The 576,716-nt window shown below is 45.7% G+C and overlaps 3 protein-coding genes across 17 annotated transcripts; all 3 read left to right on the top strand.

Moving 5' to 3' along the window:
* The first annotated feature begins 33,310 nt into the window (after nucleotides 1–33,310).
* Nucleotides 33,311–66,719, top strand: KAT6A (lysine acetyltransferase 6A). Of its 2 annotated transcripts, none has more exons than XM_077262214.1 (17): nucleotides 33,311–33,625; nucleotides 35,979–36,797; nucleotides 51,344–51,452; nucleotides 52,690–52,805; nucleotides 52,982–53,063; nucleotides 53,462–53,597; nucleotides 53,681–53,970; nucleotides 54,080–54,168; nucleotides 55,335–55,450; nucleotides 55,652–55,793; nucleotides 55,943–56,104; nucleotides 58,416–58,509; nucleotides 58,634–58,865; nucleotides 58,956–59,154; nucleotides 62,810–63,340; nucleotides 63,478–63,757; nucleotides 63,850–66,719. In XM_077262214.1, exons 2-17 carry the CDS (start codon nucleotides 36,204–36,206, stop codon nucleotides 66,384–66,386), a joined length of 5,709 nt encoding a protein of 1,902 aa, XP_077118329.1. In that variant the 5' UTR covers nucleotides 33,311–33,625; nucleotides 35,979–36,203; the 3' UTR covers nucleotides 66,387–66,719. The 2 variants fall into 2 exon arrangements, with proteins under 2 accessions (XP_077118329.1, XP_077118328.1); XM_077262213.1 differs by having other exon boundaries at nucleotides 33,312–33,625; nucleotides 62,807–63,340.
* An 87,087-nt stretch (nucleotides 66,720–153,806) lies between these two features.
* On the top strand, nucleotides 153,807–500,631 carry ANK1 (ankyrin 1). Of its 14 annotated transcripts, none has more exons than XM_077262199.1 (47): nucleotides 153,807–154,006; nucleotides 154,708–155,038; nucleotides 338,541–338,642; nucleotides 346,949–347,047; nucleotides 357,986–358,084; nucleotides 358,172–358,270; nucleotides 360,788–360,973; nucleotides 364,228–364,326; nucleotides 364,418–364,516; nucleotides 377,140–377,238; nucleotides 377,452–377,649; nucleotides 380,835–380,933; nucleotides 382,201–382,299; nucleotides 382,717–382,815; nucleotides 385,248–385,445; nucleotides 386,723–386,821; nucleotides 388,708–388,812; nucleotides 395,289–395,486; nucleotides 403,408–403,506; nucleotides 405,195–405,293; nucleotides 406,082–406,180; nucleotides 406,471–406,563; nucleotides 408,461–408,533; nucleotides 408,926–408,949; nucleotides 420,470–420,563; nucleotides 421,335–421,428; nucleotides 423,838–423,935; nucleotides 426,841–427,065; nucleotides 427,155–427,309; nucleotides 429,752–429,963; nucleotides 430,119–430,323; nucleotides 430,409–430,505; nucleotides 430,582–430,810; nucleotides 432,090–432,215; nucleotides 432,774–432,893; nucleotides 444,040–444,124; nucleotides 460,010–460,084; nucleotides 465,177–465,308; nucleotides 466,090–466,266; nucleotides 476,011–476,319; nucleotides 476,413–476,485; nucleotides 477,734–477,784; nucleotides 477,975–478,146; nucleotides 481,578–481,661; nucleotides 482,231–482,383; nucleotides 483,627–483,768; nucleotides 499,958–500,631. In XM_077262199.1, exons 2-46 carry the CDS (start codon nucleotides 154,913–154,915, stop codon nucleotides 483,723–483,725), a joined length of 5,655 nt encoding a protein of 1,884 aa, XP_077118314.1. In that variant the 5' UTR covers nucleotides 153,807–154,006; nucleotides 154,708–154,912; the 3' UTR covers nucleotides 483,726–483,768; nucleotides 499,958–500,631. The 14 variants fall into 14 exon arrangements, with proteins under 14 accessions (XP_077118314.1, XP_077118317.1, XP_077118315.1 ...); XM_077262202.1 differs by lacking the exon at nucleotides 153,807–154,006 and adding an exon at nucleotides 154,014–154,157 and having other exon boundaries at nucleotides 388,708–388,806; nucleotides 421,335–421,413; XM_077262200.1 differs by lacking the exon at nucleotides 153,807–154,006 and adding an exon at nucleotides 154,014–154,157 and having other exon boundaries at nucleotides 388,708–388,806.
* Nucleotides 500,632–558,087: 57,456 nt separating this feature from the next.
* On the top strand, nucleotides 558,088–562,427 carry NKX6-3 (NK6 homeobox 3). Its single transcript, XM_077262197.1, has 3 exons — nucleotides 558,088–559,360; nucleotides 560,135–560,304; nucleotides 561,255–562,427. The coding sequence occupies exons 1-3, from the start codon at nucleotides 558,988–558,990 to the stop codon at nucleotides 561,483–561,485; spliced, it is 774 nt and encodes a 257-aa protein (XP_077118312.1). The 5' UTR covers nucleotides 558,088–558,987; the 3' UTR covers nucleotides 561,486–562,427.
* The last annotated feature ends 14,289 nt before the right edge of the window (nucleotides 562,428–576,716 follow it).

The raw sequence follows: 576,716 nt of genomic DNA, 5'->3' as shown, positions 1-576,716 counted from the left end.
AACTCAGAGGAGGAAGGCAACTTAGGCAAGGGCACCAAATGAACCATCTTAGAAAAGCGGTCACACACAACCCAGATAACGGACATTTTCTGTGAAACCGGGAGATCAGAAATAAAATCCATGGAAATGTGCGTCCAAGGCCTCTTCGGGATGGGCAAGGATAACAACAACCCACTGGCCCGAGAATAGCAAGGCTTAGCTCGAGCACACACTTCACAAGACTGCACAAAGGTACGCACATCCCTAGACAAGGAAGGCCACCAAAAAGACCTGGACACCAAGTCTCTAGTACCAAATATTCCAGGATGACCAGCCAACACAGAAGAATGGACCTCGGAGATGACTCTACTGGTCCAATCATCCGGAACAAACAGTCTTTCTGGTGGACAACGATCCGGTTTATCCACCTGAAACTCCTGCAATGCACGTCGCAAGTCTGGGGATACGGCGGACAATATTACCCCATCCCTAAGGATACCAGTAGGCCCAGAGTCTCCAGGAGAGTCAGGCACAAAACTCCTGGAAAGAGCATCTGCCTTCACATTCTTTGAACCTGGCAGGTATGAAACCACGAAATTGAAACGAGAAAAAAACAACGACCAACGAGCCTGTCTAGGATTCAAACGCCTGGCAGACTCAAGGTAAATGAGATTCTTGTGATCAGTCAAGACCACCACACGATGTTTAGCACCCTCAAGCCAATGACGCCACTCCTCAAATGCCCACTTCATGGCCAAAAGCTCCCGATTACCCACATCATAATTGCGCTCGGCGGGCGAGAATTTTCTAGAGAAGAATGCACATGGCTTCATCACCGAGCCATTAGAACTTCTCTGTGACAAAACCGCCCCCGCTCCAATCTCGGAAGCATCAACCTCAACCTGAAAAGGAAGTGAAACATCTGGTTGACACAACACAGGAGCAGAAGAAAACCGGCGCTTAAGTTCCTGAAAGGCCTCCACGGCCGCATGAGACCAATCAGCAACATCAGCACCCTTTTTAGTCAAATCAGTCAAAGGTTTAACAATACTGGAAAAATTAGCAATGAACCGACGATAAAAATTAGCAAACCCCAAGAACTTCTGAAGGCTCTTAACAGATGTAGGTTGTGTCCAGTCACAAATCGCCTGAACCTTGACGGGATCCATCTCAATAGTAGAAGGAGAAAAAATGTACCCCAAAAAAGAAATCTTCTGGACTCCGAAGAGACACTTTGAGCCCTTCACAAACAGAGAATTGGCCCGCAGAACCTGAAACACCTTCCTGACCTGTAGAACATGAGACTCCCAGTCATCAGAAAACACCAAAATATCATCCAAATACACAATCATAAACTTATCCAGATATTCACGGAAAATATTGTGCATAAAGGACTGAAAGACTGACGGAGCATTGGAGAGTCCAAAAGGCATTACCAAATACTCAAAATGGCCCTCAGGCGTATTAAATGCGGTTTTCCACTCATCACCCTGTTTTATCCGCACCAGATTATACGCACCGCGAAGATCTATCTTAGTGAACCACCTAGCCCCCTTAATGCGAGCAAACAAATCAGTCAATAATGGCAATGGATACTGATACTTGACTGTAATCTTATTCAGAAGGCGATAATCTATACAAGGCCTCAGGGAACCATCTTTTTTTGCCACGAAAAAAAAACCTGCTCCCAGAGGGGACGAAGATGGACGAATATGTCCCTTTTCCAAGGACTCCTTAATATAATTCCGCATAGCAGTATGCTCTGGCAGTGACAGATTAAATAAACGACCCTTAGGGAACTTACTGCCAGGAATCAATTCTATAGCACAGTCACAATCTCTATGCGGAGGGAGCGAATTGAGCTTAGGCTCCTCAAAAACATCCCTATAGTCAGACAAAAACGCAGGGATCTCAGAAGGAGTAGATGAAGCGATTGAAATCGGAGGTGCATAATCATGAACCCCCTGACATCCCCAGCTTAACACAGACATTGTTTTCCAGTCCAGGACAGGATTATGAGTTTGTAACCATGGCAGACCAAGCACTAGTACATCATGTAAATTATACAGTACAAGGAAGCGAATCACCTCCTGATGAACGGGAGTCATGCGCATGGTCACTTGTGTCCAATACTGCGGTTTATTCATAGCCAATGGTGTAGAGTCAATTCCCTTCAGAGGAATAGGAACTTCCAGAGGTTCCAGACTAAAACCGCAGCGTTTAGCAAATGACCAATCCATAAGACTCAGGGCAGCGCCCGAATCCACATAGGCATCGACGGAAATGGAAGACAGTGAAAAAATCAGAGTCACAGACAAAATGAACTTAGGCTGCAGAGTACCAATGGCAAAAGATTTATCAACCCTTTTTGTGCGTTTAGAGCATGCTGATATAACATGAGCTGAATCACCACAATAAAAACACAATCCATTTTTCCGCCTATAATTTTGCCGTTCACTTCTGGACTGAATTCTATCACATTGCATAGTCTCAGGTGCCTGTTCAAAAGACACCGCCAACTGGTGCACGGGTTTGCGCTCCCGTAAACGCCGATCAATCTGAATGGCCATAGCCATAGACTCATTCAGACCTGTAGGCGTAGGGAACCCCACCATAATATCCTTAATGGCCTCAGAAAGACCATTTCTGAAGTTTGCAGCCAGGGCGCACTCATTCCACTGAGTAAGCACCGACCATTTCCGAAACTTCTGACAATATATTTCCGCTTCATCATGCCCCTGAGAGAGGGCTAATAAAGCCTTTTCAGCCTGAATCTCCAGGTTAGGTTCCTCATAGAGCAATCCCAATGCCAGAAAAAACGCATCCACACTGAGCAATGCAGGATCCCCTGGTGCCAATGCAAATGCCCAATTCTGAGGGTCGCCTCGCAGGAAAGATATTACAATCTTGACCTGTTGAGCAGGGTCTCCAGAGGAGCGAGATTTTAAAGAAAGAAACAATTTACAATTGTTCCTGAAATTCAGGAAGGTAGATCTATCTCCAGAAAAGAACTCTGGAATAGGAATTCTAGGTTCAGACATGGGAGTGTGAACAACAAAATCCTGTATGTTTTGAACTTTTGCCGCGAGATTACTCAGGCTGGAAGCCAAACTCTGGACATCCATGTTAAACAGCTAATATCAGAGCCATTCAAGGGTTAAGAGGAGGTAAGAAGCAGCTAGACAGCAATTAAGGGCTAGGCAGCAAAACTCTGAAGGAAAAAAAAAATAATAATAAATAAATAAATTTCCCTTAAACACTTCTTTTTCTCCTGCTTCAGCCCAAACAATTAACACTTTGTGGGCCGGCTATACTGTCATGAATCCCAATGGCTAGGGATAGCAAGGGACAAGCAAAGTAATACAAAATATCGGACGAGCTCTAGGGTGATGGAACCTGGGCTGACCGCTGCCCTACGCCTGACAAACGCAACTAGAGATAGCCAGGGAGCGTGCCTACGTTGGTTCTAGATGCCACGCACCAGCCTAAGAGCTAACTAGTACTGCAGAGAAAATAAAGACCTCACTTGCCTCCAGAGGAATGAACCCCAAATGGTATAGTTGCCCCCCACATGTATTGACGGTGAAATGAGAGGAAGGCACACACATAGAGATGATATATATAGGTTCAGCAAATTGAGGCCCGCTGTAAACTAGAAAGCAGAACGATACAAAAGGGGTCTGAGCGGTCAGCAAAAAACCCTAATCAAAAAACCATCCTGAGATTACAAGAACCTATGTGCCAACTCATGGCACATGGGGAGAACCTCAGTCCACTAGAGCTACCAGCTAGCATAGAGACATAATAAGCAAGCTGGACAAAAAAAAAACAACAACTGAAAATCAGCACTTAGCTTATCCTGAAAGATCTGGGAGCAGGTAGGCAGGAACCAAACAGAGCACATCTGAATACATTGATAGCCGGCAAGGGAATGACAGAAAGGCCAGGTAAAATAGGAAACACCCAGCCTCTGATGGACAGGTGGAAACCAAAGGCCGCAACCCACCAAAGTCACCCAGTACCAGCAGTAACCACCAGAGGGAGCCCACAAACAGAATCCACAACACAGAACTCACAAAGTGCCACTTACAACCACCGGAGGGAGCCCAAGAGCGGAATTCACAAAAGTACCCCTCCCTTGAGGAGGGGTCACCGAACCCTCACCAGAGCCCCCAGGCCGATCAGGACGAGCCAAGTGAAAAGCAGGAACCAAATCGGCGGCATGGACATTGGAGGCAACAACCCAAGAATTATCCTCCTGGCCATAACCCTTCCACTTGACAAGATACTGAAGCCTCTGCCTCGAAAAACGAGAATCCAAAATTTTCTCAACCACATATTCCAACTCCCCCTCAACCAACACCGGGGCAGGAGGATCAACAGAGGGAACAATGGGTACCACATATCTCCGCAACAAAGATCTATGGAAAACATTGTGGATGGCAAAAGAGGCTGGAAGGGCCAAACGAAAAGACACTGGATTGATAATCTCAGAAATCTTATAAGGACCAATAAACTGAGGCTTGAACTTATGGGAAGAAACCTTCATAGGAACATGACGAGAAGATAACCAGACTAAATCCCCCACCCGAAGCCGAGGACCAACACACCGACGGCGGTTAGCAAAACGTTGAGCCTTTTCCTGAGACAACGTCAAATTGTCTACCACATGAGTCCAAATCTGCTGTAACCTGTCCATCACAGAATCCACACCAGGACAATCAGAAGGCTCAACCTGCCCTGAAGAAAAACGAGGATGGAAACCAAAATTACAAAAGAAAGGCGAAACCAAAGTAGCCGAACTGGCCCGATTATTAAGGGCAAACTCGGCCAACGGCAAGAAAGCCACCCAATCATCCTGATCAGCAGACACAAAGCATCTCAAATAGGTTTCCAAGGTTTGATTAGTTCGCTCAGTTTGGCCATTTGTCTGAGGATGGAACGCCGAAGAAAAAGACAAATGAATGCCCATCCTAGCACAAAAGGCCCGCCAAAACCTAGAGACAAACTGGGAACCTCTGTCAGACACAATATTCTCCGGAATGCCATGCAAACGAACCACATGCTGAAAAAACAATGGAACCAAATCAGAGGAGGAAGGCAATTTAGGCAAAGGTACCAAATGGAACATTTTAGAGAACCGGTCACAAACCACCCAGATAACAGACATCTTCTGGGACACAGGAAGATCCGAAATAAAATCCATGGAAATATGCGTCCAGGGCCTCTCAGGGACCGGCAAAGGCAAAAGCCACCCACTAGCGCGGGAACAGCAAGGCTTAGCCCTGGCACAAGTCCCACAGGACTGCACAAAAGAACGCACATCCCGCGACAAGGAAGGCCACCAAAAGGACCTAGCAACCAAATCTCTGGTAACAAAAATTCCAGGATGACCGGCCAACACCGAACAATGGACCTCAGAAATTACCTTACTTGTCCATCTATCAGGAACAAACAGCTTCCCCATAGGACAGCGGTCAGTTTTATCAGCCTGAAATTCCTGAAGCACCCGCCGTAAATCAGGGGAGATGGCAGAAAGAATCACCCCTTCCCTAAGAATGCCAACCGGCTCAAGGACTCCAGGAGAACCAGGCAAAAAACTCCTAGAGAGGGCATCCGCTTTAACATTCTTAGATCCCGGAAGATATGAGACCACAAAATCGAAATGGGAGAAAAACAGGGACCATCGAGCCTGTCTAGGGTTCAGCCGCTTGGCCGACTCGAGGTAAATCAGATTCTTATGATCGGTCAAGACCACAACGCGGTGCTTGGCTTCCTCAAGCCAATGTCGCCACTCCTCAAATGCCCACTTCATAGCCAACAACTCCCAATTGCCGACATCATAATTGCGTTCTGCAGGCGAAAACTTTCGGGAAAAGAAGGCACACGGTTTCATCAAGGAACCATCAGAATTCCTTTGTGACAAAACGGCCCCTGCCCCAATCTCAGAAGCGTCAACCTCAACCTGAAAAGGAAGAGAAACATCCGGCTGACGCAACACAGGGGCAGAAGTAAATCGGCGTTTAAGCTCCTGAAAGGCCTCAACAGCCACAGAGGACCAATTCGTCACATCAGCGCCTTTCTTCGTCAAATCGGTCAAGGGCTTAACCACACTGGAAAAGTTGGCAATGAAACGGCGATAAAAATTAGCAAAGCCCAAAAATTTCTGAAGGCTCTTCACAGATGTGGGTTGAATCCAGTCATGAATGGCTTGGACCTTAACAGGATCCATTTCTATAGACGAAGGAGAAAAAATAAACCCCAAAAAAGAGACCTTCTGAACTCCAAATAGGCACTTAGACCCCTTCACAAATAAGGCATTATCACGAAGGATCTGGAATACCATCCTGACCTGCTTCACATGAGACTCCCAATCATCGGAAAAAATCAAAATATCATCCAAATACACAATCAAGAATTTATCAAGATAATTGCGGAAAATATCATGCATGAAGGACTGAAATACAGAAGGAGCATTAGAAAGCCCGAAAGGCATCACAAGGTATTCAAAATGGCCTTCGGGCGTATTAAATGCAGTTTTTCATTCGTCACCCTGTTTAATACGAACAAGATTATACGCCTCTCGAAGGTCAATCTTGGTAAACCAACTAGCCCCCTTAATCCGAGCAAACAAATCAGAAAGCAAAGGTAAAGGGTATTGGAATTTGACCGTGATCTTATTAAGAAGGTGATAATCAATACAGGGTCTCAAGGAGCCATCCTTCTTGGCAACAAAAAAGAATCCTGCTCCCAATGGTGACGAAGACGGCCGAATATGCCCTTTCTCCAAAGACTCCTTGACATAACTCCGCATGGCGGCATGCTCTGGCACAGACAGATTGAAAAGTCGGCCCTTAGGGAACTTACAGCCAGGAATCAAGTCAATAGCACAATCACAGTCCCTATGTGGAGGAAGGGAACTGGACTTGGGCTCATCAAATACATCCTGGAAATCTGACAAAAATTCAGGAACATCAGAAGAGGGGGAAGAGGAAATTGACATCAAAGGAACGTCACTATGTACCCCTTGACAACCCCAACTAGTCACAGACATAGATTTCCAATCCAGCACTGGATTGTGTACTTGTAACCATGGAAAACCCAGTACAACAACATCATGTAAATTATGCAACACCAGAAAACGGCAATCTTCCTGATGTGCTGGAGCCATGCACATAGTCAGCTGAGTCCAATACTGAGGTTTATTCTTGGCCAACGGTGTAGCATCAATACCCCTCAAAGGAATAGGGCTCTGCAAAGGCTGCAAAGAAAAACCACAGTGCCTGGCGAATTCCAAGTCCATTAAGTTCAGGGAAGCGCCTGAATCCACAAATGCCATGACAGAAAAGGATGACAATGAGCAAATCAGGGTCACAGGCAGGAGAAATTTAGGCTGTACAGTACTGATGGTAACAGATCTAGCGACCCTCTTAATACGCTTAGGGCAATCAGAAATAGCATGAGCAGAATCACCACAGTAAAAACACAGCCCATTCTGACGTCTGTATTCCCGCTGTTCCGCTCTAGTCAAAATCCTATCACATTGCATAGGTCCAGGACTCTGTTCAGAGGACACTGCCATATGGTGCACCACTTTGCGCTCGCGCAGGTGCCGATCAATCTGAATGGCCAGAGACATAGATTCGCTCAAAGCAACAGGCGTGGGGAATCCCACCATAACATCTTTAAGGGCTTCAGAAAGACCCTTTCTGAAAATTGCTGCCTGAGCGTCCTCATTCCATTTAGTGAGCACAGACCATTTTCTAAATTTCTGGCAGTACAATTCTGCCGCTTCCTGACCCTGACACAGGGCCAACAAGGTTTTTTCCGCATGATCCACAGAGTTAGGTTCGTCATACAATAATCCGAGCGATTGAAAAAATGCATCTACATTAAGCAATGCCGGATCCCCTGACTCAAGGGAGAATGCCCAGTCCTGAGGGTCACCACGCAGCAGAGAAATAACTATTTTAACTTGCTGAATGGATTCACCTGAGGAACGGGGTTTCAGAGCAAAAAACAATTGCAGTTATTTTTAAAGTTCAAAAACTTGGATCTATCCCCATAAAACAAATCGGGAGTAGGAATTCTAGGCTCTAAAGCTGGAGTCTGAACAACATCATCTTGGATAGTCTGTACTCTTGCAGCAAGCTGATCCACACGAGAAAACAAACCCTGAACATCCATGCCCGCGCCCAAATCCTGAACCACCCAGAGATTAAGAGGAAGGAAAAAGACAAAACAGACTAAAGAAAAAAAAATGGCTCAGAACTCTTTTTCTTTTCCTTCTTTTGAGATGCATTCAACTCATCTTTGGCCAGTTGTACTGTTATGGACTGGTGATTTAGGAGCGACATGCGACTAGCTCTGAGCAGGTGGTAACTATACTGACCGCAGTTCCTGATCTTAACACTAGAAGTAGCCGTGGGATGTTCCTGTCTCTCCCTAGACACCTCGTCACAGTCTAAGAGCTAACTACCCCTAAAGGTAGAAACAGGAAAGCTATCTTGCCTCAGAGAAAATCCCCAAAGGATAGACAGCCCCCCACAAATAATGACTGTGAGTGGAGAGGGAAATGACATACGTAGAATGAAACAAGATGCATAACCTGATCAGTGGGATAGGCAGTTATTAGAGGACAGACCAGGAGATAAAAAAGACCCCATTGGTCATTCTCTATTAATCTTTTTTTCCGGGTTGGGTGTGATGACTGTGATTGACAGCTGCCATCACCATGACATGACTGGGATTGTTGAAATCTCAAATTGAAGCTGTTAATCCTCATCAATGGGATTGGCGGGTTTTAGGGGTCATATCTAGAGCTAAGAAGACTCCGTAAATCAATCTCTATGAATCCTTTTTTTTTTACAAGGGTGGGTGTGGTGATTGTGATTGATAGCTGCCACCACCAGGGATGGGGATTATAGATATCTCAGATTCCAGAAATGTAATCCCACCACTGGACCTGGGTAAGAGGAATTAGATGGTAGACCTAGAAATAAAAAGGCTCCCGCGGGCCAGTCGGTGTAAATGCTAGTACGGGTCTGCCTGATGCATGCCCTAATAATTGCCTTTGCATGTCATACCTATTGTAATGAAGAGGGTAATACAGATTTAATCTTAAGGAATATCTACTTTGCCTTCAAAGTAAAATAGCAAATTGCAGACAGACTGCCTATCTACAATCAGCATTATCCTCCAGCTATTGGGGAAATTCAGACTTTTTAATGATCAGGGAAATCCCCAGTTTTTCTACATTTGCCCCAGGACAAATGTTTTTCTATTGAAAAAGTCTCTATTGCTATTATTCCTCAGAGTCAGACTAATCCTTAATTCATATATTGACAGCGCTTATACTTTTTAAAGGGGAAAATCCATATTAAATCTTTCCCATAACTATCAACATCATGTGTCCACATGGTATTGGAAGTCCGTGACCTTTGACTCCACACCGATGCCCCTTCAGAAATAGAGTTCATGTCCGAAATTTGACTTTCCTGTCTATTTGCACGAGCCTTTCTTTCTCTGTAAGACTTGGTACACATGTCTATGCATTACAGTGGACCATCCATTGAATTCATCAGCCCTGTGATTCTCTATTTCTTTTTTGATGGTGCTGCCAAGGAATTGAATACCTGAACACTTGACATCCAGTGATCAGCTTAAAGGGGACATGTCAAGATGATTTTACTACTAAAACTAGTGGTATGACAGAACAGATCATAGTACAAAAATAAAAATGGAACCTGCCTTGTAGTAATCAGATGTGCCAGCGCTGATAAATCAAGCTTTGAAATCACATGCAAAGTAGCCTCGAAGCCCACTGTGGTCGTGTTCATGTCGGAGTGTCTCAATACGCCCCCAATGCACTTCAATGCCACATCAACACAACCCAATACAATTCCAGGCTAATTTGCATGTGGCTTCACAGTTTGATTTCTCAGCGTGGCCACATTGGATTACTACAAAACGGGAAATATTTTTATTGTTGTTCAGGGCGACAGATGAGCAAGCAGAGCTGGAAGCACTCGATGCAGCTGAGCCAAAAGTGCAGAAAAGGAAAATCCAACACGTGCAGGGTAGGCAACAGGTATCTTGCTGCCAGAGTGCGGTTACAGGCAGGAATAGCAAACTGGTAACTTGCTTGCACAGATGTGGTTACACACAACTATCAGAGGTGTATGGGCAAACTGGCATTTTGATTCATCTGACCACAGAACAGTTTTACATTTTGCATCAGGCACCATCTACTCAGCATTTTTATGTAGTTGGTGTTGCTGAGACATGATTGGGCTTCCAGGTTTTACACCCTTTCGGAAAGACAGGGCAAGTAGGAATATTTCTGGTTTTATACTCTTTCAGAAAGACAGAGCAAATAGGAAAGGAAGAGGACTATGTTTGTATCTTAGGAGTGATATGGAAGCAAGTGTGATAGATGTAATAGCAGGAAAAGATTGTGAGAAACTTGAAACCTTGTGAATGTACAGGGTATGCACAGGGTAACACAACCAGGATATACTTTCCCTCTTCAAGATTGTGGGTACGTTTAGAGCGGAAAGAAATGTATTACGTTTTAGAAAGAATTTACAAAAAGAAGTACAGTGCTTTAAAGACTACAGAAGGATGAAATAACAGAAAGACACACATAAAAACCAAAACCGTATAAAACAAAAGGAATAAAATGGAGAAACGTCTTATGGATTTCGATCTGTGACAGCTTCTGGCAGAGATCACTGCAGAACTTTGGGTAAATCTACAATTCACGTTGACTCTCCTGGATTTAACCATGAGTTTCTATTGATGAGGTATTATATAGGGTCTTATCCAGATCACTCAGCCCACTGACATTAGAAGAGGATGACTTATCATGCAAAGAAAGACACAGTTTAAGGCTTAATTATACTTTGTCATTTTCCCACAGGAACCTTCTCCTAATAATATGAGCGCCATGTTTCCAAGCAGTTTTATCATCTTAGCCACACAAAACATGATTATGATATATTCATATTTCCTGGTGATATTGCATTTCTATGTTTTGCCACCATTGAAAAACATTGTGTTTGCAGCTACAGAAACAATTGGGTTCCCTGAACACAAATACACTGCTCAAAAATAAAGGGAACACTAAAATCCCACATCCTAGATATCACTGAATTAAATATTCCACTTGCAAATCTTAATTCATTACATAGTGGAATGTGTCGAGAATAAGAAAGCATAAAAGTTATCAATGTAATAAAAATTAATATCCCATGGAGGTCTGGATTTAGAATGATACTGAAAATCAACGTGGAAAATCAGGCTGATCCAACTTCAGTGGAAATGCCTCAAGACTAGAGATGAGCAAATATCTTCGGCTCCCTCCTTATTCGGCAAGCTATAGCGCTTACCGAACAAGCTGCATCGGGAACCCGGATACCTGGAGTACTCTTGCTGATCAACTGTTCAGCGCCACAGCTGCATGTGTCGCGGCTGTGTGACAGTCACAACACATGCATGGAAACCCTAACAAACAGGCTCTCCATCTACGTGTTGTGACTGTCACACAGCCGTGACATATGCAGCTGCGGAGCTGAACAGCTGATCAGCAGGAGCGATCCAGGTATCCAGGTTCCCGCTGCAGCTTGTTCGGTAAGCGCTATAGCTTGCCGAATAAGGAGGGAGCCGAAGATAATCACTCATCTCTACTCAAGAAAAGGAAATGATGCTCAGTAGTGTGTGTGGCCTCATGTGCCTGTATGATCTCCCTACAATGCCTGGGCATACTCCTGATGAGGCAGTGGATGCTTTCCTGAGGGATCTCCTCCCAGACCTGGATTAAAGCATCAGTCAACTCCTGGACAGTCTGTGGTGCAATATGGCGTAGGTGGATGGAAAGAGGCATGATGTCCCAGATGTGCTCAATTGGATTTATGTCTAGGGAACGGGCAGGTCAGTCCATGGCATCAATGCCTTCATCATGCAGGAACTGCTGACACAGTTCAGCCACATGAGGCCTAGCATTTCATGCATCAGAAGGAACTAAGGGCCCATTGCACTTGCATGTGTTCTCACAATGGGTCTGAGGATCTCATCCTGGTTCCTAATGACAGTCAGGGTACTAATGGCTAGCACATAGCGGGCTGTGCGGCCCTTTGAAGCATTACCTCCCAGCACAATTACTGACCCACTGCCAAACAGGTCATGCTGGAGGATGTTGAAGGCAGCAGAACATTCTCCATGGTGGCTCCAGACTCTGTCATGTTTGTCACATGTGCTCAGTGTGAACTTGCTCTCATCCATGAAGAGCACAGGGCGCCAATGTCAAATCTGCCAATCTTGGTGTTCTCTGGAAAATACCACCCTTATAAAGTCTGTTTCTGACAGTTTGAGCAGACACATGGATGTTAGTGGGCTGGAAGTCATTTTGCAGGGCTCTGGCACTTATCCTCCTTGCACAAAGGAGGAGGTAGTAGTCCTGCTGCTGGGTTGTTGCCCTCCTACGGCCCCCTCCAAATCTCCTGATGTACTGGCCTGTCTCCTAGTATCTGCTCCATGCTCTGTACACTGTGGTGACAGACACAGCAAACCTTCTTGCCACAGCTCACATTGACGTGCCATCCTGGATGAGCTGCACTACCTGAGCAACTTCTGTAGGTTGTACAGTAGACACTGCCTCATGCTACTGTACCTCTAGGGATAAGAGCAGTAACAAAATGCAAAAGTGGCCAAAACAGCCAAAAAGGAAGAGAACAGAGAAATGATCTGACCTGCAGAACCACTCCTTTATAGGGCTTGTCTTGCTAATTGCCTATCATTTCTACCTGTTGTCTGTTCCATTTATACAATAGAAGGACAAATTGATTCACAATCAGTGTTGCTTCATAATTGTGTAAGGGGGTTACCTTCTCTGCTCCATGCTTGGAATCATGTGGCTGTGCAGCAGGTTTCCCTGGGGGCAGACTTAGAGACCGGGACTGGAAGGAAGCCGGGCTGAGAGAAAAAAGGCGCGCGCTCGAGTGTGCGAGCAGTGTGTGCAGCGGAGAGAGCAGCGGGGAGAGCAGCGTGTACAGCGGTCACAGCACGCAGCTGCGCTCCGGAGAGGGGAGAGAGAGCTCCAGGTCGGAGGACGAATACAGGGAGATTGTGCAGAAAGACTGCATCTTGTGAGTACATGAAAGCGGACTCTGCTGTGACTGGAGAGGTGCGCCCCGACGCCCGTGCAAAGACAGTGACCCGTGCAGAGACAGTCACCCATGCAGAGACAGTGGTCCGTGCAGAGACAGTGGTCCATGCAGAGACAGTGGTCCATGCAGAGACAGTGGTCTGTGCAGAGACAGTGGCCCCCAGTACTCACGGTATGTGCAGAGTCCTTGATTCCTGTTGAGAGACTCAATAATAGACTGAGCATCATTCTCCCGGGATAGGCTGTGCTGTTAAAGTAAAAGACTCAGAGCAGAGGGGACCCCGTTTGCCTAGCATCCCTTCTGTCCATCACAGTAACCCCTTAAACCCTAGGTTGCGGTTTCCCAAAGACTACACAGCCCACGGATAACAGAGGGACGACAAGTGCTGCTGTTTCTTGGTGCCTACGTTGGAGAAGGCAACCCTACAAGCAAGTCCTCATCAGACTGATAAGAGTTTTCTCAAGAAATTCCGTTTAATACTGTTACACTGTTTGACTGTCTGGGAACTTATACTACTTTCCATATATTTGCACGGTTATATTATTAGTTTATATCCTACTGTTTTCTCCCTGCGAGGAGAATCTTATTCCTGGTAATCAACAGTTGGTCTGTCTGTTCCATGGTGACATACTCAACCCTGCACTCTATTACAACTGGACAAGTGCGGCGCCCCAGGGTCCTAGTCATCGCAGTGGTATTGCTTTCCTCTCAGGGAGAGTGATGGTACGTTTGGAGGCAAAGAAGGATAACTGTATCCAGGTATCACAAACATGTAACACATTTCACACTCCAGACCACCAGGGGGAGCTTCTGCTCCAATTTATTAGGTCATATATAACTGGTAGTCTGTAGGGAAAGGAGAACGTTCCAGACCAGAGTCTGAGGAGGATGGAAGATTAAAGGAGCTGTGCATGCTCTCAGAGCTGCAGCTCCCAGAAAGAGACATTGAAAGGCAGAACTGTATTGCAGCAAGCGTGAAGGAAGTCAAAGCAAAGGAGAGGATACCAGAAGGTGACCAGCCCTGCTCAAGCTGTCTCCTTCTGAGGTGCAAAATCCCGGTAGCTGGAACACCGAGGGAGTAAGGACCTCTGCGCCTTATTTCAGAGACCGGCAGGACAGCTAATTGCAGGTTACCTGTCCGCACCTACACCCAGGAGGCACAGTGACATCTACAGAGCCGGGTTATCTAAGAGACCCTATAAACAGGCTCAAGTCACCAGTCATACGGGTATTGTCCCATCCTATATGGGGACAGAGAGAACGGAACACCACATCTGTGAAACCCTTATGTGAAGCCATAGGCAGTAAGGAATTACACCACCGCAGCGCAAGGGAAGGCTACTGATTTCCACCTGGACAAGGGTGACTCTGACTTGCCTCCAAACCGACTGGACTCTGCCTGCCCTGTGATCTGGTGCCCTGGACTGTGGATGCTGAAGTCTTCAGTAAAGGTAAAGAGACTGCAACCTTGTGTCCTCGTTCTTCACTACGCATCTCACCATCCTACCATCTACACACTGGGTAGCCCTGGGGACATACTTCACCTGTGAGAAGGTATACCATCTAGCTGCCATAACATCACCCCAACGGACCCCTTAAAGCAACGTCGGTCACCCTGACCGAATACCACAGGTAGCGTCACGAACATTCCCCTTAAAGACCTTTCCCCTTTTACACGGACGTCCCAGGGCCACGGACCGGGTCAGCCACCATGACATCCCCCTGTGAACTGCAGGATCAGGTACCGAGTACCCCGCTGCCCTGATGGGGCGCTCCATTTTGGCATCACGAACAGGATCTACTAAACCCCGTAAATTGGATCATGTGCGCCTAGAGACTGTGCCAGAACTGTGCATGAACCATATTTTATTGTGAGACAGTGTATCACAAAAGACCGCCCAAATTGCCGCCAAAACCGCCGCCATTACAGCACTGCGAGGAGTGCTGGAGAAGAAGGGCGTGCCATCGTGGGTGGGTCCAGCTGCACAGCACTGTGATGTGAGGAAGGAGGAGGTGCCAAAAAGCAACATGGCGGAGGGAGGTGAGCGGACCCCGGAGCATAGGATGGAGCACGAGGACTCTCCCAGCCAGGGCCTGCAAGAACTGCACCCTTCACCGATGATGAATCTTGACCTCCTGTGGAAAGAAGAGGAAGAACGCACCTGTCAGCTCGTCCGCCAGGAGCTGGAAGCTGTGGCCGGGTGGAAGAAGACCTTCATTGGGAGCCTCACCAGACGTCCGTCGGCAGCCTCATCTGGTCCGGAGCAAGAAAGAAGTTCCAGCGCTCCGAAGCCAGAAAGCAAGCCCTGCCGGAAAGCGAGATTCTGCAAATGGAGATGACAACGCCGCAGCACAAGGCCCTGCAACCAGCGTTTCAGACCCCAACGGAGGTGGAGCAGACCGGCACCGGAGGGACTGCATCTGAAGCAGGTATGAGGAACGACTCTGCCCCGGTGACTGACCCCACTCCAGCGACTGCTCGTGCCACAGCTACTGACCCCACTCCAGTGACTGATCTTACCGTGGCCCCTGATTGTGCCACGCTGCAGGCCGACGAGTCACTGGTAGGCCCGATCCCAGCATAAGAGAAACTAAAAGAAGAATCTGAAAATGACTGTACATAGTTAAAAGTTAATTTAACTGTGTTGCTACCAAGTTCCAAAAATGACTGCTACAAAAAGTTTGTTAAATCTGACCAGGGTTTCTTCTTAACCCCTTCATGACCCAGCCTATTTTGGCCTTAATGACCTTGCCGTTTTTTGAAATTCTGACCAGTGTCCCTTTATGAGGTAATAACTCAGGAACGCTTCAACGGATCCTAGCGATTCTGAGATTGTTTTTTCGTGACATATTGGGCTTCATGTTAGTGGTAAATTTAGGTTGATAATTTCTGAGTTTATTTGTGAAAAAAACGGAAATTTGGCAAAAAATTTGAAAATTTCGCAATTTTCACATTTTGAATTTTTATTCTGTTAAACCAGAGAGTTATGTGACACAAAATAGTTAATAAATAATGTTTCCCACATGTCTACTTTACATCAGCACAATTTTGGAAACATTTTTTTTTTTTGCTAGGAAGTTATAAGGGTTAAAATTTGACCAGTGATTTCTTATTTTTACAACAAAATTTACAAAACCATTTTTTTTAGGGACCACCTCACATTTGAAGTCATTTTGAGGGTTCTATATGGCTGAAAATACCCAAAAGTGACACCATTCTAAAAACTGCACCCCTCAAGGTGCTCAAAACCACATTCAAGAAGTTTATTAACCCTTCAGGTGTTTCACAGCAGCAGAAGCAACATGGAAGTAAAAAATGAACATTTAACTTTTTAGTCACAAAAATGATCTTTTAGCAACAATTTTTTTATTTTCCCAGCGGTAAAAGGAGAAACTGGACCACGGACGTTGTTGTCCAATTTGTCCTGAGTACGCTGATACCTCATATGTGGGGGTAAACCACTGTTTGGGCGCACGGCAGGGCTCGGAAGGGAAGGAGCGCCATTTGACTTTTTGAATGAAAAATTGGCTCCAATCTTTAGCCCACACCATGTCACGTTTGGAGAGCCCCCGTGTGCCTAAACATTGGAGCTCCCCCACAAGTGACCCCATTTTAGAAACTAGACCCCCCAAGGAACTTATCTAGAAGCATAGTGAGCACTTTAAACCCCCAGGTGCTTCACAAATTGATCCGTAAAAATGAAAAAGTACTTTTTTTTCACAAAAAAATTATTTTAGCCTCAATTTTTTCATTTTCACATGGGCAACAGGATAAAATGGATCCTAAATTTTGTTGGGCAATTTCTCCTGAGTACACCAATACCTCACATGTGGGGGTAAACCACTGTTTGGGCACATGGTAAGGCTCGGAAGGGAAGGAGCGCCATTTGACTTTTTGAATGAAAAATTATCTCCATCGTTAGCGGACACCATGTCGCGTTTGGAAAGCCCCTGTGTGCCTAAACATTGGAGCTCCTCCACAAGTGACCCCATTTTGGAAACTAGACCCCCCAAGGAACTCATCTAGAGGCATAGTGAGCACTTTAAACCCCCAGGTGCTTCACAAATTGATCCGCAAAAATGAAAAAGTACTTTTTTTTCACACAAAATTTCTTTTAGCCTCAATTCTTTCATTTTCACATGGGCAACAGGATAAAATGGATCCTAAAATTTGTTGGGCAATTTCTCCTGAGTATGCCGATACCTCATATGTGGGGGTAAACCACTGTTTGGGTGCACGGCAAGGCTCGGAAAGGGAGGCGTGCCATTTGACTTTTTGAATGGAAAATTAGCTCCAATCGTTAGCGGACACCATGTCGCGTTTGGAGAGCCCCTGTGTGCCTAAACATTGGAGCTCCCCTACAAGTGACCCCATTTTGGAAACTAGACCCCCCAAGGAACTTATCTAGATGCATAGTGAGCACTTATAACCTCCAGGTGCTTCACAGAAGTTTATAACGCAGAGCCGTGAAAATAAAAAAATAATTTTTCTTTCCTCAAAAATGATTTTTAGCCCAGAATTTTTTATTTTCCCAAGGGTAATAGGAGAAATTGGATCCCAAATGTTGTTGTCCAGTTTGTCCTGAGTACGATGATACCCCATATGTGGGGGTAAACCACTGTTTGGGCGCACGGCAGGGCTCGGAAGGGAAGGCACGCCATTTGGCTTTTTGAATGGAAAATTAGCTCCAATCATTAGCGGACACCATGTCGCGTTTGGAGAGCCCCTGTGTGCCTAAACATTGGAGCTCCCGCACAAGTGACCCCATTTTGGAAACTAGACCTCCCAAGGAACTAATCTAGATGTGTGGTGAGCACTTTGAACCCCCAAGTGCTTCACAGAAGTTTATAACGCAGAGCCGTGAAAATAAAAAATGTGTTTCCTTTCCTCAAAAATATTTTTTTAGCCCAGAATTTTTTTATTTTTGCAAGAGTAACAGGAGAAATTGGACCCCAAAAGTTGTTGTCCAGTTTCTCCTGAGTACGCTGATACCCCATATGTGGGGGTAAACCACTGTTTTGGCACACGTCGGGGTTCGGAAGGGAAGTAGTGACGTTTTGAAATGCAGACTTTGATGGAATGCTCTGCGGGCATCATGTTGCGTTTGCAGAGCCCCTGATGTGCCTAAACAGTAGGAACTCCCCACAAGTGACTCCATTTTGGAAACTAGACCCCCAAGGGAACTTATCTAGATGTGTGGTGAGCACTTTGAACCCCCAAGTGCTTCACAGAAGTTTATAATGCAGAGCCGTGAAAATAATAAATGTGTTTCCTTTCCTCAAAAATATTTTTTTAGCCCAGAATTTTTTATTTTTGCAAGAGTAACAGGAGAAATTGGACCCCAAAAGTTGTTGTCCAGTTTCTCCTGAGTACGCTGATACCCCATATGTGGGGGTAAACCACTGTTTGGGCACATGCCGGGGCTCGGAAGGGAAGTAGTGACATTTGAAATGCAGACTTTGATGGAATGGTCTGCGGGCGTCACATTGCATTTGCAGAGCCCCTGATGTGCCTAAACAGTAGAAACACCCCACAAGTGACCCCATTTTGGAAACTAGACCCCCGAAGGAACTTATCTAGATGTGTGGTGAGCACTTTCAACCCCCAAGTGCTTCACAGAAGTTTATAACGCAGAGCCGTGAAAATAAAAAATAATTGTTCTTTCCTCAAAAATTATGTTTTAGCAAGTAATTTTTTATTTTTGCAAGGGTAACAGGAGAAATTGGACCCCAACAGTTGTTGCCCAGTTTGTCCTGAGTACGCTGGTACCCCAAATGTGGGGGTAAACCACTGTTTGGGCGCACGTCGGGGCTTGGAAGGGCGGGAGCACCATTTGACTTTTTGAACGCAAGATTGGCTGGAATCAATGGTGGCGCCATGTTGCGTTTGGAGACCCCTGATGTGCCTAAACAGTGGAAACCCCTCAATTCTAACTTCAACACTAACCCCAACACACCCCTAATCCTAATCCCAACTGTAGCCATAACCCTAATCACAACCCTAACCCCAACACACCCCTAACCACAACCCTAACCGCAACAGACCCGTAACCCTAATTCCAACCCTAATCCTAACCCTAATCCCAACCGTAACCCTAATCCCAACCCTAACCACAACTGTAACCCCAACACACCCCTAACCCTATCCGTAACCCTAACCACAAGCCTAATCTTAACCCTATTTCAAACCCTAGCCCTAATTCCAACCCTAACTCTAATTCCAACCCTAACCCTAAGGCTATGTGCCCACGTTGCGGATTCGTGTGAGATTTTTCCGCACGATTTTTGAAAAATCTGCAGGTAAAAGGCACTGCGTTTTACCTGCGGATTTACAGCAGATTTCCAGTGTTTTTTTGTGCGGATTTCACCTGCGGATTCCTATTGAGGAACAGGTGTAAAACGCTGTGGAATCCGCACAAAGAATTGACATGCTGCGGAAAATACAACGCAGCGTTTCTGCACGGAATTTTCCGCACCATGGGCACAGCGGATTTGGTTTTCCTTAGGTGTACATGGTACTGTAAACCTGATGGAAAACTGCTTCAAATTCGCAGCGGCCAATCCGCTGCGGATCCGCGGCCAATCCGCTGCCAATCCGCTGCGGATCCGCGGCCAATCCGCTGCCAATCCGCTGCGGATCCGCGGCCAATCCGCTGCCAATCCGCTGCCGATCCGCTGCGGATCCGCGGCCGATCCGCTGCGGATCCGCGGCCGATCCGCTCTGTGTGCACATGCCATAACCCTACCCCTAACCCTACCCGTAACCCTAACCCTACCCCTAACCCTACCCCTAGTTCTAACCCTAGTTCTAACCCTAACCCTAGTGGAAAAAAAAAAAAAAAAAATTCTTTATTTTATTATTGTCCCTATGGGGGTGATAAAGGGGGGGGGGGGGTTATTTATTATTTTTTTTATTTTGATCGCTGTGATAGAACCTACCACAGCGATCAAAATGTACCTGTAAGGAATCTGCCGACTGGCAGATTCGGCGGGCGCACTGAGCATGCGCCCGCCATTTTCCAAGATGGCGGCGCCCAGGGAGGAGACGGCCGGACACCGGGAGGATCGGTAAGTATGAAGGGGTGGTGGGGGGGTGGATCGGAGCACAGGGGGGGTGATCGGAGCACAGGGGGGGGGATCTGAGCAAGGAGGGAGCGGACAGCAGGACGGGGGAGCCGGCAGGCGGACGGAGGGGACCGGAGGACTAACGGAGCACTGGGGGGGCGATCGGTGGGTGTGGGGGGGGGCACTTTAGTATTTCCAGCCATGGCCGATGTTATTGCAGCATCGGCCATGGCTGGATTGTAATATTTCACCAGTTTTTTAGGTGAAATATTACAAATCGCTCTGATTGGCAGTTTCACTTTCAACAGCCAATCAGAGCGATCGTAGCCACGGGGGGGGTGAAGCCACCCCCCCTGGGCTGAAGCACCACTCCCCCTCTCCCTGCAGATCGGGTAAAATAGGAGTTAACCCCTTCACCCGATCTGCAGGGACGCGATCATTCCATGACGCATACGCTGCGTCATAGGTCGTTTTGGCACCGACTTTCATGACGCAGCGTATGCGTCAAAGGTCGTTAAGGGGTTAAAGGGGTCCCCTGTTTAAAGGGATCCCATGTTTTGCACGTTTTGCACAAGTTGCCTTAAGGAACTGAGAATCATGGACTGTGCATGATCAGAACTTTGCTGTAAATAGTTTGCACCTTCTTAAAGGTTTTACAAAAGAAGCTTTTAAAGAGACTGCTTCTAAAGAGACTGTTTCTAATGTTGCTCGAAATGTTTTGTTTTCCAGAGACCTGAAGAAAAACCTGTCTGGTGCGGCAGGATTCTGGGTCTGGATACACGCCTTGTAGCCCGCCCAAGCCAACGTTGAGGGTTAATGACGGGTCCCTCGCATCATTCCAGCTGTTACAACATTACTGATTGACTTGAACATTAATGTGATTGATACATTTGCACTACTTCAGTATTAAAACAAAAGGACTTGAATATTGTTTGAACCCTTAAAGGGAATGTTTACTTGTTGCACTTTTCTAGAGTGATGATGTCTGATAGTGCCCTAGATGTTAGAAGAATTGTATTTTTGCATAGCAGATAGTGAGTTAATGTAATGAGCAAGACCGAATTAAAGATGATGTACTTTTGATGAGCAGAAGAAGATATAGTAAACCCGCGGGGGTTGGATGAAAAACTTTGCACTTGAATAAGGATTTTACACTTAACAGATAGTATACCCGTGAGGGTCATCGCATTTCATAGTTAATAATTTTACTGGTTTATTAAAGTTCTCTATCCGTGAAAGTACGCATACAATGTAAATAAGTTAATGCAACGTTCAAGCGTCCTCACCTCCCATAAAGGGAAGCTCTAGTTTATACAGTATTAATTTGTTTTATAGCATTTCCAAAATTTGTATGTCTTTTGCTAAACATGCTTGCATTCCTTGTGTGAACACGCCACATACAGTTTTTATCTTAGTGCATTGGTGTACCACACGGCCAAACCCTGATTGAAGGCTGGCTGTTTCATTAGGTATTGCACCTGTGCATTTGCTATTTTATTTGGGTCCGCTGCACCCTGCTTGTGCATTTGTATTGAGGCCTATTCAGACAGGTAAGCATCTCTGCCTGTTTTTGGTGTGTTTTTTTGTATGTCTTTTGCTAACCTGTAACTATTGTTTTATTTTCCCAGTCTGGGAGTACTGGATTTAAAGGGGGGGAGTGCAGCGCCCCAGGGTCCTGGTCATCGCAGTGGTATTGCTTTCCTCTCGGGGAGAGTGATGCTACATTTGGAGGCAAAGAAGGATAACTGCATCCAGTTATCACAAACATGCAGCACATTTCACACTCCAGACCACCAGGGGGAGCTTCTGCTCCTATTAGGTCACTCCCAATATATATATAACTGGTAGTCTGTAGGGAAAGGAGAACGTTCCAGACCAGAGTCTGAGGAGGATGGAAGGTTAAAGGAGCTGTGCATGCCCTCAGAGCTGCAGCTCCCAGATAGAGACATTGAAAGGCAGAACTGTATTGCAGCGAGTGTGAAGGAAGTCGAAGCAAAGGAGAGGATACCAGAAGGGGACCAGCCCCGCTCAAGCTGTCTCCTTCTGAGGCGCAAAATCCCAGTAGCCGGAACACAGAGGGAGTAAGGACCTCTACGCCTTATTTCCGAGACTGGTAGGACAGCTAATTGCAGGTTACCTGTCCGCACCTACACCCAGGAGGCACGGTGACACCTACAGAGCCGGGTTATCTAAGAGACCCTATAAACAGGCTCAAGTCACCAGTCATACAGCCCACAGCAAAGGGAGGGAGTCTGACATCGGCGTACAATTACGCTTGATGTTGAAAAAGGGTCAATCTGTGGAATAGCCTCCCTCTGGAGAACCTGTTGATGGTTTCAAAAAAAGACTTAGATGCTTTTTTTTAGCAGAAAATAACAAATAATGATGTTTATGTATGAAGTTATTTTCTGAATGTTTAGTCCAGTGGATCGATAATTGGGGTCAGGAGGGAAAGAATAGCTCTTCTAGGGTGGACTGCATCGTGCATTGTGGTGGTATAAATAACTCTTCTTTTATCCTTTTCCAGTGCTGTGTTTAACTTTATGGACATTTGTCCTTTTTCAACTATTATCTGCATATGTGTATGGTTTCTTCTTTGCACAATAGAGATTTCACTTACATTTGTGGATTGCATAGCGAACTGTGGTCACAGACAATGATTTCTGGAAGTATTCCTGAGGTAATGTAGTGACTTGCACAACAAATTATGCCTATTTTTATTGCAGTGTCACCTGAGGGCCCGTAGATCCCAAGCATCCAATATTCACTGATGCCCTTGTCTTTTGTGCCCATGAATTTCTTAAGAATCTCTGAATCTGGCAATATCATTTACTGTAGATTATGAGATATTCAAAGTCTGTGCAATTTGAGGAACATTTTTCTGAAATTCTTGCACAATTTTTAGACTGAGATATGATCTTGGGCCCATAGATAAAGAGAATCCAATATTGACCGTCAGCCTTCTCCTTTGTGCACATGGCTTTCTCTAGAATCTCTTGACTTTTTGATGATATTATGTACTGTAGATGGTGAATATTCGAAGACTTTGTAATTTTACAGTGAGGAAACATTTTATGAAATTGTTCAATAATAATTACGTTCACAGATTGGAGAACCTCTGACCATCTTTGTCTCTGAGAGACTCTGCCTCTCCAACATGCTCTTTTTATACTCAGTCATGTGTCTTATTTGAAAATTGACCCTTCAGTTGTTTTTCATTATTACCACTTGCTATTCAAGCCTTTTGTTTACCATATCCCAACATTTTGGAGATGTGTTGCTGCCATCAATTTCTAAATTGGGTAATTTTTTCAGATGAAATGTAAAAATGTCTTCCTTCGGATCTGCTCTATGTTCTGTTCTGAATAAAATATGGTTATAAGAGACTTCCAAATCTTGCATTACTTCTTTCTTTACATTTTACACAATGTCCAAACACAGTGATATTACGCAAAAAAACCCCAAAACAATTATATCATGAACCTCCAAAAAGTATGCTATAAAAGATACTCACTTATATTATGTCCTTATAATATAAAAGTAATTAAAAAGAGGTACATTTTTAGAATTGTGAGGTGCTGTGGAATTTGGTGGCGCTATAGAAATAATAAATAAAAAATATTTTTAAAAATCATTATTATTTAGTATGATTCAAGTAATGTGAGGAGTATAGGTTGTAATTATTTATGAGTTATTAAAAAGGCAAAAGTAATAATAATAATAATAATCTTTATTTTTATATAGCGCTAACATATTCCGCAGCGCTTTACAGTTTGCACACATTATCATCGCTATCCCCGATGGGGCTCACAATCTAAATTCCCTATCAGTATGTCTTTGAAATGTGGGAGGAAACGGGAGTGCCCGGAGGAAACCCACGCAAACACGGAGAGAACATACAAACTCTTTGCAGATGTTGTCCTGGGTGGGATTAGATCCCAGGACTCCAGCGCTGCAAGGCAGCAGTGCTAACCACTGAGCCACCATGCTGCCAAAAGTAGATGACAATTAGATAACGAAGTGCAAAAGTACAATAATTTTGGCAAAAAATAATGTCTGTTAATAATTATTGTATAGTGTAATTATGATGGTAAAAATTTCATATTTTAACAATACTGGACAAATGAATTAATTCATCATAATCAATATGATGAATAGACAGTGGAAACAAATCTCTAACTTAAATAGTGTATATATATATATATATATATATATATATATATATATATATGTGTGTGTTGTAGTTCAAAAAGAAATAAATATTGTGTAAGCAGCTAATTAGTGAGCTTTGCTACAAACACAAGCAGCTGAGGCCCAAGGTATTTTCCCTAGATCAATTCTACGCAATGTCTACAATTTCTACCAATTTTCCCTCCTTGTCTATCTCCCCTCAATTAGAAATTTTCACCAGATTGGCAACCGAGGATCTCATATCCATCCTTAAATCTGTGGAGAAAAACAACCTGACACCACTACAACATATATGATCTCAATTCTATGAGAGCTCTAACAATGTGGTTATTAAAGTAGCAGACAAGGGGGATAATGTTGTAATTTGGCCAGTGGAAAAATATGAAACTGATGTATTTTGACAATTAAGAAATAAAAAGGTATGCTAGAATGCCGTGTAATCAAATTCATCCAATGGATGCTGATATAGAGCCATTATACATCTTGCTTCTGGAGGCGCCTTGCTTCTTTCTGAGGTCGAGGAACTGGGAAATATAAATTTGCAAATCTAGTTGTGGAACTTTTACAATACATTCTGACACACATTTATTTTTGGATTCAAGGACTAATATTAATTCTACCGAAATAGGGCACTGCCATGGGCACGGCTTGTGCCCCATCATATACCAACCTGTTTTTTTTGGGGGAGAGGCAGGTTTTCTGTGAGGATGGGGAGCACACCATGGACAAAGTACAGTGCTCGTTTAGATACATAGACAATTTGCTAATTATTTGGCAGGGTAGTGGAAGTAAGCTATGTCAGTTTATGAATAATCTTATTCAAAATTCTTTCAATATTAAACTCACTTGCAAATACTATAAGAGCAATATTTAATTTTTCAATATTCAATTTGTTGTGCAGGATGTTGGCATAATCCAATCTGATGTATACAGGAAAAGCACGTCTGTCAATTCTTTATTGCATGCAACCTCTATTATCCTCCTGATGTTATTCAAAATAAAGTAAATCTGTTCCTCCACTCAAATATTTGAATTGCAGGCAATTAATTTAAAAGAATGGTTCATCCAAAGAGGAAAATAAAAAAAATGGCTATACTGTAAGTGAGCTACCCACACCATACATTACTAATGTTTTCAGGAATAAATGACAATAGTACCTATAATGTTAGATTTATATCTACTTGTAACAGCAGCTGGGAAATTGTATATTATTGTTTAATCACTGGTCACTGGACAATACTGAGGACTGATGCCTCCATGTCAGAAAGTTATCCACCCTTGTTAGAATACCAGGTTTTTGTCATGTAAGAAAAATCATACCAAGAAGAATCATTTCAGAACTTTTAATGTGACTCACAATCTGGGAAAATTCAATTGAAAAATATACTGAAATCTCTTCGAGTGGAAAATGAAAAATTAACTGAAATCTGTTCTGGTGGAAAAAGAAAATTACAAAACTAAAATAATGTGGTTGCATAAATATAATTTAGGCAGCTTTGAAAGTCAGTAATCATCTAAAAACCTTTGTTTTACGTACCTATTTTTCAATGGAAGTACGCTGCCATCTTGTGGATGTAACAGCTTCTCACTGATCCCTATGCACCACGCATGCTTCTAATGCGCATGCATAGAGACCAAAAGCATGCTGCTCCTCTGAACATATTGCTACTTTATTAGAATATTTTTCCCTGTCGCTCCTCAGCTTCACTATCATTGTCACAGTGGTCTGTGCTCTGATCGGAGTGGAAATGCTCCGATCAGAGTAAAGACCAGTGTGATAGTGATATAGTGAAGCTGCAGAACGGCAGAGACAACTGTAATAATATACTTCCCATTGGTGAAGGGTGGTTTCGCGGTCTTCTAATAAAGTGCAGCGATGTCCCCAGAAGCCGCACATGTGATAACACTTCCTGGTCTCTCTCTGCACTAAGAGGAGATCCCGCAATAATTTGTGACATCTAGACCAAGAAATGTTCCCATAAGTGCGGCTCCTGGGAACATCGCTGCACTTTTAGAAGACCACATTTCCACTCCAGTTTGAACGGACCAGTATGACAATGGTAGATGGTGAAGATGAAGAGCGGCAGGGAATAATCTTCTAATAAAGTAGTAGTGTGTCCCCGGGAGCAGTGCGCACTCACTCTACAACACACGGTATCTGCTCTCATCAACGAGACCACGTTGCTCAAAGAAGATACGTCACTTCCTTCCGTCCTGTGGATTGACATAGTGCCGCAAGGTATGTCGGGAAATTACAGCAACCTTTTACTGATGGTTGTGTTAGCATATTATTTGCATATCGTTCTTGTAGTATAACAACCCTTTCCTTAAAGGGGTGTTCCAAAACTAAAATTTTACTTTCATCCTAAGCTCTATTTAATATCATAATCTAATTTTTGCTCTAAAATACATTCATTAAAAATTCCTAATCCTTCTGCTACTACACTTTTTTTCTACTACTTTCTCTTTGATGATGCTTCCTTTGAAAATCCCCAGTACATGCTGGTATACTTAAACAAAGCCTCATCAGGGGGCAGAGGCTCCGGTCACTACCACAACCTCTGCACCTTACCTGAAACTAAGCATCATTAGTGACCTCCATCCCAGTGGATGGGCCAGTCCCTGCTCTATTGAGCATGTGCCAGTTTTTAATTTGGATGGATCCTCAGTAGATTCCTGTTACTATGCACAGTGACAGTGCACTCTCTTGCCTGCTCTGATCAAAAGTGAAGAGCCAGCAACAGAGCGCACTGTCATTGCACATGTAACTAAAGAAATAGCAAGCAGAGACCAGCGCCGCCCCTACAAGTCTCAACACTGAGAGATCGCATAGCCACTGTGCACTGAGAATAATAATAATAACAGTGACAGGAATCAACTGAGCATGTGACGGAATTGAAAACCAATGCATGCTCAGTAGAGCATGAACTAGCCCAGCTCCTGAAACAGGCCACTGATGACGCATGTACGTCAAAAGTTGCAAAAGGGTTAAAATGCTTGAGAATGAGGAAAGGAATGAAGATTGTGGACTGAAACTCCACTAACATATGTAACATCCTTTTTTTCAGGTGTAAGGCTGAACTAAGTTTAAACTTCGGGTTATTAGAGGGCCGATGGCAATGACAACTGACTGGGTTTTATGTTAAAAAATATAAAGTATGGCAAAAAAAAATAATCCAACTCATCCTGTAAGAGGAAAAAGACCCACACAGCTACCGTCTATGCAAACATAAAAAGCTAAAAAAAAAGGCAAAATTCATGTCTGTAAAGCGGTACAGACTTGACAATCACTAATACGAGGGACGTTCAATAAAGATTTCCCCTGACCCACTTCCTGTGGACTTAAAGCAATGAAACTTTGCCAAATTATTAGTCCTTCTCTACATAGGTGCCACCTAGGGACACACACTTCTCTCATCTCTTTAAGCAACTGCAAACACATCGCTTGTAGAAGTCAACAGAAGTCACATCATCTGGAAAAGGCTTGCCCTTCAAAAATAACTTCATTGTTGGAAAGAGGTGGAAGTCCGATGGTGCGAGGTCGGGTGAATAAGGGGGATGCAGTAGAATTTCAGAGCCACAGGAGCATTCTTCCATTTGGGCAACATGTGAGTTGTGAACTGGTACACAGTCTTGCAGAAGGCGGACATCTTTGGTGAGTATGCCACATATCTTGGTTTTGATGGCCTCCCGCAATTTCCGCAGCAGTGAAGCATAGTATGCCCTAGTGATCATGGTACCCTTTGCTCCAAAATCCATCAATGCTACTCACTGCTGGTTCCAAAATACTGTGAGCATGACCTTGCCTGCCGAGTGTTGGACACGTGCCTTCTTTGGAGGCAGTGAGTCATAATACTTCAATTGCATTGACTGGACTTTAGTCTCAGGATCACAGTAATGGACCCAGCTTTCATCCTGTGTGATCAGTCTGTTGAAACGGTCCTTCTGGTTTCCATGGCACATCATCAATAGAGCCGGAGAGCATTCGACCCGTTCCTGCTTATGGAAAGTTGTGAGACCCTAAGCACACAGCTAAAATAACAAAGGAGTGGCTTCAGAACAACTCTGTGACCATTCTTGACTGGCCCAGTCAGAGCCCTGACCTAAACCCAACTGAGCATCTCTGGAGAGATCTGAATATGGCTGTCCACCATGTTCACCATCCAACCTGACGGAACTGGAGAGAATCTGCAAGCAAGAATGGCAGAGGATCCCCAAATCCAGGTGTGAAAAACTTGTAGCATCAATCCCAAGAAGACTCGTGGCTGTACTAGCTCAAAGGGATGCTTCTACTCAATACTGAGCAAAGGGTCTGAATACTTATGACCATGTGATATTTCAGTTTTTTCTTTTTTATTACATTTGCAAAAATTTCTACATTTCTGTTTTTTTTTCAGTCAAGATGGGGTGCAGAGTGGACATTAATGAGAATAAAATGAACTTTTTTGAATTTACCAAATGGCTGCAGTGAAACAGAGTGAAAACTGTAAAGGGGTCTGAATACTTTCCGTACCCACTGTATATATACAGGGTGGTCCAAAAGTAGGTGGACAGAAAATAATGACATTTATTTTGATTTATTATTTATTTTGAATTTTTATTCTGTTAAACCAGAGATTTTTGTGACACAAAATAGTTAATAAATAACATTTCCCGCATGTCAACTTTTATCAGCACAATTTTGGAAACAATTTTTTTTTTTGCCAGGAAGTTATAAGGGTTAAAAGTTGACCAGCGATTTCTCATTTTTCCAACAACATTTACAAAACCATTTTTTAGGGACCACCTCACATTTGAAGTCAATTCATGGCTGAAAATACCCAAAAGTGACACCATTCTAAAAACTGCACCCCTTAAGGTGCTCAAAACCACATTCAAGACGATTATTAACCCTTCAGGTGTTTCACAGCAGCAGAAGCAACATGGAAGAAAAAAATAAACATTTAATTTTTTAGTCACAAAAATGATCTTTTAGCAACAATTTTTTTTTAATTTTCCCAAGGGTAAAAGGAGAAAATGGATCGCAAAAGTTGTTGTCCAGTTTGTCCTGAGTACTCCAATACCCCACATAGGGGGGTAAACTACTTTTTGGGCGCACGGCAGAGCTCAGAAGAGAAGTAGTGACGTTTTGGAATGCAGATTTTGATACAATGGTCTGCGGGCATCATGTTGCGTTTGCCAAGCCCCTGATGTACCTAAACAGTAGAAACCCCCCACAAGTGACCCCATTTTGGAAACTAGACCCCCCCCCCCAAGAAACTTATCTAGATGTGTGGTGAGAACTTTGAACCCCAAAAAACATGTTTGATAAATCTCCCCCTTCATAACCCTATTACACATACTGTCCACCTACTTTTGGACCACCCTGTATATATATGTATGTATGGTATCATCGTGATCATACTCACCCGATGAATCATGTCATCAAGTTATTTTTTAATCATATTGTCAAGTCACAATGAAAGCAAACAAACCAAAAAAATGAAGGAATTGCAATTTTTATATTTCTTAGATTTTTTTTCCTATTTTTCAATACATTATATGAGAAAGCGATCGGTGTAATTCAAAACTACAAGTCATCCTGCCAAAAAAAAACAAGTCCGCGTAAGGCTAGGTTGGACAAATAAGAAATGATGACTTCTTGAAAGGAGGAAAGAATAAAAGTGCGGAAACAAAAATTTGCCCGTTAGTGAAGGGTTTAAAGAACGCCATAAATAAAGTTAGCGGGGACGGTATTCACCCACACAACCAGCTACAAAAAGGCAGCAGGTGGCACCACTGGGTTCACCCAGGAGGCTGCCTATGTAGCAGGCACCACAGATGGACGCACAGCTGCCTCCTCTCTCCGCAGCTGCTGATGGGCTGCACCCGTACGTATCACTGAGAATCTCTTCCAACTCCGTGACCGTTATGACAACGACGATTCCCCGAGAATTTGTGTTCCCAAATAGATCAAATAACACCGACAATGCAACAAAAAATAGAATCAAACTAGAGAAAAAATAGTGAATACAAAAAACTAGTTTTTGTTTTTTTTTTTTAATTCTTTAATTCTCGATTTCGTTCAACCCCTTTACGACATTGTAGTTTTGTCCCTTTTTGCAACCTCGTCTTCTCTAGTTACAAGGGCTTAGTTTTTTTGGATATTATATTTGGCAATGAATGTTCTCAATCACTATGCTCCCCCCTTATAACTCTCTACTCACCTCCGGTTCCGATCCCGTTCCACTGGCTCTCCGCGAGCCCTGCAGCCAATCAGCAGCCACTTTACTCTCCTCCCCTATGGGCGTAAATGACATTCGGAGGAAGTCAGAGCTGCGGCTGCTCTCACTCCTCTCTAGGGACGTGTGACTTTCTATTACGTTTCCAGGCAACTTTTGCATAACTTTTTTTTATCATTATTATTCTTACATATTGTTTTTTAAGCCTCTTTTTTCTTTTTTTTTATGTCTTGTGGATTTCTTTGACGCTTTTGTGCGCCACATTTTTCAAAACGATGCGGGCGGTTCATGAATTTTGTGCAATATAAAAAAAAAGCTCTTGATTTTTGCCTTTAACCTTTTTTTGTGACTTTTTAGTGCAAAAAGGCGCATGTTCCACTGAGATTTTCCCAAATTTGAGCATATAAAGCAACCAAATTTGTGCACTTAAAAAGTTTTAGATTGATGGATTAGCCAAAATCGTCTAGAGATCCCAAACCCTGCCCATAATGGCAAACATAAAAAATAAAGAGGCGAACACGTATAAAAGAGACTTTTGTAAAAGGAGCAAATTCAAAGAATTTGGAGCAGATGAAAAACAGTTCTGGGTTGTACCTAAATATTGCGACTTTTCAAAATTCTGGCATGAAACTTATGATAAATCGGGCACAATGTTTTTAAACAGGAATCCTTTTTAGGAAAAGCTCCTTTTTTAATTTTCCTAAAGTTTTTTTTTTTTACTACTGTATGTGTTGTTTTGCAGCCTTTTGAATGGACAGTGTCAAGTTTGAAGCCGATTCCAAAACTGATCTGCCTCGAAGAGACGTCTCAAGACCTTCTCAGGAAGAAAAAAAACTCCCTCAAAAATTACTGTATACGCAGCAAAAGAGGATTGTCCATTTAAATGCGTAGAAAGAGGATTCAAAATGATTTTTGATGTGGATTTTGCAGCAGACCAGCTTCACAAGCCACCTCTATATTACCTGTTTGAACCTAGCTTTGGGGTATGTGCACACTGAGTTTTTTGTTGTGTTATTTGGAGCGGAAACTCCAGAATCCTTCTAAAAAACTAGACAAAAATGTGAAGATTTTCTTCTCCAAAAACACTGGGTAAACATACCTTTATATATTCCTGTTAACGCTTTATTTATTTTACTCACTTATATGGCGCCAATAAATGCACAGCGCTTTACAGACATCATCACTGTCCCCATTGGGGCTCACAATCTACCGTACATTCCCTATCAGTATTTCTTGGGAGCAAACAGATGTTGTCCTTGGTGGGATTTGAACCCAGGACCCCAGCGCTGCAGGGTTGCAGTGCTAACCACTGAGCCACCATACAGTGCTAACCACTGAGCCACCATGTTTTATTGAGCTTTCAGTTTTTTGGGAAGTTCACCACAAGAAGTTCTCTTTGCAAGTTCACCTCTCCCATGAGGATGGCCATATTACTGGGACGGGGATCACAACGTGACACTCGGACTGGCCGGCGGCTCTCCCGGCAGCGGCATAGAAATACATGCGGTCATGTTCCTGTTGGGAGAGCCACCGGCCAGTCCGAGTGTCACGTTGTGATCCCCGTCCCAGTAATATGGCTGTCTGACTATCTCCTCAGCTTCAGAGCAGCAAAAAAGGGCACCACGCCCCGCACCTGGTATACTGGCCGGGCCGCTGCTGATAAACAGCAGTGGTGGCCGGTAACCTGGGTAACCACCCGTACACAATAAAATAATTCCCATCTTCTTGAGAACAAGAAACTGCAAAGTCGCCCGTTTTTACCCATTTTTCACGTTACAACCTCTTAAAGGGAACCTGTCCCATCGAATAACACAGCATCACAGCAAACAAGCCTTGGCACAACGCCATTGAGCAAAAAGATGAAAAAGGTATCGCTTTTGGAAAGCGAAGAGGGGGCCACGGGGGTCTCTGTATAACCCTGTCATATTAGGCAGCTCCCGCACCCTCCGCGGTGCTGACGTGACCGGCCCCATTATACCAACGCTTATCTGTACCCTCAGCTGCAAGCCGCTGTTTTGTTACCATGGAAACGAGTAAGAACGCTAATTATAGGCGATTTCTCACTAATTATTATCGTCCGCGGCGAATAAGACCCCAAATGTTTCTAACGTATCGACGACCTACAGCTGACAGTGACTGCTGGGACTTATAGTGCCCCCCCTTCCCTGTACATAGACAGCCCTCCTGGGCTATGACTACGTGGCTAAGTCACGACTGGATAATGGATGACTACTTCTCCAAATGCCGTCAATCCTGACAACCCCCCCACTCCTCTGATTATTCCCCTCGCTGATATGCAAATACACCTCGTTTGCATCCTAATATTAATAATAGTGTTGCATATGCATGAAGGGAGGGGTTATGTGGGGTAACGCAAAGCACGGGGCACGGAAAGGGTTAACAAGATGAACGTCCTTTGTTATGACCACAACTAAGATGGCGGCACGCGGCGCTGCCCTCACTCGATCACGTGGTCTCGCCCGCTACCCCAAGCGCCTTTTCCCCCTGACCGCTCTTCTCCGCGCTATTCCACTCACGTCCGCCCCTCCCTCTCTGACTCACTGAATCCCTCCAACAACAACATCACAGCCCCGCCTACCGATGGCGTCATGCAGCCAATCAGCACCCGGCGTCGGCTGCTGTTCCCTCACTGGTTCCCTCCCTGACCTACTCTACTCGCGGCTCCTCCCATCTCATAGCAGAGATCCGTTGCCAGGACTGAGGCAACGCCCACAAAGTGACATCCACACAACATCTCCGCCCCCTGTTCTGGCTGTTCCGTGTCTCTCCTTCCGCGCTGTTCTAGTTTCTGTTCTCACCGCCCTCCGCACGCTTCCATTCACCTCTCTATCCTCCCTCCGCGCTGTTCCGTTCACGAACACCTTCGCCCTCCGCGCTGTTCCCAGCTTCGCCTTACCTCCCCGGGTTTCAGTTTTCAAGATGGCCGCCGCATCAGCCCGGGGTGTCTCCGCGCTCCGTAGCTGCTGCCTCCTGGGACTCCCGGTAAGAGAACAGCTCTATTTTATTTTTTTCCTCTTTGTCCCTGACCGCTGCTTATCCCTAGATCACAGGGGATCACTGTGTAACCGCCTGACTCCACCCAGGGCCGCCTTCCGACCTCTTGGCAGGCCCTGGCCTAAGGCCTACGCCGCCTGTGCAAGCCGGGGACTCGCGTAGAATTCATGCCCGGGCAGGTGCGCAGGGGCCCGGCGTCGTGTGAAGCCTCAGACTGAGGAGAGCACGGGATGTCTGGACCTTGTACACTGCTGCCCTCCAGGCTATGGCCGCCGTCCTCAGTCCTGGGGCACAGACATGTCCTGGCCAATCACCTGGCTCTGTGCACACCTTGCACTACAACTCCCAGCATGTCCTGCCAGACACTCGCTGCATGCTTTACACCTGTGCATGGCGGACCTATCATCCAGGGAGCCTTTGTGGGAATATCTGCAGTGTTTCCAAATTTTTTGCACCCTGGTCATCAGTTTGCTATCTTGCCTTCTGCCGGATATTTCCTGTATGATTTGTGGACTTAGGAGTCCAGTGGGCGGAGCTTCTCATTGACAGGTTCCCTTTATTTTTTTTTTGTAGCACAAATGACACCTGAACTCCTATACTAATCCTTGTGGGGCGCGTGCTCATGGGTCTGGCTGTCATCCTGCCCCCTGGTTCTGAGCCGCCCTCCATATCAAGAAATGGGTTCTGTAGTGGTATTATTGATCCTCGCTTAAAGGGATCATCATTCCATTAATTGTTTAGTTTACTGCTCGTTGCCTAGGTTACCGGCCACTTCTCTAGTCTGTCAGTAGTGGCTGGGTTTCCTGGCTTGTAAGCTTTGCTATGAAGCTTGTGCTGGTCCCCCTACTCTTCTCTGATGCTACAGAGGCTAATCTTCCTCATTTAGCAGCTTAGGAGGGTGCACAGATCAGACGAGGGGCACGACCCTGCTGCTGCTCAGAACTGTCAATCATCAGAAGCACAAGGCCGCTCATCGGGAGGCTGAGGAGCAGTGTGCTCCTGATGTTGGGTGTCAATGCCCCTTTGATGTTTATGAAAATTTGCAGACATACAGGCTAAGTGGATCCATAGGGCTCCGACTGTTGCGCCAGGTCCAAGCAGCGTCCCTTTTGGACATGTCAGGACTTTTGATTAGTGGGGTCCTGATGCTGAGATCCTCACCCATAGAAAGCAGGTACACCATATGAGGAGGGGCAGAAAGCTGAGCTAAGAGCTTCTGCCCCCTGGTATCAACCTGCCGGGGTCCCGGCACATGAACAACCATCCAATGGGTTTTCTGACTATGACATAAAAGCAGTGCTATGATGGTATTTGTTAGATGGCCAAGTATGTTGTGACATGATGATTGCGTTTTATGATTCCCCCATTCTGCCCCCTGCAGTTTGTCACCATTGACTTCTATAGAGATCTGTGTACACGTGACGATATTGGATGAAGCCCCGGTGTCGTAACCATTGTCCGGCGGCTCCTGTGTGAGGGGCTCAGAGCGTCATTGCTTGGCCTGTGCAGTATTGTATGACGGAGTCTAGGATAGCATAAGGCTGGTGACATGTGGGATTCTTATTGGATCACGTACATCTTTTCACTGTAACTTTAGGTATTCAATAAAAGGGGATAAAAATCAGTGCTTTTCTGGTGCATTTTGATGTGCCGATTCCAGGTCTTCCGGGCTCCTTCACTTGCGCCAATCGACAATATAACAAGTTGTTCGCCGCTCACTCAGGCAGATGAACAATGATGGAGAAACAACATCTGGTGATTGATCAGTCCCTATACAGGATCTCGTTATCAGCAGCATGTCCGATTTCAGACTGTCGATTGCATTGTTTTCCTGGAGATAAATCTGTGACTTTTTCATAGAGAACACAGGAGTGCTTAGCCGAGATGGCCGACAGACGTCTAATGTATATGGCCATCCTTAGACTTTGTGTAGACATCACTTGCTTCACTTAGAGGGTAAAGGGAGAGAGACTTTTTAGTTAAGAGTTTCCATAGATTGGATGGAGAAAGAGGACAAAGCCTCTGCCATCACCCCTGGCAGTGACTTATCTTCCCACGAGAATACATGTTTGAATCTAGCAGCTCAATCTTCTTTGCCCTGACATCTGTCATTAGAAGTGAGATGGGCCATCTCCAGACACACAGGTTGCTCCCCGCCTAATTACCTGAGACTGAGCCTTAGCGTTGCCTGGTTGCAGTAATCACTTAGTTGTGTACACCCGATGCCTATGGGGTCCCTCATTACCTGGGATGTGTGTGTATGTATATGGTGGGCCTGCTCTGTGGGATGCTTGTGACCTGTCCCATCTTGTGTCTCACTTTCTTTTATTTTCTCTTTCAGGTTTGATAACCCGATCGTTGCTACTGGTCATCGTTCGCAGTCTCTGGTGTTGTACACTAACACTTTCCAAGGTTGTTCTCACTCCGTACCAAGACTGGTGGACTTTGGTGAGGTTGGCTTGAGGGGGAGCTTGGTGTGTGCTATGGTGATCCAGCCTCCGGGCAGCGCCAGCCTCCTTTCCTCCCTCCAGGACCAGGGCTAAACCTCTATGGATATACAGTCATCATGGTGAAGCTGGCTAATCCTTTGTATACGCAATGGATCCTGGAGGCCATCAGGAAGGTAAAGAAACAGAAGCAGCGCCCGTCAGAGGAGCGTGTCTGCAACGCCGTGTCCACATCACACGGCCTGGATCGTCACACTGTCTTGGAGCAGCTGGAACTCAGTGTTAAAGATGGAACAGTACTTAAGGTTACCAACAAGGGGCAAAACTCCTACAAAGACCCTGATAACCCAGGCCGCCTGGCACTACCTAAGACTGGTAGGAACCCAGGTCGGCCAGAAGGTTTAGACTTGCAGCGACTCTTGAGGAGGGCACTAGAAGGGCTCTCCGAGTCTGGGGGCTCTTCTCTGAAGAGCATTGAACGCTTTCTGCGTAGTCAGAGGGATGTGGTGGCAACCTATGGGGGGAATACAAGTCCATCTTCAGCTTTCCACCAGCAGTTACGGCTTGCTATCAAGCGGGCGCTGGGCCATGGGAGAATAACGAAGGAAGGGGCCCTCTACAAGCTGAATTCCAAGCTGATGGAGGCCAAGCAAGTGTGGGAATCGTTGGCCTCTCTGCCACCAGTATGTTTACTGCCTCATGAAAAAGACAAGGTGAGTGATACCCGTTAGTTCCACCTTCTGGTTAAATGGTTCTGAATTACGGGTAAGGATTAGGTGTACGGTGGCGGTAAAGGAAAATGTATCCATCCCCATTCACGCTAGGTCTGGCCGGGAGCTGGTCTTCACGTAAGCTCTGCTTCTACCAAACTGTAAAGTTCTCAGTCCTTAACCCCTTCACCCCCGGAGCTTTTTCCGTTTTCGTTTTTCGCTCCCCTCCTTCCCAGAGCCATAACTTTTTTATTTTTCCGTCAATTTGGCCATGTGAGGGCTTATTTTTTGCGGGACGAGTTGTACTTTTGAACGACATCATTGGTTTTAGCATGTCGTGTACTAGAAAACGGGAAAAAAATTCCAAGTGCAGTGAAATTGCAAAAAAAGTGCAATCCCACACTTGTTTTTTGCTTGCCTATTTTGCTAGGTTCACTAAATGCTAAAACTGACCTGCCATTATGATTCTCCAGGTCACTACGAGTTCATAGACACCTAACATGACTAGGTTATTTTTCACCTAAGTGGTGAAAAAAAATTCCAAACTTTGCAAAAAACAAAACAAAACAAAATTGCGCCATTTTCCGATACTCGTAGCGTCTCCATTTTTCGTGATCTGGGGTCAGGTGAGGGCTTATTTTTTGCGTGCCGAGCTGGTGTTTTTAATGATAGCATTTTGGTGTAGATACGTTCTTTTGATCGCCCGTTATTGCATTTTAATGCAATGTCGTGGCGACCAAAAAAACGTAAATCTGGCGTTTCGAATTTTTTTCTCATTACGCCATTTAGCGATCAGGTTAATGCTTTTTTTTTATTGATAGATCGGGCGATTCTGAATGCGGCGATACCAAATATGTGTAGGTTGGGTTTTTTTTTTATTGATTTATTTTGATTGGGGCGAAAGGGGGGTGATTTAGACTTTTATATTTTTTTTATTTTTTTCACATTTTTAAAAACTTTTTTTTTTTACTTTTGCCATGCTTCTATAGCCTCCATGGGAGGCTAGAAGCAGGCACAACGCGATCGGCTCTGCTATGCAGCACCGATCATAAGATCGCTGCTACACAGCAGAAATGCCGATGTGCTGTGAGCGCCGACCACAGGGTGGCGCTCACAGCCACCGGCGATCAGTAACCATAGAGGTCTCAAGGACCTCTATGGTTACAATGGAGGAGCATCGCCGACCCCCGATCATGTGACGGTGGTCGGCGATGCGCTCATATCCGGCCGCACGGCCGGATGCGGTAGTTAAATGCCGCTGTCTGCGCTTGACAGCGGCATTTAACTAGTTAATAGCGGCGGGTGATCGCGATTTCACCCGCCGCTATTGCGCGCACATGTCAGCTGTAAAAAACAGCTGACATGTCGCGACTTTGATGTGCGCTCACCGCCGGAGCGCACATCAAAGCGGGGGTCCCGACATGTGACGTACTATTCCGTCACATGTCGGGAAGGGGTTAAAGGGGAGTTGTTTCTGGCATAGCCAGAGGAAAAATGTGATGGATTTGGGTCTCATCGCTGGGCCGCCCATCTGTCCTGAGAAAGGGGTCCTGTCTGGAGCCGCTGAGCACATAAGCTGCCACCTCTCCATGTCGGGCAGCACAAGCTGGGGCCCCGTTCTCAGGATAGCGATTAAACTTTCATGGGATATATGTATTGTATGTGTCATGACTGTCTGGGATCAAAATACCCTTTTATAGGGATTGCCCATTTTCTGGACAACCCCTCTTTTAAAAGAAGTAGTCTCCCTTGTAAAATAAAAATAACAGATACGCCCCTCCAGCAATGTCGGCACCAGGTCTGCATGTCATCGTTATGCCGTGTGAGCCCTGCAGCCGATCACCGGCTGTTATTGGGCTGCTGCGATCTCGCGTCTTCCGCATGTCCGACTTTTGTCTAAAGGAAGCGAGAGAAGTGCTGCCCAATAGTGGCCACCGGCAGGGCTCACTTGGCACAATAATGCCATGCACACCCCAGCAGATATCGCTCGAACGGCGCCCGCACGGAAGGTGAATAACTCTTACTTTAATTTTACAAGGGGGATTACTTAATTTAAAAAGGGCCTGTCCAGATAGTGGATAACCCCCTCTTACGTTTCATCCTATAGTGTCGCAAATGCTGTTTTCAGTAGAATCATTGACTTGTTTTCCAAAGAAAATGTTAAGCAAAGTGCAGCCCACCTTTCCTAACGGCTCCGCAGAGCAGAAAAAAAAAGACAAATCTTAATACTTAACCTCCCGGATTGGCATCATGTCACGTGACTGCTGCAGCTGATCAGCGGACGCTGCGTCCTTTGCTATTCTGCAGCATTCGCTTTTTTTTTTTCCTGCGCTGTGGAGCTATTAAGAAGGGGTTGTCCGCTCATAGACAACCCCTTCCTAATTACTGCACCAAAAATATATTATTTGTGTAATTAACAGTCTGCAGGTTGTCCTGCTTATGAGTCTCCCACCCGTTTAGTGTCTGCAGCTTCTGTGCAATGTGTCTCTATAGCAACAGACTACAAACAAATGCAGTGTAACCTGATCCCTCAGTCGCACAGTCTTCCATCTGTCAGCTTCGGCTTGTTCAGATGACAAATTTGTTGGTTAAAAAATAAGGTATTGGTGGAAATCGTGACTATACAGATGTAATCAGACAGGCGGTGCACACTCAGAATAACATGCTGTGATAATGCCGTAGTGTGGCAGGCCTTCTGCGCTTGTTGCATCTTTACACTAATATTGTTGGTGCTGTCTGCCCCATGGATCATTGGGTGCCGCGGGGCTGGATGGACACCTGGACCCCCAGTAATGGAGACACTCATTACTGAAAGTGATAGATACTTGCTCCCAGGGGGATCAGCCAGACTCCTAGATTGTCTGTCCTTATTTTGTCCTCCTGTCTGGGGCACAGTGGTCCATTCTGTATGGATGGACAGCCATTAGCTTGGAATTGCTTGCTTGTGGATTGTCGCTGACTGCTATGGAGAGCATTGAGAGAGCCTGGACACTGACATTTTACTACTTGGCAGTAAAGGAAGACGAGTCATATATATGGCTGCCTGGCTACACCTGAAGCCTCATTTTTGTAGGAGTATCCAGCATTACATTGCAGCCCAATAGGTAAATAAAAGGGGTGCTTCCGAAACAAACAACATTTAAAAAGTTTCCAAGCTACAGCAGATGCAAAAAATAAGGTATCATAATTTCCCTTTTTTTTTAATATATATCTGCTGCATCACTGGTGGTATATGCTGGTATGTGTTTTATCTCCCTGGATCAATGACTTTCAGTCCATATGCACAAGACAGCGGCAGCCGATCACTGGCATGTGTGCCATAAGGGAGGAGTCAGACAGGGATCGCAATGCTCGGACTGGCCAGTGGGTCTGCCAATCGCACCATCTGCATAGAAACACATGCTGTCACGCTCGAATCGGGGGAAAGCCACCTACCAGTCTGAGCATTGCGTTGCAAACCATGTCCGGGTTGTATGGCAGTCTGACTGTTCCTTAAGACTGCTGAGGCCACAGTCTGCATCAGTCACTGGTTTGGCCGAGGGCTCACGGACACCACCGGAGTGGCAGAAGTTTAGCAAGTAAATTGAGGTTCGTTTCTTTTTTTTTTTTTATTGCATTTTATACTGTCAGGTAACTTAAAACAAAATTGGCACCTTATTGATTTAACAAGGTTGCTGGATTTTGGTAAGCTCACACTGATGTCACCTGTGGGTAGACGGGGTCCCATAACTGTTACATGTGTCCCGTTTGAAGGGGTTATTCAGCGACATCCAGAGCGGATCGGTGCCAATGACGTTACAACCAGGGCTGTGGAGTCTATAAGCTAAACCACAGACTCTGACCCCTCAATTTCCCTGTCTCCTATTCCACAGCACTGGTCACTACTGAGCATGTGCATAAAGTGCAGCACAGATTCATCTCCGCTCCGACCCCACAGCATTGGTCACTACTGAGCATGTACATAAAGTGCAGCACAGATTCATCTCCGCTCCGACCCCACAGCACTGGTCACTACTGAGCATGTACATAAAGTGCAGCACAGATTCATCTCAGCTCCGACCCCACAGCACTGGTCACTACTGAGCATATACATAAAGTGCAGCACAGATTCATCTCAGCTCTGACCCCACAGCACTGGTCACTACTGAGCATGTGCATAAAGTGCAGCACAGATTCATCTCCGCTCCGACCCCACAGCACTGGTCACTACTGAACATATACATAAAGTGCAGCACAGATTCATCTCAACTAAAGCCGAGATCCTTAGATCAGGAACAGAACAGACATTTCATAACTTTCCAAAATTTTTATGATAACATTAACAGCACAGCCTGTGCTAAACTATTGAACCTAATTTTTATATATTTTAGGAGTTGTTCAGTTTTATACAGACTCCGACTCCACATCCCTGGTCACAACCCGCTGATTGTCCTATACTTGTCTCGGCAGGTGTGCAAGTCATAATGTCATTGGTACCAGTCCCTTCCGCAGGAGGACTATCCTCTGAAAGTCATTGGATAACCCCATTAGTTCACCCGTAACCCCATCTGTACATAAAGCAATTTCCTACACACGCCGCCTATGTTAAACATTGGTTTCACTCATTGGTTGTGGTGTCGAAAATCTGGGCAGAAGCACAAATCAAGTTCTTGCAATATGTGGATTATTAAAGGCCTTGAGTCTATCCTAGTCGGTCACTGCAACAAGGAGCCCCTTCCCGGTGTCTGACATCTCCGGGTTCCTTCTCGGGGGTAGACCTTGCTGGTTCTTGTTGTGCTGCCCCTATGATGTGATATTGTACTATAGACATGTTGCGCTGCTATGTGGACGACACACGTTCATCTGGAAAACATTAACAGGCGGGTTGGCTGTGTTTGTGCTGTTCATTCGCTCGCCGTCTCCTGGTATTGACCAGTTTACCACTTTATTGCTTCTGTTAATCCACGTTATAGAAAAATTACTCATCCAGTGTTGGAAAAAAAACCTTCAATTCTATGAGCTAATTAAAGGGAATCTATCACCAGATTTTTGTGATATAATCTGACAGCAGCATGATGTAGAGGCCAAGACACTGATTCCAGCAATGTGTCACTTACTGGGTTGCTTGCTGTCCTTTTGATAAAATCCCTGTTTTCTCTGCTGCCGTGCTTTAAATGCTGAGCTCTGTTTAACCAGACCTCCCACCACTGATTGGCCACAAGGTGGCAATCAGTGTTGGGGGTGGGGTTGGACTACCTGGCAGCAGGTTTACTAGTCCTTTAGTGATAGAATTACTGTTTTATTAGCAGAAGATTATCAAAACTCCAGGAAGTGACACATTACATCATCAGGGTCTCTGTCTCTACATTATGATGCTCTGCGATTTAGGTGGCAAAAGCCTGGTGACTCCCTTTAAAGGGGCCATTTGGGATTTTAAGGAAGTTGCTGATATTTATATTTTTCATTCATTCCATATATTTGTTGGTGAAATATCATGCATTTAAACAAAAGCTTACCTATGAAACTTTTTATTGCATAAACCTGTATATGCCGTGCAGCTCAGGGGTATTTATATACTTGCTGATCACCATCTTTCCCCGTTCCCAGCGCCGCTCCGGTCCTCTTCTGGGTCACGCCAGCTCAAACTGGGTGTGTACATGAGACAGAACAAGGCTCCATAGACCTGCACTGTAAAAGCGTCTTCCGGCTCCTATACACACACATCTGAGTGATCCGGCAAGTCAGGATAGAAGTCATGTGGCCCAGAAGAGGAGCACAGCGGCGCTGGGAAGATGGTGATGGGGGGGCTATATTACCCCACTTACGCTACATTACTTACACAGGTTTACAAGACTGTAATTTCAGCACTTAAAGTAAATAGAAAAGTGGCCTCAAAGGTGGACAAGCCCTTTAATCGTTTCACCACTCCGGTGGCCCCACAGTGATCACATCAAGTACATTGTTCATTCATGTGACTGCTGCAGCCAATCGCCGCTCTCAGCTGACATGTGATTTACATGCTGGCAGCTTCCCGGGGGCCGGTGATTGTCTGCAGCCATCATGTGGTTGATGCATAGGGTGTCATCACTCCAGGATTTATTTTTTCCTTTGCGGGGTGAGCAATTTTGTTTTAAGTCCTCATTATTGTATTTATATTTTGTGTGCAAGTTTGATGTTGCGACATTACTGGCGTCCAATGAGGTCATTATCGTCATTATCAGTGTAAAGTTATGTGGTGGTCTGTCTGGATTTAAGGGGTATTCCAGGCTAAACAGATGACCACTCATCTACTGGAGCGGAGATAATTGTTAAATGGGGACTGGTTCCTCCACAACGTCCTCTGCCGATCACCAGAACAGGACCAACTCCTACCATCTGCAGAGAGTCTGAGGTCTCTGTTCCAGCGGTTGGTGGAGTCCCCCTTTAAATTAGGCTAAACAATTTCCACCATCGAACAATCCCTTTATATGGGAGAAAAAAAGGTAACCCGTCTGCAGCACGCCTGTGGGCGCACTTACTAGTTCTCTAATGACGCACCTGGCCGTTCACAGGATGTAAAACGTGATTCATCAGACATGGATACCTTCTTCTATTGCTCCATGGTCCAGTTTGTGCCCATAGTAGGGGTTTCTGGTGGTGGCCAGGGGTCAGCATGGGCTCTCTGACCCGTCTGTGACTACACAGTAAGCCGCTCTGCGAGTCCTGACCCCAATCATTAACACTTCCTGCAATGTGTACTAAGGGAGCTCTTCTGTGACCCCTGGTCACCCATGACCCCATTGCTGGGTCACCAGTTGTCCTTCCTTCTCCTAGGACCGCTTTTGGTAGGAGCTAACCATTACATACAGGGATCATGCCCTAATCATCGCAATATTACTGTTTTGTCTGGTCATAGTCGCTTGTCCCTTTTTTTTTTTTTTTTTTCCTGCTTTTAAACGTCAACTTCAAGAACTGATTGTTCATTTGTGGCTTTCATTAATCCCCCGATAGGGGCCATTGTCACAGTTATTCCCGTCCGCCAATAGCGGTGTTTGCAGTCATGGTGGACCGGTGCATGTGGCCCGTACCTGGTTCTGACAATCTGTTATGTTAGCCCACAAAAATATTTTATTGCAAACAGTTTGCCAAGAACACAAGAAAAGAAGAACCGATGCCAAGAAATGTGAGCAATATCCAATGCTCCACCCAAATCAGCATATGCCTCTTATTATCACCGCCACGGAGGAGACAATGCGCAGACAGAGGAAGGAGACCCCGGCCCCAAATGTTTATGTTCCCGAAACCTCTGTTTATCTTCCTTTTAGCTCCAAAATCCTGAGATCGGGGCTGCTCACATCTGAGGGGGGAGAAGGGTCCTCGTCATAAATCTCACAGGTCTTACTGGGGGCCAAAGTCACGTCAGCCCAGTTACAAGCCCCGGCACACATGGCATTGGTAGGGATCGGCACATAACTCAGCCCAGAGATTGGGTCCAAGTACCAAGCGGGTCGCTGATCTGAATGTTTCGGCTTGTGCCAGTCCCTACTGTGATTTCTGCTCTATGTGGTTGAAAACCCCATTAATAAATGGGTACACACGAATGCCCAATGCTTTGCCTTTAATTATACATTTTCGATGATGCAGCAGCATACAACAATCCATCAGTTGTTCAGATCGCTAGAGCTTCGCGTCTTTTTCTTCTCTAGCCAGTCCAGTTTTTTCTTTTGGTGAGCGGAAAGTTGACCATAGATCCATCAATTGAATGGTCCCTCAGTAAGCAGGCACACTGTGATTGGGCAGTTGCATATCTTTTTGGGGAGCAAAGATTCAGGAGCGTTAAAATCCATCTGCCAACGAGGGAAATCCGGGAGGCCTGCATTTATGGAATGACGCCATACAAGCGAGCAAAATAACTATATGTTAATAGGCGGATCATTCAGACATTGTAGGATCTGGATGATGTTTATCTCTGCTGCTCATATATTCTCTACCATCGCCAGTAGGTTGGGGGTGGATCGTTTCTTTCTGGATTCAGGTAACTTATAGATATAACGAAAAACCTTGTGAGCGCCACTAAATGTCTCTAGTTAGACTGCTGGGACTCCTGCAGACAGGTGATAACTAGCTGATCGGTGGGGTTAGATCACTAAGACAGATAACTAGCTGATCGGTGGGGTTAGACCACTGGGACAGGTGATAACTAGCTGATCGGTGGGGTTAGACCACTGGGACAGGTGATAACTAGCTGATCGGTGGGTTAGACCACTGGGACAGGTGATAACTAGCTGATCGGTGGGGTTAGACCACTGGGACAGGTGATAACTTGCTGATCGGTGGGGTTAGACCACTGGGACAGGTGATAACTTGCTGATCGGTGGGGTTAGATCACTAAGATAACTAGCTGATCGGTGGGGTTAGACCACTGGGACAGGTGATAACTTGCTGATCGGTGGGGTTAGACCACTGGGACAGGTGATAACTTGCTGATCGGTGGGGTTAGACCAATGGGACAGGTGATAACTAGCTGATCGGTGGGGTTAGACCACTGGGACAGGTGATAACTAGCTGATCGGTGGGGTTAGAGCGCTGGGACAGGTGATAACTTGCTGATCGGTGGGGTTAGACCTCTGGGACAGGTGATAACTTGCTGATCGGTGGGGTTAGACCACTGGGACAGGTGATAACTTGCTGATCGGTGGGGTTAGACCACTGGGACAGGTGATAACTTGCTGATCGGTGGGGTTAGACCACTGGGACAGGTGATAACTAGCTGATCGGTGGGGTTAGAGCGCTGGGACACGTGATAACTAGCTGATCGGTGGGGTTAGAGCGCTGGGACAGGTGATAACTTGCTGATCGGTGGGGTTAGACCACTGGGACAGGTGATAACTAGCTGATCGGTGGGGTTAGAGCGCTGGGACAGGTGATAACTTGCTGATCGGTGGGGTTAGACCACTGGGACAGGTGATAACTAGCTGATCGGTGGGGTTAGAGCACTGGGACACGTGATAACTAGCTGATCGGTGGGGTTAGAGCGCTGGGACAGGTGATAACTTGCTGATCGGTGGGGTTAGAGCACTGGGACAGGTGATAACTTGCTGATCGGTGGGGTTAGAGCACTGGGACACGTGATAACTAGCTGATCGGTGGGGTTAGAGCACTGGGACACGTGATAACTAGCTGATCGGTGGGGTTAGAGCGCTGGGACAGGTGATAACTTGCTGATCGGTGGGGTTAGAGCACTGGGATGCCTGCGGATAGGTGATAACTTGTTTTCAATGGACAACCCCTTTAGGGCTTATAAGGGTTGCACCAAGTTGTGTTATCTTCTGTCAATTCCCTGGATTATTGGGGGTCCCAATGCTTGGATTGGACCCCCAGCGATCAATAAAGTACTACATCCTGTTGATAGGGGTATAAGTTAACTGGGTATAAATTCTTTAAATGGGTTTTCCGGGACTGTATATATTTATGACCTGTTTTTCGGAGAGGCCACCTATATATCTGTATTTGTTGGGTGTGTGTCTCAGGGCACCCACTGCGCACTGGTAATGACCCGGCCCCCGCTGATCGTAAATTCTGCAGGTAGATGATTGATATTACATATTAACAGAGAAAATGGTCAAAACCGACGCATGTTGCAGTGAAGCGGTCATTAGAAAATGCCCTATTGTGTTTTTCTGTTGTGTTCCCCCCCCCCCCCCCCCCATATCACAATATTTAAAAAAAAAAAAAAGAAATCTTTCAATTTACACACTGGGGCTTTATTAGCCTCTAAATTCCTGTTTCAGGAAATGCACATGAACATTATCCACAATGGCCAGTCCCCCCAACACTATCCTTTGTATCGAAGCATCTAATGAGTGTGTGCAAAAGTAATTGTGAAGAGGAGAAGGTGAGCTGTGACACTGTCTATTGTGGCTGGTGTGTCTTTTGTGTTATCAGCGGTTATCCTGTCTGTGATGATAATGAATTATAACATTCACCGCACTCTCTCTAGATAGGTGTCAAAATTGTATCAGTTTATTAGCCTGAATCGAATTGGGAGCGTAACAGACAGCTTAACAACGTTTCGGCTCAACCTGAGCCTTTATCACGTTTTCGCTTATTCCAGTAAAGGATAGTGTGTGAGGAGGGATAAGTCCCAGTGGTGCAGCACAAATTCTTTAAATAATGTACTGGTGTGTAGATAGATACACTATCAGAGGCTCCCTTACAGAGGGTATGGACCTTGAGAATCTAGATGGAGAGCGGCGCTCCCGCGCTGTGCTCAATGGCAGCGTGTGTCAGGTGTGTGATGATAATGAGACTCCTGAAAACTGAGTGAGGGGTTTTTTTTTAGACTCCGTCATTAGTTTTGCTCCCCGTGTGTCGCCCCCTGCTGGTGCTTATGTGAATGAGTGGGGGATAAGCCGCGCTCATGTGTTTTTTCCATGGTTTGTGTCAGGTGCCCCGGGTGCAGGGGCAGCCTGGTGGCATCCTGTGGGTGCGGCGCACACCGGGAGCCAAGTGTACAGGTTGTGCGCTATTCCCGGAAGGTATCGTGTACGTTTCCAGGCAGGCGGTGTCAGCAGTCCGGAGGATCCAGCTATTTATAGCCTCTGCTTGTTGTCTGCGGCCGTCATACCGAGCAATGCCAAGCGCTTCCTGTTTCCACTGTCCGTGACGCCGGGCGCTGATCCTCGCCCTATGGACAGTGACATCCTGTCCTCTCCAGTGCACCAGGACCACCTCCAGATGGACGGTCTTATAGAGTACTAAACTTTTTTTTTTTTGCTTTTGATTAATCTTTTCACTGCCATAACAAATATATTACATATATATGCAATGACTGGAGTGGTGGTACCACGCAGGTCCATCAATCCCTCCATTCAATTGGGGGTCCTGCTTAATTGGCAAGTCATCGCGTATCTACAGTCACCCACCACTAGAGGGCGCTTGGGACCTTATGATTGCACATGATTTTGCATTCGGTCAAAAGCAGCTCCCCCTGGTGGTTGCGGCAGAGAGCTAGCATTTAGGATGTAGCTTTGTGTTCTCTGTTGGACGCGGGGCATGGAAGGGCCCCAGGAGCCGAGTCTGCACCATACATAGCAGTTGCCAGCTGTACTCTACAGCCAGCACCTGCCTTAAAGGTGTTGTCTGGGACTTTAATGTTGGTTGCGTACCTTTAGGGTAGGTCATCGATGTCTGATTGGGGGTGCGTCCCCCGCCGATCAGGTGTTCCTGATGTTGGCGGCCAGAACTGCCCAAGTTACAGAGCAGCGCAGCGCCATCAACAGAATAGTGGCCGCGGCCGGGTACTGCACATCCACCACCTATTCCCATGAATAGGGGACGTATGTGCAGTACCTGGCCGCGGCCACTATTCTGTTGATGGCGCTGCGCTGCTCTGTAACTTGGGCAGTTTCTGCCGACAATGGGAACAGCAGGTGTCGCAAAAAGAGCAAGATCCCATCATTGCCGTTTAGCAACGCTGCTGTCGATCTCGGACAGCGGCATTTCAGTAGAACAATGGCGCAGCATGTCCATTCTGGAACCCATCACTCGTACCACTGGGACTTGTATATAGAACAAGTACCGGTAGTACAATATAGATCGCAGGATCATTTTCCCTAAAAAAAAGTAAAGGGGGTAAAAAAAGAAAAATAAGAAATAATTGTAAGTGCCTCCATAATGCCAGCTAAAAATAAGGGGGGAAAAAACATCAATTTTTTTAGGGCTTTTGAGGATGCAGAAATTTCTATCTCTGGCCATATAAAATTAATTTAGCTGTATGTGAAATTCTGGGAGGAGAAAAAAATCTGAACACCAGAATTGCTGTTTTTCGGTCCCCGCACCTCCTCTAAAGACTGCAATTAAAACGTTGTGTGCACCCCAAAATCCACAAAATCGTCCTACAGTTCACCACTCAAAGCCTTCAAACCGCTCCATAGATGGAAACATAAACCAAAAGTTATGGGTCTTAGAAAATGACGAACCCAGTTCCATAAAAAAAAAAAAAATGTTGGCATCGCCTGTAGAATCTGTCAGGATTTTTTTTTTTTTGCATAAAAATGAGTCCCCCCAAAAAAACGAAGGCAGAACTGATGATTTTGTTTTGTGTTTTCATAATTTCACCCCACTTGGCATTTTTCTCTCATCTTCCAGTACATTATATTGTAAAGTGGACGGTGTCCTACAAAACCACAACTCGTCCTAGAGATGGCTTAGCCCTCGTACGGCTGTGGGGATGGAAGAAAATAGGACGCAAAAATAAAAAAGTGTCCCTAAAGTGGCTGAAGGCTAGTCTGGTAGTGACTGGAGAGCCGGCCGGGGTTCTGCAGCTCTGCCCCGCTCGCTGTAATCGGACCTTTATAGCCAGTCTGCGCCATGACATGTTGGGTCTAATGTATGGGGCCTCCACCAATGATGCAGGAATATGATCTGTTCAGTAATGGTGGGCACCTGTCTGCCATAGATACGTTGTGGACTCGTGTGCCGCCCGGCTGTGGGGCAACTTGCTGCAGCAGAAAGCCCCCTCACTGCTCTCTTACCACCGGAAACCGAGCCCAAACCCTGAACGTGGCGCCCGGCTTCCTACATTTCCCCTGCCCCAGGGCCTCTTGGTAGATAGCAGTCTTTGCTTGTCATGTGCAGTCCCATGTAAAAAAAAAAAAAAAGTCCAGATTTTACTTGCGCTTCTTCCAGCAATACACAGCAGCCATGTAAACACATTCCTGGTAGAGAATTAAAAGGAAGTTGTAAATCATTGGGGGCGACTTCAGAGACCCTATTCGGTCACATAAATGGGGGGGCTTTTGGCCCCTCTTGTGAATAGAGCCGCAGTGGAGAGTGCAGCTCTCCGAACTTTACACATGCCTATAAGGCTGTGTGCACACGTAGCAGATTTTTCGAGTTTTTTTTTTTTTGCATTTTGTCGCTATAAAAATGCGAAAAAAACGCATGTATTATGCATCCCATCATTTAGAATGAATTCTGCACATGATGTGTTTTTTTTCCACAAAAAAAACGCATCACGGTAAAAAACGCACCATGTTCATTAATTTTGAGGATTTTTTGCGGATTTCTGACTATATTATTGCATTGGGAACCTCCGGAAAAATCAGCAATAAAAAATGCGAGAAAAACACGAGAAAAACGCATGCAGATTTCTTGCAGAAAATGTCCTGTTTTGCTCAGGAAATTTCTGCAAGAAATCCTGAACGTGTGCACATAGCCTAAGGCTGTCGGTTTGGGTGCGGAGGCTCGCGGGCGTCCTGGGCTTTGTGGTCCGTATACAGATGGATGCTGCAGGGAACGGGCCGTGTGTTGGGTATAATGGCAGCTGACGTCGCTGTAGGTCGTGGCCAGCACGGGGTGAGCACAGACTACGTTTCCATCATCCGTCTGTCGTCGTCATCAGGAGGCAGAGGTTATGCACAGATCGGCTCGTGTCGCCGTAGTCCTGGCTCGGGTTCTCGCCTCTTCTTTGTACAGATGGAGGACATCTGCTGCGAGCGGTGACACTTATCCAGGGAGCGGGGGACAGCTGGGAGCCTGGCCAGACCTTCCAGAAGCATTGTGCCCAGGCCTGTAATGATCTGCCGGCCCCTGCTAGCTCACCCAGGGCTGCGCGGCCTCTTTCTGTCTCTTTCCCACCTGTTTCTATCTGTTCCTCATCTCCATCACAAATGGATTACGTCCTGCAGCCGGTCATCGAGGCGCAGATTTACCCCCCCAGCAGACAATGGTGTATATGAGGCCGTGTTCCCATACAGAGGGTCCCAGGATGTGATCTTAAGGGGCTGGGAATATTTTCCACAATTCCTTTCTGTATGCCCCACTTGGGGGGAGGCGAGGGTCTTCCTCTAGCTCCAGATGGGCCATTCAAGGGTCTTTACCAAGCTGTAGTACAACCACAAGACCCCTTATATTAAAGCCTGGCCATATTACGCCCATGTGACTTCTCCTTCAGGATTAATTTTTCTTCTGATTTTAAGAATCCAAATGCAGAATGTTTCCCACCCTCTGCCCCCATGATAACACTTCCCGTCACTGCTCGTTTAGCCCTGGCGTCAATTGATGCGGCATAAATTCCCATCGTTAGTGCAAACTTTTGGCAACCTGCCGTTGTGAAACTACAACTCTCAGCATGCCCTGACAGCATCGATAAGGGCACAGTACTGATAACGGATCCCAGTCCTATCAGGAGCTCCAGAGCATCGGCAGCTCGGGGGTCTCCTCTGTGACCTCCATGTGTCGCCTTGGCATAAGAACTTGAATTCATGCCATCAATGGGATGTGGTGGCCATGCAGACTGCTGCCACATGAAACTACGTGGCCTAGAGAGGGTTAATTTGACATTGGTCACATGTGGCCTGACAGCAGCCATATTGCTGTGAAGTGAGACCACCTATCTGTAGGCTGTAACCATGGAGACGCATGGGAAACGTCAGACCTGTGTACACTAAACGGATACTTTTAGCAGAATTTTTTTTTTTTTTTTTTTTTTTCTTTTTCGCGGTGAAGGTTATCATTTATTGGTATGTAATGTACAATGAAAGATAATGACTTAGTTCTCACATTTTTGTCCATCTTGTCCCCTCCAGCCCGTCGCTGAGCCCATCCCAATATGCAGTTTTTGTCTGGGAACCAAGGAACACAATCGAGAAAAGAAACCAGAGGAGCTCATATCGTGCGCGGACTGCGGAAACAGCGGTAAGTCTCATCCCGGGCGGGACGTTCTTCTCGGTTGTGCCGCAATGTTTTCCCCTTTTTTTTGGTCCCACAGAATTTGATGATCTGTTCCCCTAAAAAGGGAACCTGTGAGCAAAAAAAAAATAAACTATTTGCAAGGAAAATCCCATTTTATACATTTGCAGTTGCCCAATGGGAAGAGCGGCTACAGGGAGAAAGCAAAGTTCTGTTTTCCTGGCAGCCGTCACTTCCAGTCATGGCTGTAATCAATGTGACCGCTGAGTGCTGACATCCCGCTGTATTGTATGTGTGCAGCGCGGGATGTAGGTGCTGACTGATTGCAGCCTCCCCGATGACCGGAAACAAGCAGCTGCAGGGAGGATATAACCTCTTTTTTTGCCCTGCAGGTAATACTGTTTTTGGGGACAAATTCTTTTTAATGCATCAAAATAAGTACAAGCCATCGATGTCCGATTTCCCCCCATTGTGCCCAAATTGGAAGGGAACGTGCCTTTATAGCAACCCTTCCGCATGTTGCAGGCGGACTAGCCTCCTCTAATGACAGCACTTTGCAGACCAGCTGCAGCGATCTCTAATATTTGCTCAGTATTTCGAAGCCTTAAGTGAATATTCATACAGAATTTTTTTTTTTTTTTTTTTAAATGCTGACTTTGAAGCGGATCTTTAGGAAACCTTTTGTGTGAAAGTCTTCCAAGTGTCTCTATGGTGCAATAGTCTAATTGTGCCACCAGGTGGCTCTGTAATCCAGGATATCAGGTGTCACTTTACTAAGCTGCTGGAAAGAGACTTTATAGCCTTCCAGGGAAAAAGGAGAATTGTTTAACCCCTCGTAGTATCTCGAATTGCAAGGTGATGATTGGAGCAGTAGGTTAGAGGGGGGTGTTCAGTATTTCACAATTCGCTTGAGTGGCAAACTGAGTCAGTTTGTTATACTCCAGATTTTTGGTGTAAATTGTTTTAATTCCCCACAAAGTGTGCATATTCCTGAAATTTAGAGGGGATCCTACCTCCGGGCCCCTCCGGCAAGTGTAAATACAAAGGGCCAGCAGGACGGATTGAGCGCTGCTTTAGGTGGCTGGGGCGCGGCGCCGGTCCCCGAGGTCAGACCCCTCTGATGATACCATTACGGAATGTTTTACACCATCGTTTTAGGAGATGACGGGTCTATCCTTGGAATGACCGACTGTGGCATTCTGACTATCTCCCAGGCTGACTTTTTTCTTTTCACTCTTCTTAGGTCACCCGTCCTGTCTCAAGTTCTCTCCTGAGCTTACAATACGTGTTAAAGCCCTGCGCTGGCAGTGTATTGAATGCAAGACCTGCAGTTCGTGCCGCGACCAGGGCAAAAATGCTGTAAGTCCTTCCATGGTGCTAATACGAGCAATACTATACAGGCCCAGTTAACGTTACTTTTGTGGATCTGTGACTCCGGTACCACAAGCACCAGCATGCATTGGTATGATCCATAAGGTGGTATTCTGATTTATTTTATTTTTTTTTCTTCATTTTTCTTTGTATACTCTTCATAGGACAATATGCTATTCTGTGACTCGTGTGACCGAGGCTTTCACATGGAGTGCTGTGAGCCGCCTCTTACAAGAATGCCGAAAGGTAAGGATCCCCTTCAGGGATGAACCTGCAGTTGTACCTTCCATAAAGGGACCCAAAGACCCCTCTGCCGCACAAATACGGACCTTTAAAGGGCTTCTCCACTGCTTGGACATCCCCTTTCTTATATGACCGTCCCCCCAAGTAACATTTAAGCCTATACTCGCTGTTCCAGCAATGTCGGTACCAGGTCATGTGAGCACTGCAGCCAGTCAGCGGCCCCTGATTGACTGCAGCGGTGTTGAAACATAACTAGACAGGGAGCCAGTGGGGGAGGAGATTATAAGCTTTTCTTACTTTTCTCCGGGGTCTCGGACATTGAATAAAAAGTTTTCATATAGTGCACTGCCCGTTTCTATATGCAATCATATGTCATGCTGGCGTCTGTTCTTCTGTCGCAGGCATGTGGATATGTCAGATCTGTCGACCTCGGAAGAAAGGTAGGAAGTTACTTCATAAGAAGGCCGCACAGATTCGGAGGCGTTACACTAACCCCATCGGGCGCCCTAAGAATCGATTAAAGAAGCAGAGTGCAACGTAAGTGTCCTCCGCCCGCAGACATCAGGACGGATCTTCTCGGACCATTGGAAATGTCGTTGACCTGTTAATTTGCGTTGTAGGACTAAAGTCCCCTTCGGAAAAGGCCGTGGCGGAAAAGGCAGAGGAAGGAAGCGCAAGTTGTCATTGTGTACGTCCTCGTCGTCCGAAGATGACTGCCGGGGCTCGGGGCGGTCGCATGGCTTCGGCTCGTCCGTACCCTTCAACAAAAAGACAAAAGGTCTTATCGATGGGCTGACCAAGTTCTTCACCCCCTCTCCTGATGGCCGCAAGGCACGGGCAGAGGCATTGGACTACTCCTTACAGCGTTCACGCAAAAGAGGACCCCGGAAATCGGGGCAGGCAGATTGGGGTGAGGCGGAAGGCTGGTGGGGGTCGTAATAAAGAATACGTGATTGTATATGGTCTGCAGCCTCAGACACTTGGTTTCTTACGCGGAGCCTTGTCTTCATTACTTCCAGACAATCATGACGACGGGGACGACCATCTGGGAATGATCTCGGACAAAGAAATTGAGCTGTTTGAAGACATCCAGCAGCAGGCACTGGAGGTAGGGGTTTTGGGGTGTCCGGTCTTCTGCGTGGCCCACATGACTTTGTATGCTTTCTATCATGACTTCCCAGTGTTGCTGGTCATCAGGAGCAACATGCACAATACACATGTCTGCCGAACTATGGTGACCGCTCTCTCCAGACTCGTACACCGAAACACTCCTCTTACGGCTGCGTATCTGAGGACAAAAACCAGACATGCCAGATCCTTAACACCCCTGACATCATCTGTCTGGGCGAGAGCCCGGCGGAGGCCCCAATACCTACACTGTCGGCCGATTCCACCGACGTTAGTCACAACTGCAGCCTGTAATGGCCAGGAGATCTCGGCGGTGCTGCTATCAGTCATTTGGGACTATATATGAAATGTCTACATGGCAGGTAGTTAAAATGTTAAATGTCCCAGCGCCAAGGTCAGACAATGACTCCGACGTGCAGGTCTGGTGGCCGGCAGGTTGCATGACACTTGCATCATGCTTTCCTTGCACAGATCAGCAGGTTGTTTTTTTTCTTTTTAAATAATTTCTGGACTGCTTGCCTAAGTCCCCAGTGTCACGCTGTCGGCTTTACCGGTAGCGGGCTCTGGGTCACTGTCCTGGTCTGCAGCTGGTTAACTGAAGCGTCCCTGCGGCTGATCCCAGCTGTGACTGTACCCACAGGAGGCCTCAGTGCTGCTGTCACCTAGGCACGGCCTGCACTGGGAGGGAGCAGGGAGGAGAGCGCCCAGGGGAAGGAGAGACAAACAAGTGCACGGAGCAGAGCACTAAAAAAGGGAGGGCAGTGACGGCACCTCAGGTGCCCCCGACCCACGTAGCTCACAAGTATGTGCAAGCAGCTGTATTGGAGTCCTGGGACCACGCTGACCCTGGGCATTCAGCTGGAGGAAGGTTTGGGCAAAGAAGTCACAACCCAGTCTGCCATCGCTCAGGTTAGTGAAGTCTTTTCACGTTCTGCCCTGCTGGTAGCAAAGTACATGACGTGGCATGTCAGATCCATCGCTGCAGTTTTAGCTGTGACTTTTCCTAACTCCCACAGTGTCTCCTTCAGAGGGGAGACGACTTTACTGAAAATAGTTTTTCTATTTCTAGGTACCTGTAACACTTCCTTAGTGCCTTGAGCTTTCCTTTGGTCTCTGACTTTCTTTTCCTCGTTTTTGTTTTTGCAGAGAGTTGGTGTCAGCGGACCCCCGGACCCTCCGGTTCGTTGCCCATCAGTGATAGAATTTGGAAAATATGAAATTCAGACGTGGTACTCGTCTCCGTACCCACAGGAGTACACAAGGTGGGTGCAGCTCAGCCAGTTATAAGTATTGGTGACGGCACCCCAGGCGTGAGAGAGGAATTATACTAAAACAATAATATACCGTATATGATTTTATTAATTAATGTTTGTAGATGTGTGTGTATAATTGTATTTTATCCAGACACATTATATTCTCACTTGCTGTTGTATTATTACCACTCGCTTCCAACACTTTTTCAGGCTTCCCAAGTTGTACCTATGTGAATTTTGCCTCCGTTACATGAAAAGTCAAACCATGCTACAGCAGCACAAGAAAAAATGTGGCTGGTTCCATCCGCCGGCCAACGAAATCTACCGCAAGGACAGCCTCTCCGTCTTTGAGGTAACCAGCGCCGTACAATTGCAATACCGCTCGCGCTCTTCATGGCGGTTCTTTTGTGCCGCCATATTGTTTTTTTGTTTTTTTCCGCAGCCATGACAGGTATTTTTGGGGTTAGCTATGTAATTGCATTTCTTTATTTCTGACTTTAGGTGGACGGGAAAGTGAGTACGATCTACTGCCAAAATCTCTGCCTTCTGGCCAAGCTCTTCCTGGACCACAAGACCCTGTATTATGACGTGGAGCCCTTCCTCTTCTACGTGCTAACGCAGAATGATGCTAAGGGATGTCATCTGGTTGGATATTTCTCCAAGGTGAGTTGGATGCTGGCAGCTAAGCTCTTCTTTTTTTTTTCTGGAGTCTTGGCGCTCCGACTGCTGATTGGTAAAAGTAGGTTACACAAGATTGTAGCTCGTGTGCGGGGACAATATGGCTGTGTCACTGTGACCTCCACACGTTGTGCTGCAGACCGCACCTGCATCCGTGCCGCCTGATTTGGAGCCCATGTAGGAGATCACTGGTGATAAATATCCACGTGTCCGCTATTGTTCTATGGAAACGTGGAATTTCCGGATGGAGATTACCAGATTTGTCTTATGTTTTGTGTTCAAGTTTGCTCCTCAAAAAAGGCATTTCCAACTTTCTATTACTGCTAAAGTGTCACCGTCAGAATGGAGAGTGCAGTTCAATGTCCACAGGCTGCGACCTTACAGACAGCAGAGCAGGGGATGTCATTTGGCACAACGAGGTCTCTGCACTTTGTGCCTGAGCCCTTCACCTGTAGGATACGTGGATGGAAGGAATTCTACGCGATATGCCTCCGTGTAGTCATATAGTGGCAGATGTCGCTCGGTGTCCCCCTTTTTTGGAGGTCGCTCGGTGTCCCCCTTTTTTGGAGGTCGCTCGGTGTCCCCCTTTTTTGGAGGTCGCTCGGTGTCCCCCTTTTTTGGAGGTCGCTCGGTGTCCCCCTTTTTTGGAGGTCGCTCGGTGTCCCCCCTTTTTTTTGGAGTTCGCTCGGTGTCCCCCCTTTTTTTTTTTTTTTTTTTTTTGGGAGTTCGCTCGGTGTCCCCCTTTTTTTGGAGTTCGCTCGGTGTCCCCCTTTTTTTGGGGAGGTCGCTCGGTGTCCCCCTTTTTTTGGAGGTCGCTCGGCGTTCCCCCTTTAGTACATTTTTTTTGTTGCTGATGGTCTGTGTAGTCTCGTATTGGTGAATGTCGCATAGGGCAGCCCTTGTAATGTATAGATATACTATTATTTTTTCTTCTCTCCTGTTTCCTTCTATATAGGAAAGTGCTGTGTTTTCTACCATGTTATACCTTTCACGAGAAGGTGTGTGGTAAAGCTTACCGCCCCATCCTAGGCCAACCATACACTCTTATTGGCCTCCAATGTGCACTGAGCCTACGGCCTTGTTCAGACGTCCGTGTTTTTCATTTATGGAGCATGGAACCATTATTGTTTACACGGGTGTTCACATGTCTGATTTATTTACCGGTATTTATTTTTTAAATTTTTTAAAGACCTATCCACTTTTGACCTGAGTGATGGATCAAACGTGCCAATACATCTCTAGTTTGAGAAATCTCCCTTCAGTTTTACCCCAAATTATAGAAAAAAAACCCACAATCCTATAGGTATCTTGTTGCATTAAGTTTTAAGGCTTTTTCTTGGGCGAACACCTCGATGACACATACATAGTACAGTACTAGTGGCTGATCGCTCCGTCTGTATAGCTGCGTTCTGCATCGTGGGAGCTTTTCTTTCTGGTCCTGATTGCCAGGAATCGGAGACCCGGGATCAGTCATTAAGAAAATGTTGCATGTACAGGTCATTTAGTGCTTAGCTTTGGAAGACCCCTGTTGATTTCTAGTCTTACAATATTCATCCCCCCCGAGTATATATGATATTACTGACGTACTCCTTCAGGCCCCGCGGTGGAGTTTCCTGCGAGTGCTGATGACACAGGCTTGCAATTGTCTGAACATTAATAGTGTGTAGAATGGCGTATCTCGTCTGTTACCACTCAGGGGGCAGGATCACACTGTGGATGATGTTTGGGGTCTTGTGAGCCTGAAATTTTACAGGATGATCCCGGACGTTGATGCAAAGCTACAAAGGTCCTTCCTGTGCTGTCGTAGCTCCATGATCAGACTGTTCATTAGGAAAGTGTTCCTTCCCTTTTAGAAGGTTCTTTTAGGAATCGGCCATCACCCCTTTAGGTTAATCGGGGCTCCTTATTTCTGGATAAGGAGATGAGCTGCGCCAATTATCACATCTCCAGATGAGGGGCACATCAATCTGCAGATACAGACCACCTGTCTAATGCATTTGCACCGGCGTGTGCGTCCCGGGACTTCTCTGTAGTTGTCATGTCATGGACGCCACTGTACATATTGATGCAGGAGACCCTCCTCTCCTCTGCACCCCGACCCCATGAAGTCATCTCTGCCTGTTTTCTTTCATGTATGTTAGTGCTCGGCGCACAGTCACAGCAGATAGGAGTCCTGCTTTACTACTGTGTATGACCATCGCCTTTCCTATGGGGGGACATGCATTTTTTGGCGGTGTCCTGATCGGCTGGGTGGTTGTCTGCTTTAACCTCGCTTTGTCTCTTGGTTTCTTCTCAGGAGAAGCACTGCCAGCAAAAGTACAACGTGTCCTGCATCATGATCCTTCCCCAATACCAGAGAAAAGGATACGGCCGCTTCCTCATAGACTTCAGTAAGGAGCAGAAGTCACACTGGCCTGTCCGAAATCTGAGACACGCGCACGGCAGGCTCTCTACTTTCCGCTGCAGCTGCTTCTTCCTCATTAATGTCTCGTCTTTCTTGATTGCCCCCTTAAGGTTACCTTTTGTCTAAACGAGAAGGCCAAGCAGGGTCTCCAGAGAAGCCCCTGTCCGATCTCGGCCGCCTGTCATACATGGCTTATTGGAAGAGCGTAGTGCTGGAGTGTCTGCACCACAATCGTGAGCGGCAGCTGAGCATCAGCAAACTCACCAAACTGACTGGCATCTGTCCTCAGGACATTGCGGCCACCCTGCACCAGTTACACATGATTGAATTGCGAGTGGACCAGTAAGATATACCTATATATGTATTTTTTTTTTTCTTCTCCCCATCTTGATCGATGTGCGTACATAATATATACCCTTTATGTCTGGATAGCTTCGTGCTGGTGCGACGAGAGCAGCAGATCCAGACGCACATGAGCAGACTACAGTCCCGGCCTCGGCAAGTGGAGGTAGACCCCGAAGCTCTGAGGTGGACCCCCGTCATTGTCAGCAACTCTGTCGTTTCTGACGGCGATGTGGAGTCCGAGGAAGATGAAGATGAGACCAGAAGACAGCCAATCAATGACAGCATGGTAAGTATCCAAGGTGAACGGGATCACCTTCTTGACGGACAGTCCTGTATGGGACCGCTCGATTTAGCTGGGTTCATAGGAAAAATAGAAAGCAAAAAAGAAATGAAATAAATACCTCTGCAGCCAGTTACTGTCTTGTACGACACTAGAATGATTGATTGTCTGCAGCAGTCACTTGGGTGTAGGGTAAGAAATGATGAAGGATTCAGCAGGTAATTTTTATTTATTTTTTTATTATTTTATATTAACCCCTTTAAAACATCATTATTATCATGGACATTGGCCTTAGAATATGCAAGCAGTGTCCGGTCCGCGGGGACATGACTTTCGACTCTTGTCATTTACTAGCCATGGCTCCGTACATTTTGTGGTCACCCCGCCTGGTATTGCAGATCACTCCCAAGCTAAATTGTATAGAGCAGGGCTTTTCCCAAGGGGCCACATGAGAGACCATGACTGCTGTGGAAGGCCGAACCAATAGCTTGAAATTAATTCTACTCAATATTATTTGTATCCCTATATACAGCATGAGCCCCACACAGCCTCAGTATATACAGCATGAGCCCCACACAGCCTCCCTATATACAGCATGAGCCCTACACAGCCTCCCTATATACTGCATGAGCCCCACACAGCCTCCCTATATACTGCATGAGCCCCACACAGCCTCCCTATATACTGCATGAGCCCTACACAGCCTCCCTATATACTGCATGAGCCCCACACAGCCTCCCTATATACTGCATGAGCCCCACACAGCCTCCCTATATACTGCATGAGCCCTACACAGCCTCCCTATATACAGCATGAGCCCCACACAGCCTCCCTATATACAGCATGAGCCCCACACAGCCTCCCTATATACAGCATGAGCCCCAAACAGCCTCCCTATATACAGCATGAGCCCCACACAGCCTTCCTATATACAGCATGAGCCCCACACAGCCTCCCTATATACAGCATGAACCCCACACAGCCTCCCTATATACAGCATGAACCCCACATAGCCTCCCTATATACAGCATGAGCCCCACACAGCCTCCTCATATACAGCATGAGCCCCACACAGCCTCCCTATATACTACATGTACCCCACATAGCCTCCCTATATACTGCATGAGCCCTACACAGCCTCCCTATATACTGCATGAGCCCTACACAGCCTCCCTATATACTGCATGAGCCCCACACAGCCTCCCTATATACTGCATGAGCCCCACACAGCCTCCCTATATACAGCATGAGCCCCACACAGCCTCCCTATATACAGCATGAGCCCCACACAGCCTCCCTATATACAGCATGAACCCCACACACCCTCCCTATATACAGCATGAGCCCTACACAGCCTCCCTATATACTGCATGAGCCCCACACAGCCTCCCTATATACTGCATGAGCCCCACACAGCCTCCCTATATACAGCATGAACCCCACACAGCCTCCCTATATACAGCATGAGCCCCACACAGCCTCCCTATATACTGCATGAGCCCTACACAGCCTCCCTATATACAGCATGAACCCCACACACCCTCCCTATATACAGCATGAGCCCTACACAGCCTCCCTATATACTGCATGAGCCCCACACAGCCTCCCTATATACAGCATGAGCCCCACACAGCCTCCCTATATACTGCATGAGCCCTACACAGCCTCCCTATATACAGCATGAACCCCACACAGCCTCCCTATATACTGCATGAGCCCCACACAGCCTCCCTATATACAGCATGAGCCCCACACAGCCTCCCTATATACTGCATGAGCCCTACACAGCCTCCCTATATACAGCATGAGCCCCACACAGCCTCCCTATATACTGCATGAGCCCTACACAGCCTCCCTATATACTGCATGAGCCCTACACAGCCTCCCTATATACAGCATGAGCCCCACACAGCCTCCCTATATACAGCATGAGCCCCACACAGCCTCCCTATATACTGCATGAGCCCCACACAGCCTCCCTATATACTGCATGAGCCCTACACAGCCTCCCTATATACTGCATGAGCCCCACACAGCCTCCCTATATACAGCATGAGCCCCACACAGCCTCCCTATATACAGCATGAGCCCCAAACAGCCTCCCTATATACAGCATGAGCCCCACACAGCCTCCTCATATACAGCATGAGCCCTACACAGCCTCCCTATATACTGCATGAGCCGCACACAGCCTCCCTATATACAGCATGAGCCCCACAAAGCCTCCCTATATACTGCATGAGCCCCACACAGCCTCCCTATATACTGCATGAGGCCCCCATAGCCTCCCTATGTGCAGCATGACACCTGCATAGAATCCCCATGTGCTGCACGTCACCTCCATAGAATCCCCATGTGCTGCACGTCGCCCCCATAGAATCCCCATGTGCTGCACGTCGCCCCCATAGAATCCCCATGTGCTGCACTTCGCCCCCATAGAATCCCCATGTGCTGCACGTCGCCCCCATAGAATCCCCATGTGCTGCACGTCGCCCCCATAGAATCCCCATGTGCTGCACGTCGCCCCCATAGAATCCCCATGTGCTGCACGTCGCCCCCATAGAATCCCCATGTGCTGCACGTCGCCCCCATAGAATCCCCATGTGCTGCACGTCGCCCCCATAGAATCCCCATGTGCTGCACGTCGCCCCCATAGAATCCCCATGTGCTGCACGTCGCCCCCATAGAATCCCCATGTGCTGCACGTCGCCCCCATAGAATCCCCATGTGCTGCACGTCGCCCCCATAGAATCCCCATGTGCTGCACGTCGCCCCCATAGAATCCCCATGTGCTGCACGTCGCCCCCATAGAATCCCCATGTGCTGCACGTCGCCCCCATAGAATCCCCATGTGCTGCACGTCGCCCCCATAGAATCCCCATGTGCCGCACGTCGCCCCCATAGAATCCCCATGTGCCGCACGTCGCCCCCATAGAATCCCCATGTGCCGCACGTCGCCCCCATAGAATCCCCATGCGCCGCACGTCGCCCCCATAGAATCCCCATGCGCCGCACGTCGCCCCCATAGAATCCCCATGCGCCGCACGTCGCCCCCATAGAATCCTCATGTGCCGCGTGTCGCCCCCATAGAATCCCCATGCGTTGCATGTCATCCCCATAGAATCCCCATGTTCATACACATAAAAAAAACAAAAACACATACTCACCTCAGTCCCATTCCCCAGCGCTCTGCTTCTGTTGCTGACTCTCCGGTGCGCTGACTCTCCGGTGCGCTGACTCTCCGGTGGTACACAGCTGTTGTGATGACATGACGTCATCGTGTTGGCTGTTTCACACGCTGATTGGTTGAGGAAGTGGCCCCTCCCCCACCAGTGCTGACGGCGCCTAGGGAGACAGCGAGCAAGTGGGCACAGTGCGGCCCGCGGACCTCTGGTTTCCAGCCCCACGACTGTCTCGGTCCACGGGCCAGACTGAGACAACCAGAGGGTCGGATGTGGCCCGCGGGCCGTACTTTGCCCAGGTCTGGTATAGAGCCTTGTCTGGTGAATAATGGAGATGCATGGAAGTCCACACCCCACCATCCAATACATGTAACCTATCCAGGGCAGGCCAGTAATATTAGACCCCTGGAAACGTCATATGTAGCTGTACTTGCGTCCCTTACGTGTGAGCTATAAACCTGTTGTTTTCTCCCCAGCAGCCAGTGTTAAGAAGCATGACCCTGGAGTTCAAAGAAAGGGACACGTGTTATGTTCTGGAGAAGAAGAGTCCGGCAGCTTGTCCCGTTAGTCCAGCATCTCCAGAGCCCCGTTTCCCACATCCTTGTCAATTCCAAGACTTAATATGCAGCTTGCCTGTTAACACTCGGCCAACAGGACGGGGGCGGCGAGGAAGGCGTGGAAGGAGGGGTCGAGCGCCCTGCTCCGCTTCCAACCGGAGCGCTGACCTGTTGCGATTACTGGCAAGAGAAGTCCCCGGACCTCCTAAACGTACCGGAGTACGCGGGCGCTCTGGCTCTCGCAGGGGGCGGCTGAAAAGACTGGCAGACTCGGTGCTGCGGAGGGACTTCCTGGAACATCAGCAAAGGCTATCCCAGCGCTATGAGACCGAGCGTCCTCAGCTGAGACGGTTTAGCGAGAGCAGCGAGGATGAGGAGGACGAGGAGGAGGAGAACCACAGCCTGCGATCAGACTCCCCACCGATCCTAACAAAGCCCATGTTGAAACGGAAGGTGAGAAGACATTTGCTGCGTTGGTGCATGTTCTCAGATTCGTTCTCTTGGTAGCTAATGGGGGTAATGTAGGAAAACCCTTACGATCAGCCACACTTAATATTTTATATTTTGTTCTACCCATTTTCTCCTTCCAGAAACCTGGACCTCATAGAAAAAGACGTGTGCGGAGGCGCAAGCACCATCACAACAGCAGCGTGGTTACAGAAACCATCTCTGAGACCACCCAGGTTCTGGATGAACCATTTGATGACTCTGACTCGGAGCGTCCGATGCCAACACTGGAGCCTGAAGAAGAAAGCAAAGGCCGTCGTGCCAGCTTACCACCGGATTACTTCTCCTACCTCCCCCCACACCCATTTCTAAGACGAAGCCGCCAATTAGGCAAAACCAGATCAAGCAGTCAACAGCTTCAAGGTCAGTTTTCAACATCTAGTTTGTGTCAGATGTTACATTTTACAGTGTTACGTGGAAAATCGAATACCATTGTATGGCAATTGTCATTCCAGTGTCGTCATCAGTACCACCACCTCCTGCAAACCTGAGACCCTCAGAGGAAGCAGTCGCAGTTCCGGATCCTAATCCTCCACCTCCTGTAAAGAAGAAAGGGTGGCCGAAGGGCAAGAGCAGAAAACCTCTTCACTGGAAAAAGCGACCTGGACGCAAACCAGGTTTTAAGCTGAAGCGAGATCCCCCTCCAGAACCAGCGCCTACTCCTCCTGCTCCTTCAAGACCAGGGCGCAAGCCCAGGGTTAGGGAGGAACCACCACCGCTTCCTGCAGAGGAGAAGGTCCCTGAGGTAAAGGAACCTGAAGAGGAGGTTGAGGCAGCGGTGGTAGATACAAAAGCTAATGAAGAAGAGGAGACAGCCATTGCTACCGTGCCGCCAGCATCACCTTCGGAAAGCAGCAGCAGTACCAGCAGCAGTGAGGTTTCCTCCCGTGAACCTGAAACCCATCCAGCGTCTCCAGAACCCCAGAGGCAGCCTGTGGAAGAACTCCAACCTATCCCTGAGGAAGCAGAGCCAGAAGAGGAGGATGAAGAGAGGGCGACTAACGAAAAAGAGGCCGTAGCAGTCCCAGCATCTAACCAGCAAGAAGACCATGATGCAGATGATGAGGATGAAGGAGTAAAAGAGGCAGATGAAAGGGAACCGCTACAACAGGACCCTGTGAACGAGGAAGCGGAGCAACAAGAGACGAGCTTAGGAAGTAGCGAAGAAGAAGACAAGGCTGATGGTGAACAGGAAACAAGCGACGGAAACGATCAGCCGCCTTGTCTTGAAGAAGAAAACAGCCCAGAAAAGGTAGAGGAGGAACCCAAAGAGGAGGAGGAAGACGAAGAAGAGGAAGAGGAAGAGGAAGGTGAAGAAGAAATCCCTCACACAGAACTTGATTTAGAGACTGTACAAGCAGTGCAATCATTGACCCAGGAAGAAGGGAGCGAGCGGGATGATGGGGCCTATGGGGATTGTGAGGATGAGACCCTGACAGCTTGCCAGACTTTGCAGAGTTTTACGGCGGCAGAGGACGACCCGCAGCTGGGTTTGTCAGATGAGTGCCATCCCTCTGCTCACGACAGCCCAATCTCCTCTGTTCACTCTCACCCTAGTCAGTCAGTGCGGTCAGCAAGCAGCCCGAGTGTGCCTCCAGCTCTGGAGAATAATGGGACAGGCGGGTACCCTCAAATCAGCCCAGACGCGGGCTCCCTCTCTGCCCCATCTATGCAGAATCTGGAAACGACTAGTCCAATGATGGATGTGCCCTCGGTGTCGGACCATTCGCAGCAAGTGGTGGACAGCGGCTTTAGCGACTTGGGCAGCATTGAGAGCACAACTGAAAACTATGAAAATCCCAGCAGTTATGACTCCAGCATGGGGGGTGGCAGCATTTCCTCGCAAAGCAGCTGTTCCTATGCCAATGGGGGAAACGGCAGCGGAGCTGGCGGGCTGCCCTCCTCTGCCAGCTTGGCACAGAATGGTTGTGCCGTGAGCCAGCAAATGGCTGGAATGGCAAGCATGTTACAGACAACCCAGGCTTGTAGCATAAAATCTCCGCAGAGTTGTGCCTCCGAACGTCCTCCCAGCAGCAGCGGTAACAACCAGCCGCCACCACCTCCCCCTCCACCGCCGCCATTACCCCCACAGCAGCCACAGCCGCCACCACAGCAGCAGCCCCCGATGTCACAGTGCAGCATGAACAACAGCTTTGGCCCCTCACCCATGATCATGGAGATACCGGACCAGAGCAACGGCGGCAATCTCAGCATCTACCCAGGGGATTTTGGGGCCGGCGGCTACTCCCAGCCCTCGGCCACTTTCAGCCTGGCAAAGTTGCAGCAGCTTACCAACACTATCATGGACACTCATCCTATGCCTTACAGCCACGCTCAGGCCGTCACCTCCTATGCAAACAGCGTGTCCCTTTCAAATCCGGGCTTGTCCCAGCTCACGTCTTCACACCCGTTGGCGGGGACACCCCAAGCACAAGCCACCATGACCCCACCTCCTGCTATGAACCTACTTCCGTGTAATATGTCAGCGGGCAACCTTGGCATCTCCCATAGCCAGCGTATCCAGAGTCAAATGCCCGTCAAGGGGCACATCTCCATCCGCTCCAAATCTGCGCCTCTCCCTGCTGCACCATCCCCTCACCAGCAGCAGTTGTATGGGCGCAGCACGCCAGGTATGCAGCCCGCTACCCGAGCACTCGCCGTCCAGCGGAGCATGAACATGGGAGTCAATCTTATGCCCACCTCACCGTATAATGTCAACACCATGAACCCTTTGAATGCCATGGGTGGCTACCGCATGTCCCAACCTATGGTCAACAGTTCTTATCACAGCAATGCGGCCTATATGAACCAGACAACACAATACCCCATGCAAGTTGGCATGGGCATGATGGGTGCCCAGGCCTATACCCAACAACCTATGCAGCCGAACCCCCATGGAAATATGATGTACACACCTCCTCCTCACCACTCCTATATGAATTCCCCTCCCGTCCCGAAACAAACTCTCAACTCCCCCTATATGAGGAGATGAGGGGGGCACCGGATCCACCCAAAAAGATGCCCTCCTGCCCCTCGTCTTCTTGCAGACTATAAATACGGCCTTTTATACTGACAGGACTTTTATCCCCCTGTTCCTTATATCCCTTTGCTGTAGATTTAATATTATGTTTTTTTTGGTTTTTTTATTATTATTTTATTTCCAACCCTTGCAAAAAATATATATATAATTTTCCTATTTTTTTTTTTTTTTCTGTAGAAAGAATATTTTTTTTTTTTTTTTCCTCAATTTCTTTCACTCTCCAGTTTATACGAAAGCGTCGGTGGATTTATTTTATTTGAAGCCCTTCATTTTTTTTTTTTTTTTTTTTTTTTTTTTAAAGAAAAAAAAATCTAAAAAACTACAGACAAAAAACAGTTTTAGCGGGAAAAAAAATCGCACGGAAATAGGAAGTTTGACAAATCTCATTTTTAGAAATCAAGTTTAAAAGAAAAAAAAAATAGAAAGACAAAAAAAAAAAAATGTAACCCTGTAGCCTTATTCCGCTGTGGGCTTTTCACTGAGCCGCGGCAACTGTACACATTAACCGTGCGTCCGCTGCATTTTTTTTTTTATTTTTTTTTTTTTGGCTCATTGTTTCCAATTTTTAGGATGGGGTTTGAAGGGAGAAAACACTTAAAAATGGCTCTTAGGTGTGGCAGAGGGGCATTAAGCACATACATAGAGGTAGCCAAAATACGGGCTATGGTATATAGCAAAAGGAGCGGTTATACGCGTATTATTATGGTCTCTTTTGCTATACTATAGCTTGTGGGAGAGGTAGTCCTCCGCCATCTTAATCCCCCTCTGCTGTATACTACTTGGACTCGATTACCTTCCGTTTATAATAAGCACTTATTGCCGCATAAGAAAACTTTGTCTTCTGTCTCGAGAAGTTGGCATTTGTCCACCAGAATTACCGCCTTTGTCGCCTTTCCCCCCTCGTCTCTTCACGAAGAGTGCCCATCTTTTATCCCAGTATAAAATTCTTAATATATTTTTATTTATAGCCGTCGGAGCTCCTTTACATTTTCTTAACATCCGTTTGGCAAATAAAAAAATTCTGGCTCCCTGCAGTCACCACTAGGTGGAGCTAACATCCTATGTATAAAGTAAGCTCACAGGCTCCCTCTGGTGGTAACTGCTGGTAGTGCCAAGTATTTGACATTTTATATCTATGCAGGAGTTGTTGTTTTTTGGAGTTCTAGATCAGAAAAATGAAGTTCTCAACTGCTAGAAAAAAAAAAAAAGTATTTTAAGAATTTTGCATCGGTTTAGGGAGGGGGGAATTCACTGTAAAGTGTGTGACAGTTCCTAGATCCATAATTAATCTCTGTGATACTGTGTAAGTCTGTACATGCACGCCCTTGTGCAAAGTGGTGGAAGTCGAATCACTACAGCGAGAGAAACCTAGTTAAATGGCAGAAAATTATTTTTTAATATTTTTATATTTGTGACTTTTTGTTTCTGTTTCGTCGCATAGACGAGAGACCCTATGTATATATTGTGATTATATATCGTCGCTGTCCTCTCCAGCCGGATTCTTATCAAAGGGGGCAGATAAGCGTTTCTTTTTTTTTTTTTTTTTTCTAAATCCCACCCTTCACATATAGGATAAAGGAAGAAGCGATTTAATATTACCACAAAGTATGGCAATGCTGTTGACATTGGTGCTGATTCATGCCTTGTCATAGCAATAATGTGTGCCTGCCACCTGGGATACCCGCTGACTGCAGCTGTGTCAGGTGACGGCTGCCGGCCATATCTGAACCCACTTCCTGACAAGACTAGTGCCTCTGTACAGAAGCTTTACATTCCTGCCGTAATCGTTCCCTAATTTATCACCATTGCCGCTAGTTCCCGCTTGATTTCTTCCCCAGCTCGCTTTCCTACTCACCTCCAACTTCCTTTCACTTTCTTTCCCACCTCCTGCGTCCTCTCGCTTTCTTCCTCACCTCTCGCTCTCTTCCCCACCTCCAACGTCCTTTCGCTTTCTTTCCCACCTCCCTTGTCCTCTGGCTTCTCCACCTCCCGTGTCCTCTCATTTTCTTCCTCACCTCCTCTCGCTTTTTTTCCATACCTCCAACTTCCTCTCACTTTCTTCCCAACCTCCTGCGTCCTCTCGCTTTCTTCCCCACCTCCCAATTCCTCTCGCCTTCTTCCCCACCTCCCACGTCCTCTTGCTTTCTTCCCCACCTCCAACGTCCTTTCACTTTCTTCACCTCCCACGTCCTCTTGCTTCCCCACCTCCCACGTCCTCTTGCTTTCTTCCCCACCTCCAACGTCCTTTCACTTTCTTCCCCACCTCCCACTTCCTCTTGCTTTCTTCTCCACCTCCCGTGATCTTTTGGTTTCTTCCTCACCTCCCGCGTCCTCTCGCCTTCTTCCTCACCTCCCGCGTCCTCTCGCCTTCTTCCCCACTTCCCACGTCCTCTTGCTTTCTTCTCCACCTCCCGTGATCTTTTGGTTTCTTCCTCACCTCCCGCGTCCTCTCGCCTTCTTCCTCACCTCCCGCGTCCTCTCGCCTTCTTCCCCACCTCCCACGTCCTCTTGCTTTCTTCCCCACCTCCAACGTCCTTTCACTTTCTTCCCCACCTCCCACGTCCTCTTGCTTTCTTCTCCACCTCCCGTGATCTTTTGGTTTCTTCCTCACCTCCCGCGTCCTCTCGCCTTCTTCCCCACCTCCCACGTCCTCTTGCTTTCTTCCCCACCTCCAACGTCCTTTCACTTTCTTCCCCACCTCCCACATCCTCTTGCTTTTTTCTCCACCTCCCGTGATCTTTTGGTTTCTTCCTCACCTCCCGCGTCCTCTCGCCTTCTTCCCCACTTCCCACTTATTTTCATTCTTGGCATTTGGCATGTCGAGTAGGATTGATGTGTCAAGCTCTTGTATAGGAATGCAGAAAAATATCACTAGAAAAAAACCCACATGAAGATATACATCTACTTGGGTTGATGAAAGGTAACACTAGGAGAGACTTTCACGTGATTTAGTCACTTGGTCCAAAAGACTCTCGGGAAAGGGGGAAATCAGGAAGACTGGCACCGCATGTATTAGATGGCAGTCGTAATGCAAAAAATAAGACCGTATACTATGTAACAGTTGGACATGTATGGCGGTGCCACCAGTCATTCTCTAAATAGGACCTTGCCCAGCTTCCCCCCTTGTGACTGTCATTTTCGGTTCTGATTCATGCAGTTTCGGCTTGGCTGAACTTACCTGATATAATAGGTGCCTCTTATCTTCAGGGGATAAGAATTAGCTAGAATTAAAAAAAAAAAAAAAAAAAAGGTCTGCTCCTTGCTGTCCTCAATGCCATTCTAGATAATTTCAGGGGCAAATCTGTAAGTGTCTCATTTGAAAATGACTGCACGCTCAGCTGAACTGAGTGTACATGTGCATCGAGGGATTGACTGACGGTGTAAAATCCCATCACAAATATTTTGTGTCTGCTATGAGGGAAAGCAAGGATCAGGCATGTTTGATTCTAACTTTTCGCTCCCTGGATGACGAGTGGCACCACTGATATCACCTCGACGTACGTCCAAAAAGAGAAAGGGATGCACAGCTAAATGAATAAAATAATGATGGGGTGCAGCACCATGCATCAATTGAAGTGTGTACAAGGAAAAAAAAACCTCGACGTACGTGACCGATCCCAGTGTGCGGTAGCCCAGCTGACCAGTATGCGAATCGCACGGCCGGCTGAAGGTGGCACGTGTGGCCCAAGCCATAGGGTGAGTGATGGAGGCACAACACTTCTGTAAGGATCAGTATTCATAGAGCATCTTCAGGATGGAGCTATAATGGTTCTCGGCCACTTTCTAGAGGGTGGACCTGTGGTTCGTCGCTTCCCCCGAGGGTTAGTGAGGACCGCTCTCCGTACCCCTAACTTCTCGACACTGTGACTCCTCGCTGATCACCAATCTGAAGGAAGGCAGTTAGTCCATACCATATGTATACAAATGTCTCTTCTCTACATTTCTAGGGTTTTAATAATTGCCTGTTTCTAAATGGGTTTTTTCCTCCGCCTCATACTGTAATTGTATTATGATTTTTTTTATTTTTTTTTTTTATGTTCCTTTCCTCCGGCCTTTTCTTGACGTTGTGGGGTTTGAACGGCCCCCGTCTGGTTTGTATGTAATAAAACTTTCACCCCAAATCCCCCGGTTTTCCCCCTCCTTCCCTCCCCATCCATCCACCTCTTCTTCCTCCTTTCTAGTAAGTGCTTTCAGAAAAAAAAAAAAAAAAAACCTGTACATTTTAACGTTAAAAAAAAAAAATAAATTATGTTGAGACATTTTGGAAACACGGTATCAAGAGTTTTTATTGGGATATTGTTGTGTGGAGGGGCAGGGCCGAAACCATTCGTGACCATAGAGGTTACAAAGATGCCAATCTTACAGGTGTAACTATGCTGATCAGATGGATATACGGTGAGTTTTAGGTTTACCGCCATTCTCTTGTGTGTAAAAAATCCTGCTCACAAGCTCGTTTCTGGCTGTAGGATAAAATTGCTGCAGCAGGAGCCTCTCCCCACTGATCTAAGTCCAGCTAGTCTGACGGGAGATATTTGAGATGGCCATGACGCTACCTGATAGCCTGTGGGCAATGTACTAGCGTATAAATATAAGGATTTGTCATCTGAAGACTCCAAGTCAATGACTTTAGTTACTGAAACTAGTGAAAAATTGATTCACAAAGTGTTAAAAACTGCACAATTAGGCCTCATTCTTCTCACTGCTGACTATGGATTTCCGTATATCACGGTCCGGTGACATCAGGACTTGACCATAAGTCATCTCCTGACCTAAATTCAGCAACCTCATATATGGTCTTGAGACTGTTTAGTTGAGGTCAAAAGACCCTCCTCGGTCAGTCTGGAAGTCACGGTCCGTTCTCGTGTATCCTGGACATCCCTGCATGTGTTGCGGCTGTCGAACAGCAGCCGTTGGGACATATTATTCGAGCACGGCGAAGATACTCTGTTGGCACCCGAGGATGCTCCGGTAACACCTTATCCCAGCATGTTCCCTCATCACTAGTTGTGACCTCTGGGTGGTTGCTCATCGGCACTGGCTGACCTCACGCAATCATGCCCAACTTTTGGACATCCATGTACGTCCGTACCCATAGGAAGGATGTATTAGAGGTTAGACCTGCTCCACTCGGCATCTAGAGGTGAGAAGGGAAGGTCACGTCTCGGAAGCATCTTCTTGACCTTCTCTCCTTACGTGGAAGCGAAAGGAGCAAGACTAACTCAATGAGGTCTACGCTTCGAAACTGTGGCTGAAAAAAGTTGCTATTTTGCACTTTTTCAACATTGCCCTTGTCATTTATTGTGAAGAGGGAGGTGCCTGGCATACAAGTATAATTTGTCAGAAATTGATCTAAATGAGAGCACAAATATCCAGTTGATATGACCTCAAAAAGCCCTTCCATCAAAGTCTGTATCCTCTTAATATATTGCAGTCATCATATTATACAGCATTGTGTACTTTCAATTGCTCATTTTGCCTTTCTACCCAGATAATTCTCTTTTCCATTAGGTCTGTAAAGTCACGTGATTAAAAACTGACTAGCTGAATCCTTCTAAGCTCTATGTAGAAATAGGAGGTCAATTTTCTCTGCACAAGTCATGTCACTGCAAAAGTCTATGGCAGGGGGAGGAAAGAACAGCTGGGTCAGGAGTTTAAGAGGGGAATGATAAATGCAGGGACCAGAGACTTCCTGTTTCTACACAGAGCAGAGAAAAGAGAAGAATTATCTTGGTAGAAAGGGGAAATGAGCAATTGTAAGTACACAGTGCTATATAATAAGATGACTGTACCCAACACACCTGCCGAAACGCGTGCACGATCGGCAGGTATTGTGCACACATCTTGGCCATTGGAATAAAACTCATGCACGCACTTTGGCAGGTGTGAGGGTTGTACTACCATCGCTACCTCTGCACCTATCTATTCCCCTGATACTATGGTTATGATGGGAGTTGTGACGATCGCCTAGATTTCGGACAGGCTTTGCGCCAGATGCGTGGACGGTTCGTGATAAAATAATGCGACGGTCGGAGCTGCATCGAGCACTCGCCGGCATAAATATTTACACTTTTACAAGCCGAGGATTATTGATTCGTATTTCCCAGCAGAATATAGCAGAGATGGATGTGCGGGCTAAAAGGCCATAGTAAATGGGCGAGCTCCACGGTGTGCCGCCCCACTACTAAGGGAACGGCGGATACAAATGACGGTGCAGCACAAGTGCCTGCGCGCCTCTTCTTCCTCCCCTCCGTGACTGATCAGCTGCTATAAATATCCCCAGAAATGGCTGAGCCAGAACCTGAATAAAACGCTGGCAAGAAATCAAAGAGCGAGTTATGGATCGTGCTGCCTGACTGTAGCATGCCAGATAATATGCTGCACCTCACAGAGCGGAGGATACGGTGCATTGTACCCCGCGGATACCGGCCGAAGATTACATGTGACTTCCATCTCCTGGGGGATTCTGATTACAATATATTCTACTGGTATTGGGAATATATAAATGATCTACTATCTGGGGATCCTTGATCCGGACCCCTGTCGCCCACTCATGTTCCCCACCAAACGGCCATTCATTAGACTGATTGGCATTTTCTTCATAATTTAGTATTTTTGCATTAAAAAATGAATAAAAAGTGGGTCCGAAACACAGATCTGATTTAAGTTCCCGGTTTTGAGTTTTACAAATAATTTGGGGTGACTGCGACTTATTGATCTGGATTCCCAAATCTCCTGCACAGATAAGATCCATTATTCAGTTAGCTCTTCGGCGCCCTCTAGTGGCCAGGTCTTGTAGTTTATGCATAGATTTCAATGAGCTCCCTCTAGTGGCCGGGTCTTGTAGTTTGTATTCACTAGATGGTGGCCTGATTCTAACGCATCGGGTATTCTAGAATATGTATGTATGTATATAGCAGCCACATAGTATATAGCACAGGCCATGTAGTATATAGCAGACAAATAGTACGTGGCCTGTGCTATATACTATGTGGCTGCTATATACATACATACATACATATTGTAGAATACCCGATGCATTAATACAGGCCATGCAGTATATAACACAGCCCACATACTATATAAGGCTAGGTTCACATTGCATTAGGGCAATCCGTTTAGCGCATAGCGCTAGCGGGTTGCGCTAACGCAATGCTTCCCTAGGGTCCGCGTTCGGTGTCCCCGCTAGCGCAGATCCCCGATCTGCACTAGCGAGGAACGGACCTCGGGCGCGCTGCGGACGCTGCAAGCAGCGTCCAAGGTCCGTCACTCAAATGACGCGACATCGCTAGCGCACGCCCAATGTGGTCGGGCGCTAGCGACGCGCTCACCATTACAGGCTATGGCGGCGTTAACGGACTACGTTAACACCGCGTTATGCCGCGGTGTAACGTAGTCCGTTAAACGCGGTCACATAACGCAATGTGACCCTAGCCTAACACAGCCCACGCAGTATATAACACAGCCCACGCAGTATATAACACTGGCCACGTAATATATAGCACAGCCCACGCAGTACATAAAACTGGCCACACAGTATATAACAGCCCACGCAATGTTTAGCAGTGTGGGCACCATATCCCAAATAATTAAAATAAAAAATAGTTGTATACTCACCCGCCGGGATCCAGCGAAGCTCTCGTGAGACCGCTAAGTCTTCTGGGTAATTTCGCAATACATCTCTGGGAACGGAAGATGGCGGCAGCTGCGTGCAACTCGGCGGACTACGGAGGGTGAGAATAGCAGGTTTTTGTTTTTTTGAAATTATTTTTAACATTACATTTTTTTTTTTTACTATTGATGCTGCATAGGCAGCATCAATAGTAAAAAGTTGGGGACACACAGGGTTAATAGCAGCGATAACTGAGTGTGTTAGGCTACTTTCACACTAGCGTTGTGCACTGCACGTCGCTATGCGTCGTTTTGAAGAAAAAACGCATCCTGCAAAAGTGCTTGCAGGATGCGTTTTTTCTCAATAGACTAGCATTAGCGACGCAGTGCGACAGTTGCATTGTGTTGCGTCGGACCGTCGCCACCAAAAAACGTTGCATGTAACGTTTTTTGGTGCGTCGTGTCCAGCATTTCCGACCGCGCATGCGCGGCCGGAACTCCGCCCCCGCCTCCCCGCACCTCACAATGGGGTGATAGATAGATTGCAATGAGCTCCCTCTAGTGGCCGAGTATTGTAGTTTATGTATGCATAGATTGCAATGAGCTCCCTCTAGTGGCTGAATCTTGTAGTTTATGCATAGATTACAATGAGCTCCCTCTAGTGGCCACTACCAGAAAGCAGAATATTATCATTTTACTCTATTGGAAAAATTGTAAAATTACTTGACCAAAAAAAAAAAAAAGTTCCAGATGACCGCATCCTCGGAGTAAAAAATCAAAAAAAAGGAACCTTGTTACTATTTTATTTTTAAATCAAAATGTGTTGGATATTCTTTAGCAAAACACTACAATACTAGGATTTTTCTTGCGGGCGCTGTAGTGTTGCCCACGGTTGGGTGGGCATTGGTCGTTGGACCATATATTGCTGATCGCAGCTTCACATAACATCTCTACCTGTAAAGTCACCTGCTAGAATAAAATAGGTCTGTGTAATTTATAGATTCGGGACATAAAAGGTTTGTTACATTATTTTTACCGTATTTAGGACAGGATGATGTAGTAAAGCTGTGTCCTCAGGTGCCGGCCGTGCCGCTCTCCTGCTGACTCAGCGCTGGTGGCGTCACATCAATATTAGGTATAGGAAGTTTGCATTCTGGTGCCTTAAAGAGAGATTAAAAATAAAAGTATTACAAATCTCCTTTAGCCCAAAATTCAGACTAGTTTTTTTTTTTGACGTGCGAGAAAAATGGATGTTTCATCACAATTTTTATCACTGATCAGAGAGAGTGGCATCGGAGTGCTGTCCAATGTTTTTCATGGGCACAGACGGCCTCGCATTGTTGATTTTTGATCCACACTCCATATCGGATACGTCGCTGAGATTTTGCATGGACAACTCGATGCAAGGACAAGAATTTTGGGGGTAATAAACTTTATCAGCATGAACAAGAAAATAAAAACGCAGCAAAATCTGCAGTTTTTTTGTAAGCAGTTGTTTTACTGCCAAATGAGCAGGTTTTACAAAAACACAATGTGTGCACATAGCCTTATACATGTTTCCCCCGCATACCACCCGTACCTGTGATGGTATAGGGGGCTGTTCACACGTCTGTGACTTTTTGCGGATTGAGTGGTTCATGCAAAATCGTGGAGACATGTCCGATATTGATCCGAGTGTCAGATAAAAATCATCCATGTAAGCAGGGCCGGACTGGCCATCGGGCAGTTCTGGCAAATGCCAGAAGGGCCGGTGGCAGTAGTGGGCCGCTCGAGTGTGCCGCTGTCGGTGCACTCCACCCGCTGTTGGCACAGTCCCCGCCCCGCATTCAACTATACCGGCATCATAGACGCCGGTACAGTTGAATGCAATGATGCAGGAGAGAGCGTCCGCTGTTGCTCCTTCTCCCATCATTCCCCACTCTGCCTCGCACTGACACTGCGGATGCGCGATGACGTCATATCATCGCGTACCTGCTGTTTGTCGGGCGGGCAGACAGCAGCTACGAGCAGCGCACGGCACGAGGAGAGGTGAGGAGAGTGGTTTTTTTTATAATATATATATATATCAATGAGTGATAACTGGATTGTGGGTCTTTTGGGGGGCTGTATTACATTCTATGGGGCTGTGCTGCATTACATTCTATGGGGACTTTGCTGTATTACATTCTATGGGGCTGGCTGCATTACATTCTATGGGGGCTGTGCTGTATTACATTCTATGGGGGCTGTGCTGCATTACATTCTATGGGGACTTTGCTGTATTACATTCTATGGGGCTGGCTGCATTACATTCTATGGGGGCTGTGCTGTATTACATTCTATGGGGGCTGTGCTGCATTACATTCTATGGGGACTTTGCTGTATTACATTCTATGGGGCTGGCTGCATTACATTCTATGGGGGCTGTGCTGTATTACATTCTATGGGGGCTGTGCTGCATTACATTCTATGGGGGCTGTGCTGTATTACATTCTATGGGGGCTGTGCTGTATTACATTCTATGGGGCTGTGCTGCATTACATTCTATGGGGGCTGTGCTGCATTACATTCTATGGGGCTGGCTGCATTACATTCTACGGGGGCTGTGCAGCATTACATTCTACGGGGACTGTGCTGTATTACATTCTATGGGGGCTGTGCTGTATTACATTCTATGGGGCTGGCTGCATTACATTCTATGGGGGCTGGCTGCATTACATTCTATGGGGCCTGTGCTGTATTACATTCTATGGGGGCTGTGCTGTATTACATTCTATGGGGCTGGCTGCATTACATTCTATGGGGGCTGGCTGCATTACATTCTATGGGGCCTGTGCTGTATTGCATTCTATGGGGGCTGTGCTGTATTACATTCTATGGGGGCTGTGCTGCATTGCATTCTATGGGGCTGTGCTGCATTACATTCTATGGGGGCTGTGCTGCATTACACTCTATGGGGGCTGTGCTGCATTACACTCTATGGGGCTGTGCTGCATTACATTCTATGGGGGCTGAGCTGTATTACATTCTATGGGGGCTGTGCTGTATTATATTCTATGGGGGCTGTGCTGTAATGCTGGATACAGCTGTGATTATATGTTATATAGTCGTGTTACACTCCCCTCACTTCTTGTAACCTACAAGTGTACAAAGATATTATACAGTCACCATGTGACAAGTGGGCCTGTGTACCTTCCAATGCCAGGGCTGAATTTTAGTCCCAGTCCGGCCCTGCATGTAAGTCTGAGTCCGTGAAAAAAAATCGGACCACACTCGGAGGTAAAGATGTATAATTTTTTTTTTTCCTTAGTAAAAAAAAAAAAATTAAACTTTTTAGATAACATTTCTTTTTAATCTTCTCCTGTCTGATATGTCAATGATTAACATGAATCTGTCACTAAGTTAGAGCTACCTAGCAGCACGATGTAGGGGCGGAGACCCTGATTCCAGCAATGTATCACTTACTGAACTGTGTGCCGTAGTTTTGATAAAATCCCTGTTTTCTGTGCTGCAGATCTAGCAGTGCTCAAATGCTGAGCTCTGTATAACCCCGCCCACTCCACTGATTGGCAGATTTCTGCCCATGCGGTGTAGACAGTAAGCTGCCAATCAATTGAGGGGGCGGGGTTACACAGAGCTGGAAGACTCCATTTCACAAGACAACTAGTCCTCTAGTGATAATCTCCAGCTGATAAAACTCTGATTATATAAAAACTATAGCCCACAGCCAGAAAAGTGATACATTGCTGGAATCGGGGTCTCTGCTCTCAGGTTACATAGAAAAGACCTGACTACCTTTCATGAGTTATTCTTATGATTGCACACATCACCCATGTCTCATGGGGTCCAACTTTCCAGGGGACGGTCCTCTCCTGAATGACTGTCCGGACCCGAGTCATGCCACTGGACTGTAATGTGGGCTAGCTGAAGCACAGGGGTACCGAGGCTGGCCAAATCCAGCTGCAGAGAGAGAAGCATGTGTAAGCTGTATAGCACAGAGCTGAACTCTTTGCCGAGGAAACCGGCCACCTCTGCTACAATACCCCATTCTCAAGAACACGGGGATTTTTATTAAGACGCACATTGCAAAATTATATGTTTTTACAAGCACTTTACAATTTGCCTATTTATGATGAAAAAAATGCCTTTAAGATCTGTCTGGCTGTGAGGAAACCGGCTGCAGCAGGTCTTTGGCCCCATCTAGACTTTGGGAACCAATGATCTGGTGCCATCATCCTAATCTGGATCCCCGGCCTGGCGATGTCTGCGGTCCCAGCGCGGCTCCTGCCATTTTGTGCTTGCTGAGCTCTCACAAGTGCCTGTGCTTTCAAAGGATCTAATCTGAGAAGAGTCCCCCGGTGGCTGGAGATCATGGCTGTTCCTGGCATGGAGAAGAAGGAGAAGGACACTTGTGATTACACGTCAAGCCATCAGTTTATTTAGAAGGTAGAAAATGTCATTACTACACGAAACGAGGCAGAAAATATAAAGTCCATTGTAGGGGGTAACTTGTACGGTGTCGGCACAACATGTTATGGGTGCCCACCACATAGTGCCTGAAGAGGTGGAAGCTGCTCCGCCAGGCAAAGGTGGGACACTTGTTCAAATGTCTATCATGAAACGACCCCTTCCCAGATCCAAGGTAAGCTGCTGATCGGTGAAGGTGTCTCCGAAGGTCCTGAATGGATCGGTGGTTGAGCATCTCCAGGTTTATAGCACGATGATCCTGCCCAGTGCAGGCACTTAGCCCCCCACTACCTGCTACTGGGAGAAAATGAAATTTATTCTTTCTGGCAAAAACTTCACACTAGACCTCCAGCAGCTTGGATTGTCTGTCTCTCCACTCTTCCTCCAGACTCTGAGATCTTGATTTCCAAGGTCTAGTGTGAAGTTTCCACAATCAGCGATGGTTTGGGGAGCCATGTCATCTGCTGGTGTAGGTCTACTGTGTTTTATCAACACCAAAGTCAACGCAGCCGTCTACCAGGGAATTTTAGAGCACTTCATGCTTCCCTCTGCCGACAAGCTTTTTGGAGATGGAAATGTCATTCTCCAGCAGGACTTGGCCCCTGTCCACACTGCCAAAAGTACCAATACCTGGTTTACAAACAACAGTATCACTGTGCTTGATTGGCCAGAAAACTCAACTGACCTTATCCCCATAGAGAATCTATGGAGTATTATCAAGAGGAAGATGAGAGATACCAGACCCAACTATGCAGATGAGCTGAAGACTGCTATCAAAGCAACCTGGGCTTCCATAACCCCTCAGCAGTGCCACAGGCTGATCGCCTCCATGCCACGCCGCATTGATGCAGTAATTGATGCCAAAGGAGCCACGACCAAGTATTGAGTGCAGTTACTGAACATACATTTCAGTAGGCCAACATTTTGGATTTTAAAATCATTTTTTTAAGCTGATGATATAAAGTATTCTAATTTACTGATATAATGACTTTTGGGTTTTCATCCATACAGTATAATGAGACCCATATATTGCTGCATACAGAATGAGCCCCAAATATTGCTCTATACAGTATTATGGGCACCACATAGTGCTCCATACAGAATAATGAGCCCCATGTATTGCTCCATACAGAATTATGAACCCCATATATTTCTCCATAAAGTATAATGAGCCCCATATATTGCTCCATACAGTATTATGAGCACCACATAGTGCCCCATACAGAATGCGCCCCGTACATTGCTTAATACAGAATAATGTACCCATATAATGCTCCATAGAGTATAATGAGCCACATATATTGCTCCATACAGTATAATGAACCCCATATAATGCTCAATACAGAATAATGGACCCCATATAATGCTCCACACAGTATAATGGGCCCCATATATTTCTCCATACAGAATAATGAGCCCCATATATTGCTCCATAAAGAATAATCAGTCCCATATATTGCTCCATACAGAATGGGTCCCATATAATGTTCCATATATAATTGGCCCCATAGGATGTTCCATATACATTATGGACCAAAAGTTTGGACACACCTTCTCATTTAAAGATTTTTCTGTATTTTCATGACTATGAAAATTGTACATTCACACTGAAGGCATCAAAGCTATGAATTAATACATGTGGAATTATATACTTAACAAAAAGTGTGAAACAACTGAAAATATAGATATATATAATTGCAGCGCCCCAGAGACCTGGTCGTTGCAGTACTGACGCTCCGCCACTAAGGGGAGTGATGGTACGTCTGATGGCACTAAAGGAGTTCACCTGACCAGGTATCACAGTCACACATTACACTTCACACTCTGGCCACCAGGGGGAGCAAAGGGTTCTATGTATTAGGCCACTCCTCACAATCTGGTAAAACTGGGGGTTGGATAGGAAGTTAGTTAGAAGCTGACTGGGTTGGATCCAGGCAACATCCTGTGGCAGAGGGTGTTGCAGGGGAAGATTCAGGGGGGTCCCTGTCAGGGGTGGGATCCTGACAGTAACCTAGCGAACAGAACAGAACGTTATGGAGCCGCGCCTGCACTTGAATGCGGCGGCATCCTAAGAAAGGAAACAAAGCGAGGTTTATTGTGGAGAAGTGAGAAACAAGATCACAGCACAAAGGAGATAAAGCCAGTAGGAGTCGTGCCTTAAGATCGTGGCAACATCCTACTGAGGCGCATAGCCGGTGGCCGGAACGCCGAGGAAGTATTGGGCTCCAAGCATTACTTCAAACAGCGGCAGAACAGTTGATTATAGGTTGGCTGTCTCACCTAAATCACCTAAGCAGACATAGGGGGCAATTGTGGGAGAGGGGCATCTCTAGGGTCCCAGAATAACTCCAGGCCTACCCGTCATACGGGTGCGTCCTTGCCATATCATCTGTGGGACGGAGAAAGAACATCAGAACAGATACGAGTTGTGAGAAAGAACATCAGAAACAGACACAACAGTTGTGAGGACTATCCCGTGGTGCTCAGCAGGGAGGTACTACAACACACAGGCGCTAGTAGGTAGGCACTGATTTCCACCTGAAAAGGAAACTCTGGATGTGCCTTCGGACCGGCCGTTCTCAGCCAGCCCTGTTAGCAGTACTCTGGATTGTGGATCCCGAAGCCTTCAGTAAAGAGGTAAGGAGACTGCAACCCTGTGTCCTCGTTATTCATCGCGACCTGCACCACGCACCCTCATCACACCTTTCATTGGACGCCCCTTAGCAGGGTCACGGACCCGGTCTAGCCACCGTGACAACCCCAGGACTGGGACTGAGAGGCCCGGTACCGAGTACCCTGCGGCCCTGCATCTGGGGGCGATCCAACTTGGCGTCATGAACAGGATCTACTTAAGCCTGAAGAATCAGGTCATGTGTGCCTTGGGACTGTGATTTATTGCAAAGACTGTGGATTGCCACTTGCCACCAAAAGTTCCCACCAAAACCGCCACCATTGCTGCGCCACGGGGAGCGCAGAGGAAGAAGAAGGGCGTGCCATGGGAGGAGACTATCAAAGCGGCGCCAAAAGTGGCGACCGCCCCTTCCGACTACTGTTGCGAGATGACGACCCGCCCAGAAGCAGAGGAGAACTGCCCCCTGATTTGCAACGGCGGGAACGAGAGGAAGAAGCAGCTACGCCCTCAGAAAATGGAGTAGCAACGTGCATGTGCCGCCGAAGATCCCGGAGCAGGGATGGCGACCAGCGAGTCCCAGAGCGACGGCGAAGTGATCCCGGCCTGTCCTCGCTCACCGGAGACGGACCCGAACCCACCGCAGCTGGAGGATCCGGACCTCTCGGAGCTACAGGCGGCGGAGCCGAGCCAGCCTATCCCAAACGCGGAGCCAGCCGCTGTGAAGCCACGGAAGTCGGAGTCGAGCGAGAGGTTCGCGTTGGAGGAACCGCAGTCCAGGCTGCAGCCGATTCCAGTGTCCTTGTCAACGGAACGGATCGACATCGGTGGAACCACATCAGACGCAGGTATGGAAAGCGTCCCTGCTCCCCCGACCGATCCTGCTCCCCCGACCGCTCCTGCTCCCGTGACCGCTCCCCAGCCCGACAATAACCGAGTTTTCACCGCTGAGCCGGTAGTGCTAACCCCGGGTACCATGGAGAAGCTGGTGCCTCCGTTACCAACAACGATGGGGAAACCGCTAGATGTGAGCTCAGAGGGGGTGATTTTCCAGTGGGACACTCCATGGATTGGGCCGGATGGGGCTAGTGTTGTGAATTTGGTTTTTGGGCTCCCCCGGTGGTCACTGGTGGTACTGGACTTGTGTGCTTCTCTTTCTCTGTTCACCTGTTTCCATCAGGATATGGGAGTATCCTATTTAGCCTTGCTGCTCAGTCATTCTAGTGCCGGCCATCAATGTAACCAGAGCCTTTCTGTTGCATGTTCCTGCTCCTAGACTACTGATCAGCTAAGTTGGACTCTTAGTCCTAAGTTTGTTTTGCATTTTTGTTCCAGTTCACAGTTATGTTATTTTTCTGTAGCTGGAAGCTCTTGTGGGCTGAAATTACCACTCCGGTGTCATGAGTTGACACATGAGTCTTAAAGTAATTTCAGGATGGTATTTTAAAAGGGTTTTCAGCTGACCGTGAAGTTCCCTTTTGTATCTTCCTACTATCTAGTAAGCGGACCTCGCTTTGCTGAACCTACCTTCATACTGCGTATGTCTTTTCCTCTGAACTCACCGTCAATATATGTGGGGGGCTTCTGTCTCCTTTTTGGGGGAATTTCCCTAGAGGTAAGCCAGGTCTGTTTTTTCCTCTATTAGGGTTAGTTAGTCCTCCGGCTGGCGCGAGGCGTCTAGGGATAAAACGTAGGTACGCCCCCCGGCCACTATTTGTTGTGTGGTAGGTTTAGCTCACGGTCAGCTCGAGATTCCATCACCCAAGAGCTAGTCTGTTATTTATGTTCTCTGACGTTCCCTTGCCATTGGGAACCATGACAGTATGGCCGGCCCAGTGTTAAAACCGTTGGCAGAAGAAAGGAGAGAAAAAGAAGTCTGCAGATTTTTTTTTTTTTTCCCTCTGAGCTTGCTCTATAGTTGACTCAGTTGCATTTCTGCTCTAATTGCAGCCTTTGTCTCTCTCTCTCCTTCTAATCCTTGAATGGCTCTGATCTCACCTGATTAAAATGGATCCTCAGAGTTTGGCTACAGGTTTGAATGATCTTGCTACGAAGGTTCAAAATTTACAGGATTTTGTTATTCATGCTCCTATATCTGAACCTAGAATTCCTATACCAGAGTTTTTCTCCGGGGATAGATCTCGTTTTCTGAATTTCAAATATAATTGTAAATTGTTTCTTTCCCTGAGATCTCGCTCCGCTGGAGATCCCGCACAGCAGGTTAGGATTGTAATTTCCTTGCTGCGGGGTGACCCTCAAGATTGGGCATTTGCATTGGCACCAGGGGACCCTGCTTTGCTCAATGTGGATGCGTTTTTTCTGGCTTTGGGGTTGCTTTATGAGGAACCTAATTTAGAGATTCAGGCTGAAAAAGCCTTGATGGCCCTATCTCAAGGGCAAGATGAAGCTGAAATATACTGCCAAAAATTTCGTAAATGGTCTGTGCTTACTCTGTGGAATGAGTGCGCCCTGGCGGCGAATTTCAGAGAGGGTCTCTCCGATGCCATTAAAGATGTTATGGTGGGGTTCCCTGCACCTACAGGTCTGAATGAGTCCATGACAATGGCTATTCAGATTGATCGGCGTTTGCGGGAGCGCAAATCTGTGCACCATTTGGCGGTGTCTTCTGAGAAGGCGCCAGAGAATATGCAATGTGATAGAATTCTGTCCAGAAGCGAACGGCAGAATTTTAGGCGAAAAAATGGGTTGTGCTTCTATTGTGGTGATTCAACTCATGTTATATCAGCATGCTCTAAACGTACAAAAAAAGTTGATAAGTCTATTTCAATTGGCCCTTTACAGTCTAAGTTTATTCTGTCTGTGACCTTGATTTGTTCATTATCGTCAATTACCGCGGATGCCTATGTCGACTCTGGCGCCGCTTTGAGTCTTATGGATTGGTCCTTTGCCAGGCGCTGTGGGTTTGATCTAGAGCCTCTGGAAGTTCCTATACCTCTGAAGGGTATTGACTCTACACCATTGGCTAGTAATAAACCACAATACTGGACACAAGTGACTATGCGTATGAATCCAGACCATCAGGAGATGATTCGCTTCCTTGTGTTGTACAATCTACATGATGTTTTGGTGCTCGGATTGCCATGGTTACAATCTCATAACCCAGTCCTTGACTGGAAAGCAATGTCTGTGTTAAGCTGGGGATGTCAGGGGGCTCATGGGGACGTACCTTTGGTTTCCATTTCGTCATCTATTCCCTCTGAGATTCCGGAATTTTTATCTGATTATCGTGATGTTTTTGAGGAGCCTAAGCTTGGTTCACTACCTCCTCACAGAGATTGCGATTGTACCATAGATCTGATTCCGGGCAGTAAATTTCCAAAGGGTCGTTTATTTAATCTATCTGTACCTGAACATGCTGCTATGCGGGAATATATTAAGGAGTCCCTGGAAAAGGGACATATTCGTCCTTCTTCATCTTCCTTAGGAGCCGGTTTTTTCTTTGTATCTAAAAAAGATGGCTCTTTGAGGCCGTGTATTGATTATCGACTCTTGAATAAAATTACAGTCAAGTATCAGTATCCTCTGCCACTGCTGACTGATTTGTTTGTTCGAATAAAGGGGGCTAAGTGGTTCTCTAAGATTGATCTCCGTGGGGCGTATAATTTGGTGCGAATTAAGCAGGGGGATGAGTGGAAAACCGCATTTAATACGCCCGAGGGCCATTTTGAGTATTTAGTAATGCCTTTTGGTCTTTCAAATGCCCCTTCAGTCTTTCAGTCCTTTATGCATGACATTTTCTGTGAATATTTGGATAAATTTATGATTGTGTATCTGGATGATATTTTGATTTTTTCGGATGACTGGGACTCTCATGTCCAACAGGTCAGGAGGGTTTTTCAGGTTTTGCAGGCTAATTCCTTGTGTGTGAAGGGTTCTAAGTGTATTTTTGGGGTTCAAAAGATTTCTTTTTTGGGGTACATTTTTTCCCCCTCTTCCATTGAGATGGATCCTGTCAAGGTTCGGGCTGTTTGTGATTGGACGCAGCCTTCTTCTCTTAAGAGCCTTCAGAAATTTTTGGGCTTTGCTAATTTTTATCGTCGATTTATAACTGGTTTTTCTGATGTTGCTAAACCTTTGACTGATTTGACCAAAAAGGGTGCTGATGTTGCTGATTGGTCCCCTGCTGCTGTGGAGGCCTTTCGGGAGCTTAAGCGCCGCTTTTCTTCCGCCCCTGTGTTGCGTCAGCCTGATGTTGCTCTTCCTTTTCAGGTTGAGGTCGATGCTTCCGAGATCGGAGCTGGGGCGGTTTTGTCGCAGAAAAGTTCCGACTGCTCCGTGATGAGACCTTGTGCGTTCTTTTCTCGAAAATTTTCGCCCGCCGAGCGAAATTATGATATTGGTAATCGGGAGCTTTTGGCTATGAAGTGGGCTTTTGAGGAGTGGCGTCATTGGCTTGAGGGGGCTAGACATCAGGTGGTGGTATTGACCGATCACAAGAATTTGATTTATCTTGAGTCTGCCAGGCGCCTGAATCCTAGACAGGCGCGCTGGTCGTTGTTTTTCTCTCGGTTTAATTTTGTGGTCTCATACTTACCAGGTTCTAAAAATGTGAAGGCGGATGCCCTTTCTAGGAGTTTTGAGCCTGATTCCCCTGGTGATTCTGAACCTACAGGTATCCTTAAGGATGGGGTGATATTATCTGCTGTTTCCCCAGACCTGCGACGGGCTTTGCAGGAGTTTCAGGCGGATAGACCTGATCGTTGCCCGCCTGGTAAACTGTTTGTTCCTGATGATTGGACCAGTAGAGTCATCTCGGAGGTTCATTCTTCTGCGTTGGCAGGTCATCCTGGAATCTTTGGTACCAGGGATTTGGTGGCTAGGTCCTTCTGGTGGCCTTCCCTGTCTCGAGATGTACGAGTTTTTGTGCAGTCTTGTGATGTTTGTGCTCGGGCCAAACCTTGTTGTTCTCGGGCTAGCGGATTGTTGTTATCCTTGCCTATTCCGAAGAGGCCTTGGACTCACATCTCTATGGATTTTATTTCTGATCTCCCTGTTTCTCAGAAGATGTCTGTCATCTGGGTGGTGTGTGACCGTTTTTCAAAGATGGTTCATTTGGTGCCCTTGCCTAAGTTGCCTTCCTCATCCGAGTTGGTTCCTCTGTTTTTTCAAAATGTGGTTCGCTTGCATGGTATTCCGGAGAATATCGTTTCTGACAGGGGGACCCAGTTCGTGTCTAGATTTTGGCGGGCGTTCTGTGCTAGGATGGGCATTGATTTGTCTTTTTCGTCTGCGTTCCATCCTCAGACTAATGGCCAGACTGAGCGAACTAATCAGACCTTGGAGACTTATTTGAGGTGTTTTGTGTCTGCGGATCAGGATGACTGGGTTGCCTTTTTGCCGTTGGCGGAGTTTGCCCTCAATAATCGGGCTAGTTCTGCCACTTTGGTTTCTCCTTTCTTTTGCAATTCGGGGTTTCATCCTCGTTTTTCTTCCGGTCAGGTGGAGTCTTCGGATTGTCCTGGAGTGGATACTGTGGTGGATAGGTTGCATCGGATTTGGGGACAGGTGGTGGACAATTTGGAGTTGTCCCAGGAGAAGACTCAGCATTTTGCTAACCGCCGTCGTCGTGTTGGTCCTCGTCTTCGTGTTGGGGACTTGGTGTGGTTGTCTTCTCGTTTTGTCCCTAAGAGGGTTTCTTCTCCTAAGTTTAAGCCTCGGTTCATCGGCCCGTATAAGATTTTGGAGATTCTTAACCCCGTGTCCTTTCGATTGGACCTCCCAGCATCTTTTTCTATCCATAATGTCTTCCATCGGTCATTATTGCGCAGGTATGAGGTACCGGTTGTGCCTTCCGTTGAGCCTCCTGCTCCGGTGTTGGTTGAGGGTGAATTGGAGTACGTTGTGGAGAAGATCTTGGACTCCCGTGTTTCCAGACGGAAACTTCAGTATCTGGTCAAGTGGAAGGGCTACGGTCAGGAGGATAATTCTTGGGTGACAGCCTCTGATGTTCATGCCTCTGATTTGGTCCGTGCCTTTCATAGGGCTCATCCTGATCGCCCTGGTGGTTCTTGTGAGGGTTCGGTGCCCCCTCCTTGAGGGGGGGGGTACTGTTGTGAATTTGGTTTTTGGGCTCCCCCGGTGGTCACTGGTGGTACTGGACTTGTGTGCTTCTCTTTCTCTGTTCACCTGTTTCCATCAGGATATGGGAGTATCCTATTTAGCCTTGCTGCTCAGTCATTCTAGTACCGGCCATCAATGTAACCAGAGCCTTTCTGTTGCATGTTCCTGCTCCTAGACTACTGATCAGCTAAGTTGGACTCTTAGTCCTAAGTTTGTTTTGCATTTTTGTTCCAGTTCACAGTTATGTTATTTTTCTGTAGCTGGAAGCTCTTGTGGGCTGAAATTACCACTCCGGTGTCATGAGTTGACACATGAGTCTTAAAGTAATTTCAGGATGGTATTTTAAAAGGGTTTTCAGCTGACCGTGAAGTTCCCTTTTGTATCTTCCTACTATCTAGTAAGCGGACCTCGCTTTGCTGAACCTACCTTCATACTGCGTATGTCTTTTCCTCTGAACTCACCGTCAATATATGTGGGGGGCTTCTGTCTCCTTTTTGGAGGAATTTCCCTAGAGGTAAGCCAGGTCTGTTTTTTCCTCTATTAGGGTTAGTTAGTCCTCCGGCTGGCGCGAGGCGTCTAGGGATAAAACGTAGGTACGCCCCCCGGCCACTATTTGTTGTGTGGTAGGTTTAGCTCACGGTCAGCTCGAGATTCCATCACCCAAGAGCTAGTCTGTTATTTATGTTCTCTGACGTTCCCTTGCCATTGGGAACCATGACAGGCTAGGCAGGAGGGCCTCAGCATTGCTGCACTCACCTGGGAACAATATAAGCAATGCTTAATTCTACAATGGCAAAACCAAAAAGAGACAGAACCAAATGACCCACCAAGAGTACAAAGACCAAAGACTGAACACAACAGGAGGAACTCGGTAAGTCAGGGGACTGTACTAGCCTTTCACACGAAGCGGGGTTGGGGCTCTATACAAGAACCGGGACTGCCGACTGAAAACTTCTTTACCAGCTACAATGTGAAAGCCCCGTCCCGCAATAGATGTGACAATCAACTACCGTGTAAAGGGGACCAGGTGACCTACACTCGCCACCGGAGTGCGCAGGGGTGGTGCGCTCGAGACGTCCAACGATGCGAGCCGGCAGTAGCGCCACCTGTTGTCCCGACTACGACTAACTCGGATTTGACCAACGCCACTACTGTCGCCACGGTGTGTATTATCGCCGCTACTGAACTTGCAACCACAGCTGACATTCGAATCCAGACACCGGGTGATCTGACTGCGCCTGGGAGACCAACCAATGATACCGATCCTGCATCCGCCGAAGACAGAGGACCGCAGCCTTACCGGCTGGAGAGTGTCCGCCACCAGCTGATGCAGTGTAACCTCCTGTAAGGATAAACCTCGGAACCACGAGTATGTACATAGTTAACTGTTTGTTTCCCTGCTTTTTGCTGCTAAATACCCAACCAGGGTTATTCTTAAAGGGATCCCTTTGTTTACCCGGGATCCCTATTGCTTTTTATTTTTGCTCTTGCTTTTTATTTTGCTTTTGTTCATCAATGTTACAAAGACTGCCGAATCATGGACGGTGAATGGTTCACAAACTGTATTGTAAATAGTTTGCACCTTCTTAAAGGTGCCCTTTACTGGTTTTACAAAAGAGAGAGCTTTTTGAAGAGACTGTTCCTGAGTACAGCATGGAAGCTCTTGCCTTAAATGGACTTGCAGATAGAGAGTCTGCATTACCTCAAAGATTCTTGGTTCCCTCTTAAAGGGAACGTTCACTAGTTACACTTAAAGTATAATGTTGCCTTAAAGAAAGTAAATGGTAATAATGTTTTACATAGAAGTAATATGTAGTTAGCTAGATAGTTATAGAGAATGTTTGATAATGTTACTGGAGATTGAGGACAGGAAAGAGTTGAAAGCCGAATTTCAATAAAGTAAACCCGTAGGGGTTAGTTAGTGAGTCCTCCTGAGAGCCATAGAGAGATGGTTAATTGATCCTGTACTAAGAAAAGAGGCAGTAGGCCTGGGCAGATAGACAGGCGGTCCTGCATATGAAAAATCAGAGAGTAAAAAGAAAAATGTTGCACTTAGAAAAGAGAAGTTAATTTATATTTCAGAGTTTTATAGTAGGCCTTTAGTGGGTTCAGTCTATACGCCCTTAAAGGAAAAGTTAAATTATTGTTCAGAATTTGCACAGTTATTTATAGTATGTTATTTAAAATATTTAACCATGTTTTTGTTTGTAACGTTCAAGAATCCTCACCTCCCATAAAGGGAAGCACTGTTATATTTACTTGTTCATCGCATTTCAAAATTTTGTATGTCTTTTGCTGACATGTATTGTTGTTTTCTTCCCAGTCCGGGAGTACTGGATTTAACCGGGGGGGAGTGCAGCGCCCCAGAGACCTGATCATTGCAGTACTGACGCTCTGCCACTAAGGGGAGTGATGGTACGTCTGATGGCACTAAAGGAGTTCACCTGACCAGGTATCACAGTCACACATTACACTTCACACTCTGGCCACCAGGGGGAGCAAAGGGTTCTATGTATTAGGCCACTCCTCACAATCTGGTAAAACTGGGGGCTGGATATGAAGTTAGCCAGAAGCTGACTGGGTTGGATCCAGGCAACATCCTGTGGCAGAGGGTGTTGCAGGGGAAGATTCAGGGGGGTCCCTGTCAGGGGTGGGATCCTGACAGTGACCTAGCGAACAGAACAGAATGTTATGGAGCCGCGCCTGAACTTGAATGCGGCGGCATCCTAAGAAAGGAAACGAAGCGAGGTTTACTGTGGAGAAGTGAGAAACGAAATCACAGCAAAAAAGAGATAAAGCCAGTAGGAGTCGTGCCTTAAGATTGTGGCAACATCCTACTGAGGCGCGTAGCCGGTGGCCGGAACGCCGAGGAAGTATTGGGCTCCAAGCATTACTTCAAACAGCGGCAGGACAGTTGATTATAGGTTGGCTGTCTCACCTAAATCACCTAAGCAGACATAGGGGGCAATTGTGGGAGAGGGGCGACGCTAGGGTCCCGGAAGAACTCCAGGCCTACCCGTCATACGGGTGCGTCCTAGCCATATCATCTGGGGGACGGAGAAGAACATCAGAACAGATACAAGTTGTGAGAAAGAACATCAGAAACAGACACAACAGTTGTGAGGACTATCCCGTGGTGCTCAGCAGGGAGGTACTACAACAAACGGGCGCTAGAAGGTAGGCACTGATTTCCACCTGAAAAGGGAACTCTGGATGTGCCTTTGGACCGGCCGGTCTCAGCCAGCCCTGTTAGCAGTACTCTGGATTGCGGATCCCGAAGCCTTCAGTAAAGAAGTAAAGAGACTGCAACCCTGTGTCCTCGTTATTCATCGCGACTCGCGCCACGCACCACCATCACATCTTTCATTGGACACCCCTTAGCAGGGTCACGGACCGGGTCTAGCCACCGTGACAACCCCAGGACTGGGACTGAGAGGCCCGGTACCGAGTACCCCGCGGCCCTGCGTCTGGGGGCGCTCCATAATCATAAAGCACCAGTCTATAATATACCTGAGAGTATATAACTCTCCCTGGACACGGCAAGGGTATCCACTCAAATGGACAACTCCGGATAGATGAGACCAAAAAAAGATGGAGCAAAAGAGTCCCAAACAACATAGTTAAAAAACAAATACAAAATGTATTAATCAATAACACATGACATCTATAAATGTATATCTGCTGTATGCAGTATATACCAAACAGGAAGGTATGGCAGAGGAAACATATCGATACATCGGGTTACATGCGGTCAACACTATTCGTCTCTGGGATGTGTAGCGCCCCCACTGTTGCAGGGCCGAGGGGTACCCGGTACCGGGCCTCTGAGTCTCTGCGCTGGGATTGTCACGGTGGCTAGACCCAATCCGTGACCCTGCTGAGGGGCGCCCAATGAAAGGTGCGGATGGTGATGATGTTGTGGTGGTGCGGTGCAGGTCGCAGTAAATAACGAGAACATCAGGTTGCAGTCTCTTTACCTCTTTACTGAAGGCTTCGAGTTAGCCAATCCAGAGCACTGTTAACCGGGCTGTCTGAGACCGGCCGGTCCAAAGGCACATTAGGAGTTCCCCTGACAGGTGAGAATCAGCGTCTACCTGCTAGCGCCTATGTGTTGTAGTCCTTCCCTGCTGAGCACCCGGGATAGTCCTCACAACTAATTCTGTCTGCCTCTGATGTTCGTTCTCTCTCCGTCCCCCAGATGATATGGCAGGACGCACCCGTATGACGGGGTAGGCCTGGAGTTCTTCCGGGACTCTAGAGTCGCCCCTCTCCCACAGCTGCCTCCGTTGTCTGCTTAGGTGTTTTAGTGAGACAGCCCGCCTATAATTGGCTGTCCTGCCGTGGTTTGAAGTAATGCTTAAAGTCTCTTACTTTCTCGGCGTTCCGGCCACCGACTGTTTGTGCCTCAGAAGGATGTTGCCTCGATCTTTCAGCACAACTCCTTCTGGTCCTATTGCCTCTTTGCTGTATTCCCGTTGCTCACTTGTTGCGTTGGTCTCTTAGGAGTCTGCCAGGATCCCATCCCTGACAGGTCCTCTCTCTAGCTCTCCCCAGTTACTTCTCCCCGTCTTGTTGTCCAACCCCCAGTTTTACCAGAGTGTGAAGAGTGGCCTACTAGATAGAACCACGCCCCCTGGTGGCCGGAGTGCGAAGTCTAGTGTGTGATACCTGGTCAGGTGAACTCCCTTAGTGCAATCAGACGCAACATCACTCCCCTTAGCGGCAGAGCGACGTTACTGCAACGACCAGGACTCTGGGGCGCTGCACTCCCCCCCGGTTAAATCCAGTACTCCCGGACTGGGAAAATAAGAACAACAATACATGTTAACAGAAAACACACAACATTTTGAAAGATTATAAACAATTAAACATAACAGTGCTTCCCTCTATGGGAGGTGAGGACTCTTGAACGTTGCGAAAGTTAGGTCATGCACAGTTTATGACTCTCAGTTCAGTGGTTGAAACTGCGGGGACCCCGGGTAAACAAAGGGGTCCCCTTTTAGAAATTTTTAGAGCAATTCACTGTCCATTACTCTGTTGTCCATTTTAAAACCTGTAACAAAAGATATGCACACAAACATTTTCAACTAAATAGCAGCCCTCATTAATATCTCCAAGTTTTGTAGCGGAGGGGAGTTTGATTCTGAGTGCTGCGCGTAGACCTTCGCAGCGCAGGGGTTGCTACTGGCCTAACAGGGCCCGCTATGCTTGCTACCGCTGGTGTAGTGCACTGCCTTCTAGCTACACTTCTAGTGAGTCTGGGTAGCACTGGCAGGCTGGAGCTCTCAGGGCTGCTGCCAGCAACAGTGGGTACGGCAGGCTCGCCGACAGCAGAGGGAGGATTTGCCATTTCAACGGTCGGCACAGCATCTTCAGGTAGGGCTTGTTGAGGCTGCGGGGCCTGATGATCTGGTACCACCATTGTTTCTGGTGGGTTCGGCTGGTGGAACATTAGAACAGGTACCACGATGGCCTGATTTATCTGAGTCCAGGACTGGGGAAAGTCACCAAGGACAGTGTGGATCATCTTCTCCTTTTCTACAGGTGGGGAGGTTCCTGGATCCATTTCCCTCGCTCTCAGCTTATCAGGACAGGCTTTAAGGTGGTCCCTGGATATCACCGTCGAGGTCTCCCCTCCATCCTTGCTGATGAGGCAAACCTTCGTGATGTCAAAATCGGATGGCAGGACGGTATACGGTTCTGCTTCCCATTGGTCGTCGAGTTTGTGTAGCCTCCTCTTTCGTTTGAGTATGTGCTCACCAGGTGGCAAAGGAATTGCAGGGGCATGCTGGTTGTAGTCCCATTCCTGTTTTTGCCTGGCCTGAGCAAGGCTTCTTTCCACGCATTCTTGTACCTTGCGGTACCTTTGCCGCCTCTCGGTATCCCAATCGGCATCTGGCGATGTGTCTTCGGGGGTTAGGACCCCCATGTCCAGATCAACGGGTAACTTGCTAGACCTTCCTCGCATTAGGTATGCTGGAGTGCAGTTGGTGGAATTTACTGGGATGTGATTATATATGTCCACCAAGTCAGGCAACTTCGTTGGCCACAGGCTCCGTTCCTCTACGGGCAAGGTCTTTAGTAAGTCGATCACCACCTGGTTCATCTTTTTGCACATCCCATTGGTTTGGGGATGGTATGGTGTGGTTCTGATCTTCTTACACCCGTACAGTTGGCAGAACTCTTGGAACACCTCCGCTTCGAATGCTGGTCCCTGATCAGTCAGTACCTTCTCCGCGTAGCCATGGGGCCTACAAAAGTACTGCTGGAAAGCCTTGGCGGCCATCCTGGCCGTTAGATCCTTGACAGGCACAACCACCAAAAATCTGGAGTAGTGATCCACAATGGTAAGAGCGTAGACATAGCCTGACCGGCTAGGTGTCAGCTTCACATGGTCCAGCGCGACCAGTTCGAGCGGCCGCCTGGTGATGATAGGCTGCAAGGGAGCCCGTTGGCTGCCACGGTCCCTCCTGCGTAGGCTACATGGGCCGCACTCCCGACACCACTTCTCAATGGCTCTCTTCATGCCAATCCAATAGAACCTCCCTCGGAGTAGCCTCTCCAGCTTCTTCCACCCGAAGTGTCCGGCTCCATCGTGGTAGGCTCCTAGAACCATGGGCGCATCTCGCCTTGGCACTACTATCTGCCATACCAATTCGTGAGTACGTGGGTCGATGCTTCTCCAGCACAGCTTGCCATCATGGATAAACAGTTTGCTTCTCCCCTTCCACAGCTGTTGGGTCTCCTGTAGATCATCTGGGCCGGGATGCAACCCTGCCTGCGTCAAGAGCTATTTCACCCGACGGAGCGCGGGGTCACCATCCTGGGTTTCCGCCCATCCGTGATGGGGCAGGGGATTCAGCGTGACATCCGGTTGGTTCTTGTGCCTGTTCTTCACATGATGGGAGTTCTGAGTGGCTTTGGGGCGATGGAATGCAGGCAGCTCCACCTCGTCGAGTGCCTCCAGGTCTTCCTCCGTTTCTGGCAAATTGGGCATTCGAGACAAGGCATCGGCATTTGCATTCTTGCGTCCTGCCCGGTACTTGATGGTGAAGTCGTAGTTGGACAGCCGGGCCATCCACCGCTGTTCCAAGGCCCCGAGTTTGGCGGTATCCAGATGCGTTAGCGGATTGTTATCCGTGAAGACGGTGAATTTCGCTGAGGCCAGGTAGTGTTTGAACCTCTCTGTCACTGCCCAGACGATGGCAAGGAATTCCAGCTTAAGGGAACTGTAGTTGTCAGGGTTCCTTTCCGTGGGACGAAGTTTCCTGCTGGCGTAAGCGATTACCCTCTCCTTGCCTTTCTGGACCTGGGACAGCACGGCTCCCAATCCTACATTGCTGGCATCCGTGTACAGCACAAACGGTTGGTCGTATTCGGGGTAGGCCAGTACCTCTTCTCCCGTCAGTGCCGACTTTAAGCAAGTGAAGGATCCCTCCAGCCCCTCGTTCCAATCAAATGGGGTGTTCCTCCCCTTGGTCTTCTTTGATTGGCCCACCAACAGGTTTTGCAAGGGCGCGGCCTTCTTGGTGAAGTCTTTAATGAACCTCCGGTAATAGCCTACCAGCCCGAGGAACTGCCGGACTTCGTGGAGGTTGCTGGGCTTTGGCCAGTCCTGGATCACCGTGACCTTGTCGGGGTCTGGGGCCACTCCTTCGGCGCTCACCACATGGCCCAGGTACTGCACTTTTGGTTTCAGCAGATGTCATTTGGACGGTTTCACCTTTAAGCCAAAGTTGGACAGGGCTTCAAACACCTCAGCCAGGTGCTTCAGATGGTCTTCGTAGGTCTTAGAGAAGACAAGGACATCATCCAAATACAGCAGTACGGTTTCAAAGTTCTTGTGCCCCAGGCAGCACTCCATCATCCTCTGAAACGTCCCCGGGGCATTGCACAATCCGAAGGGCATGTAGTTAAATTCGCAGAGACCCATCGGTGTCGTGAAGGCTGTCTTCTCTTTGTCCGCCTCCACCACGGGAACCTGCCAGTACCCACTGGTGAGATCTAAGGTAGAGAAGTAGTTAGCAGATTTTAAGGCAGCCAGAGACTCCTCTATCCTGGGCAGTGGGTATGCGTCCTTATGTGTAATGCGATTCAACTGCCTGTAATCAACACACATCCTCATTGTACCATCCTTCTTTTTAACAAGGACTAATGGGGCTGCCCAGGGGCTACAACTGTCTCTCACCACCCCAGCCTCCTTCATTTCTCGTAACATGTCCTTGGCACACTGGTAATGAGCTGGGGGTACAGGGTGATATCTCTCTTTTATGGGTCGGTGATCTCCCGTGGGGATGTGATGTTGGATCCCTTTCACCTGTCCAAAATCTAAGGGGTGTTTGCTGAATACATGCTCGTACTCGTGAACCACCCTGTAGGCCCCCTGTTTCTGATGGGCTGGGGTGGAGTCAGCGCCCACATGCAATTCCTGACACCAATCTTTCGAGTGCCCTGCAGAACCGTTGTCCTCCGCCACGTTTGACGGGACCAAGGGTTCAGGTGTCTGTATCACACTATTATTGACAACGAACAGTTTGGCGAGCGTGGCATACTTGGTGAGGTGAACCTCTTCCTCCCCACAATTGAGGACACGTACGGGCACCCTCCCTTGGCAGACGTCGACCACCCCCCGGGCTGTCAGGATAGTAGGCCTATTGTCTGAATATACGGGTTCCACCAAGTCCTGGTAGTCCTTACCCCTGAGGCCTATGGCTGCCCGACACCATATTAACATCTCACTCCTGGGGGGTATCGCGATGGGGTTTGAATCACTCACAGTGACACGACCAATCTCACCACCAGTCAGCTCTACCTGCTGTCTCTGCATCAGAGCTCTGATTTCTTTTTGCAGGGCGCGTTGTTCACTGTGGCCAGCGGTTTCTGCTACCTGTTGCAACAAAACAATAACTTCTGCAAAACAATTTTCTATAACATTAGTACCGATAGTCATCATGGGATTACATTCTCGGCGGTCAATATCAACAATTACAATCCCTTGGGCTTTCAATTCCACCCGCCCCACCTTGATGGTGACCTCTTTATACCCCACTTGTGGCAATGGCTGACCATTACTGGCTATTATGGTGAAATCGTCATCGGGGCCACGAGTAATATCGGTGTCCTCCCAATACCGTTTATAAAGCACGTAAGGCATAGTCGTCACCTGAGAACCGGTGTCCAGCAAAGCGTTCATGGGGATACCGTCAACCACTACAGGAAGAACTGGTCGCCCTCCAATGTATTTGGCTCTCCAATGCTGCGGGCCTGATCGTCCTACTCCTGGGGGTTGGCCCTTTGCCCCAGGGGTTGCTCGTTTAAAGGACAGTACCTTGCAAGGTGGCCCACCTGATGACAGCGGCGGCAGATGGGTCGTCCGTCCCGATGGAAGCGATCGTCGTCCCGGCCTCTGTTCGGCGGAGTCCTCCTCTGTCGCATCCAGGGGACATCCTCTGGTCTGGAGGCCAGCTGGATCTTCTCCTTGGGGGCCTCCTGTAGGGACTGCACCGTCCGGGCCAGGGCAGCAACGCTCTTGGTCAGCTCCTGTATCTGGAGGCGGAGTCCTGCAGGGGAGTCGTCCTCTAGGCTCTGGGCATCGGCCTCGGCGGCGACTGGGGCATCTGACGCCACCTCCTGGTGGTATGTGAGAGCGGGATGCCTGGGAGGCACTGCACGGCTGGGCTGTCGCTCTTGCAATGCCTGGATAGCTTTATCCTTGAATTGCGCAAAAGTCAAGTCTGGATTTTGCATGGCCAAGAAGTGCAATTGGCCCCGTTGGTGACTGCACAGGAGCCCCTCAATGAACCGCTCCTTCAGGAGTTTATCCTCATCCTGCATGCTGTCGGGGTCACTCTGCTTAATGGCCCGCAGCGCCTCCTGGAGATTAAGGGCATAGTCCCGTAAGCTATCCTGCGGTCTCTGTTTGCATCCATAGAAAGTCAGTTTAATTTCTGTAGCAGTGCGGGTATCAAAGGTGGCTTTAAGCTTTGCAAAAACCTGCTGCGCAGTTCCCTTATCCGCGGCGGGCCAGGACTTCACTTCCCTCAAAGCCGCCCCGAAGAGTTGGCCGATTATCATATGAACCTTCTGTGGCTCCGTCAGGGGATAGAACTCAAGCAGGCTGCAGATTCCCTCTTTAAAATCAGTTAATGTGTGCGACTCCCCGGAGTATCGCGGGAGCCAGGCCGCTCCGGGCAGGTATGGCATAGAGAAGGGCATTATGGCCTTTGTGGTAGCGGCAGTGTCCGACTGGTTGATGGGGGCAGCGGGCTCTGCGGCCACCGGTGGTGGTATTAGGGCCGCGGCTACATCCGCTAAGGGGACCGGAGCTGCCTCTGCGTTCACGGCTGCGACCGCCGCCTCCGCTTCCCCTGACTCAGACATGGCTGTCCCTTCCTCCCACTAACCTGCTGGAGGTCGGAGTTCCTCTTCCGGGGTTGGCGCCTTACTGCGTTTTCTCGTTCCGCGCTTCTTTTTGGCCGGTTCCGCCCACGAAGCTAAGGCTCCTCCCCCCGTGCGTGGCGATGGCGAATTGTGGCGGGAACTCTTGGCGCAATAACAATGCACAGTCCTTGCAATAAGTCACAGTCCAAGCACAATAAATCACAGTTCCAAGGCACACATGACCTGATTCTTCAGGCTTAAGTAAATCCTGTTCGTGACGCCAAATTGTAGCGCCCCCACTGTTGCAGGGCCGAGGGGTACCCGGTACCGGGCCTCTGAGTCTCTGCGCTGGGATTGTCACGGTGGCTAGACCTGATCCGTGACCCTGCTGAGGGGCGCCCAATGAAAGGTGCGGATGGTGGTGGTGGTGCGGTGCAGGTCGCAGTAAATAACGAGAACACCAGGTTGCAGCAGTCTCTTTACTGAAGGCTTCGAGTTAGCCAATCCAGAGCACTGTTAACCGGGCTGTCTGAGACCGGCCGGTCCAAAGGCACATTAGGAGTTCCTCTGACAGGTGAGAATCAGCGTCTACCTGCAAGCGCCTATGTGTTGTAGTCCTTCCCTGCTGAGCACCCGGGATAGTCCTCACAACTAATTCTGTCTGCCTCTGATGTTCGTTCTCTCTCCGTCCCCCAGATGATATGGCAGGACGCACCCGTATGACGGGGTAGGCCTGGAGTTCTTCCGGGACCCTAGAGTCGCCCCTCTCCCACAGCTGCCTCCGTTGTCTGCTTAGGTGTTTTAGTGAGACAGCCCGCCTATAATTGGCTGTCCTGCCGTGGTTTGAAGTAATGCTTAAAGTCTCTTACTTTCTTGGCGTTCCGGCCACCGACTGTTTGCGCCTCAGAAGGATGTTGCCTCGATCTTTCAGCACAACTCCTTCTGGTCCTATCGCCTCTTTGCTGTATTCCCGTTGCTCACTTGTTGCGTGGTCTCTTAGGAATCTGCCAGGATCCCATCCCTGACAGGTCCTCTCTCTAGCTCTCCCCAGTTACTTCTCCCCCGTCTTGTTGTCCAACCCCCAGTTTTACCAGAGTGTGAGGAGTGGCCTACTAGATAGAACCACCCCCCCTGGTGGCCGGAGTGTGAAGTGTAGTGTGAGTGTTACCTGGTCAGGTGAACTCCCTTAGTGCAATCAGACGCAACATCACTCCCCTTAGCGGCAGAGCGACGTTACTGCAACGACCAGGACTCTGGGGCGCTGCAGATGCGCACAATCAATGTATATGTCAAAAAAGGGTCCTAAAATCATAGGGTGACTCTGGCCAAACAGCCATACACATGTCACAGTATCCACATAGTGGTAGCCCAAAGACATTTATAAAGATGCGTGCTTACCCATAAGTAGATCAGAGGAGTAGACCGCACTGCACCCAACTGCCCCGAACACACGTTTCGCGGTTCGCTTTCTCAACAGGGGTTGACATGTGATGTGACATGTATATGGCTGTTTGGCCAGAGTCACCCTATGATTTTAGGACCCTTTTTTGACTTATACATTGATTGTGCGCATCCCAGAGATGAATAGTGTTGACCGCATGTAAACCGATGTATCGATATGTTTCCTCTGCCATACCTTCCTGTTTGGTATATACTGCATACAGCAGATAAGTGCATCGCCCCAGAGTCCTGGTTGTTGCAGTATTGTCGCTCTTCCACCAGGGGGAGTGATGGTACGTCTGATGGCACTAAAGGAGTTCACCTGACCAGGTATCACAGTCACACATTACACTTCACACTCTGGCCACCAGGGGGAGCAAAAGGTTCTATCAGGCTACTCCTCACACTCGGGTAAAACTGTGGGTTCGATAGGAAGTTAGAGAGAAAGCTGCTGGGTGAGACCCAGGAAAGACCTGTCAGGCAGACAGGGAGAGAAGGAGGAACATCTGAGCTGCAGACAGAGGGTCCCTGTCAGGGGTGGGATCCTGGCAGAGACTTGGCAAGAGATAGAATGTTACGGAGCTGCGCCTGCACCTCATTGCGGCAGCATCCTAAGAAAGGACAAGAAGCGGAGTATATTGTGGAGAGTGAGAAACGAGATCACAGCACAAGGAAATAATACCGGGAGGAGTTCTGCCTTAAGATCGGCAACATCCTTCTGAGGCGCGTAGCCGGTGGCCGGAACACCGAGGGAGTAATAGGCGCTACGCATTACTTTGAACTACGGCAGGACAGTTAATTCCAAGTTGGCTGCCCAACCTTTAACCTAATGAAGACAACGGAGGCAAATTGTGGGAGAGGGGCGTCTCTAGGGTCCCTATAAAATAGCTCCAGGCCTACCCCGTCACACGGGTCGTACTATCCATACTATCTGGGGGACGGAGAGAGGGAATATCAGAAACATACACGACAGTTGTGAGGACTATCCCGTGGTGCTCAGCAGGGAAGTACTACAACACACAGGCGCTAGTAGGCTACTGATTTCCACCTGCAAAGGGAACTCTGGATGTGCCTTCGGACCGGCCCGTCACAGTCAGCCCTGTTAGCAGTGCTCTGGATCGTGGACGCTGAAGTCTACAGTAAAGAGGTAAAGAGACTGCAACATTGTGTCCTCGTTATTTACTGCGACCTGCACCATCACCATCTACCTTACCGGGAAGCCCTGGGGACATACTTCACCTGTGGGAAGGTACATCATCTAGCTGCCATATCATCACCCCAGCGGACTCCTAAGCAGCGTCGGTCACCCTGACCGAACACCACAGGTGGCGTCACGAACACTTGACAAACTTCACCCTTTGATTGGGCGCCCCTTAGCAGGGCCACGGACCGGGTCGGGCCACCGTGACATCCCCAGAACCGAGACAGAGGGACCCAGTACCGAGTACCCCACTGCCCTGCGCCTGCGGGCGATCCATATACATTTATAGATGTCATGTGTTATTGATTAATACATTTTTGTATTTGTTTTTTAACTATGTTGTTTGGGACTCTTTTACTCCATCTTTTTTTGGTAACAACTGAAAATATGTCTTATATTCTAGGTTCTTCAAAGTAGCCACTTTTTGCTTTGATGACTGCTTTGCACACTCTTGGCATTCTCTTGATGAGCTTCAAGAGGTAGTCACCGGAAATGGTTTTCACTTCACAGGTGTGCCCTGTCAGGTTTAATAAGTGGGATTTCTTGCTTTATAAATGGGGTTGGGACCATCAGTTGTGTTGTGCAGAAGTCTGGTGGATACACAGCTGATAGTCCTACTGAATAAACTGTTAGAATTTGTATTATGGCAAGAAAAAAGTAGCTAGGTAAAGAAAAACGAGTGGCCATCATTACTTTAAGAAATGAAGGTCAGTCAGTCCGAAAAATTGGGAAAACTTTGAAAGTGTCCTCAAGTGCAGTGGCAAAAACCATCAAGCGCTAGAAAGAAACTGGCTCACATGAGGACCGCCCCAGGAAAGGAAGACCAAGAGTCACCTCTGCTTCTGAGGATGTTTATCCGAATCACCAGCCTCAGAAATCGCAGGTTAACAGCAGCTCAGATTAGAAACCAGGTCAATGCCACACAGAGTTCTAGCAGCAGACACATCTCTACAACAACTGTTGAGGAGACTTTGTGCAGCAGGCCTTCATGGTAAAATAGCTGCTAGGAAACCACTGCTAAGGACAGGCAACAAGCACAAGAGACTTGTTTGGGCTAAAGAACACAAGGAATGGACATTAGACCAGTGGAAATCTGTGCTTTGGTCTGATTAGTCCAAATTTGAGATCTTTGGTTCCAACCACCGTGTCTTTGTGCGACGCAGAAAAGGTGAACGGATGGACTCTACATGCTTGGTTCCCACCGTGAAGCATGGAGGAGGTGTGATGGTGTGGGGGTGCTTTGCTGGTGACACTGTTGGGGATTTATTCAAAATTGAAGGCATACTGAACCAGCATGGCTACCACAGCATCTTGCAGCGGCATGCTATTCCATCCGGTTTGCGTTTAGTTGGACTATCATTTATTTTTCAACAGGACAATGACCCCAAACACACCTCCGGGCTGTGTAAGGGCTATTTGACCAAGAAGGAGAGTGATGGGGTGCTACGCCAGATGACCTGGCCTCCAAAGTCACCAGACCTGAACCCAATCGAGATGGTTTGGGGTGAGCTGGACCGCAGAGTGAAGGCAAAAGGGCCAACAAGTGCTAAGCATCTCTGGGAACTCCTTCAAGATTGTTGGAAGACCATTTCCGGTGACTACTCATCAAGACAATGCCAAGAGTGTGCAAAGCAGTCATCAAAGCAAAAGGTGGCTACTTTGAAGAACCTAGAATATAAGACAATTTCAGTTGTTTCACACTTTTTTTTGTTAAGTATATAATTCCACATGTGTTAATTCATAGTTTTGATGCCTTCAAAACTATTACAATTTTCATAGTCATGAAAATACAGAAAAATCTTTAACCCCTTCAAGACCTTGCCCTTTTCTATTTTTGCATTCTCGTTTTTCGCTCCCCTCCTTCCCAGAGCCATAACTTTTTTATTTTACTGTCAATATAGCCATGTGAGGGCTTGTTTTTTGCAGACAAAGTTGCACTTTTGAACGACATTATTAGTTTTAGCATGTCGTGTACTAGAAAACGGGAAAAAAATTCCAAGTGCGGTGAAATTGCAAAAAAAGTGCAATCCAACACTTGTTTTTTGTTTGGCTTTTTTGCTAGGTTTACTAACTGATAAAACTGACCAATTATGATTCTCCAGGTCATTACAAGTTCATAGACACCAAACAATTTTCCAATACCCGTAGCGTCTCCATTTTTCGTGATCTCGGGTCGGGTGAGGGTTTTTTTTTGCGTGCCCAGCTGACGTTTTTAATTATACCATTTTGGTGCAGATACGTTCTTTTGATCGCCCGTTATTGCATTTTAATGCAATGTCGTGGCAACCAAAAAAACGTAATTCTGGCGTTTCTAATTTTTTTCTCGCTACACTGTTTAGCGATCAAATTAATGCTTTTTTTATTGATAGATTGGGCAATTCTGAATGTGGCGATACCAAATACAGTGGGGCAAAAAAGTATTTAGTCAGTCAGCAATAGTGCAAGTTCCACCACTTAAAAAGATGAGAGGCGTCTGTAATTTACATCATAGGTAGACCTCAACTATGGGAGACAAACTGAGAAAAAAAAATCCAGAAAATCACATTGTCTGTTTTTTTATCATTTTATTTGCATATTATGGTGGAAAATAAGTATTTGGTCAGAAACAAACAATCAAGATTTCTGGCTCTCACAGACCTGTAACTTCTTCTTTAAGAGTCTCCTCTTTCCTCCACTCATTACCTGTAGTAATGGCACCTGTTTAAACTTGTTATCAGTATAAAAAGACACCTGTGCACACCCTCAAACAGTCTGACTCCAAACTCCACTATGGTGAAGACCAAAGAGCTGTCAAAGGACACCAGAAACAAAATTGTAGCCCTGCACCAGGCTGGGAAGACTGAATCTGCAATAGCCAACCAGCTTGGAGTGAAGAAATCAACAGTGGGAGCAATAATTAGAAAATGGAAGACATACAAGACCACTGATAATCTCCCTCGATCTGGGGCTCCACGCAAAATCCCACCCCGTGGGGTCAGAATGATCACAAGAACGGTGAGCAAAAATCCCAGAACCACGCGGGGGGACCTAGTGAATGAACTGCAGTGGTGGAACTTGCACTATTGCTGACTGACTAAATACTTTTTTGCCCCACTGTATGTGTAGGTTTGATTTTTTTTTTTATGTTTTATTTTGAATGGGGCGAAATGGGGGTGATTTAAACTTTTTTTTATTTTGCCAGGCTTCAATAGCCTCTTTGGGGGGCTATAAGCTGGCACAGCCTGATCGGCTCTGCTACATAGCAGCGATCATCAGAATCGCTGAATTGCAGGCTTGCTATGAGCGCCGACCACAGGGTGGCGCTCACAGCAAGCTGGGATCAGTAACCATAGAGGTCTCAAGGAGACCTCTGGTTACTATGCTGACGCATCGCTGACCCCGATCATGTGACGTGGGTCGGTGATGCGAGCATTTCCGGCCGCGCGGCCGGAAGCGCCGGTTAAATGCCGCTGTCAGCATTTGACAGCGGCATTTAACTAGTTAATAGCGGCGGGTGAATCGCGATTCCACTATTGCACGCACATGTCAGCTGTTCAAAACAGCTGACATGTCCCGACTTTGATGAGGGCTCACCGCCGGAACCCACATCAAAGCAGGGGACCCAACCTCCTCAGTAATAGTACGGCGGAGGTCGGTAAGGGGTTAAATGAGGTGTGTCCAAACTTTTGGTCTGTACAGTATAATGGGCCCCCTAAGATGCTCCATATATAATGGGCCCCATATAATGCTCCTTATACACCTCTGGCAAAAATTAAAAGAGACCACCACATCAATACCCTGTCATGGGCAGCCCAATCTCCAGACCTGAACCCCATTGAAAATCTCTAGAAAGTAATCAAGAGGATGATAGATAGTCACAAGCCATCAAACAAAGAAGAACTGCTTAAACTTTTGCACCAGAAGCAGTGTGAAAGACTGGTGGGACGCATGAAAGCTGTGATTAAAATCATGGTTATTCCACAAAATATTGATTTCTGATCTCTTCTTGAGGTAAAACATTACTATTGTTGTTTCTAAATGATGATAAACTTGTTTCTTTCCATTATTTGAAGCCTGAAAGCACTGGGGTTTTTTTTATTTTGACCATTTTTCTTTGTCAGAAAAAAATACAAAATGTATTGCTTGGAAATTCAGAGACATGTTGTCAGAAGTTTATAGACTAAAATAACAATTTACATTTTACTCAAAAATATGCCTATAAAGAGAAAAATCAAACAAACTGAACATTTTGCAGTGGTCTCTTAATTTTTGCCAGAGCTGTATAATTAGCCCCATAAAATGCTCTATATATGATGGACCCAATAAGATGTTCCATATATAATTGGCCCCATATGATGCTCCAAGCATAAAAAAATGAATAAAAAAATGAAATCCTCACCTCTCCTCCGCGGTCCGGAGATGAGCGGGCAGCGGAGGAACCAGGAGGAAGAGAGGTGAGTATTTATTTTTTATCGGGGCTGCCTTATACTACAGAATCTGCCTATGGGAGGAATTCCTTATACTACAGAGTCTGCCTATGGGGTGCTGCCTTATACTACAGAGTCTGCCTATGGGGTCTGCCTTATACTATAGAGTCTGCCTATGGGGGCTGCCTTATACTACAGAGTCTGCCTATGGGGCTGCCTTATACTACAGAGTCTGCCTATGGCACTGCCTTATATCACAGAGTCTGCCTATGGGGGCTGCCTTATACTGCAGAGTCTGCCTATGGGGGCTGCCTTATACTACAGAGTCTGCCTATGGGGGCTGCCTTATACCGCAGAGTCTGCCTATGGGTGCTGCCCTATACTACAGAGTCTGCCTATGGGGCTGCCTTATACTACAGAGTCTGCCCTTGGGGGCTGCCTTATACGACAGAGTCTGCCTATGGGGGGCTGCCTTATACTACAAAGTCTGCCTACGGGGGCTGCTTTATACTATAGAGTCTGCCTATGGGTTCTGCCTTATGATATAGTATCTGCCTATGGGGGCTGCCTTGTGCTATAGAGTCTGCCTATGGGGGTGCATTATACAATATAGAGTAGGCCTATGGGGAGTGCATTATACTATATGGAGGCCTATGGGGAGTGCATTATACTATATTGAGGACTATCTTGTGCATTATACTATATGGAGGCTATCTAGAGGGCCATCACACAGTGTGGAGATTAGAGTGAGGGGACTATCATACAGTGTTGGAGCCATCAAACAGTTTGGGGGCTACTAAGGGGTCAATATACTCTGTGGGTGGTACTATACAGTGAGGGGGCATTATACTGTGTATAAGAGAGCATCATACTGTGTATAGGGGAGATGTACAAGGGGGAAACTCTGGACATTATTAAATGTAAAGTTGGCACTTATTGTTATAGGGGAACTCAGGTTACTGTGACTATCAAAGTGGCACACAGAGCATTATTACTTTCTAGGGAACAAAATGTGGGCGCTGTTTTCTAGGGCACTTGCACTCGGCATTACTATGTTCTAGAGGGTTGCTTTAGAATTTAGAGGGCACAGAGAACCACATAGCAGGTGCAGTAATAGGGACACATACGGCAGCAGCGGCTCAGTATTGGGGTATCAGGGGCAGTAATAGGGACACATACAGCAGCGGCTCAGTATTGGGGTATCAGGTGCAGTAATAGGGACACATACGGCAGCAGCAGCTCAGTATTGGGATATCAGGGGCAGTAATAGGGACACATACGGCAGCAGCGGCTCAGTATTGGGGTATCAGGGGCAGTAATAGGGACACATAGGGCAGCAGTGGCTCAGTATTGGGGTATCAGGTGCAGTAATAGGGTCAAATACGGCTGCAGCAGCTCAGTATTGGAGTATCAGGGGCAGTAATAGGGACACATACGGCAGCAGCGGCTCAGTATTGGGGTATCAGGGGCAGTAATAGGGACACATATGGCAGCAGCGGCTCAGTATTGGGGTATCAGGTGCAGTAATAGGGTCAAATACGGCTGCAGCGGCTCAGTATTGGGGTATCAGGGACAGTAATAGGGACACATACGGCAGCAGCGGCTCAGTATTGGGTATCAGGTGCAGTAATAGGGACACATATGGCAGCAGCGGCTCAGTATTGGGGTATCAGGTGCAGTAATAGGGTCAAATACGGCTGCAGCAGCTCAGTATTGGAGTATCAGGGGCAGTAATAGGGACACATACGGCAACAGCGGCTCAGTATTGGGGTATCAGGGGCAGTAATAGGGACACATATGGCAGCAGCGGCTCAGTATTGGGGTATCAGGTGCAGTAATAGGGTCAAATACGGCTGCAGCGGCTCAGTATTGGGGTATCAGGGACAGTAATAGGGACACATACGGCAGCAGCGGCTCAGTATTGGGGTATCAGGGGCAGTAATAGGGACACATACGGCAGCAGTGGCTCAGTATTGGGGTATCAGGGGCAGTAATAGGGACACATACGGCAGCAGCGGCTCAGTATTGGGGTATCAGGGGCAGTAATAGGGACACATACGGCAGCAGCGGCTCAGTATTGGGGTATCAGGTGCAGTAATAGGGTCAAATACGGCTGCAGCGGCTCAGTATTGGGGTATCAGGGACAGTAATAGGAACACATACGGCAGCAGTGGCTCAGTATTGGGGTATCAGGGGCAGTAATAGGGACACATACGGCAGCAGCGGCTCAGTATTGGGGTATCAGGGGCAGTAATAGGGACACATATGGCAGCAGCGGCTCAGTATTGGGGTATCAGGTGCAGTAATAGGGTCAAATACGGCTGCAGCGGCTCAGTATTGGGGTATCAGGGACAGTAATAGGAACACATACGGCAGCAGCGGCTCAGTATTGGGGTATCAGGGGCAGTAATAGGGACACATACGGCAGCAGCGGCTCAGTATTGGGGTATCAGGGGCAGTAATAGGGACACATACGGCAGCAGCGGCTCAGTATTGGGGTATCAGGGGCAGTAATAGGGACACATACGGCAGCAGCGGCTCAGTATTGGGGTATCAGGGGCAGTAATAGGGACACATACGGCAGCAGCGGCTCAGTATTGGGGTATCAGGGGCAGTAATAGGGGCACATACGGCAGCAGCGGCTCAGTATTGGGATATCAGGGGCAGTAATAGGGACACATACGGCAGCAGCGGCTCAGTATTGGGGTATCAGGGGCAGTAATAGGGACACATACGGCAGCAGCGGCTCAGTATTGGGGTATCAGGTGCAGTAATAGGGACACATACGGCAGCAGCGGCTCAGTATTGGGGTATCAGCAGGATGAGGAGTTTGTGCAGGTTGGGAATAGATGGTGATGGGGCTGAAATATGAGAAATGAAATGTGTCTTTGTTGTATTCTCTGCAGACGAGTTGTAGCTGGAAGAAGTTGTCATGTCGGTCTGGGCCAGATGGAAAAGATGGGAACGATTCCATCAGAAAGAACGTCAGCGGTAAGTCAATATCTGTAACTGTGCTGTGATCTATGTTCTGTAGGGCTGGTATCTACCACTGACCATATGGCGGTAATATCCATGTTGGTCTTTATATAGAAATTATCTTCAGTAACAGCGCGGTCATCTGCTGAGGTTCTCCACCACTATTAGGGTGCGTCACCCAGTTGTAATCAAGGTTACCTGGTTAGGGGCCCACTCAGAAGTTTGGCCCTCCCTGAACCAAAACCCTAGCTACGCCTCTGCAATGACCCAAACATACTTCAAGAAGCCCCAGAAATGGATGCAAACAAAGCTCTGCAGAGTTCTGAAATGGCAGCAATGAATCCAGATCTAAATCCCAACGAGCACCTGTGGAGAAATCTTAAAATTGCTGTTGGGAGAAGGCGCCTTCATACATGAGAGACGTGGAGCAGATTGCAAAAGAAGAGTTCTCCAAAATCCCAGCTGCGAGGTGTAAGAAGCTTGTTGATCGTTATAGGAAGTGACTGATTGCAGTTATATATTTCAAACTGTGTGCAACCAAATATTAAGTTGAGGACGCCAACAATTTTGTCCAGACAATGTTTGGGGTTTTTGTGTGAAATTATGTCCAATTTGCCTTCTTTTCTGTGTTTTTTTTTTTTTTTGTTGTTGTGCGTGTGTTATTGCAATACACACAAAGGAAATAAACATGTGTATAACAAAACATGTGTAATTTCAATAATGAATAAAATAATTTTCTACAGTGTCCCAGGGTTGCTAACTTAACTTTTTATGTGTCCAGGACGGCTTATCAAAAAATCACGGACGGACAATATTTTTTACAGACATGTTGCAGAACCATAATAAATTATAATCATAAGTGATCCCTCCATGTCGACAACCCAAAATGCTGATATTGATTCTGATTAACTGTAAAATGATGATAATTACAATCAAAATTATCTGTTTCTTCAGCTTCAACAAAAAAAAAATCACGGATACCTTTTTTTTTTTTTACAGACATGGAGAAAAATGGCCCTGATTTTACAGCCTGTGCAGGAATTTCTTATCGGCTGTCAGCCCTGCAATACCCACATAATACCGCCACATAGTGTGCTTATAATACCGCCATACTATGTCTAGAGAATAATAGTACCGTATAGTACAAACATAGCGCTGACACATTTCCTAAACAATGTTGACATTCAAGGCCTAAATAAACTGTCCAAATAATACCTCCAGACAATGCCAAATCTCAGGCTTTGGGGGATTCAGTCGTTGGGGCCTGTAGCTGTGCATTAGCTTTTTTTGTTTGTTTTTTAAGATAAAATAATGCTGCCTCGACTTGCTGCTGATCCAAAACTAATAGCCTGGAAGTTTATTCACAGCGTAATCTTCATTATTTCACAGAAAGGTGTGGAGATGGAGCTGTGGTTTTGGTTGCGTCCCCGGAGTCCGAGTCCTGGTGCACTAAGAGCTCAAGATAGATTTGAAAATGGGCATTAAAAGCCGTAAATTATGTCCAGTTTTTATTTTGCTAAAACAAATGAATTCTTCTCCTGCAGCTCCAGCCAGGCCCATTGAGCTCCGGTACCTTCCTGTCTTCCAGGAAGAGGTTAATTCTGCACTCTCCCATTGTCCTCCTGTGTAATGTTTGTCCTGAGACTCAGTGTCTGCGGAGGATCTGTCCATTCAGCACCTTGACTCTCATGAATTATTAAGCGTTCTCTAGTTTTAGGGAGAGTGAGAATGGAAAAGAATTAAAAAAAAGAGGAGCAGCAGTGGTGGGAAAGGGATCCATGGTAGTGCTGACCAACAATTCCAGTTTCTTTCCATGAAGTCATCCATAAAAGCAATAATATGTGAATTGTAATACCGGACACAACCTGAGAACAAGAGGGGGGCGCTGTTTTCAGAAGACAGCTGATGCTTTCTGAGATAATCATTGTCATCAATTTGATTGTGTAAGTGATATCATTATGCCCATATGATGAGACGAAGTCTGTAAGTCTATATACAGCCATTTTTAGACTAAAATGACAGGGATCAGAGAAACTACTTTGAACCATCATGCCATGATTAAACCCTTCTCACATTAGGACGTGAATTAACATCCTCCATCCACGTGCGGCTGATGCTGGCTGTATTACATAATCATCTGATCTTCATCTGCAGCTGTTAACCCTTTAGATGCTTCTGTCAATATAAGTCTATATGCAGCCATTTTTTTGGCTAAAATGACAGCGATCAGATAAACTGCTTTGAACCATCATGCCATGATTAAACCCTTCTCATATTAGGACGTGAATTAGCATCCTCCTTCCACGTGCGGCTGATGCCGGCTGTATTACATAAGCGGCTGATCTACAGTTGCGGCTGTTAACCCTTTGGATGCTGCTGTCAATCGCTGTCCATCGGCCACAGGCTCGGCTCCCTAGGAGGTCATGATTTTCACTATTTACTGCTGTATTGCATTATATAGTATAAATCGCAGGTACAGTATATGTTCGCTAAGTGGAGTAAAAAAAATAAAGTACATAAAAAAAAAATTATACATATAAAAATTCAAATCACTTCACCTTTCCCCTTGTTGAAAGTAAAGGAAAAAAACCATATATGACCACGTCCATAAAGGTTCCATCTGTCAAAATATAAAGTTAATTAACCCTTATGTTATAAATGGCAAAGAGAAAACAAAGAAACAAACCACCAGGATTGTGTTTTTTGTCACCACACCTTTCTAAAAAAAAATGCAATTAAAAAATTATGAAAATGTCATACGTGCTCCAAATTGGTATCAATTGCTGTGGACTAAGAACATCGAGAGTGTTCGAAACGCGTTCAGTTATTTCATGGATGTCCCTCTGTAAATATGTTTTTTGCTGATTTTGACATGCAGTGTTTCAATTTTTAATAATTTTTGGAATAAAGAATTTTTTATCTTCAAATACTTTCTGAGCTGGATCTTCTCTTCAATTACATTACTTCAGGAGTGCTGGGGCAGCAGCTCTTTCCGTGCTCGGATCCTGCAAGGACTATGAGGAAATGTTTCCTGAAGGGTGAGCTGAAATATTTTTCTGTTGTTTTTTCTTACATCAAGAATTGTGCCGTTTCCAACGCAAAAAAAAAAATAGCTGTCACACCGCTTCATAAAAAGAAAAAATGTTACGGGTCTTGGAAAATGGAAACACAAAGCGAAAAAAAAATTGGGACAAAATGCAAAATTTTTTTTCATCGCTTAAATATATTACAAAAAAAATCGATGCAAGTTTGATATTGCAGTATCACAATTCTGAGTCATTTTTTAATGCATGATGAAAACCGTACAACCAAAATCCCACCAAAAAAATAATGGGGGAATTGCATTTTTTTTTCACCACTTGGAATTTTTATCCAAGGTTTTTAAGTGAAATTATATGGCAACAATGCATGGTATTATTCAAAACTACAAAGTACTCCACAAAAAGCAAGCCCTTATAAGTCAATAGAAAAATAAAAACAATCATGGTTCTTAGGAAAAAAAAAGTAGGAAATAGTGAAAGCACAAAAATGAAAAATGTACTAGTCCTTAAAGGGTTCATGCTAACAAAAAAAACTCCCACTGATTGTGTCACACGAAACTCCTGAGGCCTGTCCCACACGTCCAGATAATTCCGGTACCGGAAAAATCGGTACCGGAGTTATCCGTGTCCGTGTGTCCATGTGCTCACGTGGCACATCAGTGTGGCACACGTGCGGCAGCCGTGTGCCGCCCGTGTGCCGACTGGGTACCACACGGACCGTGCAGGAGACAGCGCTAGAGATAAGCGCTGTCCCCTGCATCTGGTGCTGAAGCCGCCATTCATTTCTTCTCTCCAGCAGCGTTCGCTGGAGAGAAGATATGAAAAATCATTTTTTTGTGTGTTTCAAATAAAGATCCCTGTCACCACCCCCCTCCCACCCCCTGTGCGCCCGCTCGCTGGAAATAAAATACTCACCCGGCTCCCTCGCTGCTTCCTCTCAGCGCCGCAGCTTCTTCCTGTATGAGCGGTCACGTGGTACCGCTCATTACAGTGATGAATATGCGGCTCCGCCCCTATGGGAGTTGGAGCTGCATATTCATCACTGTAATGAGGGGCACCACGTGACCGCTCATACAGGACAAGCTGCGGCGCTGAGAGGAAGCAGCGAGGGAGCCGGGTGAGTATTTTATTTCCAGCGGGCGGGCGCACAGGGGGTGGGAGGGGGTGGTGACAGGGATCTTTATTTGAAACACAAAAAAAAAATGATTTTTCATATCTTCTCTCCAGCGAACGCTGCTGGAGAGAAGAAATGAATGGTGGCTTCAGCACCACAAGCTGGGGGGACAGCGCTTACTGTAGCGCTGTCTCCTGCACGGCACACGGACTGCACACGGTACGTGTTTTACACGGACCCATTGACTTTAATGGGTCCATGTGATCCGTGCGCTCCCATGAACACTGACATGTCTCCATGTTTTTCAAACGGACACACGGTCCGTGAAAACACGCTGACATGTGCAGAGACACATTGATTTTAATGTGTCTACGTGAGTCAGTGTCTCCGGTACGTGAGGAAACTGTCACCACACGTACTGGAGCCACTGACGTGTGAAACTGGCCTGAGAGATGATTAGTGCCCAACCCGTAGATGATGGAGCCAAAGACTATTTCTGGACCTACTAAGGCCGGTTTCACACGTCAGTGGCTCCGGTACGTGAGGTGACAGTTTCCTCACGTACCGGAGACACTGACACACGTAGACCCATAAAAATCAATGCATCTGTGCAGATGTCATTGATTTTTTGCGGACCGTGTCTCCGTGTGCCAAACACGGAGACATGTCAGTGTTCGTGGGAGCGCACGTTTTACACGGACCCAATAGAGTCAATGGGTCCGCGTAAAACACGGACCTCACACGGACATTCTCCGTCTGGGGTCCGTGTGGCGTGCCGGAGACAGCGCTACAGTAAGCGCTGTCCCCCCCACATGGTGCTGAAGCCGGTATTCATATCTTCCCTGTAGCAGCGTTTGCTATAGAGAAAATATGAAGAATAGTGTTAAAAATAAAGATCCATGTGTCCGCCGCCCCCCCACCCCCTGTGCGCCCCCCCGCTGGTCAGAAAATACTTACCCGCTCCCTCGCTCCTTCCTGGTCTGGCCGCGGCTTACTGTATGCGGTCACGTGGGGCCGATCATTTACAATCATGAATAGTCGGCTCCGCCCCTATGGGAGGTGGAGCCACATATTCATGACTGTAAATGATCGGCCCCACGTGACCGCATGCAGGAGAAGCCGCGGCCAGACCAGGAAGGAGCGACAGCCGACGGGGGACCCGGGTAAGTATTTTCTGACCAGCGGGGGGGCGCACAGGGGGTGGGGGGGCGGCGGACACATGGATCTTTATTTTTAACACTATTCTTCATATTTTCTCTGCAGCAAACTCTACTGCAGAGAGGATATGAATCGCAGCTTCAGCAGCTTCAGCACCATGCAGAGTGGGTACCACACGCTCCGTGTGGTACCCACTCGCCATACGGGCGGCACACGTGTGCCGCACGTATGGCCTCCGTGAGTTCCCAGGCACACGGACACGGATAACTCCGGTACCGATTTATTCCGGTACCGGAATTATCTGGACGTGTGGGACAGCCCTAAGATACACCCTAGAGCCTCATTCACATGTTCAGTATTTGGTCAGTGTTTGTAAGCCAAAACCAGGAGTGGGTGATAAATACAGAAGTGGTGACGTTTTTCTACTATACTTCTCCTCCGATTGCTCCACTCCTGGTTTAGGCTTACAAATACTTGAAGGGGTGACCCAATGGTGATCAGATATAATTACCAGGGGGACACTGCTGCAAGGCAAATGTAGTAGTATGTAAGAGTCCACTTGATGATGCCCGCATCACAATTTCCCACCGCTTTCCGAAATCACTTGCCCTGGATTTTTATTCGCGACCCAACCTAATTCGCTGGGCCTGAGCAATAAAGTGCATTTAGTGGCCTTCTGTGTGTCCACCTTTGTAGAAGAGCCCCATCTTCAGCCCATCCACCACTTTTTATCTTCTCATTTGTCTGTCATTGGTAAAGTAGACTACTCTGCAAATCCATGACTAGGAACCCACAGGGCCTACAAAATGTTTATTTTGTTCGCTTGTATTGCGCCATTAATTTCACAACACTTTACAAACTCCATCATCTCTGTCCCCAATGGGGCTCACAATCTAGATCCCCTATCAGTATAACTTTGGAGTGTGGGAGGAAACCGGAGAACCTGGAGGAAATCCACGCAAAGACGGGGAGAACATACAAACTCCTTACAGATGGTGTCCTCCTTGCTAACCACTGAGCCAACATGCTGCCCAATTGTATCGTAAGCTATTTCAGAATCGGCTTCCTAAACCAGACGGCTCCTTTATGTTTCCGATGTCTTTAGTAGGACCTCATTGCAGAAAAGAATATCTTCTAAAAGAATGAAGTACCATAAAACTAATGGAACATATGTACGTATCCGTTCTTACTGCACCAGTAATTATAGTGTGCTCACCGGTGTGTGAAATATGGCCCTCTAACTAATGAGTAAATGAACAGAAGGCCGGGGCTGGGATAGTACATCTCACACCGGGAGGCTGATGTTTGATGTCTCATGTTCATTAAGTTGATGTTCGTGTAGGTCGCTTGATCCACAATCCTTGGTTGTCCAATAGTTAGATTATGGAACCCAGAGAGAAGTACAAGGATCCCTCAAAATAAACACTTTGATTTCGATAAATTGCCTTCATATGAAAATCAATGTATCATAAGCTGGTTGCTATAAAATGTGACTTAAAGGGGTTTTCCATGTTTAAATTCCCTTTTTGTTAGAAAGTTCACCCTAAAATTAATTGATCACATGTTGCCCTACTGTTGGGACACCCTTTGTTTAGTAATAAACTATGGGTGAACTGGAAAGCAAGTGTGAAAATTTCCTGCAGCTCCCCCTCAGGAGAAATTATGTATTACCATGTAATTAATATACTGATGGATCTTCCAGAGAGGAGGATTCTCTTGGTAGTCATTCTATGCTCATATGTCCTTGCAGCTAGGTGTTCAGTTTAGGGGGCCGATGAGGGGGGCAAAACTTCTTAGTGGGCCTCTAATCGTATAACCATGTTTATAAGCGGCCCCTAATCGTGGATATAGGAGAAGACCAGGCTGTTAATGAAAATAAATTACTATTCAAAGGTCACCACTGATATTACCACCATATGATGAACATATAGTGGGAGATACCAGTCCTGCCGACCATACAAGAGATCACAGCACAGTTATAGATAGTGACTTACAGATGATGTTCTTTTTGATGAAGTTGCTTTTTTTTCCCATCTGGCCCAGACCAACATGACAACTTCTTCCAGCGAGGACTCTTCTGCAAAGATTACAACAAAGACACATCTGACTTCTCACGTTTCCAGCACTGTCTCCATCTATTCCCAACCTGCACAAACTCCTCATCCTGCTGATACCCCAATACTGAGCCGCTGCTGCTGTATGTGTCCCTATTACTGCACCTGATACCCCAATACTGAGCCGCTGCTGCCGTATGTGTCCCTATTACTGCACCTGATACCCCAATACTGAGCCGCGGCTGCCATATGTGTCCCTATTACTGCACCTGATACCCCAATACTGAGCCGCTGCTGCCATATGTGTCCCTATTACTGCACCTGATACCCCAATACTGAGCCGCTGCTGCCATATGTGTCCCTATTACTACACCTGATACCCCAATACTGAGCCGCTTCTGCCGTATGTGTCCCTATTACTGCACCTGATACCCCAATACTGAGCCGCTGCTGCCGTTTGTGTCCCTATTACTGCACCTGATACCCCAATACTGAGCCGCTGCTGCCATATGTGTCCCTATTACTGCACCTGCTGTGTGACACAAAAACTATGCTCCTCTTAGCGCCCCATACATACCTCCCAACTTTTGGAGAACAGAAACAGACGGACAGAACATGGTGCGTGCTAAGCGTGTTGTGGCACATTTTGTCCACGCCCCTGGTCACACCTTAATCCACGCCCATTTACCATTTATTTCTCCACTGGCAGGAGGAGATATCACAGGGGCGCTGGCAGTGAGAGAAATTTAGCCTGAGACTGCAGGTTGTAGACCTCAATCCGGGTCTGTCCACTTTATCTTGGACGGTTAGGACTAGAGATGAGCGGATCGATTCACAGGACTCCGGTCCAGCGTGCAAGTCAGTGGTACATGGCGGCTGGACAGGAGGCTGCAAGTGTGGCACCCCAGGAGTTCGGGTACCACAGTAGTGCTGCCTTCCTCTCGGGGAGGGTAGTGCTATGCCTGGAGACAAGTGAGATTCCCTTTGGCAGGTTATCACACCTTGCCATATCCAGGCCAGGAGGGGGAGCTCAAAACCCTGTTCTAGGGCAGCTTCCCTGGATAATGATCCTGGTTTGGAGGAGGAGTCAGTTCAGTTTGTACAGACAGTCTGTGAGTGAGGACAGACAGGAAAGGAGCAGAGGAGAGATTCAGAGCTCAAGGAGGCTGAGAATAGGCCTCCGAGGAGTCAGTGCGCAGAGACTGGGTACCAGGAGCCCGAGGCTAGAGTGGAAATACATGACACTCAGCAGATCCCGAGGGCATAAGATCATATAGACATTGCCCAAATTACGCCTGTGGCACAGCAGCATCCTGGAGCCTGGAGTCACCATGTAGAGACCCCAGAAAGTACGGCTCAAGCTGCCTGCCATACAGGTACCTGTCCCAGAACAGGAGAAAGAACTGAAAGAATTAGGACCTTGTTTGGAACACTTCAGGCAGCAAGGGACTTTAGCAAGCGCAGAGTGGAAGGCTCCTAACCTGACTTGCTAAGTCGATTCCACTTGTTTCCGGGCTGCCTGGACTCCTATGTACCTGTTGTCGGTGCCCTGGACTGTGGCCTGCCAACTACAGTAAACCAAGTAAAGACTTACAACTAGTGATGGGCGAATATACTAATTTCTTGAGATTTCTCGAGCATGCTCGGGGGTCCTCTGAGTATTTTTTAGTGCTCAGAGTTTTAGTTTTTTCTTGCCGCAGCTGAATGATTTACATCTGATAGCCAGCATAAGTACATGGGGTTGCCTGGTTGCTAGGGAATCTCCACATGTACTTATGCTGGCTAACAGATGTAAATCATTCAGCTGCGGCAAGAAAAGCTAAAACTCCGAGCTCTAAAAGATACCCGGAGGACCCCCGGCCATGCTCGAGAAATCTCGAGTAACGAGTATGCAGCGCCCCAGAGTCCTGGTCGTTGCAGTACTGTGGCTCCGCCACTATGGGGAGCTATGGTGCGTCTGATGGCACTGAAGGAGTTCATCTGATCAGGTATCACAGACACCAAGACATTTCACAGTCGGGCCTCCGGGGGGAGCTAAGGGTTCTATTCATTAGGCCACTCCCCACCATAGTGGGTAAACTGGGGGTCAGGCAGGAAGTGAGATCAGAAAGCTGACTGGGTTGGAACCAGGCAACACCTTGTGGCAGAGGGTGTTGTGGGGAAGATACAGTATGGTCTCTGTCAGGGGTGGGATCCTGACAGAGGCTTGGCAACTTGTACGAACGTAACGGGACCGTGCCTGCTCCGGGTAGCGGCGGTGCCCAAGGAAGGACTAGAAGAGAGATAGATTGTGCTGAGTGAGAAACGAGATCACGCAAAAGGAGAAATACCAGTAGGGGTCGTGCTGTAAGACCGAGGCAACATCCTACTGAGGCGCACTACCGGTGGCCGGAACGCCGAGGGAGTATAATAACATTCAGCTTCAGGCAATACTCTAAACAGCGGCAGGACAGTCAGTCTAAGGCGGGCTGTCTCACTTAAATCACCTATGCAGTCTTGGGGGGCAACTTGTGGAGAGGGGCGACTCTAGGGTCCCGGAAGAGCTCCGAGCCTACCCGTCAAACGGGTGCCGTCCCAACCAGAACACCAGGGAGGGACGGAGGATTAGCAGAACATCATCTAATTGAGTTGTGAGGGAACTTAAGAAACAGACACAACAGTTGTGGGGACTTTCCGTAAGCACAGCAGGGAAGGACCACAACACATAGCGCTAGAAGGAAGGCACCGATTTCCACCTGTGAAGAGAACTCTGGAGGTGCCATTGGACCGGCCGGACTTGCGCAGCCTGGTGAACCGTATTCTGGACTGAGGACCCAGAGATCTTCAGTAAAGAGGTAAAGAGACTGCAACCTGGTGTCCTCGTTATTTACTGCACTGCACCACTACAGCCTCATCACCATCATCCGTTATACCTATTACACTGTGCGCCCCACGGCAGGGTCACGGACCGGGGCCTAGCCACCGTGACAACCCCAGAGCAGAGACTCAGAGGCCCGGTACCGGGTACCCCTCGGCCCTGCGGCAGTGGGGGCGCTACAACTTGGCGTCACGAACATGATCTACTTAAGCCTGAAGAATCAGGTCATGTGTGCCTTGGAACTGTGATTTGTTGTGCTTGGACTGTACTTTATTACAAAGACTGTGCTGCGCCATTTACCGCCAAAATCCGCCGCCATTATAGCCCTAAGGAGAGTGCAGGAGAAGAAGAGGGGCGTGGAGTGGGCGTAGGCAAGCTGGAGAGCGCGAACAACAATGGCCGCCCAGTCTAAATATTTCTGTGTCCTGAGGACGTGTCCGTCAACAGCTGAGGTCCGCCTCCTGATCCTGTTTGGAGGGTGGAGACCATGGAGACGGGGCCACCCACGAAAGAGACCGCGGGAAGAAGACATTGGGGAGGAGATAAAGATGGCGACGCTGAGAGCCCCGCGTGGGGATAACCTGACTCAGCATGGAGCCGCATCACCCGACACAGCCTCGGAGACGCCATCGCTGCGGGAACTGGCCCTTACGGAACCACCGACGGGTCGACCCAACTGGCGGATGTCTGAGGAGTGTGTGGCCGCAGCCGAGGCCTGACAAACAGCACGCCGCTTGGAGGCTGATGCCCGCGTGCTCGCTCGGCTGGGCCAGCCCACGGAGATCCGTCTGACTCCAGTGTCCCCGACTCCTCCCAACCCGGCCGCGGCTGAAGATGCGCTGCAAATACAGAGCATGAGGATCTTGCCGGAGGCCGAACACCTGCGGCACCTGATGACGGCGTGGCGGAGCCGGCCCCAGCCTGCAGCTCAGATTGATCTGACCAGCGTTGCAGAGATCCCATCGTCCCACTGGGGTGTAGTGGTCTCCTTTAACCCCCGATATGGAAGAGGGGTTATACAGGAGATCGGGGAGCCGCTACAAGTCCACGTGGACCGAGAGGAGGTGGAACCTTGCTGTGGAAGGTTCGCTCGCGACCTGGAGCCAGGTGATGCCGTAACTTACACCAGGTGGAGGAGAGCAACAGGCGAAGCTGGCTGGATGGCGCGGGGCGTCCAGCGGTGCATCACGCTCCAGGCCGCCGCTGCAACCCCCAAAGATGAACCTCCCGCCGAAAAGACGGCGGAACCTGATCCTGCGGAGCAGCGGGGGACCCGGACCCACCATGTACCTTGGGGCCGTGCTGGAGCCTCGGTGAAGAGAACATCCCGGCGGGGGATCCTGTCGCTGTTGGGGCGGGACCCGATCCTTGAGCCAGCCGGACGACCCGTTGGTCTGGTGAGGCCCGGGAGGAAACCACCTTCTTCTCCGAAGAACGAGTAAGCATGACTGCTCCAAATATGTACATAATTCTTAACTGTTGGTTTGTTGATTCCTAATGCTGCTAAAACCCGTCCAGGGTTAACTCTTAAGGGGATCCTTCTGTTGACCCGGGATCCCTATTGTTTTGTTTTTGTTTGATTTTTCCAAGTTTTTGCACAAAGTTTCCAGAACTGCTGAAATCATGAACAGTGCATGATCCGAACTTCTTGTACATAGTTTGCACCTTATTAAAGGTGCTCCCTACTGGTTTTACTTAAAGAAGGACTCTTTGTGAAGATACCACACTGGAACCTTTGCTGAGTATGGACTGGTAGCTTGAGAAGACACGCTACCTCATAGAGACTTGGTCCTCTCTTAAAGGGGATGTTCATTTGTCGCACTTAAACGATGGTATTGCTTTAAGATAGGTAGCAATAATGTTTGACGAAAGAAAATGATGATAATGTTTACGTGAATAAGTTATGTGTTCAGCTAGTTAATTGTGAAGAAATGCTGATGATGCTCTCTAGAAAGTGAAAGATAATAGAAGGATGCAGTGGACCCGTAGGGGTAGACGTGGTGTCCAGCATGCATGTTAGTGAGAAAAATAATGAGAAGGTTTGATGTTGTGTAAAGAAAATGGTTGATAGTGCAGCGCCCCAGAGTCCTGGTCGTTGCAGTACTGTGGCTCCGCCACTATGGGGAGCTATGGTGCGTCTGACGGCACTGAAGGAGTTCATCTGACCAGGTATCACAGACACCAATACATTTCACAGCTGGGCCTCCGGGGGGAGCTAAGGGTTCTATTCATTAGGCCACTCCCCACCATAGTGGGTAAACTGGGGGTCAGGCAGGAAGTTAGATCAGAAAGCTGACTGGGTTGGAACCAGGCAACACCTTGTGGCAGAGGGTGTTGTGGGGGAAGATACAGTAGGGTCTCTGTCAGGGGTGGGATCCTGACAGAGGCTTGGCAACTTGAATGAACGTAATGGGACCGCGCCTGCTCCGGGTAGCGGCGGTGCCCAAGGAAGGACTAGAAGCGAGATAGATTGTGCTGAGTGAGAAACGAGATCAAGCAAAAGGAGAAATACCAGTAGGGGTCGTGCTGTAAGACCGGAGCAACACCCTACTGAGGCGCACTACCGGTGGCCGGAACGCCGAGGGAGTATTATAACATTCAGCTTCAAGCAATACTCTAAACAGCGGCAGGACAGTCAGTCTAAGGCGGGCTGTCTAACTTAAATCACCTATGCAGTCTTGGGGGGCAACTTGTGGAGAGGGGCGACTCTAGGGTCCCGGAAGAGCTCCGAGCCTACCCGTCATACGGGTGCCGTCCCAACCAGAACAACAGGGAGGGATGGAGGATTAGAAGAACATCATTTAATCGAGTTGTGAGGGAACTTAAGAAACAGACACAACGGTTGTGGGGACTTTCCGTAAGCACAGCAGGGAAGGACCGCAACACATAGCGCTAGAAGGAAGGCACAGATTTCCACCTGTGAAGAGAACTCTGGAGGTGCCATCAGACCGGCCGGACTTGCGCAGCCTGGTGAACCGTATTCTGGACTGTGGACTCAGAGATCTTCAGTAAAGAGGTAAAGAGACTGCAACCTGGTGTCCTCGTTATTTACTGCACCGCACCACCACTACCATCATCCACTCCTAGTAATCCCCTGTGCGCCCCACGGCAGGGTCACGGACCGGGGCCTAGCCGCCGTGACAACCCCAGAGCAGAGACTCAGAGGCCCGGTACCGGGTACCCCTCGGCCCTGCGGCAGTGGGGGCGCTACAACTACGTTGACAGATAATTAGGATAGAAGGTAAACCCTGAGTCCTCATAGGAGCCATACAGAGATGGCTCAGTGCTCTTCAACTGAAAGTATGTTATGTTCTATACTGTGTATAGTAGTTGAAAAGACAGAAGGCTCGGGCTGAAAGGAGCGGTCCTGTAAGAAAGGAGAGGCAGTAGGTCTGGTGCCGTTAGGACAGGCGGTCCTGCAGATTTAAAGAAGGAGAATGGAAAAGTTAAATTGCCTTATAATGTGATTATAAGAAGGTCTTTAGTGGATACAGAGTGTATGTCCTTAAAGGCAATGTTAAATTATTGTTCAGCAATTTTGCACTTAGTAGAATACCCGGTTGGGTAAAAAGGGGAGTTATTTGTAGCATGTTGCTATGACCTTTAACCATGTTTGTAACGTTCAAGTGTCCTCACCTCCCATAAAGGGAAGCTCTGTTTAAGTATACTTAATGTTCTTGCACTCAACAAAATTGTATGTCTTTTTGCTAACTTGTATTGTTGTTTTCTTTCCAGTCCCGGAGTACTGTGTTTAACCAGGGGGGAGTGCAGCGCCCCAGAGTCCTGGTCGTTGCAGTACTGTGGCCCGCCACTATGGGGAGCTATGGTGCGTCTGATGGCACTGAAGGAGTTCATCTGATCAGGTATCACAGACACCAAGACATTTCACAGTCGGGCCTCCGGGGGGAGCTAAGGGTTCTATTCATTAGGCCACTCCCCACCATAGTGGGTAAACTGGGGGTCAGGCAGGAAGTGAGATCAGAAAGCTGACTGGGTTGGAACCAGGCAACACCTTGTGGCAGAGGGTGTTGTGGGGAAGATACAGTAGGGTCTCTGTCAGGGGTGGGATCCTGACAGAGGCTTGGCAACTTGAACGAATGTAACGGGACCGTGCCTGCTCCGGGTAGCGGCGGTGCCCAAGGAAGGACTAGAAGAGAGATAGATTGTGCTGAGTGAGAAACGAGATCACGCAAAAGGAGAAATACCAGTAGGGGTCGTGCTGTAAGACCGAGGCAACATCCTACTGAGGCGCACAACCGGTGGCCGGAACGCCGAGGGAGTATAATAACATTCAGCTTCAGGCAATACTCTAAACAGCGGCAGGACAGTCAGTCTAAGGCGGGCTGTCTCACTTAAATCACCTATGCAGTCTTGGGGGGCAACTTGTGGAGAGGGGCGACTCTAGGGTCCCGGAAGAGCTCCGAGCCTACCCGTCAAACGGGTGCCGTCCCAACCAGAACACCAGGGAGGGACGGAGGATTAGCAGAACATCATCTAATTGAGTTGTGAGGGAACTTAAGAAACAGACACAACAGTTGTGTGGACTTTCCGTAAGCACAGCAGGGAAGGACCACAACACATAGCGCTAGAAGGAAGGCACCGATTTCCACCTGTGAAGAGAACTCTGGAGGTGCCATTGGACCGGCCGGACTTGCGCAGCCTGGTGAACCGTATTTTGGACTGAGGACCCAGAGATCTTCAGTAAAGAGGTAAAGAGACTGCAACCTGGTGTCCTCGTTATTTACTGCACTGCACCACTACAGCCTCATCACCATCATCCGTTATACCTATTACACTGTGCGCCCCACGGCAGGGTCACGGACCGGGGCCTAGCCACCGTGACAACCCCAGAGCAGAGACTCAGAGGCCCGGTACCGGGTACCCCTCGGCCCTGCGGCAGTGGGGGCGCTACAAGTATATTCGCTCATCACTACTTACAACTTGTCTCCTTTACTCATTTACCGGCAACCGTCAACAGCACCATACACCTTAGGACCCCTGGGGACCCCGCTTCACCTGTGGGAAGTGTACCATTAGTGCTGCAATAACATCCCCCAGAGGACCCCTTTTACACAGCGTCGGTCCCACTATTGACCGAACACCACAGGTGGAGTCACGACAGACTTATTAACACTTTTCCCTTAAAAGACCGTCCCCTTTATTGGGCGCCCAGGGCCACGAACTGGGTCGCAGCCACCATGACTTCTCCTTTAATACCGGACCTGGTACAGAGTACCCCGCTGCCCTCACAAATCTCTAACCTTCCATCATCCCCGCCACAGCTATTGATCACCCACGGCTGGAGCGACATCCTCTGTGTGTCCTGCTCATCCGTAGTTTTTGTTCCTTCATTCACAGTCAGAGTCGCCAGAACTTTCTCATCTTTATGTAGCTCCAATATACGACATCCAGCTTTTTTGTGCCTGTAAGGCCATGTTCACACATTTTTTGTTTTCTGCAAGATTTGCACCAAACTACACAATAACAATCTTCTCCATCTTATTTGATGAGTTTTTTGCACAGAGGTGAAGCACGTTTTTACTGTGTTTTTATAACCATAAAAGCTTTAATTTTGCACCTAATAAAGTGACTGCAGTTTTTTTACATGTATTTTATAGGCTCCACAAAGAAGACAAGAGAGAGGAAAAAAAGCACCAAAAAAGCTCAGTTCAGCCGCGTCTTTAGACCACAGGGGGCGCAGTTCTCGTGAAATCACATCCACTTTGCTTGAACAGTTAAATTTTTTTTTTTTTGTGCAAAAAAGCAGCAGAAAATACTCAGCATTTATGCTACATGTGAACACTGCCTAAATATCCAAGCAAAGTGGATGTGATTTCATGAAATCCATTCTCTGAGGTCTAAAGAAAATGCTTAACTCTGCGGTTTTTATGCATCTTTTCTCTATAGGCTTCTTCTGAAAAAAAAAAAATGCATGAAAAGGAAAACGCAGCTGCATTTTTAAGAGCAGAATCAAAGCTTTTCTGTACTACTAAAAAAGCGTTAAAAACTCTGCTTCATATCTGCACCAATATCGCATCGATTAAGTAGGAAAACGCATAAAAGAAAGCACGCAATAATCGGAGATTGTTATTGCGTTGTATGGTGAAGAAACCTGCAGAAAACATGCAGAAAAAAAGCAGCAGACAACGCAGCATTTACGCTACATGTGAACACAGCCTCAGCATTACAGTTTTATTACATTTTTTATGGATTTAAAAGAGAAAAAATATCAATCACACCATTTTTTTATGTCATTTACCAACCCCCGTAAATCACTGTGTTGTGCAAGCCGTCACAATTACAACCAAATATGTCTGTTATTTGCTGATTTGTGATGTTTATTATTTAAAAAAAAACACATAAAAATTACTTTTTTTATTATCAAATGTTTTTCATTATTATTTTTAGTAATTTTATAGGAGGAAAAATCTTTTATTCTCTCTCTAGAATACTAATACATAGAAATCCACTGCTGTTTACAATGTATCAGTAAAATCTGCCTGTGGAGTCAGAGCCTGCAATACAGATCAAGTACACAGAATTGTCCCCATTACATCATCAGAACTTGTGGCTCAGTAGCTTAAAGGAGTTGTTCACAATTAGTGTAATACCCCAGAGTTGGGTGATAATAGAACAGTGTATAGGTTATGTATTGCATTTAAGGCTATTATATTGATGTCAGCATAACTCAGCACTTATTACACTAGTTGGAAGAGAAACAGTTAAATATCCTCACCAAGGCAGGTTGGCAAGAGAATAGTTTGGTGAGTGGAGTTTTGTACCTAAAATGATATTGTAAGTACAGCTCTAATCAGATAGATTGAAGTCAGAATCAGGAGAGTAACATCAGAGTAGGGAGACTGTCCAGAATGGGAGTTTAGATGAGAAGCTCAGTGAGCGACAGGAACAGCTACAGCCAAACATGTGAGGGATTATCTGCCCTGTTCCATCCAGGCTGCGTTGGATCAGCTAGTCGGAAGAAAGCGTGAGGTAGGGCAAACGTCTGCTACTGGGCTGAGTGATGTCCAGATTCTACAGATCGCACGGATCTATTGCTGTTGCAAGTGTGCCTAGAAGTAAGGAAGGACATTAGGCCAGTAGTGGTTACTCATAGAGACTAGGAGGAAACCGTCCGCTAAAGCAGCCTACACGTCAATAAAGATTAGTTAGGTTGGGATATGGATGCCATTTAGGAATTCAGGCCCGGAAAGGGTGGAAGATACTTCCATAACGTCATTACTGGACACCAGCTTTAGACACTGGAGGGACTTACTGATATCGCTCCTTATTTGTACCCATATTTCTGCCTCTGCCTCCGAATGCTGCCTGTGAAATGGATCTTGTGTCAACTGCACATGTTTGTTTTGACTGTACCGCCACTGGCTGTTAAACCTCTGGGCTGTGAAACAAGTAAAAGTTTGTCATCTGTTTTACCTTTTACCGAGGTCTCCTGGCTCGCTCACTGTCTCATCAGAAGCCCCTCTCTCTCTCCCCTGTCTCCATCTGCACCTACATGATGGGGAACACCAACAACACCACCCGACTCAGAGGGAACAGTAAGGAACAGCGGCGTCTCACCCCCACACACCCATGGCAGTGTGCTCCTTCTTTACTTGTCCCCAAAGCGCCAGGCGTTGGGCATGGCCTCCACGGACTGTGTGACTAGGACCCAGGGAATCTGACCCATGCCCAACGTACTGGATGGCCCTCTGACCTGCGCTCCGGTGCGTTACACCAGGACAACCCCTTCTTGATCTAAATGTTTGGCCTTAATAAAATAAAAAAGCCTATATTCACCTCCAGTGGCGGCGCCGTTCCAGCGATGTCAGCACTTGCAGTCTTGTTGGGGATATCATACAGTTGTTGTAACACGTGACGTTGGTGCCCAATCAGCGCTGGCGTCACTCTCACCGCCTTTTGTCAAACTGAACATAAAGAGGAAGTCCGGTCTGCGGCTGATCTCTTCATATTCAGAAGGCGGCGACATTAGCCAACGGGGTCACGTGTCACAACAACCGCATGGGAGAGCGAGTACTGTCATCACGGTAACGGCTCCAGCACACGAGGTAAGTATAAGCCTTTTTACTTTATCTGTGATAAGGGGTATGACAAGTAGTTGTCCAAGTAGTCGATAACTTCTTAAACCCCTTTCCCACTTTTAGAAGTATAGTTACGTCTAAGTTGGGCTCCCCCTGTTTGCTCCGGGCTCCTGCGATGAGCCCGCAACTTTTCTGGCACATGTCAGCTGATTTGAACAGCTGACATGTGCCCCTAACAGCCGCATTTTTAGTTGTGATGATGTTAACATGTTAAATGCCGCTGTTAATCTCGGACAGCGGCATTTATCATGCTAACTTGAACTCACTAATCCCTAAATTTAACTCACTAATCCCGCCCATCGGTGCCTGTGTCACATGACAGCGGGTCGCCGATGGGTTGGCATGAGAACCCGGGGTTTCCAACAGACCCCTATGTTTGTCATTGCTAGATTTACTATGAGTGCGATTGGCGCTCATAGCAAGTGATTATTACAGAATGGGGACATTATTACAGAATAGGGGTGGGATGGGGAAAATTATTACAGGACAGGGGCCAGGTCAGAGGACATAGACATTACAGGATTGGGCAGGAAGGGGGGTTACCACAGGATGGGGGGACAGGTTTTTTTTTAAAGGATGGGGCCACGAGAAGGAACATCATTTTAGGATAGGGATTAGGATGGAGGTCCGTGTTACAGGATAACGGCCAGGACAGACAGGATAAGGGCAAGATGGGGGACATTATTACAAGATCGGGGACATTATTACAGGACTGGGAACATCATAGTCATATTGGATTATGTTCAGTAACAAGATGGTGACTGTACTAAGACATTGTGGTGATTACATATGATCATTGTATGGTGGTATTTATTACTTTTATGTGGTTTATTATTGTATACTAGATGGTAGCCCGATTCTAATGCATCGGGTATTCTAGAATATGTATGTAGTTTATTTATGAAGATTTTAGAATAATACATTGAATACACAGGATTCGGCCGGCAGTGACCAATTAGCGAAGCGTGGTTCAAATCCTGCGCCAATTCGCGGTCGGACTGCGCGTGTCGCTGATTGTTCGCGGCTGGCCACATAGTATATAGCAGAGCCACATAGTATATAACAGCCCACGTAGTAAATAGCACAGCCACGTAGTATATAGCACAGCCACGTAGTATATAGCACAGCCACGTAGTATATAGCACAGCCCATGGAGTATATAGCACAGCCACGTAGTATATAGCACAGCCCACGGAGTGTATAACAGCCCACATAGCATATAACACAGCCATGTAGTATATAACAGCCCACACACGCAGTAGATAACACAGGCCACGTAGTGTATAACACAGGCCACGTAGTGTATAACACAGGCCACGTAGTGTATAACACAGCCCACGTAGTATATAGCACAGCCATGTAGTATATTGCAAAGCCCACGTAGTATATTGCACAGCTCACGTAGTATATTGCACAGCCACATAGTATATTGCACAGCCCACGTAGTATATTGCACAGCCCACATAGTATATTGCCCAGCCCACGTAGTATATTGCACAGCCACTTAGTATATCGCACAGCCCACATAGTATATTGCACAGCCCACGCAGTATATTGCACAGCCCATGCAGTATATAGCACAACCATGTAGTATATTGCACAGCCCACATAGTATATTGCCCAGCCACGTAGTATATTGCACAGCCCACGTAGTATATTGCCCAGCCCATGTAGTATATTGCACAGCCCATGTAGTATCTTGCACAGCCACATAGTATATAGCAATGTGGGCATCATATCCCTGTTAAAAAAAGAATTAAAATAAAAAATAGTTATATACTCACCTTCCATTAGCCCCCGGATGCAGGCGAAGCGGTTACCGACGCTCCTCGCGTGCTTCAGTCTCAAGAGTGCATTGCGGTCTCGGGAGATGATGACGTAGCGGTCTCACGAGACCGCTATGTCATCATCTCGCGAGATCGCAATGCATGGAGCGGTCACCGGAACGTCGCAAGGAGCGGGGAAGGCCTGTTCCTGATCCGGGGGCCGACGGATGGTGAGTATATAACGATTTTTTTTTATTATTATTATTTTTAACATTAGATCTTTTTACTATTGATGCTGCATAAGCAGCATCAATAGTAAAAAGTTGGTCACACAGGGTTAATAGCAGCGTTAACAGAGTGCGTTACACCGCAGCATAACGCGGTCCGTTAGCACTGCCATTAACCCTGTGTGAGCGCTGACTGGAGGGGATTATGGAGCGGGCACTGACTGCGGGGAAGAAGGAGTGGCCATTTTGCCGCCGGACTGTGCCCGTCGCTGATTGGTCGTGGCTGTTTTGCCACGACCAATCAGCGACTTGGATTTCCATGACAGAGGCCGCGACCAATGAATATCCATGACAGACAGACAGACAGACAGAAGGACAGACAGACAGACGGAAGTGACCCTTAGACAATTATATAGTAGATTATTGTATGTTAGTTTTGGTGTAATGGACTTGTTCCGTAACAATTTGAGGATATTTGTTATTTGGTAACTGAAGAACTACTATTTAGAAGCATTATGGTACTAGAAAATGATCTTATTGCCATGTTTCCCATGAGATTTATATACAGTTGAAACCAGAAGTTTACACACACTATATAAAAAGACACATATCCATGTTTTTCTCAATGTCTGACATAAAATCAGAACAAACCTTTCCCATTTTAGGTCAATTAGGATTACCATAATTTTTAATATTTGCCAAATGCCAGAATAATGAGAGAGAGAATATTTTAAGGCATTTTTATTACTTACTGCAAAGTCAAAAGTTTACATACACTAAGATTACTATGCCTTTAAACAATTCAGGACTGCCTATATGATGATGTCATGTGTTTGGAAGCTTCTGGTAGTTTTTTTTTTTTTTGCAACATCTGAGTTAATTAGAGATACACCTGTGGATGCATTTTAATGCACACCTGAAACACACTGCTTGTACAAACAAGATGGGAATGTCCAGCCATCATACCGCTCAGGAAGGAGACGGGTTCTGTGTCCCAGAGATGAACGTGCTTTGGTCTGACGTGCTTATCAACCCAAGGACAAAAGCAAAAGACCTTGTGAAGATGATTGTGGAAGCTGGTAAGATTATGTCAATATCCACAGTGAAATGAGTACTGTATCTACATGGGCTAAAAGGCCGCTCTGCCAGGAAGACGCCATTACTCCAAAAGAAACATAAAAAAGCCAGATTAATGTTTGCAAATCTACACAGCAGCAAAGTCCTTACTTTTTAGAGATATGTTCTGTGGTCTGATGAAACTAAAATTGAACTTTTTGGGCATAATGACCATCGTTACGTTTGGAGGAGAAAGGGAGAAGCTTGGAAGCCAAAGAACACCATCCCAACTGTGAAACACGGGGGTGACAGTATCATGTTGTGGGGTTGTTTTGCTGCAGGGGGACTGGTGCACTTCACAAAATAGATGGCATCATGAGAAAAGAAGATTATATGGCAATACTGAAGCAACATCTCAAGACATCAGACAAGAAGTTAAAGCTTGGGCGGAAATGGGTCTTCCAAATTGACAATAACCCGAAGCATACTGCCAAAATGGTAACAAAGTGGCTTAACGATAACAAAGTCAATGTTTAGGAGTGCACTGATCTCAATCCTATTGAAAATTTATGGGCAAAGCTGAAAAGGCCGGTGCGAGCAAGGCGACTTACAAACCTGGATCAGTTACACCAGTTTTTGTCAGGAGGAATGAGCCCAAAATCCGACAAACTATTGTGAGAAGCTTGTGGAAGGAGATCCCAAACGTCTGACCCAAGTCATTCAGTTTAAGGGCAATGGTATCAAATACTAATGAAAAGTATGGAAACTTTTGACTTTGCAGTAAGTAAAAAAAAATGCCTTAAACATTCTCTCTCTCTTATTATTCTTGCATTTTGCAAATATTAATAATTATGGTAATTCTAATTGACTTAAAACAGGAAAGGTTTATCCCGATTTCATGTGTCTTTTTTATATATTGTATGTAAACTTCTCGCTTCAACTGTATTTTATCTGTAGTATTTTCTTTTTTTTCGGTGGGAGAGGGGCAAACACTTATGTTTTTATAGAATCTAAAATTCTATAGAGCATTATACCAACCTGCTGGTGGGGGACCAGGTCCATATTTTGCACCTGGGCACATAGGAATCTAGTTACGTCACTGCCCAAAGGCTTTAGCAAGAAATCTGCAAATCCAATTTAAGGCTAGTTTCACACTAGCGTTCGGCAGAGCTGCGGATGGCAGCCTTCTTCCTCCGTTAAGCCCCACCCACTTCCACGCCTCTTCCTTCAGCTCCGCCTACATCTGCATACGTCCTGCGTACCCTATCTTTAACATTGGGTATGCAGGTCATGTGGATGTATGCAGATGCCTCCGCATGCGTCTTTTTGACGATGCGCCGACCGCAACAAAATGCAACATGTTGCATTCAACGCATCCGCATACATCCACATGGCCTGCGTACCCAATGTTAAAGATAAGGTATGCAGGACGCACGCAGACATAGGCGGAGCTGAAGGAAGAGGTGCGGCAGTGGGCAGGATTTAACGGAAGAAGGCTTTCATCCGCAGCCCTGCCGAACGCAAGTCTGAAACCAGCCTAAGAGTAAGACCAGACAGTGCAGTTTTCACCAAATCACAAGCACATTGTCTGACTTTACTGTTAGTTTGGATCAAGCAGTCAAAACTATATGGTGTTCCCTCTTGATTAAATTAGCCTATTAATTTTAGATCCTGCAGTAAAAAAACCTGCAAAACCATGTCCGACCGGGTCCAAACTATCAGGTTTTGGGATCCCACAAGCCTCCACAGGGTCTATCACTGTGAAAGCACAACATCTCACATGTTATCGCGAGATCTCTTGTTTTGCACCGCCGAATCCTTAACGAAGAGGTTACTGATCAGTAACCGCATTAATGATGTTTGTGAATCGCTTAGTGAAGAATGTTGCATGACGGGTGAGTGCAAAGCGTGTGATCTCATGATAACATGTGAGATCTCGCTCTTTCACAAGGAGGGTGCCACGGAGGGTTGTGAGGTCCCACTTTCCATGCCGGGATCAACTCAAAATGTCACACAACCAACTTTGGCTAAAATGTCGAGTCCTTCAAGAAGCATTAGGGACATTTCTGATATAAGGTATATTTACAAAAAAATCATCAGTCTGGGGCTGACCATTGATTTCTTGAATAAAAAGGCAGCCAGATTGGTGAGAGATGCTCTGTAACCATAAATGTATCTGAATCTGGGCCGGGGCACGAGTGTCTGCGTCTTCTGTGGGCCAGAACTGAGTTCTGGTTGCCCCACAACCCCTCTTCTAAACAGGAGTGAGAGTGGAGTGTGCTGTGTGATGGAATTGGTTCTGCACTCGCTTTTACTTCAAGAGTCGTCATTACCTCTTTGTCCTTGGGACTGGCTACAAACAAGACAGGAGATCTTGGGTTCACAGATTCAACTTTATTGTACGATTTGGTTTCAGTTGGCTGCAGCATATGTGTCACCCCAGGAGTCCGGTTGCCACAATTGCATTGCCTTCCTCACTGGAGGGAGGTGATGTCATGCCTGGTAGTAAGGAGGGATCCCCTTAGCAGGTAACACAAACATACAACACCTTTCTGACTCCAGACCAAAAGGGGAGCTCTAAACCCGATTTCAGGGTAGCTTCTCTATAAGTTCTGATCTGGAGGCAGGGTTACGGAGTGTAGTGTGAGACACTGAAGGGAGAGGAAGCAGGTGAGGAGAGAGACTGGGAGTGGAGCTGTGACTGAGCTCTTCCCAGGATTAAGCGCAAAAGAAACTGGACACCGGAGTCTGTGGTTGCACAGGTACTAAAGGCCCAGCAACTAGAACCGGAGGGCAGGAGATTGCAGGTCTCTTGGCCCATCTGACACCTGGAGGAACCACCGCAGGTCAGGAGCCTGGGGCTGCCAGTGAAAAGAGTGCCCATGAAAGGCTCATGCTGTCAGCCATACGGGTTGGAAGTACAGACACTGAGAGGACTTGTGTAAAGCTTCAGGCAGCAAGGGACAGAGAGCACAGTGCAAAAGGAGGGTCTCCGTACCCACCTGTCTAGGTGGATCACAAATTACTCCCAGGCTGCCCAGACCTATCAACACCGGTAACTTGTGCCCCCAGACTTCACCTGCAATTCACCAGTAAAAGGTAAAGGAAACTGCAATCCCTATGTCCTCCAATTATTTCCTGCTTCCTCAGTCCTGCACCCCACCATCTATCATCCCTGACCAACTGCACTCGTAGCCCTGGGGCCCCGCTCCACCTGTGGGGAGCAGAACTATCCTCGCTGCGTTACCATGTGCCCCAGCGGTCCCTTTAAGCAGCATCGTCAGTCCTGGCCGAACCCCACAGGTGGTGTCACGAATTGTCCTCCATAGACTTTATTTTCCACTTCCCTTCATCATTTTTGTTGGGACACCCAGGGCCACAGACAGCGTCACTGCCTCCATGACCACCCCTTTAAGTACCCCCGGCCCCGGCCTGAGTACCATACGGTCCTAGCGGGTGCTCCACATACAGAACAAAACATAGTCTACTGTTAGCTTTGTGCCTTTTCAGTTTTTGCCAATGTCCTGTCCTGAGGCCCACCATCTTTCCCTTTCTCTGCAACCCAGCCAACATCTTCCACATCAGGGAGACAGAGGTCTGATTGTCAGTACCTCTTCCTGACCTTGAGTCCAAGACTGTCCCGGCATCCAGACAAAACCTTAGATGTGTCCTCCTTCCATTAGGAAACTTGCATTGACTGAACACTTGCAGGTGTACAGCATTTGTTTCTTAGAACTGGCTTCCTTGTCTATTCAGCCTTCCTTCTATCCACTACATTCTCCTTCATTGAATTTGAACCTGTGCTGTGTGAGTTATGGACTCTGACTAGACTGGTACTTGACTGAGTACTAGACTCTGACTAGACTGTCTGGCTGACAATCTTTAACTAACTCTAACACAGAAAACATTTTATATAAAACTGCTCTTGTCCCAATCCCAATGTTAACTATCTAGTGGCCTATGCAGGGTAATGCAAACTGTATCCATATCTGCTGTATGGTTCCCTTAGTGGACAGACCTTCCGCATTCCCAGGGATTGCCTTATAAGCGAAACCTGCATGAGAACTGAAGTACAACACCGGCCAAAGGGATAATGTGGCACCCCAGGAGTTCGGGTACCACAGTAGTGCTGCCTTTCTCTCGGGGAGGGTAGTGCTATGCCTGGAGACAAGTGAGATTCCCTTTGGCAGGTTATCACACACACAACACCTTCCAAATCCAGGCCAGGAGGGGGAGCTCAAAACCCTGTTTTTGGGCAGCTTCCCTGGATAAAGATCCTGGTTTGGAGGCGGAGTCAGTTTAGTCTGTACAGAAAGTCTGTGAGCGAGGACAGACAGAGACGGAGCACAGTGGAGATACAGGACTCCAGGAGGCTATGAGAAGGCCTACATGGAGTCAGTGCGGAGAATCTGGGTACCAGGAGCCTGATGCCTTTGTGGAACTCTAAGACACAGAGCAGAATCGTAGGGCAGACGATTACATGGACTTCGCCCATATTCACCTGTGGTACAGCAGCACCTTGGAGGCTGGAGTCTCCGAAAAAGACCCCTGTAAGCACGGCTCTGGCTGCCTACCATACAGGTACCTGTCCCAGGACAGGGAAACGAATTAGGACTTTGCTGAGAACACTTAGTGGCAGCAGGGACCTCAGTTACAGCAAGCACAGAGTGGAAGGCTTCTACCTGACCTGCCAAGGGGATTCCGCTTGTCTCTGGACTGCCTGCACTCCTAATTCACCTTATGCCGGTGCCCTGGACTGTGGCCTACCATCTGCAGTAAACCAGGTAAAGACTTACAACTTGTCTCCTCCATTTATTCACCGGCACATAGCATCCACACCTTGCACCATAGGACCCCTGGGGACCCCGCTTCACCTGTGGGAAGTGTAACATCTGTGCTGCTGCAACATCCCCCAGGGGACCCCTTTAATGCAGCGTCGGTCCAACTACTGACCGAACTCCACAGGTGGCGTCACAACAAACTTTTAACATTTTCCCCTTTAACGTTGAGGCCCAGGACCACGGACCGGGTCGCAGCCACCGTGACATCCCCCTTGCGGCCGGACACGGTACCGAGTACCCCACTGCCCTGTGGGGGCGACTCACGAACAGGATTTCGTGCCCTGGCATCGCCAAGTACTGTGTGCCAGTGACTGTGACAGTTTGCCGCCAAAAGCCGCCATTGCTGCGCCGCGTGGAGAACGAGGGGGAGGAGACGAACCTTCATGAGCGGAGCCAGCTAGAAAGAGTGCGAAGCAGGAGAGTCGGGTGCCGCGCTGCCTGGCACGCTGGAAGTGAAGACGCCGTACAGCGAAGCCAGAAGTGAGGTCGCCGCAAAGTGCTGGACGGAGCACCGGAGGAACCGATGCAAACTCCAGAGAGGAGACCCGGCTGTTACCAGGTTAGCAAGGGGGAAGAGCCATGTCTGACCCGGGAGGAAGATTGGCGGCGGTCACAGCCGCAGGCCCCATAGTACCCCCAGGTCCAGCAGCGGACGCACCCGCAGGCCCAGTGATACCCCCAGGCCCCGCAGTGGACGCGCCCATCATGCCCCTCTCCATGCCGTATATACCTGGAGCAGCATGGCTCCCACAGTATTCCGGAGAGTCACATACGTTAAATGACTTTAAAGAAAGGCTCTGCAGTCTGTTTGAAGTTTATCCTTTGACAGAGCATCAGAAAATTAATATCTTAACTGGCCAACTGATTGGTGCAGCCCTGAGAGAGGTAAAATCCTGGCCCGATGTGGACAAAAGGACTGTGCAGCAGATCTTTGATAAGCTTAAAATTACCTTTGACACCCACACCGCCGCAGAGATAAAAATGAAGTTCTTCGGGTGTAAGCAAAAAGCACAGGACAGTATACGGGACTATGCCCTTAATTTGCAGGAGGCGCTCCGGGCTGTTAATCAAGTGGATCCTAACAGCGTACAGGATGAAGATAAACTTTTGAAAGAGCAGTTCATTGAGGGGCTCCTGTCCAACACCCACATGAATCAGTTACGCATCCTAGCCTTGCAAAACCCTGACCTGGACTTTGCTCAATTTAAGGACAGAGCCATCCGGGTGCGGCACGAACCTCCACCCAGCCGTGCAGTGCCTCTTAAGCGTCCAGCCCTCACGTACCACAAGGATGTGGCATCATATCCACAGGTCCCCGTTGAAGCTGATGCACAGGTCCTAGATGAGGATTCTTCTACAGGACTACGCCTCCAGGTGCAAGAGCTGACCAAGAGTGTTGCTGCATTAGCCCGGACCATACAGTCTCTACAGGAATCCCCTAAGAAGAAGATCAAGCTGGCTTCCAGACCAGAGGATGTCCCCTGGCAACAACAGAAGAGGATCCCGCTGACCAGAGGGAGAGACGACGACCGCTATCACCAGGATGGATGACCCATCTGCTGCCGCTGCAACCAGACAGGACACATTGCAAGGTACTGTCAAGTAGATAAGGCAGCACACTGCAGCGCTGAAACATGGAAACATGAAAACTGAACTGCATTACTGCACTAAAAATATGAAAAATGAGAGCGTTTAGCGCATAAAAATGGCCAATTTTATGTGTACCTGGTAGCCACTTTAGGGTATCTCTCGTATACCAGGTCCTACGCTTTCCTTTCCTCGCTGAGAATAAACGTCTCCATCTGAATGGGTACCTGTGAAAACCTTTTCTTAGACTAACATTCTGTCTCTCTGTGGAGGGGTAATGGACCTGTTGCGATTAAAACACCTGTGGCTAGGAGGCGGAGTGCTCGGTCAGAAGGCTAAAGAATACATTTCAAAAAACTGACCGTCACATCCAAACATAGACTAATGTAATGCAGTTCAGTTTTCATGTTTCCATGTTTCAGCGCTGCAGTGTGCTGCCTTATCTACTTGACTGTATATGAGTTGGTTACTCTAGGTTCAGCACCTGTTCACACTTAGTCTATGTTTGGATGTGACGGTCAGTTTTTTGAAATACATTGCAAGGTACTGTCATTTAAACGAGCGACCCCTGGGGCAGAGGGCCAACCCCCAGGAGTAGGACGACCAGGCCCTCAAAACTGGCCGAGCCAAGTACGTCGGAGGACGACCAGTTCTCCCCATTGTGATCGACAACATCCTGACTAATGCTTTGTTGGACACCGTTTCACAGGTTACAACTATGCCTTACATACTTTATAAGCGTTATTCTGCTGATACAGACATTACCCATGATCCAGATAGTGACTTAACGATAGTAGCCAGTAATGGTCAGCCTTTGCCGCAGGTGGGATACAAGGAGGTCACCAATAAAGTGGGGCGGGTAGAATTAAAAGCCCAAGGGATGGTGATTGTTGATATTGATCGACGTGAATGTAACCCTATGATGACCATTGGTACTAATGTTATTGAAAATTGTCTGGCAGAGGTTAGTGTCTTATTACAACAGGTGGCAGAAACTGCTGATTCCAGTGAACAGAGAGTCCTGCAAAAGGAAATCAGAACCCTGGAGCAGAGACAGCAGGTAGAACTATCTGGTGGAGAAATTGGCAGAGTCACAGTGAGTGATCCAATCCCCATTGAAATACCCCCCAGGAGTGAAATGTTGATATGGTGTTGGGCAGCAATAGGTATCAGAGGTAAAGACTACCAGGCCCTGGTAGAACCTGTGTATGTGGGTAGTAGGTCCGCAAGGGGAGGGTACCTGTTCTCAACTGTGGAGAGAAGGAGGTTCACCTAACCAGATATGCCACGCTTGCCAAACTGTTTACTGTTGATAACAATGTGATACAGGCAGCAGAACCCTTGGTCCCATACAACCAGGCGGAGGACAATGGTTCTGCAGGAAAAATGGAAGATTGGTGTCAGAAATTACATGTGGGCACTGACTCTACACATTCACACCAGAAACAAGGGGCTTACAGGGTGGTCCATGAGTATGAACAGGTATTCAGAAAACACCTACTAGATTTTGGGCAGGTAAAAGGGGTACAGCATCATATCCCCATGGGATGTCATCCACCCATCAAGGAGATGTACCGGTCCATACCTACAGCTCATTACCAGGGTGCCAAAAGTATGCTGCGAGAGATGAAGGAGGCTGGGGTAATCAGAGATAGTTGTAGTCCCTGGGCAGCTCTGTTAGTCCTCGCCAGGTAGAAAGATGGCACCATGAGAATGTGTGTAGATTATAGGCAGATAAACCGCATTACACAGAAGGATGCATACCCGTTGCCTAGAATAGAAGAGTCATTGGCTGCGTTAAAATCTGCTAATTACTTTTCTACCTTGGATCTCACCAGTGGATACTGGCAGGTTCCCATAGCAGAGGCGGATAAAGGGAATACGGCCTTCACAACACCAATGGATCTCACTGAATTTAATTACCGTATATACTCGAGTATAAGCCGACCCGAGTATAAGCCGACCCCCTTAATTTTGCCACAAAAAACTAGGAAAACTTAATGACAAAAGTATAAGCCTAGGGTGGAAAATGCAGCAGCTACCGGTAAATTTCAAAAGTAAAAATAGATACCAATAAAAGTAAAATTAATTGAGACATCAGTAGGTTAAGGCTGCTTTCACACATCAGTTTTGTCGCCGCATGCCGGTTCCGGTGTCGCGCCGCAGCGCCGGATCCGGCTTATTTTGTAGAAACCAGATGAGACGGATCTGTTTTTCAGCCGGATCAGGTGTCCGGATCCGGCGAGAAACCGGATCCGTCCAATCCGGTTACCATCCGTTTCGTCCGGTTTTCTATCCGTTTTTTTACGGATCCGGCTTGTAAAAACGCCCCCTGAAAGGTGATTGGCCTGCTGAACACTATATATACAGTGTTCCCATCTGTGACAGGTTGGAGAGGAGCAAGATACAGAGCAAGATGGACGGCATTATTGCGAAGATTCTGCAGAACAATGTGGATTTCATCGTGGAGGCGAATCGATTGAAAGCAATTGTTATTGAGAAAGAGCGAGAGAGACAGCGTGTCATGCGTCTGCGACGACGCCGTTTGTGGATCCACCCCATCACGGCACAGAGAATGACCCAGGGAGTCTTTTCCACTTTGTATATGGAGCTACGAGGTGACCCTGACAAGTTTTTCAGCTATGTGCGGATGAAAGCTGAGAACTTTGATTTATTGGTGGAGCGGGTTGAACATCTAATAAGAAGGAGTGATACCTATTGCAGATTCTCCATTACCCCGGCTGAGCGTCTGATGGTCACTCTTCGGTAAGCATTCTTTTGGGATCTACTCTTGTAGGGCACTTTCGTTGATATTTTGAATTTGCAGTAATTTCTGCCTTGCTTTTGTTCACAGATTCCCAGCAACTGGTGAATCCCTGTCTTCACTACATTTTCAGTTCAGACTGGGCATTTCAACCATATCTGGAATAGTGAGGCACACTTGCCGTGCACTGTGGGACTCTCTGCATGAAGAATACATTCCACATCCCACAATGCAGACATAGTTGGAAGTAGCTGACAGATTCCTGGAAGTGTGTCAGTTTCCCAATTGCTTGGGTGCGGTGGACGGGAAACACATCCGTATCGTGAAACCGGCTGGTTCTGGATCTCGGTTTTTCAACCATAAGAAGTACTTTTCCATCGTGCTGATGGCCATCGCTGATGCGGATTACAAATTTGTTGCGGTGGATATTGGGGCGTATGGCCGTTCTAATGATTCGCAAGTTTTCAAACTGTCTTCTATGGGGCGGCATTTATATGGACAAACCTTTCAATTTCGCCCCCAAGACCACTGCCTCAAACCTCTGAGCCACCAATGCCATTTGTTTGTGTTGGGGATGAAGCTTTTCAGCTTTCCGAGCATCTTTTGAAACCCTATCCAGCCGTGGTTTAAACAATACTAAAAGAATTTTCAACTACCGACTCACACGTGCACGGAGAATGGTAGAGTGTGCGTTTGGGATCCTAACCGCCAAATGGAGAGTTCTCCTGACATCCATTAACTTGAAGACAGACACTGTGGATGAGGTAGTGAAAGCGTGTGTTGTCCTTCACAATTATGTTAGTGCAGCGCCCCAGAGTCCTGGTCGTTGCAGTACTGATGCTCCGTCGCTAAGGGGGGCTATGGTACGTCTGATGGCACTGAAGGAGTTCACCTGACCAGGTATCACAGACACCAATACACTTCACAGTCTGGCCTCCAGGGGAAGCTAAGGGTGCTATGTATTAGGCCACTCCTCACAATCTGGTAAAACTGGGGGTTAGATAGGAAGTTAGTCAGAAGCTGACTGGGTTGGAACCAGGCAACATCCTGTGGCAGAGGGTGTTGCAGGGGAAGATTCAAGGGGGTCCCTGTCAGGGGTGGGATCCTGACAGAGGCCTAGCGAACAGAAAGAACGTTACGGGACCGCGCCTGCACTTCATCGCGGCGGTACCCCAAGAAAGGACAAGAAGCGAGGTTTATTGTGCCGAGTGAGAAACGAGATCAATGCAACAAGGAGAAACGCCAGTAGGAGTCGTGCTGTAAGATGAGGCAACATCCTACTGAGGCGCGTAGCTGGTGGCCGGAACGCCGAGGAAGTATTGAGCTCCAGGCCTTACTTCAAACCTACGGCAGGACAGTCAGTTCTAGGCGGGCTGTCTCACCCAACATCACCTAAGCAGACACAGGGGGCAACATCTGGAGAGGGGCAACTCTAGGGTCCCAGAAGACCTCCGAGCCTACCCGTCATACGGGTGCGTCATAGCCATATCATCTGGGGGACGAAACAGAACATCATAATCGAGTTGTGAGGGAACTTCAGAAACAGACACAACAGTTGTGAGGACTATCCCGTAAGCACAGCAGGGAAGGACTACAACACACAAGCGCTAGAAGGTAGGCACAGATTTCCACCTGCAAAGGGAACTCTGGAGGTGCCATCGGACCGGCTGGACTCACGCAGCCCGGTTAACCGTATTCCGGAGTGAGGATCCGGAAGCCTTCAGTAAAGAGGTAAAGAGACTGCAACCGGTGTCCTTGTTATTTACTGCGACCGGCACCACACCACAACAGCATCACTCTCCACCTTCATTGGACGCCCCTCAGCAGGGTCACGGGCCGGGTCTAGCCACCGTGACAACCCCAGAACCGAGACAGAGAGGCCCGGTACCGGGTACCCCTCGACCCTGCGGCAGTGGGGGCGCTTCATTATATCCAAGGAACAGCTTTCCATTGAGGACCACTCTGCCGAAACCACCTTGACGGATTACAGCAACCAGACGTACAGAAGTTCTGCCACTGTTTCCAGAATACGGGATCACTTTGCAGAATATTTTATTTCACCCGAAGGAAGAATACACTGGCAGGATGAGAGAGTTTAAACACTTTGTATGTAACCTAGTAATAACTGTTACCTTTACCCATGTTGTGTACCTATTTGGTTTTACCTTTTACCGATGTTGTGTACCTGTTTGGTTTTACCTTTTAACAAAGATGTGCATCTGTTTGGGTTGTACCCAAAGTATTTTACCTCTTAACAATAAACCTTGTGTAACCAAATTGTTATTTGACACAAATTAATAAATACAAGATAGTTGTAAACAAAAAGTTTTATTAAAATTTTTCTTAATCAACCAAACTTTTTTTGAAACAGAAGAAATAATGCAGCCTACATACACTAAAGATTTTCGTACGTCAGGGTGGAGATACTGTTGGAGGGGCTGTCGGATAGGGACACTTCGACAGTGGGAGTGTGCAGAGAGGAATGTGTTGGTGGTGGGGAAGGATCAATAGGTAGTGGTGAAGGAGTGGAGAAAGCAATTGAGCGGGTGGACAAGAAAGTGGGATTGGGGTTAGGAATTTGGTAGGATGGAGGGGTGTAGGTTATGTTTTGGGAGGATTGAGAGGCAGAAGGAGTGATGGGTGGAGAAGAGGGTTGGGAAGAGGGTGATAGAGGCTGTTGGAAGTGGACAGGGAGAGGAGGCGATGATGAAGTAGATGGGAAGTTGTAAGGGTCGGGATCATCATATGGGTGGGAGGCTGGTAGTGTGGCTGGTGGAAAGGGGCACGGGCGTGAGGTTGGTAGTGCGACTGGTGGGGAGGGGCACGGGCGGGAGGCTGGTATTGTGACTGGTGGGAAGGGACACGGGAATGCTGGAAGTGTTGTGGAGTTTGGGACGGGGCACGGGCACGATGTGGGTGATGGTGATGGTGATGTTGGTGGGATGGGTTACGGTCTGGTTGGCGGTACGGGTCAGGAGGATGGTAGTGGCTGTAGTGATGGACAGTGGAGGAAGGGGGGGCAGTTGAAGCATGGGTGGCAAGAGTATCTGCTCTTGAGGCAATGAGCGCTAAAGTGGACTGGCAGGATTCCATTACTTGCATCTGCTGAGAAGTAGATAGCGCTTCCATTTGCTCAAGTACCGACTGGAAAAAAGTGTTGTTCGGTGACTGTCTTGCCTCTGAACGCATCGTTACCAGAAGTGTATGCATCTCGAGTATACTTTTATTTATAAACTTAAAACCTGCAGCCATTTGCTCGGACAAAACTTTCAAACTGTTCTGGAATGATGCGTTCAGGTGTAAGAACTCGGGCGCATAACTCTGTACCTGACCCCTCTGCCGAAGGTGCCCCGATGCTACAGGTGTACTAGAGGTGGCTTCAGCAGAGGGGTGGGGTACAGGAAACGCTATATCCTCACCAGCAGATACATGCAATGGAACCGGCCAGGATGCTCCAGCGCTCGTGGATGGGACAGAGGGATTAGAAGTGTGGGAAGGTGCAGAATGGGAAGGTGCAGAGGGGGAAGGTGCAGAGGGGGAAGGTGCAGAGGGGGAAGGTGCAGAGGGTGATGGTGCAGAGGGGTTCTCACTGTGAAAGTGTCCCTCGGTGGCGGCCTCCTGAGGGATCGCCCCAGAAGGGTTCAACTGTGCTGCAGGCTCCCAAATGACAAACAAAAGAGAAAAAAACAAACAATATACTGCCATTGCATGGCCCTGGCTGAAAGAGCAAAATAGGTTTAGACATATTAAACATTTATTAGTGCATGTGGTGGGTAATATTTACCTTCGTGTCACCATCGTTGACCTGAGGAACGACAGGGCTCGGGCATACTTGTATTTGCTCCTGCGTCCTCCAGATCCACTCGGGGCCCGCATCTCTTTGTTGAACTCCTTCTTAAAGCGATCCCTGATCGACCGCCACCTTTTCACAATCCGCTCACCTGTTAAGAAAGGAGAAACACAACTTTGTTAGAAACAGCATTTTAGAATGCATCACCAAAACTGAACTGAGGATACTTACGTTCTTGAATCTGGTCCTGGACATCAAGGTCCTCCCACCTCGCTATCAGTTCTCGGCAGATTTGCTCCCAGAGTCGACGGGTCACTGAGAGATCAGCATGGCGGCGGTCAGCCATGTTCCACAGCGGCTCCCTGTCTCGGACAAGATCGATGAGGAGGTCAATATCAAGGCTGACCTCCTCACCGTCAGAATCCGGATCACGCTGTGAAACCTGTTGGAAAAGGGGAAAAAAATTAACACAAAATTTGAAACATTGCTAACCTCCAAGGAAAAAAAGAAAAAAACCTACACGATGAGGGCCGCCACGAGTGTCACGCCGACGACCCTGGGAGCCAGTGGAAGAACCTCTTGCTTGAGCACCAGATTCCGAACTCTAGAAGAAAAATAACAAAAATTATGTGCTTGTTGGTAGCCTTTCTATGTGTTGTGTGCCATGTGATATCTATAATAAGTTTTGTATGTGTTGTGTGAGCTTAGAATGTATCAGTTTCTATGTGTTGTGTTCGAAGTATCTTGTGTTATGTGTTGTGTGTAGTATAGGGTGTGGTTCCGCAATACATGACAGATACATACCAATTGTGAGCCCTCTCCATGTGTTTCTCCACCCCTTCCCTCTTCTTCGGGGAGCACCTCTTCAACTGGGGAAGCAGCTTCAGCAGCTTCCTACAAAGATGAAAGATTACAAAATACATTAGATATACACTCACACACACTCACACACACTCACTCACACTCACTCACACTCACTCACACACACTCGACAACGATGGAGCAAGATAGCTAGATTATGTTCATATTTACCTCTGTGCGTCGCCGACGAGGAGGAGGGCTTCCAGAAGAAGACATGGCTGCTGCTCAAGTACGGCTTGGCTCTGCGTTAGGTAGCTGGCTCTGTGGCAGGTTTCTGGCTCAGTGGCAGGCAGGCTCTCTGGCTCTGTGGCAGGTTTCTGGCTCTGTGGCAGGCAGGAGAGCTGGCTCTGTGGCAGGCAGGCCCTCTGGCTCTGTGGCAGGTTTCTGGCTCTGTGGCAGGCAGGAGAGCTGGCTCTGTGGCAGGCAGGCTCTCTGGCTCTGTGGCAGGTTTCTGGCTCTGTGGCAGGCAGGCTCTCAGGCTCTGTGGCAGGTTTCTGGCTCTGTGGCAGGCAGGAGAGCTGGCTTTGTGGCAGGCAGGCTCTCTGGTTCTGTGGCAGGTTTCTGGCTCTGTGGCAGGCAGGAGAGCTGGCTCTGTGGCAGGCAGGCTCTCTGGCTCTGTGGCAGGTTTCTGGCTCTGTGGCAGGCAGGAGAGCTGGCTCTGTGGCAGGTTTCTGGCTCTGTGGCAGGCAGGAGAGCTGGCTCTGTGGCAGGCAGGCTCTCTGGCTCTGTGGCAGGTTTCTGGCTCTGTGGCAGGCAGGAGAGCTGGCTCTGTGGCAGGCAGGCTCTCTGGCAGGTTTCTGGCTCTGTGGCAGGCAGGCTCTCTGGCTCTGTGGCAGGTTTCTGGCTCTGTGGCAGGCAGGCTCTCTGGCTCTGTGGCAGGTTTCTGGCTCTGTGGCAGGCAGGCTCTCTGGCTCTGTGGCAGGTTTCTGGCTCTGTGGCAGGCAGGAGAGCTGGCTCTGTGGCAGGCAGGCTCTGTGGCAGGTTTCTGGCTCTGTGGCAGGCGGGTTTCTGGCTCTGTGGCAGGCTCTCTGGCTCCTTCCGTCTTGGCAGGGTGTGGCAGGGTGTCGGCACTTTTGCAGGCTGGAAATGAATGAAGGCCTCAATGGCACTGCTTTATATATAGTCCTGGGGGCTGGCCCATAGTTTTTTGAGCATGCTCAGTGTAAAAAGCCGGATCCGCCCGCCGGATCAGCCTTTTTCCGGATCCGGGGCAATCCGGCATCCATAGACATGCATTGTGGCGAAAAGTTGGAAAGGCCAGATCCGGCCTTTCCGGCTTTTTCGCCGCAGACAAAAAACATTACAGTAGACGATTTTTCCAGACGCCGGAATCGAATGTACGCCGGATCCGGCATCACGCCGGATCCGGCATCACACCGGAAGGAACGCTGGGCCATCCGGCGCCATCCGGCGCCAATACTCTTCAATGGGGGAAAACCCGGATCCGGTTTCTCCGGTTTCCAATTCCGGTTTTTGGCAGAAGAGCCGGAATTAGCCTGAAACAGAAAACCTGATGTGTGAAAGCAGCCTAAGTGTTTTTGAATATCCATATTGAATCAGGAGCCCCATATAATGCTCCATAAAGTTTGATGGGCCCCATTAGATGCTCCATATTAAAATATGCCCCATATAATCCTACTTAAAGGGTAATAAGGGCCCCATAAGATGCTCCATAGAGATATTTGCCCCGTTATAGTGCTGCACAAACATTATGGCCCCATAAGATGCTCCATACAGACACTTGCCCCATATAATGCTGCACAAACGTTATGGCCCCATAAGATGCTCCGTACAGTCACTTGCCCCATTATAATGCTGCACAATCGTTATGGCCCCATAAGATGCTCTGTACAGTCACTGCCCCTTATAGTGCTGCACAATCGTTATGGCCCCATAAGATGCTCCATACAGTCACTGCCCCTTATAGTGCTGCACAATCGTTATGGCCCCATACAGATGATCTGTACAGTCACTGCCCCTTATAATGCTGCACAATCGTTATGGCCCCATAAGATGCTCCGTACAGTCACTGCCCCTTATAGTACTGCACAATCGTTATGGCCCCATACAGATGCTCTGTACAGTCACTGCCCCATATGCTTTTGCTGCGATAGAAAAAAAAAATCACATACTCACCTCTCTTCGCACAGGACCCCCGGCACTTTCAATATTTACCTGCTCCTCGTGCGGCTCCCTCTCTCTTCAGCAATGACGTTCAGCAGAGGGCGCGTACTGACAATGTCACCGCGCCCTCTGACCTGAGCGTCACAGCCAGAGGACGCTGATGACGGAGCCGCACCGGAACGAGGAGCGGTAAATATCGCGCAGCGCTGCGCAGCGCTGCGCAGCGCTATATACTCACCTACTGCTGGCACTGTGCAGTCCCTGCTTCTTCCAGGTCTGCATCTTCTTCCTGTATTGAGCGGTCACAGTTACCGCTCATTACCGAAATGAATATGCGGCTCCACCTCTATGGGAGGTGGAGCCGCATATTCATTGCTGTAATGAGCGGGACCATGTAACCGCTCAGTACAGGAGACTACGCAGCGCTGGAAGAAGCAGGGACGCGCAGGGACCACGCCAGCAGTAGGTGAGTATAATTAGATAGCCCCCGCCCCCCCTCCCGACCCCCGGGTATGACTCGAGTATAAGCTGAGAGGGGGACTTTCAGCCCAAAAAAATGGGCTGAAAATCTCGGCTTATACTCGAGTATATACGGTACATGCCGTTTGGACTGTGCAATGCCCCAGGAACATTTCAGAGAATGATGCAGTGCTGTCTCGGGTACAAGAACTTTGAAACTGTCTTGTTGTATCTGGACGAAGTCATTGTCTTCTCCAAGACGTTTGAAGATCACCTCAAGCACTTGGCCAAGTTGTTTGAAACCCTGTCCAACTTTGGCTTGAAGGTAAAACCATCTAAATGTCACCTGTTGGAATCCACAGTGCAGTACCTGGGCCATTTGGTGAGCTCTGAAGGAGTGGCCCCAGACCCCAACAATGTCACCGTGATCAAGAACTGGCCGAAACCCAGTAACCTCTATGAAGTCCGACAGTTCCTAGGGTTGGTAGGCTATTACAGATTTATTAAAGACTTCACCAAGATAGCCACACCACTGCAAGACTTGTTAGTGGGCCAATCTAAGAAAACCAAGGGTAAGAATACCCCATTTGACTGGAACGACAGGCTGAAAGGATCCTTCACTCTGCTGAAATTGGCTCTCACGGGAGATGAGGTACTGGCCTACCCCGAATGCGATCAACCGTTTGTGCTGTACACGGATGCCAGCAACGTGGGATTGGGAGCAGTACTGTCCCAGGTACAAAAAGGCAAGGAAAGGGTAATTGCGTACGCCAGCAGGAAGCTTCGCCCCACAGAAAGGAACCCTGAAAATTACAGTTCCTTTAAGCTTGAGTTCCTCACCATCGTCTGGGCAGTAACAGAGAGGTTCAAGCACTACCTTGCCTCAGCAAATTTCACAGTCTACACAGACAACAATCCGCTGGCTCACCTAGAGACAGCAAAACTAGGTGCTTTGGAGCAGCGATGGATGGCCCGGTTGTCTAATTATGACTTCACTATCAAGGACCATGCAGGGCACAAGAATGCCAACGCCGATGCGTTATCCAGAATGCCCAACCTACCAGATGTGGAAGAGGATTCAGAGGAACTTGAAGAGGTAGAGCTGCCAGCTTTCCATCGCCCTAGAGCAACTCAGTACTCTCATTATGTGAGGAACAGGCACAAAAACAAACAAGAAGCCACGCTGAACCTGTTGCCCCACCATGGATGGGCAGAGACCCAGGACAGTGACCCCACGGTCCGTCTGGTGAAAGAGCTGCTGACGCAAGCAGATTCGCACCCTGGTCCAAATGATCCGCAAGAGACGCAACAACTGTGGAAGGAGAATGGCAAACTATTCATCTACGATGGTAAGCTGTGCTGAAGAAACATCGATCCACGCACTCATGAGTTAGTCTGGCAGATACTGGTCCCAAGACAAGATGCGCCAATGAGAAGAATATATAACTTGGCACTGAACTTAGATACGGTATGAAGATTTTTAATACAGTCCAGAAAATGAAATAAACAACGTTTCGGTCCTCAAATGGACCTTCATCAGGTACGTTGTTGCAATAAGGACTACCACTATAGTACAAGTAGGTACTAGACGGGTATACAACCCAGACTGAAACCGGATATGAGGTTAGGGGGCACTGGATGGCGTGGTGACTACAATTTGCAGTCATCTGTGCAGCTTATATTGAGAGAGATCACATGGTGCGTCCGTTGGAGGGAATGGTAATGAACTTCCAAATGTTCCAAAAGTGGAAGTGGAGTGGAAGTACGTAGGTCCACTCGTAGCACCAAGGGTCAAATCCCAGCCCGTTATAGGGACTGTCAATAATTGGTGTTACCTGTTTGAAAATGTTTGCATGTATTCCGTTACAGGTTTCATAATGGACATTGAGGTAATGGACAGTGATTACCCCAAAACTCTAATTGTAAATAGTTTGACACCCTCAAGGTGCACCCTGGTTCTGCCCACTTGCCGGCGTGGGTAGAGCCTTCTTTGTTTCAGCAGACTGAAGATAAAACCGCCTGGTGTGGCAAATACCGGGTCTGGATACGTCTTGTAGCCTGATCAAGACCTACGTTGGGGGTTTATGACGGGTCCCTCACATCAGTACTGTTATACTTATGAACATGGACACCCTAGTATAAGGCCAGATGTACTTTTATTAACTGTTTGGTTTTGCAACATTCAAGAACCGTGCCTCCCGTAAGGGATGAAAAGTTTAACTCGTTTTGATGTGTTTTCAATGTATTTGCAAAAATGTATTTTTAACCTGTTGTTTATGTTTCCCTTTCCCAGTCCAGGAGTACTGGATTTAACGCATTCCGAGCGATTGCCTTATAAGCGAAACCTGCATGAGAACTGAAGTACAACACCGGCCAAAGGGATAATATGGCACCCCAGGAGTTCGGGTACCACAGTAGTGCTGCCTTCCTCTCGGGGAGGGTAGTGCTATGCCTGGAGACAAGTGAGATTCCCTTTGCCAGGTTATCACACACACACCTTCCAAATCCAGGCCAGGAGGGGGAGCTCAAAACCCTGTTTTAGGCCAGCTTCCCTGGATAAATATCCTGGTTTGGAGGCGGAGTCCGTTTAGTCTGTACAGAAAGTCTGTGAGCGAGGACAGACAGGGACAGAGTGCAGTGGAGATACAGGACTCCAGGAGGCTACGAGAAGGCCTCCATGGAGTCAGTGTTCAGAATCCGGGTACTGGGAGCCCAAGGCTTTTGTGGAACTTTAAGACACAGAGCAAAACCGAAGGGCAGAGGATTACATGGACTTCGCCCATATTCACCTGTGGTACAGCAGCACCTTGTAGCCTGGAGTCTCTGTGAAAAGACCCCAGTAAGCAAGGCTCAAGCTGCCTACCATACAGGTACCTGTACCAGGACAGGGGAACGAATTAGGACTTTGCTGGGAACACTTAGTGGCAGCAGGGACCTCAGTTACAGCAAGCGCAGAGTGGAAGGCTTCTACCTGACCAGCCAAGGGGATTCCGCTTGTCTCTGGACTGCCTGCACTCCTAATTCACCTGTTGCCAGTGCCCTGGACTGTGGCCTACCATCTGCAGTAAACCAGGTAAAGACTTACAACTTGTCTCCTCCATTTATTCACCAGCACATACCATCCACGCTTTACACCATAGGACCCCTGGGGATCCCGCTTCACCTGCGGGAAGTGTAAAATCTGTGCTGCCACAACATCCCCCAGGGGACCCCTTTAATGCAGCATCAGTCCAACTACTGATCGAACTCCACAGGTGGCGTCACGATAAACTTTTAACATTTTCCCCTTTAACGTTGAGGCCCAGGGCCACAGACCGGGTCACATCCACCATGACATCCTCCTTGCGACTGGACCCGGTACCGAGTACCCCACTGCCCTGTTGACGACTCAACTTGACACCACGCACTTCTATCACACAAACTAATAACATATCACAAAACTTGTTGACTCAGCGTCTTCTTCAACCCGAAACCCTCCTTTATATCACTTGGGGGATTGTTTGAGACCAATGGAAATCTGCTCCAAGATATACATTAAAATGTTGGGTAAATTTCCAGTTGCCTAATTGCAGGATAAACTGTTCTGCCTTTAACAACTTTTAGAAAACCTATCCCATTAAGATTACCTCTCTCTCTTTCTCTTGGTAGACCTCTCTCTACCTATGCTCAAAATTTAAATAGTAACACTAAGAAGGACGCGACATTGCATTAAGAATATTGCAGGATGATAACATGTTAAGAAAATAATAATAATAATAATTTTTATTTATATAGCGCCAACATATTCCGCAGCGCTTTACAACTTATAGAGGGGACTTGTACAGACAATAGACATTACAGCATAACAGAAAGCACAGTTCAAAACAGATACCAGGAGGAATGAGGGCCCTGCTCGCAAGCTTACAAACTATGAGGAAAAGGGGAGACACGAGAGGTGGATGGTAACAATTGCTTTAGTTATTTGGACCAGCCATAGTGTAAGAATCGGGTGTTCATGTAAAGCTGCATGAACCAGTTAACAGCCTAAGTATGTAGCAGTACAGACACAGAGGGCTATTAACTGCATAAAGTGTATGAGAACACGATGCAAGGAACCTGATTATGTGTTTTGTTTTTTTTCTATTTTTAATAGGCCACACAGGGATAGTTAGGTTAATGCGTTGAGGCTGTAGGCCAGTCTGAACAAATGCGTTTTTAGGGCACGCTTAAAACTGTGGGGATTGGGGATTAATCGTATTAACCTAGGTAGTGCATTCCAAAGAATCGGCGCAGCACATGTAAAGTCTTGGAGACGGGAGTGGGAGGTTCTGATTATTGAGGATGCTAACCTGAGGTCATTAGCGGAGCGGAGGGCACGGGTAGGGTGGTAGACTGAGACCAGAGAGGAGATGTAGGGTGGTGCTGAGCCATGGAGTGCTTTGTGGATGAGGGTAGTAGTTTTGTACTGGATTCTGGAGTGGATGGGTAGCCAGTGTAATGACTGGCACAAGGTAGATGCTGAAAAATGGAAACAAAATTTTCAAAACATCTCGATTTTATTCAGTATGAAGTATGAGCAACATGGCTGTTATCATTGACGTTATTAATTGTTGAGACATGTTCTGCGGCACTGAAACCACTTAGGTGAATCATCAAGATCTGCTGCTGGCAGCTCCTGTGTAATTTGCTACCAATGATGTCCCAGATGTGCTTCATAGGAGACAAGTCTGGAGAAGCTACTGACCATTGTACTACGTTAATCCTTGCAGGCTGCTCACAATAACACCAGCCACATGTGGCCTGGTGCTGTTGTGATGGTAAAAGTTCTTCTGGGACACTTTGGAGAAATGACCTGCAGCATTAGTATCGAGGACATCTGGAAAGTCATTGGTCAGCAATTGCAAAGGGAGCTGCCAGCAGTGGATCTTGATGATTTGCCCAAGTGCATTCAGTGCGGCAGAATATTCCTCAGACAACGAATAATAACCAAATTGATAGCTGCCGAGGCTGTAAGTGCAGGGATTTCTGCATGTGCTCCTCATGTTGTTTCCATTTTGCCATCATTTGCAGGGCAGTAACATGTCTATCAATACTGTGATTTCCAGAACTCCATGACTTTTCCTTCTTAGTGTTGTAATTTCATATTGAGGAGTGTAAAACCTCCTTGTGCTGTCTGTTCTTTTCCCTCCAGTACTCCATAATCCTAATATGTGTTTCCTTTGTGAATGTGCGCTCTTCCACTATCGCCTCCATTTCTTTCAATCCCCTTTTTATGGCTGGTCTGCTTTTCATAGTTTCTCTGTATCTCTCCCTTCTCTCTGTCCTCTCCCTTCCCCATACTGTACAACTGTCTCCCTTCTCTTCTCCGCTCTCCCTTTTGTTATTCTCTGTCCCCCCTACTCTCTCTATTCTCTGTACTATTACTTCTCTCCCCTGGTTTTCTTCCCTCTCTATTACTCTCTGTGGACTGTACTTTGAGTCTCTAGTGAGGAAAGCAGATTACAAGTGTGTGTTGCTCTTTGTTCTTACTATGTTTTCCACTCTCTGAACATTCCCTGTTCACTCCCCTCTCTACAATTTAGTAATCTATCTCTATCCTCTTGCCTTTCTCTATTCTCTCCTCTCCTCTGCACTTAGTATTCCCCTATTCTATTCTCCCTCTCCTCTCTCTTCTTTCTCTTCTGAATCCCGCTCCCCTGTTCTCTTTTTTGTACTCTTTCTCCCTCCTCTCTGCTCTCTTTCCTCTCTGCACTTTGAATTCTTTGTGAAAAATAGATTAGCCATATCTCTTATGTGTTGTCACTACTTTTCGCTCCTCTGTACAATCCCTTCTCTCTGTCCTTTGAATTGTCTCTTCTATCTCTGATCTCTGCACCTCTCTGTAGTCTCACCCATCTCCTTTTTTCCATTCTCACCTCTTCTGTGTGTATTATTCCTTCCCTCCTTATTTTGTTGTTCCCTCTCTGCCTCTCTCTGTGCCGTTCTCTTTTTTCTCTCTTCTCTATGTTCTCTCTCATCTATACTTATATTTTCCTAGCACTGTCTACTCGCTTCTCTCCTCCTTTACTCTGTACAATCCCTTTTCTATAGTTTTTCCATAGTCTAATCTCCCCATTGTCACAATTCTCTCCCCTCTTTTTTCTCTGTTGTGCTCCATCTGTTTCTGTTCTGACCTCTCTACTCTCTTTCCTCTCTACTCGTTTGTCCCATCTGTCTCTCTCTGTCTTTAGTACCATTTTCTCTCTGTTCTCTCTTCTTTCCTTTCTTTGTCCTCTGCTCTCAATCTCTACACTTTTTCCTCTGCCCTCTGTTTTCCCCTCTCTTCTTTCCCCTTTATGTTCTCTACTTTCATTCTCTGTTCTCAACACTCTTTTTTCCACTGTTCTTTTCTTTTTCCTTTCCCTTCTATGTTCTCTGCTCTCTTTTTTCTCTCTTCTTGCCCTTCCCTGTTCTCTGCTCTTGATCTCAACACTTTTTTCCCCTGCACTCTTTCCTGTCCACTTGTTTGTCCCATCTGTCTCTGATCTCACATCTCCTCTCTCTCTGTCTTTAGTACCCTTTCCTCTGTTATCTCTTCTGTCCTTTCTATGTTCTCTGTTCCACTGCCCTCTCTTTTCTCCTCTCTCTTCTTTCCCCTTTATGTTCTCTCCTATCCCAGCTCTCTGTTTTCTTACTGTTCACTTGTTTTCTCTCTCCTTTGCCTTCTATATTCCTTGCCCTCGATCTCTACCGTTTCATCCTCTCCATTCTCTCTGTCCTCAACACTCTTTTCTCTTCTCCATTCTTTCTCTCTCCTTCCCCTCTATATTGTCTCCTCTCCTCTCCCTCGCTCTATCCTCTGCTTTCTCTTTTGTCCTCCCTCTCCTTCCCCCTTTATGTCCTCTCTTATCCCTCTCTCTGTCCTCAGCACTCTCTTTTCTCTTCTCCATTCTTTCTCTCTCCTTCCCCTCTATATTCTCTCCTCTCCTCTCCCTCGCTCTATCCTCTGCTTTCTCTTTTGTCCTCCCTCTCCTTCCCCCTTTATGTCCTCTCTTATCCCTCTCTCTGTCCTCAGCACTCTCTTTTCTCTTCTCCATTCTTTCTCTCCTCTTCCATCTCTTTATTTTCTCCTCTCCCTCTCTACTCACTCTGTTCTCTGCATTCTCTTTTCTCCTCTTTCATCTATATCTGTCCTTTCAACTCTCTGTCCTCTCTTCTCTGTTTTCTCTCTCCATTTTCCAGGAAGTGCAATCATTGATCTTCAAGTGACTGCCTTATCCTCCATCCCTGAGTCTTGATCAGCCCTGTTCCCTTTATCTCTGTATCATCCCTGGCATTATCCCTTCTTTCTGTTATCTCTGTACCCTCTCCCTACCTTCTCTGCACAACTCTCTTCCCTGTTTGCTCGTGCTTTTCTGCAGAACATATTGCAGATGCAGCACATATTTATGTGTCACATGAGGGTGCAAGGCAATGAAAAACTGAGGATGAGAGAGAGGGGTCTCCGACAAGACCATCAGTCATACCTGGATCCCAGGGGAAAACCCTGTAGTTCCCGGGTCCAATATTTATAATCCTGCTGTCTTTTTAGGCTTAGAATAGCCTTTGGGATCCCACCATACCTGGGCCTAGGTGGCACTGCTATGAAGGATCCGAGGCTAGAACGTTGACCCGGGGATCCCTTTGAGACAGAAAGAAATTTACTCTAAAGGTGGTCATAGATCTAAAGATTTTGGGGCAAAACACACATTTTGGAAAGATTTGTAGACAATATACTGTGTCTATGGAGGTGGGGGGCAGGGGCGAACATATCATTGGTGCAACCTGTGCAGGTGCACAGGGACCCAAGAGGTAAGAGGGTCCATGTCTATCTTCACAGGGGTCATCTTCTGTCTGTGCTCACCAGTGGTGAGGGGCATGGATGATGTAAGGGTAACAGCCCATTAAAAATTGCCATCATGGTCCGAATAGGGGATACTCGCCATGGAATACTGGTCGTGCGGAGAGTTATCCCTTCTTGCCACACATATTAGGCTTCAATGTGCCATTACAATAGAGCAGGGGGGACAAGGAGCTGCCAGACACATCTGCTGGTGGGATTATTGGCCGGATCTTATTGAAATCCCTCAACATAATCTGATATATTCTGAATTATCGCTTCGGATCAAATCCGAGTTGAGGTCTTTTTTTTGTCAACCCACTAATTTACGTAACGATGATCTGAATGTAGACATCTGAATGATCTACTAGTGAGTAATTACGTAACTATGATCTGAATGTAGACATCCTAAGATCCATATTTTTCTGTAGGAACGTATATACATACGAAGAAATCCTGGTGAGGACCCTTCATCCCCCTCCACACACACTGTCTGCAGCAGACGCTGACTAAATGCACACACAAGCGAACACAAACAAAAACAGGCACACACTCTGAGGAAAGGATAGATGCAGCCTGAGCATCCACCATCCTTCTGCTCTGAGGGGAAGAGGGGGAGAGAGACGGGAGGGAGAGAGTGCAGGAAGGTGACCAGCATGCAGGAGGAAGCAATGTGTTTCGCCTGCATCAGCAACACTGCAGTGTGAGGGGACAGCACGCAGGCTGCAGGATGCACAGCAAAGACAGATAGAGGGGAGGAAGCAGAAGAGGTATGTGCTGGGGGATTGCACCTTGTGGGATAGAAGGAGGGAGAGAGATGAAAGAGGACAGAGGTATGGTGTAGGACCTGCATCCAGCAGAGGAGAGGGCTATCTGCTGGAATATCTGCAGGCAATGGCCATGAGGATGAGGAACTGAAAGGTGAGAAAACAGGATAGCCTGGCCAGGATGATGGGAGATATAGGCGGATAGCTGAGGTATAATATGTCGGAGGAACAAGCATCGTTGCTGGAGGAGGACTGGAGATGGATGGTGATATGTACACAGGCAGAAAGATAGAAGGATGCATGTGGCATAGACAGGTGGAGAAGAGAATAACGACAGGGCAAATGCGCCCAGACGGCAGGGGTACGAGGTAGCGGGTGTCTGAGGAAGGGAAACATAAAATGGGATGATAATGGAACAAGACAGTCTTAAGCACTGCAGTGAATGGGAGACGCTCGTGTGATGGGGAGAAAGATGTTTGCGTCCCACCGGGAAAGAGACGTCTGCAGGACGCAGTGTTTGCGGTGTACGCGAAAGGCCAAAATGTTCAGGGCAGGTGTAGACTTGGGGTGATGTCCGACATTGTAAAACCCAACTTTAGGTCTTCCATCTACATGACGAGCGATACCAAAAACCCCGTAACGGGTCTGTGTCCGCCAGACGCATGCCGTAGATTTATGTAACGAGTGTTTTTTCTTCTTCACAGATATGGACCAGTCATAAAAGATTCTCTCTCCTAGAGTGTGACTAGACAGAAAGGAAATCCCATTGAACCCCAGCATATTGGTCTTCACGCCAAAGGAATATCTACGAGGTGTAAACGGCAATAATTCGACCCCCTACTTTTGGGGGGTAGTGGGGGTGTTTCAGGTCCCCATTACTTACCGTGGTTCTTTAAGTTTTCGACCAGGATGGCACAAGCCGCCAAGCAACTCAAAAAGATCAAGGATGTTGAAGCGCAAGCTTTGGCGGAGCAGAAAGAAAAAGAGGAATCCGACCGGAAGAGAAGAAGTCGATCCCGTGATCGAAAGAAAAAGGTAAGAAACTATAGTAAGGAGAGAGCAGGGTGCTGAGTACGCAGTAAGTTGGGGATGATGACTACATCAACTCTGCTGAGAGTATTGTGCTTCCTGTGCTTCATGACATCCACCATAAATCATACTTGTCCCATCAAACATTGAGGATCCTTGCCAATAACTTGTAATGGTTGTAATATCGGTGGTAGCGTGGCAAAAGAAACATTTACAGAAATGCAGATCTGTTGGGATTGCAGTGCAAAAGCGTAAAAACACAAAAGATGCAGCAGGATCCTCCTGTTTTTATTGCATTACTGCCAAATTTTATTATTGAGGTTCGTGGCGCACATTTGAATCAAAACTGTGTGAGCCCACCTGCCAGGACAAGGGGAGGTGAAAGGATGGCAGAGCAGCCCTGGCCTCTCGTTGCCTCTCGCTTGTGTTGTGCATGACAGGGTCTAGCGCCGTCGGTGAGGTCTTATTAATGATACGTGATGTAGTATCACAAGAGAGATGTGCTCCTCCTAATATCCTGGCGGCCTTCCCTGCTGACCTGAATGTCTACAATTAATTCACCTGAAATAACTCCTACTTGGTTGCTGCCTCCATTGCTTGTTCACCATGATGAGCACGGTTTGGAAACCTCGTAGAAATAATTGCTGTTGCATATGTGAGATAAGAGCTGCTGATATGTACGTGATTACATGTGATGGCATTGCCTGTGGTAGGCAACATCTTTAATGGCCTTCTAGGGATTTTTGTGCTAGCAGACGGTGGGGGTTTAATGAGTGTTTTGGCCCTGGAGGACCTCAGATGTCAAACGAAAACAGTGGGCATTGTGAAAAGCGTTGTCTCTCCTGGCTTGTTATGGGTGCTCTCATCTATATGGACCTCAATGAATGACTGAGGCACCTGCTATCTGAGATGGGTTCATGATCCGGAGGTTATGGAGTTGGTTCCCAGGGCTTTGATATTTAGACAGGCCATCAAGAGGACATCGGAGGGGGTCCAACTCATGGCACTCCTACTTATTAGCTGACTTAAGGGTTGTGGCTCCTTTAGTCAGCTGATCAGTGGAGGTGTCAAGGGTCGAACCTCCCTTGATGGGTCAATATCAAATTTTCAGAAAAAAATGCTAATTTTCCCTCTTATATGATATAATTTTTTGGAGCTTTTTCTGGATCAACACTATTGAATAATAGGTTGAACTTTATAGATTTGAGTCTTTCTTCAAGTGATCCCCACACTCGATCGTCCCTTTAAGGGGGCGATCTCGTCCTATCAAAAACACTCATTGGAGGATTGACTTGTTCTTGTATCGATGAGAAATGTCGATGTAAGTGCCATGAAGCAATCGATCATCCAATGTAACAAACATGTGCTGCAACAAATGTATAATTTATGCTGTTATACTGCGGAGAGGCTGTGTTTGTATCATGTCTACCTTTATTGGATCGTGTATGTAATCCCAATATGTAGATCAATCATTCCCCCCCTATAGGGGATCCTTTACTTCCATTCCTACAATACAGAAGTTTTCTGTTAGGGGGAGAGGTAAATCATTGACCATATCCTGAGGATGTTACCGTAGTAGGTCCCTGGAGGCAGGGGCAGAGGGTGCTATGGATTCCATGCAGTGATATAGCAGGATGGTGGCACGGTGGTGTAAGCGCACTAGATGGAGCCTTGTCATTACACAAATGCATCCGCTACCTTATGCTGCAAATACGTCACCTACAGCTTGACGTCAACGTGTACGTTGGTCATGGATGCCATGGATGGTATACATACTGAATTGTATTAATAACATCTCCCTGCAGACACATTTGTTTTTTTTTATAGAGAACAATATATACGCGTTTTATGGTAAATTAAGGCAAGTTCTGATTAAAGGGTATTCCTATAAAAAGAATAAACCCTCATGTAAAATAAATGCAAATAGTTTGATTCAGCCAAAATGAATGTATCTGTAATAACCCACAAAGTGTTGCGGATTTCAGCTTTCAGCAGAATCATCAGTGGAAGAATGAGCTGTTTTACTTGGGACGTAGAGCAACGGTTGTCGACATCATCACAATATGGCGGATTACAGAAAGGGAACAATGACAAAAACAAAACCAGAGAGGTCATACACTCCAGTAGGAACAAACGCTAAAAATCAACACAACGCCGCCTGAGGTCTACTCAACACAGTTACCTTTACTGTATAAGCCTGCAGCTGTTGTATACTCATACACCATGTTAATGTTTTTACCCGGTTAGTGTCATGTATGTCCGCCAGTAGTTCTTCTTTTTCAGGTCAAGCATTTGTACTGAAATCCACTGACTTTCTAGCACTAATCTCCTTCTTCCGTTGCCAGTGCATATGTAGTTTTATTTATTTTATGTATATAGAAGAGTTCATCGCTATTTCCCCAAAAAACATTTGTCTGGTAAAATGGCTTCCACCATGACGGAATCGGAATGGACCCCATTATCGCCAATGGGGTCCATTTTGTCCAAGTTCCAGTACCACCATTATTTTGGGATTTTTGTTCTTACTGTATTTCGGTACAGAAATACAGTGCTGAATGAAGTCGTACAGCACAGGGCGCATGTGCGGTATAGACCACATACTGTAGAACGTTGCTTTCAGGGGGTTCCGCTTGGTTGTGATACCAGCTACAACGATACCTGCTCTCAGTGTGTACCACTAGAACAACCAGGGGAGCCGGGAGGAGAAACAGAGGAAATGTTGTTCTAGAACAGTGATCACATGAGATGCCGTGCCGGAGCACCGCTCAGGAAAGATGGAGAGATGTGGAAATACAGAGAAGAACGTTTTCTATGGTTAGGAATAGAATTGGTACGAATCGATTCGCATGACCCGGTCCAGTAGCAAAAGTCATTATTCTGTGGGCAACAGTCTGGAGGAGTTAGAACCCCCTACTTCCACCCAGCATCCGCGGCTCTAGTTTTGATTAGCTGGTCTGGTGCGACGTCACATGTGCGTCACGTCGGATATTTATACATATATAAAGTTAAATAAATGTCTTTCTATCTCTTAGACCAGGTTTTCATATGTCCGGGTTATTCATATCCGTTTTTGTGCCTTAAAGGGAATCCGTCAGCAGGTATTTGCTATGTAATCTGACAACAGCGTAATGTAGAGGCAGGGACTCCGATTCCAGTGACGTTTTACTTAGTTTATTGGGTGCAGCAGGTGTGATCAAATCACAGTTTTCTCTGCTGCAGATCTAGCACAGCTCAAATGCTGAGCTGTGTATAACCTCTCCCACTCCACTGATTGGCTGCTTTCTGTGTACACTGTGTATTGACTGGGGGTGTGGTTGGACCAGGAGGGACAAAAAAGATAGTCCTGTAGTGATAATCTCCTGCTGATAAAGCACTCATTTTATTGAAACAGCAAAACACAGCCTAGTAAGTGACACATCCCTGGAATCAGGGTCTCTGTCCCTATTTTATGGTGCTCTCATATTACATAACAAAAACCTACTGACAGATTCCCTTTAACTGAAGACAACTGATGTTAAAGACTTTTTCACTAGTTTCTACTGATTACCTGGATTGAAAAACATAACATTTACCATTTTGTAAGGGGTCAGTTGCAGGAACAGATGCATGAATTTGAAAGATCCCGTTGCAATGGGTACCGGTCTCGCATCAGTTTTTCCTTTCATTGCCACGTCGGGGTTGGTTGGGTTTGCGTAATCCGCACGGATATGGATGTCCTACTGGACACCTCATTATCATGGTCAGATCCAGTCTTGCTCCATCTAATAATCTTGTAGTCTTTCCCGCCCCTCACCATGGAATATAAATGAATACCCCGGGAATCCGATGAGACGGCGCGTCAGAAGCGCTTTCATGTTTATCCTTTTGCTCCTTTCTATAACATCAGGACTTCATTACACCCCGACATCACATAAGAGCATTAGACACAGCATTTTAGGGTCTGACGCACTGACGCACATGACAAGGAAAGGAGAAATCCCTTTACCCACTGATCCCTCATGTATAAATTACGCTGACGGCAGGAAACATATTTGGGACTTTGATCTTCCCTATCGAGCAGACGAAAACCCTGACATTATCTGGAGGGTCTTTATACAGTAATATGCCTGTTTTATAGGGAAGCATAGATCTATTGAATGGATAAGTCATAAATACAGTTGTGCTCAAAAGTTTACATACCCCGGCAGAATTTTTGCTTTCTTCGCCTTTCGTGGTTAGTGGTTGGGTGAAGCCATTTATTGTCAAACTACAGTGATTTCTCTTTTTAAATCATAATGACAACCCAAAACATCTAAATGACCCTGATCAAAAGTTTACACACCCCTTTTCTTAATACCGTGTATTGCCCCCTCTAACATCAATGACAGCTTGAAGTCTTTTGTGGTATTTGTGGATGAGGTTCTTTATTTTCTCAGATGGTAAAGCTGCCCACTCTTCTTGGCAAAAAGCCTCCAGTGCCTGTAAATTCCTGGGCTGTCTAGCATGAACTGTGCGCTTGAGATCTCCCCAGAGTGGCTCAATGATATTGAGGTCAGGAGACTGAGATGGCCACTCCAGGACCTTCACTTTGTTCTGCTGTAGCCAATGACAGGTCGACTTAGCCTTGTGTTGTCATGGATCGTTATCATGTTGGAACGTCCAAGTAGGTCCCATGCGCAGCTTCCGGGCTGATGATTGCAAATTTGCCTCCAGTATTTGCTGATAACGTGCTGCATTTATCTTTCCTTCAACTTTGACCAAGTTTTCTGTGCCTTTGTGGCTCACACATCCCAAAACATCAGTGATTCACCTCCGTGCTTTACAGTAGGAGTGGTGTTCCTTTTATCATAGGCCTTGTTGACCTCTCTCCAAACAACATTTATAGTTGTGGCCAAAAAGTTCAATTTTGGTCTCATCACTACAAATTACCTTGTTCCAGAAGTTTTCAGCCTTGTCTCTGTGTTGTTTTGCGTATTGTAGGAGAGATACTTTGTGGCATTTGCACAGTAATGGCTCTGCTACATAGGTACATGTACATACACACACAGCTTTGCTACATATGCACATATAGACACACACAGCTCTGCTACATAAGCACATATACATACAGTCATAGCACTGCTACATATACACATATAGACACGCAGCTCTGCTACAAGCACATAGACACGCAGCTCTGCTACATGCACATAGACACGCAGCTCTGCTACATATGCATACATAGACACAAACAGCTCTACTATAGATTCATATACAGACACACACAGCTCTTCTACATACACATAAAGACACAAAACACTGCTACATATGCATATATGGACACACACAGCTCTGCTACAGATGCATATATAGACACACAGCTCTGCTACAAGGACATATAGACACACACAACTCTGCAAAATATGCATATATAGACACACAGTTTTGTTACATATGCATATATAGACTCACACAGCTCTGCTGCATATGCATATAGACACACACAGCTCTGCTGCATATGCATATATAGACACACACAGCTCTGCTGCATATGCATATAGACACACACAGCTCTGCTGCATATGCATATAAACACACACAGCTCTGCTACATATGCATATATGGACACACACAGCTCTGCGACATAAGCACATATACATACATTCATAGCACTGCTACATATATACATATAGGCACACAGCTCTGCTACATATGCATACATACACAAACAGCTCTGCTACAGATTCATATACAGACACACACAGCTCTACTGCATATACGCATAAAGACACAAAGCACTGCTACATAGTCATACATAGACACACACAGCTCTGCTCCAGATCCATATATAGACACACAGGTCTGCTACAAGCGCATATAGACACACACAGCTCTGCAAAATATGCATATATAGACACACAGTTTTGTTACATATTCACATATAGACACACACAGCTCTGCTACCAGGACATATGGACACACACATATATGCATATATAGACACATAGCTCTACTACAGATGCATATATACATACAGTACAGACCAAAAGTTTGGACACACCTTCTCATTTAATGATTTTTCTTTATTTTCATAACTGAAAATTGTAAATTCACACTGAAGGCATCAAAACTATGAACGTGGTGTTATGTGGTATTATATATGTGTTGGTATGTGGTATTATATACTTAACAAAAAAGTGTGAAACAACTGAAAATATGTCTTATATTCTAGGTTCTTCAAAGTAGCCACCTTTTGCTTTGATGACTGCTTTGCACACTCTTTGACTTCAATTTTGAATAAATCCCCAACAGTGTAACCAGCAAAGCACCCCCACACCATCACACCTCCTCCTCCATGCTTCATGGTGGGAACCAGGCATGTATGGTCCATCCGTTCACCTTTTCTGCCTCACACAAAGACACGGTGGTTGGAACCAAAGATCTGAAATTTGGACTCATCAGACCAAAGCACAGATTTCCACTGGTCTAATGTCCATTCCTTGTGTTCTTTAGCCCAAACAAGTCTCTTCTGCTTGTTGCCTGTCCTTAGCAGTGGTTTCCTAGCAGCTATTTTACCATGAAGGCCTGCTGCACAAAGTCTCCTCTTAACAGTTGTTGTAGAGATGTGTCTGCTGCTAGAACTCTGTGTGGCATTGACCTGGTCTCTAATCTGAGCTGCTGTTGACCTGCGATTTCTGAGGCTGGTGATTGATGAACTTATCCTCAGAAGCAGAGGTGACTCTTGGTCTTCCTTTCCTGGGGCGGTCCTCATGTGAGCCAGTTTCTTTGTAGCGCTTGATGGTTTTTGCCACTGCACTTGGGGACACTTTCAAAGTTTTCCCAATTTTTCGGACTGACTGACCTTCATTTCTTAAAGTAATGATAGCCACTCGTTTTTCTTTACTTAGCTACTTTTTTCTTGCCATAATACAAATTCTAACAGTCTATTCAGTAGGACTATCAGCTGTGTATCCACCAGACTTTTGCACAACACAACTGATGGTCCCAACCCCATTTATAAGGCAAGAAATCCCACTTATTAAACCTGACAGGGCACACCTGTGAAGTGAAAACCATACCCGGTGACTACCTCTTGAAGCTCATCAAGAGAATGCCAAGAGTGTGCAAAGCAGTCATCAAAGCAAAAGGTGGCTACTTTGAAGAACCTAGAATGTAAGACATAATTTCAGTTGTTTCACACTTTTTTGTTAAGCATATAACTCCACATGTGTTAATTCATAGTTTTGATTCCTTCAGTGTGAATATACAATTTTCATAGTCATGAAAATACAGAAAATCTTTAAACGAGAAGGTGTGTCCAAACTTTTGGTCTGTACTGTATGCACACAGCTCTGCGACATATACACATATAGACACACAGCTCTGCTACATATGCATATATAGACACACACAGCTCTGCAACAAGCATAGCAGTCAATGCTTCACGTTTCTGATACAGATCAACAAATTCATTGCATATACATAGGAATTAATAAGTGACATTTTGGCTGACTCCAGCTACCACTAGGGGGGAGCCATAAAATATATTGTATTTCATTCAAAATGTTGCACCATTTTGCTTTTACAGGCTCCTTGTTTCCCTACATCCTCAACATTGATGTGATTTGTGCTGATAAATCAAGGGAGAGGAGCTCAGAAAAGAACAGATAAAAGAATTACATGAACTCATTCTGCAGACAGTACAGCACGGAGGCTATAGCAGGCAAACTGTGCAAAATTTTTAATGAAACCCAATTGCAAAAATCCTTTTTTGACCCAAATACATCCATTTAAATAAAAAAACCTGTCTCCAAAACAAGACAACCCTTTATGAAAGGATTAGTATAGAAAATCTACCACAAATGTAAAAAAGATGCAGCTTTTTGTCTTCTCAAGAATCAATATGGTGCATGATCTGCTGTGCCTGTCTTTAGTGTATAATATACCTATCACTGGGGGACCCTCATCGCAGAGTGCAGCGTCAGCTAGGAGATAGCTGTATATGCGTCATAGCACTGGATATAATCTATATATCACAGTCATATTGCCGTAGCATGCAGAAGAGGATGACGGTCAGTGGGACGTGTCTGCGGATATCATCAGTTATAATAGGATGGCCACATCTGGAACAGACGTGGATGTAGCCCGCAGTGTGAGAAGACTTTAAGACTTTAGAATTTTACAATTCATTTTATGTGTTAATAACTCTGGAACGCTTCAACGTATCCCACTGATTCTGAGATTATTTTCTCATGACATGTTGTAATTCAGGATAGTGTAAAAAATTTTTCGATATGACTTGCATTTATTTGCAGAAAAAAAAAATAGAAAATCTGGCGAAAATGTAGAAAATGTATCAATTTTCAAACTTTTAATGTTTATGCCCTTAAACCATAGAGATATGCCACACTAAATAGTTAATAAATAACATGTCCCTCATGTCTAATTTGCATCAGCACATACATTTTTTTTCCTTAGGAAGTTAGAAGGGTTAAAAGTTGACCAGCGATTTCTAATTTTTCCAACAAAATTTACAAAACCATTTTTTAGGGACCACCTCACATATAAAATAACTTTGAGGGGTCTATATGACAGAAAATACCCCAAAGTGACACCATTCTAAAAACTGCACCCCTCAAGGTGCTCGAAACCACATTCAAGAAGTTTATTAACCCTTCAGGTGTTTCACAAGAATTAATGGAATGTGGAAGGAAATCCAATTTTTTTTTATTGTCGAAACTGTAGCAAAAGAAAATGGACCCCCAAATTTGTTGTAATATTTCTCTTGAGCACACCGATACCCCATTTGTGGGGAGAACTACTGTTTGGGCGCATGGTAGGGCTCGGAAGGGAAGGAGCGCCGGTTGACTTTTTGAAAGCAAAATTGGCTGGAATCGAGAGTGCCATGTTGCGTTTGGAGAGCCCCTGATGTACTTAAGCAGTGGAAACCCCCACAAGTAACCACATTTTGGAAACTAGACTCCTCAAGGAACTTATCTAGATGTGTGGTGATCACCTTGAACTCTTAGGTGCTTCACAGAAATTTATAACGTTTAGTCGTGAAAATAAAAAAATCTATTTTTTCCCGCAAAAATGTTCTTTTAGCCCCATTTTTTTATTTTCACTAGGGTAACAGGATAAATTGGACCCCAAAATTTGATGTGCAATTCATCCTGAGTATGCCGATACACCATATATGGGGGAAAACTACTGTTTGGGCGTATGTCACGGCTTGGAAGGGAAGGAGTGCCGTTTTACTTTTTGAACGCAAAATTGTCTAAAATGATTAGTACACGCAATGTTGCCCCTAATGTGCCTAAACAGTGGAAACCAACCACAAGTCACCCCATTTTGGAAACTAGATTCCTTATTTTAGAGCCAATTTTTTTTATTTTCACAAGGGTAACAGGAGAAATTGCACCATACAATTTGTTGTGCAATTTCACCTGAGAACGCGTATACCCCATATGTTGGGGAATACTACTGCACCGTGCAAAGCTCAGAAGGAAAGAAGCGCCATATTGGAGCTCAGATTTGCTAGAATGGTTTGAGGGTGCCATGTCACATTGTCAGAGCCCCTGAGGTGCCAGAAACCCCCACTAAGTGACATTATTCCCCAATACATTCATATACCGGTGCAGTGAGCATATTGACACCACATGTGCCTCACAGAATTTTATACCATTGGGCGGTGAAGAAAGAATAATTACATTTTTGCTGCTAAAATGTTGTTTTAGCCCCAAATTTTTAATTTTCATAAGGGCTAGTAGGAAAAAATGAACCTCAGAGTTTGTTGTGCAATTTCTCCTGCGTGCGCCAATACCCTACATGTAGTCGTGAACTACTTTTCTGGCAGAGTGCAAAGCTCAGAAAGGAAGGAGCTGATTTTAGTGTTATGGATTGAGGGTGCTATGACCCACTGGGAGAGCCCCTGAGGTGCCAGAACAGCAGAACCCTCCATAAGTGACCCCACCTCTCAATGAATTCATCTAGGGGTGCAGTGATCATATTGATACCAGAGGTGTGTCACAGAATTTTATACCATTGGGCAGTGAGAAATAACAATTACATTTTTACCACAAAAATTTTGGGTTAGTCCCAGAGATTACATTTTCACACTGGGAAATGCGTAAAAATGGCATCAAAATGTGTCCAACAATTTCTGCTGAATGTAGAAATACCCCATATGTGGCTGTACAGTACTGCTTAGACTCGGGAGGGACGGAGTGCTAATTGCCTCCTGGAGCCCACATTTTTTTAGAATAGTTTGCCGACTCCATATAAAGAGGGGCCCTAAGTGCTAGAAGAGCAGAATCCCCCCTCAAGTGACCCAATTTTGGAAATGATTCCCCTTTGGGAATTTATCTACAGGTGTAGTGACAATATTGACTTCCTGGGTGTTTTCCAGGAACAAGAAGCAGTGGATGTTACTGAGTAAGTTGCAAGCTGCCATTGTAGTGCCCAGTATGTTGTAGTGTCCATTACGTGGTAGTGCCCAGCTTGTGCTTCTGGTATTTGGATTTGGGAGTACAGAATTTGCTGGATTTCTTTTGGGGGGCGAGGAACCATAGTGCTTTACCAGAGCCTTTGTACTACCAGTAACGTGGAAGCCCCCTATATTTCCATTAACAGATGACCCACCTGAGTGGAGACTTGCCTTTTTTGTGGATTCAGTTGAAGCTTTTACACAGCATTTAGGGTCACATTTATCCTGTGCTCTATGCTGAGCACTTACTTTGGGGTTTCCCTCTAAATCTCTGAATTACGTGACTCAGATGAAACCCCCGAGGAATCCATTCGCTATAATGAGGCAGCAGAGTTACTCTGGTCTCCATCTGACCTCTGTTCAGCAGTTTCCTTCATTTCAAAAGTGCACAAAATTGTGGCCGATGGCACTCTTATGCATGCTTAAAAAGACGGACACCGCCGGGTCATAGGACAGATGGTGTCCACAATGCCTCCATCTGCCTCATTGTAGAGAATCTTCTGCCATGGTTTCCTTCTGAACCATGTATTTCAGAGAATTGCACGAAAACCCCGGTGTAAGAGCTCAGCGCAGTGCGCAGGATAAATGTGTGCCGAGCCTTATTGTGATTCGTGGGAGGCAGAATGAGCAAACCAACAGCAGGTGAAGAATTGGTTTTATTTATTTTTTACACTGTTCCTTGTGCGGTATAAGTGATTGGGTGACTTTATTCTTTGGGTCGGTGCAATTACAGCGATGCCAGATTGATATAGTTTTTTATGTATCGCTGCTGTCACACACTAAAAAACACTTTTTATTGCAAAAATTAGTTATCATCATATTTTTAGAGTTATAATTTTTCCAACTGTGTCATGTGAGTACATCTTTGACATTTTTTGATCGCTTTGTATTCCAGTTTTTGGGAGGCAGAATAAACAAAACCAGCAATTCAGGAAGGCAGCTATATTCTTTGGGTCAATACAATTACAGAAATATCACTTTTTTATGATATCTTGCTTTTACACAATAAAAACTAATAGTAAAAATAATTAGTTTTGCACGGCTTCATTCTGAGAGCTATAACTTGTTTACATTTTTTCACTGATCGAGCTGTATGGCAACATGCTTTTGTAGGACAAGATGATTTTTTCAACTGAACCATTTTTATTTACATTCGTTTTTTTGATCACATTTTATTCCAATGTTTGTTTGGAAATATGTGAAAAAGCAACATTTTTTTGCCTCATTTTTATATATTTTTTACGGTATTGACTGAAGGGGTTAACTAGTGAGACAGTTTTATAGGCCGGTCGTTACGGATGCGTTGATATCAAATATGTGTGGATCGCCCCCAGGTTAGGGCAATGGGGTAATCGGTATCGGGTCCTCTGGTTCGGGGATGTCACAGTGGCTGACCCGGTCCGTGGCCCTCAGGGGGTGTCCAGTAAAAGAGTTTATATATATGGTTTTGGGAAAGGTCTTTAAAGGGGAAGTTCGTGACGCCACCTGTGGTATTCGGTCAGGGTGACCGACGCTGCTGTGAGGGGTCCGCTGGGGTGGTGTTATGGCAGCTAGTTGGTATGCCTTCCCACAGGTGAAGTGTATCCCCAGGGCTTCCCAGATGGTGTAGACAGTGATGGTGGATGATGTAAGGCGCAGTGAATAACGAGGACACAAGGTTGCAGTCTCTTTACCTTTACTGAAGACTTCAGCATCCACAGTCCAGGGTACAGACCACAGGGTAGGCAGAGTCCAGCCGGTCTGAAGGCAAATCCAGAGTCCCCTTATCCAGGTGGAAATCAGTAGCCTTCCTCTAGCGCCTGTGTGTTATAGTACCTCCCTGCTGAGCTTCTCGAAAAGGTCCTCACAACTTTCGTGGATGTTCTAGATGTTATTTCTTCATCTCTGTCCCCCAGATGGTGTGGATCGGACAAACCCGTATGACTGATGGCCTGAGGCTTGTTTATAGGGACCCTAGAGATGCCCCGATCCCCACAAGTTGCCACCGTGTCTTCTTAGGTATTAAGGTCAGGCAGCCAACATGGAATTGACTGTCCTGCCGGTCTCTGGAGCAAGGCTTAGAGACGGTCGCTCCCTCGGTGTTCCGGCCACCGGCTACGCGCCTCAGAAGGAGGCAGCCTATTACAGGGCAGAACTCCTTCTGGTGTTATCTCCTTGTGCTGTGACTTCGTTTCTCACTCTCTACAACACAGTTCTCTTCGTGTCCTTTCTTAGGATGCTGCCGCACGTGGGGCAGGCGCAGCTCCGTGTCTTTCTGTCTAGCTAGGCCTCTGACAGAATCCCACCCCTGTCAGGGACCCTCTGTCTGCAGCTCCGATGTTCCTCCTTTCCCCCTGTCTGCCTGACAGGTGTTGCCTGGGCAAAGCCAAGTCAGCTTCTCTCTCACTTTCTATCCAGCCCACCAGTTTTACCCTTCTGCGAGGAGTGCCCTAATAGATAGGAGCAAGGCTCCCCCTGGTGGTCTGGAGTGTGAAGTGTGGTGTATGGTTTGTGATACCTGGTAGAAAGATCTCCTTTATTGCCATCAGACGTAATATCACTCCCACTGGTAGAAGAATGACATTACTGCAACGACCAGGACTCTGGGGCGCTGCATGTGCACTTTTTTTTTCACAAAAATACTTATTTATAAGTACAATATACATTTTTATTTTTTTATTATTTTGTGATTTAAAAAAATATATAATTGGACATTTTTTAAAAAAATGTTTTCACTTTTTTACTTAGTCCCACTATTGGACTTTCACTTTTTGCAGTGTGATCACTTTATAAAGTCAGTCATTGCACAAGAGGAGGAAGTGAGCTGTGACATCACCTATTGTAAATGGTGGATCCTGTGTTATGTACTGTATATAGAGGTGTTATTAGTCATTGTACAGGAAGAGGAGGAAGCGAGCTGTGACATCACCTATTGTGAATGGTAGATCCTGTATTATCTCCTGTATATAGAGGTGTTATCAGTCATTGTACAGGAGGAGGAGGAGGTGAGCTGTGACATCACCTATTGTGAATAGTGGATCCTGTGTTATCTACTGTATATAGAGGTGTTATTAGTCATTGTACAGGAAGAGGAGGTGAGCTGTGACATCACCTATTGTGAATGGTGAATCCTGTGTTCTCTACTGTATATAGAGGTGTTATCAGTCATTATACAGGAGGAGGAGGTGAGCTGTGATATCACCTATTGTTAAGGCTAGATCCTGTGTTATCTACTGTATATACAGGTGTCATCAGTCATTGTACAGGAGGAGGAGGTGTGGTGTGACAGGATCTATTGTGAACGGATCCTGTGTTATCTACTTTATATAGAGGTGTTATCAGTCATTGTACAGGAGGGGGAGGAGGTGAGCTGTGACACCAACTATTGGGAATGGTGGATCCTGTGTTATTTACTGTATATAGAGGTGTTATCAGTCATTGTACAGGAGGAGGAGGAGGTGAGCTGTAACATCACCTATTGTGTATGGTGCATTCTGTTATCTACTGTATATAGAGGTGTTATCAGTCATTGTACAGGAGGAGGAGGTGAGCTGTGACATCACCTATTGGGAATGGTGGATCCTGTGTTATCTACTGTATATAGAAAAGGTGTTACCTGTGATTATACATGAGGAGGAGGTGAGCTGTGACATCACCTTTTGTGAATGGTGGATTCTGAGTTATCTACATGTATTGGAGAATAACAATGCGACTGCATATTGATCTATACAGAACAAGATGTGTCGGCCCAATATTAATCTCGGAAGCTAAAGTAAAACCTGCAAGATTTCATTCACACACACACACACACACACACACACACACACACACACACACACACACACACACACACACACACACACACACACACACACACACACACATATATATTTTATGTGACAAGGATAATAGAAAAAAATAATTTAATTTCTTTCAGATATATTTAGAATATTTAAAGGGGTTGTCCTGTCAAAACCGATCCATCCCAGCCCATTCAATGTGTGCAGTGGGGATTCGCCAGATTCAGACCCGGAGCGGAGGGTATATATATGCTATACATACTCCCGACAAGTTGGCTTCGGCCTCGCTCCGTACACTTGTATAGAAAGCGAGGCCGTGTCCACTGGCCAGGTATATGTATAATGCATATATACTCTCTGTTCCTGGGTCTGAAACTTGCAAATCCCCGCAGTGCGCAGTGCATCCACTTGGGGGATTCATATGTCTGCAGTCACACAGCGTGACTGCAGACTTATCAGTTTTGACTAGACAACCCCTTTAACAAATCCTGATCTATTGATGGCATGTTCCCCTCAAAATCTAATTCTAAGAACATGATAAATGATTACTGTATTCTTTGGACTATAAGATGCACTCTTTAGCAAGAAATTACCTTGCTAAAAAGTGTGTGACTTATAGATCCAAGGCAGCTTCTTATGATCTTGGAGGAAGCCGACACATCGCCTTTAATGATCAGTGAGGTAAAAGTTCTCTCTCCTCCTGCCTGACACTGATCAGTCTGATTGGTGCAGTGCAGGAGAGAAACTAACTAGTACATCACTAAAGCTGCATGTCCAGTCTATGAGGTGTGTGTGTGTGTGTGTGTGTATGTAGCTGAGTTGTGAGTTGGTGAAGCAGAATTATGTATATGCACATGTAGCTGAGTTGTGTGTGTGTGTGTCAAAACTATGTGTGTTACATAGGTGTGTGTATGTAGTCAAGCTGTGTGCGTGCGCATGTAGCAGAGCTGTGTGTGTATATGTTGCAGAGCTGTGTATGCTGCAGAGCTATCTGTTTGTACAGCAGAGTTGAGTCTGCATCTATGGTGTGTGCAGCAGTGTTGTGTATATGTGTGCGCTGCATATATTGTTTCTCTGCAGCACATAGCTTTACACGCACATTAACAATAGATCTACTGCCTTTCTAGGTGCATTAAAATCTATTATATTGACCCCTCTGATTCTGAGCACCCAGAGGGAAGTTTTCATTAGTAGGAAATATGTTTTTCTATTTTTTTCTGACAAAACCTGAGGTTTGTCGTAGAGTAATGTACATTATGGATGAAATATGATAGCGATAATAGGGCCTAGTAAATATAAAAGTATATATAAGACCCCCGTGTATCCATCTATGTTCATATACTGTATGTGTTGTGAAAACATACACCCATCTTTACACACCATTTTACCATTTATATACACAAATAATGTAAATACCTTTTGGGGAATCTGCTTATACAGTCCAATACATATCTGATACTAACACCGTGTATTATAGTCCAGAGCTGCAATCAGAATTCTGCTGGATGTTACTGTAAGCAGTTGGCAGACACGGTCCTAACAGCACATCCGTACTCTTATTATGCAGTGTGATGGTCATCATGACCCATTTAGACAAGCCCAAAAAATATTGGGAAATGAGCTTTCCTAGAAACTCTCACACCCGCCTGTCGAAACTGGCTGGCAAACACCCGACAAACAAGCAAAATTGTTGTTTCGATGTGAGAAAGCTGAAAAAGCCTCAGTATCAGCAGCAAATTGCCCGTGTAAACAGGAGATGTTCTAGAATAGATACCCAGTGAACAGACTTCACTTCTGGAATGCAACACCCTAGCAATGGAGGCGTTGTGATTTCAGCTCTGAAGCTTTCAGAATTGTAAAATGCGTTTTAAAGCATAATACTTAGTGTAAGTCATTTATTTTCAAATTTACTGCAGATTAATTGTCTCTGTAAAAGGTTGACATACACCCAGTGGCGTAACTAGAGTCCAATGGGCCCGGTGCAAAATATGGACCAGGGCCCCCTCCTGCATGTTGGTCAGATGTATGGTCCATTGTGCAGGTTTCTAAATCCTATAAAGACATACATGTTGTCGTCCCCATAATGTAATAATGTCACCTATCCTGGGCCCCTTCCTGGTATAATGTCCTCCATTCAATTTCCAATTCAAGTAATAATGTCCCCCATCCTGAGTACCATGCAGCAATAATGTCCAACTTCCTGTTGGAATGTTTGCTATCCTAGGCTTCTTTCAGTAGTAATGTCTAACATCCTGGGACCCTTCCTGGTACAATGTTCTCCATCCTGGGTCCCCTCTGGAAATAACGTCCCCCATTCTGTGCCCTTCCTGCAATGATGTCCCTTATTCTGGGCCCCTTGCAATAATATGTATAATGTTCCCCATCCTGGGCCCTTTACAGTAATAATGTACAATTTACTGAGACCCTTCCTGGTATAATGTTCCCCATTCTAGCCTCCTTCCTGCCATCATGTCCCCAATCCTTAGTCCCTTCATGTTATAATGTTCCCCATCCTGGGCCCCTTCCAGTAGCAATGTCCCCCATCCTAGTGTAATTTTCCCATCCTGGGCCCCTTTCAGTAACAATGTCCCCCATCCTAGTGTAATGTCCCCCATCCTAGTGTAATGTCCCCATCCTGGGCCATTTTCAGTAACAATGTCCCCCATCCTAGTGTAATGTCCCCATCCTGGGCCCCTTTCAGTAACAATGTCCCCCATCCTAGTGTAATGTCTCCATCCTGGGCCCCTTTGAGTAATAAGGTCCCCTATCCTAGTGTAAAGTCCCCATCCTGGGCCCATTACAGTAATAAGGTCCCTCATCCTAGTGCAATGTCCCCCATCCTAGGCCTCTTTTGGTAATAATGTCCCCCATCCTAGTGTAATGTCCCCATCCTGGGTCCCTTTCAGTAACAATGTCCCCCATCCTAGTGTAATGTCCCCACCCTGGGCCATTTTCCGTAACAATGTCCCAAATCCTAGTGTAATGTCCCCATCCTGGGCCCCTTTCAGTAATAAGATCCCCCATCCTAGTGTAATGTCCACATCCTGGACCCTTCCAGTTCTATTGTCCCTCATCCTACTGTAATGTTCCCCATCCTAGGCCTCTTTTAGTAATAATGTCCCCCATTCTGGTGTAATGTCCCCATCCTTGGCCCCTTTCAGTAACAATGTCCCCCATCCTAGTGTAATGTCCCCATCCTGGGCCCCTTCCAGTTATAATATCCCCCATCCTAGTGTAATGTCCCCATCCTGGGCCCCCTCCAGTTATAATGTCCCCCATCCAATTGTAATGTACCCCATCTCTTTTAGTAATAATGTCCCCCATTCTGGTGTAATGTTCCCATCCTGGCCCCTTCCAGTAATATGTGTCCCATTCTGGGCCCATCCTGTAATAATGATCCCAGTTCTGTTACTGTTCTCTAAGATATGTAAAAAAATCTCAAAACGATTCTTCTCACCTTCCCCCACTCCCACGACATCCTCTTCTATAGATGGCGCAGAGGACAGTAGCTGAGCTCATCGTGCCTGCTATGGGCGACGGATGACTTCACTGATATGCACCGCCTGTGACGTCACTGCTATGCACCGCCCCGACATCAGCTACAGGCCTCTGATTGGCCGGCAGCGTTTATTGCGGTGCAGGGACTCGGTGAGTCTCTGCACTGCAATACAGTTCAGCTGAATGGGGTCCTTGGTTGCCCATCCAGCTTAAATAGGTGCTGGCGTCAGCGGGGCCCCCTCTTGCACGGGCCAGGTCGCAGTCGCACCCTCTGCTACCACGATCATTGCGCCCCTACAAATACCTTAACATTTGTGGTCTACAGCATTATTCTACACAGCAGCGTACAGCTGTGTCCACCATAACCTTTTGGGGAATTTGGTAATGGACTCCAATTTCTCACAACGCACCTACAATAAGGCTACGTTCACATTTGCGTTGTGCGGTGCAGCGTCGGCGACGCAACGCACAACGCAAATGTAAACGTATGCACAACGCAGCGTTTTGTGACACATGCGTCCACTTTTGCATGGTTTTTGGCGCAGAAAAAACTGCATCATGCAGCGTCCTCTGTGCCCTGACGCATGCACCACAGTGACGCATGCGTCACAAAACCCAAGTGCAACGCATGTCCATGCGCCCTCCATGTTAAATATAGGGGCGCATGACGCATGCGTCGCCGCGGCTGCGCCTGACGCAACTCTAATGTGAACGTAGCCTAATACCGCAATATACTTGGCAAACGCACGACAGGCTGCAATTCACATCACAGCCACTAGATGTCCACATGTAGACACCTATAACATAAACATCTCCCAGCAGAGTGTCTCAAAGTTTTATTTATTTTTTCAAAGGGGCTCATCTCGGGCCACTCATCTGGAGATATATAAAGGAGAAGTAAAAAAACAAAAAAAAAACAAAGAGCGTACGAGTGTATAACATATTTCTTATCAATGATACGAGATCCAGAGCCTGCAGCCCGCACAGCATGTAGAGCGGTGGCAGCCGACATTTATAAACGCCATGCTGCGTTCCGGCTCTTAGGGTTATCACTATTCTGTGGGACGCAGATGAGATATTTAGACGATTCCTCGGGGGAACCTCCAGGAGGTGAAATCTGACAATAGATTCCAGGAAGACGTGTGGATAAATCTTTCCCTCTGATTCAGGATACATTAATCACGGCCCTGGAATTGCAGCTACATAGTAATAAAGGAATGGCGCTGGCTGGCACCCAGGACTATTGGGCCGAGATCGATGGGCTAACCACATATTATTGGGGGAAGCAGCGCGGCTTTATTAATTGACGTTAATTGTGAGAAAGTAGCGCACGGTTACAATTCACTTTAAGGATCGGCAACTGCTAATCGGCGTCCCTGACTGCTGCTGTTAACAGGTTGGGGGCTAATTGACTGTAGTGCCCCCTAGAGGATAGCACTGACAGCAGGTCAACCCCTTGGCTGCATGTACGTACCGCACTCTGTAGCTTGTAATATACCGATAAAGCGTGCCAGTACCAATGAGACTGCGCCGCCTTAAATAGGACAGTCCAGGCGGATAGCGACTCGAGTCCCGAGCGTTACTAATGGATTACTGCGAGCATTCTGCTCAGCTGATGATTACCCCTTCCGAAACGCTCAGCCATCATGCGGTATCCGATGCTCACACAAGATGGAGCTACAGGAGCCCGAAAACAGCCACAAACATGGCAATGTGCTAACCCGCCACCAGACAGCTGCGTGAAACCACTGTCATCAATGCCAATATATAGTGAAGCGCTAAATACATACCCCACACGGACCCGTGTCCGAGATTTTGCACGGACTGCAAAAAAAAAATCAACCATGTGAACGGCCCCATACTATGCTCGGTACAAATTCTACTAGTTAAAAACATGGATAGTATGGGTACGTGAAAAACGATCAAGCTAATACTGCGATTAAACCTGCACAGCTAAATATAACTGCTATATAGTGTCCCAATAAAACTGCTATATAGACCTGAAATAAAACCGCCACACAGCGTTCAAATAAAACTGAGCATTGTATGACAATTTTATTTTGGAACTATATGGCAGTTATATTTGAGCACTATATGGGAGTTTTATTTCAGCACTACCTGACAGTTTTATTCAAGAACTACATATCAGTTATTTTTAGCTCTATACAAGAGTTTAATTTCGGCACTATATGGCATCTTTATTCAGGGACTATATGGCAGTTATTTTTTAGCACTCTATGGGAGTTTTATTTCTGCACTATATGGGAGTTTTATTTGAGCATTGTATTTCAGTTTTATTCTGGGACTATATGGCATCTTTATTCAGGAACTATATGGCATCTATTTTTAAGTACTCTATGGGAGTTTTATTTCTGCTCTATATGGCAGTTTTATTTGAGAATTGTACTTCAGTTTTATTCTGGGACTATATGGCAGCTTTATTCAGGCACTATATGGCAGTTATTTTTGAGCACTATGTGGGAGTTTTATTTTGCACTATATGGCAATTTTATTCTGGGACTATATGGCAGTATTATTCAGAGGCTATATGGCAGTTTTATTTGAGCATAATATGGCAGTTTTATTCAGGGACTATATGGCAGTTTTATTTGAGCATAATATGGCAGTTTTATTCAGGGACTATATGGCAGGTTTTTTTTGAGCAATTTATGGCAGCTTTATTCGGTGACTATAGGGCAGTATTCAGGCTGTATATGACAAATAAAACTGCCATATAGTCTCTGAATAAAACTTCCTTATTGTGCTCAAATATAGTTCTTAAAAAAATGGTCATAAAGTGCCTGAGTAAAACTGTCATATATTAACCAAATAAAACAGCCATATAGTGCTCAGATATAACTGCCACATAGTGTTAAAATAAAACTGCCATGTAGTCCTTGAATAAAACTGCAATATAGTGCTGAAATACATCTGTCATATGGTATCCAAGTAAAACTTCATTACAGCGCTCAAATAAAACTGCCATATAGTGCCATGATTGATCTTGGCTAAAAGTTAATTAAGTTGCGTGGGCGAGGGAGGTGCAGTTATTCCTTGGGCGATCTCCTCGTCACAACGGCGCTGATCACACGATGCCATTGAATACTCACCGGACTGCACTGATCATTTTTCGGCAAGAAAGGGTTAGCAGAATCCATCTTTACTGAGCTGTTACAGAAGATTACATATCACTCATCCTGCGTGAAATACGGTATGTACAATATTTCTGAGTTATCTGTATGAACAGCCCAGAAAATGATTACTGGGCAAAACTCATTATAATAAAAGGTATTTTACAGGGCTGAGAGGTAAAGGGTCGGTGACATAAATCATCGATGGAATTGACCACAGGTCACTTAACCAGTCAAACTGATCCCCGAGAAAACGATGTCATAAAGATCTTTGTCTAATTAGAATCTGACTCCAATTCGTCACGCCGTTTCCTCCTTCTGATTTATGGTGGCCGGCCCGCTCCCTGCTGGCGGTATTAATAATCCTGACGAACGTCGGGTTCTTCTCTACCATCATATACTGGCAATTGATAAAAACCATTGGACTAGCCAATAAATCCCCGATCCTACAGTTCTGACGTATGAACCCAGCAGCAATTAAGGAATCCCCGATCCCTCATCAGACTGATGAAGAACGCAGCAGCTTTCAAAACAATGCAGTCCAGAAAATGTAGGAAAATTTAGAGTTTTTCCAAAACTATTAAATCTAGTTCACCGATACAAATGTTCCATCATTTACGAGGAGCCCGTCGTCTAATACCTACATAGATCATTGGTCCGCATGAGAATGCAGTCATGCAATTCATTGGAGGCATCCACCAACGAAGATTTTGAAACTGACCTAATTTTTTTTTCTTTATGGTAGTGCATAATTTTATAGAATTTTGTAATATTTGTTTGGTAGACATTAGTCGGGTCTTCCTCATCCGTCAGCAGCCTATAGATCCCCTGTAAATGTTCAGTAACCTCCTCAAGTTAACAGAAGCAGCGTAGAGTGATCTGGTATGTAGAGGAGGGGAGGAGGGGGATGCAGCTGCAGCTTCTCTCAATCTTTAAAGTGATTCAATGAAACTCCTTGTTGGGAGAGGGGACCGAGAGCAAAATTAAGGAGGCAATTAAGTGTCCCAAACTGGCAGAAAAGATAATAAAAGGAGAAGGCATCTTACTCGTGGAGTGGTTGGAAGGAAAGTAAAGGTGGCGACTGTGATCTACTGTGACAGAGAGCATTCTAATGTGAGAAAAAGTGATAAACTGTGACAGAGAGTGATCTACTGAGACATAAAGTGATCTACTGTGACAGAGTGAGCTAATGTGACAGAAAAGGATCTACTGAGACAGGGAGTGATGTACTGACAGAGTAATCTACTGTGACAGAGAGCAATCTACTGAGACAGAGCGATCTACTGTGACAGGAAGCGATCTACTGAGATATAGAGCGATCTGCTGTGATAAACGAGTGCTAGAGATGAATGTAATGAGCCATCGCTCTGATGTAGGGCCGTGTGCGCACTCAGTGATGGGGACGCTATTACAGTAAGCTTCACACAGCGATATTCTGCTGTTAGCGGCACTGCAGTGTATTAGTAAGGTAGAGCATTAATAAAATATCGCTCTAAAAAGCTCTTACAGTGAGATGGGTTCATCTAATGTGACATGCTAAAAAATACTGAGTAAGGTCCTAATATACGCTGCATCTCCGGCCAACATCATAGGGAAATCAAGTGCAAGTTGTCACCACGAGGTGTATCCTCATCCATCCATCCGGGCTGCTCTGGCATTTGCTGTGTTGGACCTCCACTGTTCTGAGAATGGTGACTTCTCCTGAGGATATCTTCTTTATATCATGCTAGTGTATATATGTCCATTATCTTATGGTAGTGGATATCTCCTCTATCTCATGGTAGTAGATATCTCCTTTATCTCATGGTAGTGGATATCTCCTCTATCTTATGGTAGTGGATATCTCCTCTATCTCATGGTAGTGGATATCTCCTCTATCTCATGGTAGTGGATATCTCCTTTATCTCATGGTAGTGGATATCTCCTCTATCTTATGGTAGTGGATATCTCCTTTATCTCATGGTAGTGGATATCTCCTTTATCCTATGGTAGCGGATATCTCCTTTATCTCATGGTAGCGGATATCTCCTTTACCTCACCATCCACAGTTCTTCCATTAATACCACCATCCACAGTTCTTCCCATAATACCACCATCCACAGTTCTTCCCATAATACCACCATCCACAGTTTTCCCCATAATACCACCATCGATAGTTCTCCCCATAATACCACCATCCATTGATTTCCCCATAAAACCGCCATCCACAGTTCTCTCCATAAGACCACCTTCTGCTGTTCTCTCTATTAGACCACCATCCACAGATCTCTCCATAAGACCACCATCCATAGTTCTCTCCATTAGACCACCATCCACAGATCTCTCCATTAGACCACCATCCACAGATCTCTCCATAAGACCACCATCCACAGATCTCTCCATTAGACCACCATCCACAGATCTCTCCATAAGACCACCATCCACAGATCTCTCCATTAGACCACCATCCATAGTTCTCTCCATTAGACCACCATCCATAGATCTCTCCATTAGACCACCATCCACAGATCTCTCCATAAGACCACCATCCACAGATCTCTCCATTAGACCACCATCCACAGTTCTCTCCATTAGACCACCATCCACAGATCTCTCCATTAGACCACCATCCACAGATCTCTCCATAAGACCACCATCCACAGATCTCTCCATAAGACCACCATCCACAGATCTCTCCATTAGACCACCATCCACAGTTCTCTCCATAAGACCACCATCCACAGATCTCTCCATAAGACCACCATCCACAGATCTCTCCATTAGACCACCATCCACAGTTCTCTCCATTAGACCACCATCCACAGATCTCTCCATTAGACCACCATCCACAGTTCTCTCCATTAGACCACCATCCACAGTTCTCTCCATTAGACCACCATCCACAGATCTCTCCATTAGACCACCATCCATAGTTCTCTCCATAAGACCACCATCCACAGATCTCTCCATTAGACCACCATCCACAGATCTCTCCATAAGACCCCCATCCACAGTTCTCTCCATAAGACCCCCATCCACAGTTCTCTCCATAAGACCCCCATCCACAGTTCTCTCCATAAGACCAACCCCCACAGTTCTCTCCATAAGACCACCAGCCATTGTTCGCCCCATAAAAGTGACAGATTTTGCTGCGGATCCGCAGCGGTTTTGACGCTGCGGATCTGCAGCTGTTTTCCATGAACCTATGGAAAACAAAATCACAGTGCACATGCTGCGGAAAAAAACGCTCGGAAACGCTGCGTTGTTTATTCCGCAGCATGTTCATTCTTTGTGCGGATTCCGCAGCGGTTTACACCTGCTCCATTATAGGAATCCGCACAAAAACCACATATAATCCGCGGTAAATCCACAGGTAAAACGCAGTGCTTTTTACCTGCAGATTTCTCAAAACATGTGTGGAAAAATCCACAGAGGTTCCATCTACGTTTCCATTTGGAAACGTAACAAAACACTTACAGATGATCAGTCCTTTATGTGTACTGATAAAGATAGGAAAATAAAAATGAACTCGCAAATGTTCTGCTTTTATCAGCCCATATCCTATCAATATCCCTCATGGAGGACAGAAGCTTTAAATCTTTTAGGTCCATTTAGCAGCAAAATATTTCAAAAAAGGGAAATGGGCGGACGGGCATGAAGAATAATGTCCTCGTTGGTCCAGGTACTCCCGGCCTGACTCCGTATATGAGTGACAGCCGGAAGGCCCCAAAAAAGCATTAATCACAGAGCTCCTATACGACCCCAGAACAGTAAACCTAGCACTGAACCCATTAATTGTTAAATTAAAAAGCGTTCCACATATCTGTATGTTGTTAATTTAATGAATCAAACAAATATGAGAAAGTCATTATTCATCCCTATGCCATCTCTATACACGGATGTAGACTCTGCACACATTACATGTACGGTATGTATGGATACCGCGGAAATGCTGCGGTATTTATTATCAATGGCACCAAACACTGTCCTCACACAACATCCTACACTAGCACCAGCTGCGATGGGTGGATGTGGTGTCCATACGTCCCGTCGTGGTGTTCTCTATAATAGTCTGTTGTCCTGCAATAAAAGTAACACAGTCTCTAAGAAGGGAAAATCCGTAATGATAGTGACCCCATAACAGTGACAGCCACAACAGCTAATATCAGTGACAGCCACGTGAACCCTAATAGTGACTGCTTCAAGATCCCCATAATTGTAACACCCACAACATAACCTCATAACAATGACAGCCGCAGGATCCCATATAAGTAACCCCCACAAGACCCCTATAGCAGTGGCGGCCATAGGACCCCATAACAGTGACAGCCACAAGACCCCTATAGCAGTGACAGCCATAGGACCCCATAACAGTGACATTCAGAAGACCCCTATAGCAGTGACAGCCACAGGACCCCTATAGCAGTGACAACCACAAGAGCCCATAACAGTGACCCCCACAAGACCCCAATAGCAGCGACAGCCACAGGACCCCATAACAGTGACCCCCACAAGACCCCTATAGTAGTGACAGCCACAGGACCCCTATAGCAGTGACAGCCACAGGACCCCATAACAGTGACATCCAGAAGACCCCTATAGCCGTGACATCCAGAAGACCCCTATATCAGTGACAGCCACTGGTCCCCATAACAGTGACATCCACGAGTCCCCTATTGCAGTGACATCCATGAAACCCCTATAGCAGTGACATCCACAATACCCCTATAACAGTGACATACACAGGACCCCTATAGCAGTGGCACCCACAAGACCCCATAACAGTGACATCCACAGGACCCCATAATAGTGACATCCAGAAGACCCCTATAGCAGTGAGACACACAAAACCCCTATAGCAGTGACAGCCACAAGACAGAACCTTCTTATTTTCTGCTCATGGGGGATGGGTCCATTTTCGGAGTTTTGTCTGTGGGACCCCATGACCCAATGTAAAGCCGTGTACGGTAATTATCAGCCATTGATGTGAATTGTTAATGTGTCCACGCCGCTGACTTCTGCACCAGAAATATACTGATCCATACTGACTCCAGGTACAAGGTCGATCTCCATTTTGCGTTGTTGGCTTTATTTGTTATTCTTCAGGTCCTCGGATCGTGTGGGCTAAAAGCAGTAATGACTGCAGTATACAGCACTAGTGCCCAGAAGGTCCATCTGCCCCAGAGGACAGACCAGCACTATAAATGGTGGGCTATGGTTGGGACATCACTGACACATTCTGCTTTGGAGCCCGGGAGCTACAAATTAGGAGAAGTCCCATTAGGCACTGTCGTGAGGCCGATTTGTGACTGATGGCAGACAGACATAAAGAGAAAAAATTAGGTTGCTTTCAGGGGCTGCTTGACATCATTACACTCATGGTCCCGATGGTTTGGTCTCAAAATAGGCTAATGAAGGGGCTGCGGTGCTGTAAGTGCCTCATCTCCCCTATTGTGTACTAAGTCATGGCAGCTTGTCTGTATAGGTGTCTGTGCCTAGTACTGCAGTCCTGTGCAAGTGAATGGGATGAGCACTACTTTACCACTGAAAAATCCTGACCACTAAGGGTCTAAATTCTGACAAAACAACATTTTATAGGAATTAGAATAGCTGCTTACCTCACTGTTTGGGAAGTGTGAGAAAGGAAGTACCGGCTCATAGAGTGCTGGATCAGCATCTCACTGTTTGGCAAGTGAAGGAAAGGAAGTGCCAGCTCATATAGTGCTGGCAGAATGATGAAGAGGGATTACTTAGTCAAAAAGAGTGAATGGCAAGTTGCAGAGCATGAGATTTAAGCTGGAGTCACACTAGCGATTTTAAAATCGGTCTGATTTTGATGCAGGAGGCGGTCAAGTGTAATGCAAGTGTCATGCGAGTGTCATGCATTTTTAATGCGAGTACAATCCGATTTTTCACACCTAGCATCCGATTTACATCTGAGTGCAGTGCAATTGCTATGTGACTGCAATGCGATTTTTAACATGAGCTTTTACATACAGCAATTCTCTGGTGGTTTATCACATCTTTGGGAAGCTGAGTTCAAATTCCCTAGCCACGCCCAGGCCTGATTACTGCCACACTTGTTTTCAATCAAGAAATCACTTAAATAGGACCTGCCTGACAAAGTGAAGTAGACCAAAAGATCCTCAAAAGCAAGATATCATGCCACGATCCGAATAAATTGTGGAGCAAATGAGAAACAAAATAATTGAGATCTATCAGTCTGGAAAAGATTATAAAGATATTTCTAAAGCTTTGGGACTCCAGCGAAACACAGTGAGAGCCATTATCTACAAATGGCAAAACATGGAATAGTGCTAAACCTTCCCAGGAGTGGCTGGCCGACCAAAATTACTCCAATTACGCAGCGACAAATCTTTTAAGAGGTCACAAAAGACCCCACAACAACATCCAAAGAACTGCAGGCCTTACTTGCCTCTGTTAAGGTCAATGTTCATGACTCCTCCATAAGAAAGAGACTGGGCAAAAATGGCCTGCATGGGAGAGCTCCAAGACACAAACCACTGCTGAGCAATAAGAACATAAAGGCTCGTCTCAGTTTGGCCAGAAAGCATCTCGATGATCCCCAAGACTATTGGGAGAATACTCTGTGGACTGACGAGACAAAATTTAGTAGAAGTAACACAGCATTTCAGAAAAGGAACATCATACCAACAGTAAAATATGGTGGTGGTAGTGTGCTGGTCTGGTGCTGTTTTGCTGCTTCAGGACCTGGAAGAATACCTGGCCATCTGTTCATGACCTCAAGCTGAAGTGCACTTGGGTTATGCAGCAGGACAAGGATCCAAAACACACCAGCAAGTCCACCTCTGAATGGCTTAAGAAAAACAAAAATTAAGCTTTGGAGTGGCCTAGTCAAAGTCCTGACCTTAATCCAATTGGGATGCTGTGGCATGACCTTAACAAGGCGGTTCATGCTTAGAAACCATCCAATGTGGCTGAATTACAACAGTTCTGCAAAGGCGAGTGGACCAAAATGCCTCCAGAGCGTTGTAAAAGACTCATTGCCAGTTACCGCAACTGCTTGATAGTTTAGGGGGCAATCACTTTTTACACAGGGCCCTGTTGGTTTGGATTTCTTTTTCCTTTAATAATAAAGACCTTTACTTACAAACTGCATTTTGTGTTTTCTTGTGTTATCTTTGTCTAATATTTACATTTGTTTGGTGATCTGAAACATTTAAGTGTGACAAAGATGCAAAAGAATAGGAAATCAGGAAGGGGGCAAACACTTTTTCACACAACTACATGTATACTGTGAGTGTCGCAGTTGGCCTCTAGGTGCTGCGTGACAGTGTCACACTGCAGACGCCTGATGTGCCGGCAGAGCACTGGGGTAATACATTCATGGAGTGACTGCAGAGCTACAACATGAAGTGATTCTTTAGTGCGATAGTGACACATTGCTACAAACACCAGGCGAGGATAAAGAATAGTGACAGCTCCTGGGACAATCACAACCTTCGTGGATATCTTGTCACGTCTATGCGGAATTGACACAAGAGCGGCCAGCACTGCACTGACCGAGAGCAACCCGGCTGGACTGGAATAATATATGGAGAAATACACGGCACTCCTGTTCTGTGTGGTGGTGCCCAAGTGGGGTTCCTACCCGTAAATAATGTAGAAAATTACTTCAGAAGGGTTGCAGTGAACAAAATGGTTTATTCGTCAATCTTTGTAATTAACTTTTCGGTCCTCAACTTGGACCTTCGTCAGAACTGATTACCACTGGAAAAGGGAGAATACTGCTGCTGTAGCGTTGATGTATGTAACGCAGGTCGCTGAAGAATAAGATGCTTAGTACTGCTTCGACCAAGTAAAAGAGTACAACCCTGCAAGGGAAGAACTGCACACCACTGCAGGGGAAGAGCTGTACACTACTGCAGGAGAAGAGCTGTACACCACTGCAGGAGAAGAGCTGTACACCTCCTGCAGGAGAAGAGCTGTACACCACTGCAGGGAAAGAGCTGTACACTACTGCAGGAGAAGAGCTGTACACCACTGCAGGAGAAGAGCTGTACACCACTGCAGGAGAAGAGCTGTACACCACTGCAGGAGAAGAGCTGTACACCACTGCAGGAGAAGAGCTGTACACCACTGCAGGAGAAGAGCTGTACACCACTGCAGGAGAAGAGCTGTACACCTCCTGCAGGAGAAGAGCTGTACACCACTGCAGGGAAAGAGCTGTACACTACTGCAGGAGAAGAGCTGTACACCACTGCAGGAGAAGAGCTGTACACCACTGCAGGGAAAGAGCTGTACACTACTGCAGGAGAATAGCTGTACACCTCCTGCAGGAGAAGAGCTGTACACCACTGCAGGAGAAGAGCTGTACACCTACACCACTGCAGGAGAAGAGCTGTACACCACTGCTGGAGAATAGCTGTACACCACTGCAGGAGAAGAGCTGTACACCACTGCAGGAGAAGAGCTGTACACCACTGCAGGAGAATAGCTGTACACCTACACCACTGCAGGAGAATAGCTGTACACCTACACCACTGCAGGAGAATAGATGTACACCACTCCTGTAGAATAGCTGTACACCACTGCAGGAGAAGAGCTGCACACCACTGCAGAAGAAGAGCTGTACACCACTGCAGGAGAATAGCTGTACACCTACACCACTGCAGGAGAATAGCTGTACACCACTGCAGGAGAAGAGCTGTAAACCACTGCAGGAGAAGAGCTGTACACCACTGCAGGAGAATGGCTGTACACCTACACCACTGCAGAGAATAGCTGTACACCACTGCTGGAGAATAGCTGTACACCACTGCAGGAGAAGAGCTGTACACCACTGCAGGAGAATAGCTGTACACTACTGCAGGGGAAGAACTGTACACCACTGCAGGGGAAGAGCTGTACTCCACTGCAGGAGAAGAGCTGTACACCACTGCAGGAGAAGAGCTGTATACCACTGCAGAAGAGTAGCTGTACACCACTGCAGGAGAATAGCTGTACACCTACACCACTGCAGGAGAATGGCTGTACACCTACACCACTGCAGGAGAATAGCTGTACACCACTGCTGGAGAATAGCTGTACACCACTGCAGGAGAAGAGCTGTACACCACTGCAGGAGAAGAGCTGTACACCACTGCAGGAGAATAGCTGTACACCACTGCTGGAGAAGAGCTGTACACCACTGCTGGAGAAGAGCTGTACACCACTGCAGGAGAAGAGCTGTACACCACTGCAGGAGAAGAGCTGTACACCACTGCAGGAGAATAGCTGTACACCTACACCACTGCAGGAGAATAGCAGTACACCACTGCAGGGGAAGAACTGTACACCACTGAAGGGGAAGAGCTGTACTCCACTGCAGGAGAAGAGCTGTACACCACTGCAGGAGAAGAGCTGTATACCACTGCAGAAGAATAGCTGTACACCACTGCAGGGGAAGAACTGTACACTACTGCAGGGGAAGAGCAGTATACCACTGCAGGGGAAGAACTGTACATCACTACAGGAGAAGAGCTGTATACCACTGCAGGGGAAGAACTGCACATAAAAGCAAAGGAAGGACTGTACCCCACTGCAACAGAAGAACTATATACCACTGCAGGAGAATAGCTATACACCACTATAGGAGAAGAGCTGTACACCACTGCAGGAGAAGAGCTGTACACCACTGCAGGAGAAGAGCTGTACACCACTGCAGGGGAAGAACTGTACACAACAGGAGAAGAGCTGTACTCCACTGCAGGAGAAGAGCTGTACACCAATGCAGGATAAGAACTGTATACCACTACAGGAGAAGAGCTGTACACCACTGCAGGGGAAGAACTGTACACCACTGCAGGAGAAGAGCTGTACACCATTGCAGGAGAAGAGCTGTACACCACTGCAGGAGAAGAGCTGTACACCACTGCAGGGGAAGAACTGTACACCACTGCAGGGGAAGAACTGTACACCACTGCAGGAGAAGAGCTGTACACCACTGCAGGAGAAGAGCTGTACACCACTGCAAGAGAAGAGCTGTATACCACTGCAGGGGAAGAACTGTACACCACTCCAGGAGAAGAGTTGTACACCACTGCTGGAGAATAGCTGTACACCACTGCAGGAGAATAGCTGTACACCACTGCAGGGGAAGAACTGTACACCACTACAGGAGAAGAGCTGTACACCAGTACAGGAGAAGAGCTGTCCACCACTGCAGGGGAAGAACTGTACACCACTGCAGGGGAAGAACTGTACACCACTGCAGGAGAAGAGCTGTACACCACTGCAGGAGAAGAGCTGTACACCACTGCAAGAGAAGAGCTGTATACCACTGCAGGGGAAGAACTGTACACCACTGCAGGGGAAGAACTGTACACCACTGCAGGAGAAGAGCTGTACACCACTGCAGGGGAAGAACTGTACACCACTGCAGGAGAATAGCTGTACACCACTGCAGGGGAAGAACTGTACATCACTACAGGAGAAGACCTGTACACCACTGCAGGAGAATAGCTGTACACTACTGCAGGGGAAGAACTGTACATCACTGCTGAAGAATAGCTGTACACCACTGCAGGGGAAGAACTGTACATCACTACAGGAGAAGACCTGTACACCACTGCAGGAGAAGAGCTGTACACCTACATCACTGCAGGAGAATGGCTGTACACCTACACCACTGCAGGAGAATAGCTGTACACCACTGCTGGAGAATAGCTGTACACTACTGCAGGAGAAGAGCTGTACACCACTGCAGGAGAAGAGCTGTACACCACTGCAGGAGAAGAGCTGTACACCTACACCACTGCAGGAGAATAGCTGTACACCACTGCAGGGGAAGAACTGTACACCACTGCAGGGGAAGAACTGTACATCACTACAGGAGAAGAGCTGTATACCACTGCAGGGGAAGAACTGCACATAAAAGCAAAGGAAGGACTGTACCCCACTGCAACATAAGAACTATATACCACTGCAGGAGAATAGCTATACACCACTACAGGAGAAGAGCTGTACACCACTGCAGGAGAAGAACTGTACACCACTGCAGGAGAAGAGCTGTACACCACTGCAGGGGAAGAACTGTACACAACAGGAGAAGAGCTGTACACCACTGCAGGAGAAGAGCTGTACACCACTGCAGGAGAATAGCTGTACACCACTGCAGGGTAAGAACTGTACACCACTACAGGAGAAGAGCTGTACACCACTGCAGGGGAAGAACTGTACACCACTGCAGGAGAAGAGCAGTACACCACTGCAGGAGAAGAGCTGTACACCACTGCAGAGTAAGAACTGTACACCACTGCAGAGGAAGAACTGTACACCACTGCAGGAGAAGAGCTGTATACCACAGCAGGAGAAGAGCTGTACACCACTGCTGGAGAATAGCTGTACACCACTGCAGGAGAATAGCTGTACACCACTGCAGGGGAAGAACTGTACACCACTACAGGAGAAGAGCTGTACACCACTACAGAAGAGCTGTACACCACTGCAGGGGAAGAACTGTACACCACTGCAGGGGAAGAACTGTACACCACTGCAGGAGAAGAGCTGTACACCACTGCAAGAGAAGAGCTGTATACCACTGCAGGAGAATAGCTGTACACCACTGCAGGGGAAGAACTGTACACCACTGCAGGAGAAGAGCTGTACACCACTGCAGGAGAAGAGCTGTACACCACTGCAGGAGAAGAGCTGTACACCACTGCAGGGGAAGAGCTGTACACCACTGCAGGAGAAGAGCTGTACACCACTGCAGGGGAAGAACTGCACATGAAAGCAAAGGAAAGACTGTACCCCACTGCAACAGAAGAACTATATACCACTGCAGAGGAGGAACTGTACAATACTGCAGAGTAGTAGGGAAAGCACAGTAATGGAAAAATCTGTAATGACTGCAGAGGAAGCAGTGTACAACACACATATGAAACAACTGTGCAAAACTGCAATGGGAGATCTGGGAAACACTGCAGCCAGATAGGGAATCAATGGCACCACAATGTGTGACTGCAGCAACATAATGTATCACTGCAGTCAGCAATATATGATGTGACTACAGCTACATAGTATATCATGGCAGTGACTGACACAGTGTATGACTGCTGAAACAGTATATAAATATATAACCACACAGTATATATTCATCCAGCAACATAGTACATGACTGCAGCAGCGGACGCAGAGTATATTACCGCGGTGCCGGGGTGTATGACTGCAGTTGTGTTACATGGCTGAAGCAGCATAGTATAAAACTGCAGCAACGCCGTATAGGACTATAGATATGAATGATGTGACTGCGGAGACTGACGGCGAATATAACCACCGTGACGCTGTATATGATTGTCATACATTATAGGACTCCATCCAAACTCTTCAGAGCTGTGATCTGCAAATCAGTCCCCATGGGTGTGAAGGGTTAAACTGGAGCAGGTGCAGTAGAATAGTATAATACTGCTACAAGCTACAAGATGATGTAATACCGCACCCGGTGCAAAGCAGTGCGGTCATATAACACTACAGCGACTGAATTGAGCGCCACTGCAGCAACCAGAAACCGCGAGGAACACAGAAGGACAGCACCGGCTGTAGTAAATGAGCAACACAGGATGAGGGGGGAGTAGTGCCGTCCTGCAGAGACTTCAGATGTACGGCTGCCTGGGTTATGTTCTCATGGACATTTTTTTTTTTGCGTTTCCTCCACTGCAGTATTTTTCCTCCACGTCCGGATGCAGCATAGAAAAAAATGAAGAAAATTAAAAAAAAAAAAAAAGAAATTAAGATTCACAGTTACATTCGCTACTGTTATAAGGATTTCCTAGAATTGCTTCTTTAAGAAAAAAAAATCCTTTAAAGAGACCGGAAGCATTATTATAGAAAATGACGTCCAGGGCATAATAACTTTTAATTTCAAGTAGTAGTATAAATATATATCCCATAATAAATTAAAAAAAGTTAAATAAAGGCTCATTAATACGTATGTTGGAATCGTGCAAAATAAATAAATTCCACTCATCCTGCAGAAATAAAAATATTATCCCACTGGAAAAATAAAAAGACTTTGGTCATCAGGAGGGCATTAATTGCCTATGTCTTTTAAGAGTTAAATGTTATTTGTGCTCCATTCAGACAAAACCCGTTTTTTGGGAGTCAGTACTTAATCACTTATCCATATCAAATTTACTTTATATAGTGTTTTTCACATTATTTTTTCCCACTTTTTCCGGCAGTCCCATAGAAAATGAATGCAGAGGTGGAGCATGGACACTGCTGCTGCATTCAAGATGGGACAAATGTGCCCCATTTCTATCAGTCGGTGGGTGTCTCAAAGGTCGGACCCCCTCTAATCTAAAATGTATCACCTACTCTATGGATAGGGTATAATACTAATAGGTAATCATTAGTGATGAGCACACTTGCTGGGATAAGGTGTTATCTCAGCATGCTCAGGTGATATACGGTCTTCGGTGTGCTAGAAAAATATGTTTCAATATATATGAGTGAGCGTGTCTCACGGCTGTTTGACAGCTGCAGGAAATCCCTGCATGTGTTGCACCTGTCAAACAGCCGCCAACCCTGCAGCCGCGGGGACTCGGACATATTTTTTGAGCACGCTGAAGTCACTCTGTTAGCACCCGAGCATGAAAATTGCGCGGGAGCCCACGCCAATTTTTTCGCGATTTATCCCTTTAATTTAATAGCTAGATCGCCCAAATTTTGCACATAAACACTACTAACATTAGTAGTGTGGAATATGCCCAAAAAAAGGGATATGAGATGGTTTACTGTTTGTAAACCATGTCTCATATCCTGTCGGGTTTGGGAAGGAGATAGCAAAAGCCGGCAATTGAATTAGCGGCTTTTGTGCTATCTCGTGCTGAATTAAATATAAATACAGTATATATATATATATATATATATATATATATATATAGTGTCTCAATTACATATACAGGGGTTGGACAAAATAATGGAAACACCTGGAAACATCAACAAAAGTTAGTTTAATATGGTGTAGGTCCACCTTTTGCGGCGATTACAGCCTCAGTTCTCCGATTTATGGATTCATACAAGGTGTGAATTGTTTCCAAAGGAACTTTAGCCCATTCTGCAGTTAAACACCCTCCAGTTCTTTGGGCGACGATGGCGGCGGAAATCGACGTCTAACTTGAATCTCTAAAATCGACCATAAATGCTCAATAATGTTGAGGTCGGGGGATTGTGGGGGCCAGATGAGATGCTCAACTTCATTAGAATGCTCCTCGTGCCATGTTTTAACGATTCTAGCTGTATGAATTGGTGCATTATCATCCTGAAAGATGGCGTTCCCCTCCGGGATCAGTGCTTGAACCATTGGATGCACTTGGTCGCCCAAAATGCCTAAATAATCTCGGCTGTTAATTCTTCCATGAAGGATATCATTGGCCCGGCGGATCTCCACGAAATAGCACCGCAGATCATCACAGAACCTCCACCATGTTTTACGGTTCGTCTGAGAATATCACGTGTCCACTGCTCGAGGGACCAATTCTGGAGGTTTCTACACCACTCCAAATGCTTGGAAACATTTGTCATTGAGAGCAGCGGTTTCAAATTTCAGCTCTTCCGTGGAATCCAGATTTGTGCAGCTCCCGACTAACAGTTTTCGTGGAAACTGGGTTTTGTAGGTGTTAATTGAGCTCAGCAGTGATTTTCGGAGCCGTGGTCTTGCGATCCTCTCTCACAATTCGCTTTAGAGTCCTACGGTCTCTTTCAGTCAACTTTGACTTTCGGCCGGACCTGTGCTTTGCTGCAAACGTTTTTCCTTCTCTTTCAAACGCAGTCATTACTTTGGAGGCAGTACCTCTTGATACGCCAAGCATTCAGGCACTTTCTGTTACACTAGCGCCTGTCATACGAGCACCAACAATTTGGCCTCTTTGAAAATCCGAGAGGTCGGCCATTGGTATCAGGTCCTCATCAATGTTCTTACAATTCTGCTAAACAAACAGTTAATTTACATACACATATCACATAACACAAATAATAAACTACAAAACATTACCATATGTCACGGTTTGCATGGTTATCACATGTTCGAAGATTATGATGCCAAAACGTTAGGTGTTTCCATTATTTTGTCCAACCCCTGTGTGTATATATATATATATATATATATATATATATATATATATATATATATATATATATACACAGGGGTTGGACAAAATAAAGCACAGGTCCAGCCGAAAGTCAAAGTTGACTGAGAGAGACCATCGGACTCTAAAGCCAATTGTGAGAGAGGATCGCAAGACCACGGCTCCGAAAATCACTGCTGAGCTCAATGAACACCTACAGAACCCAGTTTCCACAAAAACTGTTCGTCAGGAGCTGCACAAATCAGGATTCCACGGAAGAGCTGCAATTAGAAAACCGCTGCTCTCAATTAAAAATGTTTCCAAGCGTTTAGAGTGGTGTAGAAACTTCCAGAATTGGTCCCTCGAGCAGTGGAAACGTGATATTCTCAGACGATTCATCGTTTACCCTATGTTTGGAGACAGCCGAAAGAAGCATTCCATCCAGACTGCCTTCTCCCAACCGTAAAACATGGTGGAGGTTCTGTGATAATCTGGGGTGCTATTTCGTGGAGATCCGCCGGGCCAATGATATCCCGTCATGGAAGAATTAACAGCCGAGATTATTTAGGCATTTTGGGCGACCAAGTGCATCCAATGGTTCAAGCACTGTTCCTGGAGGGGAACGCCATCTTTCAGGATGATAATGCACCAATTCATACAGCTAGAATCATTAAAGCATGGCACGAGGAACATTCTAAAGAAGTTGAGCATCTCATCTGGCCCCCACAATCCCCAGAAATCAACATTATTGAGCATTTATGGTCGATTTTAGAGACTCAAGTTAGATGTCGATTTCCGCCGCCATCGTCGCTCAAAGAACTGGAGGGTGTTTTAACTTCAGAATGGGCTAAAATTCCTTTGGAAACAATTCACACCTTGTATGAATCCATACCTCAGAGAATTGAGGCTGTAATCGCCGCAAAAGGTGGAGCTACACAATATTAAACTAACTTTTGTTGATGTTTCCAGGTGTTTCCATTATTTTGTCCAACCCCTGTATATGTATATATATATATATATATATATATATATATATATACTGTATATATGTTTTGACGAACATTTGAGGCCATAAATCCATTAGATGTCGGTTTTGCAAGCCTGCGAGAAAATATCACAGTACGGATGCCATACGGATTACATACGGAGGATGCCATGCGCAAAATATGCTGCCACACCCTGCCTACGAATGACATACGGATCACTATTTTGGGAACATTTCTGCGTATTACGGCCATAAAAAACGGACCGTATTGTCTTACGCCGATTGTGACGCCGGCTTTTGTTTGTATTGGAACAACACAAAAAGCAGAAAAAAAGGCAAATTGGACATAATTTCACATAAACCCAAAAATGGGCAGGACAAACTTGTTGGCATCTTTCCAAAATTGTGTGTAAACAACTTTGTTTCAAGCATGTGATGCTCATTCAAACTCACTGATGGCAAGTAACTTGGTGTCTCCACTGATCTTTTCCCTCATGGGACATGTGCTTCGCTCTCAAGTTCCTACTATTGTCATTGTCTCCACTTTCTCTATTCTTATCATCTTTGGTCAGCAGATGGCGATGTTTACTTGCAGACACCCAGCTTCAGCAGTATGGTGTGTCTCTTCAGTTCTTCATCACCTTACAGTTACACATATACATCGCATGTTACGCACACTCCATTTTACACACATTCTGTATATTACACACACTCAACGCTATACACACACACTGTATGCTACACACAAACTGCATTTTGCACACAGTAGGTTACACACACATAAACATAACATGTTAGACAAGCTGTATGTTACACACATTACACATTGTGTATATTACAGACACTCAATGCTACACACACACACACACACACACACACACACACACACACACACACACACACACTGCATGTTTCATGCACATACACTCCATGTTACATACACTCACTCTCTCACACACTGCCAGTTACACATATACACATTGCATATTACATACACACAATGCATGTTACACACAAGGGTTGCCAACTTGTTTTTTATTTTTTCTGGACAACTCATCAAAATATCTTGGACAACCAACATTTTTGACCGAGACATTGGAAAACCACATTAAATCTTTCAGATTTTCATTGATACATGTCTGGAACCCATAAGTCCAAAATGAAGACATTAGCTGCATACACTGTGAACTGTGAAATACAAAAGAACTTGGGTGACATGACCATGAGGTCACCAAAGGTCTTTCTATATTTGTAACCTGGAAACTGCACTGATAATGCAGGACTGACATTATCGGTGCAGTTTCTGGCTTACATAGAAAAATTGTCCCTTTTAAGAATTGAGGCCCTGGACAATTGCTCAGTTTGCTATCAGTTTCCCCCATCCAACACCAGCCCGATCTATAGAATAAAGCTAACTTGCTATCCTAATATTTCAGGAACCGGAAAAAACAGTACCGGATCTATCAGTGTCCATATGTAATACTTGTGGCATACGTGTGGCAACCATGTACCACACGCACTGGCGCCTGGTAAGCAGCAGTACAGTTAGCGCTGTTCCCTGGTTCCGGGTGCTGAAGACGGCTCTCATCATTCTCCCCTGCTCTGCCAACAATCAGCGCGAGCAGGGGAGAATGATGAGAGTTATATTCAAGTGATAACAGCAAGAGCAGGCGATGGCTGATGAGACTCCCATCAGCCTACACCTGCTGCCGCTAATAACAGTGAGAGCAGTTGGCGGCTGATGGGAGTATTCATCAGCCGCTGCCTGCAGCTATACAGTGGGTTGCAACACACAACTGTCAGTTTTGCCTGGCTGCTTATCAAAATACAGGGGAACCCATGCTGTTTTTTTCGTTTATTTATTTATAGCACAGGCGGTGGCTGATGAATACTGATGATGGGAGTAGTAGTCCTATCAGCACCCTCCTGCTCTCGCTGTTATAAGTTGAATATAACACTCAACATTCTGCCCTGCTCGCACTGATCGCCGGCAGAGCAGGTGAGAATGATGAGAGCGGTCTTCAGCACCCGGCGCCGGGGAACAGCTCCAACTGTACCGCTGCTTCCCAGCATTTCACACTGATGACGCACAGATGTGTGATGACTGTGCTGCTGTTTAAAAAATGGACATGTCAGCGTATTTTGCCCACGGACACCCAGTCCTTGGAAACACACTGAAATGTGCACAGACCCATTCACTTGAATGGATCTACGTGTGTAAGTTTCTCCGGTACATGTGAAAACTGTTACCACATGTACCAGACCGGACACACTGACGTCTGAAAGAGCCCTTAGGCCACATTTACATGTCAGTAAATCTAGGATTGTCTCCAAAATACATAACAGGTGTCAATCTTTTAATTACAATTCTTCTCTGTAAGTTCCACTCCTGTCTTTGGAACACAAATACTGATTCAAAAATACTGCAGTGTGAATGAGGCGTTAAACCTCATACAGACATCCATTTATATTATATTATAATTCCCTTTTCACAATCTTTTCAACCCTAATTATTCAACCCTTGCCAAAAAGGATATAATAAGAAATGCTTGGCAGGTAGCTACACCTACAGAAAGCAAAATGTAACAGCAGGCTGTGGTATAGGTGTGGCGTGTAGGATTATCAAATTGGAGTAGTAAAACAGTTAGGCCGGGGTCACACCTAACGTATAATAATACGGTCCGTTTTTTACAGCTGAGACACGCAGAAAAGTTCCTGAACAGTGACCTGTATTCAATGCGAGGATGCAATTTTTTTCTCCAAAAAACATCCATGTATCATCCGTATGGCATCTGTACGGCAAGATTTTCTCGCCGGCTTGAAAAATGGACATATAATGGATCCATGGGCTCAAGTATTCGTGGAAACATATATATATATATATATATATATATATATATATATATATATATATATACCTATACTATGTGTAGACATTTATTCTATCTATTCTTTTCTAACCTGTCAGTGTGATTTTACTGTACACTGCACTGAATTGCCGGCTTTTGTATAGAACACCGGTGTGTGTATTTCTCGCAAGGCAGACGTGTGGTCCGTGTGTAATCCATATTTTTCTCGCCCCCATCGACTTGCATTGCCGTATTTTTGGAGGCATACGCTGACAATCGCAGCACGCTGCGATTTTCTCAGCCCGTAAAATACGGCCGAGAAATATGCGGCTGATGGAAGCTGCCCCATAGAGAAACATTGGTTCGAGTGCAATGCGTTGTTTTTGTGCCCAGAGTTGGACTGGAGCACCTTGGGCCCACCAGAGAAAACCATTCTTGGGGCCCACTATGTAGCTATATAGAAATAAATACAAGACCACCAATTGTGTGGTAAAACGCGATAATATCAGGGTATAATATAAGGTGGTACATGTTTTAATTATGTAGCTGGGTTGGGGTAGCCCCCTCAAAGAATATAAAGTAGCCCCCTCATAGTATAATGTAGCCACCTCATAGAATATAAAGTAGCCCCCTCATATAGTATAATGTAGCCCCCTCAGAGAATATAATGTAGCCCCCTCATAGAATATAATGTAGCCCCCTCATAGAATATAATGCAGCCCTCATATGGTATAATGCAGCCCCCTCATAGAATATAATGTAGCCCCCTCATAGAATATAATATAGCCCCCATAGAATATAATGCAGCCCCCCATAGAATATAATGTAGCCCCCTCATAGGGTATAATGCAGCTCCCCTCATTGAGTATAATGCAGATCCCCTCATAGGGTATAATACAGCACCTCTCATAGGGTATATTGCAGCCCCCCACAGAATATAATGCAGCCTCCCCTCATAGGGTATAATGCAGCTCCCCTCATAGGGTATAATGCAGCCACCCCCTCACACACAGAGAATATAATACAGCCTCCCCTCATAGGGTATCATGTAGCTCTCCTCATAGGGTATAATGCAGTCTGCCCACTCACACATAGAATATAATGCAACCTCCCCTCATAGGGCATAATGCAGCTCCCCTCATAGGGTATAATGCAGCCTTCCTCCACACACAGAATATAATGCAGCCTCCCCTAATAGGGTATAATGCAGCCTCCCCCCACAGAATATAATGCAGCCTCCCCTCATAGGGTATAATACAGCCTCCCCCCACAGAATATAATGCAACTAGGACTCAGTGATATATAAAAAAAAATCATACACAATATTCACCTCTCCTCCTCGCTCCCACACTGATTCCAGCTCTGTTCCGGTATCAGCAGCTGCACTGCCAGCTGCTCAGCAAACAGCGGGTATGCGATAAAGTGATGTCACCGAGGCACAGGCGCCGGGCCCCCCTGACTTACGGCCCCATAGCAGCTGCATGGGCTGAAGGCCCCTGGCGGAGTGGGGGCCTTGGTCTGCCGGCCCTGATAGCGGACAGTGTTAGATGCAGCTTGTGGCTAATGTAGCGCCCCGACTGCCGCAGGGCCGAGGGGTACCCGGTACCGGGCCTGTGAGTCTCTGCTCTGGGGTTGTCACGGTGGCTAGACCCGGTCCGTGACCCTGCTGTGGGGCGTACAGTAAAGGTGGTGGTATAAGATGATGATGTTGCGGTGCAGTGTAGGTCGTAGTAAATAACAAGGACACCAGGTTGCAGTCTCTTTACCTCTTTACTGAAGGTTTTAGAGTCCTCAGTCCAGAGCGCTGTCAACAGGGCTACCAGAGACCGGCCGGTCCAAAGGCACATCAGGAGTTCCCTTTACAGGTGGGAATCAGTGTCTACCTTCTAGCGCTGGGTGTTGTAGTTCTTCCCTGCTGAGCTCCCGGGATAGTCCTCACAACTGATTCTGCCTGCCTCTGATGTTCGTTCTCTCCTTCCCCCAGGTGATATGGTAGGACGCACCCGTATGACGGGGTAGGCCTGGAGTTCTTCCGGGACCCTAGAGTCGCCCCTCTCCCACAGCTGCCTCCATTGTCTGCTTAGGTGATTTGTGTGAGACAGCCAACCTATAATTGGCTGTCCGGCCGTGGTTTGCAGTAATACTTAGAGTCTCTTACTTGCTCGGCGTTCCGGCCATCGACTGTTTGCGCCTCAGAAGGATGTTGCCTCGGTCTAACAGCACGACTCCTTCTGGTCCTAATTCCTCTTTACTGTATTCCCGTTGTTCACTGGTTAGTTCTGCTCTTAGGAGTCTGCCAGGATCCCATCCCTGACAGGTCCTCTCACTAGCTCTTCCCAGTTACTTCTCTCTCTGTCTTCCTGTCCAACCCCCAGTTTTACCAGAGTGTGAGGAGTGGCCTACTAGATAGAACCACCCCCCCTGGTGGCCGGAGTGTGAAGTGTAGTGTGAGTGTTACCTGGTCAGAGAAACTCCTTTAGTGCAATCAGACGTAACATCACTCCCCTTAGTGGCAGAGCGACATTACTGCAACGACCAGGACTCTGGGGCGCTGCACTCCCCCCCGGTTAAATCCAGTACTCCCGGACTGGGAAAACAAGAACAACATTACATGTTAACAGAAAACACACAAAATTTTTAAATATCATAAACAATTAAACATAGCAGTGCTTCCCTTTATGGGAGGTGAGGACTCTTGAACGTTGCGAAAGTTAGGTGTTGTGAATTTGGATTCTGGGCTCCCCCGGTGGCCGCTTGTGGAATTGGACTTGTCATCCTCTTTCCTGTTTCACCTGGTTCCATCAGTAGTGGGTGTCGCTATTTAAGCTCATTTCTCTGGTGGTTTCTTGCCGGTCAACAATGTTATCTGATGCCTCTCAGTGCTTGTTCCTGCTTCTAGACAACTTCTAGATAAGTTGGACTTTTGTCCATGTTTTGTTTTGCCTATTTGTTCCAGTTCACAGCTGAAGTTTTGTTACTGTGTCTGGAAAGCTCTCGTTGATCAGGGATTGCTACTCTGGCGTTATGAGTTAATGCCAGAGTTTAAGGTAATCTCTGGATGGTGTTTTGTTAGTGTTTTTCTGCTGACCATGAAAGTATACTATCTGTCTTCTGCTATCTAGTAAGCGGACCTCAAATTTGCTAAGACTATTTTCCTGCTGCGTTTGTTGTTTCATCTGAACTCACCGTCATTATATGTGGGGGGCTACTGTCTTCTTTGGAATATTTCTCTAGAGGTGAGCCAGGTCTTATATTTCCCTCTGCTAGCTATTTAGGTCTTAGGCCAGAGCTGGGCATCTAGCGATAAATAGGAAATGCTACCTGGCTATTTCTAGTTGCGCGGCAGGCTTAGTTCATGGTCAGTATAGTTCCATCTTCCGAGAGCTTGTCCCTCTATAGGCTTGCTATGATCTCTGCCTGCAGAGATCATGACAGTTTGACCGGCCAATAAAGTGTTAAAGACCCAGGTTGAGAAAGGAGAGTTATAAGAAGTCTGCTGGAATTTTTTTTTTTTTTTTTTTCCTCCAGTCTGCCTTGCTGCAGTCTTTTTTCTCTCTCTCCTCCTAATCTCTGTATGCTCTGTGTGCACCTGACAATAATGGATCTCCAGAGTGTAACTGCGGGTTTGAATAATCTCATCACGAAAGTACAAAATTTACAAGATTTTGTGGTACATGCTCCGGTATCTGAGCCGAGAATTCCTTTGCCGGAGTTCTTCACAGGGAATAGAGCTAGCTTCCAGAATTTCCGAAATAATTGTAAGCTTTATTTGTCCCTGAAGTCTCGTTCAGCTGGAGACCCTGCTCAGCAGGTTAGGATTGTGATTTCCTTGCTCAGGGGTGACCCTCAAGATTGGGCCTTCTCATTGCCAGCAGGGGATCCTGCGTTACGCGATGTGGATGCGTTTTTTCTGGCCTTGGGCTTGCTTTATGAGGAACCTCATTTGGAACTTCAGGCAGAAAAAACTTTGATGGCACTATCTCAGGGGCAAGACGAAGCTGAAGTTTTCTGCCAAAAATTCCGTAAATGGTCTGTGCTTACTCAGTGGAATGAGTGCGCCTTGGCGGCAACTTTCAGAGAAGGTCTCTCTGATGCCGTTAAGGATGTTATGGTGGGGTTCCCTTTGCCTGCAGGTCTGAATGAGTCCATGACAATGGCTATTCAGATTGATAGGCGTCTGCGGGAGCGCAAACCGGTGCACCATCTGGCGGTGTCTATGGACAAGACGCCAGAAAGTATGCAGTGTGATAGAATTCTGTCCAGGAGCGAGCGACAGAATTTTAGACGGAAGAATGGATTGTGTTTCTATTGTGGGGAGTCTACTCATGTTATATCAGCATGCTCTAGGCGTACAAAGAAGCTTGATAAGTCTGTTTCCATCGGCACCATTCAGTCTAAGTTTATTTTGTCTGTAACCCTGATTTGTTCTTTGTCATCCATTGCCACGGACGCCTATGTTGACTCTGGCGCCGCTCTGAGTCTTATGGATTGGTCCTTTGCCAATCGTTGTGGTTTTGATTTAGAGCCTTTGGAGACTCTTATTCCTCTGAAGGGGATTGACTCCACCCCATTGGCTAATAATAAACCACAATACTGGACACAAGTAACCATGCGTATCGATCCGGATCACCAGGAGATTATTCGTTTCCTGGTGCTGTATAATTTACATGACGATTTGGTACTGGGATTGCCATGGTTGCAGTCTCACAACCCAGTCTTGGACTGGAGAGCAATGTCTGTGTTGAGCTGGGGATGTAAGGGTATTCATGGGGACGTACCTTTGGTTTCTATTTCGTCGTCCATTCCCTCTGAAGTCCCTGAGTTCCTCTCTGATTATCAAGACGTCTTTGACGAACCCAAGCTTGGGTCGTTACCTCCGCACCGTGAGTGCGATTGTGCCATAGATTTGATACCGGGTTGTAAATATCCAAAGGGTCGTTTGTTTAATTTGTCTGTGCCGGAACATGCTGCTATGCGGGAATATATAAAGGAGTCTTTGGAAAAGGGACATATTCGTCCATCTTCTTCTCCCTTGGGAGCTGGGTTTTTCTTTGTCTCAAAAAAAGACGGCTCTTTGAGACCATGTATTGATTATCGGCTTCTGAATAAGATCACTGTTAAGTATCAATACCCATTGCCATTGCTTACTGATTTGTTTGCTCGTATAGAGGGTGCTAAGTGGTTCTCTAAAATTGATCTTCGTGGGGCGTATAATTTGGTGCGGATCAGGCAGGGGGATGAGTGGAAGACCGCATTTAATACGCCCGAGGGCCACTTTGAGTATTTGGTCATGCCTTTTGGTCTTTCTAATGCCCCTTCAGTTTTCCAGTCTTTTATGCATGATATTTTCCGCGATTTTCTGGATAAATTTATGATAATATATCTGGATGATATTCTGATTTTTTCTGATGACTGGGACTCTCATGTCCAGCAGGTCAGGAGAGTTTTTCAGGTTCTGCGGTCTAATTCTTTATGTGTGAAGGGGTCTAAGTGCGTTTTTGGGGTCCAGAAAATTTCCTTTTTGGGGTATATTTTTTCTCCCTCTTCCATTGAGATGGATCCCGTCAAGGTGCAAGCTATTTGTGACTGGACTCAGCCCTCCTCTCTTAAGGGTCTTCAGAGATTTTTGGGCTTTGCCAACTTTTACCGCCGATTTATTGCTGGTTTTTCGGATGTCGTTAAACCACTGACTGATTTGACCAGACAAGGCGCTGATGTTGCTAATTGGTCCCCTCATGCTGTAGAGGCCTTTCAGGAGCTTAAGCGCCGTTTTGCCTCTGCCCCTGTGTTGCGTCAGCCTGATGTGAATCTGCCTTTTCAGGTTGAGGTTGACGCTTCGGAGATCGGAGCTGGGGCAGTGTTGTCGCAGAAAGGTTCCGACTGCTCCGTCATTAGGCCTTGTGCCTTCTTTTCTCGCAAATTTTCGCCCGCAGAGCGGAATTATGATGTTGGGAATCGGGAGCTTTTGGCCATGAAGTGGGCTTTTGAGGAGTGGCGCCATTGGCTCGAGGGGGCTAGGCATCAGGTGGTGGTATTGACTGACCACAAAAATTTGATTTATCTTGAGACTGCCAGACGCCTGAATCCTAGACAGGCGCGCTGGTCTTTATTTTTTTCTCGCTTTAATTTTGTGGTGTCATACCTACCGGGTTCTAAGAATGTTAAGGCAGATGCCCTTTCTAGGAGTTTTGACCCGGACTCTCCTGGTAATTCTGAACCCACAGGTATCCTTAGGGAGGGAGTAATTTTGTCGGCCGTTTCTCCTGATCTGCGGCGGTCCTTGCAAGAGTTTCAGGCGGATAGACCGGATCGTTGTCCGCCTGATAGACTGTTTGTTCCGGATGATTGGACCAGCAGAGTCATCTCTGAGGTACATTCTTCTGCATTGGCAGGTCATCCCGGAATTTTTGGTACCAGGGATTTGGTGGCAAGATCCTTCTGGTGGCCTTCCCTGTCACGAGATGTGCGAGTCTTTGTGCAGTCATGTGACGTTTGTGCTCGGGCCAAGTCTTGTAGTTCTCGGGCTAGCGGACTGCTGTTGCCCTTGCCTATTCCTAAGAGGCCTTGGACACACATCTCGATGGATTTTATTTCAGATCTGCCTGTTTCCCAGAAGATGTCTGTCATCTGGGTGGTCTGTGACCGTTTCTCTAAAATGGTCCATTTGGTTCCTCTGCCCAAGTTGCCTTCTTCTTCTGAGTTGGTTCCTCTGTTTTTTCAGAATGTTGTCCGATTGCACGGTATTCCTGAGAATATTGTTTCTGACAGAGGTACCCAATTTGTGTCTAGATTTTGGCGGGCATTCTGTGCTAGGATGGGCATAGATTTGTCTTTTTCATCTGCTTTTCACCCTCAGACTAATGGCCAGACCGAGCGGACTAATCAGACCCTTGAGACATATCTGAGGTGTTTTGTCTCTGCTGACCAGGATGATTGGGTTGCTTTTTTGCCATTGGCAGAGTTCGCCCTCAATAATCGGGCCAGTTCTTCCACCTTGGTGTCCCCGTTTTTCTGTAATTCGGGGTTTCACCCTCGATTTTCCTCCGGTCAGGTGGAATCCTCGGATTGTCCTGGAGTGGATGCGGTGGTGGAGAGATTGCATCACATCTGGGGGCAGGTTATGGACAATTTGAAGTTGTCCCAGGAGAAGACTCAGCGTTTTGCCAACCGTCATCGTCGTGTTGGTTCTCGGCTTTGTGTTGGAGATTTGGTATGGTTGTCTTCTCGTTTTGTCCCTATGAGGGTCTCTTCTCCTAAGTTTAAACCTCGGTTCATCGGCCCTTATAGAATATTGGAGATTCTTAATCCTGTTTCTTTCCGTTTGGACCTCCCTGCGTCCTTTTCCATTCATAACGTTTTTCATCGGTCGTTGTTGCGCAGGTATGAGGTACCTGTTGTACCTTCAGTTGAGCCTCCTGCTCCGGTGTTGGTTGAGGGTGAGTTGGAGTACGTTGTGGAGAAAATTTTGGACTCTCGTGTTTCCAGACGGAAACTCCAGTATCTGGTTAACTGGAAGGGTTACGGCCAGGAGGATAATTCTTGGGTCAATGCATCTGATGTTCATGCTTCTGATCTTGTTCGTGCCTTCCATAGGGCTCATCCTGGTCGCCCTGGTGGATCTGGTGAGGGTTCGGTGCCCCCTCCTTGAGGGGGGGGTACTGTTGTGAATTTGGATTCTGGGCTCCCCCGGTGGCCGCTTGTGGAATTGGACTTGTCATCCTCTTTCCTGTTTCACCTGGTTCCATCAGTAGTGGGTGTCGCTATTTAAGCTCATTTCTCTGGTGGTTTCTTGCCGGTCAACAATGTTATCTGATGCCTCTCAGTGCTTGTTCCTGCTTCTAGACAACTTCTAGATAAGTTGGACTTTTGTCCATGTTTTGTTTTGCCTATTTGTTCCAGTTCACAGCTGAAGTTTTGTTACTGTGTCTGGAAAGCTCTCGTTGATCAGGGATTGCTACTCTGGCGTTATGAGTTAATGCCAGAGTTTAAGGTAATCTCTGGATGGTGTTTTGTTAGTGTTTTTCTGCTGACCATGAAAGTATACTATCTGTCTTCTGCTATCTAGTAAGCGGACCTCAAATTTGCTAAGACTATTTTCCTGCTGCGTTTGTTGTTTCATCTGAACTCACCGTCATTATATGTGGGGGGCTACTGTCTTCTTTGGAATATTTCTCTAGAGGTGAGCCAGGTCTTATATTTCCCTCTGCTAGCTATTTAGGTCTTAGGCCAGAGCTGGGCATCTAGCGATAAATAGGAAATGCTACCTGGCTATTTCTAGTTGCGCGGCAGGCTTAGTTCATGGTCAGTATAGTTCCATCTTCCGAGAGCTTGTCCCTCTATAGGCTTGCTATGATCTCTGCCTGCAGAGATCATGACAGTTAGGTCATGCACAGTTTATGACTCTCAGTTCAGTGGTTGAAACAGCGGGGACCCCGGGTAAACAAAGGGGTCCCCTTTTAGAAGTTTTTGGAGCAATTCACCGTCCATTACTCTATTGTCCATTTTAAAACCTGTAACAAAAGATATATACACAAACATTTTCAACTAAATAACAGCCCTTATTAGTATCTCTAAGTTTTGTAGCGGAGGGGAATTTGATTCTGAGTGCTGCGTGTGGACCTTCGCAGCACAGGGATTGCTACTGGCCTAACAGGGCCCACTATACTTGCTACCCCTAGTGTAGTGTACTGCCTTCTAGCTACACTTTCAGTGAGTCTGGGTAGCACTGGCAGGCTGAAGCTCTCAGGGCTGCTGCTGCTGGCAACAGTAGGTACGGCAGGCTCACCGATAGCAGAGAGAGGATTTGCCGGTTCAACGGTTGGCATGGCATCTTCAGGTAGGGCTTGTTGAGGTTGCGGGGCCGGATGATCTGGTACCACCACTGTTTCTGGTGGGTCCGGCTGTTGAAACATTAGAACAGGTACCACGATGGCCTGATTTATCTGAGTCCAGGACTGGGGAAAGTCACCAAGGACGGTATGGATCATCTTCTCCTTTTCCACCGGCGGGGAGATTTCTGGGGCCGTGTCCCTCTCTCTCAACTTATCGGGGCAGACCTTATGGTGATCCCTGGATACCGCTGTCGAGGTCTCCCCTCTGTCCTTGCTGATGAGACAGACCTTCGTGTTGTCGAAATCGGATGGCAGGATGGTATACGGTTCTGCTTCCCATTGGTCATCGAGCTTGTGTAGTCTCCTCTTTCGTTTAAGTACTTGCTCACCAGGTGACAGGGGAATCGCAGGAGCGTGCTGGTTGTAGTCCCTTTCTTGTTTTTGCCTAGCCTGGGCGAGACTTCTTTCCACGCACTCCTGTACTTTGCGGTACCTTCGCTGCCTTTCTGCATCCCAATCTGCATCCGGCGAGGTATCTTCGGGGACTAGGACCCCCATGTCCAGATCAACGGGTAACTGGCTAGGCCTTCCCCTCATTAGGTACGCTGGAGTACAGTTGGTGGAATTTACTGGGATGTGATTGTAGATATCCACCAAGTCAGGCAACTTTGTCGGCCACAGGTTCCGTTCCTCTACGGGCAAGGTCTTCAATAAGTCGATCACCACCTGGTTCATCTTTTCGCACATCCCATTGGTTTGAGGATGGTACGGCGTGGTTCGGATCTTCTTACACCCGTACAATTGGCAGAACTCTTGGAACACTTCTGCTTCGAATGCTGGTCCCTGATCAGTCAGTACCTTCTCCGGGTAGCCATGGGGCCTACAAAAGTACTGCTGGAAGGCCCTGGCGGCAGTCCTGGCCGTTAGATCCTTGACAGGTACAACCACCAGAAATCTGGAGTAGTGATCTACGATGGTAAGAGCGTAGGTATAGCCGGACCGGCTAGGTGTCAACTTCACATGATCCAGCGCGACCAGTTCGAGCGGCCGTTTGGTGATGATAGGCTGCAGGGGAGCCCGTTGGCTGCCACGGTCCTTCCTGCGCAGGCTACATGGACCGCACTCCCGACACCACTTCTCAATGGCTCTCTTCATGCCAATCCAATAGAACCTCCCTCGGAGTAGCCTCTCTAGCTTCCTCCATCCGAAGTGTCCGGCTCCATCGTGGTAGGCTCCCAGAACCATGGGCGCATCTCGCCTTGGCACCACTATCTGCCACACCAATTCATGAGTACGTGGGTCGATGCTCCTCCTGCACAGCTTGCCATCATGGATAAACAGTTTGCTTCTCCCCTTCCACAGCTGTTGGGTTTCCTGTGGATCATCTGGGCCGGGATGCAACCCTGCCTGCGTCAAGAGCTCTTTCACCCGACGGACCGCGGGGTCACCATCCTGAGTTTCCGCCCATCCGTGATGGGGCAGGGGATTCAGCGTGGCATCCGGTTGGTTCCTGTGCCTGTTCTTCACATGATGAGAGTTCTGAGTGGCTTTGGGGCGATGGAATGCAGGCAGCTCCACCTCTTCAAGTGCCTCCGGGTCTTCTCCCGTTTCTGGCAAATTGGGCATTCGGGACAAGGCATCGGCATTGGCATTCTTGTGTCCTGCCCGGTACTTGATGGAGAAATCGTAGTTGGACAGCCGGGCCATCCACCGCTGTTCCAAGGCCCCGAGTTTGGCAGTATCCAGATGCGTTAGCAGATTGTTATCCGTGAAGACGGTGAATTTCGTGGAGGCCAGGTAGTGTTTGAACCTCTCTGTCACTGCCCAGACAATGGCAAGGAATTCCAGCTTAAAGGAACTGTAGTTATCAGGGTTTCTTTCCGTGGGACGGAGTTTCCTGCTGGCATAAGCGATCACCCTTTCTTTGCCTTTCTGGACCTGGGACAGCACGGCTCCTAATCCCACATTGCTGGCATCTGTGTACAGCACAAACGGTTGGTCGTATTCGGGGTAAGCCAGTACCTCTTCTCCCGTCAGTGCCGACTTCAAACAAGTGAAGGATCCCTCCAGCTCCTCGTTCCAATCAAAGGGGGTGTTCCTCCCCTTGGTCCTCTTTGGTTGGCCCACCAACAGGTTTTGCAAGGGTGCGGCCTTCTTGGTAAAGTCCTTAATGAACCTCCGGTAATAGCCTACCAGCCCGAGGAACTGCCGGACTTCGTGAAGGTCACTGGGCTTTGGCCAGTCCTTGATCACCGTGACCTTGTCGGGGTCTGGGGCCACTCCTTCAGCGCTCACCACATGGCCCAGGTACTGCACTTTAGGTTTCAGCAGATGACACTTGGACGGTTTCACCTTTAAGCCAAAGTTGGACAGGGCTTCAAACACCTCGGCCAGGTGCTTCAGATGGTCTTCGTAGGTCTTAGAGAAGACAATGACATCATCCAAATACAGCAGCACGGTTTCGAAGTTCATGTGTCCCAGGCAGCACTCCATCATCCTCTGGAACGTCCCGGGAGCATTGCACAATCCGAAGGGCATGTAATTGAATTCGCAGAGACCCATTGGTGTCGTGAAGGCCGTCTTCTCTTTGTCCGCCTCCGCTACAGGAACCTGCCAGTACCCACTGGTGAGATCTAAGGTAGAGAAGTAGTTAGCAGATTTTAAGGCAGCCAGAGACTCCTCTATCCTGGGCAGTGGGTATGCGTCCTTATGTGTAATGCGATTCAACTGCCTGTAATCAACACACATTCTCATTGTACCATCTTTCTTTTTAACAAGGACTAACGGAGCTGCCCAGGGGCTACAGCTGTCTCTCACCACCCCAGCCTCCTTCATTTCCCGCAACATGTCATTGGCACACTGATAATGAGCTGGGGGTACAGGGCGATATCTCTCTTTTATGGGTCGGTGATCTCCCGTGGGGATATGGTGTTGGATCCCTTTCACCTGCCCAAAATCTAAGGGATGTTTGCTGAATACTTGCTCGTACTCGTGTACCACCCTGTAGGCCCCCTGCTTTTGATGGGATGGGGTAGAGTCAGTGCCCACATGCAATTCCCGACACCAGTCTTTCGAGGGCTCTGCAGAACCGTTGTCCTCCACCGCGTTTGACGGGACCAAGGGTTCAGGTGTCTGTATCACACTATTATTAACAGTGAACAATTTGGCAAGCGTGGCATACTTGGTGAGGTGAACCTCTTCCTCCCCACAATTGAGGACACGTACGGGCACTCTCCCCTGGCGAACGTCGACCACCCCCCAGGCTGTCACAATAGTAGGCCTATTGTCTGAATATACGGGTTCTACCAAGGCCTGGTAGTCCTTTCCCCTGAGGCCTATGGCTGCCTGACACCATATTAACATTTCACTCCTGGGGGGTATCGCGATGGGGTTTGAATCACTCACAGTGACACGACCAATCTCACCACCAGTCAGCTCTACCTGCTGTCTCTGCATCAGAGCTCTGATTTCCTTCTGCAGGGCACGTTGCTCACTGTGGCCAGCGGTTTCTGCCACCTGTTGCAATAAAACAATAACTTCTGCAAGACAATTTTCTATAACATTAGTACCAAGAGTCATCATGGGATTACATTCTCGACGATCAATATCAACAATCACAATCCCTTGGGCTTTCAATTCCACCCGCCCCACCTTGATGGTGACCTCCTTATACCCCACTTGTGGCAATGGCTGACCATTACTGGCTACTATGGTGAAATCATCGTCAGGGCCACGAGTAATATCGGTGTCCTCCCAATACCGTCTATAAAGCACGTAAGGTATAGTCGTCACCTGAGAACCGGTGTCCAGCAAAGCGTTCAAGGGGATTCCATCAACCACTACAGGGAGAACTGGTCGTCCTCCAATGTACTTGGTTCTCCAATGCTGCGGGCCTGACCGTCCTACTCCTGGGGGTTGGCCCTTTGCCCCAGGGGTTGCTCGTTTAAAGGACAGTACCTTGCAAGGTGGCCCACCTGGTGACAGCGGCGGCAGATGGGTCGTCCGTCCTGGTGGAAGCGATCGTCGTTCCGGCCTCTGGTCGGCGGAGTCCTCCTCTGTCGCATCCAAGGGACATCCTCTGGTCTGGAGGCCAACTGGATCTTCTCCTTGGGGGCCTCCTGTAGGGACTGCACCGTCCGGGCCAGGGCAGCAACGCTCTTGGTTAGCTCCTGCATCTGGAGGCGAAATCCTGCAGGGGAGTCATCCTCTAGGCTCTGGGCATCGATCTCGGCGGCTACTGGGGCATCCGACGCCACCTCCTGGTGGTATGTGAGAGCGGGGCGCCGGGGAGGTGCTGCACAGCTGGGTTGTCGCTCCTGCAATGCCTGAATAGCTTTATCTTTGAATTGCGCAAAAGTCAAGTCTGGATTTTGCATGGCCAGGAAGTGCAATTGGCCCCGCTGGTGACTGCACAGGAGCCCCTCAATGAACCGCTCCTTCAGGAGTTTATCCTCATCCTGCATGCTGCCGGGGTCACTCTGCTTAATGGCCCGCATCGCCTCCTGGAGATTAAGGGCATAGTCCCGTAAGCTATCCTGCGGTCTCTGTTTGCATCCATAGAAAGTCAGTTTAATTTCTGTAGCAGTGCGAGTATCGAAGGTGGCTTTAAGCTTTGCAAAAATCTGCTGTGCAGTTCCCTTATCCTCGGCGGGCCAGGACTTCAATTCTCTCAGAGCCGCTCCAAAGAGTTGACCGGTTATCATATGAACCTTCTGAGGCTCTGTCAGGGGATAGAACTCAAGCAGGCTGCAGAGCCCTTCCTTAAAGTCAGTGAATGTATGCGACTCCCCGGAGTATCGCGGGAGCCAGGCCGCTCCGGGCAGGTACGGCATAGAGAAGGGCATTATGGCCTTTGTGGTAGCGGCAGTGTCCGACTGACTGCTGGGGGCAGCGGGTTCTGCGGCAACCGGTGGTGGTATTAGGGCCGCGGCTTCGCCTGCTGCGGGGCCCGGAGGTGCCCCTGCGTCCCCGGTTGCGGCCTCCTCCTCCGCTCCTCCCGCCTCGGACATGGCTGGCCCTTCCTCCACTAACCTGCTGGAGATCGGGGTTCCTCTTCCGGGATCGGCACGTTACCGCGCTTTCTCGTTCCGCGCTTCTTTTGGCCGGTTCCGCCCACGAAGCTGTGGCTCCTCCCTCCGCACACTGTGATGGCGAATCGTGGCGGGAACTCTTGGCGGCAATTGTCGACGCACAGTCTTTGCAATAAGTTACAGTCCAAGCGCAATAAATCACAGTTCCAAGGCACACATGACCTGATTCTTCAGGCTTAAGTACATCCTGTTCGTGACGCCAAGTTGTAGCGCCCCCACTGCCGCAGGGCCGAGGGGTACCCGGTACCGGGCCTGTGAGTCTCTGCTCTGGGGTTGTCACGGTGGCTAGACCCGGTCCGTGACCCTGCTGTGGGGCGTACAGTAAAGGTGGTGGTATAAGATGATGATGTTGCGGTGCAGTGTAGGTCGTAGTAAATAACAAGGACACCAGGTTGCAGTCTCTTTACCTCTTTACTGAAGGTTTTAGATTCCTCAGTCCAGAGCGCTGTCAACAGGGCTGCCAGAGACCGGCCGGTCGAAAGGCACATCAGGAGTTCCCTTTACAGGTGGGAATCAGTGTCTACCTTCTAGCGCTGGGTGTTGTAGTTCTTCCCTGCTGAGCTCCCGGGATAGTCCTCACAACTGATTCTGCCTGCCTCTGATGTTCGTTCTCTCCGTCCCCCAGGTGATATGGTAGGACGCACCCGTATGACGGGGTAGGCCTGGAGTTCTTCCGGGACCCTAGAGTCGCCCCTCTCCCACAGCTGCCTCCGTTGTCTACTTAGGTGATTTGTGTGAGACAGCCAACCTATTATTGGCTGTCCGGCCGTGGTTTGCAGTAATACTTAGAGTCTCTTACTTGCTCGGCGTTCCGGCCACCGACTGTTTGCGCCTCAGAAGGATGTTGCCTCGGTCTAACAGCACGACTCCTTCTGGTCCTAATTCCTCTTTACTGTATTCCCGTTGTTCACTGGTTAGTTCTGCTCTTAGGAGTCTGCCAGGATCCCATCCCTGACAGGTCCTCTCACTAGCTCTTCCCAGTTACTTCTCTCTCTGTCTTCCTGTCCAACCCCCAGTTTTACCAGAGTGTGAGGAGTGGCCTACTAGATAGAACCACCCCCCCTGGTGGCCGGAGTGTGAAGTGTAGTGTGAGTGTTACCTGATCAGAGAAACTCCTTTAGTGCAATCAGACGTAACATCACTCCCCTTAGTGGCAGAGCGACATTACTGCAACGACCAGGACTCTGGGGCGCTGCAGCTAACACTGCTCGCTATTAAAGTGAAATGAATATTCACCCCTCTCCACGCCCATGAGGGTGTGGGGAAGGGTGAATATTAATTTTTCTCTAGCAGCGGGGACAGGCTTTAGCCGCAGCAGCCGGGTTTTGCCTTCTGTCACCCACTGCTGCTCCGCTGTCACCGGGGGCCCCCATAGCAACTGCGTGTTGTGCCGCTATTAGTGACACGCCAATAGCAGGGGGCCCCTTGAGCAGTGGGGGCCCTAGGCAGCTGCTGGCCCTGTATTCCAGCAGGTGTCAGTGCCTGGGCCCACCGGAGTTCTCTGGTGGGCCAGTCCAACCCTGTTTGCGCCTCTCAAATGTCTGTATTTCTCTCTAGTGTGAACCCGGCCTTATGCAAATACAGACATACACAGTTAAATAAAAGAAAATTCCCTTTCCTTCCAATCTCAGTTGCTAAATTTAAATAATCACCCTAAAAATTCTACTGCATTCCCTACCTATGCTTTTATACTGACTATGACAGTCCTTCCTGATTGGCTGTGCTATACAATGGGATATTATAGCTGCAAAGTGGTACTTTGCAGTGTATAGATACAGAATAATACAGATGCTGAGAATTACATACAGTATGCAGGACAGGAAAAGTGCATATCTTCGTATCATTTCTCCCGTTATCGACTCAGCCTGCTTACCAACTCAGTTTGACTTCTCCATCCCTGATTCCGGCTTTGTATCGCCTTCTCCAACCTCTGACCGTCTGGCTATTCTTTTGTCTAACCCTCCTGAACCTTGTACCCGCGCCTCTGACACTCCGGTCAGCTGCTGCAGTCCCAGGAGCTGCCTTGGTGTGGTACCTGGTGTCTAAGTGTAAGCAGATTGCAAGATGCAGTAACCGGTCAGAGGCAGAGCAAGGGTTAGCGTGGGGTTTATTTTAACAGATATACTCCTCGCAGGGAGAAAATAGAGGAAACCGCATAAATGAACAAGTGGTATAGAACTCAGGGTAATCAGGTGTAGGGGATAGGATGTTTATCAAGTTCAAGAATGGCAAAACTTATCAGTCTGACGACTTTAGAACTTAGTCTTCAAGCGGTGAACGTTGGCGCCAAGGCCCTGGCGCATGAGGGGTCCGGTGTAGTCCTGGAGGAGATGGCATCCTGGATCCTGGCGGTGGCGGTGAATCCTTGTTGTCCGGTCCGCAATTGGAGGGTCTAGGAGCGGTGAGCAGGAAAGAACACGGTAATTTGTCTTGTCAGAGTCCAGAGACAGTAACTGGTTGAAAGCAGGTGTAGCGAAAAACCACTCACGGCGGGTGTCCCGACTTCCCCAAAGATAAGTGTGCACATCAACGCCCTAACTACGGGGCTCGTCACTCATGGTCAAAGCTGTCAGAGGGGACCGGATATGTCATTGTCAGCAGTGTCTGGTCACGGCTCGCAGACCCATCTGACTGTGGTATGCTTTGTCTGGAGGTCCAACAGTAGAAGCCCTGACACTGCCCTCCTGTGCGCTGTGCGTCACGCTCTGACTGTCTGATTTCCCGCGAGCTGCAGCTCTTTTAACTTAGCTGTGCCCCCTACACCAGGGTGCAAAGGTCGGTCCTGGGCCGGGGCTTTACCCTGTGCAACCTGGGTGACAGCCCCGACAGTTCCGGATCCGTCACAGAGTAGGTACGCCTGATCCGGTCTTCTCCTTACATTACGGCAGTCGAACCTATCCTCATCATCAGAGGCCTGAGTGAAAACCTGTGAGACACTTAGTCACGCCTCTCCAGGGTAAGCCCGGCCTTGAGCGCAGTGGGTCAACACCCACCAGTGCTACATTATGTTCAAGCCATGGACCCTGCTGACAAATCCAGATCCAGGGATCCCAAGTGAAGTGTACAAGTACTGTACAAGGAGGTCCGCTCTCAGCGTGAGCATCAGAACCAGCTGACGCAGGCCATCAATGTGGTGGCTACCCAGTTGCAGGAGCTGTCCACTGCAATGTCCACCCTGCCTTCTTTCTCTACCATGTCTGGCCAACTCTCCTCTAGACAGTCAACCTCTCCGAGGGAACTGCCTAATGCTCCAGATTCTGTTGGAACTGCTAAGCTCCAGCTTCCACTTCCGTCCTGCTACGATGGAGACACCAAGGAGAGCTGCGACTTCATTAATCAGTGTAAGATCCACTTCACAATCCACATTCACCTCTTTCCTTTAAACCAGACCAAGATATGGTCTCTTCAGAGGTTTCAAGACGTAAGTGTGTTGCCCCAGGATCCTGGTCGTCGCAGTGCTATTGCTTTCCTCTCGGTGAGAGTGATGCTTCGTTTGGAGGCAATGAAGGATAACTGCATCCAAGTATCACAAACATGCAACACATTTCACACTCCAGGCCACCAGGGGGAGCTTCTGCTCCTATTTATTAGGTTACTCCCCATATATATATAACTGGTAGTCTGTAGGGAAAGTTAGAACATTCCAGACAAGAGTCTGAGGAGGATGGAGGGTTAAAGAAGCTGTGCATGCCCTCAGAGCTGCAGCTCCCAGAATGAGACATTCAGAAGGCAGAACTGTATTGCAGCAAGCGTGCAAGGAGAGGAAGCAAAGGAGAGGATACCAGAAGGGGACCAGCCCTGCACAGGATGCCGGTAGCTGGAACACCAAGGGAGTAAGGACCTTTATGCTTCACTCCAGAGACCGGCAGGTCAGCTAATTGCAAGTTACCTGTCCGCCCCTACACCCAGGAGGCACGATGGCACCCTTTAGAGGCTGGGGCATGCTAGAGTCCCTATAAACCGCCTCAAGCCACCAGTCATACGGGTTTGTCCTATCCTATCTGGGGGACAGAGAAAGACAGAACATCTACGACAGTTGTGAGGACCTTATGAGAAGCTTAGCAGTAAGGGACTACAACACCACGGCGCTAGAGGAAGGCTTTTATTTCCACCTGGACAAGGGGACTCTGGACTTGCCTCCAAACCGTCCAGACTCTGCCTGCCCTGTGATCTGGTGCCCTGGACTGTGGATGCTGAAGTCTTCAGTAAAAGTAAAGAGACTGCAACCTTGTGTCCTCGTTTTTCTCTGCGCCTCTTATCATTCACCATCTACACCGGGAAGCCCTGGGGACATACTTCACCTGTGGGAAGGTATACCATCTGGCTGCCATAACATCACCCCAGCGGGCCTCTTAAAGCAGCGTCAGTCACCCTGACCGAATACCACAGGTGGTGTCAGGAACACAAACTTTATCCCTTTTAAAGACCTTTCCCTTTTACACAGACCGGGTCAGCCACCGTGACATCCCCTGTGAACCGCAGGACCCCGTACCGAGTACCCCATGGCCCCATGGGGGCGATCCATATCTCCTCTGTTGCTTTGTCCCTGTTGTCTCTAAGCAGAGCTCGGATGCCATGGCCCAGTATGCCTAATGCTTCCGTAGCTTGCTGAAAGATCTAACATGGAACGAAGAAGCCCTGGTAGTGACCTTCTGGCAGGGTCTGTCTGTTTGAATAAAAAATAAGTTGGCAGGCAGGGATCTACCATCCTCTCTGGATGCCCTTATACACCTGGCCACTAGGATAGATCTCCGCTTCCATTAGCAAGTTCAGGAACAAGCTTCTGGAGCGGCCCCCAAACGCAGGGCCGCGGGGTACCCGGTACCGGGTCTCTCTCGGTTCCGGGGATGTCACGGTGGTCTGACCCGGTCCGTCGCCCTGCTAAGGGGTGCCCAATTAAAGATGTAGGTGACGGTGTAGGTTGCAGTAAATAACGAGGACACAGGGTTGCAGTCTCTTTACCTCTTTACTGAAGGCTTCGGCATCCACAATCCAGAGCACTGCTAACAGGGCTGGCTGAGACCGGCCGGTCCGAAGGCACATCCAGAGTTCCCTTTGCAGGTGGAAATCAGTAGCCTTCCTACTAGCGCCTGGGTGTTGTAGTACTTCCCTGCTGAGCACCACGGGATAGTCCTCACAACTGTCGTGTATGTTTCTGTTCTTTCTCTCTCCGTCCCCCAGATGATATGGATAGGACGCACCCGTATGACGGGGTAGGCCTGGAGTTATTTTATAGGGACCCTAGAGACGCCCCTCTCCCACAATTGCCTCCGTTGTCTTCATTAGGTGAAAAAGGGGAGACAGCCAACCTAAAGTTAACTGTCCTGCCGTTGGTTTAAAGTAATGCGTAGAGTCTGTTACTTTCTCGGCGTTCCGGCCACCGGCTACGTGCCTCAGTAGGATGTTGCCGATCTCGGGGCACGACTCCTACTGGTTCTCTCGCCTTTGTGCTGTGATCTCGTTTCTCACTTCTCCACAATATACTTCGCTTCGTGTCCTTTCTTAAGATGCCGCCGCAATGAGGTGCAGGCACGGCCCCGTAACAATCTGTCCTTTCGCTAGGCCTCTGTCAGGATCCCACCCCTGACAGGGACCCCCCTGAATCTTCCCAAGTAACACTCTCCTCTCACTAGATGTTACCTGGGCAAAACCCAGTCAGCTTCTCTCTAACTTCCTATCCAACCCCCAGTTTTACCAGAGTGTGAGGAGTGGCCTAATACATGGAACCCTTTGCTCCCCCTGGTGGCCAGAGTGTGAACTGTAATGTGTGACTGTGATACCTGGTCAGGTGAACTCCTTTAGTGCAATCAGACGTAACATCGCTCCCCTTAGTGGCAGAGCGACATTACTGCAACAACCAGGACTCTGGGGCCCTGCACTTCCGTGTCTCCTCGTGCCAGAGGACCACCCAGACTGGCTCCAAACTTCCAGTTCCCTTTGTTACCCCCAGTCACTGAGTAAATGCATGTTGTGCCAGCCACACTCTGTACTGGAATGACAGTAAAGGTACAGAGAACGTTTGTATGTACTGTGGAGGTAAGGGATATTGTGTTCGCCAGTGCCATGTGAGACCAGGAAACTCCAGCACCTAGGGTTGGCCGGAGAGACGACCCTAGGTTACAGTGTTTGCTCTCTAAAACTATTGTCTGAGGTTACCTTGACCTGCCAGGAGAAGTCCCTCTCCGATGCTGCCCATCTGGGCCTCGGCTCCATGGGCAGTTTCATTCATCTAGATCTGGTCTGTAAACTTCAGCTCCCTTCACAACAGCTGGATCATCCCCTGACTGATGCCTCTATTGACAGACAACTCTTGACAGAACCTGTTCGATTCATCATGCTGCCAGTCACACTGCGGATTGGAGTCTTGCATACTGAGAGGATGTCCTTCTATGTACTAGCCAAATCTGTGAATTCTATTCTTCTGGGCCTTCTATGGCTGCATCTACATGTGTCAGTTATTGACTGGTCTTCCAGTCAGGTACTTCATTGGAGACCGAACTGTGCTTCCAATTGCCTAGCCAAGGTTATGCCCAAGACTCCACCTCCTATGACTTTGAACCTTGCATCGCTGCCCATCCATTATTGTGCTTTTGCAGATGTCTTCTGTGAAAAGATGGGGGAGGTCCTTTGGACCATATGATTGTCCCGTCAATCTTCTTCCTGGCACTTCACCACCCCGAAAGCTGGTGTATCACCTATCTCTACCTGAGATTCCAGACATGTCTGAATACATCCAAGAGAATTTAGCAAAGGGATTCATCTGTAAGTCCTCTTCTCCTGCCAGTACCTGCTTCTTCATAACTAAAAAAGATAGTTCCTTACATCCCCGTATAGACTATCGAGGTCTTAACAAAATCAATATAAAAAACAAGTACCTACTGCCTTTGATTTCTGAGCTATTTGGCAAAATCCTTGGAGCTAAGATCTTCTCTAAATTGGATCTGTGAGGGGCTTTCAACTTGATTCGTATCTGTAAGAGCTTTGAATGGAAAACGTCCTCAATACCCGTGATGGTCACTATGAGTATCTCGTCATGCCCTTCGGGCTGTGTAATGCACCTGCCGTGCTTCAAGAATTTGTTAACTACATCTTCCGGGATATCCTCTATGTTTCCGTGGTTGTGTATTTGGACAATATCCTTATATTCTTCCCTGATCTACATTCCCACAGAAAATACGTCCGTCAAGTTCTGCAGCGTATACAGGAGAGCAATTTGCCAAATCGTCCAGATGTGTCTTTGAAAAAAACTTATTTTCTTTCCTCAGCTACATTATCTCAAACCAAGGTCTCGAAATGGATCCAGAGAAGGTTTTTGCTGTTCTATCCTGGCCCCGTCCTCAAGTTCTTTGTGCCATTCATCACTTCATGGGTTTTGCCAACTTCTACAGACTATCCCTCAATTCTCATCCCTTATGGCACCTACGTCCACCTTAAATGGAACCTGTCTGCAGGATTATGCTGAGAACCTACAGACAGTGTCAGGTTGGCACCATTATACTGATTAAAATGATACCTGAGTTGATGAAATTCATCATGTGGTTGTTGTTTAATCTTTATTTTCAGTTTTGAGTTAATGATATGCTCGTACTCCAGGACGGCCTGTGGGGGAGTCTTCATGTGGTGCTCTGCTTAGATATTCATCAGTATGGCTTCTGACAGGTCACTGATCCCTCAGTGACCTGCACCCTATTTTATATACTGATTATTATATGCATTGAAAGAAAATCACAACTATAAATATGCATTAAATTGTTTTATTTAGTCATATACATTTATTCTGAAAATAAAAAAATATTTTTAGTGGAAAAGATGCTACTGTGCAGGCGTCGCTGACGCCATTTTGCTAGAGGATTTTTTTTGTCTCCACCAAGATGGTGCTGGTGGCGCCTGCGCAGTAGCATCTATCGGATCTCCAATAGATGCTACTGCGCTGGCGCCATCTTAGTGGAGCCAATTTTTTTTTCCTCTATCAAAATGTCACCAGCAGCACCTGCACAGTAGTGCTGATAGATGCTACTGCGCAGGCGTGGCCGGCGCCATTTTGAGAAAGATTTTTTTTGTTTCAGAATAAATGTATGTGACTAAATAAAACAATTTAATTCATATTATAGATGCTATCATGCTGCAAGGCAGGCACCGCTGAATGTGATTTTTTTTTTCAATACATATAATGTAATCAGTATGTAAAATAGGGGGCAGGTCACTGAGGGATCAGTGACCTGTCATAAGCCATACAGATGACTATGTAAGCAGAGCACCACATAAGGACCCCCCCACAGGCCACCCCGGAGCACGAACATATCATTAGCTGAAAATATTGATTAAACAACAAGACAGATTTCATCACCAGGTATCATTTTAATCAGTATAACGGCGCCGACCTGACAATGTCTGTAGGTTATTGTGCACAATCCTGCTGACAGGTTCCCTTTAACCAAGAAGGGGGCCAATGCCAGAGACTGGGCTGAGTCGGTTGTGTCGGTCTTCCAGCATTTGAAAGAGGCCTTCGCGAGTGCTCCGATGCTGCATCACCCCAATCCCAACAAGCAGTATTCCTTGTAGGTAGATGCCACATCTATCGGTGCTGGGGCACTGCTTCTGCAAAGAACTTCTTTGGGGAAATGTGTCTCTTGCAATTTTTTCTCCAAACTGTTTTCGGCCGGCCGAGCAAATTTATACTATTGGGGATCATGAACTTCTAGCTATCAAGATGGTACTTGAGGAATGGACACATCTACTGGATGGTGCCAGCTTTCCAGTAATAGTATACATGAACCATATATCTCTGATCTTTCAGCATTCCACCAGTGGTTGAATCCTCATCAAGCCAGGTGGGCACTCTTCACCCATTTTAACTTCGAATTACACTTCTGTTCTGCGAAGAAGAATGTCAAAGAAGATGCCCTGTCTCTATCCTTTGATGTGACCAATTTGGAGATATGGAGGAGCATCAGCAAATCATTGACCTGGACAGAATTATTGAAGCAGCCCCTGTCCTTTTTAAAAACATTTCTTTGGTTAAAACCTTTGTCCCCACTGCTTCAAGGAGAGTTATGTCCTCGGTACACAAATCTAAGTTGGCTGGTCATATGCAAATCCACTGAGCTAATTTGTCGCCACTTCTGGTGGCTCTTGCTGGTCAAGGATTTTGTAACTGCTTTTTCACAGTGCGACAGAAACAAGGCTTCCAGGGATAAGCCTGCTGGTCTCCTGCAGCCTCTGTCGGTTCCTTCTGCTCCCTAGCAACATATTGCTATAGGCTTCATCATGGACCTGCCTCTTTCCGAGGGTTACGACACCATCTGGGTTGCGGTGGATCGCTTCTCTAAAATGGCTTATTTTGTACCCCTGGCTAGTCTTCCCTTCGCTCCTAGGCTCACCACGCAGTTTTCATCTTTGTGGTCTTCCTCTCCACATATTCTTTGATCGTATAGTCGAATTCACTTAAATGTTTTGGAGAGCTGTGTGTAAGCTGCTGAATGTCCAGCTGATCTTCTACGCCACGTACCATCCGCAGACCAATGGGCAAGTGGAACGGGTAAATCAGATTCTCAAGAGCTACCTTCGCCACTCTATCTCTGTCTGTCAGGATGACTGGGTGCAATTACTCCCCTGGGTGGAGTTTTCCTACAACAACCATGTTGGGGAGTCTTCCGGAGCAATTCCATCCATCATGGTATACTCCTAGCATGTTCAAAAGCCCTCTCCAATATATGCTTCTTTCGGGGTACCAGCATCTAATGCCTCTTACGGCGACTTCCTCCAGATCTGGCAGCAAACTCAGGTTTCCCTCCTTAAGGCCGCGCTGCAGATTAAGACTCATGCGGATAAGAGAAATTTGTTGCCTCAGTATCATCCTAGAGATGAAGTTTGGCTGTCATCCTGGAATATTCGCCTCCCGAAGAAGCATTGCGAAACGCGCGTCGGGGCAGAGGGACGCCGAGGAATTTTTGGTTGTGAGGTACATGACAAATTATCTTTTACCCACTTTATGAATGCTATCTCTTTATTGTTTGCTATACATTAGGTCACCACGTGGATAAGCGCTGACTTACCCAAATATTATCTCAGAGTGACACCTATGTTTGGGAAACATGCATGCATTTTGGCAGGAATAATATGTATATTTACTATGTATTGGGGCATTTCATTAGTGGTAATTTGGTTATTTATTCGCTATTGTTCAGCCTTGTTTTTATGAAGAATCCTATGGAAGTATAGTCCCTCGTCTTTGGATTATGTACCCTTCTTGTTATGTATAATTTAAAAAGATTTTTTATCTGGTTTATATCAATTAAATATTGATTTTATAAAAGTACAATAGTGGAAATCATTACATGTTTGGTCACCCTGAGTGTGAGATATCATGGAATATTCGCTTGAAGGTGCCTTCGTACAAGGTCCACTGTACTTTGTTCCTTACCAAATACTCAGGCAACTTTATCCGGTGACCTACTGTCTTCAACTTTCTGCAAATTTGCAGATCCCAAACACCTTTCATGTTTTGGTACTGAAGCCGGTGTTCTTGAATCGCTTCCTGAAGCCTTAAGCTACTTCTGCTACCGCTGTTTCTGAGGATCCCTTGGATGTCTTCGAGGTGAAGAACATTCTGGATACAAAAAAGGTTCGGGCAACCACCTTCTATCTGGTGAACTGGAAGGGCGTTGGACCTGAGGAGAGATCCCAGGAACCTGCAGAAAATGTCTGTGTCCCTGTCCTATTTGAAAGGTTTCTCCGTCTGTCTGGCCAAGAAAGTGGTTGTTGTGCCCCATGAATGGGAACAGCTTGTTGTGTATTTTCTGTGTTATGCATTTCATTCTGCTGTTGCTAGGTAGAAGCTCTGTCTTTTTAAGTGTGTCCCTTCTTCCCTTTTGTAGTTGATGTTAGGCCTTGCTTCTCCCTTCTTCTTCATTATCAGTTTGCTGTGGCCATCTTTGGATGCACATGTATACTTCTCTGTTTGGTATTACTCTTTCCACCTGCTGCATTGTACTTAATACAAGATTTTAGAGAATATTAACTCTGTTTCTCCTAGACTCTTATTACAAGTCAGTACAGCTGAGTTAGCACTATATGAGGACGCCTGGCATGTGAGTACAACAGTCATACAGTTATCAAAGGGATTGATGGCCAAGGATTGAGAGACTCATACTGCCTTGAAGAGTCAGAATAGTGGTGGTGTAAGAGGGGGTTGACACAGTCATGACAGTAACTTGCATGCCTCCTCATCGCCACCCTACTCACCGTGGTAACCATGCAGCTGCCATGGTCCCGGAGACTGGCCTAGGGTGGTACCTGGTATCTACCAGCAGCGCAGCCTATTCCACCATCAGAGGCCCTTTTGAAGACCTGGTAGACACTTAGTCATAGCCCTCCAGGGTATGCCTGGCCTGTGATACAGTGGGTACACACCCATCAGCATTACAACAACGTCCGTTTCGCGTATTACAACGCTTCTGCAGGTCCCAATTGCGAAATGGCCGCATTGCTTTCTAAGGGAAAGTGTTATGGGCATGCTTTGTGACATGTGCAAATAGAGGGAGTAGGAGGTGAACTGCTCCTATTACCTTTTGTTAATAGCATATGTTCTTTGCCCCAAGCATTGAAATAGAGATTCTACCATCCATCCATGTGGACATGCTCTTTGAAATGTGCAGAGAGAGGGAGGAAGAAGTGAGCTGTGTCCATCAACTATTGTAAATGTTGGATCCTAATGTTATTTACATACAGCTTTATAATAAGAGATGTTACCCTTTATTGTAATTGAGCCTGTAACCATAATGAGATGACTGTGACTCATTGATTTCTAAGGCTAAAGTGTTGTGGGCATGTTCGGTGACATGTGCAGTGAGGAGGAGCTGAGCTTTCTCTACTATTTAGAGTTTCTGCTGCCCTAGGCACTTTTAGTGCTGCCTGCCCCATTGGTGAGTATGACACTATCGGCAGTGACTTTGGCAAAAATCGCTGATGTGAAAGTAGCCTTTTGCAGCTGATCCGGCAGTTTTTCCGCATCTGCCCCGTAACCGATCACTTACGGCAACACTGCGTTCGGCCTTATTCATTCCCTATGGAACTTGCGGACATGTGCGGCACTTGCGATTTTGCCGCGATCCGGCAAATGCGGTACTTACAGCAGTGGGAAAAAAAACACTGCTAGCAGTGTTTTTTTGTCTCACCGCAACTTGTCAATGGTGGATCCTGTGTCAATGGTGATTCCAGCTTTACAGTTGAGATGTTATCTTTCATTGAAGCCCTACTCCTAATGGTAATGAGACGCCTGCCCTGACTCTCGCATTACTGTACACAGCACAAGATGAAAAATTACAGAAAATGTTATCTGATTGGCCAGTGTAAAAACTTGCAATATTTCGGATTCTTTTTTTTTTTAAATAGTAACATGAAAAATCACAAATATGTTTCCCCCCAAAAAAAGCCTTTTAACTTTTTGAAAATACATTCCTTTTAATAACTCTACAAATAGATTCTGTTGAATGATGTGAAAGTCTATTTTTTTTGCCATGATCTTATTTTTTTCTTACAAAAATGTCACAATTTTTGCAACAATCTCATCCTTCATTTGTCATTTCCAGATGGACAAATAAGTGCGTAACGTTTCTTGTGGAGGTCCTCAAGGAAGGATTGTCTCCAAGATAAATGTAAGAACCGATTGTGAGAACGAAAGGCGATAAAAAGCTGCGCGTAACAGAAAATCATTATCTGCAGATACTAGACTTATCTTTCAGAGAAAGTGGCTCATTTTTTTAATACTAACACCCGCAACAATAAAATCCATGTTACTACATAGAATATTTCCAACTATGCAAAGGCATCAAATGGCAAATAAAAAAAACCCAATTATATATATATATATATATATATATATATTGCATTGTGTAGAAGTGTTGTCCTGTCTACTGGTTTTGTACAGTGAGCTAGTAAAGGAAGTTATGGGTAAAATTGGGAAAAAATTACTATGGGTAAAAATTTTCGGAAACTTTGATAAATTAGAATCCACCCTAACAAAACCATTAGCATCAACACTGTATAATGACCTATACACATAATAATGGCCTCCACTAGCCTACCAAACAGTATAATGTCCTCCACATATCCCTCCAGACAGTATACTGGCCCTCGCACGATCCTGAGTTTCCATTTGTTAATCAGTTTGAACACTGCCGACTGGCATTATTAATTCCTTGGATATCTTTTTGTATCCCTTTCCTGTTCTATACAGTTCAACTACCTTTTCCTGTAGATCCCTTGACAATTCTTTTGCTTTCCCCATGACTTACAATCCAGAAACGTCAGTGGCTGGATGAAAGATGCAAGAGTCTGTCTGGATCTCAGAAACTCACTCAGCTTTTATGCACACACACTGATTACAAGCAAACCGGTCACAGGTGAGGATGATACCTTTAGTAGCCATTCAAATCCATTGGTGTCACCTTCTGTGCATGTTATCAGGCCAAAAGCACCAGGGTATGTGAACTTTTGATCAGGGTCATTTGGATGTTTTGGTTTGTCATTATGATTTAAAAAGAAAACACTGTAGTTTGACAATAAATTGCTTCACCCAACCACTAACCATGAGTGGAGAAAAAGTTTTGGTGTTATCATTCATATTCTCTGTCTCTGAAAAAAGGCCAAGAAAACAAAAATTCTAACTTTTCCATTTAAAATATAGAGTTTGGAATATACTCACCATATAAGTCAGGGGTCATCTTATACGCCGGGTGTCGTCTTATACGGCGTGTGCGGAGCTCTGAGGTCGCCACATACCCCGGGGGCCATCAGAAGGTAAGCATATCCCTATTTTTTATTTTAATTCTTTTTTTTTTTTTTTTTTTTTTTAGATGGATATTGTACCCAGGGCCTAGAGGAGAGTCTCCTCTCCTCCAGACCCTGGGAACCATCCGGGACCGCTCCCTGCACCATATGCGGCGACCTCAGAGCTCCGCACACGCCATACCCGGTGTATAAGACGACCCATGACTTTTGAGAAGATTTTCAAGGGTTAAAAAGTAATCTTATACGCCGGAAAATGCGGTATATAAAATTATATATATATAATACACACAGGTGCATCTCACAAATTTAGAATATTATCAAAAAGTTAATTTATTTCAGTTCTTCAACACTAAAAGTGAAACTCATATATATTATATAGAGTCATTACAAACAGAGTGTTGTATTTCAAGTGTTTATTTCTGTTAATGTTGATGATTATGGCTTACATAAAATCCGAAATGTTGGTCTACTGAAATTAATGTTCAGTAAATGCACTCAATACTTGCAATTACTGCATCAATGCGGCATGGCATGTAGACAATTAGACTGTGGCACTGCTGAGGTGTTATGGAAGCCCAGATTGATTTGATAGCAGCCTTCAGCTCAGCTGCGTTGTTGGGTCTGGTGTTGCAGCGCCCCAGGGCCCTGGTCGTTGCAGTAATGTCATTCTCCTCTAGGGGGAGTGATATTACGTCTGAAGGCAATAAAGGAGATATCACTACCAGGTAACACCAACAAACAACACACTTCATACTCCAGTCCACCAGGGGGAGCTATGCTCCTATTTATTAGGGCACTTTTCACAATTAGGTAAAACTGGTGGTCTGGATAGGAAGTTAGGCAGAAAGAAGCTGGCTGAGCTTGACTCAGGCAGCTGCTAGCTGAGCTCCGCTCAGTTAGTGGGTCCCTGACAGGGGTGGGATCCTGTCAGAGGCCTAGACAGAAGGCCACGGAGCTGCGCCTGCCCGACGTGCGGCAGTTCCCAAGAAAGAGACACGAACAGAGAACTGTATTGTAAAGCGTGAGGAGAAGTCATAGCAAAAGGAGAGGAAAACCAGAAGGAGTTCTACCCTGCACAGGCTGCCTCCATCTGAGGCGCAGGATCCGGTAGCCGGAACACCGAGGGAGCAACAGTCCTTTATGCCTTGCTCCAGAGACCGGCAGGACAGCTAATTTCAAGTTACTGATCCGCCCTACAAACAGGAGGCACGGTGGCAACTAGTGGGGTCGGGGTGTGCTAGAGTCCCTGTAAAAAGCCTCAGGCCATCAGTCATACGGGTTTGTCCTATCCTTACCATCAGGGGGACAGAGAAAGAGACATAACACCTAGAACATCTACAACAGTTGTGAGGACCTTATGAGAGGCTCAGCAATAAGGTACTACAACACCCAGGCGCTAGAGGAAGGCTACTGATTTCCACCTGGATAAGGGGACTCTGGATTTGCCTTCAGACCGGCTGGACTCTGCCTGCCCTGTGATCTGGTGCTCTGGACTGTGGATGCTGAAGTCTTCAGTAAAAAGGTAAAGAGACTGCAACCTCGTGTCCTCGTTCTTCACTGCGACTCTCACCATCCACCATCTACACACTGGGAAGCCCTGGGGATACACTTCACCTGTGGGAAGGTATACCATCTGGCTGCCCCACCCCACCCCAGTGGACCCCTAAGCAGCGTCGGTCACCCTGACCGAATACCACAGGTGGCGTCACGAACATTTTCCCCTTTAAAGACCTGTCCCCCATTTACAACGGACATCCCTAGGGCCACAGACCAGGTCAGCCACCGTGACATCCCCCTTGAGAACCAAAGGACCTGGTACCAAGTACCCCGCCGCCCTGGGGGGCGCTCCAGTGTCTCTCACCTTCCTCTTGAGAATACCCCATAGATTCTCTATGGGGTTAAGGTCAGGCAAATTTACTGGCCAATCAAACACAGTGATACTGTTGTTTTTAAACCAGGTATTGGTACTTTTGGCAGTGTGGAGAGTTGCAAAGTCCTGCTGGAGAATTAAGTTTCCATCTCGAAAAAGCTTGTCGGCAAAGGGAAGCATGAAGTGCTCTAAAATTTCCTGGTAAATTTACTTTGTTCTTGATAAAACACAGTGGACTTACACCAGCACATGACATGGCTCCCAAAACCATCATTGATTGTGGATACTTCACACTAGACCTTGGAAATCAAGGTCCCAGAGTCTGGAGGAAGAGTGGAGAGGCCACAATCCAAGCTGCTTGAGGTCTAGTGTGACGTTTCCACAATCAGTGATGGTTTGGGGAGCCATGTCATCTGCTGATGTAGGGCCACTGTGTTTTATCAAGACCAAAGTCAGGGCAGCCGTCTGCCAGGAAATTTTAGAGCACTTCATGCTTCCCTTTGCCGACAAGCTTTTTGGAGATGGAAATGTCATTCTCCAGCAGGACTTGGCCCCTGTCCACACTGCCAAAAGTACCAATACCTGGGTTAAAAACAACAGTATCACTGTGCTTGATTGGCCAGCAAACTCGCCTGAACTTAACCCTACAGAGAATCTATGGGGAATTGTCAAAAGGAAGATGAGAGACACCAGAACCAACAATGCAGACGAGCTGAAGGCTGCTATCAAAGCAACCTGGGCTTCCATAACACCTCAGCAGGGCCACAGATTGATCGCCTCCATGCCACGCCACATTGATGCAGTAATTGATGCCAAAGGAGCCCAACCAAGTATTGAGTACATTTACTGAATATACATCTCAGTAGGCCAACATTTTGGATTTTAAAATATTTTTTTTCAAGCTGGTGTTATGAAGTATTCTAATTTACTCAGATAATGACTTTTGGTTTTTCAATAGATGTAAGCCATAATCATCAACATTAACAGAAATAAACACTTGGAATAGATCACTCTGTTTGTAATGACTCTATATAATATAAGAGTTTCACTTCTTGTATTGAAGAACTGAAATAAATTAACTTTTTGATGATATTCTAATTTTGTGAGATGCACGTGTGTGCGTGCGTGCGTGCGTGCGTGCGTGCGTGCGTGTATATAGTGCATTATGTAAAAGTGAAGTCATATAGTGCATTATGGAAAAGTGAAGTCATATAGTGCATTATGTAAAAGTGAAGTCCTGCCTGTTGGTTTTGTATAGTGAGCTAGTAATGGAAGCTATGGGTAAAATTGGGTAAAAATTGCTATGGGCAAAAATTTACTGAAACTTTGACAAATTGGGATCCACCCTAACAAAACCATTAGGATCTAGTATATAACAATTATAAGTATATAACAATTATACTGTGCACAGAGTTGTGTGGGGTCCATTATACTATGTACAGGGTTGTGGTGGTCCATTATACTGTGTGCAGGGTTGTGTGAGGGCCAGTATACTGTCTGGAGGGATATGTGGGGGACATTATACTATTTGGTAGGCTAGTGGGGGCCATTATTATGTGTATAGGTCATTATACAGTGTGGACGGCTGTGTGGGTTGTGTACTCCATAATGTATAACGAGCCACTATACTGTATGGAGGGCTATCATACTGCATGGATGACTATCGGTGCCATAATACTGTGTTGGGGTCATTGTGGGGGTATCATACTTTGTGGGGGTACTGTAGGGTTATCATACTGCGCGTGTGGAGGTTAGTGTAGAGCAATTAATTGTGGGGGTATCTTACTGTGTTTGGGGTCACATTTGTTGGCATCACACTTTATGAGAGCCATGAAAGATGTATCTTAGTGTGTGGGAACACTAAGAAGCTTCAATAGGGGCAAAACTACTTTGTAAGGACAGCAAAGTTGTGGGATATGCTCTTCTGTGACCATGCTGAATATTGTGTTGTTATTTTTTTTTGGGGGGGGAGAGGCAATTAGGCCTTCTGCTATGGGCTTCCATGATTTCTATGTACGCCCCTGCCAGTAGTGATAGCAAGAAAAAAAAATGGATGAAGAATGACTGAGTGGATTGATAAGGCAAGGGGAGAAAGAGAACACTGGTGGCTAAGAATTTACATGAAGTGCAGAAAGGGAGCTGGTTTACAAGTGTACAGAGCCAGGTGTCTGAATAGATACTGCTGTCGATTAGTGGGGACCCTAAAGGAGGCAAAGTGTAGGCCGGATTCTGAAGAAATGCCATGCTAGTTAGGCTGGTGATCTAAGGTACTACAGTGCTGAAGTCCAGCCACACCGAGAAAGCAAGTTATAATAACAATGAAGGGGCCAAGTGTTATGTGTCATAGAGCAGTAACGTTACCCTCAGGTATTGTGCTGCCATTGAAAACTGTAAAGCATGAAGCTCTGTTAATGACAGAAGATGAATCTGTTATGCAGTGGGCCTGTTATCATCCGAATGTACTAAAAGTCGAGTTCTACAGTAAGGAAACATTTATTTTTGTAGCATGGAGTCTCTTCCTTCCTGAAGTATTCGAGGGTTCCCACGTTCAGTGTTAGCTGGAAGTAGACAGCTGCCTGGGCAAGTGTAAGGAAGTTGTAAGATCACATGCATAGATGGGAACCGTTTTCACTGGTGTTTGGAGTTCTCCGAAATAAAAAAAAAATGACAGATTCATGCATTTTGTTTTTTACTATTTTTTCACTAAAAATGTATTTGAATTAAACTAGTAACAACCATTTTGTGTTAGTTATCGATGTTCATTATTTTCTTGACTTCATGTTGAATCTTACCTCAGGGTGAAGTAGTCTCATCAGCGTTTCTATAGGAAATTCCACTGGAGAAGTTTTTAGGTAGGAAAAGATTTACAAAGCTGTTTCTAATACTCCGAGACTGCCTGAAACCACAGATAGAATTTTCTAACAATTCTAACTCTCTTAGAATGTCTGAGAGGGTCTTAGAAAAAGGGTCAACCAAACAGACTTAAAAGTCTGGTCTGAGGACTCAATTTGTTAAAAAAAATGGTGGAATTTATTTTTTTTGCAACAAAAAAAAGTGTAGAAATGCAATAAAAAGATAAAATAACCATTACACTATCCAACAAAACTACAAAAGATCTCAAATTAAAAAAAACTGCAAAAGAGTAAAAAAAATAAAAATTTAGAAAGCAGTAAAGCTACAATTTGTTTAGGGGGTCTGGTCCGAGATTGCTTTTTTTTAGGGGTCTCGTCTAGGGTCCCTGGTCTAGGGTCTGTATTATATTAGGCAGTCAGATCTGGGGTCTCTTTTTGTTAGCTTGGCTGGTTTGTTCGGTTTTATTAGTTAAGGCTACTTTCACACTAGCGTTAACTGCAATACGTCGCAAATGCGTTGTTTTGCCGAAAAAACGCATCCTGCAAAAGTGCTTGCAGGATGCGTTTTTTCTGCATTGACTAACATTAGTGACGCATTTGCGACGCATTGACACACGTCGCAACCGTCGTACGACGGTTGCGCCGTGTTGTGGCGGACCGTCGGGAGCAAAAAACGTTACATGTAACGTTTTTTGCTCCCGACGGTCCGCTTCTTCCGACCGCGCATGCGCGGCCGGAACTCCGCCCCCACCTCCACGCACTTCCCCGCACCTCACAATGGGGCAGCGGATGCGCTGGAAAAATGCATCCGCTGCCCCCATTGTGCGGCGGAGACAACGCTAGCGTCGGGGACCTCGGCCCGACGCACTGCAACGGACCGAGCCCGACGCTAGTGTGAAAGAAGCCTAAGGGGTTTTGGTCTGGTGTAGATACTTGCTAAGGCCGGTTTCACACGTCAGTGGCTCCGGTACGTGAGGTGACAGTTTCCTCACGTACCGGAGACACTGACACACGTAGACCCATAAAAATCAATGCATCTGTTCAGATGTCATTGATTTTTTGCGGACCGTGTCTCCGTGTGCCAAACACGGAGACATGTCAGTGTTCGTGGGAGCGCACGTATTACACGGACCCAATAGAGTCAATGGGTCCGTGTAAAACACGGACCTCACACGGACATTCTCCGTCTGGGGTCCGTGTGCGTGCAGGAGACAGCGCTACAGTAAGTGCTGTCCCCCCCACATGGTGCTGAAGCCGCGATTCATATCCTCTCTGCAGTAGCGTTTGCTGCAGAGAAAATATGAATAATAGTGTTTAAAATAAAGATCTATGTGTCCGCCGCCCTCCCACCCCCTGTGCGCCCCCCCGCTGGTCAGAAAATACTTACCCGGGTCCCCCGTCGGCTGTCGCTCCTTCCTGGTCTGGCCGCGGCTTACTGTATGCGGTCACGTGGGGCCGATCATTTACAATCATGAATAGTCGGCTCCGCCCCTATGGGAGGTGGAGCCACATATTCATGACTGTAAATGATCGGGCCCACGTGACCGCATACACTAGAAGCCGCGGCCAGACCAGGAAGGAGCGACAGCCGACGGGGGACCCGGGTAAGTATTTTCTGACCAGCGGGGGGGCGCACAGGGGGTGGGGGGGGCGGCGGACACATAGATCTTTATTTTAAACACTATTATTCATATTTTCTCTGCAGCAAACGCTGCTAGAGGGAACATATGAATCGTGGCTTCAGCATGATGCAGAGTGGGTACCACACGCTCCGTGTGGTACCCACTCGCCATACGGGCGGCACACGTGTGCCGCACGTATGGCCTCCGTGAGTTCCCAGGCACACGGACACGGATAACTCCGGTACCGATTTATTCCGGTACCGGAATTATCTGGACGTGTGGGACAGCCCTAAGGGGGCAAGTTTGGGTTATGTACTAGTTTAGGAGGTTTGGTCTGGAGTCTGTATTACTTTAGGGGGGTTGGTCTAGAGTCTGTATTAGGAAAAAAAAAGAGAAAGGTGGCATGTTTGGGTTCTGTATTAATTTAGGGGGTTTGCTCTGGGGTCTGTACTAGTTTAGGGATTTTGACCTGCGAGTCTCTATTTTTTTAGGGCATCTAGTTAAGAGTCTGCATTTGCTTAGGTGGTCTGGTCTGTGGTCTCTATTGATTTTTTTGGGGGGTGATAAAGGAGGGTCATATGCCCTATTTGTTATTTAAATGCCGTACATTGGAGTGTATCTTTTATAATTATTAACCCATTAATTGTAAAACCTTTCTGAGGTTTTATGACCAGAACAAAATGTTACCTATTGAAATGACCTTGTATGCTACATATACAGGAAGCCTGTGGTTCTAGACTATACGCCCATGGCATTGCAAGTGTCTGGTGTAAGCTTAAAGCCTCTGCTCATACAGGAACATTTTGGGTGCTCCGAGACTTGGAGAGTAGCCAGAATTGGTTCATTACAGCTTCTGTCTTCTCCATTTCTGCAAACACAGTGCTTAATAAGTGCTCTTTATAGAAAAGAGTCTAGGACGGTGCCGCTGCCTCTATTGAACTCAGTGATCACATCCTCATCAGGTGTCTTTTGTTTTCCAGAGCTTTTGGGCTTCGGCAGACCCAGATCTGTCCTTCCTATGACTAATGTCACTACCAGGGACTGTTATAACTTGCACCTGGGGATCTTATAGAAAGTTATAGTGGAAAACTTCAATATCAAAAAATATATAAAGTTTGGAAGTCTATGTGAGAGTTTTTTAAACTTCTGATGGACATTGTACAGTATGTATATATATATATATATATATATATATATATATATATATAAACTCAAAAAAAGGAAAAGCAGCACAAAATAATTGAAAAAAAAGTGGACTTTAATGCCTGAACGGCGTGGCAACGTTTCGGATGTGTTATCCTTTGTCAAGCCTATATCTATAATATAACGCTGGGAGCGTCACTCTGTCCGAAGCCTCTATAGACTGCGCAAGCGCACGCGCCGGCGCAGTCTAGGCCCCACAGAGCGACGCTCCCAGGAGATCGCGGTATGCGTAAACACTGAACGCTCACCGCGATCTCCAACGGAGAAGCAGGGACCGCCAGGAGGGTAAGTATGATATATTTACCTGTCCCGTTCCTCCGTTGCGCGCTGCCCCTCCGTCCTCCGGTCCACATCCTCTGCCTGTGACGTTCACAGTTCAGAGGGCGCGATGACGCGCTTAATGCGCGCCGCCCTCTGACTGAACAGTCACAGGCAGAGGACCCGGAAGACAGACCGGCGCGCAGCGCTGGATCAGGGCCAGGTAACTATAGCAAGTGCCGGGGGCCTGAGCTAGCGGCGACTCCGGCACCTGACCCCCACAGCGCGCCGGTGTCCCCGCCTGCTCAGGCCCCCAGCACCGCCGCGCACAGCCTGAGCCACCGCACCCAGCACGGCCTGAGCCACCGCACCCAGCACGGCCTGAGCCACCGCACCCAGCACGGCCTGAGCCACCGCACCCAGCACGGCCTGAGCCACCGCACCCAGCACGGCCTGAGCCACCGCACCCAGCACGGCCTGAGCCACCGCACCCAGCACGGCCTGAGCCACCGCAGCCAGCACGGCCTGAGCCACCGCACCCAGCACGGCCTGAGCCACCGCACCCAGCACGGCCTGAGCCACCGCAGCCAGCACCGCCTGAGCCACCGCACCCAGCACGGCCGCCCACAGCCACGCACAGCCGCCGCACCCAGCACAGCCTGAGCCACCGCACAGCCTGAGCCACCGCACCCAGCACAGCCACGCACAGCCGCCGCACCCAGCACAGCCACGCACAGCCGCCGCACCCAGCACAGCCACACACAGCCGCCGCACCCAGCACAGCCACGCACAGCCGCCTGCACTCAGCACCGCCACGCACAGCTGCCCGCGCTCAGCTCCGCCACGCAAAGCCACCCACGCACAGCACAGCCACATACAGCCGCCCGCACTCAGCACAGCCGCCTGCACTTAGCACAGCCGCCCGCACTGATGGGGGCGCAGGATGGAGCAGCACATGATAGGGTGGAGCAGCACATGACAGGATGGGGGCGCAGGATGGAGCAGCACAGCCACCGCACCCAGCACAGCCGCCCGCACCCAGCACAGCCTGAGCCACCGCACCCAGCACAGCCACGCACAGCTGCCGCACCCAGCACAGCCACCGCACCCAGCACAGCCACGCCCACCCAGCACGGCCACGCACAGCCACCTGCACTCAGCACAGCCACGCACAGCCGCCTGCACTCAGCACAGCCACGCACAGCCGCCTGCACTCAGCACCGCCACGCACAGCCGCCCGCACTCAGCACCGCCACGCACAGCCGCCCGCACTCAGCACCGCCACGCACAGCCGCCCGCACTCAGCACCGCCACGCACAGCCGCCCGCACTCAGCACCGCCACGCACAGCCGCCCGCACTCAGCACCGCCACGCACAGCCGCCCGCACTCAGCACCGCCACGCACAGCCGCCCGCACTCAGCACCGCCACGCACAGCCGCCCACGCACAGCATAGCCACGCACAGCCGCCGCACCCAGCATAGCCACGCACAGCCGCCGCACCCAGCATAGCCACGCACAGCCGCCGCACCCAGCACCGCCACAAACAGCCGCCGCACCCAGCACAGCCACGCACAGCCGCCCACACCCAGCACAGCCACGCACAGCCGGCCACACCCAGCACAGCCGCCCGCACCCAGCACAGCCTGAGCCGCCGCACCCAGCACAGCCGCCGCACCCAGCACAGCCGCCGCACCCAGCACAGCCGCCGCACCCAGCACAGCCACCGCACCCAGCACAGCCACGCCCACCCAGCACAGCCACGCACAGCCGCCCGCACCCAGCACAGCCGCCCGCACTCAGCACCGCCACGCACAGCCGCCCGCACTCAGCACCGCCACGCACAGCCGCCCATGCACAGCACAGCCACATACAGCCGCCGCACCCAGCATAGCCACGCACAGCCGCCCGCACCCAGCACCGCCACGCACAGCCGCCGCACCCAGCACAGCCACGCACAGCCGCCCGCACCCAGCACAGCTGCCCGCACCCAGCACAGCTGCCCGCACCCAGCACAGCTGCCCGCACCCAGCACAGCCGCCTGCACTCAGCACAGCCACGCACAGCCGCCCACAGCCACGCACAGCCGCCTGCACTCAGCACCGCCACTCACAGCTGCCCGCACTCAGCACCGCCACGCACAGCCGCCCACGCATAGCACAGCCACATACAGCCGCCCGCACTTAGCACAGCCGCCCGCACTGATGGGGTGCAGGATGGAGCAGCACATGATAGGGTGGAGCAGCACATGACAGGATGGGGGCGCAGGATGGAGCAGCACAGCCACCGCACCCAGCACAGCCACCGCACCCAGCACAGCCACCGCACCCAGCACAGCCACCGCACCCAGCACAGCCACCGCACCCAGCACAGCCACCGCACCCAGCACAGCCACGCACAGCCGCCCGCACCCAGCACAGCCACGCACAGCCGCCCGCACTCAGTACCGCCACGCACAGCCGCCCGCACCCAGCACAGCCACCTGCACCCAGCACAGCCACGCCCAGCCGCCCGCACCCAGCACAGCCACGCCCAGCCGCCCACGCACAGCACAGCCACATACAGCCGCCCGCACTCAGCACAGCTGCCCGCACTCAGCACAGCCGCCCGCACTGATGGGGGCGCAGGATGGGAGCACATGACAGGATGGGGATGCAGGATGGAGTAGCACATACCAGGATGGAGACCATATACCAATATAAATGCTCGCCACCCGGGCGTAGAACGGGTTCAATAGCTAGTCTAATATATAAAGCTGAATGTGTGTATGTGTGTATGTATGTATGTATGTATGTATGTCCGGGATTGGCATCTGAACCGTCGCAGCTACAGCCACAAAATTTTGCACAGTCACACATCTGGACCCCGAGAGCGTCATAGGCTATGTTGTGAGGTGAAATTTTAACCCCGCGCTTTCCAATTCACCAAACAATTTTGCCCCTATCTACATAATGGGGAAAAAGTGAAAGGAAAAGTGTTGGAGGCGTCGCAGCTACAGGCACAAAATTTTGCACAGTCACACGTCTGGACCCCGAGAGCGTCAAAGCTATGTTGTGAGGTGAAATTTTAACCCCACGCTTTCCAATTCGCCAAACAATTTTGCCCCTATCTACATAATGGGGAAAAAATTAAAGGAAAAGTGTTGGAGGCAAATTAACAGCTGCCAGATGTGAACAAGGGGGACTTAAAGAATGACAGCGATGGCGCCAAAGAGTATATACTGTACAGTTGCTAAGGTGGGGCCCCAACATGGGATAATCACCACACCACCACGGGGATATGAACACACACACAAAATGCGCCACACACTACCACGTGCTCGAACACATATACCACCCTCAGCGCACATTTCACCACACATACACCAACCTCGCCACATAAAAGTAGAAACACAAAAGTCGCCGCTCAAAACTCGCCACGCGCAAAACTCTCCACATGCAAAACTCGCCACACGTGCAAAACTCACCTCATGGAAAACTCGCCACACGCAAAACTTGCACACGCAGAAAAATTGCCACACGCAGAAAAATTGCCACATGCACAAAAGTTGCAACACATGCAAAAGTTGCCTCACACAAAACTTGCACATACTCAAAAGGCACCACACATAAAACTCGCCACGCGCAAAACTCGCCATGCGCAAAACTTGCTGCACACAACTTGCTACACTAACCTGTCACATGCAACTCGACACACAAAAAGTTGCTACACGCATGTCGCCACACAAAACTCATCTCACAAAAGTCCCTACATGCATGTCGCCACACGCAACTCAACACACACAACTTGACACACGAAACTCGCCCTAAAACACACAGAAGTCTGGTATTATCCTTCAAAAATAAAAATCTGATTAATAAGCAGACAAACTACAAGAGCAACAAATGTACCATATAGGAATCCGGCAGCTGTCAGTCACATGACCAGTCTATTATGTGTATGTGTGAGCTAATATATACTGCCAGGGGGTGGGCTTACTGTTGGCTGGGGATTTATCAGGCTGCCATTTTAGCTTACAAATACTGAGGTAAAAATACTGACCAAATAACGTGTGAACGAGGGCTAATACAGGAGGAGATGACATACAGATATATACTATATACAGGAGGAGATGACAGACAGGTATATACTATTTACAGGGGAGATGACACACAGGTATATACTATATACAGGAGGAGATGACACACAGATATATACTATATACAGGAGAGATGACACACAGGTATATACTATATAGAGGAGGAGATGACATACAGGTACATACTACATACAGGAGGAGATTACATACAGGTATATACTATATACAGGAGGAGATGACACACAGGTATATACTATATACAGGAGCAGATTACCTACAGGTATATAGTATATACAGGAGGAGATGACATACAGGTATATGCTATGTATAGGAGGAGATGACATACAGGTATATACTATATACAGGAGGAGATGACACACAGATATATACTATATATAGGTGAGATGACACACAGGTATATACTATATACAGGAGATTACATACAGGTATATCTAATATATAAAGCTGAATGTGTGTATGTATGTATGTGTGTATGTCCGGGATTGGCATCTGCACCGTCGCAGCTGCAGCCACAAAATTTTGCACAGTCACACGTCTGGACCCCGAGAGCGTCATAGGCTATGTTGTGAGGTGAAATTTTAACCCCGCACGTTCCAATTCACCAAACAATTTTGCCCCTATCTACATAATGGGGAAAAAGTGAGGGGAAAAGTGTTGGAGGAAAATTGACAGCTGCCAGATGTGAACAATGAGGACTTAAAGAATGAGAGCGATGGCGCCAAAGAGTATATACCGTACAGTTGCTAAGGTGGGGCCCCGACATGGTATACTCACCACACACGGGGATATGAACACAAACACAAAATGCGCCACACACTACTACGTGCTTGAACACATATACGACCCTCAGCACACATTGCACCACACACACACCAACCTCGCCACATAAAAGTTGAAACACAAAAGTCACCACTCAAAACTCGCAACGCGCAAAACTCGCTACATGCAAAACTCGCCACACGTGCAAAACTCACCTCATGGAAAACTCACCTCATGCAAAACTTGCACACACAGAAAAATTGCCACATGTACAAAAGTTGCACCACATGCAAAAGTTGCCTCACACAAAACTTGCACATACTCAAAACGCACCACACATAAAACTCGCCACGCGCAAAACTCGCCATGCACAAATCTTGCTGCACACAACTTGCTACACTAACCTGTCACATGCAACTCGACACACAAAATGTTGCTACACGCATGTCGCCACACAAAACTCATCTCACAAAAGTCGCTACATGCATGTCGCCACACGCAACTCAACACACACAACTTGACACATGAAACTCGCCCTAAAACACACACAAGTCTGGTATTATCCGTCAAAAATAAAAATCTGATTAATAAGCAGACAAACTACAAGAGCAACAAATGTACCATATAGGAAATCCGGCAGCTGTCAGTCACATGACCTGTCTATTATGTGTATGTGTGAGCTAATATATACTGCCAGGGGGGAGGGCTTCCTGTTGGCTGGGGATTTATCAGGCTGCCAATAGCAACCAATCACAGCTCAGCTTCTATTTTGCTACAGTTAATTAACCTGAGCTCTGATTGGTTAATATAGGCAACAAAGACATTCTCAGTATAACAAAGCTAATATATGTTGTGAAATTCTTCTATTAGCTTAGTTTTTGCCTTTTAATAATTACATTTCTATCTATTTGTTTTGTGGTTTTTGTGTGCAGAATAAATTTTTGTTAACACATTCTATTTTGCTAACAGCAGTCATTAACCCGGGCGAAGTACAGCTAGTATATATATATATATATATATATATATATATATAATAGAAAAAAATGGAACAGCACAAATCCTCTACTTATCTTCAGGTGCAAAGCCCAGACAACCCGTCCTTGGTTGTTTCCAATTCATATATTTCACAAAAGCAGGCAGCACTCCATGTTCTTTAAATCAATATGCAGGTGTTTATTGAGCCCACATCTCCATGCAACGTTTCGGCTCTAACTGAGCCTTTCTCAAGCTTGATATATATATATATATATATATATATATATATATATATATATATATATATATATATATATATATATATATATATATATATATCTATCTATCTCAAAAAGGCAAAAACTAATAATGATAATAAAAAAACAAAAATAAAAGTGAAAAGAATAAAAAACACATGCCGCCAACCCAAAACGCACTCTTATCCTGCCCCAAGAATGTTAAAATTACCACTTGGCTTAGTCCTGAACCTCAGCTGAAAATTTAAAGAAACCAGTAGGAAATTAACTTTTTTTTTTGACAATTAACCCAATTCTCTAAGTCTGTATTTATGTAGTAGAACCTAATCTACATGAGTGAAAAATATATCCAAAAATAAATTTGTGCGCCCTGCTTAGTTCAGCGCTGTTCACTCGTATATATCTGTGTTAAGCAGAAATCCAGGAGATATAAACAGTTGCTGTCACATTGGTTTAAACGGAAAACTCCTGCCGGAGGATAATATGTTGTAGCACCAGATTATATAGTGACATTACAATCCTAGGGTAAAATAATGTGACACATACGTGATCCACTGCAGTGACAATGAGTGACGGGGCGACAGGCAATAATTTAGTGTGATGGGGAAACCACGGGGAAACAGTTCTGCAGCAAGTACTTCGGTGACACACGACAGAAGTAGGGCATAACCACCGTGATTGTAATACAATGTGATGCTGCAGTGATAAGAGACAATGTCTGACAACCCACTCATTTCCCGGAGTCGGATTAATATTTACAGCTGTTTTTGTGAACATGGAGTGAGCATTGTCCAACCTGCTCACTCCCTAATTATTTCGCATTATGATTATGAGTCTCATCTCCGGAAGACATATAGTTTAGCTTTTGCAAAGAAAACAAATAGATGTAATCTCTTATCGAAATCCAGCTATCCTTGTAGAGCAATGGCCCGGATTGGGCCCCCGAAGCTCAAAGGACAGCATCCTGTCTGAAAGCACCACTCCAGGTGTTTGTTTTTATTGCAGTGCTGGAGTGGTGCCACTAATCTAATTTCTCTGCCCCTAGTCTTGGGACGGGGTCACAAGAGCGATGATTCTCTCTTCCGAAAGAATTGGCTTGATTGTGGTCAGCTGACTGTGATCCGAATCTCTCGCATGAGAGCCATTTGCAGCATGAGTCAGCATGAGAATAAAATCACAGATCTGTCGTGCTCCATAGTATAACATTGGGCCAAGTGCTATCTGATAAAACATTGCAGATCTGCCGTGCCCCATAGTATAACTTTGGGCCGAGTACTTGTCATGTCGGACGCTGTTCACACCAGGTCGTTCGACAGACAGCGGTAATTCCGCTTTTGACCACTATGTGCTCATTGGCGTCGGCTAGATTTTATCTAGCTGTTCTGGGGTTAATTTACCTGATCCTCGGATTGGAAGCTGGGCCATGCCCATTGCCTTTAAATAGTTCTCCTGATCATTGGGCGTCGCCGATTATAGCTTCTGTCTTGTGCGTTGTTATCTCAGTCTGGAGTGGAGAGCTGGTTGTTGGAGATTTGTTGCTGGTGGTGTATTTTCCTTTGTCTTATTTACTCCTTCCTATATTTGTATTTATTTTGCCCTGCACATTTATAGTGTATTCCTGAGTGACTGCGGCCTGGTGCATATTTTCCTTTATCCTTGTCTGTGCTAACTGTGGGTATTGGAGTATTACCTCTTCACTGGGTGGTGGGCGGAGGTTTCAGCCTAGGGTTGAAACAGGAGACAGGGTGAGGTTCGAGGCCTGGAAATGCACACCATCAGTGTAAACTCCAGGTAGAGGGTCAGTCAGGATTTCCCTAGTCTGAGGGAAATTGCAGGGGCCCGGGTTATTAGCTCTCGCTCACCTAGTCTCCCCGTGACAGTACTATCTGATAAACATCACAGATCTGCTATGTGCCATAGTATAACAGTGGGCCGAGTGCTCTCTGTAAGACATCACAGATCTCTCGTGGCCCATAGTATAACATTGGGTAGAGTACTATCTGTTAAGACATCACAGATCTGCCATGCCCCATAGTATAACATTGGGTCGAGTACTATCCGAAAAGACATCACAGATCTGCCATGCCCCATAGTATAACATTGGATCGAGTACTATCCAATAAGACATCACAGATCTGCCGTGCTCCATAGTATAACATTGGGTCGAGTACTATCCGATAAGACATCACAGATCTGCCGTGCCCCATAGTATAACATTGGATCGAATACTATCTGATAAGACATCACAGATCTGCCGTGCCCCATAGTACAACATTGAGTCGAGTACTATCCGATAAGACATCACAGATCTGCCGTGCCCCATAGTATAACATTGGGCCGAGTGCTATTTGATAAGACATCACAGATCTGCCATGCCCCATAGTATAACATTGGGCCGAGAGCTCTCTTATAAGACATCACAGATCTGCCGTGCTGTTATGATCCGGTGACCCTGGAGCCGCATGAGACTATCTCTGGAGTAGGTGGTACCTGTACTGACCGCAATCCTAATACTGACACCGCAACTAGAAGTAGCCGTGGGATGTACCTAACCAGGCCTAGACACCTCGACACAGCCGGAGGACTAAATACCCCTAAAGATGGAAATGGGAAATCCTATCTTGCCTCAGAGCAGAGCCCCAAAGGATAGGCAGCCCCCCACAAATATTGACTGTGAGTTTAAGAGGAAATACGTACACAGGCAGAAAAAACAGAGTTTAGCAAATGAGGCCCTTCTAGCTAGATAGAAAGGATAGGACAGAGTTCTAAGCGGTCAGTAATAAAACACTAGAAAATTCCACAGCAGAAAATATTATATACTACATCTAACTAAAGACATAGGATGTATATCTGCATCTCCAGAGAAACCAGCATGACAGAAAAATCCAAACAAGTCAAGCTGGACAAAAACACAATAGATTGCACTGCACATAAAAGCACACTGCATGCGTGCTACAGAGAACCAAAACAAGGCACTTATCTTAGCTGAAATGACAGCAGGGCAGTGGAGCCAGACAGAGATGCAATCCCTCCAAGATACAATGGACAACTGGCAGGGATTGATGGATCCTACAAACCTAAATACCTAATAGAGCTGCAATAAGCAGAAACACCTGCCCTGGCCTATAATCCAGAAACCACTGCACTACCACTAACAACCACGGGAGGGAGCCCAAGAGCAGAATTCACAACACCGTGCCCCATATTATAACATTGGGCCGAGTGCTATCTGATAAACATCACAGATCTGCCATGCCCCACAGTATAACATTGGGCCGAGTGCTCTCCGATAAGACATCAGAGATCTGCTGTGCCCCATAGTGTAACATTGGTCGAGTACTATCCAATAAGACATCACAGATCTGCCATGCCCCATAGTATAACATTGGGCCGAGTCCTATCCGACAAACATCACAGATCTGCCATGCCCCATAGTATAACATTGGGCCGAGTGCTCTCTGATAAGACATCACAGATTTGCCGTGCCCCATATTATAACATTGGGTCGAGTGCTATCCGATAAGGCATCACAGATCTGCCATGCCCCATAGCATAACATTGGGTCGAGTACAATCCGATAAGACATCGTAGATCTGCCGTTCCCCATAGTATAACATTGGGCTGAGTGCTATCCTATAAACATAACAGATCTGAAACGATGGCCGGGGGACCACCACGGTGCAGGAAGACTACTGTACACAAGATAAGGTGCAAACAACAAAGGGTAGATTTATTGGGAGGCAAGGAATGAAGTGGGTGAGGAAGATGCAAACAGGGGTATGCAATGGCAAGAGACACTTTACAAGAGTTATAAACATTATCTTGTCCGTAAAATAACACGGTGCTCCAACTATTACAGACTCAGAATATGTCTCACAAGCAACTTTAAGCAATACACAAATAACGATGCTACTCTACGTATAACCTCCCTGGCCTTTACTAAGCAGGCCATACGGCTGCCGTGTGCTGACTACTGAAGCCTACACTAGGTCCTAACAGGTGCACCAAACAGGAACAGACTCACGGTGATGTTGGGGACTCAGGTCCAGTCCCAGGGGGGCCCCCAGCAGTCTATACGGTGGTGCGCACGGCTTTCTGTCAGCTCTGTGAAGCTTGGTCTTCTCCTTGCTTCTGGATCCTAGGGATGCTCCTCGAAACTGTAAGTCCCTTTCTCAGTATCTTCGTGGCTTCACAAACTAGCACAGAACAGCCACCTTTGCTGTACACTTCGTCCCAGGCTGTGGGATCTTTCTTGTAGCAAACAGCACAAAGTCCTCTCTCGCAGCTCCAGCTCATACACACAGTTCAGGCTCAACTCCTCCCTTAATTCTAGGGCAGTTCATCTTCACAGCCTATAGCAGGGGGAAGCAGGACATTCCATCACACCAGACAAGGGGGTGCTGTCTCTTAAAGTGGCAGCGTGTTACTGCCCATAACAGAACCACCCTCTTACAGATCTGAAGTGCCCCATAGTATAACATTGGGCCGACTGCTATCCGATAAGACATCACAGATATGCCGTGCCCCATAGTATAACATTGGGCCGAGTGCTGTCCGATAAAACATTGAATAGCACTCATCTCAGTTATTCGCTCATGTGAACAAGCCCTTATACCGAGGGTGGGGAACCTTTTCTGCCAGGGGACATTTGGATATTTCTACCATCACTCGGGGGCCGTACAAAATTATCAACTTGTAATTTATCCTGCTATATTTGGTCCAATATTTCATTAATTCCTCCCTGATGTGATGGCTGGAGCTGCTTCTCTTTGGTGCGACGATGTTAGGTGGTTAGATGATGTTGTCACTCGCAACTGCTTTTCCAGGTTTGCATCGGTCTCTATCGCCAGCGACTCTTTGCCATGGATTTTGAAAATAAATCGCAGCGGTAAGTTCTGAACACAGATGTATATCACACTGCAGGTCTCTTCATACATCGTATAGGATGTTGGATGAGTGATAACTTACAGGCACGGGTGATAGATGATGAGCTATGTGACAGCTAACCGGTTACAGTGACAGTTTACAGGGAAGTGGGACTGCTGACAGGCACAAGCGGCTGGTGACAGGCATTAATGACTACTGTCTGTCTTTTATAGGCTTACAGTTTAACTGACAGGCACAAGTGACAGCGGACAGGCACAGATGACAACTGGAGGACATCAATAACAGCAGAGACAGGCACAGCTGACAACTGACAGGGGCATATTACCATTGGAAGACACAGATGACCACTGACAGGCACATACGGCAACTCATATGCAAAAATGACAGCTGAAAATTACAGTTTATGAGGCCTAGTGTAACAGATGGTGGACGAATGATCATTTCCGAGACATGCCGTCTTGGATTTGCTGCATTGTTAATATTCAGGACTATTGCATTGTGCGTTAATCATAAGGATGGACAAATTTGTATTAATCTTAAGGGCCTGTTTACTGCTCGAGGAGTCAAAATGATTTTTTTGGCTCCCAGAAAAAAAAAGATCTTCAAACCTTACAAGACTGTTGGGTGAGTTTCTGATAATTCAGGCCTGAAATAAATTTGTCAGATGCTGGATTATCATCGTTAGTCAATGATTTACAACAACGACTGGGCTAAGGCCAACAAAAGTCATCGGCAGTATTTATGAGCAGCCTTGTAAGTTCTGGTCACACATCCTGGGAAAACACCAATGTCAAGGAGCTGATGAAAAAGTGCTCCACAGGGACCATCTGAGTAAGAAGATCAGTTGAATAAAGAGATGTGTAATGATTTGGATGTAGATATGAATGGGCACATTTACTATATGTGTCTTGATAATGTAGAAAGGCTAAACACTTTGTCCAATTTTGTTTTACCCTGAAACATCTAAAATGAACAGTGAAGCAACGTGTAAAAAAGACATCATGTAATGTTGTATTACATGGTGGCCATTCTCATGAATATAAAGTAAGGATGGTTTAAGTCCATCAACGTTACTCATCTGTCTTGGATCCAAAGCTGGGCCTTTTTGCCTTCCCCTTTTCTGACACCAGAGTACAGTGGGTACGGAAAGTATTCAGACCCCTTTAAATTTTTCATTCTTTGTTTCATTGCAGCCATTTGGTAAATTCAAAAAAAGTTCATTTTTTTTCTCATTAATGTACACTCTGCACCCCATCTTGTCTGAAAAAAAAAACCAGAAATGTAGTAATTTTTGCAAATGTATTAAAAAAGAAAAACTGAAATATCACATGGTCATAAGTATGCAGACCCTTTGCTCAGTATTGAGTAGATGCACCCTTTGAGCTAGTACAGCCATGAGTCTTCTTGGAAATGATGCAACAAGTTTTTCACACCTGGGTTTGGGGATCCTCTGCCATTGTTCCTTGCAGATACTCTCCAGTTCCGTCAGGTTGGATAGTGAACGTTGGTGGACAGCCATTTTCAGGTCTCTCCAGAGATGCTCAATTGGGTTTAGGTCAGAGCTCTGGCTGGGCCAGTCAAGAATGGTCACAGAGTTGTTCTGAAGCCACTCCTTTGTTATTTTAGCTATGTGCTTAGGGTCATTGTCTTGTTGGAAGGTGAACCTTCGGCCAAGTCTGAGGTCCAGAGCACTTTGGAAGAGGTTTTCATTCAGGATATCTCTGTATTTGGCTGCATTCAACCAGTCGTCCTGTCCCTGCAGCTGAAAAACACCCCCATAGCATGATGCTGCCACCACTATGTTTCACTGTTGTGATTGTATTGGGCAGGTAATGAGCAGTGCCTGGTTTTCTTCACACATACCACTTAGAATTATCACCAAAAAGGTCTATCTTCCCCTCATCAGACCAGAGAATCTCATTTCTCATTGTCTGGGAGTCCTTCATGTGCTTTTTAGCAAACTCTGCGGGCTTTCATATGTCGTGCACTGAGGAGAGGCTTCCGTCGGGCCACTCTACCATAAAGCCCAACTGGTGGAGGGCTGCAGTGATAGTTGACTTTGTGGTTTTTCTCCCATCTCCCTATTGCATCTCGAGCTCAGCCACAGTGATCTTGGGGTTCTTCTTTACCTCTCTCACCCAAGACTCTTCTCCCACGATTGCTCAGTTTGGCTGGACGGTCAGGTCTAGAAGGACTTCTGGTGGTCCCATACTTCTTCCATTTAAGGATTATGAAGGCCACTGTGCTCTTAGGAGCCTTGAGTACTGTAGAAATTCTGTTGTAACCTTGGCCAGATCTGTGCCTTGCCACAATTCTGTCTCTGAGCTCCTTGGCCAGTTCCTTTGACCTCATGATTCTCATTTGGTCTGACATGCACAGTGAGCTGTGAGATCTTATATAGACAGGTGTGTGCCTTTCCAAATCAAGTCCTATCAGTTTAATTAAACACAGCTGGACTCCAATGAAGGAGTAGAACCATCTCAAGCAGGATCACAAGGAAATGGACAGCATGTGACTTAAATATGAGTGTCTGAGCAAAGGGTCTGAATACTTATGACAATTAAGTAAGACAATGTGATTAGTGATGATCGAGCATACTCGTTACTCGGGTTTCCCTGAGCATGCTTGGGTGGTCTGGTCTGGCATGCTCGGAGATTTAGTTTTCGTCGCCGCAGCTGCATTATTTGCGACTGCTAAACAAGCTGAATACATGTGGGAATTCCCTAACAAACAGGCAACCCCCACATGTATTCAGGCTGTCTAGCAGTTGCAAATCATGCAGCGGCGGCGACGAAAACTAAATCTCTGAGCACGCCAAAATACTCGGAGACCACCCAAGCATGCTCGTGGAAACCCGAGTAACCAGTATACTCTCTCATCACTACATGTGATATTTCAGTTTTTCATTTTTATTACCGTATATACTCGAGTATAAGCCGACCCGAGTATAAGCCGTGACCCCTAATTTTGCCACAAAAAACTGGGAAAACTTAATAACTCGAGTATAAGCCTAGGGTGGGAAATGCAGCAGCTACTGGTAAATTTTAAAAATAAAAATAGATACCAATAAGGCTGTGTGCACACGTTAAGGATTTTTTGCATTTTTTTCGTGTTTTTTTCGCTATAAAAACGCGATAAAAACGCTTAAAAAATGCATACATATGCATCCCATCATTTATAATGCATTTCGCAATTTTTGTGCATATGTTGCGTTTTTTTTCGGGGAAAAAAACGCATCGCGGTAAAAAACGCAGCATGTTCATTAATTTTGCGGATTTTTTGCGGATTTCCCACTATATTATTGCATTGGGAACCTCCGGAAAAAAACGCAAAAAAATCCGCAAACAAACCGCGAGAAGAATGCGAAAAAAAAATGCGAGAAAAACGCATGTGGATTTCTTGTAGAAAATGTCCAGTTTTGTTCAGGAAATTTCTGCAAGAAATCCTGACGTGTGCACATAGCCTAAAAGTAAAATTGAGACATCAGTAGGTTAAATGTTTTGAATATCCATATTGAATCAGGAGCCCCATATAATGCTCCATAAAGTTTATGATGGGCCCCATAAGATCCTCCATACAAAAATATGCCGGGAGCAGGTGAGTATGATTTGACAGTCGCTGCTCCCCCTCCCCCGCCGACCCCCTGGGACAATGACTCGAGTATAAGCCAAGAGGGGCACTTTCAGCCTAAAAAAATGGGCTGAAAATCTCGACTTACACTCGAGTATATACGGTAAATTTGCAAAAATTTCTACATTTCTGGGGGGTTTTCAGCCAAGATGGGGTGCAGAGTGTACATTAATGTGAAAAAATTAACTTTTTTGAATGGCTGCAATGAAACAAAGAGTGAAAAATTTTAAGGGGTCTGAATACTTTCCGTACCCACTGTATACAAGTAGTCCTGCAAAATGTAGTGACATCATCATCCAAGGCCTTTTAAAGCTGACTCTGAAACCCGTATGTATCTGAGCATTAAAGAGGACGTATCATGTGCTAAAAAAAAATGAAGTTAAATACCTTGTAAAAATCCCTGAGCTCTCATGATCTTGCCACTTTTTTCCGCTTTGCGCTGCTTCACTCCAATGCAGAAATAGTCACATTTGTTGCTTTTGGAGCACAATATGTGAAATCTCTGCTTCCAGACCAAATTGATGTTTCTTTTCAGTCTTCACAGGGGGCGTACACTGTCACTCGATACAAACGCTGCCAATCACAGCTCAACAGCTGATCTACCAGTCTCAGATGCTGTTGAGCTGATTGGCAGTGTTTGGAGGGAGGGATAAAAGTGCACTCCCAAGAAAAAACTCTGAAGAAACACCTATTTGGACTGCAAGCAGAGATTTCACATATTTCACTCCAAACCAATAAAGGTGAATATCTCTGCAATGGAGCAACACAGCTTCAAAATAGAAAAGAGCAACAGAATCACTGGAGCTCATAGATTTTAACAGGATATTTAAAGGGAACTTGACAGCAAATACATGATGCCAATCCACACTGCAGTTTTTCAGAGAAAAATATACTAAAGTAATCGGGGACCAAGCCATACAGAAAACTAGTCGGACAGGTGGGTCTTTGGCACCTTATCCACTGGCTGATTCATGCAGCCAGTGTCTGATACATGCTGCCCGTGGATGGGCAGCATGTATCATCTGTCAAGTTCCCTTTAACTAAATTATTTTGAGCAAGTGACAGGTCCTCCTTAAATAGCTTTTTGAGCTGTTACCTTGTGCTTTGGAGTTTGCTTCCCAAGCTTTCTCAGCTACAATCATCTCTGAAAACTCCTTTTTCTTTATACAATCTGCATTTCCTTCCAGAGTCAGACCTGCAGCTAACCCTTCATCTGCTGAAAGCATAACACACTCTTTTCCGGACTTGTTCACATTACAAACACTGCCACAACAGACTGTATAGTCTCTACAAAATTAGTTTGCCTGTTCATCCCTGCTGCCAAAGGCTATTAATTTGTTTGTTCATTTACGCTATGTCTGCTGTAAGCAAAGGGAGAGCAGACAGAGCTGTCAGGACAGGAGCAGAGATCTGTCGGATTTGTAACATTTTTGCCAAATTGCTCAGCTAGAATGGTAGAAACTTCTTAATCAAGACTTTAGAAAGTTGCTTAATGAATAATTAATTTGAAAACTACAAAAAAAGGTTTCTCTGTAGTCACATGGCCATTTTGTGGGCGCTGTGAGTGGGTTGGGACAAAATGGCTAGTATGGCCCCAGTAGAAAATGGTTCAAAAGCCCCAAATAACAGCACGAAGATTTACAATAAATGTGTATATTTTATTATAATAATGTGCATTTTTCCGGTTGTGCATTTGTGGGTGTTATATAGTATTTTGCTATAAGTAACCCTTCCAGTTTACTACTTTTTCAGCTATGGTATGTAAGATGCCAGGCGAGCCCCCAACCATACCTACTGCTGTGATCAGAAAAAACATGATGTCAACAGAGATGGGATAATTTCATGGTGTTTTGCCTGTAATGAGGACCAATCAAGCAGCACCTGTAACAACCAAAACAACTAATTACACAATGACAGTAATACATCATCTATTCCAGAGTTATAGAAAAATTTGTACCATCCTTCAATTTTGCAAATAACAGCTAAACATATCACTTATATTTTCTTGCTGTTGATTTGCACCATCTCCACGTGATCAAACGGGTCCCAGGTCCTGCTCATTTCTCTTTGCGGTCTGTTCTTATATACTGGATAAAAAACATATATATCTGCTGATGGTTCCCATTGTTTCCAAAGACATTAAGTCAGTGACGTCCCAGAGATAAATGGTTATTTTGCTCCAAACTTTCTAGTTCTAACTTTGAAGGGAACCTGTCACCCCCCCCCCCCAGGCGTTTGTAACTAAAAGAGCCACCTTGTGCAGCAGTAATGCTGCATTCTGACAAGGTGGCTCTTTTAGTTCGGGTCCCTGGCACTGCTGAAAGAATCGTTTTTGAAATTTGTCCCTCATACTGTGAAATCGCCACGGGGGCAGGTCTTTCCCCCCTAATCCAGACACCTCACAGCTGTCACTCATGGCCTCTGCGTGCCGGGCGCCGCCTCCTCTTCCTTCATTAGCGTCCCCGGCGTCTGTGCAGTTATTTTTTTGGGGGGGCATACGCAGTTGCGCTGCCCTTCGAACTTACAGCGCCGGGGACGCTAATGAAGGAAGAGGAGGCGGCGCCCGGCACGCAGAGGCCATGGTTGACGGCTGTGAGGCGTCTGGATTAGGGGGGAAAGACCTGCCCCCGAGGTGATTTCATGGTATGAGGGACAAATTTCAAAAATGATTCTTACAGCAGTGCCAGGGACCCGAACTAAAAGTGCCACCTTGTCAGAATGCAGCATTAGTGCTGCACAAGGTGGCTCTTTTAGTTACAAACCACTGGGGGGGGGGGGGGTGACAGGTTCCCTTTAAAGTGGCTGTCCAGTGAAAACATCACAGGATTGGTGTGAACTTGTTGATCATGGGAGTCTTCTGACGGCAGGGACCCACACCGCACCAATCGGCGTGACTGGGAATTTTTGTACCTATTAGGATGGAACGGCTGAGCACTGCCCTCTGAGTTTTCTGGCAGACCTACAGAGAATAAATTGAGTGACGTACACTCTGCCGCTCCATTTTGTAGCAGGAATAAAAGTTCCCCATCTGACCTGAGACAGACTGGTTTCTGGAGGTACTGTTATGTTACCTTCAAGCTCCTGCCATCTGTTAATTACCAGACAGATGGCAGCAGATAACTGTGTGGCTCTGCGTATCCACATAAGGCCTCCATACTCATTAGATAAAAGATCATACAACCATCTACTCTATATGGAGGCCTTCCAACAGATGACGTCAAAGGACTGAAGGGTCGTACAGTAGGAATTCAACCACCCAAATCATTTGTATAGCAGAAAAATAAGTTGAAGTAAGATATTTTTCGCAATGGCTTTCTTCTAGAGAACACTGGAATAATTGGCTGAGCCAAGAGTTCCCGAGTATCTAGGAGTCAGGAAAGGTAGCTCACAGCCAGGCAACAGTTTTCTAATGTGTATATGGCCACCTTTAGAAGTAATGAACTTGGACCTAAACAGCTCTAGGACTTGACCCTTGCAGGGAGGTATGCACTTTTCTAATAGGATACAGCCCCCTCAGTAAGCCCTAACAGAAGGTTTACAGTGGCCAGACTACAAGTTACGGTAATAAAAGACAGGTGAAGCACCAAGATCGGTATCAAAGCGCAAGATCATAAATCAGGCCAATAGTCGGTGAACAGTTAGGTCAAGTAAGGTCAGATAACCCCGATCAAGCTATCAAACAAAGGGAATGCATATCTGCCAACTGTTTTGTTTTTTTGTAAACATATCCGACAAGTTTGAAGCATCTCAGGCCAAAATGGGGTGTGCACAAATTCTTCCCATAAATGGGTGGTTCCCGGTGGGTAATTATTATTTATTTATATAGCACCATTGATTCCATTGTGCGATACATGAGAAGGGGTAACACACAAAATACAGATATAAGTTACAATAAACAAACTAACAATGATAGACTGGTACAAAGGGAAGGGGACCCTGCCCTTGGAGGCTTACATTCTACAGGATAATGGGGAAGGAGACAGTAGGTTGGGGTTGAAGTATCTCTAGTAGTGGTGAGGAGGCAGCGGGGTCATTGCAGGCTGTAGGCTTTCTTGAAGAGATGGGTTTTCATGTTTTGTCTGAAGGATCCGAATGTGGTGGATAAGCGGACGTGTTGGGGCACAGAATTCCCGAGGATGGGGGATATTCTTGAGAAGTCTTGAAGGCGATTGGATCAAATAAGTGTGCAGCAGAGAAGTTGGTCTGGGGAGGACCAGTGATTATGTGAGGGAAGATATCGGGAAATCAGTATGGAGATATATGGAGGGGACATGTAATGGATGGTTTCATATGTCAGTGCTAGTTAGTTAGTTTGAACTGGATATGCTGGGGAATTTGGAACCAATGAAGGGATTTGCAGAGGGGAGAAGCGGAGGAGTATTGAGGAGAGAGATGAATTAGTCGGGCAGTAGAGTTAAGTACTAACTGGAGAGGTGCAAGAGTATTATCGGATAGGCCACAGAGGAGGATGTTGCAGTAGTCAAGGCGTGAGATGATGAGGGCATGCACAAGAATTTTAGTAGAGTGAAGGTTGAGGAAAGGACAAATTCTGGAAATATTTGTGAGCTGGAGGTGACAGGAGGTGGAGAGAGCTTATATGTAAGATTTGAAGGACAGGGCAGAGTCAAGGGTTAGTCCGAGGCAGCGGATTTCCGGTACAGGGGAAAGCGTGGTGTCATTTATTGTGATAGATAGATCAGGTAGGGAAGATACGCGAGATGGGGGGAAAGATAATGAGATCATATTTGTCCACATTAAGCTTGAGGAAGCGAGAGGAGAAGAAGGAGGATGTGGCTGATAAACTCCGGGATTCTGGACAGCAGAGAGGTGACGTCAGGGCCAGAGAAATAGATCTGAGTGTCATCAATGTATAGGTAATGTAGAAACTGGAGATAAGAGAGCGCGAATAGGGTTTTAACTGATAACAATGCAGAAAAACAGAAAATGGGTCTGCTCACCTGAAGTAGTTGGACCTAAGCAACAGGTATATCATATAACTCAGCTGCTGCACGACACAAGTCCAAAGGACTTAAGCAGAGAACATATCCAGGTGAAGTGTCACTTGATGCGCTGCTGATGAGAACTGACGACCAGATGGTTCGCTTTAAAACTTTATTTTAACAGGTTTAGAAAGTCAACGCGTTTTGAGGTCAATACAGGACCTCTTCATCAGGACAAAAACTGTCTGCTATGACTGCATAATATAAAAGAAAAAGCATACAGCAGCACTCTGTAAGCGCCAAGATGCATGCAAACATTGAACACATGACATTCGAACGGCATTACTGGTTTTCACAGTTTCCTTTTCAGACTGAGCGCTCCTTCCATCAGCCAGAGGCTGTTTTTAATTAGTGATGAATCTTTCATTTGTAGTCTTTAAGCCTCGGAGATGCTTGACATTAAAGGCCCCGTCTCACATAGCGAGATCGCTGCTGAGTCACAAGTTTTGTGACGCAACAGCGACCTCAGTAGCGATCTCGCTATGTGTGACACGTACCAGCGATCAGGCCCCTGCTGTGAGATCGCTGGTCGTGTCGGAATGGCCTGTGTTGTGAATTTGGATTCTGGGCTCCCCCGGTGGCTACTGGTGGAATTGAACTTGTGACATCATCTTCCCTGTTCACCTGTTCTGATTAGATCTGGGTGTCGCTATATAACCTGGCTTCTCTGTTAGATGCTTGCCGGTCAACAATGTTATCAGAAGCCTCTCTGTGCTTGTTCCTGCTCCCAGACATCTACTAGATAAGTTGGACATTCGTCCATGTTTTGTTTTTGTATTTTGGTTCCAGTTCACAGCTGCAGTTTCGTTACTGTGTCTGGAAAGCTCTTGTTGATCAGGAATTGCCACTCTGGTATTATGAGTTAATGCCAGAGTCCTAAAGTAATTTCTGGATGTGTTTTGTTAGGGTTTTCTACTGACCATGAAAGTATGCTTTCTGTCTTCTGCTATCTAGAAATCGGACCTCAAATTTGCTAAAACTATTTTCCTGCTGCGTTTGTTATTTCTTCTAAAATCACCGCCAATATATGTGGGGGGCCTCTGTCTCCTTTTTTTGGGCATTTCTCTAGAGGTGAGTCAGGTCTTATATTTCCCTCTGCTAGCATTATTTAGTTCTCCGGCCGGCGCTGGGCATATAGGGATAAAAAGTAGGACATGCTACCTGGCTACTTCTAGATGATGCGGTAGGTTTAGTTCATGGTCAGTATAGTTACATCTTCCAAGAGCTTGTTCCTATAGAGGCTTATGCTAGTTCTCTGGCCATGGAGATCATGACAGTTTGACCGGCCCACTAAAGGGTTAAAATCCTTGGCTGAGAAAGGAGAGAAATAAGAAGTCTGCTGAGAGTTTTTTTTTTTTTTTTCTCTGTGCTCTTAATTGGATCACTTGCCAGTCTGTCTATGCTGCAGTCTTTCTTTTTTTTCTCTCTCCTTATAATCTTTGAATGGCTTTATGTTCACCTGTTAATAATGGATCTTCAGAGTGTAACTGCAGGTTTGAATAATCTCACCACGAAAGTACAAAATTTGCAAGATTTTATTATTCATGCTCCGGTATCTGAGCCGAGAATTCCTTTGCCGGAATTCTTCTCAGGGAATAGATCTAGCTTTCAGAATTTTAGAAATAATTGTAAGCTATTTTTGTCCCTGAAATCTCGTTCTGCTGGAGACCCTGCACAGCAGGTTGGGATTGTGATTTCCTTGCTCCGCGGCGACCCTCAAGACTGGGCTTTTGCATTGGCACCAGGGGATCCTGCGTTGCGCAATGTGGATGCGTTTTTTTTGGCCTTGGGCTTGCTGTATGAGGAACCTCATTTGGAACTTCAGGCAGAAAAAACTTTGATGTCCCTATCGCAGGGGCAAGATGAAGCTGAAATTTACTGCCAAAGATTCCGTAAATGGTCTGTGCTTACTCAGTGGAATGAGTGTGCCTTGGCGGCTACTTTCAGAGAGGGTCTCTCTGATGCCATTAAGGATGTTATGGTGGGGTTCCCTGTGCCTGCGGGTCTGAATGAGTCCATGACAATGGCCATTCAGATCGATAGGCGTCTGCGGGAGCGCAAACCAGTGCACCATCTGGCGGTGTCCACTGAGAAGACGCCAGAAAGCATGCAGTGTGATAGAATTCTGTCCAGAAGCGAGCGGCAGAATTTTAGACGGAAAAATGGGTTGTGTTTCTATTGTGGGGATTCTACTCATGTTATATCAGCATGCTCTAAACGTACTAAAAAGCTTGATAAATCTGTTTCCATTGGCACTTTACAGTCTAAATTTATTTTGTCTGTGACCCTGATTTGCTCTTTGTCATCTATTACTACTGACGCCTATATCGACTCTGGCGCCGCTTTGAGTCTTATGGATTGGTCCTTTGCCAATCGTTGTGGGTATGATTTAGAGCCTTTGGAAACTCTTATTCCTCTGAAGGGGATTGACTCCACCCCATTGGCTAATAATAAACCACAATACTGGACACAAGTGACTATGTGTATTAATCCGGATCACCAGGAGACTATTCGTTTTCTAGTGCTGTATAATCTACATGAGGATTTGGTGCTGGGATTGCCATGGCTGCAGTCTCACAACCCAGTCCTTGACTGGAGAGCTATGTCTGTGTTGAGCTGGGGATGTAAGGGGACTCATGGGGACGTACCTTTGGTGTCCATTTCATCATCTATCCCCTCTGAAATCCCTGAGTTCCTGTCTGACTATCGTGATGTCTTTGAAGAACCCAAGCTTGGTTCACTACCTCCGCACCGTGAGTGCGATTGTGCTATAGATTTAATTCCGGGTAGTAAATACCCAAAGGGTCGTTTATTTAATCTGTCTGTGCCTGAACATACTGCTATGCGAGAATATATAAAGGAGTCCTTGGAAAAGGGACATATTCGTCCATCGTCATCTCCCTTAGGAGCCGGTTTTTTCTTTGTGTCAAAAAAAGACGGCTCTTTGAGACCATGTATTGATTATCGGCTTTTGAATAAAATCACGGTTAAATATCAATACCCATTGCCGTTGCTGACTGATTTGTTTGCTCGCATAAAGGGGGCCAAGTGGTTCTCTAAGATTGATCTCCGTGGGGCGTATAATTTGGTGCGGATCAGGCAGGGGGATGAGTGGAAAACCGCATTTAATACGCCCGAGGGCCACTTTGAGTATTTGGTGATGCCTTTTGGTCTTTCTAATGCCCCTTCAGTCTTCCAGTCCTTTATGCATGATATTTTCCGCGATTTTTTGGATAAATTTATGATAGTGTATCTGGATGATATTCTGATTTTTTCGGATGACTGGGACTCTCATGTCCGGCAAGTTAAGAGGGTTTTTCAGGTTTTGCGGTCTAATTCTCTGTGTGTCAAGGGTTCTAAGTGCGTTTTTGGGGTTCAGAGAATTTCCTTTTTGGGATATATTTTTTCTCCCTCTTCCATTGAGATGGATCCTGTCAAGGTTCAAGCTATTTGTGATTGGACGCAGCCCTCTTCTCTTAAAAGTCTTCAGAAATTTTTGGGCTTTGCCAACTTTTATCGTCGATTTATTTCTGGTTTTTCGGATGTCGTTAAGCCATTGACCGATTTGACTAGACAGGGTGCTGATGTTGCTAATTGGTCCCCTGATGCTGTGGAGGCCTTTCAGGAGCTTAAGCGCTGTTTTTCTTCTGCCCCTGTGTTGCGTCAGCCTGATGTGACTCTTCCTTTTCAGGTTGAGGTCGACGCTTCTGAGATCGGAGCTGGGGCAGTGTTGTCGCAGAAAAGTTCTGACTGCGCCGTGATGAGGCCTTGTGCCTTCTTTTCCCGTAAATTTTCGCCCGCTGAGCGGAATTATGATGTTGGGAATCGGGAGCTTTTGGCCATGAAGTGGGCGTTTGAGGAGTGGCGCCATTGGCTCGAGGGGGCCAGACATCAGGTGGTGGTATTGACTGACCACAAAAATTTGATTTATCTTGAGACCGCCAGGCGCCTGAATCCTAGACAGGCGCGCTGGTCATTATTTTTTTCTCGGTTTAATTTTGTGGTATCGTACCTACCAGGTTCTAAGAATGTTAAGGCGGATGCCCTTTCTAGGAGTTTTGAGCCTGATTCACCTGGCAACTCTGACCCCACAGGTATTCTTAAGGAGGGAGTTATCTTGTCAGCCGTTTCTCCAGACCTGCGGCGGGCCTTGCAGGAGTTTCAGGCGGATAGACCGGATCGTTGTCCGCCTGATAGGCTGTTTGTTCCTGATGATTGGACCAGTAAAGTCATCTCTGAGGTGCATTCTTCTGCGTTGGCAGGTCATCCTGGAATTTTTGGTACCAGGGATTTGGTGGCAAGATCCTTCTGGTGGCCTTCCCTGTCACGAGATGTGCGAGGCTTTGTGCAGTCTTGTGACGTTTGTGCTCGGGCCAAGCCTTGTTGTTCTCGGGCTAGTGGATTATTGTTGCCCTTGCCTATTCCTAAGAGGCCTTGGACACACATCTCGATGGATTTTATTTCAGATCTGCCTGTTTCTCAGAAGATGTCTGTCATCTGGGTGGTGTGTGACCGTTTTTCTAAGATGGTTCATTTGGTTCCCCTGCCCAAATTGCCTTCTTCTTCCGAGTTGGTGCCCCTGTTTTTTCAAAATGTTGTTCGTTTGCATGGTATTCCTGAGAATATCGTTTCTGACAGAGGAACCCAATTTGTGTCTAGATTTTGGCGGGCATTTTGTGCTAGGATGGGCATAGATTTGTCTTTTTCGTCTGCTTTTCACCCTCAGACTAATGGCCAGACCGAGCGGACTAATCAGACCCTGGAGACATATCTGAGGTGTTTTGTGTCTGCTGACCAGGATGATTGGGTTGCTTTTTTGCCATTGGCGGAGTTCGCCCTCAATAATCGGGCCAGCTCTGCCACCTTGGTTTCCCCGTTTTTCTGTAATTCGGGGTTCCATCCTCGATTTTCCTCCGGTCAGATGGAATCCTCGGATTGTCCTGGAGTGGATGCGGTGGTGGAGAGATTGCATCATATCTGGGGGCAGGTGATGGACAATTTAAAGTTGTCCCAGGAGATGACTCAGCTTTTTGCCAACCGTCACCGTCGTGTTGGTCCTCGGCTTTGTGTTGGAGATTTGGTGTGGTTGTCTTCTCGTTTTGTCCCTATGAGGGTCTCATCTCCTAAGTTTAAGCCTCGGTTCATCGGTCCGTATAAAATATTGGAGATTCTTAACCCTGTTTCCTTCCGTTTGGACCTCCCTGCATCCTTTTCTATTCATAACGTTTTTCATCGGTCGTTATTGCGCAGGTATGAGGCACCGGTTGTGCCTTCCGTTGAGCCTCCTGCTCCGGTGTTGGTTGAGGGTGAGTTGGAGTACGTTGTGGAAAAAATCCTAGACTCCCGTGTTTCCAGACGGAGACTCCAGTATCTGGTCAAGTGGAAGGGATATGGCCAGGAGGATAATTCTTGGGTCACTGCATCTGATGTTCATGCCTCTGATCTGGTTCGTGCCTTTCATAGGGCCCATCCTGATCGCCCTGGTGGTTCTGGTGAGGGTTCGGTGCCCCCTCCTTGAGGGGGGGGTACTGTTGTGAATTTGGATTCTGGGCTCCCCCGGTGGCTACTGGTGGAATAGAACTTGTGACATCATCTTCCCTGTTCACCTGTTCTGATTAGATCTGGGTGTCGCTATATAACCTGGCTTCTCTGTTAGATGCTTGCCGGTCAACAATGTTATCAGAAGCCTCTCTGTGCTTGTTCCTGCTCCCAGACATCTACTAGATAAGTTGGACATTCGTCCATGTTTTGTTTTTGTATTTTGGTTCCAGTTCACAGCTGCAGTTTCGTTACTGTGTCTGGAAAGCTCTTGTTGATCAGGAATTGCCACTCTGGTATTATGAGTTAATGCCAGAGTCCTAAAGTAATTTCTGGATGTGTTTTGTTAGGGTTTTCAGCTGACCATGAAAGTATGCTTTCTGTCTTCTGCTATCTAGAAAGCGGACCTCAAATTTGCTAAAACTATTTTCCTGCTGCGTTTGTTGTTTCATCTCATATCACCGCCAATATATGTGGGGGGCTTCTGTCTCCTTTTTTTTGGGCATTTCTCTAGAGGTGAGTCAGGTCTTATATTTCCCTCTGCTAGCATTATTTAGTTCTCCGGCCGGCGCTGGGCATATAGGGATAAAAAGTAGGACATGCTACCTGGCTACTTCTAGATGATGCGGTAGGTTTAGTTCATGGTCAGTATAGTTACATCTTCCAAGAGCTTGTTCCTATAGAGGCTTATGCTAGTTCTCTGGCCATGGAGATCATGACAGGCCTGGACCTTTTTTCGGTCGTTGAGGTCCCGCTGACATCGCTGAATCGGTGTGTGTGACACCGATCCAGCGATGTCTTCACTGGTAACCAGGGTAAACATCGGGTTACTAAGCGCAGGGCCGCGCTTAGTAACCCGATGTTTACCCTGGTTACCAGCGTAAATGTAAAAAAAAACAAACAGTACATACTCACCATCTGATGCCCGTCAGGTCCCTTGCCGTCCGCTTCCTGCTCTGACTGAGATCCAGCCGTACAGTGAGAGCAGAGCGCAGCGGTGACGTCACTGCTGCGCTCTGCTCTCACTGTACAGCCGGCAGACAGTCAGAGCAGGAAGCGGACGGCAAGGGACCTGACGGACATCAGATGGTGAGTATGTACTGTTTGTTTTTTTTGGTAACCAGGGTAAACATCGGGTTACTAAGCGCGGCCCTGCGCTTAGTAACCCGATGTTTACCCTGGTTACCCGGGTGCTGCAGGGGGACTTCGGCATCGTTGAAGACAGTTTCAACGATGCCGAAGTCGTTCCCCTGATCGTTGGTCGCTGGAGAGAGCTGTCTGTGTGACAGCTCCCCAGCGACCACACAACGACTTACCAACGATCACGGCCAGGTCGTATCGCTGGTCGTGATCGTTGGTAAATCGCTATGTGAGACGGGGCCTTAAGTTTGGCCCCTGTCAAAGAAAGGTATGCCTTGCCAATTTATGCGCAAAGTACCTTTTATATAAGTATATTTTAGATAGCAGTAATGCAGTTCAGATTTCATATAGTCAATGTTTGCATACATCTCAGTGCTTACCGAGTGCTGCTGTATGCTTTTGTTTGCATATCTCCAAGAAGGCTGATACCAACTCCCAACAGACACACTCACTGACAATCCCAGTCTGCCGATAAACCGTAGGCACAGCCGGTATTCACTTATTTGTCTGGTAGCGATAAAAAAAATGGCAGCGCACTCTTCAGTGCCAGTAATTTTGCTTATTAGGACTGTATGTGAGCAGTCAGGGTACTTCCTATTTCACTTAGATGTCCAAAACCACACAGCCCAAATATTGTCAGCCGGGAGAGAGAGAGATTTTCCAGAATGAAAAATGCATGATTTCTTTAAAAAAACAGAATCGGTCGACCGGATTACATCATTACACCTCCTGGGCGTTTTCTCGCCGGACAGAAAAAACGTTCCTCTGTACGTTTTCTCCGGCCGCTGGAAAACAAATTTTGGACGGATCCGGCAAAAAAATGGATGAAACGAGTAACCATCCGTCGCAATCCGGCGATAATACAAGTCTATGAGAAAAAAACGGATTCGGCGGCAACTTTTGCCAGATCCGTTTTTTCCAAAATTCGCCGGATTGTGCCTGACGGCAAAAACCTGATGTGTGAAAGGGGCCTTAGCCGTGTCCCCTGAACATAAGCTGCTGGTAGGATGTCCTGCTGCTTAAGACCCCTGGAAATCCATTGTAATATGTTAGGGAACGTAAAAAGTGTTCCATTTTTTACAGCGCCTCCTCAGGGGAAATGAAGCATTGCATGGTGTCTAATGAATGGAATGAAATGTGTACACAATCCTTGGACAATCAGGGTCTACAAGTGACCATCTCCTTATATAAGTGTACCAGCTGTTTTCTGAATTTGAGAACACCATGTTCTGTGGATCTTGTTTAAATCAGATTTATGGCCTATTTACTAATTCACAAATTGAAAACTCTTCTACTGCATATTGGTAAAATAAAACCAGATCTTGGCGAGAAAACAAAACAATATACTGTACATTATATACAGTATGACTTAGATGTAAGTTTACATGCAGTTCACGTCAGGTACATAGGGCGAGACCTGCTACTCCCAGATATTATGTTCTCGGCCACCAAGGTCTTTTTCTAATGAATAGCAGATATCCTGGTGAAGAATCAATTAAGGTTCACACTCACTGTAGTGGCTGCTAGTAAATCTAATGAAGAGACGGCATATTTCATGGATAACGACTTCACGCATTAAGATATGATAGTACCACACAAAAATGGAGAAGCGTGTTATATCAGGAAAAGGAAAGTCACTGGGACCTGGAGCAAGAATAGGACCTGTAATATCTGATGAGAGGTGCTTCATCTATAAAACTACTACTATGCGGAGGCTGAATAATACCACTATGTAAGGCTAGTTTCACACTAGCGTTAACTGCAATACGTCGCAAATGCGTCGTTTTTGCGAAACGCCGCATCCAGCAAAAGTTTTTGCTGGATACGTTGTTTCGTCATAGAGTAACATTAGCGACGCATTTGCGACGCATTTGCGACGCATTTCCAAACGGTGAATGCGTTTGGCGGCGTTTGGGCGTATGGTAGCGGTCCGTCGGGAGAAAAAAACGTTACATGTAACGTTTTTTGCTCCCGACGGTCCGCTTTTTCCGACCGCGCATGCGCAGTCGGAACTCCGCCCCCACCTCCCCGCACTTCCCCGCACATCACAATGGGGCAGCGGATGCGTGGGAAATATGCATCCGCTGCCCCCGTTGTGCGGCGGAGACCACACTAGCGTCGGGAACGTCGGCCCGACGCGCAGCGACGGGTTGTTCCCGACGCTAGTGTGAAAGTAGCCTTAGATGAAAAATACCACTACTACCATACTGAGGGAGAATAATGCCACTATGTAAGATGAAAAATACTACTACTACCATACTGAGGGAGAATAATGCCACTATGTAAGATGAAAAATACTACTACTACCATACTGAGGGAGAATAATGCCACTATGTAAGATGAAAAATACTACTACTACCATACTGAGAGAGAATAATGCCACTATGTCGGATGAAAATTTATATTACTACAATACTGAGGGTGAATAATACCAACATACTGAGCCTGAATAATACCATTATGTAGGGTGTAAAATAATACTACCATGCTGAGCCTGAATAATACTATTATGTAGGGTGTAAAATAATACTAGTACCATACCGAGGCTGAATAATACCACTATGTAGGATGAAAAGTAATACTACTACCATACTGTTGCTGAATTATACCGCTATGCCGGGTAGAAAAATAATACTACTACCATACTGAAGATGAATAATACCGCTATGTAGGATGAAAAATAGTATTACTACCATAGCGAGGGTGAATAATACCAACCTACTGAGCCTGAATATTACCATTATGTAGGGTGTAAAATAATACTACTATCGTACTGAGGCTGAGTAATATCATTATGTAGGATGTAAAATAATACTACTATCATACTGAGGGTGAATAATACCACTATGTAGGATGTAAAATACTACTACTATCATACTGAGGGTGAATAATACCACTATGTAGGATGTAAACTACTACTACTACTATACTGAGGCTGAATAATATCATTATGTAGGATGTTAAATACTACTACTGCCATACCGAGGCTGAATAATACCATTATGTAGGGTGTAAAATACTACTACTATCATACTGAGGGTGAATAATACCACTATGTAGGATGTAAAATACTACTACTACTATACTGAGGCTGAATAATATAATAATAATAATAATCTTTATATAGCGCTAACATATTCCGCAGCGCTTTACAGTTTGCACACATTATCATCACTGCCCCCATTGGAGCTCACAATCTAAATTCCCTATCAGTATGTCTTTGGAATGTGGGAGGAAACCCACGCAAACACGGAGAGAACATACAAACTCTTTGCAGATGTTGTCCAAGGTGGGATTAGAACCCAGGACTCCAGCGCTGCAAGGCTGCTGTGCTAACCACTGCGCCACCGTACTGCCAACGATGCCCATAATATCATTATGTAGGATGTTAAATACTACTACTACCATACTGAGGCTGAATAATATCATTATGTAGGATGTAAAATACCGTACCGTACTACTACTGCCATACTGAGGCTGAATAATACCACTATGCAGAATGAGAAGTAATACTACTACTATAATGAGCCTTAGGCCGGAGTCACACTATAAGTATGAAAAATCAGTCCGAGTCTCCCTGCCGATAGACACACAAGTGTTCTCAATATGGTCATCCGTGTGTAATGTGTTTATAATGCGATGATGCGATTTTCTCGCACCTATGTATCCGTATGACATCTGTATGACATGCGTATGGCTTTACATTTCTCACTGCTTTTCCCCATTGAATTAAATGGCTCAATGGGCTGAAATGAGGAAAATGTGTGCGTATGCAGCGCCCCAGAGTCCTGGTCGTTGCAGTGCTGATGCTCCGCCGCTAAGGGGGGCTATGGTACGTCTGATGGCACTGAAGGAGTTCACCTGACCAGGTATCACAGACACCAATGCACTTCACAGTCTGGCCTCCAGGGGGAGCTAAGGGCTCTATGTATTAGGCCACTCCTCACAGTCTGGTAAAACTGGGGGTTAGATAGGAAGTTAGGAGGAAGCTGACTGGGAATCGAACAGGCAACATCCTGTGGCAGAGGGTGTTGCGGGGAGAGACTAAGGGGGGTCCTTGTCAGGAGTGGGATCCTGGCAGAGACCTAGCGAACAGAGAGAACGTTACGGGACCGCGCCTGCACCTGATCGCGGCGGTACCAAAAGAAAGGAAAAGAAGCGAGGTGTATTGAGGAGGGTGAGAAACGAGATCAACGCAACAAGGAGAAACACCAGTAGGAGTCGTGCTGTAAGACGAGGCAACATCCTACTGAGGCGCGTAGCCGGTGGCCGGAAAGCCGAGGAAGTATAGAGCTCCAGGCCTTACTTCAAACCTACGGCAGGACAGTCAGTTATAGGCGGGCTGTCTCACTCAAATCACCTAAGAAGACATAGGGGGCAACAACTGGAGAGGGGCGACACTAGGGTCCCGGAAGAGCTCCGAGCCTACCCGTCATACGGGTGCGTCCTAGCCATATCATCTGGGGAACGAAGCAGAACATCATAATCGAGTTGTGAGGGAACTTCAGAAACAGACACAACAGTTGTGGGGACTATCCCGTAAGCACAGCAGGGGAGGACCACAACACACAAGCGCTAGAAGGTAGGCACAGATTTCCACCTGCAAAGGGAACTCTGGAGGTGCCATCGGACCGACCGGACTCTCACCGCCCAGTTAACCGTATTCCAGACTGAGGATCCTGAGCCTTCAGTAAAGAGGTAAAGATACTGCAACCTGGTGTCCTCGTTAATTACTGTGACCGGCACTGCACCACATCATCACCACCACCCACACATCGAACTGTTATTCCTTTATTGGATCCCCCTTAACAGGGTCACAGGCCGGGGTCTAGCCACCGTGACATCGCCAGAGCCAGAAGGGAGACCCGGTACTTAGGACTCGGTGGCCCTGTGGTAGGGGGCGCTCCAACTTGGCGCCACGAACAGGATGTACTTAAGCCTGAAGAATCAGGTCATGTGTGCCTTGGAACTGTGATTTGTTGTGCTTGGACTGTGACTTGTTGCAAAGACTGTGGATTGCCATTTGCCGCCAAAACCAGCCGCCATTACAGCGCTGAGGAGAGCGCAGGAGAAGAGGGACGTGAAGTGGGCATAAACAAGCTGAAGAGCGCGAAAGGCAATGGCCGCCCAGTCTAAGTATTTCTGTCCCTTGAGGACGTGTCCGTCAGCAGCCGAGATCCGCCTCCTAATCCTTAATGGAGGGCGGAGGCAAAGAAAGCGAAACCGCCCACGAAGGAGGGAGCGGGAAAAGGACGAGGAAGAAGAAGCGAACCACGTGGAGGACGCCATGGCGACCTGCCCGGAACCGAGGACTCCCCCAGCTACCCGGAGGGACACCGTGACCAGGCCTCCACCGCTGATACTGACTTCCTGCTGGCCGGAGTGGATGAGCTCAGCGACCAACTCCGGCGGACGCAGCTGAGCACTGAGGCCGGGTGGAAGAAGACCTTCATCGGGAGCCTCACCAGACGTCTGTCGGCAGCCTCGTCTGGTCCGGAGCAGGAAAGAAGTTCCAGCGCTCCGAAGCCAGAAAGCAAGGCCCTGCCGGAAAGCGAGATGCTGCAAACGGAGATGACAATGCCGCAGCGCAAGGCCCTGCAACCAGCGCTCCAGATCCCAGCGGAGACAGAGCAGATCGGCACCGGAGGGACCGCATCTGAAGCAGGTATGAAGAACGACCCTGCCCCGCCAGCAGAGGACCTGCTGATAGGCCTCGTCGCGGCACCCCCTCTCCCTGGGACCTGTAGACTCCAGCGCCTTACACCCTGGGATCAAGCCACGGGTATGGAGCACTTCTTAAAGGCCCCGATCTCGCCGATCACCTTGCCGAGCGAGGTCTATGCGGAGCTACGGCCGCCAGAGCGAGAGTAAACCTCGATGCCATGGATATGTAAATAGTTAACTGTTTGTTTCCCTGCTCTTTGCTGCTTTAAACCCGACTAGGGTTATTCTTAAAGGGATCCCTTTGTTTACCCGGGATCCCTATTGCTTTTATTTTTGTTTTTGTTTTCCCTTTCTGCTCCTTTTAACCCCCTATTTGGAAAAGAACTGCTGGATCATGAACACTGCATGATTACAAACTTATTGTAAATAGTTTGCACCTTCTTAAAGGTGCCCTCTACTGGTTTTATAAAAGAAAGGACTCTTTGCGAAGAAACTGTTCCTGGAAGCAGTACTGGAGTCCTTGCTGCACACGGACTTGCAGCTTGAGAAGTTGCACTACCTCATAGAGACTTGGTCCCCTCTTAAAGGGAACGTTCACCCATAGCACTTAAAGTATAATGATGCCTTAAGAGAAATAGTGATAATGCTTACATGTAAAGTTATATGTAGTCAGACTGTTGATAGTAAGAAATGTTTAATGATGTGTCAGAGAATGAGGACAGGAAGTGGACCCGTACAGGGTTAATCGGTGAGTCCTCCTAGGAGCCATACAGAGATGGCTCAGTGATCTTGAACTGAGAGATGGATGATACGTTCTATACTGTGTATAGTAGCAGAAAGGCAGTAGGCCTGGGCGGAAAGGGGCGGTCCTGCAACAGAGCGAGAGGCAGCAGGCCTGGGGCAGATAGACAGGCGGTCCTGCAGATGTAAAGAAGGAAAATGAAGAAAGGTTGATTACCCTTATAATGTTTTATAAGAAAGTCTTTAGTGGATTCAGTGTGTACGTCCTTAAAGGCAATGTTAAATTATTGCTCAAAAATAAAAATAATAGAATACCCGGTTGGGTAAGAGAAGTTATTTATAGTATGTTATTTAAAGTAATTAACCATGTTTGTAACGTTCAAGTGTGCTTACCTCCCATAAAGGGAAGCTCTGTTCAAATTTGCTTATTGTTACTGCATTTCAAAATTGTATGTCTTTTTGCTGACATGTATTGTTGTTTTCTTCCCAGTCCAGGAGTACTGGATTTAACCGGGGGGGAGTGCAGCGCCCCAGAGTCCTGGTCGTTGCAGTACTGATGCTCCGCCGCTAAGGGGGGCTATGGTACGTCTGATGGCACTGAAGGAGTTCACCTGACCAGGTATCACAGACACCAATTGACTTCACAGTCTGGCCTCCAGGGGGAGCTAAGGGCGCTATGTATTAGGCCACTCCTCACAGTCTGGTAAAACTGGGGGTTAGATAGGAAGTTAGGAGGAAGCTGACTGGGAATTGAACAGGCAACATCCTGTGGCAGAGGGTGTTGCGGGGAGAGACACAGGGGGGTCCTTGTCAGGAGTGGGATCCTGGCAGAGACCTAGCGAACAGAGAGAACGTTACGGGACCGCGCCTGCACCTGATCGCGGCGGTACCCAAAGAAAGGAAAAGAAGCGAGGTGTATTGAGGAGGGTGAGAAACGAGATCAACGCAACAAGGAGAAACACTAGTAGGAGTCGTGCTGTAAGACGAGGCAACATCCTACTGAGGCGCGTAGCCGGTGGCCGGAACGCCGAGGAAGTATAGAGCTCCAGGCCTTACTTCAAACCTACGGCAGGACAGTCAGTTATAGGCGGGCTGTCTCACTCTGACACTAGGGTCCCGGAAGAGCTCCGAGCCTACCCGTCATACGGGTGCGTCCTAGCCATATCATCTGGGGAACGAAGCAGAACATCATAATCGAGTTGTGAGGGAACTTCAGAAACAGACACAACAGTTGTGGGGACTATCCCGTAAGCACAGCAGGGGAGGACCACAACACACAAGCGCTAGAAGGTAGGCACAGATTTCCACCTGCAAAGGGAACTCTGGAGGTGCCATCGGACCGGCCGGACTCTCACCGCCCGGTTAACCGTATTCCAGACTGAGGATCCTGAGCCTTCAGTAAAGAGGTAAAGAGACTGCAACCTGGTGTCCTCGTTAATTACTGTGACCGGCACTGCACCACATCATCACCACCACCCACACATCGAACTGTTATTCCTTTATTGGATCCCCCTTAACAGGGTCACAGGCCGGGGTCTAGCCACCGTGACATCGCCAGAGCCAGAAGGGAGACCCGGTACTTAGGACTCGGTGGCCCTGTGGTAGGGGGCGCTCCAACTATTTGTCACAAGCTAGACGGATGGTCCGTATGGCGTCTGAGTTTTTCTCGCACCCATAAGGCTTGCATTGGTGAGTCTCGGTAACAATCGCAGCATGCTGTGATTTTACACGCACGCCAAATACGCCCCAAGAAAGTCAATGAATGATAACACTATATTGTAAATAATACCAGCATGCAGTATCTGAATAAAACCATCAACATATTGACTGGATGATACCACTCAGCAACGACTAATAATACTACAGAGTGACTGGATAGTGCTGTAAAAATGTACCGGTAATTGAATAACCACAATACTATGGCTCAATAATGCCATCATACAGTGACTGGACAGTAGCCCCACCGCTCCATTCATTCCTTATGGCGCTGCGCTCGGCTTTAACCGGCAGTTCTATAGAGAATGAATGGTGGTCAGGCGTGGACCTGCTGTTCCGTTCTGTAACTGGGATAAAAGTGCCATATCAGGGATAAAAATCCTCCGGTCTGCTGATCGGTCGGACCCCCACACTGTCCGTTCGGTTGCCCAATGGTGCCTAACGGGTGTCGCAGGGTGCCGATGGGTTGCCATGGCAGTTGGGGTCTACTGAAGACCCCCTTTCAAATCCGTCATTGTACTCCTATCAAATTAGGTGCTATATAGGAAATTGTTAATTTCACTATAAAAGCAAATCTTTAATATTGTGCAAGTGATTAATCGATCGCAGATTGAAGTTCGATAGGGAAACTAAAAAAAAGAAAGGCAATAAAAAAAGTTTTAAAAAATATAACAAAATTTAAAAAAATATATATATACAAGTTTGAATGACTCCCTTTTCCCAGTCCAAAAATGTAGAAATTTAAAAAAAAAAGTATGTGATATTGCAAAGTCCAGTCTATCAAAATCTAAAAAAATTTACCTCATAAAGATAAATGCCGTGAAGCAAAACAAGAAAAAGAAAATGAATTTTTATGAAAATAAATAAATAATAATTTTTTTATACGTATAGAACCAACATATTCCACTCAAGGGACGCAATAAACATACAAAACACCACATAAAAAACAATCTGTGGCAAAAAGCGAGCAAATTATTGACATTTGGATTGTACTAGTTTTATAAACCCCCCCAGGCCCGCCGACTTAATAGATCCAGAATATTTCTAGGTCAGCGATAGGAGACGATATAACGCAGAGCTGGAGGCGACATAGGAAATGGTTTCCCTGTGACCGAGTAAGAAAAAAAAGCAAAGTCAGTGACGACGATACTGCACAATAAAGCCAGCGCCAGGGATAATGTACGGTAATATGGGAGCAGCGTGATTCTGTATGAACCCTGTATGAACCGTATGCTACTCCCCGGCGGGGGGCCGCGTATAATTCATAACACTTGTGAGTATAGTGGAGGGGATTTTTACGCCATTTCACGGTGTTTATCAGCGCCTGCAGCGGGAGGTCACGCTGGGTGATCTGGAATAGTTCAGGGTGTTAACGAGCAGTAATATAGGGTTTCTGGAGGGTAACGTGTCATAGAGTAATGCAGGATGACAGTTCAGCCTCTGACATACTACTGGGGGGCATAGCCGGACGCGGGACATTGATCCTCGTAGAGAGTGTCAGTCAGGGACATCTCTCTCAGGGTTATATACGTCTTGAAATATTCCCGAAATCTCCTGCGATTCCCAAAGGATGGATGAAGCAAGGAGACCGACAGATGGTGGTGCAGGGAGAGCAACAGGTACAGGCAAAGTAAGAGGACACTACAGAGAAGTGAGTTATGTGTTAGCAGACCCAAGAGCGTGAATACCATAGCGGCAGCCAATATGGCTGCTATGGGGCCGGGGACTGCAGCTCTTAGTTTAGAACAGGGGTCTCAAACTCGAGTGGATTTATGGGCCGCACATGGAAAAAAATATTAAACTTGACAAGCTGAATTCTTTGCAGGACATGATGACGTTTTCAGCAGTATAATTTTTTTTTTCTATACGACTTTTTGATCATCTTTTTTTCCAAAATATTTTTGGAGTGTTTATTTTTTTTATGGCATTCATCATATGGGTTATTGTACTTTTTTATAGCTTTTGGATGCGGCGATAACAAATACTGTATATACCGTACCTTTTTTGCCTGCTTTGGTTTGTACATAAACAGCATTTTTAGTGACAACTATTTTTACATTATTAATTTGATTTTATTTTTTTTTTGGGGGGGGGGGGCAATCAACCCAATACAATAATATTTTCTTACAATTTGACCCATATAGTAATTCTGGTCTCCATCTTGTAATAATGTCCCCCATCCTGGTCCCTACCTGTAATAAAGTCCGCCATCCTGGTCCCCATCTTGTAGTAATGTCCCCATCCAGGTCTCCATCTTCTAGTAATGTCCCAATTCTGGTCTCATCTTGTTGTAAAGTCCCCCATCCTGGTCCCTATCTTGTAGTAAGGTCTCCATCCTGGTCCTCATCTTGTAGTAATGTCCCAATTCTGGTCTCATCTTGTTGTAAAGTCCCCCATCCTGGTCCCCATCTTGTAGTAATGTCCCCATCCAGGTCCCCATCTTGTAGTAATGTTCCAATTCTGGTCTCATCTTGTTGTAAAGTCCCCCATCCTGGTCCCTATCCTGTAGTAAGGTCTCCATCCTGGTCCTCGTCTTGTAGTAATGTCCACCATCTTGTTCCCATCTGCAACAAGTGAGATAATTAGGGACATGGGCACTGTATCCTCTACAGAACAGCAATTACTGTAATTAATATTAACCTGCAGCGCTGAAATTATTGTTTATATGGAGGTCAGATATACAGGGCCACATAGACCCTTTAACATCAGCATAAAGTCACAGTCCTAGTGATCTAGGGCTTTGGGGTTAATTCCAGTAGGTAAGGATACATTTTGGTTTATTGCAGTAAAGGGGTTAATGTCAGGATTACCTGATGGTCTAGATCAATGAAGGGGTTAATGTTTGTTTTCCTGGTTAACCTGTGAGGTTGGTGGTGATGATAATATCAGTACAGACAAGGGGGTTTATTCCAGTATCCATGGTGGTCTTCAGCAGTGAAGGGTTCAATGTCAATATACCTGATGGTCTAATGGAGTAAGGATTTATGGTATATTGGTGGCTTATGGCATTGGAAGGGTCAATGCTGCATTCCTTTGATCCTGCACATCATTTACAGCCGCAGATACCTCTCCATGAACAGGCAGAGCTATTCAGAAACGCTCTGCCTGATCGTTAACAGAAGAGTAAATGGTAGTGTTGTAAGGAGCCCTGTGGGCTCCTGGCTGATGGGCCTGGTCACCACTGTGACAACTTAAACCTCTATAAATATTCCATTGGGTGAAGGGAATTAATTTATGAGGGTAAAAAAAAAAAAGCATCAAGTCCCCCTATTCCAGGTAGTTCGGAAACTATAGCAAAGATCTATGAAATCTATGTGCACCACTGGGCAGGTCCCACCTTTCTGGTGGCACGTAGTACAGCCTATTGGCGAAAGATACCTGAAGACCCCAATGGGTCTATTTTGAATGTCTTCAGCCAATGCTTGTTTTGTTTTCTCTAAGCAACTCGAAGTCTCCTTTCTTAATAGAAATTAGGGGGAGTCAGGTGTAATAATTAGTTACTTCTAGTCTATGGAAGGCTTTAGGCAGTGAGGCTAGAGGTTAGTGATGTCTGAAGATCGGAGACATTTTATTCATCGATTTTAATGACTTTTGGCAAATTCCAAAAGTAAGACAACAGTCTTACACCTGTACACCAGACACCTGTCCTGGGTATGGGCTCTGCTCCCTAGACCCCAATCTGCTAAACTTTCTTATGTTTCATGTCAGGCTTTGCAAGTAGCCTGGCATGCTCCCATGTCTTGAGCTTCTTAGACCTATATGAGACTCCTGTGTGTTGGTTTTAAGACTGTTAGTTTGTCTGTGGCTGCCTGCAGCCTTCAGTACCTCTGCAACCTGTCTATGGTTGTCACGACACAGCTGTTGTGTGACCCAGAACCAGGGGCTCCTTCCCTAACCTTACCGCTAGGGGGCGCCCTAACTCACCCTATTCTCTGGGATACTTCTGAAGGTGAAGATGCCGGGGCCGCCACCCTTGCCTTATCTCCTGAGTTAGCTTTCCATCTGTTCTCTTCCCCCACTCAGGGAAGAGGGGCGCTATTGTGCACCGCAGTACACCAACCCAACAAACAAGGATTAACAGAAAACTCCAGGCATACAAAATATTCACTCACATATAACAGAGGAATTCACTGGGGAGTAGAGGATGGGGAATAAACAAAAGTAGAGAAGGGAAGGGAATTACCACACTTACAAACCACGCAAAAGTCACAGATAACTCTTCCAACCAGCATCGGACTGGAGCACCTTGGGCCCACCAGAGAAAATCATTCTTGGGGCCCACTATGTAGCTACATAGAAATAGATACAAGACCACCAATTGTGCGGTAAAAAGCGCTAATATCAGGGTATAATATAAGGTAGTTCACGTCTTAATTATCTAGCAAGGGTTGGGGTAGTGTTATGATCCTAGTGGCATAGGATCACAAATCTAACCAGCTAAGTAGAAAATAATAGGACGAGCTCTGGGGATGTGGTAACTGGACTGACCGCAAACCTGATCCAAACCGCACACACTATAGGCAGCCGTGGAACGTTTCCTGAAATCCTAGACGTCTCTTCACGGCCTGAGAAACTGACTACCCCTAAAGAGAAAGTAAAGACCTCACTTGCCTCAGAGAAATCCCCCAGAGATATAGAAGCCCCCCATAAATAATAACGGTGAGTTAAGAGGAAAAGACAAACGCAGAGATGAAACAGGTTAAGCAAATGAGGCCCGCTAACGCTAGATAGCAGAAAATAGCAAGGGATCTGTGCGGTCAGTAAAAAACCCTATGCAAAAATATCCACGCAGAGAATGCGAGAACTCCCACACCAACTAACGATGTGGGGGGAGCAACTCAGCACCCCAGAGCACCAGCAAGCAGGGAAATCACATATTAGCAAGCTGGACAAAAACTCATCATATACTAGGAAACATCTTGAACACAGATGAGCAAAAATAAGCAAACAGAACTTAGCTTCTCTTGGAGAGACTGATAACGGATGTAGACAGGAGCAATCAGAATAGCACTGAATACAACGGCAACAGGCAAGGAATGAAGGACCAGGTGGATTAAATAGGAAACCTAACTAGCAGATGACGAGACAGCTGATCCTGCCAGAAACCTGCAAAATAACAAAAAGAGCCACCAGGAGGAGCCCAAAGAGAGAACTCACACAGTACCACTCATGACCACAGGAGGGAGCCCGGAAACAGAGTTCACAACAGTACCCCCCCTTGAGGAGGGGTCACCGAACCCTCACCAGAACCCCCAGGGCGATCAGGGTGAGCCACATGGAAGGCACGAACCAAATCGGCCGCATGAACATCAGAGGCGACAACCCAGGAATTATCCTCCTGACCATAGCCCTTCCACTTAACCAAATACTGAAGCCTCCGTCTTGAAATACGAGAATCCAAGATCTTCTCCACCACGTATTCCAATTCTCCCTCAACCAGCACCGGAGCAGGAGGCTCAACAGACACCACATACCTCCGCAACAAAGACCTATGGAACACATTATGGATGGTAAACGATGCCGGGAGGTCCAAGCGAAATGACACAGGGTTGAGGATTTCCAAAATTTTATAAGGACCGATAAAACGAGGTTTAAACTTAGGAGAAGAAACCTTCATAGGAACATAACGAGAAGACAACCACACCAAATCCCCCACACGAAGTCGGGGACCCACACAGCGACGACGGTTAGCAAAGCGCTGAGCCTTCTCTTGTGACAACATCAAATTGTCCACCACATGGTTCCAAATCTGCTGCAACCTATCCACCACAGAATCCACCCAAGGACAGTCCGAAGACTCAACCTGACCCGAGGAAAAACGAGGATGAAAACCAGAATTACAAAAAAAAGGCGAAACCAAAGTAGCCGAACTAGCCCGATTATTAAGGGCAAACTCGGCCAATGGCAAAAAAGTCACCCAATCATCCTGATCAGCAGAAACAAAACATCTCAAATAAGTTGCCAAGGTCTGGTTAGTTCGCTCGGTTTGGCCATTCGTCTGAGGATGGAAGGCCGACGAAAAAGACAAATCAATGCCCATCTTAGCACAAAAGGACCGCCAAAATCTGGACACAAACTGGGATCCTCTGTCAGACACAATGTTTTCAGGGATGCCGTGCAGACGAACCACATTCTGAAAAAATAACGGAACCAAATCGGAGGAAGAAGGCAACTTAGGCAAGGGCACCAAATGGACCATTTTAGAAAAACGATCACACACCACCCAGATGACAGACATTCTCTGAGAGACCGGAAGATCCGAAATAAAATCCATGGAAATATGCGTCCAAGGCCTCTTAGGAACCGGCAAAGGCAAAAGCAAACCACTGGCACGAGAACAGCAAGGCTTAGCCCGAGCACAAATCCCACAGGACTGCACAAAGGAACGCACATCCCGCGACAAGGAAGGCCACCAGAAGGATCTAGCCACGAAATCTCTGGTACCAAAAATCCCAGGATGACCCGCCAACACTGAAGAATGGACCTCGGAAATAACTCTGCTGGTCCATCTATCTGGGACAAACAGTCTCTCTGATGGACAACGGTCAGGTCTATCCGCCTGAAATTCCTGTAACACCCGTCGCAAATCTGGGGAAATGGCAGACAAAATTACCCCCTCTTTGAGGATACCAACCGGCTCAGAAACTCCAGGGGAGTCAGGCACAAAACTCCTAGAAAGAGCATCAGCCTTCACGTTCTTCGAACCAGGAAGGTACGAGACCACGAAATCCAAACGTGAGAAAAACAACGACCAACGAGCCTGTCTAGGATTCAACCGCTTGGCCGACTCAAGATAAGTCAAATTTTTATGATCAGTCAAGACCACCACACGATGCTTAGCTCCCTCTAGCCAGTGTCGCCACTCCTCAAATGCCCACTTCATTGCCAACAACTCCCGATTACCAACATCATAATTTCGTTCAGCCGGCGAAAATTTTCTTGAAAAGAAGGCACATGGCTTCATCACAGAGCAATCAGAGCTTCTCTGTGACAAAACAGCCCTTGCTCCAATTTCAGAAGCATCAACCTCGACCTGGAAGGGAAGAGAGACATCTAGCTGACATAAAACTGGAGCCGAAGAAAACCGGTGCTTCAGCTCCTGAAAGGCCTCAACGGCCGCAGGAGACCAGTTAGTCACATCAGAACCCTTCTTGGTCAAATCCGTCAAAGGTTTAACCACACCAGAAAAATTAGCAATGAAGCGACGGTAAAAATTAGCAAAACCCAAGAACTTCTGAAGACTCTTAACCGATGTAGGTTGAGTCCAATCATGAATAGCCTGGACCTTGACTGGGTCCATCTCAATAGAAGAAGGAGAAAAAATAAAGCCCAAAAAGGAAACTTTCTGGACTCCGAAGAGACATTTGGAACCCTTCACAAACAAGGCATTGGCACGCAGGACCTGAAATACCATCCTGACCTGCTTCACATGGGATTCCCAATCATCTGAAAAGACCAAAATATCATCCAGATACACAATCATAAATTTATCCAGATATTCTCGGAAGATATCGTGCATGAAGGACTGAAACACAGAAGGGGCATTAGAAAGTCCAAAAGGCATCACCAAGTACTCAAAATGGCCTTCGGGCGTATTAACTGCTGTTTTCCATTCATCGCCCTGTTTTATACGCACAAGATTATACGCACCGCGAAGATCTATCTTGGTGAACCAACTAGACCCCCTAATCCGAGCAAACAGATCAGACAACAATGGCAAGGGATACTGGAATTTGACCGTGATTTTATTTAGAAGGCGATAATCTATACAGGGTCTCAAAGAACCATCCTTCTTGGCCACAAAAAAGAATCCCGCACCAAGAGGGGACGAGGAGGGGCGAATATGTCCCTTCTCCAAAGACTCCTTTACATAGCTCCGCATAGCGGCATGCTCTGGTACAGACAAATTAAACAGTCGTCCCTTAGGGAACTTACTACCAGGAACCAAATTTATAGCACAATCACAATCCCTATGAGGAGGTAGGGCACTGGATTTGGGCTCATCAAATACATCCTGGTAGTCCGACAAAAACTCAGGGACTTCAGAAGGAGTAGAGGAAGCAATTGATACCAAGGGAGCATCGCCATGAATTTCCTGGCAACCCCAACTCAACACAGACATAGCTTTCCAATCCAGGACTGGATTATGAGCCTGCAACCATGGCAGACCCAATACGACAACGTCATGCAAATTATATAACACAAGAAAGCGAATCACCTCCTGATGTGCAGGAGTCATACACATGGTCGCTTGAGTCCAGTATTGAGGTTTATTCTTGGCCAATGGCGTAGCATCAATTCCCTTCAATGGAATAGGGAACTGTAATGGCTCAAGGATAAAACCACAGCACTTGGCAAATGACAAATCCATCAGATTCAGGGCGGCACCTGAATCTACAAAAGCCATAACTGAGTAGGATGACAGAGAGCAAATCAAAGTAACAGACAAAATGAATTTAGGTTGTACAGTACCAATGGTGACAGATCTAGCAAAGTTTTTTGTGCGCTTAGAGCATGCTGAGATAACATGAGCTGAATCACCACAGTAAAAGCACAACCCATTCTGACGTCTATGATTTTGCCGTTCCATTCTGGTCAGAATCCTATCACATTGCATAGACTCAGGTTTCTGTTCAGAAAACACCGCCAGATGGTGCGCAGGTTTGCGCTCCCGCAAACGCCGATCAATCTGAATGGCCAAAGCCATTGACTCATTCAGACTCGCAGGCGTGGGGAACCCCACCATAACATTCTTAATGGCTTCAGAAAGACCTTCTCTGAAATTTGCAGCCAGGGCACACTCATTCCATTGAGTAAGCACCGACCATTTCCGAAATTTTTGACAATACACCTCAGCTTCATCCTGACCCTGAGAGAGAGCCAGCAAGGCCTTTTCTGCCTGGTTCTCCAGATTAGGTTCCTCATAAAGCAATCAAAGCGCCAGAAAAAACGCATCCACATTCAGCAATGCAGGATCTCCTGGCGCCAGGGAGAAGGCCCAATCTTGAGGGTCGCCGCGTAACAGAGAGATAACAATTCTAACTTGCTGAGCGGAATCACCAGAGGAACGAGGTCTCAAAGAAAGAAATAATTTACAATTATTCTTAAAATTCAGAAACCTAGATCTATCTCCAGAAAAAAACTCAGGAATAGGTACTTTTGGCTCAGACATAGGACTGTGAACAACAAAATCCTGAATGCTTTGTACCCTTGCAGCAAGATGATCCACACTAGAAGTCAGACTCTGAATATCCATGTCTGCAGCAGAACTCAAAGCCACCCAGAGATTAAGGGGAGGAGAGAAGCAGGACAGACTGCAGAGCAGAAAAAAAAAATTGAACTCAGGATTTCTCTTATCCCACTTTTGCGATGCATTTAACACTTTTGGCCTGTTGCACTGTTATGATCCTAGTGGCATAGGATCACAAATCTAACCAGCTAAGTAGAAAATAATAGGACGAGCTCTGGGGATGTGGTAATTGGACTAACCGCAAACCTGATCCTAACCGCACACACTATAGGCAGCCGTGGAACGTTTCCTGAAATCCTAGATGTCTCTTCACGGCCTGAGAAACTGACTACCCCTAAAGAGAAAGTAAAGACCTCACTTGCCTCAGAGAAATCCCCCAGAGATATAGAAGCCCCCTACAAATAATAACGGTGAGTTAAGAGGAAAAGACAAACGCAGAGATGAAACAGGTTAAGCAAATGAGGCCCGCTAACGCTAGATAGCAGAAAATAGCAAGGGATCTGTGCGGTCAGTAAAAAACCCTATGCAAAAATATCCACGCAGAGAATGCGAGAACCCCCACACCAACTAACGATGTGGGGGGAGCAACTCAGCACCCCAGAGCACCAGCAAGCAGGGAAATCACATATTAGCAAGCTGGACAAAAACGCATCATATACTAGGAAACATCTTGAACACAGATGAGCAAAAATAAGCAAACAGAACTTAGCTTCTCTTGGAGAGACTGATAACGGATGTAGACAGGAGCAATCAGAATAGCACTGAATACAACGGCAACAGGCAAGGAATGAAGGACCAGGTGGATTAAATAGGAAACCTAACTAGCAGATGACGAGACAGCTGATCCTGCCAGAAACCTGCAAAATAACAAAAAGAGCCACCAGGAGGAGCCCAAAGAGAGAACTCACACAGTACCACTCATGACCACAGGAGGGAGCCCGGAAACAGAGTTCACAACAGGGTAGCCCCCTCACAGAATATAATGTAGCCCCCTCATAAAATATAATGCGGTCCCCTCTCATAGAATATAATGCAGCACCTCACAAAATATAATGCAAATCCCTCAGGTATGACGCAGTCCCCACCATAGAATATAATGTAGCACCCCCATAGGGTATAATGCAGCCCCCCTCATATAGTATAATGCAACCCACCACAGAATATAATGTAGTCCCCTGAGAATGCAGTTCCACCAGAATATAATGCTGCCCCCCCATAGAGTATACTGTAGCCCCCTCATATAGTGTGATGTAGCCCCCTATAATATAATGTAGTCCCCTAAGAGAATAATGCAGCCCCACCACAGAATATAATGCAGCCCCCCAGAGTATACTGTAACCCCTCATACAGTATGATGTAGCCCCCCATAATATAATGTAGTACCCTGAGTATAATGCAGTCCCCCCACAGAATATAATGTGGCCCCCCAGGGCCGTATTTAAAGTTTCTGCTGCCCTAGGCACTTTTAGTGCTGCCTCCCCCTTTGGTGACTGTCATGTCCCACGACTTGGGAAATCATTCAATGTTTTGCATTGCTTGTGTTCTATCCTTCTTTCTAGGCAGAAGTTTGCTTTTCCCTGTATTTTGTCCCAACTCTCTCACTGTATTCCTGTGATGTATGTTTGTTCACGCCCTTATTCTCCATTTTGTCATCATCCCCATATCTGTATGCATCCTATTACATGTCCTCTGTTGAATATTCCTTTTTACCTGCTACTTTCATCATAATACAAGAATTTCGGTTAAAGCAATCCTCTTTTCCTGGAGTCTTCTTACATGAGATCGTGGCTGAGTTAAGCTATCTGATAAATCGGTATGAACGTGAGTACAGGTCAATACGGAAGCGCCCAAAAGAATAGGTCTATCCAGGCACCACTGCGTTCTACATACCCATGAGTCAGAATAGTAAAAAGGAATATCCTGCCTTCAGAGACAGTAACTCAAGGTCTGTGCTGAACCTCAGTGGAAAAGGACATTTCCCAGATACACAGTAACCCAGTTCCCAGCCAGACCCCAGCGTGCATAGAAGCACACACTGCAGATAAACAGTGAGAAGTATAACCCTCATCATCCACTCTTCCTGCCTGCAAGCAAATCATGTCTGAAGCAAGGAATACAATGTCCCTACCAGACTTACAAACACAGGACAGAGACCTAGATCCCCATCCACCAGCTAGTGAAAGAGGAAAACGTACAGTTAAACCTACATGGAAAGTCATGGAGAATTTAGAGACTGAAAAATGTGTTGTATATAGTGATGTGTCTTCACTATGGGAGAAAGTGCTGAGTCACATAGACACTGTATCAAGGCCTGCTTCTCATGAGTTACCACTAGAGGGAGTCCTAGAACAATTATGCACAGCATACCAAAGGTATATGGAGAAGACTGACCAATACATTATTCTCCTGAAGAAACTGAATTTGCCAGAGACTTTAAAAGAATTGCAAAGTTTCCAGCAGCTTAATTCTGAAAGGGACTGCACCGTACGCGACATTAAGACAAAGATAGAGGCTAAAATTGCACGGACACCAGATGCATCATCTCGCTCATCCAAATCGTCTAAGCACTCAAAACGCTCATCTAGGTCAAGTTCATCAAAATATTCCACTCTCAGCCAGCAGCTTATAAGGGCACGTGCTAAGGCAGAAACGTCTAAGATACAAGCAACCTTTGCGCAAAGGAGAGCAGAAATGGAGGCAGCCACAGCACAAAAGAGAGCAGAAATGGAGGCAGCCACAGCACAAAAGAGAGCAGAAATGGATGCGGATGCAGCACGCAAGGAAGCTCTGGAGAAGGAATGTGAGCACGCAACAGCCATGGCGGAGTTAAGGATCCTGGAGCGAGCTATCAGTGGGAGTCAAAGAGACAGCATCAGTTTGTGTGAAGTGGAGGCGGAGGACCCTATTGAACGCACAAGAGACTACGTGCTAAGCCAAAATGGCGAACCGCAGATCATCACTAACACTTCTGATGGCGTTCATGCTTCTCCAGGACACCAGGATGCCGATCAACTTACAGAACCCTACACTCAAGGTCAGTACAATGCTCCCAAACTTGAACTTCCTTCGTATTCCAGTATGCGCCAAGACCCTGCATCTCATCAAACTCCACAGGCTATTATCTACACGCAACCCAATATACCGGCAGGTCATTATACTCTCGACAACCGCACAGTGCCAGCTCCGCATGTAGCAGAGACTATACCCACCAAACCGGTTGCTGGACTAAATGCATATGCCACTCCATACTTACCCACGTTTCAAGTCCAAGACGTCTCCACTCCTATGTACAACACCGCTCAGCCCACATTCGTGCATCCTAAGTCAGAAAGAACAGACATGTCCGACTTCGCAAGGTACATGATTCGCCGCGAACTTACTAAAACCGGTCTCACAAGGTTTGACGACCAACCTGAAAATTACAGAGGTTGGAAAAATGCCTTTAGAACCGTAACTAGTGACCTCGGCATCACTGCTGCCGAAGAGCTGGACCTGCTAATCAGATGGCTAGGACCACAATCCACCGAGCGTGTCAAGAGACTCAGGTCTGTACATATCAGTAATCCAACGGCTGGTCTCATGGCTGCATGGGAAAGACTAGAGAAAAACTTTGGCAGTCCAGAAGCCATAGAGGATGCACTGTTCAAGCGACTACAGAGTTTTCCAAAGATATCAAGCAAGGACAGTTCAAAGTTCCTAGAGCTCAGTGACTTGCTGTTAGAGCTCCAGCTGGCCAAGGCAGACACCCACCTACCTGGCCTCAGCTACCTGGACACTGCTCGTGGAGTAAATCCCATTATCTCCAAGCTACCGTACAACGTGCAAGAAAAGTGGACTACACTAGGGTCAAAATACAAGAAAGACCATCAAGTGTCATTTCCTCCATTCTCCTACTTCTGTGAGTTTATAAAAGACGTGGCAGAGCGCAAGAACGACCCAAGCTTTTCTTACCAAGAATCCAGTGGCCCAGCTTCACCTCCTTCTAAATACGTCAGCGCACGCTCGAACGACAGAAACCGCAGAGGTCCAGTGTCAGTGAAGAAGACGGATATTCTTCCCTTACCAACACCAGCCCCAGACAAGAGTAACAAAGGTGAAAAGATAGAGAACCCAAATCGTGAATGTCCCATCCACAAGAAGCCACATCCCTTAAAAAAGTGCATCGGCTTCAGGAAGAAACCGCTCCAGGAACGCAAGGAGCTTCTAAAGAGGTTCGGGGTATGCCACAGATGTTGTGCTTCTACTGAACACCTTGCTAAAGACTGTAAAACTACAATTAAGTGCATGGAGTGTGACAGTGAGGACCACGTACAAGCACTCCACCCATTCCGTCCTGACTCTACACTTACTCCTTCCCCCACCACGAGCCATGGCGGGGAGGACGCAGCTCAAACTGCAAGCCATACCACAATATCTTCTTCATGCACAGAAGTCTGCGGAGAAGACCTCTGGGACAAGTCCTGTGCGAAGATTTGCCTGGTGAACGTATATCCCAACGGTCACCCAGAGAAAGCCGTGAAGGTGTACGTCCTTCTGGATGATCAGAGCAACCGATCACTTGCAAGGTCAGAACTCTTTGATATGTTTAACTTAAAGGGAAATGCCTACCCTTACACCTTAAGTACCTGCAGTGGTGTTACAGAGGTTTATGGGAGAAGGGCCAGTGGTCTTACAGCGACATCTCTCGAGAACACCGTCGAGATACCGTTACCTACACTGGTCGAGTGCAACCAGATTCCATCCAATCGAGAAGAGATCCCAACGCCAGAGGCTGCTCTTCATCACTTACATCTCAAGGGGATAGCAAACAAGATACCAGCCCTCAACAACAGTGCAGATATCCTGATTCTGCTAGGCAGAGACATCCTCCGGCTGCACAAGGTGCGTCAGCAAATTAATGGACCACACGATGCACCATTTGCCCAACGCTTAGATCTAGGCTGGGTAATCATAGGCAATGTTTGCATACACAAGATGAAGAGACCTAACAACATCTCCTCTTACAAGACACACATTTTGTCAAATGGTCGCAGCACCCATTTCCAACCATGCCCACATCACTACTGGGTGAAAGAGAAAGTGAGCAACACCAAGTGGCAACAGGAATCCTTCAACAACATGAACACACTCCAGTCCTGGGAAGAAAACCTCGGGTCATCAGTGTTCGATTCCACAAGTAATGACAACAAGTTGGCACCCACAAGGGAAGATAAAGAATTTATAAAGGTTATGGATAAAGAATTTGTTCAAGACGACTCCAACAGTTGGGTAGCTCCTTTACCCTTTCGTTTCCCAAGAGTGAGGTTGCCGAACAACCTGCAGCAAGCAACTGCAAGGTTCTCATCCTTAAAGCGTACCCTAAAGAGGAAACCAGAGATGGAGAAACATTTCATTGACTTTATGCAGAACATCTTTGACAGAAATCATGCTGAACCTGCGCCACCACTGAGGGAGGGAGAAGAATGTTGGTATCTTCCATCCTTTGGTGTCTATCACCCTCGCAAGCCTAATCAGATCAGAGTGGTGTTTGACTCCAGTGCTCAGTTTGAAGGCCTCTCTCTCAATAACCTGCTCCTAACTGGGCCCAACCTGAACAACAGCCTCCTTGGAGTATTGATCCGCTTCAGACAAGAACCTGTTGCCATAATGGCCGACATTCAGCAGATGTTTCATTGCTTCATTGTGAAAGAAGACAACAGAAACTATCTTAGGTTCCTATGGCACAAGGACAACAACGTCAACAATCAGGTCATAGACTACCGGATGAAGGTCCATGTCTTCGGCAACAGTCCCTCACCTGCTGTGGCGATCTATGGACTGAGACGGACAGCCCAGGAAGGTGAGAGAGAGTACGGTTCCGATGCTCGGCAATTTGTAGAGAAGAACTTCTACGTGGACGATGGGCTCAAGTCCTTGCCCACAAGCGAAGATGCAATTGACCTACTCTCCAGAACACAGGAAATGCTATCCACATCAAACCTCAGACTCCACAAGATTATCTCTAACAGTCAAGAGGTAATGAACGCGTTTCCATCTGAGGACCATGCCACAAACCTAAAGGACCTCAACTTGGGTTCCGATGTTCCTCCAACACAGCGCAGCCTTGGTCTACTGTGGGATATCAAACGGGACACCTTCACTTTCCAAGTGTCACCCTATGACAAACCCTTTACCAAACGAGGAGTCCTATCTGTCATAAATAGCATCTATGATCCTCTCGGGTTTGTAGCACCCATCACTATTCAAGGCAAGATACTGTTAAGACAGCTTACGGCCGAGAACACGGATTGGGACACCCCGCTCCCAACTCAGAAACAGCAAAGGTGGGAGGCGTGGAAGAAGTCTCTGAAGTTCTTAGCGCAACTCCAAGTCCCACGTTGTTATTCTCCAAGATCACCTTTGACTGCAATCAGAAGAGAAGTCCATATTTTCTCTGACGCATCTACAGAAGCCATAGCCGCAGTAGCTTATCTGATGACCTTAGGAGCTAACAAGGTACACTGTGGTTTCATCCTGGGTAAAGCCAAATTAACTCCAAAGCCTGCACACTCTGTACCCAGACTCGAGCTTTGCGCTGCGGTATTGGCAGTAGAAATTGCTGAAGTTGTACAAGACGTAATGAACGCGTTTCCATCTGAGGACCACGCCACAAACCTAAAGGACCTCAACTTGGGTTCTGATATTTCTCCAGCCACACTTCTCACACAGAAGATTGGAGCTGCTACAGTTCCACCTGGGAACTTCGATAACAAGGACATTTACAGACGTCAGTGGAGGCAAGTACAACACCTGGCTAACGTGTTTTGGCATCGATGGAAGACCAAATATTTACACTTGCTTCAAAACCGTCACAAATGGCAGACGCCCAGTCCCAATATCCAAGAAGAAGACCTTGTTCTCTTAAAGGACAAAGAGGCTCATCGTAATGACTGGCCAATGGGACTTATCACCAAGGTCCTACCCAGTGAGGACGGAAAGACTCGTAAGGTAGAAGTTAAGGTGACAAAAGGGGGCTCTACCCGAACCTTCTTCCGCCCGGTCACTGAACTCGTGTTGCTTCTACGAAAGGAGGACATCACATGAACTGAACATGCTCCTGGACGTTGTTCACGGCGGGGAGCATTCCTCCTCATTCCCCAGTTTATTGAATGTTGACATTTTCCATTGGATTGAACCCTTAACATTCCCATTGGATTCTGGGTTGGTGGAAGAGTTTGCATGTTTGCGGCTTCCCCAATCTGAAGATGGGTTTTATATACTTGAACTTATCTTTCGGTGTGATCTACGGGTCAACAACAACGAGTTGGACTTAAAAATCTTTTATGTTTTATTATTGCATGCATGTTTTCTTCCTCTTGTTTTTTCAGGTTCGTACGACTTCGAAGAATTACGGACATCGTGAAATCCAAGGATTTCAGACGGGGAGTGTCATGTCCCACGACTTGGGAAATCATTCAATGTTTTGCATTGCTTGTGTTCTATCCTTCTTTCTAGGCAGAAGTTTGCTTTTCCCTGTATTTTGTCCCAACTCTCTCACTGTATTCCTGTGATGTATGTTTGTTCACGCCCTTATTCTCCATTTTGTCATCATCCCCATATCTGTATGCATCCTATTACATGTCCTCTGTTGAATATTCCTTTTTACCTGCTACTTTCATCATAATACAAGAATTTCGGTTAAAGCAATCCTCTTTTCCTGGAGTCTTCTTACATGAGATCGTGGCTGAGTTAAGCTATCTGATAAATCGGTATGAACGTGAGTACAGGTCAATACGGAAGCGCCCAAAAGAATAGGTCTATCCAGGCACCACTGCGTTCTACATACCCATGAGTCAGAATAGTGACACTATCGGCAGTGACTTTGGCAAGAATCGCTGATGTGAAAGTCGCCTTTTGCAGCAGATCCGGCAGTTTTTCTGCATGTGCCACGTAACGGATCACTTACAGCAACACTGCGTTCGGCCTCATTCATTCCCTATGGGATTTGCGGCACTTGCCGTGATCTGGCAAATGCGGTACCATACCTCCCAACTTTTGAAGAAGGGAAGGTTTAGGCCACGCCTCTTACCACACCCATTTCACAACTAGTCGCACCCATATCCACGTCCCAACCAGAGCCATTTAGCACTGCTGATCACACTGTTTTATATACAATAATTATAAACAAAAAAATATGGCCACACAGTGCTCCATACTGTATAATGGACACATGATAATACATACTGTATAACGGCCACCACACATGATGCTCCATACTGTATAATGGCCACACACAGTTCTCCATACTGTATAATTGTAGCGCCCCCACCCCGCCGCAGGGCCGAGGGGTACCCGGTACCGGGCTTCTAGAGTCTCGGCTCTGGGGTTGTCACGGTGGCTAGGCCCGGTCCGTGACCCTGCTGGTGGGAAGGCGACGTACAGTAGATGAATAGTGGTGGTAGATGATGTGATGCAGTGGTGCGGTGCAGCAAATAACGAGGACACCAGGTTGCAGTCTCTTTACTGTAGATCTCTGGGTCCTCAGTTCGGAATCCAGATCACCAGGCTGCGCAAGTCCGGCCGGTCCAATGGCACCTCCAGAGTTCCCTTAACAGGTGGAAATCTGTGCCTTCCTTCTAGCGCTATGTGTTGTAGTCCTTCCCTGCTGTGCTTACGGAAAGTTCCCACAACTGTTGTGTCTGTTTCTTAAGTTCCCTCACAACTCGATTAGATGATCTTCTACTAATAGTAATAGTAGGGAGCGCCTTTAAGAAGGTGCAAACTATTTACAAAAAGTTTGTATCATGCACTGTTCATGATCCAGCAGTTCTTTTCAACAGGAAACAAAAGCAAAAAGCAGAGGAAGGGATCCCGGGTAAACAAAGGGATCCCTTTAAGAGTTTAACCCAAGTCGGGTTGTAGCAGCAAAACAGGAAAACAAACAGTTAACTATGTACAGTTTCAGGTTTCCGAGGTTTAGTTGGACGGCTTCCAGGGCTGCACCTGGCACTTAACCCCTCTTGGCCTGGGAAAAGTGAGGTCCAGGGTTACACCCAGTGCTGGACAAACGCCGTTAATCCGTCTTTCATGTACAGTTAAATCATGCGCAGCGATGGAGGTCTGCGCAGCTTGAGTGTGGGCATTTGCTGCAGCAGAGGTAGCGGCTGCTGCACGATCAGTCACTGGAACGGAGTCAGCAGCTGTGGCACTAGCAGTCGCTGGAGTGGTGTCGGTCGTCAGGGCAGGGTCATCCTTCATACCTGCTTCAGATGCGGTCCCTCCGGTGCCGGTCTGCTCCGCCTCCGCTGGGGTCTGGAACGCTGGTTGCGGGGCCTTGTGCTGCGGCGTTGTCATCTCTGCTTGCAGCACCTCGCTTTCCGGCAGGGCCTTGCTTTCTGGCTTCGGAGCGCTGGAACTTCTTTCTTGCTCCGGACCAGACGAGGCTTCCGACAGACGTCTGGCGAGGCTCCCGATGACGGTCTTCTTCCACCCGGCCTCAGTGCTCAGCTGCATCCGCCGGGGTTGGTGGATCAGCTCGTCCGCTCCGGTCTGCAGGAGGTCAGCGTCAACTGTGGAGGTCTGGCTGCGGTGCCTCTCCGGGTAGCTGGGGGAGTCCTCGGCTCCGACCCCACGCTCCGGCTCCGGGCGGCTGGCCATGGCGTCCTCCATGTTGCTCGCTTCTTCTTCCTGGTCCTTTTCCCGCTCTCTCCTCCGTGGGCGGTTCCGCTTTCTTTGTCTCTGCCCACCATTGAGGATCAGGAGGCGGATCTCGGCTGCTGACGGACACGTCCTCAAGGGGCCGAAATATTTAGACTGGGCGGCCATTGTCTTTCGCGCTCTTCAGCTTGCTCACGCCCACTTCCACGCCCTTCTTCTTCTCCTGCGCTTCTCCTCAGCGCTGCAATGGCGGCGGTTTTGGCGGCAATCCTTGTAGTAATGGCAGCACACAGTCTTTTCAATAAAGTACAGTACAAGCACAATAAATCACAGTTCCAAGGCACACATGACCTGATTCTTCAGGCTTAAGTAGATCCTGTTCGTGACGCCAAGTTGTAGCGCCCCCACCCCGCCGCAGGGCCGAGGGGTACCCGGTACCGGGCTTCTAGAGTCTCTGCTCTGGGGTTGTCACGGTGGCTAGGCCCGGTCCGTGACCCTGCTGGTGGGAAGGCGACGTACAGTAGATGAATAGTGGTGGTAGATGATGTGATGCAGTGGTGCGGTGCAGCAAATAACGAGGACACCAGGTTGCAGTCTCTTTACCTCTTTACTGTAGATCTCTGGGTCCTCAGTTCGGAATCCAGATCACCAGGCTGCGCAAGTCCGGCCGGTCCAATGGCACCTCCAGAGTTCCCTTAACAGGTGGAAATCTGTGCCTTCCTTCTAGCGCTATGTGTTGTAGTCCTTCCCTGCTGTGCTTACGGAAAGTTCCCACAACTGTTGTGTCTGTTTCTTAAGTTCCCTCACAACTCGATTAGATGATCTTCTACTAATCTCCGTCCCTCCCTGATGTTGCGGTCAGGACGGCACCCGTTTGACGGGTAGGCTCGGAGCTCTTCCGGGACCCTAGTGTCGCCCCTCTCCACAAGTTGCCCCCCAAGACTGCATAGGTGATTTAGGTGAGACAGCCCGCCTGAGACTGACTGTCCTGCCGTAGGTTCGAAGTATTGCCTGAAGCTCTATGTAGAAATACTTCCTTCGGCGTTCCGGCCACCGGTTGTTGCGCCTCAGTAGGATGTTGCCTCGGTCTTACAGCACGACCCCTACTGGTATTCTCCTTGTTGCTTTGATCTCGTTTCTCACTCAGCACAATCTATCTCGCTTCCAGTCCCTTCTTGGGCACCGCCGCTATACTGTGCAGGCACGGTCCCTTTACGTTCGCTCAAATTGCCAAGCCCCTGTCAGGATCCCACCCCTGACAGAGACCCTACTGAATCTTCTCCCGCAACACCCTCTGCCACAAGGTGTTGCCTGGTTCCCATCCAGTCAGCTTTCTGTCTAACTTCCTGCCTGACCCCCAGTTTTACCAGTGTGTGGAGAGTGGCCTAGTAAATAGAACCCTTAGCTCCCTGGAGGCCCGGCGGTGAAATGTATTGGTGTCTGTGATACCTGATCAGATGAACTCCTTCAGTGCCATCAGACGTACCATAGCTCCCCTTAGTGGCAGAGCCACAGTACTGCAACGACCAGGACTCTGGGGCGCTGCACTCCCCCCCGGTTAAATCCAGTACTCCGGGACTGGGAAGAAAACAACAATACAAGTTAGCAAAAAGACATACAATTTGTTGAGTGCAATAACAATAAGTATACTTGAACAGAGCTTCCCTTTATGGGAGGTGAGGACACTTGAACGTTACAAAACATGGTTAAATATCACAGCAACAGGCTATAAATAACTTTTCTTACCCAACCGGGTATTCTACTTAGTATAAATTCCTGAACAATAATTTAACTCTGCCTTTAAGGATGCACACTCTAAAACCACTAAAGACCTTCTTATACACATTATAAGGCTTAAGCAACTGTGCTACATTCTCCTTCTTTAAATCTGCAGGACCGCCTGTCCTAATGGCGCCAGACCTACTGCCTCTCCTTTCTTACAGGACCGCTCCTTTCAGCCCGAGCCTTCTGTCTTTTCAACTACTATACATAGTATAGAACATAACATACTTTCAGTGTAGGACACTGAGCCATCTTCATATGGCTCCTAGGAGGACTCAGGGTTTACCTTCTATCCTCATTTTCTATCAACATTATCAAACATTTTCTTAAAACATTAACTTCCATCATTACTTCCTTACTAGCAATCATGCAGGACACTATGTCTACCCCTACGGGCCTACTGCACCTTTCTTCTAGCTTTCACACTTTCTTCCTATGAACATTATCAGCATTCCTTCACAATTAACTAGTTCAATACATATAACTTTTACATGTCAACATTATCATTTTCTTTCAAGGCATCGTTATCACTTTACTGTTCTAAGGCAGTATTACTCATAAGTACACAGATGAACATCCCCTTTAAGAAGGGATCAAGTCTTTATGAGGTAGCATATCTTCTCAGGCTACCAGTCCGTACTCAACAAAGGCTCCGGTGCGGTATCTTCGCAAAGAGTCTCTCTTTAAGTAAAACCAGTAGGGAGCGCCTTTAAGAAGGTGCAAACTATTTACAAAAAGTTTGTATCATGCACTGTTCATGATCCAGCAGTTCTTTTCAACAGGAAACAAAAGCAAAAAGCAGAGGAAGGGATCCCGGGTAAACAAAGGGATCCCTTTAAGAGTTTAACCCAAGTCGGGTTGTAGCAGCAAAACAGGAAAACAAACAGTTAACTATGTACAGTTTCAGGTTTCCGAGGTTTAGTTGGACGGCTTCCAGGGCTGCACCTGGCACTTAACCCCTCTTGGCCTGGGAAAAGTGAGGTCCAGGGTTACACCCAGTGCTGGACAAACGCCGTTAATCCGTCTTTCATGTACAGTTAAATCATGCGCAGCGATGGAGGTCTGCGCAGCTTGAGTATGGGCATTTGCTGCAGCAGAGGTAGCGGCTGCTGCACGATCAGTCACTGGAACGGAGTCAGCAGCTGTGGCACTAGCAGTCGCTTCAGTGGTGTCGGTCGTCAGGGCAGGGTCATCCTTCATACCTGCTTCAGATGCGGTCCCTCCGGTGCCGGTCTGCTCCGCCTCCGCTGGGGTCTGGAACGCTGGTTGCGGGGCCTTGTGCTGCGGCGTTGTCATCTCTGCTTGCAGCACCTCGCTTTCCGGCAGGGCCTTGCTTTCTGGCTTCGGAGCGCTGGAACTTCTTTCTTGCTCCGGACCAGACGAGGCTGCCGACAGACGTCTGGCGAGGCTCCCGATGACGGTCTTCTTCCACCCGGCCTCAGTGCTCAGCTGCATCCGCCGGGGTTGGTGGATCAGCTCGTCCGCTCCGGTCTGCAGGAGGTCAGCGTCAACTGTGGAGGTCTGGCTGCGGTGCCTCTCCGGGTAGCTGGGGGAGTCCTCGGCTCCGACCCCACGCTCCGGCTCCGGGCGGCTGGCCATGGCGTCCTCCATGTTGCTCGCTTCTTCTTCCTGGTCCTTTTCCCGCTCTCTCCTCCGTGGGCGGTTCCGCTTTCTTTGTCTCTGCCCACCATTGAGGATCAGGAGGCGGATCTCGGCTGCTGACGGACACGTCCTCAAGGGGCCGAAATATTTAGACTGGGCGGCCATTGTCTTTCGCGCTCTTCAGCTTGCTCACGCCCACTTCCACGCCCTTCTTCTTCTCCTGCGCTTCTCCTCAGCGCTGCAATGGCGGCGGTTTTGGCGGCAATCCTTGTAGTAATGGCAGCACACAGTCTTTTCAATAAAGTACAGTACAAGCACAATAAATCACAGTTCCAAGGCACACATGACCTGATTCTTCAGGCTTAAGTAGATCCTGTTCGTGACGCCAAGTTGTAGCGCCCCCACCCCGCCGCAGGGCCGAGGGGTACCCGGTACCGGGCTTCTAGAGTCTCTGCTCTGGGGTTGTCACGGTGGCTAGGCCCGGTCCGTGACCCTGCTGGTGGGAAGGCGACGTACAGTAGATGAATAGTGGTGGTAGATGATGTGATGCAGTGGTGCGGTGCAGCAAATAACGAGGACACCAGGTTGCAGTCTCTTTACCTCTTTACTGTAGATCTCTGGGTCCTCAGTTCGGAATCCAGATCACCAGGCTGCGCAAGTCCGGCCGGTCCAATGGCACCTCCAGAGTTCCCTTAACAGGTGGAAATCTGTGCCTTCCTTCTAGCGCTATGTGTTGTAGTCCTTCCCTGCTGTGCTTACGGAAAGTTCCCACAACTGTTGTGTCTGTTTCTTAAGTTCCCTCACAACTCGATTAGATGATCTTCTACTAATCTCCGTCCCTCCCTGATGTTGCGGTCAGGACGGCACCCGTTTGACGGGTAGGCTCGGAGCTCTTCCGGGACCCTAGTGTCGCCCCTCTCCACAAGTTGCCCCCCAAGACTGCATAGGTGATTTAGGTGAGACAGCCCGCCTGAGACTGACTGTCCTGCCGTAGGTTCGAAGTATTGCCTGAAGCTCTATGTAGAAATACTTCCTTCGGCGTTCCGGCCACCGGTTGTTGCGCCTCAGTAGGATGTTGCCTCGGTCTTACAGCACGACCCCTACTGGTATTCTCCTTGTTGCTTTGATCTCGTTTCTCACTCAGCACAATCTATCTCGCTTCCAGTCCCTTCTTGGGCACCGCCGCTATACTGTGCAGGCACGGTCCCTTTACGTTCGCTCAAATTGCCAAGCCCCTGTCAGGATCCCACCCCTGACAGAGACCCTACTGAATCTTCTCCCGCAACACCCTCTGCCACAAGGTGTTGCCTGGTTCCCATCCAGTCAGCTTTCTGTCTAACTTCCTGCCTGACCCCCAGTTTTACCAGTGTGTGGAGAGTGGCCTAGTAAATAGAACCCTTAGCTCCCTGGAGGCCCGGCGGTGAAATGTATTGGTGTCTGTGATACCTGATCAGATGAACTCCTTCAGTGCCATCAGACGTACCATAGCTCCCCTTAGTGGCAGAGCCACAGTACTGCAACGACCAGGACTCTGGGGCGCTGCACTCCCCCCCGGTTAAATCCAGTACTCCGGGACTGGGAAGAAAACAACAATACAAGTTAGCAAAAAGACATACAATTTGTTGAGTGCAATAACAATAAGTATACTTGAACAGAGCTTCCCTTTATGGGAGGTGAGGACACTTGAACGTTACAAAACATGGTTAAATATCACAGCAACAGGCTATAAATAACTTTTCTTACCCAACCGGGTATTCTACTTAGTATAAATTCCTGAACAATAATTTAACTCTGCCTTTAAGGATGCACACTCTAAAACCACTAAAGACCTTCTTATACACATTATAAGGCTTAAGCAACTGTGCTACATTCTCCTTCTTTAAATCTGCAGGACCGCCTGTCCTAATGGCGCCAGACCTACTGCCTCTCCTTTCTTACAGGACCGCTCCTTTCAGCCCGAGCCTTCTGTCTTTTCAACTACTATACATAGTATAGAACATAACATACTTTCAGTGTAGGACACTGAGCCATCTTCATATGGCTCCTAGGAGGACTCAGGGTTTACCTTCTATCCTCATTTTCTATCAACATTATCAAACATTTTCTTAAAACATTAACTTCCATCATTACTTCCTTACTAGCAATCATGCAGGACACTATGTCTACCCCTACGGGCCTACTGCACCTTTCTTCTAGCTTTCACACTTTCTTCCTATGAACATTATCAGCATTCCTTCACAATTAACTAGTTCAATACATATAACTTTTACATGTCAACATTATCATTTTCTTTCAAGGCATCGTTATCACTTTACTGTTCTAAGGCAGTATTACTCATAAGTACACAGATGAACATCCCCTTTAAGAAGGGATCAAGTCTTTATGAGGTAGCATATCTTCTCAGGCTACCAGTCCGTACTCAACAAAGGCTCCGGTGCGGTATCTTCGCAAAGAGTCTCTCTTTAAGTAAAACCAGTAGGGAGCGCCTTTAAGAAGGTGCAAACTATTTACAAAAAGTTTGTATCATGCACTGTTCATGATCCAGCAGTTCTTTTCAACAGGAAACAAAAGCAAAAAGCAGAGGAAGGGATCCCGGGTAAACAAAGGGATCCCTTTAAGAGTTTAACCCAAGTCGGGTTGTAGCAGCAAAACAGGAAAACAAACAGTTAACTATGTACAGTTTCAGGTTTCCGAGGTTTAGTTGGACGGCTTCCAGGGCTGCACCTGGCACTTAACCCCTCTTGGCCTGGGAAAAGTGAGGTCCAGGGTTACACCCAGTGCTGGACAAACGCCGTTAATCCGTCTTTCATGTACAGTTAAATCATGCGCAGCGATGGAGGTCTGCGCAGCTTGAGTATGGGCATTTGCTGCAGCAGAGGTAGCGGCTGCTGCACGATCAGTCACTGGAACGGAGTCAGCAGCTGTGGCACTAGCAGTCGCTGGAGTGGTGTCGGTCGTCAGGGCAGGGTCATCCTTCATACCTGCTTCAGATGCGGTCCCTCCGGTGCCGGTCTGCTCCGCCTCCGCTGGGGTCTGGAACGCTGGTTGCGGGGCCTTGTGCTGCGGCGTTGTCATCTCTGCTTGCAGCACCTCGCTTTCCGGCAGGGCCTTGCTTTCTGGCTTCGGAGCGCTGGAACTTCTTTCTTGCTCCGGACCAGACGAGGCTGCCGACAGACGTCTGGCGAGGCTCCCGATGACGGTCTTCTTCCACCCGGCCTCAGTGCTCAGCTGCATCCGCCGGGGTTGGTGGATCAGCTCGTCCGCTCCGGTCTGCAGGAGGTCAGCGTCAACTGTGGAGGTCTGGCTGCGGTGCCTCTCCGGGTAGCTGGGGGAGTCCTCGGCTCCGACCCCACGCTCCGGCTCCGGGCGGCTGGCCATGGCATCCTCCATGTTGCTCGCTTCTTCTTCCTGGTCCTTTTCCCGCTCTCTCCTCCGTGGGCGGTTCCGCTTTCTTTGTCTCTGCCCACCATTGAGGATCAGGAGGCGGATCTCGGCTGCTGACGGACACGTCCTCAAGGGGCCGAAATATTTAGACTGGGCGGCCATTGTCTTTCGCGCTCTTCAGCTTGCTCACGCCCACTTCCACGCCCTTCTTCTTCTCCTGCGCTTCTCCTCAGCGCTGCAATGGCGGCGGTTTTGGCGGCAATCCTTGTAGTAATGGCAGCACACAGTCTTTTCAATAAAGTACAGTACAAGCACAATAAATCACAGTTCCAAGGCACACATGACCTGATTCTTCAGGCTTAAGTAGATCCTGTTCGTGACGCCAAGTTGTAGCGCCCCCACCCCGCCGCAGGGCCGAGGGGTACCCGGTACCGGGCTTCTAGAGTCTCTGCTCTGGGGTTGTCACGGTGGCTAGGCCCGGTCCGTGACCCTGCTGGTGGGAAGGCGACGTACAGTAGATGAATAGTGGTGGTAGATGATGTGATGCAGTGGTGCGGTGCAGCAAATAACGAGGACACCAGGTTGCAGTCTTTTTACCTCTTTACTGTAGATCTCTGGGTCCTCAGTCCGGAATCCAGATCACCAGACTGCGCAAGTCCGGCCGGTCCAATGGCACCTCCAGAGTTCCCTTAACAGGTGGAAATCTGTGCCTTCCTTCTAGCGCTATGTGTTGTAGTCCTTCCCTGCTGTGCTTACGGAAAGTTCCCACAACTGTTGTGTCTGTTTCTTAAGTTCCCTCACAACTCGATTAGATGATCTTCTACTAATCTCCGTCCCTCCCTGATGTTGCGGTCAGGACGGCACCCGTTTGACGGGTAGGCTCGGAGCTCTTCCGGGACCCTAGTGTCGCCCCTCTCCACAAGTTGCCCCCCAAGACTGCATAGGTGATTTAGGTGAGACAGCCCGCCTGAGACTGACTGTCCTGCCGTAGGTTCGAAGTATTGCCTGAAGCTCTATGTAGAAATACTTCCTTCGGCGTTCCGGCCACCGGTTGTTGCGCCTCAGTAGGATGTTGCCTCGGTCTTACAGCACGACCCCTACTGGTATTCTCCTTGTTGCTTTGATCTCGTTTCTCACTCAGCACAATCTATCTCGCTTCCAGTCCCTTCTTGGGCACCGCCGCTATACTGTGCAGGCACGGTCCCTTTACGTTCACTCAAGTTGCCAAGCCCCTGTCAGGATCCCACCCCTGACAGGGACCCTACTGAATCTTCTCCCGCAACACCCTCTGCCACAAGGTGTTGCCTGGTTCCCATCCAGTCAGCTTTCTGTCTAACTTCCTGCCTGACCCCCAGTTTTACCAGTGTGTGGAGAGTGGCCTAGTAAATAGAACCCTTAGCTCCCCCTGGAGGCCCGGCGGTGAAATGTATTGGTGTCTGTGATACCTGATCAGATGAACTCCTTCAGTGCCATCAGACGTACCATAGCTCCCCTTAGTGGCAGAGCCACAGTACTGCAACGACCAGGACTCTGGGGCGCTGCATAATGGCCACACATGATGCTCAATACTGTATAACGGCCACCACACATGATGCTCCATACTGTATAATGGCCACACACAGTTTTCCATACTGTATAATGGCCACACATGATGCTCAATACTGTATAATGGCCACACATGATGCTCCATAGTGTATATTGGCCACACATGATGCTCCATAATGTATAATGGCCACACAGTGCTCCATAGTGTATAATGGCTACACAGTGCTCCATAATGTATAATGGCCACACATAGTGCTCCGTACCTTATAACGGCCATACATGATGCTCCATACTGTATAATGATCCCACATGATGCTCAATACTGTATAATGGCCACAAATGATGCTCCATACTGTATAACGGCCACACGTGATGCTCCATACTGTATAATGTCCATTGGCCACACATGATGCTCCATACTGTATAATGTCCATTGGCCACACATGATGCTCCATACTGTATAACGGCCACACATGATGCTCGATACTGTATAAGCACCCCCCTCCTGTATGCATGGCTCATCTCCCTCCCATCCCATATGCATGGCTCATATCCCCCCCCTGTATGCATGGCTCATATTCCCCCCCTGTATGCATGGCTCATATTCCCCCCCTGAATGCATGGCTCATATCCCCCCTTGTATGCATGGCTCATATTCCCCCCTGTATGCATGGCTCATATCCCCCCCTGTATGCATGGCTCATATTCCCCCCCCCCCCCCGTATGCATGGCTCATATTCCCCCTCCGGTATGCATGGCTCATATCCCCCCCTGTATGCATGGCTCATATTCCCCCCCTCTGTATGCATGGCTCATATTCCCCCCCTGTATGCATGGCTCATATTCCCCCCCTGTATGCATGGCTCATATCCCCCCCTGTATGCATGGCTCATATCCCCCCCTGTATGCATGGCTTATCTCTCCACCCCCCCGCTCCTGCTCCCATCTTGCATGGCGCGCCGGCTTATGTTCTCCTTCATCCCCCCGTCCCTCCGTCCCCCCCGTCCTCCGTCCCTCAGTCCCCCCGTCCCTCAGTCCCCCGGTCCCTCATACTCACCTGGATGTCCCACACTGCACGGCCGTGCAGGCAATGCTCTGGCTCTGTCCCGACTCCCGATGCAGCACCTTCTTCCTGCAAGAGCGGTCATGTGATACCGCTCATCAAGGTCATGAATATGCACATATTCATGACCTTAATGAGCGGTACCACGTGACCACTCATTCAGGACGAGCTGCAGACGCCGAGACCAGGCATCGCTGGAGCAGGGTGAGTATCGTCTTCAAGGAGGGTGGGTGGGAGGCGGGCGGGCGGCCGGGGGGGGGGCCCTGGAGCAGTGGGGGCCCTAGGCAGCTGCTGGCCAGTATGCCAGCAGGTGTCAGTGCCTGGGCCCACCGGAGAATCCTCCGGTTCTCCGGTGGGCCAGTCCGAGCCTGCTTCCAACACTACTTCTCATATGAACACCGCTTTCCCATCATGGCCAATTAACCCCTGTTAAACACCATTTAAAATGAAGGACAAGTGCTTCTTCTCAGCGCCGCAGTAGACACTGCGGTCTTCTGGCTCCACACTGTCGCGGTAACCCCGTGACAATGTTCTTCAGGACATCTCTTGTCTGTCTATGGCTTAGAGTACTTCAGCTACATGTCTGCCTGCAGATTCCAGATGTCTCTTGTCTGCCTGCGGCTTCTAGTACCTCTACTACTTGTCTGCGGTCTCCTGGACATCCTTGAGCTGCCTGCAGCTTTCAGTACTTCTGCAACCTGTCTGCGTTCTCTAGGACATCTCCTGGATCCCTGCAGCTTCCAGTCCCTCAGTTACCTGTCTGCCTGTCTGGTTACCTCCAGGCAAACTTTGGTTTTCATCAAAAGGGCTTTACAGGAAAGGACATTGCTACTTTTAAGATTGCCCATAGATCAAGAATTTACTGAATCATCAAGAATTTTAAAGAGAGAGGTTCAACTGATGTGAAGAACGTTTTAGGTCACCCAATAAAGTCAAGTAAATTCCAGAACCTTCACCTAAAGAGAATTCAGCTATGGAATCAGTTCAACACCAGTGCAGTGCTTGCTCAGGAATGGCAGCAAACAGATGTCACTTCATCTACACGCACAGTGAGATAAATGCTTTTGGAGGATGGCCTGATGTCAAGAAGGGCAACAAAGAAGCCACTTCCTTCTGAGTAAAACTTCAAAGACAGAGTGACATTCTGCAGGAAATACAGGGATTGGACTGCAGAGAACATGTGTCAAGTTACTTTCTCTGATGAATAACTTCCCTTTAGATTGTTTGGGACATCTGGAAGAATGATTGTCCAGACAAGAAAAGGTGAGGACTACCATGAGTCCTGTGTCATGCCAACACCATCCATGTGTGGGGGCTTTTTATCCATGGAGGGGGCTCACTTACAATATTATCTAAGGACACTGCCATGAATGAAGAATGGGATGTAAACATCATCCAAGAGAAACTTCTCCCAATGATCCAGGAGCAATTTGGGGACTGTTTTTTTTCCAGCAGGATGGAGACCATGTCACAAGGCAAAAGTGATAACGAAGTGGCTCGGTGAACAAAATACTGACATTTTGGATCCACGTGTAAGGATGAATGACTGTGCTGTCATGTTCCTACCCCTGAAGAAACCAATTGCGTTGTGTTATATTGTAATGTGAATTATGTCACCCGTCTTTGTATACATCGTGTCAGGTGAATTATGTTGTATTGTATAGTATGGAATATATAGTGTAAGGTATAGCGTTAGATGTCAGGTAGCATAGGGATGTAGATAGTTGACTGAAGTATAGTTAGTGGTGACAGGGTAAGTTAGGATAGAGTTAATGTTTGGGACTAGCCCACTGTGGTAGGGGTTAGTGATAGGGAAAGTGACTGTTTATGCAGATAGGGTTTGGAGAGTAAAGTGAGCAGAGCTGCATAGGAGGGTGAACCTAAGTGAGAGGAGACTAAGGATAGTGTGATCCTGAAGAGAAGTTGTTGCTGAGACACAGTTGCCTTCTGGAAAACAGTCCTTGGATACGACGCCGAGTTACGAACCCCGGAGCTTGTAACACAGATGGTAACTGACCTAAGTAGGACTAAGTATGACGGACTAGTGGAGATCCCGAGTGCAAGTGATGTTTAACCGAAATAGGATGTGGAACCGAAGATTAAGTAATGAGACTTGCTGATCAGGATTAAAGCGTTAAAGCTGGGTTGTGGCGGAGTAGAGAGAAGCAGTGTGCCTCACTAACCCTGGAGTCAACTACGGAGGAAGGATATTGAGAGTGAAAAATGCCTCATACATTAAAGAAAATGTCCATAAGGTTTTGTACCCGCTATCCCATGTATATAAATACCCTTTACCAAATTACCACCCAGTAAAGAGTTCCAAAGTTGTTTTGGAACAGAAGTCTTCCTCATTGAACTGTAAAACACATGGTCCTGGCTGTTCCACACCACCGTAAGGCCCTCACATCACAGGTCCACGCACCCAGCCAGGACCCACACTTTCATGTACAGTGCCTTGCGAAAGTATTCGGCTCCTGGAACTTTTCAATCTTTTCCCACATATCATGCTTCAAACATAAAGATACCAAATGTAAATTTTTGGTGAAGAATGAACAAGTAGAACACAATTGTGAAGTTGAACGAAGACTGATCAGAGATGCAGCCAAGAGGCCCATGATCACTCTGGATGAACTGCAGGGATCTACAGCTGAGGTGGGACAGTCTGTCCATAGGACAACAATCAGTCGTACACTGCACAAATCTGGCCTTTATGGAAGAGTGGCAAGAAGAAAGCCATTTCTGAAAGATATCCTTAAAAAGTGTTGTTTAAAGTTTGCAACAAGCCATCTGGGAGACACACCAAACATGTGGAAGAAGGTGCTCTGGTCAGATGAAACCAAAATCGAACTTTTTGGCAACAATGCCAAACGATATGTTTGACGTAAAGGCAACACAGCTCCTCACCCTGAACACACCATCCCCACTGTCAAACATGGTGGTGGCAGCATCATGGTTTGGGCCTGCTTTTCTTCAGCAGGGACAGGGAAGATGGTTAAAATTGATGGGAAGATGGATGGAGCCAAATACAGGACCATTCTTGAAGAAAACCTATAGGAGTCTGCAAAAGACCTGAGACTGGGACGGAGATTTGTCTTCCAACAAGACAATGATCCCAAACATAAAGCAAAATCTACAATGGAATGGTTCACAAATAAACGTATCCAGGTGTTAGAATGGCCAAGTCAAAGTCCAGACCTCAGTCCAATCAAGAATCTGTGGAAAGAGCTGACAACTGCTGTTCACAAACGATCTCCATCAGACCTCACTGAGCTCGAACTGTTTGCCAAGGAAGAATGGGCAAGAATTTCAGTCTCTCGATGTACAAAACTGATAGAGACATACCCCAAGCGACTGGCAGCTGTAAGCTCAGCAAAAGGTGGCACAACAAAGTATTAAGTTAAAGGGGCCGAATAATATTGCACGCCCCACTTTTCAGTTTTTGAATTTCCACAAAAATTTTAAATAACCAATAAATTTCGTTCAACTTCACAATTGTGTTCCACTTGTTGTTGATTGTTCACCAAAAATTTACATTTAGTATCTTTATGTTTGGAGTATGATATGTGGGAAAAGGTTGAAAAGTTCCAGGGGGCTGAATACTTTTGAAAGGCACTGTAGCATGCCGGGACGTAAAAGGAGACGAGTGCTACTGCTTCGCGCCGTGCTATACATGGTCAATAAAGTCTCTAGATCTCGAACCCATCAAGAACCTGCGGTCAATCCTCAAAAAGTGGGTGGACAAACAAAACCTCAGAAACTGTGATAGACTCCAAGCACTGATGAGACAAGAATGTGTTGTCATCAGTCAGGATTTGGCCCAGAAACTGATATCCAGTAGCCAGGACGAAGGGCAGAAGTCTTGAAAAATAAAGGAAAACACTAAATGTTGAGTCTTTGTATAGACATAATGTATTTGTCAATAAAAGCATGAAAACTTATAAACATGCAGAAACCGCAAACTTTGTGAAAACCAAAATTTGTTCACAGCCATTTTCACATGGATTTTCTAAGTAAGTACACCAGCCTCACTGGTCTAAGAGATCTATTTAATAATGTATGCAGTTTGTAGTATGAAATTTGGTGACAGATCCACTTTACTGGATCCCCCTTTTAAAGAAAGATTGCTGTATTTGAGTACTGGTAGCACTGCAGTTTCCGAATATGCGTCATGTATGCCATTCTTATGACTTGTGTGTCAGCTATTACCGAGTCATTTCTCATCACGTTCGCTGATTGGCGTATTTCAAGTAATGAACAGTGAGGCAAAATTAGGGAGGAGGGCAGGAGGGTAGGGAATCAACAACGCCTGGGCTCATAGATAGTGAGGCTGAAGTCAGAGATAGCAAAGAACTTCTCGCCTGGGATTCAGAAGGTCCAGAAGAGAGTCCACAAGTGGAGGGTAAAGGCATCTTCCCAGGTGGAGCACGACCCTTCTGTGAGCCGCAATGTTTATTAAGGTGAGTGGAAGTAGTAGTAAGGGTTAAATAGGGGGCTAATTGGGGTCTGGGTTGGAAAGTTGTAGAAGTCTTCTGAACTTGAAGCCACCTCTCCACATGAATGAGCTATTCTGCATCCAATGACAAATACTCAGACGATAAAACTCCATCTGCGGCTCATCCCCGGAGGATCGGGAAGCATTTCCCATGTTTTATAGCTGTTATAAATAATTGCAAAATGTAGTTGTCACTGGTGTGGAGAGAGGGAAATCTCCTTACAATAGGAAATCGCTTTTTTTTTCATATTTGTAAATAAAATAAAACGTTCCGCGGCTTTTGTAACACACCGTGCGTTTCCATTCTGCAGCATTTTCAGCAGCTCTTTCTTGCTGTCAGTGAATAGAAACATCCTAATCAAATCCAACTGATTCAGGTGAAAAGTCGTTTACGGTGTACATGTCTTTTCTATTTTCTCCAATGAGTGCTCTCCGTGGTTTTCACCGATCGCATTCGTACCCATGATATTCTATGGGGCTGTACACATGTCCGATTTTTTCCTCGTAGTAGGTGGTTCATGGAAAAAAAAAATCACAGAGACATGTCCAATTATGATCCGAGTGTCGGCAATGCAAGTTTATGGATCCGTGACTGCACTCCAATGACATCCGAGTGCAGTTCGATGTTGTGTGAGCCTATCCTAAGGCCGGCGTCACACTAGGCGTATGAAAATACGGTCCGTTTTTTACGGCCGTAATACGCAGTAATTGTCCCAAAACACTGTTCCGTATTCAATGCGAGGATGCGATTTTTACGCACAAATTTATCCGTGTATCATCCGTATGGCATCCGTATGGCTTCCGTATGGAGTTGTTTTCTCGCAGGCTTGCAAAATGGACATATCATGGATCCATCGGCTCAAATATTCTAAAATACATATATACAGTCTATATATATATACATATATATATGTCAGTGAGACACACACATATATATATATTTATATTTAATTCAGCGCTAGATAGCAGAAAAGCCGGTAATTCAATTGCCGGCTTTTCCTATCTCCTTCACAAACCTGACAGGATATGAGACATGGTTTACATACGGTAAAACATATCATATCCCTTCTTTTATTACATATTCCTCTTTACTAATGTAACAAGTGTCTCTGTGTAAAATTTGGGCGCTCTATTAAATTAAAGGGTTAAATCTCAGAAAAAATTGGCGTGGGCTCCCGCGCAATTTTCTCCGCCAGAGTGGGAAAGCCAGTGACTGAGGGCAGATATTAATAGCCTAGAGAGGGTCCATGGTTATTGGCCCCCCTGGCTAAAAACATCTGCTCCCAGCCACCCCAGAAAAGGCACATCTGGAAGATGCGCCTATTCCTGCACTTAGCCTCTCTCTTCCCACTCCCGTGTAGCGGTGGGATATGGGGTAATTGAGGGTTAATGTCACCTTGGTATTGTAAGGTGACATTAAGCCAGGTTAATAATGGAGAGGTGTCAATAAGACACCTATCCATTATTAATCCAATAGTACGAAATGGTTAATAAAACACACACACATTATTAAAAAGTATTTTAATGAAATAAAGACACAGGTTGTTTTAATATTTTATTATACTCTCAATCCACCTGAAGACCCTTGTCACCTGAAATAAAGTTAAACAAAACAAACAACAATATTCCATACCTTCCATCGTTCAGTCTTGTCCCACGCTGTAAATCCATCTGAAGGGGTTAAATCATTTTACACCCAGGAGCTCTGCTAATGCAGCTGTGCTCCTACCTGTAAAACTTGGTGAATGAATGGAGTGCAGGGGAATGTCCCATAGTTACCTCGAGTCGCGATGATGCGCCCTCTGCTGGATGAACTCATATAAACTCGAGCCTGGGAACTTTTCAGAATATTTTCCCACGCTCGAGTTCATATGAGTTCATCCAGCAGGGGGCGCATCACCGCGACTCGAGGTAACTACAGTACATTCCCCTGCATTCCATTCATTCACCAAGTTTTACAGGCAGGAGCACAGCTGCATTAGCAGAGCTCCTGGGTGTAAAATGATTTAACCCCTTCAGATGGATTTACAGCGTGGGACAAGACTGAACGACGGAAGGTATGGAATATTGTTGTTTGTTTTGTTTAACTTTATTTCAGGTGACAAGGGTCTTCAGGTGGATTAAGAGTATAATAAAATATTAAAACACTATGTGTTTATACGGCAGATAGGAGCTGTCCCATAGAGAATCATTGGGCCATGTGCAATGCGTATTTTCTGGACGTATTTTCTGCGCTCATACGTCCGTAAAACTCGCTAGTGTGACGCCGGCCTTAAAGGGAGTACGACAGGCCATCATTAGGAGTCCTGGACCTTATAGAGTACCAATTACTTTAAAAAAAAAAAAAAACGTTTCGACTATGTTGCCATTAATGCGGCGTTTTTTTCCAATGTGGTTTTTTTTCTATTTTGTGCACAAAATCTGTATTTAAGAGTTCAAGTAATGTGGATGTAATTTATTGGAAACTCCTGTCCGCCGTACATTTAAAGACGCTGATGAACTGTGCTTTTTTCGGTGCATTTATCCTCTTTAGGGCTCATTCACACGTCCGTGCTCATCGGTCCGAGATCAGACAGCTGATGCCCGGACTGGCCAAGTGACAGCTCCATCTATTTCTATGTGGCTGTCCCTGTCAGGTTGGGAGGGCCGTGGCCAGTCCGTACATTGGGGTCCGATTTCGGACCGATTTGCACGGACGTCTCAATGTGCCCTAAGGCTTCTTTGGGGAACCTGAAAAACACCCATGTAACAAATACAGTAGCGTTTTTAAGTGCAGAGTCCCAGCATTTCTGCACTAAATTAAAAAAAAAAAAAACATAAAAAATGCTGATTCGAATCTGCCCCAAAACACATCAAAATGGGAAAATATTATAAAAAAAAACACAGCAAAAAAGTGATAGTCAGTATTTTGGTAGAAAAAAACGCAATGGGAAAAAATAGCAAGTGGGAACTTGGGCTTAACGAGTCATAGGGACGTTAGCGGTTTTGTCAGTGGAGGTCCGGATGCCAACAGAGGAGTCGGCCGTCTGATTGCTTACACTTCCTGGATGCTTTATTCTTTAGCAACCACCAGGCATGGATATATTGGAAGCAATATGTTATGTGGAGGCTGGCAGCGCTGCCCATTGGTGGGTACATGGGTGACTGCGCTGCTAGGGCTGCGTATGTAGGCAGCATATGTTATCTTGTTGATAGTGAATTTTAATGGGGTAGTTTTTTTTTTTCAATATTTTTTTTTTATTGCAAAGCATCACGGTCCCACCCTATACTTGTATGACACCAAAAGTCCTCTTATCACATGTGAGCAGGAGACGGGTGCGGTCGTCGTCAGTGACACTGCACCATGACGTATGTGTGTCTGTCGCTGGCAAGTGCCAAGAAGTAAGATGTTTTCTTTCAATTATTATCATTAGTAGCCATGTAAATTTCCTGATAGCATATGTTTAAAGGGGTTATTATTCAGGACTGTTTCTTTTTTACTATGTGCCTAAGAATTAACAGGCAGGTAGTTGCTACCTACCTGCGTGTTGTGCCCAGGGCCGATATCTCTCAGCACAGAGAAGTTACTGAGAAGTTCTACCGGCAGTTTTGCAGCTTCTGCTGACATCACATCGACAGAGCAGCGACTTCTCTTCCACTCTGCTCTGTCGACAGACCGTGACTGCTGACAACATGCTGACTGATAGCTGGCTCCCCGCTGCCTACCTGTGGGGAGCCGACCATCAATCAGCATGACGTCGGCAGTCATGCCCTGTCAACAGAGCAGGCCGTAAGAGGAAAAGCTGCTCAACAGAGTAGTCCGTAAGAGGAAAAGCTGCTCAACAGAGTAGTCCGTAAGAGGAAAAGCTGCTCCCCAGAGTAGTCCGTAAGAGGAAAAGCTGCTCAACAGAATAGTCCGTAAGAGGAAAAGCTGCTCACCAGAGTAGTGCGTAAGAGGAAAAGCTGCTCAACAGAATAGTCCGTAAGAGGAAAAGCTGCTCACCAGAGTAGTCCGTAAGAGGAAAATCTGCTCAACAGAATAGTCCGTAAGAGGAAAAGCTGCTCACCAGAGTAGTCCGTAAGAGGAAAAGCTGCTCACCAGAGTAGTCCGTAAGAGGAAAAGCTGCTCACCAGAGTAGTCCGTAAGAGGAAAAGCTGCTCAACAGAATAGTCCGTAAGAGGAAAAGCTGCTCAACAGAATAGTCCGTAAGAGGAAAAGCTGCTCACCAGAGTAGTCCATAGGAGGAAAAGCTGCTCACCAGAGTAGTCCGTAAGAGGAAAAGCTGCTCACCAGAGTAGTCCGTAAGAGGAAAGGCTGCTCACCAGAGTAGTCCGTAAGAGGAAAAGCTGCTCACCAGAGTAGTCCGTAAGAGGAAAGGCTGCTCACCAGAGTAGTCCGTAAGAGGAAAAGCTGCTCACCAGAGTAGTCCATAGGAGGAAAAGCTGCTCACCAGAGTAGTCCATAGGAGGAAAAGCTGCTCACCAGAGTAGTCCATAGGAGGAAAAGCTGCTCACCAGAGTAGTCCGTAAGAGGAAAAGCTGCTCACCAGAGTAGTCCGTAAGAGGAAAAGCTGCTCACCAGAGTAGTCCATAGGAGGAAAAGCTGCTCACCAGAGTAGTCCGTAAGAGGAAAAGCTGCTCACCAGAGTAGTCCGTAAGAGGAAAAGCTGCTATCTTGACCTGGAACAGCTGAATCGCCGGCAGGAGCGGTCAGTGACCATTGTGCCGGCACAGGGTAAAACAGGCAGGTAATTAACAACTTAGTGTTAGTTTTTAAGCCCATAGTTAAAAAAAAAATCTTGGATAATCCTCATAATATTTTTGGTGCCTATTAAACAAAATGGTTGCAAAAGAGGCAAATGATTGTGGCCAATAGCTTCTACATAGATATTGCACATGCGCCTGCGCCATTTTGTAATTTTATCTCTTTGTAGCAAATGTAATGAATGTTCCCCAATATAATTTAAGGGGTTTCACAAAATCGCGAGTAATAACTGGCTGATCCTGATGGTCAGACTCCAAGAGATCCTAAGAATAGGGTTCCGAAACCCCCAAAATATCAGAGCCCTATCTTGTATAGTGCAGGGTGCATAACACATACCGCCACACCATTGTGAATGGGGCAGAGCTCCAATACCCCACACATCCTAAGGAAAGGGGTGACACTTTTTTTTTTTTTTTAATGGCAGCCATGTTTTTTGAATCCTGAATGACCCTTTTAAGTGTGAATCTGACTCTACATACGATTTGCTGTAAAACTTGCTCTGACATTATGGTTAATAAGAAAGATCTATCCCCCCATTATTTATAATGCAGTATCCAACGCCCCCCGTCCCATGAGCCCGCTGTCCTTACCGGGATAAGGACGTTCGCGCCGTCTGCTGTTTAATTCATGTATGGCGGAATGACGGTCTTGCAGGATATCGTCTCTCTGTAATTACTTAAATATGTATGTAGTATTCTCAATATTCCTCTTAAGTAAGAGATCAAAGGATCCCCCAGGCTTTATAAAGGACCGCTCTGTCAAAATCTTTTCTTCCAGCACATTAAAACTACAAAGTAAAAAGTGAAGTACAAAACCGAAAGTGAACAATGTCAGGAGGGAATTCTGTAAAGTGAAAGGCAATGAATAATGGCGGCAAATTGTCTTTCTAAAGCCTGAGTCTGCTCGTATCATTTGTCACTGTAGTTAAATAGGAACCTGTCGCCACTTCTGTTTTAGTAAATTTTTCTATTCTCCATAAAATAATATAATTTTGTGAACATTTTTCGGTGCAAAGTTGTGTTTCGCACTACTCCTCTTTTATTCCTCCTGAAAAAATAGAAAGAGGGCGTGTCCTGACACACACACCACTGATTGGGTAATGTCAGGGGTGTGTCAGTACGCAGTATGACATTATCCAATCAGGGCTGCCAGTGTCAGACTGTGTAACAATTTTTGTCAATTTATTCATGAATTTTCAGGAAGAATAAGAGAGGAACATCACAATGTAGAAAAATAAGGAAAGGTTCTCCAGGATTGGTATATCATGGGGAACATAATGCTTTACTAAAACATACATGTCATGAGAGCTGACGGGTCAGCCTTAAAGGGACTGTCTGCTATAACCAGTGCAGCACATGAACAAAAGGTTCAAAGAACACCGGAAAGAAAATAGTGTGCAGTCCTGTACACCACTCCGAGGTCTGTGCAGTCTGTGTGCAACTCCCCACGACACTGCTGCATTGTAGATCCAAAAAAACTATGTTCTCCACCAAAGGGTTAACTTTATTATGTCATAGCATATACAGAATAAAAAAGCGATGTTTTGGCCACAGAGGGCCTTTTTCAAGCCATATACCGTATATGAAATAGTGTTCCTTTTTTAGATGGCCTAAAAGGCCTTTTGTGGCCGAAACGTCGCTTTTTTTTATTCTGTATTTGCTATGATATAATAAAGATAATCACTGGGACACAATCTATGAATCTATGAAGCTGAGATACCAGAAACTGTGTGACTACATTTCTTGTTTCTTTGTCATGATAGATAGCATAATAGATAGGGCTCATTTCCACTTGCGAGGAAAACAGACGAGTGCAATCGGATAAAAAAATCGGATTGCACTCGGACCAATGTTATTCAATAGGTGTCTTTTCATTTGCGATTTTTTTCTCAGCCGAAATCGGACTGAGAAAAAAAATCGCAGCATGCTGCGATTTGCTGCAAGTCTCGGACAATGCAAGTCAATGGGTGCGAGAAAAAAAACGCATGGAATACGGACCATACGTATTCCGTCCGTTTTTTACGGATACCTTACCATTCTGTGGCATAGAACACTGTAAATGGTCCTGTAAATGACTATATAAAAATAGTTGCAGAGAAAAAAAACGGATTGCATACGGATGTAAAACGGATGTAAAACGGATGGTGCGATTAAAAATCGCATTGCACTCGCATGACAATCGCATGACAATCGCATACGATACATCCGTTTTTTCGGTCCAGATTATGGACTATTTTTTCTCTTGCAAGTGGAAATGAGCCCATAGAGAGAGAGAGAGCTGAAGCAACTTCACCGGCATCATCCTCAGTAATCCCAGTGTATATTACATAGGTGGATAGGACTGGGATATAAGGGGTAATTGTATGCATATGTATACATTACACACATGAATATATATGACACATATATATACATTACACACATACATACATAGTACACATATATTCACATTACACACATACATATTACACACGTATACACATTACACACATACATATATACATTACACACATGCATATATATTACACATGTATACACACATACACATATAGTACACATATATACACATTTAACACATGCATATTCATTACACATATATACATATTACACACAAACATATATATTACACATATATACATATTACACACATACATATACATTACACATGTATACACATTACACACAAACATATATATTACACATGTATACATATTACACACATGCATATACGGTATATTACACACATACACACGTATATACTGTACATTACACACATGTATACACTTTACACACATGAATTTATATTAGAGTGTATACACATTGCACACATGCATATACATTACACATGTACAGTTTGTACAGAAAATATTCAGACCCCTTTAAATTTTTCACTCTTTGTTTCATTGCAGCCATTTGGTAAATTCAAAAAAGTTCATTTTTTTCTCATTAATGTACACTCTGCACCCCATCTTGGCTGAAAAAAAAACAACAGAAATGTAGAAATTTTTGCAAATTTAATTTAATGTCACCAGGTTTTTGTTATGGAATCCGGGAGCAGCATGATGAAGGGGCAGAGACCCTGATTCCAGCGATATGTCACTTACTGGGCTTCTTGCTGTCATTTTGATATCCTGTTTTCTCTGCTGCTGATCTAGCAGAGCTCTGTATAACCTCGCCCACTCCACTGATTGGCAGCTTCCTGCATACACTTTACATACACAGCTGCCAATCAGTGGTGTGGGCGGGGTTATACAGAGCAGTTGACCAGAAGGCATGAGACAACTTGTCCTGCAGTGATAATCTCCTGCTGATAAAACACTGATTTTATTGAAACAGCAACACACAGCGTAGTAAGTGATACATCAATGGAATCAGATAAACCGAAAAAGAAATGGACACCAAAGCTAAGAATAACAACTTTATTGAAAGATCATAAAACAATACATAAATACACAGATGAGTATATAGATAAAAACGATGCAATAGAAAAACTTCTTTTTCTATTGCATCGTTTTTATCTATATACTCATCTGTGTATTTATGTATTGTTTTATGATCTTTCAATAAAGTTGTTATTCTTAGCTTTGGTGTCCATTTCTTTTTCGGTTTATATGACATTTTGTGATGGCGGAGCATCTACTTTAAGTGCCCCTGTTATAGGTATATCAATGGAATCAGAGTCCCTGGCCCTACATCATGCTGCTCTCAGATAACAAAGCAAAAACCTTCTGACAGATTCTTTTAAGGCTCTGGGACTTTGACTTCTTGACCGATGACCCCTCAGCAGCTAACCTGGCTGCACAGGTCTGGTGTGTCTACTCTTGATGTATACCTCTAACAGATCCCATTATATAGGCATTACACTGTATATAGCTGAAAAAACAGTATACCAACATTTATCAGCCTGAGGAAGGTCAAAAACATCTCTCTATGTGATGAATGGGGACCTATGACATGGTAAATGAGACATTTCCCTCCACATACTGTAAAAGTGATGGTTTATGCAGATATATAGTTACTGCATGTTGGTATTATTGGAGCACTGTATGGCGGTATTTACATTGTGCGGCACTAATATTTAGGCGATATAATATTTTCGGAGTGTATGGCGCTGGCAGTGATGCTTCGTAGTATTGTTATTGGCTGCCAAGCATATGGCACTTTTATTTGGGCATCATGCTATGTGGGTCCGATACTCTCGCACTGTTTGGGCTAATTATTTGGGCAAGTTAGCAGGGGGGCAGGAGAAGGTACTGCACAGGACACTTACCAACTAAAGCCCCTCTCTTTAGAATAAAAAAAATACAAGTAAATGATCCACATATGATAAATTGCTTGTAGTGGTATGACATACAGATACAGATACATTACCATCTGTGATGGGAGGATTTGGGGTATGGAAAGTGCCAGCATCATTTCCTGGACTAATGGGAGTGAAATGGTTATACGTCCCATAAAAAGCTCTGCCGCGGAGCGATGCGTCTGCCGACTCCAGGCTTCAGAAACTTCCCGAGAAACTCCATCGCTCCTACTACCAGACTTGTCCCAGCGCACTGACGGTCCGATATTGGCATGCTACATCTCAAGCTGTAGATCATGGTGTATTAGTACTGTAGTCAAATTCCTTTACTCTGGCATCTGATATTTCAGCATAAACTATAATATAATGTAAAAATTTAGCCTGAGCAGAGACAATCAAATAGTAGATCCCTTTGATATAAAAGTACATAGGGACCCCCAACAATAAGCTATGGCCTTTGGGGTAACCTAACACATGGTGCCCCCACATAAACTATGTACAGGTGCTTCTCTCAAAATTAGAATATCATTAAAAAGTTCATTTATTTCAGTTCTTCAGTACAAAAAGTGAAACTCATATATTATATAGAGTCATTACACACAGAGTGATCTATTTCAAGTGTTTATTTCTGTTAATGTTGATGATTATGACTTACAGCCAATGAAAACCCAAAAGTCATTATCTCAGTAAATTAGAATACTTTATAACACCAGCTTGAAAAATGATTTTAAAATCGGAAATGTTGGCCTACTGAAATGTATGTTCAGTAAATGCACTCAGTACTTGGTCGGGCTCCTTTTACATCAATTAATGCATCAATGTGGCGTGGCATGGAGGCGATCAGCCTGTGGCACTGCTGAGGGGTTATGGAAGCCCAGGTTGCTTTGATAACAGCCTTCAGCTCGTCTGCATTGTTGGGTCTGGTGTCTCTCATCTTCCTCTTGACAATACTCCATAGATTCACTATGAGGTTAAGGTCAGGCGAGTTTGCTGCCAATCGAGAACAGTGATACATGATAATGCAGTAAGTTTACCCACAGTCCTATAAAAGAAGCTGCATACAACACTGGCACACTCAGCTCTGCTACATCTATAGCCGCAGGTCACAAATGAAAAGATTGGGTTAATGAATTTTCCCAATATCACCCTCCAGGCTCCCAGTGCTCCCAATACACAATCCTGCTCTAATTCTGATGTAATGCTGAGGGATGGCTGCTACTATCAGCGCTGGGTCTCCGGAGGAAAACTCTGAGAGCTCGTTACATATGCAGGCAGCAGCCAGGCCTACTCCGAAGGAGGTTGTAGGCACAGAAAGAAGTCTGGTGTTGTTGTTTTCCAGTTCACCTTGTGATATTCCACACTGGCAGCGTTCATGTGTTCTCTTCATTTATATTGTCGGACTTGTATGTCACCTTGAGGTAATTGTACGTTGTCTTTTGTACACAATGTCCATAACACACACTGGGGTCCCCAGCGCCCCCGAGTCAGCGGAACACCTAACATGCAAATGCGGAGTTCTGTCTGCTAAGAACATGTGCGCTGTCCCTCTGGGGCCCGTCCACATCACATCACTAATCCTCCAAAAATCCAGAGAGACCCAGACAAGACAGGATTAACATATCTAGACCAGATCTATCTATCTATCTATCTATCTATCTATCTATCTATCTATCTATCTATCTATCTATCTATCTATCTATCATCTATCTATTATCTATTATCTATCATCTATCTAATATCATCTATCTAGTATTTATCTATCATATATCTATTTATCATCTATCAATTATCTATCTATCATCTATCTATCTATCATTTAGCTATATATATCTATCCTCTATCTATAGCATCTAGCTATCATCTATCTATTATCTATCTATCATCTAACTATCTATCATCTATCTATTATCTATCTAGCTATCTTCTATCTATAGCATCTATCTATATATTTATCTATCTATTAACTATCTATCTATCTATCATCTATCTATCTATCTATTTATCTATCATCTATCTATCATCTATCTATTATCTATCTAGCTATCTTCTATCTATAGCATCTATCTATCTATTAATTATCTATTTTCTATCTATCATTTATCTAGTATCTATTATCTATCTATTTTCTATCTTTTATCTATCTATATATCTATCTATCATCTATCTATCATTTATCTATCCGTCTATCATCTATCTAGTATTTATTATCTATTTATCTATTTATCTTCTATCTATTATCTATCTATCTATATCATCTATCTATCTATTTATTTATCTTCTATCTAGTATCTATTTATTTATCTATCATCTATCTATAATCTATCTATCATCTATATTTATATCTGTTATCTATCTATTATCTATCTATCTATCTATCATCTATCTATATTATCTATCTATCTATCTATCTATCTATCTATCTATCGTCTCTCTATTATCTATCTTCTATCTATTATCAATCTATTATTCTATCTAGTATCTATCTATCTATCTATCTAGAAAAAGAAAAGGAACAGCACAGAGATACTTATCTTCAGGTGCAAGGCCCCGAGACAACCAGTCCACCGATCATCCAAGTTTCATATAATATCAAAAAAAGAGGCAGTACTCCATTATTCCAGTGAAAAAATGTGCAGGGTTTAATTTACCCACATCTCCAGGCAACGTTTCAGCTCGTAATGAGCCTTGAGGCTTGAGAAAGGCTCATTACGAGCTGAAACGTTGCCTGGAGATGTGGGTAAATTAAACCCTGCACATTTTTTCACTGGAATAATGGAGTGCTGCCTCTTTTTTTGATATTATATCTATCTATCTATCTATCTATCTATCTATCTATCTATCTATCTATCTATTATCTATCAATTTACATTGCCGATATACTGCGCAGCACATTTCTTAAAAATCTCACCCACTTTTTGTGGCGCTGTAAAACGCAGCGGATTTTCCTCAGAGAAAGATCATCTGTGTTTTCGTACCGTGAGAACTTTACGTAATCTCTTTATATCAACACTTGTGGGAATTTAGTCTAAATGACCGGAAGGGAATTAATGTTTAGGATTATGAGCGTTCATCCCTTTCATTCTTATTTTTATTCCTGCCTATGAAAGACCCCGTCCCCCTGTGCTCCCCCCAAATGTCCTGCAATAGCTGTAGCTGGCAGTATGTTACTCCATATGAGAAATGCCCAGCAGGTGGGCCGCAGGCCGGATGCGACACTCAAAGGATTTTCTCTTTGGCCCCTACTTCCTAATAGCTGGACTGTTTCTGTTGTGTGTCATCATTTTCTAATAAGATCAAGCCGCCCCGGACGCAGCCTTAACCTCCTCATTGCCAGGAAGAAGCATGCGATTCAAGGCACGAAAGCATGGTATACTGAGAAGCCCACCGTGAAAGCATTACTAATCATCCCATATTTCACCAAGACCCTCATCTGTTAATTACACTAGATCAGAGCACAGCCATAAAGCTCGTCTCCAACTCTGAAGGCCCTGCCATGTCCGTGCCTTAGGCCAGGTTCACACTGAGCTTTTTCCGGAAGATTTTGAAGCAGATCCGCTCCAATACCCTCCTAAAAAAAAAACACGCTTCCAACCCACATTGACTACTCTTCCTGTTCATTTCAATGTAAAATCCGCTCTGCTGTTCATATAAAGAATTTGTTCTGATGACATTTCTAAAAAAAAAAATTTCCATGGAATAAAAGAAGTGACATTTTACTTCGAGACGGTTTCCTCGTTCTTTAAGGGGGAACATGGGCAATGTGTCCATCTTCTTACACACTGGTGCCTGAGAGGGTCACCAAGTCCCTCATCCACATACTAAGGCACCAGTGTTATAAATGGCATGTGGTTGGTGGGGTCCAGTTATAAATATTAAACTTTGGGGGTCTAGGATACTATGGTTGTAGGAACTCCCTATATCTCTAAATGAGGCTTAGTATGGGAATAATAATAATCTTTATTTTTTTTATAATAATCTTTATTTTTATATAGCGCTAACATATTCCGCAGCGCTTTACAGTTTGCACACATTATCATTGCTGTCCCTGATGGGGCTCACAATCTAAATTCCCTATCAGTATGTCTTTGGAATGTGGGAGGAAACCGGAGTACCCGGAGGAAACCCACGCAAACACAGAGAGAACATACAAACTCTTTGCAGATGTTGTCCTTGGTGGGGTTTGAACCTAGGACTCCAGCGCTGCAAGGCTGCAGTACTATCCACTAATAGCCGCTGCCGTAAAAAACAAAAAACGTTTCACACACAGATGACAAGTGAGAAAAAAATCATCCTTGTTTTCTGAATGAAACTTTGACGATTTTTATACTCTCATTTGATCCTGGCCAAAGATTGATCAACCTATTTTAAAGGGGATATGCAATTAGGAAAATCCCATTTTTGCATTTTTGTAAATTCAGGCAGTATTCAGACAGGCACAGATAGAACTGACAGTCAGGCAACTTTACTGGTTTATTTTTCCTTTTTCCCTACGGTTTCTGTTGGTGCTGATTATAGCTTAGTTCACAAATTACTGCTATTAAATTACATAAAATCCACTTCTAGCACTCAGCCTCCTGGATACTGTCCATTTTAGGTGATTGCCATTACTGTGCTCCTTTGTTACTGATACTTGTATTGCTTACATGAGCTTTTACATTGGGTCAGTTCCTGTGTCTATTCTCGCAGCGTTGGTGCGGTCGTATCATTGTCTCACTCTGTTATATTGTTGGACATTTTTTTTCTATTATTGGACAACTTGTTTTTAAATCTACACGCCTCGTAAGGTGATGTCACAGTTTATTTTTTGCATAAAAGGAGCGAATGGGTTGTTCTGCGCTGCTGTGAAAGAATGGAGGATGCCAAAGCAATAGTAAGTGGTTTATTAGTCAACGCATTTCAAAGCATAAAGCTTCTTCATCAGGACGATCACAACTATCGATGATTTTTTTTTACTGCAGTTTATATTTAAAAAAAGCACCAAAAAGTCACTGATTTCAGCCACTTCCGCTCTGAATGTGGTAACCTGGGTACAGACTCATGTCTGCTCAAACTACAAATCAGCACCAGAAATCCAACAGTCCACCTTCACTTTCTGCTATGGATTCCAGTATAAATAAATGGATGAATTTCCACACAAAAAAATCTGCTCTGTGAAGATAAATTGACACTCTGACTCTGTTTTTTTAACATGGATCTTGAAGCAGATATGCTTTAAAATAAACATTAAAAACACCTCTTTGTGAACATACCCTCAGGCTGGGTTCACGCTGTTTTTTTTTGGGGGGGGGGGAATCCAATGAGTTTTTGAATAGGAATCCACTTTGTAAAACACTGCGTTTTTTGTTTGGTTTTGGAGAATTCTTTTTTTTTTTCACCTGAAGTGGTTTTCAAGATTTTATTTCCCACGCTTTGGCACCAATTCATCAAAGCAATTACAACGCGTAAATCACTTTGAAAAGTCTCAAAATTTCTGCGCTATGAGAAGTTTGTAAAAAAAAAATTGCAACTTTTGGCGTTTTCGTGACAGTTTTGCTCAACTTCACTAAAATGGGCAAAACTGGGGCGAGACGGATGCTGAATGGGAGCGAGACACCACAGCTATTCTAATTGATGACGAGCTGTGGAAAATCTAACTTTCTGACTGAAGTACCATTTGTGGCGAGGAGCATTCTATTTTTCCTGACGTGATTTTCCAGAAGTTTTTGAAGCATTTTTTTTGTTTGTTTGTTTTTCTGCACTGTGTAATGGAGCCTTTGCTTTAAAAGTGTCAAATATGAAGTATTTTACAACTATGTAGTAAGATTCATTCGTCAAAACTGTCTAACAGAAAACCAGGCCGTGTTGCCCATAGCAACCAATCAGAGCTCAGCTTATATTTCTCCAGTGCAGTTTTAAAAATGAAAGCTGTGCTGTGATTGGTTACTATTGGCAACATGGCCTGTTTTCTTTTACTCAGTCTAGATAAATATGGCCGATGGCAAAGATAGTTCTGCATTAACATCTACGGTAATTTCCCTGCAGGTCTAGGGTGGTTTAGAGTTGAACACCTCATTTCGCTTCAGGTAATAGGTGCTGAAAAATTGGACCAGACATGATTGGCCCCATATGGATCTGTATGTCCTTATCCGCATCATGGACGGGTGGAAATTGTATCAGTGACGGGGAACTTTTAATCCCTCTGTTACAAAACCACACATCAAGTCCTACTCCTGACCACTGGTGCATTTATTTTTCTTGGGTCGGCTAATAAAAAGCCTAAAAAAAGTATTCGCCCCCCCCCCCCCCCATAGGGAATGAGTGAAGTACTGAAGTAGCATTCAGCCAATGCGCACTGCTGCTTCATTCTAACAGGGGTGCAAGTTCCCCGTTGCAGTCAGACCCCTATAGAAAGGGCACAATATAGAAACCTGCCCTGTGTCTAGGAGCCAAATACATGCATTATCATACTGAGGCCCGGCATCAGGGTGCATTACTATCATTGCTATGGGCATCATTGCGCCCAGATGTATATTCCTTCTTCATGGTAGGAATATTCTTTCATCGTCACATGTAGGTTGGAATTATTGCGTGGGTCATAGTCTGTGATCTGGAGAAAAAAAACTTTGTAGAGGAAATGGAGCGCCCCCAGACGCAGGGCCACGGGGTACTCGGTACCGGGCCTCTCAGTCTCGGTCCTGGGGTTGTCACGGTGGCTAGACCCGGTCCGTGACCCTGCTAAGGGGCGTCCAATGAAAGATGTGATGGTGAGGCATGGTGCAAGTCGCGATGAATAACGAGGACACAGGGTTGCAGTCTCTTTACCTCTTTACTGAAGGCTTCAGGATCCGCAATCCGGAGCACTGCTAACAGGGCTGGCTGAGACCGGCCGGTCCGAAGGCACATCCAGAGCTCCCTTTGCAGGTGGAAATCAGTGCCTACCTTCTAGCGCCTGTGTGTTGTAGTACCTCCCTGCTGAGCACCACGGGATAGTCCTCACAACTGTCGTGTATGTTTCTGATGTTCTTGTGTCCGTCCCCCAGATGATATGGATAGGACGCACCCGTATGACGGGGTAGGCCTGGAGTTATTCTGGGACCCTAGAGACGCCCCTCTCCCGCAATTGCCTCCTTTGTCTTCGTTAGGTGATTTAGGTGAGACAGCCAACCTATAGTTAACTGTCCTGCCGCTGTTTGAAGTAGTACGTAGAGTCTCTTACTTCCTCGGTGCTCCGGCCACCGGCTACGCGCCTCAGTAGGATGTTGCCACGGTCTTAAGGGCACGACTCCTTCTGGTTCTATCTCCTCTGCGCTGTGATCTCACTTCTCCGCAATATACTCCACTTTCGTATCCTCTCTAAGGAGCCTTCCGCTATACCTTACAGGCACAGCTCCGTAACAATCTGTCCTTTTCGCTAGGCCACTGTCAGGATCCCACCCCTGACAGGTCCTCTCCCGAACTCTCCTGGGCTCTTTTCTGTCTAACTTCCTGTCCAACCCCCAGTTTTACCAGATTGTGAGGAGTGGCCTAATAGATAGAACCACCCCCCCTGGCGGCCGGAGTGTGGAGTGTAGTGTGTGTCTGTGACACCTGGTCAGGTGAACTCCTTTAGTGCAATCAGACGTAACATCACTCCCCTTAGTGGCAGAGCGACATTACTGCAACGACCAGGACTCTGGGGCGCTGCAGAAACATCTGTGTTTGGGGTCTGAGTCTGGGATTTCAACAGGATTCATGTGGGGTGTGGAGACACAAGGGCCAGTGGGTGCTCTCATCCACTGTTCCGGCTGTCGTTAGAAAGACCGCCTGGACCAGGGCTCTTCCCACTGAATGCTTGTACTCTTTTGCTATGGGCAGAATACTACTCAGACAACACTGGGTGAGGGTAGCAGTGTGGCAATACTTTATTTAACCACCAACAGACAATAACATATTGTACAGTCCCAGCAAGTACATAAGATGGTGCAAATGAGAGTTTCACCCTTCTGCTGGCTCACCAGGATTTAGAACATCTGCCATTTCAGGGCTTCCAGGGCCGACTACCCCAACTAGTAGAACCCCACTTTTTGCAAGCACCAATAGAGAGGAGGTAGTGGCAAACTGAAGAAGCTGACAGAGTCCATTGAGGTATGTGGCCAAGTGCCCTGATTGTTCCAACTTGGGTTCTCCACATGTATCCGCAGGTTAAGTGATGGGCAGTGGAACAAATCTGTATTCCTCGGGTTGGAGCTGCTGTCCTCTAGATTCTCTTTGTATAAAGAGAGAAATCCCTTTTTATACCCACAGCTGTCATTCAGGGCATTATCCACAAGTTTGGGTAAGTTGGGAGGAGGTCATCTGTCATTATTCGAGTGTTCAATTAACCCACATATTTTGTCCTGTAATGTTTGCAGAACAGCAAGGTGCATGGACTGATACAATGGGTAATGAACATATTAACAAATATCGATTGTTGAATTAACCTGTGTCTTTGTCCTCAAAGGTTACTTTGAATAATAAAGGGCTGATACAATGGGTAATCAACAGGCCTTCAACAAATCTACAAACATCAATTCAACCTACAAAAGGGTCAACATTCAGTCTCATATGAAAAATGGCTCATGTCCCTGAGCCTACTGAATAGTAATACATGGTGTTGTCAAATAGGGCTCTCGTGTTTTGTAGGGGCATTGTAGAATATGGTGGTCTGGTATGTAGTCTGTATATTTTTGGGGGTCTGGCCAGGTGTTTGCATATTTGTTGGAGTCTGTATTGTCAGTGGTTGGTGTGCAAATGTAAGGAAGTGGACATGCTGCCCCATTCCCAGACGCATGGGCTGTTGTAATGTGTATTGTGACATGCGTTTTTAGTGATGGTGTTGCAGTTTGCCTGGCAGTAGGGAGCGTTAGGGTTAATGATTGGGACAAGCCCAGAGTGGGAGGGAGTGAAGAGACAGAGACAGTTTTCTGTCAAGAAATCAGATAGGACCCAGCCTGTAACAGGAGCAGACCTATGGTAGTAGAGTTGCATGACATGGGTGCCCATGGAGTGAGTGGAGACCGGGGAAATGGATAGCGAGATCCAGGAAAGAGGCAAGAGAAAGTGACAGAAGGTGTGAGTGGTTCTTTGGAGACGGGACCTGGGGCAGGAAACCTAGCTATGCAATACTGAGCTTGCAAGTCCAGAATCTAATGGATTGGAATAGAGCAGGGATTGTGAGACTAAGAGAGTGCCCCGGGTGTTAGTTCCAAGGCGTCGATCAACAGAGAAGCTGAGTAACGGCTATAGTGGCCAAGTAGCTCCCCTAAGAGGAAAAGGACTCGGAACCGCGTGTTGAAGTAGAGGACTCTCACCTACTGATTGTATTACCGTTGTTGGGAACGAGGGAAGTTCCTGAAGTTCAGTGATGGTGGTGCTGGAGAAAGAGGACTACGTAAGGAAGGATAGAGAAAATGTGTATGAAGCTGTTCAATGCATTAAGAGAAATGTTCATGAAGTTATGCTGCTGTATATAATTCCCACCAAGATATTGTGCAGTAAATCACAGTTCCTTGTGAAGTGATTTTCTCCCTCACTGACCTTTTTCTGGTCCTGGCCAGTCAAAGTCACCAGCATCATGCAGCCTGCAAGGGCGTAGCACTCCCGTAGACAAAGTCCACACGACCCCCGTTTTCATGCACTGTGCCAGGGCATGGAAGATGAGTACCTTGCCCACGGCTACCACCCCGCACCACCTTACATATAGATGGGGGGCTGATGTCAGGTCAGGTTAGATGAGTGTGTAGTATAGCGTCTAGACACATTGGGAGTCTTGTGTGTGGTCTGTATTTGCTTCGGGGGTCTGGTGTTTGGTCTTCATTCATTTTAGGGTGTGTGAAGAGGCACTATTTTATTTTTGTGATGAAAAGTCATAGGTAAGTGCAGTGGCGTAACTTGAAACTCATGGGCCTCGATGTGAAATCTTCAACAGGGCCCCCAAATAATTTAAAGCTTTAATAGCAATAGTCTTTTTCTATAGGCCAAAGGGACTTTTAGGGCCCCCTAGGCTCCAGGGCCCGGGTGCGATTGCAACAACTGCACCTGTTGTAGTTACACCCCTGGGTGAGCGGTATGTCCTTATATGATAGGGTCAGGGCATAACTGGAAAATATGTGTTATATCTCTGATGTCTGATGCACTTAAAAGGTGTTATATTAAGCAAGTTATAACCTACTGTGGATCATTGGAGGGTCCCACCACTGGGGCCCCCAATAATCTAGACCATGAACTAAGCAGCAGTGCACATGTTTCATCATTGCTCCATTAAGACGGGGCACTGCAGAACTCCTTTCTCAGGATCATGGGGGTCCCAAAGATGGAAACCCCAGTGATCAGCTATGTATCAGTGATAATTTGGTACATGTTATGAAACCTTTTGACTCTATGGGCAAATATTTCAGAAACCCCTTCTAAGTTTGTCACGATTGCAGGTATTACCTATTCATTTTTGGGGTTTTCCATTATCATTCACTCACCGATGGTTTACTATGAATGAATCCCACCTAATTTTTCCTGCTATTGGAGGTTTCTATAACTTTTGTTCCAAGGCGGTATCATAACTGAGCATATATAGCATTCTGCCCTTCTTGTGAATACTGGGGATCCTGCATAAGTATTGTCATTTTCATTAGTTGTGATACTATTTTTGGTTTCCTATATATGATATCATCTGGGGAGAATCGGCACAATATGTCTAACCTCCAATGTGTTAACTTTTTCTGGTGCAAATAGCAAGCCTGCTGAGCTGATAATGAACATATGCCGCCGTGGTACCACTGCTACATCACCCAACGACCCCATTCTTTCCTTGAAAAAAAACCTGCAGGATAACCATTTGGGGATGGGTGTGATAAAATAAGCAGCCAAAAAAGTAGTTTCAGTGCTTTAAAGGGAACCTGTCAGCAGGATTGTGCTCAGTAACCTACAGACACTGTCAGGTCGGCGCCGTTATACTGATTACAATGATACCTGGTGATGAAATCCATCCTGTGGTTGTTGTTTAAGCTTTATTTCCAATTTTGAGTTAATTAAATTCTCATGCTCCGGGGCGGCCTGTGGGGGGTCTTCATGTGGTGCTCTGATTAGATATTCATCTCTATGGCTTCTGATCCCTCAGTGACCTGCCCCCTATTTTACATAATGAATATTAAATATACACCATGTTCCAAATTATTATGCAAATTTGATTTAAGTGTCATAAAGATTTAATTGTTTTGTTTTTCAAATAAACTCGTGGATGGTATTGTGTCTCAGGGCTCAATGGATCACTGAAATCAATCTTAGACACATGTAATAATTAGTTTTCCAGGTTATTCTAATTAAAGGAAAACTACTTAAAATGATGTTCCACATTATTAAGCAGGCCACAGGTTTCAAGTAACATGGGAAAGAAAAAGGATCTCTCTGCTGCCGAAAAGCATCAAATAGTGCAATGCCTTGGTCAAGGGATGGAAACATTAGATATTTCACGAAAACTTAAGAGTGATCATCATACTGTGAAGAGATTTGTGACTGAAACAGAGCACAGAGTTCATGCAGATAAAGGCATAATAAGGAAGATTTCTGCCAAATTCATTGGATTAAGAGAGCAGCTGCCAAAATATCATTACAAAACAGCAAACAGTTATTTGAAGATGCTGGTGCCTCTAGAGTCCCTCGAACCTCAAGGTGTAGGATCCTTCAAAGGCTTGCTGTGGTGCATCAACCACTATTCAGCCACCCCTAAACAGTGTTCACAAGCAGAAACGGTTGCAGTGGGCCCAGACATACATGAAGACTAATTTCCAAACAGTCTTGTTTACTGATGAATGTCGAGCAACCCTGGATGGTCCAGATGGATGGAGTAGTGGATGGTTGGTGGATGGCCACCATGTCCCGACAAGGCTGCGACGTCAGCAAGAAGGTGGAGGAGTCATGTTTTGGGCTGGAATCATGGGGAAACAGCTTGTAGGGCCCTTTAAGGTTCCTGAAGGTGTGAAAATGACCTCTGCAAAGTATATAGAGTTTCTGACTGACAACTTTCTTCCATAGTACAAAAAGCAGAAACGTGCTTTCAGGAGCAAAATCATCTTCATGCACGAAAATGTACCATCTCATGCTGCAAAGAATACCTCTGAGTCATTGGCTGCTATGGGCATGAAAGGAGATAAACTCATGGTGTGGCCTGTCATGATCTGGTGGCCTAGGAGCAGCATGGACGAGATCTGGAGTAGGTGGCCTCTATACTGACCGCAGACCCTGAACTTAACACCGCAACTATAAGTAGCCGTGGGATGTTCCTATCACTCCCTCGACACCTCGTCACAGCCGGAGGACTAATTACCCCTAAAGAAAGAAACAGGAAAACTATCTTGCCTCAGAGAAAATCCCCAAAGGAAAGACATCCCCCCACAAATATTGACTGTGAGAGGAGAGGGAAATTACAAACGCAGACTGAAAACAGAATTTAGCAAAGGAGGCCACGCTACCTAGAAAGAAAAGACAGGACAGAGTACTGTGCGGTCAGTATTAAAATACTACAAAAATCCACCACAGAGAATACAAAAATCTCCACACCTAACTAAAGGCATGGAGGGTAACTCTGCGACTCCAGAGCTTCCAACTTGGCTGAATAAATCCTTACACAGACAAAGCTGGACAAGAAAAAACATAGCAATTCACTGAACTATAAAGTCCACCGCATGTGGACTGCAAAAACAAAGCCAGGACTTATCTTTGATGATTTGGACAATCCAGCAGGAGAAACCAAGCAGAGATGTGAATCCTCCAGAAAAACAATGGACAACTGGCACTCACTAAAGGGTGAAGCCAGACTAAATAGCCCCGTCCAAAGTGGAAGCACCTGATGACTGCTGTGAAGGACAAACAACAGCACTACCACTTATAACCACTGGAGGGAGCCCAAGAGCAGAACCCACAACAGAATTCACAACAGTACCCCCTCCTTGAGGAGGGGTCACCGAACCCTCACCAGAGCCCCCAGGCCGATCCGGACGAGCCAAATGGAAGGCACGAACCAAATGGTCAGCATCGGAGGCAACAACCCAAGAATTAGCCTCCTGGCCATAACCCTTCCACTTGACAAGATACTGAAGCCTCTGTCTTGAAAAACGAGAATCCAAGATCTTCTCCACAACATACTCCAACTCCCCATCAATCAACACCGGGGCAGGAGGATCAACAGAGGGAACCACGGGCACCACATATTTCCGCAACAAAGATCTATGAAAAACATTATGGATGGAAAAAGAGGCTGGAAGGGCCAAACGAAAAGACACTGGATTGATAATCTCAGAAATCCTATAAGGACCAATAAACCGAGGCTTGAACTTCGGGGAAGAAACCTTCATAGGAACATGACGAGAAGACAACCAGACCAACTCCCCAACCCGAAGCCGGGAACCCACACGCCGATGACGGTTGGCAAAATGCTGAGCCTCCTCCTGAGACAACACCAAATTGTCCACAACATGAGCCCAAATCTGCTGCAACCTGTCAACCACAGAGTCCACCCCAGGACAATCAGAAGACTCAACCTGCCCTGAAGAAAAACGAGGATGAAACCCAGAATTACAAAAGAATGGTGAAACCAAGGTAGCAGAACTAGCCCGATTATTAAGGGCAAACTTGGCCAATGGCAAGAAAGCCACCCAATCATCCTGATCGGCAGACACAAAGCATCTCAAATAAGTTTCCAAAGTCTGGTTAGTTCGCTCGGTTTGGCCGTTTGTCTGAGGATGAAATGCGGAAGAAAAAGACAAATCAATGCCCAGCTTAGCACAAAAGGACCGCCAAAACCTAGAAACAAACTGGGAACCTCTATCGGACACAATATTCTCCGGAATGCCATGCAAACGAACCACATGCTGAAAAAACAACGGAACCAACTCAGAAGAGGAAGGCAATTTAGGCAAAGGTACCAAATGAACCATCTTAGAAAACCGGTCACAGACCACCCAGATAACAGACATCCTCTGGGAAACAGGAAGATCCGAAACAAAATCCATAGAAATATGCGTCCAAGGCCTCTCAGGGACCGGCAAAGGCAAAAGCAACCCACTGGCGCGGGAGCAGCAAGGTTTGGCCCGCGCACAAGTCCCACAGGACTGCACAAAAGAACGCACATCCCGTGACAAAAAAGGCCACCAAAAGGACCTTCTAACCAAATCTCTGGTACCAAAAATCCCAGGATGGCCAGCCAACACAGAACAGTGAACCTCAGAAATCACTTTACTAGTCCATCTGTCAGGAACAAACAGTTTCCCCGCTGGACAGCGATCAGGTTTATCAGCCTGAAACTCCTGAAGAACCCGTCGCAAATCAGGGGAGATGGCGGAAAGAATCACCCCCTCCTTCAGAATACCAACCGGCTCAAGAATCCCAGGGGAATCAGGCAAAAAACTCCTAGAGAGGGCATCAGCCTTAACATTCTTAGAACCCGGAAGATACGAGACAACAAAATCAAAACGGGAGAAAAACAGGGACCATCGGGCCTGTCTAGGATTCAGCCGTTTGGCAGACTCGAGGTAAATCAGATTCTTATGATCGGTCAAGACCACAATACGGTGCTTGGCCCCCTCAAGCCAATGTCGCCACTCCTCAAATGCCCACTTCATAGCCAACAACTCACGATTGCCGACATCATAATTGCGTTCCGCAGGTGAAAACTTTCGAGAAAAGAAGGCACACGGTTTCATCAAGGAACCATCAGAATTCCTCTGAGACAAAACGGCCCCTGCCCCAATCTCAGAAGCGTCAACCTCAACCTGAAAAGGAAGAGAAACATCCGGCTGACGCAACACAGGGGCAGAAGTAAATCAGCGCTTAAGCTCCTGAAAGGCAGAAACAGCCTCAGAGGACCAATTAGCTACATCAGCGCCCTTCCTCGTCAAATCGGTCAGGGGTTTAACCACACTGGAGAAGTTGGCAATGAAACGGCGATAAAAATTAGCAAAGCCCAAAAATTTCTGAAGGCTCTTCACGGATGTGGGCTGGATCCAATCATGAATGGCCTGAACCTTAACCAGATCCATTTCTATAGATGATGGAGAAGAAATGAAGCCCAAAAAAGAAACCTTCTGTACTCCAAAGAGGCACTTAGACCCCTTCACAAACAAGGCATTATCACGATGGACCTGAAATACCATCCTGACTTGTTTCACATGAGACTCCCAATCATCTGAAAAAATCAAAATATCATCCAAATATACAATCATAAATTTACCAAGATAATTCCGAAAAATATCATGCATGAAGGACTGAAACACAGATGGGGCATTAGAGAGTCCGAATGGCATCACAAGATATTCAAAATGGCCCTCGGGCGTATTAAATGCAGTTTTCCATTCGTCACCCTGCTTAATACGAACAAGATTATATGCCCCTCGAAGGTCAATCTTAGTTAACTAACTAGCCCCCTTAATCCTGGCAAACAAATCAGAAAGCAAAGGCAAAGGGTATTGGAATTTGACCGTGATCTTATTCAAGAGGCGATAATCAATACAGGGTCTCAAGGAGCCATCCTTCTTGGCAACAAAAAAAAAACCTGCTCCCAATGGAGAAGAAGATGGCCGAATATGCCCCTTCTCCAAAGACTCCTTTACATAGCTCCGCATGGCGGTATGTTCTGGCACAGACAGGTTGAAAAGTCGGCCCTTAGGGAACTTACAGCCTGGAATCAAGTCAATAGCACAATCACAGTCCCTATGCGGTGGAAGGGAACTGGACTTGGGCTCATCAAATACATCCTAGAAATCTGACAAAAACTCAGGAATTTCAGAAGAGGGGGAGGAGGCAATTTACATCAGAGGAACGTCATCATGAACCCCCTGACAACCCCAACTAGTCACAGACATAGATTTCCAATCCATCACCGGATTATGTACCTGTAACCATGGAAACCCCAGCACAATAGCATCATGCAAATTATGTAACACCAGGAAACGACAATCTTCCTGATGGGCTGGCGCCATGCACATGGTTAACTGTGTCCAAAACTGAGGTTTATTTTTAGCCAATGGTGTAGCATCAATACCCCTCAAAGGGATAGGACTCCACAAAGGCTGTAAGGGAAAACCACAACGTCTGGCAAATTCTAAGTCCATCAAATTTAAAGCGGCACCTGAATCCACAAATGCCATGACAGAGAATGACGATAATGAGCAGATCAGGGTCACAGATAACAGAAATTTAGGTTGTACAGTACTGATGGTAACGGAATTAGCGATTCTCTTGGCACGCTTAGGGCAATCAGAAATAACATGAGCAGAATCGCCGCAGTAAAAGCACAACCTATTCTGACGTCTGAATCCTTGGCGTTCAGCTCTAGACACAATCCTATCACACTGCATTGGCTCAGGACTCCGCTCGGAAGACAATGCCATAGTGTGCACAACTCTGCGCTCACGCAAGCGCCGATCAATTTGAATGGCCAGAGACATAGAATCACTCAGACCTGCAGGCGTGGGGAAGCCCACCATAACATCTTTAACAGATTCAGAAAGACCCTTTCTGAAAATTGCCGCCAAAGCATCCTCATTCCACTTAGTAAGCACAGACCATTTTCTAAATTTCTGGCAATATGATTCTGCCGCTTCTTGACCCTGACACAGGGCCAACAAGGTTTTCTCAGCATGATCCACAGAATTAGGTTCATCATACAATAACCCAAGCGCCTGAAAAAAGGTGTCTACATTAAGCAAGACCGGATTCCCAGATTCCAGGGAAAATGCCCAATCCTGCGGGTCGCCACGCAACAGAGAAATGACAATTTTTACCTGCTGGATGGGATCACCAGAGGAACGGGGCTTCAGAGCAAAAAACAATTTACAGTTATTTTTAAAGCTCAAAAATTTGGACCTGTCCCCAAAAAACAGATCGGGGGTAGGAATTCTAGGCTCTAAAACAGGAGTCTGCACGATATAATCAGAAATACCCTGTACTCTAGCAGCAAGTTGATCCACCCGAGAAGCAAGTCCCTGAACATCCATGTCAGCGCCTAACTCTTGAGCCACCCAGAGGTGAAGAGGGAAAAAAAAAAACACAACAGAGTACAGAAAAAAAAATGGCTCAGCACTTTCTTTCCCTTCTTTTGAGATGCGGTTAACTCATTGTTGGCCAGTTGTACTGTTATGATCTGGTGGCCTAGGAGCAGCATGGACGAGCTCTGGAGTAGGTGGCCTCTATACTGACCGCAGACCCTGAACTTAACACCGCAACTATAAGTAGCCGTGGGATGTTCCTGTCACTCCCTCGACACCTCGTCACAGCCGGAGGACTAATTACCCCTAAAGAAAGAAACAGGAAAACTATCTTACCTCAGAGAAAATCCCCAAAGGAAAGACAGCCCCCCACAAATATTGACTGTGGGAGGAGAGGGAAATTACAAATGCAGACTGAAAACAGAATTTAGCAAAGGAGGCCACGCTACCTAGAAAGAAAGGACAGGACAGAGTACTGTGCGGTCAGTATTAAAATACTACAAAAATCCACCACAGAGAATACAAAAATCTCCACACCTAACTAAAGGCATGGAGGGTAACTCTGCGACTCCAGAGCTTCCAACTTGGCTGAATAAATCCTTACACAGACAAAGCTGGACAAGAAAAAACATAGCAATTCACTGAACTATAAAGTCCACCGCATGTGGACTGCAAAAACAAAGCCAGGACTTATCTTTGATGATTTGGACAATCCAGCAGGAGAAACCAAGCAGAGATGTGAATCCTCCAGAAAAACAATGGACAACTGGCACTCACTAAAGGGTGAAGCCAGACTAAATAGCCCCGTCCAAAGTGGAAGCACCTGATGACTGCTGTGAAGGACAAACAGCAGCACTACCACTTATAACCATTGGAGGGAGCCCAAGAGCAGAACCCACAACAGAATTCACAACAGTGGCCACCATCCTCCCTTGACCTCAACCCTATAGAGAACCTTTGGAGTATCATCAAGCAAAAAATCTTTGAGGGTGGGAGGCCGTTCACATCAAAACAGCAGCTTTGGGAGGCGATTCTGACTTCATGTAAAGAAATACAAGCAGAAACTGCCCAAAAACTCACAAGTTCAATGGATGTAAGAATTATGAAGGTGATATCAAAGAAGGGTTCCTATGTTAACATGTAACTTGGCCTGTTAGGATGTTTTGGAGTTAAATAGCTTTTTTGTTCAGTGATTGTGGCCTCCTAATACTGCAAATTCCACAAATGAGCATTTTCAGTTCTTTAAAACAGATCAAATGTCTAGAAATTCTACTGTGCCTAATAATTTGGAACAGTGCATTTAGAGTTTTTATTCATTTTGGAGATTATACTGTTATCATTGGGAGGTTTCTTCAATAAAATTCGATGTATAATCTAACGGGTGATGACCTTTATTAGACTGACTGTCATTTGCACCGACCATTTAGGAAAATCCGAGAAAAATATAATTTGCATAATAATTTGGAACACGGTGTATAGAGATGCACAACAACATGTGAAATTGATTGTCAAACAGTGTTGCTTCCTAAGTGGACAGTTTGATTTCACAGAAGTTTGATTTACCTGGAGTTATATTCTGTTGTTTAAGTGTTCCCTTTATGTTTTTGAGCAGTGTGTGTATATATATATATATATATATATATATATATATATATATACATATATATATATATATATATATATATATATATACACACACATACACATATATATATAGAATGTACCAAACATATGAGATGTACCAGCACTGTCAGGGACATAGAAGCGGGTGTATGGTATAAGCTGTCCCCCGTAGCCCCTTACAATCACAGTGTGTGTTTGAGAGAGCTGTAATACCAAACACAACCTAAGGACAGGTGTGGCGCTGTTTATTGGATGAAAGCAGCCGTGTTTTACTAACCCTGGAAAACCTCTATAAGTATATACGTGGAAGTTAAAACCCAAAGCATACACTTGTCCTACATACTAACATATACAACCCCCCCCGAGTGATTCCCACCCTGCCAATATATTTTATGCCTTCTCATGTATTGTAAGCGACCAGTAGCTTCATGGTGATGGCTTCGGACATGATACACATGAAATAAAGATGACCCCAATGGTGTACAACATATATATTGTCCTATACATATTCACCACATACACATTTGCTTCTGCACAATCATCTCCACTCCCAGCCCCTCGGGAACAGACGCCGGAAGCCTTTATTTGATCATTATTTTCTGAAGGTTTTATTGATATGCAACCTGTTATTGTCAATCAAGGGGTTAATGGGTTCCCGGTTAATATCCCCATATCGGCTCCCGGTTGTGCAGCCCTGGGCACGGTGCCTAGTATTTAAAGACGGGAGAGAGCGAGGAAATAAAGGAGGACGGGGGGGAAGCGCGGTGTGAGGAGGGGGAGGGACGCAGTGTGCGAGACGGGAGGGTGGGGGGCACTGTCTGTATGCAGCAGAATGGCAGAGCGGGCGGGCAAGCAGCGGGCACGGCCTGTGAGTAAAAAGAGGGAGTGAGGGGGGTGGGATACGGTGAGAGTGGGTAAGCAGGGGGGTAAATGGTTTACAATTCTCTTTTTACTTTGGGGGCTCCTGGGAGTTTATTTTTGGCCACGCTCTTAAGCACCTGCTGTCCTGTGTCCAAGCTGGCTGGAAAGAGTGAGGGGCAGCGGCTGTGCAGACTCTTTAATGTAGACACGCAGCCCACCTCCCCTTTAGTCAGTTTGTCACTGCCCTGTGCCCCTCTCCACGCCCAGTGACCCTGAATGGCCTAAATCTAAACCACAATGGATTCACACCTCACAATACCGCCACATGGTGAAAACACCTCTACCCATAGAGCCAGTGACCATGACTGACACACTCAGGCTCCTTACACAAAGCTGCTCACATTGACCCCAGACAGCACACAGGCTCCTACGTCTACCCCCGAACGTGCGTATACAGGGGCTACCTGGCCACAAAATGGGCATACAAGACACCTACAAATATCACCGTGTGTGCCAGGACACAATGGCGGGAACGCTGTATGCCAATGTGCCCTGCAGACCTCTGATATGGGGCTTACGTGAGTGCCACTCTCACCTGTATCAGCATCCCCGGGGGGCGTTATTACCTGCTAAAGGGGGCACTCATGAGCCTTATTAATTGTAAGGGGCACTTAGGACATTATTACTTAATAAAGGGCACTCCGAGTATTATTGCTTGTTAATGGGGCACTTAAGGGGCAATACTTAGTTTTTAAAGGGGCATTAATACTCTATAAGGGGCCGTCGGGGATCATTACTTTATATGGGGGCACTTGCTTAGGGTTTATTCATGCGTCAATATTTTGCATCAGTGTTTATATGCCAGACCCTGCCTGACACTGGAGAAAGTCCCTGTCCGGCTCTTCCCAGCGCTGCTGCTGGTGATTGATAGGTCTGTCACTGGTGTAGGGAGACACCTGTCAATCACCAACACCAGCAGCAGCTCTGGGAAAATCCGGACAGGAACGACGTTGGACTGGTCTGATTTCCGGCTATACCTTTTAAGTACATATTTTTTTTAAATGGAGCGTTTTAGAGAAATGTTTATCTGGCTGCCTGTGGTTCGGGCAAGCAGCATGCATCCATCGACAGGATCCCTTTAAATAATACCACCACTTAGTGGCAGAATAAAGCCACCAGACTGATGATTACTAACATGGCTGTACAAAGACCAATATCACCATCAACACTGCAATATAAGAATCAAATAATATCGCCAGCCCGTAACCACATATTGCCAGCATATACTGTAGTAATAATGCAACCATACTCCTCATTAACCAAAACTACCGTAATACACCATATAGTGACCATGTAATGGTAGATTCCAAACTCTTCCATAAAAATATACACTGTATAAGAAGCATTCGTGGCCTTATTAATGCAACAGAACGCCCACACAATACAAAGCCCCCTCTGTGCCCTGCACAATACTAGTACCCTCCTTATGTGTCCCATGCAATACAAAGCCCCCTCTGTGCCCTGCACAATACTAGTACCTTCCTTATGTGTCCCACACAATCCAAAGCCCCCTCTGTGCCCTGCACAATACTAGTACCCTCCTTATGTGCCCCACACAAAGCAAAGCCCCCTTTATGCCCTGCACAATGCTAGTACCCTCCTTATGTGTCCCACACAATACAAAGCCCCCTCTGTGTCCTGCACAATGCTAGTGCCCTCCTTATGTGTCCCACACAAAACAAAGCCCCCTCTGTGTCCTGCACAATGCTAGTACCCTCCTTATGTGTCCCACACAATACAAAACCCCTTCTGTGTCCTGCACAATGCTAGTGCCCTCCTTATGTGTACCACACAAAACAAAGCCTCCTCTGTGTCCTGCACAATGCTAGTGCCCTCCTTATGTGTCCCATGCAGTAAAAAGCCCCCTCTGTCCCCTGCACAATACTAGTACCCTCCTTATGTGTCCCACACAATACAAAGCCCCCTCTGTGTCCTGCACAATGCTAGTACCCTCCTTATGTGTCCCACACAATACAAAGCCCCCTCTGTGTCCTGCACAATGCTAGTACCCTCCTTATGTGTCCCACACAATACAAAGCCCCCTCTGTGTCCTGCACAATACTAGTACCCTCCTTATGTGTCCCACGCAGTACAAAGCCCCCTCTGTGCTCTGCACAATACTAGTATCCTCCTTATATGTCCCACACAATACAAAGCCCCCTCTGTGTCCTGCACAATGCTAGTGCCCTCCTTATGTGTCCCACACAAAACAAAGCCCCCTCTGTGTCCTGCACAATGCTAGTATCCTCCTTATGTGTCCCACACAATACAAAGCCCCCTCTGTGTCCTGCACAATAATAGTACCCTCCTTATGTGTCCCACGCAGTACAAAGCCCCCTCTGTGCCCTGCACAATACTAGTACCCTCCTTATGTGTTCCACCCAATACAAATGCCCCCTCTGTGTCCTGCACAATACTAGTGCCCTCCTTATGTGTCCCACACAATGCAAAGCCCCTTCTATGCCCTGCACATTGCTAGTACCCTCCTTATGTGTCCCACACAATACAAATGCCCACTCTGTGCCCTGCAAAATACTAGTGTCCTCCTTATGTGTCCCACACAAAACAAAGCCCCCTGTGTCCTGCACAATACTAGTACCCTCCTTATGTGTCCCACCCAATACAAATGCCCCCTCTGTGTCCTGCACAATACTAGTACCCTCCTTATGTGTTCCACACAATACAAATGCCCCCTTTGTGCCCTGTACAATACTAGTGCCCTCCTTATGTGTCCCACATAATACAAAGCCCCCTCTGTGTCCTGCACAATACTAGTGCCCTCCTTATGTGCCCCACGCAATACAATGTCCCCTCTGTGTCCTGCACAATACTAGTACCATCCTTATGTGTTCCACACAGTACAAATGCCCCCTCTGTGCACTGCACAATACTAGTACCCTCCTTATGTGTCCCACACAATACAAAGCCCCCTCTGTGTCCTGCGCAATGCTAGTACCCTCCTTATGTGTCCCACACAATACAAAGCCCCCTCTGTGTCCTGCAGAATACTAGTACCCTCCTTATGTGTTCCACACAGTACAAATGCCCCCTCTGTGCCCTGCACAATACTAGTACCCTTCTTATGTGTCCCACACAGTACAAAAGCCCCCTCTGTGTCCTGCACAATACTAGTACCCTCCTTATGTGTTCCAAACAGTACAAATGCCCCCTCTGTGCCCTGCACAATACTAGTATCCTCCTTATGTGTCCCACAGAATACATAGCCCCTTGGTGCCCTGCACAATACTAGTACCCTCCTTATATGTCCCACAAAATACAAATGCCCCGTCTGTGTCCTGCGCAATACTCGTACCCTCCTTATGTGTCCACACAATACAAATGCCCCCTCTGTGTCCTGCACAATACTAGTACCCTCCTTATGTGCCCCACACAATAAAAAGCCCCCTCTGTGTCCTGCACAATAAAAGTACCCTCCTTATGTGTCCCACCCAATACAAATGCCCCCTCTGTGTCCTGCACAATACTAGTACCCTCCTTATGTGTTCCACACAATACAAATGCCCCCTTTGTGCCCTGTACAATACTAGTGCCCTCCTTATGTGTCCCACATAATACAAAGCCCCCTCTGTGTCCTGCACAATATTAGTACCCTCCTTATTTGTCCCACACAGTACAAAAGCCCCCTCTGTGCCCTGCACAATACTAGTGCCCTCCTTATGTGTTCCACACAATACACATTCCCACTCTGTGCCCTGCGCAATACTACTGTAGTGTCCTCCTTATGTGTCCCACACAATACATAGCCCCTCGGTGCCCTGCACAATACTAGTACCCTCCTTATGTGTCCCACAAAATACAAATGCCCCGTCTGTGTCCTGCGCAATACTAGTGCCCTCCTTAGGTGTCCCACACAATACAAATGCCCACTCTGTGCCCTGCACAATACTAGTACCCTCCTTATGTGTCCCACATAATACAAATGCCCACTCTGTGCCCTGCACAATACTAGTACCCTCCTTGTGTCCCACACAATTCAAATAATCCCTCTGTGCCCTGCACAATACTAGTGCCCTCTTTATGTGCCCCACACAATACAAATGCCCCTTTGTGCCTCTAGACTATAATAATGTCTCTCTGTGCTTCATTATATTACTAATGCCCTCCTGTACGCCTTCAGTTTTTCAGCCAAATTATTATTATTAGTACGGTAATATTATTATTATGTCCTGTTTTGACTCCTAATAATATTAGTGTTAATAATATCCCACTGTACATCCTTTTAATAATGACCCCTATTATCCTTCCTTTAACTAATTATTCCCTTTGTGCCTCATAATAATAATAATAACCTTTCGATTTGATAATGGCCTCTCCCATGTGCCGTTCCTCCTTTTGATTGAAAAAAAACTAGTTCATCAGTTTTCCGCAGGCTGAAAAATCATCGTTCTTGACAACATATCGACACTTGTAAGCAGGAGATGTGCTGTGGATAATATTCTATGGAGACAGAAAGATCCTGTTTCTGATCATTCCGTGTACGTAGGTTGTTTGTCTGTGTAAACAGGCCAGTAAATGACGACCAATTGGTTTATATATAGCCAGTGCGTGTGTTTAATAGGGTTGATCAGTTTGTGTAAAAGGGCCTTTAAAGGGAATCTGTCAGCAGGTTTTTGCTATATACGGTAATCTGAGAGTAACATAATATAGAGCAAGAAAGCCTGATTCCAGCGATGTGTCACTTACTAGTCTGCTTGGTGCAGTTTTGATAGAATCCATGTTTTGTCTGTTGCAGATCTAGCAGAGCTCTGAATGCTGAGCTGTGTATAACCCCACCCACACACCTGATTGGCAGCTTCCTGTGTACATTGTCAGCAAGCTGCCAATGTGGTGGGCGGGGTTGCATAGATTAGCCTGACTGCTCTGCATGTGCAATGTAGTCCTGTAGTGATGATAATCTCCTGCTGATAAAATACTGATTGTAGTGAAACTACAACACACAGCCTAATAAGTGACACATCCCTGTAATCAGGCTCTCTTGTGTCCTATAGTAAGTTGCTCTCAGATTAAATAGCAAATACCTGCTGACAGATTCCCTTTTATTTCTCTAATATAGACAGCCCTTGTCTATTTGCCCTGATTGTGTATAGTTAGGTGTCTGCACGTTTATTAGCTGCTGCAAACAACTGTTGTCATTCTGGCAGGATGAGCCTGTCCATGTATTATATGGATGACTGTGCGTTTTCCACTTTTCTTCCCTTCCTTTATATAGGATGGGATTATCTTACAGAGTAAAGGCTAGAGCTTCATTGTTATGCTCCAACAGTAGTAAGCCAACATGGTCGCCTTTATTTTGCGTTTCTGGAACGAAGGCTATGCATAACACAAGTGACGCCAAGATTCTCGGGGAATTTGTAGAATATGGCTGTAGCAGGAACACCACAGCCCCATACACTGTGCAAGTGAGCACATCCTGTTGAAGTGAATGGCACCTATACACAGTAATCTCTCTGGAGCCCACATGCATGCGCAGCAAATCAGAGCATCCATGTGTTCTCAATAGAGAGAGGGTCTCACCTGCAGAAACAAAAGACTCTTGGGTTAAAAATCACCATGTCCAATCCTCTCCCCAGATTTCACCTGTGGGGGAGTTTTGGGAGACCCTCAAACACAATATATCTGAAATCTGAGGGTTCAGTGGATAATAATGTAACGTATATGAGGGCCCTAGGACCTGCACCTAGTGTAGAGCCATAATCTGGGGGCCACTCCAACATGAAGGCAGGGAGTGACCAAATCCATTGAACTGAGCTTCCTTGGGCCCACCAGTGGCAATATTTCTGAGGGTCCATCCCCCTATCTATAAGAATATACACATATTAATCAGTTCTTAACAAACCGACCCTACCGACAAGGAGTCGACTCTAAATGGGGTTGTCTTCTCTTCGACCTGTTTCTCTGGGGCTCAATATTACTTCAGATCCTTCCTGGGACCACTGGACAATCTTTTCATACTTTGGTAGGGCCAATCCTGCCTAAACTCAACTCCATGTTCATTTTTTTTCAATTTCCCCTTCCTCTGCCAAATATGTGCAGCTGAACCTATTAAAGAGTATTCTTCATTTTAATTTTTATGTAACAAATCAACAGTACATATGAAAATAAGAAGCTTTGTAATATTTCTTATCAGAGAAATCCACTTCTTTCTCCTCCTGGACTGATATTTCATCCTAAATTCATGGGTAAAACCTGTACAATCTGTATTCAATGAAGACAGATTTTCCCTTTACTGAGATAGATGACAGTTGGTGTTTATTAGATTCTATGGAGGGGAGGAGCTAGAGGCGGACACAGACATTCTAGGGAGGAGCTAGAGGCGGACACAGACATTCTAGGGATGAGCTAGAGGCGGACACAGACATTCTAGGGAGGAGCTAGAGGCGGACACATACATTCTAGGGAGGAGCTAGAGGCGGACACAGACATTCTAGGGAGGAGCTAGAGGCGGACACAGACATTCTAGGGAGGAGCCAGAGGCGGACACAGACATTCTAGGGAGGAGCTAGAGGCGGACACAGACATTCTAGATAGGAGCTAGAGGCGGACACAGACATTCTAGGGAGGAGCTAGAGGCGGACACAGACATTCTAGGGAGGAGCTAGAGGCGGACACAGACATTCTAGGGAGGAGCTAGAGGCGGACATAGACATTCTAGGGAGGAGCTAGAGGCGGACATAGACATTCTAGGGACGAGCTAAAGGCGGACACAGACATGCTAGGGAGGAGCTAGAGGCGGACACAGACATTCTAGGGAGGAGCTAGAAGCGGACACAGACATTCTAGGGACGAGCTAAAGGCGGACACAGACATTCTAGGGACGAGCTAAAGGCAGACACAGACATTCTAGGGAGGAGCTAGAGGCGGACATAGACATTCTAGGGACGAGCTAAAGGCGGACACAGACATTCTAGGGACGAGCTAAAGGCAGACACAGACATTCTAGGGAGGAGCTAGAGGCGGACACAGATATTCTAGGGAGGAGCAAGAGGTGGACACAGACATTGTAGGGAGGAGCTAGAGGCGGACACTGCCATTGTAGGGAGGAGCTAGAGGCGGACACAGACATTCTAGGGAGGAGCTAGAGGTGGACACAGACATTCTAGGGAGGAGCTAGAGGCGGACACAGACATTCTAGGGAGGAGCTAGAGGCGGACATAGACATTCTAGGGACGAGCTAAAGGCGGACACAGACATTCTAGGGAGGAGCTAGAAGCGGACACAGACATTCTAGGGACGAGCTAAAGGCAGACACAGACATTCTAGGGAGGAGCTAGAGGCGGACACAGATATTCTAGGGAGGAGCAAGAGGTGGACACAGACATTGTAGGGAGGAGCTAGAGGCGGACACAGACATTCTAGGGAGGAGCTAGAGGCGGACACAGACATTCTAGGGAGGAGCTAGAGGTGGACATAGACATTCTAGGGAGGAGCTAGAGGTGGACATAGACATTCTAGGGAGGAGCTAGAGGTGGACATACACATTCTAGGGAGGAGCTAGAGGCGGACGCAGACATTCTAGGGATGAGCTAGAGGCGGACACAGACATTCTAGGGAGGAGCTAGAGGCGGACACAGACATTCTAGGGAGGAGCTAGAGGTGGACATAGACATTCTAGGGAGGAGCTAGAGGTGGACATAGACATTCTAGGGAGGAGCTAGAGATGGACATACACATTCTAGGGAGGAGCTAGAGGCGGACGCAGATATTCTAGGGATGAGCTAGAGGCGGACGCAGACATTCTAGGGATGAGCTAGAGGCGGACACAGACATTCTAGGGAGGAGCTAGAGGCAGACGCAGACATTGTAGGGAGGAGCTAGAGGCCGACACAGACATTCCGCTGCAAGTTCTCCTGAAACCATAGTTACAGTACTCCATAAAACTTTATGAGAACCAACTGTCACATTTTATCTTAATAATGGGAAAAAAATGTGTAGAATTATGAGAATGAGTGATCAGTCCAGGAGGAGAAAGGAGCCGATTTCTCTGATAAGATATATTACAAAGATTCTTATTTTTATGAGTACTATTAATTTATGAAAGGGAAAAAAAAATAAAAATGAACAGATGAACGCTCTTTAAAGACTGGACTCATATATTGGAAAGCCACAGAGGGATTCACAATAATAGTATTTTACTAGTATCATTTGTAAGACAAGGTTAAATGCAAGATAAGGGGAAATTACAACATGCCATGATTAGATCTTAGGTTCGGGATACAAGAAACAATTCAAAAAGCCTTCAGGAGAGGAAGATAATCGGGATTTCACCTGTTAGGTCAGATTGGAGACGAGATTAAAGAGTAAACAATTTAGTCTCGTACAAGTTGAGTTGGCAGAAGATGAGATTGATTCACGTCGACAGTGAAGTCAATAATGATGACACATCAGGACCTGTTTTCTAGATCTGAGTATACTTGGAACATCTGAATCTTTATGGAGACGCCTGATATGAAGATCAAGAATGATCAACCATGGTCTAGGTCTTTTCGTCCCATTTGTGGGCAGCCTTGTAACTAGAGGACCCTATTTCTGCATTCTTGCTTTTTTAGAAACATAAAGCTGGTTTGCTTAGATTGCCATGGGTAAACTACTTTGGTGAGTCCTGACATTCTTTCAGTCTTGTCCAATGCTGATTATGGTCCCTTTTTTCCACAATTGTGTGGTGGTAGTGGGTTGCCCCAGGTGTCTACTGATTAGGTCGCCGGCCAAGTGTTAGCATATAGTTGTGTTGAAATTGGGTGCCACTTCTTTTATCTACAGATAGAGTATGATATTATGAATGTGGATAGATGAAAAAGGTGTGCTATGTCCAGTTTCTATGGACCTGTGTAAAGAGGTTTTCCAAGTATATAATAAAATGGCACCCTGTCACATAATTCATACTATCTGTGTCTCAACTCACAGAGGAGATGTATCATAAGCACTCATAAAGGTGCTGACGGTATGAAAAGGGCTGTGACGTCAGAAAAAAATAAATCTCATCTGAAAGCCTATGCAGAGTGGACTGAGCCTGGAGAAAAAATCCTTTGTGCTCAGTCAAACAAGTAGAAGATTAATTTCTTCTCATGTCAAAGCCCTTCTCCTCAGCTCGCTGAGGTATGTGTGCTTACGATACAGCTCCTCTGTCAGTTGAGACACAGGTCTCAGGAGCTGGTTTTCTTTTTCAGACTGAAGCCCGTTCTAACAAGTGACTAGAACGGGCTGCCTTTTGAATTCCGTGAAAGCATTTTATTACATTCTTAGAGAACTCCTTTCAGTTCGCTATATACTTTGGATTAATGTTGGCCAAACCCACCAATTTGGGCATGTCAATCTACTATTTGTGGAAGCTTCATGACTCTCCGTCAATGGCAAATGTCACAATATGGCCGGTTTTTTGTATTCACAGGAGGTAAGCCTACAGATTTTGTTAGAGGTGTCTGGTAGTTACCAAAAATGCAAAGTCGTGTAACCCCTGATTTGCTGAACTTCTGCCTCTTTGGCCGCTTTGGCTCAGTGATGTAAAAAGAGCGAACTCATATTGTGTGATAATGATAATGTGTGCAAACTGTAAAGCGCTGTGGAATATGTTAGCGCTATATAAAAATAAAGATTATTTATTTATTATATTTATTATTCTATGGATCCATACTTTTTTTTAACCCACTATCACTAAAAAGTGTCTGGTCATTTAGGAACAAAACACTTTGGTTGTTAAAATATGAAAGGAGTTGTTCAAACTTAGTAAGTTATGAACTAGTCATAAGACAGCTGATACCTTACAGATCACTTGGGGACCTCCACAATCCCGAGAAAAGAGCTCTGAAGTACTCCGTTTAAAGAAAATATGTCACCAGGTATTTTCTATGTTTTCTGACATGATGTAGGGTTTGAGACACTGATTCCAGCGATGTATCATTTAGTTTACTGGATGCCGCAGTTGTGATAGAATTTCAGTTTTCTCTCCTGCAGATCTAGCAAAGCTTGATTCCTGGTCTGTGTATAGCCCCACCCTCAACACAAAAACCTGCCAATCAGTGGCGGGGGTGTGGTTGGACCGGGAGGCACGAGACATCTAGTCCTGTACTCATAATCTCTTGCTGATAAAACACTGATTTTAATCAAACAGCAAAACACAGCCCGGTAAGTGGCACATCGTTGGAATCAGGGTCTCTGCCCCTACACATTGCTGCTCTCAGATTACATAGCAAAACTGCTGATAGATTCCCTTTAAATGAATAATGGTTGCGGATACTCACTTCTGCTCTATTTGTTTTTATGTGGCTGACGGACATAGTCGAGTACAGCTCTTCACTGTCTACAGTGGATAGATGATAACTTAATAAGTTAGGAAGCATCATTTAAGGACATGTTTGTTTTTCAGATGGTTTCCCAAGAGCATAAATCATAGGGCGTCAAGGCAAAACTCGATATGTATAAAACAGTGGCACCTCTTTGCGTGGCATAGATCCTGTTTTACACATATCTTGCTTTATTGTGGGCTTTCTTTACATGTACAGATAGACACTCGAGCGTATAAGCAGTATACAGGTAAGCGCCAAATGTCGCGCATACGTATTAGTCATTGACTTAAGTGTTTACGTAATGTCCAAATGACCAGTGAATAAAGTTACAAGACTGTGTAATGTTGCCTGGGCTTCTTCCCAGAAATGAGGGCTAAGGAAATCTTATCAGTCTTGATTTGAGGTTCTGTGGTGGTTGTGGTCATGGATAGGTTTATAGTATCATTATACCGCCTAGTGGTATGCCGTCAGATACTTTTTGTAGTAAAATGTCAGAGAAACCAGGAAAGATTCTTAAATACTGCAAACGCTAACAAATCAGATCCGAAAAATTAAACTTTGTCTCTAGCGCCACCTAGTGTAAAAAATATTTAAAAAAAATCAACGATAACAGAAGCTTTTTGATTAAAAAAAATGTCTGTCGCTTAAAACTTTTCCAGTTTTAGATTAAAATGTTGTACTGATCTTTGTAGTTTTGTTCACCTTTTTGAGGCAATTTTTTTTATACTTAAAGGGTTATTCTCAAGTTTTGAAGTTATCCCTTAACCATAGGGTAGGGGATTCATTTCCGATCACTGGAGGAACGACCGGTGGGATCCGCATCGATGCTGAGGACAGGGGCTTTGAAAAGGCCCATATCAATACAGTGAGGTTCGATTGACCATTGCTCCATTCACAAAACGTTCTTCAAAGCCCCGGTTCTTGGGATTGATGTGGGTCACACAGTGGTCGGGACACCAGCGTTTGGGAAGTTATCCTACATTGCATGGATAGGAGATCTTACAAACTTGAGATTACCCCTAAAAATCTATGTATTTTTGGCTAAAAAATTATTTTTGTAATTGGTTTTTATAGCCTTTCTGTTATACTGTCTATTGCTGGGTGCAGAATGAGTTAGCTGAGAATCTGTCAGTGAGCTAATTCTGATTATCCAGGGGGAGAGTTTGCAACTCTTTTTATCCCTCTTTTTAGCATTCTTTTAGTCTATCAGCTAACCTAGTATGAGAAGGAGAAGGGTCAGATATAAGGGAGTAACAGCAATGCAGAATCAGACTACACTGGCACCATGGAGATACTTAGCGCTCCACATGAGTTGTTTATTCAGAACGGCAGGAGATTTTTAATGAACACTCTAGATTAAGTTGCTTAAAGAGTATCTGTCACCAGGTGAAAAGTGGGTAGTTTTTGCTCTTAGTTTATTCCTTCTGTTCCCCAGACTATTTTTTTTTTTAATCCACCATGCAGTTCTAGAGATATAGGCTTTTTTATTTAGTGCTAATTTATAAGGTCCTTACTAAGGATCCTCTGGGGCGTGTCCTTTGAGTCCCATGTGAGCCACACCCCCTAGGTAAGGCCCATAAAAGGAAGTCCTAAATATAAAGTCCCGTATCTCTGGAACAGTATAGAGAATTAACACACAAAAAAGAAAAATAATCAAGGAAGCAGCAGTAATAAAATGGTAAAATTAGTCACTTTTGACCTGGTGACAGATCCTCTTTTAAAACAACCTGTCGTCTGGTATCCCTATTATACCATGTACCGGTTATACCTGGCTTTCACCGCTGTAAAGCCTTTTCAAAATAGGATTTTACTTCTATGCCGAAGTCCAGCATACCTGAAAAAATTACTTTATTCTTGTCATGTGGCATGTACAAATCGTTGCTGAGAGGTCCGGTGGGCAGCCCAGATTGTCTTCTGCTCCTCTGCTGTATTTTAGAATTATTTTATAATAATTTAATAAGTTATAACCTGTCCAGCGGATAGGTAGTACCGTAATTATTCTTCTCCAGATGACCCTTTTAACCAGGGATTGTGTACACTACATTACCCCGTCATTTATTGTTGAGTGTGTACGGCACAGAGAAATGGGAAGGTCAGGGATGGATGTAAATGTTCACAATCATTGTTCATCACTGCGAAATGCGTTGGTGCCGTAGTAAAAGGGAAATGAAATAAATTAAAATGCTAACAATAACTATAACTCTGTCCTTTTAGGCTGATGCAGCGACCAGCTTCCTGCGAGCCGCCAGGGCTGGAAACCTGGACAAAGCGCTGGACCATCTGAGGAATGGAGTGGATATAAATACATGCAATCAGGTAAAACGCACCCCTAACCATAATATATCATGAATAGCACACTTTATGCAGTCATGTTCTGGCTTTGGAATTAAAGACAAATCAAACATTTTTCCCCATTTCTAGTCTTTGAGCTTTTGGCATAGATGTTCTCCAGAACTTTTACCGGCAGAATAGGCTCCTTAGCCAACCACCACTATTCAGTAGCACTGGTTTTATTCTTGGCTACTAGTGATCCTGTTTAGCCTCATGACTTTGAAGCTAGCCCACATAGTATTATCCGCATTCTCGGCTCTCACGTAGATCTATGGAAGCTACGCTACAATCTGAACTTTGCTCCCACCTGCAGAAGAGACTCATATGATGTATCTTCACGTCTACAAGTAGGTTTCACAAAGAACCAAAAGCTTTTCAAGCTACCTTATATACAGTACTTTTCTATTCTGAATTAAAAAACCATGAACGATAAAAATCCATTATCTTTCCCGAAACCTATGCGCTATCTATCTGTAGACCAAGTAGACCAAGTGGCTCCTAAAGTCTCTGAAATGTAAGGTCATTCTCTACTTCAAAGGTCTTGACCAGAAGCGGCCAAACTTTTTCAGTATGAGATATTATTTTGCGGTGTTAGGTGATCTACTAGTGGACCACCATTTTTAGATATCCCTTTCGCAGTCTCTCTAGTTGCCCCCATGACAGTGATAAGTAGAGGTCTATAGAACCTGCTCCTCAGCCATGAATTCTTAATATCTGACCCTACTGCTTTCCCCTTTTGCTAGGGTTGATGTGAGCCATCAGGGAGTAAGTGAGTCCTAAACCATCTAATAACGCTGACTAAGACCCATGAATTGAACCTACAAGATGGTTGTTTGCCAAGCTAGAAAGAGAACACAATATGATCTTGATTTTGAGGTCTACCTGCCTCTTCTCTGAGGTCTACTGATAGATCATGGTCTTCTGTTTGGCCACCACTGATTTAGACAGCATAAAATTATTTGTCACGAACAGTAAAGTAGACATTATCACAAAATCTTGTGTTCCTCCATAAGTTTCCACTTCAGTGACACCACCAATGCGGTTCAGCCGGCACCTTTAGGTCTTCTGGAGAATATCGGGCGTGTGGGAAAGGTCCAGCCTCATATGTCCTGTGATCCTGAGGGGGAGATATGTGGTCAGACCTGTCCCACAGGTCGTGTATTCTGCCCGACCTCACCGTGCCTTCTGACCTTTCTTCTCAACCAACGCTGTGAAGTCGGATATGTCTTGTCTGCTAGCCCAGATTTCGTCTTTGGAGCGTCTAATTCACAATTCACCATACTTACTGTTGATGTTTGAAAGCTTAATTTCTGGTCTTGTGCAGGTAAAAATGTTTCACTTTGCCTCCTTTACTTGAGAATCTCCCCCCAAAAAAGACCCTCATTTGAAAGAGGGCTTCCACCTTAGATGGTTTGTTAGAGTCTGTCTATGCATTATACTTACTGAGTGAGGACTCACTGATTTCATTGAGTGCTGTGCAATGCTCCATTTTTCTAATTTTTTTTTCTGTATGCAGCAAATGTACAAATCGCCTATATTTAGAGGTGGCTATTAGCTACACTTGTGCCCAAAGTTAGTTGCTAATTGACTTTAAATCTTTTTTTACATTAATTTTTTTCGTGTTAAAGGGTTTTAATGGGCAATAAAAAAGTGGACAATTTTTTGCTCCTATTTTATTCCCGCTGCTCTCCTGAGAATTGTGTTATTTTTCTTTTTTGTAAATGCGCAATACAATTCCAGAGATATGGGACTTTTGGTTTAGTGCTAATTTTGATGGTCTTTACTAAAGGGGCGTTGCTCACAGGGCAATAATACAGAAAAGTATAAAGACACGCCCCAGAGGATCCTGTGAGCCACATCCCCTTGTAGATCTCATAAAAATTAGCACTAAATAAGAAGGCTCATATCTCTGGACCGTATTGTGGATTTAAAAAAAAAAAATGGAATACTCAGGGGAGCAGCAGGAATACAAGAAAGGCAAAAACCAGCCACTTTTGATATAGTGAGAGGTCCTCTTTATAGAGTTTATACCAGTAAAAATAATAGAAGTAGTAATACTCAGCATCATGAATCCCACACATCGGTCCCTGCTGGATGCTTCTGCCTGGTCTCGTCCTTGACGCATCAGAAATGCCTGGATAAGCTTGTTCAGCCATCACTGACCACAGCGATGGTAGACATTTTTGCCTATTTCCAGTTTGTTGATGTTAGGACTGACAAATAGAGAACAGCGAGGTGAGCACTAGAACAAGTCCTGTGTGGGTGAGTTATCAATAAATTTATCATCGTTAGCTAATTTGAACCTTTTTAAGAAAAAGTTTCGTACATATAAGATTAAATGTTGGCAAAAATAACCGATTTTGACCAATTGGTCTGAACATCATCATTATTATTTATTTTTAATAATGAAGGGGGTACATACAAAATACATACATAAATTACAATGAGCAAAATAACAATGGCAGATAGGTACAGGGAGGAAGGGCCCTGCTCTCATTGGCTTACAGTCCACAGGGTAATGGGGAAGGAGACAGTAGGTCGGAGGTTTGAGGCAACTTCGATGGTGTTGAGGTGACAGCGTGGTTATTGAAGGCTGTACGCTTTCTTGAAGAGATGGGTTTTTAAGTTCCGTCTGAGAGTTCCGAGTGTGGTGGATAATTGGACGTGTTGGGGCACAGAATTCCAGAGGATGGAGGAAGCTTGGAAGAAGCATGGGTAGCGATTGGTTGAGGAATTTATGAGTATGAAAGAGAAAAGAAAGTCTTGGGAGGACCAGAGATGATGTCTGGAAAGATATTGGGAGATTAGTTTGGAGATATAAGGAAGAGACAAATTATGGACAGCCTTGTAAGTCATTGTTAGCAGTTTGAACTGGATATGTTGGTGATTTGGGAGCCCATGAAGGGATTTGAAGAGGGGAGAAGCGGAGGAGTAGCGAGGAGAGAGGTGGGTTAGTCGAGCAGCAGAGTTAGGGAAGTACTGGAGAGGTGTGAGTCTCTAAGGCTACTTTCACACTAGCGTCGTGCACTGCACGTCGCTATGCGTCGTTTTGTAGAAAAAACGCATCCTGCAAAAGTGCTTGCAGGATGCGTTTTTTCTCCATTGACTTGCATTGCCGTGTTGCGTCGGACCGTCACCACCAAAAAACGTTGCTTGTAACATTTTTTGGTGCATCGTTCCCGTCTTTTCCGACCGCGCATGCGCGGCCGGAACTCCGCCCCCGCCTCTCCGCACCTCACAATGGGGTAGCGGATGCGTTGAAAAACAGCATCCGCTGCCCCCATTGTGCGGCGCATTCACTGCTGGCGTCGGTACGTCGCAACGACGCAATTCGTCGTGCGTCGTCCGATGCTAGTGTGAAAGTAGCCTTAGAAGGAAGGCCACAGAGGAGGATATTGCAGTAGTCGATTCAGGAGATGATGAGGGCATGCACTAACATTTTAGTAGATTCAGGGTTGAAGAAGGGGCGGATTCTGGAAATATTTTTATGTTGGAGGCGGCAAGAGGTGGTGAGGGATTTTTTGTGCAGCTTGAAGGATAGTATAGAATGAAGGCTTACTCCAAGACAGTGGACTTCCAGTACAGGGGAAAGTGTGATATTATTTATTGTAATAGATGGATCGGGTAGGGGGGTAAGTGAAATGGAGGAAAGCTGATGAGTTTGGTTTTGTCCACATTGAGCTTCAAGATTCGTGATGAGAAGAAGGAGGATATGGCTGACAGACACTCTGGGATTGTGGACAGCAGAGAGGTGACGTCTGGGCCAGAGAGGAAGATCTGAGTGTCATCAGTGTATAGATGGTACTGGAAGCCATGGACGACTGTATGAGTTGTCCCAGGCCAAGGGTATAGATGAAAAAGAGTAGGGGTCCTAGGACAAAGCCTTTATGGACACCGACAGAGAAAGGGCGGGATGAGGAGGGATCCATCATTTTGGAACTATAAACAAATAGTGGATGACGCCAGGGCTGACAAAACCGTGATCTTTCAGGTTGGATTTTTTTAGGCTTAATGGACAGTATCTGCAAAAGGATATGGTTTAAGAAAATGGGTATTATATAAACAAACAGGTATGTGTCTTTATCAAATACCTGAATTTTTGCAAGAAATATTGGCATAGGCATAAATAAATGTCTAATAAGTCTATCAGGATGCAAAATATGGGTCATCTTCTGTATGCGTGATACAACCCCTTTTTAGTAGAAAAATATTGAGCCTGATTCATTACTTGCGTTTTTATGTCATTTTTCTTTTTTTTTGTCTTATGTTAGTCATTGATATTTTTTACTACAGAGTCTTCAAACTTGTGAACGCACGTGGTTTATGAATTTTGCGCAAAATCAAAAATGCTCTTTATTTTTGCTTTCAACTTTTTTTTTGCGACTTTTTAGAGCAAAAAGTTGTATGTTCCCCAAACTGCGCCCACGGTGATAAACATAAGAAAACAATAAAAAAACAGATAAAAAATGTAAAATAAATCTTAAGAAAGAAATTAAAAGCAGATTAAGGCAAAAATTAAAAGCAGGCGAAAAAACACCAAAAATATAAGTGTAAATACAATAATGAATCGGGCTCATTGTTCCTAACCTACCATAATTAATTCCATAATGAAAAAAAACTTCTTTACGAGACCCCATAGAAATATTAGGACCCCATAGTAAAACCACGACTGGTGATAAGTTTGAGATGGGAATATGGTCACTCACTGATACTAAGGCAAGGAGGTATATAGTATATACTGTATCGGTGACTGCTTCCTGGCCGCTTAATGAACTTAATAATATTTTCCATTTAAATGCTAATTCCACTTCATTTCTTCCGAAACGGTTAATTTGAAGAGGTGTTAAGTGAGATCCAATTAAATCTTTAATCTCGTATACCCGCACTGTCACTGGTGCCACTTGATATTTGTAAGAGCCGTCACACAGCGGCTGCAGTAGATAATTTATATCTTCTCTCTGTATCTGATGATCGATGTATCAGGACATAAAAATGGTCATATCCGACATGACTTTCTACCCAGCATGAAGGGCTGCTACCAGAGAGAGGGAGAATGGCATGAATTGTAGGTTCTCTTTGATGAAGAGCAGGTAAGAAGACACAACGTGCCAAAAAGTGATACACAGGTGATATAAGACGTGGTGTCCTGGCCCTGGACATCTACAGATATATGTCTCACCACCTCATAACACTGCTGGGGAGGCAGGACTGATAACACTGATGGGATCGAGGGCTGATAACACTGCTGGGACTGAGGGCTGATAACACTGCTGGGACTGAGGACTGATAACACTGCTGGGACCCAAGACTGCTGGGGGCCAGGACTGATAATACTGCTGGGACTGAGGACTGATAACACTGCTGGGACCGAGGGCTGATAACACTGCTGGGACCAAGGGCTGATAACACTGCTGGGACTGAGGACTGATGACACTGCTGGGCAGGGCTGCCACTAGGAATTTCGGGGCCCCATACTGGCAAAATTTTCGGGGCCTCCTTGAGACTCTGCCCAGGCTCCACCCCAGCCCCGCCTCCACCCCTCGTACCATCCACAGTCCCACTGCCCTCTCTTGCAAAAACTCCACTTCTACACCATATCCTCACCAATCACACATTTACAGTTCCCATCACCACATACATGGCCAGCAGCTTTTGTTTTGGCCAAAAGATTTTTTAATCTACCACCAAGACAAGGTAGACTTTTCTGGCCGGACTCTACTCTACTGTATCTTAATAAAAGTTTGTTAAAATATCCAATACAATTTAGGTATATTTTTATTTATTTTTCAATTTTTACGTGACCAATAATATCACAAACAAGGAAAAATACCGCCACACCATGATCAGACCCTGTATTACTACCACATAGTGACCTATAATACCACATACAAGAAACAAATACCGCCACACCATGTCCAGATCACATTACCACCACATGGTGACCAATAATACCACATACAAGGGACAACTACCACCACACCATGACCAGACCACATATTACCACCACAGTGATCAAATAATAGCACATACAAGGGACAAATACCGCCACACCTTGGCCAGACAACATATTACCACCGCATAGTGACTGAATACTGCAATACTGATCATTAATAAAAAAAAAACCCACAATACTATCACCATAAGTGCCATTATACACAGGAGATCTGTACTTAGTATGCAGTGTCTGTGTACAGGTAACACACTAACTCACCAGTGACGTCTCTTGGTGAAGTCCTTCAGCCTCGCTTTCCATCTTCATCCAGCACAGACCGCCATCACTTCTGCCAGCCAGGGCTCGTCTCTGCAGGAAATAACATATTTATCTAGAGCTCCGCTTGCAGAACACATTGCTTAATTTTTTCCCGACTTCTATTCTACACCAGATGAAGAAAAAATGGCGACATAGTGTCACTCTACACAGTAACAGGACCACCCCCCATTTAAAACAGTGTCCTCAAAAAATAAAATCAATACATCACTGCAGTAATAATATCCCTTAATTAGCTCCTATGGTAATAATATCCGCATCCTGGTCCCGTGTATCTCATTCCTGGCTCCAGCCATATGTTCTCCCATCCTGCCCTCATGAGTATCCATTCTACCCCCATATGATCTCCCCATCCTGCCCCATCTGTCCCATGATCCGGACCCATCTGTCCCATTATCCTGCCGCCCCATCTGTCTCCATCGTATCCATCCTGCCCCGTGATCCTGCACCATGATCCTGCCCCATCTGTCTCCATCCTGCCCCATCTGTCTCCATCTTGCCTCACATCCTGCCCCCCTGTCTCACATTCTGCCCCCGTGTCTCACATTCTGCCCCGTGTCTCACATCCTGCACCCCTGTCTCACATCCTGCCCCGTGTCTCACATTCTGCGCCGTGTCACAAATTCTGCCCCAGTGTCTCACATTCTGCCCCGTGTCTCACATCCTGCCCCCCGTCTCACATTATGCCCCCTGTGTCACAAATTCTGCCCCCTGTGTCTCACATCCTGCCCCGTCACAAATTCTGCCCGTGTCTCACAGCCTGCCACCTGTCACAAATCCTGCCGCCGTGTAGTTTCCATACCTGCCCCCTGTGTCTCACATTCTGCCCCGTGTCACACATTCTGTCCCCCTGTGTTGTTTTCATTCCTGCCCCCTGTTGTTTTCATTCCTGCCCCCCTGTGGTGTTTCCATTCCTGCCGGGACCCAAGACTGATAACACTACTGGGGGCCAGGACTGATAACACTGCTGGGACCGAGGGCTGATAACACTGCTGGGGCCCAGGACTGATACCACTGCTGGGGCCCAGGACTTATAACACTGCTGGGGGCCCAGGATTGATAACACTGCTGGGGTCCAAGACTAATAATGCTGCCCGGGGTGGAGGTGGGGCAGGAATAATAACATTGCTGGGGGCTGGGGCTGATAACACTGCTGGTCGCTCAGTGCTTCTGCACCATTCCCTTTTTATTATTATACCAGGCATTGTTGGCATTTATTAGGCAAAAAGCGCAGTCCGTTTCCCTTTATCAGGGGTGAAGCTTCAGGTGGTGCAAATGTAGCCATCCCACCTGATGTCTGCTTCCTGAGGGGGCACAAAGATTTACCTACCACATATGAGGAAACCAGTATTATAAATGGTACATTACAAATTACACCTTCACCTATGACCACATCATAAATACAGTTCTTACCTACGTGGTTCTACTCGTCGTGCAATACCGCTGTTCGCCTGCGGTGTCACTGTGGAATTAATGTGTAGCTGCTAACTGTTTTCATCAATGATTGACGCTGATCAAGATGGGCTCACACCTTATCTTTGCAGAGACAATAAGGAATTTTTAACAAAACTAAAAAAAAAACGAAAATCAAGTCTAGTTATAAATAATGGGGCTGATATAACTATACTGTCATTGGCATAGTCCTAGAAATCAGCAGCATAGTCCTAGAAATCAGCAGCATAGGCCTAGAAATCAGCAGCATAGTCCTAGAAATCAGCAGCATAGGGCTAGAAATCAGCAGCATAGGCCTTCGGAGAACTTTGTGTTTGATTCTTTGGCATTAGGCCATGTTCACATGATGCAATTTTTGCGGCAAATTTTTTTAAATTCCTTTAGCAAATTCAATATTTGGGCAAAAATGTGCCCCCAAAAGCCATAAATGGAAGAAATATCTTATTTTCTGACTTGTGCCATATGTTGTCCCATATGTTGTAGTGTGACCTCACTGTCCGCTACATTGCCAGCCCCACAGCCTCCACGTTTTTTTGTCTGTGGAAAAAGATTAACCCCATCTTTCCCGCAGAATGGGCTGAATGCCCTGCATCTATCCAGCAAGGAGGGGCACCTGAAAATGGTGAGCGAGCTGCTACACAAAGAAATTGTGCTGGAGACCACCACCAAGGTGAGCGCTACTGTCCGTCAGCTAATCCTGTCTCACATGTAATGACTCTCCTATGTTGTATTGTATAATGAGCGTTTGAGCAGTTTTAGGGGGGACTTTTTTTTAACTTAAAAGGACATTCCCATCTCCAAGATTCTATCCCAATATGTAGTAGGTGTAATAATAATAATATTAGCAAATACCTCCAATTAGAAATTTAGTATAGTTCTTCTGATTCACTATGTCTCTTTCCTCCTTTGCAGGCATTGCAGGACCTTAGGTATCCATGGTTACAACCACTGATATAGTGACAGCTAGTTGCCAGTGGCCGTAACCATGGATACCCAAGGTCCTGCAATGCACTGCATATGAGGAAAGAGACATAGCGAAACAAAAAAACTATACATTTCTAATTGGAGGTATTTGATATTATTATTATTTCACCTACTACATATTAGGATAGAATATTGGATATGGGAATTCCCCTTTAAGTGCATGTAGTTGAGGCTAAAGTGTATTTATTCCTTTGGGTTTCATTAAACATGTTGCACCATTTGGCTTTTGCAAACGCTTTGTTTACCTGCATATTGAACTTTGATATGGTTTCTGGGCATAAATCAGCCGAGAGGAGCTCAGAAAAGATAAATAAAAGATCTAAAAATGTTCTTGTGGCAGAATGCATCGGCATCGGGGAAGAAGCGCTACAGTAAGCGCTGTTCCCCAGCGGCAGGTGCTGAAGACGGCTCTCATCATTCTCCCATGCTCTGCCGGCGATCGGCACAAGCAGAGGAGAATGATGAGAGTTATATTAAAGTCCGAACGATGACAGCAGGTGGGGGCTTTGGGGACTCTTACCCCCATCTTACCCACCGGGCGAATGAGTCTCAGTGGACCCCTCCTTTAACACATACCACGTTTCATGATGCACAGATACAGCAGAGAAATATAGGTATAGTACAATGCCAGATTTCACTTCTTACATGAGTGATAGCTATTGAAAATTCTACAATACCATACAGCAGAGGGGCTTTATATAAGTCAACCCCTTATATGCCAATTTTTGTGAACTACTCCCTCTTCCTCAGTTACCAGTAAGCATTTTATTGTTAGCTGAACTTGCTGCAAAGAAAAAACTGCATACATTGAATATGACAACTTTTTAATGGAAAACTTTTTAAAGTAAACATTAGAAAGTATTAACGTAGAACATTTGTAAAAGTGCAAAATGGGTAGCATATAGCACATCCACGTAGTATAAAGCACAGCCACATAGTATATAACACAGCCCACGTAGCATATAACACAGCCACGTAGTATATAGCACAGCCACGTAGTATATAGCACAGCCACGTAGTATATAGCACAGCCACGTAGCATATAGCACAGCCACGTAGCATATAACACAGCCCAGTAGTATATAACACAGCCCACGCAGTATATAACACAGCCTGCGTAGTATATAGGACAGCCTACGTAGTATATAGGACAGCCCACATAGTATATAACACAGCCATGTAGTATATAGCACAGCCCACGTAGCATATTTCACAGTCCATGTAGTATATAGCACAGCCATGTAGTTTATAGCACAGCCCACATCTCTCTCCCCCATCCCCCCCCCCCAGAATGGCACCACAGTCCAGTACTCACTGTTATAGTAAGAAAAAAAACAACACACTCCTCACCTCTCTTCGTGCCCGCGCTGCTCCCTGCTCCTGTCTCGGCGGCTGTCGCTGCACTGCCTGGCACACAGTGAGTGGGCGATGATGTCATTACGCACCCACAGTGTCAGAGGCAGAGTGGGGAATGATGGGAGAGGGAGCGTCATCTGACGCTCCCTCCTCTATCATTGCTTTGAACTGTACCGGCAGACGCCGGAATAGTTCAATGCGGCGGGAGAGTCGGCGCTGGCGGCAGGCGGGCACCCCTGCCTCACAGGGGCCCATAGCGGCTGTGTGATGTGCCGCTAGCTGAGGGCCCCTGGGGAGCGGGGGCCCTAGGCAGCTGCCTGCCCCTAACGCCGGCACTGTCTGTACCGTGTTGTGACCCCAATGGCAGAGGGTCTCAGAAATAATTTCTAAGTCTGCAAACACAAAAAACCAGCTCATAGGGCAGTGGTAACTGGGCTGACCATATATCTAATCCTAGCACCACAAATAACAGCAGCCGGGGAACGTTCCTACGTTGGTTCTAGACGTCTCGCGCCAGCCGGAGAACTAGCTAACCCTAGAAAGGAAAAGAAAGACCTTTCTTGCCTCCAGAGAATAGACCCCAAAAGTTGGATACAAGCCCCCAACAAATAATAACGGTGAGGTAAGAGGAAAAGACAAACATAAGAATGAGCTAGGTATTTAGCAAAGAGAGGCCCACTAGCTAATAGCAGAATATAGAAAGATAACTTATATGGTCAGCAAAAACCCTATCAAAAATATCCACACTGGAAATTCAAGAACCCCCGAACCGTCTAACGGCCCGGGGGGAGAACACCAGCCCCCTAGAGCTTCCAGCAAGATCAGGAATCACATTTAGTACAAGCTGGACAAAAATGAGAGCAAGCAAATAACCCAAAAAACAAAGAAGCAGGACTTAGCTTAATTTTGCACGAACCGGGACCAGCAGATAGGAGCAAACAGAATGTGTCTGATTACAACGATGCCAGGCACTGGACTAAGGTTCCAGGAGGTTTATATAGCAACACCCCTGAACTAACGACCCAGCTGGGTGCAAACTGAGGGAAGAAAATCCCAGAGTCATAGCACTAGTAACCACAAGAGGGAGCCAAAAAGTCTAATTCACAACAGTACCCCCCCCTTAAGGAGGGGTCACCGAACCCTCACCAAGACCACCAGGGCGATCAGGATGAGCAGCGTGAAAGGCACAAACTAAATCGGCCGCATGCACATCAGAGGCAACCACCCAGGAATTATCCTCCTGACCATAGCCCTTCCACTTGACCAAATACTGAAGCCTCCGTCTGGAGAGACGAGAATCCAAGATCTTCTCAACCACGTACTCCAACTCGCCCTCAACCAACACCGGAGAAGGAGGCTCAGCAGAAGGAACCACAGGCACAACGTAGCGTCGCAACAAAGACCTATGGAACACGTTGTGAATGGCAAACGAAACCGGAAGATCCAAGCGAAAGGACACTGGATTAAGGATTTCCAATATCTTGTAAGGACCGATGAAGCGAGGCTTAAATTTAGGAGAGGAGACCTTCATAGGAACAAATCGAGAAGACAGCCACACCAAATCCCCAACACGAAGTCGGGGACCCACACCGCGGCGGCGGTCGGCAAAACGCCGAGCCTTCTCCTGTGACAATTTTAAGTTGTCCACCACATGATTCCAGATCTGCTGCAACCTATCCACCACAGAATCCACCCCAGGACAGTCAGAAGGCTCCACATGTCCCGAGGAAAAACGAGGATGGAAACCAGAGTTGCAGAAAAATGGCGAAACCAAAGTAGCGGAACTAGCCCGATTATTAAGGGCAAACTCAGCCAACGGCAAGAAGGTCACCCAATCATCCTGATCTGCCGAAACAAAACATCTCAAGTAAGCCTCCAGAGTCTGATTAGTTTTCTCAGTTTGTCCATTAGTCTGAGGATGAAACGCAGACGAGAACGACAAATCAATGCCCATCCTAGCACAAAAGGATCGCCAGAACCTGGAAACAAACTGGGATCCTCTGTCAGACACAATATTCTCAGGAATGCCGTGTAAACGAACCACATTCTGAAGGAACACAGGAACCAGATCGGAAGAGGAAGGCAGCTTAGGCAAAGGCACCAAATGGACCATTTTAGAAAAGCGATCACATACCACCCAGATGACAGACATACCCTGAGACACCGGGAGATCAGAAATGAAATCCATGGAAATGTGTGTCCAAGGCCTCTTCGGGACAGGCAAGGGCAAGAGCAACCCGCTGGCACGAGAACAGCAAGGCTTAGCTCGAGCACAAGTCCCACAGGACTGCACAAATGACCGCACATCCCGTGACAAGGAAGGCCACCAAAAGGACCTAGCCACCAGATCTCTGGTGCCAAAAATTCCCGGATGACCTGCCAACACCGAGGAATGAACCTCGGAAATGACTCTGCTGGTCCACTTACCAGGAACAAACAGTCTGTCAGGTGGACAAGAGTCAGGTCTACCAGCCTGAAATCTCTGCAACACGCATCACAAATCAGGAGAAATGGCTGACAAGATAACTCCCTCTTTAAGAATACCAACAGGTTCTGTGACTCCAGGAGAGTCAGGCACAAAGCTCCTTGAAAGAGCATCAGCCTTCACATTCTTTGAACCTGGTAAATACGAGACCACAAAGTCAAAACGGGAGAAAAACAATGACCAGCGGGCCTGTCTAGGATTCAGGCGTTTAGCAGACTCGAGATACATCAAATGTTTGTGATCAGTCAAGACCACCACACGATGCTTAGCACCCTCGAGCCAATGACGCCACTCCTCAAATGCCCACTTCATGGCCAGTAACTCCCGATTGCCAAGATCATAATTCCGCTCAGCAGGCGAAAACTTCCTAGAGAAGAAAGCACATGGTCTCATTACCAAGCAACCAGGGCCTCTCTGTGACAAAACGGCCCCTGCCCCAATCTCAGAAGCATCCACTTCGACCTGAAAGGGAAGTGAGACATCAGGCTGGCACAAAACAGGTGCCGAAGTAAACCGGCGCTTCAACTCCTGGAACGCCTCCACGGCTGCAGGAGCCCAGTTAGCAACATCAGAACCTTTCTTGGTCATATCCGTCAAAGGTTTAACAACACTAGAAAAATTAGCGATAAAACGACGGTAGAAGTTAGCAAAACCCAAGAACTTCTGAAGACTCTTAACTGACGTGGGCTGAGTCCACTCATGAATAGCTCGGACCTTGACTGGGTCCATCTCCACAGCAGAAGGGGAAAAAATAAACCCCAAAAAGGGAACCTTCTGTACTCCAAAGAGACACTTTGAGCCTTTAACAAACAAGGCATTCTCACGCAAAACCTGAAACACCATCCTGACCTGCTCCACATGTGAGTCCCAATCTTCAGAGAAAACCAGAATATCATCCAGATAAACAATCATAAATTTATCCAGATACTTCCGGAAAATATCATGCATAAAGGACTGAAACACTGAGGGAGCATTAGAGAGCCCAAAAGGCATCACCAAGTACTCAAAATGACCTTCGGGCGTATTAAATGCAGTCTTCCATTCATCTCCTTGCTTAATGCGCACAAGGTTGTACGCACCACGAAGATCTATCTTGGTGAACCACTTGGCACCTTTAATCCGGGCAAACAAGTCCGACAACAGAGGCAAAGGATACTGAAATTTTACAGTGATTTTATTCAGAAGCCGATAGTCAATACAAGGTCTCAAAGATCCGTCCTTCTTGGCCACAAAAAAGAATCCTGCACCAAGAGGGGAAGAGGATGGACGGATATGCCCCTTCTCCAGAGACTCCTTGATATACGAACGCATTGCGGCATGCTCAGGTACAGACAGATTAAATAATCTTCCCTTAGGAAATTTACTACCTGGGATCAAATCTATGGCGCAGTCACAGTCCCTATGAGGAGGCAGAGCACTGGATCTGGACTCGCTGAATACATCCTGATAATCAGACAAATACTCAGGAACTTCCGAAGGAGTAGAGGAAGCAATAGACACCGGCGGGGAATCAGCATGAATTCCCAGACAGCCCCAACTTGACACAGACATTGCCTTCCAATCCAAGACTGGATTGTGGGTCTGTAACCATGGCAGACCCAAAACGACCAAATCATGCATTTTATGCAGAACAAGAAAACGAATCACCTCCCGATGTTCAGGAGTCATGCACATGGTCACCTGCGTCCAAAACTGCGGTTTATTTTCCGCCAATGGCGTAGCATCAATACCTCTAAGAGGAATAGAATTTACTAACGGTTCAAGAACAAAACCACAGCGCTTGGCAAATGACAGATCCATAAGACTCAGGGCAGCACCTGAATCCACAAACGCCATAACAGGGTAAGAAGACAAAGAGCAAATTAAAGTCACAGACAAAATAAATTTAGGTTGCAAATTACCAATGGCGACAGGACTAACAACCCTTGTTAGGCGTTTAGAGCATGCTGATATAACATGTGTAGAATCACCACAGTAAAAACACAACCCATTCTGACGTCTATGATTTTTCCGCTCATTTCTAGTCTGAATTCTATCACATTGCATTAAATCAGGTGTTTGTTCAGACAACACCACCAGAGGATTAGCGGTTTTGCGCTCCCGCAAACGCCGGTCAATTTGAATAGCCAGCGCCATAGAATCATTCAGACTTGTAGGAATGGGGAAACCCACCATCACATTCTTAATGGCTTCAGAAAGGCCATTTCTGAAATTTGCGGCCAGAGCACACTCATTCCACTGAGTAAGCACGGACCATTTCCGAAATTTTTGGCAATACACTTCAGCTTCATCCTGACCCTGAGAAATAGCCAGCAAGGCTTTTTCTGCCTGAATTTCAAGATTGGGTTCCTCGTAAAGCAATCCGAGCGCCAGAAAAAACGCATCAATATTTGCCAATGCCGGATCTCCTGGCGCTAGCGAGAAAGCCCAATCCTGAGGGTCGCCCCGTAAAAAAGAAATAACAATTTTATCTTGCTGAGCTGAATCTCCAGATGAACGGGGTCTCAGAGAAAGAAACAATTTACAATTATTCTTGAAATTCCTGAACCTAAATCGGTCTCCAGAAAACAATTCCGGAATAGGTATTTTAGGTTCAGACATAGGACTACTGGTAACAAAATCTTGTATGCCCTGCACACGAGCTGCCAGCTGGTCTACACTTGTAATCAAGGTCTGGACATTCATGTCTGCAGCAAGCACAAGTCACTCAAAGGTAAAGAGGAGGAAGAGAGGAAAGAAAAAAAAAAAAAACAACTCAGAATTTCCTTTCTTATTATCCCACTTCTGCAATGCATTAAACATTCAATGTTGGCCTGGCATACTGTTGTGACCCCAATGGCAGAGGGTCTCAGAAATAATTTCTAAGTCTGCAAACACAAAAAACCAGCTCATAGGGCAGTGGTAACTGGGCTGACCATATATCTAATCCTAGCACCACAAATAACAGCAGCCGGGGAACGTTCCTACGTTGGTTCTAGACGTCTCGCGCCAGCCGGAGAACTAGCTAACCCTAGAAAGGAAAAGAAAGACCTTTCTTGCCTCCAGAGAATAGACCCCAAAAGTTGGATACAAGCCCCCAACAAATAATAACGGTGAGGTAAGAGGAAAAGACAAACATAAGAATGAGCTAGGTATTTAGCAAAGAGAGGCCCACTAGCTAATAGCAGAATATAGAAAGATAACTTATATGGTCAGCAAAAACCCTATAAAAAATATCCACACTGGAAATTCAAGAACCCCTGAACCGTCTAACGGCCCGGGGGGAGAACACCAGCCCCCTAGAGCTTCCAGCAAGATCAGGAATCACATTTAGTACAAGCTGGATAAAAATAAGAGCAAGCAAATAACCCAAAAAACAAAGAAGCAGGACTTAGCTTAATTTTGCACGAACCAGGACCAGCAGATAGGAGCAAACAGAATGTGTCTGATTACAACGATGCCAGGCACTGGACTAAGGTTCCAGGAGGTTTATATAGCAACACCCCTGAACTAACGACCCAGCTGGGTGCAAACTGAGGGAAGAAAATCCCAGAGTCATATCACTAGTAACCACAAGAGGGAGCCAAAAAGTCTAATTCACAACAGTACCGTGAATGGGCACCCCCGTCTCGCCAGGGCCCCGGCACATGCCCGGGTGCGCCGGGTGCTGACGCCAGCCCTGGCTGCCGCTAATAACAGTGACAGTAGGAGCGGATAATCAGGGTATTTCACAGCCGCCGGCTGCGATCTAAGGAAATAAATGAATGAAAAACCCGATGTAGGTTCCCCCTTATTTTCTTGAACCAACCAGGCAAAACTCACAGCTGGGGGCTGCAACCCTCAGCTGTCAGCTTCAGCAAGGTTGTTTATCAACAACAGAGGGGTACTCACGCTGCTTTTATTTAAATAAATAATTTTAAAAAATGGCGTGGGGTTCCCCCCATTTTTGACAACCAGTCTTGCTAAAGCTCAAAGCTGGGGGCTTACTATTCTCAGGCTGATAAGGGGCCATTGATATAGGCCCCCCAGCCTAAAAATAGTAGCCCGCAGCTGCCCAGAAAAGGCACATCTGCTAGATGCGCCAATTCTGGCACTTTGCCCGGCTCTTTCTATTTGCCCTGTAGCGGTGGCAAGTGGTGTTAATATATGTGGGGTTGTCACCTTTGTGAAGGAAGGACACTAAACAAACATTGCAATGGTGAGTGGCATATTGTATTGTCAATATTGCGAATCCCATAAACAATAATTGGATGACATCAATAAGAATTTAGGCATACTGTACCTAAGGTGCCACTCACCATGGCAATGTTTGTTTAGTGTCCTTCCTTATTATGGGGCTTATATATTGTTTGTGGTTGGGATATTTTTTATGGTTTTCTACATATGTACTGACTATGGGCCCACATGTACCATCTGGATCCTTTTTCCAATTCAGCGCTCACGGTTTTCTCTTTTTCTGTCTATATTTTGGGCTGGATCATCTATGGTCTGGGCGTTTTTCGTCGTACCTGATTATGACTACAGAGGATACTAGCCCCACTGATGTATGGCGTGGTATGACAGGATTTTTAATTTTGGTGACTGCACAACTTTGCAGCGCCTCTATTGTAGTCCTACACTGCTACATTGTGGTTGCCAGTGTACGGCCCCTTCGTATCATGGTCCCATATTAAATCCTTCCGCATGTTGTGTGGTGCGGTTTTGGTATATACTACCTCGGCATTCATCAGGTTATAACTACATGTTATAACACCATGTGTGTTTCATCTTGGTTGCCGGGTTATGGGGACTTCCGGTTAGCGATATTTCCCGCACCGCCCCCCTTTTTTTAGTGCCCGCATTTATTTCACATTAAATTACACGTAGTAGGATACCTTTCCCCCCCGGGACCGTCCGCATCTTCTTGCGGAAATGATTTGCCTATTATAGTGGGCATTTTTCCTGTCATAGCGTGTTGGTTGCTAGGCAGCGGTAACTTCCTGCCTTAGCACGCATGACAGGAAGTCCCTCCACATAGCGTGTTGGTTGCTAGGCAGCGGTAACTTCCTGCCTTATCACGCATGACAGGAAGTCCCTCCACATAGCGTGTTGGTTGCTAGGCAGCGGTAACTTCCTGCCTTAGCACGCATGACAGGAAGTCCCTCCACTGGTTACGGAGAGATGTACTCCACGTGGAGCCGGGCGTGTGACATCACCCAAACCGTGAGTTCTTAGCTTTGATGGATTTATTTGGTTTTTATAGCGCTTGGGATGTACACATTATGTAGTATACAGCGCGCAGTCTTGGCGCCGATACCATTCTTTGCATCATGCTCTAACCACCTCCAGCTGCCAATGCATTGATTGCATTGGATTGCCCTATAGGAAGCGTGGCACATTTCCTATTTAATAATGGCCCTAGCCTTGTCCACTCTCTGCAGGACAGCATAGAGGGTGGCAGGACTTTTTGTCCCTCTTTTCTTAGCACATAATCTCCTCAGACAAGCAATTCCCCTGATGACCTGGGCTTGGAAGAAACGCGTTGGGTGATATAGGGAGAGTGCAGGGCATGTGTATACAGGGGTAGATGTGGACTGCCCTTGTAAGGGCAGGAGCTTTGGGGATAGTCTATTGATAGCCCCATAGGGATTGACATAGGGACTGTCATCCCATTATCAACCGGATACCCATCTGACAAAAGAATACCCGGTGCTCCGATGCCTGCCTTATGGAATTGGTGAGACCGTTCCCTTTTTTTGTGTAATAGCCACAGTAAGCGTCTCTTACAGTATATGCCTATTACTGTCTATTGTTATTATATGCATCTGTACGCATAAGGTTAGTTGCTGTCTTATATATTGTTGTACAGCTACTTTACAAACCTTATTTCAGATTGATTCCGCATATATTGTCGGAAACTTTTAATCCTGTTTAGGGCTTGTCATTTTTTCAAGGTCCATTTTATATGGCAATGACTTGGCCCCGTATTATGTGTTCACTTGGGTGATTAGTTTTTATCGACTTTAATGTATTAAAAGTTATGTTTTATTTTCCACTTCTTTTGCTTTGTTATGATTAATTAATAGTGGGATCATCTGTAGGACTCACACTCCACATACAGATATTGCTTTGCAGGTGACATCGAGCCCACTGCTTAGTAATGGAGAAGCGTCTATAAGACACCTATCCATTACTAATCCTATAGTTGTATGGTAAATAAAGACACAGCCAGAATAAAGTCCTTTATTCTCACCTAATTCCACCGAAGCCCTCGATCTCCTGTAATAAAAGTAAAATAAAAAAACAACAATATACCATACCTGTCCGTCACTCTGTCCCACGCTGTAATCCATGTCTGGGGGATAAATAGCTTTAAACCTGGATGGTGCCAAGATGCGACTGCCACGGCTGAAAGCCACTGGTGACTGAGCTGCTGAGAGCGCAGCATCATTGACCAGCGGTGACATCATCACTGGCATTTTCCCACGGTCCTGAGGTCACCGCAGTTCAGCCCGGCCTCGATGATGATGCTGCTCATCTCATTCACTGTTATTAGCGGCAGCAAGTGTCGGATGATGGGAGTAATAGTCCCAAAAGCCCCCACCTGCTGTCATCGTTCACACTTTCATATAACTCTTATCATTCTCCTCTGCTCGCGCCGCTCAGGAGCACGTTATGGGATTACCAGTTGTTTAGCATTTAATCAAATATACGGATCATATAATCTGTAGGGAACGCGCCATCTGTGGCCGGCTGTACGTAACCCTTCTCTGTATATGTAACCCTCTTGTACCTCCCCCCTTCTCATTGCCATCGGCTGTGTAGAAAGGTAACACGGCGCTGCACATTGCCGCCTTGGCCGGACAAGAAGACGTGGTGCGGGAGCTCGTCAATTATGGGGCCAATGTCAACAGCCAGTCACAGGTACCACTGTCCGCTACACAATGAAACCGTATCTTTCCACGGATATCACAAGAAGGTGACCATCGCTTCTGCTTTATGTGACCGCAGAAAGGCTTTACGCCCCTGTATATGGCAGCTCAGGAGAACCATCTTCCCGTGGTGAAGTTCCTTCTGGAGAACGGAGCCAACCAGAACCTTGCCACAGAGGTCAGTAAATTTGGTGATATAAGAAGTCACTATTTCTTGATATTCAAGCTTATTTCCACTGCAAATTTTAAGGTACGAGTACTCCCGTGTCATTCTGAGAAGATGAGACATGGGGAGCCGTTTAATGAGGTCATAAGACTACTCAGACATTAAAGTAGTATTCCCATATCCAGGACCCAATCCCAATATGTAGTAGGTGTAATAATATTAGTAATATTAGCAAATACCTCCTGTTAGAAATGTAGTATAGTTCTTCTGATTTGCTAAATTGCTTAGCCCATGTGCAGGCATTGCAGGACCTTAGGTATCCATGGTTATGACCACTCATATAGTGAGCAGCTAGTTGCTAGTGGTCGCACCCACAGATACCTAAGTTACTGCAATGCCTTGCACATGGAGTAAGTGACATAGCGTATCAGAAGAACTATACTACATTTCTAATTGGAGGTATTTGATAATATTTTTTCTATTATTACACCTACTACATATTGGGATAGGATTTTGGAGATGGTAATACCCCTTAAAGGAAACATTGGGTTCATTGGTGATTTTTTATGTGTGACCACAGAGCAGCTAGGGTTAAAATGGTTTTGATACCACAATTTTTTTATTTATTGAGATATAAAAAAGTATTTTTTTATTTATTCAAAAATAGTAGGGCCCCATATAACAAGACTCAAAATAGGTGCCAGTGATCACTGGAAATTTTGTCACAATCCCATTTGAATTCATGTCCATTATAATTTTAGGATATGTCCTGACAGGGATCATGACCACGGAGAATCCATCACCCTCGCTACGCACTTGCCATAGATGAGTGCTGTGCACCGTTCTGGTGTCCATGCATATTCGGTGCAATCCACAAGGTTGTAGCAATATAGAGAAATCCAGAAACCAAGGGACGAGACATCCTCATAGAAAAATCACAACGTTTCAGCCGCACAGGTCTTTTATCAAGCCATAAAAAAATGTATATCTCTCTTCTTTATGGCTTGATAAAGACCCTGCATGGCGAACCCTTATGATATTTCTGTACTAGTAAAGTTTCCAAAAGGAGGATGTCTCTTGCCCTGGTTCCTGGATTATCCTCAACACTGAAACATGTTTTAGGCCTCATCCAGGTGATTAGATCATTCATGATGTGCAAACAGGAGGAGATGTGCTGCCGATAATGGTGATATTCGGTAGGCACAGAACGATGGTAATAACGATTGCTCTGTGCATCTGTCCAACGTAGTCTCTACTTCCATAAAAAGACATAGGCCAGAAGGACATGCTTGGGGCCTCCGTTTGGTGAATGGAAGTCTATGGCAACGTTAAGGTGTATGCCGGGAGCAAGGCGTCTACATTCACACACAGTGTGCACTTAGACTAAGTGTGATTGACAGGTCTCTCCTTATTTACATATGACGTCATAAATAAGGAGAGACCTGTCAATCATTCTTAGTCTAAGTGCCCTTCAGGGTTATTCTATGCTACAAGCAGATGTGGCGGCGCATAGCTTCTGCCATACAGAATTGTGCATGAGGCTAAAGCCTGAAATGCGGCGTGCGAGATTTTGCGAAACTCCACAAAAAAAACTGGTATGTATAAAAATTGGCACAAAGGAGAAGTAAACATGAACAAACAAGGAAATCACATCAGCTCACAGATCCGGTAACAAATTAATCTAAAAGGGTGTGGGGCACGGACAAGGATCACGGGCCGGCTCCCTAGCAAGAGCAGCTGAGTAGAAGGGCAGGTATCCAGCAACCACCTGACTAAGAGCCTTAGTGCTCGAAACACGTAGGCCAAGTATTTCTATCTTATCCTCCTTATATTGATTTTTTTTTTTAAAAGTGCAATTAATAAATTATATTTTTATTATACTTTTTCATACAAAATGGAGAAGTAGCCTATTTAGCATGGGAACCCTTAAGCTCCTCCTTAGGACCCCTCCAGTGAATGGGGACGGTTGTGAGAACGCCAAATCTAACTGAAATGCGTTGGCTATCTAGAAGCCGTATTGTAATGGTGACCTATTATATACGTATAATAGAATGGTCCTGTTCCTTTTACACGTGCGTATAATACCATGTCGTAACCCATTATCGTCAGCATATGAGCACAAGGTGCATTTGGTGGCGGGTTTCCAGCTCATCCTGCTTTTATCCCTTCTTGGCCTCTGGGCATGATCCCATTTCTTGCCAGTGGCCTCTTTTGTCTTTTGGTTAAAAAGGCGAAACTTCAGCTCACAGCTGGGTTCTGTAGAAAGGATGGCTGACCTACATTTATGGAGAGAGAGTGTGCAGGATGTAGCCAGGTTTCAGGCTGTCTCCATAAAGACAGGTCACTGACCTATTAACAGTATCCCAGTGTGCAGCCTTTTTTCTGAAGGACTCAGTGATACTATACCAGCCAGTGCCCCGCCGTCTTGTGCCTTTTGATATAAGTTCCTGACCGTGTCTGTCCACTCCGTATCGTCATCTCTAATATTCTAGATTTAAGCATTCCCATGTACAATCTTCTCACACGCAGGATGGATTCACCCCGTTGGCCGTAGCTCTGCAGCAGGGACATGAGAATGTGGTGGCTCACCTCATCAGCTACGGGATGAAAGGAAAAGTGAGACTTCCCGCACTGCACATCGCAGCTCGAAATGATGACACCCGGACAGCCGCTGTTCTCCTGCAGAATGACCCCAATGCAGATGTCTTGTCAAAGGTCAGAACATATGACACCACTTGACAGGGCCACATTTCAACCCCATTGGGGTCCCATCCTTCACATTACACCCTATTTGTTTTACTTTTGGTGCACACTTTGGGGTCTTTTCTAGCATGATGATTAAGTGATTCATTTTCTTACTCACACTAGTGGATGTATTGGTAATATCCGTACCCCATATGTGATGGGTCACTGTAGAAGACTAATTACGTCCAATAAATAGGGCCACATTAATAATTAGGCCATTCTTAAAAGTTTATGACTTCTAAGGGTGGACTCCTTTTTTGTAATTCCTTTTTTCTGCACCCTTATTGACATTACATAAGACATTTAATGGTCATTCTGTTAGGCCTCTTTCACACGTCAGTGTCTCCAGTACGTGTGGTGTTTTTTCACGGACCGTGTGTCCGAGTGACCCACACGTCGACATGTCCGTTTTTTACCATCAGCACGGGTGGCAAAATGTCCCGCACACGTGCACACGGAGAACACAAATTGATGTCATCAGTGTGACACGCATCGGCAGCGGGGAAGAAGCGCTACAGTAAGCGCTGTTCCCCGGCAGCAGGTGCTGAAGCCGGCTGTCATCATTCTCCTCTGCTCTGCCGGCGATCAGCGCGAGCAGAGGAGAATGATGAGAGTTATAATAAAGTCTGAATGATGACAGCAGGTGGGAGCTGTTGGGACTCTTACTCCCATCATCCGACACTTGCTGCCCCTAATAACAGTGACAGCAGGAGTGGATGATCAGGGTATTCCTCAGCCGCCGACTGCGATATAACGAAATAAATGAACAAATGAAAAACCCGGCATGGGCTCCCCCCTATTTTCTTGAACTAACCAGTCAAAACTCACAGCTGGGGGCTGCAACCCTCAGCTGTCAGCTTCAGCAAGGTTGGTTATCAAGAATAGAGGGGTCCCCACGCTGTTTTTTTAAATTATTTAAATTAATAATTTAAAAAACTACGTGGGGTCCCCCCCATTTTTGACCATCAGCCTTGCTAAAGCTCACAGCTGGGGGCTGGTATTTTCAGGCTGGTAAGGGGCCATTGATATAGGCCCCCACCAGCCTAAAAACAGCAGCCCACAGCTGCCCAGAAAAGTCGCATCTATTAGATTCACCAATTCTGGTACTTTGCCCGGCTCTTCCCACTTGCTCTGTAGCGGAGGCAAGTGGGGTTCTTATTTGTGGGGTTGATGTCGTCTTTGTATTGTCAGGTGACATCAAGCCCACGGCTTAGAAATGGAGAGGCGTCTATAAGACATCTATCCATTACTAATCCTATAGTTATAAGTTAAATAAAGACACAGCCAGAATAAAATCCTTTAATTGAAAAAATGACACAGACTCCTTTAATAATCTCATTTAAATCATACTTACGACCTTGCCTAATTCCACCAAAGCCCTCGATCTCCTGTACTAAAAGTAAAATAAAAAAACAACACTTTACCATACCTGTCCGTCATTCTGTCCCACGCCATAATCCATGTCTGGGGTCTAAATAGTTTTCAACCTGGACGGTGCCAAGATGCGACCGTCCAGGCGCAGCATCATTGACCAGCGGTGACATCATCACTGGCATTTTCCCACAGTCCTGAGGTCACCACAATTCAACCCGGCCTTGATGATGCCACTGCTGGTCAATGATGCTGCGTGCATCATTCTAATGTGGGGCCGGCTCTATGCCCACCAAGTTTTAGCAGGTGAACCCACTCCAGGTAAAAACCCATCAGCTTCTTTCCTGAAGCGGCTCTGCCGGTGGTTTTGCCGTCGTTTTCACAGCAGCTCCACCACTGGCATATTTTTCCATATATCTTCCTTAAGAGAGCATGAACCTCCCAAAGAATGAACATGTTACTTCTTTCAACCACTCCAGGGTTTCCAAACCCTGAAGAAGTTACAAGAAGCGACATAAGACAAAAAATATGCACAGCAATGTTGTTTTGACATTGCTGTGTATTATGTCCATTTTTGCAGTAGAATCTGCCTGAAAAAGACGCCTTGTGCACATAGTCACTATTAGGTTGTGTTCACACAGACTTTTTTGAAGAGTTCATAAGTTTTTCAAGCAGAAACGGCTTTAGGAAATGTTCTTGTTTTGGGGTATGTGCACACGACGTCTTTTGCATGCAGATCCTGCCTTGAATCTGCCTACAAAGGTGCCGCAAAAAATGAGCTTAATGCACAGCAATGTAAAAATGAGATTGCTGTGCACATGTGCAGTCCCTTTTATTACTTCTTTTAATTGCTTCAGGGTTTGGAAAGAGGCCACCAGCATTTTCCGTAAGCAGCTTGGCCTAGGAAAGACTTGGTGATTCTGCTGTCGGAAATAAGACACCGTGTGCACATAAGCCTTAGTTGGTGGACACATTTCCACCGCTGCGGTCAGAAGTTCATTTGGAGCAGTCCCACCAAAATGACTGAACCTCAATGGACACGGTAATGACTCAGTGAGGACCGTTGGGCACCATTGATGTGACCTGTTCCGCACATGATTTTTTTGGGTACTGTGAAGCTTACTGTATGTTGACATGATAGCCTCACATAGTTGCTTTTGACTTGTCTGGATCTTCTGTTCCGCCAAATCTCCATGATATCCAATAGGCTGGAGATCTGCGTGGAACACCCATGTTTGTGGAACCATCTGCAGAGACGATATGATTGGTGATAAGAAGCCATCATCATATTAACAGACGGTAGCTACACTTACATCTCCACCAGTCTGAGAACTCACCCAAACCAAGAGGGATCTGAAGTTAAGCCAAAATGTCAGACCACCATCTTCATGATGCTTAAGAAATTCAGACCAGGAGAAGAGGAGAACTTGTTGAGGTCTTTTGCTCTTTAGCCTGTTGACTTTAAAGGATTATTCCTATGTTATAAAGTGATGACATATCACTTGGATATGTCATAACTATTATTAGTGGGTTTTTGACTTTGGGCCCTCCACCAATCTTGAGAATTAAAGCGCGGAACTGCTGGTGGGGCACCTTTACACTCCTGGCCATCCCTCGAGGAACCACCGTATGGCTCCATTCTGGTGAATGTGGTCAGCTAAAGTTCCCTGCACAGACAATCTAGCAGCACAACAGCTCTGTGGCCCCTTTTTCCAATGGGGATCCTGGAGGTCAGACCCCACAGTTATAACGTGGCGGTAATACCTGATTTATGTTACAACATGCTGTAGATTCATCAGCTGTGTGTTATACCTGTGTCCTTTCTGTGATCCAGTCATGTGTTTGCCTTGCAGACAGGATTTACACCCCTGCACATTGCGGCTCATTATGAGAACCTTAATGTGGCCCAGCTCCTCCTGAACAGGGGTGCAAATGTTAATTTTACACCTCAGGTAAGAATAATTGTCTTTCCTCTCGTCTGTGGAGTTACTCTTTGATCTTTATTTCTCATAATCCCATGTGCGTTCTTCTTCTATCCCTAAGAATGGTATTAGCGCTCTGCACATTGCCTCCCGGCGTGGGAATGTTATCATGGTGCGCCTGCTGTTGGACAGAGGAGCCCAGATAGATGCACTAACCAAGGTAACGGGAACCACAGTTGGATCTGGCGTGAAGTCAGAACTCACTGGGGGGGGGCATTTCTTTTTTTTTTGTTTGCCTTTTTCTCTTCATAGCTGTCATTGTTATAGGGCATTGTTCCTGAGACTTTCTTAGGAACATTATTCCTGACACCGTTATTGGGGCACTGTGTCTGATAATGCTATAGGGCATTGTTCCCCAACTCCGGTCCTGAAGAGCCACCAGCAGATCATGTTTTCAGTATTTCCTTAGTATTGCCCAGGTGATAATTGCATAACCTGCACAGGCAATAATTCCATCACCTGTGCAATGCTAAGGAAATCCTGAAAACATGACCTGTTGGTGGCTCTTGAGAACCGGAGTTGGAGAACACTGCTATACAGGAATTGTGTCTGCAACTGTTATAGGGCTACTGTCTTTTATCCCGTCATAGGGGGCACTGTTGTAGGGACACTATGCCTAATACTGTCACACGAACACTGTTTTAGGGACACTTTGACAGACTCTGTTTTAGGGACACTATGCCGGTCCCTGATATATGGACACCATGATGGGCACTGTTATAGGGGCATTGTATTAGGGACACTATGGTGGATACAGTTATAGGAGCATTGTATTAGGGACACTATAGTGGATACTGTTATAAGGGAACTGTATTAGGGACACTATGATGGACATTGATATAGGGGCATTGTATTAGGGACACTATGGTGGGCACTGTTATAGGGGCACTGTATTAGGGACACTATGGTGGACAGTGTTATAAGGTATATTGTCCCTTGCCAAGTTTTATGAGCACTTTCCCACATCGTCATGTAATAATCATAGAATTATAGAAGGTTAGAGTTGGAAGGGACCTCTGGGATCATCATGTTCAACACCCTGCTCAATGCAGGATTCACTAAACTATCTCAGACAGATGTCTGTTCAGCCTCTGTTTGAAGACTTCCATTGAAGGAGAACTCACCACATCTCGCGGCAGCATGTTCCACTTATTGATCACCCTCACTGTCAGAATGTTTTTTCTAATATCTAATCTGTATCTTCTCCCTTTCAGCTTCATTCCATTGCTTCTCGTGTTTCCATGTGCAAATGAGAATAAGGATAATCCCTCTACACTGTGTCATAACCTTCAAATATTTGTAGACAGCTATTATGTTTCCTCTTAGCCTTCTTTTTTGCAAGCTAGACATTCCCAGATCCTTTAACCATTCCTCATAGGACATACTTTGCAGTCCGCTCACCATCCTGGTAGCTCTTCTCTGAACTTGCTCCAGTTTTTCAATGTCTTTTTTAAAATGTGTAATAATTATAGGGGATAACTCAGGAGACTCTTTGCGTGGAACAAGACAACTACAGGACACAGTTTTATAAGTGGTAAAGTCTATATTATCACACGGCGATTCAAACAGGTGCAGAGAGAAACTCAAGTTCACAACACTTGGTGCAAATAATAAACGCAGCTTAGCAGTCTATAGGAAACTTCAGAGGAATCAAGCAGAAAGTCTATGAAGCACAGTTATTCTTGAGGAAACTTGACACGAATAAATCCTTGTCTTAGTCCAGACACAGATAGATATGCTTATTAGGCAGTTCAAATCATATCTTAGCTCAACCAGGGAGGTCTGGTTAATAGTCTCAGGTTATTGCAAAGCAGCAACAGCTTACATGTCCAGCAAGTGCAGATGGAAGTAAACACCAGCAGCAGATGAAGGAGGATTACTGGAAACTTGTGTATGCAGCAGGAACTCAGAGCAGAGTAGCAGGATCACCACACAGGTTAACAGGAGCAGGTGTATAGCAAGGGAGTAATCAGAGGTCAGGAGCTGGATGCAAGGCAGAATACTCTAGCACAGACTGAAGGCTGGGGTGGAGTTTTATAGCAGGAAGACACAGTGCACATGAGACCAAAGACGCCATCTTGGAAAAGGGCAGTAATGCACAAAAAGGTAAAAAATGTTCAGAGTCCTGACAAAATGTGGTGCCCAGAACTGGACACAGTATTCTAGATGAAGCCTGACCAAGGAGGAGTAGAAGGGGTAATTACTTCTCGTGATCTAGACTCTATGCTTAATAGAACTTAATACATCCTAGAACTGTGTTTTCCTTTTTTGCTGCTGCATCACACTGTTGACTCATGTGCAGACTGTCATCTATTAGTATATCCAAGTCTTTTTCACACGTGCTGTTGCTTAGTTCTATTCCTCCCATTCTGTAGATGTAATTTTCTTTCACAGATGTAGAATCTTGCATTTCTCCCTGTCTGTTAAATACCATTCTATTAGTCGCTGCTTGTTGTTCAAGCTTATCTAGATCCTTTTGAATCCTTTCTCAGTCTTCTCTAGTGTCCTCCATCCCTCCTAGCTTTGCTTCGTCTGCAAATTTGATGTTTGCTTAGGTTCCCTTATCTAGATCATTTAGAAAAATGTTGAACAACACTGTGGCCAGGACAGAACCTTGTGGTACCCCACTTGAAACACTCTTCCAATTGGATGTGTAACCATTTATTGCCACTCTTTGAGTTCAATCACTGAGCCAGTTTTGAATCCACCAAACCGTAGCCTTGTCAACCCCATACTTGGTCATTTTTTCAATAAGAATAATATGATATATTTTATCAAATATTTTGCTTAAGTCGAGATATACTATATCTACCACATTTCCCTAATACACCGAGTCAGTGTTTGCTACAAATCCATGCTGGCTCTGGTTAATTACTGTATTCTTATCCAAGTACTTACATACATGGTGTTTAATAATTTGTTCAAATATCTTTCCATGTATAGAAGTAATGCTCACTGGCCTGTAATTTCATGGCTCCATCTACTTTCCTTTTTTGAAGATAGCGACAACATTTGCCCTTCTTCAATCTTCTGGGACTTCTCCTGTTCTCCAGGATTTTTCAAATACTGTGGCTAGTGCTCCCTAGGGATACTGGTGAATAAAATACCCAACATTATTTCAGATATATAAAGTATGGGGGAGAGTTAAATTCGTGGGGTTACTTGTCTGGCCAGGTTTTCTCCACTGTGGTTTAATAATAACCTACCGGAGTTTTTGGCAATGGGATATATACCAGAATAGCAAGCTAGGGGGATTCGGTATGCCTGTCAGATTTTAGAGCGGCAGGAGTTGAAACCCTTTTCCCAGCTACAGTCGGAATATGGTCTTAGTATATCTGGGGGGTTCCAATATGCACAAGTATAGCATGCGTTTGTGGCTCAGAATGAGGGGGATTGTTTCCAAATTCAAAGCGACTTAGTATTGGATTACATCCGTGGAGTGGGGACAACGAGGGGTGTTATCTCATCTCTATATAAGGATTTACTCCATACTCACTTATTGGGATATCCGGTTGGCGCGAGGGCTAAATGGGAAAGAGAGTTGGGTCACTTTTAGGATGAAACGTGGGAGTCTGTACTAGAATGGATACCGAAATTATCACTAAATGACCCATATAGAGTCTCCCAGCTTTATATTGTATACAGAGTGTATAGATCCCCGGATGTCCTATACAAAGCTGGGCTGAGATCTGACTCGGAATGCCCTAGATGTAGGAATGATAATGCTGGAATGTTTCATATGTTATGGTCGTGTCCGAGATTGACTGCTTTTTGGTTGGTGGTTGTAAGCCGGATAGAAGGGGCATACAGTTGTGTAATTCCAAGAGAACCTTTGGTGTGCGTGTTAGGGTACGTGGATAACAAGTTGATAATAGCAATCGCTAGACTATTATACATGGCTCGGAAGGTCAATGCCAGAAATTGGATCAAAGAGGAGCCTCCCTCGAGGGGAGAATATATTAAATATGTGAAGCAGGTCATTACCCTGGAAAAGGGTGTATATCAGAAAAGAGGGAAGATGGGCCTGTATGATAAATTGTGGACGCCTTGGCTGGAACTAGGTTAGGGGAGGTTAAGGGAAGCAAGGCCTGAGGAGGGTTCGCCTATATACTAACGGTTTATATGTTCATAATAAAAGTCATTGTATGTGGATAATGTATATAATACTACAGGACATGTTAAGAGAAAAGTTTGAGCTGTCTAAAAGGGAAGGAGAGGGGAGGGGTGGGTAAGGGTGGAGAAAATGAAAATTTATGTCTTAATGTGAAATGTTTTATTGGAATCTTATACTTAATAAAAAATATTTGAGTTAAAAAAAATACTGTGGCTAGTGGTTCTGTAATTTCCTCTGCTAACTCTTTAAGTACCCTAGAATATAATTCATTTGGACCAGGAGATTTAAATTAATTTAAACTAGCTAAGTGTCCCCTCACCACTTCTCTGTTTATAGAAAGAGTGGATTCTTTTATTCCTTCTATGGCACCATGAAGATCAGTTGATGTTACAATTGCTTTCTTAGAGAACACAGATGCAAAATAAGAATTTAAAAGTTCGGCCTTATCAACACCATTTTTGACCACTTCACCATTTTCATCCTGACACTTGCATTCCCTGCAAACAGCATTATATTCTTTTTTAGATATGCTTCACCCTTTCCATTTGATATACATTTCTTTTTTCCTTTTTAACCCCTTCCCGACCCATGATGCCACGTAGGCGTCATGAAAACCCGTGCCAATCCGACCCATGACGCCTATGTGGCGTCATGGAATGATCGCGTCGCTGCAGAGTGGGTGAAAGGGTTAACTCCGATTTCACCCGATCTGCAGGGAGAGGGGGAGTGGTACTTCAGCCCAGGGGGGGTGGCTTCACCCCCCCGTGGCTACGATCGCTCTGATTGGCTGTTGAAAGTGAAACTGCCAATCAGAGCGATTTGTAATATTTCACCTAAAAACTGGTGAAATATTACAATCCAGCCATGGCCGATGCTGCAATATCATCGGCCATGGCTGGAAAACCTGAAGTGACCCCCCCCCCCACCCCACCGATCGCCCCCCCAAGCCACCGATCTGTCCCGTAGTCCCCTCCGTCCTGTGCTCCGCTCCCCCGTCCTCCTGTCCGCTCCCCCCGTGCTCCTATGTCACCCCCCCGTGCCCCGATCTCCCCCCCCCTTATACTTACCGAGGCTCCCGGTGCCCGTCCGCCTCCTCCATGGGCGCCGCCATCTTCCAAAATGGCGGACGCATGCTCAGTGCGCCCGCCGAATCTGCCGGCCGGCAGATTCATTACAAAGTACATTTTGATCGCTGTGGTAGGTTCTATCACAGCGATCAAAATAAAAAAAATAAAAAAAAAAAACCCCCTTTATCACCCCCATAGGTAGGGACAATAATAAAATAAAGAAAATATTTTTTTTTCTTTTTCCACTAGGGTTAGGGTTAGAACTAGGGTTAGAACTAGGGGTAGGGTTAGGGGTAGGGTTAGGGTTACGGGTAGGGTTAGGGTTAGGGTTATGGCATGTGCACTCAGTGCGGATTTGGCTGCGGATCCGCAGCGGATTGGCCGCGGATCCGCAGCGGATTGGCCGCGGATCTGCAGCGGATTGGCCGCGGATGCGCAGCGGATTGGCCGCGGATCCGCAGCGGATTGGCCGCTGCGAATTCGTAGCAGTTTTCCATCAGGTTTACAGTACCATGTACACCTATGGAAAACCAAATCCGCTGTGCCCATGGTGCGGAAAATTCCGTGCAGAAACGCTGCGTTGTATTTTCCGCAGCATGTCAATTCTTTGTGCGGATTCCGCAGCGTTTTACACCTGTTCCTCAATAGGAATCCGCAGGTGAAATCCGCACAAAAAAACACTGGAAATCTGCTGTAAATCTGCAGGTAAAACGCAGTGCCTTTTACCTGCAGATTTTTCAAAAATCGTGCGGAAAAATCTCACACGAATCCGCAACGTGGGCACATAGCCTTAGGGTTAGGGTTGGAATTACAGTTAGGGTTGGAATTAGGGCTAGGGTTGGAAATAGGGTTAAGATTAGGCTTGTGGTTAGGGTTACGGATAGGGTTAGGGGTGCGTTGGGGTTACAGTTGTGGTTAGGGTTGGGATTAGGGTTAGGATTAGGGTTGGAATTAGGGTTACGGGTGTGTTGCGGTTAGGGTTGTGGTTAGGGCTGTGTTGGGGTTAGGGTTGTGATTAGGGTTATGGCTACAGTTGGGATTAGGATTAGGGGTGTGTTGGGGTTAGTGTTGAAGTTAGAATTAAGGGGTTTCCACTGTTTAGGCACATCAGGGGTCTCCAAACGCAACATGGCGCCACCATTGATTCCAGCCAATCTTGCGTTCAAAAAGTCAAATGGTGCTCCCTCCCTTCCAAGCCCCGACGTGCGCCCAAACAGTGGTTTACCCCCACATTTGGGGTACCAGCGTACTCAGGACAAACTGGGCAACAACTGTTGTGGTCCAATTTCTTCTGTTACCCTTGCAAAAATAAAAAATTACTTGCTAAAACATAATTTTTGAGGAAAGAACAATTATTTTTTATTTTCACGGCTCTGCGTTATAAACTTCTGTGAAGCACTTGGGGGTTGAAAGTGCTCACCACACATCTAGATAAGTTCCTTCGGGGGTCTAGTTTCCAAAATGGGGTCACTTGTGGGGTGTTTCTACTGTTTAGGCACATCAGGGGCTCTGCAAATGCAACGTGATGCCCGCAGACCATTCCATCAAAGTCTGCATTTCAAATGTCACTACTTCCCTTCTGAGCCCTGACGTGCGCCCAAACAGTGGTTTACCCCCACATATGGGGTACCAGCACACTCACAACAAACTGGGCAACAAATATTGGGGCCCAATTTCTCCTGTTACCCTTGTGAAAATAAAAAATTGCTTGCTAAAACATCTTTTTTGAGGAAAGAAAAATGATTTTTTATTTTCACGGCTCTGCGTTGTAAACTTCTGTGAAGCACTTGGGGGTTGAACGTGCTCATCACACATCTAGATAAGTTCCTTGGGGGGTCTAGTTTCCAAAATGGGGTCACTTGTGGGGTGTTTCTACTGTTTAGGCACATCAGGGGCTCTGCAAATGCAATGTGACACCCGCAGACCATTCCATCAAAGTCTGCATTTCAAATGTCACTACTTCCCTTCCGAGCCCTGATGTGTGCCCAAACAGTGGTTTACCCCCACATATGGGGTATCAGCGTACTCACAACAAACTGAGCAACAAATATTGGGGTCCAATTTCTCCTGTTACCCTTGTGAAAATAAAAAATTGCTTGCTAAAACATCTTTTTTGAGGAAAGAAAAATGATTTTTTATTTTCACGGCTCTGCGTTGTAAACTTCTGTGAAGCACTTGGGGGTTGAACGTGCTCTCCACACATCTAGATAAGTTCCTTGGGGGGTCTAGTTTCCAAAATGGGGTCACTTGTGGGGGGTTTCTACTGTTTAGGCATATCAGGGGCTCTGCAAACGTAACATGATGCCCGCAGACCATTCCATCAAAGTCTGCATTCCAAAACGTCACTACTTCCCTTCCGAGCCCCGGCATGTGCCCAAACAGTGGTTTACCCCCATATATGGGGTATCAGCGTACTCAGGAGAAACTGGACAACAACTTTTGGGTCCAATTTCTCCTGTTACTCTTGCAAAAATAAAAAATTCTGGGCAAAAAAAATATTTTTGAGGAAAGGAAACACATTTATTATTTTCACGGCTCTGCGTTATAAACTTCTGTGAAGCACTTGGGGGTTCAAAGTGCTCACCACACATCTAGATAAGTTCCCTTGGGGGTCTAGTTTCCAAAATGGAGTCACTTGTGGGGAGTTCCTACTGTTTAGGCACATCGGGGGCTCTGCAAAAGCAACCTGATGCCCGCAGAGCATTCCATCAAAGTCTGCATTTCAAAACGTCACTACTTCCCTTCCGAACCCCGACGTGTGCCAAAACAGTGGTTTACCCCCACATATGGGGTATCAGCGTACTCAGGAGAAACTGGACAACAACTTTTGGGTCCAATTTCTCCTGTTACTCTTGCAAAAATAAAAAATTCTGGGCTAAAAAAATATTTTTGAGGAAAGGAAACACATTTATTATTTTCACGGCTCTGCGTTATAAACTTCTGTGAAGCACTTGGGGGTTCAAAGTGCTCACCACACATCTAGATAAGTTCCCTTGGGGGTCTAGTTTCCAAAATGGAGTCACTTGTGGGGAGTTCCTACTGTTTAGGCACATCAGGGGCTCTGCAAAAGCAACCTGATGCCCGCAGAGCATTCCATCAAAGTCTGCATTTCAAAACGTCACTACTTCCCTTCCGAACCCCGACGTGTGCCAAAACAGTGGTTTACCCCCACATATGGGGTATCAGCGTACTCAGGAGAAACTGGACAACAACTTTTGGGGTCCAATTTCTCCTGTTACCCTTGGGAAAATAAAAAATTGTGGGCTAAAAAATCATTTTTGAGAAAAGAAAAATTATTTTTTATTTTCATGGCTCTGCGTTATAAACTTCTGTGAAGCACTTGGGGGTTCAAAGTGCTCACCACACATCTAGATTAGTTCCTTGGGAGGTCTAGTTTCCAAAATGGGGTCACTTGTGCGGGAGCTCCAATGTTTAGGCACACAGGGGCTCTCCAAACGCGACATGGTGTCCGCTAATGATTGGAGCTAATTTTCCATTCAAAAAGCCAAATGGCGTGCCTTCCCTTCCGAGCCCTGCCGTGCGCCCAAACAGTGGTTTACCCCCACATATGGGGTATCATCGTACTCCGGACAAACTGGACAACAACATTTGGGGTCCAATTTCTCCTATTACCCTTGGGAAAATAAAAAATTCTGGGCTAAAAATCATTTTTGAGGAAAGAAAAATTATTTTTTATTTTCACGGCTCTGCGTTATAAACTTCTGTGAAGCACCTGGGGGTTATAAGTGCTCACTATGCATCTAGATAAGTTCCTTGGGGGGTCTAGTTTCCAAAATGGGGTCACTTGTAGGGGATCTCCAATGTTTAGGCACACAGGGGCTCTCCAAACGCGACATGGTGTCCGCTAACGATTGGAGCTAATTTTCCATTCAAAAAGTCAAATGGCACGCCTCCCCTTCCGAGCCTTGCCGTGCACCCAAACAGTGGTTTACCCCCACATATGAGGTATCGGCGTACTCAGGAGAAATTGCCCAACAAATTTTAGGATCCATTTTATCCTGTTGCCCATGTGAAAATGAAAGAATTGAGGCTAAAAGAAATTTTGTGTGAAAAAAAAGTACTTTTTCATTTTTGCGGATCAATTTGTGAAGCACCTGGGGGTTTAAAGTGCTCACTATGCCTCTAGATAAGTTCCTTGGGGGGTCTAGTTTCCAAAATGGGGTCACTTGTGGAGGAGCTCCAATGTTTAGGCACACAGGGGCTTTCCAAACCCGACATGGTGTCCGCTAACGATGGAGATAATTTTTCATTCAAAAAGTCAAATGGCGCTCCTTCCCTTCCGAGCCTTACCATGTGCCCAAACAGTGGTTTACCCCCACATGTGAGGTATCGGTGTACTCAGGAGAAATTGCCCAACAAAATTTAGGATCCATTTTATCCTGTTGCCCATGTAAAAAAGAAAAAATTGAGGCTAAAATAATTTTTTTGTGAAAAAAAAGTACTTTTTCATTTTTACGGATCAATTTGTGAAGCACCTGGGGGTTTAAAGTGCTCACTATGCTTCTAGATAAGTTCCTTGGGGGGTCTAGTTTCCAAAATGGGGTCACTTGTGGGAGAGCTCCAATGTTTAGGCACACGGGGGCTCTCCAAATGCGACATGGTGTCCGCTAAAGATTGGAGCCAATTTTTCATTCAAAAAGTCAAATGGCGCTCCTTCCCTTCCGAGCCCTGCCGTGCGCCCAAACAGTGGTTTACCCCCACATATGAGGTATCAGCGTACTCAGGACAAATTGGACAACAACGTCCATGGTCCAGTTTCTCCTTTTACCCTTGGGAAAATAAAAAAATTGTTGCTAAAAGATCATTTTTGTGACTAAAAAGTTAAATGTTCATTTTTTACTTCCATGTTGCTTCTGCTGCTGTGAAACACCTGAAGGGTTAATAAACTTCTTGAATGTGGTTTTGAGCACCTTGAGGGGTGCAGTTTTTAGAATGGTGTCACTTTTGGGTATTTTCAGCCATATAGAACCCTCAAAATGACTTCAAATGTGAGGTGGTCCCTAAAAAAAATGGTTTTGTAAATTTTGTTGTAAAAATGAGAAATCACTGGTCAAATTTTAACCCTTATAACTTCCTAGCAAAAAAAAAAAAAATTGTTTCCAAAATTGTGCTGATGTAAAGTAGACATGTGGGAAACGTTATTTATTAACTATTTTGTGTCACATAACTCTCTGGTTTAACAGAATAAAAATTCAAAATGTGAAAATTTTCGCCAAATTTCCGTTTTTTTCACAAATAAACTCAGAAATTATCGACCTAAATTTACCACTAACATGAAGCCCAATATGTCACGAAAAAACAATCTCAGAATCGCTAGGATCCGTTGAAGCGTTCCTGAGTTATTACCTCATAAAGGGACACTGGTCAGAATTGCAAAAAACGGCAAGGTCATTAAGGCCAAAATAGGCTGGGTCATGAAGGGGTTAACAAGTGATTAAGTTCTGTGTTCATCCATCCTGGTCTCTTTAAATACTTCCAATTCTTCCTTCTTTTCAGGATTGTTGCTGATTGTGCAGTGAGACTTTCATTTAGGCCGGTGCCACACTTGCAACTGCAATGCGAGAAACTTGCCCAAGTCTGTTGCCTCAATACCTGGCACTGCCGGCGGCGGTTTGGACCGGAGTGTTCAGCTGCATAGAAATACATGCTGCCGCACACTCAGTTGAAATTGTGACCCCGGCCTTAGCAAAGTTTCCCATCCTTCTTGGACATTTCTGTCCTTTAGAACATCCGGCCATTGGACGTTTCCTACCCTCTTTCTGAGTCAATTAAAATCTGCATTTCTGAAGTCCAACCTTAAAGTCTGAGTCCTCGCTGGTCTTCCTCCTCTTGTAATCCAAAATTTGAGAATAGCATGATCGCTGCCTTCTAACTTCCCAGCCATCTTTACTCCATTTCCTACCTGTTGGTAAGAGTTAGATCCAAGATTGCAGATCCTCTTGTTCTCTCTTCTACCTTTTGAAAGATAGAGTTGTCAGCAAGAGAAGATAAGAATTTTCTGGACCCAGTACTTTTGCCTGAGAAAGATTCTCAACAAATATCTGGATAATTAAAATCACCCATGATCACTATGTCGTACTTTTTTGAGAACAGAGATATCTGATGTAAGAAGAGTTCATCCATATGTTTAGTCTGTCCAGGTGGCCTATAGTAAACACCTACAATAGTGTCCTTTCTGTTCTTCTCTCCTTGTATTCTTAGCCAAACAGTTTATGCAGAGCTACCATTCTCTAAAGCTTGGATCTCTGTGGAGATATAGGTTTCCCTAACATACAATGCAACACCTCCTACCCTCTTGTCATTCCTGTTTCTAATAGATAAGTTGTAGCCTTAAAGGTTTGTATTCCAATCATGTTTATCATCTTACTAAGTTTCAGTGATGCCTATGACATCATATCTCTCTTCCTGTGTTAGCAGTTAAAATTCTCCTTGTTTGTTTCCCATGCTCCATGCATCTGTTTAGACACATTTTAGTTTGTAGACAGTTTCTCTTGCTCCTCTATTTTCATTCAGAATTTGTTGTTTTTGTTCTTTATTTCCACTTCTAATAGCAGGGTTCTCAAAAGAATTAATTAGCTGCATATGTTTTCCTGGCTGTATATTTCCCATCCCATATTGCTCTAGTTAACATAGTAACATAGTGACATAGTTAGCAAAGCTGAAAAAATACATTTGTCTATCCAGTTCAGCCTCTATTCCGTCAGAATAAATCCCCAGATCTACGTCCTTCTAAAGAACCTAATAACTGTAAGATGCTATATTGTTATGCTCCAGGAAGACATCCAGGCCTCTCTTGAACTCCTTGACTGAGGAAGCAAGGAATTCCAGATTCTCACTGCCCTAACAGTAAAAAATCCTCTGCTATGTTGGTGGAAAAACCTTCTCTTCTCCAGACGCAGAGAATGCCCCCATGTGACCGTCACCTTCCTTGGTATAAACAGATCCTCGGAGAGATATTTGTATTGTCCCCTTATATACTTATACATGGTTATTAGATCGCCCATCAGTCATCTTTTTTCTAGACTAAATAATGCTAATTTTGCTAATCTCTCTGGGTATTGTAGATCCCCCATCCCCTTTATTAGTTTTGTTGCCCTCCTTTGTACTCGCTCTGCTTCCGTTATATTCTTCCTGAGCACTGGTGCCCAAATCTGTACACAGTACTCCATGTGCGGTCTAACCAGGGATTTGTACAGAGGCAGTATAATGCTCTCATCATGTGTATCCAGACCTCTTTTAATGCACCCCATGATCCTGTTTGCCTTGGCAGCCGCTGCCTGGCACTGGCTGCTCCAGGTAAGTTTATCATTAACTAGGATCCCCAAGTCCTTCTCCCTGTCAGATTTACCCAGTGGTTTCCCGTTCAGTGTGTAATAGTGATAATGATTCCTTCTTCCCATGTGTATAACCTTACATTTATCATTGTTAAACCGCATCTGCCACCTCTCGGCCTAAGTTTCCAACTTATCCAGATCCATCTGTAGCAGAATACTATCTTCTCTTGTATTGACTGCTTTACATAGTTTAAAGCTCTCCTGATGAGTGCAGAAAGTGAGCATCTCTCCTGTATTTCTTTCACAGGATGAATTGACCCCGCTTCACTGTGCTGTAAGAAATGGCCATGTCCGGATCTCAGAGATTCTTCTGGATCACGGAGCCCCAATACAAGCCAAGACGAAGGTACTGATTCTGCTGAATTGGTAATATGATAAGTGTATATATTTCTTTGCAGTAACATTACTGCGGTATATGGTCGCGATCCTACCTGCCGCCTACAAGCTCCTATCCAGGGGTCCGGTCACTACACTGACCCTCCGCACACCGTGGCTACATGGCCGCTCTGTGGATGCGAGGCGCTCTCTTATAACAAGTGACCTATGTTTTCCTGCACAGAACGGGCTGTCTCCCATTCACATGGCCTCGCAGGGAGATCATCTGGACTGTGTGCGGCTTCTGCTCCAGTACCAGGCTCAGATCGATGACATCACGTTGGATCACCTCACTCCTCTGCATGTGGCGGCACATTGCGGCCATCATCGTGTGGCAAAACTCCTCCTAGATAAGGGAGCAAAGCCAAATTCCCGGGCCTTGGTGAGTTATGTAAATGGTGACGTCAATTGGCACCATATAGTGGTATTTAGTAGGCTTTATATGATAGTACATTAGCAAATGATAGCGGTATTTGTTACTCTGTATATGGCACTATATTGGCACTATATGGTATTACTTTGTACACTTGTTATGGCAGTATATTGGAACTATATGGCAATATTATGTAAGCTGTATATGACAATATAATGTCACTATATGGTGGTATTATGTGGGCTATATATGGGATTATATTGACATGTGTATTATGTGGGCTATATATGGGACTATATTGACATTATGTGGTGTATTATGTGGGTAGTATATAGCAATATTTTGGTACTGTATGGTGGTTTTCTGTGGGCTTTTATGGCCGTAAATTGGAACTATATGGTGTGAATTATACTGGTGTTGTATGGTCGCATTATGTGGGGATATGTGGTTTCTATATGTCAGCATATTGGCACTATTATAATGTTATATTATATGGGTTGGATATTGCAGTATAATGGCATTATATGGTGATATGGTTCTCATACACTTTATGCAGTTAATAGCCCTCTGTGTCTGTACTGTTACATATTTAGGCTAATAACTGGTTCATGCATCTTTACATGAACACCCGAGCCTTACACTATGGCTGGTCCGAATAATTAAAGCAATTGTTACCATCCACCTCTCGTGTCTCCCCTTTTCCTCATAGGTTGTAAGCTTGCGAGCAGGGCCCTCATTCCTCCTGGTATCTGTTTTGAACTGTGATTTCTGTTATGCTGTAATGTCTATTGTCTGTACAAGTCCCATCTATAATTTGTAAAGCGCTGCGGAATATGTTGGCGCTATATAAATAAAATTATTATTATTATTATTATTATGATATTATGTGGGTTCTATATGGGATGATATTTTGTGGGCTATATATTGGTACTATATGGTGGTATTATGTGGACTGTATATGACACTATATGGTGGGCGTATGAGTGCTGTATACAGGTATTATATGGTGGTTTAATGTGTACATAATATGATGATGGTATTGTGTGGGATGTAGAAGGCAGTATATTGACACTAAATGATGGTGTTATGTGGGATCTATAAGGCAGTATACTGGCACTAAATGATGGTATTATGTGAATCTATAAGGCAGTATATTGGCAGTAAATGATAGTATTATGTGGGACGTATAAGGCAGTATATCGGCAGTAAATGATGGTGTTATGTGGGATGTATAAGGCAGTATATTGGCAGTAAATTATGGTATTATGTGGGATCTATAAGGCAGTGTTTCAGCAGTAAATGATGGTATTATGTTGGATATATAAGGCAGTATATGGGCAGTAAATGATGGTGTTATGTCGGATGTATAAGGCAGTATATGGGCAGTAAATGATAGTATTATGTGGGACGTATAAGGCAGTATATCGGCAGTAAATGATGGTGTTATGTGGGATGTATAAGGCAGTATATTGGCAGTAAATGATGGTATTATGTGGGATCTATAAGGCAGTGTTTCAGCAGTAAATGATGGTATTATGTTGGATGTATAAGGCAGTATATTGGCAGTAAATGATGGTGTTATGTGGGATCTATAAGGCAGTGTTTCAGCAGTAAATGATGGTATTATGTTGGATGTATAAGGCAGTATATTGGCAGTAAATGATAGTATTAGGTGGGACGTATAAGGCAGTATATCGGCAGTAAATGATGGTGTTATGTGGGATCTATAAGGCAGTGTTTCAGCAGTAAATGATGGTATTATGTTGGATGTATAAGGCAGTATATTGGCAGTAAATGATAGTATTAGGTGGGACGTATAAGGCAGTATATCGGCAGTAAATGATGGTGTTATGTGGGATGTATAAGGCAGTATATTGGCAGTATATGATGGTATTATGTGGGATCTATAAGGCAGTGTTTCAGCAGTAAATGATGGTATTATGTCGGATGTATAAGGCAGTATATGGGTAGTAAATGATGGTGTTATGTGGGACGTATAAGGCAGTATATCGGCACTAAATGATGGTATTATGTGGGATCTATAAGGCAGTATATTGGCAGTAAATGATGGGATTATGTGGGATTTATAAGGCAGTATATTGACAGTAAATGATGGGATTATGTGGGATCTACAAGAGTATATCAGCAGTAAATGATGGTATTATGTGGGATGTATAAGGCAGTATATCAGCAGTAAATGATGGGATTATGTGGGTTCTATAAGGCAGTATATCAGCAGTAAATAACAGTATTATGTGGGACGTATAAGGCAGTATATTGGCAGTATATTGGCAGTAAATGATGGTGTTATGTGGGATCTATAAGGCAGTATACTGGCACTAAATGATGGTGTTGTGTAGGATCTATAAGGCAGTATATCGGCACTAAATGGTGGTATTATGTGGGATCTATAAGGCAGTATATCAGCCGTAAATGATGGTATTATGTGGGATCTATAAGGTAGTATATCAGCAGTAAATGATGGTTTTATGTGGGATGTATAAGGCAGTATATCGGCATTAAATGATGGTATTATGTGGGATGTATAAGGCAGTATATCAGCAGTGAATTATGTTGTTATGTGGGATCTATAAGGCAGTATATCGGCAGTAAATGATGGTATTATGTGGGATCTATAAGGCAGTATATCAGCAGTAAATGATAGTACTATGTGGGATCTATAAGACAGTATATAGGCAGTAAATGATGGTATTTTGTGGGATCTATAAGACAGTGTATAGGCAGTAAATTATGGTATTTTGTGGGACGTATAAGGCAGTATATCGGCATTAAATGATGGTATTTTGTGGGATATATAAAGCAGTATATTGGCAGTAAATTATGGTATTATGTGGGATGTATAAGGCAGTATATCGGCAGTACTATATGGCAGTATTAGCTGTTCTAAAATATGAAAATAATTGTGTAAAAATGGGAAGTAGACCCCTTATTTTTCTTGTTGCCTGGGGCTGATTGCCCACATAGGAAAATAATAATCTGGCCTGACTCGATTCTCTTGGCCTGCCAGTTATTAGCCTTTCTTCCCACTCCTTGCTTGCGTGCCTCCTTACCCTGGTCAGCAGTCTGTCTTCTCTATCCATCTATGGTGCATGTCCCCTGTGTTTCCTCTGTAATTGCACCCTTGTTTTCTTGGCTTAGTCCAGACTCTGAGCCTTTTCTCTCGCCTTCTGCAGAATGGGTTCACCCCTCTTCACATAGCCTGCAAGAAAAGTCATATCAGAGTGATGGAGCTTTTGTTGAAGTCCGGAGCCGCCATCGATGCCGTCACGGAGGTGAGACCTTATCAGGATACGTTTTTTTCTCTTTTTATTAGGGCATTTGTATGATGGAATATTAAAATTGAAGTATGAGGTATATTTGTGCCCACTAAATAATTTCTTCCACCCACAAAAGAGGATTGAGAGGGCAGTTACTTATCTCCTTATACATATATCAGAAAGGTCATGTCTGCTCCTATGTGTATGTTCACACTTTGCTTTTTTCTTTCCCCTCTGCATTTTTGCGACAAAAAAAAAATCCACAGTATTTTACTGTCTCAACAAAGTGAATAAGATTTCTGAAATCTCATGCTTGTTTTTTTTATTTTCTCCTTGCAGATTTGAAGCTGTTTCTTACCTGTTTTTCATCCATTCTAATGAATGGAGAAAAATGCATCAAAACTGTGGCAAAAACACTTGTGTTGTTATGCAGCATTTTTCCTGCCATGAGACATGTTTTTGATGCAGCCTTGATGCAGAAGTATCAGTATATGGTGGGAAGTGTGGTGTGATTGCACCTTAACGTAGTATTTCCACCTTAATCAGCAATGGCATATTCGAGGGTCTGATCTCTGGGACCCTTACTGTCCAAGGGCCACAGTGCTGTTTCAAAGCTGCATCCCTTTAACAGTTTTCCTCTGCACAGGAGTGAATATTGCCAGCTGCAGTTCCCTGCACAGCAAGGCGTCCAGGAAAAAACCTGTGCACAGATCTTGAGGTCCATAAATTCTAAGAATCAGTGTGGGTCCCAGAAACCACACCACCAGCAACCATTAAAGGGGTTGTCCGGGCCTTGGGGTACAAGTCTGCAGTCTCTCTTCTGAATCCTCACAACGAACAATGTGTGCGCTGTCAGGATTATCTGCTGCCAGGAGCAGGTGGGCGCGTGACTGCAAATATGTTATGTGCATACATGTGGTCACAGGCCTACTAGTCGTGCTTGACCTTACTCAATACAAGTGAATTGAGCGAGGTCGGATGCGTCTAGTAGGCATGTGACTGGAAATATTCATATCACATATTTGCTGTCAGAGAATCTTGACAGCGCACATTGTGCGCTCTGTGAGTATTCACAAGTCTGCAGTCACATAGAGTGACTGCAGACATGAGCTCCAAGGCGGGATAACCCCTTTAAGTGATAGAATATCCTATCGACGCCATTACTTATGGATGGAGGTGGAGATACCACTTTCACTAGCACATCAAGAGTATGTCTTATGGGTTCATCTTTGTCCTTTTTTGTGAGTTCTCATGCAATCATGCTCTACGATTGTCTTTCTAGTCCGGTCTTACGCCACTTCATGTTGCTGCCTTTATGGGACATCTACCCATTGTGAGAACCCTACTCCAGAGGGGGGCATCACCCAATGTCTTCAGTGTGGTCAGTATGATACTACACCATCTATTTCATCCATGTGATATGAACATCATATGGATCATAAGATGGGGGGCTACACGGCGACTTACTGTGATGGAGGTCGCACAGCCAAAGACCGTTGTATGCCGGTAGCTATATTGCAGCGACATGCAAATGAATGGGATCAAAAGTTGCTACAAATCCAACTGCTTCTGCTTGTCACAGTTTCTGTGTTTATTGGTCACAATACAATACCATTCACTTGCATTTAGCTGCAATGTAGCAGTGATCTTTGGCAGAACCACCTGTGTCACTGCCAAAATCGCCATCTAGCCCCCCAGTCTTACTGAATGATTATTACATTTCTGCAGGACTCAAAAATAGTGTAATTGAACAAGCACTGAAACCTGTTATGATCTGTGTGTTCTTTGTTTTTCACAGAAAGTAGAGACGCCGTTGCACATGGCGGCGCGTGCGGCACATACGGATGTGGCAGAATTTTTACTGCAAAATAAAGCAAAAGTGAATGCAAGAGCTAAGGTGAGTAATACAGGCTGACATTGGTGATGGATGGGGACACTATCCACTAAGTCATTGATGATAAACGCCTAAATAGTCTAAAGGATTAAAAATAATCTGTTAATAGGTTTTTACTATATAATCTAAGAGAAGCATGATGTAGACGCAAGTCTGGATTACCATCCATAATACAGCCCACAAATAGGATAGTGATTCATGCAATAAATAATGGCGGTGCTTTGGTTATACCTACAATCAAGAATGGTGGTGGCTCGGTGATGCCTACAGTGAAGCATGGCGATGTCTCTGTGAAGCAACAATAAAGCATGGCGGTAGATCAATGATGCTTACAATGTAGCATGACGGTGGCTCCGTAACGCCTACAGTGTAGCACGGCTGTGGCCCAGTGATGCCTACAATGTAGCATGACGGTGACTGCAGCTTTTGGAGGGCAAAATAGATTCAATCAACTATCAGGAAATCATAGGAGAAAACATCATGCCTTCTGTGAAGAAATTGAAGCTTGGGCATCATTGGACCTTCCTACAAGACAAGGATCCCAAGCATACCTCCAAGTCGACCAGGGCTTGGTGTCAGAAGAAGAATTGGAAGATTCTGGATTGGCTGTCACAGTCACCTGATTTACAATCTCTTTCGTGGGATGTGGAGAAGGCGGTTTCCGCATGATATCCCAAGAATATGGGTGACCACGAGGTATAGGCAGATTATAATGAGGGGAATCTCGGCCACCACATCTTCTTACACTTTCAGACAAGGAGCTCTCCTGAAGTTCCGCTGTGGCTGCTGCTGCATGTTCTGTGATGTGTCTACGCCATAACGTCTTCAACAGGCGCTGGCGCAATCATGTCATCACCCTAGTGTCAGCATGCACGAATTGGCAACAAGAAGTGGAGCCATGAGGCTCGGAACGAAGTGCTTGGGAAATGGGAGCTAGGTGAGTATGTGTTGTTTTTTTTTAATATGTGTATGGGAGGTGCGAGGGCTCATACTGTATATGGGAGGCTATGTTGGGGCTCACACTGTACATAGGGAGCTATGTGGGGGTTCATAGGAAGTTATGTGGGGGCTCATACTGTATGTAGAGATACTATGTGGGGGCTCACACTGTATATAGAGCTAATACTGTATACAAGGGCTATGTGGAGGCTCATACTGTATATAGATAAGCTATGTGGGGGTTCATACTGTATATAGGAAGTTATGTGGGGGCTCATACTGTATGTAGAGATGCTATGTGGGGGCTCACAGTGTATATAGGGAGCTAAGTGGACACTCATACTGTATGTAGGGCTAATACTGCATATAGGGGTTATGTGAGGACTCATAGTGTATCTAGGGAGCTATGTGAGGGCTCATGCTGTATCTAGGGAGATAGCAAAGTGTTTACAAGTTGCCCTTTCCTTAATTCAAAATGAAATTAATAAATAGCAGTTAACAGGAACAGTGGAGGTCAAGATAAGGTCTGGAAGACCAAGCAAAATTTAATTGAGAGCTGCTCGTACGATTGCTAGAAAGTCAAATCAGAACTCCCGCTTGACGGCAAAAGACCTTTAGAAAGATTTATCAGACTCTGGATTTGTGGTACATTGTCCTACTGGTCAGAGACACCTGCACAAGTATGATCTTTTTTGTCTGTTTTGTCTTTAGTGGCCATTTTGAACATGCTCCTACACATTGCATGTATACCAACTTATATTCCAGTTCATTTCTTTTATTTTTTAGCTGTATATAGGGGGCTGTGTTTGGGCTCATAATGTATATAGGGGGATGCCAGCATACTTTATTGCGCTCTATATTAAGTGATGCAATTAATATTAATACAAAATAATTATAATCATAATAATTATGAATATGTTAATATTGAGCAGAATTAATTTCAGCTTATTGGTTTGGCCTCCACAGCAGTCATGGTTTCTAACGTGGCCCCTTGGGAAAATTAATTTCCCACCCCTGCTCTATTATGTATAGGGCTGTACATAAGAAATAAACATTTGCATTGCGTTATCTCTCTTGTTTTGCACCAGAGCACTTATGTGTTAATTGTGTGACTTATCACATGATCTATCAAAGGGGGTCTTGTGATGGAGGATGAGGGGAGGGCTTCGCCTTCTAAACAGCCCGGGGCCCTGGATACTCTTAATCTGCCCCTGCCTGGAGGCCATCATCCTTGAGGAATGGGCTGATTCCTCAGGAAAGCTGCCAGAAGCTTGTGTATGGATTTATATATTTTATTTCAACAGGTTACAACAGCCAGAAGGGCTGTGCTAAGCACTAAAGACTGCGGCTGTAGATGGTTAGACCTGAGGGTAGGAAATTGTCATATAAATGTGCATAGAAGATTGAAATCCCGCAGAATTCTGCACTGGGATAAATGGAATCAAGTCTTCTATCCTTGGTTCCCACATTTATATTTTTTTATTACCATCTTGCAGGATGATCAGACCCCTCTTCACTGTGCAGCCCGCTCAGGGCATTCGGAAATGGTACGTTTGCTGTTATCTCATGGAGCTCACCCGGATCCCCCCACTACTGCAGGCCATACACCCTTACACTTGAGTGCACGAGGGGGGCACACCCAAACCACCGAGCTTCTGCTGGACAACCAAGCTGCACATACTTCCATGACCAAGGTAAAACCTGAAATGCCCTGTGTCATTTGCTAGATGTACGCTCTGAACAAGGCATAGGAACTGGCTGAGAAGGTGCCCTAGTACCCAAGGGAGGTACCGCCAGCTGCCCCTCTGCCCTCACCACTATGCTACAGTAGCATCTACTCTCATAAATCAGAGGTGTGCCACCATATACAGTGCTTCAGCCAGAGGGTGCACCTACATACAGTGCCCCAGCAACAGGGTGCACTTATATACAGTGCCTCAGAAACAGGGTGCACTTATATACAGTGCCTCAGCCACAGGGTGCACCTATATACAGTGCCTCAGCAACAGGGTGCACCTATATACAGTGCCTCAGCCAAAGGATGCACCTACATACAGTGCCTCAGCCACAGGGTGCACCTATATACAGTACCTCAGCCACAAGGTGCCACTATATACAGTGCCTCAGCCACAGGGTGCACTTATATACAGTGCCTCAGCAACAGGGTGCACCTATATACAGTGCCTCAGCCAGAGGGTGCACCTATATACAGTGCCTCAGCCAAAGGATGCATCTATATAAGGTGTCTCAGCCAGACAGACCCCAATACTCAGCTCCTCATTTCTGCACCAAACAGCAGATCCTCATCGGCCGTTTCCTCCTCCTGCCGCAGCCGCAGCTGAGTAAGAATGGCACCATTGAATTGCGTAGTCGTCCCTGCAGATGCGCCTCCTTTATAAGGGCAGACAGTTATGCTGTAGGTGCCTGGACATCCCTGACTTTAGGCTGGGTTCACATTGCGTTTGATCCTGGAGTCAGTGGCTCTCTTGGGGTTTACATCTGAAGCCCTCGATAACAGGATTCGGGCTTATACAATGACAGGGACATTGACTTTAATGTGCCGTGTGCTCTGTTGGACATCACTGTATCAGCCTACTTGAGGCAGGAACCAAAAACAGTTGACTACGTCTTGATGCCCACCTCACATAGGCGGAGATGGCTGAAAATGATGTCTGACAGAACACACTGAAACTCGGTCTGCACCGTTACAGTTAATGATCAAACACCCGAATCCCATGTTTCAGGGCTTCAAACATAAGCCCCGATGGAGCGACTGATGTGGGGACAAATGCGATGTAGATCTCCGCCCCATATCTTTGGCTCCGATTCTTATAATTTCCCCTCATACGCCTGTTCCCTTCCATGGCTGATTATTTCTCTGCTGACTTGTCCGTTTCCTTTGTATTTATTGTCTTCACTGACCTCATTGTCACTTTGACGTATTGCTTACCTTCTCCTTCTCTCACCTCAGAAAGGTTTCACGCCTCTTCACGTGGCTGCAAAATATGGGAAGATCCAGATTGCAGAACTTCTGGTAGAAAGAGGAGCTCATTCCAACAGCGCTGGCAAGGTGACCCTTTATCTCCATATTGTACGGCCATTGTAATGCAACATCTGCAAGAAGATAAGGAGCAAAGCTGTGTCCTCAAAAGGGAATCTGTGACAGTTTAAGCCGGTGGCATAAATAGAGTCTGATGGGCCCCGGTGCAAAATTTGAACCTGGGCCCCCACATGCATTTTGGTCAGATGTTTGGGCCCTTGTAGCCTTCTCGATCCTATAAAAACATGCATGTTCGCCCCCCCATGTAATAATGTCAAGCGTCCAGGGTCCCTTCCTATAATAATGTCCCTCAACCTGGGCCCCTTCATTCAATAAAGTCCCACTTCAATAGCCCCTTTACATAATAGTGTCCACCAGCCTGGGCCCCTTTATTTAATAGTGTCCCCCATCAGGGGCCCCTTCCTATTATAGGGTCCCCCATCTTGGGCTCATTTATTTAATAATGTCCCCAATCCTAGGTCCCATCCTTTAATAATGTCCCCCATCCTAGGCCCCTTCTCGGTATAATGTCCCCCATCCAGGGCCATTTCCAGGTATAATGTCCCTTGTGTGAGGCCCATTCCTGGTATAATGTCCCCCATCCTGTGCCATTTCCAGGTATAATGTCCCTCATCCTAGGCCCATTCCTGGTATAATGCCCCCCATCCTGGGCCATTTTCAGGTATAATGTCCCTTGTCCTAGGTCCGTTCCTGGTATAATGTCCCCATCCTGTGCCATTTCCAGGTATAATGTCCCTTGTCCTAGGCCCATTTTCCTGGTATAATGTCCCCCATCCTGGGCCATTTCCAGGTATGATGTCCCTTGTTCTAGGTCCATTCCTGATATAATGTCCCCCATCCTGGGCCATTTGCAGATATAATGTCCCTTGTCCTAGGCCCATTCCTGGTATAATGTCCCCCATCCTGGGCCATTTCCAAATATAATGTCCCTAGTCCTGGGCTCATTCCCGGTATAACGTCCCCCATCCTGGATCATTTCCAGGTATAATGTCCCTCGTCCTAGGCCCATTCCCGGTATAACGTCCCCCATCCTGGGCCATTTCCAGGTATAATGTCCCTCGTCCTAGGCCCATTCCTGGTATAATGCCCCCCATCCTGGGCCATTTTCAGGTATAATGTCCCTTGTCCTAGGTCCATTCCTGGTATAATGTCCCCATCCTGTGCCATTTCCAGGTATAATGTCCCTTGTCCTAGGCCCATTTTCCTGGTATAATGTCCCCCATCCTGGGCCATTTCCAGGTATGATGTCCCTTGTTCTAGGTCCATTCCTGATATAATGTCCCCCATCCTGGGCCATTTGCAGATATAATGTCCCTTGTCCTAGGCCCATTCCTGGTATAATGTCCCCCATCCTTGGCCATTTCCAAATATAATGTCCCTAGTCCTAGGCTCATTCCCGGTATAACGTCCCCCATCCTGGATCATTTCCAGGTGTAATGTCCCTCGTCCTAGGCCCATTCCCGGTATAACGTCCCCCATCCTGGATCATTTCCAGGTATAATGTCCCTCGTCCTAGGCCCATTCCCGGTATAACGTCCCCCATCCTGGGCCATTTCCAGGTATAATGTCCCTCGTCCTAGGTCCATTCCTGGTATAATGTTCCCCATACTGACCATCGGGATCCCGACAGATCCAAGATCTCTGCCAAGCCCTATGTAAATGGAGGTCAAGCTTGCACACTACCACTCCATTCATTCTCTGTAGGAATGCTGGAGAAAGCCAAGTACAGCTCTCCGCAATAGAAAATGAATGGACCCGAGGTGCGCAGCCTCAACCTCCGCTCTATTCAGATGGGGATGTCTGGGGGTCCCAGCAGTGATCAATAAGTTTCCTCTTTAATATTTGAGACTTGGACATTTTTGTAAGTCTTTTTAGTCATTCTTTCTTTATCACAGACTGGACTGACCCCTCTTCATGTTTCCGTGTATCACAATCACCTGAACATCGTTCGTCTTCTGTTGAATAAGGGAGCGTCTCCTCACTGCACTGCACGGGTAAAGGCAAGAAATACATTAATTACGTATAAATAATACACAACATATACATAAAACACAATATATACAGATAAATAATACACACTGTACACATATAAACAATATATACAGACATAATATACAATATATACATAGACAATATATACAGAGACATAATACACAATATATACATAATACCTAATATATTCAGAATACACAATATATACAGAGACATAATACACAATATATACATAGACACAATATATACAGAGACATAATACACAATATATACATAGACACAATATATACAGAGACATAATACACAATATATACATAGACACAATATATACAGAGACATAATACACAATATATACATAGACACAATATATACAGAGGCATAATACACAATATATACATAGTACACAATATATAAATAATACACAATATAACCGTATAAATAATACACAATATATACAGAGACACGACAGACAATGTATACATAGAAATAATATACACTAATATGCAAAAAATAAAGGGAACTCTAAAATCCCACATCCTTGATATCACTGAATTAAATATTCCAGTTGCAAATCTTTATTCATTACATAGAGGAATGCGTTGAGAACAATAAAACCTAAAAATGATCAATGTAAATCAATAGTAATATCTCACGGAGGTCTGGAGTTGGAATAATGCTCAAAATCAACATGGAAAATCAAATAACAAGCTGATCCAACTTCAGTGGAAATGCCTCAAGAAAAGGAAATGATTCTCAGTAGAGTTTGTGGCCTTCACATGCCTGTATGACCGCCCTGCAACGAATGGGCTTGGTCCTGATGAGGTGGCTGATGGTCCCCTGAAGGATCTCCTCCCAGACCTGGATTAAAGCATCAGTCAACTTCTGGACAGTCTGTGGTGCAACGTGGCGTTGATGGATGTAACGAGACATGATGTCCCAGATGTGCTCGATTGGATTCAGGTCTGGGGAACGCGCAGGCCAGTCCATATCATCAATGCCTTCATCATGCAGGAACTGCTGACACACTCGAGCCACATGAGGCCTAGCATTGTCATGAATCAGAAGAAACCTAGGGCCCAGTGCACCTGCATATGGTCTCACAATGGGTCTGAGGATCTCATCATGGTACCAAATGGCAGTCAGGTACCTCTGGCTAGCACATGGAGGGCAGTGCTGCCCTCCAAATAAATGCCTCCCCACACCATTACTGACCCACTGCCAAACTGGTCCGGCTCCATGATGTTTCAGACAGCAGAACGTTCTCTACAGCGTCTCCAGACTCTGTCACGTCTGTCACATGTGCTCAGTGTGAATCTACTCTCAACCATGAAGAGCACAGGGCGCCAATGTCGAATCTGCCAATCTTTATGTTCTCTGGCAAATGCCAATCACCCTGCACGGTGTTGGGCTGAAAGCTCAACATCCACTTGTGGACGTCGGGCCCTCATACCTCCCTCATGGAGACTGTTTCTGACAGTTTGAGTAGACACATGCACATTTGTGGCCTGCTGAATGTAATTTTGCAGGGCTCTGGCACTGTTCCTCCTTGCACAAAGGAGGAGATAACGGTCCTGCTGCTGGGTTGTTGCCCTCCTACAGCCCCCTCCATGTCTCCTTGTGTACTAGCCTGTCTCCAGGTATCTGCTCCATTCTCTGGACACTGTGCTTACAGACACAGCTATCCTTCTTGCCACAGTTCATATTGATGTGCCATCCTCGATGAACTGCACTACCTGAGCAACTTCTGTGAGTTGTAGATATGGCCTCATGCTACTGTACAGTACCTCTAGGGGTGAGAGCAATGACAAAATGCAAATACAAAGTGACCAAAACAACAGCCAAAAAGGATGAGAACAGATAAATGGTCTGTGGTCACCCCTGCAGAACCACTCTATTATAGGGGGTGTCTAGCTAATTGCCTATCATTTCTGCCTGTTGTCTGTTCCATTTGCACAACAGGAGAAATTGATTCAGAATTTTTGTTGCTTCATAACTGGAAAGGTTGATTTCACAGAAGTGTGATTGACATGGAGTTACAATGTGTTGTTTAAGTGTTCCCTTTATGCTTTTGAGCAGTACACAATATATACAGAGACACAATATATACATAATGCACAATATGCATATACATCATACACAATATATGTAACACACAATACAGTGGTTTTAAAAAGTGTTTGCCCCCTTCTTGATTTCCTATTCTTTTGCATGTTTGTCACACTTAAATGTTTCAGACTACCAAACAAATTTAAATATTAGATAAAGATAACAAGTAAACGCAAAATGCAGTTTTTACATTAAGGTCTTTATTATTAAGGGAAAAAGAAATCCACACCTACAGGGCCCTGTGTGAAAAAGTGATTGCCCCTAAACCTAATAACTGGTTAACAACTGCTATCAAGCGTTTGCGATAACTGACAATGAGTCTTTTGCAGCAGCATCTAAATCGGATTAAGGTCAGGACTTTGACTAGGCCACTCCAAAGTCTTAATTTTGTTTTTCTTAAGCCATTCAGAGGTGACTTGCTGATGTGTTTTGGATAGCTGTCCTACTGCATAACTGAAGTGCACTTTAGCTTGATGTAACGAATAGTGATGAGCGAATTTGCTCTGGTCCCTGCTTATTCTTAAAGCTATAGTGTTTACCAAATAAGCTGCAAAGGGAACCCGGCTTCCTGGATCGCGATGGCTGATCAGCTGTTCGGCTCCACAGCTGCATGTGTTGCGGCTGTGTGACAGTCACAACACATGCATGGAAAACCCAACAAACAGGCTCTCCATGCAAGTGTCGTGGCTGTCACACAGCTGCGACACAGGCAGCTGTGGAGCCGAACAGCTGATCAGTTGGCGTGATCCAGGAAGCCAGGTTCCCTCTGCAGCTTATCCGATAAGCGCTATAGCTTCCCGAATAAGCAGGGAACTGAGCAAATTCGCTCAACTCTACTCACAAACAGACGGCCGGACATTCTGCTTCAGGATTTTTTGGTAGACAGAAGAATAAATGGTTCAATTTACTACAGCAAGTCTTCCAGGTCCTGTAGCTACAAAAAAGCCCCATGTTCCGTTTCTCAAATGCTGTGTTACTTCTACGCCAGATGTAATAGGACATACTGTACATTTTCCAAAAAGTTCAACTTTTGTCTCGTCAGTCCACAGAGCATTCTTCCAAATATCTTGGGGATCATCAAGATGTTTTCTGGCAAAACTGAGACGAATGAGCCTTTATGTTCTTATTGCTCAGCAGTGGTTTTTATCTTGGAGCTATGCCATGCAGGTCATTTTTGCCCAGTCTCTTATGGCGGAGTAATGAACACTGACCTTAACTTTTGTGACCTCATTGATGAGTCATCGCTGCGCTCTTGGAGTAATTTTGGTCAGCCAGCCACTTCTGGGAAGGTTCAGCACTGTTCCATGTTTTCACCATTTGTGGATAATAGCTCTCACTGTGGTCACTGGAGTCCCAAAGCTTTAGAAATGGCTTTATAACCTTTTACAGACTGATAGATCTCAATTACTTTGTTTATCATTTCTTCCAGAATTTCTTTGAATGTCTAGCTGTTGAGAATCTTTTGGTCTACTTCATTTTGTCAGGCAGGTCCTATTTAAGTGATTTCTTGAGAACCTGTGTGGCAGTAATCAGGTCTGGGTGTGGCGAGTGAATTTGAACTCAGTTTCCCAAAGATGTGATAAACCACACTTACCATATTTTTTGGACTATAAGACGCACTTTTTCCCCAAAAAATTTGGGAGGAAAATGGCGGTTGCGTCTTATAGTGAGAATGCAGGCTTACCGGGGGGTTGCGGCAGAGGTGTGGCAATGCTGCGGTGGTGGGCGGTGTGGAGTGCACCTGAGCAGGGTCCCTTCTTCAGGATGCCAGCGGCAGAATGTGGCAATGCCGCGGCCCGATGTCCACGGTGAGCAGAGCCAAGTACATCACTGGTTTCCCTGCGGCCATCTTCCTGAAGCCGTGGGCCGCCAGAGGCTTCAGGAAAATGGCCGCCGGAGGTCGCGCATGCACAGATTGAAATCTTGGCGGCACTCGGCTCCTGGAAAATGGTCGTCGAGATCTCAATCTGCACACGCGCAGCCTCCGGCGGCCATTTTCCTGAATCTTCCGGCGGCCCACGGCTTCAGGAAGATGGCCGCAGGGAAACTGGTGATGCACTCGGCTCTGCTCACTGTGGACACCGGGCCGCAGCATTGCCACCTTTCTGCCACCAGTATCCTGAAGAAGGTACCGTGCTCCATGCTGTGCCTCACTGCCAACACTGAACCTGCAGCATCGTATCCTGGGACTGCAGCATTGCCCCACTTCTGCCACCGCTGGGATCCTGAGGAAGGGACTCTGCTCCATGCTCTGCCTTATCACCGACACCGGGCGCGCAGCATCGCACCCCAGGACTGCAGCATTGCCCCATTTCTGCCACCACCGGCTTCCTGAGGAAGGGACCAAGCCTTCTGTGACCCCGCTGTACCACCACCGGCCCTCAGGTAAGATACCTTAAATTCGAGCAATAAGATGGACCCCCATCATATAAAAATCTTTTTTCTGCTATTTTCCACCTCAAAATTTGAGGTGCGTCTTATTGTCCGGTGCATCTTATAGTCCGAAAAATACAGTAATTTATGTTTTAAGTGAGGGAGGGGCAATCACTTTTTAACACAGGGCCCTGTAGGTTTGGATTTCTTTTTCGCTTAATAATAGACCTTCATTTAAAAACTGCATTTTGTGTTTACGTATGTTATCTTTGTTTAATGTTTAAATTTGGTGATCTGAAACATTTAAGTCTGATAAACATGCAAAATAATACAAAATCAGGAAGAAGGCAAACACTTTTTCACACCACTGTATATACAGAGACACAATATATACATAATACAAAATATGTATAATACATATGTGATACAAAATATATACATAATACTCAATGTATAAGTAGACATAATACACAATATATACATAATACACAATTTATATGGAGACACAATGCACAATATATATAATACACAATATGCCTATACATGATATACAATATATACATTATAAGCAATATATACATAATATACATAATACACAATATATACAGACATATTATACAGTATAAAACATTAGATATAAGTTGTTTGACTTTAATTAGACAACTGCATGGGAGCATTATTACATTATTACACTAGTATAAACAAGAAGGCAATAATCTGGAAATCCTTTATAGACATATTTTATGCCCAACACAACGTAGAACAGATCAGAAGTTGAGCTTTGGATGTTTTTCCATTTCATTTGTTAAAAAAATTAACTAACTTAGAAATTGTTGGCAGCAACACATCTCAAAAGAGATGTGCCCCGACCGTCTCTACCATTGTGGAGAATCCCCCCTTTTCTTTGACATCAGTCTGTAAACGTCTGAGAAGTGAGGAGAGAATTGCAGGAGTCTTAGGAGAGGAATGTTGTCTTATTCTTGTCTTTTGTGGGATTCTCGTTGCTCCGCAGTTCAGGGTCTTCTCTACCAGATTTTTTATTTCATAATGCACTGTCATAATGCCGCCCTGATACCATCAGAGATGCAGGAACTCAGCGCTGATAACAAGCTGGATGGTCCTTCACCTCTTGAGTGTGCAGGATGCGGCCACTGAGGTTTCCATAAATTTCACAATTTGATTAATCTGACCATAGAACAGTTTTCATTTTGCCTCAGTCCATTATGATTGATCTTTGGCCCAGAGAAGACGGCGGCCTTTCTGGATCGTGTTACTATTTGGCTTCTTTTTGGCATGATAGAGATTTAACTTACATTTGTGGATTGGACGGCGAACTGTGCTCACAGACAATGATTTCTGGAAGTATTCCTGAGCCCAGAGTGATCTGCACAACTGAATCTTGCCTGTATTTAATGCAGTTCTGCCTGAGAGCCCGGAGATCATGAGCATCCAGAATTGACTGTCAGTCTTGTTCCTTGTGCACATGGATTTCTCCAGAATCTCTGAACCTTTTGATGACATTATGTACTGTAGATGAAGGAAATTCAAAATCTTTGTAATTTTTTATATTAGAAACATTTTTCTGAATTTGTTCCCCATTTATATACGCAGTCCACAGATTGCTGATCTCCCGACCATCTTTGCTTCTGAGAGACTCTGCCTCTCTAACATGCTTCTTTAATGTAAAATCATAGGACTTACTTGGAAACTGACCCTCCAACTGTTTTCTTTTTATTAGTACCACTTACTTTTTCAGCCTGCTATCACAACTTTTTTGAGATGTATTTCTAAATCAGTTGACTTTTTTTTTTCCAAATGAAATTGAAAATCGTCTAACGTTCACCTTCTGATGTGTTCTGTGTTCTGCTGTCAATAAAATATGGCTATAAGAGATTTTCATGTCATTGCATTCTTGTTTTCTTTACAGTTTACACGGTGCACAAACTTTGGGGGGGAATTGATGTTGTACTATATGTCATTTATATATGTCCATATTGTGTTACAGAACGGATACACTCCCCTACACATGGCAGTAAAGCAGCGATCTGTCGACACAGCCCGAGCTTTGCTGCAGTTTGGTGCCACTTGCAATGCGCAGTCTCTGCAAGGCGTCACTCCCCTCCACCTCGCTGCACAGGAGGGTCACGTAGATATGGTGACATTGCTGCTAAGCAAGCAGGGAAATGTGCACCTGGGCAATAAGGTAAGGACCAGCTAATAAAAGTTTTTTTTAATCTACATTACCCTAAAGTTGGCGTCACACGTTACATACCGTATGTACTTTACATACAGCTTAGCTGATCTATGACATACTCTTTACAGTGGGTACAGAAAGTATTCTGACCCCTTTAAATTTTTCACTCTTTGTTTCATTGCAGCCAATTCTAATTCAAAAAACTTCATTTTTTTCTCATTAATGTACACTCTGCCCCCCATCTTGACTGAAAAACAAACAAATGTAGAATTTTTTTTACAAATTTATTAAAAAAGAAAAACTGAAATATCACATGGTCATAAGTATTCAGACCCTTTGCTCAGTATTGAGTAGAAGCACCTTTTGAGCTAGTACAGCCATGAGTCTTCTTAGGAATGATGCAACAAGTTTTTCACACCTGGATTTGGGGATCCTCTACCATCTTGGGATTGTATTGGGCAGATGATGAGCAGTGCCACACAAACCGCTTAGAATTATCATCACCAAAAAGGTCTATCTTCATCTCATCAGACCAGAGAAACCTTATTTCTCATAGTCTGGGGGTCCTTCATGTGTTTTTTAGCAAACTCTATTCTATGCGGGCTTTCATATGTCTTGCACTGAGGAGAGGCTTCTGTCGGGCCACTCTGCCATAAAGGCCCGACTGGTGGAGGGCTGCAGTGATAGTTGACTTTGTGGAACTTTCTCCCATCTCCCTACTGCATCTCTGGAGCTCGGCCACAGTGATCTTGGGGTTCTTCCTTACCTCTCTCACCAAGGCTCTTCTCCTACGATTGCTCAGTTTGGCTGGACGGCCAGGTCTAGGAAGACTTCTGGTGGTCCCAAACTTCTTCCATTTAAGGATTATGGAGGCCAATGTGCTCTTAGGAACATTGAGTTCTGCAGAAATTCTGTTGTAACCTTGGCCAGATCTCTGCTGTCATGTCGGACACTGTTCAGACCAGGTCGTCTGACAGACAGCGGTAATTCCGCCTTTGACCACTGTTTGCTCATTGGCGTCGGCTAGTTTTCGTCTGGCTGCTCCGGGGTTAATTTATCTGATCCTCGGATTGGAAGCTGGGCCATGCCCATTTCCTTTAAATGGTTCTCCTGATCTTTGGGCGTCGCCGATTATAGCTTCTGTCTTATCCGTAGTTATCTCGGTCCGGAGTGGAGAGCTGGTTGTTGGAGAATCGTTGCTGGTGGTGTATTTTCCTTGTCTTATTTACTCCTTCCTATATTTGTATTTATTTTGCCCTGCACCGTTATAGTGTATTCCTGATTGACTGCGGCGTGGTGTATATTTTCCTTTATCCTTGTTTGTTATAACTGTGGGTATTGGTCTATTGCATTCACTGGGTGGTGGGTGGTGGTATTCAGTCTAGGGCTGAATCAGGAGTCAGGGTGAGGGTGGAGGCCTGAACATGCACACCTTCAGTGTAAACTTCAGGTAGAGGGTCAGACAGGGTTTCCCTAGTCTGAGGGAAATTGCAGGAGCCCGGGTTATTAGCTCTCGCCCTCCTTGTATCCCCGTGACATTATAATCGGCCTAACAAAAAAAAAAGGGGTTTCTTTTTTTTTTTTTTTTTTTCTTCTCTGTGTTTTGTCATGGATCCCATGACTTCCATAACCCGCCAGTTGGAGGCGCTGTCCCTACAGGTCACTGAGTTGAGGGGAGCAGTGCAGCAACAGGGACTAGCAGTATCTAATATACAGGCTGGAGCGACAGGAGGAGTTAATGAGCCCAAGTTTCCTTTGCCTGAATAATTTGCTGGGGGAACGCAGTAAATTTGTTTCTTTTCGTGAAGCTTGCAAACTGTATTTCCGTATGCGCCCGATCTCCTCTGGTAATAAGGCTCAACGTGTAGGCCTGGTGTTGTCATTATTAAGCGGGGATCCCCAAGCATGGGCATTTTCGTTGCCGTCTGATTCTGCTGCATTTAACTCAGTGGAGGGTTTCTTTTCTGCTCTAGGACACATTTACGACGATCCAGACAGAATGGCTCTAGCAGAATCTAAGTTACGCACTATTTGCCAGGGGGAGCGTGTTGCAGAGGATTACTGTTCTGAATTTCGCCGCTGGGCGGTTGACACTCAGTGGAATGAGCTAGCATTGCGGAGTCACTTTATTCATGGAGTTTCTAATAGGGTTAAAAAAGCCCTCCTGATGTACGAGACTCCTGCTTCACTAGATTCCGCTATGAGTCTTGTTGTCCGCATTGATCGCCGTTTACGTCAGGGGAATCATGAGACGCCGCCTGTGGGTGAAGGTTTAGGTTCACGTGAGGTTGCTGCAGGTGAGCCCACTTAATCTATGCAAATCGCAGGGGTGTCACATGTTAAGAATCGTACCCCTGTACTCAGGAAGCAGGGAGCCTGTTTTTCCTGCGGTAAAACTGGTCATTTTATTAATATCTGTCCTCTGCTGTTAAAGAAAAACGCAACGGCGGGAAACTTCTGAGCTCAGAGGGTGTGGAGGAGTCCAGTCTGAGCTTATGTATATCCTGCATGATGATTTCTCAGTGCATGCTCCCTGCCAAAGTTGTTGTCGCTGGCAGAGAGGTACCAATCACTATTTTTGTGGATAGTGGTTCCGCCACAAATCTAATTGATGAGTAGTTTGCGCGCACTGCTGGTTTTAAGATTGAAAAACTGCCTCATCCTATCCGTGTGGTCACCATCAATTCTGCTCCTCTTCCACAGGGGGAGATTACTGAGTTCGTGGCTGAGGTTAAACTCCACATTGGGGTTCTTCATTTCGAGCAGGTCACATGTAAGGTGCTCAAGAGTCTTCCGGCACAATTGGTTCTGGGTTTTCCATGGTTGTCTACACACAACCCGGTGATTGACTGGAAAACTCAGGACATAATCCAGTGGAGTGATTTCTGTCAGGAGAATTGCCTGGCCACATGTGTGTCCGCTGTGACTTCAAGCGTTCCTGAGTCACTTCAGGATTATGCGGATGTGTTCTCTGAGAAGGGTTGTTCAGAGTTGCTACCACATCGTCCCTATGACTGTTCTATGAGGTTTAAACCAGGGGCCAAGTTGCCTAAAGCAAGGATGTTCAACATCTCCGGTCCGGAGAGACAAGCGCTCAAGGATTACATTTCTGAAAGTTTGAGCAAAGGGCACATCAGGCCGTCATCCTCGCCGGTGGCAGCAGGGTTCTTCTTCGTGAAGAAGAAAGATGGCGGATTACGCCCGTGTTTGGATTTCCGGGAGTAAAACCAGATTACGGTTCGTGATCCATACCCTATGCCACTGATACCTGACTTGTTCAACCAGGTGGCAGGTGCTAAGTGGTTTACCAAGCTTGACCTCAGGGGGGCGTACAACCTCATAAGAGTCCGTCAAGGTGATGAGTGGAAGACGGCTTTTAATACCCCTGAGGGTCATTTTGAAAATTTGGTGATGCCTTTTGGGTTAACTAACGCACCTGCAGTGTTCCAACATTTCATCAATGATGTGTTCTCGCATGTTTTGGGGAAATTCGTTATCGTGTACCTAGATGACATCCTCATATATTCTTACCGTGATGCTCATTTAGATCATGTCAGGCAGGTGTTACAGCTTCTCAGAGAGAATAAGCTGTATGCTAAACTTGAGAAGTGTGTATTTTTTGCTCAAGAGTTGCCGTTCTTGGGTTATATTGTGTCTGCTTCTGGTTTTAAAATGGACGCCGCTAAGGTGCAAGCGGTGCTGCATTGGGAACGTCCTGATAACCTGAAAGCACTTCAGCGGTTCCTTGGGTTTTCTAACTACTATAGGAAATTTATCAAGGATTTTTCTATCATTGCTAAACTGCTAACTGACATGACTAAAAAGGGTACCAATTTCTCCGTTTGGCCTGAGGCTGCTGTTCGCGCATTTGAATTTCTCAAGAACAGTTTTGTTTCAGCCCCCATTCTTGTGCAGCCAGACGTATCTAAACCCTTTGTCGTGGAAGTCAATGCGTCTGAGGTTGGTGTGGGGGCGGTACTATCTCAAGGCTCATCCTTGAGTGGTTTGCGTCCGTGCGCCTATTTCTCCAAAAAACTGTCGTCCGCTGAACATAACTACGATATCGGCAACAGGGAGTTGTTGGCTATTAAGTTGGCCTTTGAGGAATGACGACACTTCTTGGAGGGGTCGGTACATCAGGTCACTGTTATTACCGACCATAAGAATCTGCTGTATTTGGAGTCTGCCAAGCGTCTGTCTCCCAGGCAGGCTCGCTGGGCATTGTTTTTCACGCGGTTCAACTTTGTTGTCACTTATAGACCAGGGTCTAAAAACACTAAGGCGGATGCTCTGTCCAGGTGTTTTCCGGGGGGAGAACCTCGGGAAGACCCAGTACCCATTCTCCAAAAGGGTGTTGTGGTTTCAGCCCTCACTACCGAGGTTGAGGCTGAGATTGCTGAGGCTCAGGAGGAGGTACCATCTGAGCTTCCCATCAACAAATCTTTTGTACCGCTTCATCTCCGCCTAAAGGTGTTGGCGGAGCATCATGATGCTGTCCTGGCTGGCCACCCAGGGGTTAGAGGTACTTTGGAGTTGGTGTCACCTCGGTTTTGGTGGCCCAAAATCCAACAGGACGTGGTCTCATACGTGTCAGCTTGTACCACGTGCGCTAGGGCTAAGACGCCCCGCTCCGGTCCTGTTGGCACACTACTTCCTCTGGAGGTACCTAGTAAGCCATGGACGGAAATCTCCATGGATTTCATCACGGATTTGCCTCCCTCAGCTGGGAACACGGTCATTTTGGTGATTGTGGATCGGTTTTCAAAAATGTCGCACTTTGTGTCTTTGCCTTCTTTACCTAACGCTAAGACTCTTGCTCAGGTGTTTGTGCAGGAGGTGGTCAGACTTCATGGGGTTCCGTCTGACATCGTGTCTAATAGAGGTACTCAGTTTGTAGCAAAATTTTGGAAAGCATTTTGCTCACGGCTGGGGATCAAGTTGTCTCATTCGTCTGCGTTTCATCCCCAGTCAAATGGTCAGACCGAGCGTATGAACCAAAACTTGGAGCAGTACTTACGCTGCTTTGTCTCTGATAACCAGGAGGAGTGGTCTACCTTTCTTCCTTTGGCTGAGTTTGCCATCAATAATCACCGCCAGGAGTCGTCTGGGGAGTCTCCGTTTTTTTTGTGTTTATGGGCTACATCCTCAGTTTTGTACGTTGAGTCAGAGAGGCTCTTCCGGCGTTCCGGAGGAAGACCAGTTGGGAACACAATTGTCATCAGTCTGGAGGAGAGTGAAACAGCGCCTGTTGAGTGTGGGTGCTAGGTACAAACGTGTGGCTGACAGTAGGCGTGTTCCAGGTCCGGACCTGAGTGTGGATGACTGGGTGTGGTTATCCACAAAAAACATAAGACTCAAGATACCATCCCTTAAATTGGGTCCACGGTTTATTGGTCCATTTAGGGTCACCGCCGTCATTAACCCAGTAGCGTACCGACTGGAGCTCCCTACGGTGTATAAAATACACGTGTTCCACAGGTCTCTTCTTAAGAAGGTGGTGGGTTCTGTGGACGCGGCACCTATGCCACCTCCAGTCTTGGTGGATGGTAACCTAGAATTTGAAGTCTCCAGGGTGGTTGACTCTCGTGTGGTGCGCCGCACTTTACAATATTTGGTACACTGGCGTGGTTATGGGGCTGAGGAGAGGTCCTGGGTACCAGCCTCGGACATTCATGCGGATCGGCTGGTCAGGTGTTTTCATCGTCGCCATCTGGACAAGCCGGATCCTATAAGCCGTGAGGGCCCTGGGGTCCCTCGTAGAAGGCGGGGTACTGTCATGTCGGACACTGTTCAGACCAGGTCGTCTGACAGACAGCGGTAATTCCGCCTTTGACCACTGTTTGCTCATTGGCGTCGGCTAGTTTTCGTCTGGCTGCTCCGGGGTTAATTTATCTGATCCTCGGTTTGGAAGCTGGGCCATGCCCATTTCCTTTAAATGGTTCTCCTGATCTTTGGGCATCGCCGATTATAGCTTCTGTCTTATCCGTACTTATCTCGGTCCGGAGTGGAGAGCTGGTTGTTGGAGAATCGTTGCTGGTGGTGTATTTTCCTTGTCTTATTTACTCCTTCCTATATTTGTATTTATTTTGCCCTGCACCTTTATAGTGTATTCCTGATTGACTGCGGCGTGGTGTATATTTTCCTTTATCCTTGTTTGTTATAACTGTGGGTATTGGTCTATTGCATTCACTGGGTGGTGGGTGGTGGTATTCAGTCTAGGGCTGAATCAGGAGTCAGGGTGAGGGTGGAGGCCTGAACATGCACACCTTCAGTGTAAACTTCAGGTAGAGGGTCAGACAGGGTTTCCCTAGTCTGAGGGAAATTGCAGGGGCCCGGGTTATTAGCTCTCGCCCTCCTTGTATCCCCGTGACATGAGCCTTGCCACAATTCTGTCTCTGAGCTCCTTGGCCAGTTCCTTTGACCTCATGATTCTCATTTGGTCTGACATGCACTGTGAGCTGTGAGGTCTTATATAGACAGGTGTGCGCCTTTCCAAATCATGTCCTGTCAGTTTAATTAAACACAGCTGGACTCCAATGAAGGAGTAGAACCATCTCATGGAGGATCACAAGGAAATGGACAGCATGCGACTTAAATATAAGTGTCTGAGCAAAGGGTCTGAATACTTATGACCATGTGATATTTCATTTTTTATTTTTAATTTGCAAAAATTTCTACATTTCTGTTTTTTTTCAGTCAAGATGGGGTGCAGAGTGTACATTAATGAGAACAAAAAATGAACTTTTTTGAACTTACCAAATGGCTGCAATGAAACAAAGAGTAAAAAATTTAAAGGGGTCCGAATACTTTCCGTTCCCACTGTATATGTGAAAAGTTTTTATGGGGTGAGATCCGAGTGCTAAGACCAAGGGTAGATCTCTGAATGGTCTGAGATTAAAAACAGACCGATAGACTTTCTAAAGAGTCTGGTCTAAAAAAAGAGCAGCTCTCCGCTTGTGTTCCTTTGTGAGAGTGAGAGTCTTAGCAAAGATCATCACAAAGTGAAAAATGTGACACACAAAAGGGGAGATTTAAAAAGGAGCTTTCTGGGATCGATGACCTATCCTTAGACTAGGTGACTTTTGTCATCCGAGAAAATTGAATCAAGTATGCTGATCAGAGTTTGACAAGAGTGGGATTCAATTTTCTCAGATAAGGGGAAAATGGAGAAAAACATGTCTCCATTTTGTCAGTCTGTGAAAATCGGACTACGCTTAGATTTCATCCGAGTGCAGTCCGATGACTTCCACGCACGCATTGACTTGCGTGGCTGAGTGCGATTTGATTATCAGATCAAACTTGGACATGTTGCAATATTTTTTCTCAGACCGGCTCTGTTTGAAGAAAAAAATGGACACATGCACGGCTCCATAGACTACTCATTGACTTGCATGGCTGAGTGCGATACAAATATCAGATCAAATTAGGGCATGCTGTGATTTTTTTTTAGCAATAGCGTAACATTGGTCCAAGTGCAATCCAATGTTTTGCTAGATCGCACTCGGACCAAAAATATGGTCATATGCGTGGGCCCTTAGTATGGGTCATAAATATCAGATGGATTGGGGTCTGACACCAGGCATCACCTATGATCAGCTGTCTTCAGATGTAAACATGCTCTACTTTTGCCATATCATGGAAATAGAAATCTAGATACACTCGTATTCACAATTAATGACACAACTTCTGTGTTTTCTTACCTGTTTTTCCAAACTAGCTGCGGGCAAGAAAAATTGGTGAATTTTAATGACAATATGGCCTCAAAATGATCAACTTTCTAATTCCACAAAGAGTTGCAAATTACTTAGTAAATTCTTCCCATGATGTATTAGTCACAGACACTTTAGAAAACTGAGCAGCGGTGACCGCGTGTATCTGACGTCATGTAATGTTTCTGTAGATAAGCTATGATATTTTTTGCTTTCCACAGAGCTCCCTAACTCCGCTCCACCTGGCCTGTCAGGAGGGCCACCTTAATGTAGCAGAAATCCTGGTGTCCCACGATGCTGCAGTGAGCGCCGAGACACGGGTAAGTCTACAATTGAGGACGCCAACCAAACACGGACTTCTGCACGTTGTATGGATCACACAATCAAAAACCAATCGGCTAACATATAGTGCTCCCCCACTTTCTTTATGTGACAATATAGAAGCTGCACTGTTGAGTTAGAATCATCCAGGAACTATAAGGGTTAAATGGTTATAGCAGACAAGGAGTGGTTATCTCAGCCCCAGGGATACTGGGAAAGTTGTTATTGTGTCCGAGACATCCAAGACTAAGAGGTGTGTTAGAGAGTCTCTTGTCAGACTGAAGTCAGACAAGCTGTATAGACCAGTTCTTCCTGCTCAGCGATTGCTATAATCGTAGAAGCAGTCAGGACAGTCAGAGGCTTCTTTATTGTTTCAAGATAGAAGTGAGAGAGCTACAGCACCAGACTCATCCCCCCCACACACAGTATTGGTACCACAGCTACTACCAAACATCATAGTACACACCTAAAGTTTTTCAGATCATCGTTTAGGAAGTCAATACCCCATTTTATAAATGTGGCTCTATGAGTATAGGTACTAGTTGCCTAGTAAAGGTAGTTTCTCACATCCGTAGTTCACAGTCTGAGTACAGACCAAAATGTCTGATCCGGCTTGGGGGGTCTCCTGATCCAAACTTAACAGCTTCAAATACTGTATGCCTATGAGTCCAGTGAGTTTGGTTCAGGCATCTGTTGTGAATTCCGTTCTTGGGCTCCATCCTGTGGTCATGAATGGTATTTTTGGGAGTTCTGCTCTTGGGCTCCCTCTGGTGGTTTCAAGTGGAACTTAGCAGCTGCTTTCACTAATCGGTGCCCTGGCCTTGTTATTTAACTGGGCTTTGGGCTGTAGTGGATGCCGGCTGTCAATGTTCCTTCCTGTGGATTCAGTCCTTTCCTGGAAGTTCTCTGTTGGCCAGTCCATTTCAGCTTAAGATAAGTTCTGCTAGTTTTTGGGTGTTTCCCTGCCTATGACCTTTTGTTCAGTTTAAGTTATGTCTCTTTTGTCCAGCTTGTCATCATGAAATATTCCAGCTAGTTGGAAGCTCTGGGGTTGCAGATTTGCCCCTCCACACCGTGAGTCGGTGTGGAGATTATTTTTGTAAACTCTGCGTGGACATTTAGTTTTTATACTGACCGCACAGTAGCCTTTTCTTTCTTTGTCTATTTAGATAGTAGTGGCCTCCTTTGCTAAAATCTAGTTTCATTTCTGAGTTTGTCATTTCCCTCTTCACTCACCGTCAATATTTGTGGCGGGCTATCTTCCTTTGGGGGTTTCTCTGAGGCGAGATAGTTTTCCGTTTCCATCTTCAGGGGTAGCTAGTTCTTAGGCTGTGAAGAGGCGTCTAGGCAGAGATAGGAACGCTCCACGGCTATTTCTAGTGTTGGTGTTAGGAGTAGGGATTGCGGTCAGTAAAGTTACCACCTCCTCAGAGCTAGTACATTATTTGTTTTACCCACTAGGTCATTTCAGTGCTGCTCCGTAATCACTAGGTCATATAGGTGATTACTATCTGTAGAGCTGCCACCTCCTCTGAGCTTGTCCATGATTGGTTTTACCCACCAGGTCATCTCAGTACCACTCCGTAACCACCAGGTCATAACAGGCATCCTATGGCTCAGACAGTGAAACACGGATATATGAAACCCGCATACTGGGGAAATTCACCTTACAAGTCTTTTCTTTTAGATGGGCTTTACTCCACTTCATGTCGCCTGTCACTATGGGAATATCAAGATAGTAAAGTTTCTCCTGCAACATCAGGCCAATGTGAACGCGGCCACTAAGGTAAGCATAGTACCGGGGCTCAGTTTTAGTGCCTTTGACCCCTAAACTGGTTCACTGGGACTGCAACACTGACACACATCATGTGGTGAGGTAGGGTTCTTTATACAGGGATCACCACAGATGCGTAGACTGGGCTCACACGAGTGTATTTCATGGCCCGTGTATGGACTGTAATGCCTGGTCTGGCGGTGGTTCTCCCGACTCCAACTTACAGCGTCATATGTGTCTATGAGTCTGTAAGTTCAGGTCTGGAGACCTTTAGTCAGTCTGCACATTGCGTTCAGTATATGGACCATGAAATACTTTTGTGTGAACCCGGCCTAAGACGGATGCTAAGAATGAGTGGCTCAATGTCTTTTATCATGTAGACATGTATGACCATGCTTCAGGCACTTCTATGGATTTATGTAAGTGTTAGTGCTTGTGTGGACCACCGCTCCTTTTGATTGCAGTGGTGGTCATGCATGGAAACTTCATTGACTGCTGGGATCTCTACTGAATGGATATCCACTTCTATGGGTCTACGGGAGTGATAGTGTCCATTGCTACTATAGACAGTGAATAGAGCAGTGGTCATGCATGCGTTAGACACAAGACCCTGTTCTCCTGACTGATGAGGGGTCATACATTACAGGCCAGGATTTCTCACGGACGCTCCATCTTGGACTTGGCTGGCATTTTGCTTATTCATCTCCAGTAGCTGTTATAATGTAGATGATGATGGTAATAATCCACAAAGCTCTCACAGAAACATGTAATATATGTTATTTGTATATTTTCCATTTTAGTTGGGGTTTGCTCCACTCCACCAGGCCGCCCAGCAGGGTCACACCGACATCGTCACCCTTCTGTTGAAGTCTGGAGCTTGCCCTAATCAGGCTAGCATGGTGAGGGCTGCCAGTTGCCACTTGACCACTTCTGTCCTTACGTCTTGTCCAGTGTCTTAGAAAGCGTCTTCTGGCTCTGTTGTCCTAACCTCTCGTGATCTGTCAGTTTTGGGCTATCATTGTACTTTATCACCTTGTCCTGTTTTTTTATTTTTTTTCCCTGTTCTGTCACCTGTCGTGCCTCCCGTAATTCTGCCTCATCGCTCATCCGATGCCACTTCTCGGCCTCTCACGCCTCATTCTTTTCCTCATTGCCCTATTGCATCCTCCCGTGCCCTACGCCTCTGCAGAATGGGATCACGCCGTTGGCCATTGCAAAGCGTCTAGGATACATCTCTGTGACAGATGTTCTGAGTCTGGTGACCGATGGACCACCCGCCCAGGTGAGTAATATGGAGGGAGATGATCCGGAGAAAAGTGGGAAAGCTACAGGTTTTGGGAGTAGAACATGGCGAGGCCATAGTGAAATATAACAGGAGGTAGGTAAATGTCCAGGACTTTAGGAAGCACAAACCGAGCTTGGTTCCATTCTGGCAGATAGTTGTGAAGTGTTAAGAAATGAGGTCACGAGGCAATAATGGTTGTGGCCCCTTAATTCTCCACCTCGACTTGTGGCCATCTGAAGTCCACCCTCCGTAGCAAGTGGATGGGGCTTAGTCATATTTAAGACCCCTATACGCATTAGACTAAAGTCATCCAAAGCCGCAGAAATTGTCAGGATCAACCTGAAATTTAAGTTATATAGGGGTTTCCTGAATCTCCCCCGACATCTGCTGATTCTTTTGTTCTGGGTCGCCGCCAGAGGAGCTTGGCAGCAGCTTTTCCTTAGCTCTCAATCCATCCTGTGTATAGGGGAGCTGGGAGAGATCGCTGTTGGCCAAGTACCTTTGCTATGTATTGTGTATGGGGGGCTATATCATGTTGCAGATAGGGCAGAGGGGAGAAGCTCCTGCTGCAGCTAGGACAGTGCGGCGGAATGTGGCAGGATGTGGCTGAGCCCCTGAGATATTGCTCAGTTTCTCACTCTCTGTCCTTATACCCTAGTGCCTGAATTGCCAGCCTACCCCTGCATATATGTATTTATCAGATCTTGTAAGCAGATAATGCCCAGAAATCCATGAATACCATTACGATTTTCCATCAGGCTATGTACACCTTTAAATCCACAAATTTTTGTCCCGTCTACCATTCTGTGTATACAGTTCTTGTATACAGTTCTAATGTAAATTTATTCATCTTCATGTTAAAAAAAAAATCAAAAATCAAACGCTATATAATCGCCTACAACAACGTACATAAATAATCATATAAATAATAATTATAATATAATGTAATAAATTATGTGTAATAACCTACAGTCTTACTTTCTCACATCACTTCCTACCTTTTATGCTATTTTTTTCTAAATTGAATAGTATACCAAAACATAGGAATCTTATGGCAAGGGAGAATGACTGTAGGATCTGACTACATGGTTTGTTTGTAGTCTGTTACCATGGAGACAAATAAATAGAATTTAATAAAAAAGAAAATTGGTCATTAAGTCCTATTGAAAGCTTCATCTTTTTTAATTTTAGATTCATAGGCATTAATTTAAAAAAAATTGATTATGATGGTGGATATTGCCTGTAAAAAAAAAAATTGTTCCCAGTCAGATGACAACAGGGAGGATGAAAAGATGCAAAACAACCTCCTCTATATGGCTGACTGTCCGACAAATGGCCAATTTAGCAATAGGTTTAGAAGTCACGTAAAATGGATAGTAATCCTATTCTCCTAAAATTGGTTCTGGATCAGAATACAGGGTCTGTTTTTTCGCTTCAGAAACAGCGCCATCCTTATCAGTAGGCCATGTCTGGTATTACTGCTCATCGATATTGAAGTAAATGGGGTTAAGGTGCAATATTAGACACATATCGTAAAAAAGCGTAGAAAAAAAACTTGTTTCTAATCCTAGAAAAGCTCTTTAAGCATTTTGCTCCCTGACAGAACTGCTCTCTGTACAAGACTTCACAACTCGCGGCTCAATGAGCCATAGGGGGTAGCTCAGATCATACGCAGGGCTTCACGATGGAGAACAGCATGAAGCCACTGCTGGAGTCATCACTACAGAGGATCATTGATTTTCGTGCCCGGAGATATCTTCTCTTCTTAGTATTGAATGCTCCCTTTAAGGCTACAGTATCCAACATAGGGGAGGTAGTCGGGCAGGGAATAAAAAAGGTGGCAGGATTACCGAGCGGGTGTCAGGGACAGTTGGTGACTTTGTCTCTCCCACAGCTAGCCAACGAAAGGCACAGGATGAGCTTCCCAGAAACTGTGGACGAGATGCTGGATGTGTCGGAGGATGAAGGTGAGAGGAGCCATTCTGTTACCCAAGAGCATTAACGCGCTCCTGCCCTCAACCCCCGTCCTGCCCTCTTGTGTCAGTGTATATCTCTCCCATTACAGGGGGTCTCCACTAAATATATTTATCACTTATCCACCAATCCTAAAACAAGGGTCGCAAAGTGCCCTGGTAAATGGAGCAGTAGTGCGCATGCTCGATGATGAGCATGTGCACGATCACTCCATTAACTTCAGAGGCCCATGTTTTGAGTATCAATGGGGTCCAAGTGGTCAGATCGTCAATGATCCTACACCCTTAGGATAGGTAATCAATATATTGCGTGAGAGTGTCCTCCAACGCCTATGATCACCCTGAATTGGGCCCTGGATAAAACTGTGGCTCTTCTTACTTTCCAGGAACCCCCCACTTGCCTCTACATGGTAGGAACTATGGTACTTTTTTCCAATTACAAGACTCATAGCCGATCCATTCAGCTTCTTCCATCCCATCAGCCTTGTCTAAAGAGTCACAAAACTGCGACATCTCACTAATATCGAATTTCCTCTTTGGCCGGTGCACGAACAGCATTGATTAAAGGGTTATTCTCCAAAAAACAAGTTATAGCACCCCGGGACTCCTAAATGGAGCGGAGTTGTGGATGCGTGTATACTGCTCCATTCATTGTCTATGGGACTACTAGAAATAGCTGAACCTGTACTCCGCAGTCCCATAGACCATGAATGGACCTCCGCTGCATTCAACATGAGCAGCAGAGCTCCGTTCTCAAGGTTCTAGTACCCTGATCATGGGATTGTCGGAGGTCTCAACTGTTGGACCCCAAGCGGTCAGGAAGTTGTCTTATACATAGGGGAATAACTTGTTTTTTGGGGGGAGGAATAACTCTTAAAGGAACATTCCAGGAAAAACTGAGGCACCGCTAGACCTCAGGCAGAGCCTTATAGGATGGAGCATGTCATGTCCCACCACCCAGGTCCTGCCATCGGCATAACACAACGTATGAGCTTTGTCTGGAGTGTTCCTTTAAGTGTTACATCAATATTATTGTTTTATACTTTATTTCTACATTTTGGATATGGGGTATAAGGTTTTATATTAAGGGCAGGGCAATATTCCACAGTCTGGATCACTTCGTACCACTCAGAGGGATAGCTAGGGTTTTGGCTCAGGGGCGAAACTTCTGAGTGGGCCCCTAACCAGGTAACCTTGATTACAACTCGGTGACGCGCCCTAATAGTGGAGAAGAACCTCAGCAGATGACCGCGCTATTACTGAAGATAATCTCTATATAAAGACCAACATGGATATTACCGCCATATGGTCAGTGGTAGATACCAGCCCTACAGAACATGTAAGAGATCACAGCACAGTTACAGATAATGTCTTACCGCTGATGTTCTCTGATGGAATTGTTCACTTTTCCCGTCTTTTCCATCTGGCCCAGATCGACATGACAACTTCTTCCAGCCAGGACTCGGCTGCAGAGAATACAATGAAGACACATTTCATATTTTCAGCACCGTCCCCATCTATTCCCAACACAACCTCCTCATTCTGTTGGTACCCCAATGCTGCTGCTGCCGTATGTGACCCTATTACTGCACCTGCTGTGGGGTTCTCAGTGCCCTCTAAATTCTAAAGCAACTAGAATATAGTAATGCCGGGTGCAAGTGCCCTAGAAAACCGTGCCCACGTTTTGTCCCCTAGAAAGTAATATTGCCCTCTGTGTGCCCCTTTGAAAGTCACAGTAATCTAACTTCCCCTATGACAGTAAGTGCCCACTTAACATTGAATAATGTTCCAAGCCTCCCCCCTGTACAGCTTCCCTATACACAGTATGATTGCTCTCTTATACACAGTATACTGCCCCCTCACTGTATATATACTGACATCTTAGTATTCCCCAAACTGATGGCTCCAACACTATATGATAGCCCCCTAGATAACCTCTATATAGTATAATGCACCAGATAGTCCTCAATATAGTATAATTCACTCCCCATAGGCCTCTATAGTATAATGCACTCCCCATAGGTAGACTCTATATTGTATAATGCACTCCCCATTGGCCTCCATATAGTATAATGAACTCCTCTTAGGCCTCTATAGTATAATACATTCCCCATAGGCAGACTCTATATAGTATAAGCAGTACAAGAGATGTGGTGCACTCCGCATGGAAAAAAGGTGCAGGCTGAACACAAAGTCACAGTGTCTATAGAAAAAACAGCCGCACACTCAAGACTTGCAGGTTTTTACGTGAAAGTTGTATTTTTTATTATTAGTACAGGCATCACCAAATGCTTATTAGTGTTCAGAGAAAATGACGGATACTTTAAGTTACGGTTAACGTTTCGACCAAGGCTGGTCTTTGTCAAAACCACACTTCTAATGGAGAGTAGAAAAGGTGAAGAAGCAGTCCGGAGTGGGCGAAGTCTGCAAGGGTCCTGTAGCACTGAGTCCGTCACATCACCAATGCTACGAACTGCGCCTGCGCAAGTGAGACTGCCACGGTGCCTTATGGGATTTGGGGACAGTGGCCGGAAGTCCCAACTGGCGATTATATACTGTATATAGATGCACCAGATAGTCCTCAATATGGTACATTGCACTCGCCATAGGCCTTCATATAGTATAATGCACTCCTCATAGGTAGACTGTAATATAATGCAGCCCCCCATAGGCAGACTCTAATAGAATGCAGCCCCCCATAGGCAGACTCTAATAGAATTCCTAATCACCACAAGAACGCAGTTATATCCCGTAAAATATCACTTTTATTAATATACCTTTTAAAAACAGTATAAATGTATAGGCACAAAGGACAAAGGTAAGGGTGGTGAAACACTGAACCACAGTACACTGTACACATAGGGGCCTGTGGTACCACCCATAGCTAACACACACAGCAGCACTCAGTAATAATAAGATACCAGCCCATATAAATAGAAAGAATAGTTAATAAAGTAGAACAGGCCTGATATCAAACACCTAAATAGGTGCAAGCAGAAGTATATGTACCATACCTGGTGTGTGCAGCAAATGGGGGACCCAGGACCCACCCCGACGCGCGTTTCAGAGCGGCAACGCTGCTCCTTCCTCAGGGGGTGGGTCCTAGGTCCCCCATTTGCTGCACACACCAGGTATGGTACATATACTTCTGCTTGCACCTATTTAGGTGTTTGATATCAGGCCTGTTCTACTTTATTAACTATTCTTTCTATTTATATGGGCTGGTATCTTATTATTACTGAGTGCTGCTGTGTGTGTTAGCTATGGGTGGTACCACAGGCCCCTATGTGTACAGTGTACTGTGGTTCAGTGTTTCACCACCCTTACCTTTGTCCTTTGTGCCTATACATTTATACTGTTTTTAAAAGGTATATTAATAAAAGTGATATTTTACGGGATATAACTGCGTTCTTGTGGTGATTAGGATTTCTGTTTTGGCAGTTGTCCCTATTAAGTCCGTGACATACATATTTAGGGTAGTACACTATTTGTATATATTACATACCATGATTCTCCCCATATGTACTATGTATGCTACAACTTTATGTTTTAGACTCTAATAGAATGCAGCCCCCCCATAGGCAGACTCTAATAGAATGCAGCTCTCCATAGGCAGACTCTAACAAAATGCAGCCCCCCATAGGCAGACTCTAATAAAATGCAGCCCCCATAGGCAGACTCTAATAAAATGCTGCCCCCATAGGCAGACTCTAATAAAATGCAGCCCCCCATAGGCAGACTCTAATAAAATGCAGCCCCCATAGGCAGACTCTAATAAAATGCCGCCCCCATAGGCAGACTCTAATAAAATGCAGCCCCCCATAGGCAGACTCTAATAAAATGCAGCCCCCATAGGCAGACTCTAATAAAATGCAGCCCCCATAGGCAAACTGTAATAAAATGCTGCCCCCCATAGGCAGACTCTGTTATATAATGCACCCCCAAATAGGCAGACTCTAATAAAATGCAGCCCCCATAGGCAGATTCTAATAAAATGCAACCCCCATAGGCAGACTCTAATAAAATGCAGCCGTCCAAAGGCAGACTCTAATAAAATGCAGCCTCCCATAGGCAGACTCTACTGAAATGCAGCTCCCATAGGCAGACTCTACTAAAATGCAGCCCCCATAGGCAGACTCTAATAAAATGCAGTCCCCCATAGGCAGACTCCTATAAAATGCAGCCCCCCATAGGCAGACTCTAATAAAATGCAGCCCCATAGGCAGACTCTACTAAAATGCAGCCCCCAAAGGCAGACTCTAATAAAATGCAGCCCTCCATAGGCAGACTCTACTAAAATGCAGCCCCCCATAGGCAGACTCTACTAAAATGCAGCCCCCATAGGCGGACTCTAATAAATTGCAGCCCCCAATATGCATACTCTAATAAAATGCAGCCCCCCATAGGCAGACTCTAATAAAATGCAGCCCCCCATAGACAGACTCTAATAAAATGCTGCCCCCCATAGGCAGACTCTAATAAAATGCAGCCCCCCATAGGCAGACTTTGTTATATAATGCAGCCCCCCATAGGCAGACTCTGGCGTCTGCTGTCAGTGTCTACGTCAGACGCTGACAGGGGGATGATGGGAGAAGGATCATCAATGCGGTCAGCTGTATTGGCATCTAGCTGATACAGTTGACCCTGTGTTTACGGGTGGGGGGCCACTGCTGGCACCGGGCCCACCACCGCCTCCTCAGGGGCCTGATAGCCCCACATCCAGACTGCTGTTAAAGGGGGGCTCCAGAGTACACATCCAGACTGCTGTTATAGGGGGCTCCAGACTACACATCCAGATTGCTGTTATAGGGGCCCCAGACTGCACATCCAGACTGCTGTTATAGGGAGCTCCAGAGTACACATCCTGAGTGCTGTTATAGGGGGCTCCAGACTACACATCCAGACTGCTGTTATACGGGGCTCCAGACTACGCATCCAGACTGCTGTTATAGGGGGCTCCAGATTACACATCCAGACTGCTGTTATACGGGGCTCCAGACTACGCATCCAGACTGCTGTTATAGGGGCTCCAGATTACACATCCAGACTGCTGTTATAGGGGGGCTCCAGACTATACCTCCAGACTGCTGTTATAGGGGCTCCAGACTGCACATCCAGACTGCTGTTATAGGGGGCTCCAGACTACACATCCAGACTGCTGTTATAGGGGACTCCAGATTACACATCCAGACTGCTGTTATAGGGGGCTCCAGACTACACATCCAGACTGCTGTTATAGGGAGCTCCAGAGTACACATCCTGAGTGCTGTTATAGGGGGCTCCAGACTACACATCCAGACTGCTGTTATACGGGGCTCCAGACTACGCATCCAGACTGCTGTTATAGGGGCTCCAGATTACACATCCAGACTGCTGTTATAGGGGGGCTCCAGACTATACCTCCAGACTGCTGTTATAGGGGCTCCAGACTGCACATCCAGACTGCTGTTATAGGGGGCTCCAGACTACACATCCAGACTGCTGTTATAGGGGACTCCAGATTACACATCCAGACTGCTGTTATAGGGGGCTCCAGACTACACATCCAGACTGCTGTTATAGGGGGGCTCCAGACTACACATCCAGACTGCTGTTATAGGGGGCTCCAGACTACACATCCTGAGTGCTGTTATAGGGGGCTCCAGACTACACACCCAGACTGCTGTTATAGGGGCCCCAGACTACACATCCAGACTGCTGTTATAGGGGCTCCAGACTACACATCCAGACTGCTGTTATAGGGGGCTCCAGACTGCACATCCAGACTGCTGTTATAGGGGGCTCCAGACTACACATCCAGACTGCTGTTATAGGGGACTCCAGACTACACATCCAGACTGCTGTTATAGGGGGCTCCAGACTACACATCCAGACTGCTGTTATAGGGGGCTCCAGACTACACATCCAGACTGCTGTTATAGGGGGGCTCCAGACTACACAGCCAGACTGCTTTTATAGGGGGGCTCCAGACTACACACCCAGACTGCTGTTATAGGGGACTCCAGAGTACACATCCTGAGTGCTGTTATAGGGGGCTCCAGACTACACACCCAGACTGCTGTTATAGGGGGCTCCAGACTACGCATCCAGACTGCTGTTATAGGGGCCCCAGACTACACACCCAGACTGCTGTTATAGGGGCTCCAGACTACACATCCAGACTGCTGTTATAGGGGGCTCCAGACTGCACATCCAGACTGCTGTTATAGGGGGCTCCAGACTACACATCCAGACTGCTGTTATAGGGGACTCCAGACTACACATCCAGACTGCTGTTATAGGGGGGCTCCGGACTGCACATCCAGACTGCTGTTATAGGGAGCTCCAGACTACACATCCAGACTGCTGTTATAGGGGGCTCCAGACTACACATCCAGACTGCTGTTATAGGGGGCTCCAGACTACACCTCCAGACTGCTGTTATAGGGGGCTCCAGACTACACATCCAGACTGCTGTTATAGGGGGCTCCAGACTACACCTCCAGACTGCTGTTATAGGGGGCTCCAGACTACACATCCAGACTGCTGTTATAGGGGGCTCCAGACTACACATCCAGACTGCTGTTATAGGGGGCTCCAGACTACACCTCCAGACTGCTGTTATAGGGAGCTCCAGACTACACATCCAGACTGCTGTTATAGGGGGCTCCAGACTACACATCCAGACTGCTGTTATAGGGGGCTCCAGACTACACATCCAGACTGCTGTTATAGGGGGGCTCCAGACTACACAGCCAGACTGCTGTTATAGGGGGGCTCCAGACTACACACCCAGACTGCTGTTATAGGGGACTCCAGAGTACACATCCTGAGTGCTGTTATAGGGGGCTCCAGACTACACACCCAGACTGCTGTTATAGGGGGCTCCAGACTACACATCCAGACTGCTGTTATAGGGGCACCAGACTACACACCCAGACTGCTGTTATAGGGGGCTCCAGAGTACACATCCTGAGTGCTGTTATAGGGGGCTCCAGACTGCACATCCAGACTGCTGTTATAGGGGGCTCCAGACTGCACATCCAGACTGCTGTTATAGGGGGCTCCAGACTAAACATCCAGACTGCTGTTATAGGGGGGCTCCGGACTACACATCCAGACTGCTGTTATAGGGAGGCTCCAGACTACACATTCAGACTGCTGTTATAGGGGGCTCCAGACTACACCTCCACACTGCTGTTATAGGGGGCTCCAGACTACACCTCCACACTGCTGTTATAGGGAGTTCCAGTCTACACATCCAGACTGCTGTTATAGGGAGCTCCAGACTACACATCCAGACTGCTGTTATAGGGGGCTCCAGACTGCACATCCAGACTGCTGTTATAGGGGGGCTCCAGACTGCACATCCAGACTGCTGTTATAGGGAGCTCCAGACTACACATCCAGACTGCTGTTATAGGGGGCTCCAGACTACACATCCAGACTGCTGTTATAGGGGGCTCCAGACTACACCTCCAGACTGCTGTTATAGGGGGCTCCAGACTACACATCCAGACTGCTGTTATAGGGGGCTCCAGACTACACCTCCAGACTGCTGTTATAGGGGGCTCCAGACTACACATCCAGACTGCTGTTATAGGGGGCTCCAGACTACACCTCCAGACTGCTGTTATAGGGGGCTCCAGACTACACATCCAGACTGCTGTTATAGGGGGCTCCAGACTACACCTCCAGACTGCTGTTATAGGGGGCTCCAGACTACACATCCAGACTGCTGTTATAGGGGCTCCAGACTGCACATCCAGACTGCTGTTATATACTGAAACAGTATACAGTACCTTGAATAGCTCCCTCTAGTGATGACTTCAGGTAGACAGAAATCTATCGTTTGATGATATATATTTAAGGAGGCAACTTTTAAAAAAGTGTAACTCTTCTCACTGTGCTTACTAAAAATCTAATAGCAAACAATGATTTACCTAAGAACCCTAGAGAAACCAGCAGAGTTTCCATACAGAAGTACGTAGTAATTCCCTCGTTAAATCTTTAACTCTTAATTAATCTTACTGTCCGCAATATTATGCTAAACAAAGCATCAGCGATTTATTGTACGTTATGGCGCAATCGTTTTCATCATTACACTTGGGCTTTAAAAACTTTCTCTTGGTGCTATAAAGTGTGTTAATTAGATGTTAGTTTTGCACGTCGTTGTATAAACAGAAGTAATTAGCGGGTTTCATTAGGTTTCCATTGACAGATAATTAGCGTTCATTTACAACGAGAATGCTTTTAGTCATCGTCTCCATTACGGTGTTATTTATATTCCGTCTTTGCATTTCTTTGACTCCTTTTTTTAAAATGAGATATTATTGATAAAAGCTCCGCAAGTGCTTTACACCTGGTCAGGTGTCTCCATGATGAAACCGTAAGTTTTAGTACAGCTGCAATCAAAATGATGACACCTTCCCACCCTCCATTGCAAATCAGGTTTATTAACAAACTTTCTGCTCTTTACAATAAACCAATCAAACAAGGACAATGTAAATAACACAACTAATATAACAAGTGGTTTCTCCAAACTAGACACAAAGTGCCGGTTTATTCACTACTGCAGTCGCAGAATTAATCACCTCTTCATGACCAGCGTCTTTAGCACTTAGTAGATCACCTCTGGCTGTCGTAACCTGCTACAGACATGATGCTTAGTCAGACGCCATCTTCTGTCAGCTTTCATGAGGAATCTAGGCCCAATCGTCATGGTCCATGGCCTCCAGCCAGGTCACTAATATTCTTGGGTTTCTGTGCAGAAATTGACTTCCTGAAATGCCACCAACAATTTTCTGTTGGGTTCATATTGATTGTGAGCGTCACACCTGAATCTTCCAGGACTTTTCCTATACCGGGCTTTAGTGGACTATGAGGATTGTTTGAGATTATTGAAATTTTGGAAGATTTAATGACACCCAATCTCTGTTTTCCTTACTGAAGACATCATGTATTCTCTTAAGATTTCTTGACACTTGATTGTATCCGTCATGTTCTCCACAAGATGCAAGTTTCCAATGCCAAAGGAAGCAAAGCAGCCCCAGAGCATCATTGAGCAGCCACTGCCATACTTCGCTGTAACCATCACTAAGCCACCACCATGCTTCATTAGAGGCATCACTGAGCCACCAGCATGCTTCACTATAGGCATCACAGATATCTCCCTGTTTCACTATAATGATCAGCAAGCCACCACCATACTTCACTGCAGTCATCACTGAGACACCACCATGCTGCAAAATAGGCATCACAGAACCATTGCCATGTTTCACTATAGGGATCACTGAGCCACCACCATGCTGCACTATAGCCATCACAGAATCATTGCCATGTATCACAATAGAGATCACTGAGCCACCACTATGCTTCACTGTAGGCATCACCAAGCCGCCACCCTGCTTCACTATTGACCAAACCACTGTCATGCTTCATTGTAGGCAGGGTGTTCTTTTTAGTACATGCTTCATTCTTTCTCCTTCAGACATGCCACTGCTCCAAAGGTCCAAAAGTTTAAATTTTTATTACCACTCCACAAAACAGAATCTCAAAATTTCTATTCACTCCACATAAATTAATTTGTCTTGCCAGAAATGTTACTCCCCAGCTTTTCCTCAGCATTACCAATGCCATAGAGTTCTTTGTCAGCTAATAGCTTCTTACTGTACAAACTGGAACCTTAGGCACCGATTCATGAAGTTGAGTATTTAGTACACTAGTCTTAATGAGGGGTATGCTGGAATAAGATGCCCCAAATTCACTCCACATAAATTAATTTGTCTTGCCAAAAATGTTACTCCCCAGCTTTTCCCAAGCATTACCAATTTTGGCAGAGGTGCTTAAAACTGGTGAAAAAGTGCCAAAAATCGCAAACCTTTTGTGCAACGCTGGGTTGCACAAAATTTTTTGAAACTAATCAAAGTGTTTTACTTTAGTTTTCCGGTGTAAACACTTTGATGTAGCTGCCCCCTAATACCTGCTGCCACCACTTCTTGCTGTAGGTCTTTTGCTGTCACTCAAAGGTTTTTGACCCTTTGCCTCCTTAGAAATAATGACAGTCGGTGACAGCTTCCTCTTTCTGCCATATCCAGGAAGTATAGACGGTGTTCCTATAACTTTGAACTTGTGGACTCTTCTTCTATCTCTATCTCTAGAACCATTCAGTACATTTGTATTTATTTGTATCCTTCGCCTTGTTTGTGTAAGGCAATAATCTCCTAACTTTTTGGACCCCTCTCTTGTCCAACCCAAAAATATTAGTGACCTGGAGGCCATTGCCCATGAGGAATGTCTGGCTATACATCACGTTTGCAGCAGGTGATAACAGCCTGAGGGGTTCTACTAAGTACTAAAGATGCTTGTCATGAAGGAGCGAATAATTGTGAGTCAACACTAGTCAGTAAAAGTTGTATTTTGTAGGAACCACTTGCTATATTAGTTTTGTTGAACCTGCTTGATGAGGCGCGGGGGCAGCTGGAGGGACCCAATTGTCCCAGCACAAGTGGTCCATGAAATCCAGTGAGATCTTCTTCTTTGATGATTGCCATAGGACAGCTATAAACACATTCATAGGATGATAAGAATGGGCCCAATCCTTTTTGGGTTTCCATGTGTCTATAGCATTCGGAAAACTGAGTGTCTTCTTTGGATTTTTGCTTTAGATCCATTTATAAAACAGACGTTGGATTCAAAAGGGTTGTCCCAAAAACAGCATTCAATACTTGTCCACAGATGTGACTGCTGGTACCTAAACTGATCACAAGAACTGGTGTCCCAAAGTGTCTTGTGTGAATGGAGCAGTAGTGAGGGTGTGCGTCTCCACCATTCCTGTGGACATTGAATGGAGCAATGGTCGCACATGATTAGTACCGCACTGTTCACACATGAGCAGGTTTTTGGTTTAGTGGGGATCTAAGTAGGGTTCTCAGACCTCCAGTGATCATTTATCATCTATCATGTGCATAAGTAGTAATGTTATCGATGGGACTACCCCCTTTTATGTGTTAACTTCCTTCTTGAAACTGAACTGGCAAGAGTATAAAGATGGTCACTCATGACTGGTACTGATGGTACTCTTCATGACCCTCCATTTTTCATGTCCCTCCTTTGGCAAGCATGGTGACTGATGATGCCTGCAAGGATACCTAGAAGGATTGTCTAGTGAGCTCCTGGAGGAAGAAGTTTGGGAAGTTTTCATCTAAGGAATAGGGATATGTATTCTCTACTGGACTACGTCAGGCTGCGTTCTCATGTAGTGTTTAGTATTTAGTGACTGAATGTACAATCTCAGGAACGTTTTTATATTAGCTGCTGCACTTATCTAGAAATAACCCCTATTATTGTGTCAAAAGCCATATGCCCCGTCACACCCGTTTCTGCCTAACGTCATGCCCCATGTTTGCTCCTGTGTGCGTGAGATCTTACATAGCGTTTCTACCTCGCCAGTCGTAATATGGAACTGTAGGGTAACATGCCGCCATACAAGGTCATTATAGAATAATGGTTGAACCCAATAATCCATAACACATTAGGTTGGGTCTACACAGAGCAACATAGCCACACTCGTAGTCCAGACCTTGCGTCCCAAGGACATGACATGAGTTGGTAGTCCACTATATGTTTTATATAAAGGGAAGCAACACTCACCTCTTTATAAGTCATGGCCATGCTTTTCATTGGCATAATGCATACTATTACAGGCTTCTGCAATCTGTGGGCCATTCCTGCCGCACACATCAGATATCTATGTCTTGTGCCTGTTTGCACGTTGTGTGTGTGACCGTCTTCTTACACAAATTATTATCTGCGTATGTCACTTTGTTCTTATGTGAAGCTGTTCCAGAAACCCCCTCCGTGACGTGTACATAGATATGTGGCTGCCATTTGTATGAATGCGAGGCCCAAGTTATTGGCAGTTGTCTGTATTTCCTCTTTACTGTCTTCAGGAGAGGAGCCTCCAGACTTCAGACCTCCTCACACAGGACCAAGGGAGCCCGATGAAGACACAGATATGGAGTTCTTACCCAAGCTCGATCAGGGGTATGTAAAAATAAACATATATTAAAAGGTAGGGTTAAGCAAAAAGATTTTCAAGACCTTGGTGGATTGTCCACTTCATGACGTCAATACATCGTCATCCTTACATCGCATGGGCCTTGTGATCACAAGAGGTGTCCAGGTAAGTTCACCCTGCTATGGTCCAACTGCCATGGAGTACCAATATGGTAACCAGACAAGACTAGTATGAACGTCCTCAGTCGGCACTTGAATGCCGACCCCCTCAGTGCCTCTCCTGATTATTAGGCCTCCATACCATCATGACATGTACGGATGTGAACCTTTTTACTTGGGGCTGTACAATTCCACTTGTCACAATTCAAAGCAACATTTTTTTTAAGTGAGTCCCTACTCTTTTAGGCTCAGGCCACACATAGACCCTCAACAGCAAATTCCCTTATCAACCACTATGCCGCAATCACTGTGCCGCAACCACTGCCCAAGTCACATACAACCTATTGCACCTCAGGGGCCTGCAACCACCAACAAATAACCCTAAAATGGGAAAACCAAGTCAAAAAGAGCCTTAGAAGCCACACTGCCTGACGCCCACTGTCACAGCAACATGTCATCGGCCGGGGTAGCATCCTAGTAGCCCAATAGCACCCAACCACCCAAGCATCCGCCAACACTAAGTGAACAGATCAAGTAAGCTAACCTTTCAAGTTGGCCTCTGCTACCTCGTTAAGTGATACCATAGAAGACTGTTATTTTCATGTTCCAAAAATAATTCTGTTTGCTTTCCTTTTATAGCGTTGGATCACCTGCAATTCCCAGAATTCCCTGTGTCACTCCCGAGACTGTCATACTTAAAAAGGAGGAGGATGAACCGGTAAATAATTCAAGCGTAAGCAGTGTGTATTTATAGGGGTACTTATGGATCATGGCTGGAAGAAAACACTTTTTCATGCGGGTGGGTTCATGTCCTTCATCAGTTTTTCCTTTACCCAGTAACACTAAAAATGGCTGAATATAGGCACCAAAAAGCAAAGAAAATCATGAGCTAACAAAACAGGATGGAGGTCTAATATGCAGGGAATATCCAGGCAGGTACAATAAGGAACCAAGGCAGTAGACTTATTTATGCAGATATATTGATTAGCTCCAATATTTGTGGATTTTGTATGAGCAAAAAGGGTCACCGGATCAGTAGAGGGACATTGGATCAGTAGAGGACACTGTATCAGTAGAGGAACATGGAATCAGTAGAAGGACACGGGATCAGTAAAGGGACCCCAGATCAGTAAAGGGACATTGGATCAGTAGAGGACACTGTATCAGTAGAAGGACACTGGATCAGTAGAGGGACATAGGATCAGTTAAGGACACGAGATCAGTAGAGGGACCCTGGATCAGTAGAAGGACACGGGTTCAGTAGAGGTACACTGGATTAGTAGAAAGCCATGACATCAGTAGAGGGACATAACATCAGTAGAGGGACACGACATCAGTAGCGAAACACTACATCAGTAGCGGGACGCAGGATCAGTAGCGGGACACGGGATCAGTAGTGGGACATGGGTTCAGTAGAAGAAGGACACAGGTTCAGTAGAGAGACACAGGATCAGTAACATAGTAACATAGTTAGCGAGGCTGAAGAAAGACATTTGTCCATCCAGTTCAACCTATATTCCATCAGAATAAATCCCCAGATCTACGTCCTTCTAAAGAACCTAATAACTGTAGAGAGACACGGGATCAGTAGAGAGACATGAGATCAGTAGAGGAACATAGGATCAGTAGACGGACATCAGGCCAGGAGAAAGACACCAGATCAGTAGAAGGACACCGGATCAGTAAAGGGACACTGGGTCAGTAGGAGCAGTAAGTAGAGGGACAAGGGCTCAATAGAGGTACACGGGTTCAGTAGAGGGACATGGGATCAGTAGAAAGCCACGGCATCAGTAGAGGGACATAACATCAGTAGAGGGATCACGACATCAGCAGAGGGACACGGGATCAGTAGAGGGACACAGAATCAGTAGCGGGACACGGAATCAGTAGCGTGACATAGGTTCAGTGGAGAAACACGGGATCAGTAGAGAGACACGGGGTCAGTAGAGGGACATGGAATCAGTAGACGGACATCAGGCCAGGAGAAAGACACCAGATCAGAAGAAGGACACCAGATCAGTAAAGGGACACTGGGTCAGTAGGAGCAGTAAGTAGAGGGACAAGGGATCAGTAGAGGGACACGGAATTAGTACAGGGTCACCAGGCCAGTAGTAGGAAACCAGATCAGTAGAGGGACATCAGGCCAGTAGAAGGACACCAGATCAGTAAAGGGACATCAGGCCAGTAGAAGGAAAACAGATCAGTAGAGGGACATCAGGCCAGTAGAAGGACACCAGATCAGTAAAGGGATACTGGGTCAGTAGGAGCACTAAGTAAAGGGACACGGCATCAATAGAGGGACACGGGATCAGTAGAGGGACATCAGGCCAGTAGAAGGACACTGGATTAGTAGATGGACACTGGGTCAGTAGAAGCAGTAAGTAGAGGGATACCTGGAAAGTAGAGGGACACCACTTCAGTAGTGAGACTCCAGGTCAGTAGAAGGATGTTGTGGAGCTATGTGGGAGCATGAGTACTGGGAACACATATGCATGCATCATCAATATTTTAATGACAAAGTTGTAATATATGGGTCACTAGGCCACCCTGCCTATTTGCTACCTGTTTTTGTTAATGGTCACGTGATTGATGCCATTCAGTTACGTAATTTTGAAGCCCGATGTGAAAATTACTCCCAGAGTGGTGACCCTGTGATCACCCAAAAATAACTTCAGTGGTAAACCCATTTGATAATTAGGATGTCGTTATACATCCATAATGCCCAGAATACTTGGGGGCACAGTGGTCACCAATAATTGTCTCAGGATTGTAAGGTAAATACACGTGGGGCATAATGACTGAGACATGACCACATCTTCCATAATATATAAAGTATTAGTGCCTTGATGTTGGACTGTAGAGTAGACGTTAGTGGTGACCTCCATTATTGGCATCAGCAGTCTATGGTGACGTAGCATGGAATAACAGGTCCCTCTAGTTCCCGAGCTGTTGGGTCACTAGGTAAATCTAAGTAAATCCTTGGGGTGGAAGCTAAAAGAAAACAGTTCCTCCTACTCAACTAATAATAGTTCATTATTTTGCATTGCTAGTTTGCCTGCTTCCTCTCATCCTTGCCCATTATTGGGTGGTCCAAATCCATATTATTATTAGCAAAAAAACAAATGTTTCTTTCTGATTTCAGTTGTCTAGGGAATTAGACGATGAATCTCTGATCCCCAGCAGTCCCGCCACCGAGACATCGGACAATATCAGTCCTGTGGCCAGTCCTGTCCATACTGGGTGAGTGACGAGTAGGGCGCAGTAGGGATCTCTGCTTTTCATTACAATGCCACTATCGTGATGCAGAGGCGGGCAGTGCCACCTGTGCCTTGGTGCCTGCAGGAACCCAAAGGCTACATCATAGGTTTTGTAGATTTTGCATTCAGGCCCTGAAACCTCAAGTTACACCTCTGGCTGCATATTAATATCAGTATTTAGACAGCACTGTAATAAACCACAGAGTCCTGACTGCAGAAGCGAAGGATCGGGCATGCTTGATTTCAGCATGCCCTACTCTTTACTCTCAAAAGAGAGAGTTAACCCCTAAAGCGGCCTGAAATAAACTTATTACCCGAACAATAGTTTGGCTGACCACTATCTAATGTGTATGGCCGGCTTGACTCCCCTTCCCGTATTCGACATTTTCTTGGCCTCGTCCCAAGTTCATGTATTTGACGAGTTTAGGAGAGATAGCTGTCAATGGAACGACTGGACAACAAGTATAGAAGGTGTATGGATAAAACCCACTGAGTGCTCTTTTTAAAGGGGTTGTCCACCTTTGGGGACAGTTTTGGGTTTTTTTCTGTATCGTACTTTTGACTATAAGTCCTTTTTGTAATTGGGTTCATAAACAATTTTGCACCAATTTTACCTACAGCCTCCGTGTTTATTGATAACTGTAGAAATAAGTTAACAGAGAATCTTCCAGCGAGCTTGTTCTTGCGGCCCAATGGAAGAGTTTCTAACACTTATCTGCTTCATTTTTTCATTTTTAGCTGATTTATGACCGTAGCCCACATCGAAACTTAACTGTGCAAGGAAACAAAGAGCCTGTTAAAGCCAAATGGTGCAAAAATGTTTAATAAAACAGCATTGCAAAAATGATTTTTAGGCACAAAATTAATGTTAAAAAAAGAAGAAAAATTGTCGCCAGGGGTAAGTAACCTAACCCATTTAACACAGCCACCCCAGGGTTCCGGCTTCTCCAACCTTATGGATGATGCATGTATCCTATGCATGAAGTATATACTTTACCTAAATATCTATTTAGATTGGCAAAATAATTTTTCCCAGTTTGCACAATCCTGGCAAAAAGACAAAAAAAAAAATGAAATAGGACAAACTTGGGATGCATAAATATAGATTGTGCAAACCAGAACAGGTTTATAGTAGGTGAATGTTACAGAAAAGCAGCCCCGCAATCTCAACAAGTATTGTGCCGCAGATGGTGTTTTCACATGCCGCCATCAGTAGCTGTCATAAATCTGCTTTAGCAATAAATGTTGGACGACCGCAGGACGGATTATGCAACAAATATTCATGAATTTGCATCAAAGACAAAAGAAACCTCATACATATGGCAAGCGGGGACCATGGTGATGCAAAACTGATGCTGCCATTTTATTCTCCATGCCAGCTTTTATGTCGTTTATCATTCAAAGGTCATTAGAAACTCTTACAGTGTGCTTCTAGCATTAGGGAACTTTTCAGAAAAAGCAGTCATGTGTATATATGAAGAATAATACTGTTTCTCTTCATATTATTATCTGTATCCTGTATTTTTCACCAGTTTTTCCACTCTGCAGGCTACATATTTATTTAGCAGTTGTCTCTGAGCTAGTGGATGGAGACTAGCTGCTATGATGTCTCCCATACACTGCACACATAGATATAAGGGATTCTTGATCTTCTATCTTTATCATGCACATGTTTAGTATCTGCAGCAACATGGAGGACATTTTAAAGCAATCCTGAGCAGTATAGCTGTGAATCCAGTTCTGGAGTGAAATAAAACACTTACTAGAAAGCAGCAGTATGGAGGATATTTTAAAGCAGTCCTGAACAGTATAGCTGTGAATCCAGTTCTGGAGTGAAATAAAACATTTACTAGAAAGCAGCAGCAGTATTGAGGACATTATAAAATAGTACTGAATAGTGTACCTGTGACTCCAGCTCTGGGGTGAGATAAAATAATTAATAGAAAACAGCAACATGGAGGAAAACCTACAGCATTACTGAGTAGCGTAGCTGTGAATCTAGCTGTGGGGCGATATAAGACAATTGCTAGAATTCAGCAGTACTAAGCAGTGTAGCTGTGAATGTGGCTTTGTGGTGAAATAAAAAAAGTACCAGAAAGCAGCAGCATGGATGACATCATATGGGAGTACAGAGCAGTGTAGCTGTGAATCTAACTCTGGAGTGAAATAAAACACTAGTAAGTAGCAGCATGGAGAACATCATGTAGGAGTACTGAGCAGTGTAGCTGTGAATCTCTCTGTGGGTGAGATTAAACAAATGCTGGAAAGTAGCAGCATGGGGAACATCATGCAGCAGCACTGAGCAGTGTAGTTGTGAATCCAGCTCCGTGGTGAGATATACACCCCATTGTTTACCAAACTTAGCCATTGCTCCCCTATTAATATACATCCTCTTTGCTAACCAGTCCATGATTACGGCTTTCTGGAGTGATTATGGCCAGCTGGATTGGACCCGGACCTACCTCATCCCAAATAAGGTCCAAAATACATGTCTTAGGTTAATTGAGATTTGGAGACCATAGACTTCCATTACTAATTTTCCAACATTTTCCCCCAGCTTACTCAATTTGGGGCAAGACCAAAACATATGCATAAAGTCCTCTCTTTCCTACCTCCATCTTGGACAAACATCGTCTCCCCTGAGGCCCACCTTACATAATGCTTTGGGGATCCTGTAGACCTTCTCTGGGCCGTATTAATCGAGATCTTCCTATCAATCCAAGGACCTCTTCCCACTCCTCCATGGAGATGTTTCCTACATCTCTCCCCATCTATCGTTAACTGAGGCATTTTACCAGTTTTTCAGTGTAAAATGTATTACAGTATTATTTATATTCACTTGTGCTACATAATTGTGCAAAGTTTACTGAAATGACTTTTTGTTGCAGATTTTTAGTCAGTTTTATGGTAGATGCCCGGGGTGGATCAATGCGTGGAAGCCGTCACAATGGTCTGAGGGTTATTATACCACCTAGGACTTGTGCCGCACCCACCAGAATAACATGTCGCCTTGTAAAACCACAAAAGCTGAACTGCCCCCCTCCACTGGGTGAAGAAGAGGGTCTGACCAGCAGGATCATCGCTCTGGGTCCTACCGGGGCTCAGTTTCTCAGGTGGGTTCCTTAGTGTTGTATCAGTTTAGTACTTAGCTCTTTTCCCTATTCGTCTTCCTGATGTATATATGTCACTCCCGTACTTGTAGCCCAGTGGTGGTGGAGATCCCTCACTTCTCCTCGGCGGGACGCGGTGATCGAGAACTGGTTATCCTGCGTAGTGATAACGGGTCAGTGTGGAAAGAACATCAGAATCGTTATGGGAAGGAATATCTGGAAGAGGCACTGAGTGGCATGGATGAAGGTAAGATGTGGTCCTTAACAAAAGAAATGGTTATTCCTCACGATATAGAAGGATAAATGTTGATCTGAGTCCTGAATAATTATATCAGATTCCTTATGTTATGGCTGGGTAATGATTTTGGACACATCCATTTTTAAGGGCTGTTACCATCTCCATAAATGCGTTTTGTCGAATAGTGCTTTTAAATACAAGCAGGTTTGCAATTTACTGCCTATTACAATTTTCAACCCTTCTTGAGATATAAACACTTTTCTTTTATTTACATCTCATTGCCTTGGAAACCGCCCACTGCTGCTAGACGGCAAAACATGCGCAATGTTTACACCTTCCTCTCCAAGGAACTTGTAAGCACTGTTTTGAAGCTGGTCAGTTCTAATCTCGGCCAGTTTCAGTGGAGTGCTGACATGTCAGACATCAACGGTGGTCGGTCTCCTTGGCAAAGTGCTGTAAACAAAAGAAAAGTGTCAATATTTCAAGAGTGGCTTCAAATTTTAAACCAGTAAATTGTTTTTACGAGCACTATCCTACAATACCCATATATGAAATTGGGAATAACCCCTTCATTCTTAGACACCACTCTAACAATACGCCAACCAAAGGGTTTCTCACTACTTGGACCACTAATGATCAACTGTAATCTGTAGATGGACCTGGCAGCAAGGGTTTCCAGATCACAGAGGAGATAAAGCGTTACACAACTCCCATTGACATCACTATGCTTTTTGAGTATTACATGGACATGTTGGGTCCTCCAGAGTAAGAGAAACTATTTGCAGCTGCTGATGGTCATGAGCAAGTGATCCATTAAATCAGTATTCCCTAAAAGAGTACTTAAAGGTAATCTATCAGCAGGTGTTTGCTACCTTATCTGAGAGCAGCCTGGTGTAGGCAACGAGAAGCTGAATCCAATGATGTATCAGTTAGATTACTGGGTGCAGCAGTTCTGACACAATCAGAGCTTTTAGATTTAGCATCAAGCAGAGCTGAGAAAGCTAGCCCCGCCCACACCAGGCTCTGTATTTACAAAGTCCATAGACACTGAGGTGCCTATCACAGGAGGGGGCGGAGTCGGACCAGGGCTCACTCAACCAGCTAGTTACATCAATGATAAGCTACTGGTGCTAAAACAATCTTTGTAAGCGAACTAAACCACAGAGCTTGATAAGAAGGGCATTGTTGAAATCTGTGTTTTAACCCCTATAGCATGCTGTCTTCAGATTACATAGCAAAAACCTGCTGACAGATTCTCTTTAAGAAAGGTTTTCTAATCCAGAATGACTCTTTTATATGGTTACACTTACATACGTTCATATCTTTAGATAGTTAATGTTTTGGGTAAGTGATAATAAAGTTATCATTTGGAGACTGTTGTTTGCTCTATGACTTTTTACTATACTTACCAAATCTTGGTTTCCTATCAGCAGCTTAACTTGTGTCAGGCTTAAGGTCTCCATACACATTAGGTAAAAGTCAATGCTGATTTTCTTGGGATGGTCAGACCATCCAATGTGTATGAGGGCACCTTAACTCTCTCCAGCACATTATGTCAGGGCACATACCTGTGGGGTGGTTGTAAAACCATCACCCGATCCTTTTTTTTGAGCAGGAAGATAAGGTGCTGCCAGATAATTCTCTCTCATAGAAAACACAGGAGTGAACATTCCTGTGTATGGGAGAATCAGGAGAGATAGATGTCAGCCGAACTTACGGCCAACAGCTATCTAATATGTATGGCCAGCTTAAAGGGGTCTGTCAGCAGGACTTCACCACCCAAACTATTTATATGTGCATGATGTAGCTCTTTGAAAGACAAATCCAGCAATAACTTTACATGGCCAGTCCTGTCCTCCATTACTGAGAAATCAGCGTTTAAATTGATATGCAAATGAGTCTGAAGGACTATGGAAGATCTGAATCCTTTGTCACTCCAGCTCTACTCTATTCTCCACCCGTTGACGCCTCCTCCTGCTTGACTGAGGGCTCCTTTTCCTGAAGCCAGACGGCTTAGAGGCTGTCAGTCAAGCTGGAGGAGGTGGTGCTGAGCTGGAAATAGAGCTGGAGTGACAGAGGCTTCTGATCTACAAATAGCTCTTCAGCCTCATTTGCATATCTATACAAATGCTGATTTCTCAGTAACAGAGGACCGGACTGGCCATGTAAAGATATTGCTGGACTTGTCTTTGAAGGAGCTATATGCACATATATATAGTTTGGGGGGGTGAAATCCTGTTGATAGACCCCTTTAAGACTATATTCATATAGCGTCCATTTGTTGATGCACTAGAAAAACCCAGTGATGTATATGTCAGACGTATCCATAGGCCTCCATTCACCCAATGAAGGTCCTTTTGGCCTTGGTTGGGCTGGGTTATGTTAGTATACGTTGTGATTGCTTGTTCTAACCTCTATGTATTACGTTTTGCTCTACATTACTACTCTCAGAGCTGGAGAGTGAGGAGGAGTTACATAAGAAGCGCCTTTGTCGTATCGTCACCACCGACTTTCCACTATACTTTGTGGTGATGTCCCGGGTATGTCAGGATTGTGAACTCATCGGGCCAGAAGGGGGAGTTCTGAAAAGCCGGCTTGTACCCCAAGTTCAAGCCACCTTCCCCCCAACTGCTGTAACCAAGAAAGTGAAGTTGTCATTACAAGTAAGTAGCCTCCTAAAGCTGAACATGAAAGACTATTACTAAGCTATGGCTTACCAGCGATAATGGTGGTGTGACATGAAGACCTACTGTGATGAGGTTCTTGCAAAAAAAAACAATACTTTGGGGTCTTTGGTTAACCTGTGGTGTCCTCTTAGGCTCAACCAGTGCCAGATGATCTGGTTTCTCGGTTGCTTGGAAATCAAGCAACTTTTGGCCCCATTGTCACTGTGGAACCGAGACGTAGGAAATTTCACCGACCGATAGGTTTGCGGATACCCCTACCGCCATCCTGGAAAGATAACCCCCGAGACAGTGGAGAGGGGGACACCACCAGTCTGAGACTCCTATGCAGCGTCACAGGTGAAGGATCTGGCACTGATGAGACAATTTCTCTTGATTAAAGCCTTCATTTTTCTACTTCATATTATCTTCTCCTACTCGACAGGTGGAACAGCTCCTGCTCAGTGGGAAGACATTACCGGGACTACTAAATTAGTATATGCCAATGAATGTGCCAATTTTACAACCAATGTTTCTGCCAGGTAAAGCAGAATTGTGTGACTGTATAAGACACTCATTCTAGTTCTCTTACTTTAAGACCTTTTATCATCTCGGCAGGTTCTGGCTCTCGGACTGTCCACGCACGGCTGAGGCAGTTTCCTTCTCCACCCAGCTCTACAAGGAACTTAGCGCCGTTCCGTATACAGCACGATTCGTAGTATTTGCCAAAATGGCAGACGGACGGGAAGGACGTCTCCGATGTTATTGTATGACAGGTGACAAGCTGGAGAAGACACTGGAGCAACATGAAAACTTTTCAGAGGTGGCACGTAGCCGGGACATCGAGGTACAGCGAAGACTATAGTTTATCAGCAGCTAAGGTCCCATCTGTTTCCAGATTCTATAAAATCTAGAATGTAAAGGTGTATTTCTTTGATCATGGACCAGAACCATCAAAAAAGTGTACCATAATGGATGATACCAACTTGGTTTAGGCACGGACCAAATATCTGCTGATGTTTTGAGACAATCAATGACCTCCCAACCTGGCTGATATGTTTAGAAAATGCCACTCATGCTGGATACATGGATAAGAACTAGAGTTGGTGGGAAGTAATTTGCACGGCCCGGGTCAACGGCCATGGGCCATTGGATGAGAGCTCTGAGAACTGTCTCCTACCCATCAACATCTATGGCTCTTCATTTGATTAACCAGCCTGTTGTGATGTCACATGTGTGCCACGCCAATGGTGGCTCACTAGGGCGGATAATCAAAAAGAAGGGATGTTGGCAAATAGGAGGAGCTTCTCAGGACTTCCGACTGATGGCTACAGATGACTGTAGTGGATGCTGGACCGTGTCCTGAGAATCATTTTACACCAACATATTAGTTGCCTGAGCAGTAATGTAACAAGCGAGACCTTATGTGCGCCATTCCAACTTTTCTTTACAGACATCCCACCCATTAATATCGCTCACATCCCTAAAAGTTTGTTTAATGCGTTTAGCCCACAAGTATGACCCCTTCATCACAACCCAAAATAAATTCAGACCTCAATCCCTAAATTGTGTTCTGACTTCAAATTTAAATTCTGACCCCAAACCAGAGCCCGAAATAGATGCAAAACCTTCACCCCAAAATCAAATTAGACCCAGAACTCAGACACTTTGGTGCCGGCGCTCCACTCATCTATGGGACTATTGCACTGTACTCAGCTCTCTCCTTGGATTAGGGGGGGTCCCATCAGTCAGACCAAAGTCAATCATAAAATTATTATCTATCCTATGCATAGAAAATAATTACAAATAACAAACCCTCAAAAAAATACAATACAAACCCCATAATAAATACAGACTACGTCCTTAAAGTGTGTTCTGTCACCAAAATGAATACAGACCCCTGTACAGACCCTGACTATATATTTAGACTTCAGACTGGACCTAAAATAAACATTAGTGAAGGAAGGTAAGTAATGACAGTGCGCTCAGGAGCTTCATCTGTCCCTACAGAAAGTTTTTTAGAACATTTTTGGAAAGTTTGGAAGTTGTCCAAAACAGATGAGCGGAAAAATAAAGGACCCCTCCATGAATGGGACACTGACGCCATTATTCTCTTGTATCCACAGGTTATGGATGGGACCCAACTTTTTGTGGAGTTGTCAGGGAATCTCATTCCTCTCAAGAAAGCAACACAGCAAAGGAGCTTTACCTTCCAGGCGTTTAAAGAGAACAGATTGGCGCTACCCATTAAGGTGAGAGAACAACTAAAAAGTTCATTTACCAGCATAAAAAAAAAAATTAAGGTTGGGTCATCACAGAACTCTTTTAATGCATTTGTATGCTGTGAATAATCCCTTTTTCATAAAAAAAGTTCTCCCCAAATTTTCATGATCACATGAGGTCCTGCTTTTAGGACCCCCCATCCCAGGGATATAATTTGAGATGAACCGGGTAGCATTTAGTTTCTTTCTCTAGAGCGCCACCAGAGGCAGAATAAATAATTACACAATTCCCATCAAGATGAATGGCCTTTCCTAGCACTGACATCCCACAAAAATAAACCCTTTTCGTAGAAAGAATCCCTTTAAGGCGAAATCAGTTCTAAAGCAAATCAAGTCATGATTCCACAATTGTTTATAGAATAACCGAATCCTCAAAATTATAATAAAATGTTGCGATGATCATTTATTAAAATATTAAGATTAGAATTTTTTCATTGGTTTTCATGAAAAAGATTAAAAAGAGAAAAGTAATAATGATACGGTAGTTATGAGTTATGCAAATGAAATGTAATATATGTTCATGCCTAGGTGCGGGACAGCAGCCGGGAACCATGTGGATCTCTCTCGTTCCTGCGCAAATCTATGAAATATGAACCGTCCCAACAAGTCCTTTGCCATTTGAATGTCACGATGCCACAGTACACACAGGTACGACGGGCACCACATCAAGGTTGAATGGTTTTACACTATACACTATCATTACACGTCTGATCATAAATTCACATTCACCAGTTCTCAGCCTTTTTTACTTTTTTACTCTATTTTACATTGAACTCCATTTTTATGTATTAAATATTAATAAAAAAAACACAAATAAAATATTACAGTGTATTTACAGCACTTGGTATACTGCAATTTTATGGTTCCGGTTTCAGAAAACTCCTGTACCAATGTGGTTTGTTTAATTAAAAAAAAAAAAAAAGTGCTTTACTCATTATCCCCAGGTCTAAGTTCTGAGTCTCTGTTGCTGCTCCCCGATACTGTCTGCAGTGCTAATATCACTATGACAGTCGATGTGAACGTGACGTTAGCACTGTCAGACACTAGGAGCAGCAAAGACTCTGTACTGAGACCTGGGGAGGATGAGTAAGGCGTTTTTATTTGTTTGTTTGTTTTTTAACTGCAGCCGGGGGGGAAGGGGTTTTGCAAAATCATAAAACCATGATCACACATTGAAAATACGTGTCTTTCACCAGCAATGCATGGTATTGGATTGCTTTTTTTGATCACTTTTTATGCTGATATCACACTGAAATGCTGTGGATTGGGATTTGTTCCATTGAACTTTGGTGGGGCTAATCCATGTGCAAGTCCTAAAAATCCACAGCAGATTTGCTTAGTGCCCATCCTGACCAGGTAGCATCGACTTAGAAGGAAATTAGGAGACCATTTTCCCTAATGAAGGCCTACATACATTTTTCCAATACACTTCATAAATCAAGGGCAATAAACTCTGTCTAAGGGCTCATACCCATATGTGAGAAAAAAAGCGTTACGATTTCCGGACCAAAAAAACTGATGAGTACCATGTGAGTACAATGTGATGTTCACACCTAGCATCCGATTTACATCCGAGTGCAATGTGATTTTAACATGAGCTTTTACATACGGCAGTTCTCTGTATGTAAAAGCTCATGTTAAAATCGCATTGTAATACACAACTGTACACACCCTTTTAAAACCAAATATTCTTTTATATATATATATATATATATATATATATATATATATATATATATATATAATTATTAGATAGATTAAAAGCCTGCAAATGATCTGCCGCGTACAGTATAGAATAGGTTTTAATAGAATAGATAGGATATATACACATAGAATAGGTATATATATATATATATATATATATATATATATATATATATATATATATAAGTATATCTAGAATAGTTAGATATATAAATATGTGTGATCAGTACAATTAGTACAGTGTGTGTGCAAGTTTCTGGACATGTATTTAATTAATAAACGGTTATTTATTTGAAAAAAATGGCGTGGGCTCCTGTGCAATTTTCAAAACCAGCAGAGGGAAAGCCAGCGACTTGGGGCAGATGTTTATAGCCTGGGAAGGGGGCAATACCCATGGAGCTTCCCAGGCTATTAATATCAGTTCACAGCTGGATAATTAGCCTCTACTGGCTATTAAATTGGGGGACTCCCCCCAAAAATAACGTGGGGTTCCCTCATAATTAATAACCAGCAAAGGCTATGCAGACAGCTGCAGGCTGATATTAATAGCCTAGGAAGGGACCATGGATATTGCCCCCCCCCCCCCCCCCCGGCTAAAAACATCAGCACTCAGCCGCCCCAGAAAAGGCACCAATTCCGGCACTTAGCCTCGCTCTTCTCACTTGCTCTGTAGAGGTGGCAAGTGGGGTAATAGTAGTGGGGTTGATGTCACCTTTGTATTGTAAGGTGACATCAAGCCGGCTTAGTAATGGAGAGGTGCCCTATAGTTGATAATGGGTTAAATACACAACCAGAGTAAAGTATTTTAATGAAATAAAACAATGAACACAGTTTGACCATTTTAATGTTCCTGCTAATCCATGCGACGTCCTCGATCTCCAGTAATAAATGAAAAAAATAACAAACCAACAATGTACCATACCTGTCCAGCGTTCAGTCAGTCCTACGCCGTACGCCAGGGGTGTCGATATCCGTGGTCCCTTCCTAAGCTATTAGTATCAGCCCGCAGCTGTCTGCATAGCCTTTGCTGGTTTTTAATTATGGGGGAACCCCACGTCATTTTTTTTGGGGGGTCCCTCAATTTAGTAGCCAGTAACTGCTAATTATCCAGCTGTGAGTTGATATTAATAGCCTGGGAAGCTCCATGTGTATTACCCCCTTCCCAGGCTATAAACATCTGCCCCCAGTCGCTGGCTTTCACTCTACTGGTTTTGAAAATTGCGCGGGAGCCCATGCCCTTTTTTTCAGTAAAATAATCTTTTATTGATTAAATACATGTCCAGAAATTTGCACACATACTGTACTAATTGTATTGATCACACACATTTACATATCTAACTATTCTGCATGAATTTACTTTATGTAAACCATGTCTCCTACCCTGTAGGCACCTGCAGTGATTTTACAAAAGCCGGCAAATGAATTATCGGCTTTTCTTCTATGTAATATAAATATACTAAATATAATATACATCCGAGTGCAATGTGATTTTAACATGAGCTTTTACATACAGCAGTTCTCTGTATGTAAAAGCTCATGTTAAAATCGCATTGTAATACACAACTGTACACACCCTTTTAAAACCAAATATTCTTATATATATATATATATATATATATATATATATATATATATATATAATTATTAGATAGATTAAAAGCCTGCAAATGATCTGCCGCGTACAGTATAGAATAGGTTTTAATAGAATAGATAGGATATATACACATAGAATAGGTATATATATATATATATATATATATATATATATATATATATATATAAAAGTATATCTAGAACAGTTAGATATATAAATATGTGTGATCAGTACAATTAGTACAGTGTGTGTGCAAGTTTCTGGACATGTATTTAATTAATAAACGGTTATTTATTTGAAAAAAATGGCGTGGGCTTCTGTGCAATTTTCAAAACTAGCAGAGGGAAAGCCACCGACTTGGGGCAGATGTTAATAGCCTGGGAAGGGGGCAATACACATGGAGCTTCCCAGGCTATTAATATCAGTTCACAGCTGGATAATTAGCCTCTACTTGCTATTAAATTGGGGGACTCCCCCAAAAAATAACGTGGGGTTCCCTCATAATTAATAACCAGCAAAGGCTATGCAGACAGCTGCAGGCTGATATAAATAGCCTAGGAAGGGACCATGGATATTGCCCCCCCCCCCCGGCTAAAAACATCAGCACTCAGCCGCCCCAGAAAAGGCGCCAATTCCGGCACTTAGCCTCGCTCTTCTCACTTGCTCTGTAGAGGTGGCAAGTGGGGTAATAGTAGTGGGGTTGATGTCACCTTTGTATTGTAAGGTGACATCAAGCCGGCTTAGTAATGGAGAGGTGCCCTATAGTTGATAATGGGTTAAATACACAACCAGAGTAAAGTATTTTAATGAAATAAAACAATGAACACAGTTTGACCATTTTATTGTTCCTGCTAATCCATGCGACGTCCTCGATCTCCAGTAATAAATGAAAAAAATAACAAACCAACAATGTATCATACCTGTCCAGCGTTCAGTCAGTCCTACGCCGTACGCCAGGGGGGTCGATATCCGTGGTCCCTTCCTAAGCTATTAGTATCAGCCCGCAGCTGTCTGCATAGCCTTTGCTGGTTTTTAATTATGGGGGAACACCACGTCATTTTTTTTGGGGGGGGTCCCCCAATTTAGTAGCCAGTAACTGCTAACTATCCAGCTGTGAGTTGATATTAATAGCCTGGGAAGCTCCATGTGTATTACCCCCTTCCCAGGCTATAAACATCTGCCCCCAGTCGCTGGCTTTCACTCTACTGGTTTTGAAAATTGCGCGGGAGCCCATGCCCTTTTTTTCAGTAAAATAATCTTTTATTGATTAAATACATGTCCAGAAATTTGCACACATACTGTACTAATTGTATTGATCACACACATTTACATATCTAACTATTCTGCATGAATTTACTTTATGTAAACCATGTCTCCTACCCTGTAGGCACCTGCAGTGATTTTACAAAAGCCGGCAAATGAATTATCGGCTTTTCTTCTATGTAATATAAATACATATATATATATATATATATGTGTGTGTGTACTGACATGTGTGTAGATAGATATATATATATATATATATATATATATATATATATATACACATATATATATATATATATATATATATATGTATTCAATGTGTATATATCTTTTCTATTATAACCTGTCAGTGTGATTTTTACAGTAGCGTCATATGAATTACCGGCTTTTCAAAGGACACCGGTGAGAAAAAAAACGGACAGCACTCGCATAGTGCGAGTGCTGTGCGTTTTTTTCTCACATCCATTGACTTGCATTGATGAGTCTCATCCAAGACACGCAGCAAATTGCAGCATGTGAGAAAAAAATTGCAGATGAGATGTCACCCATTGAATAACTGATCCGAATGCAATCCGATTTTTTATTGGATTGCACTCGTCCGTTTCTTGCACAAATGGGTATGAGCCGTAAAATTAGCTTTGGCAGGTGTCGCACCTTAATGCAGTTTAGGATAGAGGGGAAGACACAAAACATTGAGATATTTAGCTTTCTGTGATTTCATTCAGTTTTTTTAATGTTAAATTTGTGGTAAATTACAGCCAGGATTAAAACAAAAGGCATGGTAGTCCTGCTTCTCCTACCCACACATAGAGAGAAAACCTGTGAGTCCCTCTTACAAGCATCCACACATAGAAAGCCTGTAATTCCTCTTCCCCCACCTACACATAGAAAGCCTGTGAGTCCCTCTTCCCCACCCACACATAGAAAGCCTTTTAGTCTCTCTTCCCCCCCACCTAGACATAAAGACAAAGCCTGTGAGTACCTCTTCCCCAACCCACACATAGATTAAGCATGAGTCCCTTCTCCCCACCCCTAGAGAGAGAGCCTGTGAGCCCCTCTTCTCCCACCCACACTTACAAAGAAAGCCTGTGAGTCTCTCTTCTCCCAACACACAGAAAGAAACTATGTGAGTCCCTCATCCCCCCTCACATAGATAGAAAGTCTATGAGTTCCACTTCTCTCTGAATCCCTCTTCCCTCACCCACACATAGAAAGACTGTGAATACCTCTTCCCCCACCCACACATAGAGAGAAAGTCTGTGAGTACCTCTTCCCCCACCCACACATAGAAAGTCTGTGTGTACCTCTTCCCCCACCCACACATAGAAAGTCTGTGAGTACCTCTTCCCCCACCCACACAGAGCGAAAGCGCATGAGTCCCTTTTCCCCCACCCACACATAGAGACGTAGCCTGTGAGTCCCTCTTCCCCCCACCTACACAGAGAGGTAGCCTGTGAGTCCCTCCTCCCCCAGCCACACATAAAGAAAGCCTGTGAGTCCCTCTTACCACACCCACACATAGAGAGAAAGCCTGTGAGTCCCTCTCCCCCCCACACATAGAAAGCAAACCTGTGAGTCCCTCTCCTCCACCCACACATAGATAATGAGTCCCTCCTCCCCAACCCACACATAGAAAGCCTGTGAGTCCCTCCTCCCCCACCCACACATAGAGAAAGCCTGTGAGTTCCTCCTCCCCCACCCATACATAGAGAGAAAGCCTGAGTCTCTCCTCCCCACCCACACATATGAAGAAAGCCTGTGAGTCCCTCCTCCCACACCCACACATGGAGAAAGTTTGTGAGTCCCTCCTCCCCATCCACACATAGAGAGAAAACCTGTAAGCCCCTCCCCCACCTATAGAGAGAAAGCCTGTGAGTCCCTCCTCCCTCACCCACAAATAGAGAGCCTGTGAGTCCCTCTTACCTCACCCACAGTGAGAAAACCTGTGAGTCACTCATCCCCTACTCCCACATAGAGAGAGCCTGTGAGTCCCTCTTCCCCTACCTATGCATAGAAAGAAAGCTTGTTATTCCCACCTTCCCCACCCACACATAGAGAAAGCCCTTGAGTCCCACCTCTCCCACACAAACATAGAGAGAAAGCCTGTGATTCCCTCTCCCCCCACCCACACATAGAAAGAAAACCTGTGAGTCCCTCTCCCCCACCCACACATAAAGAATGAGTCCCTCCTCCCCAACCCACATATAGGAAGAAGCCTGTGAGTTCCTCCTCCCCCACCCAGACATAGAGAGAAAGCCTGAGTCCCTCCCCCCCCACCCACACATATGAAGATAGCCTGTGAGTCCCTTTTTCCACACCCACACATGGACAAAGTTGGTGAGTCCCTCCTCCCCACCCACACAGAGAGAAAACCTGTAAGTCCCTCCTCCCCCACCCATAGAGAGAAAGCCTGTGAGTCCCTTCTCCCACACATGAAGAAAGTTTGTGAGTCCCTCCTCCCCACCCACACAGAGAGAAAACCTGTAAGTCGCTCCTCCCCCACCCATAGAGATAAAGCCTGTGAGTCCCTCCTCCCTCACCCACAAATGGAGAGAGCCTGTGAGTCTTTCCTTCCTCACCCACACATAGAGAAAAAGTCTGTGATTCCCTCCCACCACCCACACATAGAAAGAAAACCTGTGAGTCCCTCTCCCCCACCCACACTTAAAGAATGAGTCCCACCTCCCCCACACAAACATAGAGAGAAAGCCTGTGATTCCCTCTCCCCCCACCCACACATAGAAAGGAAACCTGAGTCCCTATTGTCCCACCCACACATAGAAAGCCTGTGAGTCCCTTCTCCTCCACTCACACATAAAGAGAAAACCTGTGCATCCCACCTCCCCTACCCACACATAGGAGAGAAAGCATGTGAGTCCCTCTCCCCCACCCACATATAGAGAGATAGCCTGTAAGTACCTTATCTCCCACCCACACATAGAGAGAAACCCTGTAGTCACTCTACCCACACACAGACTGAAAGCCTGTGAGTCCCTCTTCCCCACCTGCACATAAAGCATGAGTCTCTCCTCCCCCTCCCACACATTGAGGAAAAGCCTGCAAGCCCCTCTTCCCCCACTTACACAAAGAAAGCCTGCAAGACCCTCTTCCCCCACCCACAGAAAGCCTGTGAGTATCTCTCCCCATCACGCAAAGAAAGCAAGCCTGTGAGTCCCTTTTTCCCAACCCAAACCTAGAAAGAAAGCCTGAGAGTCTCTCTTCCCCCACCCACACAGAGAGAGAGCCTGTCAATTCCTCCTCCCTCACCCACACATAGAAAGCCTGAGTTCCTCTTCCCCCACCTGCAGAGAGAAATCCTGTGAATTCCCCCCACACACACACACACACACACACAGAGCCTGAGAGTCCCCCCACCCTCACATGGAGAGAAATTCTGAGTCCCTCCTCCCCAACACACGCATAGAAAGCCTATGAGTCCCACTTCCCCACCTACACAGAAAGCATGAGTCCCTCCTCCCCCACCCACAAATAGAGAGAAAACCTGTGAGCCCCCCCTCCCCCATCCATAGAGAAAACATCTGAGTCCCTACTTCCCCACCCACAAATAGAGAAAACATGTGATTCCCTCTCCTCCTACCCACACATAGAGAGAAAACCTGTGATTCCTTGTCCCCCCACCCACACATAGAAATAAAGCCTGTGAGTTCCTCTCCCCCCCACCAGCACCTAGATAAAGCATGAGTCCCTCCTTCCCAACCCACACATAAGAAGAAAGCCTGTGAGTCCCTCCTCCCCCACTCACACATAGAGGAGAAAGTATGTGAATCCCTCTTCCCCCAGCCATATATAGAAAGAAACCCTGTGAGTCCCTTTTTCCCAAGCCACACATAGAAAGAAATCCTGAGAGTCTCTCTTCCCCCACCCACACAGAGAGAAAGCCTGTGAGTTCCTGCTCCCTCACCCACACATAGAAAGCCTGTGAGTTCCTCTTCCCCCACCCACACATAGAGAGAAATCCTGTGAATTCCCCCCACACACATAGAGCCTGTGAGTCCCTCCCCTCACAGAAAGAAATTCTGAGTCCCTCCTCCCCACATACACATAGAGAAAACCTGTGAGTCCCTCCTCCCCCACCCATACATAAAGAGAAAAAGCCTGTGATTCCCTCTCCTCCCCCACCCATAGAGAGAAAGCCTGTGAGTCCCTACTCCCACACCCAAAGAAAGCCTGTGAGTCCCTACTCCCCCACCCACAAATAGAAAGAAATCCTGTGATTCCCTCTCCTCCACCCACACCTAGAAATAAAGCATGTGATTCTCTTTTCCCCTACCCACACATAGATTATGCATGAGTCCCTCCTCCCCAACCCACACATAGGAAGAAAGCCTGTGAGGCCCTCCTTCCCCACCCACACATAGAGAAAAAGCCTGTGAGTCCCTTTCCCCCACCTCCACATAGAGATAAAGCCTGTGAGTCCCTCTCTCCTACCCACAGAGAGAAACCCTGTAGTCCCTCTACCCACACAGAGTGAAAGCTTGTGAGTCCCTCTTCCCCCACATGCGCAAAAACCATGAGTCCTTCCCCCACTCACACATAGAAAGCTTGTGAGACCCTCTTTCCCCACCCACACATAGAAAGACTGTGATTCCCTCTCCCCCCACCCACACAGAGATAACGCATAAGAGTCCTCTCTCCCCCATGAATAAACAGTATTTGATCAGCCTGTGTATGGTAAGAAAACAGGACTTACAGTCTATGTGTGAGTGGGGAAAGTAGGAGTCACAGGCTTTCTCTGTGTGGACATGGAAAGCAGGACTCACAGGCTTTTTCTTGTAGGCATTTTCCATATATTGGCAGGGGGAGCAGAATCCACAGGGTTTTCGCTGTGCTGCTGAAGAAAGCAGGACTTACGGGCTTTTTCTATTTCTGGGTGGGGCAAGGAGGACTCACATGCTATATGTGTAAATGGTGAAGCAGGTGTTTCTTGTATTAGGCCCTGGAAGCAGCAATCACAGGCTTTTTCTCTGTGGATAGGTAACCAGGACTCACAGGTGTTCCTTATGTGGGGGAGGGAAGCAGGACTCACAGGCTCTATCTCTCTGGGTAGATAAACAGGATTTACAGGCTTTTTTTATGTGTGGGGAGGGAAGCAGGACTCACGGCTCTCTCTCTCCATGGGTATATAAACAGGACTCACAAGCTTTATCTCTGTGGGTAGATAAGCAGGACTCACAGCCTTTCTATATGTGGGTAGATAAACAGGATTAACAGTCTCTCTCTGTGGGTAGATAAATAGGATTCACAGGCTTTCTCTCCATGGATAGATAAGCAGGACTCACATGCTTTCTGTGGGTAGGTAAGCAGGATGCACATGCTTTCTTTATGTGTGTCAATGGAAACGGAACTCAGGCTTTTTCTCTGTGCACAGGGGAAACAGGACTCACAGGCATTTGGGTAGGTGAGCAGGACTCACAGGCTTTTTCTTAATGGGTAGGTAAGCAGGACTCTCAGACTTTATTTATCTGTTGGTGGGGAATGCAGGACTTACAGGCTTTCTCTCTATGGATAGATAAGCAGGACTCACAGGCTTTCTTTCCTTGGGTAGATAAGCAAGATTCACAGGCTTTCTCTCTATGGGTAGGAAAGCAGGACTCACAGACTTTTTCTATGGGTAGGTAAGCAGAACTCACAGGCTTTCTCTCTGCAGGTAGGTAAGCATTACTCACAGGCTTTTTCTCTTTGCACAGGGGAAGCAGGACTCACAAGCTTTATCTCTATGGGTAGATAAGCAGGACTCGCAGGCTTTCTCTCCATGGGTAGATAAGCAGGATTCACAGGCCTTCTCTCTATGGGTAGACAAGCAGGACTCACAGGCTTTCTCTCTATGGGTAGGTAAGCAGAACTCACAGGCTTTCTCTCTCTGGGTAGGTAAGCAGGACTCACAAGCTTTATCTCTATGGGTAGATAAGCAGGACTTGCAGGCTTTCTCTCCATGGGTAGATAAGCAGGATTCACAGGCCTTCTCTCTATGGGTAGACAAGCAGGACTCACAGGCTTTCTCTCTATGGGTAGGTAAGCAGAACTGACAGGCTTTCTCTCTGCGGGTTGGTAAGCAGGACTCACAGGCTTTCTCTCTGTGGGTAGGTAAGCATTGCTCACAGGCTTTTTCTCTGTGCACATGGAAAGCAGGACTCACAGGCTTTCTTTATCTGTTGGTGCGGGAAGCAGGACTCACATGTTTTCTGTATGTATAGGTGAGGGAAGCCGGAGTCAGCAGCCTTATCTATATGTAGACAGGGATAGCAGGACTCACAGGCTTTCTCTCTGTGCACAGGAGAAGCAGGACTCACATGCTTTCTATTTTTTAGGCAGGGGAAGGACTTACAGGGTTTTTTTTTTTTGTGGCAAGGGAAGCATGTCTCAGTCATTCTTTTGTGTGTTGGTGGGAGAAGCAGGACATACGAGACATGGGAAGGAGGACTTACATACTTTGTCTCTGTGTCAGGACTCTTTGGTCCTAATTCAGTAAAACTCATATTTGGCAAACTAGTCTTAATGAACGGAGATCTGGGAAAGGTTTTATACCAGAAAACTGGAAAAAAATGCCTTAATGAAATGGGGTCTATGGCTTCTCTAAAATGTGGGTGGAACAGCAGGACTCACAGGCTTTCTTGAATCATGACAGTAGTTATATAGTTTTCTTACATAAAAATACTGAGTGGAATCAAAGAAAATGAGATGTCCCCACCTGTAGACTATGCTGCCCTCAGATTATAGACCTGACAAACCCTTTAGATGTGTAACAAGTCACCTCTGAGGTTATTGTGGTGGACAATGGTGGATTGTCAGTAATACGACATGAAGGAATTGCACTTGTATCAGGAGGAATAGTTGACTTGCATGTGTGTATTTTTCCATCCCGAACCATTAATTTGCAGTGTTCCTTTGTAAACGGTTGTCTAGTGTATAATTGTCTTTGTGTTGGGTCATTCAGCTTTGGCTTCGCTTATTGTGTCTTTGTCTTCCATTATGTGTTGTGGTATATAGCTGTTTCTTGTGTTTCTGTTCTGTGCGGCTGTGATGTTGTGTTGTTGCTATTTTGCGCTTGTCTTGTGTTACGTTTTATTGTGCTTTTTATTCTTTTTTTTATTCTTTTTTTTCTGTAAATCCCGCGATGTGCTCGTATCCATGTCCTGTCCTGCATTACACTAAGTGTTATCATATTGTGCTATTATGTAGTTGTGTAAAACTTGAGTTGTGTTATCACAGGGCCCAGGCAGCCTGGACAGGAGGAGGACGCTGACCCCACTTGCTCTAAGAGAGCGGTACAGCCTTCTGAATGACAGCACAAGGGGTGAGACAGAGGGTATAATAGTGGGGCACACTGGGCATATTAAGCATATTGTTGGTGAACATATATGTGGCACATAGTTGTGCTCAAATGTTTACATACCCTGGCAGAAGTTTTGCTTTCTTGACATTTTTTTCAGAGAATATGAATGATAACACCAAAACTTTTTCTCCACTCATGGTTGATGCTTGGGTTAAGCCATTATTGTCAAACTACTGTGTTTCTTTTTTTTAAATCATAATGACAACCCAAAACATCCAAATGACCCTCATCAAAAGTTCACATACCCTGGTGATTTTGGCCTGATAACATGCACACAAGTAGACACAAATGGGTTTGAATGGCTACTAAAGGTAACATCCTCACCTGTGACCTGTTTGCTTGTAATCAGTGTGTGTGCATAAAAGCTGAGTGAGTTTCTAGGATCCAGACAGACTCTTGCATCTTTCATCCAGCCACTGACGTTTCTGGATTGTGAGTCGTGGTAAAAGCAAAAGAATTGTCAACGGAACTACAGGAAAAGATAGTTGAACTGTATAAAATAGGAAAGGGATACAAAAAGATATCCAAGGAATTGATAATGCCAGTCAGCAGCGTTCAAACTGTGATTAACAAATGGAAAATCAGGGGCTCTGTAAAAACAAAACCATGGTCAGGTAGACCAACAAATATGTCGTCCTCAACTGCCAGGAAAATTGTTCGAAGAAAAATGGGCTGCATGGTCGAGTCGCCAGAAGAAAGCCATTACTGCACAAATGCCACAAAGTATCTCGCATACAATACGCAAAAAAGCACAGAGACAAGCCACAAAATTTCTGGAACAAGGTAATTTGGAGTGATGAGACCAAAATTGAACTTTTTGGCTACAACCATAAACGTTACATTTGGAGAGAGGTCAACAATGCCTATGATGAAAGGAACACCATTCCTACTGTAAAGCATGGAGGTGGATCGCTGATGTTTTGGGGATGTGTGAGCTACAAAGGCACAGGAAACTTGGTCAAAGTTGAAGGAAAGATTAATTCAGCACATTATCATCAAATACTGGAGGCAAATTTGCAATCATCAGCCCGAAAGCTGCGCATGGGACGTACTTGGGCATTCCAACATGACAACGATCCAAAACACAAGGCCAAGTCGACCTGTCATTGGCTACAGCAGAATAAAGTGAAGGTTCTGGAGTGGCCATCTCAGTCTCCTGACTTCAATATCATTGAGCCACTCTGGGGAGATCTCGAGTGCGCAGTTCATGCTAGACAGCCCAGGAATTCACAGGTACTGGATGCTTTTTGCCAAGAAGAGTGAGCAACTTTACCATCTGAGAAAATAAAGAACCTCATCCACAACTACCACAAAAGACTTCACATTGTCATTGATGTTAGAGGGGGCAATACACGGTATTAAGAAATGGGGTATTTTTGGGTTGTCATTACCATTTAAAAAGAGAAAACATAGTACATTGACAATAAATGGCCTCACCCAACCACTAACCATGAGTGGGGAAAAAGTTTTGGTGTTATCATTCATATCCTCTGAAAAAAGGCCAAGAAAGCAAAAATTCTGCCAGGGTATGTAAACTTTTGAGCACAACTGTAGTTAGTTATAAGTGCAAGAGAGCTTGGAAATCAGGTTACATTACAGTCCAGTGCTCTCTATGAATGCTAATAATATTGGGAAGTTACCAAGACAATTTTGGTAAAAATGTTGAAAAAGTTGGATAAGGAAAAACCGTACATTATAGCTATCCTTGTCCAGCATTGGAAAAACATGACTGCTATCTCCCAAAAACATTGCCTTGCCTGGCTACAGGTTCTGTATGATATTACTTTAATACTGAGTCGCAGTACCAGGCACAACCTATAGGCAGAAGTGGCGCCATTTCTGGTAGAAAGTAGCCATATTTTTCAGATTTTAGGCAACCCTCTATAGCTAAAAAATAAGGCTTCATGATCTGTACAGACATGTAATGTTGCACCATTAACAATATATGGGCCCAAATATGAAGATAGTTCACTAAGAATAGACAAAAAAATAAAAATGTGGAAGTGATTCAGTATCAGTATCAGTTCATTATGACTGGTACATAAGTGATAAGAAGGGATGTAGGATTTGGGTGTATATGGGCAAATCAATGAGGTAGATAGGAAATAATCTAGGACAGGTTACGGGAGTATATTTTATTTGTAGTAATATATCTTTTTGCACTCCTCTGCCTTGTTTTTCTCCTCCCTACATATATCTCTGACTTTTTCTCTCTGATTCTCATATCTACTCTCAACAACCATAATCTTTAATCGGCCACAAAATAAAGGTTTTCTACCCTATAAGATGGCACCATGTGGTGGCGCATGAAGTACTCGCGATTCTGTTGTACAGAACCACAGGGACTCCATGTGCCTCTATACAACCTTTATGCACACAACGATACACCATCTTTATTAGGCTCAAAAACAAGTTCTTACATGGCAATAGTTGTTAGTTTTCTTTTAGTTTTATTTTTAATAATTATTGTCATGCAAGCCCCATTGCACTGTTATTTCACAGTCCCTTCTTACATTTCTATAACAGTCCCATTTCCTGTCTTATTAAACTCCCCTCTTGCTTTCCTCTCAGTCTCCTTGTTTAGTCCTCTCAACATCCTATTGTACCTTTCTGTCACAGTCCCATTGAATTGTCCTCTCACAGTCCCCTTGTGCCATACTATTACAATCCCTTCAAAAAATCCTCTAAAAGTCCCTTATTATGTCCTCTTACAGTCCCCTTGTTCGGTTCTCTCATAGTCCCCTTGTTCTGTTCTCTCACAGTCCCCTTGTTCTGTCCTCTCACAGTCCCCTTGTTCTGTCCTCTCACAGTCCCCTTGTTCTGTTCTCTCACAGTCCCCTTATTCTGTCTTACCTTAGTCCCCTTATTCTGACCACATATTCCCGTTGTTACGTCCACACATTCTCCTTGTCTTGTACTCTCACAGTCACTTTGTTCTGATCTCTAACAGTCCCTTGTTCTGTTCTCTCACAGTCACTTTGTACTGCCCTCTCACAGTACCTTATTCTGTCCTCTCACAGTACCCTTTTGCTTTCCTCTTACAGTCCTCTTGTTCTGTCCTCTCACAATCACCTTGTAATATCCTCTCCCAGTCGCTATCTAGTGATTCTTCTGTCCTCTCAGTCTCATTGTACTGTCCTCTCACAGTGATCTTGTTCTTTCCTCTCACAGTCCCATTATACTTTCCTCTCACAGTCCCCTCTTACTATTTCACAGAAGCCTCTTGCTGTCCTCTCACAGTACCCACTTCCTCTACTATTACAGTCCCATCTTGTTTTGCTCTCATGATCCCTAGTGTCCTCTCACTGCCCCTTTGTTATGTCCTCTCAAAGTCTCTTTGTTCTGTCTTCTCACAGTCCCTTTGTTCTGTCCTCTCAGTCCCCTTGTTCTTTCCTCTCACCATCCCCTTGTTCTGCACTCTCACACTTCCCTCTTGCTTTCATCTTACAGTCTCCTTGTCATGTCCTCTCAGTCTCCTTGTTCTGTCTGCACACAGATTCCTTTCTCCTGTTCTCTCACTGTTCCCTTGTTCCTTAGCCTCACTGTCACCTTGTTTTGCACTCTCACAGTCTTGCTTTCATCTTACAGTTCCCTTGTCCAGTCCTCACAAATTCCTTTTCCCTGTCCTTTCAGTCACCTTATTCCATTTTCTCAGTCTCCTTTTCCTGTCCTCTTACAGTCCCCTTGTAGTAACCTCTTACAGTCCCCTTGTCCTGTCCTCTCACAGTGTCTTCTTTCTTTCCTCTTACAGTCCCCTTGTTATGTCCTCTCACAGTCCCCTCTTGCTGTCTTCTTACAATCCCCTTGTTCTCTCTTCTCAGTCCTCTTGTACAGTCCTCTCTTACTATTTCACAGAAGCCTCTTGCTGTCCTCTCACAGTACCCACTTCCTCTACTATTACAGTCCCATCTTGTTTTGCTCTCATGATCCCTACTGTCCTCTCACAGCCCCCTTGTTATGTCCTCTCAAAGTCTCTTTGTTCTGTCCTCTCACAGTCCCTTTGTTCTGTCTACTCACAGTCCCTTTGTTCTGTCCTCTCACAGTCCCCTTGTTCTATTCTCACACAATGCCCTTGTTTTGTTCTCTCACAGTTCTATTGTTCTGTTCTCTCACCATCCCCTTTTTCTGCATTCTCACAGTCCCCTCTTGCTTTCGTCTTACAGTCCCCTTGTCCTGTCCTCTCACAGATTCCTTTGTCCTGTCCTTTTACAGTCGCCTCTTATTATCTGACAGAAACCTCTTTCTGTCTTCTCACAGTACCCACTTCCTCTACTATTACAGTCCCATCTTGTTTTGCTCACATGATCTCTACTGTCCTCTCACAGCCCCCTTGTTATGTCCTCTCAAAGTCCCTTTGTTCTGTCCTCTCACAGTCTCTTTGTTCTGTCCGCTCAATCCCCTTGTTCTTTCCTCTCATCCCCTTGTTCTGCACTCTCACACTTCCCTCTTGCTTTTATCTTACAGTCCCCTTGTCATGTCCTCTCACAGTCTCCTTGTTCTGTCCGCACACAGATTCCTTTCTCCTGTTCTCTCACTGTTCCCTTGTTCTTTAGCCTCACAGTCCCCTTGTTCTGTTCTCTCACAGTCCCCTTGTTCTGTTCTCTCACAGTCCCCTTGTTCTGTTTTTTCATAGTCCCTTGTTCTGTTCTGCCACAGTCCCCTTATTCTGTCTTACCTTAGTCCTCTTGTTCTGTCCACACATTCCCGTTGTTACGTCCACACTGTCTCCTTGTCTTGTACTCTCACTTTGTTCTGATCTCTCACAGTGCCTCTTTCTGTTCTCTCACAGTCACTTTGTTCTGCCCCCTCACAGTACCTTGTTCTATCCTCTCACAGTACCCTTTTGCTTTCCTCTCACAGTCCTCTTGTTCTGTCCTCTCACAATCACCTTGTAGTGTCCTCTCCCAGTCGCTATCTAGTGATTCTTCTGTCCTCTCAGTCTCATTGTACTGTCCTCTCACAGTGATCTTGTTCTTTCCTCTCACAGTCCCATTATACTTTCCTCTCACAGTCCCCTTACTATTTCACAGAAGCCTCTTGCTGTCCTCTCACAGTACCCACTTCCTCTACTATTACTGTCCCATCTTGTTTTGCTCTCATGATCCCTAGTGTCCTCTCACTGCCCCTTTGTTATGTCCTCTCAAAGTCTCTTTGTTCTGTCTTCTCACAGTCCCTTTGTTCTGTCCTCTCAGTCCCCTTGTTCTTTCCTCTCACCATCCCCTTGTTCTGCACTCTCACACTTCCCTCTTGCTTTCATCTTACAGTCTCCTTGTCATGTCCTCTCAGTCTCCTTGTTCTGTCTGCACACAGATTCCTTTCTCCTGTTCTCTCACTGTTCCCTTGTTCCTTAGCCTCACTGTCACCTTGTTTTGCACTCTCACAGTCTTGCTTTCATCTTACAGTTCCCTTGTCCAGTCCTCACAAATTCCTTTTCCCTGTCCTTTCAGTCACCTTATTCCATTTTCTCAGTCTCCTTTTCCTGTCCTCTTACAGTCCCCTTGTAGTAACCTCTTACAGTCCCCTTGTCCTGTCCTCTCACAGTGTCTTCTTTCTTTCCTCTTACAGTCCCCTTGTTATGTCCTCTCACAGTCCCCTCTTGCTGTCTTCTTACAATCCCCTTGTTCTCTCTTCTCAGTCCTCTTGTACAGTCCTCTCATAGTATATTCATACTGTCCTCACGCAGTCCCTTGTTCTGCCCTCTCACAGTCCCTTTGTAGTGTAAAGTGCTGCGGAATATGTTGGCGCTACATAAAGATTATTATTATTATCAGTGTCCTCGCACAGTCCACTTGATTTGTCCTCTCACAGTCCCCATGTTCTGCTCTACTGCAGATCCCTTGTCCAGTTATATCATAATACCTTTGTATTTTGCTCTCACAGCCCCTTTGTCCTGTTCTCTCACAGTCCTCTCTAACAGTCCCCTTGTCCTGTCCTCTTACAGTTCCTCTTTACTGGTCTCTCACAGTCCTATGTCCTATCTAATTACAGTCCCATCTTGCTTTCCTCTTACAGTCCATTTGTACTGTATTGCTCTGTCCTTTAACTGTTTCCTTGTTCTGTCGTCTCATAGTTCTCTTGTAGTGTCCTCTCACAGTCCCTTTTTTCTGTCCTCTCACAATCCTCTCTTGCTTTCCAGTTACAGACCCTTTGACTTGTCCTCTCACAGTACTCTCTTCCTTTTCTCGTATAATTGCCTTTTATTGTCATCACATTCTGCTTGCAGTGTCCTCCCGTAATCCCATGTCCTGCCTTATAATAGTTCCCTCTTGATTTCCTCTTACAGACCCCTACTATTGACCCCTCACAGTCCCCTTTTCTTCTCCTCTCACAGTCCCCTTTTCTTGTCCTCTCACAGTCCTCTCTTGTTTCCCACTTACAATCCCCCTTTACTGATCTATTTCAGTCCCCTTGTTCTGTACTCTCACAGTCCCCTTGTTTTTCTCAGAGTCCCCTTGTAGTGTTCTTTCACAATTCTCTTTTCCTGTCCTCTCACAGTCTCCTCTTGCTATCCAGCTAGTCTCCTTGTACTTATCTCTCAAAGTCCCTTCTTCTGTCCTCTCACAAGTCCCTATTCTGTTCTCAGTCCCTTTGTACTGTCCACTTACAGTGCCCTTGTTATGTCCTCTCACATTACCCTTTTGCTTTCCTCTCACAGTTCTCTTGTCCTGTCCTCTCACCTCACAATCACCTTGTACTGTCCTCTCCCAATCGCTATGTAGTGATTTGTCACAGTCCCTTCTTGCATTGCTCTTACAGTCTAAGAATCCCCACATGTAATCAGGCTGTCTAGTAGCCGCAAATCATCCAGCTGCAGCAAGTAAAACTAAATCTCCAAGCAGTCATAAATACTCGGAGAGCACCCGAGCGTGCTCTGGAAAACCCGAGCAACGAGTATACTTGCTCATCAATAATAGTGATCTTATTCTTTCCTCTCACAGTCCCCTTATTCTGTTCTCTCTTAGTCGCCTTGTACTGACCTCTTACAGTCCCTTCTTACTATATCACTGAAACCTCTTGGTCTCCTCTCACAATGCCACTTCCTGCACTATTACAGTCCCATGTTGTTTCGCTCTCATGATTCCTAATGTCCTCTCACAGCACCCTTGTTCTGTCCACTCCCAGTCCCTTTGTTCTGTCCACTCACAGTCCCCTTGTTCTGTCCTCTCACAGATTCCTTTATCCTGTTCTCTCACAGTCCACCTGCCTTTGTTCTCTCACAGTTACCTTGTTGTTTCGTCTCACTGTCACCTTGTTCTGCACTGTCACAGTCCCCTCTTGCTTTCATTTTACAGTCTCCTTGACCTGTCCTCTCACAGTCCCTTTATTCTGTCCTCTCACAGTCCCTTTTTTCTGTTCTCTCACTGTTCTCTCTTGCTTTCCTTTCATAGTCCCTTCTACTGTCCTCTCACAGTACTCTCTCCCTTTCCGCTCACAGTCTCATCTTGCTTTGCTCTGGCGGTCCCTTCTTTTGTCCTCTCACAGAACCCTCTTTCTCTCTTTTCACTGGCCATTTTGCCCAGTGACTCTATTTTTACTGTCCAGCATCACTTATTTATTATAGTATCTCACAGTTTGTTATATACCATCTATCTTTTTTGATAATCCTAGCTTTTAAAAGTCCCCAATCCCTTCTGATAGTCCACTTCAGTTTCTTACCCAGCCCTCCATCTTATGATCTTAAAGGTGATCTTGGGAACACAAATATTGATGGGCTATCCTTATTTATGCTCTTTTACTCTGTTCTTACACTCTCTTACTCTGTACTCACACTCTTACTTTGTTCTTACACTGTTTTACTCTGTTCTTACACTCTCTTACTCTGTACTCACACTTTTACTTTGTTCTTACACTGTTTTACTCTGTTCTTACACTCTCTTACTCTGTACTCACACTCTTACTCTGTTCTTACACTGTTTTACTCTGTTCTTACACTCTCTTACTCTGTACTCACACGTTTACTCTGTTCTTACACTGTTTTACTCTGTTCTGCTCTTTTACTCACATTCATACACTGTGTGCACACTTTGCGTTTTTGCTGCATTTTTTTCAGTGCAGATTTATCACAAAACCTGAAGGGTTTCATGATGCCAGCAAAGTTAATGAGAATCATGAAGTCTGATGCATATGTTGCTTACTTGAGACTTGCAGATTTGGTGCACATTTAAATTTGTTGCATGTAAATTCTTTCAACATTTTAGTGGTAGATTTCACCCAAACTAACTAGTGAGTAAAAATCTGCACCAAAAATGCAAGTAAGGCTATGCGCACACGTTGTGGATTGGGGTGCAGAATTTTCCTCACAAAATCCACATCTCCTGGCAGAAACCACAGGTGCGGATTTGCCGCGGACTTTGCGCCGTTTTGATGCAGATTTTGTGCGGATTTTCTGCGGTTTTTACCCCTGCGGATTTCTATTATGGAAGGGGTAAGAAACGCTGCAGTTCCGCACAAAAGAAGAAGCATGCTACTTCTTTTGTTCCGCAGCAGTTTTCATGTGGATTTTTCTGCACCATTAGCACAGCTTTTTTTTCCAATTGATTTACTTTGTACTGTAAATTACTGTGCGGAACTGCAGCGTTTCTGCGTGGAAAAATCCGCTGCGGATGCAGAACTTTCTGCACCAAATACTTAACATGTACATATACCGTACTCTGTTCTTTCACTCTCTGTTCTTACACTTTCTTTTACTCATACTCTTACTCTGTGCTTACACTATTACTTGTCCTTACACTCTCTTACTCTATTCTTACACTTTCTTTTACTCATGCTCTTACTGTGTTCTTATACTCTTACTCTATTCTTACGCTACGGTATTATTCTGTTCTTAGACTCTTACTCTGTTCTTACACTATTTCTCTGTTTTTACTCTCTCTTTTATGTACACTTTTACTCTGTCCTTACACTCTTCCTCTATTCTTACACTATTATTCTGTTCTTCCACTCTTACTCTGTTCTTACACTATCACTCTATTCTTAAGTTTTTACGTTCTCTTTTACTTACACTCTTACTCTGTTTTTACACTATTACCCTGTTTTTACACTATTACTCTGTTCTTACACTATCACTCTTTTCGTACACTCTTACACTATCACTCTGTTCTTACACCCTTATTCTGTTCTTACATGATTACTCTGTTCTTACACTATCACTCTGTTCGTACACTATTACTCTGTTCTTACACTATTACTCTGCTCTTACACTAACACTCTGTCCTCACACTATCACTTTGTTCTTACACTTCCTCTGTACGTACACTATCACTCTGTTCTTACACAGTCACTCTGGTCGCACATTATTACTCTGTTCTTACACTGACACTCTGTTCGTACACTCTTACTCTGTTCTTACACTTTCACTCTGGTCGTACACTCTTAGGCCAGCCTCACACTAGCGAGTTTTACGGACGTTAGAGCGCATAAACTACGTCCGTAAAACTCGCATTACACACGGCCCAATGATTCCCTATGTCCCAGCTCCTATCAGCCGTATTTTACTGATCCGTATTATACGGTCTTGTACGGCCGTAGAAAATCGCAGCATGCTGCGTTTTGTCACCGTATTGCGCAAAAAAATCGCCAATGAAAGTCTATGGGGGCGAGAAAAATACGGATTCCACACGGACCAGCAGTGTGACTTGCGAGAAATACGCTGCGGGGTTAGTGAAAAGCCGGTAATTCAATTGCCGGCTTTTCATTTCTCCTTCCCAAACCCGACAGGATATGAGACATGGTTTACATACAGTAAACCATCTCATATCCCTTTTGTTTTTGCATATTCCACACTACTAATGTTAGTAGTGCGTATGTGCAAAATTTGGGTGCTGTAGCTGCTAAAATAAAGGGTTAAATGGCGGAAAAAATTGGCGTGGGCTCCCGCGCAATTTTCTCCGCCAGAGTGGTAAAGCCAGTGACTGAGGGCAGATATTAATTGCCAGGAGAGGGTCCATGGTTATTGGCACCCCCTGGCTACAAACATCTGCCCCCAGCCACCCCAGAAAAGGCACATCTGGAAGATGCACCTATTCTGGCACTTGGCCACTCTCTTCCCACTCCCGTGTAGCGGTGGGATATGGGGTAATGAAGGGTTAATGTCACTTTGTTATTGTAAGGTGACATTAAGCCAGATTAATAGTGGAGAGGCGTCAATTATGACACCTATCTATTATTAATCCAATTGTATGAAAGGGTTAAAAAAAACACACACATTATTAAAAATTATTTTAATTAAATAAACACACAGGTTGTTTTAATATTTTATTGCTCTCTCAATCCACCTGAAGACCCTCGCTTGGCAAAATAATAAACCAACAATATACATACCCTCTGATGAACTGTCACGTCCCACGAAGTAAATCCATCTGAAGGGGTTAAATCAATTTACAGGCAGGAGCTGTGCTAAAGCACTCGCTCGTACCTGTAAACCCCGGGTGCTGAAAGGAAAGCTGGGTGATCTGTACTTACATTGAGTCGCGGTGAGGCGCCCTCTGCAGGATGAACTCACATGAACTCGAGCGTGGGAACTTTTCCAAGGCTGCAGTTCATGAGAACATCCAGCAGAGGGCACCTCACCGCGACTCAATGTAAGTACAGATCATCCTGCTTTCCTTTCAGCACCCGGGGTTTACAGGCACGAGCATTAGCACAGCTACTGCCTGTAAATTGATTTAACCCCTTCAGATGGATTTACTTCGTGGGACGTGACAGTTCATCAGAAGGTATGTATATTGTTGGTTTATTATTTTGCCAAGCGAGGGTCTTCAGGTGGATTGAGAGAGCAATGAAATATTAAAACAACCTGTGTGTTTATTTCATTAAAATAATTTTTAAGAATGTGTGTGGTTTTTTTAACCCTTTCATACAATTGGATTAATAATGGATAGGTGTCATAATTGACGCCTCTCCATTATTAATCTGGCTTAATGTCACCTTACAATAGCAAGGTGGCATTAACCCTTCATTACCCCATATCCCACCGCTACACGGAAGTGGGAAGAGAGTGGCCAAGTGCCAGAATAGGCGCATCTTCCAGATGTGCCTTTTCTGGGGTGGCTGGGGGCAGATGTTTGTAGCCAGGGGGGGCCAATAACCATGGACCCTCTCTAGGCTATTAATATCTGCCCTCAGTCACTGGCTTTACCACTCTGGCGGGAGCCCACGCCAATTTTTTCTGCCATTTAACCCTTTATTTTAGCAGCTACAGCACCCAAATTTTGCACATACACACTACTAACAGTAGTGTGGAATCTGCAAAAAAAAAAGGGATATGAGATGGTTTACTGTATGTAAACCATGTCTCATATCATGTCGGGTTTGTGAAGGAGAAATGAAAAGCCGGCAATTGAATTACCGGCTTTTCACATATATCGCGCTGAATTAAATATAAATACAGAATATACAGTAATATGAAAAAGTTTGGGCACCCCTATTAATCTTAAGCGTAATGTTTTATAAAAATTGTTTTTTTTTTTGCAACAGCTATTTCAGTTTCATATATCTAATAACTGTTGGACACAGTAATGTTTCTGCCTTGAAATGAGGTTTATTGTACTAACAGAAAATGTGCAATCTGCATTCAAACAAAATTTGACAGGTGCATAAGTATGGGCACCCTTATCATTTTCTTGTTTTAAATACTCCTACCTACTTTTTCTGACTTACTAAAGCACTTTTTTTGGTTTTGTAACCTCATTGAGCTTTCAACTTCATAGCCAGTTGTATGCAATCATGAGAAAAGCTACTTAAAGTGGCCACTTGCAAGTTGTTCTCCTGTTTGAATCTCCTCCAAAGAGTGGCATCATGGGCTCCTCAAAACAACTGTCAAATGATCTGAAAACAAAGATTATGCAACATAGTTGTTCAGGGGAAGGATACAAAAAGCTGTCTCAGAGGTTTAACCTGTCAATTTCCACTGTAAGGAACATAGTAAGGAAATGGAAGAACACAGGTACAGTTCTTGTTAAGGCCAGAAGTGGCAGGCCAAGAAAAACATCAGAAAGGCAGAGAAGAAGAATGGTGAGATCAGTCAAGGACAATCCTCAGACCACCTCCAGAGAGCTGCAGCATCAACTTGCTGCAGATGGTGTCACTGTGCATCGGTCAACTATACAACGCACTTTGCACAAGGAGAAGCTGTATGGGAGAGTGATGCAAAAGAAGCCGTTTCTGCAAGCACGCCACAAACAGAGTCGGCTGAGGTATGCAAAAGCACATTTGGAGAAGCCAATTTCTTTTTGGAAGAAGCTCCTGTGTTCTCATGAAACCAAGATTGAGTTGTTTGGTAATACAAAAAGGCGTTATGCATGGCGACAAAAAAACACAGTGCGTTGTATAGTTGACCGATTCACAGTGACACCATCTGCAGCAAGTTGATGCTGCAGCTCTCTGGAGATGGTCTGAGGATTGTCCTTGACTGATCTCACCATTCTTCTTCTCTGCCTTTCTGATGTTTTTCTTGGCCTGCCACTTCTGGCCTTAACAAGAACTGTACCTGTGTTCTTCCATTTCCTTACTATGTTCCTCACAGTGGAAATTGACAGGTTAAATCTCTGAGACAGCTTTTTGTATCCTTCTCCTGAACAACTATGTTGAATAATCTTTGTTTTCAGATCATTTGACAGTTGTTTTGAGGAGCCCATGATGCCACTCTTCAGAGGAGATTCAAACAGGAGAACAACTTGCAAGTGGCCACTTTAAGTAGCTTTTCTCATGATTGCATACACCTGGCTATGAAGATCAAAGCTCAATGAGGTTACAAAACCAAAAAAAGTGCTTTAGTAAGTCAGTAAAAAGTAGGTAGGAGTATTTAAAACAAGAAAATGATAAGGGTGCCCATACTTATGCACCTGTCAAATTTTGTTTGAATGCAGATTGCACATTTTCTGTTAGTACAATAAACCTCATTTCAAGGCAGAAACATTACTGTGTCCAACAGTTATTAGATATATGAAACTGAAATAGCTGTTGCAAAAAAAACAATTTTTATAAAACATTAAGCTTAAGATTAATAGGGGTGCCCAAACTTTTTCATATGACTGTATATATATGTGTCTCAATGACATATATATATATATACTGTATATATTTTTTAACGAACATTTGAGCACATAAATCCATTAGATGTCGGTTTTGCAAGCCTGCGAGAAAATATCGCAGTACGGATGCCATACGGATTACATACGGAGGATGCCATGCGCAAAATACGCTGACACACCCTGCCTACGGATGACATACGGATCACTATTTTGGGGACTTTTCTGCGTATTACGGCCGTAAAAAAAGGACTGTATTTTTATACGCTGAGTGTGAGGCCGGCCTTACTCTGTTCTTACACAGTCACTCTGGTCGTACACTATTACTATGTTCTTAGACTTTCACTCTGTTAAGAACAACAAAAGAAGTGAAAAAACACTGGAATTATCAAAAATATCAAGTTTTCTTAACACCAAATGTTAAAAACAACAACTGCATGTAAGCAGAAGATAAATACAGTATGTAAGGGGGATAAAAATAGCACAGGAAAATCACGGGAAAAACGTATAAAAAATGGGTCTTAATGATAATGGTATAAATTCAAATAACATAGAGTTTTAGAGAGATAGCACAGTGGTCCATGTAAATCAGTTTAAAAATAGCAATGGAAGTCCAAAAAAGTAAACAATTGAAATTTACATATAAGAATACCTAACATGAGTCCCTCAAAGCACTATAATTACAAAATGTAAGAATAAGTTACCATATAAATGCCCAGTAGCTCCAACATACGTTTTGTCAGGTGGCTTTCTCAAGGATTCACTCTATTCTTACACCCTTACTCTGTTCTTACACTATCACTCTGTTCTTACACTATTGCTGTGTTTTTACACTCTCTTACTCTGTTTTTAAAATTTCTTTTACTCATCCTTTTACTCTGTTATTACACTATCACTCTGTTCTTACACTCTCTCTTACACTCTTACTGTGTTCTTACAGTTACTCTGTTCTTTCACTCTCTCTTACTCACACTATTACTCTTTTCTTACACTATTACTCTGTTTTTACACTCGTATTCTGTTCTTACACTCTCTCTTACACTCTTACTCTGTTCTCACACTATTACTCTGTTCTTACACTCTTACTCTTTTCTTACACTCTCGCTTACTCACACTCTTGCTCTTTCCTTACACTCTCTCTTACTCTGTTCTCTCACTATTACTCTGCTTACGCTATCACTTCCGTTCTTATACTATCACTCTGTTCTTACACTCTCGCTTACTCACACTCTTACTCTGTTCTCACACTCTTACTCTGTTGTTACACTCTATCTTACACTCTTACTGTGTTCTTACAGTTAATCTGTTCTTACACTCTCTTACTCACACTGTTACTCTTTTCTCACACTATTACTCTTTTCTCACACTATTACTCTTTTCATACACTATTACTCTGTTTTTACACTCGTATTCTGTTCTTACACTCTCTCTTAGGCCGGGATCACACATGCGAGAAACATGTCCGTACCTCGCATGTGAAACCCAAGCTCTGGCCCCGGCACTTGGGAGCGGAGCGTGCAGCTCCATGTGTTCCTATGCGGCCGCACGCTCCGCTCCACAGTGCCGGCGCCAGAGCTTGGGTTTCACATGCGAGGTACGGACGTGTTTCTCGCATGTGTGATCCCGGCCTTACTCACACTCTTACTCTGTTCTTAAACTCTTATTCTGTTCTTACACTATTACTCTTTTCATACACTCTTACTCTGTTCTCACACTATTACTCTGTTCTCACACTCTTATTCTGTTCTTACACTCTCGCTTACTCACACTCTTACTCTTTTCTTACACTCTCTCTTACTCTGTTCTCTCACTATTACTCTGCTTACGCTATCACTTCCGTTCTTATACTATCACTCTGTTCTTACACTCTTTCCTACTCACACTCTTACTCTGTTCTCACACTCTTACTCTGTTCTTATACTATCACTCTGTTCTTACACTCTCTCTTGCTCACACTATTACTCTGTTCTCATACTCTTACTCTGTTCTCACACTATTACTCTGTTCTTACACTCTTACTCTTTTCTTACACTCTCGCTTACTCACTCTTACTCTTTTCTTACACTCTCTCTTACTCTGTTCTCTCACTATTACTCTGCTTACGCCATCACTTCCGTTCTTATACTATCACTCTGTTCTTACACTCTTATTCTGTTCTTACACTCTTGCTTACTCACTCTTACTCTTTTCTTACACTCTCGCTTACTCACACTCTTACTCTTTCCTTACACTCTCTCTTACTCTGTTCTCTCACTATTACTCTGCTTACGCCATCACTTCCGTTCTTATACTATCATTCTGTTCTTACACTCTTATTCTGTTCTTACACTCTTGCTTACTCACTCTTACTCTTTTCTTACACTCTCGCTTACTCACACTCTTGCTCTTTTCTTACACTCTTTACCTTTTCTTACACTCTCGCTTACTCACTCTTACTCTTTTCTTACACTCTCGCTTACTCACACTCTTGCTCTTTTCTTACACTCTTACTCTTTTCTTACACTCTCGCTTACTCACACTCTTACTCTTTCCTTACACTCTCTCTTACTCTGTTCTCTCACTATTACTCTGCTTACGCCATCACTTCCGTTCTTATACTATCACTCTGTTCTTACACTCTTTCCTACTCACACTCTTACTCTGTTCTTACACTCGTACTCTGTTATTACGCTCTCTCTTCCACTTCCACTTTATAACGCATTTTCTCCCCTCTTCTATTTCACATTTTATATGAAATGTACTGCATTCTTCTGCTCGTTTAATCTCTTCTTACTTTTGTGCTCCTCCTATATCACCCCCATTTTCCCTGTCTCCCCAGGCTCTCTCAGTGGCACAGACCGTTTTGACATGAAGATGGCCGTTATATCAGAGCACCTGGGTCTAAGTTGGGCCGGTGAGCTTACACACCAACACTGGAAGACTTATGCCCTTCATGTTAATAATAAGCCATAATATATCATTGTGGAGGCAGCATCTGTTCTCCACATAAACAATTAATCAAGAGACTAAGCATATTGTCACAGTGTCCTTGTCATTGGGCAGAGGAAAAAAACACATCCATATCACTTACTATGTATTCCTATTCAGCATTTTTGTTGTTTTTTTTCCTATTTTTGTGGATGTTTACAGTTGCTATAGCATAGGCATGGCGTCAGAAGTATTTTATAAAATTGGTGGAATCAAACAGCACCCCCTACTGTCCATATGGGGCATTACAAGGCACATTACTATGCTTTATTTACTGCATTACCATCAAGTTGCCATTTTATCAAGATTTTGCTAGCAAAGAATAATAATATACCAGTGTTGCCACATTGCTTTGTTTTCTGTTACGTCATTTACTCATAACCACGTTTTGGTTTCGTGTAATTTTTTGGGACCATTTATGTAGTACCAGTTGCTGTAATCAAATAATTTTCTTTTAGCTTATCACATATGGTTGCTTGCCATCACATATATATGAATCCAGTGATGTTAGATTTTTTTTTTCAGAAGTGCTTGCAGTAATACATTTTTCTGACATCCTGCGGGTGTAGAATGCATGTAGGTATAGGATGAGAGATTCACAATTATAGCATTTTACTTGGATGGAGTTGGTTGTGTGCACCCTGTAAAAATTTTTAGTAAAAAATTAGTTCCTTCTAGTGTGCCCCTTTATGGTGTGTGCAGATGAAGCTTTTTAAAGATGAGAAAAAGATGAGTTTTCAAGTGTCAACCATTTCAAGAAAGGCTCCTTAGTGCATGTCAATATTACTTTTTAAAAAAAACCTCAGGCAAACCTGATAGGTTTTTCAACTAGAAGATGCTTCAGGAAACTTGCATTTTTTTCCCATTACTTTTTTGTTCGATTTTCTGAGCATTTTTTAGACATTTTATTTTCCCCACTGACTTTTTTTTGGATGGTTTTCCCATGATTTTTGTGAAGTCTTTTTTTTACTGTTATTTTCCTGTCGTTTTTCACTCTATTGAATAATGAAGAAACCGCTAGTATTTTTTTAAGCAGAAGTAATACAAAATGCTCTAAAAAAACATTTTCAGCTTTCCCATTGACTTGTACTATAAAGTACAGAGCGTCTTCTGAGCGGAAAGACAAATGGGCATGGTAATTCTTTTAACCGCTTGCCATTTTTGGAAACCTAACGTGATTGAAAGAAGTTTAAAAGCCTGAACATACCGAGAGCAAGATATTTTTACATGCAAATGGATATGATCATTCTTTTTAGCATTTTCTGGTTTTTTCAGGCAGTTGGGGAGGCGGAATCCGCCTGTAACAGATGTCCTGTCCACACATCAAAAAGGGTATGACCTGTGCGTATACCCAAAAGGCTATGTCCTGTGCATATACCCAAAAGGCTATGTCCTGTGCATATACCCAAAAGGCTATGTCCTGTGCATATACCCAAAATGGCATGTCCTGTGCATATACCCAAAAGGGCATGTCCTGTGCGTAAAAAGGCTATGTCCTGTGCATATACCCAAAAGGCTATGTCCTGTGCATATACCCAAAATGGCATGTCCTGTGCATATACCCAAAAGGCTATGTCCTGTGCATATACCCAAAATGGCGTGTCCTGTGCGTAAAAAGGGTATGTCCTGTGCGTAAAAAGGGTATGTCCTGTGCGTAAAAAGGGTATGTCCTGTGCGTATACCCAAAAGAGTATGTCCTGTGCGCATACTCTAGAGAGTACGGAAGGCTAGCACTCGACAAACGTGGAAATGAAGGTGTAAGTGAACGGAACCGATGGTCCTCTCAGTCATAGAACATATAATCACTGCACTCATACGATGGAGATACTTGATTCATGTGAATAGTTTTATTGAGAAAATGTTCGGGTGGAGCGATAAGTACAAAAACGTTTCGGCCAACCCGTGGCCTTGATCACTAAACCGCTGAAACAAATAAGATAAAACATAGTAAATAACTATATACATAGTGTAAACGAAGACAATAATACATATATACATATATACAATTCAGAAAACATGTCAGAGCCGTATGTTGAGAACAAACATATCTTTGGATCATGTGGTATCATACCATCAAAACAAGGTAAGGAGCACAAATCACGGAAAAGGAAAAGGTTTCAGAGAGGCACAATGCATAGATGTTATTAAAGAGACGGTAAAGATCACAGCATACCTTTAGGTAGAAATTCTTTTCTCTAGAGTGTAACTGGTGCTGCTAGGGTATCAGCCAAAATAATAAGGGTAGACAAACCAGGTTGCCAGTAAACAACATTATTTAGTGTATCCACATTTACATTTGCTGTGATCTTTACCGTCTCTTTAATAACATCTATGCATTGTGCCTCTCTGAAACCTTTTCCTTTTCCGTGATTTGTGCTCCTTACCTTGTTTTGATGGTATGATACCACATGATCCATAGATATGTTTGTTCTCAACATACGGCTCTGACATGTTTTCTGAATTGTATATATGTATATATGTATTATTGTCTTCGTTTACACTATGTATATAGTTATTTACTATGTTTTATCTTATTTGTTTCAGCGATTTAGTGATCAAGGCCACGGGTTGGCCGAAACGTTTTTGTGCTTATCGCTCCACCCGAACATTTTCTCAATAAAACTATTCACATGAATCAAGTATCTCTGTGCGCATACTCAACAGCCTATGTCCTGTGCGTATACCCAAAAGGGTATGTCCTGTCCGCATACTCAATAGGGAATTTTCTTTGTGTATACCCAAAAGGGTATGTCCTGTACTTATACCGAAAAGTATATGTCCTGTGTGTATACCCAAAAGGGTATGATCTGTACTCATACTGAAAAGGGTATGTCCTGTGTGTATACCCAAAAGGGTATGTTCTGTACCTATACCGAAAAGGATATGTCCTGTGTGTATACCCAAAAGGGTATGATCTGTACTCATACTGAAAAGGGTATGTCCTGTGTGTATACCCAAAAGGGTATGTTCTGTACTCATACTGAAAAGGGTATGTCCTGTGTGTATACCCAAAAGGGCGTGTCCTGTACCCATACCGAAATGGGTATGTCCTGTGTGTATACCCGAAAGGATATGTCCTGTACACATACTCGAAAGGGTATGTCCTGTGTGCATACTCCAAACTGTATGTCCTGTGTGTATACCAAAAGGGGTCTCAGGACGGGCTCCATCAGGATCCATAGGAAACGCACTAAAACTGCATATGCATTTTTACCTTCAGATTTTCTGCATCTAATGCAATTTTATGGGGAGAATGTGCACATAAATCTCAACGTACCCGCAAGAGAAATTGACATGTTGCAGATTTCAAACACGCAGTTTATGCAAAGTTAAAAAAAATGGGTATGAGATTTCTTTAAATCCCTTCCACTTTCCTGGAAATGTAAGATGCTGCTTTGTTTTGCACGGCCTAAACCTCATTGTAGGAACTTACCCTGAGGTGCAGATCTGTGCCAGTGACATCAGCAATCTTGATGTAACCATGATGACGTCTGGGGCATTGATTTTTTTCTTTTTTTAAGGGGTATGTTCAGGGGTCACTAATAATTGTTAAGGGAGCACCCAAAACACTATTGTTAAGGAGGCACTCAGGAGGCATTATTAATTAAGGGGGCGCACTTTATAAGAGGACAATTGTAGCGGATAAAGGGCACTCAGATTAAGGGGCACAGTTCCTTTATGAGAGACACTCAGGCCATTACTCCTCTTTAAGGGGGCTCTTTATAGGTAGCACTGGGGCATAATACTTTATAAGGGGGCGCACAGATTTTTTCACTAACGAGGCATAACTGGTACATGTGAAGCTAGGCCTTAGCTGGCCCGAATGGATAATCTGTATATACGACAAGTCATTCATGGATCCACCAGCCACAACAGACTTTTGCCTTAAGACTTTTTTTTTTCATCATATTCCTTTCTTGTTCTTTTTATCATGTTTTTTTTACAAATTTTGTTATGACTTTTTATTTTGTTACATTGATATCATAGTTTTTTTGTGTGTTTTAGAAACTAAACCATCTGTCCATGAGGCGTAAATGCTGTTTTTTTCTCAGCTTTTTTTTGTATGGAAAATTCATTACATTTAAGGAGGTCAAAAGTAGCCAGTTTTTGCTCTTATTTTATTCTCACTTCTCCCCTGAGTATTCTGTATTTTATTTTTCTTAAATCCGCCATATTGTCCCAGAGATATGGACTTTATTATTTAGCACTAATCGTTTTGGTGTTTACCAAGGAGGCGTGGCTCGCGGGATTATCTGGGGGCGTGTCTTTTGGCTGCTCTGCATAATTACTCTTTGAGTCACGCCCCCACTATTGGCGCTAAATTAACAGGTCCAATGTCTGGAACCGTATGGCGGGTTTAAGAAAAGCAAAAAGCGACATACTCAGGGGGCGACGTGATAAAGTGACAGCAAAATGGGCCGCATTTGACCCGATGACAGCTCCTTTTTAATAGCTCACGCAAAAGGGATATGATTTGTGATTGAATGATGTGCTTTTGAGTTCGGCCCTAAAAACTGCAATAAAATCTGTAAAAAGAAATGCAATAAACAGAGTGCACATTTTGATGTGGAAACCTGTAAAAAATTTGCAGAAACAATACCCAAGGGTCATAAATCCCCAATACATTTAGGGTACATTTAACCATCATTTTCATTTTTAGTTCATATCTCATCAGAGAAATCTTCATTTTTCTCCTCTCGATTTGATCTTCCACTCTCCATTCAGGGGTAAAATTTGTATTCAGTGAAGACAGATTTTCACATTACTGAGATAAGCGATCACAGTTGGTGCTTATAAGGTTTTATGGAGAAGGGAGATGCTAGAGGTCGACAGAGACATTCCGCTGCAAGTTCTCTTTAAATATCAATTCTCCATAGAACTTCATGGGCACCAGCTGTCGTCTCCTACACTTCCGTCATTATCGGTTTCTATAGATCATGTTGGATGTTACACAATGACCAGTGCATTATAAAGTATTACGGTACTCTGTGGTGACGGTGGATGTGTCCTGTTCGCAGAGCTGGCGCGGGAGCTGCAGTTTGAGATGGACGACATCAATAGGATTAGAGTGGAGAATCCAAATTCACTACTGGAGCAGAGCGCGGCGTTACTGCACCTCTGGGCATCGCGGCAAGGTTCCAACGCAAAGCGTACGTATGCACCGAACGGTGGTGGGCCGATGTTGGCATTTGCCAGCTGACAACTATTATCACACACAGGACAGGTCTAATAGGTAATTTGTCTATAACCCTTTAAATACTCCCCAACTTCTGGTGGCCCTTACTTACCTTGATTTACCAATGTCATAATGTCACATTTTGGGCCTATTACAACCTTACAATTAAGGTTTTATCACTAGGTCATTATCATGGCTGTGGCTATCTGTCTCATGAGCACTGGTCCGACTCCGCCCCTCCTGTGATAAGCAGCTCATTGTCTATGGACTATGTACATACAGAGCCTGGTGTGGGCGGGGTTAGCTTTCTCAGCTCTGCTTCATGCAAAATCTAAAAACTCTGATTGTGTCAGAACCACTGCACCCAGTAATCTAAGTAATACATTGTTGGAATCAGGGAATATTTGCCTACATCATGCTGCTCTCAAATGAGGTATCAAAATCCTGCTGACGGATTCCCTTTAAGCGGTCGGACAGACCCGACATACAGTTGGCACCTTGTATCAACAGCCTGGATTGGAGAAAACTCCAAGTACAAGACTAAACTACTTAGATGCCGTGGTTAATATCAAGCGCAGCATCTAAGGGGTGTGAATGAGGAACCATAACTCCTTCAGCATGCCAACTTCAAGCGTAGGGTGCTAGTGGGTTGTTTTGGACTAAACAAAGGTTCCCAGGTCTCCCATCGTTGTATTTCTGCAAAATTCACTGTAATACAGAGTAATGCAGTCCGTTACTTTTTATTATTATTGCAGTGGAAGACCTGTACACAGCCCTGCGAAACATAGACCGCAATGAGATCGTCACTATGCTGGAAGGATCTGGTGGGCGTCAGAGCAGAAGCCTGAAGGGAGATCACCGGTATACCAACAGTGACGGATCCATATCCCCCTCTCAGAGGAACGGAACAGTCCCATGGGGGTCCTCACCAGGTAAGGGGCAAAGCATGTGATAAGACTTACTGTATGACGGCCGTTTCTCCATGAACCTGGCGGATTTGTGTAATTAGCCTGGACAGCTTGTTTTATTAATTAGCACAGTGGTGGGCGACGGGCAGCCGGGAAGCACATGTGTTTCTCGGGTGTCCACCCTGCGGCACCTGGCCTCCCTCTTCCTTCTTTTGTCTACTTTCTGTAAATTGTACCATATCTTATAACTCCCATAGTCTGTTTTTATTGAATACACATAATTCACATAAAAAAACAATTCTGGGGCATCTTTTTTCACACTTGTATATTGTGCCATCCCTCTGGTATTCCTCCTGGAAATATAGGATTAAATTGACAAATGGGTGTTACCATTCCCCTTCTCAGTAGGGTGTGTCCTACACAGTCTGACACTAAGCAGTGATTGGATATTGTCAGACTCTGTAGGGACACATCCATAATGGGTAACACCCATTTCCAAGAGGAATAACAGAGGGGTGTCAGAGTTTGATTTAAAAAAAAAAAAAGATCCTTCAGAAGTGGGGAATACAAAAATTTACTGAAGAAGAGTGAACAGGTTTTTCCTACTGTATACATTTATGGTAAGACTATAATGCAGAGAGAGCACTTACTGGTAGAAGCACAATATTGTACTTAACCTGTGGACCGCAAAGGCTTTACTGGAGCCGCCCATAATGTGCTAGGTTGACTTGCATGTGTTAAGAAGGAGGGCTTTGGTGCACCCTTGGTGCAGACATGGGGCTCAGTGTACCTTGGTGTGGCCATGGGCTCAGTATACCCTTGGTGTGGCCATGGGCTCAGTGTACCCTTGGTGTGGCCATGGGCTCAGTATACCCTTGGTGTGGCCATGACTCAGTGTACCCTTGGTGTGGCCATGGGCTCAGTATACCCTTGGTGTGGCCATGGGCTCAGTATACCCTTGGTATGGCCATGACTCAGTGTACCCATGGTGTGGCCATGGGCTCAGTGTACCCTTGGTGTGGCCATGAACTCAGTGTACCCTTGGTGCAGACAAAGGGCTCAGTGTACCTGTCGTGTAGCCAAGAACTCAGTGTAGCCATTGTGTAGCCAAGAGTTCAGTGCACCCTTGGTGTAGCCAAGGGCTCAGTGCATTTTTCCACCCTCTTAATTACCATTGTCTGCTACTTCCCTTAGGGTGATTGACAGTACCTATTTGTAGTACAGTCTGATCTAAAATCCCAAGCTCTGTACATACTGACACTGAAGGAGCCGAGAGCACACAGTGTTTGGACTCAATCAGACGTTCAATTTTTTTCCATGTATGAGAAAACAGAGGATTATTTTGAGCCCAGTTTGATATGCGTGTGGTTCAAGTGTCATTTGTTTTTCTTGGATGTCATCCGTGTGTGGTTCAATTTTTTTCACAGACCCATTGATCAAAATTGGACACGTAATGTGTTGTGAACTCTGTTTTCAGGCTCCCTCTTGTGGTCACTGGTGGTATGGTGTGACTTTTGCTTTGGGCTCCCCCTGGTGGCTTTGTTTGTTATCCTGCTGGTCTCTGGCTATCAGCTGGTTTGTTATCCTCTGGGAGGTTCCTATATAGCTCTGTTTCACTTCCACTTGTTGCCAGCTGTCGATGTAATCAGTGCTTCTCAGATTCCTTCGGACTACCTTGCTCCCAGTCCATCCAGGACAAGCTAAGTTTTGTTTGCTCATTTTTTGATCAGCAGTGTTTATCATGTTTTCTTGTCCAGCTTGCTAAAATGTGATTCCCTCGCTTGCTGGTTGCTCTAGTGGACTGAGTTTCTCCCCACACACCGTTAGTTGGTGCGTGGGTTATTGAAATCTCAGGATGGATATTTTGTAAGGGTTTTTTATTGATCGCATAGACCCCTGCTCTATTTTCTGCTTTCTAGTACTAGTGGGCCTCTTTTGCTGAATCTGATTTCATCCCTATGTATGTGCCTTCTTCTTACTTCACCGTTAATATTTGTTGGGGGCTTCTATATCTTTGGGGATTATTTCTCTGGAGGCAAGCGAGGTCTTTCTTTCTCTTTAGGGGTAGCTAGTTCCTCAGGCTGGCTCGAGACGTCTAGGAATTTTTTAGGCACGTTCACCGGCTACCTCTAGTTGTGTTGGATAGGTTCAGATTTGCGATCAGTCCAGTTACCATCTCCCTAGAGCTTGTCCTAAGTTTATTCACTTGCTGGTCTATTTGTGATCCTCAGCCACTAAGGATCATAACAGTACAGCCGGCCAACAAAGTGTTAACTGCATGGCAGAAACAGGAGAAAAGAAGCCTTGAGAAATTTTTTTTTTTTTGTTTTGTTTTGTTGTTGCCGTGTGTCTAGCTGCTGTGGCTAGCTTCTCTCCTCCTCTTAATCTTGGTGTGGCTCTGAGTTCAGCTGCTGACATGGATGTCCAGAGCTTGGCTTCCAGTCTGGATCATCTTGCTGCTAGGGTTCAAAGTATTCAGGATTTTGTTGTTCACAGTCCTATGTCAGAGCCTAGAATACCTATTCCGGAGTTGTTTTCTGGAGATAGATCTAGGTTCCTGAATTTTAAGAACAATTGTAAATTGTTTCTTTCTTTGAAACCTCGATCCTCTGGTGATGCCGTTCAGCAAGTTAAGATTATCATTTCCTTTTTGCGCGGTGACCCTCAAGATTGGGCCTTCGCATTGGCGCCAGGGGATCCTGCATTGCTTAGTGTAGATGCGTTTTTTCTGGCCCTTGGATTGCTCTATGAGGAACCTAATCTTGAGAACCAGGCTGAAAAAGCGCTATTGGCCCTCTGGCAGGGGCAAGATGAAGCAGAGGTGTACTGCAGAAATTTCGGAAATGGTCGGTGCTTACTCAGTGGAATGAGTGTGCCCTGGCTGCAAATTTCAGAGAAGGTCTTTCTGAGGCCATTAAGAATGTCATGGTGGGGTTCCCTACGCCTGCAGGTCTGAATGAGTCAATGACTCTGGCCATTCAGATTTATCGGCGTTTGCGGGAGCGCAAACCTGTGCACCATTTGGCGGTGTCTTCTGAACAGACACCTGAATCTATGCAATGTGACAGAATTCTGACCAGAAGTGAACGGAAAAATTATAGACGGCAAAATGGGTTGTGCTTTTACTGTGGTGACTCAGCTCATGTTATCTCAGCATGCTCTAAGCGCAAAAAAAAGGTTGCATCAGATTTGGAATCATGTGGTGGACAATTTGAAGCTGTCACAAGAGAAGGCTCAGCTCTTTGCCAACTGCCGTCGCTGTGTGGATCCCCGACTTCGCGTTGGGGACTTGGTGTGGTTGTCTTCTCGCTTCGTTCCTATGAAGGTCTCCTCTCCTAAGTTCAAGCCTCGGTTTATCGGTCCTTATAAGATTCTGGAAGTCCTTGGCCCTGTGTCATTTCGTCTGGACCTCCCAGCATCGTTTGCTATTCATAATGTGTTCCATCGCTCGTTGTTGCGGAGGTATGTGGTGCCTGTGGTTCCTCCGGTTGAGCCTCCTGCCCCGGTGCTGGTTGAGGGAGAATTGGAATACGTGGTGGAGAAGATCTTGGATTCTCGTATTTCTAGACGGAGACTCCAGTATTTGGTTAAGTGGAAGGGCTATGGTCAGGAGGATAATTCTTGGGTTGTCGCCTCTGATGTTCATGCGGCCGATTTGGTTCGTGCCTTCCATGTGGCTCATCCTGATCGCCCTGGGGGTTTTCATGAGGGTTCGGTGACCCCTCCTTAAGGGGGGGGTACTGTTGTGAACTCTGTTTTCAGGCTCCCTCTTGTGGTCACTGGTGGTATGGTGTGACTTTTGCTTTGGGCTCCCCCTGGAGCCTTTGTTTGTTATCCTGCTGGTCTCTGGCTATCAGCTGGTTCGTTATCCTCTGGGAGGTTCCTATATAGCTCTGTTTCACTTCCACTTGTTGCCGGCTGTCGATGTAATCAGTGCTTCTCAGATTCCTTCGGACTACCTTGCTCCCAGTCCATCCAGGACAAGCTAAGTTTTGTTTGCTCATTTTTTGATCAGCAGTGTTTATCATGTTTTCTTGTCCAGCTTGCTAAAATGTGATTCCCTCGCTTGCTGGTTGCTCTAGTGGACTGAGTTTCTCCCCACACACCGTTAGTTGGTGCGTGGGTTCTTGAAATCTCAGGATGGATATTTTGTAAGGGTTTTTTATTGATCGCATAGACCCCTGCTCTATTTTCTGCTTTCTAGTACTAGTGGGCCTCTTTTGCTGAATCTGATTTCATCCCTATGTATGTGCCTTCTTCTTACTTCACCGTTAATATTTGTTGGGGGCTTCTATATCTTTGGGGATTATTTCTCTGGAGGCAAGCGAGGTCTTTCTTTCTCTTTAGGGGTAGCTAGTTCCTCAGGCTGGCTCAAGACTTCTAGGAATTTTTTAGGCACGTTCACCGGCTACCTCTAGTTGTGTTGGATAGGTTCAGATTTGCGATCAGTCCAGTTACCATCTCCCTAGAGCTTGTTCTAAGTTTATTCACTTGCTGGTCTATTTGTGATCCTCAGCCACTAAGGATCATAACAGTAATGTATCGAGCGGCCATTATACACATGACTGAGAAGAGAACTCGGCCCTTGCACACACTGACACTGTGTATGCTGTCTCTTGGCTCCTGCAGTGTCAGTGTGTGCAGAGCTGGATATTTTAATAGCGAAGTGCTCCAAATTGAGCCCTGTCCATCACAATAAGGGGAGGGATGGACCATGATAGTTGGCCACACCAAGGGTGCACCGAAGACTCCTCATTTACATGTGTAATAAACCTGCTCTTATACAAAGCAAAATTACTATAATCTACAGTACCTGTATGATTTTTATAGCGGTTATGTCTCCCATATAAATGTCTCAATAGTTCAATTTCAGTTTTGGGGGCGACAGACTCCCTTTAAAGGTGCCCTTATATAGAGGTGGGTTCCTGCTAACTTGCAGCCATGACAAGTTTTCATATAGTAAAAGGTATGTGTGCTGTAAAAGACGTGAGGAGCATTGGAACAAAGGATCATGCACGTTGGATTTTGCTTACTTTAGATTTTTATGTAATAATCCAAGGACGGTAATTACTACGGTATCATCCCTCACGTGGGCACAGAATGCATGGCGTCAGCACTAACACCTGTATCAGAGATGCATTCACCCAAATGTCTCCATTTCACAGTAAGGCCAGGTTCACGCATCCTGTGAACCCAACCTTAGGGCTATACTGACCACGGGAGCTTGGCTTCCTGCCTCCTCGTATAACCCATGATCGGTGTGATCCATGTCTGTCCCATCGTCTCATCCTTCCCACCCCTGAAGGAATACTGTGGCGCTGGAGTCTATGTGTGTGTACGTCTCACCCTTTCTCTCTCCTTTCTCTCACTTCTTTTCTGAGCCTCTTCGTTCACCTCTGACCTCCTCATGCTTCTGTTCTTCCTCTTTCAGTCAGGACCAGGTGCCCCTCCATCCTCAATCCCACCCTAAACCTGAGGGATGTATGTATTTCTGTGGCCTTTAATCAGTCACAATCTCTGTGTATCAATATACTACGCATGTTCCATGTACATATTTCTTTCCTTTGTACAATATTAGAAATCATGGCTGCTTTCTTCCAAAAACAGTGCCACACGTGCCTGAAGGCTGTAGGTGGTATTGTGGCTCAATGGATCTCAGCTGCAATACCAGGCACAACCCATGTACAGGTATGGCGCTGTTTCTGGAAGATAGCAGTCATGTTTTTCTAATTCAGTGCAACCCCTTTAATGGATATGTTTTATTGTATTAGACTATTAGATACATCAAGCTGCAAACTTCTTTTTAGATTTCTTCTTATGCTTTGGACCTGTGAAGTGGATCTTTCGTCAGATTTCACAATATAAACTTCATGCTTTATTATTTACAGCTTTTAGACCTGATGAGACTGGTGTACTCACTTTGATAATACATGTCAGAAAGACTTCATAATCTTTTGTGAAAGTTAAACTCCGCTCCACCCACCTAGTCTGATTGACAGCTCCTTATAGTTCCTCCTCCCCATAATCTCTGTGCACCTAGCCTTATTAAAAATCTCCTCACTGCTCCTCCTTCTTGTTACTGCTTAATCTCTGCCTACCTAGAGTGATTGATACCTCCTCAGTGTTCCTGCTCCCTGCTACTGCTGAATCTCTGTCCACCTAGAGTGATTGATACCTCCTCAGTGTTCTTCCTCCCTGCTACTGCTGAATCTCTGTCCACCTAGAGTGATTGATACCTCCTCAGTGTTCTTCCTCCCTGCTACTGCTGAATCTCTGTCCACGTAGCCTAATTGATACCTCCTCAGTGTTCCTCCTCCCTGCTACTGCTGAATCTCTGTCCACCTAGAGTGATTGATACCTCCTCAGTGTTCCTCCTCCCTGCTACTGCTGAATCTCTGCCTACCTAGCCTGATTGATACCTCCTCAGTGTTCTTCCACTCTGCTACTGCTGAATCTCTGCCAACCTTACCCGACTTACAGCTCCTCGCTTCTACTTTCTAAAACTGCTCAGTACAAGCTGCAGCTGTCAGTCTGGCTGAGTGTAGAGTAATTGAATATACTATATTCAATATATACTTACAGCCATTCTGACTGGTATTCCAAGTAAGTACACCAGTCCTTAAGGTCTAAAAGATTAGAGTAATAAAGTTATGTATGAAGTTTATATTATGAAATTTGGTGGCGTATCCACTTTAATGGGGTTGTCCACATTTTGGGACTTCTTTTTTTACTTAAATGCATATATTTGGAATTTAAACATATTTTTTGCAATTGGGATTCATTAAAAATGTTGCACTGTTTGGCTTTAAAAGGTTCCTTGTTTCCCTGCAACTTCAACTTTGATGTGGTTTGTGGGCATAAATCAGCTTGGTGGAGGTCAGAAAAAAAGACAGATAAAAGAATAATAAACTCTCCTGCCAGACCATCAAAATGAGCTCACTGATGGATTCTCTTTTAACTCATTCTGCAGCCAGAAATAAACAGTACAACACTTAGGCTGCCGTCACACTATCAGTATTTGGTCAGTATTTTACATCAGTATTTGTAAGCCAAAACCAGGAGTGGGTGATAAATACAGAAGTGGTGCATATGTTTCTATTATACTTTTCCTCTTATTGTTCCACTCCTGGTTTTGGCTTACAGATACTGATGGAAAATACTGAGCAAATACTGATAGTGTGACAGCAGCCTTAAGCTGTAAAAAGCAAATGATTAAAAAGATTTTTTTAATAAAAACCAATTGCAAAAATATCTGCTCATGCATGCATTTAAGTAAAAAAAAGTCCCCAAAGATGGACAACACCTTTATATATAAAATCGGGCCACATGCAGATTTGGTATCCTCACATAACTAGCACAATTTCCTAGCAATTTATATGGAGGCTGAACAAAGAATAGATACCTAGTTTTAGCAGTTAGTCCTCAAAATTCTACTAGAGGAGCCCAAAAGGTCCCCTCTGTTATAATAGAGGACAGTAATGTAATAAATCCCAGGCTGGAGACAAGTACATAGCAATCTGTGTACCGCCTGCTGGTGGGACGGTCAGTAGAGCGGGGGACTGATGTGTTCTGTATATCTGTGATGCATAAGTGTCCGTGTGTCTTGTGGTGCACTTGTGTTAGTCGGTGCCTATATCCAGTGGGTTGTAAAGCTTTGGCATAATAAAGCAGACGCCCTGGGGCTGTGCCAGTTATTTTTTTTAACACCCTTCTGGTTATATAGCCGTTGCATATCCTAATTAAGTGCTGTTATATCGATGTGTACATAAGGTGCATCATGGTGGTGGTGGGATTCTCCCACCCGGTACTGGGGGGTCTCATGTTTCTAAAAACAGCAGAGAGGGTGTGACACGTGGCTGGGTGGCTGTCACCGATGATGGCTCAAACAGCTGAGTAACAGTGTGGTGACAGGGAGCTTCGCGGCCCGAACATTCAGTATCATACACTCTATATAGGGACTTGGCCCTAATATATCTCACTGTAAGCTGTTACCACTAGCGAAGCCCTCGGTCCTGGTGTCCGCAAGGGAAATCGAGCCAAAGTAATTCACAATGTACAATAACTATTCTCCTGTCTGAATTCTTTACTTCTCACCTTGACAAAAAGAAAAAAAAACCCGTGCATTTATTAAAAGATGGCAAAAACGTTCCATATCTACTGTAAAACAAGTTAGTGTTAAAATAAGCCAATTGTGTAAGAGGAGCCACAATTTTAAAATTTGCATTATTTTTGCTTTTATTTTATTCCCATTTCTCCCCTGAGTATTACGTTTTTTGTTTTTTTTTAAATCTGCCCTATAGTTCCTGAGATATATGCAGAGCAGCCAAAACACACGCCCTAGAGGATCCCACAAGCCATGCCCCCGAAGACCAAACAAATCAGCACTAAATTTAAAAAAAGCCCAATATCTCTGGAATCATAGGGCAGATTTTTAAAAAACAAAAAACGGAATACTCAGAGGAGCAGCAGAAATAAAATAAGAGCAAAAACTGGTCACTTTTGACCTGGTGACAGTTCCTCTTTAAGCACATGATGTGTTTATTCTTTTTGCCATGGCTTCACCCACGGACCAGTTCACCAAACTGCCTACATTAATAATGTAGTTCGAGAAGAGCAATTTGATTTGTTGCCCTGGTTTGGCGTCCATTCCTCTGTGACTGCTGATCTTCACTTCTGTACCCAGCATCCTGGGTGCCTTTTAATAGGACCTGTGCCATCATAACAGGGGGTGCAACACATGTCATGATGAGGCTAGACCTCAACCAACACAGGATCTCGGGTGCAGAAGTGGAGACTAGCTACCATGGAGGACTAGATGCTGGTCATATTGCTCATCTCTAATATTAATATAATCAATTACCTGGCATGTCAATTCACTGACTTCCAACTTATTTCAGTGAGAACTGTGTAATTCCTCATTTCTCCAGTGGTGGCACTGTAGGGAAACTGAGCAGGTGGTCTTACCACTGATCACAGACAATCAATGTGATCAGCCTATAGATGTAGGTCACTACTATCAAAAAGGCATTATCTGAGCTGAAAAAAACCCCTTTAAGCTATTTACTGTAATTTTTTTTTTTAGTTTTATTTCCACAAATGTCTGTTGGATTAATAGATGTCATTCCATTAGTTCATCAGGTGTCCTTGCTTTTGTTCTATGTTTACCCCTAAATTAAACATATTACCTTAAAAACCTCACCAGGTTTCATTCTCCTAATTATTTTGCCTACCAAATCCTGCGTTACGCTACAATGGGGATGGATTACGTTTTGGTGCTATGGGAAAGCTAGGAGAAAACCCATTAGTAGTAGTAGTGGTGGCCATATAGGTGGGCACCCAGCCATCTAACCAAAACTACAAACATGGCTGAATTGATAAAAGACAACGTCTGGTATTTACTGATGATTATTAATTTTCTAGGGATCGATGTTCTTGAAATCTTTTGACACATTAAAGGGGATGTCCAGCCTTTTATAGTTGATGGCCCAATTTTTGTATTAGATGGTGGTTTGACTTTTGGCACCAATGCCAATTAGCTGTTTGAAAGGGCCGCGGCTCTCGTTCTTCAGTCTCTTTGATCTTTGATGTTTTCATCAGGTGACAGGATGAGGATAGACCATCAATTTTAAAAGTCCGAGTAACCTCTTTAATTGGATGACCACAAAAACGACAATCCTGAATGTGGGAGGCAGGAGGTATATAGTTGTATCTACTTGCATTTAGAGTGAGTGAGTGTGACATCCCCTTCCCCATCCTACCCTCCCATAGGTAACCCCTTGACGCAGGATGAGCTGCTTTCCCCGGCCTCTCTCAACTACTCCCTACCCTCCCCATTGCGACTGGAGCCGTATTGGAGTGAAGCTTCCATTTTGGATGGAGTACCTATGGCAACAGCTGAGCCAGACGGGGTGCTTGATCTGCCTGATCTTCCTCTTTGGGCCTCTGGCCTGTCCCCATCCCTCGTGGCTCCTGAAGACTCATCCCTGGATTGCAGCAAAGCTGAGGATGAGTGGGATGCCCCGCCACGTCCATCTTCGGGCTCCCCTGATCTGGATGAGGAGGAAACTGAAGCTGGAGGTCAGAGGTTAAAGATTGTGGTAGGAGAAAGCCAACGAGAGAGAGGGGATGGACGATGATACCTAAACGATCTCTACATGTGTCTCATTGCAGGACCAGAGCGGGTCCAAGCCCGGATCACTGAGACCCCCACAGCGTGCAGAGTGACAGGTGGTAAGGTAGAGAGGTAAGTCTTATGTCCTAGTGTGACCCTCCCAACATCTCCTGCTTTATGGACATGTGTAACTTTGTAAATGTGACCTCTACTCTCATTACCTCAGTGCAGCAATCTCATCCCTCAAGCTGAAGTACACAAAAAGTGGGGCTTAAAGGGGTTATCCTTCAAACTGAAAACAATGAAAAAAATCTCTGAAGTAATGCCCATTGTCCTTCTAGCCATATAAATTCAAAGGTGTAACATCAATTCTCTCGTGTCATCTTCTCTTCTTTCAGCTTCTTTGCTCACTCCTCTGCTGCTCTGGTCTCTGCACTTTCGGTGGGCGGGCACAGCTCACCCCATGTGACCAGGAAGCTGCACAATCTCCTAGGAGAGCGTTGCAGTCAGTGTGTGCTGAGTCCTCATCTCCTGTAGTCCTCCGCCGATCTACAGAGGAAATAGTCCCTCACATACGGCCTCAGCGATCACACTAAAAATAGCCTAATAAATATCTATAATTCTAATATCTATTATTAATTTGCTACCAACCTTATGTTAATTTATGTATCAATCTTTCTACTAACTACCTTGTATGTATCTACCTTTCTATATCTTTTTCCATCTATTACCTATCTTGATCTCTCTCTTCTTTTCATCTATCTAATATCTATCTATCTATCTATTATCTGCCTCATACGTTTCGTGAGACAACCCCTTTAATCTACCCAAACCTCATCTCATATACTTACCCCACAAATGTCTTGCAATTATCCCTCCCGCCTTACAGTGATCTCCTTGGAAGGTCAAGTGAAGATGCCCTCAAATGGCACCTTCCATCAGAGGTAACCTTCCCTTCCTCTGACTTAGGCGGCTCAAAATGAGGTGTTTGCAGAGCCCATGTTTCATCTTTCCCTCCATCCCTGGGTCATTTCACATCTACACTCTTTCTCCATTTTCCTTATCACACTCACTCATGTAGATACCATAGAGATCGACCATACTGCTCCTATGGAGCCAATGAAGAGAGGGGGCCCTTAATTTTTACGATCGGGCCATAATAACCTGTGCTAAACTCCATAGGTAATATAAATAAGCAGTGTCTGGGGGGACAATTTCCCAAAGGGTCTTGAACAGAATGTGGGAAATAAGTAATAGTTCAATGTGGCAAGACCTGGCACCATATTGGGGGCCTATTTCAATCTTATGGGGTCCTCTCTCTTCCTTGTACTCCACGGCCTACTTCTCCGACACAGTCAAACTTTTGACTATCTTCTTTAGGTCCTTGCAGTCCTCCTTTGCTTCTTCTACTGGGCCCTACGTCAGCCAGAGGTACGCTTCTACCCTGGTAGTTACTCTCCTGGATATGTTCGATGACCAAGCCAGTGTCATTAGCAGAGAGCTTTTTTTTTTTAGATATGTAGGACGTTTAGTGAATTGCTTCCACCATCTCTAACTATATTGTAGATTAGCCAATGGTGAGTACGCCACAGTATGAACTATATGTCTTTCCAATCTATAGGGTTCTGGACTGGAGCACAGATGCCCCCTCACCCTCTTCTCCTCGTCGATCTCCTCACCAGGACAATGGTGCCCCTTTGCCATACGAAGAGCTTCATCCAACATTTAAGGGAAGTGCAAGGATACGAGTGACACAACAGAGCACCGTGTATAGTTCGAGCCGGTTGGGAGAGGTAGGTACTCTGAGGACGGGGGTGAAAGACAAAAATGAAAAGGAGATATCTTATGGAATTCGAGTATGGCAGCGATGAAAATATGGGACATGTAATGACTTTCAGGACAGCTCTGAGGGTATATGTCCCTCAGCAACCTCCTCGTCTCTTTCCTCTCTCTCTTTCCATTTTGAGGGTTATTAAATGTCTCTCCGCCTTACTTCCCACCAGCTCCAATTTCAGACCCTCCCATGAAACAGCTGAGACATTCACAATCACACAGACGTACATCCACCCTGAAGCTTTCATATGGGGCTTCCCCCCAGCCCCCAAACTTGAACGGGGGACCACATCTGCTGATTTCGGGGCTGACATTTGGATCTTGTCTCAAAGAAGTGCTGATCTGAGGGATTTATGATAGTAGGACATCTTCCTACACTCCATAGATAATTTAGGGCATGCTTTGCCTACGTATAACTATGTATACGTCTTATTTTAGCTGGGGGTGAGACCAACATTTTTACCCAATTTTTTTTTTTTTTTTAACGCAAGGATATTTTTATCCCATTGCTTGGTTTCAGTTAAATAAGTAGGGCAGAATGTGGGGATTTGTGACGGAATTGGGGGTCTGCATAGTCCTGATTGGCTTTTTCGTGGTGAGCTGCCAAAATGTGGTTCATATTGTACGTGGAGCTGCAAAGTTTGTTTTGCGTCGCCTTCATACTGAGCTAGACCGGGAACTGGGAGAAGGAGGAGTGGATGACGATGAGGAGACTCTGACCACCAAGGTGGTCCGACGGAGGGTGATCGTCAAGGTAAATGGTGTGTTCTGTACAGTGAAGGAATCGCTGATGACTTTTACGTGGTCTGTATGTGTGTATGTATATATTTAATTTATATAATAGGACTGCTCTCCAGTCTGTATGTCAGTGTATAGGACGCAGTGTGTGCATGTGTGTATATGAAAAAAGAAGGAGCACTTGTTCCAAAAATGTAGTAGCCAACTAGCCAATGTGCGCCAGCTAGATCTAAATATATATATATATATTGAAATTATATGATAGGACTGTTCTCTGACCTGTAAATCATTGGGATGTACGCTATATAGAGAAAAGTATTAGGATCCCGTCATATTACATCTACAGGAGCTTTTATGACCTCCCGAACTACATCTATAGACATTAATATGGAGTCAGTCCTTTTGCAGCTACAACTGCTTCCTCTCCTCTCTTTCTATAAGATTTTGGAGGTGACTGTAGGCACTTTTTTTTGCCTTCATCTAGAAGAGCATTTTTGAGCTTCTTTACAGACTTTGCTTTGTGCACAGGGCACAGTCATGGGGAACAGAAAAGGGTCTTCCCCAAAGTGTTCCCACAAAACTATAAACTACACTTTTCAAAAATGTGTTGTACTGAAGCATCAAGATTTCCCTTCACTGGAACTAAGGTCCGTGGCCGATCTCTGAATAAAAATCTCATAACATTATCCCACCTCCACCAAACTGTACATCCGGCACAATAAAGTCAGGCGGATAACGTTGTCCTGGCATTCACCGAACTCAGACTCGTCCATCAGACTCCAGATAGAGTAGTGTGATCCGTCACTGCACAGAACAAGTTTCCTCCAGAGTCCAGTGGTGGCGGCTTTACACCACTCCATCCGACGCTCGGCGTTGTGCTTGGTGATGTAAGGCTGCATGCAGCTGATCAACCATGAAGCTCCCGGCAGGATCTCAATGTTTGTGCTGATGTTATGGGCCTCCACTTTGTAATGTTATGGGCCTCCACTTTGTGGCTGAGTTGCAGCGGTTCCTTCCACTTTGAAATAATATCACTCAGAGGTGATGGGGAAGATTTAGGAGGAAGAAATGTCATGGAACAGACTTGTTACCCCGGTGGCTCCTATTACAGGACCGTGCTGGTATCAGGGAGCTCTTTACCACTGGTCGTTCTGTCACTTGGTGGTAAAGACAGACGGCATGGCAAGGGGTTTCATGTTATATACTGGGGCCAATGGGGCCTAGGTGTTATCCAGCAGGGGAAAAGAGTTGGATTTTATACACCGGGGCGAGGGGCCGCATGTTATACACCAGGGCAATGGGACTGAATGGTAAATCTGAACTGAGTGATTAAGACTTGTGTCCCAATACTTTTCTCAATATAGTGTTCACATAATCTGTATAGATAGATTCACTCAACATTGACAGTGCAACACCAAGAAGAAAAAGTCATGGAATTATGGAAATCACAGGATCAATAGACTTTTAATGATATGGGTCTGGCTGCTGTACATTGTCACCACACACCATAATCTCGAGAGTAGGACCGATGTTACGTTGTCTCGTGAAGGCCTCTTTATGGTGTTGCCAGTGTGGTCTCTTCATATTCGAGGAATGGCGCTTAGTGATCCATTCTATACTGCAAGGGAAACTAGACATCACACATGAAGTATAACATGTCAAACACTGTCTACATAAACTTTGACAAAGTGTTTGTACGACATTGGGCTACGAGCAAGATGTCAGGTGCTCTATTGACCTCACGCCAACTCACAAAGGCTTTCATGATTCAGAGCAAGCTGGCAATGGAGGCTGGAATGGAGATCTGTTCTCTAAAGCAAGGAGTCCTGCTTCTGTTGTGGATGTAATGGTAGCTGGAGATTGGTTTGGAGATCATGTGGACAATACTATGAAGAGACCTTCACGTGGTGACAGTGTCCCAAGAGCCTTTTTTCAGCACACTAACTCCAGGCCCCATGTTGGTGGTACTACTGTGAGCAACTTGAGTGGCCTAAACGTGCTACCATTGTCTGTAGCGTCTCCGGACTTTTCTCCCATAGAACAAATCTGGGACATCATCGGTCGGCAATTACAAAGGAGCTGCCAGCAGCAGATCTTGATGATTTCGTGCCCAAGTGCATTCAGCGCAGAAAAACATTCCTAAGACAGCCATTAATAACCTCATTGATAGCAGCCAAGACTTTTAACTATGAGAATTTCTGCAAGAGATGATCATATTCCAGACTAATGTTTTGAAAATTTTCCTTCCATTTTTTCATAATTTTCTTATCACTAACATTTCTATCCATCCTGTGATTTCCAGAATGCAATGACTCTTTCTTCTCGCTGTTCCAATGTTGAGGAATGAATATAAATCTGTTCTCTGCTCCTGGAAGTCAAATGAGATATTTGTGAATGGGGCCGCCCTGTAAAATGATGGCATTCTCTGATGTAAGCAGCGACTTGGAGCCACTTTTAACCACCCATTGACCTGTAAATAGCACTTGTAATCTCCTGAGCTATTTGCAGTTCAGTCTGGTCAAGCTCCATTAAACTGGAGTATCACATAATAGGACTCGTAATCATGAGCGTCTGCAAATGCAATGTGTCGTAACAATAGTTTAGAAATGGCTCCCTGTACCATAACGTTATGTAACTTCTTCCCCAATTTTAGGGGAATGAAGTCCCTGACATTCCTGGGGAGCAAGTAACAGAGGAGGAATTTACAGATGAGCAAGGGAACATAGTAACGAAGAAGGTGAGTGTCCATTGTGTCCACATACTTTTATTATTATAGGTTTACATGGTTCAAATCTTATTCACTTGGCTGGCAATATTATCTGCTGCTGATTTTCCGTGTATAAATCCACACTGAAAATGCACAGCATTTCCATCTTGAATGGATATATCCTTAAAGAGGTTGACATTTTATTAATGGACCAAGGGTAGTCGTAAAGTAATAAAATGAACACTCGCGTACTGGAATGGTACACCTCAGCCGTATGGCTGACAGTATCCCCTGCCGGTCTGCTGGCTTACTCTTCTGGTGGGGGGTCGGCTAACCAATGGAGCCAATGAGCGGTCCATAAAGGAAAAAAAACCCTACCGGAAGAAGAAACAAGTTTACTGACGGGGTTGTGGATAATCAGGGGTGGATGCAGTCAGCAGAGGTCAAGTGTAAGAACTAAGAAGGCCTCAGGGCCCCTAGTTTTCCAACTTGATGAGGACACCATAATGGATCCCAATGACTACCCATCTAGGTGCCAGCATGGCCTTTATGTTAGGATTCATGGTTAATATTATCTTAATTTCTGATATCATCTGCAGACAGTTCGGAAGGTCCTCCGCAGGGTGGGGCCACCAGGGTCCACGGATTTGGGAGACAACGAAGACTTGATCATTGAAGGAACATTACAAGAGCCAGATGAGCTTGAGAGTGAGACTCCAAATTACCTGAAGTACGCAGTGCTGCATCGAGAGGTACGAGGCTCTAACATTTTTATTCAGATACCATGGATTTAGGCCAATTATTGGATAAGGACAAAGAAGCGATCCCACACTATATAAAATCAATATTTTTTATTCAAGCCAAAAAAGGACAATAAACAACAAATAAATAAAAAAGCAAAATGCTGTCTAGGAGACGCCAGACTAATATCACGGAAAAAATTCCCCACACATAAATAGTGATTCAAAGCAGACAAATTGCCTAATTACCAACCAATATTGGATGTATTATTGAAGTCTGAATTATATTTATACAAGACTTTATAGCAATAGTCATTCAAAAAACGAAAGACAAAACTTATTCCACACCTTTTTACTCCAACCGGACACAATATGTCCGAACCCCAATATATTAACATCCGTGATCTTGAATTATATATAATACATAATGCACAGGAAAAGGAGACCTGTCTTTATGAATCACTGCATGATCTCCACATTGTTCATTATCCAATAGGCTTCCCCTGGTATTAGGAGCTTATTAGGGATGGTGCAAAATAGAGAATAAAGGTAGATAGTTACCTGGTGTGTGGCTTAATTCTGGCGTCCCCTCACCCCGACGCACGTTTCGCCGCCAGCTTCTTCCGGGGACTTATATTTACAAAATTCTACAATGTTATATGTCATTACTTATCCTAAGATACAGCCTGTATTATACCTCAGATCTGCATTCTGAATTCTGTAAAGTTCAGATCATAAATTTACCAGAATCCTTTTCAGGTCCTGTGTCTTTACATAGCTGTTTTCTATTCTGGTTAATCTAGTGACAGTCTTTACACCAGAAGCTAAACTTTGACATGATTGACTGTTCCCAGTGACAATGTGTAGAATTATGAATGCAGCTCTGGAGTATAACATAAATTGTAATTCAGCATCGACTAACAGAAGTACTTTAATGTCTAGTTTCAGGGATGGGACACTTCTCTGTAATTCTAAGGCAAATTATATGGACTGTGTCTTATTCTTTACTTGCACGATCGTACAGAATCCTCTGTCTCTTTTCCTGTACTTCTGTCTTTGAAATTTTCATGCCTCTAAGAATTATTCATTTGTTTGTTTTTTTTTCTCTATCTCATTTCACTGTTGTTTTTACCCTTCTGTGTCTTTGTTCCCTTACTTTCCTCTGTGGTACACGTGTGTCACTCAATGCCTATCCTTAATGTCCACCCCTGACCTCATGTTCTAACCCCCCGGGGGCTGCTCCCCACCACGGCAGGCAGAGGACGAGTTTGACTCTTTGAGATCAGAGATCGGAGACGGGAGGAAAGGGGCACAGATTGTGAAAAGAGCCGGCACCAAACGAGTGCAGCAGTGAGACCACAAAACTGGGACACCCAAAATAATGGGGAATCACCCAGGTAATAAATATCAATAAGGGACACTCCCAGGTAACATCTTAACCAGTAGCACCTCTACATTAACTCTGACCAACCTTAATCCCTAAAAATGACCGAACCTAGATCTGGATTACTTACTCCAATAATAACTAAAAAAATTACATCTGAGGACTCAACAACGTGATATCCCACATCATCAAATACCACCAGATTCTGGATTTTTTTCCATGATATATCTGTATCTCCCATATGTTCCTCCTGTTTTCTCCTGATGAGGATTTCTTTTTCCCATTTCCTTATACATTAGAGGGGCAGTCTTCTTTACGGGTATCTCATCTAATGATGTTTTTTGCCTTTTTATGTATCAACGTTAGGTTATAGGTTGAAAATCAATGGACTTTTGTCTTCATTCAACCTTAAAAACTATGAAACTATGGCCAACGGTGGGGGAAAAAAGATCATCTCTCTTTCTGGAGGACTCATCCAGTCCTGCACTATGTAGACACACCATTGAGAAGAATGGGAAAGGTGTAATGCTTCATTTCGGCCTGTGGCGGTGCTGCAGGAAAATGTAACACTTACTGAAAGGTTTCCTCACAGATTGCAGCTGATCACAGGAGGTTCCAGCAGGTGGACACTTTGTGATCAGCTTCTTCTTCAAAGAACCTTTCTAAACAAAGTTTAATACAATTCCCTATACTTAAAGGGGTTGTCCAACCCTTTCTTAAATACCGGAATTTCCAAAGTAAAATTAAAAATAAAAGCCTCATACTCACCTACTGATCCAGCAATGCCGGCACTGGATCTGCCGGTTCTCGCGTGACATTGTTATGTCATCTGCATGTTGCGGATAGAATCAGTAGCTTCTTTTAGGTTGCTTCACTCACACATTTCTTGAGCAAAACTCAGATGTCAGGGAAAGGTGTGAACACTGCAGACCATTAGCAGTCGTGATTGGCTGCAGTGCTCACATGCATGACAATGTCGCAAGCGCGTCCGGAGAGCCAGCACCAACATTAATTACAGGAAGGTGGTGAGTGTATATATATATATATATTTATTATTATTATTTTGCTCAGGGGACTTCAGCATTTAAGAAGAAGCTGTCTCAGTGTTGGACAACCTCTTTAATAAAGAATAATAATGCTTCCAACTTTTCATTCATCTTGGCCTTTAATAAAGCAGGCATTGTTTCCTAGGTATGCCTTCTTCTTCTGGTACTTTCTCTCAATGTGACACATCCATTGATCCCACCTGCCTTCCCCAAATCCTGCACCCCCAGCAATCCTCCCTTGCATAATCCGTTGATTCACTCTGTTGAATCTTCTCTGTGATGTCTCCTAACTTCTCATACTTTCCGTTGTTAGATCCATGTGAAATCTGTTATCTGCCTCCAGCAGGATTATCTGTCTTTTCTCTAAGGCTACTTTCACACTAGCGTTTTTTTGCATACGTCGCAATGCGTCGTTTTGGCGAAAAAAACGCATCCTGCAAAGTTAGCAGCAGGATGCGTTTTTTCCCCATTGACTAACATTAGCGACGCATTGACACACGTCGCAACCATCGTGGGACGGTTGCGTCGTGTTGTGGCGGACCGCCGGCAGCAAAAAACGTTACATGTAACGTTTTTTGCTGCGCTGTGTCCGCCATTTCCGACCCCGCATGCGCGGCCGGAACTCCGCCCCCACCTCCCCGCACCTCACAATGGGGCAGCGGATGCATGGAAAAACAGCATCCGCTGCCCCCGTTGTGCAGCGCATTCACTGCTAGCGTCGGTACGTCGGCCCGACGCACTGCGACGGGCCGAGTACGACGCTAGTGTGAAAGTAGCCTAAGACTCTACTGGGGTCTTGTACTCTTCACCCATTCATGTCCCATCAGTCATGTTTAGTCTTCTTCTGTATAAAGGGAACCTGTCACCTCTCAATGTTTTAGTACATTTTTGTATTCAGCATAATATAGGAATTCTGGATCATCTTTTCTTATAACTCTGTATTGTGCCGTTCCTCTGTTATTCCTCCTAGAAGTTTATGAATAAATTGACAACTGGGTGTTGCCAGTTGGGGGAGTCCTATCAGTGCCCACATTGTCAAACTGTGTAAGGACACAGCCCATTGTGAAAGGGAGTGTTAACAGACCAGCAGATTACCTCTTATGTATAGAGGGGCCTCCTTTCTCTCCTCCATGGAAGATGTTGTAGGACATGGCTATGTTAAATATCAACTACGACCAGATCCTTTTGCTCTCAGGACTGATAAGCCGTCAGGGGTGTATGGCAGTGGCCTACTCACCTCTGTTCATTGAAAACGCAATGGACACTCCGAGAATTCTTCTATCTATCCATAATTGACCCATTCCACAATCTTCCCACAATCCCGATTCTTCTTCACCGCACCACACCATACTATCACCTGGCATGACTTTCCTGTACTTTGTTCCTTCTGTTGATGTTTGTCCTAATTCTCCACATTTCTTGCTCCTCGTTATGTTGCAGGTTGATCTCATTCTCACACAATCCTGTCCAGTTGGAGACCTGTCCAACCTCAAAGTACATAGGGGGTCTGATCTTTTACTGACAGTGAACACTTACAAGGAAAGAGCAGCACTCACAAGAATGACACTTTTAAATTTATGCTCCGACATACGAAAAGACCTCCAACCTAGTCTATCATGGAGTCCAGACTATTTTGTCTTGTATTTTTGGTGGAATTAGATTGTTATCCAACCTTATTATGGGGTTTGACTCCATCAGAGATCCATCATTACATTCTAAGGTCATGTCTCATGTTTGTCACAGAGAGGTGTCGTCACATACAAAGTCACTCTCCACTATAGCATGGTTGTTTCAGTAGCCCCGTTTACTTTTCCACGACCTTTATCCACTGCAAAAAATAGGAGACACTGCAAGCTTGTAAGGGGCTTGAGTGGGGGGCCCAACAGTATGACTTAAGGTGCACACACACGCATTAGATTGACCGAACCCAACAATATCGAAGTTGACCGAATCCAATGATATCGGTGGAATCTGCCAACAGTCTAATGTGTGTGCCCAACTTTACCCCATACAATGTCGGGGGAGAGATGGTGTGGCAAGTTGGATTTCTAAGGGATGATCCTTTTGTGCTGTAGGAGATAAGCTTCTGCCAGAGGAGTCTAGCTGTGGCACTCTCGGAGAATGTTTCCCGAGTATGGCGGACTCGGGGGAGATAGTGGTCACCTGAGTGAACGTTTGGCCAACAGCAAGCTAATGTGTATGGGGGGCTTTATATAGCACAACTTACAGAGTAGTGTGGAAGTGGGGAGTCTTGGGAAACAGGAAAAGCACCTAGATGAGATATATGGCCTTGGAACCACCAGTTGACCACCACTCTTGCATGAAGAAAAGCAGAAGAACAAATAAGGCTAGGGCTACACAGCGAAGGCAACTAATGATGGTAAACGTGGTCATAAAGAAAGAAAAAAAGTAACATGGTATGGTTGTAAAGAAATCCACCAGAAGTAGGGCAATCAGTGTCACTTGACCAAAGTCGCCATGTAGCCATAGCTCAAAGCTCTTTGCGAAAGGCTATATCTGCTGTAAGAGCTTCTTAGGTATTGGGCATGGTAACACCTAATACAAGGGCACCTCTAATTATAGGACTGGCAGCTGTTTTTGACTGTTTCAGTTGTGAAGGACAATTTAGAAGTGAATTCTTTGAATACCTGTTACTGTCTGGTGCCATGTTGCTTTTCTTTGCACCAGCATGTATGTGCTTGATATGAAGAGCAGCACTGCAGTTTTCAGTCATGACTATGTGCGTAAATGTAAGTTATAGCGGATTTATGTTCTAAGGAGAAGAGAAATTTGAGAAGTATGAATATCAACAGAAACCAATCAGCTCAAATAGATCTGTTTTAATAATAGGATAACATTGGCAGCTGACAGGGGCCCACTGCGCAAGGGCAACTCTAATACGGTACAGTATCTCCAGAGATCTGACTTTTCAGGGAAATTATCACCTCATTCGTTTAATGCGTAGACTAAGATGTATGAGTATATCCACTGGTCTAGTATGATTTACCCTTCCACCAGTGCCAACTCGGCATTATGTGCCACATTCCTTCATAATCATGCTTGGAATCTGCTCACTTGTCAACCCAGGAACACACTGTACATGTAGATCATGGGGCCTGGTAGAAAAGTCAAACTTGGGCCCTTCCCCCTCCATCCTTTCCAGAAAAAAAAATAGTCGCACTCACAGAGGGGCATAACTCCAAGTTTTTAAAGACATTATGGCAGGAACACAGTAATTGTGCCCTTCCCGAAGCTACTTAGTGTTCTCACCCACTATGATACCCCTTTCATGGTACCCATAATGTATTGCTTCTCCATAGTAAATTACTCCACACAAAGTACCCCCACAATACCCTCCACCAGGCTTGGACTGGTCTATAGGAGAACAGGGGAATCTCCCGGTGGACACCTGTACAGATCTGGGCACTGCATGGGCAGTGCTTAGCATAATTCACTTTATTCACTCTGTACAGAAAAAAGCAGCATCTCATCATCATTAACCAAACTACCCAGTTTATTATTATATAGCATTATAGGTATGTTTGTGACCAGGGTAACATAATATTTGCATGCAGGTGAAAAGTGGGCCCTCCCAAAGTCAATATTAAAGGTGGGCCCTTGGCACCCCAGTCCAACACTACCCTCCACATGCACAGTATTATGACCCCACAGTGCACTCTGGAAAAATATGTCCTCAGTGCTCTAAAAACAATATGATGTCCCTACCATGCCCCCATCACAGTATAATGACCCTACAATGTCCCCAACACAGTATGATGTCCCTACAATGCCCCAAACACAGTATGATGTCCCTATAATGCCCCCAACACAGTATGATGTCCCTACCATGCCCCCAACAAAGTATGATGTCCTTACAATGCCCCCAACACAGTATGATGTCCCTTCATTGCTCCCAACACAATATGATGTCCTTATAATGATGTCCCTTATAAATATGATGTCCCTACCATGCCCCCAACACAGTATGACGTCCCTACAATGTCCACAATACAGTATGATGTCCCTACCATGCCCCCAACACAGTACGATGTCCCTACAATGCCCCCAACACAGTATGATGTCCCTACAATGCCCCCAACACAATATGATGTCCCTACAATGCCCCCAACACAGTATGATGTCCCTACAATACCCCCAACACAGTATGATGTCCCTACAATACCCCCAACACAGTATGATGTCCCTACAATACCCCCAACACAGTATGATGTCCCTACAATACCCCCAACACAGTATGATGTCCCTACAATACCCCCAACACAGTATGATGTCCCTACAATACCCCCAACACAGTATGATGTCCCTAGAATGCCCCCAACACAATATGATGTCCCTACCATGCCCCCAACACAGTATGACGTCCCTACAATGTCCACAATACAGTATGATGTCCCTACAATACCCCCAACACAGTATGATGTCCCTACAATACCCCCAACACAGTATGATGTCCCTACAATGCCCCCAACACAATATGATGTCCCTACAATGCCCCCAACACAGTATGATGTCCCTACAATACCCCCAACACAGTATGATGTCCCTACAATACCCCCAACACAGTATGATGTCCCTACAATACCCCCAACACAGTATGATGTCCCTACAATACCCCCAACACAGTATGATGTCCCTAGAATGCCCCCAACACAATATGATGTCCCTACAATGCCCCCAACACAGTATGATGTCCCTACAATGCCCCCAACACAGTATGATGTCCCTACAATACCCCCAACACAGTATGATGTCCCTACAATATCCCAACACAGTATGATGTCCCTAGAATGCCCCCAACACAATATGATGTCCCTACAATGCCCCCAACACAGTATGATGTCCCTACAATACCCCCAACACAGTATGATGTCCCTACAATGCCCCCAACACAGTATGATGTCCCTACAATGCCCCCAACACAGTATGATGTCCCTACAATACCCCCAACACAGTATGATGTCCCTACAATACCCCCAACACAGTATGATGTCCCTACAATACCCCCAACACAGTATGATATCCCTAGAATGCCCCCAACACGGTATGATGTCCCTACAATGCCCCCAACACAGTATGATGTCCCTACAATACCCCCAACACAGTATGATGTCCCTAGAATGCCCCCAACACAATGTGATGTCCCTACAATGCCCCCAACACAGTATGATGTCCCTACAATACCCCCAACACAGTATGATGTCCCTACAATGCCCCCAACACAATATGATGTCCTCATTTTCAGCTGGGCTGAAAATGTGCGGATTTGTTCATGTGGTCAACTGACATAGAGAACTGGACACCCAGTACAAAAGTTTATTTTTACCATTTCACTTTGTCAATTTTATACACATCATAGCAGGATTTATATATATAAAAAAAGACAACGGTGGTTTCAGTGACCATGTGATTGCAGTGATCTTGCGATTGCAGTGATCCTGTGATTGCAGTGATAGCTCCCGTGTGACCCCGAGTCTGATCACTGAGTTCAGAGTTTACAAGAGATCATAAAATAATGTTGAATTCAGTAATAAATTGCAATTAAAGAGTACAAAAAATATATAAAAGAAAAGGATATAAAAGTATATACTGGTATAAAGAAAAAAAAAAACTAGCATAACTCCTGTTTATTCTATCTGGAGAGTTTGTCCTGAAGCAATAAATTAGCCTAATAAGGAAACAGGTCCTTAGATATTATTTTTGCAGTGCTGAAGCCAGTGGGGGCTGTTTACATGGGGTTTCAGGTTATGGGTGCAGGGAGGTGGGGGCTTAACAAGCCATTTTGCCTTGGCTTGGTATAAAGCAGTGAAGTAAATTTTTGCTTTCAGTGAAGGAAAATCTTGCCACATGCTAAGGGGTCCTAGACAGAGAGGATCCCCAGTAATAATGAGCACCATTTAACGGCCCCTTTAAGGGGCTAATAATTGTCCGAGAGAGTGTTCATATGAGCCCACCTTCCCAATCACTGGCCTGTGTAAATATGGAAGCACAGAACTAGTATGAGAGGTCGTGCAAAAGGGCCTTTACAGGAGCACCAATAGACTTGTCGGAGTGGGCAGAAATCCCCTTTGTAAAAGGACCGTAGGTCAATCATACATGTTGTTTATTATTAGTTATGTGATGTAAAGTCCTAACCTGGACCTAATAATCCCCACATCTACAGTCATTACATTCCCACTGGCGCCCCCTTCTACAGATGGAGATAGCCATTATGCAGTGGGTACGGAAAGTATTCAGACCCCTTTAAATTTTTCACTCTTCGTTTCGTTGCAGCCATTTAGTAAATTTAAAAAAGTTCATTTTTTTCTCATTAATGTACACTCTGCACCTCATCGTGACTGAAAAAAAAAACAATAATGTAGAAATTTTTGCAAATTTATTAAAAAAGAAAAATTGAAATATCACATGGTCATAAGTATTCAGACCCTTTGCTCAGTATTGAGTAGAAGCCCCTTTTGAGCTAGTACAGCCATGAGTCTTCTTGGGAATGATGCAACAAGTTTTTCACACCTGGATTTTGGGATCCTCTGCCATTCTTCCTTGCAAATCCTCTCCATTTCCGTCAGGTTGGATGATGAACGTTGGTGGACAGCCATTTTCAGGTCTCTCCAGAGATGCTCAATTGGGTTTAGGTCAGGGCTCAAGAGCTTTTCATCCAAGATATCTCTGTACTTGGCCGCATTCATGTTTCCTTCAATTGCAACCAGTCATCCTATCCCTGCAGCTGAAAAACACCCCCATAGCATGATGTTGCCACCACCATGTTTTACTGTTGGGATTGTATTGGGCAGGTGATGAGCAGTGACTGGTTTTCTCCACAAATACCGCTTAGAATTATCACCCAAAAGTCTATCTTTGTCTCATCAGACCAGAGAACCTTATTTCTCATAGTCTTGGAGTCCTTCATGTGTTTTTTAGCAAACTCTATGCGGCTTTCATATGTCTTGCACTGAGGAGAGTCTTCTGTCGGGACACTCTGTCATAAAGGCCCGACTGGTGGAGGACTGCACTGATAGTTGACTTTGTGGAACTTTCTTCCATCTCCCTACTGCATCTCTGGAGCTCAGCCACAGTGATCTTGTTTTTTTTTTTTTAACTTATTCACCAAGGCTCTTCTCCCACGATTGCTCAGTTTGGCTGGACAGCCAGGTCTAGGAAGACTTCTTCCATTTAGGGATTATGGAGGCCACTATGCTCTTAGGAACCTTGAGTACTGCAGAAATTCTGTTGTAACCTTGGCCAGATCTGTGCCTTGCCACAATTCTGTCTCTGAGCTCCTTGGCCAGTTCCTTTGACCTCATGATTCTCATTTGGTCTGACATGCACTGTGAGCTGTGAGGTCTTATATAGACAGGTGTGCGCCTTTCCAAATCAAGTCCTATCCGTTTAATTAAACACAGCTGGACTCCAATGAAGGAGTAGAACCATCGCAAAGAGGATCACAAGGAAATGGACAGCATGTGACTTAAATATCAGTGTCTGAGCAAAGGGTCTGAATACTTATGACCATGTTATATTTCAGTTTTTCTTTTTTATTAAATTTGCAAAAAATTCTACATTTCTGTTTTTTCAGTCAAGATGGGGAGCAGAGTGTACATTAATGAGAAAAAAATGAACTTTGTTTAATTGCAGCCATTTGGTAAATTCAAAAAAGAGTGAAAAATTTAAAGGGGTCTGAATACTTTCCGCACCCACTGTATGCACATCATGGCATCGTATGGTCGCGCTGCTTGTCTCTTCATAAATTACCTTAAACACTGTAAACTGATGACGGGATTGAACTTTCCTCTTCCTTCTTTCTCATTGGCCTGTGCTCTATATATACTCAGATATTTACGCTCGCTTATATTTGAGGATCTCAGCCTCATCTCTGACACCTTGTCCCTTGGAGAGGTGATTTATCCTGTGATAATCTATGCGTGTCCTTCATTCTCTGCCCCTGTCCAATCCAAAAACTAGACATGGCTGCCCCCCTCCAACGTCAGATATCACATGGGGGCAATGCTATCTGACACTGACAGGGGCGAGCAGGCCTTTCCCAGGCGGAGATAAATATAGACCTATGATTAGTGCCAGGGGCCGCGTCCTCTTACAGGACATAGACGGTAATAACTGGTGGATGCCACTACTACTGTACACACCTAATAACTGTTGCAGTCACCCGGGCCAGCATTAGGGGCTATAACCGATGTGGTCACACTTACTCAAGCGGGGCAGCAAAAATGTCTTGGTACCCGATTGTCAACTACATAACCCCGAAAACTGGTTTTATAGCTGGTTTTCTGTCCTATGCTATAAGCGCAAACTGGATTATTGGTCACATGCAGGCTCGGACTGGCCCATAGGGGAACAGGGGAATCTCCCGGTGGGACCCTGTGCTGATCTGGGCACTGTTTGACCAGTACTTAGCATAATTCACTTGAAAAAAGCAGTATATCGTCATTCATTATCCAAACTACCCAGTTTATTATTATATGGCGATATAGGTACATTTGTGAACAGGGGTAGTGTAATATTTGTATGCAGGTGAAAAGGGGCCCACTCAAAGTCAATATTACTGGTGGGCCCTTGGCACCCCAGTCCGACACTAGTCACATGCCCCGTTTGCCCCATCCTAGCTACTCCTCTATGTATTGGTAAGTTGGTCATAGATCGGAAAATGCTGCACATCTGGTCTGCTACTACTAGGGTGCTGGTCCTTGACCCCCTCTGAGCACCCGGACGTAACTATACGTCAGTGTCAGGGTACATGTGTATGGAGCGGTGAAACAGTTGGCATCTGCTATCTTGGTTGTTCTATGAAGCACACCCTGTGGCCCAGGTATGTGTTGTGAATTCTGCTCTTGGGCTCCCTCCGGTGGTTGTAAGTGGTAGCGCTGCTGTCTCTGAATCGCAGCATTTATCAGGTGTGTTCACTTTCTGCAAATCTGACTGGGCTATTTAGTCTTGCTTCACCCTTTAGCCAGTGCCAGTTTCCATTGTTCCTGGAGGATTCACATCTCTGCCTGGTCTCTCCTGCTTTGCAGTTCTTTTCAACAAAGATAAGTTCTGGCCTTGATTTTTTGCTGTCCACATGCTGTGGCCTTATTGTTCAGTTCTTTTCCATGTTTTTTTGTCTTGTCCAGCTTGGTCTGTATAAGGATTTGTTTAGCCAAGCTGGTATCTCTGGAGATGCAGATATACCCTCCATATCTTTAGTTAGCTGTGGAGTTTTTGTATTTTCTGTGGTGGATATTTTCTAGTGTTTTAATACTGACCGCATGGTACTCTGTCCTATCCTTTCTATTTAGCTAGAAGTGGCCTCCTTTGCTAAATTCTGATTTCAGTCTGTGTATGTTTTTTCCCTCTCCTCTCACAGTCAATATTTGTGGGGGGCTGCCTATCCTTTGGGAATTTTCTCTGAGGCAAGATAGTTTTCCCTTTTCTATCTCTAGGGGTAATTAGTCCTCCGGCTGTGTCGAGATGTCCAGAGAGCGCTAGGTACATTCCACGGCTACTTCTAGTTGCGGTGTTAAGTTCAGGGTCTGCGGTCAGTACAGGTACCACCTTCTCCAGAGTACGTCTCATGCTGCTCTTAGGCCACCAGATCATAACAGGTATGGACTGGGGCTAAATTTCAGCCTTGGCATTTGAAATCACACAGGCCCATGTTGTCCCCACCTTCGAGCACCAGATGGGATATATTACTGATATTACCTTGGATGGAGGAAAGCAAGATTTATTACAAGACCAATATTTCTAATGATACCCATGGCCTGCTGGGGTAAGTGATGGAGTCAGCGACTTTGTGCTCCGTCATAACTATTAACAGTATGGGTGTCTTGAGAACACAGATTCTTCTAACAAGGCAGCCCATGATCAGACAGGCCCTTCTGGCATTTGCCAGAATTGCCAGATGGCCAGTCCGGCCCTGCTGTGGCCAGACTTCATAGGAGAACAGCAATGCCTCTACTGTAGTATTACAGTATATATCACAAGCGATCACAGGTTCAAGTTCCCTAGGGGGAACGAAAAAAAAATCAAAGAAAAAATTTATGTTATTTTACCCATTAAAAATTACAAAAGGAAATCAGAACCAAGAATTGACAGTTTTAGGTTGCCACATGTTTCCTCAAAAATGCAATAAAAAATTCTGAACACATCTTATGTAGCCCAAAATGGTATCAATAAAAAACTTCAGCTTGGCACGCAAAAAGCAAGTTATCATAAGCAGAGAAATTTTTTTAAAAATTACGGGTCTCAGAACATGGCGACATAAATATTTTTTTTTTTACACATTTTTTACATTTTTCTTTTTTAGCAGCCAAAATAATAAACATATAACTGTATAAGTTTGGGATTGCCATAATCATACTGACCTGGACGATGAACACTTGTAAAAAGTAACACACAAAAATTGAGGAGAATTGCGGAATTGCGGTTTCTTTCCATTTTACCACAGGTGGAATTTTTATCCCCACTTTTCTGTACTTGATATGGTAACATTAATGTCACTAAAACTTCAATTCGTCCAAAAAAGAAAAAAAACATATGGGTACGTGGATGCATAAGTAAGAAAAAAAAATTGCGTCTCTTAGGGCTCATTTCCACATGCGAGACATACGTCCGTGTCTCGCAGGTTAAAACCCTCTTCTGACGCCGGCACTTGGGAGCGGAGCGTGCAGCTCCATGTGTTGCTATGCAGCCGCACGCTCCGCTCTGGAGTGCCGGCACCAGAGCTTGGTTTCCACATGCGAGACACGGACGTGTTTCTCGCAAGTGAAAACAAGCCCTTAGAAGAAGTGGGAGAGGTCGGATGTGGAAGGGGGAACAGTGGAAACCAACAATGGTTCAGTCTTTAAAGCGCTAAAGGGGCATTCCCTCCTCAATTTTTCACTTATGGAAAGATAAAAATATTTGTAATTTAGTTAATCTTTGTCAAAGTTTCCAAGAAACGCACTTGTATCGTTTCTATGGGTTTGACCAGGTTATTGGAAGCAGGTCTCCAATCACCTGCATCATAGCTCCTAGCCTGGTCTCCTATTAACTGTGTCATAGCTCCTAGCCCTGACGCCTCTCACCTGTGCCATAGCTCCTAGCCTGGCTTCCCATTACCTTTGCCATAGCTCGTAGCCCAGCTGCCTATCACCTGTGCCATAGCTCCTAGCCTGGCTTCCCGTTACCTGTGACATAGCTCCTAGCCCAGCCGCCTATTACCTGCATCATAGTTCCTAGCCTGAGCTCCTGTTACCTGTGTCATAGCTCCTAGCCCGGTCTCCTATCACCTGCATCATAGCTCCTAGCCCTGCCGCCTGTCACCTGTGCCATAGCTCCTAGCCCATCCGCCTATCACCTGTGCCTTAGCTCCTAGCCTGGTCTCCTATCACATTTGTGTCATAGCTCCTAGCCCTGCCACCTATCACCTGTGCTATAGCTCTTAGCCCATCTGCCTATCACCTACATCATAGCTCCTAGCCTGAGCTCCTTTCACCTGCATCATAGCTCCTAGCCTGGTCTCTTTTCACCTGCATCATAGCTCGTAGCCTGGTCTCTTATTACCTGTGTCATAGCTCCTAGCCCTGCCGCCTATCAACTATGCCATAGCTCCTAGCCTGGCTTCCCATTACCTGTGCCATAGCTTTTAGCCCAGCTGCCTATCACCTGTGCCATAGCTCCTATCCCATCCGCCTATCACCTGCACTATAGCTCCTAGCCCAGCCACCTATCACCTGTGCCATAGCTCCTAGCCTGGCTTCCCATTACTTGTGCCATAGCTCCTAGCCCTGCCGCCTATCACCTGTGCCATAGCTCTTAGCCCATCTGCCTATCACCTACATCATAGCTCCTAGCCTGAGCTCCTATTACCTGTGTCATAGCTCCTAGCCTGGTCACCTATCACCTGCATCATAGCTCCAAGCCTGGTCTGCTATCACCTGCGTCATAGCTCCTAGCCTGGTCTTCTATCACCTGCATCATAGCTCCTAGCCCTGCTGCCTGTCACTTGTGTCATAGCTCCTAGCCTGGCTTCCCATTACCTGTGCCATAGCTCCTAGCCCAGCTGCCTATCACCCGCGTCATAGCTCCTAGCCTGAGCTCCTGTTACCTGTGTCATAGTTCCTAGCCTGAGATCCTATTACATGCATCATAGCTCCTAGCTTGGTATCCTATCACCTGCGTCATAGCTCCTAGCCCTGCCGCCTGTCACCTGTGCCATAGCTCCTAGCCCATCCGCCTATCACCTGTGCCATAGCTCCTAGCCTAGCTTCCCTTTACCTGTGCCATAGCTCCTAGCCCAGCCGCCTATCACCTGTGCCATAGCTCCTAGCCTGGCTTCCCATTACCTGTGACATAGCTCCTATCCCAGCCGCCTATTACCTGCGTCATAGCTTCTAGCCTGAGCTCCTGTTACCTGTGTCATAGCTCCTAGCCTGGTCTCCTATCACCTGCATCATAGCTTCTAGCCCTGCCGCCTGTCACCTGTGCCATAGCTCCTAGCCCATCCACCTATCACCTGTGCCTTAGCTCCTAGCCTGGTCTCCTATCACATTTGTGTCATAGCTCCTAGCCCTGCCGCCTATCACCTGTGCTATAGCTCCTAGCCCAACCGCCTATTACCTGTGTCATAGCTCCTAGACTTGTTTCCTTTCACCTGCATCATAGCTCCTAGCCCGGTCTCCTATCACCTGCGTCATAGCTCCTAGCCCTGCCGCCTGTCACCTGTACCATAGCTCCTAGCCCATCCGCCTATCACCTGTGCCATAGCTCCTAGCCTGGCTTCCCTTTACCTTTTCTGCTGTTGAAAATTGAATTTTTGTAGACCTTGAGTCTCTAATGGCTTTGCTATTTAGTTCCCTTTACCTGTGCCATACCTCCTAACCTTGCCACCCATTACCTGTGCCATAACTCCTAGCCCAGCCACCTATCATCTGTGCCATAGCTCCTAGCCCAGTCGCTTATTGCCTGTGCCATAGCTCGTAGCCCAGCCGCCTATCACCTGCGCCATAGCTCCTAGCCCAGCCGCCTATCACCTGCACCATAGCTCCTTGCCCAGCCACCTATCACCTGTGTCATAACTTCAAACTCGGTCACCTATCACCTGTGCCATAACTCCTAGCCCGGCCACCAATCCCCTGTGCCATAGCTCCTTACCCAGCTGACTATCAGCTGTGCCATTGCTCCTAGCCCGTCCACCTATCACCTCCACCATTGCTCCTAGCCTGGCCACTTAGTTCTTTTGCAATGGCGGCAGTGAACAGAACTTCTCCTGTATAGGAACAGTAGCTTAATACGGTCCATGAACCTAAGTCCTGGTGACTTAGGGGACCCAAAGATGCCTCTACCTCCGGTACATGTTTTCTGTTGGGGTCTAGGAGGTTTATTGAGACGAGTATGCAATAGTTGTATGATGCACATGGTGAAAGGCAATGAGGGGTTACTCACTAGTATATAATGTGGCAGAGACATTTACAATAGGCCTGGCAGGGGTTAATTTGCAGGAATAAGGTCTGGGATTGTACTTGGGAGAGGGCAATGAAGGACACGTCTGGGACAAGAGATTGGACAGAATAAGGACATGAGGGGCAGAACGGGATTAATTAGTATAAAGGGAACACAATGCCATTTCCGCTGCATGTCACTGCTGCTATTACACAGACAATGCCCGCTCTAATTCTGGCCCATCTAGCTAAATATATGCACCAGGCTGCGCCACCGCAGGGACCACTCCGTACTAATCACTGCTGGCAGGCACACAATCCTCCATAGCTGATACACAGAAAGAGCAGAAAACCTCAGGAAATATTAATCCCTGAGTCGACTTCTTCTGTCACGTATTCTGCTTAGTCTATTATTAGTTACTAGACTGTGGCCCGATTCTAACGCATCGGGTATTCTAGAATATGCATGTCCCCGTAGTATATGGACAATGATGATTCCGATTGTGCCTGTCGCTGATTGGTCGAGGCAACCTTTTTGACATCATCGTCGCCATGGCAACCATTATGACATCTACGTCGATACTGTGCCCGTCGCTGATTGGTCGAGGCCTGGCGGCCTCGACCAATCAGAGACGCGGGATTTCCATTATGACATCATCGTCGCCATGCTATGCCCGTCGCTGATTGGTCGTGGCCCAGGCGGCCTCGACCAATCAGCGAATGAATAAACGGGACAGACAGACAGACAGAAAAACCCTTAGACAATTATATATATAGATAGTCGCTTCTGGAAAAGCTGGGGTCGTCATCCAGCTTTCCCTGTAGCGGCAGACTGAGGGTAATTTAGATGTAGCCACCATTGGGGTCGACACCCAGCTTTCCCAGTAGCGGCAGACTGAGAGTGATGTGCATATGCTCACCATTAGTTGATATTGGAAAGGTCCATCACATCAGCGTTCTTATGCCAAAGTTTAGTGGCACAACAGGGTAAATGAGACCCCTGTTCTCTAGTAGGTGGGGTCTTTTGTCTTTAGCTATAAGACATTTATAGTGTGACCATAAAGGAACCATGAGCCCCTATTAGTACCTAATGTTTGGTCAGTTTGCCCATTTCCCAAAAAGGTCCTGTTCTGTCAAGTTCCTGTTTGTTTGTTTTTTCTGGAAAAGTTGGGTGACAATCATTATGGCCACTATTACGGGTTGCAAAAAGAGTGTAATTCAGATTACTGAATGTCAAAATTGGCTCAATTATGCTACAATTTGGGAGCAGGGAGTGAATAATTTCATATTTAGGGGTTTAAAGTGAACATGTCAGGAGATTTTACTACTAAAACTAGTGGTACAGCTGTATCGGTCATAGTACTACAAGAAAAATGTATCCTGTCTTGTAGTAATCCGATGTACCAGAGCTGAGAAATCAAGCTTTGTAGCCACATGCAAATTAGCCAGGAAGTGTTATGGAGGCATTCCAAGTACACGCCCCCAATTTGCATGCAGCTTCAAAACTTGATTTCTCAGTGCTGGTACATCGGATTACTACAAGACAGGTATCCTTTTTCTTGTTGTGCTATGACCTTTACAGCCGTACCATTAGATATAATAGTAAAGTTCTCCTGTGAGTTTCCCTTTAAGATATAAGTTGTGCCGATGCTATATGAACGCAGTTTATTATAATGGTGATAATAATGTAAATATTCACTTTCCTTTTTCTATCTTTGCCCAGAACTACACCTCAAGTACAAGCTACTGAAGCCGACCTGACTGCCATTTACTGCACCCCCCCACAGACTACGAATCAGAACCAAATTCCTCCTCGCTCATCTATTAGCAGACATCTCCCTTCCCGGAAGAATAAATCGCTGAGGGGTCCCTCCCCCTCCAAAGTCCGAAGCAGACGCTCACCCCCTTGTATGCTCACGGCATGAAGATTTGCACCCTGCATGTTACAAAGTAATATGCATGAGATGACATTGGGGAAGAGGACAGAATCGCCCCCCTCCCACTCTTCAAATTCACCTGCTATCCCCTCTTCCTCCCCCCCCCCAGCCATTATCCCTCTAAACCCCAGAAGGGAACAGGGGGCATCAATGGATTTTTACGGCCTGGAAAAAGTGGGTAACACTTAACCTTTTCCCTTCTACACCCCATCCCTGCTGCAAAAAATGCTTTGTGTCTCAGAGGTATATCAGTACTGAGTATGTCTATACACTCTACGGCAGCATTAAAGGAGCCCCCCAACACCCCCCTGTCTAATTTATATTCTATGTCTGTCCGTCGACAAACAGCAATAGGAGAATCCCTCCGCCTGGGTTAGGATTGTCTTCCGGGCCATAGGGCACAGCACAACGTTGACCGGGCAGAACAGACATGTTGCTCTTAATTTGCGCTCCCCCCCCCCCCCCCCCCCCAATAAATTTTTATTTTTTTTCTCTGAAAGCAAAAGGGCTACGCGTTAGAGAATGCTCCTTAAAGGGGCGCTTCTTCACCCCTAAAGGGTTATACAAGTGTATGTAGATACTCAGTACCAGTATACAGCGCAGCATGATGTTCTTTTTTTTTTTCAGGTGGCTATGGCAATTTTTAGGGGGCACTCGGCACCATTATACAGTGCAGCATGCTTATTCTCAAGCTACCGGTAGTGCATAAAGATAGTCTGCATTATTGTACAGTGCAGTCAGTACCTTTATATCCGGGGGGACGGACGTGTATAGATATAACCAGTCTCATTACATTGCAGAGCAGCATGCCTATTACCAGGGGCTAGGAGTGTATAGAGATACTCACTCTCATACAGTGCAGCATGGATGCGCAGCGTCTTTATACAGTGCAGCATGCTCATTACCAGGGGCTGAAAGTGCGTAGAGATGCTCTGTCTGTATAGGGGTAGGAGGGGTGCAGGGATTAAACTGCCCCCCTGACTCAGGAATGTGGTTCCAGCTTTAGGGGGGGAGGGGAGAATTCTATATATTTAAAAAAAAAAAGGATTTAAGCGAAACCCCCCCTCCCCACTACAGTTATCCCAAGTCCAAGACCCTCCAGCCCTGCTCCGGAGAGAGAAGAGACAAAAGCACTCACCTTCACAACCTCTCCAGCGCTCTTTTTAGATGCAATTTCTGATATGCATAAGAAGCTGATTGTACAATAACTGCTCATATGGGAATAAATACTATGCAATATAATCTCATGGCGAGTCGTTCAATCTGTGCGCAAAGTGTAATATCCACAATGACCACACGGCGGCGACGTTGAGTTACATTTCTAGTGCAGAACGGGGAAGGGGGGCCTTAGGCCAAGTTCGGGAATTTTTCATGTTGCAGATTTTCTGCACCTTTTAAGTAAAGTAGGTAATTTGCATTTTTTTTTTTTAAATATACAGCATTAAAATAATTCACCAAAAAAAAAAACTAGGAACATATCCTTAGGGTAGTTATATACCTATTCAAGAATAACTACAAGTCACAGCATTATTATTATTATTTATTTATATAGCACCATTAATTCCATGGTGCTGTACATGTGAAAAGGGGTTACATACAGGGTTATAGATATCGTTAACAGTAAACGAATTTACAGTGACAGACTGGTACAGAGGGGAGAGGACCCTGTCCTTGCGGACTTACATTCTTCAGGATAGTGGGGAAGAGACAGGAGGTCAGTGTGTTGCAGCACTGGTGGTGGTGAGGCGGCAGCTCGGGTGGTCGTGGCGGCAGCTAGGGTGGTCGGTGACGTGGCGGCAGCTCGGGCGATTGGTGAGGCGGCAGAATGGTTATTGCAGACTGTAAGCTTTCCTGAAGAGATGGGTTTTCAGGTTCCGTCTGAAGGATCCGAGGGTGGTGGATAATAGATAATCGGACGTGTTGAGGCGTGGAATTCCAGAGGATGGGGGATATTCAGGAGAAATCTTGGAGGCGGTTGTGTGAGGAATGAATAAGTGTGGAGGAGAGTAGGAGGTCTTGGGAGGATCGAAGATTACGTGAGGGAAGGTATTGGGAGATTAGTTCAGAGATATAGGGAGGGGACAGGTTGTGGATGGCTTTCTAGATCAGTGTTAGTAGTTAGAACTGGATTCGTTGGGGAATTGGGAGCCAGTGGAGGGATTTGCAGAGGGGTGAAACAGGGGAGTAGCGAGGAGAGAGGTGGATTAGCCGAGCAGCAGAGTTGAGGACAGACTGGAGTGGTGCAAGAGAGTTAGCGGTGAGGCCACAGAGAAGCGTGTTGCAGTAATCGAGGCGGGAGATGATGAGGGCATGCACAAGAGTTTTAGTAGATTGCGGGCTGAGGAAGGGACGGATTCTGGCAATATTTTTGAGTTGGAGGCGACAGGAGGTGGCAAGGGTTTGGACGTGGGGTTTGAAGGACAGGGCAGAATCGAGAGTTACCCCGAGGCAGCGGATTTCAGGTGCGGGAGAGAGCGTGATGCCGTTTACCATAATAGATAGATTGGGTAGGTGGGATACGTGAGGTGGGGGAAAGATGATGAGTTCGGTTTTGTCTACATTGAGTTTTAGGAAGCGAGAGTTGAAGAAGGAGGATATGTCTGACAGACTCTCCGGGATTTTGGACAGAAGAGAGGTGACATCTGAGCCAGATAGGTAGATCTGAGTGTTGTCCACGTATAGGTGGTACTGGAAGCCATGGGACTTTGAGTTGTCCTAGGCCAAGGGTATAGATGGAAAAAGGTAGAGGCCCTAGGACAGAGCCTTGAGGGACTCCAACAGAGAGGGGGCTGGGTGAGGAGGTAGTGTGTGAGTGGGAAACGCTAAATGTGCGGTCGGAAAGGTATGAGGCAATCCAGGACAGGGCAAGGCCTTTGATGCCGAGGGAAGAAAGAATCTGTAGCAGTAGGAGGTGGTTGACTGTGTCGAAAGCAGAGGACAGATCGAGAAGGAGGAGGATGGAGAACTGTCTGTTAGCTTTGGCTGTGAGTAAGTCATTAGTAATTTTGGTCAGAGCAGTTTCGGTGGAGTGGGGGGGGGGGGGGCGGAAGCCAGATTGGAGGTTGTCAAGGAGAGAGTTAGATGAGAGATGGGAGGAAAGTTGACCATGGACATGCTGCTCAAGGAGTTTGGAATATGGTGCGATAGCTGGGCATAGCGGTTGGGTCAAGGTTAGCTTTTTTGAGGATGGGTGTGATGGTGGCATGTTTGAAGGCAGAGGGGAAAGTACCAGAAGATAGCGATAGGTTGAAGAGATGGGTTAGGGCTGGAATGAGCATGTTAGTGAGGTTGGGGAGCAGGTGGGAAGGGATTGGGTCAAGTGCACAGGTGGTGAGGTGTGATTTGGAAAGGAGGCGAGTAAGTTCTCCTTCAGTGATGTTGGAGAGGGAGGTTATTAGGGAAGGGCAGAGGTCTGGTATATGGAGTGGTTGGGGTGGTGGAAAAGTAAAGGTTTGCCTTGTTTGGTCGATCTTGTTTTTGAAGTAGGTGGCAAAGTCCTCAGAAGAGATTAGGGGAGTTGGAGGTGGCAGTGGTGGGCGGAGGAGAGAGTTAAATGTGCTGAACAGTTGTTTTGGGTTGTAGGATAGAATGCTCTGACAGAGTATGTGCTGCTATATGTTTTGCTTAAGGTATTGTGAAAGACAATGTATAGGCTCATGTGTGATGACTGCAAGCAGAGATCTTGATCGTGACTGATGCAGGATTTTCACCAGCTGTCAAAGAATAGTCATTATGTGCCGAGACTTTGTTCCTTAGTTTTTTTTTTGCAGACCTATTAGCTTTTATGAAAAATATATAAAAACATAATATACCCAATTCTACCTACAAAAGCAGCAACAGGGGCTCAGAGAGTTCTCCAGACTTTTATCTTTCAAGAAAAGGTTTTCTAAGTTGCACCCAGTGTCAACCCAAAGTATAAATATTAAAGAGGATCTATCACTTGTTATATGTAAATATGTATTTTTTAATACTTGGTGTAAATGCCCCTGTTCTCCTGAATCTGGAGGTGTTTTTCTTTTGTTCCTGCTCTCCTCCATTCCTGAGATATGGCCTCTTCCTCTCTGTATGTAAATCTAATCTTATCATGCACATGGTCATGTAACAGCACATTATACAGTCATGGACGAAATTGGTGGCACTTTTGAAATTGTTCCAGAAAATGATGTTTTTCTCCCAGAAAATTACTGTGATTATACGTTTGTTATACATATGTTTATTTCCTCTGTGTGTATTAGAAAACACAATAAAACAGAGGAAAAAAAGGCACATTGGACATAATTTTACACAAAACCCCAAAATGATCAGGACAAAATTGTTGTCATCTTTCCAAAATTGTGGTTAAACAACTTTGCTTCAACCATGTGATGTGCGTTCAAACTCACCTGTGGCAAGTAACAGGTGTGGGCAATATGAAAACCAAACCTGATAAGAAGGGGAGAAGTTGACTCAATCTTTGCATTGTGTGTCTGTGTGTGCCATACTAAGCATGGAGAACTGAAAGAGAAGAGAACTGTCTGAGGACTTGAGAACCAAAATTATTGGAAATAGCAACAATCTCAAGGTTACAAGTTCATTTCCAGAGATGATCATGTTCCTTTTTCCACGGTGGCACTGTAGCTAATCTCCCTGGACGTGGACAGCAGAGAAAAAATTATGAAAGGTTGCAACGCATGATAGTCCAGATGGTGGGTAAGCAGCCCCAGTCACTTTCCAAAGAAATTTAAGTTGTCCTGCAGGCTAAGGGTGCATCAGTGTCAGCGCGACCTATCCATCCACATTAAAATGAAATGAAACACTGTGCCAGGAGATCCAGAAAGTCCCAACTGCTGGCACAGAGACATAAAAAAAGCTAGACTGTAGTTTCCAAAATGTACTTGAGTAAGCCAAAATCCTGCGAAAGCGCCTTGTGGACAGATGAGACCAAGATAGAGCATTTTGGTAAAGCACATCATTGTATTGTTTACTGAAAACGGAATGAGGTCTACAAAAAAAACACAGTACCTACAGTGAAATATGGTGGAGGCTCATAGATTTTGTTTGGAGTTGTTTTGCTGCCTCTGACAATGGGTGCCTTGACTGTGTGCAAGGCATCATGAAATCTGAAGATTACGAAAAGATTTTGGGTCGCAATATAGTAGTGTCAGAAAGCTGGGTTTGCATCCTAGGTCATGGGTCTTCCAGCAGGACATTGACCCCAAACCTACTTCAAGAAGCCCCCAGAAATGGATGCAAACAAATCGCTGAAGAGTTCCGAAGTGGCAGCATTGAGTCTGGATCTAAATCCCATTTAACATTCGTGAAGAGATTCTTTGCAAAAGAAGAGTGGTCCAACATTCCAGTTGATAGGTGCATGAAGCTTGTTGATGGTTATAGGAAGCGATTGATTGCATTTATTTACTCCAAAGGCTGTGCAACCAAATATTAAGCTGTGGGTACCAACAATTTGGCCAACTTTGGAGGTTTAGTGTGATATTATGTCCAATTTGTCTTCTTTTCTCTTTTTTTGTGTTGTTCCAATACACACAAGGGAAATAAATATGGGTATAACAAACCAGTCATAATAAATTACTGATAGGGGTTTGTTACAAATCTCCAAAAATAATGGAATCAATGGAGAATATCCTCGCAAAGCCAATAGATGAAGATGCGACTCAAGGAGAAGTCATTATTATGGGGGACTTCAACTACCCTGAAATAGATTGGGGAACAGAAACCTGCAGTTCCAGCAAAGGTAATCGGTTTTTGACAACTATGAGAGACAATTCCCTTTCACAACTGGTTCAGGACCCAACAAGGAGGGGGGCACTGCTAGGCCTAATATTAACCAACAGGCCAGACCGCATATCAAATATAAGGGTTGGGTGTCACTTGGGGAATAGTGATCACAAAATAATACGTTTTCGTGTATCCTTTAACCCCTTCCCGACATGCGCCGTACTAGTACTGCGCTGCCGGCACTGCATTACTGACAGCCGCAGTACTAGTACGGCGCCCCGATCACCGCGGTCTCACGCTGAGCGCCGCGGTGATCGGGTGCGGGTGTCAGCTGTATATGACAGCTGACACCCCGCAGCAATGCCCACGATCGGCGCTGTCGCCGATCGCGGGCATTTAACCCCTCTGGTGCCGCTGTCAATAGTGACAGCGGCATAGAGGGGGATCGCGCAGGGACGGGGGCTCCCTGCGCTCTCCCACCGGAGCAGCGCGATGAGATCGCGCTGCTCCGGTGACCTGGAAGGAGTCCCCGGATCCAAGATGGCCGCGGGACTCCTTCCGGGTCATAAGATGACCCTGCTTGCCGGCGTCTGCTGAGAATCCTCATAGCAGGCGCCGGCAAGCCTGTGGAACGTGCCTGTCACATCGGTGATCAGACCGAGTGCTATGCACACGGTCTGATCACCGATCTGTGATGTCCCCTCCTGGGACAAAGTAAAAAAGTAAAAAAAAAATTTTTCCACATGTGCAAAAAAAAAAAAAAAAAAATTCCTAAATAAAGAAAAAAAAAATAAATATATTCCCATAAATACATTTCTTTATCTAAATAAAAAAAACACCACACAATAAAAGTACACATATTTAGTATCGCCGCGTCCGTAACAACCCCACCTATAAAACTATATCACTAGTTGACCCCTTCAGTGAACACCGTAAAAAAAAAAAAAAAAAAAACGAGGCAAAAAACGCTTTATTCTCATACCGCCAAACAAAAAGTGGAATAACACGCGATCAAAAAGACGGATATAAATAACCATGGTACCGCTGAAAACGTCATCTTGTCCCGCAAAAAAAAAGCCGCCATACAGCATCATCAGCAGAAAAATAAAAAAGTTATAGCTCTCAGAATAAAGCGATGCAAAAACAATTATTTTTTATATAAAATAGTTTTTGTGTAAAAGCGCCAAAACATAAAAAAATTATATAAATGAGTTATCGCTGTAATCGTACTGACCCGAAGAATAAAACTGCTTTATCCTTTTTACCAAACGCGGAACGGTATAAACGCACCCCCTAAAAGAATTTCAGGAATTGCTGGTTTTTGTTCATTCCGCCTCCCAAAAATCGGAATAAAAAGCGATCAAAAAATGTCATGTACCCAAAAATGGTACCAGCAAAAACGTCAACTCGTCCCGCAAAAAACAAGATCTCACATGACTCTGTGGACCAAAATATGGAAAAATTATAGCTCTCAAAATGTGGTGATGCAAAAACTATTGTTTGCAATAAAAAGCGTCTTTTAGTGTGTGACGGCTGCCAACCATAAAAATCCGCCCAAAAAACGCTATATAAGTAAATCAAATCCCCCTTCATCACCCCCTTAGTTAGGAAAAATAATGAAATTTTAAAAAATATATTTATTTCCATTTTCCCGTTAGGCTACTTTCACACTAGCGTCGGTACGGGGCCGTCGCGCTGCGTCGGCCCGACATACCGACGCATACTGTGCAAGCGCCGCACAACGGGGGCAGCGGATGCTGTTTTTCCACGCATCCGCTGCCCCATTGTGAGGTGCGGGGAGGTGGGGGCGGAGTTCCAGCCGCGCATGCGCGGTCGGAAATGGTGGACCGTCAGCACAAAAAAAGTTACATGTAACGTTTTTTGCTGCCGGCGGTCCGCCACAACACGACGCAACCGTCGCACGACGCTTGCGACGTGTGTCAATACGTCGCTAATGTTAGTCTATGGGGAAAAAACGCATCCTGCAGATGACTTTGCAGGATGCGTTTTTTCGCCAAAACGACGCATTGTGACGTATGCAAAAAAACGCTAGTGTGAAAGTAGCGCTAGGGTTAGGACTAGGGTTAGGGTTGGGGTTAGGGTTTCAGTTAGAATTGGGGAGTTTTCACAGTTTAGGCACATCAGGGGCTCTCCAAACGCGACATGGCGTCCGATCTCAACGCGTTTGTTTGCGTTAAAAACGCATGCGTTTTTATAGAAAAAAAACAGAACACACACTGAAAAGTCACCCACCACCATCAAGGTGATAAAGGGATCCAAACCCTAACCCTACCCCTAAACTCATCCCTAACCGTTTAATGAACATTTTCTGACAGTCATAGTGCCACGTATTTCAGTGCCACGTATTTCAGTGCCACGTATTTCAGTGCCACGTATTTCAGTGCCACGTATTTCAGTGCCACGTATTTCAGTGCCACGATATTTCAGTGCCACGATATTTCAGTGCCACGTATTTAAGTGCCACGGTATTTCAGTGAAATACGTGGCACTGAAATATCGTGGCATTTACGTGAAATACGTGGCACTTAAATACGTGGCACTTAAATACGTGGCACTTAAATACGTGGCACTTAAATACGTGGCACTTAAATACGTGGCACTTATATACGTGGCACTTAAATATCGTGGCATGTACATGAAATACGTGGCACTTATATACGTGGCACTTATATACGTGGCACTTATATACGTGGCACTTATATACGTGGCACTTATATACGTGGCCACTGAAATATCGTGGCACTTATATACGTATATACGTATATACGTATATAAACGTATTTCAGTGCCACGTATTTCAGTGCCACGTATTTCAGGTTAGGGGTAGGGTTAGGGGTAGGGTTAGGGTTTTTTGGTTTTTTCTTGTTTTCTTGTGTTTTTCTATAAAAACGCATGCGTCTAAAAAAACACATGCGTTTTACCGCGATTACATGCGTTTTTTCACACATGCGTTTTTAAAAAAAACGCAAGTGTGAAACCAGCCTTACCCTTGGGAAAATAAAAACATGGGGGCTAAAATATAATTTTTGTGGAAAAAAATATATTTTTTATTTTCGCGGCTCTGCGTTATAAACTGTAGTGAAGCACTTGGGGGTTCAAAGTTCTCACAACACATCTAGATAAGTTCCGTGGGGGGTCTAGTTTCCAATATGGGGTCACTTGTGGGGGGTTTCTACTGTTTAGGTACATCAGGGGCTCTGCAAATGCAACATGACACCTGCAGACCAATCCATCTAAGTCTGCATTTCAAACGGCGCTCCTTCCCTTCCGAGCTCTGCCGTGCGCCCAAACAGTGGTTCCCCCCCATATATGGGGTATCAGCGTACTCAGGACAAATTGCACAACAACTTTTGTTGTCCAATTTCTCCTGTTACCCTTGGGAAAATAAAAATGTGGGGGCTAAAATATAATTTTTGTGGAAAAAAAATATTTTTTATTTTCACGGCTCTGCGTGATAAACTGTAGTGAAACACTTGTTGGTTCAAAGTTCTCACAACACATCTAGATAAGTTCCGTGGGGGGTCTAGTTTCCAATATGGGGTCACTTGTGGGGGGTTTCTACTGTTTAGGTACATCAGGGGCTCTGCAAATGCAACATGACACCTGCAGACCAATCCATCTAAGTCTGCATTTCAAACGGTGCTCCTTCCTTTCCGAGCTCTGCCGTGCGCCCAAACAGTGGTTCCCCCCAATGTATGGGGTATCAGCGTACTCAGGACAAATTGGACAATAACTTTTGTGGTCCAATTTCTCCTGTTACCCTTGGGGGAAAAAAAATTGCGGGCTAAAACATCATTTTGTGGAAAGAAAAAATGATTTTTTGATTTTCACAGCGCTACATTCTAAACTTTAGTGAAACAACTGGGGGTTAAAAGTGCTCACCACACATCTAAATAACTTCCTTAGGGGGTCTTCTTTCCAAAATGGTGTCACTTGTGGGGGTTTCCACTGTTTAGGCACGTCAGGGGCTCTCCAAACACGACATGGGTTCCGATCTCAATTCCAGCCAATTTTGCATTGAAAAGTCAAATGGCGCTCCTTCCCTTCCGAGCTCTGCCATGCGCCCAAACAGTGGTTTATCCCCATATATGAAGTATCAGCGTACTCAGGACAAATTGCACAACAACTTTTGGGGTCCAATTTATCCTGCTACCCTTGGGAAAATAAAAAATTTGGGGCAAAAATATCATTTTTTGTGAAAATTAATATTAATTTTTTTTACGGCTCCACATTATAAACTTCTGTGAAGCACTTGGAGGTTCAAAGTGCTCACCACACATCTAGATTAGTTCCTTAGAGGGTCTACTTTCCAAAATGGTGTCACTTGTGGGGGTTTCCACTGTTTAGGCACATCAGGGGCTCTCCAAACACGACATGGGTTCCGATCTCAATTCCAGCCAATTTTGCATTGAAAAGTCAAATGGCGCTCCTTCCCTTCCGAGCTCTGCCATGCGCCCAAACAGTGGTTTATCCCCATATATGAAGTATCAGCGTACTCAGGACAAATTGCACAACAACTTTTGGGGTCCAATTTATCCTGCTACCCTTGGGAAAATAAAAAATTTGGGGCAAAAAGATCATTTTTTGTGAAAATTAATATTAATTTTTTTTACGGCTCCACATTATAAACTTCTGTGAAGCACTTGGAGGTTCAAAGTGCTCACCACACATCTAGATTAGTTCCTTAGAGGGTCTACTTTCCAAAATGGTGTCACTTGTGGGGGTTTCCACTGTTTAGGCACGTCAGGGGCTCTCCAAACACGACATGGGTTCCGATCTCAATTCCAGCCAATTTTGCATTGAAAAGTCAAATGGCGCTCCTTCCCTTCCGAGCTCTGCCATGCGCCCAAACAGTGGTTTATCCCCATATATGAAGTATCAGCGTACTCAGGACAAATTGCGCAACAACTTTTGGGGTCCAATTTATCCTGCTACCCTTGGGAAAATAAAAAATTTGGGGCAAAAATATCATTTTTTGTGAAAATTAATATTAATTTTTTTTACGGCTCCACATTATAAACTTCTGTGAAGCACTTGGAGGTTCAAAGTGCTCACCACACATCTAGATTAGTTCCTTAGAGGGTCTACTTTCCAAAATGGTGTCACTTGTGGGGGTTTCCACTGTTTAGGCACGTCAGGGGCTCTCCAAACACGACATGGGTTCCGATCTCAATTCCAGCCAATTTTGCATTGAAAAGTCAAATGGCGCTCCTTCCCTTCCGAGCTCTGCCATGCGCCCAAACAGTGGTTTATCCCCATATATGAAGTATCAGCGTACTCAGGACAAATTGCACAACAACTTTTGGGGTCCAATTTATCCTGCTACCCTTGGGAAAATAAAAAATTTGGGGCAAAAAGATCATTTTTTGTGAAAATTAATATTAATTTTTTTTACGGCTCCACATTATAAACTTCTGTGAAGCACTTGGAGGTTCAAAGTGCTCACCACTAGTGTTGAGCGATACCGTCCGATACTTGAAAGTATCGGTATCGGAAAGTATCGGCCGATACCGGCAAAGTATCGGATCCAATCCGATACCGATACCCGATACCAATACAAGTCAATGGGACTCAAGTATCGGACGGTATCCCTGATGGTTCCCAGGGTCTGAAGGAGAGGAAACTCTCCTTCAGACCCTGGGATCCATATAAATGTGTAAAATAAAGAATTAAAATAACAAATATTGCTATACTCACCTGTCCGACGCAGCCTGGACCTCAGCGAGGGAACCGGCAGCGTTGTTTGTTTAAAATTCGCGCTTTTACTTGGTTACGTGAAGTCCCGGCTTGTGATTGGTCAGGGCGGCCATGTTGCCGGGACGCGGACCAATCACAGCAAGCCGTGACGTAATTTCGTCACGGCTTGCTGTGATTGGTCCGCGTCCCGGCAACATGGCGCCGTGACCAATCATAAGCCGGGACGTCACTGGAGGCTGGACACGCGCGCTTTTTAAAATACGCGCATGTCCAGCCTCCCGTGACGTCACGGCTTGTGATTGGTTAATGGCGGCCATGTTGCCGGGACGCGGACCAATCACAGCAAGCCGTGACGTAATTTCGTCACGGCTTGCTGTGATTGGTCCGCGTCCCGGCAACATGGCCGCCCTGACCAATCACAAGCCGGGACTTCACGTAACCAAGTAAAAGCGCGAATTTTAAACAAACAACGCTGCCGGTTCCCTCGCTGAAGTCCAGGCTGCGTCGGACAGGTGAGTATAGCAATATTTTTTATTTTAATTCTCTCTTTTACACATTATTACATTAATGTTGTTGCGATACCCGATACCCGATACCACAAAAGTATCGGATCTCGGTATCGGAAATTCCGATACAGCAAATATCGGCCGATACCCGATACTTGCAGTATCGGAATGCTCAACACTACTCACCACACATCTAGATTAGTTCCTTAGGGGGTCTACTTTCCAAAATGGTGTCACTTGTGGGGGTTTCCACTGTTTAGGCACGTCAGGGGCTCTCCAAACACGACATGGGTTCCGATCTCAATTCCAGCCAATTTTGCATTGAAAAGTCAAATGGCGCTCCTTCCCTTCCGAGCTCTGCCATGTGCCCAATCAATGGTTTACCCCAACATGTGGGGTATCGGCGTACTCAGGACAAATTGTACAACAACGTTTTTGGTCCAATTTCTCCTGTTACCCTTGGTAAAATAAAACAAATTGGATCTGAAGTAAAAATTTTGTAAAAAAAAAGTTAAATGTTCAATTTTTTTTAAACATTCCAAAAATTCCTGCGAAGCACCTGAAGGGTTAATAAACTTTTTGAATGTGGTTTAGAGTACCTTGAGGGGTGCAGTTTTTAGAATGGTGTCACTTTTGGACATTTTCTGTCATATAGACCCCTCAAAGTCACTTCCAGTGTGAGGTGGTCCGTAAAAAAAATGGTTTTGCAAATTTTGTTGCAAAAATGAGAAATCGCTGGTCAACTTTTAACCCTTATAACTCCCTAACAAAAAAAAATTATGTTTCCAAAATTGTGCTGATGTAAAGCAGACATGTGGGAAATGTTGTTTATTAACTATATTATGTGATATAACTCTCTAATTTAAGGGCATAAAAACGAAAAATTTGAAAATTGCTAAATTTTCATAATTTTCGACAAATTTCTGTTTTTTTCACAAATAAATGCAAGTCATATCGAAGAAGTTTTACCACTATCATAAAGTACAATATGTCACGAGAAAACAATCTCAGAATCACCAGGATCCGTTGAAGCGTTTCAGAGTTATGACCTCATAAAGTGACAGTGGTCAGAATTGTAAAAATTGGCTGTGTCACTTAGGTGAAAACAGGCTTTGGGGTGAAGGAGTTAATAAGATGTGTAATAGAGGGGTTACAAGGACACTAAACTTCAGGAGGGCAAATTTCCAACGGATGAGAGAGGATCTTGGTGCAATTAACTGGGACGATATCCTGAGACATAAAAATACACAAAGAAAATGGGAGACGTTTATTAGCATCCTGGATAGGACCTGTGCACAGTATATACCGTATGGGAATAAACATACTAGAAATAGGAGGAAACCAATATGGCTAAATAGAGCTGTAAGGGGCGCAATAAGGGACAAAGAGAAAGCATTTAGAGAATTAAAGGAAGTAGGTAGTGAGGAGGCATTAAATAAATACAGAAAATTAAATACATTCTGTAAAAAGCAAATCAGAGACAGAGAGACTCATTCCCAGAGAGAGAAAAAATAATCCCAATATATTCTTTAACTACATAAATAGTAAGAAACTAAAAAATGATAGTGTTGGCCCCCTTAACCTCTACTGTGGGTAAAATCCTGGAGGGCTTTCTAAGGGATGCTATACTGGAGTATCTGAAGAGGAATAACCTCATGACCCAGTATCAACATGGGTTTACTAGGGACTAGTGTTGATCGATACCGTCCGATACTTGAAAGTATCGGTATCGGATAGTATCGGCCGATACCCGAAAAGTATCGGATATCGCCGATACCGATACCCGATACCAATACAAGTCAATGGGACACCAAGTATCGGAAGGTATCCTGATGGTTCCCAGGGTCTGAAGGAGAGGAAACTCTCCTTCAGGCCCTTGGATCCATATTAATGTGTAAAATAAAGAATTAAAATAAAAAATATTGATATACTCACTTCTCCGGAGGCCCCTGCACCTCACCGCTGTTAACCGGCAACCTTCTTTGCTTAAAATGAGCGCGTTTAGGGCCTTCCATGACGTCACGGCTTCTGATTGGTCGCGTGCCGCTCATGTGACCGCCAGGCAACCAATCACAAGCCGTGACGTCATTCTCAGGTCCTAAATTCCTAGAATTAGGAATTTAGGACCTGAGAATGACGTCACGGCTTGTGATTGGTCGCGTGGCGGTCACATGAGCGGCACGTGACCAATCAGAAGCCGTGACGTCATGGAAGGTGCTGACCACACTTAGAATACTGTGTACAGTTCTGGTCTCCGGTGTATAAGAAAGACATAGCTGAACTGGAGCAGGTGCAGAGAAGAGCAACCAAGGTTATTAGAGGACTGGGGGGTCTGCAATACCAGGATAGGTTATTACACTTGGGGCTGTTTAGTTTGGAAAAACGAAGGCTAAGGGGTGATCTTATGTTAATGTATAAATATATGAGGGGACAGTACAAAGACCTTTCTGATGATCTTTTTAATCATAGACCTGAGACAGGGACAAGGGGGCATCCTCTACGTCTGGAGGAAAGAAGGTTTAAGCATAATAACAGACGCGGATTCTTTACTGTAAGAGCAGTGAGACTATGGAACTCTCTGCCGTATGATGTTGTAATGAGTGATTCATTAATTAAATTTAAGAGGGGACTGGATACCTTTCTGGAAAAGTATAATGTTACAGGGTATATACACTAGATTCCTTGATAGGGTGTTGATCCAGGGAACTAGTCTGATTGCCGTATGTGGAGTCGGGAAGGAATTTTTTTCCCCAATGTGGAGCTTACTCTTTGCCACATGGTTTTTTTTTGCCTTCCCCTGGATCAACATGTTAGGGCATGTTAGGTTAGGCTATGGGTTGAACTAGAAGGACTTAAAGTCTTCCATAAACCTTAATAACTATGTAACTGTGTAATTGCAATAATTTTCTGAGATAAATACTTCATTTTCTGGAACAATTTCAGGGGTGCCAACATTTTCACCCATGACGGTATATCATCATGCACAATTACAGTACATTACATAGTATCGTGCACATGGATCATGTTATATCCTCTGAGTTTCTTGGAGGAACAGTAGGATGTCAGAGAAGTGTATGATCCCAGTGTTACAGGTCTTTGACATCCCACTGTACCATCTACATCTGAGCTTATACAGAGGCATCAGTAGGGTTATTCTGTCAGATTCTATGGGAGCCTAAAAGAAAACGTGCATGTTTATCAGATGCCGTATGACACAGATATTGTCGTTAGGTCAGGTTCTGACAAACATGGAAATTATCGTGTAACTTACAGACATGACTCACGGATGTCACAATGGCACATTATATACTACGCGGTTATTCAAATGTCAGGGTTTGTTTGTTTGTTTTTACAACCAATGATCCACATAAGAAAAAGAAAAATGGAGGCACGTGGCACTCGCCTATTAAAAAAAAGCACAAACGGACTCCTGGCTAATGCGCGATATCCATGTGCTGTCCATTTTTCAATGACTGTCCACTATGAGAAGTTTGGGAAAACTCCATCAGTTTTTCTTTGCAATAAAGTAAAGAAAAAATTGGATCCGGCACGCAGGTGAAAAAATGGGCGTGATAAAACCACTAATGTGCGAGGAAGGCCTAAAGGAGGACAATATGGCGACACACAGAGAGTGCAGCACTCTGTAAGATGGACACACAAGAAGGTCGATAGATATGGAGGGATAGGGCGTCACACGCCTCATTTATACACAGAACCTCCTGCCTTGGCTCCTTTGTTCGCTCATGGGGTCTATATATGACAGTGTTGCTGTTATGCTCCTCTAGCAGCAGCTTACCTCCCAGAGAACAAAAAGATCGGTCATTAAAATTCGTCAGGTCGAATCCTTCTCTCCCCCCGATATCATCTGTCAGGGGAGACTCTAAGGCTACTTTCACACTAGCGTCGGGAAAGACCCGTCGCTGTGCGTCGGGCCGACGTTCCCGACGCTAGCGTGGTCTCCGCCGCACAACGGGGGCAGCGGATGTATTTTTCCAACGCATCCGCTGCCCCATTGTGAGGTGCGGGGAAGTGCGGGGAGGTGGGGGCGGAGTTCCGGCCGCGCATGCGCGGTCGGAAAAAGCGGACCGTCGGGAGCAAAAAACGTTACATGTAACGTTTTTTTCTCCCGACGGTCCGCTACCACACGCCCAAGCGTCGCAAAACGGACGCGACGTTTGGCAATGCGTCGCAAATGCGTCGCTAATGTTAGTCTATGACGAAAAAACGTATCCAGCAAGAACTTTTGCTGGATGCGTATTTTCGGCAAAACGACGCATTTGCGACGTATTGCAGTTAACGCTAGTGTGAAAGTAGCCTAAGGCCACCATACGCATTAGAATGTCAGCCAATTCCACCTATAATGACAGGTTTGGCTGACTTTGTACATGTTAGACTAGAGTCTTTAAATACACCCAGAAGGCAGAAGATATTATTTCTGCCTTATTAAAGAAGGTGATTTAGTAGATATCCATACAATGATAGGCTGCAGTTATAAAACTCCATCTGTAAGTTCTAAGTAAAATTTCAAGTGTATTGTTATTTGATTCAGCTTCATACTGTTTCCCATGCTTGTCTCCTGCTTGTAAAAGCATATTGGGAGAACCCTTTCACAAGCAGGAGTCACAGGGGAAAGGCTGAAGCTGCATTATATAAAAGACTCTGCAATGAAATGACAAATAATCCAGACATAGCACATCAATTTAAGTTGGCAGAGATACAAGACATAGAAAAGAGGCTCTAGATTATTCTGAAATAATAGAATATACTACACTTTATTGGCAAAGGTATATGGAGTGCTTCTTTCAAGGGGTTGTACAACATTTGAAAAAAAAAGTAGTTTTTTAATAGCTTGTTGCACAAGCAGCTTAATTCTTACCCATAGGCTGTGTTTGGTATTGCAGCTTTTTCAATCTCAAAGGAGCCCTAGAGGTAAGCAGGGCTTTTTTTGTTTTGTTTTTTTACTTTTTATATACATTTTATTAAGTTTTTAGATATGAGGTTTATGTCGCCAGATTCTGCTAACAATCTCATACCTATGGAGCCTGCAAAATGGTCCTTCGTGGTCTACCATAGTTGAAGAAGGATCAGAAATGTTGAAGTTTAAAGAAATTGTCCACTATAAATAATCTCTTTAATGTTGGAGTGTCTGCCTAATAAAGGTGAGTCACAAGGGGCATCACTAATACTCAAGTATTGTCACTGCTGAAGTGTTATAGGCCTTATGGAAAAGAGGGAGTTGTATATACAAAGCACAAGATTGCGGTGTTCTCTGGAGTGAGAAATGCTCTTTTAAGGGACTCTGTCGGCACAGAACGGGAGTTCAAACCAAGTATCGCCACTCAGTGCACCCTTGCCATGGCCAAACATAGGTTGTCCACTAGTTTTACATTGATGGCCAATCCTTAGGATAGGATAGGTCACCAATGTCTGATCCGCCACGGTCCAACAGCCAGCACCCGCACAGATCAGCTGTCATCAGTGTCAGCAGCCGCCTGCTGGAGTACTCATTTGCTGAACTGCTCCGTCTACTTGTAGTGGCTGCCGCGGGGTACTATGTATCCACCTCCTATTGATTTGAATAGGAAGCAGAGGTGTAGTACTCTGTGGCGGCCTCTACTACTCTTTTCTCTGCTCTATGTAGAAAATGGAAGTCTCTTGACCCTTTACGACTCATTGCCCTCTTCAACTTCTGACCCAGCTGCTCCCTTCTCCCCAGAGGTGTATCTAGGGGGCAGGCAGGGCATGTGCCCCGGGCGCAGCCAGCAGTGGGCGCAGTCAGGCCGCCTAATGCAGCGGTCCAAAGTGTCTCCCTTGGCGGCTGCATTCTGCCGCTTCTCAGACCGGGAGTCGACAGTTATCTGAGCTGGCTGTCAAACTGACAGCCAGCACAGAGAAGCTGCAGAGCATCGGATCCCAGGGATCAATTGTAATCGCGTCTACAATTGAAGCTCTGACTACGGAGATGCCAACGCTGCTGACGTCACTAGTCGGCCCGCAGAAGAGAGAGGTGCTAAGTGCTCCTGTGGCTGAGGAGCTGAAAACACCAAAGATGTGTGTTGGGGGGATTTATTCAGAGTGAATGAGAGTGAGAGTGTTTCTGTGTGTGTATGTATTCAGTGTATGTGGGGGGGATGTATTCTGTGTGTGTGATAAATTGTGTGTGTGTGTGTGTGTGGGAGAGGGTTTTATTCAGTGTGTGTGTGAGGTGGGATTTATTCAGGGAGTGTGTGTATTCAGTATGTGTGTGATTTATTCAGTGTGTGTGGGGGGATTTATTCTGTGGGTGTATTTATTCAGTGTGTGAGGATTTATTCAGTGTGTGTGTGATAAATTGTGTGTGTGTGGGAGAGGGTTTTATTCAGTGTGCGTGTGAGGCGGGGATTTATTCACTGTGTGCTGGGGGGGTTTATTCAGGGTGTGTATGTGGGAGGGATTTATTCAGTGTGTGTGTGTGTGATTTAATAATAATAATCTTTATTTTTTATATAGCGCTAACATATTCCGCAGCGCTTTACAGTTTTGCACACATTATCATCATTGTGTGTACGATTTATTTAGTGTGTGGGGGGGGGATATATTCTGTGTGTGGGGCGGGTTGCATTTATTCTGTGTTGAGTGTCTGTTATTAGTCACATGATGCCATAGACCTAATGGAAAAGAGAATTATCTGGGTAGAAAGGCAAAATGAGCAATCGTAAGTACTGCAATATATTAAGAGGGTAAAAACTTTGGAAGAATAGGAGAAGTGTTTCTTTAAAGTCATTCTTCTTTCTGGCAGATAGAAGGGAATTCAGATTTAGGGACTCACTACTATTAGATGGTTTTCTATATTATTACTATAGTAAGTGATCATTTACTGATTGAAGTTCCGACTGCTGAAACCCGTATTGATACTTTTAACTAAACGCCACCTTACATATTAAGGTTGACCGAACCCGCCGTTCTCTTTTGGACTTACTATCCTTTTGTTTTTTTCAGAGATAAGCCACCATCAAAGATGCCTGAAAGTGGCTCTTTCATGGAGAACAGAAGAGAGCTAGGCAGAGCGAGTGCTACTGTGTATGGTGGAGTCAGGAGAGCAAATGCTACCGTGTATGGTGGAGTCGGGAGAGCGAGTGCTCCTGTATATGGTTGAAATGGGAGAGCAAATGCTACCGTGTATGGTGGAGTCGGGAGAGCGAGTGCTCCCGTGTATAGTGGAGTCGAGAGAGCGAGTACTCCTGTGTATGGAGGAGTCGGGAGAGCGAGTGCTCCCGTGTATAGTGGAGTCGGGAGAGCGAGTGCTCCCGTGTATAGTGGAGTCGGGAGAGCGAGTGCTCTCCTGTATATGGTGGAGTCGGGAGAGCGAGTGCTCTCCTGTATATGGTGGAGTCGGGAGAGCGAGTGCTCCTGTGTATGGTGGAGTCGGGAGAGCGAGTGCTCTCCTGTATATGGTGGAGTCGGGAGAGCGAGTGCTCTCCTGTATATGGTGGAGTCGGGAGAGCGAGTGCTCTCCTGTATATGGTGGAGTCGGGAGAGCGAGTGCTCTCCTGTATATGGTGGAGTCGGGAGAGCGAGTGCTCTCCTGTATATGGTGGAGTCGGGAGAGCGAGTGCTCTCCTGTATATGGTGGAGTCGGGAGAGCGAGTGCTCTCCTGTATATGGTGGAGTCGGGAGAGCGAGTGCTCCTGTGTATGGTGGAGTAACGAGAGCGACTGCTCCCGTGTATGGTGAATGAGATCGAGCGCTACCGAGTATGGTGGAGTCAGGAGAGCAAGTTCTCCTGTGTATGGTGGAGTCAGGAGAGCGAGTGCTCCTGTATATGGTGGAGTAAGAAAAGCGAGTGCTACTGTGTGTATGGTGGAGTCAGGAGAGCGAGTGCTCCTGTGTCACAACACATGCTTGGAGAGCCTATTGTGTGTGTGTGTGGGGGGTCATTCAGTGTGTGTGTGTGGGGGAGGGTTTTATTCAGTGTGTGTTGGGGTAGATTTATTCAGTGTGTGTGTGGGGGAGGGTTTTATTCAGTGTGTGTTGGGGTAGATTTATTCAGTGTGTGTGTGAGGCGGGGATTTATTCACTGTGTGTGTGTGTGTGTGTGTGTGTGTGATCAGTGTGTGTGTGATTTGTTCAGTGTGTGTGTGTGTGATTTATTCAGTGTGTGTGGGGGGGATTTATTCAGTGTGTGTGTGTGGGAGGCGGGATTTTTTCAGGGAGTGTGTGTGTGTGTATTTATTCAGTATGTCTATGTGTGGGGGATTTATTCAGGGAGTGTGTATGTGATTTATTCTGTGGGTGTGTGGGTGTATTTATTCAGTGTGTGAGGATTTATTCAGTGTGTGTGATAAATTGTGTGTGTGGGGGGGTCATTCAGTGTGTGTGGGGGGAGGGTTTTATTCAGTGTGTGTAGGGGTAGATTTATTCAGTGTGTGTGTGAGGCGGGATTTATTCAGTGTGTGTGTGTGATTTGTTCAGTGTGTGTGTGATTTATTCAGTGTGTGTGGGGGGATTTATTAAGTGTGTGTGGGGGGATTTATTCAGTGTGTGTGTGTGATTTATTCAGTGTGTGCGTGGTGGGATTTATTCTGTGTGTGGGGCAGGTTGCGTTTATTCTGTGTGGAGTGTCAGTTATTAATCACATGATGTCATAGACCGAATGGAAAAGAGAAGAATTATCTGGGTAGAAAGGCAAAATGAGCAATTGTAAGCAGGGCCGTATTTGCCACTAGGCACTTGAGGGCACGTGCCTAGGGCGGGGACAATGCAGGGGGCGGCACCTGAGCAAGTTTAAGAAAAAAAAAAAATTTTTTTTTTTTTTTTTTAAAGTCTGGGGTCGCCCCACCCCAGGGGCGCCGCTATAATGAGGTGAGTTGAGCACTTCACCTCTAGCGGCATCCAGTCCCTCAAAACAGGGGGTGGCAGCACAGCGCCGCCCCCTGCAGTCAGATCAGATGTGCCGGGTACTAGCAGTAGCCATAAGCATGCCCAGGCAGCCAGGGAGACGAGCTACTTGAACGAACTAAGCACAGCCTGTGGGCGGGGACTGTGGCTGCTTGCCTGCTACACAGTAGCGTAGCGACTGGAGGGGGCCATCGCCCGGGCCCTGTCACATGAAGGGGCCCCCCGGGAGCCAGGGCCACTTCTGTGACCTACAGAACACAGCATAGGAGCAGAGCAGTATGATGTCTGCTCTGCTCCCATCTGACGGAGACTCTGCAGGCTGCTAGCACAGTGGCCGGCTGCAGTCTCCCCCCTGCAGTGAATGGTTTCGCCCCTTCTGACCTGATGATGAAGCTTTTCCCGGCTGCAGTTCTTCCCTCTGTGCACGCTGGGATTGGCTCAGGCACGCTGGGTCCTAGTGCCCACATGTTGCATTTCACCAAGACACTTCCTGGTCCTGTCTGCAAACGTTATCAGTAAGTGCTGGGGATGGAATATTTTAGGCTTATTAAATTCAGGTATGTCACTGTGATGTGAATGTGAGACCATTGAGGTATTGTGGGGGCTGAAAGTGGGTGAGGGGGGACAGGTACTGAGGGGGTGGATGTGAGACCATGGGGGTATTGTGGGGGAGGGAGACAGGGCACTGGGGGGTAAATGTGAGACTATGGGGGTGTTGTGGGCGCTGAAAGTGGGTGAGGGGGACAGGGTACTGATGGGGTGAATGAAAGATGATGGGGGTATTGGGTACTGAAGTGGGGGAGGGGAGGCAGGGCACTGGGGGGTAAATGTGAGACCATGGGGGTGTTGTGGGGGCTGAAGGTGGGTGAAGTGGGACAGGGCACCGAGGGGTGGATCTGAGATGATGGGGGTATTGGGGCTGAATATTATAATGTTTTGTTATGATATTATATGTGCTCCATCTTGTGATATTTGCTGTGTGGGGAGGCTGGAGATGGGGGGCAGGGGGCTTTTGATACGTACCACCTGGGTCTTTATGAGTATTAGTATAAGGAGCCGCATACAGTAACCAAGAGCTGCATCACATTTACAGCACCACTCCGGCATTATTATTTATTTCATTGCTGGAGCGGTGCTGATAATCCCCGTCCCCTGCTCCCTGTCTGATACTCACCTTCCGGCATTTTCATCTGTTTTTGTCTCCCCTCAGCTCCGTCTCCTGCAGTTTGTGTCCTGTCCGAGGCTCCAGTGTTTCATGAAGCGGCGCAGAGGTCACTAATCAATGTAAGTCTGTGGGAGCCTCGTTCTGGCCTGTTCCTCACTCTCAGGCTATGTGCACACGGTGCGGATTTGGCTGCGGATTCGTAGCAGTTTTCCATGCGGTGTACAGTACCATGTAAACCTATGGAAAACCAAATCCGCAGTGCCCATGGTGTTGAAAATACCACACGGAAACGCTGCTTTGTATTTTCCGCAGCATGTCAATTCTTTGTTCGGATTCCGCAGCATTTTACACCTGCTCCTGTATAGGAATCCGCAGGTGTAAAAATGCAGGCAAAATCCTCACAAAAAAGCAGGAAATCCGCGGTAAATACGCATGTAAAACGCAGCACATTTTACCTGTGGATTTTGCAAAAACTGTGCGGGAAAAATGTGCATACGAATCCGCAACGTGTGCACATAGCCTCATAGTCTTACATTGAGCGCTTGTGACATAGCTTCTCACTTCTGGCCAGTCAGAAGCTGCACTCACAAGTTTGAGCGTGCCACAAAATAGTGAATACACCGGAGGATGAGTAAATGACTGGGAATGGGGACCTGCGCTTAAAGCACCACTCCAGCGGTGGAAAAAAACCCTGCTAGAGTGGTGCTTTAATAATTTAATAATAAGCAATTTAATGCTATAAAGTTGATAAAGGTTTGGAATAAATGTCTGCAGTCACTTTATGTGACTGCAGACTGCCAAATCATGACAGGGAGCTGCGGGCCCATCATACTGTGTATAAGGAAGCTGCGGGCCCATCATACTGTGGTAAGGGAGCTGTGAGCTCATCATACTGTGATAAGGGAGCTGTGAGCTCATCATACTGTGATAAGGGAGCTGTGGGCTCATACTGTGTATAAGGGAGCTGCGGGCCCATCATACTGTGTATAAGGGAGCTGCGGGCCCATCATACTGTGTATAAGGGAGCTGCGGGCCCATCATACTGTGTATAAGGGAGCTGCGGGCCCATCATACTGTGTATAAGGGAGCTGTGGGCCCATCATACTGTGTATAAGGAAGCTGCGGGCCCATCATACTGTGGTAAGGGAGCTGTGGGCTCATCATACTGTGATAAGGGAGCTGCGGGCTCATACTGTGTATAAGGGAGCTGCGGGCTCATACTGTGTATAAGGGAGCTGCGGGCTCATACTGTGTATAAGGGAGCTGCGGGCCCATCATACTGTGTATAAGGGAGCTGCGGGCCCATCATACTCGGTATAAGAGAGCTGCGGGCCCATCATACTGTGTATAAGGGAGCTGTGGGCCCATCATACTGTGTATAAGGAAGCTGCAGGCCCATCATACTGTGGTAAGGGAGCTGTGAGCTCATCATACTGTGATAAGGGAGCTGTGAGCTCATCATACTGTGATAAGGGAGCTGTGGGCTCATACTGTGTATAAGGGAGCTGCGGGCTCATACTGTGTATAAGGGAGCTGTGGGCCCATCATACTGTGTATAAGGGAGCTGCGGGCCCATCATACTGGGTATAAGAGAGCTGCGGGCCCATCATACTGTGTATAAGGAAGCTGCGGGCCCATCATACTGTGGTAAGGGAGCTGTGGGCTCATCATACTGTGATAAGGGAGCTGCGGGCTCATACTGTGTATAAGGGAGCTGCGGGCTCATACTGTGTATAAGGGAGCTGCGGGCCCATCATACTGTGTATAAGGGAGCTGCGGGCCCATCATACTGTGGTAAGGGAGCTGTGGGCTCATCATACTGTGATAAGGGAGCTGTGGGCTCATACTGTGTATAAGGGAGCTGTGGGCCCATCATACTGTGTATAGAGGAGCTGTGGGCCCATCATACTGTGTATAGGGGAGCTGTGGGGGCCTTATACAGTGTATATGGAAGCTTTGAGCTCACCATACTGTGTATAATGGAGCAGTACATGAGGGACTTAGGGGACATTATTAAATGTAAAGTGGGCACTTCAGCATTATTGTATTGTTATAGGGGCACTCAGAGTATTGCGACCACCAGAGTTGCATATTGTCACAATATGGCGGTAAAATCAGTGTTCGTTTTTGTATATAGATTTATTTTCAATAACAGCGAGGTCATATTCTGAGGTTCCCCTATATTCACAATTAGAGTGCGCAACCGTCACTGTAATTCTCTCGTGCCCCCCCCCCCCTCTGTTCTCTCGTGCCCCCATCTATTCTCCTATGCCCCTGGTATTATGCGCTTGTCACTGTCACTAGAATATAGCAGTGATGCCAGCAGGGTAAATCCCACGTCATAAATTGCTTCCTTAATATGACAATGGTACCAGTCCCCCCTGGCTGCCTGCTGTGTGCCCTCTTTGGTATACACCAGGTAAGGACAGGAGCCGCAGGCAGCAGGAGACTGTGCGACCATGAAGGTAAATAGAAGAGGATGTGTTATGTTTGTATTGTATCCTGCCTGGCATTAAAGGGGTTGTCTGAGATGGGGAAATATACAGTATATACATACTAGTTTATTTAAAATAAATCCTACACAGAGAGATATTGCCCTCCTGTCACCCCCGGGAATTCAGCCACAGATCTGGTCGACAGCGGTTCTGGAAGTGATGACTGCACCATCTGGATGTCACAGAACAGATAAAACCTGTGATTAACTGCAGCGGTCAGGTGACTGTGAGGCTATGTGCACATGTATTTTTGAGGGCTGCGGATTTTTCCGCAGAGGATTTCAGAAATCCGCAGGTAAAAGGCACTGCGTTTTACCACGGGTTTACTGTGTTTTTTTTTTTTTTGCGGATTTTGTGCGAATTTCACCTGCGGTTTTACACCTGAATATTCCCATTATGGAGCAGGTGTAAACCGCTGCAGAAACCGCACAAAGAATTGACACGCTGCGGAATGTAAACCGCAGCGTTTCCGCACGATTTTTCCGCAGCATGTGCACTGCGGATTCCGTTTTCCATAGGTTTACATTGTACTGTAAACGCATGGGAAACCGCTGCGGACCCACAGCGGCGGATCCGCAATGTGTGCACATAGCCTTAGACGCTTCTCTGAAGGGGGGCCTGTGCCAGTCACCTGACAGTTGTGGGCTTTAATTTTCTCTTATTTTGCCAAATTTTCAAAAGAGTAAGGGATGGTCTTAAAAAATAAAATTGAAAACCCCCTATTACATTATTTAGTGATTCTCATTCGTGTCGGTGTTCCCCTCTGGTACCAAAAGTGATGTCGACCTGTGCATTATTTACATGACCGCTGCAGCCAATCACTGACCTCACAGTCATTTGCTGTACATAATAGTACGACCACTGCAGCCTGTGATTAGTGGGGGTCAAATGGTGAAGGCCCCTGCAATCATTATTATTTATCGTACATCTGGATACAGATCTACAGTACGTAGCAATTAAAGGGGTGTTCAGGGCTGTAGACATATTTCTGCACTCTATGTGACTTCAAACTACTGAATGCATGTAAAGAGTAAATGTAATGTAAATTGAATGTAAGTAAAGAGTAAACCAGATTTATTTATACTGATTTTACTATGGGGGGGGCGCCATTTTGCAGTTCGCCTCAGGCAGCATAGAGGCTAGGTTCACCCCTGGCCCCACCCACCCACCTCAGTCTTGGCTGCTGCGGGGGGAGGGGGTCTCGGGCGCAGGGCCGCCATCAGGGCATTACAGCCCTGACTACTGTATGGGGCAGAAATGGGTGCTGTACCTTTAAGCAGCAGGCCCAAGTGTATCACGGTCCTGACGCGGGTCATGTGACACGCTGCGCGCTCTTATGCAGGAGCACTGGAGCAGACTGGAGGTGTGAGAGCCCTCAGGATTACTCCGCAGGTGACGGCACAGACAGTAAGGAGTTAACTGCTGTCAGCCCGAGGATTTCCTGTCTCCTCGGTAACAAGGAACCTTTCTGTGTCATCTGCGGGGGAAGTGTTTCAGTGCTGCACTTCTTGTGCTCTGCCAGTACTGTCCCCCATGTGGTGAGAAGGTGACTGGGGGGTTTGTACAGGGAGCATCAGGGGGGTCTGGGGATATTGGGGGTCTCACCTCTGTGCTTGTCTGCCCCCTCAGATGTTGCCTGTCAGAGGGGGGACCCTGCTAAGGTCCATGGCTGCTGTCTGCAGGTAAGAGCCCTTCTGTCCTGTCTCAGCTGCTGTGGCACTATAAGTCTCAGCATGCACATACAGGGGAGACACAGATTGTGGTGATTTACACGTTTCAAGCTGGAAGACATTTTGCTTTTTTGTAGAGAAGCAGGACGGACATGTTTGTGGGAGACGATACTGAAGTCGGCGGTGAGCAGGGAGAGGAGGCGGGCAGTGTGTGAGGACTCAGGAAGCTGCAGAGAGGAGTGAGGTGAGAGAGGAGACGGGAGTCTGCTGATGTGAGTGAGGAGAGGGGAGGCTGGTAAGGGGAGGAGATGAGAGGCTGGTAAGGAGAGATGAGAGGCTGGTGGGGGAGGCTGCTGAGGAGATGAGAGGCTGGAAAGGAGAGGAGATGAGAGGCTGGTGTGGGGAGGCTTCTGAGGGGAGGAGATGAGAGGCTGGAAAGGAGAGGAGATGAGAGGCTGGAAAGGAGAGGAGATGAGAGGCTGGAGAGGAGAGGAGATGAGAGGCTGGAGAGGAGATGAGAGGCTGGAAAGGAGAGGAGATGAGAGGCTGGAAAGGAGAGGAGATGAGAGGCTGGAAAGGAGAGGAGATGAGAGGCTGGAAAGGAGAGGAGATGAGAGGCTGGAAAGGAGAGGAGATGAGAGGCTGGTGTTGGGAGGCTGCTAAGGAGAGGAGAGGCTGGTGAGGAGAGGCTGGTAAGGAGAGGAGATGAGAGGCTGGAAAGGAGAGGAGATGAGAGGCTGGTGTGGGGAGGCTGCTGAGGAGAGGGGATGAGAGGCTGGTGAGGGGAGGCTGCTGAGGGGAGGAGATGAGAGGCTGGTGAGGGGAGGCTGCTGAGGGGAGGAGATGAGAGGCTGGTGAGGGGAGGCTGCTGAGGAGAGGGGATGAGAGGCTGGAGAGGGGAGGCTGCTGAGGAGATGAGAGGCTGGTCTCATGCTGTATATGGGGAGGTTATGTGGGTCTCATGCTGTATATGGGGAGGCTGTGTGGGGCTCATGCTGTATATAAGGGGCTGTGGGGGGTTTAAAGATATATAGCGGGTGTCAGCATACTTAACTCTCAATATTAAGTGATACAATTAATACTAATTAATATTGAGTAGAATTATTTTCATGCTATTTCATGCACCACAACAGTCATGGTCTTTCATCTGGCCCCTCGGGGAAATAAATTGCCCACCCCTGATCTAGAGACATGGAGTGAGAAGCCCACAGACGATAGCAACAGATTAGTCCGTTCTCTCACTAAATTACCCATCCAGCTCTTCACACTATTCTCTCTGAAACGTCCGAGCATTGCAGAAATAAACGTCCCTGTTTGCAGTCTGAGCGATGCTGCCCGTGGTTTTGGTAGTATGAATCGACTGACAGGTTGCCCTTAAAAATCTGTCAGCCAAACCGTGCAACCGTGGCAGAATCAACTGACTATGTACTGTGTATGAGATCCACCAGATTCTCACATGACAACTAATGGAAAGGTTTGCTAAGGCTACTTTCACATCAGCGATTTTCTCCGTTCGCGGCAGACACTGCAGTTTTTCCCGCATCTGTCGCGTAACATATCACTTACGGGCCGGCAACTCTGCGTTCGGCCTCATTCATTCCCTATGGGACTTGTGGACATGTGCGGCACTTGAGGCGAGACAAAAAAAAAAACACTGCTAGCATCATTTTTTTTTCCTGTTGCTGCAAGTACCGCATTTGCCGGATCGCAGCAAAACCGCAAGTGCCGCAAGTCCCATAGGGAATGAATGAGGCCGAACACAGTGTTGCCATAAGTGATCCGTTACGGATGCGGAAAAACTGCCGGATCTGCCGCAAATGTCAAAAATCGCTGATGTGAAAGTAGCCTAAGTCACTGTCGATAGTGTCTGCATTAGTCATACTGGCCAATGGGGGAGGCAGCACGAAAAGTGCCTAGGGCAGCAGAAACTCTAAATACGGCCCTGATTGTAAGTACTGCAATATTTTAAGAGGGTAAAAACTTTGATGGGAAGAATAGGAGAAGTGTTTCTTTAAAGTAATTCTCCTTTCTGGCAGATAGAAGGGAGTTCAGATTTAGGGACTCAATAATATTAGATGGATTTCTATATTATTACTATAGTAAGTGATCATTTACTGATTGAAGTTTTGACTGTGTATGGTGGAGTAAGGAGAGCGAGTGCTACCGAGTATGGTGGAGTCAGGAGAGTGAGTGCTCCTGTGTATGGTGGAATAATGAGAGCGAGTGCTCCCATGTATGGTGGAGTCAGGAGAGTGAGTGCTACAGAACGAGGAAGATTGACAGTCATCTTGTGTTTCATCCATTTTCTAACAATTGTACCAACACTCGTTGCCTTCTCACCAAGCTGCTTGCCTATTGTCCTGTAGCCCATCCCAGCCTTGTGCAGGTCTACAATTTTGTCCCTGGTGTCCTTAGACAGCTTTTTGGTCTTGGCCATGGTGGAGAGGTTGGAGTGTGATTGATTGTGTGTGTGGAAAGGTGTCTTTTATAGAGGTGTTCAAACAGGTGCAATTAATACAGGTAATGAGTGTGGAGTAGGAGGTTTATTAATGGAAAATGAACAGATCTGTGAGAGCCAGAATTCTTGCTGTTTGGTAGATGATGAAATACTTATTTCATGAAATAAAATGTAAATTAATTATGTATAAATCATACAATGTGATTTTCTGGATTTTTTTTATTCTGTCCCTCACAGTTGAAGTGTACTTACAATAAAAATTACAGACCTCTCCCATTCATTGTAGGTGGAAAACTTGTAAAACTGGCAGTGTATCAAATACTTATTTTATATATGTCCTATCCTGGTATATGTCCTTTATCCTGGGCCCCATCCTGATATATAGTGAGTTTTTACTGGTCCGATGGGCAGCGTTTCCTCTTCATTTCCGTCCCTGTTGTCTGCAATATGGTCGTGAATTAGAGTATGTGAGCGCCATAGTTGGCGCGTGCGCAATGCAATCTTCGGTGGCGCACGCACAGTATGCTTTGCCCAACTGCGGTCAAAGCCGAAAAGCATTACTGTGCATGCGCCGGCACACTATGTCCCGGAAGTATTTCGCTGTGTAGCGGGATATAGTGCGCCGGAGCATACACAGAAATGCTTTTCGGCTTTGCCTGCAGTTGGGCATACCGAAGATTGCATTGCGCAAGCGCCAACTATGGCGCTCACATACTCTAATTCACGACCATATTGCGGACAACAGGGACGGAGAATTGAAGAGGAAACACCGCCCATCGGACTGGTAAGAACTCATTTAAATATCCCGCCAATTTGAGGTGACAGGTTCCCTTTAAACCTGACAGGGCACACCTGTGAAGTGAAAACCATTCCCGGTGACTACCTCTTGAAGCTCATCAAGAGAATGCCAAGAGTGTGCAAAGCAGTCATCAAAGCAAAAGGTGGCTACTTTGAAGAACCTAGAATATAAGACATAATTTCAGTTGTTTCACGCTTTTTTGTTCAGTATATGATTCCACATGTGTTAATTCATAGTTTTGATGCCTTCAGTGTGAATGTACAAATTTCCTAGTCATGAAAATACAGAAAAATCTTAAAATGAGAAGGTGTGTCCAAACTTTAGGTCTGTACTGTATATATTTATATTTATCTCCCATTATGGTAATATGTCCCTTATCCTGGGCCCCATGCTGGTATATGTCCCACATTCTGTTGGCTTCTTTAATCCATAGAAAAAAAATAGCCCATTACACTATGTAACACAATTTTTGTTCCTGACTTCCAAGTGTAATATTTCAACTGCTTATGTTTAAAGGCTATGGAAAATCGACTACATTCAGCACAAACTTTGATTTTATGACCACAGGGCAGAAAAATGTTGTATATATTGTGTCAAAAAAAGGAAATTACACTATAGCAAATTTTTATATATTTTTCGTTCCTGGGTCCAAAGTGTGTTTTCCTAACCCATTAATAGAAAATAGTTGTTGTTCCACAAAAACTTTGCTTCTTTGATCAGGACAATTAAATTTTGAAATTTGTCTGTGTGACGCCCCGGGAGACTGAGGTACCCAGCACCAGATCAATGAGGTCCGTCTCTTGAGGGGGATGTCACTAGTGGCTTGACCCGGTGCTGTGGCCTCAGGCAATGCACAATGTAAGGGATATCATGAAGGAACAGACACTTACTTGATCAGCAGCAGGTCCTCTCAGCTGTGATGACCCCGATCCTGGATCGATGGCTATTGTCCAAATGAAAGACTGAGGCGCTGAAACGTTTAACCAGTTTACTTCAACAAAAAGGGATTTGCAACCAATACTGTCACCGGAGTCTGTTTAAGAACCCTGAATTACTTTGACCCTGTCAGGATTTCCACCTCTTATTATGCGCAGTTTCTGTATGGCCCTGCTGCTGTTTGTGAACTGGCTGCCAACCCAATCTGTCTCTTCTGTGCTCTGGTTCGACGGACAACCCGAGTCCTTTTTTTGTCGGCTTACCCCCTCTGGGAGTACCGCTGAACTCTGTGTCTGTTGCTGCGTCTTACCCTGGTGAGGCTGATATCACCTCACGTCCTTCCGGTTGCTGTATTATATATAATGAATATAGCCACGGATCCGGTATCCGTCTCTGCGCCTATTCTGGGTAGAGGTTATTGCTACCCGGTTCTCACAATGTCCTTTTTCTCTATTCCTCTTTTCCTACTATGGGTATTACAGGCCTATAATCCGTCATAGGGCTGTTAGGAGTTCAGTTATACGACCTCTCACTTTCAACTCCTCAACCCAACTGCCAGTCCTTTTCTCAGACCAGAATAGATCAAGGTGAGTCTCTGGAGCTCCCCCTGCTGGCCGGAGATGGTAGTGCAGTCTTGCTATTTTAATATTTGTATTTGGTGTCAATAACTATTTTTGTGGCAAATACCCCTAGGGGCGCCACATTCCCCCTTAGTTAAGAACAGTACTCCGGGACTGTGGGACGATAACATTTTGAAATAACAATTGATATGTACAGAGTCTTAAAAATGAAAAGTTACAAAAACCACTCAAAGAAACAAAAAAAAATGGAATTCTGTAAAAAGTCACTTCAAATAGCATCCATTAATACAGTTCTATCCTTCTTTCCGGAGCTTTGATTTAGTATTTCTGGGCTGATAAAAAGTTCAAGAATATGCAAGAAGTTCATACAGGTAAGTCTCTGTAGGTACTGGGCTTAAACGTTACAGAACGATAACAATGACTATAGTCTTATAGTTGGTAATCCGCATACCTGGCCGGTAATTGACCCTGGGTACTACGCTGGGATCTACGTAATAGCGGTGTCTCTTTATGTGGTGTACTATTGTCTACTGCGGATATAGTATGTGCCCTCTCTGCTAAAGATAATTCCACCACTATGGGGTTGGCAAGTCCACCGTGAATGGGATCACTCTGATCAGGAATCTGTTCTTCCTGACCTGGAACCTCTTGTAGTACGGGGTCAGCCTCTTCCTGTCTTGGGACTTCTAATATTGGATTCGGTGTTGGATAAAAGGCCACCATGGGAACCACTACTGCACCATGGTATGTTAGTAGGGTTTTGGGAAAGTCTCCTATACAGGTGTGAGATACATTTCCTCCTCTTTTTCCTTTACTGGTTGAACCTGTATAGGTTGAATAACTTCTGATTCTGGCTGGACAACTTCTGGCTCTTTCAACGTTTCCGGACATAATTTAAGATTGTCTCTTGACACTAGTACAGATGTTAAACCTCCGTTTTTGCTAATGAGACATTTTAGGATTATCCATTCTTGTTGGTAAAACTGTGTAGGGTACGGCTTCCCATTGATTATCCAGTTTATTGGTTCGACGATTCCTCTTGAGTACTTGGTCACCCGGTCTTAATGGAGTTGCTAGAGCATTCTGGTTGAAAGTTCGCTCTTGTCTTTCTCTGGTTTGCTGGAGGCTTCTTTCCACACTCTCTTGCACTTGGGGATACTGCTTTTGCCGTATGACATCCCAATTGGAGTCTTGAACTTCTGTGTCTGATTTCAGAATTCCCATTTCTAGATCGATTGGCAATTGGCCGGGTCTTGCACGCATAAGACAAGCTGGGGTGCAGTTGGTAGAGCTCACCGGGACATGATTATACAGATCCACCAAGGCAGGCAATTTCTCTGGCCATTGATTCCTTTCCGTTTCAGGTAAAGTCTTTAGTAGGTCTATCACAATATGGTTCATCTTCTCACATAAGCCGTTTGTTTGCGGATGATAGGCCGTCATCCGGATCTTTTTGCAACCATACATATTACAGAATTCTCTGAAGATCTCTGATTCGAAGGCTGTATCCTGGTCAGTGAGAACCTGTTCCGGATATCCATGGGGTCTACAAAAGTACGTTTGGAACGCTTTGGCTGCTGTTTTTGCAGTCAGATCTTTTACAGGTACTACTACCAAGAAGCGCGAATAATGATCCACGATGGTCAAGGCATAGACGTAACCGGACCGGCTCGGTGTCAATTTCACGTGGTCCATGGCTACCAGTTCAAGTGGTTGTTTGGTGATTATGGGCTGCAGTGGTGCTCTTTTGATCGTTCCTTCTGAGGTTGCACGGGCAACAGTTTCTACACCACTGCTCGATTGATTTTCTCATCCCGACCCAATAAAATCTTTCTCTCAGAAGTACTTCTAGCTTTTTCCAACCAAAATGACCAGCACCATTGTGGTAAGCCTCGAGGACCATCCTCACATCTTGTTTAGGCACGATAATCTGCCAAACCAATTCATGTGTTTTCGGATTGGTGTATCTTCTACAGAGTTTCCCTTGATACAGGAACATTTTGCCTCTCTCTTTCTAGAGTTGATGTGTCTCTTCTGGGGCATCCTCATCGTGATATGCACTTTGCTCAGTCAATAGTTCCTTCACTAGCTTCACAGCCGGATTGCTATCTTGGGTGTCAGCCCATCTATGGTGTGCTAACGGATTAAAATTCACTTCTTGTTGTTTCTGATAGGTATTTGACTGACGATGTTTTACCTTGGGCTGATGAAAGGCTGGTAGTTCAATTTCTTCAAGCTCCCCCGTTTCTTCTTCTACATCTCTCAAGTGTGGCATCCGGGATAGGGCATCAGCATTTCCATTCTTGCGACCTGCTCGATACTTGATCACGAAGTTGTAATTAGATAACCGGGCTATCCATCGCTGTTCTAACGCACCTAATTTAGCCATGTCTAGGTGGGTCAATGGATTGTTGTCAGTATAGACAATAAATTCTGCACCGGTCAAATAGTGTTTGAAACGTTCAGTCACAGCCCAAACTACTGCCAGTAGCTCCAATTTGAAGGAGCTATAATTTTCAGAATTTCTTTCAGTAGGCCGGAGTTTTCTACTTGCAAAGGCGATGACTTTCTCCCGACCTTCTTGCTTTTGTGACAGCACCGCTCCCAATCCCACATTACTGGCATCGGTGTAGAGGATGAAAGGTTGATGGTAATCCGGGTACGCCAGAACTTCTTCTCCGGTTAGTGCCTTCTTTAGTTGTTCAAAGGAGACTTCTCTTTCGTCGTTCCACTGAAAAGGAGGGTTTCGGTTTGAAGGTTTCTTCGTCTGCCCTATCAAAGCATCTTGCAAGGGCGCTGCCAATTTGGTAAATCCTTTTATAAATCTAAGATAGTAACCCACTAATCCCAATAATTGCCTCACTTCTTTTGCGTTGGTAGGTCTTGGCCAATCCCTTATGGCAGTTATTTTCTCGGGATCCGGTGCTACTCCCTCCGAACTCACGATGTGCCCTAAGTATTGTACGTATTGTACCTTTGGCTTGAGAAGGTGACATTTGGATGGTTTGATTTTCATACCATACTTGGATAAGGCTTCGAACACCTCTGCCAGGTCTGTTAAGTGCTGTTCGTAAGTCTTTGAGTAGACGATCACATCATCTAGGTACAGGAGGACGGTCTCGAAGTTCTTGTGTCCGAGGCAACATTCCATCAGTCGCTGGAAAGTACCGGATGCGTTGCAGAGTCCGAACGGCATGCGATTAAATTCGCTTAGACCCATTGGTGTGGTGAATGCCGTTTTTTCTTTATCTCTCTCAGCCACAGGGACTTGCCAATACCCGCTTGTTAAGTCTAAGGTGGAAAAATAATTAGCAGATTTCAAAGCAGTCAAGGACTCTTCTATCCTAGGCAAGGGATAGGCGTCTTTATGGGTGAAGTTATTAATCCGCCGGTAGTCTACGCACATTCTCATGGTTCCGTCCTTTTTTTGACAATCACCAGAGGGGCCGCCCAAGGGCTACAACTATCTCTTATTACCCCGGCCTGTTTCATCTCTCTCAGCATGTCCTTCGCGCATTGATAGTGAGCGGGCGGTATGGGTCTATATCTTTCTTTTATCGTGGGATGGTCACCGGTGGGGATTGTATGTTCCACCTGTTGTGAACTCTGTTTTTGGGCTCCCTCTTGTGGTCACAAGTGGTACTGTGTGAGTGCTGTCTTTGGGCTCCCTCTGGTGGCTCTTTGTGTCATTCTGCAGGTCTGAGGCTGGATCAGCTGTCTTGTTATCTGTTAGCTGGTTTCCTATTTAGCTCACCTGGACTATCAGTTGTTGCCTGCTGTCGATGTATTCAGTGCTATTTTGATCTTTCCTGAATTCCTTCGTTATCAGTCTCGCCAAGAGAAGCTAAGTTTCTGTTTGGTTATTTTTTGCTCATCAGTGTTCAATATGTTTCTTGGTTATTTATTTGTCCTTGTCCAGCTTGCTAATATGTGATTTCCTTGCTTGCTGGTAGCTCTAGGGGGCTGAGTTTCTCCCCTCACACCGTTAGTTGGTGTGGGGGTTCTTGAACTCTCAGCGTGGATATTTTGTATAGGGTTTTTTACTGACCGCACAGTTCCCTGCCTGTCTTCTGCTATCTAGTATTAGTGGGCCTCATTTGCTGAATCTGTTTTCATTTCTACGTTTTGTATTTTCCCCTTACCTCACCGTTATTATTTGTTGGGGGCTTCCTATATCTTTGGGGTCATTTCTCTGAGGCAAGTGAGGTCTTACTTTCTCTATAGGGGTAGCAAGTTTCTCAGGCTGCGTCGAGACATCCAGGAATTTAGGCACATTCACCGGCTACCTTTAGTGTGTTTGGTTAGGATCAGGTTTTGCGGTCAGTCCAGTTACCACCTCCCTAGAGCTTGTTCTATGTTCAGTAACTTAGCTAGTCCTATCTGTGATCCTCAGCCATTAAGGATCATAACATCCACCCCTTCTATCCGTCCGAAGTCCAATGGGTGTTTACTGAAGACCTGTTCATATTCCGTCACTAATCTATACACCCCCTGTCTTTGATGGGTAGGTGTTGAATCTACACCTACGTCTAGCTGTTGGCACCAATCCTCAATTTTCCATCTGAGCCGTTATTTTCCACCTGACAGGTCGATTCTAAGGGCTCAACGGTTGTGATGGCATTGTTGTCAACAGTATATAACTTTGCCACTGTAGCGTACCTTGGCAAAGTGACCTCTTCCTCTCCACAGTTCAAAAGTTGTACCGGCACCCGTCCCCGGTGTACCTCGACCACCCCTCGTGCCGTGAGTATAGTGGGCCTGCTGTCGGTGTACGCTGGTTCTATTAAGGCTTGATAGTCTCGTCCTTTAGTACCAATGGCCGCTCTACACCACACCAGCATTTCTGTTTTTGGTGGGATTACAATAGACGTTGGATCACTCACCCTCACACTGCCGATTTCTCCACCTGCAACTTCTATCTGTTGCCTTAACATTAATACTTTTATTTCCCTCCGGAGAACTCTCTGCTGGCAGGATCGGGCAGTTTCAGCAATTTGTTGTAAGACAGAAATAACTTCGGAAAAGCAGTTCTCTAACACATTCATTCCTATCAATACAGTTGGTTCACAGTTCTGTCGGTCAACATCAACGACAATTATACCCTGTTTCTTCAATTCTGCTTTACCAATCTTTATGGTCATCTCCCTGAATCCTAGTTTCGGTACCAACTTACCATTACTGGCCCATATATCTAGTTCAACATCAGAGGGTCCTTTATCAATATCTACCTCAGCCCAGTACCTCTTATAAAGGATATATGGTATAGATGAAATCTGGGAACCTGTATCCAGCAAAGCGTTGAGGGGAATTCCGTCCAGCACGATAGGGATGATGGGTCGTCCTCCGATGTACCTGTCGTGCCAGGGTGTTGGGCCTTGAAAATTCATTCCTGCGAAGCGGCCCGCATTCCCAGGGGATTCCCGTTTAAATCACAATTTCGTGCAAAGTGGCCTGGCTGCTGGCAATGGCGGCAAATGGGCTGTCCATCCGGTTGGTAGCGGTCACGGGGTCGTCCTCTCCATGTCGGGTATCTCCGGGACCTCATCCATGGAACATCCTCTCTACGGTTTGCCAACTCCATCTTGGGTTCTCTCATCTCCTGCATGGTTTTAGCCATTGAAGCAACAACATCAGTTAAAGAGTCAAGCTTTTGCTGAAGAGCCTCATTAGTAATGGGCCCCAGGGACTTAGCACTGGCACCGGACGTAGCTGATGTCACTGGCATTCCCCGTTGCTGAAGTGCATCTGCCATTGGTTGTGTGAGATCCTGATCCCGAGGTGCCTCTGCCAGCTGGAGACGTATAACGCTCTCCTTTAATTGGGCAAATGTCAATTCAGGATTCTTAAAAACAAGCATACTCACATGCCCCCGGTGAGAAGGGGTGTAGAGTCCCTCAATAAATTGATCTCTTAGCAGTTTATCGGCTCCTGTGTTAAAAATGGGTTCAGCCAGTATAAGTGATTTAAGGGCTTCCTGCAGGTTTAAGGCAAAATCTCTCACGCCCTCATTAGCTTTTTGTTTGCAATTAAAGAATCGTACTTTAGCTTTGCTGCTGGCAGTGGTTTCAAATGTAGCTTTTAATCCAGCAAATATGCGTTCAACAGTACTTTTTAGATCAGTTGCCCATGCCGTGACTTCTCGCTTAGCATGGCCACTTAACTGCATCATCAGGAGACTAACACGCTGAGCTTCACCCACAGGGAACATATCAAAATGAGCCAGCATCTTTTCCCTAAAACCGTCAAGGGTATTAGGTTCACCTTCATACATTGGAAGCCACGGGCCACCCGGGGTATATGGCATCAACGCCGGCATGATGGGCGCCACTCCTTGCACTGCTGCGCTGCCAGGCTCTCTATCGACACCCTGTCTTTCAGCTGCATTAGCGTCGCCGGGTGCTGCGGCGTCTCCGTGCTGCGACATACTGTACCCCCTTAGTTAATCCAGACCCCTCCGGTCCCAGCTTCCGTCTAGATAATGTAGATTCGTTCCTCTGTGCAGCAGGATGACAATGACATGCCCCCTGCTGCCTCTAACTGCCGCACGCTCTGTGATGGTGGATTTTGAAGTTTTTCAGTTAGACTGGGGCTTGGGTAATGACGTAGCTCGATTAACAGTTTTGTGCCTAACGGTTATGAGATGATTACATCAGGGGATGGTGGCCATTTTTACCCCATCATAACCAATGGAGAAAAGTCACTTTCAATAGTTTTCAATGGGGAACGGGATTTTCTTTAACAAAGTCAATCTCCAAGATTTTTCATCCAAATTTTCACAGTTTCAGACTCCAATTACGGCACACAATACCCGGTGTACGGGCTGGCCCAATCCTGTTCGTGACGCCAGTTGTGACGCCCGGGAGACCGAGGTACCCAGCACCAGATCAGTGAGGTCCGTCTCTTGAGGGGGATGTCACTAGTGGCTTGACCCGGTGCTGTGGCCTCAGGCGATGCACAATGTAAGGGATATCATGAAGGAACAGACACTTACTTGATCAGCAGCAGGTCCTCTCAGCTGTGATGACCCCGATCCTGGATCGAAGGCTATTGTCCAAATGAAAGACTGAGGCGCTGAAACGTTTAACCAGTTTACTTCAACAAAAAGGGATTTGCAACCAATACTGTCACCGGAGTCTGTTTAAGAACTCTGAATTACTTTGACCCAGTCAGGATTTCCACCTCTTATTATGCGCAGTTTCTGTATGGCCCTGCTGCTGTTTGTGAACTGGCTGCCGACCCAATCTGTCTCTTCTGTGCTCTGGTTCGACGGACAACCCGAGTCCTTTTTTTGTCGTCTTACCCCCTTTGGGAGTACCGCTGAACTCTGTGTCTGTTGCTGCGTCTTACCCTGGTGAGGCTGATATCACCTCACTTCCTTCCGGTTGCTGTATTATATATAATGAATATAACCACGGATCCGGTATCCGTCTCTGCGCCTATTCTGGGTAGAGGTTATTGCTACCCGGTTCTCACAATGTCCTTTTTCTCTATTCCTCTTTTCCTACTATGGGTATTACAGGCCTATAATCCGTCATAGGGCTGTTAGGAGTTCAGTTATACGACCTCTCACTTTCAACTCCTCAACCCAATTGCCAGTCCTTTTCTCAGACCAGAATAGATCAAGGGGAGTCTCTGGAGCTCCCCCTTCTGGCCGGAGATGGTAGTGCAGTCTTGCTATTTTAATATTTGTATTTGGTGTCAATAACTATTTTTGTGGCAAATACCCCTAGGGGCGCCACATCTGCTTTCGGGAAAATTCTCCATTCGTATTCAATACTGAGTAGTCTTAAGTTTCCTGATCACAGAAGCAAAGTTTTTGTGTAACAACAACTATTTTCTATTTGTTTTCGGCATAACGGGTTAGGAAAACAAACTTTGGACCCAGGAACAAAAAATAAATAAAAATTTGTTACATAGTGTTTTTATACTCGCCTTCCCTCCGCTCCCCCGCCATGTTATGTCCTCTTCTGATTGGCCAGCAGCGTATATTGCCGCACACGGACCTCGGACGTACATCCAGTTCAAGTTTTCTGTCGGCGGACGGCTCACCTTCACTGGGCCGTTTGTGGCTGCGAACTTTGCGACTGTGGTGGTTACGCCCCTGCTCACCACTGTACCAGTGGTGTTGGCACAAGCTCTACAGGGGATTACATCACATTTTGATGTCATGCGATCCTTGCACCCAGTTATTCACTCTCCCTGCTATTGGACGTATCAGGCATCAAGAGGAGGAGCGCGGCCAGTCACAGCTCTGACTTTCTCTTGATGTCTGATGCGTCAGATGGCAGGGAGAGTGAATCTAGCCTTGTATGGCCACAGGGATTGCATGATATAACATGATGCTATCAATAATTTGTGCCAACATCGCAAAAACAGCAGCAGATGTGGGCAGCACGGTGGCTTAGTGGTTAGCACTGCAGCCTTGCAGCCCTGGGGTCCTGGGTTCAAATCCCACCAATGACTACATCTGCAAGGAGTTTGTATGTTCTCCCCATGTTTTCCTGGGTTTCCTCCTGGCTCTCCAGTTTCCTCCCACACTCCAAAGGCATACTGATAGGGAATCTAGATTGTGAGCCCCGTCGGGAACAGAGCCAATAATGTCTGTAAAGCGCTGTGGAATTAATGGCGCTATATAAATGAGTAATAAAAAAATAAATATACTGCATATGTTAGTATTTTATTGCGGGCAAACATGCTGATTGAGATGGGGTTGTCTGAATAGTGGACAACCCCCTTAACTACTCTGTAAAAACCAGAGCACCCAATACCTAATTTGTATTAAAATGCTAATTACTTGGGGATGCAGCAACAGATGGACGATATAAAGGTGTCAATTAATTTACATTTTAAATATCTGAATGCCATATATGCAGTTTGGGGGTTGATCTTACTGAATCATTCCCTTAATCTTCAGGACATGTGCTTTCAACATTCTCAGGTTAGATCATCTTTATTTTCCTTTTAAAGACACTGGTGGAAAATGTTGCACATCAGCCTTCTCGATCCATGGTCCATTGAAGTAAGATGTGCCAAATATATTTGGAGACATGTGCCTCTTAATGAATTTGGTGCATCTTTCAGTTGCCTCTGCTCCAGAGTCAGAAAAGTTCTCCAGACAGGGGCATTAATGCCTTTAGGAAAGTCATCTTATACCATCTTTAAATCATTGCATCAGCCACGGATCTGAATGTGCTAAAAAAAAACATGCAAAGCTACCCAACTGGCAGCAGCAATGTGACTCCACAATGGACACAAGCTGGGATCTATCCAACTAATTGAGTCTGACCTGCAGTACCAGACACAGCCATACCCATTGGCATGGCGCTGTCTCTGTGTAAACAATTAAAAAGAGCTGAAGCGCCACACCATTACAGAGACCCTGATTCCAGGGATGTATCGCTGGGCGGCTTGCTGTCATTTTGATAAATTTCCTGTTTTATATGCTGCAGATCTAGCAGAGCTCAGAATGCTAAGTTCTCTATAACCTCACAGACACCACTGATTGGCACCTTTCTGTATACACTGTGCATAGGCAGAAAGCTATCATCATTACTGGGGGTGAAATTATATAGATATCATGAATATGGAGTACTACAAGGTAGCAGGTAGTACTCTAGTGATAATCTCCAGCTGATAAAATAGTGATTTTTTTTAAAAAAAACTACAGCAAGCAGCCAAGTAAGTGACACATAGCTGGAATCAGCGTCTCTGTGTCTAGATCATGCTGCTGTCAGATTAGGTGGCAAAAACCTGGTAGCATATCCCTTTTAAGAAAATGCATCCAGACCATTTTTAAATGCTAATATACCGTAGTACCTGCCATTACTATGTTGGGCGGTTTATCATTCCACAGTATGACTGCTCTAACTGTAAAGAACCCTTTCCCATTTTAGATACAGTTCTAAGGCCGGTTTCACATTTGCGGTTGTGTCCGCAGCGTTTCTACCGCATATATCCGCATGCGTTTTGTATTCCTATATTTAACATTAGGGACGTTTCGTCGTCTGCGGTTTGGCGCGGAAATGCAACATGTAGTAATTTTTAGAGGCATCAATTTGCCGCCTGGAAACGCATGCGGTCGATTGAGCAAGGATTGCGGCAAAAAAACGCATTGCTGTCTATATGAACGCATGCGTTCACAAGCACATGCGTTTGCTTGCGTTCGTGAACGCATGCGTTTCAAAAGAGAAAAACATGTCTAGACACTGATAAGCAACCCCCCACATACAAGGTGATAAAGGGAGGGTGTGGACATTTGCAGGTCACTTCTCAGCAGACAGAGAAGCAGACGAGACACAGGCTACATCCTTGGAGGAAAACAAGACACTGAACAATGTGAGTATATCCTAGCCAATGCCTTTATTTTCTGTTTTCTTTCATTACATGTCCTAATTTCTGCCATTTCTTTCTTTCTGCATGCATCAGAATGTCTTCTTCTTCTTCTGATGAGGAGTTTCGCCCTGGGCAGTTAGAAGTCGAGCATGTCAGTGAGGTGAGTACTTGCCTCGTCAGATTGGTAAGTATTCACTGTCACATCTACACATGTGACAATTTGAATTTTTCTTTTTTTTAGAGCTCTTCTTCTACTGCGGCAGAGACAGGGCAGGGGCAGCGGAGTCAAGGTCGGGTGGGAAGACGGCAGCGAGTACGTATACAAGGCTGACTGTTTACTGTATCCTCAGTGTAATATTCTTGAATCTTCTTTTCTTTCCATTCCTATTTCTTAACTTTTTTCTTCTGGAATCCTTTTGTATGTTGACTTTCCTATTCATGCCATTTCTCAGCATCTTTTTTCTTTTTTTCCTTATGTTAATTCACTAAACTTTAATGACTTTATTTAATTTTTAGGTTCCACAACGGGAGGATGACCTAATTGAAAATGACTTCCTCATCTCCCTGGTCCAGGAGCGAGTCCCATTGTGGGACACCCGGGATCCACTGCACTCAAACAACGTCACGATCCGGCGCCTATGGAATGAGGTGGCCAAAGAGATGTGGGATGGCTGGGACAACGCCCCGACACGGGTCCAAAATGCATTTGGTAAGTATTGCACTGCAGTGAGAAGCAGCAGAGACCTTGGCCGTGCTCACACAACTGTGTGTGATGAGATAAACTCTCAGGAGTTTCTGTCATCACACACAGTTGTGTGAGCACGGCCAAAAGTCCTTTTTCTGACCATAATTTTTTTTTTTTTTTTTAACAGTGGCCAAAGTCAAAACACGTTGGCGTTCGATGAAGGACCGCTTCAACAAGGACCTGCGTCAAGAGAGCCGTGTTCCCAGTGGTTCAGGAGCAAGGATCAGAAGATACAAATACTATCGAGTTCTGGCATTTTTAAGACCGGTCCTTGCCCAGAGAACGTAAGTATTTATCACGTGCATTAGGTTGTATTGTATTGCCATAATCTGTATTTTTCTATTCCACAGGATTTTGCGTCTGGTTAATTTTTGGTATTAATTTTCTTTTTCCTTTTTTCACAGCACATGGAGCACAACTGTTGGCCCAGGTTCTGGAACTGTCCTTCATCAGACAGCCACGGACCTGTCCCAGCCATCCAGCAGCGCTGCAGCAAGTGGGCCTTCCACACTATCTGGAGACCAGGGAGCTGGTCCATCAGGTCTTCCCCTTTCGCAGTCCTCTTCCACTGCCCCTTTTTTTTTGGGCTCCTCCCAGCAGAGGCAGAGGGCATCGGACAGGTCACTCATGCCCGAGTTTTTGCACTTGAGCTCGGTTTTACACGAAGCAATCAAGGCTTTGGGTGACCGAATGGATATTTCACATAACCTCTTGAATGCACGTATCAAGGAGGTCACCAAAAGCCTTGACCAAGTGAAAGCCGACCTCCAGAGGCCAGCACATCATTTTTTTAACCAAATTGAGCAGGGCATGTCGGAACACCTTACTCCTGATCTCCAGCTGAGTGTCATGCAGGCCTGCAATGCTGCTTACGTGCAGGCTATGCAGCAGAGTCGGCTTTTCCAGCAGACAGTGGCGGCATATCCACCTGTGCCTTCACTGTCACGATTGACCTCAATGCCGACCTCTGCTGCATCCCACTGCATGGCCACCTCAATTCCTAGCACTGCCGGACACCACTACAGCACCACCACCATGCCGAGTGCAGTTGGACATCCCACCGCCACCACCATGACAACTGCTGCTCCTGCTTGGACCTCCTCCACTGACACCACGATGCAGCAGGACCCTGGCATGGCCTTCCGTACCGCCACCACCATGATGCAGCAGGACCCTGGCATGGCCTTCCGTACCGCCACCTCCACGATGCAGCAGGACCCTGGCATGGCCTTCCGTACCGCCACCTCCACGATGCAGCAGGACCCTGGCATGGCCTTCCGTACTGCCACCACCACGATGCAGCAGGACCCTGGCATGGCCTTGCGTACCGCCACCACCATGATGCAGCAGGACCCTGGCATGGCCTTCCGTACCGCCACCTCCACGATGCAGCAGGACCCTGGCATGGCCTTCCGTACCGCCACCTCCACGATGCAGCAGGACCCTGGCATGGCCTTCCGTACTGCCACCACCACGATGCAGCAGGACCCTGGCATGGCCTTGCGTACCGCCACCACCATGATGCAGCAGGACCCTGGCATGGCCTTACGCTCTACAAGCGCTATGGACTCTGGCATGGCTGCAAGTTCTATGAGCACTATGGACTCTGGCATGGCTGCACGCTCTACGAGCACTATGGACTCTGGCATGGCTGCACGCTCTACGAGCACTATGGACTCTGTCATGGTGCAGCCGGACCCTGACAGGTCACCCACCACTACGCCACACCATATGAGCCCACCAAGGCTTCTCAGAACCTGGCAAACCCCCCAAAAAACAAAAAAAAACAGAGGACTCTTAGTATTCCTCCCCCTTCACCTCCCAATGTGTCTAATGTCAGGTTTGTCTCACCCTTCCAGTGCGTTTCAAGCCTCTCATGTGTCAAGCCCCATCCCCGAACTTCCAGACCCTACTAGTTTTATTGCCCCTTCTCCTGCCACCTCTGCGTTGTCCACGGTTAGCCAGGCCTCAGTGCTTCACACCCCCTGTTTACATCACTCTACCCCAAGCCGGCTCAGTTAAATAAATTTTTGGGTTGGTATTGGAAGTGGAGGGATGATAAACTCTCTCCGGTTGCCAGAAATCTGTAAGAAAAAGAAACTCAAAAAAAATTACAAACTATTCTATATATGGTGTGGTTACGCTAAAGAAAGAAAGGAAAATACCCAAAACATACATGTCAGAAAACACAAAATTTGGACTGTCATTGGTTTAGATTTGGAACATACCTTAATGTAACCAGCAGACGTTCCTCTGGTGGAATCGCTCTACGGAGCTGGGTGTCCTGTCTCCGTATGGCTCCTTGGACACGAGCAAGCAAATCCCGGAACGAGTCTTGCGACATCCTTGTATATTCATGGAATTTCTCCGGGTTGGCATTAAGCTCGGCATAGAGCGTGTGATAGGCTCCACGGCTCTCATGTAGTTCGATAATGGGGTGCCTCCAAAAACGCCTACGTTGTCTCCTTCTCCATCTTTCGCGATTTCTGTCTTGCTCCCAAGCAAAAGCACAGGCAAGAAACAGCTTGATGCTTAAATCCAGGTTGAAATAAAAGCTCTCCATGCGAAGATCCATCATGACACAGGATACAGGAGCAAAATCTGAAGATTACAGCTGTTCAGGGGTCTATATAAAGAAATCCCATAATACACGCCCTCTGTAGTCCCATTGGCGGTGTCTGGTTATCTTGATTTTTCTCTTGTGAAATTTCTCATCATGCGCACCAAAAACGCAAGTGGTGGAAAAAACGCATATAAACGCGTACAAACGCGGCGTTTTTTTAACCGAATGCGTTACCGCATGCGTCAAAAAAACGCCGCGTTTATATGCGTTTTTTCCACCACTTGCGTATGCGGATTAAACGCAAATGTGAAACTAGCCTAAAGCAGGATAGACCTGAGTACAAGTAAATAAATAATCTGGCAACTGGCTGATGTCACAATAAGCATTTCTGATATGACTGCATAGTTTGGAGAAATATAAATTTTAAGAGTTTTGTGTATAATTATACCTACCAAATTTCCCAGAACGTTCAGGAGGCTCACTGAGCAAAAGAGACCTCCTAGACTCACAGGCCGTCCCTGGGAATGTGGGAGGTCTGTCCACTAGGGAAACCATACAGTAGATAGGGATACAGTTTGCACTATGGAGCGCCCCCACACCGCCGCAGGGCCGAGGGGTACCCGGAGCCGGGCCTCTGGGTCTCAGTCCTGGGGTTGTCACGGTGGCTAGACCCGGTCCGTGGCCCTGTCTGTCAGTGGGGGACGTCCGGTGCAATAAGTGGTGTTGTAACGGTGCAGTTGTGGGGTGCAGGTCGCGGTAAATAATGAGGACACCAGGTTGCAGTCTCTTTACCTCTTTACTGAAGATCTCTGAGTCCTCAGTCCAGAATACGGTTCACCAGGCTGCGCAAGTCCGGCCGGTCCAATGGCACTTCCAGAGTTCTCTTCACAGGAGGAAATCTGTGCCTTCCCCCTAGCGCTATGTGTTGTAGTCCTTCCCTGCTGTGCTTACGGAAAGTACCCCACAACTGTTGTGTCTGTTTCTGATGTTCCCTCACAACTCGACTAGATGATGTTCTGCTAATCTTCTGTCCCTCCCTGAGGTTCGGGTAGGAACGGCACCCGTTTGATGGGTAGGCCTGGAGTTCTTCCGGGACCCTAGAGACGCCCCTCTCCACAAGTTGCCCCCCAAGACTTCATAGGTGATTTGAGTTAGACAGCCCGCCTGAGACTGACTGTCCTGCCGCTGTTTGGAGTATTGCTTAAAGCTGAATGTTATTCTACTCCCTCGGCGTTCCGGCCACCGGTAGTGCGCCTCAGTAGGATGTTGCTTCGGTCTTACAGCACGACTCCTACTGGTATTTCTCCTTTGCGTGATCCCGTTTCTCACTCAGCACAATCTATCTCTCTTCTTATCCTTTCTTGGGCACCGCCGCTACCCGGAGCAGGCACGGTCCCGTTACGTTCGTTCTCGTTGCCAAGCCTCTGTCAGGATCCCACCCCTGACAGAGACCCTACTGTATCTTCCCCTGCAACACCCTCTGCCACAAGGTGTTGCCTGGTTCCAACCCAGTCAGCTTTCTGATCTAACTTCCTGCCTGACCCCCAGTTTACCCACTATGGTGGGGAGTGGCCTAATGAATAGCACCCTTAGCTCCCCCCGGAGGCCCGGCTGTGAAATGTATTGGTGTCTGTGATACCTGATCAGATGAACTCCTTCAGTGCCATCGGACGCACCATAGCTCCCCATAGTGGCGGAGCCACAGTACTGCAACGACCAGGACTCTGGGGCGCTGCACTCCCCCCTGGTTAAACACAGTACTCCGGGACTGGGAAGAAAACAACAATACAAGTTTAGCAAAAAGACATACAATTTTTGTTGAGTGCAAATAACAATATGTACACTTGAACAAGCTTCCCTTTATGGGAGGTGAGGACACTTGAACGTTACAAAACATGGTTAAATATTAAAACATTATAAATTACAGGCTATAAATAACTCCTGTTACCCAACCGGGTATTCTACTTAGTGCAAACATTGGTATAATACATTAACATTGTCTTTAGAGGACACACACTCTAAGTCCACCAAAGACCTTCCTATAATCACATTATAAGGCATATCAACTTTTCATTCTCCTTCTTTGAATCTGCAGGACCGCCTGTCCTATCGGCACCAGACCTACTGCCTCTCCTTTCTATTACAGGACCGTCCCGTTCAGCCAGGACCTACTGCCTTTTCAACTGCTATACATAGTATAGGACATAACATACTTTCAGTTTTAGAAGCACTGAGCCATCTACGTATAGCTCCTAGGAGGACTCACTACCTAACCCCTACGGGTTCACTTTCTGTCCTCTGTAGCACATTATTAACTCTTCTTAACTTTCTATGGAGGACTCAGGGTTTACCTTCTATCCCCAGTTTCTTATCAACATTATCAACTATCTTCTTAGATCATCAACCTTCATTAATACTTTCTTACTTCCGACTATGCAGGACACTCTGTCTACCCCTATGGGCCTACTGCATCTTCCTTCTGTCTCTCAATCTTTCTTCTAAGGAACATTATCAGCATTTCTTTACAGTTAACCAGTTGGATACACATAACTTTTACATGTAAGCATCATCATTTTCTCTTATCAAACATCATTGCTATCTATCAGTCTTAAAGCAATACCATTTCTTTAAGTGCAACACGTGAACATCCCCTTTAAGAGGGGACCAAGTCTTTAGGAGGTAGCATTTGTTCTCTAGCTACCAGTCCATACTCAGCAAAAGCTCCGGTATGGTATCTTCGCAAAGAGTCTTTAAGTAGAACCAGTAGGAGACACCCTTAAGAAGGTGTAAACTATTTACAAGGAAGAGTTTGTATCATGCACGGTCCATGATTACTGCAGTTCTTTTAACTTGTGCAAACTTGAAGAACATAAATAAACAACAAGGATCCCGGGTCAGCAAAGGGATCCATAAGAATTAACCCTGGACGGGTTTAGCAGCAACAATCAGGAAACAAACAGTTAAGCAAAGAACTATATACATTTTCATGGTTTCGAGGTTTATTCTTGTTCTGGCGGTCTTGGTCCCTGACCTCCGACCACTGCGGCATCTACGCCGGTAGCAGGTCCCGCAGGGGCCGTCAGACCACCCGGTGTCTGGATCTGAAGGCTGACCTTGCTTGCGAGTTCAGCAGCCGCTACTACGCGTACGGTGGTGATGGTCACAAGATCTGACAAATCTGGATCTGTCATGATCGGGGCAACAGGTGACGCCCCCTCAGGTTCACATCGCCGAACATCCCGAGCACACCACCCTTGTGCGCTCCTATGACGGGTGTACGTCACCTGGTCCCCCCTTCATAGTGGATCGCCATTCCGGTCGCAGCAGGGAGTTTTCACGTTATAACTTGTAACAAAGACGTCAGTGGGTAGCCTGTTATGGTTCTCAATGGCAAGAGAACATAGCCCAGCATACATAGGAACTAGCTCTTGGAAGGATGGAAACTTAAACTGACCATGAACTAAACCTGCCGCACAACTAACAGTAGCCGGGTAGCGTAGCCTGCGTTTTATCCCTAGACGCCCAGCGCCGGCCGGAGGACTAACTAATCCTGGCAGAGGAAAATATAGTCCTGGCTCACCTCTAGAGAAATTTCCCCGAAAGGCAGACAGAGGCCCCCACATATATTGGCGGTGATTTAAGATGAAAATGACAAACGTAGTATGAAAATAGGTTTAGCAAAATCGAGGTCCGCTTACTAGATAGCAGGAAGACAGAAAGGGTACTTTCATGGTCAGCTGAAAACCCTATCAATACACCATCCTGAAATTACTTTAAGACTCTAGTATTAACTCATAACATCAGAGTGGCAATTTCAGATCACAAGAGCTTTCCAGACACAGAAACGAAACTGCAGCTGTGAACTGGAACAAAATGCAAAAAACAAACAAGGACAAAAGTCCGACTTAGCTGGAAGTTGTCTGGTAGCAGGAACATGCACAGAAAGGCTTCTGATTACAATGTTGACCGGCATGGAAGTGACAGAGGAGCAAGGTTAAATAGCGACTCCCACATCCTGATGGGAACAGGTGAACAGAGGGGATGATGCACACAAGTTCAATTCCACCAGTGGCCACCGGGGGAGCCCAAAATCCAATTTCACAACAGTAGCCCCGGCTCCTGTATGGAACCCCATCCCCTCTTCGGGTGGAAGGCCAACACAGTCCCCCGCTTTACCACGCCTTTCCTGCCCTGCACAGACTTTCTGCGTTGCGTATCAGGTTGTTCAACCTCGTCTCGATCCTTCCAGTGGTGGATTAGACATTGCTTATATTGCTTCCAAGTGAGCACGGCAAGGGTGAGGCCGTCCTCCCGGGCTCCATCCGGCCCGGTCCAGGGGGTGTCCCACCGGAAGACCACCCCGTCTGGGCCCACATCTATGGGTTCTCCCATCTGGGTTGGTAGCGGAGGCACCAGCTTCCCCATCGTGTTAGAGGTGAGGATCACCCGCTCCACCGAGAAGAAACAATTATTGCTGGGGTGAGGAGCGCTCACAGGAGCGGGATCGATCGGGGGAACCGGACCGGTCCGGGGAGCAGAATCGGCCGGGGGAGTAGTGGCGCTTTCCATACCTGCGCCTGATGTGATTCCACCGGTGTCGATCCGTTCCGCTGACAAGGACACTGAAATCGGCTGCAGCCCGGACTGCGGCTCTTCCAATACGGTCCCCGGACGCGGCTCCGCTCGCTGTGGTTCCTCCTCCGCTGGCTCCGAGGTCGGGATTGGTGGACTCAGCTCCGCTATCTGTTCCAGGGGCTTCGGATCCTCCGGCTGCAGGGGACACGGGTCCGCCTCCGGTGAACGAGGGCAAACCGGGACTGCTCCTTCCCCGTTCCGGCACTCGCTGTTCTTCGTCATGGTCTGCTGATCGGTGGCAATGCATGCATCGGACTCCGCCATTTCTCCGGGGCCGAGCTTCTCCATCTCCGGCTTCCCGCTGTTGCAAATCAGGGGGTCGTCCTCTGCTTGAAGGCAGGTCCTCACTTTGCAGCCAGAAGCGCAGGGGGCGGTAGCCATTTCTCGTGCCACCCTGGTAGTCTCCTCCCATGGCACGCCCTCCTTCTTCTCTGGCGTAGCAATGGCGGCGGCTTTTGGCGCGAACTTTTGGCGGCAAGTGACAATCCACAGTCTTTGCAATAAAGTACAGTCCAAGCACAATAAATCACAGTTCCAAGGCACACATGACCTGATTCTTCAGGCTTAAGTAGATCCTGTTCGTGACGCCAAGTTTTGGAGCGCCCCCACACCGCCGCAGGGCCGAGGGGTACCCGGAGCCGGGCCTCTGGGTCTCAGTCCTGGGGTTGTCACGGTGGCTAGACCCGGTCCGTGGCCCTGTCTGCCAGTGGGGGACGTCCGGTGCAATAAGTGGTGTTGTAACGGTGCAGTTGTGGGGTGCAGGTCGCGGTAAATAATGAGGACACCAGGTTGCAGTCTCTTTACCTCTTTACTGAAGATCTCTGAGTCCTCAGTCCAGAATACGGTTCACCAGGCTGCGCAAGTCCGGCCGGTCCAATGGCACTTCCAGAGTTCTCTTCACAGGAGGAAATCTGTGCCTTCCCCCTAGCGCTATGTGTTGTAGTCCTTCCCTGCTGTGCTTACGGAAAGTACCCCACAACTGTTGTGTCTGTTTCTGATGTTCCCTCACAACTCGACTAGATGATGTTCTGCTAATCTTCCGTCCCTCCCTTAGGTTCAGGTAGGAACGGCACCCGTTTGACGGGTAGGCCTGGAGTTCTTCCGGGACCCTAGAGACGCCCCTCTCCCGCAATTGCCTCCCAAGACTTCATAGGTGATTTGAGTTAGACAGCCCGCCTGAGACTGACTGTCCTGCCGCTGTTTGGAGTATTGCTTAAAGCTGAATGTTATTCTACTCCCTCGGCGTTCCGGCCACCGGTAGTGCGCCTCAGTAGGATGTTGCTTCGGTCTTACAGCACGACTCCTACTGGTATTTCTCCTTTGCGTGATCCCGTTTCTCACTCAGCACAATCTATCTCTCTTCTTATCCTTTCTTGGGCACCGCCGCTACCCGGAGCAGGCACGGTCCCGTTACGTTCGTTCTCGTTGCCAAGCCTCTGTCAGGATCCCACCCCTGACAGAGACCCTACTGTATCTTCCCCTGCAACACCCTCTGCCACAAGGTGTTGCCTGGTTCCAACCCAGTCAGCTTTCTGATCTAACTTCCTGCCTGACCCCCAGTTTACCCACTATGGTGGGGAGTGGCCTAATGAATAGCACCCTTAGCTCCCCCCGGAGGCCCGGCTGTGAAATGTATTGGTGTCTGTGATACCTGATCAGATGAACTCCTTCAGTGCCATCGGACGCACCATAGCTCCCCATAGTGGCGGAGCCACAGTACTGCAACGACCAGGACTCTGGGGCGCTGCACACTACACTAGGGATTAGATAGTTAATAGAATTGGGATTAGCCCAAAGTTTGGGAGGGGTTAGACCAGTTTTATAAGAAAAGGTTTCCGGGTTAGTGTGAGTCAGTCAGTCCAGGATTCAGTCAAGTGCAAGATCAAAGAGAGTGGAAGTAAAGCTGGACAAGACACCGGTAACAGGTGCTAGAAGAGTTAGATGCAGCAGATCTGAACAGGTGCTGTCAGGTCAAGCTTCCCCACAACATGAGGACACATTAGGCTACTTTCACATTAGCGTCGTGCACTGCACGTCGCAATGCGAAGTTGCGGCGCACCGACGCATACTGTGGAAGCACCGCACAACGGGGGCAGCGGATGCTGTTTTTCAACGCATCCGCTGCCCATTGTGAGGTGCGGGGAGGAGAGGGCGGAGCTCCGGCCGCGCATGCGCGGTCGGAAATGCTGGACACGACGCACCAAAAAACGTTACATGCAACGTTTTTTGGTAGCGACGGTCCGACGCAACACGACGCAACCGTCGCACAACGGTTGCGACGTGTGGCAATGCAATGCACTGCGTCACTAATGCAAGTCAATGGAGAAAAAACGCATCCTGCAAGCACTTTTGCAGGATGCGTTTTTTCTACAAAACAACGCATAGCGACGTGCAGTGCATGACGCTAGTGTGAAAGTAGCCTTATGAGTTTTGTCTGGACACCGGGACAGAGTTGGGCTTGAGGTCCAGAAGGGGTATTGAGAGCCATACCCCTGTCCCCTCTGTGAGGAAGATGTCAGCCAGGTCGCAGAGAAAGGGAAGGATGGTGTTTTTCAGGGAAGCTGTTATGCCAGGAGGAGAGTACCTAGGGCCGGCTAGGACAGTTGAGCTAGGGACAAGTCAGGCAGAAAGGAGATGAGGACATGAAAGGCCAGAAAACAAAAGGCAACATCACTAAACGATCCCCTATCTTGTCAGAATTTATAGACGGACCCGATTCCATGGACGGGGAGGTAGAAGGTACTCCCGAAGGAACAGTGAGTGAAGAATCAACTCCACCACACCACACACTCATGACTGACTCCCGTTTAGAAGAGTTCTATGCAAACAGAACTCAGTTCCGTCCTACAGCATATCGGCCCTGTTCCTCCCCACCAGATAAATGCATGCAGACTACACAACGTTCCAAAGACTCCATTTTGTTATGTTCACCTGGTGAGCTGCATTCTCTGAGGCCAAATCCCAGGTGGGCACACAGGCCATGGTGCAGCAGGCATGTGAGGCACTCAAGAAACAGGTATCAGAAGTACTGGAGACCACAGACACACAGGAGACCGGAAACAAGTAGCAGAGGTCCTGGAGACCATAGGCGGACAGGAGACCAGGAACTGGTAGAAGAGGTCCTGGAGATTGCAGGCAGACAGGAGACTGGGAATCCATAGAAGAGGTCCTGGAGATTGCAGGCGGACAGGAAACCAGGAAAAGGTAGCAGAGGTCCTTGAGATTGCAGTCCTTGAGTCACAGGTCTGTCTGGACCTTGGTCTGTCTCTATAAGGATGTCGCTAAAAGGATAATAACAAATATTATAGCAGAAATATGCCAGAAATGAGCCAGAAGTGAACAGAAGGTAAGACTAACCACTGTTAATAACTGTACTAAATTTCATTCCCTTTCCGCCATACTTATTCTCATCATGCTGACATACGCTCTAACAGTTTTGGCTCCCTTAATCCTCACTCTCCTTCGCTATCCTCAAACTCCATCACCCCCTAACCAAGCAATAATCTCGCCTTCCCTCCTGCCTCCCCACCTGACCTCCTCCGCTGACCTGCTCCTCAACCTCAGATCTCTCCTAATAACACACAAAGTAAGCCGCCCACTCTCCTTCTCCCACCTGCTCTGTCTCTCTCTGCTTCTCCTCACTGCTGGAGACATATCTCCCAATCCTGGACCCCCACAGCTCATACCTCCCATTACTACCCCCTCCTATCGCTCCCAACCCAATATAAACACCCGAAATCTTGCTCACCTCAAATCCGTGCCCATGACGCCCACCCCCCTGCACCCTCTCTCTGGATCACTATGGAATGCCCGCTCCATTTGCAATAAACTCCACGTGATTCACGACCTCTTTACCTCTCGAAATCTTTTCTTTCTGGGCATCACCGAAACATGGCTGACACCCTCTGACACGGCCTCCCCTGCTGCACTATGTTACAGTGGCCTCCACTTCACCCACACTCCTCGCCCTGGCAACAAACATGGTGGAGGAGTGGGCCTTCTCCTTTCTTCTAAATGTATCTTTAACCCAATCCCACCTCTACCCTCCCTTATCCTCCCCTCTTTTGAAGTCCACTCTGTCCGCATCTACTCCCCCTACAACCTCCAAATGGCCATCATATACCGACCTCCAGGCCCGACCACTGCCTTTATTGACCAATTCTCCACCTGGCTCCTTCACTTTCTCTCTGCTGACATTCCCACCATCATCATGGGTGACTTTAATATCCCCATTGACACCCACCAGTCAGCAGCCTCCAAACTCCTGTCCCTTACTTCATCCTTTGGACTTACTCAGTGGTCCTCCTCAGCCACCCACACAGACGGACATACATTAGACCTGGTCTTCACCCATTTATGCTCCCTATCTAACTTCACTACCTCCCCTCTCCCTCTATCTGACCACCATCTACTCACTTTCTCATCCCTGTCCTCTTCACCTGTCACCCACGTCCAGCACCATGCGCACCCACGCAGGAACCTCGCACACCTAGACACCCACACACTCTCTGACTCTATCCTACCACTGTCCTCTATATCCTCACTCCACGACACACACACTGCCACTGCTTTCTACAATGCCACTCTTGCATCAGCTATTGACACGGTTGCCCCTGTCATGCATAGCAGAGCGCGACGAACCAATAGACAACCCTGGCACAATAACATCACTAAAAAGCTTCGGCAAGTATCATCGAGATTTGCAGAACGGCGTTGGAAGAAAACGCATTCACAAGATGATTTCACTGCACTCAAACAAGCAACACTGGCATTCAAATCAGCTCTCACCTCTGCTAAACAGGCCTACTTCACAACCCTCGTATCTTCCTTACCCCACAACCCCAAACAGTTGTTCAACACTTTTAACTCCCTCCTCCGCCCACCACTGCCGCCTCCGAGTTCCATAATCGTTGCCGAGGACTTTGCCACGCACTTCAAAAATAAGATAGACCAAACAAGGCAAGTCTTTGTTGTCCAACCACCACAACCCCTTTCTGTGAGAGACCAATGCCCAAACCCCATAACTTCACTCTCCAAAATCTCTGAAGAGGAGCTTGCTCATCTTCTCTCCAAATCACACCTCACCACTTGTGCACTTGACCCCATCCCATCCCACCTCCTCCCCAACCTCACCACCACACTAATCCCATCCCTAACCCATCTATTCAACCTTTCACTAACTTCTGGTACCTTCCCCTCTGCCTTCAAACATGCCACAATCACACCTATCCTCAAAAAGCCATCCCTTGACCCAAGCGCTATGTCCAGCTATCGCCCCATATCATTGCTCCCATTTGCATCCAAACTCCTTGAGCAGCACGTCCATGCTGAACTTTCCTCTCACTTTGCATCTAACTCTCTCTTCGACAACCTACAATCTGGCTTCCGTCCCCACCATTCCACTGAGACTGCCCTAACCAAAATTACTAACGACTTATTTACAGCCAAAGCTAACAGACAATTCTCTATACTCCTACTCCTAGACCTGTCCTCTGCCTTCGACACAGTTGACCACTGCCTCCTACTACAGATCCTCTCTTCCTTTGGGGTCAAAGACATTGCCCTATCTTGGATCTCCTCATACCTTGCCAACCGCACATTTAGCGTTTCCTACTCCCATACTACCTCTTCATCTCGCCCCCTCTCTGTTGGTGTCCCTCAAGGCTCTGTCCTAGGACCCTTACTCTTCTCAATCTATACACTCGGCCTGGGACAACTCATAAGGTCCTATGGCTTCCAGTACCATCTATATGCTGATGACACTCAGATCTACCTCTCTGGCCCAGATGTCACCTCTCTGATCTCCAGAATCCCAGGGTGTCTATCAGCCATATCCTCCTTCTTCTCCTCTCGCTTCCTCAAGCTCAATGTGGACAAATCTGAACTAATTATCTTTCCTCCATCTCGCATATCTTCCCTACCTGATCTATCTATCAAAATAAATGAAATCACACTTTCCCCTGTGCCCAAAATCCGCTGAATCGGAGTAACCCTTGACTCTGCCCTGTCCTTCAAACCGCACATGCAAGCTCTCGCCACCTCCTGTCGCCTCCAGCTCAAAAATATTTCCAGAATCCGTCCTTTCCTCAACCCACACTCTACCAAAATGCTCGTGCATGCCCTAATCATCTCCCGCCTCGACTACTGCAACATACTCCTCTGTGGCCTACCTTCTACACTCTCGCACCCCTCCAGTCCATCCTTAACTCTGCTGCCCGACTAATTAATCTCTCTCCTCGCTACACTCCTGCTTCCCCTCTTTGCAAATCCCTTCACTGGCTCCCAATTTCTCAGCGTATCCAGTTTAAACTACTAACACTGACCTACAAAGCCATCCATAATCTTTCTCCTCCGTATGTTTCCACACTAATCTCTCAATATCTTCCCTCACGTAATCTCCGGTCCTCCCAAGACCTCCTTCTCTCCTCCACACTTATTCGCTCCTCATCCAATCGCCTCCAAGACTTCTCCCGAATATCCCCCATCCTCTGGAATTCAGTGCCCCAACACATCCGGTTATCCCACTACTTTTGGATCCTTCAAAAGAAACCTGAAAACCCATCTCTTCAAAGAAGCTTACAGCCTGTAAAGACCACACAGCCACCTCAACACCATTGGAGCTACTGCAACCCTCGACCTACTGTCTCCTTCCCCATAATCCTGTAGAATGTAAGCCCACAAGGGCAGGGTCCTCGCCCCTCTGTACCAGTCAGTCATTGTTAGTTTTGTTTACTGTAAGTGATATTTGTATTTTGATGTAACCCCTTCTCATGTACAGCACCATGGAATTAATGGTGCTATATAAATAAATAATAATAAATAAATAATAATAATAATTGCAGGCGAACAGGAACTGGTAGAAGAGGTCCTGGAGATTGCAGGCGGACAGGAGACCAGGAACAAGTAGCAGAGGTCCTGGAGATTGCAGGCGGACAGGAAACTGAGAATCCATAGCAGAGGTCCTGGAGATTGCAGGCGGACAGGAGACAGGAACAGGTAGCAGAGGTCCTGTTGACTGCAGGTGTACAGGAGACTTGAAAAGGTAGCAGAGGTCCTGAAGGTCACAGGCATACAGGTGATGGAGAACAGGTGTGAGAGGTCCTGGAGGCTGAGGGCACTTAAAAGTCTTAATACCAAGACCCACAGGCGTGTGCCTTGGTGAGCCTTATATAGGCCCTGGCAGATGATCACATGGGGTCAAACCGGGATGTCTGCAACGCCCAACATGGAGCAAAACAGTTCAGCGGACCGACATGAAGGGAGCAAAGCCCGGATCCGAGAAAGATATTATTATTATTATACATTTTTATAGCGCCATTTATTCCATGGGACTTTACATGTGAAAAAGGGGGGCAAATAGACACAAATACATTAAACATGAGCAAAAAACAAGGCACACAGGTACATAAGGAGGGAGGACCCTGCCCACGAGGGCTCACAGTCTGCAGGGGATGGGTGGAGATACACTAGGAGAGGGTAGAGCTGGTCGTGCGGTGGTTCAGTAGGTTGAGGATCACTGCAGGTTGTAGGCTTGTCGGAAGAGGTGAGTCTTCAGGTTCTTTTTGAAGGTTTCTATGGTAGGCGAAAGTCTGATGTGTTGTTGTAGAGAGTTCCAAAGTATGGGGGAAGCACGGGAGAAGTCTTGGATGCGGTTGTGGGAAGAAGAGATGAGAGGGGAGTAGAGAAGGAGGTCTTGAGAGGATCGGAGGTTGCGTGTTGGTAGGTACCGGGAGACCATGTCACAGATGTATGGAGGAGACAGGTTGTGGATCGCTTTGTATGTCATTGTAAGGGTTTTGAACTGGAGTCTCTGGGCGATAGTAAGCCAGTGAAGGGCTTGGCATAGGGGAGAGACTGGGGAATAGCGGGGAGACATAACACATGTGCCTTCATAGCTCTTCCTTGTGCATCAACATCTTCCTTCATCCTTCTACTTTAAGTAGCACTATAACTTAATTAGGCTACGTGCACTCAGAGTTTTGTTTGTGTTTTTTTGCGGGGTTGAAAAACTACTAGTTTTCTGGTGGAAACCTCTACAGGAAACGTTTCTTCTTTTATTGGGGATTTTTAGGAAAACTTTTTTTGTTTCATGAAGCATTTTGGAAGAATTGGTTTTTTTTACACTGTACAATAAATAGAAAAGGATAGAAAGTAATTTTTAAGTTATTTTTCAGACACTGTTTTGGAGCGAACTCGCTCCAAACATTTCTCAAAAAGCTCAGTGTGCACATACCCTTAAATGTTAGTCAGCTGAAAACCTGTACATGAGTTCCCTCATTTCCTCTAGCTTTAAGGCCAACACATTTACTCTGTCTTGTAACCTGTTACATCTTATCAGCAATGGTTGTATCTTAATTGAGAGAGATATGAGTTGAAGTCACGGAAATAATTATGAGTTTCGGAGTAGGAACGTAAAGTGTTCCTTGAGTAAAAAAAATAAGAATCACCAAGTGAAAACAAGATCTGGTATATTCCGTAACATAACTCTAATAATATAAAATTATTAGCTTCGAATAACATAAAAGATATTAAGGACAGATTTGCCAAATTGGAGATCCTGATTGTGTTCTGTAATCTATTTACTAAGCATAAATCCCATGCTGAAGGAGAGGGAATAGGCAGTGTCAGATTGTGGACAAACATCTCAGTGGAAAAATCAAACTCATTAATTCCCTATCTTAAAGTTCAATTTATCTAGGGACGTCCGGCAGGGTGCGAAGGCTGCGGGGAGCGGCCAATCATTGGCCATCACCCATCACCTCGGCCAATAACTACGTGGAATTACTAAGGGGGAAGGGAGGTGAGAGAAAGCAAAATACTGCTCACCTGAATAGTATTCTTATCAATTGGTGAGCGGGGCTAGAAGACGACGGAAAGTTGTTGGGACTGGAGTGTAGGAAATGAGATATAGATACTTGGAAGGAGAAGACAACTAGACCAAAAAGCAACCAGGAAAAGTACCGGGGTCTCCAAAGGAGCAAAGCTGTACACAAAGTTCTGAAATACGGTGTGAGACCGTCAAATCTTAGAGACGAAGGGAGAGCTTGGGGGAATCTAGGTGGAGAAATCGAACGAAAGGAACCAGAACAAAGGAAATGATGATTGCAAAAAGAATGAGATAGAGTGAAAGGCAATAGAGGGAGAGAATAAGAGAGGGGGAAGAAAAAGAGAGCACAGAAGGAGCGAGAAAGTGAGAAATGAGAGATTGAAAGAGACAGTGACGGAGTGAGAGATAGTGAGGAACACAGAGCCGGGCAGAGAAAGAGGTGAGACAGAAAACCAGTGGGATTACTGAGAGCAAGAGTGTAGAAGAAAGAACAAAAAGGAGAAGAAGAAGAGGAGTGCAATCAAGAGCTGGAGAGAACACACTACAATAGACTAGTAACATGAAAAGAGCTAAGAAGCCAGGAAAGAAAATGAGATAGTAGGTAGACATCTGGAAACTGGACCTTCTAAGAGGTTTAACCATCTGACCTTCACTCAACTAGCGCACATTCAGCCAACTGAATTCAGGAGAAAGCTCAACTACCATTTCATGGGTTTAACCCATGGTGAAAATACCTCCAGTCTTCTCGCTGGTACCATATTAGGAGAGCAGCTGAGTTAAAGTAAATTAGGACCATGGAGACTCATCATCCTGGAGCCTTCATGTTGCCTCCCTATTCTGAAATTAAAGCCCCTCCTGGTTGTCAGTTTTCAGCCCACACAACTTTTCACAAGCTGAGTAGCACTGTACTGGGATGCCATCTCCCTTCTGGGACACCACACGGCATCTCCGACATACTTGGCCGACCACTTCCAGGTCCACATAGTGGGATGTTGCCAGCCTACCCAACAGTTCCAGGATATGGAAGAGCATCAACTACAGGAGGTTGCTTTGGTGAACAAGGAAACGTTATGACTAAAGGTGGAAGCTCATATAGTAACCAGAACCAAGGTGTTTGGCCGGATCTTGGGCAGGAATGGAGAACGAGCAACAGGACACTCAGCAACGGTGAGTACCCAAAAATCTTCTAAAGGGGCAACACATGACTAGATTTAGTTAAAATTAGTTTTACTATCTACTGAAACTCCACTGAAAATCTAAAAATTGAGGTATGACTACAGTTAATCCCAAAATCCACTCCCAATGGTTCCAGGAAAATATGATATTTAGTTATTGTCACAAAGGATAATCATTGAAATCAATTTTAACTCTTTCAATCGGCATCTATAGTGTAAAAATTCCTCAAAACAAATCCCTATCTTCTAATTTTTTTGTTGCGTAAGATGGTAATATCCTGGTTTTTAGGGGTTGCGCAAAACACAGACACATGAAGGAAGAAATTTAAAAACCTAATGGTGAAAATCATAACTACATACTGAGTATGTCCATAAATATTGGGAGGGTCCATTGTTTTGGTGGGATCTGCTAAAGATCTAACGGGTGTGAGAGCTGCCAAACTTTCTGTATTAGCGGGTTGAAGACCAATGGACCTTTTTAGGACTTTTGTCAATTTTTTGATCACAAGAATCAGCTAAAAGATTGTCAACTGAACTATCACCCCAGGTCTACATGAATATTTAAATTATTTAATATTATATATATGAAGTATTGGGTAATACAAAACTGGGGATTATATTAGGAGTCATGTAGGTTTCCCAACAGATGTTGAAAATTTGAAATTGACCTTTCCATCACTAAATACGGAAAGTCTTACACCTGCATGGGCTAATGGGTCTCTAGGCCCTGAAATCTACATCTCAGTGTTTTATTAAACGTCATCAGGTCCTACAGGAAGCACAGATGTGTCCACAAGGAAGAAGCACACCCGTCCTACATTTACGGGACACCAGATCTTTGCCTTGGAGAAGACCTTTGAGCAAACAAAATATCTAGCAGGGCCAGAAAGGGCAAGACTGGCATTCAGCCTGGGCATGAGTGAGTCCCAAGTCAAGGTGAGTTCTTCTGTACTTTGTGCAATTTGTTATTTATTATTTACAGGATTGTATTATAATGATAACGGTTATCATAATCCCCATTGTTCTCATTGTGATAGTGAACGGATTATTCGGTATTAGATATTACATGGAAATATAGATTCCCTAAAGAGTTTACACAGATTGATATAGAGAACTAGAAAAAGACAAAAAAAGAAACGTACAATAGATAACCATATATATTTTTAGATATGTTGTAGATTCAAAGTAGATATATATATATATGGTATAGATAGATAGATGATAGATAGATAGATAATAGATAAATAGATAATAGATAGATAGATGATAGATAGATAGATAGATAGATAGATAGATAGATAAATAGATAATAGATAGATAATAGCTGATAGATAATAGATGATAGATAGATAATAGATAAATAGATGATAGATAGATAATAAATAGATGATAGATAGATAATAAATAGATAATAGATAGATAATAGATGATAGATAGATAATAAATAGATAGATAATAGATTATAGATAATAGCTAAAAAGATAGATAAATAGATAAATAGATAATAGATAGATAATAGATAAATAGATAGATAATAGATAATAGATAGATAAAGCAAGAAAGAAAGAAAGGTATGATAGTTAGGTACGTAGATAGATATGAGGTAATTAATGATATATAGATGTGTTAAGACAGATAATTATAAGATAGATAACAGACTGCTAGATTAGAAGGAAGGAAGGAAGAAAAAGAGAAAGGAGGAAAGAAAGGTATGATTGATGTGAGGTAGATAATGAGATATATAGATAAGTGTTTAGACAGATGGTTATAAGATTGCTAGACAGGTGGATAGATATGTGATAAGAAAGAAAGATAAATATATAGATAAATAGATATGCAACAAAAATACACCGACCTGCCTGTAACCACATATTACTATTCTCCAGGTCTGGTTTCAGAACCGTCGTACTAAGTGGCGTAAGAAGAGCACTGTGGACCCCTCGGGGCCACCATCCCTTGGTTCTCGGGCCCCCGGGGACCTGACGCCCTCAGAGAATGAGGATGATGAATATACCAAACCGTTGGATCCTGACTCTGATGATGAGAAGATCCGCCTGCTGCTGAGGAAACACCGGGCAGCGTTCTCTGTCCTCAGCCTGGCCCCTCACAACCTGTGACAGAACAGATCCCAGGGGGCTTAGAGGAACTGTACACCCCCAAAATCCATATCTGCTAGATAACATACAGGGACCCGCATGTTCTGGAGCACACTGGAAATTCAAGTGTCAAAATATGGACAATGCCATTTATTGCCCAAAGGCACAAGGAAAGGTGGGATTATAACCAGAGACTTGTGCCATCAATTCTCATCAGTATAATGCAAAATTTCCAAAAACTCTGAAGACCCAAAAACTGTACCCTGGAGGTGCTGCATTGCAGCCGATGAGACCTGACGATAGACTGGTAATGAATGAGTCGCTGAATGTTCTGCTCCCCGAAACTGGTATTTATCCTCTTCCATAAAGTACATCACTTCAACGTCACATCGCTTTCCCAAAGACTGGTCCGCGTCCAAGGCAAGACATTTGGTGGCAATGCCGAAAAGTGGACTTAATGCTTAAAGGGGTTATCCACAATTTGAAAAAAAAGCATTGCTGCTTTCATTAAAAAAATAAACAGCGCCACACTTGTTCAAGGCTGCGAGTGGTATTGCAGCTCAAATGAGTCGAGCTGCAATACCAGACACAACCTGTAGACCGCTGTGGCGCTGTTTCCGGGAAAAAGCAGACGTTTTTTGTGCAATCTTAAACAACTTCTTTAATAATACAGACTAAGCGCCTGCCCAACACTCTCCCATGAATCAACTAAAGAAAAATTCACCATTATGTCCGACGATGTATGGGGCAAATACAATCCTGTAACAACAAATGTATCCAGAAATTATCATTAAAAGTGCGCAAATTCCAATTGTTTCAATGTTTGTAAATTAACCCCTTAAGAACAAGCATTTATTATTTATTTTTTTCCAGTTTTGGCTTTTTTTTTATTGTTTCTTTTCCTCCCTGTCTTCCAAGAACCATCATTTTTCTAGTGTTCGGTCGATGCCACCATGCGAGGGATTGTTTGTTGCAGGACACCATTCATTTTATCACAAAATGGCTAAAAAAAAAATCAGTGTTGTCAAATGGCGCAAAAAAAAAAAAAAATTCTAATATTTTCCATTATTTTCGTTTATATGATGTCTATAACACTGTAATAATGACTTGACCGCATACTTCTCAAAGTCAGCGCAATTACGGCGATATCGAACCCTCAAGTCTTTTTATATTATAGCAGTTAAACAAAAAAAAAATCAGAACTTTATAAAAAAAAAAAATATCTGAAACCTGTAAAAAATTTTTTATTTTTCTGCTTTGTCGAACTGCAGGTTTTACTGATACCAATTTGAGGTACATATTACGCACAGGCGGACACAGACCAAAAAGTGCCCCTGTGCAAGAACTATATAGTAGCTGGCTGTAGAATTTATTTCGATAAGCTTTTAGAAAATACATAATTTTAAATTAAAATCTTTTTTTTTAGACCACTTTGTCCATCTGTCAACAAGCTTTCATATTCCTGCATTAAAAATATATTTATATTTTAGGCTGTGCTGCGAGCCATGAATGCACCACTGTCTTCCCCTCTTCACCAGATGCGAATCTTCGTCTTCATAGGGTTTCTATCAGGGGACATAATCCACTGTAACTCGTCCATCAAACAGAATCAGTTCAAGTGCACACTCCATGTTGTCATCAGTCGCAGACGGGAGTGCGGCTCCTTCTTCGTGGCTGACACTCGCGCCACCTTCTTTGAACTTCATATACTCTTCTTCACAAGAATCACTTTCTACATACTGTGCACAGTCTTCAATAAATATTGGCTCCGGACCCAACCAAAACTAAAATAAAGTGGTTGCAAAAATGTTATTGTTGGGGATGTAGTTGTGTTGAGAATTAGCCAATCACATGTAACCTTGTGTTACACAGTAGTCAGAGCACAACCGCCATCATGTACAGGGATTCAAATTAATATTAAAATTTTGCTGTTCTAGTAGGATTCTGCTATTATCTTAGTTGAATTTTCCAGGCAAAGCCATAAACAGCTTACAACATAGCAAAGGGATCAAAGTGATCAGTCAGGAGAAGGGTACAAAACTATTTTCAAGGCATTAGATCTACCATGGAACACTGTAAACACAGTTATAAAGAAGGCGCTTAAATGTGGCACAACAGTGACATTACCTAGAACTGAACAGTCCTCCAAAATTTATGACAAGATGACAAGAAAATTGGTCCGGTAGGCTGCCTAAAGGCTTGCATCAACATTGAAGAAAAAAACAGGTATTTCTGGCAAGTATTGTTTGTGTATTGCATGTGACAACAATCTACCGTATTCTTCATGTGTGTGAGGTAAGGAGGCAAGAAAGAAACCTTTTCTTCCAAAGAAAAATATACAAACCCAGATATTTTTGGCCAAAACCTACATCAAGTCTGCCAACAGCATGTGGAAAAATGTGTCATGGTCTAATGAAACCTACATTCTTCATTTTGGTCATAATTTCAAAAGGTATGTTTGACACAAAATCATCAACGCGCATCACCAAAAGAACACCATACCCAAAGTGAGGCATAGCGGAGGCAGTATTATACTTTTGGGGCTGTTTTTTGGCAGCTGGAACTGTGGCTTAATAGGCGTTCTAACATGGCAGACAAAGGGACGGACCTTCATTAGTCCTCCAGCTACCATGGCAAACAATCAGTGCCTCTCAATCACATCATGCAGGGGGCCAATGGCCATCAGAAGTAGTGGACGCAATTTTAAAGTCCTTTCAATGCTGCTAATAAGCTTGACAAGGGCATATAAGAGGTTAAACTGTTGCTCCGATCACATCAGCCACCCTTGGGTGCCACTGCCAAAAACATCTTATGTCAATATATTTTAAGACAAATTTTTGCCACCTCTTTGCATACATAGATCTATGTTTCTTACCTTTGGACAGTCCAAGATGTACAATATTTATTAACTAGCTTTTGCCTTATTATCTGCACTGTTGAGATTTATCGGCTTGTGATTTCTTTAATTTTTTATAATAAAAAGATGCATAATGGTGATATTTGCATTTAATTAAGAATGTTTACATTTTAGTATTAGACTTAAAGTTTTGTCCATTTTTCACCTGTATCTCAGCTCAACTATCGGGACAAGATGCATCACATAATCATATACATGATGGAGTAAAACTCCGTATAAAAAAAGAGGAGAAAACCGATAAAACATATTGTAAACATCCAACGTGTTCAAAAAGAAAAAAATATATATTTTAATTCACATCATTAAAAACATGAAAAAGAGGTAAAAAATCCCAGGAGACTTGCCTATGCATTTTGAGCTTTGAAGTTCTTAATGAGAAGGGTATAGTCACAAAAAAAAAGAATAGGTGCAGATTTTCAGATAGAAAATCCAAAGCAGAAAACAGTAGCCGCAGAAGTGGATGAGATTTGAACAAATTTCATCCACATGCCGGAAATTGGACTTTAAAATTAAAAGCATGTCAATTTCCAAAGCAGATTTGTTGCGTAGCCTCAAAACTCAAAAAAATTCAAATTATATTGGGTTTTGCTTCAGATTCCACAGAAAACCAGAGTAACATCCATAAGTCCAAAAAAAAAGAACTTCAACATTTTTAATAAAAAAAATAAACACGGCACTCCTCCATTTCCCTGGTCTTTGGTTTTTCTCTTTACTGTTTCCTTAATAATCACAGATTCAAGTCCCCATAGGGGACTAAAAAGAACAGAAAGAAAATTAAATTTAAAAAGTGATACTCATTTAAAAAATAAAGAAATATAAAAAATGTTAAAAAAAAAACATGCTTGGTATTGCAGCGTCCATAAAAGTACAATCAAGATATAAAATATTTTAACCTGTATGGTAAACGCTATAAAGAAAAAAAAAAATAGATAAAAAATGTAAAAAATTGCCTTTTTTTTGTGGTCACCGCACCAAGAAAAATGCAATAAAAAGTAAGCAAAATGTTGTATGTAATAAAAACTACAGCTCACTACCCAAAAAGACCAGCATTCACACAACTCCATCATTGGGGGAAAAAAAAAATTGTAAAAAAATGTTAGGGGTCTCAGAACATTTTTCCTACACAACCTAAATGAATGTATTTTGGGGCAAAAATTATTGTTGCATTTGTTTTTTATTAAAACGTTTGTAGAGTTTGCCTAATGTAGACTATGTTTTGGATTTTTTATTGCTGGCTGCAGAATGAGTTAACTGAGAATTCAACAGTGAGCTCATGCTGACAGGAAAGTTTACAACACTGAGGTTATGTGCACATGGAGTTTTTGGAAACTCTCCAATTACTCCTTAAAAATGCAAAAAAAACCTCAAAAACTTCAGTGTCCACTACAAAATCTCAGCAAAAAGACTCGTGTGCACATAGCCTTAGGTTCCTTCTTCTGAGCTCTTCTCAGCTGATTTATGACCACGTGAAGGTTCAAACTTCTGCTCATAAATCAGCTGAGAGGAACTCAGAAAAAAAGAAAATAGGAGTTATTAGCTCTCTATCAGTAGGAGCTTACTGACAGATTCTTAATTAACTCATTCTACAGTCAGCAATAAACAATGTCTTACAGTGGTTAAAGAATAGTGAAAATTTTTTAATGTAACCCAATACCAAAATGTTTTTAACCAAAACTACATGCATTTAATTAAATATAGAATTAAGCCAGCCCCCAAAAGGTGTACATATGCTATAGGCCAGGGTTACACGGTGACATGGGCTTCGGTGTCGCATTGTGATTTGTGACCTAACATGACTGTGTCACAAATATTTCTAAGGCTGGAGCTACAAGGTGACATCAGTTCTAAGACAAGTCGCTTGACCAAAAACATTTCTCCTCCTGCCCAACACTGATTAGTCTGATCGGTGCAGGGCAGGGGATAAAGCTGCCACGACCTACACATCTATAAGGCTGCACGGACGCTGCAGGTGAAGAAACTTTCACGCCATGTACACTGCTCAAAAAAATAAAGGGAACACTAAAATCCCACATCCTAGATATCACTGAATAAAATATTCCAGTTGTAAATCTTTATTCACTACAGAGTGGAAAGCGTTGAGAACAATAAAACCTAAAAATGATCAATGTAAATCAAAATTAATATCTCACGGAGGCCTGGATTTGGAACGATACTCAAAATCAAAGTGGAAAATCAAATTACAGGCTGATCCAACTTCAGTGGAAATGCCTCAAAACAAGAAAATGATGGTCAGTAGTGTGTGTGGCCTCCACGTGCCTGTATGACCTCCCTACAATGCCTGGGCATGCTCCTGATGAGGCGATGGATGGTCTCCTCCCAGACCTGGACTTAAGCATCCGCCAACTCCTGGACAGTCTGTGCTGCAATGTGACATTGGTGCGAGACATAATGTCCCAGATGTGTTCAATCGGATTCAGGTCTAGGGAACAGGTGGGCCAGTCCATAGCTTCAATGCCTTCATCTTGCAGGAACTGCTGACACACTCCAGCCACATGAGGTCTGGCATTGTCCTGCATTAGGAGGAACCCAGGAACAACCGCACCAACATATGGTGTCACAATGGGTCCGAGGATCTCATCTCGGTACCTAATGGCAGTCAGGCTACCTTTGGCGAGCACATGGAGGGCTGTGCGGCCCTCCAAAGAAATGCCACCCACACCATTACAGACCCACTGCCAAACCGGTCATGCTGAAGGATGTTGCAGGCAGCAGATCGCTCTCCACGGTGTCTCCAGACTCTGTCACGTCTGTCACATGTGCTCAGTGTGAACCTGCTTTCATCTGTGAAGAGCACAGGGCGCCAGTGGCGAATTTGCCAATCCTGGTGTTCTGTGGCAAATGCCAAGTGTCCTGCACAGTGTTGGGCTGTGAGCACAACCCCCATCTGTGGACGTCGGGCACTCAGGCCATCCTCATGGAGTCGGTTTCTAACCATTTGTGCAGACACATGCACATTTATGTCCTGCTGGAGGTCATTTTGCAGGGCTCTGGCAGTGCTCCTCCTGTTCCTACTTGCACAAAGGCTGAGGTAGCGGTCCTGCTGCTGGGTTGCTGCCCTCCTACGGCCCCCTCCATGTCTCCTGGTGTACTGGCCTGTCTCCTGGTAGCGCCTCCAGCCTCTGCACACTTCACTGACAGACAGAGCAAACCTTCTTGCCACAGCTCACATTGATGTGCCATCCTGGATGAGCTGCACTACCTGAGCCACTTGTGTGGGTTGTAGAGTCCGTTTCATGCTACCAAGAGTGTGAAAGCACAACCAACATTCCAAAGTGACCAAAACATCAGCCAGAAAGCATTGGTACTGAGATGTGGTCTGTGGTCCCCACCTGCAGAACCACTCCTTTATTGAGGGTGTCTTTATAATTGCCAATAATTTCCCTCTGTTGTCTATTCCTTTTGCACAACAGCATGTGAAATTTATTGTCAAACAGTGTTGTGTCCTAAGTGGACAGTTTGATTTCACAGAAGTTTGATTTACTTGGAGTTAGATTCTGTTGTTTAAGTGTTCCCTTTATTTTTTTGAGCAGTGTATATGCCTGGAAGGATCTTTAAAATGTAGCAGCGTATAAACATTTTTCAGCAGAGGTAGGTGTGTGTGTTAGTATAGCTGAACTATGTGTTGATGTAGCGGAGTTGTTGTGTTTGTATGTAGCACAGTTGAGTTCATGTGTGTATATATGTGTGTATTTAGCAGAGCACTGTGCATGTAGCAGAGCTGAGAGTGTATGTGATGTGCATGCAGCAGTGTTGGGTGTATTGTGTGAGCATTTATCAAAGCTGTGTGTTGATGTAGCAGAGTTCCTGTGTGTATATACATTTGGCAGAGCTGTGTGTATGTAGCAGAGGTGAGAATGCATGTACTGTGCACTGCAGTGTACATAATGTGCATACTGTAAAGCTATATGTGTATGAAACCCATGCAGCAGAGATCTACCATCTCCCTATTCTATCATAGTGCATTACATTTTGTGAAATTGACCTCCCTACACGTCTTTGCACCTCCAGTGAAGTTTTAATTAGTAGAAAATGTTTTCCTATTTTCTGCTGCCTAAGACTTATAGTATGAAAAATATAGAAAATTGAAATCCTACAAAATTGACCCCAGTTGTTGAAATAGGGAATGGTGATTGTGATCTCCATTGGGACCAAAGACTGAATTTTGTACTACACTGCCAAATATGTTGGTGCTATATAAGCAAAAGGAAAATCATAATAAATAGGAGGCAGATTTTAGTTGAGTACCCCAGCTCCAAGGTTCATAGCGGAATTAATGTTTCCACGTTGTTATTATTATAGTGCCATTTATTCCATGGCATTTTACATCTAAAAACTGATATTCAAAATAAAAAACAAAAAAATCTTGAACTAAGCGAGTCACTGACTGGTACAGGAGGAGAGAGGACCCTGCCCGCGAGGGCTCACAATCTACAAGGGATGGGTGAGGATACAGTAGGTGAGGATAGAGCTGGTCGTGCAGCAGTATGGTGGATCGGTGGTTATTGCAGGTTGTAGGCTTGTCGGAAGAGGTAGGTCTTCAGGTTCCTTTTGAAGGTTTCCACAGTAGGCAAGAGTCTGATATGTTGGGGTAGAGAGTTCCAGAGTAGGGGGGATGTACGGGGGAATTCTAGAATGCGATTGTGGGAAGAGGAGATAAGAGGGGAGTAGAGAAGGAGATCTTGTGAGGATCGGAGGTTGCGTGCAGGAAAGTACTGAGAGACTTGGTCACAGATGTAAGAGGGAGACCGGTTGTGGATGGCTTTGTAAGCCATGGTTAGGGTTTTGAACTGGAATCTCTGGATAATGGAGAGCCAGTGAAGGGATTGACAGAGAGGAGATGACTGGGAATAGGGGGGAGGGTGGGAGGTAAGTGGATTAGTCATTCAGTGGAGTTTAGGATAAATTGGAGAAGTGCAAGTGTGTTAGATGAGAGGCTACAAACCAGGAGGTTGCAGTAGTCAAAGCTGGAGATGATGTGCTCATCTAGTGTTTTGCAGATTCTTGGTTGAGGAATATGCGGATCCGGGAGATATTTTTGAGTTGGAGTTCACAGGAAGTGGAAAGGGCATAGATGTGTGGTTTGAAGGAGAGATCAGAGTGAAGGATTACCCCAACGCAGCGAGCTTGTGGGACTGGGGAGAGGGAGCAGCCGTTGACTTTAATGGATAAGTCTGTTGGTGGGGGCAGTTGAGTGAGATTGGGGAAAGTTGTTGAGTTCTGTTGTGTCAATGTTAAGTTTAATCTAGCAGAGAAGAAAGATGGAATAGTGGAAAGGCATTATGGGATTCTGGTCTAGGAGGTGATATCGAGTCGAGAGAGGTAGATCTGTGTGTCATCAGCATAGACGTAACACTGAAAGGCATGGGACTTTATTGAGCTGTCCCAAGCTGAAGGTGTAGATGAAGAAGAGCAATAGTCCTAGAACTGAACCTTGGGGGACATCGACAGATAGGGGGCGAGGTGAGGAGGTGGTGTGTGAGTGGGAGACGCTGAATGTCAGGTCTGCTAGGTACGAGGAGATCCAAGATAGCGTTAAGTCTGTGATGCCAAGAGATGATAGAATCTGTAGTAAAAGAGAACGATCCACTGTGTTGAAGGGGATGACAGGACCTGGAGGAGGAGTACAGTAGTGTCAATTGGATTTGGCAGTTAGTAGGTCATTGGTGACTTTAGTTAGGGCAGTGTCAGTGGAATGGTGCAGTTGGAAGCCAGATTGTAAGCGGCTGAAGAGGGAAAGGTGGGAGGACAGTTCAAGATGGATGTGTTGTTACAGTAGTTTTGAGGCATAGGGGAGAAATGATATGGGGCAATAGCTAGACAGAGAAGATGGGTTAAGGCCATGGGTTAAGGCCAGAGAAGATGGGTTAGCCAGCTTGTTATGCAATTGTTTTTGTTTCTAGATATTTAATTCTCTTCTGCTTGTCCTTATGCCAAGAGTTCGCATAACTGTTTTTCAAAGGGGTTTATGATCCATGTAGACCTGGACATTTGTTTATCTGATCACTACATTTATTGTGCCCTGCTGTCTCAATTGAGTTAGATTGATTGGTAACGAGAGGGGGGAAGACAAAAAAAAAAAAAAAAAGTGAGATCTAAGAGCTGGCCACCTATAAATGTAGATATAGCTTGGGGAAGCATTCATGCAGGGGGCATTCGTGCACTATTATTCGTGTACATTTTTTTTTTCAAAGTACTTTTTTTTCTAAGTATTCAGCAGTTATAACATGGCAGTTAGACAGGGCAGGAGACAGGTAAGACAATCAAAATCTATTCCCTATTCAGTTGGCACACAGCAAATACTCACCATATGTATTTGTATAATCTATATCATGGCTGCTGCTTTCACACACAATCACCGCCCTTGCATCAACTCTTTACACTCCATCCCTATTGGCCCCTCTGTCCTGGCCTCTCCTATGTATAGCACTCATGCTCTGTTCACATTGCTCAACAGTACAGATCCATTCAGTCCCACCATCCAACACAAGAGACGCTCTCACAAATCACTTAACCATCTGCTCACTCTTTCTATCCTCCTTCTCCTAGTTGCTGGAGACATCTCTCCGAACCCCGGCCCCCCATGTTATAGCCAGTCAAACCTCCCAACTGCTACACTCAGAAACCCCTCTAACCTTATTAATATTCCATGCATGCCTTCTGTCTCTTTCAATTGTGCTCTTTGGAATTCTCGCTCTGTGTGTAATAAACTCTCCTTCATTCATGACTTCTTCCTTTCTAACTCTCTTAATCTCCTGGCTCTTACTGAAACCTGGATCCAGCAGTCAGACACCACCGCTGCTGCTGCTCTCTCATTTGGTGGACTACACTTTTCTCATACCCCAAGATCAGACAACAGAGCAGGTGGAGGCGTTGGTCTGCTCCTTTCACCCAAATGTACCTTCCAAGTTATCCCCCAAGTACCCTCACTTGTATTCCCTTCCTTTGAGGTCCATGCTGTCAGATTCTACGTCCCCTTCTCCATGCGAGTGGCGGTGGTGTATCGTCCTCCCGGCCCCTCTCACCAGTTCCTGGATCATTTTGCCACCTGGCTTCCACACTTTCTCTCTTATGACACCCCCACCCTCATCATGGGTGATTTCAATATCCCAATTGCTTCTCCCCTCTCCCCATCTGCTTCTCACCTTTTATCTCTAACCTCCTCTTTCGGCCTCTCGCAGCATACTAACTCTCCAACACATGATGATGGAAACTCCCTTGATTTGGTCTTCTCCCGGCTTTGCTCACTGGATGATTTCACAAACTCCCCTCTCCCGCTCTCTGACCACAACCTTCTTTCATTCTCTATCAAGAACTGCCATCCCGCTCAGGTCATCCCCACTTTCCACACTTATAGAAACATACAGGCCATTAACACCCAGAAACTTATGAAGAACTTGCAGTCTTCATTGGCCCCAATCTCCTCCATCTCTTGTCCTGATTCTGCTCTGAAGCATTACAATGAAACCCTGCAAAGTGCCCTGGAAGAAGCTGCACCTCCTATACATAGAACAACTCGGCACAGACGGCGACAACCGTGGCACACGCTGCAAACACGTTTCCTGCAGCGGTGCTCCAGGTGCGCCGAACGTCTGTGGAGAAAATCTAATCTGCCCGAAGATTTCATCCATTATAAGTTCATGTTAAAAACATACAACTCTGCCCTTCACCTCTCCAAACAAACCTATTTCAACACCCTCATCACCTCGCTGTCCAATAACCCTAAACGTCTCTTTGACACTTTCCGGTCCCTACTCAACCCAAGAGAGCAGGCCCCAACCACAGATCTCCACGCTGACGATCTGGCCAATTACTTCAAAGAAAAAATTGACCACATTCGACAGGAAATCATTTCCCAATCTCTTCATACCAAGCACTGTCCTCCCTCCCCCACTGCATCTAGTTCACTCTCTGACTTTGAACCAGTTACAGAAGAAGAAGTAAGCAGGCTCCTTGCATCTTCTCGCCCGACCACTTGCACCAGCGACCCCATTCCGTCGCATCTCCTCCAGTCCCTTTCCCCGGCTGTCACCTCTCACCTAACAAAAATATTCAACCTTTCCCTCACTTCCGGTATTTTTCCCTCCTCATTTAAGCATGCCATCATACATCCACTACTTAAAAAGCCCTCCCTCGATCAAAATTGTGCCGCTAATTATAGACCTGTCTCTAATCTTCCCTTCATCTCTAAACTCCTGGAACGCCTGGTCCACTCCCGTCTTACCCGCTATCTCTCAGATAATTCTCTTCTCGACCCTCTTCAATCTGGTTTCCGCTCTTTACACTCTACTGAAACTGCCCTCACTAAAGTCTCTAATGACCTACTAACAGCTAAATCTAATGGTCACTATTCCATGCTAATTCTCTTGGATCTCTCCGCAGCATTCGACACTGTGGATCATCAGCTCCCCCTCACTATGCTCCGCTCCATCGGCCTCAAGGACACCGTTCTCTCTTGGTTCTCCTCCTATCTCTCTGGCCGATCCTTCACTGTTTGTTTTGCTGGTTCCTCCTCCTCTCACCTTCCCCTTACTGTTGGGGTTCCTCAAGGATCAGTCCTAGGCCCCCTCCTCTTCTCTTTGTATACTGCCCCTATTGGACAAACAATCAGTAGATTTGGTTTCCAGTACCATCTCTATGCTGACGACACCCAATTATATACCTCTTCTCCTGTTATCACGCCGACCTTTTTAGAAAACACCAGTGATTGTCTTACCGCTGTCTCTAACATCATGTCCTCCCTCTATCTGAAACTGAACCTGTCAAAAACTGAACTCCTCGTGTTCTCTCCCTCTACAAACCTACCTTTGCCCGACATTGCCATCTCTGTGTGCGGTTCCACCATTACTCCAAAGCAACATGCCCGCTGCCTTGGAGTCATCCTTGATTCCGAGCTTTCATTCACCCCCCACATCCGATCACTGGCTCGCTCTTCTTATCTGCATCTCAAAAACATTTCCAGAATTCGCCCTTTTCTTACTTTCAACTCTGCAAAAACTCTTACTGTCTCACTTATTCATTCTCGTCTGGACTATTGTAACTCTCTACTAATTGGCCTACCTTTTACCAGACTCTCCCCGCTCCAATCTGTCCTGAATGCTGCTGCCAGGATCATATTCCTCGCCAACCGTTACACCGATGCCTCTACCTTGTGCCAGTCATTACACTGGCTACCCATCCAATCCAGAATCCAGTACAAAACTACTACCCTCATCCACAAAGCACTCCATGGCTCAGCACCACCCTACATCTCCTCTCTGGTCTCAGTCTACCAACCTACCCGTGCCCTCCGCTCTGCTAATGACCTCAGGTTAGCATCCTCAATAATCAGAACCTCCCACTCCCGTCTCCAAGACTTTACACGTGCGGCGCCGATTCTTTGGAATGCACTACCTAGGTTAATACGATTAATCCCCAATCCCCACAGTTTTAAGCGTGCACTAAAAACTCATTTGTTCAGATTGGCCTACCGCCTCAACGCATTAACCTAATTATCCCTGTGTGGCCTATTAATAAAAAACAACAACATAATCGCGTTCCTCCATCATGTTCTCATACACTTTATGCAGTTAATAGCCTCTGTGTCTGTACTGTTACATACTTAGGCAGTTAACTGGTTCATGCAGCTTTACATGAACACCCGAGCCTTACACTATGGCTGGTCCAAATAACTAAAGCAATTGTTACCATCCACCTCTTGTGTCTCCCCTTTTCCTCATAGATTGTAAGCTTGCGAGCAGCAGGGCCCTCATTCCTCCTGGTATCTGTTTTGAACTGTGATTTCTGTTATGCTGTAATGTCTGTTGTCTGTATAAGTCCCCTCTATAAGTTGTAAAGCGCTGCGGAATATGTTGGCGCTATATAAATAAAATTATTATTATTATTATTATTAAGGGAGGGCTTTTTGAGGATGGGTGTGATTGAGGCATGTTTGAAGCATGAGGGTAAGGCACCAGTGATAGGTTTGAAGAGATGCATTAGGGTTGGGATGAAGACTGTGGTTTGGTATTAGGTGGGAAGGAAATGGGTCAAGTTTGCAGGTGGTGAGATGTGAATTGGAGAGTAAAGAGGAAAGTTGATCTTCTCTGAATAGTGGAGAAACTGGTTTTGGAGGAGGAAGGCTGAGAAGTTGTGAGGAGGGGCTGTAAGCCAAAGCTTTCTCTGATGTTATCGATCTTCTGCTTGATGAATGTGGCAAAGCTTTCAGCTGAGAGGAGAGGGAGGAGGCATTGTTGGACAGAGGAGACATTTGAAAGTGTTGAATAGCTGTTTAGGATTGTGAGACAGGGAGGATATGAGAGTTGAGAAGTATATTTTGCTGCTGTGAGTGTGGACTTGAAAGTAGTGAGGGACTGTTTGAATGAGATGAAGTGCTCATTGGAATGAGACCTTTTATATCTCTGCTTAGCAACCCTAGAAGCCTGCCTCAGTTCTTTAGTCAGGCTGTTGTGCCAGGGTTGCCTGATGATTGTGCAAGCTCTGGTATGTCACTAAATAAACTAAACCACAAATAACAAATATATACACATGGCCAAAAGTGTTGGTACCCTTGAAATTGTAACATAAAATGAACAATTTTTTTCCTGCTAAATGACCATGAACATCACGTGCTTGTAACACGGTTGTTTACCCACAATTTTGGAAAGATGCTAACAATATTTTCCGGGGGGTTTTGTGTGAAATTATGTCCAATTTGCCTTTTTTTCCTCATTTTTTTGTGTTCTTCCAATACACAATGGAAATAAACATGTGCATAACAAAACATGTGTAATTGCAATAATTTTCTGGGAAAAATACTTAATTTTCTGGAAACATTTTAAGGGTGCCAACACTTTTGGCCATGACTGTGTTTAATGGATTCCTTAGGGTAACAGGTCTTCTGTAAGATCATATCTATATGATGCACTTTAGCAGGTGCATATATTTGTCAAAAACATGACAAGGCCACAGTGAACTGACTCACCGCCAGTGCAGTCCATATATCATAAGTGGAGCTAGGAATTAGGGTAATTATGAGATAACGCACACCCTGACGAGATAAAGGTGTCCTGTAATCTTCTCCACTTCCTCTCTACCTCTGTGACACGTGTAGGCTGGCGAGCGTGTCTGTAAGGCGGCTTCTACAGATGCCATGTATCCATGTATGGATGGGGATCATAGAGTTCAATCTTAAAGAGATGTCCCATTGAAGTGAATGGCAGCTGAGCTTCAGTACCCAAGACCGCCCACAACACAGCGTGCGGTGCTGTGGTCTTCCACTTTCGTACACTGTTCACATTCGGGCACCGCGATACCTGGCAATCGCTGATCAGTGAGGGTTCCGGGTATCATACCCCCTACCAATCTGATATTAAGGGTAGGTCATCAATATCCAAGTCTTGGACCACCCCTTTGAGAGTTCTGCTGGACTGTGCCGGACTGGGAGGTAAGTACATGGCATTTTTGTGTTTAGTAAGGGGTTGTTCACAACTTAACCCACCTTTTAAATATTGTACAGTCTAGAAAAGGGGAGTCAACTGTTGCCGGTGGTTTGTCTCACATTCAAAGGAAAGATTAGGTATCTTAAAATTCAATTGTCTGATCCGGATCTCCCCCGGCACTTGCAGAAGAGGCCCCATGAGACATTAGTCAACTCCTCCATCCAAAAACATCAGTTTTGGGCACTAGTAATAAAATATGAATGACCAGCTTTAGATTTCAGTGTTTAGTGCTCCAGAGCTGCTGTTCCTTCTGTAATTATAAAGGAGGAGATGCAACCAGTGTCCGATAAGCCTTAGGCTAGGTTGACATTATGCTATAGGCAGTCCGTTAACGCCGCCATTAAGCCCTATGTCGGATGAATCGCTAGCGCATGCCCAAAATGGGCATGTGCTAGCGATGTGCCGTCATTGAGTGATGAACCCTGGGATGCGGGCTGCAGCGTTTCCAGGTCCGTCACCACTAGATAGAGCCTCTGCTAGCTCTATCTGCACTAGCGCGATCACATTTCGGCACCTGCGTTAACGCAGCCTGTTTAACGCATTAGTTGAACGGGCTGCATTAACGCAATGTGAACCTAGCCTTACGAAGATGAGTCTTTTATTAATTAACTTTAAGAAAAAAAAATTCTATGTCCCCACTAGATGCCAGCAACAGATGCCAATGATGGCGTGTGACTCACCCCGGTCACCATGATCTTGAAGCAATACTGCCCATACAGCTTGTAGGATGGATACTGGAGACGAGGGCAGGACTTGGTGCCAAGTAAGGATTTCATATAGTGATTTATGTTATACACTACTTTCTTAGAAGGGGAATGGACCCGTCTAGATGCCAGC

This window comes from Ranitomeya variabilis, chromosome 5, assembly GCF_051348905.1.
Source record: "Ranitomeya variabilis isolate aRanVar5 chromosome 5, aRanVar5.hap1, whole genome shotgun sequence".
NCBI classification, from domain to species: domain Eukaryota; kingdom Metazoa; phylum Chordata; class Amphibia; order Anura; family Dendrobatidae; genus Ranitomeya; species Ranitomeya variabilis.
The sequence above is the reverse complement of the archived record's forward strand: the minus strand, read 5'-3'. Positions and strand labels throughout refer to the sequence as shown.

Coding starts and splice junctions, on each gene's coding strand:
- KAT6A (XM_077262213.1), top strand. CDS start 36,204: ATGGTGAAGCTGGCTAATCCTTTGTATACGCAATGGATCCTGGAGGCC. Junction 54,169..55,334: donor TCCAGCAGCAGGCACTGGAG/GTAGGGGTTTTG, acceptor TTGTTTTTGCAG/AGAGTTGGTGTCAGCGGACC. Junction 58,510..58,633: donor CCGCTTCCTCATAGACTTCA/GTAAGGAGCAGA, acceptor TGCCCCCTTAAG/GTTACCTTTTGTCTAAACGA.
- ANK1 (XM_077262199.1), top strand. CDS start 154,913: ATGGCACAAGCCGCCAAGCAACTCAAAAAGATCAAGGATGTTGAAGCG. Junction 382,816..385,247: donor AAGTGAATGCAAGAGCTAAG/GTGAGTAATACA, acceptor ACCATCTTGCAG/GATGATCAGACCCCTCTTCA. Junction 430,324..430,408: donor ACTCCTATGCAGCGTCACAG/GTGAAGGATCTG, acceptor CCTACTCGACAG/GTGGAACAGCTCCTGCTCAG.
- NKX6-3 (XM_077262197.1), top strand. CDS start 558,988: ATGGAGACTCATCATCCTGGAGCCTTCATGTTGCCTCCCTATTCTGAA. Junction 559,361..560,134: donor CAACAGGACACTCAGCAACG/GTGAGTACCCAA, acceptor AAACGTCATCAG/GTCCTACAGGAAGCACAGAT. Junction 560,305..561,254: donor TGAGTGAGTCCCAAGTCAAG/GTGAGTTCTTCT, acceptor ACTATTCTCCAG/GTCTGGTTTCAGAACCGTCG.